The sequence below is a fragment of the Ambystoma mexicanum genome, chromosome 6q, assembly GCF_040938575.1.
Source record: "Ambystoma mexicanum isolate Mex_15411 chromosome 6q, UKY_AmexF1_1, whole genome shotgun sequence".
Taxonomy (NCBI): domain Eukaryota; kingdom Metazoa; phylum Chordata; class Amphibia; order Caudata; family Ambystomatidae; genus Ambystoma; species Ambystoma mexicanum.
The window spans coordinates 1,596,225,889-1,596,802,604 of record NC_090937.1 but is presented as its reverse complement, the minus strand read 5'-3'; the positions used below and the strand labels follow the sequence as shown (position 1 = coordinate 1,596,802,604).

Sequence of the window (576,716 nt, the reverse complement as noted above, 5' to 3'; positions counted from 1 at the left end):
ACTTAGAAAGTGTGCCAAATATCAATTTTGTGGTATACTTGAATCTAGAAAGTGTGCCTAATAGTGTCACCCTACCAAAGTTTGAACTTAGAAAGTATGCCTGATATCATCTCTGTGGTATAGTTGAACTTAGAAAGTGTGGCAAATATCAATTCTGTGATATAGATGAATCTAGCAAGTGTGCCTAATAGCGTCACCCTACCAAAGATTAAACTTAGAAAGTGTGCCTGATATCATTTCTGTGGTATAGTTGAAAGTGTGCCTAATAACGCTACTGTGGTATAGTTGAACTTAGAAAGTGTGCCAAATATCAATTTTGTGGTATACTTGAATCTAGAAAGTGTGCCTAATAGTGTCACCCTACAAAAGTTTAAACTTAGAAAGTGTGCCTGATATCATTTCTGTTGTATAGTTGAAAGTGTGCCTAATAACGCTACTGTGGTATAGTTGAACTTAGAAAGTGTGCCAAATATCAATTTTGTGGTATACTTGAATCTAGAAAGTGTGCCTAATAGTGTCACCCTACCAAAGTTTGAACTTAGAAAGTATGCCTGATATCATCTCTGTGGTATAGTTGAACTTAGAAAGTGTGGCAAATATCAATTCTGTGATATAGATGAATCTAGAAAAGTGTGCCTAATAGCGTCACCCTATCAAAGTTTGAACTTAGAAAGTGTGCCTGATATCATCTCTGTGGTATAGTTGAACTTAGAAAGTGTGGCAAATATCAATTCTGTGATATAGATGAATCTAGCAAGTGTGCCTAATAGCGTCACCCTACCAAAGATTAAACTTAGAAAGTGTGCCTGATATCATTTCTGTGGTATAGTTGAAAGTGTGCCTAATAACGCTACTGTGGTATAGTTGAACTTAGAAAGTGTGCCAAATATCAATATTGTGGTATACTTGAATCTAGAAAGTGTGCCTAATAGTGTCACCCTACCAAAGTTTAAACTTAGAAAGTGTGCCTGATATCATTTCTGTGGTATAGTTGAAAGTGTGCCTAATAACGCTACTGTGGTATAGTTGAACTTAGAAAGTGTGCCAAATATCAATTTTGTGGTATACTTGAATCTAGAAAGTGTGCCTAATAGTGTCACCCTACAAAAGTTTAAACTTAGAAAGTGTGCCTGATATCATCTCTGTGGTATAGTTGAAATGTGCCTAATAACGCCACTGTGGTATAGTTGAACTTAGAAAGTGTGCCAAATATCAATTCTGTGGTATAGTTGAATCTAGCAAGTGTGCCTAATAGCGTCACCCTACCAAAGTTTGAACTTAGAAAGTATACCTGATATCATCTCTGTGCTATAGTTGAACTTAGAAAGTGTGCCAAATATCAATTCTATGGTATAGTTGAATCTAGCAAGTGTGCCTAATAGCGTCACCCTACCAAAGTTTGAACTTAGAAAGTGTGTCTGATATCATCTCTGTGGCATAGTTCAATTTAGAATGTATGCCTGATATCTCTGTGGTATAATTGAACTTAGAAAGTGTGCCAAATATCAATTTTGTGGTATACTTGAATCTAGAAAGTGTGCCTAATAGTGTCACCCTACCAAAGTTTGAACTTAGAAAGTGTGCCTGATATCATCTCTGTGGTATAGTTGAAAGTGTGCCTAATAACGCCACTGTGGTATAGTTGAACTTAGAAAGTGTGCCAAATATCAATTCTGTGGTATAGTTGAATCTAGCAAGTGTGCCTAATAGCGTCACCCTACCAAAGTTTTAACTTTGAAAGTGTTCCTGATATCATCTCTGTGGTATAGTTGAACTTAGAAAGTATGCCTGATATCATCTCTGTGGTATATTTGAACTTAGAAAGTGTGGCAAATATCAATTCTGTGGTATAGATGAATCTAGAAAGTGTGCCTAATAGCGTCACCCTACCAAAGTTTAAACTTAGAAAGTGTGCCTGATATCATTTCTGTGGTATAGTTGAAAGTGTGCCTAATAACGCTACTGTGGTATAGTTGAACTTAGAAAGTGTGCCAAATATCAATTTTGTGGTATACTTGAATCTAGAAAGTGTGCCTAATAGTGTCACCCTACCAAAGTTTGAACTTAGAAAGTATGCCTGATATCATCTCTGTGGTATAGTTGAACTTAGAAAGTGTGGCAAATATCAATTCTGTGATATAGATGAATCTAGCAAGTGTGCCTAATAGCGTCACCCTACCAAAGATTAAACTTAGAAAGTGTGCCTGATATCATTTCTGTGGTATAGTTGAAAGTGTGCCTAATAACGCTACTGTGGTATAGTTGAACTTAGAAAGTGTGCCAAATATCAATTTTGTGGTATACTTGAATCTAGAAAGTGTGCCTAATAGTGTCACCCTACAAAAGTTTAAACTTAGAAAGTGTGCCTGATATCATTTCTGTGGTATAGTTGAAAGTGTGCCTAATAACGCTACTGTGGTATAGTTGAACTTAGAAAGTGTGCCAAATATCAATTGTGTGGTATACTTGAATCTAGAAAATGTGCCTAATAGTGTCACCCTACCAAAGTTTGAACTTAGAAAGTATGCCTGATATCATCTCTGTGGTATAGTTGAACTTAGAAAGTGTGGCAAATATCAATTCTGTGATATAGATGAATCTAGCAAGTGTGCCTAATAGCGTCACCCTACCAAAGATTAAACTTAGAAAGTGTGCCTGATATCATTTCTGTGGTATAGTTGAAAGTGTGCCTAATAACGCTACTGTGGTATAGTTGAACTTAGAAAGTGTGCCAAATATCAATTTTGTGGTATACTTGAATCTAGAAAGTGTGCCTAATAGTGTCACCCTACCAAAGTTTAAACTTAGAAAGTGTGCCTGATATCATTTCTGTGGTATAGTTGAAAGTGTGCCTAATAACGCTACTGTGGTATAGTTGAACTTAGAAAGTGTGCCAAATATCAATTCTGTGGTATAGTTAAATTTAGAAAGTGTGCCTAATAGCATCACCCTACCAAAGTTTGAACTTAGAAAGTGTGCCTGATATCATCTCTGTGGTATAGTTGAATTTAGAAAGTGTGCCTGATATCATCTCTGTGGTATAGTTGAATTTAGAAAGTGTGCCTGATATGATCTTTGTGGAATAGTTGAATTTAGAAAGTGTGCCTAATAGCGCCACTGTGGTATAGTTGAACTTAGAAAGTGTGCCAAATATCAATTCTGTGGTATAGTTAAATTTAGAAAGTGTGCCTAATAACGCCACCCTAGCAAAGTTTGAACTTAGAAAGTGTGCCTGATATCATCTCTGAGGTATAGTTGAATTTAGAAAGTGTGCCTGATATCATCTCTGTGGTATAGTTGCATTTAGAAAGTGTGCCTAATAGCATCACCGTGGTATAGTTGAACTTAGAAAGTGTGACAAATTTCAATTCTGTGGTATAGTTAAATTTAGAAAGTGTTCCTAATAACGTCACCCTACCAAAGATTGAACCTAGAAAGTGTGCCTGATATCATTTCTGTGGTATAGTTGAATTTAGAAAGTGTACCTGATATCATCTCTGTGGTATAGTTGCATTTAGAATGTGTGCCTAATAGCGTCACCCTACCCTAGTTTGAACTTAGAAAGTGTGCCTGGTATCATCTCTGTGGTATAGTTGAATTTAGAAAGTGTGCCTAATAGCGTCACCCTTCCAAAGTTTGAACTTAGAAAGTGTGCCTGATATCATCTCTGTGGTATAGTTGAATTTAGAAAGTGTGCCTGATATCATCTCTGTGGTATAGTTGCATTTGGAAAGTGTGCCTAATAGCGTCACCGTGGTATAGTTGAACTTAGAAAGTGTGACAAATTTCAATTCTGTGGTATAGTTAAATTTAGAAAGTGTTCCTAATAACGTCACCCTACCAAAGATTGAACCTAGAAAGTGTGCCTGATATCATTTCTGTGGTATAGTTGAATTTAGAAAGTGTACCTGATATCATCTCTGTGGTATAGTTGCATTTAGAATGTGTGCCTAATAGCGTCACCCTACCCTAGTTTAAACTTAGAAAGTGTGCCTGGTATCATCTCTGTGGTATAGTTGAATTTAGAAAGTGTGCCTAATAGCGTCACCCTTCCAAAGTTTGAACTTAGAAAGTGTGCCTGATATCATCTCTGTGGTATAGTTGAACTTAGAAAGTGTGCCTGATATTATCTCTATGGTATAGTTGAATTTAGAAAGTGCGCCTAATAGCATCACTGTGGTATAGTAGAACTTAGAAAGTGTGCCAAATATCAATTTTGTGGTTTAGTTAAATTTAGAAAGTGTGCCTAATAGCGTCACCCTACCAAAGTTTGAACTTAGAAAGTGTGCCTGATATCATTTCTGTTGTGTAGTTGAATTTAGAAAGTGTGCCTGATATCTCTTGTGGTATAGTTGAATTTAGAAAGTGTGCCAAATATCAATTCTGTGGTATAGTTAAATTTAGAAAATGTGTCTAATAGCATCACCCTACCCAAGTTTGACCTTAGAAAGTGTGCCTGATATCATCTCTGTGGTATAGTTCAATTTAGAAAGTGTGCCTGATATCATCTATGTGGTATAGTTGGGTATAGTCAAATTTAGAAAGTGTGCCTGATATGATCTTTGTGGAATAGTTGAATTTAGAAAGTGTGCCTAATAGCGTCACTGTGGTATTGTTGAATTTAGAAAGTGTGCCAAATATCAATTCTGTGGTATAGTTAAATTTAGAAAGTGTGCCTAATAACGTCACCCTAGCTAAGTTTGAACTTAGAAAGTGTGCCTGATATCATCTCTGTTGTATAGTTGAATTTAGAAAGTGTGCCTGATATCATCTCTGTGGTATAGTTGCGTTTAGAAAGTGTGCCTAATAGCGTCACTGTGGTATAGTTGAACTTAGAAAGTGTGCCAAATATCAATTCTGTGGCATAGTTAAATTTAAAAAGTGTGCTTAATAACGTCACCCTACCAAAGTTTGAACTTAGAAAGTGTAACTGATATCATCTATGTGGTTTAGTTGAATTTAGAAAGTGTGCCTGATATCATGTCTGTGGTATAGTTGCATTTAGAAAGCGTGCCTAATAGTGTCACTGTGGTATAGTTGAACTTAGAAAGTGTGACAAATTTCAATTCTGTGGTATAGTTAAATTTAGAAAGTGTTCCTAATAAAGTCACCCTACCAACGTTTGAACCTAGAAAGTGTGCCTGATGTCATTTCTGTGGTATAGTTGAATTTAGAAAGTGTACCTGATATCATCTCTGTGGTATAGTTGCATTTAGAAAGTGTGCCTAATAGCGTCAACCTACCAAAGTTTGAAATTAGAAAGTGTGCCTGGTATCATCTCTGTGGTATAGTTGAATTAAGAAAGTGTGCCTAATAGCGTCACCCTTCCAAAGTTTGAACTTAGAAAGTTTGCCTAATACCGTCAATGTGGTGTCGTTGAATTTAGAAAGTGTGCCTAAGAGCGTCACTGTGGTATAGTTGAATTTAGAAAGTTGCCTAATTGCGTCACTGTGGTATAGTTGAATTAGAAAGTGTGTTTAATAGCATCACTGTGGTATATTGAATTTAGAAAGTTGCCTAATAGCGTCACTGTGGTATAGTTGAATTTAGGAAGTGTTCCTAATAGCGTCACTGTGGTATAGTTGAATTTAGAAAGTGTGCCAAATATCAATTCTGTGGTATAGTTAAATTTAGAAAGTGTGCCTAATAACGTCACCCTAGCAAATTTTGAACTTAGAAAGTGTGCCTGATATCATCTCTGTGGTATAGTTGAATTTGGAAAGTGTGCCTGATATCATCTCTGTGGTATAGTTGCATTTAGAAAGTGTGCCTAATAGCGTCACTGTGGCATAGTTGAACTAAGAAAGTGTGCCAAATATCAATTCTGTAGTATACTTGAGTCTAGAGAGTGTGCCTAATAGTGTCACCCTACAAAAGTTTAAACTTAGAAAGTGTGCCTGATATCATCTCTGTGGTATAGTTGAAATGTGCCTAATAACGCCACTGTGGTATAGTTGAACTTAGAAAGTGTGCCAAATATCAATTCTGTGGTATAGTTGAATCTAGCAAGTGTGCCTAATAGCGTCACCCTACCAAAGTTTGAACTTAGAAAGTATGCCTGATATCATCTCTGTGGTATAGTTGAACTTAGAAAGTGTGCCAAATATCTATTCTATGGTATAGTTGAATCTAGCAAGTGTGCCTAATAGCGTCACCCTACCAAAGTTTGAACTTAGAAAGTGTGTCTGATATCATCTCTGTGGCATAGTTCAATTTAGAATGTATGCCTGATATCTCTGTGGTATAATTGAACTTAGAAAGTGTGCCAAATATCAATTTTGTGGTATACTTGAATCTAGAAAGTGTGCCTAATAGTGTCACCCTACCAAAGTTTGAACTTAGAAAGTGTGCCTGATATCATCTCTGTGGTATAGTTGAAAGTGTGCCTAATAACGCCACTGTGGTATAGTTGAACTTAGAAAGTGTGCCAAATATCAATTCTGTGGTATAGTTGAATCTAGCAAGTGTGCCTAATAGCGTCACCCTACCAAAGTTTGAACTTAGAAAGTGTGCCTGATATCATCTCTGTGGTATAGTTGAACTTAGAAAGTGTGCCAAATATCAATTCTGTGGTATAGATGAATCTAGAAAGTGTGCCTAATAGCGTCACCCTACCAAAGTTTAAACTTAGAAAGTGTGCCTGATATCATTTCTGTGGTATAGTTGAAAGTGTGCCTAATAACGCTACTGTGGTATAGTTGAACTTAGAAAGTGTGCCAAATATCAATTTTGTGGTATACTTGAATCTAGAAAGTGTGCCTAATAGTGTCACCCTACCAAAGTTTGAACTTAGAAAGTATGCCTGATATCATCTCTGTGGTATAGTTGAACTTAGAAAGTGTGGCAAATATCAATTCTGTGATATAGATGAATCTAGCAAGTGTGCCTAATAGCGTCACCCTACCAAAGATTAAACTTAGAAAGTGTGCCTGATATCATTTCTGTGGTATAGTTGAAAGTGTGCCTAATAACGCTACTGTGGTATAGTTGAACTTAGAAAGTGTGCCAAATATCAATTTTGTGGTATACTTGAATCTAGAAAGTGTGCCTAATAGTGTCACCCTACAAAAGTTTAAACTTAGAAAGTGTGCCTGATATCATTTCTGTTGTATAGTTGAAAGTGTGCCTAATAACGCTACTGTGGTATAGTTGAACTTAGAAAGTGTGCCAAATATCAATTTTGTGGTATACTTGAATCTAGAAAGTGTGCCTAATAGTGTCACCCTACCAAAGTTTGAACTTAGAAAGTATGCCTGATATCATCTCTGTGGTATAGTTGAACTTAGAAAGTGTGGCAAATATCAATTCTGTGATATAGATGAATCTAGAAAAGTGTGCCTAATAGCGTCACCCTATCAAAGTTTGAACTTAGAAAGTGTGCCTGATATCATCTCTGTGGTATAGTTGAACTTAGAAAGTGTGGCAAATATCAATTCTGTGATATAGATGAATCTAGCAAGTGTGCCTAATAGCGTCACCCTACCAAAGATTAAACTTAGAAAGTGTGCCTGATATCATTTCTGTGGTATAGTTGAAAGTGTGCCTAATAACGCTACTGTGGTATAGTTGAACTTAGAAAGTGTGCCAAATATCAATATTGTGGTATACTTGAATCTAGAAAGTGTGCCTAATAGTGTCACCCTACCAAAGTTTAAACTTAGAAAGTGTGCCTGATATCATTTCTGTGGTATAGTTGAAAGTGTGCCTAATAACGCTACTGTGGTATAGTTGAACTTAGAAAGTGTGCCAAATATCAATTTTGTGGTATACTTGAATCTAGAAAGTGTGCCTAATAGTGTCACCCTACAAAAGTTTAAACTTAGAAAGTGTGCCTGATATCATCTCTGTGGTATAGTTGAAATGTGCCTAATAACGCCACTGTGGTATAGTTGAACTTAGAAAGTGTGCCAAATATCAATTCTGTGGTATAGTTGAATCTAGCAAGTGTGCCTAATAGCGTCACCCTACCAAAGTTTGAACTTAGAAAGTATACCTGATATCATCTCTGTGCTATAGTTGAACTTAGAAAGTGTGCCAAATATCAATTCTATGGTATAGTTGAATCTAGCAAGTGTGCCTAATAGCGTCACCCTACCAAAGTTTGAACTTAGAAAGTGTGTCTGATATCATCTCTGTGGCATAGTTCAATTTAGAATGTATGCCTGATATCTCTGTGGTATAATTGAACTTAGAAAGTGTGCCAAATATCAATTTTGTGGTATACTTGAATCTAGAAAGTGTGCCTAATAGTGTCACCCTACCAAAGTTTGAACTTAGAAAGTGTGCCTGATATCATCTCTGTGGTATAGTTGAAAGTGTGCCTAATAACGCCACTGTGGTATAGTTGAACTTAGAAAGTGTGCCAAATATCAATTCTGTGGTATAGTTGAATCTAGCAAGTGTGCCTAATAGCGTCACCCTACCAAAGTTTGAACTTAGAAAGTGTTCCTGATATCATCTCTGTGGTATAGTTGAACTTAGAAAGTATGCCTGATATCATCTCTGTGGTATATTTGAACTTAGAAAGTGTGGCAAATATCAATTCTGTGGTATAGATGAATCTAGAAAGTGTGCCTAATAGCGTCACCCTACCAAAGTTTAAACTTAGAAAGTGTGCCTGATATCATTTCTGTGGTATAGTTGAAAGTGTGCCTAATAACGCTACTGTGGTATAGTTGAACTTAGAAAGTGTGCCAAATATCAATTTTGTGGTATACTTGAATCTAGAAAGTGTGCCTAATAGTGTCACCCTACCAAAGTTTGAACTTAGAAAGTATGCCTGATATCATCTCTGTGGTATAGTTGAACTTAGAAAGTGTGGCAAATATCAATTCTGTGATATAGATGAATCTAGCAAGTGTGCCTAATAGCGTCACCCTACCAAAGATTAAACTTAGAAAGTGTGCCTGATATCATTTCTGTGGTATAGTTGAAAGTGTGCCTAATAACGCTACTGTGGTATAGTTGAACTTAGAAAGTGTGCCAAATATCAATTTTGTGGTATACTTGAATCTAGAAAGTGTGCCTAATAGTGTCACCCTACAAAAGTTTAAACTTAGAAAGTGTGCCTGATATCATTTCTGTGGTATAGTTGAAAGTGTGCCTAATAACGCTACTGTGGTATAGTTGAACTTAGAAAGTGTGACAAATATCAATTTTGTGGTATACTTGAATCTAGAAAGTGTGCCTAATAGTGTCACCCTACCAAAGTTTGAATTTAGAAAGTATGCCTGATATCATCTCTGTGGTATAGTTGAACTTAGAAAGTGTGGCAAATATCAATTCTGTGATATAGATGAATCTAGAAAAGTGTGCCTAATAGCGTCACCCTATCAAAGTTTGAACTTAGAAAGTATGCCTGATATCATCTCTGTGGTATAGTTGAACTTAGAAAGTGTGGCAAATGTCAATTCTGTGATATAGATGAATCTAGCAAGTGTGCCTAATAGCGTCACCCTACCAAAGATTAAACTTAGAAAGTGTGCCTGATATCATTTCTGTGGTATAGTTGAAAGTGTGCCTAATAACGCTACTGTGGTATAGTTGAACTTAGAAAGTGTGCCAAATATCAATTCTGTGATATAGATGAATCTAGAAAAGTGTGCCTAATAGTGTCACCCTATCAAAGTTTGAACTTAGAAAGTGTGCCTGATATCATGTCTGTGGTATAGTTGAACATAGAAAGTATGCCTCATATCATCTCTGTGGTATAATTGAATTTAGAAATTGTGCCTAATATCAATTTTGTGGTATACTTGAATCTAGAAAGTGTGCCTAATAGTGTCACCCTACGAAGGTTTGAACTTAGAAAGTGTGCCTGATATCATCTCTGTTTTATAGTTCAATTTAGAAAGTGTGCCTGATATCATCTATGTGGTATAGTTGGGTATAGTCAAATTTAGAAAGTGTGCCTGATATGATCTTTGTGGAATAGTTGAATTTAGAAAGTGTGCCTAATAGCGTCACTGTGGTATTGTTGAATTTAGAAAGTGTGCCAAATATCAATTCTGTGGTATAGTTAAATTTAGAAAGTGTGCCTAATAACGCCACCCTAGCTAAGTTTGAACTTAGAAAGTGTGCCTGATATCATCTCTGTTGTATAGTTGAATTTAGAAAGTGTGCCTGATATCATCTCTGTGGTATAGTTGCGTTTAGAAAGTGTGCCTAATAGCGTCACTGTGGTATAGTTGAACTTAGAAAGTGTGCCAAATATCAATTCTGTGGCATAGTTAATTTTTAAAGTGTGCTTAATAACGTCACCCTACCAAAGTTTGAACTTAGAAAGTGTAACTGATATCATCTCTGTGGTTTAGTTGAATTTAGAAAGTGTGCCTGATATCATGTCTGTGGTATAGTTGCATTTAGAAAGCGTGCCTAATAGTGTCACTGTGGTATAGTTGAACTTAGAAAGTGTGACAAATTTCAATTCTGTGGTATAGTTAAATTTAGAAAGTGTTCCTAATAAAGTCACCCTACCAACGTTTGAACCTAGAAAGTGTGCCTGATATCATTTCTGTGGTATAGTTGAATTTAGAAAGTGTACCTGATATCATCTCTGTGGTATAGTTGCATTTAGAAAGTGTGCCTAATAGCGTCAACCTACCAAAGTTTGAAATTAGAAAGTGTGCCTGGTATCATCTCTGTGGTATAGTTGAATTAAGAAGGTGTGCCTAATAGCGTCACCCTTCCAAAGTTTGAACTTAGAAAGTTTGCCTAATACCGTCAATGTGGTGTCGTTGAATTTAGAAAGAGTGCCTAAGCGCGTCACTGTGGTATAGTTGAATTTAGAAAGTTGCCTAATTGCGTCACTGTGGTATAGTTGAATTAGAAAGTGTGTTTAATAGCATCACTGTGGTATATTGAATTTAGAAAGTTGCCTAATAGCGTCACTGTGGTATAGTTGAATTTAGAAAGTGTTCCTAATAGCGTCACTGTGGTATAGTTGAATTTAGAAAGTGTGCCAAATATCAATTCTGTGGTATAGTTAAATTTAGAAAGTGTGCCTAATAACGTCACCCTAGCAAATTTTGAACTTAGAAAGTGTGCCTGATATCATCTCTGTGGTATAGTTGAATTTGGAAAGTGTGCCTGATATCATCTCTGTGGTATAGTTGCATTTAGAAAGTGTGCCTAATAGCGTCTCTGTGGTATAGTTGAACTAAGAAAGTGTGCCAAATATCAATTCTGTAGTATACTTGAGTCTAGAGAGTGTGCCTAATAGTGTCACCCTACAAAAGTTTAAACTTAGAAAGTGTGCCTGATATCATCTCTGTGGTATAGTTGAAATGTGCCTAATAACGCCACTGTGGTATAGTTGAACTTAGAAAGTGTGCCAAATATCAATTCTGTGGTATAGTTGAATCTAGCAAGTGTGCCTAATAGCGTCACCCTACCAAAGTTTGAACTTAGAAAGTATGCCTGATATCATCTCTGTGGTATAGTTGAACTTAGAAAGTGTGCCAAATATCAATTCTATTGTATAGTTGAATCTAGCAAGTGTGCCTAATAGCGTCACCCTACCAAAGTTTGAACTTAGAAAGTGTGTCTGATATCATCTCTGTGGCATAGTTCAATTTAGAATGTATGCCTGATATCTCTGTGGTATAATTGAACTTAGAAAGTGTGCCAAATATCAATTTTGTGGTATACTTGAATCTAGAAAGTGTGCCTAATAGTGTCACCCTACCAAAGTTTGAACTTAGAAAGTGTGCCTGATATCATCTCTGTGGTATAGTTGAAAGTGTGCCTAATAACGCCACTGTGGTATAGTTGAACTTAGAAAGTGTGCCAAATATCAATTCTGTGGTATAGTTGAATCTAGCAAGTGTGCCTAATAGCGTCACCCTACCAAAGTTTGAACTTAGAAAGTGTGCCTGATATCATCTCTGTGGTATAGTTGAACTTAGAAAGTGTGGCAAATATCAATTCTGTGGTATAGATGAATCTAGAAAGTGTGCCTAATAGCGTCACCCTACCAAAGTTTAAACTTAGAAAGTGTGCCTGATATCATTTCTGTGGTATAGTTGAAAGTGTGCCTAATAACGCTACTGTGGTATAGTTGAACTTAGAAAGTGTGCCAAATATCAATTGTGTGGTATACTTGAATCTAGAAAGTGTGCCTAATAGTGTCACCCTACCAACGTTTGAACTTAGAAAGTATGCCTGATATCATCTCTGTGGTATAGTTGAACTTAGAAAGTGTGGCAAATATCAATTCTGTGATATAGATGAATCTAGCAAGTGTGCCTAATAGCGTCACCCTACCAAAGATTAAACTTAGAAAGTGTGCCTGATATCATTTCTGTGGTATAGTTGAAAGTGTGCCTAATAACGCTACTGTGGTATAGTTGAACTTAGAAAGTGTGCCAAATATCAATTTTGTGGTATACTTGAATCTAGAAAGTGTGCCTAATAGTGTCACCCTACCAAAGTTTAAACTTAGAAAGTGTGCCTGATATCATTTCTGTGGTATAGTTGAAAGTGTGCCTAATAACGCTACTGTGGTATAGTTGAACTTAGAAAGTGTGCCAAATATCAATTCTGTGGTATAGTTAAATTTAGAAACTGTGCCTAATAGCATCACCCTACCAAAGTTTGAACTTAGAAAGTGTGCCTGATATCATCTCTGGTATAGTTGAATTTAGAAAGTGTGCCTGATATCATCTCTGTGGTATAGTTGAATTTAGAAAGTGTGCCTGATATGATCTTTGTGGAATAGTTGAATTTAGAAAGTGTGCCTAATAGCGCCACTGTGGTATAGTTGAACTTAGAAAGTGTGCCAAATATCAATTCTGTGGTATAGTTAAATTTAGAAAGTGTGCCTAATAACGCCACCCTAGCAAAGTTTGAACTTAGAAAGTGTGCCTGATATCATCTCTGAGGTATAGTTGAATTTAGAAAGTGTGCCTGATATCATCTCTGTGGTATAGTTGCATTTAGAAAGTGTGCCTAATAGCATCACCGTGGTATAGTTGAACTTAGAAAGTGTGACAAATTTCAATTCTGTGGTATAGTTAAATTTAGAAAGTGTTCCTAATAACGTCACCCTACCAAAGATTGAACCTAGAAAGTGTGCCTGATATCATCACTGTGGTATAGTTGAATTTAGAAAGTGTACCTGATATCATCTCTGTGGTATAGTTGCATTTAGAATGTGTGCCTAATAGCGTCACCCTACCCTAGTTTGAACTTAGAAAGTGTGCCTGGTATCATCTCTGTGGTATAGTTGAATTTAGAAAGTGTGCCTAATAGCGTCACCCTTCCAAAGTTTGAACTTAGAAAGTGTGCCTGATATCATCTCTGTGGTATAGTTGAATTTAGAAAGTGTGCCTGATATCATCTCTGTGGTATAGTTGCATTTGGAAAGTGTGCCTAATAGCGTGACCGTGGTATAGTTGAACTTAGAAAGTGTGACAAATTTCAATTCTGTGGTATAGTTAAATTTAGAAAGTGTTCCTAATAACGTCACCCTACCAAAGATTGAACCTAGAAAGTGTGCCTGATATCATTTCTGTGGTATAGTTGAATTTAGAAAGTGTACCTGATATCATCTCTGTGGTATAGTTGCATTTAGAATGTGTGCCTAATAGCGTCACCCTACCCTAGTTTGAACTTAGAAAGTGTGCCTGGTATCATCTCTGTGGTATAGTTGAATTTAGAAAGTGTGCCTAATAGCGTCACCCTTCCAAAGTTTGAACTTAGAAAGTGTGCCTGATATCATCTCTGTGGTATAGTTGAACTTAGAAAGTGTGCCTGATATTATCTCTATGGTATAGTTGAATTTAGAAAGTGCGCCTAATAGCATCACTGTGGTATAGTAGAACTTAGAAAGTGTGCCAAATATCAATTATGTGGTTTAGTTAAATTTAGAAAGTGTGCCTTATAGCGTCACCCTACCAAAGTTTGAACTTAGAAAGTGTGCCTGATATCATTTCTGTTGTGTAGTTGAATTTAGAAAGTGTGCCTGATATCTCTTGTGGTATAGTTGAACTTAGAAAGTGTGCCAAATATCAATTGTGTGGTATACTTGAATCTAGAAAGTGTGCCTAATAGTGTCACCCTACCAAAGTTTGAACTTAGAAAGTATGCCTGATATCATCTCTGTGGTATAGTTGAACTTAGAAAGTGTGGCAAATATCAATTCTGTGATATAGATGAATCTAGCAAGTGTGCCTAATAGCGTCACCCTACCAAAGATTAAACTTAGAAAGTGTGCCTGATATCATTTCTGTGGTATAGTTGAAAGTGTGCCTAATAACGCTACTGTGGTATAGTTGAACTTAGAAAGTGTGCCAAATATCAATTTTGTGGTATACTTGAATCTAGAAAGTGTGCCTAATAGTGTCACCCTACCAAAGTTTAAACTTAGAAAGTGTGCCTGATATCATTTCTGTGGTATAGTTGAAAGTGTGCCTAATAACGCTACTGTGGTATAGTTGAACTTAGAAAGTGTGCCAAATATCAATTCTGTGGTATAGTTAAATTTAGAAAGTGTGCCTAATAGCATCACCCTACCAAAGTTTGAACTTAGAAAGTGTGCCTGATATCATCTCTGTGGTATAGTTGAATTTAGAAAGTGTGCCTGATATCATCTCTGTGGTATAGTTGAATTTAGAAAGTGTGCCTGATATGATCTTTGTGGAATAGTTGAATTTAGAAAGTGTGCCTAATAGCGCCACTGTGGTATAGTTGAACTTAGAAAGTGTGCCAAATATCAATTCTGTGGTATAGTTAAATTTAGAAAGTGTGCCTAATAACGCCACCCTAGCAAAGTTTGAACTTAGAAAGTGTGCCTGATATCATCTCTGAGGTATAGTTGAATTTAGAAAGTGTGCCTGATATCATCTCTGTGGTATAGTTGCGTTTAGAAAGTGTGCCTAATAGCGTCACTGTGGTATAGTTGAACTTAGAAAGTGTGCCAAATATCAATTCTGTGGTATAGTTAAATTTAGAAAATGTGTCTAATAGCATCACCCTACCCAAGTTTGAACTTAGAAAGTGTGCCTGATATCATCTCTGTGGTATAGTTCAATTTAGAAAGTGTGCCTGATATCATCTATGTGGTATAGTTGGGTATAGTCAAATTTAGAAAGTGTGCCTGATATGATCTTTGTGGAATAGTTGAATTTAGAAAGTGTGCCTAATAGCGTCACTGTGGTATTGTTGAATTTAGAAAGTGTGCCAAATATCAATTCTGTGGTATAGTTAAATTTAGAAAGTGTGCCTAATAACGTCACCCTAGCTAAGTTTGAACTTAGAAAGTGTGCCTGATATCATCTCTGTTGTATAGTTGAATTTAGAAAGTGTGCCTGATATCATCTCTGTGGTATAGTTGCGTTTAGAAAGTGTGCCTAATAGCGTCACTGTGGTATAGTTGAACTTAGAAAGTGTGCCAAATATCAATTCTGTGGCATAGTTAAATTTAAAAAGTGTGCTTAATAACGTCACCCTACCAAAGTTTGAACTTAGAAAGTGTAACTGATATCATCTATGTGGTTTAGTTGAATTTAGAAAGTGTGCCTGATATCATGTCTGTGGTATAGTTGCATTTAGAAAGCGTGCCTAATAGTGTCACTGTGGTATAGTTGAACTTAGAAAGTGTGACAAATTTCAATTCTGTGGTATAGTTAAATTTAGAAAGTGTTCCTAATAAAGTCACCCTACCAACGTTTGAACCTAGAAAGTGTGCCTGATGTCATTTCTGTGGTATAGTTGAATTTAGAAAGTGTACCTGATATCATCTCTGTGGTATAGTTGCATTTAGAAAGTGTGCCTAATAGCGTCAACCTACCAAAGTTTGAAATTAGAAAGTGTGCCTGGTATCATCTCTGTGGTATAGTTGAATTAAGAAAGTGTGCCTAATAGCGTCACCCTTCCAAAGTTTGAACTTAGAAAGTTTGCCTAATACCGTCAATGTGGTGTCGTTGAATTTAGAAAGTGTGCCTAAGAGCGTCACTGTGGTATAGTTGAATTTAGAAAGTTGCCTAATTGCGTCACTGTGGTATAGTTGAATTAGAAAGTGTGTTTAATAGCATCACTGTGGTATATTGAATTTAGAAAGTTGCCTAATAGCGTCACTGTGGTATAGTTGAATTTAGAAAGTGTTCCTAATAGCGTCACTGTGGTATAGTTGAATTTAGAAAGTGTGCCAAATATCAATTCTGTGGTATAGTTAAATTTAGAAAGTGTGCCTAATAACGTCACCCTAGCAAATTTTGAACTTAGAAAGTGTGCCTGATATCATCTCTGTGGTATAGTTGAATTTGGAAAGTGTGCCTGATATCATCTCTGTGGTATAGTTGCATTTAGAAAGTGTGCCTAATAGCGTCACTGTGGCATAGTTGAACTAAGAAAGTGTGCCAAATATCAATTCTGTAGTATACTTGAGTCTAGAGAGTGTGCCTAATAGTGTCACCCTACAAAAGTTTAAACTTAGAAAGTGTGCCTGATATCATCTCTGTGGTATAGTTGAAATGTGCCTAATAACGCCACTGTGGTATAGTTGAACTTAGAAAGTGTGCCAAATATCAATTCTGTGGTATAGTTGAATCTAGCAAGTGTGCCTAATAGCGTCACCCTACCAAAGTTTGAACTTAGAAAGTATGCCTGATATCATCTCTGTGGTATAGTTGAACTTAGAAAGTGTGCCAAATATCTATTCTATGGTATAGTTGAATCTAGCAAGTGTGCCTAATAGCGTCACCCTACCAAAGTTTGAACTTAGAAAGTGTGTCTGATATCATCTCTGTGGCATAGTTCAATTTAGAATGTATGCCTGATATCTCTGTGGTATAATTGAACTTAGAAAGTGTGCCAAATATCAATTTTGTGGTATACTTGAATCTAGAAAGTGTGCCTAATAGTGTCACCCTACCAAAGTTTGAACTTAGAAAGTGTGCCTGATATCATCTCTGTGGTATAGTTGAAAGTGTGCCTAATAACGCCACTGTGGTATAGTTGAACTTAGAAAGTGTGCCAAATATCAATTCTGTGGTATAGTTGAATCTAGCAAGTGTGCCTAATAGCGTCACCCTACCAAAGTTTGAACTTAGAAAGTATGCCTGATATCATCTCTGTGGTATAGTTGAACTTAGAAAGTGTGGCAAATATCAATTCTGTGATATAGATGAATCTAGCAAGTGTGCCTAATAGCGTCACCCTACCAAAGATTAAACTTAGAAAGTGTGCCTGATATCATTTCTGTGGTATAGTTGAAAGTGTGCCTAATAACGCTACTGTGGTATAGTTGAACTTAGAAAGTGTGCCAAATATCAATTCTGTGATATAGATGAATCTAGCAAGTGTGCCTAATAGCGTCACCCTACCAAAGATTAAACTTAGAAAGTGTGCCTGATATCATTTCTGTGGTATAGTTGAAAGTGTGCCTAATAACGCTACTGTGGTATAGTTGAACTTAGAAAGTGTGCCAAATATCAATTTTGTGGTATACTTGAATCTAGAAAGTGTGCCTAATAGTGTCACCCTACAAAAGTTTAAACTTAGAAAGTGTGCCTGATATCATTTCTGTTGTATAGTTGAAAGTGTGCCTAATAACGCTACTGTGGTATAGTTGAACTTAGAAAGTGTGCCAAATATCAATTTTGTGGTATACTTGAATCTAGAAAGTGTGCCTAATAGTGTCACCCTACCAAAGTTTGAACTTAGAAAGTATGCCTGATATCATCTCTGTGGTATAGTTGAACTTAGAAAGTGTGGCAAATATCAATTCTGTGATATAGATGAATCTAGAAAAGTGTGCCTAATAGCGTCACCCTATCAAAGTTTGAACTTAGAAAGTGTGCCTGATATCATCTCTGTGGTATAGTTGAACTTAGAAAGTGTGGCAAATATCAATTCTGTGATATAGATGAATCTAGCAAGTGTGCCTAATAGCGTCACCCTACCAAAGATTAAACTTAGAAAGTGTGCCTGATATCATTTCTGTGGTATAGTTGAAAGTGTGCCTAATAACGCTACTGTGGTATAGTTGAACTTAGAAAGTGTGCCAAATATCAATATTGTGGTATACTTGAATCTAGAAAGTGTGCCTAATAGTGTCACCCTACCAAAGTTTAAACTTAGAAAGTGTGCCTGATATCATTTCTGTGGTATAGTTGAAAGTGTGCCTAATAACGCTACTGTGGTATAGTTGAACTTAGAAAGTGTGCCAAATATCAATTTTGTGGTATACTTGAATCTAGAAAGTGTGCCTAATAGTGTCACCCTACAAAAGTTTAAACTTAGAAAGTGTGCCTGATATCATCTCTGTGGTATAGTTGAAATGTGCCTAATAACGCCACTGTGGTATAGTTGAACTTAGAAAGTGTGCCAAATATCAATTCTGTGGTATAGTTGAATCTAGCAAGTGTGCCTAATAGCGTCACCCTACCAAAGTTTGAACTTAGAAAGTATACCTGATATCATCTCTGTGGTATAGTTGAACTTAGAAAGTGTGCCAAATATCAATTCTATGGTATAGTTGAATCTAGCAAGTGTGCCTAATAGCGTCACCCTACCAAAGTTTGAACTTAGAAAGTGTGTCTGATATCATCTCTGTGGCATAGTTCAATTTAGAATGTATGCCTGATATCTCTGTGGTATAATTGAACTTAGAAAGTGTGCCAAATATCAATTTTGTGGTATACTTGAATCTAGAAAGTGTGCCTAATAGTGTCACCCTACCAAAGTTTGAACTTAGAAAGTGTGCCTGATATCATCTCTGTGGTATAGTTGAAAGTGTGCCTAATAACGCCACTGTGGTATAGTTGAACTTAGAAAGTGTGCCAAATATCAATTCTGTGGTATAGTTGAATCTAGCAAGTGTGCCTAATAGCGTCACCCTACCAAAGTTTGAACTTAGAAAGTGTTCCTGATATCATCTCTGTGGTATAGTTGAACTTAGAAAGTATGCCTGATATCATCTCTGTGGTATATTTGAACTTAGAAAGTGTGGCAAATATCAATTCTGTGGTATAGATGAATCTAGAAAGTGTGCCTAATAGCGTCACCCTACCAAAGTTTAAACTTAGAAAGTGTGCCTGATATCATTTCTGTGGTATAGTTGAAAGTGTGCCTAATAACGCTACTGTGGTATAGTTGAACTTAGAAAGTGTGCCAAATATCAATTTTGTGGTATACTTGAATCTAGAAAGTGTGCCTAATAGTGTCACCCTACCAAAGTTTGAACTTAGAAAGTATGCCTGATATCATCTCTGTGGTATAGTTGAACTTAGAAAGTGTGGCAAATATCAATTCTGTGATATAGATGAATCTAGCAAGTGTGCCTAATAGCGTCACCCTACCAAAGATTAAACTTAGAAAGTGTGCCTGATATCATTTCTGTGGTATAGTTGAAAGTGTGCCTAATAACGCTACTGTGGTATAGTTGAACTTAGAAAGTGTGCCAAATATCAATTTTGTGGTATACTTGAATCTAGAAAGTGTGCCTAATAGTGTCACCCTACAAAAGTTTAAACTTAGAAAGTGTGCCTGATATCATTTCTGTGGTATAGTTGAAAGTGTGCCTAATAACGCTACTGTGGTATAGTTGAACTTAGAAAGTGTGACAAATATCAATTTTGTGGTATACTTGAATCTAGAAAGTGTGCCTAATAGTGTCACCCTACCAAAGTTTGAATTTAGAAAGTATGCCTGATATCATCTCTGTGGTATAGTTGAACTTAGAAAGTGTGGCAAATATCAATTCTGTGATATAGATGAATCTAGAAAAGTGTGCCTAATAGCGTCACCCTATCAAAGTTTGAACTTAGAAAGTATGCCTGATATCATCTCTGTGGTATAGTTGAACTTAGAAAGTGTGGCAAATGTCAATTCTGTGATATAGATGAATCTAGCAAGTGTGCCTAATAGCGTCACCCTACCAAAGATTAAACTTAGAAAGTGTGCCTGATATCATTTCTGTGGTATAGTTGAAAGTGTGCCTAATAACGCTACTGTGGTATAGTTGAACTTAGAAAGTGTGCCAAATATCAATTCTGTGATATAGATGAATCTAGAAAAGTGTGCCTAATAGTGTCACCCTATCAAAGTTTGAACTTAGAAAGTGTGCCTGATATCATGTCTGTGGTATAGTTGAACATAGAAAGTATGCCTCATATCATCTCTGTGGTATAATTGAATTTAGAAATTGTGCCTAATATCAATTTTGTGGTATACTTGAATCTAGAAAGTGTGCCTAATAGTGTCACCCTACGAAGGTTTGAACTTAGAAAGTGTGCCTGATATCATCTCTGTTTTATAGTTCAATTTAGAAAGTGTGCCTGATATCATCTATGTGGTATAGTTGGGTATAGTCAAATTTAGAAAGTGTGCCTGATATGATCTTTGTGGAATAGTTGAATTTAGAAAGTGTGCCTAATAGCGTCACTGTGGTATTGTTGAATTTAGAAAGTGTGCCAAATATCAATTCTGTGGTATAGTTAAATTTAGAAAGTGTGCCTAATAACGCCACCCTAGCTAAGTTTGAACTTAGAAAGTGTGCCTGATATCATCTCTGTTGTATAGTTGAATTTAGAAAGTGTGCCTGATATCATCTCTGTGGTATAGTTGCGTTTAGAAAGTGTGCCTAATAGCGTCACTGTGGTATAGTTGAACTTAGAAAGTGTGCCAAATATCAATTCTGTGGCATAGTTAATTTTTAAAGTGTGCTTAATAACGTCACCCTACCAAAGTTTGAACTTAGAAAGTGTAACTGATATCATCTCTGTGGTTTAGTTGAATTTAGAAAGTGTGCCTGATATCATGTCTGTGGTATAGTTGCATTTAGAAAGCGTGCCTAATAGTGTCACTGTGGTATAGTTGAACTTAGAAAGTGTGACAAATTTCAATTCTGTGGTATAGTTAAATTTAGAAAGTGTTCCTAATAAAGTCACCCTACCAACGTTTGAACCTAGAAAGTGTGCCTGATATCATTTCTGTGGTATAGTTGAATTTAGAAAGTGTACCTGATATCATCTCTGTGGTATAGTTGCATTTAGAAAGTGTGCCTAATAGCGTCAACCTACCAAAGTTTGAAATTAGAAAGTGTGCCTGGTATCATCTCTGTGGTATAGTTGAATTAAGAAGGTGTGCCTAATAGCGTCACCCTTCCAAAGTTTGAACTTAGAAAGTTTGCCTAATACCGTCAATGTGGTGTCGTTGAATTTAGAAAGAGTGCCTAAGCGCGTCACTGTGGTATAGTTGAATTTAGAAAGTTGCCTAATTGCGTCACTGTGGTATAGTTGAATTAGAAAGTGTGTTTAATAGCATCACTGTGGTATATTGAATTTAGAAAGTTGCCTAATAGCGTCACTGTGGTATAGTTGAATTTAGAAAGTGTTCCTAATAGCGTCACTGTGGTATAGTTGAATTTAGAAAGTGTGCCAAATATCAATTCTGTGGTATAGTTAAATTTAGAAAGTGTGCCTAATAACGTCACCCTAGCAAATTTTGAACTTAGAAAGTGTGCCTGATATCATCTCTGTGGTATAGTTGAATTTGGAAAGTGTGCCTGATATCATCTCTGTGGTATAGTTGCATTTAGAAAGTGTGCCTAATAGCGTCTCTGTGGTATAGTTGAACTAAGAAAGTGTGCCAAATATCAATTCTGTAGTATACTTGAGTCTAGAGAGTGTGCCTAATAGTGTCACCCTACAAAAGTTTAAACTTAGAAAGTGTGCCTGATATCATCTCTGTGGTATAGTTGAAATGTGCCTAATAACGCCACTGTGGTATAGTTGAACTTAGAAAGTGTGCCAAATATCAATTCTGTGGTATAGTTGAATCTAGCAAGTGTGCCTAATAGCGTCACCCTACCAAAGTTTGAACTTAGAAAGTATGCCTGATATCATCTCTGTGGTATAGTTGAACTTAGAAAGTGTGCCAAATATCAATTCTATTGTATAGTTGAATCTAGCAAGTGTGCCTAATAGCGTCACCCTACCAAAGTTTGAACTTAGAAAGTGTGTCTGATATCATCTCTGTGGCATAGTTCAATTTAGAATGTATGCCTGATATCTCTGTGGTATAATTGAACTTAGAAAGTGTGCCAAATATCAATTTTGTGGTATACTTGAATCTAGAAAGTGTGCCTAATAGTGTCACCCTACCAAAGTTTGAACTTAGAAAGTGTGCCTGATATCATCTCTGTGGTATAGTTGAAAGTGTGCCTAATAACGCCACTGTGGTATAGTTGAACTTAGAAAGTGTGCCAAATATCAATTCTGTGGTATAGTTGAATCTAGCAAGTGTGCCTAATAGCGTCACCCTACCAAAGTTTGAACTTAGAAAGTGTGCCTGATATCATCTCTGTGGTATAGTTGAACTTAGAAAGTGTGGCAAATATCAATTCTGTGGTATAGATGAATCTAGAAAGTGTGCCTAATAGCGTCACCCTACCAAAGTTTAAACTTAGAAAGTGTGCCTGATATCATTTCTGTGGTATAGTTGAAAGTGTGCCTAATAACGCTACTGTGGTATAGTTGAACTTAGAAAGTGTGCCAAATATCAATTGTGTGGTATACTTGAATCTAGAAAGTGTGCCTAATAGTGTCACCCTACCAACGTTTGAACTTAGAAAGTATGCCTGATATCATCTCTGTGGTATAGTTGAACTTAGAAAGTGTGGCAAATATCAATTCTGTGATATAGATGAATCTAGCAAGTGTGCCTAATAGCGTCACCCTACCAAAGATTAAACTTAGAAAGTGTGCCTGATATCATTTCTGTGGTATAGTTGAAAGTGTGCCTAATAACGCTACTGTGGTATAGTTGAACTTAGAAAGTGTGCCAAATATCAATTTTGTGGTATACTTGAATCTAGAAAGTGTGCCTAATAGTGTCACCCTACCAAAGTTTAAACTTAGAAAGTGTGCCTGATATCATTTCTGTGGTATAGTTGAAAGTGTGCCTAATAACGCTACTGTGGTATAGTTGAACTTAGAAAGTGTGCCAAATATCAATTCTGTGGTATAGTTAAATTTAGAAAGTGTGCCTAATAGCATCACCCTACCAAAGTTTGAACTTAGAAAGTGTGCCTGATATCATCTCTGTGGTATAGTTGAATTTAGAAAGTGTGCCTGATATGATCTTTGTGGAATAGTTGAATTTAGAAAGTGTGCCTAATAGCGCCACTGTGATATAGTTGAACTTAGAAAGTGTGCCAAATATCAATTCTGTGGTATAGTTAAATTTAGAAAGTGTGCCTAATAACGCCACCCTAGCAAAGTTTGAACTTAGAAAGTGTGCCTGATATCATCTCTGAGGTATAGTTGAATTTAGAAAGTGTGCCTGATATCATCTCTGTGGTATAGTTGCATTTAGAAAGTGTGCCTAATAGCATCACCGTGGTATAGTTGAACTTAGAAAGTGTGACAAATTTCAATTCTGTGGTATAGTTAAATTTAGAAAGTGTTCCTAATAACGTCACCCTACCAAAGATTGAACCTAGAAAGTGTGCCTGATATCATTTCTGTGGTATAGTTGAATTTAGAAAGTGTACCTGATATCATCTCTGTGGTATAGTTGCATTTAGAATGTGTGCCTAATAGCGTCACCCTACCCTAGTTTGAACTTAGAAAGTGTGCCTGGTATCATCTCTGTGGTATAGTTGAATTTAGAAAGTGTGCCTAATAGCGTCACCCTTCCAAAGTTTGAACTTAGAAAGTGTGCCTGATATCATCTCTGTGGTATAGTTGAATTTAGAAAGTGTGCCTGATATCATCTCTGTGGTATAGTTGCATTTGGAAAGTGTGCCTAATAGCGTGACCGTGGTATAGTTGAACTTAGAAAGTGTGACAAATTTCAATTCTGTGGTATAGTTAAATTTAGAAAGTGTTCCTAATAACGTCACCCTACCAAAGATTGAACCTAGAAAGTGTGCCTGATATCATTTCTGTGGTATAGTTGAATTTAGAAAGTGTACCTGATATCATCTCTGTGGTATAGTTGCATTTAGAATGTGTGCCTAATAGCGTCACCCTACCCTAGTTTGAACTTAGAAAGTGTGCCTGGTATCATCTCTGTGGTATAGTTGAATTTAGAAAGTGTGCCTAATAGCGTCACCCTTCCAAAGTTTGAACTTAGAAAGTGTGCCTGATATCATCTCTGTGGTATAGATGAACTTAGAAAGTGTGCCTGATATTATCTCTATGGTATAGTTGAATTTAGAAAGTGCGCCTAATAGCATCACTGTGGTATAGTAGAACTTAGAAAGTGTGCCAAATATCAATTATGTGGTTTAGTTAAATTTAGAAAGTGTGCCTAATAGCGTCACCCTACCAAAGTTTGAACTTAGAAAGTGTGCCTGATATCATTTCTGTTGTGTAGTTGAATTTAGAAAGTGTGCCTGATATCTCTTGTGGTATAGTTGAACTTAGAAAGTGTGCCAAATATCAATTGTGTGGTATACTTGAATCTAGAAAGTGTGCCTAATAGTGTCACCCTACCAAAGTTTGAACTTAGAAAGTATGCCTGATATCATCTCTGTGGTATAGTTGAACTTAGAAAGTGTGGCAAATATCAATTCTGTGATATAGATGAATCTAGCAAGTGTGCCTAATAGCGTCACCCTACCAAAGATTAAACTTAGAAAGTGTGCCTGATATCATTTCTGTGGTATAGTTGAAAGTGTGCCTAATAACGCTACTGTGGTATAGTTGAACTTAGAAAGTGTGCCAAATATCAATTTTGTGGTATACTTGAATCTAGAAAGTGTGCCTAATAGTGTCACCCTACCAAAGTTTAAACTTAGAAAGTGTGCCTGATATCATTTCTGTGGTATAGTTGAAAGTGTGCCTAATAACGCTACTGTGGTATAGTTGAACTTAGAAAGTGTGCCAAATATCAATTCTGTGGTATAGTTAAATTTAGAAAGTGTGCCTAATAGCATCACCCTACCAAAGTTTGAACTTAGAAAGTGTGCCTGATATCATCTCTGTGGTATAGTTGAATTTAGAAAGTGTGCCTGATATCATCTCTGTGGTATAGTTGAATTTAGAAAGTGTGCCTGATATGATCTTTGTGGAATAGTTGAATTTAGAAAGTGTGCCTAATAGCGCCACTGTGGTATAGTTGAACTTAGAAAGTGTGCCAAATATCAATTCTGTGGTATAGTTAAATTTAGAAAGTGTGCCTAATAACGCCACCCTAGCAAAGTTTGAACTTAGAAAGTGTGCCTGATATCATCTCTGAGGTATAGTTGAATTTAGAAAGTGTGCCTGATATCATCTCTGTGGTATAGTTGCATTTAGAAAGTGTGCCTAATAGCATCACCGTGGTATAGTTGAACTTAGAAAGTGTGACAAATTTCAATTCTGTGGTATAGTTAAATTTAGAAAGTGTTCCTAATAACGTCACCCTACCAAAGATTGAACCTAGAAAGTGTGCCTGATATCATTTCTGTGGTATAGTTGAATTTAGAAAGTGTACCTGATATCATCTCTGTGGTATAGTTGCATTTAGAATGTGTGCCTAATAGCGTCACCCTACCCTAGTTTGAACTTAGAAAGTGTGCCTGGTATCATCTCTGTGGTATAGTTGAATTTAGAAAGTGTGCCTAATAGCGTCACCCTTCCAAAGTTTGAACTTAGAAAGTGTGCCTGATATCATCTCTGTGGTATAGTTGAATTTAGAAAGTGTGCCTGATATCATCTCTGTGGTATAGTTGCATTTGGAAAGTGTGTCTAATAGCGTCACCGTGGTATAGTTGAACTTAGAAAGTGTGACAAATTTCAATTCTGTGGTATAGTTAAATTTAGAAAGTGTTCCTAATAACGTCACCCTACCAAAGATTGAACCTAGAAAGTGTGCCTGATATCATTTCTGTGGTATAGTTGAATTTAGAAAGTGTACCTGATATCATCTCTGTGGTATAGTTGCATTTAGAATGTGTGCCTAATAGCGTCACCCTACCCTAGTTTGAACTTAGAAAGTGTGCCTGGTATCATCTCTGTGGTATAGTTGAATTTAGAAAGTGTGCCTAATAGCGTCACCCTTCCAAAGTTTGAACTTAGAAAGTGTGCCTGATATCATCTCTGTGGTATAGTTGAACTTAGAAAGTGTGCCTGATATTATCTCTATGGTATAGTTGAATTTAGAAAGTGCGCCTAATAGCATCACTGTGGTATAGTAGAACTTAGAAAGTGTGCCAAATATCAATTATGTGGTTTAGTTAAATTTAGAAAGTGTGCCTAATAGCGTCACCCTACCAAAGTTTGAACTTAGAAAGTGTGCCTGATATCATTTCTGTTGTGTAGTTGAATTTAGAAAGTGTGCCTGATATCATCTCTGTTGTATAGTTGAATTTAGAAAGTGTGCCTGATATCATCTCTGTGGTATAGTTGCGTTTAGAAAGTGTGCCTAATAGCGTCACTGTGGTATAGTTGAACTTAGAAAGTGTGCCAAATATCAATTCTGTGGCATAGTTAATTTTTAAAGTGTGCTTAATAACGTCACCCTACCAAAGTTTGAACTTAGAAAGTGTAACTGATATCATCTCTGTGGTTTAGTTGAATTTAGAAAGTGTGCCTGATATCATGTCTGTGGTATAGTTGCATTTAGAAAGCGTGCCTAATAGTGTCACTGTGGTATAGTTGAACTTAGAAAGTGTGACAAATTTCAATTCTGTGGTATAGTTAAATTTAGAAAGTGTTCCTAATAAAGTCACCCTACCAACGTTTGAACCTAGAAAGTGTGCCTGATATCATTTCTGTGGTATAGTTGAATTTAGAAAGTGTACCTGATATCATCTCTGTGGTATAGTTGCATTTAGAAAGTGTGCCTAATAGCGTCAACCTACCAAAGTTTGAAATTAGAAAGTGTGCCTGGTATCATCTCTGTGGTATAGTTGAATTAAGAAGGTGTGCCTAATAGCGTCACCCTTCCAAAGTTTGAACTTAGAAAGTTTGCCTAATACCGTCAATGTGGTGTCGTTGAATTTAGAAAGAGTGCCTAAGCGCGTCACTGTGGTATAGTTGAATTTAGAAAGTTGCCTAATTGCGTCACTGTGGTATAGTTGAATTAGAAAGTGTGTTTAATAGCATCACTGTGGTATATTGAATTTAGAAAGTTGCCTAATAGCGTCACTGTGGTATAGTTGAATTTAGAAAGTGTTCCTAATAGCGTCACTGTGGTATAGTTGAATTTAGAAAGTGTGCCAAATATCAATTCTGTGGTATAGTTAAATTTAGAAAGTGTGCCTAATAACGTCACCCTAGCAAATTTTGAACTTAGAAAGTGTGCCTGATATCATCTCTGTGGTATAGTTGAATTTGGAAAGTGTGCCTGATATCATCTCTGTGGTATAGTTGCATTTAGAAAGTGTGCCTAATAGCGTCTCTGTGGTATAGTTGAACTAAGAAAGTGTGCCAAATATCAATTCTGTAGTATACTTGAGTCTAGAGAGTGTGCCTAATAGTGTCACCCTACAAAAGTTTAAACTTAGAAAGTGTGCCTGATATCATCTCTGTGGTATAGTTGAAATGTGCCTAATAACGCCACTGTGGTATAGTTGAACTTAGAAAGTGTGCCAAATATCAATTCTGTGGTATAGTTGAATCTAGCAAGTGTGCCTAATAGCGTCACCCTACCAAAGTTTGAACTTAGAAAGTATGCCTGATATCATCTCTGTGGTATAGTTGAACTTAGAAAGTGTGCCAAATATCAATTCTATTGTATAGTTGAATCTAGCAAGTGTGCCTAATAGCGTCACCCTACCAAAGTTTGAACTTAGAAAGTGTGTCTGATATCATCTCTGTGGCATAGTTCAATTTAGAATGTATGCCTGATATCTCTGTGGTATAATTGAACTTAGAAAGTGTGCCAAATATCAATTTTGTGGTATACTTGAATCTAGAAAGTGTGCCTAATAGTGTCACCCTACCAAAGTTTGAACTTAGAAAGTGTGCCTGATATCATCTCTGTGGTATAGTTGAAAGTGTGCCTAATAACGCCACTGTGGTATAGTTGAACTTAGAAAGTGTGCCAAATATCAATTCTGTGGTATAGTTGAATCTAGCAAGTGTGCCTAATAGCGTCACCCTACCAAAGTTTGAACTTAGAAAGTGTGCCTGATATCATCTCTGTGGTATAGTTGAACTTAGAAAGTGTGGCAAATATCAATTCTGTGGTATAGATGAATCTAGAAAGTGTGCCTAATAGCGTCACCCTACCAAAGTTTAAACTTAGAAAGTGTGCCTGATATCATTTCTGTGGTATAGTTGAAAGTGTGCCTAATAACGCTACTGTGGTATAGTTGAACTTAGAAAGTGTGCCAAATATCAATTGTGTGGTATACTTGAATCTAGAAAGTGTGCCTAATAGTGTCACCCTACCAACGTTTGAACTTAGAAAGTATGCCTGATATCATCTCTGTGGTATAGTTGAACTTAGAAAGTGTGGCAAATATCAATTCTGTGATATAGATGAATCTAGCAAGTGTGCCTAATAGCGTCACCCTACCAAAGATTAAACTTAGAAAGTGTGCCTGATATCATTTCTGTGGTATAGTTGAAAGTGTGCCTAATAACGCTACTGTGGTATAGTTGAACTTAGAAAGTGTGCCAAATATCAATTTTGTGGTATACTTGAATCTAGAAAGTGTGCCTAATAGTGTCACCCTACCAAAGTTTAAACTTAGAAAGTGTGCCTGATATCATTTCTGTGGTATAGTTGAAAGTGTGCCTAATAACGCTACTGTGGTATAGTTGAACTTAGAAAGTGTGCCAAATATCAATTCTGTGGTATAGTTAAATTTAGAAAGTGTGCCTAATAGCATCACCCTACCAAAGTTTGAACTTAGAAAGTGTGCCTGATATCATCTCTGGTATAGTTGAATTTAGAAAGTGTGCCTGATATCATCTCTGTGGTATAGTTGAATTTAGAAAGTGTGCCTGATATGATCTTTGTGGAATAGTTGAATTTAGAAAGTGTGCCTAATAGCGCCACTGTGGTATAGTTGAACTTAGAAAGTGTGCCAAATATCAATTCTGTGGTATAGTTAAATTTAGAAAGTGTGCCTAATAACGCCACCCTAGCAAAGTTTGAACTTAGAAAGTGTGCCTGATATCATCTCTGAGGTATAGTTGAATTTAGAAAGTGTGCCTGATATCATCTCTGTGGTATAGTTGCATTTAGAAAGTGTGCCTAATAGCATCACCGTGGTATAGTTGAACTTAGAAAGTGTGACAAATTTCAATTCTGTGGTATAGTTAAATTTAGAAAGTGTTCCTAATAACGTCACCCTACCAAAGATTGAACCTAGAAAGTGTGCCTGATATCATTTCTGTGGTATAGTTGAATTTAGAAAGTGTACCTGATATCATCTCTGTGGTATAGTTGCATTTAGAATGTGTGCCTAATAGCGTCACCCTACCCTAGTTTGAACTTAGAAAGTGTGCCTGGTATCATCTCTGTGGTATAGTTGAATTTAGAAAGTGTGCCTAATAGCGTCACCCTTCCAAAGTTTGAACTTAGAAAGTGTGCCTGATATCATCTCTGTGGTATAGTTGAATTTAGAAAGTGTGCCTGATATCATCTCTGTGGTATAGTTGCATTTGGAAAGTGTGCCTAATAGCGTGACCGTGGTATAGTTGAACTTAGAAAGTGTGACAAATTTCAATTCTGTGGTATAGTTAAATTTAGAAAGTGTTCCTAATAACGTCACCCTACCAAAGATTGAACCTAGAAAGTGTGCCTGATATCATTTCTGTGGTATAGTTGAATTTAGAAAGTGTACCTGATATCATCTCTGTGGTATAGTTGCATTTAGAATGTGTGCCTAATAGCGTCACCCTACCCTAGTTTGAACTTAGAAAGTGTGCCTGGTATCATCTCTGTGGTATAGTTGAATTTAGAAAGTGTGCCTAATAGCGTCACCCTTCCAAAGTTTGAACTTAGAAAGTGTGCCTGATATCATCTCTGTGGTATAGTTGAACTTAGAAAGTGTGCCTGATATTATCTCTATGGTATAGTTGAATTTAGAAAGTGCGCCTAATAGCATCACTGTGGTATAGTAGAACTTAGAAAGTGTGCCAAATATCAATTATGTGGTTTAGTTAAATTTAGAAAGTGTGCCTAATAGCGTCACCCTACCAAAGTTTGAACTTAGAAAGTGTGCCTGATATCATTTCTGTTGTGTAGTTGAATTTAGAAAGTGTGCCTGATATCTCTTGTGGTATAGTTGAACTTAGAAAGTGTGCCAAATATCAATTGTGTGGTATACTTGAATCTAGAAAGTGTGCCTAATAGTGTCACCCTACCAAAGTTTGAACTTAGAAAGTATGCCTGATATCATCTCTGTGGTATAGTTGAACTTAGAAAGTGTGGCAAATATCAATTCTGTGATATAGATGAATCTAGCAAGTGTGCCTAATAGCGTCACCCTACCAAAGATTAAACTTAGAAAGTGTGCCTGATATCATTTCTGTGGTATAGTTGAAAGTGTGCCTAATAACGCTACTGTGGTATAGTTGAACTTAGAAAGTGTGCCAAATATCAATTTTGTGGTATACTTGAATCTAGAAAGTGTGCCTAATAGTGTCACCCTACCAAAGTTTAAACTTAGAAAGTGTGCCTGATATCATTTCTGTGGTATAGTTGAAAGTGTGCCTAATAACGCTACTGTGGTATAGTTGAACTTAGAAAGTGTGCCAAATATCAATTATGTGGTTTAGTTAAATTTAGAAAGTGTGCCTAATAGCGTCACCCTACCAAAGTTTGAACTTAGAAAGTGTGCCTGATATCATTTCTGTTGTGTAGTTGAATTTAGAAAGTGTGCCTGATATCTCTTGTGGTATAGTTGAATTTAGAAAGTGTGCCAAATATCAATTCTGTGGTATAGTTAAATTTAGAAAATGTGTCTAATAGCATCACCCTACCCAAGTTTGAACTTAGAAAGTGTGCCTGATATCATCTCTGTGGTATAGTTCAATTTAGAAAGTGTGCCTGATATCATCTATGTGGTATAGTTGGGTATAGTCAAATTTAGAAAGTGTGCCTGATATGATCTTTGTGGAATAGTTGAATTTAGAAAGTGTGCCTAATAGCGTCACTGTGGTATTGTTGAATTTAGAAAGTGTGCCAAATATCAATTCTGTGGTATAGTTAAATTTAGAAAGTGTGCCTAATAACGTCACCCTAGCTAAGTTTGAACTTAGAAAGTGTGCCTGATATCATCTCTGTTGTATAGTTGAATTTAGAAAGTGGGCCTGATATCATCTCTGTGGTATAGTTGCGTTTAGAAAGTGTGCCTAATAGCGTCACTGTGGTATAGTTGAACTTAGAAAGTGTGCCAAATATCAATTCTGTGGCATAGTTAAATTTAAAAAGTGTGCTTAATAACGTCACCCTACCAAAGTTTGAACTTAGAAAGTGTAACTGATATCATCTATGTGGTTTAGTTGAATTTAGAAAGTGTGCCTGATATCATGTCTGTGGTATAGTTGCATTTAGAAAGCGTGCCTAATAGTGTCACTGTGGTATAGTTGAACTTAGAAAGTGTGACAAATTTCAATTCTGTGGTATAGTTAAATTTAGAAAGTGTTCCTAATAAAGTCACCCTACCAACGTTTGAACCTAGAAAGTGTGCCTGATGTCATTTCTGTGGTATAGTTGAATTTAGAAAGTGTACCTGATATCATCTCTGTGGTATAGTTGCATTTAGAAAGTGTGCCTAATAGCGTCAACCTACCAAAGTTTGAAATTAGAAAGTGTGCCTGGTATCATCTCTGTGGTATAGTTGAATTAAGAAAGTGTGCCTAATAGCGTCACCCTTCCAAAGTTTGAACTTAGAAAGTTTGCCTAATACCGTCAATGTGGTGTCGTTGAATTTAGAAAGTGTGCCTAAGAGCGTCACTGTGGTATAGTTGAATTTAGAAAGTTGCCTAATTGCGTCACTGTGGTATAGTTGAATTAGAAAGTGTGTTTAATAGCATCACTGTGGTATATTGAATTTAGAAAGTTGCCTAATAGCGTCACTGTGGTATAGTTGAATTTAGAAAGTGTTCCTAATAGCGTCACTGTGGTATAGTTGAATTTAGAAAGTGTGCCAAATATCAATTCTGTGTTATAGTTAAATTTAGAAAGTGTGCCTAATAACGTCACCCTAGCAAATTTTGAACTTAGAAAGTGTGCCTGATATCATCTCTGTGGTATAGTTGAATTTGGAAAGTGTGCCTGATATCATCTCTGTGGTATAGTTGCATTTAGAAAGTGTGCCTAATAGCGTCACTGTGGCATAGTTGAACTAAGAAAGTGTGCCAAATATCAATTCTGTAGTATACTTGAGTCTAGAGAGTGTGCCTAATAGTGTCACCCTACAAAAGTTTAAACTTAGAAAGTGTGCCTGATATCATCTCTGTGGTATAGTTGAAATGTACCTAATAACGCCACTGTGGTATAGTTGAACTTAGAAAGTGTGCCAAATATCAATTCTGTGGTATAGTTGAATCTAGCAAGTGTGCCTAATAGCGTCACCCTACCAAAGTTTGAACTTAGAAAGTATGCCTGATATCATCTCTGTGGTATAGTTGAACTTAGAAAGTGTGCCAAATATCTATTCTATGGTATAGTTGAATCTAGCAAGTGTGCCTAATAGCGTCACCCTACCAAAGTTTGAACTTAGAAAGTGTGTCTGATATCATCTCTGTGGCATAGTTCAATTTAGAATGTATGCCTGATATCTCTGTGGTATAATTGAACTTAGAAAGTGTGCCAAATATCAATTTTGTGGTATACTTGAATCTAGAAAGTGTGCCTAATAGTGTCACCCTACCAAAGTTTGAACTTAGAAAGTGTGCCTGATATCATCTCTGTGGTATAGTTGAAAGTGTGCCTAATAACGCCACTGTGGTATAGTTGAACTTAGAAAGTGTGCCAAATATCAATTCTGTGGTATAGTTGAATCTAGCAAGTGTGCCTAATAGCGTCACCCTACCAAAGATTAAACTTAGAAAGTGTGCCTGATATCATTTCTGTGGTATAGTTGAACTTAGAAAGTGTGCCAAATATCAATTCTGTGGTATAGATGAATCTAGCAAGTGTGCCTAATAGCGTCACCCTACCAAAGATTAAACTTAGAAAGTGTGCCTGATATCATTTCTGTGGTATAGTTGAAAGTGTGCCTAATAACGCTACTGTGGTATAGTTGAACTTAGAAAGTGTGCCAAATATCAATTTTGTGGTATACTTGAATCTAGAAAGTGTGCCTAATAGTGTCACCCTACAAAAGTTTAAACTTAGAAAGTGTGCCTGATATCATTTCTGTGGTATAGTTGAAAGTGTGCCTAATAACGCTACTGTGGTATAGTTGAACTTAGAAAGTGTGCCAAATATCAATTTTGTGGTATACTTGAATCTAGAAAGTGTGCCTAATAGTGTCACCCTACCAAAGTTTGAACTTAGAAAGTATGCCTGATATCATCTCTGTGGTATAGTTGAACTTAGAAAGTGTGGCAAATATCAATTCTGTGATATAGATGAATCTAGAAAAGTGTGCCTAATAGCGTCACCCTATCAAAGTTTGAACTTAGAAAGTGTGCCTGATATCATCTCTGTGGTATAGTTGAACTTAGAAAGTGTGGCAAATATCAATTCTGTGATATAGATGAATCTAGCAAGTGTGCCTAATAGCGTCACCCTACCAAAGATTAAACTTAGAAAGTGTGCCTGATATCATTTCTGTGGTATAGTTGAAAGTGTGCCTAATAACGCTACTGTGGTATAGTTGAACTTAGAAAGTGTGCCAAATATCAATATTGTGGTATACTTGAATCTAGAAAGTGTGCCTAATAGTGTCACCCTACCAAAGTTTAAACTTAGAAAGTGTGCCTGATATCATTTCTGTGGTATAGTTGAAAGTGTGCCTAATAACGCTACTGTGGTATAGTTGAACTTAGAAAGTGTGCCAAATATCAATTTTGTGGTATACTTGAATCTAGAAAGTGTGCCTAATAGTGTCACCCTACAAAAGTTTAAACTTAGAAAGTGTGCCTGATATCATCTCTGTGGTATAGTTGAAATGTGCCTAATAACGCCACTGTGGTATAGTTGAACTTAAAAAGTGTGCCAAATATCAATTCTGTGGTATAGTTGAATCTAGCAAGTGTGCCTAATAGCGTCACCCTACCAAAGTTTGAACTTAGAAAGTATGCCTGATATCATCTCTGTGGTATAGTTGAACTTAGAAAGTGTGCCAAATATCTATTCTATGGTATAGTTGAATCTAGCAAGTGTGCCTAATAGCGTCACCCTACCAAAGTTTGAACTTAGAAAGTGTGTCTGATATCATCTCTGTGGCATAGTTCAATTTAGAATGTATGCCTGATATCTCTGTGGTATAATTGAACTTAGAAAGTGTGCCAAATATCAATTTTGTGGTATACTTGAATCTAGAAAGTGTGCCTAATAGTGTCACCCTACCAAAGTTTGAACTTAGAAAGTGTGCCTGATATCATCTCTGTGGTATAGTTGAAAGTGTGCCTAATAACGCCACTGTGGTATAGTTGAACTTAGAAAGTCTGCCAAATATCAATTCTGTGGTATAGTTGAATCTAGCAAGTGTGCCTAATAGCGTCACCCTACCAAAGTTTGAACTTAGAAAGTGTGCCTGATATCATCTCTGTGGTATAGTTGAACTTAGAAAGTGTGCCAAATATCAATTCTGTGGTATAGATGAATCTAGAAAGTGTGCCTAATAGCGTCACCCTACCAAAGTTTAAACTTAGAAAGTGTGCCTGATATCATTTCTGTGGTATAGTTGAAAGTGTGCCTAATAACGCTACTGTGGTATAGTTGAACTTAGAAAGTGTGCCAAATATCAATTTTGTGGTATACTTGAATCTAGAAAGTGTGCCTAATAGTGTCACCCTACCAAAGTTTGAACTTAGAAAGTATGCCTGATATCATCTCTGTGGTATAGTTGAACTTAGAAAGTGTGGCAAATATCAATTCTGTGATATAGATGAATCTAGCAAGTGTGCCTAATAGCGTCACCCTACCAAAGATTAAACTTAGAAAGTGTGCCTGATATCATTTCTGTGGTATAGTTGAAAGTGTGCCTAATAACGCTACTGTGGTATAGTTGAACTTAGAAAGTGTGCCAAATATCAATTTTGTGGTATACTTGAATCTAGAAAGTGTGCCTAATAGTGTCACCCTACAAAAGTTTAAACTTAGAAAGTGTGCCTGATATCATTTCTGTTGTATAGTTGAAAGTGTGCCTAATAACGCTACTGTGGTATAGTTGAACTTAGAAAGTGTGCCAAATATCAATTTTGTGGTATACTTGAATCTAGAAAGTGTGCCTAATAGTGTCACCCTACCAAAGTTTGAACTTAGAAAGTATGCCTGATATCATCTCTGTGGTATAGTTGAACTTAGAAAGTGTGGCAAATATCAATTCTGTGATATAGATGAATCTAGAAAAGTGTGCCTAATAGCGTCACCCTATCAAAGTTTGAACTTAGAAAGTGTGCCTGATATCATCTCTGTGGTATAGTTGAACTTAGAAAGTGTGGCAAATATCAATTCTGTGATATAGATGAATCTAGCAAGTGTGCCTAATAGCGTCACCCTACCAAAGATTAAACTTAGAAAGTGTGCCTGATATCATTTCTGTGGTATAGTTGAAAGTGTGCCTAATAACGCTACTGTGGTATAGTTGAACTTAGAAAGTGTGCCAAATATCAATATTGTGGTATACTTGAATCTAGAAAGTGTGCCTAATTGTGTCACCCTACCAAAGTTTAAACTTAGAAAGTGTGCCTGATATCATTTCTGTGGTATAGTTGAAAGTGTGCCTAATAACGCTACTGTGGTATAGTTGAACTTAGAAAGTGTGCCAAATATCAATTTTGTGGTATACTTGAATCTAGAAAGTGTGCCTAATAGTGTCACCCTACAAAAGTTTAAACTTAGAAAGTGTGCCTGATATCATCTCTGTGGTGTAGTTGAAATGTGCCTAATAACGCCACTGTGGTATAGTTGAACTTAGAAAGTGTGCCAAATATCAATTCTGTGGTATAGTTGAATCTAGCAAGTGTGCCTAATAGCGTCACCCTACCAAAGTTTGAACTTAGAAAGTATACCTGATATCATCTCTGTGGTATAGTTGAACTTAGAAAGTGTGCCAAATATCAATTCTATGGTATAGTTGAATCTAGCAAGTGTGCCTAATAGCGTCACCCTACCAAAGTTTGAACTTAGAAAGTGTGTCTGATATCATCTCTGTGGCATAGTTCAATTTAGAATGTATGCCTGATATCTCTGTGGTATAATTGAACTTAGAAAGTGTGCCAAATATCAATTTTGTGGTATACTTGAATCTAGAAAGTGTGCCTAATAGTGTCACCCTACCAAAGTTTGAACTTAGAAAGTGTGCCTGATATCATCTCTGTGGTATAGTTGAAAGTGTGCCTAATAACGCCACTGTGGTATAGTTGAACTTAGAAAGTCTGCCAAATATCAATTCTGTGGTATAGTTGAATCTAGCAAGTGTGCCTAATAGCGTCACCCTACCAAAGTTTGAACTTAGAAAGTGTGCCTGATATCATCTCTGTGGTATAGTTGAACTTAGAAAGTATGCCTGATATCATCTCTGTGGTATATTTGAACTTAGAAAGTGTGGCAAATATCAATTCTGTGGTATAGATGAATCTAGAAAGTGTGCCTAATAGCGTCACCCTACCAAAGTTTAAACTTAGAAAGTGTGCCTGATATCATTTCTGTGGTATAGTTGAAAGTGTGCCTAATAACGCTACTGTGGTATAGTTGAACTTAGAAAGTGTGCCAAATATCAATTTTGTGGTATACTTGAATCTAGAAAGTGTGCCTAATAGTGTCACCCTACCAAAGTTTGAACTTAGAAAGTATGCCTGATATCATCTCTGTGGTATAGTTGAACTTAGAAAGTGTGGCAAATATCAATTCTGTGATATAGATGAATCTAGCAAGTGTGCCTAATAGCGTCACCCTACCAAAGATTAAACTTAGAAAGTGTGCCTGATATCATTTCTGTGGTATAGTTGAAAGTGTGCCTAATAACGCTACTGTGGTATAGTTGAACTTAGAAAGTGTGCCAAATATCAATTTTGTGGTATACTTGAATCTAGAAAGTGTGCCTAATAGTGTCACCCTACAAAAGTTTAAACTTAGAAAGTGTGCCTGATATCATTTCTGTGGTATAGTTGAAAGTGTGCCTAATAACGCTACTGTGGTATAGTTGAACTTAGAAAGTGTGCCAAATATCAATTTTGTGGTATACTTGAATCTAGAATGTGTGCCTAATAGTGTCACCCTACCAAAGTTTGAATTTAGAAAGTATGCCTGATATCATCTCTGTGGTATAGTTGAACTTAGAAAGTGTGGCAAATATCAATTCTGTGATATAGATGAATCTAGAAAAGTGTGCCTAATAGCGTCACCCTATCAAAGTTTGAACTTAGAAAGTATGCCTGATATCATCTCTGTGGTATAGTTGAACTTAGAAAGTGTGGCAAATGTCAATTCTGTGATATAGATGAATCTAGCAAGTGTGCCTAATAGCGTCACCCTACCAAAGATTAAACTTAGAAAGTGTGCCTGATATCATTTCTGTGGTATAGTTGAAAGTGTGCCTAATAACGCTACTGTGGTATAGTTGAACTTAGAAAGTGTGCCAAATATCAATTCTGTGATATAGATGAATCTAGAAAAGTGTGCCTAATAGTGTCACCCTATCAAAGTTTGAACTTAGAAAGTGTGCCTGATATCATGTCTGTGGTATAGTTGAACATAGAAAGTATGCCTCATATCATCTCTGTGGTATAATTGAATTTAGAAATTGTGCCTAATATCAATTTTGTGGTATACTTGAATCTAGAAAGTGTGCCTAATAGTGTCACCCTACGAAGGTTTGAACTTAGAAAGTGTGCCTGATATCATCTCTGTTTTATAGTTCAATTTAGAAAGTGTGCCTGATATCATCTATGTGGTATAGTTGGGTATAGTCAAATTTAGAAAGTGTGCCTGATATGATCTTTGTGGAATAGTTGAATTTAGAAAGTGTGCCTAATAGCGTCACTGTGGTATTGTTGAATTTAGAAAGTGTGCCAAATATCAATTCTGTGGTATAGTTAAATTTAGAAAGTGTGCCTAATAATGCCACCCTAGCTAAGTTTGAACTTAGAAAGTGTGCCTGATATCATCTCTGTTGTATAGTTGAATTTAGAAAGTGTGCCTGATATCATCTCTGTGGTATAGTTGCGTTTAGAAAGTGTGCCTAATAGCATCACTGTGGTATAGTTGAACTTAGAAAGTGTGCCAAATATCAATTCTGTGGCATAGTTAAATTTAAAAAGTTTGCTTAATAACGTCACCCTACCAAAGTTTGAACTTAGAAAGTGTAACTGATATCATCTCTGTGGTTTAGTTGAATTTAGAAAGTGTGCCTGATATCATGTCTGTGGTATAGTTGCATTTAGAAAGCGTGCCTAATAGTGTCACTGTTGTATAGTTGAACTTAGAAAGTGTGACAAATTTCAATTCTGTGGTATAGTTAAATTTAGAAAGTGTTCCTAATAAAGTCACCCTACCAACGTTTGAACCTAGAAAGTGTGCCTGATATCATTTCTGTGGTATAGTTGAATTTAGAAAGTGTACCTGATATCATCTCTGTGGTATAGTTGCATTTAGAAAGTGTGCCTAATAGCGTCAACCTACCAAAGTTTGAAATTAGAAAGTGTGCCTGGTATCATCTCTGTGGTATAGTTGAATTAAAAAAGTGTGCCTAATAGCGTCACCCTTCCAAAGTTTGAACTTAGAAAGTTTGCCTAATACCGTCAATGTGGTGTCGTTGAATTTAGAAAGTGTGCCTAAGAGCGTCACTGTGGTATAGTTGAATTTAGAAAGTTGCCTAATTGCGTCACTGTGGTATAGTTGAATTAGAAAGTGTGTTTAATAGCATCACTGTGGTATATTGAATTTAGAAAGTTGCCTAATAGCGTCACTGTGGTATAGTTGAATTTAGAAAGTGTTCCGAATAGCGTCACTGTGGTATAGTTGAATTTAGAAAGTGTGCCAAATATCAATTCTGTGGTATAGTTAAATTTAGAAAGTGTGCCTAATAACGTCACCCTAGCAAATTTTGAACTTAGAAAGTGTGCCTGATATCATCTCTGTGGTATAGTTGAATTTGGAAAGTGTGCCTGATATCATCTCTGTGGTATAGTTGCATTTAGAAAGTGTGCCTAATAGCGTCTCTGTGGTATAGTTGAACTAAGAAAGTGTGCCAAATATCAATTCTGTAGTATACTTGAGTCTAGAGAGTGTGCCTAATAGTGTCACCCTACAAAAGTTCAAACTTAGAAAGTGTGCCTGATATCATCTCTGTGGTATAGTTAAAATGTGCCTAATAACGCCACTGTGGTATAGTTGAACTTAGAAAGTGTGCCAAATATCAATTCTGTGGTATAGTTGAATCTAGCAAGTGTGCCTAATAGCGTCACCCTACCAAAGTTTGAACTTAGAAAGTATGCCTGATATCATCTCTGTGGTATAGTTGAACTTAGAAAGTGTGCCAAATATCAATTCTATGGTATAGTTGAATCTAGCAAGTGTGCCTAATAGCGTCACCCTACCAAAGTTTGAACTTAGAAAGTGTGTCTGATATCATCTCTGTGGCATAGTTCAATTTAGAATGTATGCCTGATATCTCTGTGGTATAATTGAACTTAGAAAGTGTGCCAAATATCAATTTTGTGGTATACTTGAATCTAGAAAGTGTGCCTAATAGTGTCACCCTACCAAAGTTTGAACTTAGAAAGTGTGCCTGATATCATCTCTGTTGTATAGTTGAAAGTGTGCCTAATAACGCCACTGTGGTATAGTTGAACTTAGAAAGTGTGCCAAATATCAATTCTGTGGTATAGTTGAATCTAGCAAGTGTGCCTAATAGCGTCACCCTACCAAAGTTTGAACTTAGAAAGTGTGCCTGATATCATCTCTGTGGTATAGTTGAACTTAGAAAGTGTGGCAAATATCAATTCTGTGGTATAGATGAATCTAGAAAGTGTGCCTAATAGCGTCACCCTACCAAAGTTTAAACTTAGAAAGTGTGCCTGATATCATTTCTGTGGTATAGTTGAAAGTGTGCCTAATAACGCTACTGTGGTATAGTTGAACTTAGAACGTGTGCCAAATATCAATTGTGTGGTATACTTGAATCTAGAAAGTGTGCCTAATAGTGTCACCCTACCAAAGTTTGAACTTAGAAAGTATGCCTGATATCATCTCTGTGGTATAGTTGAACTTAGAAAGTGTGGCAAATATCAATTCTGTGATATAGATGAATCTAGCAAGTGTGCCTAATAGCGTCACCCTACCAAAGATTAAACTTAGAAAGTGTGCCTGATATCATTTCTGTGGTATAGTTGAAAGTGTGCCTAATAACGCTACTGTGGTATAGTTGAACTTAGAAAGTGTGCCAAATATCAATTTTGTGGTATACTTGAATCTAGAAAGTGTGCCTAATAGTGTCACCCTACCAAAGTTTAAACTTAGAAAGTGTGCCTGATATCATTTCTGTGGTATAGTTGAAAGTGTGCCTAATAACGCTACTGTGGTATAGTTGAACTTAGAAAGTGTGTCAAATATCAATTTTGTGGTATACTTGAATCTAGAAAGTGTGCCTAATAGTGTCACCCTACCAAAGTTTGAACTTAGAAAGTATGCCTGATATCATCTCTGTGGTATAGTTGAACTTAGAAAGTGTGGCAAATATCAATTCTGTGATATAGATGAATCTAGAAAAGTGTGCCTAATAGCGTCACCCTATCAAAGTTTGAACGTAGAAAGTGTGCCTGATATCATGTCTGTGGTATAGTTGAACATAGAAAGTATGCCTCATATCATCTCTGTGGTATAATTGAATTTAGAAATTGTGCCTAATATCAATTTTGTGGTATACTTGAATCTAGAAAGTGTGCCTAATAGTGTCACCCTACGAAAGTTTGAACTTAGAAACTATGCCTGATATCATCTCTGTGGTATAGTTGAACTTAGAAAGTGTGGTAAATATCAATTATGTGGTATAGATGAATCTAGCAAGTGTGCCTAATAGCGTCTCCCTACCAATGTTTGAACTTAGAAAGTGTGCCTGATATCATCTCTGTGGTATAGATGAACTTAGAAAGTGTGCCTGATATTATCTCTGTGGTATAGTTGAATTTAGAAAGTGCGCCTAATAGCGTCACTGTGGTATAGTAGAACTTAGAAAGTGTGCCAAATATCAATTCTGTGGTATAGTTAAATTTAGAAAGTGTGCCTAATAGCGTCACCCTACCAAAGTTTGAACTTAGAAAGTGTGCCTGATATCATTTCTGTGGTGTAGTTGAATTTAGAAAGTGTGCCTGATATCTCTGTGGTATAGTTGAATTTAGAAAGTGTGCCTAATAGCGTCACTGTGGTATAGTTGAACTTAGAAAGTGTGCCAAATATCAATTCTGTTGTATAGTTAAATTTAGAAAATGTGCCTAATAACGCCACCCTAGCAAAGTTTGAACTTAGAAAGTGTGCCTGATATCATCTCTGTGATATAGTTGAATTTAGAAAGTGTGCCTGATATCATCTCTGTGGTATAGTTGCATTTAGAAAGTGTGCCTAATAGCGTCACCGTGGTATAGTTGAACTTAGAAAGTGTGACAAATTTCAATTCTGTGGTATAGTTAAATTTAGAAAGTGTTCCTAATAACGTCACCCTACCAAAGATTGAACCTAGAAAGTGTGCTGATATCATTTCTGTGGTATAGTTGAATTTAGAAAGTGTACCTGATATCATCTCTGTGGTATAGTTGCATTTAGAATGTGTGCCTAATAGCGTCACCCTACCATAGTTTGAACTTAGAAAGTGTGCCTGGTATCATCTCTGTGGTATAGGTGAATTTAGAAAGTGTGCCTAATAGTGTCATCCTTCCAAAGTTTGAACTTAGAAAGTGTGCCTGATATTATCTCTGTGGAATAGTTGAATTTAGAAAGTGTGCCTGATATGATCTTTGTGGAATAGTTGAATTTAGAAAGTGTGCCTAATAGCGTCACCCTACCAAAGTTAGAAAGTGTGCCTGATATCATCTCTGTGGTATAGTTGAACTTATAAAGTGTGCCTGATATTATCTCTGTGGTATAGTTGAATTTAGAAAGTGTGCCTAATAGCGTCACCGTGGTATAGTAGAACTTAGAAAGTGTGCCAAATATCAATTCTGTGGTATAGTTAAATTTAGAAAGTGTTCCTAATAACGTCACCCTACCAAAGATTGAACCTAGAAAGTGTGCCTGATATCATTTCGGTGGTGTAGGTGAATTTAGAAAGTGTGCCTGATATCTCTGTGGTATAGTTGAACTTAGAAAGTGTGCCAAATATCAATTCTGTGGTATAGTTAAATTTAGAAAGTGTGCCTAATAGCATCACCCTACCAAAGTTTGAACTTAGAAAGTGTGCCTGATATCATCTCTGTGGTATAGTTCAATTTAGAAAGTGTGCCTGATATCATCTCTGTGGTATAGTTCAATTTAGAAAGTGTGCCTAATAACGCCACCCTAGCAAAGTTTGAACTTAGAAAGTGTGCCTGATATCATCTCTGTTGTATAGTTGAATTTAGAAAGTGTGCCTGATATCTCTGTGGTATAGTTGCATTTAGAAAGTGTGCCTATTAGCGTCACCGTGGTATAGTTGAACTTAGAAAGTGTGACAAATTTCAATTCTGTGGTATAGTTAAATTTAGAAAGTGTTCCTAATAACGTCACCCTACCAAAGATTGAACCTAGAAAGTGTGCCTGATATCATTTCTGTGGTATAGTTGAATGTAGAAAGTGTACCTGATATCATCTCTGCGGTATAGTTGCATTTAGAATGTGTGCCTAATAGCGTCACCCTACCCTAGTTTGAACTTAGAAAGTGTGCCTGGTATCATCTCTGTGGTATAGTTGAATTTAGAAAGTGTGCCTAATAGCGTCACCCTTCCAAAGTTTGAACTTAGAAAGTGTGCCTGATATCATCGCTGTGGTATAGTTGAATTTAGAAAGTGTGCCTGATATGATCTTTTTGGAATAGTTGAATTTAGAAAGTGTGCCTAATAGCGTCACTGTGGTATAGTTGAACTTAGAAAGTGTGCCAAATATCAATTCTGTGGTATAGTTAAATTTAGAAAATGTGCCTAATAGCGCCACCCTAGCAAAGTTTGAACTTAGAAAGTGTGCCTGATATCATCTCTGTGGTATAGTTGAATTTAGAAAGTGTGCCTGATATCATGTCTGTGGTATAGTTGCATTTAGAAAGTGTGCCTAATAGCGTCACCGTGGTATAGTTGAACTTAGAAAGTGTGCCAAATATCAATTCTGTGGTATAGTTGAATCTAGCAAGTGTGCCTAATAGCGTCACCCTACCAAAGTTTGAACTTAGAAAGTGTGCCTGATATCATCTCTGTGGTATAGTTGAACTTAGAAAGTATGCCTGATATCATCTCTGTGGTATATTTGAACTTAGAAAGTGTGGCAAATATCAATTCTGTGGTATAGATGAATCTAGAAAGTGTGCCTAATAGCGTCACCCTACCAAAGTTTAAACTTAGAAAGTGTGCCTGATATCATTTCTGTGGTATAGTTGAAAGTGTGCCTAATAACGCTACTGTGGTATAGTTGAACTTAGAAAGTGTGCCAAATATCAATTTTGTGGTATACTTGAATCTAGAAAGTGTGCCTAATAGTGTCACCCTACCAAAGTTTGAACTTAGAAAGTATGCCTGATATCATCTCTGTGGTATAGTTGAACTTAGAAAGTGTGGCAAATATCAATTCTGTGATATAGATGAATCTAGCAAGTGTGCCTAATAGCGTCACCCTACCAAAGATTAAACTTAGAAAGTGTGCCTGATATCATTTCTGTGGTATAGTTGAAAGTGTGCCTAATAACGCTACTGTGGTATAGTTGAACTTAGAAAGTGTGCCAAATATCAATTTTGTGGTATACTTGAATCTAGAAAGTGTGCCTAATAGTGTCACCCTACAAAAGTTTAAACTTAGAAAGTGTGCCTGATATCATTTCTGTGGTATAGTTGAAAGTGTGCCTAATAACGCTACTGTGGTATAGTTGAACTTAGAAAGTGTGCCAAATATCAATTTTGTGGTATACTTGAATCTAGAAAGTGTGCCTAATAGTGTCACCCTACCAAAGTTTGAACTTAGAAAGTATGCCTGATATCATCTCTGTGGTATAGTTGAACTTAGAAAGTGTGGCAAATATCAATTCTGTGATATAGATGAATCTAGAAAAGTGTGCCTAATAGCGTCACCCTATCAAAGTTTGAACTTAGAAAGTGTGCCTGATATCATCTCTGTGGTATAGTTGAACTTAGAAAGTGTGGCAAATATCAATTCTGTGATATAGATGAATCTAGCAAGTGTGCCTAATAGCGTCACCCTACCAAAGATTAAACTTAGAAAGTGTGCCTGATATCATTTCTGTGGTATAGTTGAAAGTGTGCCTAATAACGCTACTGTGGTATAGTTGAACTTAGAAAGTGTGCCAAATATCAATTTTGTGGTATACTTGAATCTAGAAAGTGTGCCTAATAGTGTCACCCTACCAAAGTTTAAACTTAGAAAGTGTGCCTGATATCATTTCTGTGGTATAGTTGAAAGTGTGCCTAATAACGCTACTGTGGTATAGTTGAACTTAGAAAGTGTGCCAAATATCAATTTTGTGGTATACTTGAATCTAGAAAGTGTGCCTAATAGTGTCACCCTACAAAAGTTTAAACTTAGAAAGTGTGCCTGATATCATCTCTGTGGTATAGTTGAAATGTGCCTAATAACGCCACTGTGGTATAGTTGAACTTAGAAAGTGTGCCAAATATCAATTCTGTGGTATAGTTGAATCTAGCAAGTGTGCCTAATAGCGTCACCCTACCAAAGTTTGAACTTAGAAAGTATACCTGATATCATCTCTGTGGTATAGTTGAACTTAGAAAGTGTGCCAAATATCAATTCTATGGTATAGTTGAATCTAGCAAGTGTGCCTAATAGCGTCACCCTACCAAAGTTTGAACTTAGAAAGTGTGTCTGATATCATCTCTGTGGCATAGTTCAATTTAGAATGTATGCCTGATATCTCTGTGGTATAATTGAACTTAGAAAGTGTGCCAAATATCAATTTTGTGGTATACTTGAATCTAGAAAGTGTGCCTAATAGTGTCACCCTACCAAAGTTTGAACTTAGAAAGTGTGCCTGATATCATCTCTGTGGTATAGTTGAAAGTGTGCCTAATAACGCCACTGTGGTATAGTTGAACTTAGAAAGTGTGCCAAATATCAATTCTGTGGTATAGTTGAATCTAGCAAGTGTGCCTAATAGCGTCACCCTACCAAAGTTTGAACTTAGAAAGTGTGCCTGATATCATCTCTGTGGTATAGTTGAACTTAGAAAGTATGCCTGATATCATCTCTGTGGTATATTTGAACTTAGAAAGTGTGGCAAATATCAATTCTGTGGTATAGATGAATCTAGAAAGTGTGCCTAATAGCGTCACCCTACCAAAGTTTAAACTTAGAAAGTGTGCCTGATATCATTTCTGTGGTATAGTTGAAAGTGTGCCTAATAACGCTACTGTGGTATAGTTGAACTTAGAAAGTGTGCCAAATATCAATTTTGTGGTATACTTGAATCTAGAAAGTGTGCCTAATAGTGTCACCCTACCAAAGTTTGAACTTAGAAAGTATGCCTGATATCATCTCTGTGGTATAGTTGAACTTAGAAAGTGTGGCAAATATCAATTCTGTGATATAGATGAATCTAGCAAGTGTGCCTAATAGCGTCACCCTACCAAAGATTAAACTTAGAAAGTGTGCCTGATATCATTTCTGTGGTATAGTTGAAAGTGTGCCTAATAACGCTACTGTGGTATAGTTGAACTTAGAAAGTGTGCCAAATATCAATTTTGTGGTATACTTGAATCTAGAAAGTGTGCCTAATAGTGTCACCCTACAAAAGTTTAAACTTAGAAAGTGTGCCTGATATCATTTCTGTGGCATAGTTAAATTTAAAAAGTGTGCTTAATAACGTCACCCTACCAAAGTTTGAACTTAGAAAGTGTAACTGATATCATCTCTGTGGTTTAGTTGAATTTAGAAAGTGTGCCTGATATCATGTCTGTGGTATAGTTGCATTTAGAAAGCGTGCCTAATAGTGTCACTGTTGTATAGTCGAACTTAGAAAGTGTGCCAAATATCAATTCTGTGGCATAGTTAAATTTAAAAAGTGTGCTTAATAACGTCACCCTACCAAAGTTTGAACTTAGAAAGTGTAACTGATATCATCTCTGTGGTTTAGTTGAATTTAGAAAGTGTGCCTGATATCATGTCTGTGGTATAGTTGCATTTAGAAAGCGTGCCTAATAGTGTCACTGTTGTATAGTTGAACTTAGAAAGTGTGACAAATTTCAATTCTGTGGTATAGTTAAATTTAGAAAGTGTTCCTAATAAAGTCACCCTACCAACGTTTGAACCTAGAAAGTGTGCCTGATATCATTTCTGTGGTATAGTTGAATTTAGAAAGTGTACCTGATATCATCTCTGTGGTATAGTTGCATTTAGAAAGTGTGCCTAATAGCGTCAACCTACCAAAGTTTGAAATTAGAAAGTGTGCCTGGTATCATCTCTGTGGTATAGTTGAATTAAGAAAGTGTGCCTAATAGCGTCACCCTTCCAAAGTTTGAACTTAGAAAGTTTGCCTAATACCGTCAATGTGGTGTCGTTGAATTTAGAAAGTGTGCCTAAGAGCGTCACTGTGGTATAGTTGAATTTAGAAAGTTGCCTAATTGCGTCACTGTGGTATAGTTGAATTAGAAAGTGTGTTTAATAGCATCACTGTGGTATATTGAATTTAGAAAGTTGCCTAATAGCGTCACTGTGGTATAGTTGAATTTAGAAAGTGTTCCTAATAGCGTCACTGTGGTATAGTTGAATTTAGAAAGTGTGCCAAATATCAATTCTGTGGTATAGTTAAATTTAGAAAGTGTGCCTAATAACGTCACCCTAGCAAATTTTGAACTTAGAAAGTGTGCCTGATATCATCTCTGTGGTATAGTTGAATTTGGAAAGTGTGCCTGATATCATCTCTGTGGTATAGTTGCATTTAGAAAGTGTGCCTAATAGCGTCTCTGTGGTATAGTTGAACTAAGAAAGTGTGCCAAATATCAATTCTGTAGTATACTTGAGTCTAGAGAGTGTGCCTAATAGTGTCACCCTACAAAAGTTTGAACTTAGAAAGTGTGTCTGATATCATCTCTGTGGCATAGTTCAATTTAGAATGTATGCCTGATATTTCTGTGGTATAATTGAACTTAGAAAGTGTGCCAAATATCAATTTTGTGGTATACATTAATCTAGAAAGTGTGCCTAATAGTGTCACCCTACCAAAGTTTGAACTTAGAAAGTGTGCCTGATATCATCTCTGTGGTATAGTTGAACTTAGAAAGTGTGGCAAATATCAATTCTGTGGTATAGTTGAATCTAGCAAGTGTGCCTAATAGCGTCACCCTACCAAAGTTTGAACTTAGAAAGTGTGCCTGATACCATCTCTGTGGTATAGTTGAACTTAGAAAGTGTGGCAAATATCAATTCTGTGGTATAGATGAATCTAGAAAGTGTGCCTAATAGCGTCACCCTACCAAAGTTTAAACTTAGAAAGTGTGCCTGATATCATTTCTGTGGTATAGTTGAAAGTGTGCCTAATAACACTACTGTGGTATAGTTGAACTTAGAAAGTGTGCCAAATATCAATTGTGTGGTATACTTGAATCTAGAAAGTGTGCCTAATAGTGTCACCCTACCAAAGTTTGAACTTAGAAAGTATGCCTGATATCATCTCTGTGGTATAGTTGAACTTAGAAAGTGTGGCAAATATCAATTCTGTGATATAGATGAATCTAGCAAGTGTGCCTAATAGCGTCACCCTACCAAAGATTAAACTTAGAAAGTGTGCCTGATATCATTTCTGTGGTATAGTTGAAAGTGTGCCTAATAACGCTACTGTGGTATAGTTGAACTTAGAAAGTGTGCCAAATATCAATTTTGTGGTATACTTGAATCTAGAAAGTGTGCCTAATAGTGTCACCCTACCAAAGTTTAAACTTAGAAAGTGTGCCTGATATCATTTCTGTGGTATAGTTGAAAGTGTGCCTAATAACGCTACTGTGGTATAGTTGAACTTAGAAAGTGTGTCAAATATCAATTTTGTGGTATACTTGAATCTAGAAAGTGTGCCTAATAGTGTCACCCTACCAAAGTTTGAACTTAGAAAGTATGCCTGATATCATCTCTGTGGTATAGTTGAACTTAGAAAGTGTGGCAAATATCAATTCTGTGATATAGATGAATCTAGAAAAGTGTGCCTAATAGCGTCACCCTATCATAGTTTGAACTTAGAAAGTGTGCCTGATATCATGTCTGTGGTATAGTTGAACATATAAAGTATGCCTCATATCATCTCTGTGGTATAATTGAATTTAGAAATTGTGCCTAATATCAATTTTGTCGTATACTTGAATCTAGAAAGTGTGCCTAATAGTGTCACCCTACGAAAGTTTGAACTTAGAAACTATGCCTGATATCATCTCTGTGGTATAGTTGAACTTAGAAAGTGTGGTAAATATCAATTATGTGGTATAGATGAATCTAGCAAGTGTGCCTAATAGCGTCTCCCTACCAATGTTTGAACTTAGAAAGTGTGCCTGATATCATCTCTGTGGTATAGATGAACTTAGAAAGTGTGCCTGATATTATCTCTGTGGTATAGTTGAATTTAGAAAGTGCGCCTAATAGCGTCACTGTGGTATAGTAGAACTTAGAAAGTGTGCCAAATATCAATTCTGTGGTATAGTCAAATTTAGAAAGTGTGCCTAATAGCGTCACCCTACCAAAGTTTGAACTTAGAAAGTGTGCCTGATATCATTTCTGTGGTGTAGTTGAATTTAGAAAGTGTGCCTGATATCTCTGTGGTATAGTTGAATTTAGAAAGTTTGCCTAATAGCGTCACTGTGGTATAGTTGAACTTAGAAAGTGTGCCAAATATCAATTCTGTTGTATAGTTAAATTTAGAAAATGTGCCTAATAACGCCACCCTAGCAAAGTTTGAACTTAGAAAGTGTGCCTGATATCATCTCTGTGATATAGTTGAATTTAGAAAGTGTGCCTGATATCATCTCTGTGGTATAGTTGCATTTAGAAAGTGTGCCTAATAGCGTCACCGTGGTATAGTTGAACTTAGAAAGTGTGACAAATTTCAATTCTGTGGTATAGTTAAATTTAGAAAGTGTTCCTAATAACGTCACCCTACCAAAGATTGAACCTAGAAAGTGTGCCTGATATCATTTCTGTGGTATAGTTGAATTTAGAAAGTGTACCTGATATCATCTCTGTGGTATAGTTGCATTTAGAATGTGTGCCTAATAGCGTCACCCTACCATAGTTTGAACTTAGAAAGTGTGCCTGGTATCATCTCTGTGGTATAGGTGAATTTAGAAAGTGTGCCTAATAGTGTCATCCTTCCAAAGTTTGAACTTAGAAAGTGTGCCTGATATTATCTCTGTGGTATAGTTGAATTTAGAAAGTGTGCCTGATATGATCTTTGTGGAATAGTTGAATTTAGAAAGTGTGCCTAATAGCGTCACCCTACCAAAGTTAGAAAGTGTGCCTGATATCATCTCTGTGGTATAGTTGAACTTATAAAGTGTGCCTGATATTATCTCTGTGGTATAGTTGAATTTAGAAAGTGTGCCTAATAGCGTCACCGTGGTATAGTAGAACTTAGAAAGTGTGCCAAATATCAATTCTGTGGTATAGTTAAATTTAGAAAGTGTGCCTAATAGCGTCACCCTACCAAAGTTTGAACTTAGAAAGTGTGCCTGATATCATTTCTGTGGTGTAGGTGAATTTAGAAAGTGTGCCTGATATCTCTGTGGTATAGTTGAACTTAGAAAGTGTGCCAAATATCAATTCTGTGGTATAGTTAAATTTAGAAAGTGTGCCTAATAGCATCACCCTACCAAAGTTTGAACTTAGAAAGTGTGCCTGATATCATCTCTGTGGTATAGTTCAATTTAGAAAGTGTGCCTGATATCATCTCTGTGGTATAGTTCAATTTAGAAAGTGTGCCTGATATCATCTCTGTGGTATAGTTAAATTTAGAAAGTGTGCCTAATAACGCCACCCTAGCAAAGTTTGAACTTAGAAAGTGTGCCTGATATCATCTCTGTGGTATAGTTGAATTTAGAAAGTGTGCCTGATATCTCTGTGGTATAGTTGCATTTAGAAAGTGTGCCTAATAGCGTCACCGTGGTATAGTTGAACTTAGAAAGTGTGACAAATTTCAATTCTGTGGTATAGTTAAATTTAGAAAGTGTTCCTAATAACGTCACCCTACCAAAGATTGAACCTAGAAAGTGTGCCTGATATCATTTCTGTGGTATAGTTGAATGTAGAAAGTGTACCTGATATCATCTCTGTGGTATAGTTGCATTTAGAATGTGTGCCTAATAGCGTCACCCTACCCTAGTTTGAACTTAGAAAGTGTGCCTGGTATCATCTCTGTGGTATAGTTGAATTTAGAAAGTGTGCCTAATAGCGTCACCCTTCCAAAGTTTGAACTTAGAAAGTGTGCCTGATATCATCGCTGTGGTATAGTTGAATTTAGAAAGTGTGCCTGATATGATCTTTTTGGAATAGTTGAATTTAGAAAGTGTGCCTAATAGCGTCACTGTGGTATAGTTGAACTTAGAAAGTGTGCCAAATATCAATTCTGTGGTATAGTTAAATTTAGAAAATGTGCCTAATAGCGCCACCCTAGCAAAGTTTGAACTTAGAAAGTGTGCCTGATATCATCTCTGTGGTATAGTTGAATTTAGAAAGTGTGCCTGATATCATGTCTGTGGTATAGTTGCATTTAGAAAGTGTGCCTAATAGCGTCACCGTGGTATAGTTGAACTTAGAAAGTGTGACAAATTTCAATTCTGTGGTATAGTTAAATTTAGAAAGTGTTCCTAATAACGTCACCCTACCAAAGATTGAACCTAGACAGTGTGCCTGATATTATTTCTGTGGTATAGTTGAATTTAGAAAGTGTACCTGATATCATCTCTGTGGTATAGTTGCATTTAGAATGTGTGCCTAATAGCATCACCCTACCATAGTTTGAACTTAGAAAGTGTGCCTGGTATCATCTCTGTGGTATAGGTTAATTTAGAAAGTGTGCCTAACAGTGTCATCCTTCCAAAGTTTGAACTTAGAAAGTGTGCCTGATATCATCTCTGTGGTTTAGTTGAACTTAGAAAGTGTGCCTGATATTATCTCTGTGGTATAGTTGAATTTAGAAAGTGTGCCTGATATGATCTTTGTGGAATAGTTGAATTTAGAAAGTGTGCCTAATAGCATTACCCTACCAAAGTTAGAAAGTGTGCCTGATATCATCTCTGTGGTATAGTTGAATTTAGAAAGTGTGCCTGATATCATCTCTGTGGTATAGTTGCATTTAGAAAGTGTGCCTAACAGCGTCACCGTGGTATAGTTGAACTTAGAAAGTGTGACAAATTTCAATTCTGTGGTATAGTTAAATTTAGAAAGTGTTCCTAATAACGTCACCCTACCAAAGATTGAACCTAGAAAGTGTGCCTGATATCATTTCTGTGGTATAGTTGAATTTAGAAAGTGTACCTGATATCATCTCTGTGGTATAGTTGCATTTAGAATGTGTGCCTAATAGCGTCACCCTACCATAGTTTGAACTTAGAAAGTGTGCCTGGTATCATCTCTGTGGTATAGGTTAATTTAGAAAGTGTGCCTAACAGTGTCATCCTTCCAAAGTTTGAACTTAGAAAGTGTGCCTGATATCATCTCTGTGGTTTAGTTGAACTTAGAAAGTGTGCCTGATATTATCTCTGTGGTATAGTTGAATTTAGAAAGTGTGCCTGATATGATCTTTGTGGAATAGTTGAATTTAGAAAGTGTGCCTAATAGCGTCACCCTACCAAAGTTAGAAAGTGTGCCTGATATCATCTCTGTGGTATAGTTGAACTTAGAAAGTGTGCCTGATATTATCTCTGTGGTATAGTTGAATTTAGAAAGTGCGCCTAATAGCGTCACCGTGGTATAGTTTAACTTAGAAAGTGTGCCAAATATCAATTCTGTAGTATAGTTAAATTTAATAAGTGTGCCTAATAGCGTCACCCTACCAAAGTTTGAACTTAGAAAGTGTGCCTGATATCATTTCTGTGGTGTAGTTGAATTTAGAAAGTGTGCCTGATATCTCTGTGGTATAGTTGAACTTAGAAAGTGTGCCAAATATCAATTCTGTGGTATAGTTAAATTTAGAAAGTGTGCCTAATAGCATCACCCTACCAAAGTTTGAACTTAGAAAGTGTGCCTGATATCATCTCTGTGGTATAGTTCAATTTAGAAAGTGTGCCTGATATCATCTCTGTGGTATAGTTGAATTTAGAAAGTGTGCCTGATATGATCTTTGTGGAATAGTTGAATTTAGAAAGTGTGCCTAATAGCGCCACTGTGGTATAGTTGAACTTAGAAAGTGTGCCAAATATCAATTCTGTGGTATAGTTAAATTTAGAAAGTGTGCCTAATAACGCCACCCTAGCAAAGTTTGAACTTAGAAAGTGTGCCTGATATCATCTCTGAGGTATAGTTGAATTTAGAAAGTGTGCCTGATATCATCTCTGTGGTATAGTTGCATTTAGAAAGTGTGCCTAATAGCATCACCGTGGTATAGTTGAACTTAGAAAGTGTGACAAATTTCAATTCTGTGGTATAGTTAAATTTAGAAAGTGTTCCTAATAACGTCACCCTACCAAAGATTGAACCTAGAAAGTGTGCCTGATATCATTTCTGTGGTATAGTTGAATTTAGAAAGTGTACCTGATATCATCTCTGTGGTATAGTTGCATTTAGAATGTGTGCCTAATAGCGTCACCCTACCCTAGTTTGAACTTAGAAAGTGTGCCTGGTATCATCTCTGTGGTATAGTTGAATTTAGAAAGTGTGCCTAATAGCGTCACCCTTCCAAAGTTTGAACTTAGAAAGTGTGCCTGATATCATCTCTGTGGTATAGTTGAATTTAGAAAGTGTGCCTGATATCATCTCTGTGGTATAGTTGCATTTGGAAAGTGTGCCTAATAGCGTCACCGTGGTATAGTTGAACTTAGAAAGTGTGACAAATTTCAATTCTGTGGTATAGTTAAATTTAGAAAGTGTTCCTAATAACGTCACCCTACCAAAGATTGAACCTAGAAAGTGTGCCTGATATCATTTCTGTGGTATAGTTGAATGTAGAAAGTGTACCTGATATCATCTCTGTGGTATAGTTGCATTTAGAATGTGTGCCTAATAGCGTCACCCTACCCTAGTTTGAACTTAGAAAGTGTGCCTGGTATCATCTCTGTGGTATAGTTGAATTTAGAAAGTGTGCCTAATAGCGTCACCCTTCCAAAGTTTGAACTTAGAAAGTGTGCCTGATATCATCGCTGTGGTATAGTTGAATTTAGAAAGTGTGCCTGATATGATCTTTTTGGAATAGTTGAATTTAGAAAGTGTGCCTAATAGCGTCACTGTGGTATAGTTGAACTTAGAAAGTGTGCCAAATATCAATTCTGTGGTATAGTTAAATTTAGAAAATGTGCCTAATAGCGCCACCCTAGCAAAGTTTGAACTTAGAAAGTGTGCCTGATATCATCTCTGTGGTATAGTTGAATTTAGAAAGTGTGCCTGATATCATGTCTGTGGTATAGTTGCATTTACAAAGTGTGCCTAATAGCGTCACCGTGGTATAGTTGAACTTAGAAAGTGTGACAAATTTCAATTCTGTGGTATAGTTAAATTTAGAAAGTGTTCCTAATAACGTCACCCTACCAAAGATTGAACCTAGACAGTGTGCCTGATATTATTTCTGTGGTATAGTTGAATTTAGAAAGTGTACCTGATATCATCTCTGTGGTATAGTTGCATTTAGAATGTGTGCCTAATAGCATCACCCTACCATAGTTTGAACTTAGAAAGTGTGCCTGGTATCATCTCTGTGGTATAGGTTAATTTAGAAAGTGTGCCTAACAGTGTCATCCTTCCAAAGTTTGAACTTAGAAAGTGTGCCTGATATCATCTCTGTGGTTTAGTTGAACTTAGAAAGTGTGCCTGATATTATCTCTGTGGTATAGTTGAATTTAGAAAGTGTGCCTGATATGATCTTTGTGGAATAGTTGAATTTAGAAAGTGTGCCTAATAGCATTACCCTACCAAAGTTAGAAAGTGTGCCTGATATCATCTCTGTGGTATAGTTGAATTTAGAAAGTGTGCCTGATATCATCTCTGTGGTATAGTTGCATTTAGAAAGTGTGCCTAACAGCGTCACCGTGGTATAGTTGAACTTAGAAAGTGTGACAAATTTCAATTCTGTGGTATAGTTAAATTTAGAAAGTGTTCCTAATAACGTCACCCTACCAAAGATTGAACCTAGAAAGTGTGCCTGATATCATTTCTGTGGTATAGTTGAATTTAGAAAGTGTACCTGATATCATCTCTGTGGTATAGTTGCATTTAGAATGTGTGCCTAATAGCGTCACCCTACCATAGTTTGAACTTAGAAAGTGTGCCTGGTATCATCTCTGTGGTATAGGTTAATTTAGAAAGTGTGCCTAACAGTGTCATCCTTCCAAAGTTTGAACTTAGAAAGTGTGCCTGATATCATCTCTGTGGTTTAGTTGAACTTAGAAAGTGTGCCTGATATTATCTCTGTGGTATAGTTGAATTTAGAAAGTGTGCCTGATATGATCTTTGTGGAATAGTTGAATTTAGAAAGTGTGCCTAATAGCGTCACCCTACCAAAGTTAGAAAGTGTGCCTGATATCATCTCTGTGGTATAGTTGAACTTAGAAAGTGTGCCTGATATTATCTCTGTGGTATAGTTGAATTTAGAAAGTGCGCCTAATAGCGTCACCGTGGTATAGTTTAACTTAGAAAGTGTGCCAAATATCAATTCTGTAGTATAGTTAAATTTAATAAGTGTGCCTAATAGCGTCACCCTACCAAAGTTTGAACTTAGAAAGTGTGCCTGATATCATTTCTGTGGTGTAGTTGAATTTAGAAAGTGTGCCTGATATCTCTGTGGTATAGTTGAACTTAGAAAGTGTGCCAAATATCAATTCTGTGGTATAGTTAAATTTAGAAAGTGTGCCTAATAGCATCACCCTACCAAAGTTTGAACTTAGAAAGTGTGCCTGATATCATCTCTGTGGTATAGTTCAATTTAGAAAGTGTGCCTGATATCATCTCTGTGGTATAGTTGAATTTAGAAAGTGTGCCTGATATGATCTTTGTGGAATAGTTGAATTTAGAAAGTGTGCCTAATAGCGCCACTGTGGTATAGTTGAACTTAGAAAGTGTGCCAAATATCAATTCTGTGGTATAGTTAAATTTAGAAAGTGTGCCTAATAACGCCACCCTAGCAAAGTTTGAACTTAGAAAGTGTGCCTGATATCATCTCTGAGGTATAGTTGAATTTAGAAAGTGTGCCTGATATCATCTCTGTGGTATAGTTGCATTTAGAAAGTGTGCCTAATAGCATCACCGTGGTATAGTTGAACTTAGAAAGTGTGACAAATTTCAATTCTGTGGTATAGTTAAATTTAGAAAGTGTTCCTAATAACGTCACCCTACCAAAGATTGAACCTAGAAAGTGTGCCTGATATCATTTCTGTGGTATAGTTGAATTTAGAAAGTGTACCTGATATCATCTCTGTGGTATAGTTGCATTTAGAATGTGTGCCTAATAGCGTCACCCTACCCTAGTTTGAACTTAGAAAGTGTGCCTGGTATCATCTCTGTGGTATAGTTGAATTTAGAAAGTGTGCCTAATAGCGTCACCCTTCCAAAGTTTGAACTTAGAAAGTGTGCCTGATATCATCTCTGTGGTATAGTTGAATTTAGAAAGTGTGCCTGATATCATCTCTGTGGTATAGTTGCATTTGGAAAGTGTGCCTAATAGCGTCACCGTGGTATAGTTGAACTTAGAAAGTGTGACAAATTTCAATTCTGTGGTATAGATAAATTTAGAAAGTGTTCCTAATAACGTCACCCTACCAAAGATTGAACCTAGAAAGTGTGCCTGATATCATTTCTGTGGTATAGTTGAATTTAGAAAGTGTACCTGATATCATCTCTGTGGTATAGTTGCATTTAGAATGTGTGCCTAATAGCGTCACCCTACCCTAGTTTGAACTTAGAAAGTGTGCCTGGTATCATCTCTGTGGTATAGTTGAATTTAGAAAGTGTGCCTAATAGCGTCACCCTTCGAAAGTTTGAACTTAGAAAGTGTGCCTGATATCATCCCTGTTTTATAGTTGAACTTAGAAAGTCTGCCTGATATTATCTCTGTGGTATAGTTGAATTTAGAAAGTGCGCCTACTAGCCTCACTTTGGTATAGTAGAACTTAGAAAGTGTGCCAAATATCAATTCTGTGGTATAGTTAAATTTAGAAAGTGTGCCTGATATCTCTGTGGTATAGTTGAATTTAGAAAGTGTGCCTAATAGCGTCACTGTGGTATAGTTGAACTTAGAAAGTGTGCCAAATATCAATTCTGTGGTATAGTTCAATTTAGAAAGTGTGCCTAATAGCATCACCCTACCAAAGTTTGAACTTAGAAAGAGTGCCTGATATCATATCTGTGGTATAGTTCAATTTAGAAAGTGTGCCTGATATCATCTATGTGGTATAGTTGAATTTAGAAAGTGTGCCTGATATGATCTTTGTGGAATAGTTGAATTTAGAAAGTGTGCCTAATAGCGTCACTGTGGTATAGTTGAACTTACAAAGTGTGCCAAATATCAATTCTGTGGTATAGTTAAATTTAGAAAGTGTGCCTAATAATGCCACCCTAGCAAAGTTTGAACTTAGAAAGTGTGCCTGATATCATCTCTGTTGTATAGTTGAATTTAGAAAGTGTGCCTGATATCATCTCTGTGGTATAGTTGCATTTAGAAAGTGTGCCTAATAGCATCACTGTGGTATAGTTGAAATTAGAAAGTGTGCCAAATATCAATTCTGTGGTATAGTTAAATTTAAAAAGTGTGCTTAATAACGTCACCCTACCAAAGTTTGAACTTAGAAAGTGTGCCTGATTTTATCTCTGTGGTATAGTTGAATTTAGAAAGTGCGCCTAATAGCCTCACTTTGGTATACTAGAACTTAGAAAGTGTGCCAAATATCAATTCTGTGGTATAGTTAAATTTAGAAAGTGTGCCTGATATCTCTGTGGTATAGTTGAATTTAGAAAGTGAGCCTAATAGCGTCACTGTGGTATAGTTGAACTTAGAAAGTGTGCCAAATATCAATTCTGTGGTATAGTTCAATTTAGAAAGTGTGCCTAATAGCATCACCCTACCAAAGTTTGAACTTAGAAAGTGTGCCTGATATCATCTCTGTGGTATAGTTCAATTTAGAAAGTGTGCCTGATATCATCTATGTGGTATAGTTGAATTTAGAAAGTGTGCCTGATATGATCTTTGTGGAATAGTTGAATTTAGAAAGTGTGCCTAATAGCGTCACTGTGGTATAGTTGAACTTACAAAGTGTGCCAAATATCAATTCTGTGGTATAGTTAAATTTAGAAAGTGTGCCTAATAATGCCACCCTAGCAAAGTTTGAACTTAGAAAGTGTGCCTGATATCATCTCTGTTGTATAGTTGAATTTAGAAAGTGTGCCTAATAGCATCACTGTGGTATAGTTGAAATTAGAAAGTGTGCCAAATATCAATTCTGTGGTATAGTTAAATTTAAAAAGTGTGCTTAATAACGTCACCCTACCAAAGTTTGAACTTAGAAAGTGTGCCTGATTTTATCTCTGTGGTATAGTTGAATTTAGAAAGTGCGCCTAATAGCCTCACTTTGGTATAGTAGAACTTAGAAAGTGTGCCAAATATCAATTCTGTGGTATAGTTAAATTTAGAAAGTGTGCCTGATATCTCTGTGGTATAGTTGAATTTAGAAAGTGTGCCTAATAGCGTCACTGTGGTATAGTTGAACTTAGAAAGTGTGCCAAATATCAATTCTGTGGTATAGTTAAATTTAGAAAGTGTGCCTAATAGCATCACCCTACCAAAGTTTGAACTTAGAAAGTGTGCCTGATATCATCTCGGTGGTATAGTTCAATTTAGAAAGTGTGCCTGATATCATCTTTGTGGTATAGTTGAATTTAGAAAGTGTGCCTGATATGATCTTTGTGGAATAGTTGAATTTAGAAAGTGTGCCTAATAGCGTCACTGTGGTATAGTTGAACTTAGAAAGTGTGCCAAATATTAATTCTGTGGTATAGTTAAATTTAAAAAGTGTGCTTAATAACGTCACCCTAGCAAAGTTTGAACTTAGAAAGTGTGCCTGATATCATCTCTGTTGTATAGTTGAATTTAGAAAGTGTGCCTGATATCATCTCTGTGGTATAGTTGCATTTAGAAAGTGTGCCTAATAGCATCACTGTGGTATAGTTGAACTTAGTAAGTGTGCCAAATATCAATTCTGTGGTATAGTTAAATTTAAAAAGTGTGCTTAATAACGTCACCCTACCAAAGTTTGAATTTAGAAAGTGTAACTGATATCATCTCTGTGGTTTAGTTGAATTTAGAAAGTGTGCCTGATATCATGTCTGTGGTATAGTTGCATTTAGAAAGTGTGCCTAATAGCGTCACTGTGGTGTAGTTGAACTTAGAACGTGTGACAATTTTCACTTCTGTGGTATAGTTAAATTTAGAAAGTGTTCCTAATAACGTCACCCTACCAAAGTTTGAACCTAGAAAGTGTGCCTGATATCATTTCTGTGGTATAGTTGAATTTAGAAAGTGTACCTGATATCATCTCTGTGGTCTAGTTGCATTTAGAAAGTGTGCCTAATAGCGTCACCCTACCCAAGTTTGAACTTAGAAAGTGTGCCTGGTATCATCTCTGTGGTATAGTTGAATTTATAAAGTGTGCCTAATAGCGTCACCCTTCCAAAGTTTGAACTTAGAAAGTGTGCCTAATACCGTCAATGTGGTGTCGTTGAATTTAGAAGGTGTGCCTAAGAGAGTCACTGTGGTATAGTTGAATTTAGAAAGTTGCCTAATTGCGTCACTGTGGTATAGTTGAATTAGAAAGTGTGTTTAATAGCATCACTGTGGTATAGTTGAATTCAGAAAGTTTCCTAATAGCGTCACTGTGGTATAGTGAATTTAGAAAGTGTTCCTAATAGCGTCACTGTGGTATAGTTGAATTTAGAAAGTTTGCCAAATATCAATTCTGTGGTATAGTTAAATTTAGAAAGTGTGCCCAATAACGTCACCCTAGCAAAGTTTGAACTTAGAAAGTGTGCCTGATATCTCTGTGGTATAGTTGAATTTAGAAAGTGTGCCTGATATCATCTCTGTGGTATAGTTGCATTTAGAAAGTGTGCCTAATAGCGTCACTGTGGTTTAGTTGAACTTAGAAAGTGTGCCAAATATCAATTCTGTGGTATAGTTAAATTTAAAAAGTGTGCATAATAACGTCACCCTACCAAAGTTTGATCTTAGAAAGTGTAACTGATATCATCTCTGTGGTTTAGTTGAATTTAGAAAGTGTGCCTGATATCATGTCTGTGGTATAGTTGCATTTAGAAAGTGTGCCTAATAGCATCACTGTGGTATAGTTGAACTTAGAAAGTGTGACAAATATCAATTCTGTGGTATAGTTGCATTTAGAAAGTGTGCCTAATAGCGTCACCCTACCCAAGTTTGAACTTAGAAAGTGTGCCTGGTATCATCTCTGTGGTATAGTTGAATTTAGAAAGTGTGCCTAATAGCGTCACCCTTCCAAAGTTTGAACTTAGAAAGTGTGCCTAATACCGTCAATGTGGTGTTGTTGAATTTAGAAAGTGTGCCTAAGAGCGTCACTGTGGTATAGTTGAATTTAGAAAGTTGCCTAATTGCGTCACTGTGGTATAGTTGAATTAGAAAGTGTGTCTAATAGCATCACTGTGGTATAGGTGAATTTAGAAAGTTGCCTAATAGCGTCACTGTGGTATAGTTGAACTTAGAAAGTGTGCCAAATATCAATTCTGTGGTATAGTTAAATTTAAAAAGTGTGCTTAATAACGTCACCCTACCAAAGTTTGAACTTAGAAAGTGTAACTGATATCATCTCTGTGGTTTAGTTGAATTTAGAAAGTGTGCCTGATATCATGTCTGTGGTATAGTTGCATTTAGAAAGTGTGCCTAATAGCGTCACTGTGGTGTAGTTGAACTTAGAAAGTGTGACAAATTTCAATACTGTGGTATAGTTAAATTTAGAAAGTGTTCCTAATAACGTCACCCTACCAAAGTTTGAACCTAGAAAGTGTCCCTGATATCATTTCTGTGGTATAGTTGAATTTAGAAAGTGTACCTGATATCATCTCTGTGGTATAGTTGGATTTAGAAAGTGTGCCTAATAGCGTCACCCTACCCAAGTTTGAACTTAGAAAGTTTGCCTCGTATCATCTCTGTGGTATAGTTGAATTTAGAAAGTCTGCCTAATAGCGTCACCCTTCCAAAGTTTGAACTTAGAAAGTGTGCCTAATACCGTCAATGTGGTGTCATTGAATTTAGAAGGTGTGCCTAAGAGCGTCACTGTGGTATAGTTGAATTTAGAAAGTTGCCTAATTGCGTCACTGTGGTATAGTTGAATTAGAAAGTGTGTTTAATAGCATCACTGTGGTATAGTTGAATTTAGAAAGTTGCCTAATAGCGTCACTGTGGTATAGTTGAATTTAGAAAGTGTTCCTAATAGCGTCACTGTGGTATAGTTGAATTTAGAAAGTGTGCCAAATATCAATTCTGTGGTATAGTTAAATTTAGCAAGTGTGCCTAATAACATCACCCTAGCAAAGTTTGAACTTAGAAAGTGTACCTGATATCATCTCTGTGGTATAGTTGAATTTAGAAAGTGTGCCTGATATCATCTCTGTGGTATAGTTGCATTTAGAAAGTGTGCCTAATAGCGTCACTGTGGTTTAGTTGAACTTAGAAAGTGTGCCAAATATCAATTCTGTGGTATTATTAAATTTAAAAAGTGTGCATAATAACGTCACCCTACCAAAGTTTGAACTCAGAAAGTGTAACTGATATCATCTCTGTGGTTTAGTTGAATTTAGAAAGTGTGCCTGATATCATGTCTGTGGTATAGTTGCATTTAGAAAGTGTGCCTAATAGCATCACTGTGGTATAGTTGAACTTAAAAAATGTGACAAATATCAATTCTGTGGTATAGTTAAATTTAGAAAGTGTGCCTAATAACGTCATCCTACCAAAGTTTGAACCTAGAAAGTGTGCCTGATATCATTTCTGTGGTATAGTTGAATTTAGAAAGTGTACCTGATATCATCTCTGTGGTATAGTTGCATTTAGAAAGTGTGCCTAATAGCGTCACCCTACCCAAGTTTGAACTTAGAAAGTGTGCCTGGTATCATCTCTGTGGTATAGTTGAATTTAGAAAGTGTGCCTAATAGCGTCACCCTTCCAAAGTTTGAACTTAGAAAGTGTGCCTAATACCGTCAATGTGGTGTTGTTGAATTTAGAAAGTGTGCCTAAGAGCGTCACTGTGGTATAGTTAAATTTAGAAAGTTGCCTAATTGCGTCACTGTGGTATAGTTGAATTAGAAAGTGTGTCTAATAGCATCACTGTGGTATAGTTGAATTTAGAAAGTTGCCTAATAGCGTCACTGTGGTATAGTTGAACTTAGAAAGTGTGCCAAATATCAATTCTGTGGTATAGTTAAATTTAGAAAGTGTGCCTAATAGTGTCACCCTACCAAAGTTTGAACTTAGAAAGTTTGCCTTATATCATCTCTGTGGTATAGTTGAACTTAGAAAGTGTACCTGATATCATCTCTGTGGTATAGTTGAATTTAGAAAGTGTGGCAAATATCAATTATGTGGTATAGATGAATCTAGAAAGTGTGCCTAATAGCGTCACCCTACCAATGTTTGAATTTAGAAAGTATGCCTGATATCATCTCAGTGGTATAGTTGTACTTAGAAAGTGTGCCCGATATCATCTCTGTGGTATAGTTGAATTTAGAAAGTGTGCCTAATAGCGTCACTGTGGTATTGTAGAACTTAGAAAGTGTGCCAAATATCAATTCTGTGTTATAGTTAAATTGAAAAAAGTGTGCCTAATAACGTCCCCCTTCCAAAGTTTGAACCTAGAAAGTGTGCCTGATATCATCTCTGTGGTATAGTTGAATTTAGAAAGTGTACCTGATATCATCTCTGTGGTATAGTTGAATGTAGAAAGTGTGCCTAATAGCGTCACCCTACCCAAGTTTGAACTTAGAAAGTGTGCCTGGTATCATCTCTGTGGTATAGTTGAATTTAGAAAGTGTGCCTAATAGCGTTACCCTTCTCAAAGTTTGAACTTTGAAAGTGTGCCTAGTACCGTCAATGTGGTGTCGTTGAATTTAGAAAGTGTGCCTAATTGCGTCACTGTGGTATAGTTGAATTAGAAAATGTGTCTAATAGCGTCACTGTGGTATAGTTGAATTTAGAAAGTTGCCTAATAGCGTCACTGTGGTATAGTTGAATTTAGAAAGTGTGCCTAATAGCATCACTGTGGTATAGTTGAATTTCGAAAGTGTGCCTAATAGCGTCTCTGTGTTAAAGTTGAATTTAGAAGGTATTCCCATCACCACTGAATATGTCTAATAACCTCACTGTGCCAAAGTTTAATCTAGAATTGTCCCTAATACCGTACCTGTGATCTAATTCAATTTAAAGAGTGTACCTAATAGCAATATTGTACCTAATAGTGTAACTGTGGTCCAGCTCATTTAGAGAGTGGGTCCAATGACCCCACTGTGTCAAGGTTTGTATCTAGAAGGTATTCCCAACATCACTGAATGTGTCTAATACCCTCACTGTGCCAAAGTTGAATCTAGAATTGTCCCTAATAGCGTACCTGTGATCTAATTCAATTAAAAGAGTGTACCTAGTAGCGTAACTGTGGTCCAGCTCATTTAGAGAGTGTGCCTAATGATCGCACTGTGTCATGGTTGAATCTAGAAGTGTGTGTAGCTGTGGTCTAGTTCAATTTAGAAAGTGTGCCTAATAACCACATTGTGCCAAAGTTGAATTCAAATTGCTCCTAGCAGCGTAACTGTGGTCAACTATAACACAGTCCACACAACCCACCAAGGTCTGCCGAAAGAGACCCACTCGCACCCGCCCCTCTTCCCTCTCGCCCTACCTCACATCCCCCACCTCCCCTAAACATCCCGCCATCCACCACATCCTCACCCCACTCCATATCCAACCCCAAAGCCAGAAGAACCACCCCATCCCAATCTAGCCCATCCCCCACCTTGCCCCCACCCCATCCCCTATCCAAACACCAAGCCAGAGGAGCCTGATGGCGAGCCAACCATCCTAAGACCCCAGCTCCTCCCATCCCCTCCACCCACCTACCCACTATCATCATACCAGCGGCCCCAACTAACGGCCCACCCAGCCTCCCAACCACACCCATCCCCTCCACACACCTGCCCACTATCATCATACCTGCACATCCGACCCCCACAACTAAAGGCCCGCCCTGACTCCCAAACAAACGCATCCCCGCAACCGCCCTCCTCCCTCTCCCCTTATCAACTCCCACCAACATCCTGCTCCGACCCCACTCTTTCCCCTCCCTAAAAACTGCACGTCTAGCCCTGGCAAGAACAGTAGCCGCATCCCGTTCACCCTCCGACGCCCCTACCCTCTCTCACACACCAAGCGCAATGAAAACCCTGAGGAGAAAACGTACCTGGTCTCCCTAAATCTCTTAGTACTCCTCACTACTCCATTCTCGACCCCTGACCTCATTCTCCCAATCTCGATCACCACCACCCTCCCCCGCCTTACCCTGCCTGAAACCCCCCTCCCTTGAATTCTCCCCAACCACACCAGAAACCCCTAACTCCCTACAGCCCACCTTCAAGTTCCCTGACCCAAACCCAACCAACACCATACACACGTCCAATCCCCCCCCCCTGGACCCACCACCTTGACCGCCCGCCTACTCTTCCCATCAACCACCGTCCACCCCCCCTCTCTCTCCCCAGTTTCCACTCCCTCCCCTCACCATACTCCACCCACCCCCCCTAGCACCCCACCGACTCACTGCACCTCCCCTCCCACCCTCCACCTCTGCAACTCCCACATCATCCTCCAGCACTGAAGTAAGATGCATCCTTTTTAATGCCCGATCTGTAGCAAAAAACAAACACAACATCTTTGACCTCCTCACCTCTGACAAACCAGACCTAGTCTTTATCTCGCCAATGAAGCCTTCCCCCCAAACCAATCGCCTTGAAGACACACTTCTCCGCCTCAATCACCGACAACCAGCCAACCATCCCTTCCTGCGAATCACTTCTCGTAAAACTATCCCTCCCCCTGCCTTCTCCCAAAGCTTCCTCATCATCTACAGACCTCCAGGCTATGGCAGACAATTCTCAAACAACCTCTGTGACTCGATAGCCACCCTCCAATTAAACCATCCCACCCTCACCCTTCTATGAGATTTTAATATCTGGCTTGACATCCCCACCTATGACCCACTTTCTGGTCGGCGGCTTGGACGCGATTAACCTCCATACCCACATAAACGGGCTAACTCACTATAAAGGACACACCCTGGACGCCATCTTCAGCTCCCACAACCAGATACATCTACCCCCCCTCACCCGTATCATCTGGTCCGATCACTTCATTATCTCTTTCACCATTCGCTCACCCACACCCCTCCCCCTACCTGAAACAGAACCCCCAAATCTACGCAAATGCTGGAAGAAACTAAAATCCTTCCCGACCTAGCTGACGCGCTCCTTCAGTCCCCTCTCCCTACCTGCCCACACAATGAACACCTAACCTCTGACGCCTTCGACTCATGGCTCAATACCTCATTAATCCCACTCACCCCACTTGCAAACCATCAGCTCGCTATGGCCCTTTTCCTAGATGATTAACACCAGAACTCAAGACCGCAAACATCTATATAAATCCCTCGAACTCAAATGGCGGAACGACAAAACCCCCCTGAGCAAATCCATCTTGGCCCAGCACCATCGCCACTACAAAGTTGAAATACGGAAAGCAAAAGAAAGCCCATTACAACTCCCGAATCCTGAACTGTGAAAACCCCAGCAAAAAACTCCACAAAATCATCTCCGAATTCACCAAACCATCATGTACCACCACCCAATCGACCCCCTCACAATCACTCTGCGACTCACTCTCTCCACTTCTACACCACTGCTCTCGAAAGAACAAACTCTCTAACCAACAAACTGGCCCTCTTGCACCCACCTTACAATCAACCCACCCTACCTCCCATCCCACGGCCTGCAACCGCTACCCACCCGACCTTCGACTCTTTCACTCCACTATCAACTGACCAATTTCTCAAACTTCTCACCGCCTGCAAACCATCCGCTTCCCCGCTAGACCCCCGCCCAGCCACAACCCTCAAAGAAATATTTGCATCTACCTGCGCAGGAGAACACACAAGAACCATCATAATCGACTCCCTCGCCTCAGGAATATTTCCCCGCGCGTTCAAAACCGCTATGTCTAGCCTCTTCTAAAAAAAGAACTTCCCTCGACCCTCTCAACCCCAAAAACTACCGCCCCATATCAAACACCAGGTTCCTTGCCAAACTCATTGACCCAACCGCCTACTCCCAACTAAATGCCTTTGTCGAAGCCAACAATCTCCGAGATCCCGCTCAATCAGGTTTCATACCCCGACACGGAACCAAAACCACCCTAACCTCAATCTGGGATGACCTTAAAAACACTGCAGACTCTGCGGTATGCGCTGCGATAATCCTTCTTGACCTATCTGCTGCCTTCGACGCAATCAACCACTCAATCCTCCTCGACCGCCTCCACTCCCTAGGAATCTGTGGAAATGCTCTCAAATGGATAGCATCCTTCCTCAACAATAGGAACCAAATGACCCTACTCTCCTCCTTTGCCTCCCCCGTCCGACCAGTCAATACCAGAGTTACACAAGGAGCGTGCCGATCAGCCCTCCTGTTCAGCCTCTATATGTCCACCCTCCCACAAATAATCAGCTCACACAATATCATATGCTACAACTACGCTGACGACACCCAACTAATCCTAAAACTCCTTAATTCAAAACCCAACTGCAAACCCGACCTTGCTGCCTGCCTCCTGGACATTGATCACTGGATGACCACAAACCACCTCCTGTAAAATCCCTCCAAAACTGAAATCATGGTATGTGGCAACAGCAAACTTCTTCCACACCCCCTACCCTGGCCATCTGCCATAGGCAATTCCCCAACAACCTCAACCTCAGTAAAAAACCTTGGAAGCACTCTCGACTCTGACCTAACCCTCTCGCACCAATTCAACAATGTCTCTAAGTCCTGCCACTTCCACCTCAAAATTCTTAGGCGCATTTTTCCATACCTCTCCTTTCCAAACAGACTCTCTGCGGTCTAATCGATTTTAATGTCAAGACTGGACTATGCTAACCCCCTCTACCTTGGAATCCATGTGTACCACATGACTAAACTACAAAGAGCACAAAATGCTGCAGCCAAACTGCTACAAGCACTTGGCCCAAGAGACCACACCTCCCCAGCTCTCAAAACTCTGCACTTGCTTCCGGTTGCACGAAGGGTGACCTTCAAAACCTTATGCATCTCTCACCGAGCTATGCATAATACCAGACCTCAATATCTTCAGGACAAACTAAAACCCTACCATCCACCACACACTCTAAGATCAAGCTCTGCCCGCCTCTTTGTGATACCCAAAACCAACTCAGTCAGATTAGGTGGATCATCATTCACAGCTCTGGCCCCCACTCTGTGGAACTCACTTCCACCCCACATCTGACTCACCGAAGACCTCATGTCCTTCCGCACATTACTGAAAACTTGGCTCTTCCCCTAAATAAATCGACTCTTAATACAAACAGTATAACAGCAACAATAAACAGTAGCCTGTGGTTGCTGTAACAAAACAAAAAAAATAATCATAATAATAATCCAGCATTGAGTCCTGATCGAGAAAATTGAAAACTAAAACTGCAAGTCTTAATTAAAGCGAACAAACGGAATAGAACGAATGAAGTGGATGAAAGGAATGAAGTGGATGAAAGAAATGATGTAGTTGCAGTGGGTGAAACAAATGCAATGGATGAAACGGATGAAAGGATGCAGTGGATAAAACGGATGAAGCGGATGAATCGCATGCAGTAGAGGTAATGATGAAGCGGATAAAAAGGATGAAACGGATAGAACGGATAAAGTGGATGGAATGGATGAAGTGGATGGAACGGATGAAGCGGATGGAACAAATAAAGTGGATGGATCGGATGAAGTGGATGGAACAAATAGTGAAGTGAAGTGGATGGAACAAATAAAGTGGATGGAAGGATGAAGTAGTTGGAGCGAATTAAGTGGTTAGAACGGATGGAGCAGATGAGGTGGATGGAACGGATGAAGTGGATGGAACAAACAAAGTGGATGGAACGAATAAAGTGGATGGAACGGATAAAGTGGATGGGACGGATGAAGTGGACGGGACGGATGAAGTGGATAGACCGGATGAAGTGGATAGATCGGATGAAGTGGATGCATCTCTGGAGAGGATGGAACAGATGGAGTGGATTGATCTGATGGAGTAGATGGAATAGATGAAGTGAATGGAACAGGTAGAGTGTATGGAACAGTTGGAATGGACAGAATAGAAGGAGTGGATGGAACAGAAGATTAGATGGAACAGATAGAATAGATGGAACTGATGGTGTTGTTGAACGAAAGCTGGAATGGATAGAACGGATAGAGCAGATGGGACGAACAGAGCGGATTGGAGTGGATGGAACAGATGGAGTAAATGATGTAGATGGAACAGGTGAAGTGGATAGAACAGATGAGTGGATGTAACGAATAGAGCTGATGGAACAAACAGAGTGGAGGGAACAGATGGAGTAGAGGGAACAGATGGAGTAGAGGGAACAGATGGAGTGGAGGGAGCAGATGGAGTAGATAGAACAGATGGAGTGGATAGAACAGATGGAGTGGATGGAACAGATGGAGTGGAGGGAACGATGGAGTGGAGGGAACGGATGGAGTGGAGGGAATGGATGGAGTGGACGAAGGGGATGGAACAGACGGAGGGGATAGAACGGACGGAGGGGATGGAACAGATGGAGTGGATGGAACGGATGGAATGGATGGAACTGATCAAGTAAAGGGAACTGATAGAGTTAATGGAACAGACAGACTAGTTGGAATGGATGGAGTAGATGGAACGGAAGTAGTAGATGGAACGGATGGAGTGAATGGATCAGATGGAGTAGATGGAACGGTTGAATTAGATGGAACGGATGGAGTGGATGGAACGGATGGAGTGGATGGAATGAATGGAGTGGATGGATCGGATGAAATGCATGGAATGGATTGAGTGCATGGAACGGATGGAGTGGATGGAACGGATGGAATAGATGGAACAAATTGAGTGGATGGAACGGATGGAGGAGTTGATGGAGTTAATGGAACTGATGGAGTGTATGGAACGGATGGAGTGGATGGAATGGATGGAACGGATGGAGTGGATGGAACGGATGGAGTGGAGGGAATGGATGGAGTAGAGGGAACGATGGAGTGGAGGGAACGATGGAGTGGAGGGAATGGTGGGAGTGGAGGGAATGGATGGAGTGGATGGAACAGATGGAGTGGACGGAGGGGATGGAACGGACGGAGAGGATGGAACAGATGGAACGGAGGGAGTGGACGGAACAGATGGAATGGATGGAACTGATCGAGTAAATGGAACTGATGAGTTGATGGAACAGACTGACTAGATGGAACGGATGGAGTAGATGGAACGGATGGAACGGGTGAATTAGATGGAACGGATCGAGTGGATGGAACGGATGAAATGCATGCAATGGATGGAGTGCATGGAACGGATGGAGCACATGGAACGGATGGAGTGCATGGAATGGATGGAACAGATGGAATAGATGGAACGAATGGAGTGGATGGAACGGATGGAGGATTTGATGGAGTGGGTGGAACGGATGGAGTGAATGGAACTGATGTAGTGGATGGAACGGATGGAGTGGATGGAATGGATAGAGTGGATGGAACTGATGGAGTGGATGGAACAGATGGGGTGGATGGAACGAATGGAGTGGATGGACCGAATGAAGTGGATGAATCGGATGAAATGGATGGAACAAAAGAAGTGGATGGAACGGATGAAGTGGATTGAAAGAACAAAGTGGATGGAACGGATGTAGTGTATGGGACGGATGAAGTGGATGGGACGGATGAAGTAGATGGAACGGATGAAGTGGATAGATCAAATGAATTAGATGAATCGCCAGAGCGGCGGTAAAAGATGGAGTGGATCGATCTGATGGAGTAGATGGAATAAATGAAGTGAATGGAACATGTAGAGTGTATGGAACAAATGTAATGGATGGAACAGAAGGAGTGGATGAAACAGAAGCGTAGATGGAACAGATGGAATAGATGGAACTGATGGTTGAATGAAAGCTGGAATGGATAGAACGGATAGAGCAGATGGAACGAACAGAGCGTATTGGAATGGATGGAACCGATGGAGTAGATGAAGTAGATGGAACAGCTGAAGTGGATAGAACAGATGGATCGGATGGAACGAATAGAGCTGATAGAACAAACAGAGTGGAGGGAACAGATGGAGTAGATAGAACAGATGGAGTGGATGGAACAGATGGAGTGGAGGGAACGGATGGAGTGGAGTGAAAGGATGGAGTGGAGGGAACGGATGGAGTGGAGGGAAAGGATGAAGTGGATGGAACGAATGGAGTGGACGGAGGGGATGGAAGGGATGGAGTAGATGGAACGGATGGTGTAAATGGAACAGATGGAGTAGATAGAACTGAGACAGTAGATGGAACGGATAGAGTAGATGGAACGGATGGAATAGATGGAACGGGTGGAATGGATGGAGTGAATGGAACGGATGGAGTGGATGGAACGGATGGAATGCACGGATCGGACAGAACAGATGGAGGGCATAGAACGGAGGGAGTGCATGGAACGGAGGGAGTGCATGGAACTGATGGGTGAGCATAGAACGGATGGAGTGAACGGAACGGATGGAGTGCATGGAACAGACGGAGTGCATGGAACAGACCGAGTGCATGGAACAGATGGAGTGCATGGAACGAATGGAGCGGATGGACTGCATGGAACAGATGGAGTGCATGGAACGGATGGAATAGATGGAATGAATGGAGCGGATGGAGTGGATGGACGGATGGAGTGGATGGAACGGATGGAGTGGATGGAACAGATGGAGTGGACGGAACGAACGGACTGGATGGAACAGGTGGAGTGGACGGAACAAATGGAGTGGCTAGAACGGATGGAGTGGATGGAATGAATGGAGTGGATGGAACGAATGGAGTGTATAGAACGGATGGTGTGGCTAGAACGGATGGTGCAGATGTAACTGATAAAGTGAGTAAAACACATGGAACAGTTTGAACGAATATGAAGGATAGAACGATGGAACACGCTAAACAGATGGGAAGGATGAAATAGATCAACAGATTGGATGGAATAGTTTATGTAGGTGAAGGATCGAATAACGAAATGGAAGGAAAGTCTAGTAAACTAAATGATGAACCAGATGAAATGTATGAACAGACGAAACTGAGTGAATGGACAAAGTGTATAAAACAGATAGAATAGATGGTACAGATGAATGCTCAATCTCAAGCGCCTTACTAAAAGGTGATATAAAACCACCATATCACACTACCACGCTTACTCTCTCCTATACACCACCACTCAATTAGAACACAGGGATACTATGACACATTCTGTATAGCTGTTCTCATACTAACACCCTCCACATACTCCAAATCATCCTAATTAAACACTGATAGCTGAGAACACACCGTTAGCCTAAGGGTCTCCTCAGGCCTAACGCAGCCAGAAACCAGTCTGGATATCAACCCACCAGAATTAACACATATTCCTGACCTCCCAACCACTACACTTTACGCTAAGAAGCAGCTATCATGCAAATGCCACACCAGCTGCACACATATCTAGTGCAATCATGCACCTTATGACTCCCTCTCTCTCTACTGACTTGAACTATGGTTCCAGCGGGCGTTCAACCAACAGCGCCTTGAGATAATACCAATGATACATAAGGTGCTATATAAATGTAAAGTAACATAACATAACATCATAGCCGATGCCTTGTCCAGACGCCCGGATTATGTGTCTGAAGAGACTCCACCGCTGCCCAAGATGTTGCCGGAAAAAGTATTCATAGCCTAAACTGAAACCTTACTGGACCAGATTAAAGCTGCCATTCCCACGTCTACCTTATTGGAAGACTACAATAACTTCAACCGTTGGACCTTGCAGCATCAATACAGATATCTCTTCTAAAACACTGCCCTGATAATCCCCTCACAGGAACTCAGAAACAAGTTGATTCGCCTGTGTCATGACACCTATTTCTCCGGTCATCTGGGTATTAAGGCCACTCTGCAAACCATACGAAGACAGTTTTGGTGGCCAAAAATGCAACAGGACATCTCTGAATATATTCAGGCTTGTGCTATTTGCAATCAGAATAAGTACGAAAACAAGAAGCCTTCTAGTGCCTACGCGTCCCTGGGAGACGATAGCCACCAATTTTATTGTGGAATTGCCTCCTTCAAAAGGGCATACCTGCATCATGGTTACTATCGATACATACTCTCATATGGCTCACTTTACCCCATTACCGAAATTACCATCAGCTAAGGAGATGGCGACCACCTTTATGACTGAGATCTTCAGGTTGCCTTCTAAGATAATCTCCGATGGGAACACAGTACACCTCTCGGTTTTGGACACACCTGTGTCACCTGTTAGGCATAGAAAGAGCACTGTCCTCTGGGTATCATCCCTAGACCAATGGAATCATGGAAAGGGTAAATCAAACTATTCAACAATACTTAGGCTGTTTTTCATTCCAAGTACCGGATGATTGGTCAGTGCTGCTTCCTGTAGCAGAATATGCTTACAACAATTCCAACCATTCTGCGACAAAGATCAGTCCTTTTTTGTGCAACTACGGATTCCATCTATCGGTATTACCCACTTGTCTTCCTCATCCCACTCCTGTTCCTTCACTGGACGCTTGAATAACGGATCTAAGCACCCTACATCAGAATGTCAAGAAACACTTATTGGAAGCCAGGGCTATCGATAAGAGATATGCAGATGCCAGACGTCGACCCGCCCCTGTCTACATCATATGAGATAAGGTCTGGTTATCCTCACGATATCTGCCCAGACATCTCAGACCTAACAAACTGGCACCCCGGTTCTATGGGCCATTTACTGTTACTAAAGTCATAAACCCGGTGGCATTCAGAATTCGTCTACCGAAAACCTGGAACAAGATTCATCTGGTTTTTCATTCCTCCCTTCTAAAACCTTATCACCCTTCTACCAGACAGAATATCTGACCACCACCTGTCCTTGCTGGTGATCAGCTGGAGTATGAGGTTTCCCGGATATGCGATTCCAGATACAGACGGGGGCGTCTACAGTACCTTGTAGAATGGAAAGGCTATCCACCCAGTGAACGGACATGGGAACCAGTATCCAATTTTCATGCGCCCCGTTTGGTTTCTCGATTTCATCGTATACATCCAGGCAAACGCGGGGGAACTGGGCTACGAAGGGGGCATACTGTCATGACATACCGGATTCGCCCTTTCTGGGCTGCATGGACACGCTAAAATTGCTTTGCGGCATCCAGGTTTTCTCCCAACATTGCCGCTGCTGCTGAGATCGACACAGTAGCGGTCTAGTTTCTACAGTTGTAGAATCAGCTGATAAGCGTCACTCTAACGCGAGCCGGCGTGTCTCAACGTTCAGTTGCCTTCAGCCGTTCTCAGCGCTATTCCTTCTTGGTTTTCCCCTTTTTCCCCTTGTACTTGCTTACTTCCTGCTGCCTTTTCCCCGCTCTGTCTGTGTTCCTTACCCCTATCTCGCCTACTCCCTGCTACCTCCTGCCTTGTCTGTGCTTCGTGTCAGAACTGCTTCTGCCACCAACGTCTGTCTGCTTATTACCAAACTGTTTCCCTTCCTGGCTTTCTTCATCCTTCCTGGAACTAAACAAACGGTGCCTACGCTCGGAACCTGCTATCAAGATCAGCGCTTCCAGGGCAGTGGCCCCGGTGGTCGGCAGGGTGGCGTCGGGGGAGACTCACCTATATCTCTTTGAATCCAGAACAACCAGAAAGAAAGAAAAGGGCATCTCTTCCAAAAAGAAGGCATCTAAGGAAAAACAGGTGAGCCCAGAATTTAAGTCTCATATTAATGAAAAGAGATGTCACTGCATAGAGACCCTCTGTAACAGCCCCTCACTGGGCAAAAAAGACGGGTCTGAAGGACTGATATCAGCAAGTTAGCTCAAAGGGGCAAGGTTCCTGCTAAAATGGGAGGGCCAGTTTCATGACCGCTTAGGCCTGTGTGACGATTTGCCCCTTTTTCAAACCAAAATGATTCAACTTCAAAGGCAGTAGTAGCGAAATAGGATTTACAGCAGACTCCCTTTCGAACCTCACCACCAAACACTTAACTGGGAGGCAGGAAGGCAGCATGCACTTGAAATCTGCACCCCTGTAAACCACCTTATCAGAAGTGATGATGATTCAGAGAAAACGGTTCCAAAATACAGACCTCACTCTAGGCACTAGGTTATAAACTGGATTCAGCACCACTGGTCCGCCCTGGACATATCGTTCTGGACATAGTGAACGACTATAAATGGTAAAGCTGGTGCCAAATAACCCCCAAATGGGTAACCCTTATGGCCAAAGCCTGGGTCCTGCCGCCCTTTTTTGGGCCTAGCTACGGATTGAGGAGCTCTCAAAAACCAGTATTCTGGAGTCACAGAAGAAGGGGCAAGTCAATATCCCATAAGATGTACCCAATAAGATGCAACTGTAATCTCCAATACTAGAGCAAAGTTAGCTGCAGAGAAAATGTCTCGCATTTCTCCAGCTTTTACTGATCATTTGTGTCCATACTTGCTTTGACAGTGCACTGCATACTGGAGAACCCCATAGGTGGAGCTGGAACTGCTGGCACCACAAGCTTGGATGAGGAATTGGGCAGAGGGATAGGGGGCATTTAATAAGTAACCCCCCTCTTCATCATGTCCTCCAGTGGCCCATTGATAGCAGAGAGCCGGCGGCAGGAGGCAGGGCAGCAGGGATCTTTTTCCCTGCCTTTTAATTCTCTGACCCGAAGAATTTTGCATGGAATGGTCCTTCCAAACTGCGGGTAACATGCTCGAAGAAGGCACCGGCAAGGCTTTTGGTGCCCCACCACCAATCATCCTGGAGCATGAAGCAGACCTCCGACTGGCTTGGGAACACTTGATCGTTGCATGTCTTTCTTCCAGGACAACTTTTAGACCTTCCTTCAGCATGATAATGGCATCTCTGGCACTTGACTCCTGTCTTGATGCCGACGTTCCTTTTCTTCCAGGATACACTAAGGAAGAGAGATGGTGTCTGATGTTGCTACACCTGCAACAGGGGCGTCTGACACAATATCCTGCCCTGGAGGCAAGGGTCTGCCCTGAGGATCGAGACCTCAGGTGCTCACCTAAAGAGGAGATCTAAAAACACTGAAAAACCTAGCTGCCGGAGATAGGGAAATTGGGTGGAGTGATTGGATGAGGTTCCTCTTATATCATGGTATTTCACCCCATTCTGGCCTGCGGGATAGGAGAAACAGGTGAGACACCATTCCATTTCAGAATATCCCTTTATAATAGTAGAACTAGCTAAACGGGCAAGAAGTATATAGTGCATTGAAAGGAATAAGCAAGAGATATTCCTATATTGTCTCCTGCGAGGATATATTAGGTTATGTGTGGTCTAAGTAGAATGAGCAAGTGTGTTACTTGCTAAAGGGCAGTCTGAACTGCAATATTTAGAATAGCAACAGTAGTCCTGACACCATCAAAAGTATTTTCAACACGCTTTAATGCTCAAATGGGAACCTAAAGGACTTCATTGGCAATGTAATGAAACGCAGCTTCATAGCAAGAGAGCTTGCGTCACAAGCACAGTGAGAAATGTGTTTCTGGGTTAACATGTATTCATGTATTCATTCATAAATGTAACCTTTTATTATAGAAAAGCTGTGAGAAGCTTGATAGCTTGATCATATCATACATATATGCACGCAAACACGCCTACATGTGTAGTTTTGATCAGGCCAGTACATTAACCTATATGTATACATATAATACATAGCTATAATGAAGAGACAGTGAGATCAAATGCACTCCATTTTCTATGGTAGAGGAATAGACAGCATTTCCTTGAAAGCTAAAGGACAAAACACCTTGTGATGTCTGGGTCCTTGAATTAGGGACATTTAGGGCCTGTAGATAAATCAGCAAGAAGCCTTGGAGATAATTCTGCAAAAGCCTGAGGCTTGATAATTCAGCAAGATGCTGAGGGGAGTTACCATCCATATGGTTTACCTACATCCTAAGAGAGGGGTGGGTGGCTTGCTCTGGCTGCATTTGCTGAGATTCTGTCAGGGTATACAGGGGGTATGAGCTCTACGCTACACCTTAAAGACTTCTAAGGGCGTCATCACGAGTTGGGCGGTAGCTATTAAATCCGGCGGTAAGGCTATTACCGCTGCATTTAAGGGTCCGCCCAATCTCGAGTTGGGCGGAAAGTTGGCGCTTTCCTCCCGTTTTTGGCCATTTTCGGCGCTATTACCACCAGCGGTAATTGCGCTGAAAAATCCCTATAGAGTCCTATAAACTCTTACAATTACAGCCTTACCACTACTGATGATCTGGTGCAAATTGCGCTGGACCGAGTAGCAGAATTACCGCCAGGCTACCACCAAGGTCGTGATGATGCCAGTCATATGCAATGGATTATGGCTTGACGGAATAGCAAATCTGTTTTTTGGTCCTTTGAGGCAGCGAATTTGTGCTTAGCATTGAATATAGTCATTTAATGAATGCATATGATTGTTTTATTGTTTGAGTACCTTTACATAATATTGCGCCAGACAAACTCACTTTAATGAATTGGGCGTTGTGATTTTGACTTTAGAAGTTGTCCCTTTTCCTTAATTGAAAGGATAACAGATGGGAAGGACTTTTGTCTTGGAAATGTGGATTAAGCCTCACATTGAGGGCAGTGATTTTGTTTGAAAATATGAATTAAGCCCCACGTTGGAAGTGACTTGTTATTTGCTAAACAGATGTGTTTGAACAATATGTTTAATTAGCTCGAAGTACTGAGGGACACTGAAGTTAAATACAATTTTTATATACAACGGTGGTCGTTTTTGACTTTGAAATATATTGATACAGTGAAAAGCTTATCAACATAACTGTGTGCTACGTTTACCTTTCTTCAAAGGCTTTCTTTTGTGTCTCTCTATGTGGGCATTAGGAAGCAACACTAGAAGTGATGTGGAAAGGTTTCGTAACCTGTGAGTAAACTGTCAGGTTTGGAGGTTGTTAAGTAAATTGCTGTGACAATGAGTTAGGAAGGGAAACAGCCTTCAAGGCCCACGTACTATATATCTAATCATTCTGGCATGGGCAGAATATCGTGCTCTGAATTGGGTGAGGGGAGGTGTCTCTGTGATCAGTCCAGTTGGTGATAGTTGGTGATAGCTTTATCCGTCTCTTTAGAAGAAAGCTAGACTTTTCTGTGAGCCGAGAGAAGGGGGAAGAGTTCTTACTACCCGGGGTTATTGCTCGAAGACATGTGATTGGGGGAGGGGCAGCGTCACCTGAAGACAGCAACACCTGTGTGTTTTGAGAGTACATGCAGCTGGTTTTGTTAGCGTCTCCAATGCAGCGACGCTAACAAAACCAACATTCTTTTTTTATAGAGAAACAGATTTTACGAGATGAAAACTATATCTGCCAATGTGGCTGATTCTGTGATTGGATGAGTGTAAATGTGAAATATACGACATACTGAGTAGATGCTGCCAGAGGGCAGGCTACACCGGCTGCACTGACGCTTAGAAAACAAATATTTCTCCTGATCACACAGTGATGCTTGCATGGCTTCTGCCCTAATTCCAAGAAGAGAGGCTTGTTTATGGCAGAAATGCAGATGATGAGAAATTAAATGAGTACACTTGTAGGAGGTATTTCGAAATGTATCTGTTGAAAGAGAAATGCATATTTTATACCAGCAAACACTGTATCTTTCAAAGATATTCTTAATGTACCTTGAACACATTGCCTCTTTTGCTCACTGCGCTATTTTGTTTTAAAGACTTTGCTTGTGACTAATCCCAACAATTTCCCTACAGTCCTTCGCACTCACCCACCTGCAACGATTCACACTAATTCTCCTCAGCCCACATCAGTATGGCTTTAGTAAGTAGCTCTCTAGGCCAAAATAATATATCTCATGTCCTGAAGTCATATATCCAGAGAAGTGTTATGGAATAGATGTGTTCTTCAGGGGTTAGCAGCTGAACTTGCATGTTGGGGCGACTGCTTGGTGCAGGGTGTTTTATTACCTGCTAACCAGATTGAGAACGAAGATTAGTAAATGAGAGAATATTTAATTTAAACTGAACTCCAAATAGTATGAAGAACTAGCCCCTTTTTACTTTTAAACAAATGCTTATTTTGTTAACAGTAAAGGGGACTGTTGAGCCAAGTTGTATGATTTCAGGGTTGAGCAGCTATACATTTGAGAAAGAAGGTTGTGGTCTTTTACCTCTTGACAAAAGAACTGACGAGGAATCAATGTATCAGGGAATGGCTTCAGAGAGCAGATATTGTATCAAGAACGACTCTTCTCAATCAAAGGAAACAGCCAAAGCGAACTGCGGACATGATTTCATATATCTCTCTTTATAAGTAAACAGACTTTCCTTCACTATGTATTTATTTATTTATTTGTATGTATTTATATTATTTGTTGATAGCACCCAGAACCGGAGGTATCACATCGCTAGTACACATTACAGTTGAGGCAATACAGTCGTGCAGTAGAGACAATCTAGGCAATGCAGTCATGAGATGGTAGGGCAAGCATTAGGCATATTTGTTGACCCACACAGTTTTCTGTTTTTTTCTGAATATGACATATGAGGGCTCTTCTTGGATACATGGCGGCAGGGCGTTCCAGAGACTAGGAGCTATAACAATAAAGCTTGTTCTGCCTGCTCTATTTTTCTGGATAATCTAGGTGTTACCAGAGATAAGATAGTGGAGGAACATAGGCAGCGTGGTTTGGCGCTTTTGTAGATGCGCCATTTAAGGTAGGTGGGTGCAGCGTTGTGGATGCATCGGTGTGTAATTGATAGGATTTTAAACTCAAAACAAGCTTTGATGGGAAGGCAGTGAGCCACGCGCCTTACCTGAGAGATATGGTCAGTGTTTTGGATTTGTTTGAGTTTGAATAGGGTTTTGATCGAGGTTCCAGAGAGGATGGTGTTACAGTAATCCAGTTTACTGCCAACGATAGCCCTGGCTGGAGTGATGCAGTTTTCAGAGGACAGCCATTTTCTGCTGAGGTTGATGAGTTTAGTGGAATAAGCTGCTGATTAAGCAAGGGCCTCAATATGTTTTTGCATGGATAGTTCTGAGTCTAGGTAGACTTCTAGAGTTTTCACATGGCTGGATACAGGGGTGATGTTGCCGTCAATGGAGAAGGAGGCGAAGGCTGTGTCCAGATGTTTGAGCCGATGCATGCAGCCTACGATAAGGAACTCTGTTTTGTCATAATCCATACAGAGATGGTGGTTAGCCATCCAGGCTTGGATGATGCTATGGACCTGATTGATATTAGCAGAGTCTATTCTGTGAGTTTCAGTAGTCCTTGTGTATCATCGGCAAAGTTTGTTTAGGGGATTTCAAGGCTGTTGAGATGATTGAAAGAGGTTTGGTGTGCATATTGTATAGCGTGGGTGACAGACATGAGCCTTGTGGAACTCCATATGAGACTGGGATAGGGTCTGCTGCCTCAGATAAAGCAAATGTCATGCAGGAGTGCTCATTCAGAAAGGAGTTTACCCAGCTAGCATCGTCTTTGGAGAGGTTGGATTTGAAGGTGAGTTGGTGATATTGGATGTCATGGGCAAAAATATCCAATGCTGCAGACAGGTCAACTAAGAGGAGGATGGTGAGTTCTCCTATGTCATGTATGCTGTTGAACTGAATCTTCATGGCAAGGAGGGTGGCCTCAGTACTGTGTCTCAGTCTAAAGCCTCATTGGCGGGAGCCACGAAGATTGTGGGTCTCCAAATGGGTTTGGAGTTGGGTATTGGCAGTGAGATCAAGAATTTTAAGAAGGTATGGTACAGTTGTCATAGGGTGGTAGTTGGTAGGGAGGGTGGGGGTCAACAGATATTTTTTTTAAGTAGGGGTGTGACCCAGGCTTCTTTTATGATTTTAGGGACTGAGCAGGAGGCGAAAGAGGCATTCATGAATTTGGTGATGCTAGGTGCAAGAGGGTCCGTGCACATCTTGATGAGGTGGGAGGGGCATATATCTCCTTTACAGTTACACAGTTTTAGGTGCTGGATGATGGTTAGATGTCTGAAGGAGTGATGGGGCTAAAGTGGAAAGGGGTGTAGTGATCATGGGGTGGTATACTAGGTGGAGGGGAGATCCATTCTGTGCCGAGAGCAAGGATTTCTTTAGGATAGTTTTGTCTCTGAGTTTATGGGTTTTGTCGGCCAGGGCAGATTGGACGAGGGAGCCCCAGGCTTTGTCTTTCAGGAAGTAGGCGATGGGAAATGCTGGGGATTCAGACTCTTTAAAGTTTTTGAAGAGTTCTCTTGTATTGAAACTGGCTTCGCTGATCCGTGTGTTGTAGATGTTGGTTTTGGTGTTGATCATTGCAGCTTTGTAGGTCTTAGGCGTGGTGAGGAACACTTCAAAGGTGTTCCTGGGACCCTTTCTGTCTATGCAGGGTCTTTAGTTCATCTGTAAACCAATTATGGTTGATGGGTTTTTTCTGTAATATGGTTTTGAGAGGTGCCTTGTGGTCAAGCGTGTGCAGGAGTGTGATTATAGGCAGTGTGGATGGTTTCATGGTCATTACTGTCAGGCAATAGTGTGAGGTGGGCGCAGATTGTGTCACAAGTGTCTCCCCTTCTCACCTGTTTTTGTTGTTTGTTTGAGACCTTCTTTGGTGACTTCTTTCGCACGGTCCGGGATTTGTATAAACCCGTGTGCTGGTCTTTGGATTCCAGTGTGAGGATGACAATCCAACTCCAGGATACGTTCAGATGTCCAGGACCGAGACCAGGAAGGTCCGAGCTCGGAGACACGGGACGCCATGACCCAAGCGCGGGCGAAAATCCAGGAAGTTCGAAGGTAAGTTTTGAGGAAAAGAAGGAAGGAAGGGGGAATTCAAGGAACCGGGAAATAGGATTCAGAAGAAAGCTGTTAGGGAGAATTCTCGTTCGATGGCTAATTTCCCTTACCTACAGAGTCCCCCAGCAGCTTTGCTGGATTTGAAGGGTGTGTTTCTTTTTACCTGCTAAGAGGGAGACTCTTTTTCCCACTCTTAGGCATTTTTGCTATGTGTGTTCTAGGCTATTTTTGTGTTTAATGCCTATGGGATCTTTTCTCTCACCCATAGGAACCATCTTTATGCACATGTGTTACACAGCACCCTCAGTGCAGTGACACAGGGGTGTCGTAGCGACCCCCAAACATAGACTCTATACCCTGGGACTGACTACTGTCTCCCAGGACATGTTAAGTCCACATTGACTTTACTAATCAATCTCTATGAACTAAACCAGTACATGCCATCTTAATATGGAAGTACTGGAAGGGGTTAATAGTTTTTCCCCTATGTTCATTTTCGAGAGGGTACCCTAAAGTCCCCTTCTGCAAAGTTTCTGGCTGGTGGCAGTGGTTACTACCGTTAATATTCGACCGCAAATATTTTCCTATGGGATTTTCCCATTGTTCGAGGCTAACACTTTTACTGACAGCCTCTAACATACCGCCGGTTTATTTTATGATTAACTTTACTCCGGTAGGTTTTATTTGCCAGAACTTTGATATAAATTCTTTCTCGTGTCTTACTCTAAACTCCTAACCGGTCAGATAGCACAGCGAGTAGAGCGCTCGCTTTGACATCCGTGCAGAGCCTGCTCATGCAGGTTCGAATCCCGGCAGGGCCAAACTCAGCCTTTCATCCTTCCGAGGTCGATAAATGAGCACCACACACCGTGGGAAATAAGCAGTGCTCAGATACCTGAGGGTTCGTAGTGCTATATAAATAAACAAACAAACAAACCCAGGTCAGGGATCCTTTGTTCGCTCTTTTGGCGGGCGTCTGCCCAGAAGCGCTCCTTTCGGTGCCTCTGAGTCTGGGGTGGGTATGTTGTTTGGGAGGGGGAGTAGAACCCCTGGACAGAGTTGCCACAGCAACTCAGGTCGCACTCTAACCTGATAGGCTGGAGGGTCTCCCGCCAAGAAGACCACTCCACTGTGTGAGTGACAGCTAGGCTGTATGAAGGGGTCTCTTTCTCCATAAAAGCAGGGTCCTGAGGACTGGAAGAGCAAGACGTCGCCACTGGAACTACGGAACCGAAGGGGAGAGAAGCTACAGACATCTTCAGCATCTACACCACCGGTAAAGCCCTGCCGGATCGTCTCACCACTTTTCTTCCACACGACGAGAGGTGATCTTCAGCGAAAGAGCCTCCTTCCGTTGAGCTGGTGGGGTCAACCAGTTCACCTATCGCTTCCTCGGACCTGCCTTGGTCGAATCGACAGTGCCAAGTACTTGGAGACTAGATAGCCAGGCAGCTATCGACCCGGACCGTGATTAAAAGGAGCGTATCTTTTAAACTTCGTTTGGCAGCACCGCCGCTGGTTTCTTCCATGGGTAGTGCAGCGACTCGAACCTTCCTCCACGACGAGGGCCTCTCTTCCTCTGCAGGACCCCTCGACTTGTAAGAACTACTAGGAACAACCGCCACCGCAGGAGCCACTTCTTCACGTTTAATGTACATTGTCCGCCAGGCTGCCCTTTCTCCGTGGTAGCCCTAAAGGTGTTTTAAATTCTTTGACTACTTGTTGGGTTGGCCGCCCTCTCTCTTAACATTGTCTTTCGCCTCGCATCTACCTCTTCAATATTTTTCTACTAAAGACTTGACTGCAGCTACAAGAACATTTTTGCTCCCAAGCTCTTGGTCTTGTACCACTGACTCTGGCTCAGTCCTATTGACTCTGGCTGATTTGTTAGATCTGCTCTCACTAGATTCCTCTTCCTTCCTACTGTTTTAACTTGTGGAGTGCCATTTTGCTCAGTTTTCATTCACTTATCTTTCTGCTAAAGTGTTACTGTGCATTACTGGTTCACAAAACTTCAGGGAAGTGCTGCTAGGGGGTGTCTGAAGATATGTTGGTCTAACTTGTGCTTTCCCTCCCTTTCGTTAAATTACTAGAGTGCCATTTGTAGTTGGTTTTCACTGTGCCGCTTTGCTCAGTTTTCACTCTACCGCAAACTTGTCTACAATTGAATAGGGAGTTGTATTTACTTTTCCTTGAACAAACTTAACTTACTTTATCAACTGTGATCCATGTGTTTGAATTAGATGTGTATAAAATAAATATATATTCTCTTTTTGATACAAACTTTGGTCAGTGTTTCCTTGCTCCATAGTACTGTACTGCCTATTGTGTAAACCCTAAATACTGCTCATCTCCCTCTTGAGATAAGTCTGACTGCTTATCCACAGCTACCAAATAAATCTTTGTTGTACAGACTGATACCAAAGGGGATTTATTGCTCTCACCTGTAGTCCTAATCTGGTGTAGTGCTCCCTAAGGGAACTGCACTGGATTCTGCCTAACAAAAGCCCCGAGCGAACTCCAGCAACACACGTCCAACTACAGCAAGCGGTAGCGCTGAGACGCGCAGAGCCGCAGGGGCATGTCTGTTTAGTAGAGCGTGGAGCGCAAGGACTGGCAAGCAGCGTTCCTTATCAGGTGGCCATGTTGGAAGGATTGCTGCATTCAATCCCCTATGGGTCAGGGACCACGAAGTCCAGAAAGGACGTAGGCGACGGTTCATGACAGATTGAAGGTTTGAGCATCTTCTTAGTGAGTTTGCGAGTGTGTTTTGCAGTATAAGGGGGGAGGGTTGGTGGCTTTGTGAGCTGTAGTAGAATTAGAACATGCTGCCAGAGGGCAGGCTAACCTGACGCTTACAAAACAAATATTTCTGGTTGAAGAGGATCAGGGAGTAGTCTGTCCAAGGTAGGGGGTCAATGGTGGTGACCGTGATGGACATGTTAAGATTCACTATCCAATCGAGTGTCTGGCCTTTAATGCGGGCGTGGGTGGTGATGACTTGTGAGAGATACATCTCTTGAAGTGCGGCACTGAGGGCATTGGCCTTGATATCGGTGTTGTAATTGAAACCTAGATTAAAATCTCTGAGTAGTATGAGTTTGGTATTAGGTTTGATGAGTGGTGTAAGGAAAAGAAGGATGTGACTATCCGGGTAGCAGCGGTTATTGTGCTGGCGTGAGAGTAGTACAAGGTTAACGGTTGTTTGGGGGCATGGCTCGATGTTGGTGATCAGGAGTTCATAGCCTGACAAGGTAGAAAGTGTGGAGGTACTAATGGTAGGGAGGATTTGGATATAATTGCAAATCCTCTGACTGGATTGGCGATTCTGCCTGATCTGACAATGATGTAGCCATTGGGATGGCTAGAGATAATTAGACCTGCTCCATCATGCAGCCAAGTTTTAGTGATGGCGAGAATGTCCAGGTCCTTATCCAGTATAAGGTCATGTATGTCCATGGCAAGGGTGCAGAGGAAGCGCGCATTGATTAGGGCACAAGCAAGGTGGTTTGGTTGCGGGAGGTAGGTGGAGGAGTGGTGGGTGTGGTTTGGTGCACCTGGGTAGGTAGTGTATTCTTAGAAGGGTGTTTCGGTGGTGAGTTGTTCAGGGCTGGTTATTTCTCTAAGTGCCAATACATGGTAGGTGGTTAAGAGTCTGTGGTGCGGGAGCAAAGACGCCATACTTCTAGTAATGCCAATGTAGGTTACTGAGATTGTGGTCTTGTGGGTGGCGTGATGTTGCATGCTAGTGTGCAGGAATTTGGTAGTAGTGGTCAGCTGGGAGGCAGCAGGTTTAACCAACACATCTGTCATTTGTCCACCTGGGAATCCTACAAGGATTTAGTGGTTTAGAGTTCGCCAATGTCACACATTTCCCCTTTTCTTACCTGTTTCCTTTGTTTTGCGGAGTCCTTTGCCGTGGTTTTCTTTCGTGCAGATCGGGTCTTGTATAAGCCCACTCGGCCGCCTTCGGATTCCAGGATTCGTTCAACTTCTTCGTCCGGGATCAATGGAAACTCCAGGAAGCTTGGAGGCAGCACACAGAAGCGGTCTGCGCGGAACGTGGAAGAAACAGGATCAAGAAAAGTAGAAGGTAAGGAGAAGGAGGAAGGTCTGGAAACCAGGAAGCAACACAGTTCAAAGAGAAATAACTACGGAGCACGTCGAGCCACAGCTATCGGTAGCGTTGAGACGCGCGGAACCGCAGGGGAGTGACTAATTTATAGAACATGCTGCATAGGACGTAAAGGTCGAAAGACCGCGTTCCGTGTATACGGCCATGTTGGGTGTACTACAGCGAGTAACCCCCGATATGCCAGGGATTAGGAAGACCAGAAAGGGCGTGATCGACGGATCATGACAGCATGCCCCCTTCTAAAACCCGTTCCACCTGGCTTACCTGGATGTATTCGGTGGAAACTTCTGAGCAATATGGGGGAGATCAAATTTGAGACTGGTTCCCAGGTACGTTCGCTGGGTGGATAGCCTTTCCATTCCACCAGGTATTGAAGTTGGCCTCGTCTATATCAGGAATCACAAATACGAGAAACTTCATATTCCAGTTGGTCATTGACAATCACAGGATTAGGTCTAAGAGTAGTCTGGGTAGTTTGGATGAAAGGCTTCAGCAGGGATTTGTGAAAAACTGGATGTATCCTTTTGCAGGAGTCCGGGAGTTGGAGTCGAAAGGCCACAGATTGAAAAGATTGATGATCTCTTTTATAGAGAAGGGCCCATAATACCCAACTTATTCGGTCTGAGATGACGGGGTAGAAGTTTCGAGGATAGCCATACTTTATCCCCAATAGAGTATGAAGGCCCTGGTTTTCTCCTTGAATCTGCATAGTGTTTGGTTTGGATTTACGCTCTTTCGAGATGTTCCTTGGCTTCTCTCTGAACATTTATGAGTGTTTCAATCCAGGAATCGACAGTAGGAACAGGTGTAGGGTGTGAAAGAACAGAAGGTAAGACCGAAGGGTGAAATCCTTGGCTGCAGAAAAAAGGGCTGGTCTTAACAGCTGAATGGTCCGAATTATTGTAAGCAAATTCGGCCACTGGTATTAAAAGTGACCAATCATCCTGGACTTTGGTAGAGAAGCAACAAAGATATTGTTCAAGGGTTTGATTTACTCGTTCTGTGACACTGTTGGTTTGGGGATGATATCCCGAGGAGAGAGCTCGTTGAATCCCTAGTATCCTGCAGAGATGTTTCCAGAACCGAGAGATACACTGTGATCCTCTGTCCGATATGATCTTGGAAGAAAGTCCATGCAGTCGGAAGATGTGTTCCAGGAAAATACCAGCAAGTTTTGATGAGGATGGCAATTTATACAGAGGAGTAAAGTGAGCCATATGTGTGTATAGATCAATGGTGACCATGATAGTGGTATAACCTCTTCATTGCGGCAATTCCACAATGAAGTCTGTAGCAATGATTTCCCAATGTCTTGTTGGTGGTGTAGGCTGTAACAAGAGACCTGCTGGTTTCTGGTTATCATGTTTGTTCTGATTACAGACGGGACAAGATTGAATATACAGTTGTATGTCGGTCTTCATGTACGTCGGTCTTCATCTTGGGCCACCAAAATTGTCTTTGTATTAGACGGAGGGTGTTGGAAATATCACGATGACTGGAATGAAGAGTATCATGGCAGATATTTATTATCCTTTGTTGTAGTTTAGGTGTAGGAATGACCAGGTTGGTATCTTTGAACAAGTATCCCTCCTTGACTCTCAAGTACCATTGATTCTTTTCTGAAATTCCATTCCAAAGTTCCGAAATCTGAGTTTGCATGCAAATCTCTTCCAGGAGGTTGTTTGCTTGAGTTACGGATATGGTATGAGGAAACATCTTGGGATACGTCCGATCTTCCGGAGGTTCATAGTCTGGACGACGAGAAAGTGCATCAGCTATTACATTTTGGGTTCCAGGGACGTAGTGAATCTGAAACTGATATTGGGCAAAAAAGAAGGCCCATCGAGCTTGACGACTATTCCTACATTCCAGAGCTTGCAACACTTGTAGGTTTCAATGATCCGTGCGGACTTGGACCGAAAATTTGGCTCCTAGAAGTAGATGACACCATTCTGTGAAGGCTTGACGGATGGCTAGCAGTTCCTTTTCTAGAACAGAGTTATGGGTTTCACTAGGAGTTAATGTCCGAGAAAGGTAGGCGATGGGATGTTCCAAGCTATCCTCAAATTGTTGTTTTAGGACGGCTCCAATGGTGTAATTGGAGGCGTCTGTCTCCACTATGAATGGTCGATTAACATCAGGGTGAGCAAGAATGGGAGCTTGTGTAAATTCAGACTTTAACTGTTGGAAGGCTTTCTCTTGGGCCATGGTCCAAAGGAAGGGAACATCTTTTTTCAACAAGGCAATTATTGGTTGGACAATCTCGGAAAAGGAAGGTATGAATTTCTTATAGAAATTAGCCAAGCCCAGGAAGGATTGTATCTGTTTCACTGAGGCGGGGCTAGGCCAGGATAAAATAGCCTTAACCTTGGATTGATCCATACCGATACCATCGGGAGTAAGGACAAACCATAGGTAGTGAACATTAGAAGTATGAAAGATACATTTCTCGGGTTTCACCAGGAGTTTATTTTGGCGTAAGCGTTGTAATACTGCCTTACCATGTTCTTTGTGCTTGAGAGGGTCCTTCAAAAATATTAGAATATAGTCCAGATAGACAATCACAAAAAGGAACAGCATGTCTGAGAACACCCGATCCATGAAACGTTGGAACACCGCTGGGACATTAGCAAGTCCAAAGGGCATGACTAAGTATTCAAAATGCCCAAAGGGTGTTCTAAAGGCTGTTTTCCACTCGTCACCTGCCCTGATACGAATCAAATGATAGGCGCCCCTGAGATCCAGCTTGGTGAACACAAATGCGCCTCTTACTGCCTCCAGGATGCCTGAGATCAAGGGCAACGGATAGCGGTCCTTAAGAGTACATTGATTTAGACCTCGATAATCCAGACACAGTCTGAGATCTTTAGTGTCTTTCTTAGGAACGAAGACCAGGGAGGCCCCTGATGGAGATTTAGATGGTCGTATGGTGCCATTTGCAAGATTTGTATCCAGGTATTCACGAAGGGCTTTCTTTTCAGGTTCTAATAGGATGAACATCCTTCCAAAAGGAATCACTGTGGAAGGTTCCGTTTCAATAGCACAATCTTCAGGTCTGTGGGGAGATAAAGCCTGAACAATGGCAGAGGAGAAAACATCAGAATATTCCTGATAAGTCTCCGGAACCCGGATGATGTTTGAGACTGAGATTGTGTTCTAATTAGTTGTAGGAAGTCCTTCCGATGGTGTAGGAACAAGGTCTGGATGTAAGCAGTGGGCCATACAAAACTCAGAACCCAGGAACAAGGATCCTGCTGGCCAATTGATATAGGGGTTGTGTCTCTGAAGCCAGGGCATTCCCAAAACCATGAGGTAATGGGCTGACCTGATGATGTTAAAATGTATCTTTTCTCGATGTTGGTTTATAGCAAGCTCGATCTCCTTGGTCTGCAGGGTTATAGGACCAGAAGAAAGGGGTCTTCCATCAATTGCTTCTACAGGTTGCATGATAGTCTGGGATTCGTAAGGAATATGGTGTTTTAGGACCCATTCATGATCTATGAATACCCCCATAGCTCCATAATCGACCAGTGCCAGGATGGGGTATATTTCTTTCTTGGATGTTGACAAGAAGGCCTGTAAGATTACCAAGGAATTTTGTGCAGGAGAGTTCAAGGATGGAATAGAGGTGGAGCAGACATCTCTCTCCCGAACCTGCGCTCCGTTTAGGATCGGGAGCTGGCGTTTCCCGAGCGCCGTGGGGGGCAATCGGACATTCTCTTACTAAATGTTTGTCGGATGCACAATACATACATAATCCGGTATGAATCCTTCGCATCCTCTCTTGGGGGGTAATGGGTCCACGGAAGGCCCCTAATTGCATAGATTCAGGCTTGTTGCTTGGAGTAGAAATGCCTTCTGAGCTTGAAGGGGATCCAATGGTGTTTTTCTGGAGTGGTAACTTGGTTTTCTTTTTCTCTGCCTTTCTCTCCTGAATGCGAAAGTCAATCTGTAGAGCGAGATCCATTAGGGCTTGATAGGAACCCGGGCGTGCCACTCTGGCTAGTTTGTCCTTGATCTCTTCGTTTAGCCCTCTTCGAAATAAAGTAATACAAGCTTCAGAGGACCAATCTGCTTCCTTAGCCAGCTGTTTGAAGCATGTGACATACGAGAGCAAATCCTGGGTACCCTTATGGAAGTCGAGCTCTTGCACGTTCCTGGGCACTGTAAACTTGTTCTGGTCGTTCGAACATGGTTTTGAGGGCCTCTATGAAGTCGTCATAGTCATCCAGGAGAGCATCACCAGAGTTTACCAATGGGGTGTCCCAGGTCAAGGCATTCCCGGAAAGATGCGAAATAATAAGCCCTGGGCGTACAAAAATAATAAGGCTTAAATGTAAAGTGGACCAAACAAGAATCTAGGAATCCACAAATGCTCTTTGCTGAACCGTCGTACTTGTCAACGACACCGCCTAGAATTATACTCTCCTTTGTGGCGGAATTATGGGATAACACCAATTGTTTTAACGCAGCGTTTTCCGCCTTTAAGTTTTGCACTTCGGTCCTCAGCTCTTGCATGCCACGCATAAGATCCTGGACGGCCGCTTCCATGTCTGTATCGAGATCGGTCAGGTGGCGTCTCAATCTGTCACAGGTTTCCCCTTTTCTCACCCGTTTCCTTTGTTTTGCGGAGTCCTCTGCCAGGGTTTTCTTTCGTGCAGATCGGGTCTTGTACAAGCACGTTCGGCCATCTTCGGATTCCAGGATTCGTTCAGCTTCTTCGTCCGGGATCAATGGAAACTCCAGGAAGCTTTGAAATGGAGGCAGCACACGGAGGTGGTCTGCGCGGAACGCGGAAGAAATAGGATCAAGGTAAGTAGAAGGTAAGGAGAAGGAGGAAGGTCCGGGAACCAGGAAGCAACACAGTTCAAAGTGAACGAACTACGGAGCATGTCGAGCCACAGCTATCGGTAGCGTTGAGATGCACGGAACCGCCGGGGAGTGGCTAATTTATAGAACGTGCTGCATAGGACGATGTGCTACAGCGAGTAACCCCCGATGTGCCAGGGACCAGGAAGACCAGAAAGGGCGTGATCGATGGATCATGACAGCCTAAGGGTTCACTGCGCAATCCTCTTTGTACTAGCTCAATGGGTTGAAATATGGTATAGGTGGCTCCTCTAGCTTATAGAGGTCCCCATTACTCCCAAAGGTTTGCCCAATTGTTTTTACCATAGACATACTTTTTAGGAATCTATAGACCTATTCCTCATGATTTGGGACAAAATGATGTAGAGTGGTTGTTGCTACACGAAGAAGAAATTGGAGCGTCAAAGACCTTTGTAATGGTCTTTTTGAAGTTTTTAGCTCAGAATTCCTGTTTTAGATATGGTAACAAAATTTACAACATGTATCTGGCATCTCCATGAGGGCTAACATAACACCATCATATGCCAACACCTTCATGTACCCTTTTGAAAAGGATCATGCATTAAATCATCCAATTTGGCACAAATAAATTAGGTGCCGAGGATGGTACATTAATGATGTATTTGGCATGCGGAAAGGTAGTGTGGACAAAATGTAACTGTTCCTAAATTATTTAAATGAGATAGATGAAAGGATACAATGTACATCTGACATAGGCATTAACCAAGTTAACTGTTTAGAGGTCACACTAGAATGAACACCACAAGGTTATCTTTGAGTTATCGGGTACATATAGCCAAGACACTGTAGCCGTGAATACAGTTTTTTCTGCAATCCATTCTTGGACGAGCTCTAACTCCTCAGCCCTTAACAATGAAAATCAGAGCTCCTCACTATTGCATCCAACCCTCAGCTGAAAAAAACGGACTCAATTTTGTTTTATTTATTTTTTTATTTGATTTAATTGTAATATAATTTTTACAAAAGGAGAAAGAAGTAACGGTCAATCCTTAAGGCAGTTAAGTTCCTGTAGATGTCTCATGTCGACCATCACAGGGCCGTTTTATATTCGTGTACCAGGCCAATTTGTTTAAAGAAAAGGGCCACAAGCCATGGCCCATTCACTTTTCTGAACCCCAAACAGGCGATCCCACCATTCACCCTCGTCCACTGTGGTTGAAGTTGCCAGCATGCTTGATAGATGGGTTTCTCTTGCTTCTTTGGTACCTTCACATACCACCAGAAGGTGACGGATAGATTCCAGCTGGTGTGAGATACAGAAATGGCAGCGATCAGTCTTCGAGAGGCCTCTTCTAAACTGTATCTCATTGGTCTTTAACAAGTGTAGTCTGATTCTTAGAAAGGTATGGCACAGGCGTTTATCTGGGAACTTTTTCAGGTATCCTCTGACGTCATTAATTTTTTTAGGGAAGTGAGGAAAGTTCTGCATTAATTTGTGGGACATTACCTTATCTTGTGTATTGATCCAGTCCATTTCGGTTAGTTTTTTCACCACCTTGGTTGGATTTTGTATTAGTATGTCCCTCGTCAGAGCTACATCTTCAAGAACGTTTGTGCAGCCTTCTGCCCACAATGTCAATATTTTGTTTTTTCCACTTGCTAGCTCTTTATTTATGATCTCAAAGACAAGTGCTGTTGGTTCCATTATAACTTTTCTGAAGAGCGTCATGGTGTTCCTCAAGACAGACCCCTTCAAAGACGGTTGACATAATTCTTTCTAATTAGGCAAATTGGGACGGACAGCGGGAGGCATTGGACTTTTTTCCAAAATAGACCCTCGAGTTTGTCCCAGAACTGGTTTGGGATTTGAGACATAGCCTCTGTTCCATACGTTATGCACGGCACAACTTTCGTTTTGAAGAAGGACAAAACTGGGACCATAGAGTATTTCCCATACTTTCGATCGATCATCCTAGCCTGGACTGCCAGAGACCTAGTTTTGGTTAATAAAGCTTCTTGCATTGGAAGTTCTTTACTGCTGTTACTTATCATCATGCCCAAGTATTTGAAGCTCTTGACTACTTCAATTTTTTCGTTCTCCACATTCCATTTCTCTTTTTTGTTTGATCTTGAAGATGTTTCAAATGCCATGATCTTAGTTTTGCTCTTATTTATTTCGAGACCGTTCTCTTTTAGATATTTGAGCAGGCTGCCCAGCTGCCTTTGTAGTCCCACCGCTGTTTGATCTTAGAGGATGATGTCATCAGCGTACAGGAGTCGCTGTGTCTTCTCACCCCCTAGTGACGGGGGGAAGCATCTGGTGCTGATAAACTCCTCTTCCAAATCTGCAGTGTACGCGTTATAAAGAGCCGGGGCTAGCGGGCATCCCTGCTTTACTCCTCGCGCAGTGCAAATGACCTTTGAGAGGGACCCCTCACCATTCAGACGGACTCTCATGGTGGTATCCTTATATAACGCCTTGATTGGGGCCACGATGTTAGTCGGGCATTTTCCACGCTCTAATTTCACCCAGAGTAATTTTCTGTTTACTCGGTCAAATGCCTGCACTAGGTGCACAAACGCCATAAATATGTGTAGAGCTCCTTGTTGTACTTTTGCTTTAAGGGAGCATAGCAGGAGGATGTTTGCAGTTGTACTGATGTTTCGTACAAAGCCCGTTTGGAACCGGTCAATGCAAGTCGATGTCTTTAACCATGTATTGAGACCATCCAAAGCGCATGAGCCAACCCCCTTGCCAATAACGTCCAAGAGCGCAATTGGGCGGTAGTTCCTAGGATCTTCTTTCTCTCCCTTTTTAAAAACAGGGACGACATTTGCAGACTTCCAAGAAGAAGGAACCATGTTGTATAGATTACAATTGTTGAAGATCTGGCCGATAAGGGGGGCCGATAAGGGGGGCCCAGGTGTCCACATTGGTCTTCAGATCGATTTTGGATATACCATTCGGCCCCGGTGCTCTTGAGTTTTTTAGTTTCCTGATTTTCAATTTAATTGACTCTGCATCACAAGGAATTTCCCACGCTCTCACTTGATGTTTAGGACTTTCGGCGGTCTCAATCTCTGGGCTTTTATACAGTGTCTCGAAGAATTCAACCCAGGACTCTTCGTCCACGTAGTTTTGTAGGTTATTCTTGGCATTTGTAGTTACTGAGTTGATTAGTGTCCAAAACTCTTTACTTCTTTTCGTCACGAGAGTTCTTAACATTTTTTCAGCGTCCTGTTGTAGGAGCCTTGCGCGATGTTGTCTCAACCAGCTTTTGTAGTGATTGGACTCAATTTATCATGGGCTGCATGATACCCATCGCCAAACGTGAAGACACTGGGAACTTACTTGGATGCTGAGCTTTCCATTAAATCTCTTGTCTCCCAACTTCGCTTTTATTTTCACTCTGTGACAAAGCTTTTGTATAAAATAAGACCATACCTTTCTATCGCAAACCAATGTTTTCTTGCATCTGCTCTTGTTAATACAAGACTGGATTATTGCAACAGTCGTATGAACCAACCTACACTTTCTTCAGATTGCTCAAAATCGAGCCGTTCGGGCCATCCTTGGCTTATCCATATGTGACCACGTTACATCTTCAAGACGTGCCCTGTATTGGCTCCCAGTGGTGCACAGGATTACTCACAAATTGCTCTCACTGACCTATAAATGTTAGTCAGCCACAGCTCCTTAATATCGTATGAATCGTTTGGTTGCTGCTCAGCCCATGAGAGCCAGTAGTATCTGGGTTCATAGGAGAGGCAGGAAGCACGCTGGAGCCATATGTATATCAAAGGAAGTCTCTTTATTGTTACAGGGTCAGGTTATGAAAGGGAGGTAAGGAGCTAGCATGGAAACATCCTTTCATGTTCTTCTCCCATCCTGTGTGTGTCCCTAACTGCCACTGCTGGAACCTTGAGTCAACCTAAGGTTCCAGCCCAGGTAACATACCATTGCAAGCCCATTACTAAACATCCGCTTCCGTTACCAAGAGACACACCATTACCATCACAGCCAACCACTACCAAACAGGCTTACCATTAAACATATCAACATATCACACCTCTTCATCAAACATATCAAACACCGGCAAAACAAGCTCCCCATCAAACATCATACATATCAAGCATCATCATCAAACAATCAAACATATCAACATATCTCACCATCAAACATATCAAACCTCACCATCCACCTATCCTCACAACAACTGACCTACTAACTGCACCCTCACACTCGCATTACCTCAAGAAAACATATAAAACATAAACATATAAGTAGGAAAACGAAAGTAAAGATACACACAACAAAAAGATCACATGAAACTAAACGACTGCACAGGCACAGTATGTCAAAGAAACACAGCGACAGGAGGTTGATCAGACAACCTGTCCAAGTGAATAGATCACAATACCAGACCAGAGTGGACACTGCTGCCCCCGCTTTGACCAGGGAAGACGTGAAAGACATATTTCACGAGATCAAAGCAATTAAGACAGACATAAAAGCATCAATCTGTGATCTCAAAGGCAGGGTGGACAAATTGGAGGACAAAATGTAGGGAATGGAGAACAACCACTTGCAAATGGAAGTCCTCGACATGAAACATGAAGCGCGTCTAGCAGACCATGAAATGAGGGAAGAAGAAATATTGTTGAAGCTGGACGACTTAGAGAACTTAGAGAGAGACGCAATAACCTACGAATTCTAGGAGTGAATGAACAGAAAGTGGAGTCAGCAATTGACGGAAAGGTACAGGGCCTGATAAACCAATTGTTAACTCTCGAAGGAGGCAAAGAGGTAAAGGGCCCACAGAGATGGAAGCGGAGGGGGTAAGGGCCCGAGGTCCATAGTGGCCTGCTTCCTCAGATACAGGGAGAAGATGGAAGGTCTTGAAAAAGCAAAGCGCCTGGGAACTTCCTTTATGAAGGTGACACGATTAAGGTGTTTCAGGACCTCTCAGCCCTGCCGTTGGCCTCTCGCAGAGACTGCCGTTCACTCACGCAATGGCTCTCCGTCTAGGGCATAAGTTACCAGTGGTCCTTCCTCTTTACCCTAACATTTGAACGCAGAGAAATGGACTACCGAGTAACCAGTGGACAACAGGCTTTACAGGTGCTCCAAGTCATCAAGAGCGAAGAGATGGCTGTGGCGGCACCGTTGGAACACGGCGGAGTCCCAGCTACCTGCAGGCTATAAAGAAGCTGCAAGGTGGCAGAAAATTCAAAAAGTTGAATATCCCCCTCATAAGGAGAGTGGGGATAAGAGATGAAGAACAGGAAACCATGGCTTATCGGACAGGGGGTGACTAAAAGTGCAGAATCCCCAACGGGGGAGGTGAGGTGATAATGGGGTCAACGGAGGAGTTGCGTTTTCCTCCTTAGTGGCACACCTTAGGGTGGGCATCTTGGAAAGCGTAATGTTCATGGAGAGGGAAGTGGGAAAAGAGGGAAGAGTTTGGGGTGGACTTAAGGTACATGGGGATTTACCTGGTCCTCCAAGGTCGGAATGACCCGGTAAGTCCCTATTCCGGGAACACAGAGCCAGAATGAGGTAAGGGGGTAGCCATGGTGGTAATAGCGCCATGGCTACCTCCTACCTTGTAATGAAGCCCAGTGAGTTGAATATATGAGCTTGGATTTTCAGATTCTAAGACCAGTTTTCTTTTTTATTAATGTAAGAAGGCCTGCCATTGGTGGTCCCTTCTTTCCTTTTAATGATGGATTCATTACTATGTCAAAGCCTTCAGCGATTTGTAAGGAGGCTAACCATGTTTCCTGCAAGCATAAGATGTCAAAGCGCTTTAAATTGCACACATGGGTTCTTTATAACACGCTAAATACCCAGAGGTTTCTAAGCGTGGTGGTGGGGGATAGACAGAAGGGGGGTAAGGGTAGGTAGCTGTGGATATTGAAAGTGGGGGTGGGCGGATCGGTCGGTTTAGATAGATCCGGGGTAGGCAGATGCTGTTTGGGGGAGAAAACATGAAGAACAAAGCAGCCTTAGGAGGACTTGTCAAATGAAGCCCAAAATAGCGCAAACAAATCCCAACCGGCACACTTTATTTGGATGGGATGGGTAAGGATAGAGAGAGTGGGATTGTGTGGGTGGAATGGATGGATGTGGGTACAGAGGTAGTCTTGGGCTGCTGTAGAAAGTAGCCCAATATATAGCCCAATTGTGCCCAGGCGGGAATAGCCCCAAATAGCCCAATATCCAATCTTACAAATCACTGTACAGCTGTGAAATGGAAAGTCTGGCACCCGTCTTGATTCTTACAAAGATACTGAGTGGAGCAAGTATAGTAGGGAACTCCTCATTGGGTAGTATGGTAGAGGAGTTTGGAAAAAATGCTGGTAATTTGGCATTTTCATGCCGTGGTATTGCTGGTTGCTGTGCCAACCAGATATTCTCAGTTCAGAACCCCCCTTCCCGCTCTCCGTCCTTTAACAATGGTTTCAGCAATTTTGTGGCATAGGCGCTACAAAAATTCGCCAAAACCAAAAAGAATTTTAGGACTTGAAACATGTTGCACACTTGTGCTGGACATGTGCTTGGACTGGCTATTGCCCATTTTGATCCCACCTTTGACTCATCGCCAGCACCCTTTGGACAAGTATCAGTCACATTCCTTTTGTTTACTACCCTACAAATATGGATAGGCTCACAGGACGTTTGTTTGGACACCAAATTAGTATTTGAGGTATGAAGATAACATCATTAATCTAAAGTGCATTGATGAGTCATTGGGCATGAAGTACAGCATACACCAGAGATCCCTGAATGTTGTGGTACCTCAAAGTTATGATGCCTCCAATATTTTTGGAAAACGCAGCCTCCTTTCGCAGTGCGCACCGACAATTATGAGAGAATAGTTTAATTATTAATTATGTATAATAACCACATTTTAATGAACCTTGGGGGTATAATATCACACTTTTATTGTAAACAGGATCTTGTATTCACATTCCATCAGAGTCCAAAAATGCTGAAGACACAGCCTTATTTTCTGCAGCTTTGCACTGGTGTATCAGTGGAACAAAATCTATATGAATTGGTTCCAATTTTTGCTCATGTGAAAAAAGGGTGCTTGTGCAATTTTCTGAAATAGGACCGAGTCATATTACGTAATCTCTGGCGGTACAAACATCCATGAAAATTGCACTAGACAGATGCCAGGTTCATAGAATACTGCGCACTTCTGCAGATGTGGCTTATGGGCTTATGCTGTTTGTCCAAGTGGAGGAGGTACCCTGCTTTCACAATTCATCCCCACAAATGTGATTGGTCAAGGCATTCTTTTGATGAAAGAGGTTAATACTTAAAACACACTGAGCACCATATTTGTGTCTGCTGCAGAATGTTGTACCATGAACAGCAAATCAACATTTAGGGGATTTTGAAATATGTGTTGCTTTTTTAAAAGGTGTTGTAGGATAAACTGCTTTACACATCTATTCATTTTTATTGGATAATAGTTATACAGAATATTGTGGCTAGACACTGACCAGCAGCACATACTCCTGATAGTTTCTCACTTTTTTGGCCTGGATTACACGCCAATAATCTTCAAAGTATAGTAGAGTATGAATGAGGCCCAGTGAGTTGAATATATGAGCTTGGATTTTCAGATTCTATGACTCGAAGACCAGTTTTCTTTTTTATTAATGTAAGAAGGCCTGCCATTGGTGGTCCCTTCTTTCCTTTTAATGCTCGATTCATTACTATGTCAAAGCCTTCAACGATTGGTAAGGAGGCTAACCATGTTTCCTGCAAGCATAAGATGTCAAAGCGCTTTAAATTGTGCACATGGGTTATTTATAACACGCTTAATACCCATAGGTGGTAGTTTCTCACTTTTTTGGCCTGGATTACACGCCAATAATCTTCAATAGTCCTTTCCTTTAATTTAATATGCACTGCAGCCTTCTTGGCTAGTGGGTCAAAGTACCATCTACTAACCAGTATCATGCCGCTTTATACGCTGTCTGTTTTTGGGTGATTACAACCATGTCAGCCTGGGAGAGTTGAATTTAAATATTATAAGTATGAATCGCAGGACTAAGGATAATGAAGATTACCAGTAAACACTCCACACTTTACCTCTCCATACTTCTTCTGCGTCACAGTACTTACTTGTGAAGTTCACCCAATACAGTGAGCGACCGGAGCGGAAAGACTTTCCAAAAATGTCACTGCCAACCCTGAGAAATGTGTTGTCACTTGATACAGCATAACACATTCTATAAAATCATATACAGAGTCCAAACACCAAAATCTATAGAGGAGAAACCTTGACCCTTGAGGCAATAATGTTTAGTAAATGTAAGAGGATAAACACAGGTCCATTATATTACTTATCTCCTAAATGGGAACACCTTGAGTTTCTGCGGATGAAGCAACCATACCTTGTTTGGACCAATGCTAAGCACATTCTGGTAAAGGATAATGGGAGAAAGAGTAAACCAATGAGATGGTGCCCGTCAACTACCTTTTTAGAGGCACAGTCAAGGCCATCTGTGATAACAAAGTCCACACACAAAATTAGATTTGCTTTAAGATATAGCTTGTACATTATAATGAAGTACAAAACAAGGCCTCATGCAGCCTCATAAGCTAAAAAGAAACTAAGTTTTCAAATCGCTATATTTTAATAAAGTTCTTGAGTGCTGATGATGGTGTAGAGGTATAGTCAGACATCCTCACTCCAAGCTCCGCCCCTATGTTGCCTATGTGTTGGGAACCAGAAATGACGACATGTGCAGTTCCAGGCAGTGTACAAATACCGCAGAGAACCTTCGAGACAAGATATCCATTGAGAAAACCCTACCTAAATGCACAGAGACATAGTATTCTTTTGGAGGAAGTACCAGAAGAAATGTGCATTTGAACAAAGAAAGGAGCCTGATGACGTCACATGACATAGGAGTTGACTTATCTAAAAGCTGGATGGAGAGAAGAAATGTAACCGTATTCTCTAAAGACTTGAAGAACAGATGGTACAGATGAGCAACATTTCGGGTTCGAGATGAAGCTTCTCATGCTATAGAAACGCTGAAGAATATGTAAATCAATTTACACGTTTACAGTTGCTGAAACGCAAGTAGTGAAAAGTATTCATAAGGCTGGCTACGTAGTGAATAAGATTGCGGCAATGCGCCAATGTATATACCTAGGAATGTATATAACCAGGATGGTCCACAACGCATTTTAGCAGGCCCTGAAACTTCATGAACCAGAAAACAACTTTCAAATGAGTGGCGCAGTTGGAAATTACTGAAGGCATGGCAAGTTTCAGAGAAGATGGGGCTGGACCAGAACCAAGTAGATAAGACCACAGTGAAACTGATGCTTGTCAAGTAGGCTGCAACTCATGTGAGAAAGGAACACGCTTCTGTTTGAACCAGCATGAAAAAACACTAAAGGTTTCTACAGTTCATCGTTTAATAGGATTAAATACAGCAAAAGGCTTGAAAAGAGTGGTCTTCAAGTCACATGAGTGAGATCGAAATAGCTGGGTCAGGCTGTGCTGAAACTAAAGGACGGAGTGAAGCTGTACTCCCTTTATTTCCCAGACGAAGTCAACAGTTGCAAGTTCAAAAGCTAATTGTCAGGACAGGCTGAAGGAGTGCTGATAGATAGTGGGTTAATTGGAGGGTAGGCATGATCATGCCGAGCTTCCATGCACCTGGGATGGTAGCCTGCGTGCTGCTAGCGTGTGGAATATTCCAGCCAAACCAATCATTGTAGGCCGTATAATGAAGAGCCCTATAGTTTGAAGAACCAGTCAGTCATGTTGTATTTAGTGACAACAATGATTACCAGTTATTGGGGGTGGGATTTGATGCCCACCTAACTTACGTACCCAATCATAACCAGTGGCTATATAGAACGTATATGTACATGTTCCCTGTGAGCCAACCACAGGTACTCGTAGGTTTTGTAGTTTGCCACGTAGTATGACATTAGCAGTGATACATTTTTGTTATGAAAGAGTTGTTTGATATTAAATGCTCCGAGATCGAGCTGGGCAGCATCGGATGATGCCCGTTGTACTCCTTCTTTTAGATACTTGATATTAAAACAGAAACGGCACTTTGCAAAACTTCCTGAGTCGTTTAAATTATTGATGGTTGGGTAACTTCTGCATCCCTATCCACCTTTGAGTATTACTACCTTGTCTGAAAGGGCTCTTAGGAGTAAGAGTTCAATGGGCCTCTTATAAAATACCTCATTCAGCTACAGCACTTTTACAATCACTGAAAGATGCATGATCTTGCTTCACTGAGCACATGTTCACATGCACATTATCATTGACTAGTACACCTGCCACTTCTCTCTCTATCATTCCATCTCGGTAATACCCTTGAAGGGTTATCTGATGATTTCTAGTCCTAATGCATACCGGTAGCCCCATCCACAAATGCTAATGTCCATGCCTGCACTGATTACAGATGCTAAACCCCAACTCCCAAGGTCAGCAGGGCTTCATAGTGTCAGCAATCACATCCAACAACAGTGATGTTATAGTATGAGGGTTTGCAACATCAGGAAGGGCACCTAATATATATTGCTGTGCTGCCAGTGAGGCGGCCGCCGAGTCTAGTGCGTTACTATAATATGAAAACAGAACTGCTAGTGGAAACCTTTCTTGTTCATGCCAATGCAAAATGAATGTCTGTAATCTAGCAAAACAAAGGCAGGCTTGTTGGAAAATCTTGGGAAGGAAATTAACCTCCCCTCCGCCCCCACTAGGCGCTTTAGAGTGAGGCGAGTCCCATAGATAGAAGTGCGATGTACCAGGTGGGAGAGGGCCGTGCTAAGAAACCCTGCACAAAAACAATATTGCACTAATTGTAGGTGTATAGACTTAGTGTGCACATATAAAGAGACGCCATTTTGTGGTTATGCAAGACACACTCAGTCCTGCATGGCCGCACGGTAAACATAGGCTCTATGGAGAGACCTGAACAGGCACAAGCGCTGATTCTTTTTTGTATTTATTTTATTTATCTAGCGCACCTGGCCCAAAGGCATCTGGGTGCATTTTTTCAAAAGTACATGGTTACAGATGAGCAGTACAGATATTGCCAGGTGGTGAGAGCCACCCTAGCTACATGTGAGATTTACAGGTAAGCCGAAGTGCAGACATAAAGGTAATAGAATCACATACATACATAAAGTACAACCTGGCTATGGATAAGGTTGTGGCAAATACGCAAATAAATAACAATAATTGTACGTATATTGCACAATTTACAGAAGTATTCATACATTATGCACTAGAATTTACAGGATGATATAAGTTATGTGCATGAGGGAGCATGGTCCTGGGCAAAGAGCCATGTTTTTGCCTTACTCTTGAAAGAGTAGTAGGACGGTTCAGCTCTGAGTGAGTTGGGAAGTGTATTCCATAATTTGGGTGCGAGGACTGGGAAGCTAGATCCTCCTGCTTTTTGTCTCTTGAATCTGGCTGTTGACAGTATGTGGGTGTGGCTGATATCTACGGGCAGGATGAGGAGTGGGGAGTGAAGCGGTTGGCTAGATAAGCAGGGGCCATATCGGATTGGCACTTATGGGTGAGTGCCAGTGTTTTAAAGGATATTTTGTGAACATCAGGGAGCCAGTGTAGGCCGCGCCTGGTGTCAGAGATGTGAGATTTCTTGGGAATGTTAAGAGCTGCTCTAATAGCATTGTTCTGCGTTACTTGCAGCTTGTTAATATTTCTTTGGCTAGTCCCAAGTTAGAGGGCATTACAGTAGTCAATCTTAGCCATAACAAGCGTTCTGGCCAAAATGATGCAGTTAGCAGCAGTGAGGAAAGGCCTACATGCAGTGATAAGCTTGCATGTGTAGTCTGAGGCCGAGACCACCACATTGGTTTGTCTTGTGAGGGATAAGGTAGAGTCGAGATAGATAATTAAAGTTTTTGTATCATTAGATACCTTGATAGTATTGCCATCAATGGTAAATGATTTGAAGGCAGGATCTAACTTATTAAGTCTGAGGTGGGAGCCTAATATGAGTAACTTAGTTTTTCGTCGTTTAAGCAAAGCCCATGATACGCCATCCAAGCCTGGATAGCTAGGTAAACATCATTGAGGGCTTTCGAGTCAGTCACATAGTCACCAGTGATAGGGATGAGTATCTGGGTGTCATCAGCATAATTGGTATAGGTGACACCCAGATAGTCAAGAATATCAAAGAGCGGCTTCGGAAAGACATATAGTGTGGGCGAGACATAGGACCCTTGTGTGACCCCACACAAGACTGGAGAGGGTTCGGCAGATGCTGATGGGGAAAAGACCTGCATGGTTCTGTTTGCCAGAAAGAATCTAATCCAAGATGTAGCTTCATCAGAGAAGTGGGCAGCTTTTTTGAGATGGTGACAGAGTATTTGGTGGTTGACCAAATCAAATGCTGCCGATAAGTCTAACAACAGTAGGAGTGGCATCTTACACTTGTTATTTAAGTCTTCAATTTGTGATTTTAAATCAATGAGGGCAGTTTCAGTTCTGTGCCTTGGTCGGAATCCAGACTGTCGGAGGCCAAGGAGTTTGTTATTTTCTAAGTATTCTTGAATTTGTAGATATGCAGCACGGTCTAAGATTTTCAAAAGAAAAGGCACAGTGGTAATAGGTCTGTAGTTGGATGGGTTGCTTGGATCTAAGGTGGTTTTATATATAAGTGGGATGACCCAAGTGTCCTTGAGGTTGTCGGGACAATCCCAGATTTAAAGGAGGCATTAATGAAGGTGGTGATGAAGGGGGCCAGGTCATGGGCAACTTCCTTGATGATGGGGGCGGGGCAGGAGTCGCCTTGGCAATTTGACGGTTTCAGCTTTTTGATAATGTTTTCCACCTCTGCAATAGAACAAGGTGTAAAGTGGAAGGGTTTGATAGGATGTGTCAATGATGGTGTTTTGTTAAGGTGGGGGTTAGGTAGTGAGTCTGAATGGAGACTGCATGTTTTGCCGTTGATTTTATTTTGGATTGTGGATACTTTATCAAAGAGGGCTTTCTGATATAAGTACACCAATTGGTTTCAGTGTTACAGTTGTCAAGAGGGGCAATAGGAGATTCAAGTTCTTTTAGAATCTTGAAAAGTTATTTAGCGTTGGATTCAGCCTGAAGGATGCGCTTGTTATAAGTATCTTTTTTTGCAAGGAGTATTGCTTCTTTATAATTGGCGGAGGCTATGATTAGTGAACTTTTGTTGGAATCCGTAGGGAGACTTTTCCAGTGCGCCTCTGCGTTTCTTTTTGCTTTGCGTAGATCTCTTAAGTGTGGTGTGAACCACAAGTTAAGATGAGCGCGAGGTTTAGGTTTCTGTATTTTAAAAGGGGCTATGATGTTGAGTGGTTCTGGATAGTTTCGTTGTAGGTATCTACTAGTACCGTGGATCTGAGCAGGATGATGATACTTTATTAAGGAGGGGAAGAATGACGGGGAGTAGATTCTTATTTCTGGTACTGATGGATGGGGCAATATTTTGTTTGGGGCTTTGGTGGCAGGATTTAATGGAAAAGGTGATTTTGTGATGATCGGACCACATGCATGTTGTGATAGACACCAAGTTGATGCTGCTGTTCAGATCAGAAAGCCAGTCAAGTGTTCTACCTTTGATATGCGTAGGTCCGTGGATATGATGGGTGAATCCTAGTTTTGTTAGGGTACTATCAAGATCAAGGGTTTTAAGATCATTCGGGTCTTGGAATCCTAAATTAAGATGCCCCAGTAGTATAATTTGGGACTTGGGTTTGGTGTTATCTGCAAGGAGAGATGTGATGTCATCAGTAAAGGTAGTAATGGGTCCTGGTGGTCGATAGATAAGATGAATAGTGGCAGTTTGATTAGGTGATATCAGCAATTTAACTGATAGTAGTTCGGCCGACGGGATCTGCTGATTAGGGATAGGCCTAAATTCTAGCGATCTTTTGAAAATTAAGGCAACACCTCCACCTTTAGATTGGTTGGAGTTCCTGTCGCATCTGATGATGGCATAGTTGTCAGGGATAGCCAAGGACAAGGAGGTGTCAGTTGCAGCGTGTAGCCAAGTTTCCGTGATGGCTAGGAAGTCTAGGCCTTGGGATACAATGGAGTCAGCGATGTCAAGTGCATGAGCTAGGAAGGATCTAGCATTCATGAGGGCTCCTTTGATCAAGATGTCCTTTGTCAAGTTGGGAGTGTCAGGAAGGAGAATAGGCTCCATGGGGTTTATGGGGTTTGGCAGTGTGGTGACAATGGCACAAGGTATTGGCGTGGGGTGGTCCTGAGTCATGTATGGTTTAGCAGTGGTACAGTAGTGTGGATGTTGTTTTTTATGGCAGAATCTAGAACCTAATCTGAAGTTCGTGAGGTGGAGAGGGCATGGTTGATTAGGCATAGGCTTGGTAGCGAAATGTGTCAAACATAAGGTTGGTGAGTTCAGATACGGATTGTGGCAGGGCATGGTACAGGAGGGGACAATGGTGTGTAAGTGCCGAGCGGCAGTGGATGTGGTTAAAGCATAGTGGCTCATGTGGGGAGAGGTTGAATTAAATGTGTGTGAGGGGTTTGCAGCAGAATGCTCTATTTTGGGTGTAAGCAAAGTGTAGCTGTTGAATGCAGGGGGCTTGGAGCTTGTAGTTGTCAAGAATGGTAGTAATGTAATACAGAGTGTCAGGAGGAGCCGGTACATTCTGAGTAATAGTCTACAAGCGCTAGGCTAGGTGGACATAATGTTCAGTAGTATATATAGCACATGGTGGGTGGCAGCAGTTTGGATGTAGTGCCCTATGCTAGTGGAAACAGGTAACATGTATTGCACTAGGGCTGGCGGTGACAGGTAGCAATTGGTGTACCGAAAGTTGGTGGCGGCTGGTGGCACATAATACACAAAGACTAGTGGTTACTAGGCTCATTAAGGCTGGTGGTCACAGGTATTGTCATGATCACTGCTTCCAAGGAGTCAGGACCAGCCCAACGTCCTTGGAAGCAGGCCCCTAACCCTGATCCTAGGCACCAGCCGGTCCCCACAGGGACCTTTTGGACCTTGTCCTGGCGCCGGTGGCACCAGGCTCATCAGAAGCATCGGTCCCGGCACTGGAAGCGCCGGGCTCATCATTGGTGTGAAGGTGCTTGGGTGGACTTACCTGCGGCAGACCATGCTGCTTACTTACCAGACTCTTAGAAGTCCTCGGTGAACTGGGACTACTTTCTTACCTGGGTGGGGCAGCTCCACTCCCTGGATACAGCACTGGAACTCTTCTGGAAGCAGGAACTCTTTTCTTACGTAGGCGGGGCCGTGGAAGGAGACGCCTCATCACTCCTAGGCTATTTAAACCACACCCGATTGATGAAACGTGCTTCGCGTTATTCTGCATCTGCAGCAGACCGCTCACCGAGTCTGTTCCAGCCTTTCTTCTTTGGATCCTGAACCTGCAAGAATTATACTTACCATTCCTGTACCCGATCAACATCAGCACCTGCAAAAGACCAGAAACAACAGGTTAGCAGAACGAACTTTAACAAGCAGTGCTTACTTACCTGATCCATTGGCAGCGCCCGTGTCTCACGCTGCACCTTCGCCGGCAAAGATAAACAGCATTTCCATACTCACTGGCACGCTGTGCATTCCGGCTTCTTCACGCTGCATCTTCACCTGCAAAGATAAACAGCATTATCATACTTACTGGCACGCTGTGCATTCCGGCTTCTTCACGCTGCATCTTCACCTGCAAAGATAAACAGCATTATCATACTTACTGGCACGCTGTGCATTCCGGCTTCTTCACGCTGCATCTTCACCTGCAAAGATAAACAGCATTATTCTACTTACCGGCACGCTGTGCTTTCCGGATTCTTCACGCTGCATCTTCATAGACAACAGTAGTGTTACACTTACCGGCACGCGGCGAATTCCGGATTTCTTCATTTTGCATCGTCGCCTGCAAAGACAAAGAAAGAGACAGTAAGAGCGCTTGCCATACTTACACAATTCCAGGCGCTTCACCGCCACGCATAAAAAGACTATAAAGACTAAAGGTGTCCAGAAACTTACCGGTCGTGCAGACAATGACGGTACCCATCCTCTGAAGTCAAGAGGCCAACGTTTCACCAGTGAAGGAACTGGCAACGGCACCCTGCACTAGACACAGATGGAGAGCCCAGCATTCACCTATCTAAGGTGAGCACATTGACCTGGGAGGGGGGCTCAACAGTCAGGCTGGGAGGAGAGAGAGATAGGGACATTCACAACCCAGACCTTTAACCCCCATATTATTTCACCTGCAGAAACCTCACCCTTCGAGTCCGACACACAGTGTGGAGAGGTTCGACCCCAGAAGCCAACCGAATCCTGCACATCATGTTTCGTGTTACAGACACCTTCCTGCTAAGACCCGCGCCTCCGTGGGAATCAGGTGAGCGTTACAGAACGCGAAGCCCACCACAAAATTCCTACCCAGGCGCAATGGAAACCTCAGATACTGATCAACTAGCCCAGTTGCTTGGGGAATTAAGAGCAGAAGTACATGCAGCTCGCCAGGAAACGAGTTCTCTAAGAAGAGAACTGATAATTTCTAAGGAGCGAACAGAGGACCTTGCTAGGCAGTTGTTACAAACGCAGGCAGGACAGACACCTTTGCCCGTTCCAGGAGGGAGTTATCCTTCTGCATCAGCTTCAAATCCAGTGCAAATCAATCTGCCCGGTAATGTGCCCTTGGCTCCGCCCGAACGCTTTGCTGGTGATCCAAAGAAATTCGCAGTGTTCATCAACCAGTGCCGCCTGCACTTCTTATGTCGACCAGCTGCATTCCCAACAGACCAGGCCAAGGTGGCTTTCGTGCTTTCTTATCTCAGTGGCAGTGCTGCAGATTGGTCGATCCCTTTAGTCACCCAGGATGATCCGGTTTTACACGATTTTCAAGACTTCCACTCCAGCATGGAGAAACTGTTCGCAAGACATGCACAAGGGCAGGCGTTGGACAATGTACTTCTCTCATTACGACAGGGTAACCAAGACCTCTTGACTTATATAGCCTCTTTCAATAGACTCATAGTGGAAACACAATGGCCCGAGGACAAGAGAATAACGCTTTTCTACAGAGGCCTGCGTGGAGAGCTCAAGGATGTGCTAGCGCAAGTTGTGAGTCCTCCACAAGAATGTTCGGACAATATTGACTTAGTTGTCCAACTGGACCATAGACTACAGAACAGGAAGGCAGATCGTTCCAGATTTGATACCCGAGTGTTTTCTAAACCACAGACCTCGAATAAGGGAGCTGACACTGTGGAACCCATGCAAATAGGGGGCATGAGAGGACCTTTAACCCAGAAAGAGCGGGAAAGAAGAAGGCAGCTGCAATTATGCCTCTATTGCGGTAATTCAGGACACTTTCTTCGGGACTGTCCCGTGAAACCAGCTAAGAAGACTGTAGGAGCCGCGGATACCTGTACCACAAATTCTGAGCAGGGAAACGACCTCGCCCGACAAGAGTAGAGGTCCTCTTGCCGAGCGTTAAGATCTGTCCCGTGACCTCGCATTTCGTGATACCCATGGTCCTCATTAGTCCTGAACATCCGAATCGTTTACATGCAATTGAAGCTTACATTGACAGCGGAGCAATCGGTAACTATGTGGACCGTGAAATGGTATCAAGGATGAATCTACCCCTTGACCCTAAAGCAGTAAAAGACGTCATAACTACTGTGGATGGCACGGAAATAGCCTCCGGACCAGTAACGCATGCCACCCAAGAAGTGACGTTGTTGAGTCACAATGGACACCGGGAGAGAATAGTGTTCGATGTAATCAAGGCCCCTCAGTTCCAGATCATTCTGGGAATCCCTTGGTTAGAGAAGCACAATCCTCAGATTGATTGGCGAGCAAAGACGGTTCAGTTTCCAGAGTGTTCTACCACTTGTTATCCTCGACCTGATGTTTCACTAGCGGCGATCTCTTCTGAGGAGATTCTCAAATTACCTCCCGAATACCAGGAGTTCCAAGACGTCTTCCAGAAGGATCAAGCTAACACCCTACCTCCTCATAGGTCTTACGACTGTCAAATAGATCTGATACCTGGAACAACTCCTCCTTGCAGCAGGATCTATGCCCTCACCGAGCCAGAGAACCTTCACCTCAGACAGTACCTGGACCAATACCTAGCTAACGGGTTTATCCGTCCTTCAAAATCTCCAGCTTCATCGGCTTTGTTCTTCGTTCCGAAAAAGGAAGGAGACCTTAGGACTTGCATAGATTACCGCGCCCTGAATCAGATCACTGTTAAAAACAGATACCCGTTACCTTTGATCCCTGAACTCCTGGACCAAGTCAAAGATGCATGTATATACACAAAGCTGGATCTCAGAGGAGCCTACCACTTGGTACGGATCAAAGAGGGCGATGAATGGAAAACGGCCTTCCGCACCAAGTACGGGCTATTCGAATATCAAGTGATGCCCTTTGGACTGTGTAATGCTCCTGCTGCTTTCCAATATTTTATGAACGATGTCCTTAGAGAGCTCATTGACGTGTGTGTAGTTGTCTACATTGACGACATCCTTGTATATTCATCATCTGAAGAAGAACATCAGAGACACGTTAAAAAGGTTCTCGAGAGATTGCGTCAACATAGTCTTTTTGCTAAGCTTGAGAAATGCGTTTTCAACGCAACGGAAGTCGAGTTCCTGGGATTCATATTGTCACCTAACGGAGTCCATATGGATTCAAAGAAAGTTGATGCAATTATCAAGTGGCCATCACCAACCTCTGTAAAAGGAGTTCAAAGCATGTTAGGATTCGCTAACTTTTACCGCAGATTCATTCCTGAATTTTCCCGGATAGTCCAGCCCATCACCGCTCTGTTGAAAAAGAACAAATGTTTTGAGTGGTCTTCTGAAGCGGAACAAGCTTTTCAAGACTTAAAAGCTAGATTCATTTCTGCACCTGTTTTAAAACATCCTCGCCCAGAACTTCCTTACATCATGTAAACGGATGCTTCTAGTCTTGCTATGGGAGCAGTGTTATCACAAAGAGATTCGGTCACAAACCAACTACATCCGGTTGCCTTTTGGTCCCGCAAGTTTTCGCCTCCTGAGATCAACTATTCAATTACAGACAAGGAACTTTTGGCCATCAGATCGGCCTTTAAAGCCTGGCGGCATTATCTTCTTGGAGCCAGACACACAGTCACCGTAATGACTGACCACCGCAATTTACAATATCTAAAGACAGCCAAAGCTCAGTCTTCCAGACAGCTTCGCTGGGCTCTGTTCCTAGCAGAATTTGACTTTATAATTACTTATCGACCAGGTAGTAAGAACGGAAAGGCGGATGCCCTCTCCCGGATGGGAGTAGATGAACATTTGATCAATCCAGATCCAATACCCATAATCCCAGAACAAAGGATTTTGGGTTTGGTCAGCACTCAATCTTTTGAAGACATCAAGACCACGGTGAAATCGCTCCTAACTCCGATCGATTTGCAGGACTGGCAATTAAAGGGAAAAGAATTCTCAGTAGATCAAGACCTACCATATTTCCGAGGACGATTGCACTTGCCCTGTGAGAAACTACAAAAACAAGTAATCTCCGGTTATCATGATTCTCTAATGGAGGGGCACCCTGGCATTACCAAAACCATGGAAAAGATTAAAAGACATTTCTGGTGGCCATCGTGGAAAAGGGATATTAGAGACTTTGTAATCTCCTGCGGTGTGTGTGCCCAGAATAAAAGTCAAAAGCAAAAACCAGCCGGCCTATTACAGCCACTTGACATTCCTCCCTGTCCATGGCATACCCTGTCCATGGATTTTATCACAGACTTACCTCCATGCTTGGGATATACTACCATCTTAGTAGTCGTGGATCTATTCTCGAAAATGGCTCACTTCATACCCTTGAAGGGTCTGCCTTCAGCCTCAGTATTGGCCGGGGAATTCTTGGCAAACATCGTTCGCTTACACGGTTTTCCTTCGGTTTTAGTCTCCGATAGGGGAAGTCAATTCATCTCCCACTTCTGGCGCAGTTGCTGTCGTCTAGCCCAAGTTGATGTAAGACTTTCGACCAGTCACCATCCCCAAACTGACGGACAAACCGAAAGGACAAACCAGACATTAGAACAATATCTACGCTGCATGCTCCAACAAACAGAAAAACCCTGGAAGGACATTCTTTGGATCGCTGAATACGCTTACAACAATTCGACTCATTCTGGAACCGGGAAGACTCCTTTTTTCCTATTATATGGACACCATCCTAGAACCTCCAACCTGGATCCTCCCCAAGAAATTGAAGTACCTGCTGTGCATCACTTGCATTCGGAGATCACCTGTGCCTTTAAGGAAGCCACTGCCCATCTGCAAAGAGCTAAAGCTCAATTCAAAAAGGCAGCCGATCGGCACCGTAAAGAGGCCCCTCACTACGCTGTAGGAGATCAAGTCTGGTTATCCACTAAGCACCTGCCTTTAAAAGGACCCCGCACTTTCATCCCGAGATACCTTGGGCCCTACCTCATATCTGCCATAATTAATCCGGTGGCTGCCAAATTGGAATTACCTACGCATATGAAAATACATCCAGTATTCCATGTCTCCTTATTAAAACCAGTACAACCAGAAACCCGATTGACTGAACTCCCAGAACCCGTTTTGGTAGACAGAAAACTCAAATTCGAAGTGAAGAACATCCTAGACTCCAAAATTTCCAGGTCTAAATTATACTATCTGGTTGATTGGAAAGGATACGGTCCCCAGGAAAGGTCTTGGGAACCCTCAGAACATGTCCACGCACCTCGTCTGGTCAAGAGATTCCATCTGAATCACCCCGACAAGCCAAAGCCCCCGGGAAAGACACACTTAGGAGGGGCCTTGAGGGGGGATACTGTCATGATCACTGCTTCCAAGGAGTAAGGACCAGCCCAACGTCCTTGGAAGCAGGCCCCTAACCCTGATCCTAGGCACCAGCCGGTCCCCACAGGGACCTTTTGGACCTTGTCCTGGCGCCGGTGGCACCAGGCTCATCAGAAGCATCGGTCCCGGCACTGGAAGCGCCGGGCTCATCATTGGTGTGAAGGTGCTTGGGTGGACTTACCTGCGGCAGACCATGCTGCTTACTTACCAGACTCTTAGAAGTCCTCGGTGAACTGGGACTACTTTCTTACCTGGGTGGGGCAGCTCCACTCCCTGGATACAGCACTGGAACTCTTCTGGAAGCAGGAACTCTTATCTTACCTAGGCGGGGTCGTGGAAGGAGCTGCCTCATCACTCCTAGGCTATTTAAACCACACCCGATTGATGAAATGTGCTTCGCGTTATTCTGCATCTGCAGCAGAACGCTCACCGAGTCTGTTCCAGCCTTTCTTCTTTGGATCCTGAACCTGCAAGAATTATACTTACCATTCCTGTACCCGATCAACATCAGCACCTGCAAAAGACCAGAAACAACAGGTTAGCAGAACGAACTTTAACAAGCAGTGCTTACTTACCTGATCCATCGGCAGCGGCCGTGTCTCACGCTGCACCTTCGCCGGCAAAAATAAACAGCATTTCCATACTCATTGGCATGCTGTGCATTCCGGCTTCTTCACGCTGCATCTTCACCTGCAAAGATAAACAGCATTATCATACTTACTGGCACGCTGTGCATTCCGGCTTCTTCACGCTGCATCTTCACCTGCAAAGATAAACAGCATTATCATACTTACTGGCACGCTGTGCATTCTGGCTTCTTCACGCTGCATCTTCACCTGCAAAGATAAACAGCATTATTCTACTTACCGGCATGCTGTGCATTCCGGATTCTTCACGCTGCATCTTCATAGACAACAGCAGTGTTACACTTACCGGCACGCGGCGAATTCCGGATTTCTTCATTCTGCATCGTCGCCTGCAAAGACAAAGAAAGAGACAGTAAGAGCGCTTGCCATACTTACACAATTCCAGGCGCTTCACCGCCATGCATAAAAAGACTATAAAGACTAAAGGTGTCCAGAAACTTACCGGTCGTGCAGACAACGACGGTACCCATCCTCTGAAGTCAAGAGGCCAACGTTTCACCAGTGAAGGAACTGGCAACGGCACCCTGCACTAGACGCAGATGGAGAGCCCAGCATTCACCTATCTAAGGTGAGCACGTTGACCTGGGAGGGGGGCTCAACAGTCAGGCTGGGAGGAGAGAGAGATAGGGACATTCACAACCCAGACCTTTAACCCCCATATTATTTCACCTGCAGAAACCTCACCCTTCGAGTCCGACACACAGTGCGGAGAGGTTCGACCCCAGAAGCCAACCGAATCCTGCACATCACGTTTCGTGTTACAGACACCTTCCTGCCAAGACCCGCGCCTCCGTGGGAATCAGGTGAGCGTTACAGGTATCATGTAATACAGCAGGTCAACAGCAGTAGGTAGCATGTAAAGCACTAGGGCTGGTGGCAACAAGTATCGAGTAGTACATTGAGGTTAGTGGCGGATGGTAACAGATAATGCAATAAGGCTAATTATCACTAGACTCATATAATGCAGCAAAGGTCAATGACAACAGGCAACTGGTAGTACAGTAAGACTAGTGGTCACTAAATTCACTAAGGGTAGTGTTGGTAGGTATCATGTAAAATAACCAGATCAGTGACAACAGGTAGAAAATGTTTGTGCAATGTACGAAACAAACGGTAGGTGAGATTACTATCAGTTTGATATTTGACTTACATAGGGCCGTTTGCTTGGCCGCATGGACAGTGATAGCGGAAGGACTGACAGCGTAGATTGCTGAGTGAGGTGTTAGTACACTCTGTTTTCTCATAGGGGTGCGTACTGCTCACGGTCCTCAGCTCAGGTAGTTTCAAATGTTTAAAACGATTTTGAACCAGATCGGTCTCATTACCGCATGTAAGGTGAGGGATTTGGAAAGATCTGACAAACAGTTTGTGGCAATCAGGGTAGTGGTGTGAAGGCTATGCCCGTCTGCTACGCTACCCGCAGTGGACAGCAGCAGACAGGCCCTTGTAGAGCGCGGTCCTTGAGGAGTGTGACCGGCTTCTGCCTCCGGTCACGGGGAAGGTGGTAAATAAACTTGATGCGCCAAAAAGCTGTTCAGTTACGGGGAAGCGCCAGCTCCCAGTGATGGTCGGCGATCATGGCAGCCATTTTCAAGAGGTCGTCGGGCATCAGGCAATACTGCGTGTAGTAGGAATTCTACACAATAGCAACAGTGTATTCACTGTAATGAAAATGTGGGCATCGGAAGGCAAAGCAATGCTTACTTGTGCAGTATAATGCAGCAGGCAGGGTGATCCTTCATCCGTGCTACTCGGGTGGGTGTTGCTGGAGCAGGACACAGGTCTAGCAGTGGGTAGGGAGGGCTCCTGCCCTTCCTACAGGTCATGAAAGTGAAGGGACAGAAGCAGACATCCCCTTATAGATCGAGGCCCTTGAGGAGTGCGGCCGGCTTCCGCCTCCGGTCAAGGGGAAGGTAGTAAATAAAGTTGATGCGCCAATCAGCTGTTCAGTTACGGGGAATCGCCAGCTCCCAGTGATGGTCGGCGATCATGCGGGCATTCTCAAGAGGTCGTCCGGCATCAAGCAATACTTTGTGTAGTACGAATTCTATACAATAGCAACAGTGTATTCACTGTAATGAAAATGTGGGCATCGGAAGGCAAAGCAATGCTTACTTGTGCAGTCTAATACAGCGGGCAGGGTGATCATTCATCCGTGCCGATCGGGTGGGTGTTGTTGGAGCGGGTCGCAGGTCCAGCAGTTGGTAGGGGGGCTTGTGCCCTTCCTACTGGTCATGAAAGTGAGGGGACAGCAGCAGACAGGCCCGTATAGAGCGCAGCCCTTGAAGAGAGCGGCCGGCTTCCTCCTCCGGTCACGGGGAAAGTAGTAAATAAACTTGATGCGCCAGTCAGCTGGTCAGTTACGGGGAATCGCCAGCTCCCAGTGATGGTCGGCGATCATGGCGCCCATTTTAAAGAGGTCGTCGGGCATCAGGCAATACTGTGTGTAGAACAAATTCTATACAATAGCAACAGTGTATTCACTGTAATGAAAATGTGGGCATCGGAAGGCGAAGCAAGGCTTACTTGTGTAGTCTAATACAGCAGGCAGGGTGATCATTCATCCGTGCTGATCGGGTGGGTGTTGCTGGAGCGGGACGCAGGTCCAGCTGTGGGTAAGGGGGGGCTCCTGCCCTTCCTTCAGGTCATGAAAGTGAGGGGACAGCAGCAGACAGGCCCTTATAGAGCGCAGCCCTTGAGGAGTGCAGCCGGCTTCCACCTCCGGTCACGGGAAAGGTAGTAAATAAACTTGATGCACCAATCAAGTGTTCAGTTACGGGGAAGCGCCAGCTCCCAGTGATGGTCGGCGATCATGGCGGCCATTTTCAAGAGGCGGTCGGGCATCAGGCAATACTGCGTGTAGTACGAATTCTACACAATAGCAACAATGTATTCACTAATGAAAATGTGGGCATCGGAAGGCAAAGCAATGCTTACTTGTGCAGTATAATGCAGCAGGCAGGGTGATCATTCATCTGTGCTGATCAGGTGGGTGTTGCTGGAGCGGGGCGCAGTCCCAGCAGTGGGTAGGGGGGCTCCTGCCCTTCCTACAGGTCATGAAAGTGAGGGGACAGCATCAGACAGGACCTTATAGAGCACAGCCCTTCAGGAGTGCGGCCGGCTTCCACCTCCAGTCACGGGAAAGGTAGTAAATAAACTTGATGCGCCAATCAACTGTTCAGTTACAGGGAAGTGCCAGTTCCCAGTGATAGTCGGCGATCATGGCGGCCATTTTCAAGAGGTGGTCGGGCCTCAGGCAATACTGCGTGTAGTACGAATTCTAAACAATAGCAACAGTGTATTCATTAATGAAAATGTGGGCATTAGAAGGCAAAGCAATGCTTACTTGTGCAGTATAGTGCAGCAGGCAGGGTGATCATTCATCTGTGCTGATCGGGTGAGTGTTGCTGGAGCAGGACGCAGGCCCAGCAGTGGGTAAGGGGGGCTCCTGCCCTTCCTACAGGTCATGAAAGTGAGGGGACAGCAGCAGACAGGCCCTTATAGAGCGCGGCCCTTGAGGAGTGCGGCCAGCTTCCGCCTCCGGTCACGTTGAAGGTAGTAATTAAACTTGAATCGCCAATCAGCTGTTCAGTTACGGGTAAGCGCCAGCTCCCAGTGATGGTCGGTGATCATAGCCGCCATTCTGAAGAGGCCGTCAGGCATCAGGCAAAACTGTGTGTAATACGAATTCTGCACAATAGCAACAGTGTATTCACTGTAATGAAAATGTGGGCATCGGAAGGCGAAGCAATGCTTACTTGTGCAGTATAATGCAGCAGGCAGGGTGATCATTCATCCGCGCTGATCGGGTGGGTGTATCTGGAGCGGGAAACAGGTCCAGCAGTGGGTAGGGGGGGCTCCTGCCCTTCCTACAGGTCATTAAAATATGGTAGAAGGACCTGCGTTGCTAATTCCCACAGATTCCCCTTTGTTCTTTAACTGTTGCAATTACTTGTTATCCTGAAAAGGAATGCACCCTGCAAGGCTCCTCGCTTTGCCCATTCATCACAGCCAAGTCACCAGCAAGCCTCCAACCCCCACCCAGTCCATCATGGGTAATGGTACCCACAATTGACCCAGTCCAAGACCCCTGAAAGCCGCAATAGTAGGTGGCCTCAGACCCCTAACCATAAAACCAGTGGTCATAAAAGATCTGAACGAACAAAACCATTTCATCTTATCCTATAATGACACACTTTGTAGTACGACGCACAAGGAGGAATACATTATGGTCCTAAGTGAAGGTGGAAGCCTTGGGTGCGGAGAGTGTGTTATGAACTGAGCAAAGTATGTGTGGGTCAGCATGATCGTGTTCCGTGTGCCAGTCCCCGAGTTTCCCAGGTGCATGCCATGATGATAGAGTAGCATTATCTTGCAATAGTAATAGCAATTTACAAGGAGCATGACCTTCAGTTCCTGGGCAGATAAGCCCAGCTGACCCCAGATGATGGGTGATGAAGCTGGGATCAATTGCAGCTTGTCCCCCCCTATGAAACAGGCCCATGGATAGGGTTTCACCAACCAGCCACGTGGGTGTCTACTGTAAAGTGATGACGATGTGTTGCCTTGTAAACTTCTGCTTGTACTAATTTTCGGCAGAACGTTCTCGAGCAGCAGAGTTCTTTGCTTGCACCCTTATTTTTGTGTGATTTAACCTTGTTATCCTTGCTAGAAATCTCTCTGCCTTTTTTTCCCTAGCAGGTTTTACGTTTTCTGGCATGAGCATACAGGGTTTTGCTTTCAAAAGCACACATTTAACTGCTTTGAATGTCTGTTCTGCTTCTTTACACCGTGGCAGTGGCTCTGGAGTGTTTATTTATGTTGCAAGGGCTTGTCCAGGGCTGCATATCCTCGTGTCCATTTTGAATAGAAAGCTTTCATGCCAAAAGATGTTTGCATCTGTGTAACACTGGTGGATTGGGAAAACTTTAGTGTTGCTTCGGTGCGGTTGGTGGTTGACAGAGAGTGTCCTAAAACAATGGCTAACTCTAGGTAATTTTCAATTTATGTTTGAATAATTTGTGGCCTTTCTAGGCTAATAAAGTGAATGATTCCCATGTATCTTCGTAAGAGGGTGTAGCTAATAAAAGATCATCCCCATATTGTGCAGCACAGATTTCCTAGGGAATGTTGTGCCATCTAAATTCTTTTTCATCAAATGGGGGAATGATGTGTTTGGATATGACCATTTATGAAGTATTTTCTGTAGGTACTGTAAACTTCTTTATGAAAAGTCATCTGTGCGCACTGGAATGGACAATGGACGAGGACACAGAGCAAACGTCATCTGTGCGCACTGGAATGGACAATGGACGAGGACACAGAGCAGAGGTCTACAACAGTGAAACATGAAGCTGAGTGTGCAATGACTGCTGAGAAAGATTTTAGAATGTCTGAAATAACTCTACAGTGGTCATGCAGAAAGAAATGCATATTCTTACTAGGTTTCTGTTATGTATTAGCTCTGTTGTTTCCAGATCTGTACTGCTAAATCATTCCATAAGCAATATTCTACATGAAGTTCCCAACATTGGATGTGGAACTGTGCAAGTAACATTCTACGTGGTTTTCCTAGCATTGGCTGTGGAACCTCTTATTGTCTCTACGTCTAACCTGAGTCTCTACTGCTGAATTGATGGTGGGAGCTGAAAGGCTGGGGTGTTCTTGGGGCCTTGCTACTCACGCTCTGGACCTTTCATTATAGTTGTGAGAATGATGAGATAGACATGTGGGTTATCCGGGACTTCTCCAGCATTGGATCTTTCATGGATTCACATGCTTAGAATATTCCCCGTCGTCAGGCTGGGAACCCTCGGTATATTTATGAAAACGTTTTCCATTGGAAAAAATTAGACACTTCTGTGTCCTATCTACGTGGTTTTGGCCCGCTTACGCATGACCCAATAGGACGTACGCGGCTCCCTTCAGATTTCAAACGTCTCCAAAGTAGCGGGAGCACCTCGTGTTTTCTACTCTTTATAAGGTTGAATTTTTTTCTTTCTTTCCCAATGTCTGGGAAGGCGGCATGTGCCACGGGCGGACTGAAGAAAGTCTACGAAGGAGATGGGCACATGGATTTAATTGTCTTTACCCACATCATTCTGCAGACAGCTGTGAGATTTGTAAGGGATTCTCACAGAAGACGCTGAGAGACCGTAATAGGCGTCTGGTGACGTGGTTGAATGAAGGGGCCTACCCTTCATCGGAGGTAGGGTCAGCACACAGTCTGGCATCGAGACCTAAATCTCCGGTAGTTCATCGCTGCTCTGCATCTGCAGTGCCTCCGGCGAAGAAGCCACGTTCTACAAAAAAACGCCCCTCTTTGGGAAAACATCCGACGAAAGACTCCTCTTCATCATCAAAACATGGTTATGTGGACCAGGACCGCCAACAAGGAAAATCTTCCTCTTCCTCCTCAGGGGACCATCACAGGTCTTCCTCGAGTAGAAACATAGGTCTAGCTCCAAAAAGGCAGGATCGCCTATGGAGCTTGCATCACAGCTACCACCGTTGTCGACCGGTTTATTACCACCGGCGCAGGCAATACTTGCAGTGGCCTCGTCGACCCCGGCAGTGACAATTGAAGGGGCTGCGAGATTGACATCGTCGACGGTGGATCCTCCAAAGGTTTGCCAACCGTCAGTGTACGATACAGTTTTGCCAGACACCCTATTGCAGCAGGAATCAGCTTTCTCAGTATCGTTGATGGAGGAAGACCGTGAACAAACTGTTTGTCCAACTGATCTTGGCTTGCAAAGTGTTGGCTCCTCGACGGTCACGGGAAAGCAAAGGGACCCCGTTACATCGTCCTTGCTAAATCCTCAGTTGGTGTTATCCTTACATGTGTTGACCACGCTGCAGTCTCTATTGAGCCAATTGGATGCAAGGTTACCCCTCTATAGGTACACCTCCAGAGATACCGGTGATACCTGCCGATGATGAGCCAGGTCCCGCTCCACGGTCAACGTCAAAGACCGGATTGCCGACCTCCCATCCGGTTAGCGAGGAGCCTCCCCGCTCACACCCGGAAGAAGGAGAATTGCAAGATTCAGAGTCAGATCAAGGGCCTAGAGACTCTTTCTCTGACATTTCATCATCCCCTTCGAGAGATCCTACATGGGAATCTGAGGCAGAAGTGGAAGCTCCTAGAAGCCCGGCTCAGCTGTCACCACCAGATGACATCGGCTCCTTTCACGCGATGATGGGGAAAGCCTGTATCGAATTTGGTCTGACCCCAGAGGAAGAAAAGAAGGAATGCTTCTTATTTGACCATATGGGGAAGAGGAGCAACTCGGTCTTCTCCATTCCCATTCTGGACCACGTCTGTCAGGAAGGCTTGCGAACCATGCGCCATCCATTTTCAGAACCTGCAATGAAGGGCAGGTTGGAAAGGAAATCAAAGCCCCGGATTCTACTCCTAAATGTTTGACCCCACAGCCCTCCCTGGAATCGGTAGTGTCGGCAGCGGCTGCCAGAAAAGCCAGATCGCAACATAAGTGTACAAACTTCCGGACAGTGAAGCTAGAAGGCAGGATGCCTTTGGTAAGAAGGTCTTGTCGATGGGAGTGACAACGGTCAAGGCGGCTAACTCGCTGTCTATCATGGCAAGATACGACCGTGAGATGTGGCATCGCTTGGCCCCCATCCTCGAACACCTGCCTGAGGAGCACAGGAAAACAGCCATGTTACTGGTCCGTGAGGGGGAAGAGTCATCAAACCAGTCTATGAACTTTGCTGTGGATTTGGCGGAGTTGGGATTCAAACAAATAAATAACGGAGTGGTATTAAAAAGACAAGCGTGGCTGAAATGTACGAACTTTAGACTGGAGGTCCAATATAAGGTGCTCGATATGCCATGTGAAGGTGAGCAGTTGTTCGGGGAGTGTTAGGCAGAATCCTGTGCAGTTCCCTTCGGGAGCACTGCAAAAAGATTAAGACTACAGGTGTTGGCAGTAAACCCAATTGGTAGCAGTCTGCACCACCCAGAGTTACCTGGTAGCTGTGGCTGAGCAGTCAGACTTCTCTCAAGAAGAGTTAGGCAGTATATAGAGCATACACATTAGGTACCAAAAGAAAGTAGCACAAGCAAACACTGACCAAAGCTTTGGTATAAAAGTATATAATTATTTATTTAAAAACACACTTGTAAAAATACATTGGCACTAATATGTCAAGCAAGTTCAAACACAGTCACTAGAAGTATATAGACCTCCCTAACTAAATTATTCGACAAGTCTAAGTTAAGACACCACTGATTTGTAAAACAGAGGTGAACGCGTTACATTAGATGGCACTCCAATAATTCAGTTAAAAAGGGAGAGAAAAGGCAGAGTTTGGAAATATTACAATACCAACACTTTTAAGAAACCACAGCAAGTCAAGAAATGCAGGGTCTACTGTAGAGCAAAAAGTTCCAAACTCATTCAGGACTAGTGAAGCCGTCCTTAGAGAGAGTTCAAAAACTCAAACAAAAAGCAAATGAGTGGAAGGCTGGCACCAGAGTGTCAGCCAGAAAATACTTGTCACTGCTAGGGGCCATGGCGTCATGTATCCCATTAGTGAACAACTGTCGTCTCTTCATGAGACCAATACAGGAATTTCTGGCAGAATGATGGTCTCAAAGTCGCGGATTGTGGTCCGACAAGTTGAGCATCAGCAGCGTGCGTCTACAAGCGCTTCAGTGGTGGCAGCTCTCAGACAATCTGACGAGAGGGATGCCCCTGCAGTAACCGGGTTTTCGGTTGACGGTGGTAACAGATGCATCTCAGACAGGATGGGGAGCCCATCTGGGATCCCTGCAAGTTCAATGCCAATGGCCCCCAGGAGAGTCAACCCTTCACATCAACGTGCTGGAGTTAAGAGTGGTATGTTGGGCTCTGAAATCATTTTTACCACACATACAGGGATCAGTCATAAGAATATTAACGGACAATACAACAACAATGTTCTACCTCAGGAAGCAAAGGGGCACTCGTTCCAGAACGCTCTCAAGCAAAGCTCAGGAAATATGGCATTGGGCCCTCGAACAGGAAATAAGCAGTGGCTTACCATCTGCCAGGGGTGAACAATGTACAAGCAGACTCTCTCAGCAGAGAGATGAATCAACTACACAAGTGGGAGTTGAACGATCAACAACTGTCGAACATCTTCAAGAAGTGGGGTCATCCTTCTCTGGATCTTTTCGTAACCCGAGAGAACAAGAAGTGCAGACATTACGCGAGCAGATGGCCACAAACCGGCTCACGTATGCGTTCCCTCTGTTTCCACTCATTCGATGGACCCTCCCGTGGGTTCACAAATATCCATGTTGTGTGATTCTAATTGCTCACCTGGCTCCCACAGGGGCGACGATCGGAACTGGATAGCTGCAGTCTCCACCAACGTGACTCGTAATGCAGAGATGACTGACTGGACTGGCCTGCTCAATTTCGTCTGCTGGACCCGTAGGAGGATTCTCCTGAAAGTGGAGAAGGGAATTAACCACCTGTGGATTAAGTGAGCACAACTTCCCCTCTGTTGTCTCACTAACCACCTTTAATATTCCCTTTCACCAGCCTCACCTTATGGTTTTGGAGGAGGAGCTCTCCATCCTGCTTGGAGTGAAGGGGCACGTAGATCACCAGTTACTTAACTGGTCCGAAGGAATTGGGTGAGTTCTAGACGGATATTGACTCCGAGGTAAGTGGCGAGGAGCCATAAATATTAGGTTCTTAAGAGTTCCAAAATGTCTGTTCGAGGGGATTGGGTCCTCCGACGTATTCCATATCTATGACATGTAATCACCACAGCTGTGCTGCTTCGGAAACTTTTCCGGCGTCTGCGTCCTGCGTCGATGACGTCGATGCGCCGACGTCTAGGACCTCCTCCGACGTCCGACGTCATCCGATGTGATAAGTAGGACGCACGACGCCCGTAGCCTCAGTTCCGTTTTTTCCGCGAACGTGTTGCTTCGTGTTTCTCGGTTCTAAGCCTCGACTCTTTGGAGTTCTGTTCTTTCTGGTTCTTCGAACCTGTTCGTTTGTGAATTTCCTTCGGCGATGTCTTCCACTTCGTCTTCAACCCCGCGTCCGGGCTTTAAGAAGTGCGGGGAGTGTGGGTCCAAGATGTCGGTGACTGACTCGCACGACGCCTGCCTCTGGTGCCTCGGGGTGGCCCACGACACGGATGACTGTATCGACTGCCAGTCGCTCACGTCCAAGGCCTTACGCGAGCGTAAGAAGAAATTGTCGGTAGGTCGGGTGTCCAAGCCCCGGAAATCGAAGTCGGCGGGGCTTTCAACGGATGATTCGAGGGGTGACTCTCCGCATCATCGTCGGAAGTCTCGTCGGTCTTCTTCTAGGAGTCGGTCTCGCCACTCCTCAGCCTCTTCGAGGCATTCTCGGAAGCGCCGACACCGGTCGCCTTCCAGGTCCTCTTCAGAGGACTCTGCCTGGCACGTCGGTTACCCCACCAGCCGTGCGACGCCGGAGGAATGGGCTTCCTTCGGGAAGAAGATGTTGGCGATTCTTGAGTCGCAGGGTACTCAACCGTCCGCGCCCCCGAGTGGGGTCGGCCGTGAGAGGTCGAGAGCCACCGCTCGCAAGAGTGGTCGGCACGAGTCACGGGAGAGGTCCCGTTCAGACAAGGAGGCTCGTTCTCGCCGTACCCGTTCCAGGTCCCGGTCCTCGACGCGATCGAGACCGTGTGCACCTGTGATGTCTTCGAGGAAGACATCGACGTCTGAGGCGTCGAGGGCGTCGACAGGCTTTCTCGAGGCTCCGAGGAAGTCGTCGAAGCCGTCGACGATCAGGTCGTCGAGGGACACGCTCGGGGCTCCGGCTTCGAGGGCTGTGTCGACGCCGCCGATACTGGAGGTGCTGCATCTGACGTCGACGCCGATTTCCTCGACGTCGACGCCGATCCTCTCGGCGCCGTTGCCGGTTTTCTCGACGACGGCGCCGATTCGCTCGACGCCTTCGACGCCTTTCGCGTCGGAGGTGCCCCGTGTCTCGGGTGTACCCCCTAGGAAGGCTCTGGCTAAGAGCAGGCACTCTCGGGTGCCTTCTTTTCGCCACCTGGAATATATTTCAGAGGCGGATGAGGATTCTGATGGCCTGGTTCCTCGTCAGGTGCCAGATGACATTGTCTCGGGCCATAGTCAGTTTGACGATTTGAGGCAGTCTCTGCATGATGCCAGTGGACTGGACACCTCTCCGGAGGTGGAATTTTGTAGGCCTGAGCCTGGCTCCCATGCCGATTCCTCGTACCGGCGCCTTATGGCTAGGGTTTCTGAGTATCTGGGATGGTCTGCTCCCCCAGGGGAGTTTGTGCAGGATGACCTGACGGACATCCTGGATGTTGGTCCCCCAACTGACCCGGTACTGCCGTTCCATATGGCTTTACAGAGAAGGGTGGCGGCGGCTTGGACTGCTCCGGAGAGTCTCCCGGCGGTGGGCAAGTCCTTGTCGCGTAAATACCGTCCAGCCAGTAGCGACCCCTGCTACTTGACCAGGCACCCCACTCCGGAAAGTTTGGTGGTGCAGGCGGCCACGGCCCCGGCAAACCAGGCGTCGTACCCTACCATCCCTCCTGATAGGGACGACAAGCGTTTTGATGGCTGGGCGAAGAAAGTGTTTTCTTCTGGTGGCATGGCGCTTCAGGCGGCCAACTCCGTTTGTGCCTTGTCACGTTTCACGCACACTCTGTGGAACTGTGTTGCGTTAGCGGCTGAACATATTCCCGAAGGGGATGAACGGGATGGTTTCCTTGCTATGGTCCAGGATGGTAAGGATGCCATGTGTGAGTCCGTTCAGTCGGGTCTGGACTTGGCTGAATGCGTCAGTAGGTCCATGGCGGCGAGCACCGTGATACGCAGGTTTGCATGGTTGCGGAAGTCGGGGTTTGCTCCTGATGTGCAGTCCTGGCTCCTCAACATGCCCTTTGACGGTGAACACCTTTTTGGCAGCAAGGCTGACGAGAGCCTTGAGAGGTTGCAGACCTCAAAAGCTGCAGCGAAGTCATTGGGCGCTGCAGTTCGCCAACCTCCGCCTTTTCGTCCTAGGGGACAGCAGTGGAGGGGTGGTTCCTTTTCGCTATTACTCGTCCTTCAGTAAAGCGAGAGGGGCTGGCAGTCAAAGAGGCCAGCGCAGGGGTACCAGAGGTGGACGACAGGGTACCCGTGGTGCCAAGGCCGCTCGGGCAGTTGCCTCTTTGCCCTCAGGTAACGCCGCAGCCGCTCCTACTCAGTCATGAGGCCATGTCCCATGGTTCGCCGGTTGGGGGAAGGCTGACGCAGCATCTTGTAGAGTGGCAAGCCATTACTTCAGATGTGTGGGTTCTGGAGATCATAGCCCACGGCTACTGTCTTCCCTTTCGGCACAGGCCTCGCGACAATCCACCGGGGAAGCTCTCTTTGAAGTGTCCGGATCCGCTCCTTGCGCAGGAAATTCAAGCCCTGCTGGAGAAAGGCGCTATAGAACTGGTGCCTGTAGCGGAGAGGAACAAGGGATGGTATTCCCCTTATTTTTTGATTTCCAAGAAAGACGGGGGATTGAGACCCATCATGGACTTGCGCGGTTTGAACAAACTCCTCAGGAAGGACAAGTTCAAGATGGTTACTCTCTCTCAAGTCCTCCAGGCCCTTCAGCTTCAGGACTGGTTGGTGTCACTCGACCTCAAGGATGCTTACTTCCATGTGCCGATCCATCCCAAGCACAAGAAGTACCTGAGGTTCGCGGTTGGCGACTCGCACTTTCAGTTTCGGATCCTGCCGTTCGGATTGACCTCCGCCCCGAGGGTTTTCACCAAGCTCATGGTGGTGGTGGCAGCGCATCTCAGGCAAGGGGGGATTCACGTCTACCCCTACCTGGACGATTGGTTGATCAGGGGGAGCTCTCCCGAGCAAGTCCTGGATCATCTGTCCGTCACCTGCCACTCCCTTCACAGGCTGGGCTTCTCCCTCAATTTAAAGAAGTCCCATTTGACGCCAACGCAGAGGCTCCAGTACATCGGAGCAGTGCTTGACACTTCCCTGGGGCAGTGTTTTCCTCCCCAGGTGAGGGCTCTTCACATTCAGCAGATGGTGCGCAAGTTTCAGCATGCCCAGACGCTCCCAGCGTTCGAGTTCTTGAGGTTGCTCGGCCTCATGGCATCCTGCATTCTTCTGGTGCCAGAGGCTCGCCTGCGAATGAGATCTTTGCAATGGGCACTCAAGATGCAATGGTCACAGTCCTCCGGCAGGATGTCGGACCCGATTCAGGTGCTGCCCTCGGTCGCCCGGGACCTTCTGTGGTGGGCCGTCGAAGGCAACTTGATGAAGGGGGCTCCATTTTGGCTTCCCTGGCCGGAGGTGACGATCGTGACGGATGCATCCCTCACGGGATGGGGAGCTCATGCCAACGGGCTGACAGTCAGCGGTCGTTGGTCTCCGTCGGAGTCCAGACTCCATATCAATCTGTTGGAGCTGAGGGCCGTCAGGCTAGCCCTGAAGGCTTTTCTGCCGACTGTGCGAGGAAAGAATGTCCTGATCCTGACGGACAACACAGTGGCCATGCACTACCTCAACAAAAAGGGGGGGGCAGGGTCACTTCCTCTGTGCAGGGAGGCGATGCAGCTCGAGTTCTGGGCCATCCAGCAGGAAGTTTCGATCTCGGCAGTTCATCTGGCCGGAGTCGAAAACGTGACGGCGGACGCTCTGAGCAGGCAGAGCACGATCTCTCACGAGTGGGAGTTGGCTCAGGAGATTCTCCTGGAGATCTTCGCCCTTTGGGGGACCCCTCAAGTGGATCTCTTCGCCTCCAGTGTCAACCGGAAGTGCGAAAGGTTTTGCTCGCGGGAATTTCCTCCAAAAGGAGCCTTAGGAGACGCGTTCGTGGTGGAGTGGTCGTTCCCGCTGCTGTACGCGTTTCCTCCAGTCCCCGTCATCCCGCAAGTGCTGCGGAGGTTACGGAAGTTCGGTTCCCGGATGATCCTCATTGCTCCGGCGTGGGCTCGGAGGACGTGGTACCCGGACCTTCTCGACTTGTCCATCTGCCCTCCACGTCGTCTTCCCTACCGAGACGATCTGCTCTCACGGGAGGGGGGTCTGGTTCTCCATCCAGAGGTCAGATCCCTCAACCTTCACGCTTGGCTTCTGAAAGGTTGAGGTATAGGGATTGGGACCTCCCTGAAGACGTGTTGGAGGTCTTGCTTTCGGCCCGAAGGCCAGCAACTAAGTCTCTGTACCGTTGCCGTTGGCGTAAGTTCTGCGACTGGTGCAGAGTTCGGAATGTGGATCCTTTTGCATGTGACATCCCCATGGTTCTGTCCTTTTTGCTTTCTTTGGCCCACAGGGGCTTGCAAGTGGGTACCATTAAAGGTTACCTGGCGGCGCTGTCCATCTTTAAGCGCTCGTCTGATGAGTGTTCTTACTTTAAGATCCCTTTAATTTCACAGTTTCTCAAAGGGCTCACTAATGTGTTCCCTCCGTCACCTTTCCTGGTGCCCGGTTGGGATTTAAACCTTGTTCTTAGGTTTCTTGTGGGTGCTCCGTTTGAGCCTTTGGATTCTTGCCCTTTGAGGCTGTTAACTCTGAAAACTGTGTTTTTAGTTGCGGTTACTTCCGCTCGCAGAGTGAGTGAGTTACAGGCAATTTCAGTTAAGCCACTCTTCACTGTTTTCCACAAGGACAGGGTTGTCCTTCGAGTTTGTCCTTCTTTTCTTCTGAAGGTTGTGACGGAATTTCATTTGGCCCAGAAGGTTGTTCTTCCGGCATTCTATCCTCCTCCGCATCCTGGTAAGGAAGAGGAGAGGCTCCATAGGCTTGATCCTAGGAGAGCTTTAAGCTTTTATGTTTCCCGCATGTCCCGGGTCAGAGTGGACGATCAACTCTTTCTTGGTTACGCTGGTAAGCGTTTGGGGCAAGCTGTGACGAAACAGACTTTGTCCCGCTGGATTATTTTGGCCATCTCGGAGTGTTACCGCTTGGCGGGTACGGACCCACCGGCTGGCTTGCGGGCCCATTCTACCAGGGGTGTGGCTGCATCTACTGCGCTGCAGAGGGGTGTTCCTATTCGCAACATCTGTGATGCAGCCACCTGGGCTTCAGTACATACATTTGTACGGCATTATTCCCTCGATTCCATCAGAGGGCAGGATCTGGCCTTTGGCAAGGCGGTCCTTTGCTCTGCTATTTGATTGGCTATTGTAAATTTGTTTCTAAATTCTTTCCCTCCTCCTTGTTTTGGTACTGCTTTGGGAGTCTGTCATAGATATGGAATACGTCGGAGGACCCAATCCCCTCGAAGAACAATTTACTTTCTTACCTGGTAACGTTCTTTCGATGGGATGGTCCGACGACGTATTCCATATCGCTCCCGCCCTGCCTTCCCCGCTGCAGAATTTCTTTTGCGATTGCAGCTTGCGTTCCGCAAGGCTTTGTGTCTGACTGGCAGTTGACTTATGTCACACGTTCTGGGGGAAAAAACTACAACTGAGGCTACGGGCGTCGTGCGTCCTACTTATCACATCGGATGACGTCGGACGTCGGAGGAGGTCCTACACGTCGGCGCATCGACGTCATCGACGCAGGACGCAGACGCCGGAAAAGTTTCCGAAGCAGCACAGCTGTGGTGATTACATGTCATAGATATGGAATACGTCATCGGACCATCCCATCGAAAGAACGTTACCAGGTAAGAAAGTAACTTGTTCTTCTTCACTCTTGCCCAATTCCCTCCTTTGTTTTGCAGCTTGATTTCGAGAGGAGATTGTCCCGTAACAGCTGATTGCCTTTAGGTAAGAGTCTGTGTTATCCAACACTGTCTGGTAAAATGCCACTGCTTAACCTGTTGCTCGCTCTCTCCTTACAGGTGTGGCATAAGAAGATGCGGTGAGTAGAAGAATACTACCTCCGGCGGTAATTCGGTAAGTCTATGGTGATAACAAGAATTGTCTTTTGTTGGTTCTCTCGGCTCACCTTATGTCTTTTTTTCCCCTTAGGTGCCAGGAGTTCGGCGAAGAACGATGGAGCCGCGCCGGCTCCTGGAGATGCTGTGAAGACCGCCAAGTATAGTGCGACCTTGAAGCTGGCGGCGCGCACAAATAAAGTCTTTTTCCTTTTTTCAGATGAGCGCAGGATCCAGGATGGATGAAGAATGAAGATAATGTTTGTGCTCTTGCTCTAACCTTTCCTTCTTATTTCCCTTCTCTTCTAGGAGCTCTGGATTCCATGCAGGCGTGGCAGAAGACTGGATGCTGAACTGACAGACACAGTGAGCATTACGCTGCAGAATGCAGAATAACGCGAAGTGTGTGTTTCTCATCGGGCGTGGTTTAAATAGCCTCCAAAATAGTTCCAGGTAAGAAGTTCCCCAGCACCACACCCAAGTAAAAATATTCCCTGAAACAAAGTAGTTCCTTCCAGGTCTCAAGTTAGCTTGGATCCTTTGCAGCATGGTCTGCATGAGGTAAGTTTATCCATATGAGCCTGGCGCCTAAGGCGCCAGGACTGACCCCACATATGAGCCTGGCGCCTATGGCACCAGGACTGAACCCAGATAGCCCCCAGCTGGGGTTGCCGGGTTTTCAATATGTGTCTGGATGCCTGCTCCCGGGGTTGATGGACTTGGTCTGGATGCCCGGGGGAAGGCATCATGACAACAGCTTGTCTCCTGACTTCTCCGAGTTTGGGGCCCTGAACATTTCTTCAGATTGCCTCTGAATTTTAGAGGCAGCACGAGCTCTGTCCACAAATACTTCATATGCATGTAAGTGGAAAAGATTCTGTGTGTGGTGTAGGGATCAACCGGGGGTGGACTCCCTAAACATTGCGTCAGAGCAAGTTCTTCCATATTTGCTACACTTAGCCAAAAGAGGGCTGTCTTTCTCCTCCATAAAGGTTCATTTGGCAGCCATTTCAAGATTTACTCGTAAAAGACATTCAACTCCGTTGTTCAGCGATCGACTGGTCAAGTATTTCCTGAGAGGGTTATTTCGGACCTTTCCTCCAGCCAAAAAGTTACTTCCTAATTGGAATCTCAATCTGGTGCTGTCAGGACTAATGAAGGCTCCATTTGAGCCTATGTCATCCCTAAAAATGTTGTCGTGGAAAATGGCCTTTTTGGTAGCTATTACTTCAGCAAGAAGACTGTCGGAGCTGCAAGCATTGGTGATTGATCCCGTATACTTGCGTTTTTTTTTAAGGACAAGGTGGTATTGGCAACCAACCCTCATTTTATACCAAAAGTTCCAACTACAATACACAAGCATTCTTCAATTGTGTTGCCAACATTTTTCGCGGCGGCCCTTCTTTCAGGGAAAAAGCTCTCCATGTCAAAAGAGCATTGAAGTTTTATCTCAGTCGTACTCAGGATTTTAGGAATACTAGACAACTGTTTGTGGTTTATGGGCCTTCAGTAAAGGGAAAACCAATCTCCAAACAAGGACTAGCCCGCTGGGAGTCGTCAACTATTGCCTTCTGCCACTCTAAAGCAGGGAAGCCTCTGGAAAGACGTCCAAAGGCTCCCTCAACAAGATCCACCTCGTCATCGGCGGCATTGTGGTCCGTAATCCCGCTGGTGGACATCTCTCAAGCGGCATCCTGGTCGGTGCTGCATACATTTACTCGGCATTATTGCCTAGAGCAACAGCATGCAGCAGATGTGCAGATGGGACGAGCAGTCCTGCGACACCTGTTTCAGTAGGGTAAGCCCCACAGAGGGGTGTATCCTCCTTTCAATGTACCATGATTGGGTTACTGTCAATGTACCATGATTGTTTTTTTTATTGCTAACTGCATGTGTGGTTCTTGTAATATTGGTTTGCATTGCACACCTCCAGATTAGGAGTACTGCTATATAATCTATTCTAAGCATGTGAATCCATGAAAGATCCAATGCTGGAGAAGGGAGTAGTTTCTTACCTGTAACTCCATTTCTCCAGCGTTGGTATCTTTCATGGATTCACATGCGCTCGCCGGCCTCCCCTAAATCCAAACTTGATATGCCCCTACTACTTTGGGGGTTAAAATCTGAAGGGAGACGCGGGGACGGGCCTATTTATACCATACGTCCTATTGGGTAATGCGTAAGCCGCCCGAAACGAGGTAGATAGGACACAGAAGTGTCGAATGTTTTCCAATGGAAAACGTTTTAATAAATATACCGAGGGTTCCCAGCCTGACGACAGGGAATATTCTAAGCATGTGAATCCATGAAAGATACCAACGCTGGAGAAATGGATTTACAGGTAAGAAACTACTCCTTTACACAGTAGAGGAGCAATTGAGCATCAAGGGAGGTAGAGTAGTACCTCCTTTGGGTGTAAGAAAATAAAATACTGCAAGCTGGTCATGAGGGATCATGGTCTGGCATGGATTTGGATGTTGAAAAAATGGTCAATTAATGCTATATGTTGTGTTATGCTGAAATGCTGTGAACCATTAATACCGCTGGAATTTTCCAGCTTACCCTGGGAGTTTTTGGTGTTGGATATAGTAGGTCCTCTTGATGGTGACAGGGGGTGCAAGAAGTACGTTCTTGTTCTAAGGGATCTCTGCTCAACGTGAGTAGCGACCCAGGTGGTGGGAGAGGCTGACTCCAAGGCAGTGCTTGAATTCTTGAATTCTTGGATATGGTTTTCCAGAGAGACAGGTTCCCCAGTAAGTTACTGAAGGAAAATGGTGTTCAAATAACATCAAAGGTTATAGAATGTGTTCTGGTTGGTGTGGAGGTGGCGCACCACAAGACCTCCATATACCATCCAGAAACAAATGGTGCAGTTGAAAGATTGAATCGCTCACTCATGTAGGCAGTGGAGGTGACCAAGAGAGTGGGATAAATTGGGAGACAGCTGTGGAAGGCAGGATATGTGTATACAGATTAGTGCCACATGCGACCGCAGGACTCGTATCCTTAAAGGTGCTGCAGCAGAGGAAGCTGCATAGTGAGATGTGCACCCCAGTGGTTTTTGGGGCAAGGAGCAGGTACGTGAAAAAAGATGGGAGAGTCTGTAAAGTACTTAGTAGGTTTTGGGGCCACAAAAGATACAACTCTATGATGGTGCTGTAGTCATTGATGACAGAGTTATGGAATAAAAGTAAGCTTGCCAAAGTGTGTTAGTGTTAGGGATAAGCGGAAGGAGTTGGTTGCAATCTCATGGTAAACTTTTATTATGTATCAACCTTTCTTTCTGTATTATTTCATGATTGTGAGAAGGGTGGTGTGTAATACATTAGCTCTGTTGTTTCTATATCAGTACTGCTGCATCATTTCATGAGCTACATTCTACATGGAGTTTCCAGCATTGGCTGTGGAAACTCATATTGCTTTTACTTTTAACCTGCGGTTCTACTGGTGAATTGTTGTTGAGAGGCTGAGGTGCTCTTGGGGGCCCTTGCTACCCATTGCTCTTGATGTACAGTAAAGCAAGCAGTTTGATCTAAAGCCAACTCTGCCATCTTACATTATAGTTTCTTCACAGGATAGATAGATGCAATTACCTGGGCTATTCGTTGGAAAAATTATTCCCAGCTGCAGAAGTGCTGGATTAATGGGCCAATCCCTTCTACCGTTTCAGGGCGTGACTGATACTGGACAATTCTTAGCAGTCACATGGAGAGGCCCAATGGTATTCAAATGGGCTCTGCTTGTGAATGTACCTTACTTCTTTGCTTTGTGAGTACCGTACATCAGCACACAGGCCTACCTGAAAGGAATGGTTTCCTGGCTTAATCCAAATTGGCATTTTGGCTCAATGTATCAATCCTGGGATTTCCCCCGTGTTTTGAGCATAGAAATCCCATGACTGCTGTAATCACGTGCAAGTTTCAATTTATGGAATTCCCTGCGAGATCAACATGGCCAGTTCTCTTTTGGAATTTTGAAAGTAATTGAAAGCATTTCCGTTCTGGGGATCATTTTGCCATTTACTGTTTTGGTGCAGGAAAACATTGTGTTCAACAACATCATGATCATTATAGACAGTTGGGCACTTGGGGATAACCTTTCAGTGAGATATGGTTATAATTGATTGCCTTTGGGCTTGGCTAGTAGAAGCGGAACACTTTGCAAAGTTGCTGATACAGTTTCAGTGCTGTTAGGGGCATCCTCTAGGAATACTGTCAGGTTTTCTAGATATAGTACAATAATTATTACAAGTGGCCCCTCCCTAACCAATTAACAGAAGTGGATGGACTCATGCGACCTAGGAGACAAATGCAAATTTAGTAAGAGTGTTTAAAAGGTGAGTTAGAGATACCAAAGGCATTGATAATGGTGTTGGAAAGTAGTAATGTTTGGAAGCTTTCATGCCACATGGCTGACTAACTGACCCAGGTATCTGTGAGGCAGAATTTCTTTTTAAAAACAGTGGAAAATTCAAAAAATGTAATGGAAATGAAAAATGCATTTTTACACTCCACAGCTCACTCGAAATATGCAGGTTACCTTTTTGTATAAAATAACCTGGACATTTTTAAATGCACCAGTTACTTTATACACAAAGGTGTCCTGCATATTTCGGCTGTGTGGTGGTGCAATTTATATGCTAGCCTGAGGCCTTGCAAACATTGTCAGGAGCATGTATGATCCTTCATATGTCCCTCCGTAAATACCTTCCCTCCCGAGCTCTTCGCTCCTCCACTTCTACCTACCTCAGAGTCAGTCGTTTTTCAAAGAAACAAGCTCGGGTAGATCTCTGTCTTTGGCTGGAATCATCTCTGGTTCTGGAAGAACCTTAAGGCCTTCCTCTTTGCTTCTGCTTTCTCTCCTCCTCTCGCCTGTTTATCTATTCTGTCCCGTCATCGTCACCCTCTGACTTTCAGTCCCAGGTACCTTCTCACCCTGCTACCCACTCTCACTGCCTCCGGGCAATCCCTTGCACTAGGGTCTGTATCTGTTACCCTACAGCCCACCCCTTGTTTATCTGCACTTATTAGACACACCTTGTGTCTTCAACATAGCACTTGTCTCTTGCTGGCTGCACTACCACTGTTTGCTGCTTTTGACTAATTATTTATTCATGTTTTTTTTTTGTTATATCCTTTTGTCCAGCACTTTCCAACTTCCATTGCACTTTCCTTCTTTTCAATCTCTAGGGTGGTGTTTATGAGGCAGTGATGAGTGATGGTTAATATTTATAATTTGAGACTTTCTCTGACAGTGAGCCAGTCCGCCTCTCTTCTAGCAGCAGCGATCGGGTCAGGTCTGTTGAGGCCAACGGCGGCTCTGAGGGCAATATTCTTTATAGTTTGCAATTTCACATGTGCCTCCCAGTAAGGCGTTGCAGTAGTCTAACTTAGAGACGACTAGGGAGCGAGCAATGTTGATGCAATTGACAGTGGATAGGAAGGGTCTACTGACATTGATACGTTTTGTGGTGTACGTGGCTGCCAAGGCGATGATGTTGACATGGCATGACATGTTTATGGTGGATTTAAAGTGGATGTTGAGGGTTTTAACGGTTGGAGGGATGTGCATGGTGCGATTGTCAATGGTGAATGCTTGTTAGTCTGGGCTAAGTTTGGAGAGGTGGGAGGGCTTTCCTACGAGAAGGAGTTCTGTTTTCTCGTCATTCAGAAGATGGGTAGCCATCCAGGTTTGAGTAGTTTCGTAGATAGTGGTGACTTTCTGAGAGTCAGTATGGTGGTTGCCGGTGAGAGGGATGAGGATCTGAGTGTCGTTGGCATAATTCATATATTTAAAGTTGAGTGAGTATAGGAGGTCTACAAGAGGCTTGTGTCTGGTGAGAAGGTGGCAAAGGCATTGCCGTAGTGGCATAGGATGGAGTGGTCAACTAGGTCAAAAGTGGCAGCCAGTTCTAAGAACATGCAGAGGAAGAGATTGCCGGAATCTGGTTCTTGGAGGTCAAGTAATGCAGTTTTGGTATCATGTCTGGAGTGTGAGCACCGTTGTCGGGGGCTGATGATGTTGTTTTGTTCAAGGTGTTGCTGGACGTAGGCAGCTCAGTCTATGATTCTCAGCAAGAATGGCACTTTGTGATTGGCCGGTAGTTATTTGGAATCTCAGAGTCCAGTGACGGTTTCTTGTCCACTGATAAGAGGTGTGGGACAGATGTCTCCTTTAGAATGGATGGGCTTAAGGCCTTTGTAGATGTTGGAGGCTTCAGTTCTGGTGACTGAGTGGAAGTGGAAGAGGGGCATAGTTTGGGGGGGAAGTGCTGCTGGTGGTGGTGAGTTTCAGCAGGATCTTGTTCTGTAATAATGTGATTTCTTTCCACAAGGTGTCATTATTAATGACAGTGAGGGTGGAGGGCACTAGTGATTAAAGTTCCCGTAAGGTAAGGAACTGTTCTCAGGTGTTGGACTCAGCATTTGTGACACAGGAATTGTAGGTGGCTGATTTGGCCGACTGGATGTTTTTGTAGATCCTGGAGATGGCTCTTAAGCACAACTTGTTATCTGCTGAGGGGTGTTTGCTCCAGGAGGCTTCAATGGCACTTTTCTCTGCTCTCAAGGTTTGTAGTTACGGGGTGAACCATGGGCTAGAACGTTTGGAGTGTTTGGGTTTGTGTCCTTTGAGCGGAGCAAGCATATTGATAGCCTAGGAGATTGTTGTATTGAGATGTAACTGCGTGGCATTGGGATGGGGAGCGAAAGTAGAGGCTTTAGGCAGTCACTGGTGAGATTACGGGTGCATCTTTAGAGGACATGAGGAGTTTGGTAAAGGTGGGATATGGGTTCTCTTTGGGTAGGAATGATGAAGGAGATTAAGTGGTGATCTGACCATGCATACGGTGTGTTTGCGAGGACTGTGGTGTTACAATATTGGTCCAGTAGCCAGTCCAAAGTGCTCCCCAGAGTGTGTATGGGCCCGAGTATTTTTTGGGAGTAGTCTAGAGTGGGGGTGGTATTGACAAGGGTTGTGATTCCACCGCCTTTTTGATTGATCCTGTCATTTCGTAGAATGGCGTAATTGCGAGGACTGGCAATAGAGAGGGCTGGGTCCGCGGACTTGTGGAGCCAGGTCTCACTGATGGCTAGTATATTGATGTTGTTACAGTGAAAGGGACAAAGATTTCTGTGGTATGGCCAACAAGTGAGCTGGGAATTGATAAGAGCGCAGAGGATGTTAGGTAGGGGTGAGGAGGGAAGAGTGGTCAAGGGGATGTGAGTGGAGCCTGTGGCTGGGGCGCTAGGTGCCATGGTCCAAGAGTGGTGCTGTGGTCCAAAAGCATGTGCGGTGGTTGCGGGTGCGAATGTATGGGGGAGTCGGTGGAGGAGTAAGGCTGGTGTAAGGTGTTTTGCTGCCTAGTGAAAGTCCGCTTTATTGAAAGGAACGTTTACCTTCATTTAGTTTGTTTGCACAACACTGCGAGCTGACGAGAGCTCTTGCTGTGTTGCTCTCACTTCCTGGAGGAGGCGGAGCTCGACCAGGCCACGTGACTGATCACGTGACCCTTTTCGAACATTTTTTGAAGGACCAGCCGCCTGAGCGGCGTGTTTTGCTGTCTAGTAAAAGCCTGCTTTATTGAAAGGAACGTTTACCTTCATTTAGTTTGTTTGCACAGCACTTCGAGCTGACGAGAGCTCTTGCTGTGTTGCCCTCGCTTCCTGGAGGAGCCGGAGCCCGACCAGTGCACGTGACTGATAACGTGACCCTTTTTTCGAACATTTATTGAAGGACCAGCCACCTTGCGGCGTTAAGTCCGCAGCGGGGACAAGGGCGCAGCATTGACAGCACTGTTTGTCTGCTGTTTCGCTCTGGGAGGCGAGACGAGTACCTGTGTGTAATTCTAGTGCAGTGGCAAGATTCCGAATATACTGCAACCTTCCTGCAAGGATTCTGCAATTTCGGTGTATTAGTCTATCAAGTAGGTCACTAGGAGACTGTAGAGGGTACCCTCTATGATCCCAGGTAGTGTCCCTTAACTACTGCCTTTGTTAGGTTCCAACCTTGTATGGCTGTTAATTGGGACCCTTTAAGTGCTTTTACACTCCGAAAGGTGGATCCACTTTTGGGTCATTGCTTTGTTTAGTTGGACATTTGGGAGGAGAGACGGACTAAGGCTGCTTCTCAAGCCATCGGGCGTTCCCAAGGCAGTGCAAACATAATTTTTATATTCTTAAACTTATGCTATATTGAATCTGCTATTTACAGAATGTCGTATATATTTTAATATTCGGACAAGTGTTCTGGGGTGCTGTCCCGCTGCCTAGTATTTTAGCTCAAAGCGAGGCGGTATAGTGGAGATAAGTTTTACCAATTCAAAAAGTGTTTTTGTGTTGTACCTTGGAAAAAATTAATTTACTTACATTTGCTCATTTTCCATTTACTTATTGTATAGTTTGGGCTAACATGCAGTCAAGACTACCCTCCCTGAAAACGGGGATGCCTGTCTCCATTCAACCAGTTCGCCCTAAATTCTATGGCAATTCTGTCATTACTGTCCAAAAGCAATCAGCACTTACTTTGTGTTCCACCCCGGTCTCAAGCCGTTACCGCAATGGCAATAAACTTCCCTTTAAAGGGCTGCCATTGCCCGATATTCGGCAATTCTGCAAAGAAACAGATAAGGTACCTAAGTCCGACATTTTGAGTGTTATTCCTCCCTTGCAACCAGAATGTCTGACTATGGTAGTGCAGCGTAATTATACACCATGTTTTCACCCTAAAGTCAGACCCCTTCCTCCATCCTCGCCTGTGTCGTGTATTTCTCTTTCTGACAGTGTGCTTTTACACAATTTGCCGCCCTCAACCCTTGTTCCTTCAGAGGCTATTCTAGTTGTATGTGTGCCTTCTGATGTTGCGGTAATTAATTTGGACTTGAATGAGTCGGAGTTTTCCCAACAATTACTACCTGGGGGATCTCCCCTGAACTTGTCTCGCTCTCCAGTCATGTTTTCAGAGATTGATCTTAACTGTTCTGCCATTGAATCTTCATACCTTGCTCCCACGCCACGGCGTGGTATAGAGCCAAGGGTGTTGTCTGTTAAGGTAGATGCGGAAGTAGCAACCCAGAATATGATCAACCTTACCTTGTCTGCTATGCATGTGTCACTACAGACATTATCTAAGCTTTTTGACTCTGTAGTTAAAAATATGTGTGATCATTCCCAAAAACTGGACAAAATTCTAGCATGGCAAGAGAATGCTACTAATTCACTTCAAGCAAAAAACACTCCCGTTGTTAGCCCCGATGTACCAAATGATTGCCCTTTGGCCATAACTACCTCGCTGGGTACTCAAACCTCATTTGAGAATCAGGCATCTGCTCGTCCCAAATGCGCCCAATCCCCCATGACTAAGATTCCTTTAACTCTGGCGTTGCCTATTATTGAAGGCATCATATTGAACACCATAGCTCCCGCCATCTCACCTCCGCTAACCTCTTTTGCCTCTCTGCCAAGTGTTGGATCCAGTTTGTCAGGGAGTGTGCCTTATTCAATGTTTACCCCTAAGGCCCTCTCTGACCTCTGAAAACCTCCATCTAAACCCTTGTGTAATAAAAACCAAAAATCAAGCAGCAGCTAAGAGGAACAGCTCGTCTAAAAGGAAGAGTTTTCTTCGTAATATTTATGCTCCTCAAAATAGTGCTCTTATTGCCTCTTCGACGGTATCAATAAAATATCACCAATTGGCCGCAGCACGTCTATCTGCCCCTGTTTCTGTGGCCTCATTTAGTATTCCATCTTATGCACCGCTTGATGCTTTGGTAGAAGCAGCAGTAGCAGTGGATAAACCCTCTACTACTAACCTAGTGCCGGCTAAAGTCACTCCCACAGGCCCCTCCTCCGCAAATGAACGAGCCATTTCCTTGCCCCTGGATTTCCATCGGCAAGAAATTCGCTGTGCGGTTGATACATACATGTCTGGTTTTGCTCTGTCTGCTCAAAACCTGCAATCTTGCACTCATTTATCTCTACCCAATTGTCTACTAAAGCCTGTGGTGTTGTCAACTCCTTCAGTGACATCTGGCACGGGTGGCACCGCCCGATCTTCTGTGCCGCTTGACAAGCCAATGGCAGCCTTGTTATTTCTACCTGTATCTCAGCAGCCTTCTAGTGCTTCCAAACGATCCCCTTTGGCGGAACTTGCCCCTGATGTCGTTGAATTTTTGCAGGTAGCTTTGCAAAAAGAAATAAAATCAATCTCTTCCAATGTCCCCGTACCCCCGGCGATGGGAAAAGGACCCCTGTCCGTTCGTCCTTTACAAAAGCGTCCAGCAAATTTTTCCCTGATCCTACGCTGCAAACCACTCACTCCCATGTCCACAATTTGTTTTAAACCGCAATTCCATCTTGAATATTTTCGCTGATGTACCAGCATTGGAAGACATTAGCTCACATGATCTAACTTTGGTGGATTTTTTTGATAAATGCAATCCGCATGCAGTACGCATTTGGATGCAATCACGAGTAATTCAGAACGCTACATGGTCTGCTAGAAGTCATTTGTGTGAATTGGGCTTTGTTCTCTCCTTGGAACCTAATGACAGTGCTCATTCTCTGAAGCAGCAACAACCTTCCATTACTACGCACTCCTCTAATTATGAAAGTTATTCTCAGGAGCTGAGAGGACCAAGATTCATTTCTGAGACTCATTCTCAGCATTAACTAGGCCAAGTAGTGGAACTAAGTAAATTTTCTGTCATTAGTTGTAATTCTAGGGGTTTTTCAAAGCTTGCGAACAATGATAGTAGCTCTTTGGGCAAATACAAGTTAATACTGCTTCAAGAAACTTGGCTCACCTCTGACCCTATATGAGACGCTCATGATGTACTCACAATTGCGGCTGGCAAAGGTCTATGTGGCAGACCCTTCAGCGGCTTACTTACTGCAATCCAAGCTGACATTAAATTTAGCCCCCTGGGCCTCACCTAACGCTTTTATCCAAATGTCCCGGGTTGAAATTGGTTCAAACATCATATGCCATCATAAATTTTTATTGGAACCCGGCAGGGATCTCAGATGAATGCTTCCTGAAAGCCTTAAATGCTATGTTGAACCTTGTTATTTTGGACGGTTCTGTCCAAAAGCTATTAATTTTAGGCGATTTCAACTTTGATTGACCATAATCAATTGCCTGTTGGCAGTATTACACTGATCCCAATTTGCACAGAGACAAAATTGTCCAAGGTTGGTGTAGTGTTAATAATGCAGGTAACAGACTCTGATGGACGGATAAGGCTTTGGACTCTTTCCATGATTGTTTGTCCGAGAAGATTGTAAGTCTTGAGACAAATTGCTACTCTTCAAACGTTTACTATTCCGATATGATTCAAGCCTTTTGGTCCTCGGTGCCTAGCTCCCTGTCAAGTTCTACCTGTCGTTGCCCTATATTACATGTTTTTTGATAATGAAATCCGATAGCGCAAACGTGTGTTTAGGCTGCAGAAAAGAGAAGCACAAAATCTACCAGTTCACCTCCGCTATAAACATCTCATAAGCCTGAGATAGCAAGAATTGAGTTACAGCTAGGCGTGCCCACTTATATAATAGTGGTAGTCAACAACCTCTGGCTGCAGTACAAAGCAAAAACATCGCAAAAACCTGGGCTTTTCTTAATCAAGCTACGGTTGGTTCTCAACCCATCATGCAAGCCAATGAAGTTTCAGAATCTGCCTGGCTTGCGCATTTCTCTGATCTATATGAAGTTCCTGATGGCGGTATATCCTTAGAGTCCTTATGCACCTCCTCCACCTTTCACTTAAATTTTGATCTTGATGATATTCTTTTTTTCATCAAAAAGGCCAGTCGATCCGGTGCTTGTGGTCCGGATGGTCTCTCTAATAATATGTTAAAAGCCCATCCAGAAATCTGGGGTTGCATCCTGTTTCAAATTTTTAGTCTCATCATCATGACTCAAAAACTTCCACCTACTTGGACACATTCAATAATTGTCCCCATTTTTAAAAAAGTGGACAGGTCCGCCCCCTCCAGTTACAGACCCATAGCGTTACTGGACGCTCCAGGAAAGATTTTCTCTCGTTTAATCATGAGAGAATTACATCAGTGGATTGTGCAGGCCAAGCTCAACGACCCTTTACAGTCAGGTTTTGTGGCTGGTTTAGGCACTATACCCAACATCATTACACTACACATGCTCTTGTCGAACTAGGCTGCCTGTAAACAGACACTGTATCTAGCCTTTGTCGACTTTAAGGTCGCATTCGAGTCTATTGATCGCACCCTTCTCTATCACAGACTAGTCAAATTTAATTGCCCACCTTCCATGCTAGCTTTGATAACACTGCTACATACTAACACTTCTATGCAGGTTAGTTTAGATCTGGCGGGCAACATGACCTTGAAATTTCATACATATAGAGGGTTGAAGCAAGGGTGCATTATGGCTTCATCAATCTTTAATTTGTTCATATATGATCTGGGTATAAACCTTAGTAAAATCTTTGATCGATTCCCCCAGTTTAGGCTCTTACAAGATCCCATACCTTTTTTATGCAGATGATTTAATTCTCATTTCCAAAACCCATTCTGGACTACAGAAACTCTTAGATGCCCTTGAGTCTTATGTAGATTTAAATCATCTAAAGATCAACATCAACCAAACCCTAACAATGGTATGCAAATGGTGCTTGGGTTGCAAAGTTAAACCCTTCAGGTGGAGTTTGCATAAAGTTCCACTTGAACGGGTACCCAGTTATAAATATTTGGGAACGTTATTGGTAGACACTCACTCAAGCGCTGAGGTTGATTTAGAAATTACTGGCAAATTGCGGTCCTTAGTTGCCCAAGCAAAAGTACTCATGGGCAAATTTGGAAAATTCACAATTAAACATGTGTTAACGTTTTACCTCCAGAAGGTTCTTCCAGTCTTAACCTATGGGTCTGAAGCTTTTGTTCCTAAACCCGCAGCATGGTGGGACAAACTGGAATCTTCTTTTTGGAAGCAATTTCTACACCTACCCATGTGTGCGCCTTTACCTATAATCCGTTTTGAATTAGGTTTTTATCAATTTCACCTGGAAATATTGCACTTTCTTTCGAAAATGTAAGCCATCCTTGGAGCGTCTAGACATATTGGGTAAGGTGGCAACACATTTACTTATGCAAAATCAAACATTCTCTTGGAAGTGGTGTGACTTTACCATGAATGCTCTATCTGATGCTTCTGTTGATCTAGATTTGTTATTATCTAATGAAGCCCGAGCAAAACTGAAAATTCACCAACATGACTGGTGTATGACACAAAACCAATGTTTAAAATATAAGGATTTTGATCAAAGCCTATTTGGTCATAAATGCTTTAGAATCATGGCTGATTATTTGGCCAAAGCTCCTTGTTCAAAGCTTCGACAAAAGTTTCTTCGCTTCCGCTTGAACCTCTGGCCAACCCTAGATGTTTTGGCGCATAGGAAGTAAATTCCAAATGCTGAAAATCAATGTTGGTTTTGTAAAAATCCTGACCAAAGGGAAACACTGGAACATTGCTTAATACATTGCCCTCCATTATCTATTATCCGAAAGAAGTGCTTCAAAAATTTCTTTAAGGATCAAAATGTGTATACCCAGAAAAATATGTGGCATTGTATCTTCACAACTACTTCCCTTTCAGTAAAGATAGCCACGGTACAATTTCTGGAGGCAATTTTTCCTGATTCGCAGAAATACTGTACTCTGCCTTCAAATATCATTGTTCGCTATTAACTTGCTTGGCTTTTGGACAAAGTTATTTTTGAAGATAAAATGACGTATTGAATATTTTCATGTTGTTTTTCTCTGCTCTGTTGTGTGGTCATGACATTCATGTAAATATTATGTAAGATGTTTCTATATTTCCTAAATAGACTGTATTGTATTGTATTGTTTTGGACTTGTCGTAACATTTGAAAGGTTGATTTTATCAACCAAACAAATAAATAAAAAATAAAATAAAAAAAGTAAGGCTGCGAGGTGTGAGCAGAGAGCTGAGTGAGCAAATCTAATCCCATGCAGGCCTGCATATGCGCAGTGGGATTCATGATGTGTGAAGTGGTGCTTATCAGTATGGGTGGTGCCACAGTTGAGATGCAGTCCTGGCTGGAGGCACAGAGATTTACTTGGTCAGGGGGGTGGTATGGCTGAAGGGAAGGGATTGGCTAGTCGGGAGGGCTGTGAGAGACGGCACAGATGGATCAGAAGGTAGGAGGGGGTACTAAGAAGGTGGGTGGAGGTAGGGGAATGTGAGAGGCACAGCTGAGCTGGAGAACCCGTTTCAAGCATGGGTGCACACCATTAATCATACGCTCACCTTCACATCTGGAGCTGAGGGTGGTGTGTAGCAACGGCATGTACTTGGGCCCATTGTAGCTGTGGGTCCGAGGTGCAGTGAGGTCATATGGCTGATTAAAGGCCAGGAGCTAGCAGGGATCTGGCTCATGCTGTGTGGCCTCTGAGGTAGTAAGAGACAGTGAACGGATGATTGCAAGTAATTCTGTCCAGGATCTATTCTGCCTGAGATGGGTTTAACAGTGATTCAGCTTTGGGTTGGTGCGATATTATGGGAATATGGCTATACAACATGTTTTGTTGGGCAGACTGTTGAATTTGAGTAATGAAAGGGGGGTGCCTGCTGCCCTGCAGCCTTCCGTGATCTGACAGGCCCGGACAGGCTGGGGTCTTCAGTGTTGGCCTTATGGGACAGCTGAGTCGGGTCGAAGAGTTAAAAAAAAACTGATGAATGAGGGATTCTTCTCGATGTAAACAATCAGAACGGTCTCGATCGAGAAGTCGATCACACATTCTTCGTCGTCTTTTTCAAAGAAGGTCAAGTAAATGTGTCATAGGTTGCCTTCGGCCTCCAGTGAGTCCTCGGCTGAGGTAATCAGGTGTCCAACTATATCAGACTCCCCTGCAAAGTGGCATAGATTTCATGGTGAGATGCTTATAATCTTCGAGGACACCAGAATGCTTACTTTCATGTGTGTATCCATCCCGATCACAGAATGTACCTGATGTTCGCGGTTGGCGGTTCTCATGATCAGTTTTGAGTTCTGCCATTCGAGCTGACCTCCGCCCGAGTATTTTGACCAAGTTGATGGTGGCAGCAAGTCTCAGGAGAGGGGGGATTCACGTCTCCCCCTACCTGAACAATTTGCTGATCAGGGCTCTTTCACAAGAGCAAGCCTGGGAACATCTCAGCCTAACCTGCCACTCGCTCCTCAGACTGGGCTTCTCCCTCATGTACAAGAAGTCCCACATGATACCATCTCAATGACTCCAATTCATAGGAGCAGTCCTGGATACTTCCACTGGGAAAGCCTAGCAACCCGAGGTGAGAGATCAACACATTCTGCAGATGGTTACCAATTTCCAGAGTGCCCAGCATCTTCAGGCATTCAATCTTTTGAGGTTGCTCGGTCTCATGGCATCCTGCATTTTCCCGGTGTCAGAATCTTGCCTGACAATGAATTCCCTCCAATTAGACCATCAGACCAAAATACCCATCAACCTTTTGGAGCTGAGGGCAATCAGACTAGTGCTGTACGGGAAGGAATGTCCCGATAATCACGGACCACACAGTGGCCATGTACTACCTCAACAAGAGAGGAGGTTAAGAGTCACTACCACTGTGCTGAGAGGCAATGTATCTCTGCTTCTGGGCAATTCAAGAAGGAATCTCCCTATCGGCAGTTCACCTAGCTGGAATGGAGAACACATTGGTGGGCGCTCTGAGCAGGTAGAGCACAGTCTCCACGAGTGGGAACTAGCTCAGGACAGGACGTCCTTCAAGAGATCTTCACTCCTTGGTGAACCCCTCAAGTGGATCTGTTCGCGACCAGTGTCAACATGAAGTGTGATCTGTTTTGCTCCATGGAATTTGCTGCAAGAGGAGTTCTAGGGGGTGCGTCCGTGGTAGACTGCGAGTTTCTACTCCTGTACGCGTTTCCACCAGTCGCTGTCATTCCTCATGTGAGCAGGAGTTTGAGAAAGTTCTGGAAATCCATGATTCTAATTGCCCAGTCTTGGGCCAGGAGGATGTGGTACCTGGGCCTACTAGACATTTCCATCTGCCCGCCAATGCATCTTCCACAAAGAGAGGATCTTCAATCCCAAGAGGAAGGCCGGGTTCTCCATCCAGAGGTCAAGACACTCAGCCTTCACACATGGTTTCAGAAAGGGTTAGATACAAGGATTGGGACCTTGCGGATAATGTATTGGAGATTTTGCTTTCAGCCAGACGGCCAGCAACAAAATCTTTGTACCACTGCCGTTGGAACAAGTTCAGCAGCTGGTGCAGGGATAAGACTATGGATCCCTTTCTATGTGACACAACTACAGTGCCTTCCTCTTTGTTACATTTGGCAAATCTGGGGCTCCCGATTGGAACAATTAAAGGTGAACAATTAAAGGTTATCTGGCAGCAATATCTATTTTCAAGCGCTCTTCAGAGGAGGATTAATATTTTAAGATCTCTCTGATTGTTCAATTTCTAAAAGGCCTTACTAATGTATTTCCACCAGTTCCATTCAATTTCCCTGTCGGGATCTCAATGTAGTTTTAATATTTTTAACATGTATTCCTTTTGAGGCTTTAAGCTTATGTCCATTAAGACCTTTGACTTTAAAACCTGTTTTGCTTATTGCAATAACATCAGCCCGCAGGGTAAGCGAGTTGCAGGCCCTTTCCTGTAACCTCCTCATACAGTTTTCCAAAAAGACAAGGTTATGCTCAGGGTGAATCCTTCTTTCTTACCGAAGGTAGTCTCTGACTTTCACTTGTTGCAAAAAAAGAAATTACTTTGCCAACTTTCTATCCAACTCCCCATTGGGAAAAGAAGAGGAAAGATTACATAGACTGGACCCAAAAAGGGCTCTCAGTTTTTACATATCCAGAATGGCTACATTTCACCAAAATGACCAATTATTCATTGGAATATACTGACCGCAAGGGGCATGATGGTGGGTGCCGTCTTGTAGCCAAGCTCAAGCCCCATGATATTGATAGAAGCCTGTAGGCACGGCGTAGACTATGGCTGTGCAGGGAGGTTTCGTGCCTTGCCTCTGAGAGTCTGATTGTGAGGCTGCAGGGATACAGTCTAGAGCAGGCAGGGTGTGGGTCTCATGGCTGGGTCAGCTCCGCCTGCCAGCCCGCTTCTGGTTCCTCCAATGGGTGCCTCCAGGCGAAGCCGCTTCAAGATGGTGGTGGACATCTTGAAGCGGAGCTCACACACTGTGATATTAATGCAGGCCTATGTGGTTTTTCCTTTGTATAGAGGCCATAATATGCTTACTTTAACAATCATTAGAGTCTACATCCTTAATGCTTAACAAGTGACAGACTGTGCCTCAGGTCTATTAGCCTTTCTGTGGTCTTTAACCTGGGTACTCTGTGGTTTCTTCAACATCTTGATTTTTTTGTATTCAGTTTGACTTTTTGTTAATCAGGCCAAATATATGTAGTGTGTGTGTGTTTGTAGGCATGGTTTGGCTATGGGTGGGAGCGGTAGGAAAGGGGACAATGAGAATGTGGAAAGACCCATTAAAAAACATCACACTAACAAAAAGAGTCAAACTAAATCCAAACAAAAAGGCATTGATGAAAGCACATAGAACCGTTAAACTGCAAGCACGGCTTCTCCATTCTTATAAATAAATAACCTCAGTAGTCCTCCTGAAATCAAACTCGGCAGGATGAAACTACATTCACATTTCTTGCATAACACACTCTACCCCTGCCCTATAGGCTTTTCAGAGGTCCTTGTCTGTTATGAATTCCCATACGTCTATAATACATAATGTGTTGACCTGTGAATGATGAAAACCAGGGGTATGCGTGCCTGGCGTGTGGCTGACTCTGCTGGTCATACATACAATCTTAATCCACTGAGATAACATTCACAGATGTACAGGACTCCATTTCCTGTGGTTAGCCCACCTACAAGCCTCACCAGACCCCTCACTTTCTCCTAAAATGTCCCTCCCGTCTGAAACCTTTTAAGTTATTTTGAGTATGTTCTTTCCCTACGAATCAGCCTGAACCTGCTCAAAGTTCTTCCTAACATCACTGAAGATGTGCAATTCATAAAGGAGATCAATGCAGATTCAGGCTGGAAGAAAACCCCTTGATCCTACCCGAATCTTACTAGAAGATGTGCAGTAGCCACCTGATCCTGATTTGACAATGTTCGCCCAGGGTTACTGGTTAGCCACCACACAAGTAAGCACTGGGACAAGTCAGAGGAACATGGAGGTAATGATCTAGCACCTCCATGCTCTGGTGTGTCATCTATCGCTTCAGAGGTTTGTGGAGAAGGACCATCAGTTCTCTTGCTGTGAGTGACTTGGATAGAGTAAGGCACTAATGCCATGCCATATCAGGCACAAAATCACTGAGCAATATAAAGGTTTTGCAGGATCTCCTTTTGATGGGCTGCAGACAGGGACAGATGTAGACTGAGGTGCAATATGTGTGGTCCTTCAACTCTCTAAAGGGCTGATTGCGCATGAAGAGCCCCTATATTCGCCAACAATGAATTTAGGATTGGTCTATTCCAGGCAGTTCCTGCTTCTGAGCCACGGCATGGAGACAGTCCCCTAGAAGGATGAGGTCGGCAAGAGAAAAGATATGTCTTCCAGGTACCTTTCACATCCCTGAGTGCAACATAAGCAAACTGATTAATATACTACAGTCGGCTGGAGTGGCCACTTCAGTTATCCTGATTCCTTGGGTGGACCTATTATCTGAACCCCACCAGGATACACAACACCTTTCACAACATGGCTCTTAATAGGGCAAGCTGCTCGTGCATCCAGTGCACTTTTGGTAACCTGGGCAGATACGGTAAAGCCCCCAAGAGGAAATATGTGACAACACACCTGAATATTAACCTCCTTCACACAAGAACCTTGGTCTGGACAAGAGTGTGATGCAGCATGAGCTTTTATTGCAATTTCTCAAACATCAAGCAACAGTGCAGAGTACACTTTTATTATTTTAATTCAAATACATTGCACAATAATCATTAATCTTTTCCTGTATCATGAGGAGAAAGGGTCTCGTTTGTTTTCTTTGCTTTTTGACTCGGAACAAGCCTGGTCTGGCTTATTTCATCATGAATAGAATCTTCTCTCGTCCCCACTATCCACTTTAGATATCCAATCCGCTTCCAGATGCTGCATCTAGGTCTTTTAAATGCTCCCGCACGTGCTGATTACCCCAGTCAAGAAACACCAGAATTCCCATCTCCAGAGGTCCAGGCCCTGGCTTCGGTCCACTAATAAGAACACCTAAACTTCATTGTCTTTGTCAAACACTACCTCATTAGTAGACCAGACCGAGATTGGCAAAGCCTAGCTATCATTCACAGTCGCTACATCAGTTGGTGTGCTATGAGATTGTAGTGCTTATCACTCTGGGTGATGTCCTCCCAAGTTCACCTCCAGAGGCTCCATGCTCTGAGGGCACCTTCTTTCACCCGGGGGCATGTGATTGGAGCTCCAAAGCCATGCATGGCCTTTGATGATACATGGGTGTGAAGACGGGCTGACTTCTGAGTGCAGACACACAGAGCAAGATTCTGGGCCTTGAAGGCCAACCTCCGGCGCTAGAGTCTGCAGGGCAGACAACTCTAGTCATTCCATAGTTACATTAAGATAATGTGCTCCTGTTTCTTGTCTTTTTATGGTCTGTCCCTATTATGACAAAGCACTCTGCCCTTGCTGCATGCCGGTTGCCATGTCTTTTCTCCTCTATGGATCCAGGAGATGTCAGAATCTCTGAGGCACACAGTCAGGCACTACTTCACACGTCCCCATAACAAACTGCACGTGCCGCAGGGTCACGCTTTTATAGATCGGTATCACGCTAAGTGGCAAAATGGGCCTAGTTTCCAACCATCCCGGAAATCACAACTACCGGCCAAGCTATCTCGCCTGGAGATTACAGTTTGGTCCTTATGTGCACATGTTGTCTGCCCAGTCAAAGTTCGGTCTTTCTCACACTAGGGCGTGTTGGTCACTATATCCCATGAATCCTCAAAGGTCCCATGCTGCTACCCCTAACTATATTCCACAATATCTGTGAATATCCTACACTGAATGAAATTTAAATGGTAGAATTTAAAGGATGTAGAACATAGCAACCTTATGAACCTTGTGTGTCAACTGGTTTGACGTTTACTAAAATAGCTCCTTTGCTGTGCACTGGTTTTGCAAAGACAAAGCCAGCGTTTGAAAAGTCTTAAAGTAAGGTAGTAAGGTTGTATTTTGTAAATCCTATTGCTTATTGCAAGGGAACACATCAATTATTTGTGAACACATGCGGTCTGAAACCATAAGATGGCTACACACTTCGCAGGGCAGGCGCTAAAGTGGACCACTTCCAGGGTGCGTACAGCAATGGGTATATTTGGGGGTGCAGGCAGCAACCACTTGAGACAATCTCCCCTTGAAGTTTCCTTAGCAATTCAGCATATGGCTTTGTTGCAACCACTGTGGATCGAGAAGGTTAATGCATGGGTGAAGCCTGTTGCCGCTTGCCTGCATTCACTGCTGTACTCAGTGGGACCCCTTTGCCTTATGCCTGGTTAGAACATCAGCCACATGAGAGATTTCGGGTGGACACTCAGTGTGGGGTTAACAAAGTGCAGCACTGCCACACTGCCAGCTGAAATTCCAGCCCCCAAAATGAGAAAATAAGACACTTATGATCTAAACGCAATTGCACATTTATTTGAACTGCTTTTACTGCGACAATGTTTGGTGAACGTTGATCTGTAAACGTACAGGAGCTGCATTTGTGGAAAGCCTCATGTGGGACACCCACCATTAGTGTATTCTTTTTGTTTCAGGCTTTGACGGGGATGGAACACAGGCTCCTCCAGCCAAGAAAAGTCGGCCACTTTTGTGAAAGCCATTTGAGGACTTTTTGTGAAATACTGTTTAAATAGAATGTGCGAGTGCTTTATGGGAAAACATTCTCACAAAAGGAGCATTTTAAAGCAGTCTCCCTGGGGATGGCGACTGGGCCTTTCAGTTTTTTCAAATGAAATGGACCCGGAGCTTCAGCAGGCCCCGAGTAGCTGCCCCTATGTCGGCAGTCTGACGATAAGGCAAAACACTTTGCAGCACACATGTTACAGGTCACCTTTGCTGCAGCACTCAGGCCGTCATCTCTCTTAGGCCTCTTGCAGTATCCAGCAGCGTTCTGACCACCCAGTTGCCTTGGCATGCTTTCAACTGTAGCAGCACGTTGCTGACAAATAGCAAATAATAGCTCTTCAGTGTACATTTAGTGATGTTTTCATTATACCTGATATACCAACAGGCGCATCAGACTGTTTTTCCCAACTGTAGGAAAGTGGCTGCCCTTGTCAAAATGACTAGCTATACTAAGCATACTATCTGAACTAGCCTACAAAACTCGGCTCTGGCAGGATATTCAGATCATAATAAAGGCTTGTCCAATCAGCGGGTCTGTATTTCACTAACTGCGTTATCTATCCACCTCTAATGGATGCGCGTTTTCCAACAATAAATGTGAACATCAAACTTGTTTACTTTGGGAATTATACATACCCTTAATTACACTTTTCTGAAATCCCAGCAGGTGAAATCTAAGTTTCGAAACAATGTACAGTGTTCGTGTTGTACTCAGTCCTTAATGGTGGCCGTCTTGAGCATTTCCCACAGGTAGCACTTTAACTAATGAAGTGGAGCAGGTGGGAACATGTATACTATTGGGCAGGTCATGAGCTTGCTGGCAGGCACTGCTCTGAGTTGCCACCTCAGAAGGTGTCTGGCACCATTGTATTCATTGTACTCATGTTCGTATGCACGTGAAATAAGGGGCCAACCTTTAAGGAAACAAAAAAGAAAGACATCAGGCATGAACGGAACGACCAGAAGTGCAGTGGAGGACTTCCAAAGCCTAACAGAAATAAATATTGGAGGATCCATCAGGTAACGTTTTCTAGTAGGGGTGCAAAATGGCAGAGAAGGTCTGGACGGAACAAGAGCCAAGGATACAAAAGTTATTTCAAGTCGATTTAGGGGGCAAAGTGGTTGACTTGAGATATTATTAGTCTTTGGTGAATCAGGGAGCGGTATTAATGCTGGAGACAGCCTGATTCCCGAGCACAGTGAGGTTCACACAGTGACCCAGGCAGACCAATGCCTGGTTGAGGGTCTTTACCTTCTCCGTTTGAAACGTCGGGTGGGGCATGCTTCGGGTAGGATTTGCATGGGATTTTGAGTTTGTACCTTATTACTCGGATACCCCTTCCTGTGCCTCCACATTGATGGGATATCCAGCCCCTGGGCACCGGGCATGAGCAGTGATCAACGTATGCAAGGCAAAACTGAACTCATCCTGCTCCCTCACTAACCCTACAACTTAGCTGGCCAGTCCTTTACTCCCTCAGATTAAAATCACCAGTTATTTTCTAATCAATCAATTGTGCACTATTATTTTTCCATCACCGAAGAGTGCTCAGCCAAATTGGGATATTGGGTTGCTATTTCAAAGTCTCCAGACCCCACCACCCATCTCAGAGCCTATCCTCTCCCCCGGATGCACCGGTAACTCCAGCATCAGGAGTTTCTGAACCATCCCTGGAGCAGGTAGCGTAGAGGAACACTCCATCAAAGGGGGATTCAGGCTTCCTTTTGCCATTTTAGATTGGACCCTTTATAGCCCAGATGCGTTTGGTCTTTTGCCTCATATCGGGACTAGAATCCTTTTCCATAGACAATCTGCCTTCTGGTATAATTTGCAATTGATGGTTGTAGCATTTGGGGCACTTTCTCACCCCAGAATCTAGCACTGCCACGTTATACTGGACGTAGGAACACCTTTTTCCCATTCCTACCCGTCATTGACTGGTTCCTCAACTAACTCCAGATGAGCACCTGCTGGGAAAACACACGTATTCATGACTTTCCTTCCTCATCTTGTCTTACTTCAGGGCCCCTGTCTCCGCTTTTCACCACAGTGCCTTCCATTCACAGCATTTTATTCTTGCTGCTGTTTGGCACTAATGCAACTTGGCATTTCTATAGTGAAATGGCACCTCTGAATCTATGCACCCATTCTTTAATAGGCATCGTTCTATGCTTGGCCAGGAAAGATAACACTCTGGAAAACCTCCACCAGTGGGTTTTTGACTCCCTCTATGCAAGACTGTGCGGCTGGGACTGTGGGGTTCACCTCTAGGATGTGAGAGAAACATTGCAAAGAACAGGTGGATTCCAGAGAGCCAGTCCAATGCTTAAAATGAACCCATACACCTTCTCAATGTGTAACTCTCCAAATGCCAAGAATCAATGATAGGAATTGTATTAGAATGATATACTACAGAAATGAAAAAAGAGATTAGATCATAGCTGATTTTAGCAGCAGTAGTAATATATTTAGCTTTAAAGGTAGGTACAGCGAGTCCCATTCAGTTCTCCTTCTTTCTCATCTCTGTATTCCCAAGAGGGTGGTTCCTAAATGGCGCTCAGTTATGCCTCACCCGGATCCACATAGAGCTCAGCACAATCATGTGTGGCTACTCTACTCTACCAAAGACACATTCCATGAATTAAAATACAGATGCAGTAAAGGGGAATGATAGGAGATTGATAGGAGGCAAAAGCAGGCACATTCATTGTTTTTCACCTATGCTTCAATTATCTATTTAAGCAAATCATTCAGCGCATTCGAATAGTTTTATCTGCTGTTTTCTGTTCAGATTTGAACACAGAAAATCCGAAGGCCTAGGAGAAAACAGTGAATGTGTTACTGTGGATTACAATCCTCTTGTACGACCCGTACGTTATAATAGGAAACCCCTTTCCAAATTCCAGAAATGGTGGTTTGATAGCCAAATACGGTAATGATCTTGGCACAATATGGCACATCCATTAGAGCTTTCTTGACAACACAGCTTCTCATGACACATTTGCCTGGGGGAATCTCGAATTCCTGCGACATCGACACTTTTGTCTGCAAAGAGAAAAAGACTTCAGTTAACTCGAAAGGGAAATCAAAAGTCACGTAAACTGCTTGTTTAAAAATCACATGAGGATACAGAAACAGTATTTCAAATAGTCTATAAGATAGTTAGAAGACATCAGTTTTTATAGCATACATATTATGTCCTCAAACTAAAAGAGATATCCCTGCAAATGAGAAAGGATGAAAATGTAGACGGAACTGATGAAGCTAGTCATTCTCCAGCATGGGGTTTGGCATGGACACACATGCTCATGAATATTCAGGCTGGGAATCTTCAGTAAAAGAAAAAAGGTTTTTCACCTTCACTCTAAAACTGTGTTTCTCCTCTAAACCAATCACTGTCTTCAGGGTCATACGGCCCCATCCAATGATAGTCCTCTTCCTGGACCCCGCCTCTAGCAGTCATCTTCAGATTTTTACTGCACGCTTCAGTGTTGGGAGTCCTCGAGTTGCTCTCCAAGCTATTTGTAGGTTTTTTCCAAGTTCTTTCGCAGAAAGTTTCGATTTTGGTTTCCACCAGAGCTCTTGTGCTCTTTCCTCATCGGCCGGCAACGGGCACCCGTTGTCAGTGAAGTTTTGCACCCCTCAAGGGCAAAGATTCCTCGAAGTTTCTGGAAGGCCTTTTTGGGACTACTTTGCGCCGCCTGACTATGACGGAGGAGAAAAAACGAAGGGAAGGGCCCTCCTCAGGCCCTCCATCAAATGTGGGCTACAGAACGTCTTCATGGAGGGCAAACATCTATAATGTCTTTACTGCCTGCACCTGGACCCAAAGGAATTGGAGTGCAAGATATGCCTGGGCTTCTCGAAGAAGACAACGAAATACAGGCATGGCAGGCTGGAGTCATGGCTCATTTGGAGCAAGGCACCTGCCCCATGCTCTGAGCAGGGTCATGCCCCACCCAGCATCGGCCGGTTCGAAGATCGGTCTCCCTCTGGGAAGAGATCCAAGTCCTTTGATGTCACCCCATCGACAGGGATCCAAGATAAGCCTAAGAACCGCAAGTCCGATTCCACCGGGTTCACTGCAGATGGGGGTCTCCGCTTGGATAGGCCGGGATCGCTATCATCTTCCGCCTCCGTAGCCAGCCTGCCATAAAGCTCCTCCTCAAAGAGAAAGTCATCCACCCCGGCCAAGTTATGCGAGAAATCAGATAAGCCGAGGCCAGAAGAAGAGAAGAAAGCCGTGCAGTCCAAGCAGGATCAACCGGCACAGCCAAAATCCTTGTCGAACACTCCATCGACACCGGCTGTCAGGAGCACAGTGGCGGTAGGTGCTGATCCAATGAGGGTGGCTCTTACAGCCCACAGGGTATCCCTGCCTCCAAGGGACGACACAGCCGCCGAGGCAACAGCAAAGGCTGAAGGCATCCCTGGGGGGGAAAGGCACCGACCCAGGTCATGGGTCAACACCCTGAGGGAGGAAAAAGGGGGGGCGTGGAGGTCCCAAAACAGCCCTCCAAGGTTAGCATTCAACCAATGGACATCTCATCCATGAATGATGACCAAGTGTCTGTCCATACGGTCCACGAGAGCGACGACAGCGGCACATGCCTAGCAATCTATTTTTCCCTTCTCAACCAAGAGACATATCCATGACATCCTGTCGACTCTCCACACCCTGGTGATGGAGATCCAGCAGAGGGTGCCCCCAGCACTGACACCTGTATGCCGCAGGCCTCTGACCAGCCTCCGCGTAAGAAGGGAAAGCATCATCCGACGCATCCACGTCAGCCTCCTCCACCACGTCGAGCCCCGACTCCACCAGCGTGTACAGAGACACACACGGACACTGGTACAGACAAGGCTACGGGAACCGATGAAGATGAGGACTTCGACCCGGTGGACCATGAATTACCGCACCTGGATGCCCCTCATAGAGTCTCTCCACCGGGCGAGGTTTGATCATTCCACTCGATGATCTCCAGGCCCTCCAAGCTGTTCCAGCTGGTGCCTGAGGGGACCACGGAGGAGGGCATCTTGTATCAGTGGCAAGAGTCCAAGAGGAAGACGATCATGGCAGTTCCCTTTCTGGGGGGCATTTGGAAGGAAGGCCCCGCCCTAACAAAGAACCCATGCATGGCTCCAACGAAGCGAGAAAGTTTGGAGAAGAAATATAGGTGCTTGAGGTCACAACCGTCGCCAGACTCGGTAGTGTTGGCTGCGGCAAGTAAATGTTCGGCTAACCCGGCTTCAACATCATAAGTTCCCCATGACAGCGAGGGGAAGAAGATGGACGCCATGGGGGAAATTGTGATTTGCATGGCGGCATTCACAATCAAGTCGGCCAATGCTCTGGCTATCTTGGCCTGATATGACCAGGAGCTTTGGTACAAACTGGGTCCGATCCTGGTGTTCCTCCCCAATGACAAGAAGATGGAAGCTCTCGCCCTCTTTCAGGAAGGAGAGGTGGCGTCGGACCATGCCATTACGGTGGTAGTGGAAATTGCCAACACGGGTTTTCGGGAGATTGGAAACAGAGTCTGCCTTTGTCGGCAGGATTGTTGAAGACCGAAAACTTTCATCAGGACGTTCAGGCGAAGGTGCTGGACATGCCCTTCGACAGAGAAAATCTGTTCAGGAAGGCGGTCAACAAATCCCTTCAGGCCATTAAGACAGATACAGAGATGGCACGTTCCCTTGGCACCCTTCAAGAGCATCGCTCGTCTTCTTTTCTCTCTTCCAAGAGTGAATCGGGCAGATCGCCCAAGGGATTCTGCAGGTCATACAGACAACCTCCCCGATCCGCCACTCAGGAAGCCTACAGAGGTTGTTCCCAGGCCTACGGTTGCGGAGGGCAGCATCGTCATCGCTGCAGGGATGGGCACCAACACCCAAACAAGCCTGAACCGGCCAAGACGTCAGGCCTCTACTCGTGCTCACTGGTGAGAGGCTGGCTGGCGAGGTTCGTCAGCGAGTGGAGGAAGATCACCACCAACAGATGGGTGCTGGACGCTCTCTCCCAGGGACACACCTTGGATTTCAAACATAGGTGCCCACATATTCCACCGGTTTCTCGTCAGGAGCTCTACATCCCTCAGCTCCTGGAAGAAGTGCAAGCCATGTTACGGAAAGGGGCGATAGAGCTCGTTCCCCAATGACTCCGGGGCTCCAGAGTCTATTCCAGATACTTTCTGGTAAGAAAGAAGACAGGGGGTACCTTAAATCCCAAAAATTCAGGATTGTCACATTGCAGCACGTGCTCGGCCAACTGGAGGAAGGGATTTTTTGACATCGTTGGGCCTGGAGGACTCGTATTTCCATGCCCCCATCCGCGGGAAACATCAAAAGTTACTACGGTTCATGGTGCAAGGCCAGCATTACCAATTCCTGGACCTGCCCTTTGGCTTGAAATCGGACCGAAGGATGTTTACAAAATGCCTCGCCCATCTGCATCTGCAGGGCATACACGTATACCCATAACTGGACGATTGGCTGGTGTGCCCGCTCACAAGATCGGGCTCACGAGATCTGGCTGACGAGCACACGAAGGAGACCGTCCGACTTCTGACAGAGCTGGGATTCTCCATAAACTATCCGAAGTCCTACTTGTCGTTATGGCAGAACGCGCTGTTCCCCTGCGCCAGAATCAACACAGTGTCGTCCTAGCAGCCATTCACGAGAAGGTGCAAGGACTGTCATAGCAACGATGGCCACGGAGCGGCCCAGCAAATCATTGCTCGGCATGATACTTTCCTGCATCTACCTCGTCCGTCTATGCAGGTTACGGATGCGAGTTATTGGGTGCACATTGGATACAGGTGTCCAGGAGTTTTGCGGACTAGATCCTTCTGAACCAGGAGTTCCGGCAGGTGTTAAAGCGGTGGAGGGTACGGTCCCACCTTGCCCAGGGGATGAGATTTCAAACCCCGCCATACCAGGAGACTGTCCCCACGGACATCTCGCTGGAAGGTTGGTGGGGCTCACACCGGATGTTTACACGCCAGAGGTATGTGGCATCCAGAGGAGAAGGATCTGCAAATCAACATCCTGGAGATAAGGGCAGTATTCTGGGCCCGCAAGTCTTCCCTACTATCTCTAAAGTGCAAAGTGGTGAGGATCTTTACGGACAACACCACCACCTTGTTCTACATGAGGAAGCAAGGGGACACTCGATCCCCGGTTCTGTCCAAGGAAGCTCAGGACTTGTGGCATTGAGCCATTGGACAGGGGATGTTCCTCTTCCCTCTCCACCTGTCAGGCATTGAGAACACCATTGCAGACTCCATCAGGAGGGTACTGTTCTCCTGCCACGAGTACGAGCTTTGTCAGGTTCAGATGGACCGCCTGTTCGTCAAGTTGGGCAGAGCCCCGATCGATCATTTTGCCATGGCAGCAAACTTCAAATTTGCCAGCAGATTGCACCAACTGAGGAGCTTGGGGGACGCGTTCTCCTTCCCATGGGAAGGTCTTTTTCTGTACGCTTTTCCCCCTGTTTCCTCTCCTGCTACAACTCACTCAGACAGTGTTGATGGAAGATGATACTCATTGCCCTGTTGTTGCAAGGCAGATTTGGTATCCAGACCTACTCAGCGTCGCCTCCATTCAAGTTGCCGACAATTCCAGATCTGCTCACCATAGAGGGTGGTGCAATCCTTCATCAGGACCCAGCATCGCTGAGCCTGCGGGCATGGCTCTGCAGCCTTAGAGTTTGGAGGTTACAAGTTGTTAGTGGACTGCAGGGAAGTCCTCGCCAAAGCCAGGGCATCTTCGACTCTAAAGTGTTACTGCCTAAGTGAAAGCATTTTGCTACATGGGTCACAGAGGATTAGCCCCTGAGGGTCACGGCACCACACATTCTTCCATACTTGCTGTCCTTGGCAAAAGCTGGATTGGCTGACGTATCCATAAAGGTATACCTGCCAACCATCTCACGATATCCCAGATCCCTCGGGAAGATCCTTGCTGTGGTCCCACAGACTCATCTTGGAGTACCTTAAGGGGATTTTTCGATCTTTCCCGCTGGTGAAGGCTCCTGCCCCGGCATTGGAACTCAAACTGGTCCTGATGAGGCTCATGGGGGCACCTTTTGAACCTATGCATCAAGCCCCACTCATGTTTCTCTCATGGAAAACGTCTTTCCTTGTGGTGATCATCTCTGCCAGACGTGTGGGTGAGATCCAGGCTCTATCTTGCAAGCAGCCATATCTGACTTTCCACGAATCAAAGGTGGTACTGCGTACACACCCCTCTTTCATGCCGAGGGTTCCGTCAGAATTCTACCTTAACGAGCCCTTGGTGTTGCCGGTTTTCTTCCGGAAACCTTCGGCGCCGGCAGAGCGGGCCTTGCATTCGCTGGACGTTGCTCGTGCCTTGAAGTTCTACGTAATACGCACAAATATATTTTGGAAGACTTATCAATTGTTTGTGAACGTTGGTCCTGTGAACCATAGGAAGGCCTTGTCCAAGGCTTCCATTTCAAGGTGGCTCTCTGGCTGCATCATGCACTACCGGGCCGTCCGAAAGCCCATTCAACCAGAGTGATCGCTGCGATGACGGCTTTGCTTTCTGGTGTGCCCCTGCTTGACATCTGCTGGGCTGCCACATGGAGGTCCACGCATACCTTCATGAAGTTCTACTACGCTGACAGGAATTCCAGGGAGGAGTCCAGAGTTGGCCAGCCAGTGCTATGCAACCTATTCGCTTGAAGTGAGTCTGTTCCAGGGGTAAGTGTTCATTACTTCTGTTGAGCCTTGCCACCTCCCGTGGTTGTGTAATGTGTACTGCTGTGTATTTGTTATTCATGAGCATTTGAATCCATGCCTGTTCTCCAGCTTGGGTTTGGCATGGATTCACATCCGAACCCTCCCTCGTGCCCCTATGCGGCTGTTGGTCATACTGCCACTTTACGTGCTTACCAAATCTGAAAATGGCTGCAGAGGTGGGCCTTAGGGTGAGGACTATCATTGGATGGGGGCACTATGACCCAGAGGACAGTGATTGGTTTAGAGGAGAAATACAGTTTTAGAGTGAAAGTGAAACTGTTTTTTCTTTTACCAAGGATTCCCAGCCTGACGACGGGGAATATTCATGAGCATGTGAATCCATGCCAGACCTATGCTGGAAAATAATAGTTACAGGTAAGTAACTTAAACATTGCCCCCGTGTAAATAAACATATCAAACCAACCAACACCATGTAAACAACCTGCTAACCTCTTACAAAATACCATTTAGATAATCAGAAAATACCATTTAGATATTTAGAAATGTGATCAATCCCCAAATGCACTTGACTGTTGTACTGCACTCATCAGAAGACTACTGCTGCGTATTGTGATTATATCCCATACATCAGCGACAAAGCTACACTGTATATTTCACAGAGACCCTGCAGGGAACCATCCTTTCTTGAGACCAGCCTGCAATGATGTACAAATAGTTGTCTGCAAGACTCACCATTTTGGGGTTTAATGCTATTATTGTGTTTTACAACCGGGAAGATGTTCTTGCACCGGTACTGTCTAACAACTTAATCTTTGCCTAAAGAGTGCACAACAACTGAATGCAATCCTCCTCATCCTCAATAACACACAAGACACACAAGACACCCACATGCCAGGGCCCTGGGTTTCCACATTGACAGTCACCTCTCCTGGGTGGCTGTCAATGTGGAAACCCAAGATGCAGAAACAGACATTCTCGACCTACGCCCTCAGGCTGTGGAGCCTCATACTCAAACATTGGACTCATGCTCAACCTTGTGCAATTCAAAAAAGAGGAGTGACCTGAATCCGTCCGGATGTCTCTTACTTAAACAACCAGTCTCCATGATCATGCCCTAGACTGAACTGTTCAGGGTGAATCCTGCCCCCATTGCCCACTTCACCTCACAAGAGTAGACATTGAGTTGCTGCTCAAAGTATGCTGGCACTGTGCATGTATGTTGTCAGAAAAAGCAAAAGCACAAATCTCGTAAATTGTCGAGGCATCTGGCTGGTTTAAATTTCCTTAACATTCTTAAGGCTTGAGGACCTGAGGTTCAAGTGAGATCTGCGTCACATCTGCACAAGGTAGACGCCTCAACGTACAGTTCACTCCCAGACAGGTAGTTGGCAGGGAAGCAGATTAATTTAGTTTAGCTTGGATAAGTGTAGGAAAGGGAACATGCTTACAATAGAGGGCAAACAGAATTACAATGGTGCATTACACATTACACAATGTTTTTGTGCACAGTAGAGGACACATTCCACACATTGATGGGTGACCTTTCGGGAGTGCAGGAAAGGAGGCATACATCGTTTTATGCTTGTTTTTGTTTGCAGATCAAAGAAGAAACAATGTTACAGATATTGACATGGTGAGATGGGCACATTTATTTGTGTGCTGGAGAGGAGAAAATAAATCGCACACATATATTTATGGGCGCAGAAGAGGAGAAATTACCACCTTGATGTGCGACTTATTTTTTACGCAGTTGAGGAGAAAGCAAATCACACACTTTGTCAGGTGTTTGTTGTGGGGTGTAGGAGAGGAATGATCATCACACGCAGGAGAGGGGAAACCAAATCACACACAGTGACACTTGATTGTTTCATAGTGTAGAAAAGAACAAATCATCACATTCACAATCATCGATCCATAATTCTCTGGGCGTGCAGAAAAAGAGCAAGCAAATCAAACAAGCTGACGTCTAATTTTCTTGGCGAACGAGAATGTAAACCAATCACACACATAGATGTGTGATTCTTGTGATGTAGGAGAGAAAAAAAAAACACAAAACAAACTTTGACACATACTTTATTTGCACAGAAGAGGAGAAAGCATCACACACATTGGCTCATGATTTGTTTTTCGCTTAGAAAAGGAGAAAGCGCACTCACTGATCCAGGATAGTTTTCTGGTGTAGAAGAGCAGAAATCAACACACGCACTGAAACAATTTATTTTTTGACCAGGAAAGGAGAAGCTCATCACACACATTGGCCCACAATTCCACACATTGAACTTGCATTGTGAGATGTGGCTTGTCATTGGCTAGGAGGTTCAGGGCCCCACGTTATATAGTGCACATCTGGTAGTGGAGGCGATAAGGCGTCAACGTGCTGATGAATTGCACAAACACAGTGTGATGATGCGTCTTAAGAACTTAGTGTATGGGCATTGTTGTTGTGTCATTCTCTCCATGGTATTGGTCTGTGCTTTGGTATCAAGGGTCTACATTTCAAAGTTGTGTGACAGACCCTTATGGGGATAGAATTCTTGTATCAATATGTGTGATTTGGTTTTTGCCCTCCTACTCCCCAAAACAATAATTTCAAATACCAATGTGTGTGATTGTGTTTCTTCTCTTCTTAACCCTAAAGCAATTCCTTCACAAAGGACAAGCAACCGCCAAATATTGCCAACTGCCCTCTTGCACCTATTGAACGTTGGGTGCAGTTTGGACATCTCATCACTGCAAATGGTCAATACGTGTTTGGGGACAAGACCTCTGCCATCAACAGCAGGAGGGGAGCAAGCACTCGTTTCATAGGGGACATTACCACCAGCATCTCATACCATTTACCTGGAACCTCCTATAATGCCAGTGGTGAGTCCCGTCATTACTCCAATATCACATTCCATGGCACAGAAGCTTCACCCTCCCTCTGTATGCGTCACCAGACTATCCCTGCGATAATTGAGTGAGCTTAGCATGACACGGTATGCGCAACAAGGCATGTTTGCGGAATGATCATTTTGCAGCATTGTTAACTGTGGGTTTATTACCAAAATCGTTGTTTTAAATGACATGCTTTTAACAGCTATTTAAACAGGGAATACTTCCTGGGAAATGCCCAGCTCCAAATACTTATCACGAAGGGCTGTACCAGGGATGAACAACCAGTTTCTTATTGCAGCGATGGCACTTGAACAACTACTGCCATGTTTTAGGCTTCGTCTCAAAGGGGTGATACTAATGCAATTTGTTAGGCTTTGCCATAGGGCATGCCTATTCCTGTAATTGTAAGGCTTTGCCACAGATTGTAACTACTCCTGCAATTTGTAAGACCTCCACACAGAGCAGAATTACTGCTTTCATGTTAGCTTCATTAAAGAGGCGAACGTCTCCAGCAATTTGTATGGTTTCATCAAAAACGAATACTTTTACTTTTACAGCAGTCTACACTACTGAGTGCAAGAAGGAACTCAATGTTGGTGGGTTATGCCAGAGCATAATTTAGGGCAGAACATCTCTCGCAGTATTTCAGACTTTGCCATAAAGCAGAATTACAGAAGACACAGCCATTCCTGTAATTGTAATGATTTGCCATAGATTGTAATTACTCCTGCAATTTGTGAAGTTTCCCTATTGGGCTGAACAACTACTTTAATTTTAAAGATTCATTACAGAGAGGGACCCCTCTTGCAATATTTTTCCAAATTCTGGTCCCTATTACAGCTATATTTGATCATCCTTGTCTACATAGTGGAAGAACTACTGCGATTTTCCAAGTTTAGCCAGAAGGAAAAACTTCTCTTGCAATATATCCGCCTTCACCCCAAATTACTGTTGTAACATGGGAGGCCAGTGGGTGAGGGGCACAGGGAGGGTATGAGGAGGATCCATTGGTCATCCATGGTTAGTCCCCATCATATGACATGGGATCCTCACATGCATGTATATATTATATTTATAAATCTCAAACATAGTTGAAAAGTAACAGAGCGCTAACCAAAGGGGTCGCATCCACAGGGTTACAAATATAGTAAGGCGATATTAACCGAGGCAGCGGGTTGACCCTGTTGGTAGCGACCCGCTGCTCAAGTTAAGGGCCTGAGCGAAGCCCGATATGGTTAATATCTCCAATAGCAACCCTGTAGTTCCCTTAAAAAAATGAAACATACCTTTGTTGTGCGGCTGAGCACCGTGCAGTGCTACTGTGAGCGTAGTCCGTCATCAACATGGAAAACAGACTTTTCTGACAGCAGCACTGTGCAGCTCCGAGCCGCGCAACAAAGGTTCTATGAAAAAAATAAAGACACCACTAGCACCCATGTAGGAATCTACACAGGTGCTAAGTGACGAAGGGTGAGCAGGGAAGGGAGAGAAAGGGGGCGCTGACTGCACAGGCTGCTGTTCGGAATGTGGGCTTGTACCATGCAGTACAGCCCGCCTTCTGAGCCTCCTGATTGGACTGTGCCCTCTCTCAGGGTGTTAATGAAGGGTTTAAGACAGCTGGGCTGGCTATGAGGGGCAGCAGAGGGGGAAACTCTAAAAGATGGGGAATAGGGGCAGCGTCTCTTTACAATCTTCGACACTATCCTATTAAGAGAGTCAGAGAATAGTGACTCTCTGTACACCCACAGGGAAAAGGACCAGGGCCTGAACCAGAAGACTTTCTGCCAGGAATCCATCAGTCACATCCCAAAAGCCCTATACTCGTAAAGTTGAGAACAGATACTCACAGAGTGACCACCAGATAGAGGACTGCCCAACAGTAAGCACATTGTCAGCCCCGAGTGCCACATCAAAACTGGAAGCCTAATTCAGGGATGAAGTTCACCAGCCATTTCCTACATCAGCAGCCTGAAGAGATACATCTGAGTTCCATTACCACAGAGCGAGGCGGTGGGGTAGGGACAAATTGTGGCTAGCAGAGAGAGAACCACCCATGGAGAGGGACGAGCCAATCCGAAGTGCCGAATATGGGCTGTAAGCCATCTAAAGAGGCAGAGCCTGACATCCCACTCCAGTTAACACAAGAAGCAGAGGAAGAGACTGGAGCTAAGCCTTATCAAGGGGACTGACGACGGTGAGGCCCAGGAAGGTTGGCAGGCCTGGAACCCCAAAGCTGGGAAAGAGGCCAAGAGATTGATGACACAAGCAGGCCAGATGTTCACCTGAGGCAGCAGAGATCGAGAGTGGTGGCCCAAAGAGGGCGAATATCAGGCGGGGCATGGAGATGATTTTGAGGGACCGCGAGAGAGTAGTATCAGGAATTAAAAGAGGGTGACTATCAGAAGGGAGGACAGAAATGATTTTGAGGGCAAAAGAACATCGGAACAGCAGCAGGAGGGGGCTAAAAGGAGGTTGGGAGAAGTGACTAGCAGGATTTTGAGAGAGGCAAACATTTAGAGGTGGGAGATGTTAATTGTCTGGAATTGGAAGAAAGGGAATGGGAGGAGACTGTGGAAAGAGACTGGAAAGACAGATGTACCCAAAAGTGTGAAAAGGAAGATGCCTAAAGCGATGGAAAATGAGGTTCTCAAAGAATAGAAGAACTGGGTGTAAGAAGATAATATAGCTCAGGAGCTGTGACCACCAGACACCAGGTGGACGTCGAAGGAGTAGGAGATAGAAGATAATTGCACAGGCAACTATAGGCACCAAATTGTTCTAGTTTATTGCTTGGCCTCTCGAAACACGATCTTACTCGCCGACAGGCTGTGCAAAACAATGCGGTATGCATCGTTGATGGTCTTCACAGGAAAGACCATGTCACTGTGGCCAAGAGATATCTACATTACAATAAAACTTGTATCAATTGGAGATTATAAATGAGCAGGTGGCGTGCGGCTTTCCTACAAGAATATTGGCCATATATTCAAATTGTTTACCGTTGCCACTACTTGGTCCTGTCGGTTTACCACAGGATTACAGGTGGCGGTACGGTGGTGAAATTCCCCATTTTTGGAGTAATTTTTTATTGCATGGTAAATCCGCCGATTTTTAGAGGTATAGTGGAGGGTCTACCTCCAGCAACAGGATGGAGGTGAAACTGCCACTTTCCTCTCGAAATCTGTGGAATTACAAGATGGTAATAGCGCCAGTGGTAAATCCGGCAACATTTATAAGTTGGCGGTGCAGGATAAGCAGTGGTAATTCCGTTACCGTAAAATAGTGGTGCTGGATAAGAGAATTACCGCCACATTTTTCCCACACTGTCAAACTTGCATTACGGCCCATTGATTTTAAAATAGGGAGTTAAATAATTATTTTTACAGTTAAACAAGACATTTGGACATTTTAGTGAGCCTTTAGATGGGTTTAAAGTGCGGTGTGACACATATTTGAAGGTATTTGTTTCGGACTAACAACCTCTGCACTCTTTTATAAGAATTTACATATAGGGCCTCATTATAACCTTTGTGGAATGGGTTAACGGGTGCCGCTAATGGTGGCGGACCCATTAAACCCATTCCGCAAGATTACGAGGTTCCCTTGCGGGACCCGTTCTGGACGTCTGGTTTTACCAGATGTCCATAGCGGGTCCTGCGAGGGAACCAGGGAGCTAACAACGGGCCGGTCGCAATCAACCCGTTGTTAGCTCCCGCACCCATTCCCATTGAATGGGAATAGGGAAGGACCGGGCCTGGGTTCCCTGTAGGAGGAATTACCGGGCCCTCCAAACTCGGGATGGCCTGGTAATTCCCCATTCAGGGAACCCGGACCCGGTTTTGGTGGCAGCCATGCCCTTGTTAAGGGCATGGCTACCGCCAAAGTCGTAATGAGGCCCATAGTCTAATCTGTATTAGTTAAAATGCCATTTCACGCACACAGTGGCTTACTGCATGTGCATGCATCACTGCATGTGCATGCACATGCACACAGTGGCTTACTGCATGTGCATGCACACGCACACAGTGGCTCACTGCATGTGCATGCACACGCACACAGTGGCTTACTGCATGTGCATGCACACGCACACAGTGGCTCACTGCATGTGCATGCACACACACACAGTGGCTTCCTGCATGTGCATGCACACGCACACAGTGGCTTACTGCATGTGCATGCACATTCAGCACTTGTCTTCTGTTTAAACTGAGAATTCTGCAGACCGCTGTGTAATTATGCCAAGTCAGAGTAGGCAAGAGCAACACCTGTTTGCATACACCTACAGCTGAATATGAACAGATGTCATATGCACATGTTTGTGGTCATTATTACAATGCAATAAATACTTTTAAACCAGTGTGTCTAAAACGGAAAAGCGACGTGTTATGAAATGCAGTAACGGTGTGATGAGAACCAACCTTAGTCCTATGGATTATCCATGGACTGATAGAAAATAAAAACAGAAACAAAATATATAGCACATATCAAATAAATAAAAGATATTTTGCTTTGTGATATTGAAAATATTGTTGACGCAAATCAGGCTTTGAATCATCTCGATCACCTTGGGAAAAGGCAAATATTTTCATACAGTATTTTGTTCAACCAATCAAGTAACATTTCAAATCATCTCAAAAAGTGTTATTAAACCTCACTTATTGGATTATGGTAGCAAAACGATGTACAGATTTCAAACCTTTAAAGCACATTCAAATTACAAACACAAGTGCACAAGCACATCTCATTACTTGTGCAAAAAAAAAATAGCGCTCCCTATTCTTAAGGGGCATCGGAACATCACAGATGCCAGTTCCCACCCCCTTTGCACACAGAATGGGGGTTTCTGCGCATTTCAGCGTGCATTCCAAATTCACAAATGGGAAGAACTTTGAAATGAGAAGAGATGAGGGACATTTCTCTGCACATGTTCCTAACAAGCAAACACAAAGCGTGGCAGGTTCATTTTTCGACCCTGTCATGCGTTTTTCTTTAAGTGTGAAGAGTAGTGGTTTATACCAAGTTGGTGATGGGATTCTGTCAAATATTAGTATTGGGAACAAGGTGGTTGGTCAGCGCCTCTTTTATGCTTCTGCACTGCGAACAAGAAATGTGCATGTCACTTTTGAGAATAAGGTGACCTACACATTTAGAAAACTAAGACACATGAAAAAAGTGCCTTCTCTGTGATTTTCTCATTTTAATTAGATTTTGAGTATATATATCAAACAGCAGCAAAGTTATGGTGGGTTAAAAAAGGGTTGAACAAAACCCTTGCATCTGAAATGTGAAATAAGAATAAGTCTGTGTGCAGCTTTGAGAACTGTTTATCTATCTGGGTTGATAAAGCTATGTATAGCATAGCACTGCCCTGTAAGACAAACTCAGTTTTTTGGACCAAAAGGCTTGCACTTAAGCTAATTTTATACTCACAATGCCTTGTTCATGTGGTTCTGAACTGGAAGTAAACTTTCAGTTCAGAGCCACAGTTACTGGGTGGTACTGTGGCATGTGTGACTCAAATTACTTATTCATATAATATATATATATATATAGGAGAGGGCAAGGGAGGAAGAAAGCAATTGAGGGATGTGGAGGTCCATGGAAAGAGGAGTAGGGAGGGAAGAGTTTGGGATTTTCAAGCGTTATCAGGGGAATACCGGGGGAATCCCGCGGGCATGGGTAGGTTAGTATATATATATATATATATACATATATATATATATATATATTATAGGTCGTCGACCGCCACCCTATAGTTAAGGTGAGTGACTTGATCTGTAGGAAAATGGAAAATTCTATTGCTAATAACTTCTGACTTGCAGGACTGATTTGGCTTATAATTTAAACAAACAGAGAGTTAGTCACGGGCCCCTTTAGACTGGACATTTCGGGAAAGTTTCGTTAAGAAGTTATTAAAAAAGCAAAAAAAACAATGTTTTCAGCCTACTGTCATTCATTTTCCCATCGAGAAAAAATCCAAATCTTGTCAAGCCAAAGCACAAAAACTCCTGGATGGAATCGGCCAAATGAGAAACAACTTAGGTATGAAGCGTTGACTCGATTTCCAGGACAGGTTTGGGGTAAATCTGTCCTGGAGTTTTAAAAATATTCAACCGGGAAGGGGGCGCCCCCTTCTCCCAAAATAAATTAGCAGTAAAGAGGCTGAGAAGCTTTTCAGAAATGAAAAAGCAGCAATTTTTTCCCAAAATTCTATTGCTGATAACTTTTGACTTGCTGGGTGGATTAGGATGGCATTTTCAAAACAAAACTTTTGTCAAGTGACATACACCACAGTTTTCAAACCATTCGTTTTCCCAAAAAGAAAAAGTGCAGCATTTGGAACAGCCGTAGCGGGGAAACCGCTGGGCAGATTCGGACCAGTTGGGCACAAAATGTTGATGTAATTTCCTTCACTGGTTTGGGGTAAATCCATCCAGTAGTTTTTAAAATATTCAACAGTGAAGGGGGTGCAACCTGCTCCTTAAAACCTTTATATTGGCTTTGGTGCTTTGCAGTAGACAGGCTGAGTGACGCTAGTAACTTTTGACTTGCTGGATAGATTTGGATACAATTTCCCAACCAGGAAGGTCATCAATGGCCCCCCAAGCTCGACATTTTGGGAACAATTAGTTAATAAATGAAAAAGCTTTTAAGAAAACATAAAAACGCAGTTTTTCAGCCTACTCCAATTCATTTTCCGATTGAGAAAAAGTGCTGTTTGTGAACAACCACAGCGTAAAACCCGCTTGGTAGATTTGGACCTAATAAAACCAATTTGAGCACAAAGCAGTGATGTAATTTCCCTAACTGGTTTGGAGTACATCCATCCAGTAGTTTCTGAAATATTCACCAGAGAACGGGGTGCCCACTGCTCCATAAAACCTTTACGTTGGTCTTGGTGCTTTGCAGCAGAGAGGCTGAGAGACTTTTCAGAAATGAAAGATCACCATTTTTATTTTGCTCGATGCCTGTGATTCCCGCTGTATTATCGGGTGAAGCCGCAAATGAAAGAAATCAAAACACTATTTGGAGGAGGAAAAAGGAGGCTATCAAACTTTGGTATGAACACCCCCACGACCTTACAGATTCATGGCTGAAGGCCATGGATACTGGGCCCAAAAGAAAGTTATTGGTACAACATGCACACTGGTCATGGCAGAAGGCCATGGCTTGCGTGCACTGATGAAACTAAGTTATGGTGAAACCCTTGAAATTCAGTGAAAAACGATTTGTTAAGAGAGTGCTAAGGTGATCAGATTTCATGCAGCAAAACCCCTGAAATTCAACACTCGCATTTCAATCAAGTCCACCTCGGAGAAGAAATGCATCACACAAACCAAACAGTGATAAGGGGTAATAGCTAGGAGAGGGCAAGGGAGGAAGAAAGCAATTGAGGTGTGTGGGGTTCCTTGGAAAGAGGAGGAGGGCACTTGGTGAGTGCCAGTTAGGATAGGGAAGAATTTTGGGGTTTCAAACGTTATTGGGGGAATAGCGTGGGAATCCCGTGGGCATGGGTAGGTTAACGCTGCAGTATTTGCAGTCTGTTGCCATTATTGGTGAAATACCCAGGGAATCCCTTGGGAATGGAGAGTGAGTGAAAATAAATAATTTTACACCTGCAGTTATCACATCTAGTAGGCAGGGGGTAGTTGGTCTCTGCCAAAGGTCATAGCTGTTGGGCCCCAAGCAACTTGTACGGTGGCCCTGGCCGGATACCATGTATAGTGGTCCCCAAAGAAACTGTAGCATAACAAAACCCTTGAAATTCAATGGGAAAACTTTAGTTAGAAGAAAGTTAAGGTGACCAGATTTAACGTGAAAAATACATAGCAACAAAACCATTGAAATTCAGTGAAGAAAACCTTGGTTAAAAGAGAGTGAAAGTGATCAGATTTAACACAACAAAACCGCTGAAATTCAGCAATCACTTTTCAATTAAGTCCACCTTAACTATGCACCCCCTGTGGACCACCATGATGACATCACAGATTACTTCACTGATGGCATTACTAATTGCATTATACACGACATCACTCATGGGGTCATTAATTACCTCATGCATGACATCACTGATGTCACTGGTTTGATTCATTACAATTTGAAATTTGACAACTGGTTTTTAACATAACATATACGTATTTATTTATTTATGTATTCGTATTTTTAAAGCGCACATCAGCCCAATGGCATTGTGGCGCTGTTACAGGATATACATTGCTGGTTACAGGGAATACAAGGAATACAAGAGATGCAAGGCTGTTACATGGTTACATGATACAGTTTCTTTACAGAATCAAGTTTTGAGGAAGCATATGTTTAACTTTACAGATTATTTGGGTGACATAGGGCCTGGACTGTGGGAGGTACAGTGCATTATCGGATAGTCCTAGTAAAGGTGTGGTGAGGGTTATATGAAAAGTGTGGTTTTGAGCGATTTGCGGAATGCGAATCGGTAGGGTTGTGCTCTGATTGCATTTGGGAGGGCATTCCAGAGTTTTGGTGCTATGTGAGGGAAGCCTATGCTGCCGGCATTGGCTCTTTTTATGAGTGGCACACAGAGTCGGTTAGCAAGGTGGCTTCTGGTGGGGTGGGCAGAGAAGTTTTTTTATATGGTTTCTGATAGGTAGGATGGGGCGGAGAGGTTGATGCATTTGTGCGTAAGGGTGAGAATTTTGAAGTTGATCCTTTCCTTAATAGGTAGCCAGTGGGCAGTGCGTCTGATCTGGGATATGTGGTCCCTTTTTGGAATGTGTAGGGCTGCGCAAAGTGAGTTGTTTTGTATTATTTGGAGCCTGCTGATGTTTATTTGTCGACGTGCCTGCCAGGAGGGCATTGTAGTAGAGTCTGGCTTCTAGTGTGGCTCTGGCTATGGATAGGCAGTGGTAAGAAAGTTTTTATGGCAGTTATAAGTTTGGTGGTGTGAGCGGAGGCGGAAGAGATGACGCTGACTTGTCATGTCAATGAGAGTGGAGAGTCTAAGTACACACCAAGGGTCTTTACCAATGATGAGACTGTTATGGTAGTATGGTCAATGGTGAATTGAGAGGATTTGGTATTAAGTTTGGAGAGAGTTTCCTTGGAACCAAGGATGATGATCTTGGTTTTATCCCTATTTAAGCAAAGACCGTTGATTGCCATCCAGGTTTTGATAGTAGCATAGATCTTGAGGAGTGCTGCCGCGTCAAGATTGTAATCTCTGGTGAGAGGGAGGAGGACTTGGGTGTTGTCGGCATAGTTCGTGTAAGCTATGCCGAGCGCATCCAACAAGTCAAAGAGCGGTTTGGTGGACAGGTTGTAGAGGGTGGGGGCTGTACAGGAACCTTCGGGAACTCCACAGTTGATGGTTGTGGGCTCGGCGTGGGCCTGATCAGAGTAAACCTTCATGGCCCTTCCTTCAAGGAATGAGGTTATCCAGGAAGATGCTTTGTCGGAGAAGTGGGCTGCGTTGGATAAGTGGGCGGTGAAGATATCGTGGTCTACAAGATCAAACACAGCAGAGAGATTGAGAAGAAGCAGGAGAGCAGGTTTTTCCGTTATCCATTATTTTGGAGATTTGGTTCTTATGGTCTACGAGGGCGTTTTCAATGCCATGGCCTTTGCGGAAGCCTGACTGTCTTTTGCCAAGGATGGCACTGGATTCCAGATATCGTTGGATTTGGTTGTGGGCTGCTTTATCAAGAATTTGGAGAAGGAATGGAACGGTAGTAATGGGGCGGTAGTTGTTTGGGCAGGTGGGGTCTAGGTGGTTTTTTTATGAGAGGGTGTACCCAGGCTTCTTTTAGGCTTTGTGGTACGATGCCACTGGAGAAGGATGAATTGATGAATGCAGTGATGATGGGGGTGAGTGAGTCCGCACATTCTTTGATGATAGTTGGGGGACACATTTTGCTCTTACAGGTGGAGGTTGTGATATTTTTGAGGAGGTCAGTGACTTCCTATTCTGTGACGTCTCTAAAGACAAAGAGCGGTATTTGAGGGAGAGGTTTAGATGGAGAGGGGAGGTGAGGAGTGTCATGGTTGGGAAGGGCTTTGCGCTGGGTTATTATTTTGTTTTCGGAGCATTTTGACTTTGTTGATGAGAGCACCCTGGATGCTGGATCACCAAGTTTTGTCTTTGGTTATTTCGTCTGGGGCAGTGGCAGGGGAGGTGAGATCTTTGAAAATGGTGATTCTGTGGTTGAATGATTCAGATTTGGCTAAGAATATGGCCTTTTTATACGTGGATGAGAATTCTTTGAATTCATTTAGGGTGGACTGGTTGGCTGAGGATTGCCAGTTAGCTAGTGCTCGGCGCTTGTTGGTACATAGAGTCGATAGTTCTTCCGTAAACCAAAAATCAGAGTGCATAGATTTTTTTAAATATATTTCATACTTACACGGTACAATGTATTCTGCCCTTGTATCTTTAAACGTAATGCACGGTATACAATTGTAAGACAATTTTACAAAGAAGAATAGTATGTAAGCATGTATGTACTTTGGAATGTAATCTGTTATATTGGAATACTAATTCATAATTTATTTTCAAAAGAAATGACTACAAATATTAATAATTACATTGCTGTGTCTATAATTAAATATGTACTTTCTAATCTTCATTTATTTTCCATTAAGGTAATTACGTAGCATAATTAAATGTTTTTTTTGCATATTAACCAAACTTCGAATAAGATTATATGTTATCACAATGCACACAGACAAGTACTTTGTATGCAATTATTTTCATTTAGAAAATAATTTGTTCTTGTTATTTTATTACAGTAAGGAGAATTGTAAATATAAATGTGAACATTGACTATTTTCATAAAACTTACTATTAAACATGTTTCCAATTCTATCTATTCTTATTAATGTTTTTACTACTAAATATACTTATTATATTATGTTTGAAAAACTTGAAATAGTTTTACCAAATTTGGGTACTTTCCCAGCAATTAAGTATTGCATTTGTTGACGAATACATGAAATTCAGACCATTTGTATAACATTACAAATTTTTATTTTACATTTAATAAATTGAGAAGTATTACAAATGAATGCTCCACATGTAATCATATCATACTTCTTCATCAGTGTATTGTTCCATGTCATGTTGTTATTATTGTTAAGCATAATAAAATATAATATTTATGAAAAGAGTTAAACAAAATTATTCTAACTTATTTAATCAGTAATGTCATATTTGATGTAATCATTGATCTCTATAAAAAAAGAAGTGTTCTTGGTGGAGTTGATTAATACCTGCTTTGTAAACTGCTGATGAGTAGAATGAATCAAACACATTTATTAGTGCCTAAGTATCCTAGACATGGAATATACTTCTATCATTGCTAGTCAATTTATCATATTACATAAGAGCAAATCACATCATAATACAACATCAATCAATCATGCCTCATACTTTCTGAATTCATTACAACTTTGTTCTCATAAGAACAAAGTATGCCTGACAACATGTATTGGGTCGGGGGAGGAGGGGCACGGGCAAATGGCTGGGCGATGGGCAGGGGAAGCGAGAGCAATGGGGTGAGAGGAGCAACGGGGGGGCGGTAGGGTGAATAGAGAAGGGGAAGCATGGCGGGTAAGGGAGTGGTGGGAGCACGGAAGGAGGACAACAATTCAAATGGGCTACATGTAATATAATGGGCCTTAACTCCCTGCTCAAGAGGAAAAAACTAGAGCAGCCCACTGGGAAACTAGCCCCGAATGTCCTTGTGCTACAGGAGACCCACCTCCTGGGGAAAGATCAGGCAAGACTTAAGCTACAGGGCTACTCTCAGGTGTTTCATGCCTCTGCCCTGAAAAAGAAAGGCGGAATGGCCCTCCCCTTTCTAGATGGGTTAGATCTTAAGATAAAAGACCTCGAGGTAGATAAGGGGAGAGATTTGTGGTAGCAGTGGGGGACTGTATGGTGGACAGCTATACACTGGTGTCAATTTATGCTCCTAACGTAGGGCCGAAGCTTTCCTGGGGGAATTATTGAGCACGTTAGAGGGGTTTGCGAAGAGTCATATAATCTTAATGGGAAATTTTAACTAGGCCTAGTCCCGGGAGTTGGACAGAAGCTCAAGGGACAGTTTTTACTGGGGGCCGGTGTCCTCAGCCTCATTGCGGGAGACGGTTGAAGAAATGGGACTGCTGGAAGTATGGAGAGGGATGAGGAGGACAGGGGGGGGTATACTGTCTTCTTCAGTGTACCTGGAACTCAGTTCTGTATTGAGATTATGTATGTGTTTTGTTAGGCAGAATCATGTGCAGTACCCTTTGGGAACACCACACACAATTAAGACTACAAGTGTAAGTACAAATTCACCTTTGGAACAAGCCTGTACTACACAGTATTTGGTAGCGTGGCAAAGCACTATAAAATAAGGCAGGGAACCCTCTTTTTTTCTAAGGGGGCTTGACTCCAGAGGGTAAGGCAACAATTAGGAAAGTAATCGGAGTCAACAGCTACCCTAGTCATTGACGCTTTCAGTAGGAAAAAGATCACAGTGGGGCTAACTTAGCACATATCAGTTAGCTCATAACATAAACACCAAAAGATCAAGATATCTTTTTCAAACATTGAAGAATGCGATTTATTAGATTTACACAATTAAAAACCTTTACAAGAGTCGAAAGGTAAAGTATTCCATCTTGGCACATGAAAACCAATAAGTTTGTACAAAGTTATGCAGTAATTATACGCATGGGTGGGTTAGTACAACAATGGTGATTATGATTACATATACTGCCAATGTTATGGCAGAATGAAAACTTGTCGACACACACAAAGTTCAGGTGTTTCTGGTACGGTGAGTAGATGGAAAAACCAGCGTAGAAGGTTGTGGAACCTGCTGGTAGTTTCACCGGACTGTCTTCAGGACTGGGGGATTTATTTCAAAAAGAAAACACAAAGTGGTTGGTGAAGTGCCAGGCTCCTGAAATGGGTGAGACAAAGGATGGTGAGGTTACAAACTAGAAAATATGATTAAAAGGGGAGTGTTTTGGAAACACTATGAAAAAAGGACCTACCTAGGGTAGTTGAAGCGTCATGACTAACATGGTGTATTTTGTATAGGGTCACAATCTGGATGAGTCTCAGGCCGGTGGATTTTGTCCAAAATTTGGACAGAAGGTCTCTGAAACAAGTGAAAAGACCAAGTTGTAATTGATAAGATGGGTTTACGATGTCGAAAAAAGGGGTTTAATAATCATTTAATAATCATTTACCTGGTCTGGTTCACAAATGAGTCCCAGGTTGTTAGAGATGAGAGTTGATTTCTATCTAGGATGCTGGGTAACCGCGGTCTGTAATAGACAAGGAGGAAGGTTGTTGTAAACGTTTGTGTAGCATGCATCGAGATATCGTGCTTGAAAACGTACTGACAGTGCCTGGATGGAAATACAGTGATAGTGATAAATTCAGTAGTTGGTGGATAAAGGCGGTCTCTATTTTAGGATAGAGTGACTGTGTGTTTTTGTTTCAGCGTGCCTACTTTGTAAACTATCATTGCACCGTGATCGATTTAAAAAAAATGGCGGAATATAACTCGAGCAAAGGTCAGTGCCGATATAATCTATCTCACATAGTGTTGGCGCAGTGAGCGGAGGCTTAATTCTGGGAGCACCGAAGCTGATCGGTCTAGTAACTAGTAGGAAAAAGTTGGCCGGGAGGGCTTACCTCTGTAGTCGAGCTATGTTTGTGGCTGCCGGGGTAGTTAGTAGCTTGCGCATGCGTATATATGTCAAGCAGTGGTCTAGATGACATGCGTGGGGAGAATAGTGTTCATGATTACTTAGCCAATGTGAGTGTTCATAGACATGCGCACGCGTTTAAAGATAGAATGAACGTGCGTGAAGAGTGAGTAGTGTCTCTGCGTCTGCATGTATTGAGTAGAGAAGGGGACTGAATTTCATGACGTCAATCAACATAGAGAAAATAATATATAATCTATTATCAACTGATTCGCCAAATACAGAAACATAATATTATGACAGGAAAAACAGAAACGTAAAATGCCTACATTTTTGTTGAAAGAAACATTTTTAAACACGAGTGATCAAGATGTATTGTTATAAACATACATTTGTAAGTAATTTTTTGTGGCAGACGGACAACCAGTGGAGTAGTTTCAAGAATATTATCATGCGTGAGGAAATGATAAGCTTAATTTTCAGAGATATGTCATAAAAGGGGTCTTCCATTAATAGAAATGCAGAACTATATGAGATATTACTTGTCTGCTATTCTAGGGTGATGTGGGGCATCCGGAGTCAAGGCAGCGCTCAAGGGAGATTGTTAGAAAAAAGGGGATTGAGTTATTTGTTGAAGAAGAGATTCCACTAGATGGATATATTTAAACCATTTTTGACAGCGTCCACACGATAGATCCATTTTTGCTCAAGTTTTCGGAGCGCTAGGTCACGATCACCTCCACGAAAAGGGTTTTGGACAGTCTGTAAGATGACCCAGAAAATGTCATTATGGCTGTGTTTTTTCTGCTTAAAATGAGCTACAAGTGGTTTGTCTTCGACAAGGTTTTTGACACAGGAGCGATGTTCACAAATTCTCTGTTTAATTTCCCTTTTGCATTTACCGATGTATATCAGGTCGCAAGGACATTTTATGGCATATATTGACCATTTTGTTTTGCAGTTGGTGAAGTTTGGAAAAGTCCATCTAGTTTCTTTTAAGTCGATGTATCTGATGTTTTTTGTTAAACTACACACTGAGCAATTTCCGCATTGAAAATTTCCTTTCACGCTCTGAAGATCCCACAACGTGGTTTGTCTTGTCTTTGCTTTTGTCCTATCTTCATAGGTATGCACTAGGCGATCTTTTAAGTTCTTATTGCGTTTGAACGCAAATCTTGGTTTTTCTGGTTTGAAAACATCTGTGTTCAATATGTCCCAGTTGGTAAGAATGATCTTTTTTATGCGATTGCTGAAAGACGTGAAGGTGGTTACGCATGTCATTCTTGTTGTTTGTATTTGTTTTGCTGTAGGAGTGAGACATTGTTCCCTGTCGGTGTGTTTTGCTCTCCTACGAGCTTGACGAATAACGTGTCCGGGATAGCCTCGTTCTTTAAGACGTGTACTGAGGTCACTGCTCGTGGAGTCATATTCACTAATGGTACTGCAGTTTCTCCGTAGTCTGAGAAATTGACCTAAGGGTAGGTTCAGTTTTAGGCCTTTGGGGTGGAAACTGCTGTAGTCCAAAAGGGTATTTTTGGATGTAGACTTTCTGTATAGGGTCGTGGCTAGGCCATTGTTGTGGTCTTTGTAGATGTAAAGATCTAGGAAGGGTATTTTATTTCGGTTTTGCTCGCAGGTGAATTGGATGCAGGGGTTGCATTTGTTGAGCCAGTCTAGAAAAATTAACAATTGATCCTCTGTATCTTTCCAGATCATGAAAACATCGTCGATGTACCTACACCAGCAGCCGATAGAATTCTTGAAGGGATTGGAGATATGGTAAATGGAGTGTTGTTCAAAAGAATCCATAAAGAGATTCGCCACATCTGGGGCAAAAGTTGCACCCATACTTGTCCCGTGACATTGCTGATAGAAAGTGTCTTCAAAAATGAAATAATTTTCTGTTAGTGCTATCCTTAAGCATTCTAACAGAAAATAAGTGGGTGGGTCTAGGCGTGTTCTTTTATCCAAATAGGAGGCCAAGGCTTCAATGCATTCCATTTGTGGAATGCTGGTGTAGAGTGACTCTACATCAAGTGTCACTAGTAGATCATTGCTTTCTACAGTCAAGGTTCTTAACTTTTTTATCATGGCAGTGGTGTCTTGTATGTAGGATGGCATGCAACTGATGAAAGGTCTTAGAAAATGATCGATGTAAATTGATAGAGGTTCTAATATCGAGCCAATTCCGGCTACTATGGGTCGTCCTGGTGGGTTCTCTGCATTTTTATGTATTTTGGCAAGCAGGTAAAAAGCTGGAATAATAGGATGATGGTTGACCAGGAATGCTTTTTCGTCGTCATCTATCCAACCTTCTTGCCAAGCGTGGCACATTAGGCTTTCGATTTCAGCTAGTAATCGGGTGGTTGGATTTGCTGGAATTTGTCTGTAGAACTTAGTGTTGGACAGTTGTCTAGTCACTTCATTATTGTAGAGGAGGCGACTCCAAAGGACAATTCCTCCCCCTTTATCAGCTGGTTTTATCAGGAAGTTGTGATCACCTTCTAGTGATTTTAAAGCTTCTCGTTGTGATTTAGTGAGGTTGTCCTTATAACGTATGGTATTTGATTTGAACATTTCTCTCATCTCAAGTAGAATGCGGTTTTCAAAACTAAGTATCTCCGGGCATACCATCGATGATAAAGGTGTAAAGGTTGATGGAGGTTTTAGGCCGGTTGTTTCTGGTGGATCTTTTTCAGGGCTATCTCTGAAGAAATATCGAAGGCGGATGGTTCTGAAAAATTTTCTAAGTTCTACTTCTGTGCCGAACTGATCGGGTTTTGTGTTCGGTATAAAACTAAGACCTTTACTGAGGAGATTGATTTCATCTGACGATAGAATGTGTTCACTTAGATTGAAAATAGGAATTACCATGTTTGCGGCGGCGGCACCCATTGTCGGGTTCGCATTTGGTGTGGTCCTTGATATCTTGGCCGTCCGCGTTTGCCTCTCCCTTGAAAAAATTGTTGCTGCTGTGGTTGGTTGGTTCCTTGGTTTGCCTCTGCTTGTCCGCTTGTAGTAGAATCAGAGTCGCTACTATGGGAGCTGTTCGAGAATGTTACAAATTTTTTATTCCTTCTTTGGTATTGTCTTCTGTTTGATGTTCGGTTTTGTTGGTCGTAGAAACCGGGTACTAGATACGGATAGGTTTTTTCTTCTTTATAATTTTTTGTATCGTTTTGTAACTTCCAAAGTTTTTATCAATTGTAAATTTTTTGAATTTTGCAATCTCCTCTTCAATTTTCTCAAGGTGGGTTTTTATTTCTGTAATTACGCAGTCTGTTTTTATTTTTTCCTCAAGGGTTTTCAGTTCTTCTTGTTGGTTCTTACTTTCCTCTTCTGCTGTCTCGATCACTAAAATAATCCAGTCGCGTGAACATTTGTTGCCGACACAGCTAAATTTCTTCATGAATCGAGGGTTGTCCAGGAAAACTCGTGGGATATTCTTAACCTGTAGACCATCAGGTATCACGCCTGCTTTTAGATTCTTCACGCACGTTCATTCTATCTTTAAACGCGTGCGCATGTCTATGAACACTCACATTGGCTAAGTAATCATGAACACTATTCTCCCCACGCATGTCATCTAGACCACTGCTTGACCTATATACGCATGCCCCGGCAGCCACAAACATAGCTCGACTACAGAGGTAAGCCCTCCCGGCCAACTTTTTCCTACTAGTTACTAGACCGATCAGCTTCGGTGCTCCCAGAATTAAGCCTCCGCTCACTGCGCCAACACTATGTGAGATAGATTATATCGGCACTGACCTTTGCTCGAGTTATATTCCGCCATTTTTTTTAAATCGATCACGGTGCAATGATAGTTTACAATGTAGGCACGCTGAAACAAAAACACACAGTCACTCTATCCTAAAATAGAGACCGCCTTTATCCACCACCTACTGAATTTATCACTATCACTGTATTTCCATTCAGGCACTGTCAGTACGTTTTCAAGCACGATATCTCGATGCGTGCTACACAAACGTTTACAACAACCTTCCTCCTTGTCTATTACAGACCGCGGTTACCCAGCATCCTAGATAGAAATCAACTCTCATCTCTAACAACCTGGGACTCATTTGTGAACCAGACCAGGTAACTGATTATTAAATGATTATTAAACCCCTTTTTTCGACATCGTAAACCCATCTTATCAATTACAACTCGGTCTTTTCACTTGTTTCAGAGACCTTCTGTCCAAATTTTGGACAAAATCCACCGGCCTGAGACTCATCCAGATTGTGGCCCTATACAAAATACACCATGTTAGTCATGACGCTTCAACTACCCTAGGTAGGTCCTTTTTTCATAGTGTTTCCAAAACACTCCCCTTTTAATCTTATTTTCTAGTTTGTAACCTCACCATCCTTTGTCTCACCCATTTCAGGAGCCTGGCACTTCACCAACCACTTCGTGTTTTCTTTTTGAAATAAATCCCCCAGTCCTGAAGACAGTCCGGTGAAACTACCAGCAGGTTCCACAACCTTCTCCGCTGGTTTTTCCATCTACTCACCGTACCAGAAACACCTGAACTTTGTGTGTGTCGACAAGTTTTCATACTGCCATAACATTGGCAGTATATGTAATCATAATCACCATTGTTGTACTAACCCACCCATGCGTATAATTACTGCTAACTTTGTACAAACTTATTGGTTTTCTTGTGCCAAGGATGGAATACTTTACCTTTCGACTCTTGTAAAGGTTTTTAATTGTGTAAATCTAATAAATCGCATTCTTCAATGTTTGAAAAAGATAGCTTGATCTTTTGGTGTTTATGTTATGAGCTAACTGATATGTGCTAAGTTAGCCCCACTGTGATCTTTTTCCTACTGAAAGCGTCAATGACTAGGGTAGCTGTTGACTCCGATTACTTTCCTAATTGTTGCCTTACCCTCTGGAGTCAAGCCCCCTTAGAAAAAAAGAGGGTTCCCTGCCTTATTTTATAGACTTTATTGGACAACCCTTTGGTTGTTGGGCTCATTCATTGATAGAATAACACTCAATGGAGAATGTCAATATGGTTAGTTTCTATGACGAACTTTATAAAAAACTATTAGACACTCCATCACTTTTAGGTATTACTAAAACACCGTCAGGACCAGCCAATAATCCTGTCTCAAATGATTTAGATACCCTATTACAAAAAAAGAAAAAAAACTAATCAGGACAGAGTCCCATGGCCAACTGATGCTTGAGTATCTAAAAGCAGGCGGGATATCTGATGGTCTACAGGTTAAGAATATCCCACGAGTTTTCCTGGACAACCCTCGATTCATGAAGAAATTTAGCGGTGTCGGCAACAAATGTTCACGCGACTGGATTATTTTAGTGATCGAGACAGCAGAAGAGGAAAGTAAGAACCAACAAGAAGAACTGAAAACCCTTGAGGAAAAAATAAAAACAGACTGCGTAATTACAGAAATAAAAACCCACCTTGAGAAAATTGAAGAGGAGATTGCAAAATTCAAAAAATTTACAATTGATAAAAAACTTTGGAAGTTACAAAACGATACAAAAAATTATAAAGAAGAAAAAACCTATCCGTATCTAGTACCCGGTTTCTACGACCAACAAAACCGAACATCAAACACTAGACAATACCAAAGAAGGAATAAAAAATTTGTAACATTCTCGAACAGCTTCCATAGTAGCGACTCTGATTCTACTACAAGCGGACAAGCAGAGGCAAATCAAGGAACCAACCAACCACAGCAGCAACAATTTTTTCAAGGGAGAGGCAAACGCGGACGGCCAAGATATCAAGGACCACACCAAATGCGAACCCGACAATGGGTGCCGCCGCCGCAAACATGGTAATTCCTATTTTCAATCTAAGTGAACACATTCTATCGTCAGATGAAATCAATCTCCTCAGTAAAGGTCTTAGTTTTATACCGAACACAAAACCCGATCAGTTCAGCACAGAAGTAGAACTTAGAAAATTTTTCAGAACCATCCGCCTTCGATATTTCTTCAGAGATAGCCCTGAAAAAGATCCACCAGAAACAACCGGCCTAAAACCTCCATCAACCTTTACACCTTTATCATCGATGGTATGCCCGCAGATACTTAGTTTTGAAAACCGCATTCTACTTGAGATGAGAGAAATGTTCAAATCAAATACCATACGTTATAAGTACAACCTCACTAAATCACAACGAGAAGCTTTAAAATCACTAGAAGGTGATCACAACTTCCTGATAAAACCAGCTGATAAAGGGGGAGGAATTGTCCTTTGGAGTCGCCTCCTCTACAATAATGAAGTGACTAGACAACTGTCCAACACTAAGTTCTACAGACAAATTCCAGCAAATCCAACCACCCGATTACTAGCTGAAATAGAAAGCCTAATGTGCCACGCTTGGCAAGAAGGTTGGATAGATGACGACGAAAAAGCATTCCTGGTCAACCATCATCCTATTATTCCAGCTTTTTACCTGCTTCCCAAAATACATAAAAACGCAGAGAACCCACCAGGACGACCCATAGTAGCCGGAATTGGCTCGATATTAGAACCTCTATCGATTTACATCGATCATTTTCTAAGACCTTTCATCAGTTGCATGCCATCCTACATACAAGACACCACTGCCATGATAAAAAAGTTAAGAACCTTGACTGTAGACAGCAATGATCTACTAGTGACACTTGATGTAGAGTCACTCTACACCAGCATTCTACAAATGGAATGCATTGAAGCCTTGGCCTCCTATTTGGATAAAAGAACACGCCTAGACCCACCCACTTCTTTTCTGTTAGAATGCTTAAGGATAGCACTAACAGAAAATTATTTCATTTTTGAAGAAACTTTCTATCAGCAATGTCACGGGACAAGTATGGGTGCAACTTTTGCCCCAGATGTGGCGAATCTCTTTATGGATTCTTTTGAACAACACTCCATTTACCATATCTCCAATCCCTTCAAGAATTCTATCGGCTGCTGGTGTAGGTACATCGACAATGTTTTCATGATCTGGAAAGATACGGAGGATCAATTGTTAATTTTTCTAGACTGGCTCAACAAATGCAACCCCTGCATCCAATTCACCTGCGAGCAAAACCGAAATAAAATACCCTTCCTAGATCTTTACATCTACAAAGTCCACAACAATGGCCTAGCCACGACCCTATACAGAAAGTCTACATCCAAAAATACCCTTTTGGACTACAGCAGTTTCCACCCCAAAGGCCTAAAAATGAACCTACCCTCCGGTCAATTTCTCAGACTACAGAGAAACTGCAGTACCATTAGTGAATATGACTCCACGAGCAGTGACCTCAGTACACGTCTTAAAGAACGAGGCTATCCCGGACACGTTATTCGTCAAGCTCGTAGGAGAGCAAAACACACCGACAGGGAACAATGTCTCACTCCTACAGCAAAACAAATACAAACAACAAGAATGACATGCGTAACCACCTTCACGTCTTTCAGCAATCGCATAAAAAAGATCATTCTTACCAACTGGGACATATTGAACACAGATGTTTTCAAACCAGAAAAACCAAGATTTGCGTTCAAACGCAATAAGAACTTAAAAAATCGCCTAGTGCATACCTATGAAGATAGGACAAAAGCAAAGACAAGACAAACCACGTTGTGGGATCTTCCGAGCGTGAAAGGAAATTTTCAATGCGGAAATTGCTCAGTGTGTAGTTTAACAAAAAACATCAGATACATCGACTTAAAAGAAACTAGATGGACTTTTCCAAACTTCACCAACTGCAAAACAAAATGGTCAATATATGCCATAAAATGTCCTTGCGACCTGATATACATCGGTAAATGCAAAAGGGAAATTAAACAGAGAATTTGTGAACATCGCTCCTGTGTCAAAAACCTCGTCGAAGACAAACCACTTGTAGCTCATTTTAAGCAGAAAAAACACAGCCATAATGACATTTTCTGGGTCATTTTACAGACTGTCCAAAACCCTTTTCGTGGAGGTGATCGTGACCTAGCGCTCCGAAAACTTAAGCAAAAATGGATCTATCGTCTGGACTCTGTCAAAAATGGTTTAAATATATCCATCGAGTGGAATCTCTTCTTCAACAAATAACTCAATCCCTTTTTTTCTAACAATCTCCCTTGAGCGCTGCCTTGACTCCGGATGCCCCACATCACCCTAGAATAGCAGACAAGTAATATCTCATATAGTTCTGCATTTCTATTAATGGAAGACCCCTTTTATGACATATCTCTGAAAATTAAGCTTATCATTTCCTCACGCAGGATAATATTCTTGAAACTACTCCACTGGTTGTCCGTCTGCCACAAAAAATGACTTACAAATGTATGTTTATAACAATACGTCTTGATCACTCGTGTTTAAAAATGTTTCTTTCAACAAAACTGTAGGCATTTTACGTTTCTGTTTTTCCTGTCATAATATTATGTTTCTGTATTTGGCGAATCAGTTGATAATAGATTATATATTATTTTCTCTATGTTGATTGACATCATGAAATTCAGTCCCCTTCTCTACTCAATACATGCAGACGCAGTGACACTACTCACTCTTCACGCACGTTCATTCTATCTTTAAACGCGTGCGCATGTCTATGAACACACACATTGGCTAAGTAATCATGAACACTATTCTCCCCACGCATGTCATCTAGACCACTGCTTGACCTATATACGCATGCGCAAGCTACCAACTACCCCGGCAGCCACAAACATAGCTCGACTACAGAGGTAAGCCCTCCCGGCCAACTTTTTCCTACTAGTTACTAGACCGATCAGCTTCGGTGCTCCCAGAATTAAGCCTCCGCTCACTGCGCCAACACTATGTGAGATAGATTATATCGGCACTGACCTTTGCTCGAGTTATATTCCGCCATTTTTTTTAAATCGATCACGGTGCAATGATAGTTTACAATGTAGGCACGCTGAAACAAAAACACACAGTCACTCTATCCTAAAATAGAGACCGCCTTTATCCACCACCTACTGAATTTATCACTATCACTGTATTTCCATTCAGGCACTGTCAGTACGTTTTCAAGCACGATATCTCGATGCGTGCTACACAAACGTTTACAACAACCTTCCTCCTTGTCTATTACAGACCGCGGTTACCCAGCATCCTAGATAGAAATCAACTCTCATCTCTAACAACCTGGGACTCATTTGTGAACCAGACCAGGTAAATGATTATTAAATGATTATTAAACCCCTTTTTTCGACATCGTAAACCCATCTTATCAATTACAACTCGGTCTTTTCACTTGTTTCAGAGACCTTCTGTCCAAATTTTGGACAAAATCCACCGGCCTGAAACTCATCCAGATTGTGGCCCTATACAAAATACACCATGTTAGTCATGACGCTTCAACTACCCTAGGTAGGTCCTTTTTTCATAGTGTTTCCAAAACACTCCCCTTTTAATCTTATTTTCTAGTTTGTAACCTCACCATCCTTTGTCTCACCCATTTCAGGAGCCTGGCACTTCACCAACCACTTCGTGTTTTCTTTTTGAAATAAATCCCCCAGTCCTGAAGACAGTCCGGTGAAACTACCAGCAGGTTCCACAACCTTCTCCGCTGGTTTTTCCATCTACTCACCGTACCAGAAACACCTGAACTTTGTGTGTGTCGACAAGTTTTCATACTGCCATAACATTGGCAGTATATGTAATCATAATCACCATTGTTGTACTAACCCACCCATGCGTATAAGTACTGCTAACTTTGTACAAACTTATTGGTTTTCTTGTGCCAAGGATGGAATACTTTATCTTTTGACTCTTGTAAAGGTTTTTAATTGTGTAAATCTAATAAATCGCATTCTTCAATGTTTGAAAAAGATAGCTTGATCTTTTGGTGTTTATGTTATGAGCTAACTGATATGTGCTAAGTTAGCCCCACTGTGATCTTTTTCCTACTGAAAGCGTCAATGACTAGGGTAGCTGTTGACTCCGATTACTTTCCTAAGCGTGGCAAAGCAGCCAGACTTAGCTCAAGAGTAAAGTGAGCAGTACAAGAGGTTACACAAAGGACAACAATTACTATGGTTCAAACAAACACTGATTCAAGGTTTCTGAGTAAAAGAATATACACTTATTTACACCATCATTTATAAAACAGTTCACTATTATAAAGCAGGAGAAAAACACAGTCATAATATACTACAATAACACCCAATCAATTCTGGACAAGTTAAACTCAAAATGAAGTGTTAGCAAAATGGCACTCCAGCAATTTAAAAGGGAGAAAAGACAAGGTTATCCAAAGTAAATAGCACCAACAAGTTATAGGCAGGGCAATCTAGAAAAGGCTACTACAACTAGGATTCAAATCAATAGGTCTGGGCCAATGGTAATGGTTCAGAGTCTTTGCAGAGGATCACACAGTTCAAAGTAGTTTGCGGTTAAGTCTTTGCCAAGAGTTCAAAACAAAGTTGGTAGGAGGAAAAGTTACTTAAAGGAGAAGAGAAGGACAAGCCTTCGGAGAGGCAAAAGATTTCCTGCGCTTTCACCGCGGTTGGACGGAAAGAACGACCAAATTTGCACAGTACCTTTAAAGAAGAAGAATGCTGTACTGAGGCAGTTGTTCCTGGCAGTTCCTGCAGGCTCGCGGTTCCTGAAGCTTCAGATATGGTGACAAGAAGGAGGACGGTCCTGCACTGCCCAGGGAAGAAGCCAGAAGCGGAGCAAAACGACAAATAAAAGGTGCGCTCCTTAAAACCCAAACTAGTTCTCTTCCCACCGGTTATCTGATCTACTGCAGCAATGCACAGCAAATTCGACCAGGATGCGTACCGGTGTCTGGCGTTTGGCGAGCTGGTTGGTCCCACGAAGCTCAAGGGAAGAAGATTCCTTGCAGATCTCCTCTGTCGTCAAAGTTTCAGGCGATTCAGACCTTCAGCAGGGCTTCAATGGGTGTCCAGTAGTTGCAGCAGTCATCTTCCTTCAGCTTCTCATTGGTTCTCTCGTTCCAGTGGCGCCTCTGCCTTCCAGTCCCAGAGACTGGCTTTTTATGCACCAGATCCCCCATTCACACAGCCTGGCTGTCAATCACACAGCAGGGTGGCTGTCCTGGCAGGGCAGCCACCTAGCCAATCAAACACCAGTGTGACTTGGGTTTCCAAGGAGACCCTGTGCAGGGAGCCTCAAACCCCTCCCTCACATCCTGTCCACCCAGACACTTTGTGCAGAAGCCGGCCAAAGGACGGCGAACAAAGGAACCAAACCTGGTTTGGCGCGCAGAGTAAAACACTAGAAAGACCTTTACAAAAAGATATGGCAAAAGAACTCGACCGAAACCAACTTAAAATAAAAGTGGATTACCGGGTTTGAGTTTGAGGCTACCACCATAGCCTCTAATGGTACCAAAGGCTATTTTCATAGTCTGCGGTAGAATAAAAATGGTAGATACCACTGCCACCAGCCAAATCTTAGCGAAAGGGGAACATAATAATGTTCCATAAAAATCAGACAAAAGGGGATAACTATTTACCCCCTCAACCCCCAGTACTCTATTGGAAGATAGGGGGTACTGGGTCTCTAAATTTAAAAAGACTAGTAAAGTCAATGGTAACTTCACAGGTTCTGGGAGACAGTATTCAGTCCCAGAAAATGGAGTTTAAAGTGGGAAGTCTGAAAAGACAACCCTGTGTCACTGCCCTAAATGTGCTGGGTGACGCACAGTAAAAAGATGATGCCTATGGGGTGGGTGTGACTCCATAGTCCATGAGCATAAAAATGTACAACTCACAGCAAAACACATGTAAGAGTGGGAAAAAAGGCTCACACTCTTAACAGGTAAAAAAATGAAACCCTAGAAATCCAGCAACACTGCTGAGGGACTCAAAAGGTAAGGGAAATTAGTAATTCTGCAGAATTCTCCCTAACAGGTGTCAGCCACCCTATTGGGGTGGCTGAGGGAATTGAAGTAGGACTACTCGGAATAGCAGACCACGCAATAGTTACAATGGAGCTGCGCCTATCGGGTCATAGGACGGAGCTCTGGGGCTGGAGAGTCCCGGGAGAGCTACTGAGTGGCCCTGTAGTGATGGGGGAATTGGAAGCGAAAATCAAGGCCTTCTTTGAGATTAACAAGACAGAGGATATAGGAGAGAGTATCCGGTTGGGTGCATTTAAAGCGAAAATAAAGGGGGAATTTAAACCTGCAAAGACTCACAGGGAGTGGCAGATGAGGCTGCTCAAGTCCCGGCTAGAGACAGAGATGGAGGAGAGCATGCTGCAAGTAGCTGCAGAGCCCTCGAGGAGGTCAACAATGAAGGATTACCGCCAGTCAGTGGGTCAGTTTAATGTCCTCAGAACTGCGGAAAGGGTGATGCTATTTGTCCGCCAACGGTACTATGCGAAAGCTAACAAAGCAGACTCCCTCTTGGTGCGATTGCAGAGGGGAGCAGCAAGTAATAACAATATCAATGGTATAGTGGATGACCAGGGCACCCGCCATTCCCTCACTGAAGAAATACAAGAATGGTGTTCTACCTACTATGCAGGCCTATACTTGTCCCACGACTCAGCGAGTCAAAGGCAGACAGTCTTCTTGGACAGGATAGACCTGAGGGCAGGGAGTGAAGGTGAAGAAGGAGCTAGGGCAGGAGATAACAGCTGCAGAGGTAAGAAGGGTATTAGCGGCCCTCCCCCCGAATACAGCACCCTGGCCTGATGGCTTTACAGCGGCAATCTACAAGGCGTTCAGAGGGTTTCTGGTCCCATACCTGACCAGCTTATTCAACCATTTCCGAGAAACAGGCAGAAGTTTATCCTCCTCCTTAAGCCCAACAAAGACCACACTAGATGTAGAGCATATAGGCCAATAGCATTGATCAACGTGTACACCAAAAGATATACTCAAATACTTGCCACCAGGGTTGATATATCCAGATCAGGCGGGATTCGTGCAGGGAAGGAAGACGTTTGATAACATCAGTTGCATTACACACCTGATAGAGAATGCACAAAAAAAATGGAAAAGATGGGACGGGGGGGATTTTTTTACGAATGGTGAGGGCTAATTATAGCACAACTGTCCTTGTCAGTCGGTCCATGTCCAGGATAATCTGGCTACAGAGAGGGTCCAAGCAGGGATGCTTCCTGCCCCCCCGCTGTACGCAATATACTTGGAAACATTTCTGCAGTTTATGCGTGACTCTGAAGAGGTATATGGTATTCCATTTGGTGGCATTCAACACAAAATAGCCGCATTTGCGGACTACATGCGCCTCTTGCTTACGAAACCGGGGGAGTTGCTGAGGGCATTCAGGGGAATACTAGCAGATTTTGGGGAAGTCTCAGGTCAAGGGAAGTGAAGTGCCGGAGTTGAAGCATCCTCACCATTTATATGGAGCCCCAAGGGAGTTAAGTATCTGGGAATTTGCCTGACTCCTCTCCTTAACGGCTGGTACAAGGCAAATTATCCACCCATGCTGTTAACTATCAAAGCGGACCTCCAAAAGTGAAGAAATCTTGGGATCTCATGGGTGGGTAGAATGGCAGCGGTAAAAATGGTGATGCCCCAGGCTGCTTTACCTCTTCCAGGCAATCCCATTAGCGGTCCTGAACAGTTTCTTGGGCGAGTTAGGGAAAATCACAGGTGACTTCATATGGAAAGGCAAGAGGCCAAGGATGAGCTGGTCCCTGCTGATGTCCCCAAGGAGGGCGGTAGGAATGGCACTCCTGAATTTTCAACTGTACTACGAAGCGTCACAACTGCGGATTATACAGGAATGGTACACATGATTTACAGGGAAAAAGTGGGTGGCTATGGATCGGGTGGTGGAGAGGCATGATTTAAGAGAGGTTTTATGGCTACCACGCCAACATAGGCCACAACATTTGTACTTGAGTGTCATAACAAGGTTAGTGGTGGATACGTGGGACAGGCTGGGAGGAAATACAGGAGTAAACCTTTCCGTCCCCTTTCACCTCCACTTCTAATAATACAGAATTTTCACCAGGAATGGAACAGGGAGCATTCACACAATGGCAGGGAGGAGGATGTCAGAGGCTAAGGAACATGTTTCAGGGCAAACTATTAGACCGTTTGCAGAGTGTAAGCAATCCTTTGAAGTGGGAGAAGGAAAGGATGCAGTACTTTCAGATACAGCACTGGCTTCAGAACCCTGAGGTTAAGACTGTGGCCACATGTCAACTTAACTCATTTGAAAACTTTCTGACAATGCACAATGTGTCAAAGGGCCTGATATCAAGCATCTACAAAATCCCATAGGCCATACCCCGACCAACCTGGCCCTACATGGTTAGCTGGGAGGGAACAATAGGGACGGCATTGGATAGGGAATAATTGGAAAGGCTGTGGAGGTTGATACCAAGGGTGGCCAAGGCATCCCAAGTGCAGGAATTTTGGTAAAAATTGGTTTGCAAGTGGCACTACAAACTGCTTCGACTTCACAGGATCTACCCAAGGACCTTGCAGGAGTGTTGGAGAGGGTGCGGGGGGAGGGTAGTTGGTCTCCTATCTGGTGGAAGTGTCCGAAAATCAAACCCTTTTGGAGGGAGATACAGGAATCCCAGGCATAGTTCTTGAGGAGGAGGTGAGTGTATCCCCGGCGGAAATACTGTTGGGACCGGGAGGGAGCCCAGGGGACGACAGAAAGCTCAAACAATGATTACGATTGCTGCAATGCTGTTCATCGCGCAGCTATGGAAGGAAGCGTCCATTTCACTGTTCAGGACTGGTTCCGTAAAGTGTGCGACTTTGCGACTCTGGAATGGACCAAATCTGCGGTGAACAACAATCTATCACACTTTGCTAAAGACTGGAGGGAGGTGCTGACTTTCTTAAAGGAGGACTACAGAGTCCAATGGTGCCCCCAAAGATTAAAATTGTTGGCCCTATATTGGTAGGAACGCTATGTGACAAACGCTTCTGAATAGTTGCCTGCTTTTGACCGGGGGAAAAGAGGGGTGGGCAGGGAACTCATGTTCTTTTGGAAGAATTATTCTTTATTTGGGGGGGGGTGTTAGGGTAAGGGGTATTTAATGTTGCAATTTTTTGCATGTTTGAAAATTAATAAAAAGAAATTGACAAAAGTAGGTGGTTTTAGAAATTAAACAGCTGCAATCTTTGTTTTTGCCCGATGCGAGAGATTGCCGCGGCTAGAGGCTAGGTTATCGGAAAATGAAACGCAGAAAAAAAGCCAGGTAAATAAACAAGCAAATGCTATGGGTATAGGTGAAGGGTGGCTTAAGAACACCAAATGAAATTTTTGAGTTGGAGGTGGTCTAGGGACTTAGTTTGCAATACAAAACGTTTCTGTAGCCTCGGCTGTGGAAAGAATAGCTGCGAATAACCGACTCTTGAAAGTAATCTGCATCACGGAAACAGCATGTGTTGTTGGGGGAAAAGGGAGAGGGCTGGGGAGGAGAGTGTAGGCAGCAGTAACAGAGGATGGGGACACTTGGTGAGGGATGTTTTTCCGATACACTCGGATATAGAAAAGAGATGAAAAAGAAAAATAGATATTTTTCAATCTACAGTGATGTTGGGATTGAAAAATCACTTGCAATGGCCAATGACCTGATAGGTATCTAGGTCTCCCATCCATAAAATAGCCGGGACCAGGCCTCCAGATAAGGTGCGTACTAGGCGTTTTTACGCATGAAAATCTTGTAAATACGACAGCTTTATTATTTTCGTGTGTACATTTACACACAAGTTGAGATTAGAAGGCAGTGCAAAGGTCAGGTTATTTGACAGAAGCCAGAACGCTTTCAACATTTAAATATATACAGGAGAGATCAAATGGCCAAACATTAGAGAAATAAGGAAAGGTGTATTCTGTCACAATGCAGAAGGCTGCCACATTGCAATGATTTCCTAACGTCGGTTGGATGTCACATACATTTTACTCTCTTGCAAAGGAGAAAAGTAATTTTTACTCTCTTGAAATCACATTTACGCTCAAAGTTTAAAAATCGGGAGTAAAATACTCCCACCTCAAAATCTTATCTGGAGCACTGGCGGGGACTGATCCTGCTCAGCTTCAAAGAGAGAAAGGGGCCAGCCCCCTCAGGCCATACTGCCTTATAAACGGTATCCAGGCATTGTTTCGAAAACATAGATGAATGCCAGAGTTTCGGGAAAAAATGCATCAATTGTAGGGAACGTTTTTTTTTGTTGACTAGAATGGGTGTTAAGGGTTAAAAAATGGGGTTGGGGAGAACCCTCATTACATTTTTTTGTTAAAAATCATTTTTTCAATGCATTTTCTTTCGAAACCTTGCCATTGGAAACTTTTCCATTCGAAACAATCACTAGGAACCTAATAAACAAGCCCCAATTACAAGTCCTCTTAGAAAAACATGGCCTGAAGGGGAACGTCCCAAGTTACAAAACCACTTAGAACAACATGGCCTGAGGCGTATGGCCCTTTCCTCGCTTTGAAGCTAAATAGGGTTGGTCCCGGTTACTGCATGGATTGGAGACAGTCCCGGATGTCACATGTTTTCTTTGTTTTAAATAATACTCTAAGAAAACACATGGCATCTGCATTTTTTATTTTATCAGTCTTTGAAAGTATTGCACTAAGAGACCATTTTACGCATTGTGCTGAATTGCTATCAGGTATTTGTAGTCTCCCAGTCAAGCTGGGGGGAATAATGTCACAATTGTACACTTTTTACCTAATATAGTTCTATAAGGATTCATAAATTTGAGTGGCACTACGGTATGTGTACTTTTCAAATTATCTTTATAAAGCAGAGTATCATTGAAAGCCAGGCATGGGGGCGAGAAGGGGAAATGATGAAAGGGCAAGTAGGTCATGAGTATTTGCCCATGATGTGGCAAGAGAGTTTGCAATCCTGGACACTGGTGCAGTTTTCAGGGCAAAAGTAAAGGACACGTGTGGGTGGACAGCATACATTTATTTCAGTTCGCGGATGCAACCCCGTCTTTTTGTGGTTGGCAAGCTTGCTCAACTATTTGGCTATCAGAATTTAGCACAGGTTGTCAGCTTCCCAGTGCAGGCGCTTACACAGAAGATTACAAGCACGTATTGTGATTTTGTTTTCCAGGGAATATTTCACCACAGATTGCTGGGTTCAAAAGGTGAGCCCCTATTATACTTTGCCAGCATATTTATTGGAACATTTCCTCTCTCAGGTGATTTTTCTGGTGTTCATTACTTTTTTAAAGAGACCAATGCTATTTTGTCTTGCACACTTTCTTCTAAGGGAAGGTCAATTGAACTACATTTGTATATTTCACTTTAAGATATATGTTCACTTACTGTGCATATATGCATGGGTTTCAGTTTTTGTTTTCACTATGGGGAAAAAGTACCTGGGCATATGTTATTCTTACAGCCGGTCATTTGTTTACCTTTTCCGTGCTGCTTAAATGCAGTTAGTTGGGGTCATGCAATGTATCACAAGAGTCACCAAGAGCACGTCCATAAAACAAGGCGCTTGTAGCATGCTGCCTAACCAAAGCGTCTGATCCTTGGCAAATAATTTAATCTCACTGCGCATTGCCTAAAAACATTCTGAGTTCTCAAAGCCTGACATCTTTTATACCTAACAATTCCACTGTTAAAACAGGTCAAAATCAGTTTGTGATTGTTGAATGTCTTTAAGCGATGGGTTGCAAGTGTTTTAAAATATAGAGTGACTGTGCCCACCTGCTATGGTTAGGGGTCTCGGAAGTGTTCTAAAATGGACAGAGGGCATGGCCAAAGGCTAGTGGTCTGGTAGTGTTTTAAAATGGACATGGGCATGACCAAAGGTCATGGCTAGTGGTCTGGTAGTGTTTTAAAATCAACAGTGAGCACAGCCGGAGGGCATTGCTAGTGGTCCGGTAGTGTTCTAAAAAATACAGTGGGCCCAGCCGTAGGTCGTGGCCACTGGTCATGTGCAGAAAAAATCTATGGAATAACAAAACTGAATTCAAGGACAAGACTTTACTTGCAGGAACGTTAAGGTGGTAACTTAACGCAACAAAACCCCCGTAATTCAGCAAAAACACTGTAACCTCGCACCCCCTGTTGCTCAGCCTATGACCACTACAATGACATCACAGATGGCATCACTAATGACATCACTAATGACACCATCTATGACATCACAGATGGCATTACTGATGGCATCACTGCTGGCATCACTGGTGACATCGATAATAACCTCATATATGACATCAACGTTTATTTAACTAACTGCATCAGACATAAGATCACTCTAGGTATTTGCCCATATTTAGACCACCCTTACCTTTCTACATATGTGATATTAGCATTTTAGAATAGTTCACAACAATGAGTATATTGGTTAAAACAGTAAACAGCTACACATGCATCATATCACTACTTGTGAAGCTTTCATTTGTAATACTTTGGTAAAAGATGATATCTGAATTATAAATAATACACTGCTTAGAATGTTTCTGTTTGTGCCAAATATATCTAAGATAGGTGCACTATAATATAACCTATATATATATTAACAAAAAAAATGTGTAGATATGAATAGAAAGAGACACGTGTTGAACCCTAATTATTGACTGCGTTTTAAAATAAACATATGTAAATATTCAGTTGTTTTATTGTAAGAAAAATGTCTACACATATTGTTTTCTAAATGACATGAGAAGTGCTTTAAAACAAGGAACAACTATGTATTAGGATATATTTTAAGATTTCCATACCCGGGTAATGAATAACAAGTGATTATAATTCTAAATATATATATATATATATATATATATATATATATATATATATATATATATATATATATATATATAAAAGAAATTAAGTTTTAAAATTAAAACCGCCTACTGCCCAGTATGGTTTTCTAGATAGCCCACTCTAATACAACTATGTATCAGCCAGCTATTTACACAGTCCTACTGAGGACTATCCTACACTTGCTCATCATGCTAGACATTAACCTACCTCACACTCTGTCTCCCTTGATGTCGCCTACACGCCTGAACTGCAATACCCTTGGCCTATATTTACATCCCAGTTACGGATCCCCCAAGACAATCTCCTTGGCATCACTACCATGTGCTACACTCAGCAGAAACCTCAGACTTTGTGCCAGACTAACTAAACTGCACGAACCTCTCCGTAGGTCTCTCCCCCCTACCAATATCAAAACTAACTATCAGCAGACTAGCAAACCGAGCCATACTAGGATACCTTTGCAACCTCCCACACCTAATTCCAAGGCCTGCCCAATTCATAATAACAAACCCAAGCCATCCAACACATCTACCACTCAATCTAGCCAAGCTACAGACATCACTAAGACCCCTCCCATCGCAGGAGCACTCCTTAATGTGAGATCACTCGTCGCCCATGCCCTTGACATAGCCCACCTAATCACTGAAGGTAGTCTTGATTTTCTCGCGATTACTGAGAACTGGCTACATAATGCCGCAGGACCCTCGCTTATGTTAGCCATCCCTGATGGTTACACGATAGTCAGACAAGACCGAGAAGGTGCAAGAGGTGGTGGTATCGCCATAATCGCTAAAACGAGCCTCGCCCTCAGAGTAGTCCCCACCCAATCGCTTCAATCTTGTGAAACCTTATCTGCCAAATTCCAGATAAATAATAATCAATCACTCACTATTCACCTACTATACAGACCTCCGGGCCCATTAGGCACATTTGAAGAGGATCTCCATAACCTACTTACCAACAATCTCAAACCTTGCTCTCAACTAATCCTTCTTGGGGACTTTAACTTAGGTCTCCATGACAGCACGGATACCAATGCCTTAGTGACAGCCAACATGATTCACGCACTAGGCCCACCTCAAAAAGTTGACAAGCCCACACACCTGAAGGGGAGAACGTTAGATTGGATAGCAAACGGCAACTGCTCAGTCACTATTTCTTCCATAATGCCCTTACCCTGGACCCTACCCACTCATTGGTGTCCTTTAACTTAGCCACCGCCAGACCCAACACCATGGCCCCTCTACTAGCGCCTCCTTGCTTAACCAGAAATAAAAAATGCATTACTGCAGAGAAAGTCATCCCAGCTATATTACCCACCCTCAACGTACTATCAGAAAATCTAGATCCTAGAACCTTAGTGCAAGAATTCAATAATATTATGCTCTCTACTCTAGATAAACTGGCACCTCTTAAACTTAGATCAAGCAAACCCAAAGCTCATCTAAACAAATGGTTTACACCACAGCTAAGAGACCTACGTATCCTGAAAAGAAAAAGCGAAACCACTTGGAGGCCCTGCCCTTCAGTTGACAACAAAGCCAAATTAATCTCTCTCTCCTCGTTATACAAAAAAGAAGTTTGCCAGGCAAAACGGAACTCGTATGACGATCGTATAGCCAAATCTAATTCTAGCATGAGAGAGCTCTTTTCCATCGTAAAGGAACTCGAGTCCCCTATCGCCACACAGGATACCTGCACCAAGGATAAATCCTGGTGCACAGGTATCCAACTAGCCCTAGCAAATAAAATTATCACACTCCAAAATAAAATTCAGCAAAAAAAAGAAACGCTTAAAATTCATGACTCGCCTAAAATGCCTCACACCAATAATTTATTGGTGGCTGGCAATTCCTTCCACTTCTCCAAAATGACTACCTTGGAAGTAGAAAAAATTATCCTTTCACTTAAACCTTCCAATTGTAAAGGTGACATCTGCCCAGCGCAACTAATAAAGGACGCTGCCAGAGAACTATCTCCCTTTATCACCAAATTGATTAACTCCTCCTTTGCCTCAGGCACCATCCCGGCCAACCTTAAACAGTCCTGGGTGCTCCCCCTCCTTAAAAAGCAGAACTTAGACCCCCTCATACCTACTAATTACCGCCCCATCTATCTGTGGAAACACTCTCGTGCCTGTGACCCGTGCAGCAGCAGCCTTTCAGCCCTCATTTCTACTCGTTCCTGCGTGGGACGCGAGCCGCCTGGGGCTCTTTCACCCACGGACTCCCTGCACGCTTCCTGGAGGAGGCGTGTCCTACATCACGTGACTTGGTGCAACTTGAAAGGCCGGAGGCTGCCGCCCGCCCAGTGTGAGAGTCTATCTGTGGAAACACTCTCGTGCCTGTGACCCGTGCAGCAGCAGCCTTTCAGCCCTCATTTCTACTCGTTCCTACGTGAAACACGAGCCGCTTGAGGCTCTTTCACCCACGGACTCCCTACACGCTTCCTGGAGGAGGCGTGTCCTACATCACGTGACTTGGTGCAACTTGAAAGGCCGGAGGCTACCACCCTTGTGGCTGTAAGCCCGGTGGAAATAAGCCCACTGGCTGTTATACGGCTGTTGTACGCTGGTGGCGTGTAAGTGGGCGGGAGACTGCGGAGGCGTTGCCTCTTTGATCCCAGCCCGCGGCGAGTCCTACTTGCACCGGGACCCGCTCTGACGCTCCAGCGCCTCAAAGGACCAATTTTAGTTCGGACACCATCTACCACCAAATGACGCTAACAGCAGAAGGACCCCAGACGAGAAAGAAAACTCTCCAACATCGTTGCATGCTCAATCCATGGTCAGGGATGAAATCAACAGCCAGCACAAAGGTAAGCAAAACTGCTGGCCGAGTCTTGCTCGCATCTCTTACTCTACCAGCTGCGCTATCCGAGGCCCATTCCGAACAGCCCTCTGTCTGTCAACTACCTAACACATGTCACAAAGCTCTGAGACACGAATGCACAATTGAAGATCGACCTCCCAGGCGCTCCTGTCCCAAAGACCACATCTTAAATACCAATTTAGCCACTACTTGTGAAGCAAATTCATCAGGAAGGGCACGGGCAACTAGTCCACTCACTGAGTCAAGATTCTCTTAACGCCACTAGTAACGATGCTCTAGAAGTTCCCGTGCCAGCTACCTCTCCTTCCGTCCCTGTTGTCACTTTGCTGCCTTCTCAACCAATCAACAACAGGGGCGAAGATACGGTAGCTCAGCCTGACAGCGCTCCTCTTGTCGTGACAACACACTCTACGCTGAGCTTAGCTTCGGCCACAGCACTCTCAATCTCGGACACGATTTGTGACCCCTCGAATCATCTAGCTCCAACAGCACCTGACGCACCAGCTTCCCAACTCCGGCAGCACTTCATAGTGAGCGACGACGAACTTCTAAATCTGCTAAATGATGAGGCAGCGCCACGCTCTTCATCTTGCACACACGCTATGAATCCAACAGCTCTATCTACACAGGAGAAATTTTCAACAATGGTCTCAACAAAAAACCCCCCTCAAACTCTACACCCCTCAAGACCTGCATCTAGCCTTTTAATCTCTTTGCCCTCACCCAATTTGGCAGCGATGTCTGCTAAACACTCATTAGAGCACCCAGGTCAAGGAAACTGTAGTAGCTATGCATGCCAAGCCCCTGAAGATCAAGAAACGCTGAGACCTCCGAACGGACTTCACTCAACCTCGCCTTTACCAGTAACAACACACAAGCCATCCAGCTTGGAGTGTAGCACGCTTGCCAGAGCAAGACGCCTACAACGAATTGCAGAATTAAAGTCAAACTTTCAACAACTGGTACCATTACAAGATCAACAAACTGCCCAAGCAAGCACTCCATCTGCCACGAACAAGTCTTCCCATGGCGAAACTTTACAGTCTACTTTACCTCGAACCCTGTCACCCATTAATTCGAAGTTTCATCTGGATTGTTCCACTTCATCTTCAAACGAACAAGACGCCTCCTTAGCAAACACCTTGCAAGCAAGCACCCTATCTGAAGTCATCATGCAAATCCATAACAACGTCCTTGCAGCTTCTGCTGTTGCTTTGGCGCCCTTTACCAAACTATATGAAACTCTACAAGGCCAAATATCTGACCAAGGTGCTATGCTTCAGACTCTGGTCAAACAATTAGACAAATTCGATCGCTTTACAGGCTTTCTCCAAACGCAAATGGAAAAAAATGCTGACCAGACAACAAGATGGCAAGAGCGACTTGGTGACCTGGCTGCCAGACACCACTGCCAAAACGACACACTCACAGAAGGCCTGCTAGATGCAGTGAAATGGATGAGGAAAAACGTCAACTCGAACTCCACTTTGCATGCAACACCATTGTGTTCAAAATGTTCCCCATCGGTCTTAAAGGATACCGGACACCAGCCCGACGTGTTAATCCTTGAGACAACTAACGCAAACGCCCTTTCAAAACCTGACATCTCTGATGTTGCTCCAACCCAATTGGCGCAACCTGCTCATGAGCAACAGAGCGATCAACCAAGACTCACTTGTCATACAAACCCTCTAGGAAAAAATGTCTCTCCCCAGACGAATCTTGTAGCAAACTCTGAGGATTCACTTGCTTCAGTGAGCTTCCGACCCTCCTCATTTAACATTTTTAGTGCTCCTGCTAAAACAATTGCCATAGCGAATCTAACTAAGAAAGGCTCATCTACAGACAAACAGAAACGTTCTGAAGGTGGTCAAAAGGAATCCCAACAAAAAAAAAATACACGTCATACTGTAAAAAAATTTATAAGAACTCTGACCACTCCAAAAAAAACTGGTTTGTTTGAACGTAAAAATGTTCATCAACAACCGAACTCTTCACAAACCCAAGTACCTGCCTGGCCAAAAGATCAGAACAAAGCCATGCCTAAACAAACAGCAAAACGCTGACGCATAGACTCGATTATTGAGAGCCCGGTCCGCTCGGCAAATGAATCTTCCGTAGACCTATGCGATCTCTCTACATATTTAACTGGAAGTGAAATAAACAACTTCTCCTCTTACGAAGCCTCGCCAGCAAATGTTGCTAACAACCGGGCATCAAAACAAACTTCAGTGAATGAAAAACCGCACAATCGACGCCCTTGCGACACTCCAAAAAAGGATTTTTCAAATGCTGAAAAGACCTTGCCTCTTCCTGGCAGCTCAAGATTAAATCCAAAGCTAACAATAAACCAGAGAAAAATCGATTCACACTTTCGTTCCAGAGCACATGGCGACATGTCAAAACTTGCAGCAACCTCATGGAAACTCCGACTTCAAAACATCTTATCTGACGAACACGAATTAAACTTAAATAGAACTAACGTTCTAAAACTGTTTACCTGTGTTCCTCAACTTCGGTCCATAAAGACAGACGACATCAAAATTGTTGAATATGCAACTGAAAAATCCACCGATCAAGTGCTACTACATTTAACCTCTTGTACTGCAAAAAACATCTTACTGCAAGCTGCTGACGAGTTACTAGTGTTTGGGTTCGACATTTCCTTGGAACCAGATCTGACAAATCAAAACCGAAACCCGACCAGGAAGCACAACGCAAATAAACCTGAAAGAAACATCAGTCGAACGTCCTTACGGAAATCATTATCACTTCCATCTAGTTCTCGACAAGAGCTGGTTCTAAAAACAAGAATCGATGGGAGCAGACAAGAAGTCAGCAGAAGAGACGACCAAAACCACTGAAAATGAGCAACACAGACACAGCTCTGTCTGATCTCCTGGAATACCCGTGGCTTTACGAACCTGTTCAATGATTTTGTAGAACCTTCAGACGAGGTCTTCATGATCTGCCTCCAAGAAACATGGCTTCGCGAAGCACCATCTAAAGACGGATTCAGTGTTTTTTTGAACCCCGCGAAAAAAAACTCCAAAGGCCGCCCTTTCTCAGGCCTACTAACTCTGGTTAAAATCTATAACTGGATGACCCCAATTGTTACAATAAATCCGAATCCTTTTGTGCAAGGAACGATTATCCGATGTGACACGAAAATCCCAAAGACCCACAGTCATTTACTTGTAATCAACAGTTATTGGAACCCAGCAAAGATCTCCACCACAAACTTTATCGTTTCAGTCACAACTCTAATTGACGATGCCTTTCTGAATTTTACTGACCTATCGGTAATTATATGCGGTGACTTGAACTGCAGCTGGTTTCAATTCAATCCTCACAACATGGAGAACAACCCCATACCTGAAGCCGAAGTCTCTGAGCGAGGCAAATTGTGGTCTCGAGCACTTGCCTCACGAAACTGTCAGATGGTCAACGGAAACACAAAGGGCGACCAACCCTGCAACACAACCTGGAAGCGACTCCAATGCAGGAAAACCCTGGATTATATTTGGGCCTCTCGAAACATATTCGAAAGGGTGGATTCACTCGAGGTAATCCCGAAGTCCGCCAGTGACCACGACATGCTATGTTTATTATCAAAACCGAAACCCAACCATCACGAGACCCCCTTTTTGTCTGAGATTTATGAAATACCTCTGTCGATAAACGCTGCTGGAAACCGGCTTAAAACCAACGGCCCGAAAATCATGAAACTAGTCTCCGACCTTGATGAGTCTAATGACGTTGAATATGTTCCCCTGCTGGCCGCATTCCTGCCAAAACACTCAAATTTAAGATTCTATGGCAACACCACAAAACACCTCTACAGCAATAAAATAGTTGCAGCAAAAAAATCATTAAGAAAAGACATACGGCTGATAAGAAAGTCCAAACACGATCAAAACGACATACAAAAGGAGATAAAAACGCGCCGCCAAGCCTACAGAAACTGGCTTAAATCTCACTCTGCGATCATCGAACAAGACAGAGCTGAAATTATGTTAAAATTAATAATCACCAAAAATTCTCGTGACATATGGGCCATACTAAATAAAGGAATAACAAAAACCAACCCAAATATGTCAAATGAAATTCCTAGCGCGAAGTGGGTCGACTATTTCACAAAAGCATATGAACAGCCGCTCCAAGACACCCAAGAATTCTTCTTTGCCTCCTCCAAAGCCTGGGAAATAACACCCTCACAGGAAGACCTGGCAATAGCAATTGGAAACCTAAAGAACTCAAGTGCAACCGGACCTGATCACATCTCCAACATTACACTAAAAAAACATAAACATCATTGGGCCAAATTTATGGAAACTCTATTCCGACAAATCTCAAAGTCTAGAAAAACGCCTGCATCTTGGGCCAAGGCCATAGTGGTACCAATCTATAAGAAAGGAAGTCGTGACGAACCTTCGAATTACCGGCCTATTGCCCTGCTGGACACGATGGGGAAAATATTCGGATCGTTCCTCCGCTTGAAACTGACGGCTTGGGCTGCCAAAGAAAAACAAACAGACTGTCGACAAACAGGTTTCGTCGAACAAGTCGGTGTTGATGTAAATCTCACCCGGTTATCCATCTTAAAACTAGAAGCCCTAAAAGCGAAAAAAAAAATCTTTTTTGCATTTGTCGACCTCAGACAAGCGTTTGACGCAATAAACCGCGGGAAACTTTGGTCTAAATTACGAGGGTGGAACTGCCCAGCACAACTTCTTGACCCCCTTATAGCGTTGCACACTAATACAACAATACAAGTGAAGGTGAACTCTCAAGGTACACTCACAGAGCCGATCCCCACGCATAAAGGGGTCAAGCAAGGTTGTCCCCTTGCTGCTGAATTATTCAAACTTTTCATCTCTGATTTACCGCACTGGCTTGAAACTGTCCACTGTTTCTCTCCAAAAATAAACGGAAACTCCATTAAATGCCTCGTATATGCCGACGACATCGTGTTGATCGACCTAACTCAGATTGGCCTACAACATCTACTACTTAGTTTGAACAAGTACTTAGAGGCCAACGACCTGCAACTAAATACAGACAAAACTAAGATCATGTGTATTGGAAAAAATGTATCGAGAAAAGATAACAACTTTAAATGGGTAATTGAAAAAGCAGAATTAAACATTGTATCATCTATCAGATACCTGGGCATCCTGGTTAACAATTCCATCTGTGAATCTGCATGGACAAGCGATCTTCTAGAAAGAGCAGATAAACTAGGTCGCCAAGGAGCCAAAATCAACAAAGACTTTGGAAAATTTTCAATAGCCCCACTACTAACATTCTACCTGCAGAAATTTATTCCAACTATAACTTTTGGCGGGGCGACAGGCTGGAACATTGAGCATTCCCTGTGGCAACAGCTCGAAGGGAAGTTTTGGAGACGAGCTTTGAGTCTTCCAAAATATATTTCAACTATAGCTCTGAGACACGAATTGACGCAAAACTCTCTCTACATGACAATACTATGGCAATCCCTATCATTTATGAGGAAAACACTACTTGGTTCACAAATTCCAGCATATAGAATTTTTGCAAAGGAGTCAGAATATTCACAATCAAACATACTTCAAACATGGAAACGTAAAATAAAAACCATCATGGAAGCCGTTAACATCTCTATAGATGAGCTGATCAACCGACCTCAGCACGCGAAAAAAAAACTCGAAATCTGGGACTGGATATCAACTCACGAGCTTCGTGTAACTCAGAAAGCCACTCTCCCAGACTCGACGAGTATGCTGAAACTACACTCCCCCCCGAAGTATCTTACAACGTGTACATCTCTTTACCACAGGAATCAATTCCTGAAATTCAGACTAAATGTTCTGAACAACAGAGAATCATTATATCAACGTCGATCTAAAGTCACTCCCTCAGATAAATGCAGGTTTTGTAACTCTGGAGAAGTGGAATCACTAAAACATCTAATAACATCCTGTACAGAGCTTACCACTACCCGAGAACTACACCTGCACTCTTACAAACCCATTTTATACGACGCAGATGAGTGGTGGGAAACAGTTGCGGCCGGGCAAAATATCAAACTCACATGCAGTATAATAAACTTCCTAGACGCAATTCTGACCACAGATCAAACCTGAGGACACGAGACAAGACCTCATCATGCGTGAGGAAAAAGGATAAAGAAATAACAGAAGTGGAAACGATAATGTCAACCTAGCTTTACTTGGTGTATAACAGCCAAAGTGGGAAACTCTTGTAACAAAAGTTTGATACATGTATTAAACTGTAGTTTTACAATAAAATAAATAAAAAAAAAAAAAAATTACCGCCCCATCACTACAGTACCGTTTCTTCTCAAATTCAAAAACATCTTGAACTACATAACCTTTTAGGAGTGAGACAATCGGGCTTGCGTCTGTTAAAGGGAACAGAAACTGCCTTAATTGATTTGAAATCCCAAATCGATGAGCTGAGGGACAAAGGTAGGACAGCACTCCTGCTACTCCTGGACCTCTCAGCCGCCTTCGATTTAGTGGATCATAAAGTCCTTTGTAGTCATCTGGATTCTGCCACCCACTTTTCCCCGGAAGCCATTAAATGGATTGAGTCATTCTTGAGTGAAAGAACCATGAGAGTCTTCTCTCCCTCAGCAGCGGCAGATCCCACCCCCATCTCATGTGGTGTCCCCCAGGGCTCTTGTGTCTCCCCAACTCTATACAACATCTTCACCAAGCCCCTGTTTGATGATCTGGACCATCTCGGTATCACCCACACTAACTATGCAGATGATACACAGATCCTCCTCCCGCTTTCTGGGGATCATGAAAAGGACACGGAATTGGTGAACAAAGTATATCTTATCATCCAGGCATGGATGGGTACTAATGGCCTCTGTCTGAAGGATGATAAGACTGAGTTGATAATCCTGGGCTCCCAAGCCAATATCAAAAAACTATGCCAGGAATTCTCCTCCTTCAATATAGACGGGAATATCATCCAAGTGTCCAAGGATGTAAAAACCCTTGGATTCTATCTTGATTCCACCTTATCACTTGATAAAGAGGTAAAATCCTTGGCCTCCTCCACGGCTTACACCTGCAAATTGATAAGAGCTGGTATACCATTCCTTTCCAATAATAGCTGCTTAATCTTGACCAGAGCCTTAATACTCTCCAGAATTGATTACTGCAATGCACTTTATTCAGGGGCTAATAAAACAATAATTCAAAGACTACAAACATTACAAAATAATGCCCTGAGAGCAGCACTAGGTATAAATAAAAGAACCCATATCTCCTCCGCTAGATGCCATCACAAATGGCTGATCACTGATAATAAAATACAACTCAAGATGCTATCTCTGACCCACAAAGCCCTTAACAACTCCGCCCCTAGATACTTGATTGACAAATTCCATAGGCGAACATCTATCAGACCGACCAGAGCTGTCAACGCCAAATGCTTAACAATACCTAACTTCAGACTCACCACGATTGGAGGAAATAGCTTCCCTGTAAAGGCTGAAAAAACCTGGAATTCACTGCCACAAGACTTAAGAGTGGATTTGCCCTTCCTTTGTTTCAGAAAAAATGTTATTAATCTCCTAACCTCTACTGACCTCAGCTGAACTGTCATCTACATCCCACTGTAATCATTTGCATCTATCTCCACTGTATATTTTATGCAATTCCAATTTGACCATTCCTTGTACATTGTATATTATGTAATTATTTGTGATTTCAGGCCATTATTGTAACCATGTAAGCTTCGCATATTCTTATCGCTTCGCCCTGCTACCCCAGGGTCTGGTGTGCATAAAAAGTGAATAAAACAAACAAACAAAATTTAACATTTGCTTGAAACCAGGTGGATACATGCATTATTCTTTTTGTGTTTCTTTTGTAAGTGATGAACATGTTAAAATTAAAATAAAACGCATACTGTACAAAGTAAAAGTCATCTTTAGTATCCAACATGGGTTGTGAAGTTAAGGTGGCTCTAACTGAATTTCAGGGGTTGCATTGTGTTAAGTTTTCACCTTAACCTCCCTGCAACTAAAGTGTTTTCCTTGAATAAATAAATATATATTATATATATATATATATATATATATATATATATATATATATTTTTTTATATATATATATATATATATACACACACACACACACACACACACACCCACACATATATGAAAACATCTATTTTTTCAATGTAAATATTTCGTCCTAACTCTCCTCTTGAGGGCTCATCCTGAAACATAACATTACATAACAGATACATTTGTAGAGCGCACACTCACCCCCAGAGGGGCATCATGGCACTATTGTTAGATAACAGATGTTTCTTGTTGCCCAACTTAATGGTACTCATTTTATCGACCTTGGAAGGATGTAGGACTGAGCATACCTGCCAGGATTCAAACCTGACCATGAGGTTAAACACAGACCCCTGTAGTGGATGCATTAGTCACTGAGCCGCAGACCCGGAAACTGCTCAACCATAGCTTCCACTACGGAGGCCAAGGAAGCTAGCCAAGTACCTGATTTCTAGTTCTGGGAAGGTAGTGGTGCAGGTCCGGACCCTAAACCTAGGGGATTCCACTCAACACCTACGCACACACATCACGCCAGGGCCTATGTGTCATCATGATGTCAGGTTTCCCAATGATCCAGATGAATTCAATTACTTGAGATTATTTTTAGAGTTTGCAGACTAAGGCTAACATGGCAAAATATAAATTTGTATAAAATTGCAGAAAACTGGATCGCATGATTACAGCAACGCAATATTCCTTACCTCAATTCTATTAGTTTCAGTGAAATTCCAGTCGTGGCGGGTGGTTGCACTGACGGTCACTTTGATTGAACCTTTCGAAATGAATGGGACACCAGATTCAACAGTAAGTTCAGATCCGACGACTACTTCAAATCCATGCTGGTGTGAAAACGAGCTCTCAGCGACCAATGTTTTTTCAACCCTAGAGTGAGCAGAGGTAGAGCTTGTAGTTACAATGTGCTTGAATGTTATCGTGAAAAACCTAGGTAGTACCAAGCGGTAGCAATATTCACCTAAATCAGGGGTCTGCAACTATTGGCTCTCGAGATGATTTGGACTAGAATACCCATCACCCGTAGCCAGCATATCCAATGGTGAAAGATCATGGGAATTGTAGTCGACAGCATCTGGAGAGCCACAGTTGCAGATGCCTGATAAATGATATTCTAGTCAGGCTTCAGCTCTGCTCTTATTGTATTAGTACTTCAGTGAGCAGGACCTACCACTTAAATAAGGTCTGGCTCAAAATCCTGGTCACAGTAAATGTATTTTCTTCATTTTGAATCATATTTGCTTTCATTGGTATGTTAAATTTTGGCCAAGTTTAACTCCCCAAAAATAATGTGTCCACTCTATTTTGTAAACACTGTATTGTGAATATTGAAATGATGAGCTGGAATACAAGTTGGTTGTTGTTGATATGGTGTGAATAACCGCAAGTAAATCTTTGATGGTTGCTGGGTTGTACATTTTTGCACATTTATGAGGCATTCCCAGAGCGACAGGAATGAGCTTCAGTGCAACTTGATAGAAACAAAGAGAAAGGTGCATTGCTGGGTTAATGCTGAGTAAAAATAGCTTAGTGTTTTAGTGATTTTAGTGCTTTATATTCCCAGGTGCAATGGTCTGTCCAATCCATTTTAAAAGTGTTTGCTACCACGATCCAAGCCTTATATGAGCGGTTGTGATTACTTGTTATCTGCAAAGGCTGAACCATGAATAAAAGAATGACTTAATTAGCCAGATTAGAATACTTGTGTGTTGGAGCTATACTGAGCTAGAAGTATACTGCAGGAGAGTAATCCTACCAACCAAGTGTATCAGGGACCCCAAAGGGAGGGAGAGTTTCTGGAGAGGGATGAGGCCGTCCTCAAGATGAGGGGCCTCCGTGCAGATCCGTGCATGGTTCCTGGAAGGTTAGGATATTGATTTGTCATGTTTATATGCACTGTTTAATGCACACAGTTAATTTCATGGTTGTATGTTTCTTGTGTGGGTGTATGTGCGTGCAGCGTGTGACCATGTGCCTGGTGTCCATACGTGTGATATGTATGTGCCCATTTTGTGGTTCTATATGATCATGTATGTGCAGTGGGCATGTGTTTGTGCAGCGTGTGGATGCATGGACAGGGCGCTTTAGGGCGCATTAGCAACCTGAGCATGTCTGGGTCGTGCTGGTGTACTTGCAGTGAGTGGGTTTATGTGAAGCATTAAGTTACATCTTGTGACAAGGTGCCCTGCTTGGCAGTGTGGGTGCTAAGGAGGCCGTGGACCTCCCACAGGTCAGGCTTAGAGCCTTTGCTCTTATGCGTTTGGCAGCGCGCTGCAGTCCAGCAGCTTAGAAGTCTATCACATGACACAAACTGCGTATGGCAAAATGCCTCTGGCCCACCCTCATTATAAATTCGCATGACCTGACAATGTTCAGTGTGTGAATGCAAGTGTGTGAGTATGTGCACAGTAACAATGCCTTCATATGCCTTATTCAGATCTTGAATGTGGGTTGTCTCATCACAAAATAACAATCGTAGCACCACAGACATCTTCTGCAACTAAAACCGACTATATTTAATGGAGAACTGCATTTGTCCCCCAAATAGTTCCTCAACACAATGATTAAAAAAAGCATCCTTTTGTGTACTACATATCAAAACATGTTGACCATAACATGCAGCATTTTTCAGCTGTATCCTCAGAATCATGCATATTTGATTTGACATATGTGTTATTAAGATAAATATATTTTTGTGCCCTTTTCTCGAGTCCTGAATTACACCTAGAAGTAGGGAAATTCAAGAAACTGGAAACTAATGAAAATCGTTGCTCATGTAATGAGCAGTCGATTGGGAGACTACAACACTTTTATAGTAAACAAAGGGCCAAAAATCCCTAAAGTTTGTTTTGAGGGTAGTTAGCTTAAGTTTATTTAGGAGACACCAGCCAGATAAACAGCATGTCCCACGGTAATCCTATATTTTCTTACCATGGAAGAAAAGTTGCCGTTGGGCAAAATAATGTTTTATTCTTGACAAGAATTATTGACAAGAAATCATGTGTACTGTACTGTTAATTTCTCTTTTAGAGACTGTTAATTGTTACTGTACAGTTTTCAGCAGGTTGGTGTTAAAATCTGAGTGACCATTGCATTCAGATCAAAGCTGCTTCACTCCATTTATTTATTTATTTATTTAGTAATTACATTTGTAGAGCACACACACACCCGTGGGCATCAGGGCGCTTTTACCAGTTGCATGGGCCCAAGTTGGACAAAGGCATAGGTGCAGACGAGAACTTTATTGGCATTACAGTCCTGGTGAACAGCTATGAAGCTGTTTTGCTGTATTAATGCATAGGCATAACTACAGAAGATGCAGTTGCACGCATGGTAACACTGTTGCAGATTGCTGGGCAAATTCATATATTAAACCAGGGCCATATATATATATATACATTATAAAATGATGCCGGCGGGCTGCAATAGAGGACTGTGGGGTGGATATATGTGAATAGCCAAGTTTTGAGGTTTTTGCGGAAGATCCAGTCTGATTCTTCCACTCTGAGGGCAGGTGGAAGTGAGTTCCAGTGTTTGGCAGCCAAAACTGGAAAGCTGGACCATGAGCATTGTAGCTGCATCCGTCTCATAACTTTTAAATCAATTTGTTAGTAGTTCACTTGTTTGGGACGTTATGCTCACACAGGTGAAGATTAGCTTTTGTAAATTAGTGAGTGCTGTGTGTATGTTTTCACCAATCCAACTGCGGTGACAGGAAGGGTGACTTTGTTAAGTGGATCCTTGAAATTGAAATAACCCATCTCTACCATATTAAATGTTGGTTAGAGATGTTGAGTCAAATAGTTTAATATAGCTTTAGCTACCGGTTTCGGCGAGGCTCGAGGGACACAACACTGCCAGCACTGGGGTAAATGACATATTGCACCCCATGTCTCCTTCCAGGGTGCCTGTCTTGCTTTAGCATTTTTTTTTTAACGGAAATGGGTTTTGTGTGTATTGCATTTGCCGAATTTCCCTTAACAAGACTATCAACAAAGATGGCCACCATTGAAAAAAGTGGCTCCTGCACAAAACGAACAGGAGGCAAAGAGTTCTCCATGGTTACTGCACATGGGAAGCAGCTGGAGCGTTAACATTCCCCTCTCACCCCGACTATCTTAATGAGAGGGGAGACATGGGAGTGTCCCCACGCACACATTCAGAGGTGCAATTCCCCGGCCTACACAAAACAGGGAAAGCAAAATGTCCTGGGCCTTGCAAGGTCTATTGGACATGTGCGCAGGGGAACAGAAACGCTCGAAGGCAAACCAACTTTCCCTTTGACAGTTTAAAGCAGTCCAGGAGTCATCCCTCAGCTGCAGAACGCATCTGCAGGACCGCTCATTGTTGACAATGGGCTGGCTCAGCACCTTTACAAATGGACGAGAGCCCATTATAGACGAGACCCACTGGATCACAGAAATCGATTGCTCTTAAGCTTACCTTTGAGGAAAGCAAACTGTTTTGGGATACCTTGAAAACAAAGTACACAAGCGGCCTCAATATAAGTTTGCCGGTCCAGCAACAACAGTGCCGTGCACCGTTGTTTCCGGAACGGCAAACTACAAATCTGCCTGCCAGAGTCGCTGTGCCCGATAGGTCTGACCCTGCTGGGCGCAGCCACCACGGTAGGCACACTTGTCACGGAAGCACCAGCACTGTTGTTAACGGTTCCGGTGCTCCCGTGTCCCCATTCCCATAGAGTCCAATAGGACTCTATGGGAATGGGGATTTTAAAAAATTGCTGGCGCCTGAGTTGCCGGCCGGCGGGGTTGAAAGCCCCCGGTGTTAGCGGAAAAAGTCAGGTGCCGGTAATTCATTCCGAGTCTGGCGGCAACCCACCAGACTAGGAATGAGGCCCAAGGTATCAAAAGTGTACACGCATGTGGGTGTGCTCAAGAAAAAGGACAACGCACCTTTTAGGTGGACATCTGCAGTCTGCCATAGAAAGCTTAACACTCATAACCTGGCCAGAAAAACATGTAACCAGACAGTTAGTGACAGAGCCTGGTTAAACATAGTGATGTGGAAATCTGGTCAGGTGGGCTACAAGATAAAGTTTACAAGAGATCCAAGATGAGAGCCATGCAGCTGGGAATCCAACATTTTGTGGATAAGGAGGAAGTGAGTTCAATGCTTCTGGCAGAGATGGGTCAGAGCTGTTACTCAATCATCTTCAATAAACAAAATCAGATTATATGTGAATCTGAGGGGTCTAAACCAGTTCATTATCAAGACCCTCTTCAAGATGGAGACAAGGCAGAAGATTCTGCCTTTGAGGATCAGCAGGGATTGGCTGGAGACCATAGAGCGACAGGAGGCTTGTTTCCATGTTTAAATCAGGGGCTCTCACCAGAAATTCCTCAGATTTTCTGTAGGGCAGGGCTGTTTTTAAGTTAAAGGTTCTTCCTTTTGGCCTGTGAACAGCGCCAACGATCTTTACCAAGCTCTTGGCCCTGCTGGTAGCTCTGCGTCATCTTGAGAGCATCACACTATTACCATACTTAAACGACTGGTTAAAACGTTCGGCATCCAGGGACCTTCTGCAGGCTCAGGGGCAGAGGACATGCCAGACCCTCATTAGATGGGTATTCTCGATAAACTGGGGGAAGCCCCATATGGGACCCGTGTAAACTATGACTTTTATAGGGGATCAATTCTCCACGAGAATGGGGAAGGTGCTCCCCCCATGGATAAGGGTTCTTGATGGCAGTGCTCAAGAGATCCTCAGTTAGAACAATGCTGTAGGATGAGTGGTTCTGTTCCCCTGGAAGATTCTACATCCTCTGGTGTCTCACATTCACAAGCCCTGGATGCTGACCTCTCAGGCCTTCCAGGCTCAGATCCCTGTCTTGGTTTTTCTGACACAAAAGCTTCAGTGCTGGCTTCAGAACTCCAATCTCCTGAAAGGAGTGGACCTGCGTCCTCAAACCAGAATCGCAATTATTACTGACACAAGAAGCATACGGTGGAGGGCCACCATACAGCAGCAAATACTGAAGGAGAGGCCGGCTAAAAAATAGACCACTCCCCAACTGGAGGCGGCAACAGACAGGTCTCTAGGCGCATTCTCATTACTTTCCACCAACGAGTTGTACAAGGTTTCCACTTGCTACTTTACATAGGGCCTCATTACGACCCTGGCGGTAAGGGGTTAGCGCCATCGTTAGCTGCGCCGACCCCTTACCGCCAATCACGAGTTCCCTTTCCGCCATGGCGGATTTTACACCTGCTTCTAGCGGGTGTAAAAAACCATGGCGGTAAGGGAACTTGGTGTTAATTACGCCACCGTAATTTACGGTGGCGTAATTAACGCCTTCCCCACTCCCATTATGCCCTATGGGGCAAAAATGGGAATGGGGAAGGGTAAATGGGGATTGGGGACTTACCGCCCCGCCGACCTCGGAATGGGGCGGTAAGTCCGCCAACCACCATGGCGTAAACGTAGTTTACGCCATGGTGGTAAAGTCACGGCCCAGGCGGTAACTTACCGCCTGGGTCGTAATGAGGCCCATAGTCTACAAGTACTTCGGTGGTAAGATATTTCAGCTTGTTTTATTTTGCCTGAACAATAAAAATAACGAATGTATATTTCCGATGGGCCAGTGAAATGGTTGCTGTCCTACCTCATTAGGAGGCAGGGAGTTAAGGAGGCGAGTCTAGAATACGGGGTGAGCACACGGTGGAAGGAGGGGGGAAGGTGACAGTTTTGCATATTGGTGATAAACTACCAGCAGTGATCTGACCGAGGAAGGCAGAGAAATGACGTTGACTAAATGCAAGAGAGGCTCGAAAAAAATCTCAGGAGAGGAATAATAGAGAGGATGAGAGAAAAACATGTAGGAGCGGCATTGCACGTGATTGAAAAAGTGTTTTATATTTTGAGAAAAATTGCAGTTAAAAAAAAGTCTGAACGTCGAACATACATTTCTATGGAAGGCGCTGCCTTCTTAAAGGAACACTAGAAAGAAGAGAAACGTGTTGCAAATATAGAGAATACTTTAAAAAGAGGTGAAAGTGATGAGCGACTGAGGTGGAGGGATTGATAGTAAAAATCAACAGAGCACAACCATGCACCATACGTTGGGAGAATTGCAATACAATGGAAAGTCAGAGAAGAGGCAATAAGGAGTTGTGACAGTAGAAGTGGGAGTTTAAGTGAATGGTTGTCTAACGTGCCTAGTCTCTTGTCAGGAACAATGAAAGGAATTCGATAGCTTCAGAGACAAATATTGACAAAGGCATCATATAGGTCCACTGCTAACTCAGAAAATAATAAGCTAACGACATTCCCATGTGTATCACGCCTGGGCTCATATCAGTAATGCGTGAGGCCGTTCTCAAGTTATTTTGGGTCAAGTGCAACTATTGCCTGGTTGGCCTCACTAGTGAGGTACACACATGATCTTCATAATAATATCAGGCTTATAGCGTGTCCATTTAAAAACAGAAAAGTGGTAACACTAATTCAAGTTTGTTGTCCAGTGTTTTAAGGAATGTATATTTGTTGTCATGTTGTCCACAATATATGCCAGAAAACTGCTCCCACTAAACATACCTCCGACTCCAGGGATCTTGGCTGGCACCTACAGGGGAGCCTTCAATTCCAGTGGATAGGGTCCTTATTCCAGAGCATTCAGCAGAAACGCCTTGGCCCAACAACTGTTCACCCTCAGTGCTCCCTTGGAGTGATTAGGGAAGAGAGCTCACCTGTGCCGTGGATGCCTCCGTCTTCACTTCTATGGCAGAGTAGTTTGCAGCAGGCTATATTCCCAACAGATGCCTAGTTAATCCTTATTGCCCATGTAAGAGTCCAGAGGCGAATCAAGGAAAAAGGGGCTCCCCCTTCCTTATAAAGGCAAAATATCTCAGGGGAATGGTATGAAAATAGGCCTGCTGTAAAGCCGGAGTTCAGTCAAGGTGATTGTAACAAGTGCCCTTTGCTTTTTGACATAACATTAAAAATGCCTTACCTGCAAGAAACGGGTGAACAGGAAGTGATAGAGAGCCCTAACAGAAGCCAAGATGGTGGAACGCCTCTCTAATCCCAACACTGCCTTCTGGCTGGTCTAACTCCACCCTCTTTACATCCCTACTGACTTCAAATGGACTTCTGTCATCAGCAGCCTGGTGTGAGCATAGCGTTGTTAGCTCAGTGGTGAATATGAACTATCAATTCTCAGGAGGTCTCCTGGAGCATGTCCCTGTGCCCTGTGAATAAGGTTTCCCTTTGTGGAGGAGAATAAAAAGGCAGCATCCTACTAGTGCTACATCGCAGCCTTGGAGACACTCAGACCACACACTAACACACAGAATTCTTGTCATCACTAATGTGATATCGAATTGCTGTGGCTTTATAATTGTGTGATCCAAGCGGCCACAATGCCATCAAGGCATGGCTTATTTATTTTTATTTTTTTTAAATATGTTTATTTTTGAACAAGGCAGGAAACAAATACAGTTGTACATTACTGTGACCTTTCTGACTCCTTTATTCACATTATGAACACACCACCTCCCCTCCGCCTCCCCATCACGCATGTCCATCCTAGTCACGAACCCGGGCGTCAGCACCTCCCATGTCTCGCACCCGCTCTCGGAGGTGTCTCCGCTATCCAGATGTTAGGCAGAAACCTGTGCAGTTCCCTCTGGGACCACTGCAAAAGATTGAGGACTACAGGTGTTTGGCAGTAAACCCACTTGGTAGCAGTCTGTACCACACAGATTCACTTGGTAGCTGTGGCTGAGCAGTCAGACTTCCCTCAAGAAGAGTTAGGCAGTATACAGAGTATTCACAATAGGTCAAAAGAACATAGTAGAACAAGTAAACACTGACCAGGGCTTGGTGTAAAAGAGATATAATTATTTATTTAAAACCACATCTAGAAAAACACACTGGCACTAATAGTAAGCAATCCAAAAACACGGTCACTAAAAGATATACACTCCCTTCAAAGAATATTAGACAAGTGTTAAGTAAAGCCCCACTTATTTTCAGACAGCGGTGAGCGCTTAACGTAGATGGCACTCTAATAATTTGTTTAAAAAAGGGGAGAGAAAAGCAGAGAATAAATTGGAACAGATCCCAACACTTTTTCATGAACACAACAAGAGAGGAAGGCAAGTAACACTGTGAGTTTAGAGTCAGTATGCCGGATCCATCTTAAGAGGATCAAACGTATTGTGTCAAAGGTCACACAGTTGCAGGGCACAAGACTCTTATAAAGTTCAAAAAGGAGTTGGACCAAAGAAAGGGACCAGTTAGAAGGTCAAGGCAGCCAGCCCAGTCCAGAAGGTTAAGGGGTTATTATTATCTTTTAGCAATCTTTAGAAAGGGAGGTCTGGCGGACACGGTACCTTAAAGTGGTGAGCATACTCCAGCGGGGCAGTTGTTCCTGGCAGCGGATGCAAGTCGGTGCTTCGTCCGGGGGAAGAGAGGATCTCGTCGAGGAGGAAGACAGGAGTCCATTGCACTGTCAGGGAAGAAACCAGCCGCAGAGTTTCTCAGGTGAAAGGAGCGGTCCTTTAGTTCGCGGTCCAGTGGTAAGTGGCTATCCGGTTCCCGGGGTGCTTGGCACAGGCAATTCGACCACTTAGCCGGTCGGGGGTGCGAAGAGAAGAAGGTAAACTGGTTGTGCCCACCAGTCAGGGGAAGAAGCCTCTCCAGCCCGGAGATCTTCTCTGTCGTCGGGAAGTGGTGAGTCGGTTCCGCAGGGCTCCACCAGTGGTGTCGTCATGGTAGGTCAGCTCAGCTTCTCCCTCGTTGGATTCTGAGGTCCTGTGGCGACTTCTGAAGTTCCATTCCCCAAAGCCCTGCTTTTATGCAGCACACCCCCATTCACTCAGCCTAGCTGTCAATCAAACATGCTAAGTGGTGAGCCTGCCGGCTCACCACTTGGGCCAATCACACAAGAGTGCGACTTGAGTTACCAAGGTAACTCAGTCCAGGGTGCTAAATCCCCACCCACACCCCATGTGGTACCCAGACAGAGTCGCACCACTTTTGAAGGCTTCTGTGGAGAAGCCCGCCAAAAAGTGGAACAAAGGGCTTGACTTGGGTTGGAGTCACAGAAGAGAGCACGAACGCCATTTTAGAATCGAGTCCTGGCAAAAATACCAACCGGCGAATTAATATTAATTAAATAACCCGGCGGTATGTTCGAGGCTATGAGAATTAAATAATTAAAATTGGTAGCCTCGAACAATGGGAAAATCCCATAGGAATATATTTGCGGTCGAATATAAAAAGTAGTATCCACTGCCACCAGCCAAAACTCGAGCAGGGGGAAGGAGACGTGCCCCCTCGACTAACAGACCCCAGGGCAATCGAATAGCCCCGACCAGTACATCCACAATATGATGGTTTGTACTGGTTTCTGTTAATAATTTGGGACTACTAAAGCCAATGGTGACTTTACATGCCCTGGGAGACAGTAGTCAGTCAAGGGGTATGGAGTCTATGGTGGGGTGTCATTATGACACCCCTGTGTCACTGCACGGAGGGTGCGGTGTAACACACACAGTAAAAACACATGAGACCCTATGGAGTAAAGGACCCCATAGCCCATAAAACACATTAACAGTCAAAGAAACACCATAAATCATGTCCAAGAGTGGGAGAAAAAGAGTCTCACTCTTGGCAGGAGAAAAAAACAAACTCCAGAAATCCAGCAAAGCTGCTGGGGGCCTCACTAGGTTAGGGAATTCAGCCTAAAGAGAGAATTCTCCCTAACACTCGCCCCCACCCCGAGACTAAGGGACAGGAGGATTTAATCCACTCCTGGATGAATCTCATACCTCTAGTCGATGACATACATCCTAGAGAGACCATCAGCATTTTGGTGGTGACACCTTGACCTATGTCCTATGGTCAAATCAAAGGTTTTCCTTTGTAAGCTATATGACCTACAAACCCTTTGAGGAACATCAGTCTTTTTAAAGTTATAGGGGATCTGGTTGACCAGTCCCTCAGAAGTTGGTACAACTTCTGAACCTGTGTTAGGCTTTTTTAAGGGGTCCTTATAAAGGATGCCCTTAGATCTAGAGGGACCTCCAGAGGTTCTCACCACCTCTCTGTTGGGAGAAGGTTGGGTTTTAGGCCTCTTGGTTGGAGGGGATAGAGATAAGCAAGGTACATGCTGCTCCTTCCTCTTAGATCTACCTTTACCTACTTTAGGAGTTTCCCCCTTAAGACTAGGAATTGGGTTGGAGTCTTCTGTGGAAGGTCCAACAGTCTGAAGGTTTTTGGCCTTAGACTTTTCTTTTCTGGTTTTCCACCAGCACTGAGAATTACCAGTTCTCTTAGGCCTAGTTAGGGTTCCAGTAGGTCTATCCACCTCTTCCTCAGAAGCAGGTGGAGTCACAGACTCTATAATGGGGGAACAATGATGGAGCTTGGTTGGGGCTCCCATTTCCCTAACATGTTAGCCTGAAATTTGCCTGGGTCAGAGGTCAATTTACCAACACCAGTGCTTGTAGTGGTGTTCTCAGTAGAGGTTTCCACAGGCTTAGAGTGGCTCCTTAAGGTGGCCTCTCTAGCCAATTTGGTTTGGTTCTGGGTCTCTATACTGGGAGGACAGGGGGTACTGGATACTACTCCTAGAGTTCTTAGATCATTCCCCAACAGGACTCTCCCAGGCACCTCAGTCTGAACACTGACAGGAATCAACACTGTCATGTCATTACACTGAATGAGGGCTGGTAGAACTGGAACCATTTGGACAGGGCCTCCAGACATCTTAGTGGGACCTTTGGGTTCCTTAGAAACATCCTCAGGCCTGAAAAAGCTTTCATCCACTACTGTTCTGCTGGCCACAGAGTTTCGCCTGGCAGGAGTATCCTGGCCATTGACAAGAACACTGTCCATATGATAAACTTTAGAGTTTTCTGGTATGGAGTTGTACACACTCCTATTCTGATCACTAACCAGACCCATGGACTCTACTGTTACACTTGTTTGAAGACACAAAAGTTCTTCAGCAAAGACTTCAAAATTAGCACAAGCCATTTGGACTTCCTCCTCAGGGGTGAAGGCTAAGGAGACTGTGCTGATCCCTGTAGGTTTACCCTTACATCAGGGATCTCCTTCTCCTTTGATGTGGTCAGTTGCCCCACAGAGATAGCATGTTCCAAATGCTCTCTGGAAGCGTGGCTCGGCCTGACCTCCTTCTGGTTTGTGACCAGAAGGTACACTAGCCTGTTGTGGTTTACCCTGGGGCTTACCCTGGTTATTTTGTTATTTGGGGCCCTCTTTGGGTTGGAAGGTATTAGAAATCTCTTGGTTCCCTTTTGGTGGCTTCTTTCCCTCATCCTTTTTCTGAATGACCCTTGAATCCTTGTGAGTGGCCCTGTTGGCAACCCACAAGTCAGCAGCCTTAGCTAGCTTCCTGGAATCTAATTACTTTGAATCAGGCAAGTGCTGTCGGAGCTCAGGAGAGCAGGCATCATAAATTGACTCCAACATCACAAGATTTCTCATTCCCTCATAAGTGTTCACCTTGTAACCCTTAATCCATCCATCTAAGTTTTTCAAACACTCACTCACCCAGGTAGCCCAAGGGGTACCATCATGCTTTTTGAGGGTCCTAAACCTCTTAAGGTACTGGGAAGGGGTCTTCCCAAATCTAGCTATCAAAGCTAGTTTTACACATTCATAATCCTTCTTATCCACTTCCCCCAACTCCATTACCACATCAGTTGCAACAGGTGGAAGCCTAGAGAACTCCCAGGGAAGTAACTCATTCCCTGTTATGTCCTGGAGCCCATGATTATACTCAAACATTTTTAACCAATCCAACACATCCAACTTAGGTTCATACATACCCACTAATTCCTTAGGCATCCGGGGTCTTTTGGGACTGGAACTCCTAGACGAACCAGAGGAGAGAGAAGCATTTTCTACAGACAACTTTTTCATTTCTAGTTCATGATTAAGCTCTATTTCTCTGAGTCTTAACTCAGCTTGCTTCTGCTCAGCCTGGGCCTTCATTCTTCTGAACTCTCGCTCTTGGTTTCTTTCAGATTGAGCAATAAAACGTTTGTACTCTAATTCGAGCTTCATTTTTTCAAGTTCAAAATAAGCAGGGTTACATGTAGGACCTGGTATAGGCCCAGTAGGTACAGTAGGTAAGGCAGACAGAGGCTCAGCGTGGCTAAATTCATTAGGTTCACTTTCCTCTTCTGACTCATTATCAAGACTTTGATTCAGATCAATATCATCACTGTTTTCTACATTTGCTGGGGGGGTAGATTCCTCTGTACCACCCAGGCTTTGGTTTTCTAACAATATTTCTATAAGTTCCATTTTCTTGCCCTTCTCAGAAAGATTCTTATGTCTACACAATACTTTTAAGCAATCAGCAGTTTTGGCAGACAATGATTCTAGGGTATAACTCTCCATAGCAGACATAGTTAGAAAATTAGCTTTTTAGTGCTAAGCTCTGTGGTTAGTTGTCCTAAAGTGTTCAAAAAGCACTCTAAAGTGTATACTCAATACAAATCCCACTGCTGTACACCAGTGTTAGGCAGAAACCTGTGCAGTTCCCTCTGGGACCACTGCAAAAGATTTAGGACTACAGGTGTTTGGAAGTAAACCCACTTGGTAGCAGTCTGTACCACACAGATTCACTTGGTAGCTGTGGCTGAGCAGTCAGACTTTCCTCAAGAAGAGTTAGGCAGTATACAGAGTATTCACAATAGGTCAAAAGAACATAGTAGAACAAGTAAACACTGACCAGGGCTTGGTGTAAAAGAGATATAATCATTTATTTAAAACCAAATCTAGAAAAACACACAGGCACTAATAGTAAGCAATCCAAAAACATGGTCACTAAAAGATATACACTCCCTTCAAAGAATATTAGACAAGTCTTAAGTAAAGCCCCACTTATTTTCAGACACCGTGAGCGCTTAAGGTAGATGGCACTCTAATAATTTGTTTAAAAAAAGGGAGAGAAAAGCAGAGAATAAATTGGAACAGATCCCAACACTTTTTCATGAACACAACAAGAGAGGAAGGCAAGTAACACTGTGAGTTTAGAGTCAGTAGGCCGGATCCACTTTAAGAGGATCAAACGAATTATGTCCAAGGTCACACAGTTACAGTGCACAAGAGTCTTGTAAAGGTTCAAAAAGGAGTTGGACCAAAGAAAGGGACCAGTTAGAAGGTCAAGGCAGCCAGCCCAGTCCAGAGGTTAATGGGTTATTATTACCTTGTAGCAATCTTTAGAAAGGGAGGCCTGGCGGACAAGGTACCTTAAAGTGGTGAGAATACTCCAGCGGGGGCAGTTGTTCCTGGTAGCGGATGCAAGTCGGTGCTTCGTCCGGGGGAAGAGAGGATCTCATTGAGGAGGAAGACAGGAGTCCGTTGCTCTGCCAGGGAAGAAACCAGCCACAGAGTTTCTCAGGTGAAAGGAGCGGTCCTTTAGTTCGCGGTCCAGTGGTAAGTGGCTATCCGGTTGCCGGGGTGCTTGGCACGGGCAATTCGACCACTTAGCCGGTTGGGGGTGCGAAGAGAAGAAGGTAAACTGGTTGTGCCCACCAGTCAGGGGAAGAAGCCTCTCCAGCCGGGAGATCTTCTCTGTCATCGGGAAGTGGTGAGTAGGTTCCGCAGGGCTCCACCGGTGGTGTCGTCGTGGTAGGTCGGCTCAGCTTCTCCCTCGTCAGATTCTCAGGTCCTGTGGCGACTTCTGAAGTTCCAGTCCCCAAAGCCCTGCTTTTTTGCAGCACACCTCCATTCACTCAGCCTAGCTGTCAATCAAACCTGCTAAGTGGTGAGCTGGCCGTCTCACCACTTGGGCCAATCACACAAGAGTGCGACTTGAGTTACCAAGGTAACTCAGTCCAGGGTGCCTAAACCCCCTCCCACACCCCCTGTGGTACCCAGACAGAGTGGCACCACTTTTGGAGGCTTCTGTGGAGAAGCCCACCAAAACGTGGAACAAAGGGCTCAACTTGGGTTGGAGTCACAGAAGAGAACACAAACGCCATTTTCAAATCGAGTCCTGGCAAAAATACCAACCGGAGAATTAATATTAATTAAATAACCCGGCTGTGTGTTCGAGGCTATGAGAATTAAATAATTAAAGTTGGTAGCCTTGAACAATGGGAAAATCCCATAGGAATATATTCGAGGTCGAATATAAAAAGTAGTATCCACTGCCACCAGCCAAAACTCGAGCAGGGGGAAGGAGACGTGCCCCCTCGACTAACAGACCCCAGGGCAATCGAATTGCCCCGACCAGTACGTCCACAATATGATGGTTTATACTGGTTTCTGTTAATAATTTGGGACTAGTAAAGCCAATGGTGACTTTACATGCCCTGGGAGACAGTAGTCAGTCCCAGGGTATGGAGTCTATGGTGGGGTGTCACTATGACACCCCTGCATCACTGCACGGAGGGTGCTGTGTAACACACACAGTGAAAACACATGAGACCCCAAGGAGTAAAGGACCTCATAGTCCATAAAACACATTAACAGTCAAAGAAACACCATAAATCATGTCCAAGAGTGGGAGAAAAAGAGTCTCACTCTTGGCAGGAGAAAAAAACAAACTCCAGAAATCCAGGAAAGCTGCTGGGGGACTCACTAGGTTAGAAAGTTCAGCCTAAATAGAGAATTCTCCCTAACACCAGAAACCGCTTAGCTTGTTGAGGCTTAAATGTGAGAGCCGGGAATTTTTGATCATAGTCAAGAAATGGGCCCCACACATTCTGAAAACGATGGAGAGTCCCTGCCTTCGCCGCTGTCACCTTTTCTGCGAAAAGGATATCCCACATTTTGATCCACTATAGGGACAAGATGGGTCCCTCTCTGGTTTTCCAAGAGCGGGAAATTGTTATTCTTCCTGCTAGAAGGCATTGGGACAGGAGCTTGGCTTTGAGCCCTGACCTTGGATATATTCCTGGGTTTGGGGTGCCCAGCAAAATGGGTTCAGGCTCTAGGGGAGCACCGTTTGGGTAATGTCCTCAATAGTGTCCAAGCATTGTCCCCAAAATTGTTGGGCTTGCGGGCATGTCCACCACATATAAAGAAAAGACCCTGAGTGTCCACATTGTCTCCAGCACGCTGGATCCAGGGAGCTGTTTATGTGGTGGAGTCTCAGGGGGGAGTAATACCAGCGCAATAATATTTTGTACGCACACTCTCTGTTGGTGATGCAGGCTGAGGAAGAGTGTGCCCGGGACCAAATATCTGTCCAGGCCTGGTCCTCTATAGGATGACCTAGGTAAACCTCCCACTGTACCATGGCGCGGATTTAGAGATGAGGAAGTCCCCTTGGAAGCAGAAAGCAATCTCCTAGTAAATTTAATATTGTCTTTCATTCAATTTCAGAACCCATGTTTTGTCTCAGATGTGGGTAAACCTGGTTCTAAACATTGTCTACTTTCCTTGATTACATACAATGATAATAATTTTTTCTTCTGTATATATGATGTTTATTTGATTTTACAATGACAATGATTTTTTCCTGTGTAGATATGATGTTTATTTGATTTTCATTGATGATACATGTAAATAAACACATGTCCCCTCCATTAAGGGGTTTATAACAGTTGTTATGATTGATTCTAATATCTTCTGTTGTTTTCTTAAAATGTGAGTATAATTTCAAATACTTGCATGTTGGGAATAGGGTGATTATTTTCAACACCATTACAGTTCCCTGTATACAACATAACATTCTACAATTTGAGAATGGTTTGAATTTTTCGGCGGTTACCACCCCCCCAGTTATACACACTTATGGCATTTGTAATGACTTAGACAATGAAATGGCACAATATATAGTTCAAGGAACCATCTTAATTTACTTGTCTATGCTATCATCATGAGTTCCACTCAAGTAAAATATTTGAGTTATTTATCGTGTGATAATTTCTGTATGTTTAACTATTTAGGTTATTTGCTGTAAATCTGCATAGCATTTTAGCTTTCAATGCTGTCCCCGGTAACGGTTGATGTAACGCTTCGAAACTTTCTGTGAGTGAATTGTTTAGTTAGTCCCCGTCATTGCACCAATGGCGGTAGTCTTGATTGGTCACGTTTTGTGATTGAGAGTTCTAATTGTTTGATGTTTTATTGCTCATATAACGTTATTGTAAAACACTGCTCAATGTTTGCCACAAGCTGAAAGTATGACTGTTTGCGAGGGAATGGGACCCTTTTTGGTAAACCACCTTAAGTTAGTCCATATTTAGATTCAATTTTAGATAAAACAGTGAGCTGAAAATAATTTGGATTTATCATTTTTTGGATTCTAAGCTTCCTATCCAGTGACAATACAATGTTTATCAATTATAATTCATGCTAAACAATTCAGTGTCACTATAATGAGCAAAATTATTTACGTCAAAAATTTGGTAAAACGTAATATTTTTAATATTATGCTAATTTTAGTGAGTTAAATCACTTTTATTATGAATTTATAAAAGTATTGTTTGTTCATTTTGAAGAATGACCATATTATATTGTCATGGCCACTAGCCCAGTATCACAAGAGTGGTACCATCAAGTGGAGGGAGCAGGGGGCATCATGGTTCATGCACGTCCCTTTGGGACATTTATACATGGGGGGCCTGGTTGGACACAGTCCTGGCGGCCCTGGCAACAGGCTCATGGAAGGATTTAAACAGGACATTTCCATTATGGGCAGAAGTGCTTAGAATAAACAGGAACTCTTTTATTATGAGCAAGAATACTCTCAAGAACTCTCATTTGCGTAACTAGTCCGGGTGTGGTCTCCCTCTTCATCTGCATCTTCACGTGCATCTACTAACTTCTAGGAGTGGCAGGGTGTGGCATGCAGAACTTTGCTAAGGGGGCGTGGCCTTAAGAGCTCAGCTATAAAAGCCAGCCCAACCCCAAGGCACACGCTTCACGTTATTCTGCACCTTCGTGCAGCGTAACACTCACAGTCTCACCTGGAATTATCCTGCCATCTGCATCTGTGCTTGTCACTGGAGAATCCTGTTCTTATCTGAATGCTTCCTCCTGGCACCGCAGCTCACCTGCAATCATCTCAGAGCGCGGACATCATCCGCCTGGTACCGCGGCTCACCTGCAAACATCTCAGAGCGCAGACATCTTCCTCCTGGCACCGCGGCTGACCTCCAAACATCTTGGAGCGCAGACATCTTCTTCCTGACAACGCGACTCACAGGCAAAAACCCTGGAACGTTGACAGTATCATCCCGGCACCGTGGCACGACGCTCTCCATCCGAACTCGCAGCACCTGAAAAGAAAAGGCAAAAGACAAGGCTAGACACTTAACAGACATTACGTTAAGGGCTCGCTGCCATTAAAACCTCACGCCTGCCCTAAGGCCATCTCTCACCTGCTGCTGAACACTGCGGTCGCATCCATCTTCCGCTCAGCCGCGTTCCGCGCCTCCACAACCGTTGTTAGGCCACATTTCCACCTATTTGGGAGACAACAGAGAGACACGTTATTCACGTGCAAAACAACCACATTGAGAGCAATAACATCAAGACATTGGCCCTAATTAGGACCCTCGCTTTAAGGGGTTACAACGCTGTAAAACCTTTAACCCCTTAACGCCTTACTATGAGGACCCTTTGCGGCTCCCGACCTGAATGGCTGGTCTGGACCAGCCGTTAAAGTAGGGACCCGCAAAGGGACCTTGATGGCAATTACGGTACCGCCTTCCCCATTCCATTGAGCCCTATGGGGCAAAAATGGGAATGGGGAAGGGCCATGGAGAAAGGGGGAATTACCGCCCCGCCAACCTTGGAATGGGGTGGTAATTCCCCCTTTCTCCATGGCGGACTCCATGGGATAGCGCCGGAGTCCTAATGAGGGCCATTGAGACGGAAAAGAAAGAAAGCTGAAAGAGGGGAAAGACAAAAGACATTGGGGGTCATTACGACCCGGGCACAAAGGGATATCGGGCACCGGTAATGACATTGGTGCCGGTAATCACTTTGCGCCCTATTCCGAGGTCCCTTTGCGGGTCCTTCCCTTAACACCTGCTTTTAGCAGGCGTTGAGGACTAGACCCGCAAAGGAATACCAGGGTCGATAACGGAACCAGAATTTGCGGTACCGTTATTGCTGCCTTCCCCCTTCCCATTGAGCCCTATGGGGGCTCAAATGGGAATGGGGAATGGCTTTTAAAATGGGGTCTTACCGGTCCCGCAAAGCTCGGAATGGACCGGTAAATCCCCATACCGCCACGTCGGTGGCGGTACCGGTATTGGTGCTAGTCATGGCGCTTATAGCGCCATGACTAGCACCATCCTTGGAATGAGGGCCATGAGAGAAAGCAGAAAGAGGAACTTAGTCGCAGCTGGACTGGACTAGTACTCAGTAATCAGTGAAGGAACTAGATTCCACCAACAAGCGCCCCTGCCAGAAGTAGCAGGACGGAGAGCTCATCATTCACATTAATCAGGAGCAGTGCCACCAATTGTCGCGTCCATAGCTGATCCTCAGGGGACGAAACCAGAAGGGGGAGATCTAACACCAGGGAGGGCTGCAATCGTGCCCCAACGCCTCCGCAGAGACCAGGTGAGAGTAACAGAACCCAAAGCCTCAACAAATCTCTGCCTGGGTGTTATGGAAACTTCTGAGGCAGATCTGTTGGCCCAACTACTAGGGGAATTACGGGCTGAAGTACATGCCTCATGACAAGAGACCAGTGCATTAAGGTGGGATCTTATGGTAACTCGGGAGAGGACTGGTGCAAGTCAGGTGCTGCAGGCACATGCAGGACAGGTTCCCTTGCCTTGGGATAAGCCACGCTGCTCCACCGTTTTTTTTTTGACCCCCCGAGACCCACACCAAAACACATGAACACTCAGAACCAATGCAAATCGGTGGGTTACAGAGTCTGCTAACCAAGGCAGAAAGAGAAAAAAGAAGACAACAACAACTTTGTCTATATTGTGGGAAAGCAGGCCATTTCCTCCGAAACTGCCCAGTGAAACCTCCCAAGAAAATGGTTGGGGCATCCGATAAAAACAATGATGAAGAAGAAGAAACACTGGACTCGGGAAACTCCAATGCCCGACAAACGTAGGGGTCCACTTGTCAAGCGAGAAAAAGGAATGCACACAGACTGTCATGACCCTTACCTCAAGCCCCAACTGGAAAGTCAACCTGCCAGGTAAGGTCAGCGTTTGGGGTTCCATTAGGGCCTCAGAGGCCTTACATCCTCTTCCAAGACTCTCTTGGAGTCAGTCCTGGCGCCTCTGGCGTCAGGCTCATATCCAGTATGAAGAACATCTTTGAATGGGGACTACTTTTCCTTGGGCCTGCAGTCAACATGGAAGCACTTACATAGCCTAGTTCCCAAGAACTAAGCTATGCGGTATAGTGTTTGGGTGTGGTGCCTGGGACCACTTTACCTGGACTACTTTGCTGGGAGGCTATTTAAACCACACCCAAGCAACAGAACACGCTTTGCGTATTTTGCAGCCTGCAGCGTAACGCTCACCGTGTCCAGTGTCCTTGATCTAGAAATCCTTGGGGAAATGAGCCTGCAGAGGAGAAAAGAAACATCATTAACAGAATCTTACCTGCAAACTCCATCCTCTCATCTGTCCAACATCCGTTCCTGATTCTGCTTACTTGAGGGCCGTCTATCCTGTGAACTGCATCTTCTGGGCACTGCATACTTACCGGAACGAAGCGACCTGAAAAGGAGAGGGTGAAAGACAACATTAGAAAAGGTATAGTCATGGCTTGACATAAGCCACGAACATCACGAGAACCTCACCTGGCTAGTCACCTCTTGGACCGGCATCGTCTGGAACACCACGCCCACCTGGAAAGAACATTGCGACCTGTAAAGAAAAAGGAAACACAGGTTAGCAAACACAAGACTAAGCAGCACCGCGCACAGCGCATTACTTACCGGATTGCAGCGTGCATCTCGCGCCATCCATTACCGGCAGGTGCTCGATCCAACCAGCACGACGCACCGAACCTCCTGCACACCTAGGGAGAAAGAAAAGACATTAACCACAAAAAGAAAGGAAGGCAAGAACAGTATTATACAAAGGCCCTCAAACACCGGCGGTAACCAATGGCGCTATTAGCACCATTGTTGCTGCCGGTATTGTAACGAGTCCGCCAATGGTAAATGGGGAAATAGCGCCCCATTCCAAGGTTGGCAGGGCGGTAATTCCCCATTTACCATTGGCCCTTCCCCATTCCCATTTTTGCCCTATAGGGCACAATGGGACTGGGGAAGGTGGTAATTACGGTACCGCAAATTGCGGTACCGTAATTACCTCAAAAGTCCCTTTGCGGGTCCCTACTTTAACGGCTGGTCCAAACCAGCCGTGATGGTCGGGAGCCGCAAAGGGACCTCGTAATCAGGCATTAAGGGTCTAACGGCGACGACACCTTTTACGGCGCCGTTAACCCCTTAACGCCAGGGTCCTAATGAGGGCCAAAGACTGCTGCAGTAAGACCTACCTTAAAGACACTTGAATGGGCTCGCACCAGTGAAGTAACTCAGTTGCCCACGCCCACTGGAGACTACGCACCCCTCCTAAGAAGGCAGGACGGAGAGCACGCCTAATACTTCAACAAGGCTCGACTTCCATCGAAGACACCACCCGGGATCGGGGAAAGGGTTCCAGGTGCATATCAACCAACCAGAGCTGAGTGGCGTCCCCGTGAATACCAGGTCAGCGTAACACAGACCTCACATCTAGTCCTTCGGGTAATTTTGTTAAATCACAAACAGCCATCAAAAATACATGCCTTGGGGGCATACATTGACAGTGGGGCAGTAGGAAACTACATTGACCAAGATCTGACAACACAGATAGGCCTTATGCTTCAACAAAAGCAGAAATCGGAAAACGTCACGTCAGTGGATGGATCTCCGTTATCATCTGGTCCGATGACATAATGCACCGAGAAAGTCAAGCTTCTGTTGCCGGATGGACACCAAGAATACATCATCTTTGATCACATCGGTGCTCCACAGTTCCAGATGATATTGGGGATGCCGTGGCTAGAAACCCATAATCCTAAAATCAACTGGCGAAAACGAGTTCTGACCTTTCCTCAAAACTGTTCTGACACCTGTTACACCAAAGACGTCATCAACCAAAGACCCAGGAAGAGTATCGTGCTGGGCCTTACTGGCACCTTACCACCTGAATATCACTGTTCCCAGGATATCTTTTAAAAAGAACAAGCTAACATCTTGCCCCCGCACAGATCCTATGGTTGCCAAATAGACCTTATACCCGGACACCAAATTCCCTGCTGCCGGATTTACGCCTTAACAGAGCAAGAAAACCAACACCTTAAAACTTACCTGGATCAGTATCTGGCAAATGGTTTTATCCGCCAATCTAAGTCTCCTGCCTCCTCGCCCCTCTTCTTTGTGCCTAAGAAGGAGGGGGACTTGAGGACCTGTATTGACTACAGAGCGATCAACCAGATTACCGTAAAAAACAGCTATCCCTTGCCACTTATACCCGAGCTCCTGGATCAAGTGAAACATGCTCAGATTTACACCAAGTTGGATTTGCGAGGGGCTACCACCTTGTAAGAGTAAAGAAAGAAGATGAATGTAAGGCGGCCTTTCACACAAAGTATGGCTTCTTCGAATACCAAGTCATGCCTTTTGGGTTATGCAACTCCCCTGCAGTGTTTCAATTATTTATGAATGATGTACTCCGTGAGTTATCAGACATTTGCGTGCTAGTCTACATAGATGATATTCTCATCTATTCCAATTCCAAGGAAGAACATGTCGGTAATGTCTGAGCAGTTTTGGAAAAGCTTTGACAACACCAATTATATGCTAAGCTGGAAAAATGTTTCTTCCATGTGACCGAAGGCGAATTTCTTGGTTTCATGCTCACACCGCAGGGAGTGCATATGGACACACAGAAAGTTGAAGCAATCCTACAGTGGCTCTCACCAACTTCCACGAAAGGAGTACAAAGTGTGCTCTGCGTCGCTACTTTCTACTGTTGAATCATTCCTGGGCTCTGACAAATTGTTCATCCGATCACTTCATTGCTGAAGAAGAACAAGAAATTCCATTGGTCCACCACAGCACCGGTTGTTCGACACCCCCGTCCAGACCTACCATACATATTAGAAACCGACACTTCAAACATAGCCATGGGAGTGGTGTTATCCCAAAGGGACCTGGAAACTGGACAGTTACATCCCGTCGCATTCTGGTCCCGCCAATTCTCGGCTCCCGAAATGAACTGCGCAATCACGGATAAGGAACTACTGGCAATCAAAGCTGCATTTAAGGCATGGAGACATTGGGCCTCATTACACGGTAGGCGGTATCCATGGCGCTATTAGTGCCATGGCTACCCCCTTACCGCATTCCGGGTCCGTGTTCCCGGAATAGGGACTTACCGGGTCATTCCGACCCTGGTGGACCCGGTAAGTCCCCATTCCGGGAACCATTCCCTATTCCCATTTGAGCCCAATAGGGCTCAATGGGAATGGGGAAGGAGCTAATAACGGTACCGCAATGTGCGGTACTGTTATTATCTCTGAAGTCCCTTAGCGGGTCCCTCCCCTAATGCCTTGTAAAACCAGGCGTTAGGGGAGGGACCCGCTAAGGGACCTCGTAGTAGGACGGTAAGGGATTACAGGCACTGGTGCCCTTACCGTGTAAAGAGGCCCATTATCTCCTTGGGGGACGACATAAGGTGACATTCATCAGGGATCACCGTAAATGAAAATATTTAAAGACTGCCAAAACGCAATCCTCACGCCAACTTCGTTGGGCGCTCTTTTTCGCAGACTACGACTTTATCATTACCTGTAGACATAGAGTGCGGAATGGAAAAGCAGACGCATTATCACAGATGAGTGAGGAAAAAGAGGCCTTTACAGCATCCGATCCAATGGCCATCATACCTGAAGAACAAATTCAAACCACGATCACAGTTACCACATGTGTAGATGACTTAAAAACCAGTTTACAGTCACAGGTGACTCAGGTAAAACCACAGGAATGGCTTTTAAAGGGAGACCGGTACACCATCGAGAACAATTTACCATATATCCAAGGACGGTTATATATCCAGGACAAGAAACTGCAAACTCAAATCATTGCAAACTACCATGATTCCTTAGTGGAAGGACACCCTGGAATATCCAAGACACAGGCTAAGGTAAAGCAAAACTATTGGTGGCCTACTTGGAGGAAAGACCTTGCCCGATTTGTTACAACCTGTGGTGTCTGTACAAAGCACAAATCTCAGAAGCAAAACCCTGCTAGGTTACTACTTCCGTTAATGATTCCACCAGCACCTTGGCATACACTATCAATGCACTTTATCACAGATCTTCCTCCGTGCAGTGGTTACAACACCATCTTAGTCATCATAGATTTAGTCTCGAAGATGGCCCATTTCATCCCTCTGAAAGGACTTCCAACTGCATTCACTCTCGCCACTGTGTTCTTGGAACAAATTGTCCGGTTACATGTATTTCCATCAATCTTGATATCGGATCGTGGGACACAATTTGTTTCTGCCTTTTGGAGAAGGTGTTGTGCGATTGCCAAATTCGACCTCCGGTTGTCCACTAGCCACCACCATCAAACCGATGGACAAACCAAGCGCACCAACCAGACGGTAGAACAATATTTAAGATGTATGCTCCAGCACTCCGAAAACTCCTGGAAAGACATCCTTTGGATAGCTGAGTATGCCTACAACAATTCAGTTCATACAAGCACTGGACAAACCCCATTCTATACTCTACATGGGAGACACCCACGGACATCAGTGTTTGATCCACCCTTACATGTTGGAAGTGCCAGCAATAAAAACCTTACACAAATCCATCATTCAAATTATTAAAGAAGCATCAGAACAATTGAACAAGGCCAAAGAAAGACAACAACTGTTTGCTGACCGGCACCGAAAAGAAGCTCCCAATTACCAGATTGGAGATAAAGTCTGGTTAGCATCCAGAAACATACCTTTGAAAGGACCACGGGCCTTCTGCCACAGATATCTGGGCCCCTATGCAAGGCGATAATGAACCCTGCCGCCATGAAATTGGAGTTACCCTCGCACATGAAAATCCACCCGGATTTTCCACATTTCACTCCTTAAACCCATGAAACCAAATACAGATTGATTCTCTGCAAAAACCTGAATTACTAAATGGGGAACCCGAATACCAAATTAAGTCTATCTTGGATTCCAAGGTGGTTTGATGAAAACTGTATTACCTAATAGACTGGAAATGATACGGACCTCAGGACCGAACCTGGGAACCCAGCGAATATGTTCATGCCCCTCGATTGGTCAGGCAATTCCATCATAATAACCCCACCAAACCAGGGCCGAGAGGAGGATCACCCTTGAGAGGGGCCTTGAGGGGTAGTGCTGTCGTGGCCACTCACCCAGGATCACAAGAGTGGTACCATCAAGAGGAGGGAGCAGGGGCATCATGGGTCACGCACGTCCCTTTGGGACATTTATATATGGGGGGCTCGGTTGGATACAGTCGTGGTGCCTCTGGCACCAGGCTCATGGAAGAATTTAAACAGGACATTTCCATTATGGGCAGAAGTGCTTAGAATAAACAGGAACTCTTATTATGAGCAAGAATACTCTCAAGAACTCTCATTTGGGTAACTAGTCCGGGTGTGGTCTCCCTCTTCATCTGCATCTGCACGTGCATCTTCTAACTTCTAGGAGTGGCAGGGTGTGGCATGCAGAACTTTGCTAAGGGGGCATGACCTTAAGAGCACAGCTATAAAAGCCAGCCCAACCCCAAGGCACATGATTCGTGTTATTCTGCAACTCCATGCAGCGTAACGCTCACTGTCACCTGGGATCCATCTTACTTGGAGTTGTACTGCCATCTGCATCCGTGCTTGTCACTGGAGAATCCTGCTCTTACCTGAACGCTCCCTCCTGGCACTGCGGCTCACCTGCAAACATCTCAGAGCGCAGACATCTTCCTCCTTGTACCGCGGCTCACCTGCAAACATCTCGGAGCGCAGACATCTTCTTCCTGAAAACGCGGCTCACCGGCAAACACCCCGGAACACAGAATGCATCATCCAGGCACAGCGGCATGACGCACTCAATCCGAACTCGCAGCATCTGCAAAGGAAAGGCAATTGACGAGGTTAGACACTTAACAGACATTACGTTAAGGGCTCGCTGCCATTAAAACCTCGCGCCTTCCTTGAAGCCCTCTCTCACCTGCTGCTGAACATTGCGATCGCATCCATCTTCCGCTCAGCTGCGTTCTGCGCCTCCACAGGCGTTGTTAGGTCGCATTTCCACCTATTTGGGAGAAAACAGAGAGAAAAGTTATTCAGTGCAAAACAACCACATTGAGAGCAATAACATCTAGATATTGAGAGGGAAAAGACAAAGACATTGAAAGAAAGCAGAAAGAGGAACTTAGTCGCAGCCGGACTGGACTAGTTCTCAGGAATCAGTGAAGGAACTAAATTCCACCAACAAGCGCCCCTGCCAGAAGTAGCAGGACGGAGAGCTCATCATTCACATTAATCAGGAGCATTGCCACCAATTGTTGCCACCCATAGCTGATCCGCAGGGGACGATCTAACACCAGGAAGGGCTGCAATCATACCCCAACGCCTCTGCAGAGACCAGGTGAGCGAAGCATATATGTAAACTTGGAAGCATAAGATATCTACTTTATCAATGCAGGTATGTAGATGTTGCAAATTATTTGTAAGGTGTTTTGATATGGTTGAGTCCAATAGCATTTCAATTGTATCTCTCCCTTTCGTGTATGAACTAAAACCACCCTGGAATCTATTTGCAATACAGACACAGACCTTAAATTGTAGCATTTTTTTGGTGGGTTGTGCATATTCTTGATTCATTTGTAGAATACATTATCATCCTGAGGAAAATTAGGCCTTTTAAATATTAAAATCTTCGTTGTAAGTTGTTGACCTGTTTTAATTTCAAAAACACAACATATACTGCATGTGTGTCCAAAGACACATTATTTGTGTTATTATCATGAAATAAGAGCTTTTTAAATGTTGTGTAATGTTGTCACACATATAGGTGATGTGTCTACTGTGTTAATTATTTGTTTACTGTTATTGTAATTTCTGCAATTCTATGTTTGAATAAAAGCAATTTTATACATGCTAAAATGTGATTAAATAATATTATGTCATGTAAGGAACATGTTTTAATGCCTCAAGATATTCGTTAATATACATTGTTTGACTAAAATGATTGATTCTGATATTTATGAAGGTTGTAAATATATCAATTGCATTCATCCCGATCCAGAAAAATGTGGATAAGGCCATATTGTTACCTTTTCTGCGATGAGTCACTGGGAATTTCTATGTTAACTTTTGTATCATCCAGATGGCGCCTAACTCAAGATTGACTTAAATGATACTTGAATCAGCAAGAGCCACGTTAAGTGGCTCTGTCCATGCCCTGGCATATTAACGCACTCGGCAAGTACTATAAGTACTGTTTGCTGTGCCGACCTTCTGCGCATTTCAGGACGTGGACCCGGAGCGTTTTCTCTCTCTTTCCTGGATCGTTTGTTGGAGAATTGCAGTGCAACAGCCTCACACTTTCAACAGGAGGACGTCCTTAGCCGTAGCACTCGATCTGCCTGGACTAAAAGAAATAGACATGGTGACTGTATTGAGCGCACGTTGTGCACTTGTAGTTAGGAAACACGCTGTGCACGCTGTGTGTGTGGGTTATCACCTGCTATCATTGTTAAACACTTACCTAGCTGTATTTGTTTATATCTCCTTAAAGGGCTTCTACATACCTTAGCCACAGCTCAGTCTCAGGTATCAGTTACCTTTTATTACAACCTTTACTCCCTTGTATTTAGTTTACCTTTCCATTTCGTGTTTTGTATTTAGTGTACGATTCCTTACACCTTGACCACCAGCATGCCGCCCATCCTAGAGATTCAAACGAAATTAGTGGAGGCTGGGCACGAAAACGCTATGAAAAAACTTTCATGCCAACCCCCACTTACAAGTCTATTCCCATGTGTAGGGCGAACTACAACTCAGCACTCGCAAGCAGTTTCTGATGGTATACAATTGTACCCAACTGGAGGGACAAGGTCGGAGGATAAGAGTTAATCTGACCATCCACTCTTAGCAACACAAACAGGGCCCATGCGGGTCGATGGTGTAGACCAGCCATCTGATCCTCTAATTCTTGGTTTCACGCCTGCAACAATTACTGATATGTCAACTCGAGAAACCAACTCGTATGGTGCCCCCACCGACAATACGCTAATAGCAGCTTGCGCTATAGATGACTTACGACCTGTCACAGCCCGTCTCCTGGGAGACAATATGCCATAACATGTTCAGTGTTCAGTTCTGGCCCAACATAAACTGAGACAGGCTTATACTCATTTAACTATGATTGGAGAAATAGAGGAGGAGGCTCTAGAATTTATGACCCTCTCAAATCGAACTGAGGAGCGTTCAGAAGAAGTTCTATATGTATGTTCAAACACCGGTGATTTAATTCAGTCAGAGCAAGGTCTCAGTAGCCACTTTGGGCCAACTGATGGAATTCTATCACCTGTGATGCATTATGACAACACAGTCCCACCAAAATCAATGGTTTTCACTATAACAGACCCGGCCCCCCTCCCTGAATTAACTGAAGAAGTAGATTCTTTCATAGCCCCCACCCCGAGACCACCACGTTTTGACCAAGGCACGAGAGTATCCGATTTCTTTCTTAACCCCAATCACAGAGAGAGATACTCATTTCCAGAAGCCCCTGCTTTGAACAATACATTAGCAGCAATGAACACAGCCTTGTTAGCTGTGGCAAAACTATACGAAGGGCTAGATGCAAAAGTCTCAAAACAGACTATTTGTCTGGAGCATCTACAGTCTATATATTCAAAAATCATAACACGACCCAAATCGTCTGAGCTGGTCCAAGAACCAACGAGATCAAAAATCATGCAAGCGGCTTGTACACAAACAATAGATAGTAACTTCCTTTCACATATAGGAACAGAATCAATTCAACCCAACCTGCCTATGGCACCGGTGGCAGACCAACCTATCATTACAATTCGAGATACTAGCCTCCTTGATAGTACTACCAAGACATCTGAAGGCTCTATCATAGTCTCATCAACTAGCCCTAAAGAGGCCCCTACATCCAAATTGGTCGGCGTAACAATGTCAAACGGTCATACAGCTGTTCTAGTACCTGCTGTTAGCCTCAAAACAAGCCAATCTTCTTGTACCTTAACGTCAAAAAAAATGTAGTTGAGGTCTTTAACACGGCAACTGCCAAATCTACCACACTACGGCCCACTAAAAGAAGGAAAGTCCATGCCATCAAACCGAAAACTCCTGCAACAAAATCAATGGTGGGGAAAAAACAGAAAAATTCTGGGGACGCATTAATCGATCAGATGAATACATCCATGTCTGATCCTGACATCCAGAATCCTGAGGTGACTCCAATGATTCTACCGGTGGTCATGCACAAACCATTGGATGATTTAGTGCAGATGGTTAAAAGCAATAACGCACAACGAGATCCCGAGTTAAAAAGCTTCGAAGCAATTTCCCCGGTCTCCTCAATTGCTGCTGCACTAGCTTTAGCGGAGTCTCTCAATTCCCCAGCTGGAGGCCAGAACGCCCCCATATTGATGGCGATTCAGACGCAGGTACAGAAATCTATTGAATCATATCTGAAGTGTTTGCCAACCAAATCACCTCAGAGAGCAAGGCAAGAACACTCCGATACCATGCATCCAATAATCATAGGTGATCAGGTTAAGGCTTATTTAGCACAACCTGACAATAGACAAGTTTCGCAGCCTGATGGCCAGTCAATACAGAGCTCAGTGGCACAGTTAGCTCTGCCAAAAGATGAATGTTATGCGAAAAATGTGGAGGAACAGATTAGAACCTTAGTGGAGGCATATTTGAAATACCAGTTCTAATCTGCAATTAAAATCTTTACATCTGCCCCAGAGTTTTGTTCTCCCTCCTGCCCCTGTCCCTAATCAGACCGCACTTTCCCGACAGGAGCTACGCGAGGAGATTAAGGCTTCTATTGAAGCCTTTATCAGACAGGCAAATGAGACTAATTCATCTAAACTGACAGAAGAAGGGTTTCCCGTGTTCAAGCCCCTAATACAAGGGCCCCAGGCAATTATTCCCAGTCACCAAGACGGAAGAGCCCGTTCCCCAGGAAGGCTACCAATGTTGTCGAGAGATCATCTAGCAAAAACTAAAGCTAAACAAGACTCATCTCACCATCGCTTTGTAATTAAATGTCGAGAAGCACCATTCAAGTCTTATGATATGAATCGCTCTAGCATTCTTAACATCTGTGCAGAAATCCCTGCTCTGTTAGCCATCTCATCAGTGGATATTGAGCAGATTGAATTCACAAACCATACTGACCTGTCGGTTGTCCGCTTATATATCCGGTCCTCATTGGCAGCTGAGACCCTGTGGCAGTCTAGAATGGCACTTTTTGACCTAGGCTTCATCCTATTACAAGAAACAATACCTGGTCCCTCAACATTACAGGGTCATATGTCACGCATATTCACATCAGCCTCTAATAGTTCCTCTCATCAAGATTTAATGGGTCAGACCAGACATACATAACTATGCCATGATACTAAGGTTTTGACTTTGATTTCTTGGAATACACGGGCTCACAGCCATCTTAATGCTGTAAGGAATAAGGATCTAATTGACAGTGATATTGTGGCCCTCCAAGAAACGTGGCTTGTCTTACCACCGGTTTGGGACTCACATACCATACTTTTTACCCCTGCAAAAAAAGGTGTTCAGGGCAGACCCAAAGGAGGACTTATAGTAGCAGTAAAAAAACCTGTGGTCTAGAAGCACCAAATGCAAGGTTCCCTCTGAATCATTTCTGGTGGTAAAGCTATCCAGTACTCATCAAAGAATAGCCATTATCAACATCTACTGGTGTAGTAACACACTAGCCTCAGAAGAGTTCTTTAAACAACTGGTGGAAATATTAGATGCACTGGCCGCTGACTCCACCTTGACATACGTTCTGATATTGGGTGACTTAAATCTACATCTAATTCGAGAGGGAGCTGTTCCATTACCAGAAGATGAAATAAAGTGGTGCTCAATTATGACCGAGCGCAATTTCGTGATGGTAAATGGCAATGTGAGGGGGGATTGCCCTGCCCAGCCCACCTGGCAGAGAGGCGTACAGCATGCTATAATTGATTACATTTACATTAATGTCAGAATGTTTAACTTAATACAAAAGTTTCAAGTGATCAATACTGATCTAAGTGATCATCACAAACTCAAATTGTCATTGCAGATTAATGGTATTCAAACGATGCATTGGTCTAATAGGAATGTAACAGGTGCTGTTTTAAACAACGGGAGAAACAGATTGTCCTGGAACAAAGAGAAATTGAGAACTCTAGATCATAATCTAGAGACCATATATCAAAGTAATCAGATGGTTAAAGATTATACAACTGCCATAAAGATGTTCACTCGAGTTACCACTAGCGATGGGCTGATTAAACAGCGGCATACTCATACCTATGATGTCGAAATAAAACATCGAAAATCTGAGCTGAGACAAGAAATTCGATATATACGGACATCGCAGAGTGTTGATATAGCTAAAAAAATCAGAACAGCTAAGCGAAATTACAAGAAATGGCTCAGAATAAGAAGAGCCAAGTTGTATGAGGTAAAGGGAATAACTATGCTAAAACAACTAGTTTCAAAATCCACGGCTGGCATCTGGGCCCTGCTTAACCGTACAGCCGACATCCCTCAACATGTAGCACAAATCAACTCGATCTCATCTGAGACATGGCAGTTGTGTTTTCAAAAACTATATTGCTCTCCCTTCCCTGACATGTAATTAGATCTCAATCTGCCAACAGCTCCAAAGGTATTCATGTTTGATATTGATGATCTTAAACAGTGCATATTGAAATTGAGCTTGTCCCGGGCGGTAGGCCGGATGGGCTGCATAATGCTATGTTAAAAATGCATATTGAAGAATGGGCAGGTATTCTCAACCGTATTTTCAATCACGTACAGATATCTGGTGTTATTCCGGAAACCTGGAAAAAATCTATTATTCTCCCAATTTTTAAAAAAGGCAATCATGAGAATCCCAGATCATATAGGCCTATAGCATTACTGGACTGTCCTGGCAAATTATTTGACAGACTTCTCCTGAAAGAATTTAACGCATGGCTACAGAGTAGTATTTTGCGAGATCCATATGAAACGGGCTTCTTACGAGGGACAGGCACTGGTATAAATATCATCACCCTATCAAGCCTTATACAGCGAGCATATCAAAGGAAACAGCCCCTATATCTCGCCTTCATCGATTTTCAGATGGCGTTTGATGCGGTACCTAGAGAACTCTTGTACAAAAAACTGGTTGATGCTGATTGTCCGTGGCACATCTTAAAATGGATAATCCAACTATACACTAACACCACCATCCAAGTACGACTCACTAACGGGGGCTTATTAACCCCTCCTATTCCAACAGCTAGAGGCCTGAAGCAAGGCTGTTTACTAGCGTCAGCCCTGTTCAGTTTCTTTGTCTCCGACATCCAGCATAATTTCAGCAAACTAATATCTGACTCTCCAAGGTTAATGGGAGTTCAGATTCAATGGCTATTATATGCCGATGACATGGTCTTGATGTCGCACACTCCTAAAGGCTTACGCCAATTATTGGGTGCCCTCGATGTCTACACAAAAGCAAATGGTATAACAATCAACATTGCCAAGACAAATGTCATCCAATTTGGCACTAAGAAACAAAGTCTAGCTCAGTATCATTGGCCTCTTCAAAATAGTAAGATTATGGTTACTAATGTCTATATATATCTAGGCATCATCATCTCTAACTTATGTGCCTTTGACCAGTATAACAAACAAGGCTCCATAAACTCCAAATGTGCATCTCACAAGCTAAGATCATTAAGGCGAGATATTGTACATTTTCTCTCCTACCGGTTCTTACATATTACAAGCAAATATTGGTACCTGTCATCTTATACGGTGCTGAGACTCGAAACATTATATCATATACATATTGGGCTAACAGGAAAGGTCGATTTTGGAGGCAAATCTTACAGCTACCAACCTCACCGCCCTTACCACCTGTAAGACATGAGTTGGGGTTAATCTCCTTATACGCAATCTATAAATGGAACCTATGTGCCTTATACCGTAAATGCCTCCTAAATCGAGCCACAACAGGAATCTGCCAAATCATATCCACATACATACTAAACTCTATGGATACCTTCCCGGAAGCATGGCGACAAAAAATCCAGTCAATTCTAGCAAAAGCTCAAATAGATCTAACTTTATTAGTAGAACTCCCAGATAAAGGAAAATCAAAAATCTGGCAAGCTGACTGGATTCATACACGCCTTGCCTCTGTAAACTATAAAAATTTTGAAGCATTTCCCTTCAAACTTAAATGCTATAATTCTGTGGCTGATTACATGGTGAGATCTCCCAACTCAAGCCACCGGAATGGATTTATGAGATTTAGGCTAAACCTGTGGTCGACCAATGATGTGATCAATCGACGTGTTAATGTTGATAGCCAATTACCCTGTCGATTCTGTAAGCAACATCCAGAGACTCTCTACCATCTATGCACAGAATGTGATAAACTATCGGCAATACGCTATGCTCACTTCAAACCCTTATTCATGTTCCAAGAGATTCTAACCCCGGAAAGCCTATGGGTTTTATTGTTTCATACTAATAGAAAAGCTGTAAGGTATGCTATGGTTAATTATTTACATTATCTCAAAATACCGATGTATGCACTATCAAAATGTCGATTTTGTTTTTTACATGTAAAGATCTAATTGCCTTTTATTGTATTGACATGGTTGTATGTATTTTAAAATGTGTAAATTGTGTAAATCTATGTAAATGAATTTTAATTTTTATAAAAGTTGAAAGGTCTTGACTTTGGTCAAGACCGAACCAACTAAATAATAAAAAAAATAAAAAATAACTCACTTCACACACCAGTAAAACCGTATAGAGCGGATTTTAGAACCTATATAACAAATGCATGACACTTGAAAAGTACATGATTGTGCCACTTTAGTTAGATGCTGGAGCCCTCTCCCAACCAGGAGCCCTCATCATGCTGGATTCGGATGACCCGACTCTTCACACCAGATACCACGGGAATACTTCCACGTGCCTATCTATTTTGAAAGGTAGGCACCAAAGCCAACGCTTGCTACTTTTATGCTCTAGCAAGAAGAATTTCTACACACGGCAGAAGAGATCTGTGTATTGAAGTATATAATTGAATTATCTGCGCATTCCAAAATGGCCACGCCATCACGCGCACCATCTTAGTTGTATTTTTACTTTCCACCACGGCCCCTGATTCGGCCATACAAACTGCCAAATATCATTGGACGAGCCAGTAGGCGGAAGCCGGTCTCGTCCACAGCCGAAGGGCCGCAGCAAAAGGGCATGTCTGTGCCAACTGGCGCACTCTCAGCCTCACTTCTGCTGCCTCGCGAGAGGGCTGGAGCACTCTCCCACCCAGGAGCCCTCATCGTGCCGGATTCGGATGACCCGACTCTTCACACCAGATACCACGGGAACACTTCCAAGTGCATATCTATTTTGAAAGGTAGGCATCGAAGCCAACACTTGCTTCTTTTATGCTCTAGCAGCAAGCATTTCTACACAGGGCCAGAAGAGATCCGTGTATTGAACTATATCATTTAATTAGCGGCACATTTCAAAATGGCCACGCCATCACACGCACCATCTTAGGTGTATCTTTACTTTCTACCGCGGCCCATGATTGGGCCATACAAGCTGCCAAATATCATTGGACGAGTCAGCCATCGCCCGGACCCGCTGGCCGCTAACCCTCTTGCCACTACAGTGAGTACTCTTGCTCCCCGGAACCCTGCTCGCGCTACCCACCCGCACCCTGATTGGGAGCATAGCATTCCTATGAGAACAACATTCTTTGCCCACGCGCCTACTCCCTCGCCATACACGCTACACGTACTTTGTCTACTCTCAGCAGTGCAGTCCAACTTACTGCAAACTCTGAGTCAGCCTACTCTACATCGACTCAGTCCATGTGATGGGCCTGGCTTTCCAAGTAAACTCTGATGCATATAGGCTGCAAGTTACAATGATACTGTTATGTTTACGTTGTATTCTAGTACTGTATTGATGATCATCCCACTGTGCAGCCCACTGTATTGTTGTACACCAGCCTATGTCTATGCCTGACTAGCCTACATTCTTGATTTGCACTAGCCTATCTTGCTGATTTGCACTAGCCTATGCCTATGCCTGATTAAGCTACTCTGCTGATTTAAACTAGCCTATGCCTGCCTATGCCTGACTAGCCTACCTCTTCGATTTCCACTAGCCTATGCCAACGCTTGTCTAGCCTACCTTGCTGATTTGTACTAGCCCACACCTACGCCTGAGTAGCCTATCTTTTTGATTTGCACTAGCCTACGCCTATGCCTGACTAGCCTACCTTTTTGATTTGCACTAACATATGCCTATGCCTGACTAGCCTACTCTGCTGATTTACACTAGCGTATGCCTACGCTTGTCTAGCCTACCTTGCTGATTTGCACTAGCCTATGCCTATGCCTGACTAGCCTACCTTTTTGATTTGCACTAGCCTATGCCTGACTAGCCTACCTTTTTGAATTGCACTAGTCTGTGCCTGACTAGCCTACCTTTTTGATTTGCACTAGCCTATGCCTGACTAGCCTACTCTGCTGATTTGCACTAGCATATGCCTGACTAGCCTACCCTGCTGATTTGCACTAGCCTATGCCTATGCCTGTCTAGCCTACCCTGACGATTTGCACCAGCGTATGCCTATGCCCACCCTGTCTAGCCAATGGAGTGGAATTATATACAGCTCAGAATTATGTTCCCTAGAAATACCCAGATGACCCTTTTACTGTTTATTCTACCATTAATCTACGAGCAGATTACAGTTGCAACAATGCCCCATGCCAGGCACTCACCTTTTCCTCTACCCGACAGAAACAACAGATTCCGAGCCAGACTACCTTGTCTCTACGAGCCTAGGATTAGTATTAATATGAATCCACGCCTTAGTTACAATAAAAATGCCCCGTGCCGCGAATCAGCTCCTAGACCAGACCATGAGGCCTTGTCCAGAACCTTGAGCCCTGCCTCCCATCCTCCCGTTAAACCCAAAGCCACAACTCAACGACGCAAACCTGCTCCCACCAGAATCCAGGAGCCTAAAATCATGACTACTATCTCCGGAGCATGCATTTATGCGAGATAGCTAGTGGCACATGCCACTGAAATAGCAGATCTGTTATCCACAGATGATCTTGACATTCTAGCTGTCACTGAATCGTGGATGCATAACGCAGCAGGCCCATCCCTTACGCTAGCAATACTCAACAATTACCATATACTCAAGAGTGGTTAGATCTAATGCTAGCCATTATAGCGAGGACTAACCTCGCTATAAGACTGCTGACTCCACCTCCACTCAAATCTTGCGAAATGCTTATTGCCAAACTGCCTATCTCCAATTGCCGCACCTTAACCATCTACCTGCTACACAAACTAACGGGGCCCATCGGTACCTTTGAGGAGGACATATCCAGCCTTCTTGCCAACAACACAAAAGACTCCTCGCAAATATTAATACTGGGTGATTTTAACCTTGGATTTAATGATTCAGAGAACAAACATGCCCAGGCACTAGCTACTATCCTCTCCGAACATGGACTGACCCAAAAAGTCTTTTCACCGACCCACGTCAAAGGAAGGACCTTAGACTGGGTGGCAGATCTGAACTGCGAAATGTCTATTGCTAAAGTAACACTGCAATTGTGGACCAACCACCACCTGATTGATTTCTCTCTAGCAATAAACAAACAAACAGCCAAAGACAAAGAAATGGCACCACCCCTTCCAACTAGGAGCAAAAGAAAATCACGCCAGACAAGCTACTACCACACATAAGCATACACCAACATGTGTTTACACACTCTGTCCCCACAGGCCATCACCACCCTCTCTGGTCCCCCCGTGTTGTTGCCTTGTGCACCCCCCCATCCTGCACACAGGAGTCTGTCCTGATACATTCTGGTTTCACCATCACGTCTTGTGGCCAATGCTGGATTTTACTTTTATGGACTTCATTGATTCACAGTGCGTCACCCTTTCTCAACTCTCATGCTGGACTTCCTTTGCATCTTGTACTCATGGTGGCCCTGAAAAATGCTGTTCCCATCTTGATCTTGTATCCAGACTTGCAACATTATGTGTTACTACTGACTTCTGCAATTGTATTCACTCTCCCCTCTTGCTTCTCCACTCTTTTTGACTGCTTACTCTCTGTTCTCTCCTCCCCTCCCCTCTCCCTTTTCCTTTCTCCACCCCTCATCCCCTTACTTTCTTCTATGTACTTACTCTATCAGAATTGTCCCTGGACCTAGTCTGATAGCAACCTTGTCTGTTTCTACCCCATCCCCTTACTGTTCCCCTCTCCCTTCTCCAGCACTATCTGAAATGTTGTCAGGCCTAGTATATTAGTCGCTTGTTTTGGTCCTCCCTTTCTGCACCCCTCTCCCTCACCTTTTATTTCCCTCCGGCTCTACCAGAAATGCCGTCAGGCCTAGTACGATAGTCGCCTGTCTGTTTCCATTTCCTTCCCACTCTCCCCCTCCCTTCCTTATCTATGTTTTAGCACTTGCACTATCTGAAATGCCTTCAGGCCGAGTATGACAGTTAAATTCACATCATTACTGTTCATGGCCTGTAAGAATGTCGTTGTATTTTCCCTTGTTCCCTCCCTTGCCTTGAAGCGCTTTGAAATACATTCAGGGTAATTCATAGAATTTCGCAGAAAAGTGTCGCAAGCGGCTGGCGCAGAGTGTCCGCGTGCGATTGTCTGCGCCAGGCACGTGCGCTAAAACCGATTTCCGCGCACAGCGTATTCATGGATTTTAGGCTCCCAAACCAGCCGTGGCGCAGAGTATCGCAGCGACCCAGCAGCAGCGCCAGTAACGCCCCCAAGAACGCCCTCGCGCAAGGAAAAGCCATCAAAATCGCTAAATCATCGCAAAGGGCTGCGCTAACCCTGGACCAGTTTACAGGGCTGCCAAACAAGGAACGCAAAGCGGGTAACGTGCATATCAGGGGTACGCGTGAAGTTATACACGCGATTAGCCAGGGTACGTGTATTACAGGGGTACGCGGGAAGTTTAACACGCGATTGGCCAGGGTACGTGTATTACAGGGGTATGCGGGAAGTTTAACATGCGATTAGCCAGGGTACGTGTATTACAGGGGTACGCGGGAAGTTTAACACGCGATTAGCCAGGGTACGTGTATTACAGGGGTACGCGGGAAGTTTAACACGCGATTGGCCAGGGTACGTGTATTACAGGGGTACGCGGGAAGTTTAACACGCGATTGGCCAGGGTACGTGTATTACAGGGGTATGCGGGAAGTCTTACATGCGATTAGCCAGGGTACGTGTATTACAGGGGTACGCGGGAAGTTTAACACGAGATTGCCCAGGGTACGTGTATTACAGGGGTAGGCGGGAAGTTTCACACGCGATTAGCCAGGGTACGTGTATTACAGGGGTACGCGGGAAGTTTAACACGCGATTAGCCAGGGTACGTGTATTACAGGGGTACGCGGGAAGTTTAACATGCGATTGGCCAGGGTACGTGTATTACAGGGGTACGCGGGAAGTTTAACACGCGATTGGCCAGGGTACGTGTATTACAGGGGTATGCGGGAAGTTTTACATGCGATTAGCCAGGGTACGTGTATTACAGGGGTACGCGGGAAGTTCAACACAAGATTGCCCAGGGTACGTGTATTACAGGGGTAGGCGGGAAGTTTCACACGCGATTAGCCAGGGCACGTGTATCACAGGGGTACGCGGGAATTATCACATGCGATTTGGCTGTGTACGTGTATTACAGGGGTACACGGGAAGTTTTACACGCGATTCGGCTGGGTACGTGTATTACAGGGATGCGATTTGGCCAGGTACGTGTATTACAGGGGTGCGCAGGAATTATCACACGCGATTTGGCTGGGTACGTGTATTACAGGGGTGCGTGGGAATCATCACACGCGATTTGGCTGGGTACGTGTATTACAGGGGTGCGTGGGAAGTCACACGCGATTAGGCTGGGTGGGTCCTCACAGGTGTTCCCTGTACACCCTCCACGGCCCCTGCAGGCAGCCTACAAAACAGGGGACTACCCTGCACACCTGCTCATGTCCCCCTGCACCCCCACCCCCCAGCAGTGCAGGGGCAGCCTCCACCAGGCCCCCACCCATGTCTCCCACCACCCCCACCCCCCCGCCACCAGGGGCAGCCTCCACCAGGCCCCCACCCATGCCTCCCACCACCCCCACCCTCCCGCCACCAGGGGCAGCCTCCACCAGGCCCCCACCCATGCCTCTCACCACCCCCAACCCCCAGCAGTGCAGGGGCAGCCTCCACCAGGCCCCCACCCATGTCTCCCACCACCCCCACCCCCCCGCCACCAGGGGCAGCCTCCACCAGGCCCCCACCCATGTCTCCCACCACCCCCACCCTCCCGCCACCAGGGGCAGCCTCCACCAGGCCCCCACCCATGCCTCCCACCACCCCCAACCCCCAGCAGTGCAGGGGCAGCCTCCACCAGGCCCCCACCCATGTCTCCCACCACCCCCACCCCACCCCGCCACCAGGGGCAGCCTCCACCAGGCCCCCACCCATGCCTCCCACCACCCCCAACCCCCAGCAGTGCAGGGGCAGCCTCCACCATGCCCCACCCATGCCTCCCAACACCCCCACCCACCAGCACTGTGGGGCACGTGGCCAGCAGGCAGTCAGGCAGCAGCAGATGGCAGGTGGGAGCGTGCTCAGGGCTCTGGGGGGCAGTAATTTGGCCTCCTGGCCAGGAGCGTGGTCTCTCGTGTGTGAACGCGTGGACAGCCTGATAGGGAGTGAAATCCCACACGTCAGCAAAGGCCCTTAGCGCGTAAACCCGTCAACAGCATATGCGCGCCTATAGTCACCTGCACGTGCAGGAAATTGTTGCGTGACACGTCCCAGTGTCAAAGCGTGTGATTGGTGAAAATGGATCTACACGCAGAAGTGACAAAGCGTGTGATTGGTGAAAATGGATCTACACGCAGAAGTGACAAAGCGTGTGATTGGTGAAAATGGATCTACACGCAGAAGTGACAAAGCGTGTGATTGGTGAAAATGGATCTACACGCAGGAGTGACAAAGCGTGTGATTGGTGAACATACACGCCGCGTAAGTGACGCTGTACGTGTGGGCCAGTATATAAGGTACATGTAGAACACCATTTCCTTGTACGTGCTTTTCGTGGAGAGCGAGTGGGTGAATTCTGTACTTCTTGTCGTTTCACACGCGATTTACTTCACGGCGTTTCCAGTTCGTATTCCCTGTTACCTCTGACAGCTTTTTCTCTTTTTTCTCTTTTACTGGTTTACCTGGGCCTGTTCCCTCAAACAGTGTCCCCTTCTACTGTTGTCCTGTCTTCTCAGACAGCGTACACATCTTCTTTTGGCGGGGGTTTAGCCAGCCAAACGCGCTCATTTTTCACGCTCTTTTACCTGGCAGACGGTGAGTCACGCACGTATCCAACTTCTGTGCTTGCCCCGTGTGTAGCCTACCCCTTCAGAGGTCATTCTAGGCTGCGTGTGACACGCATACGTTCATTCTTGTGTTACTGGGTGCCACAGCGTAGTGCAGGTTTTTCTTTCTGCACACGTGGTCTAGGAGGGGTTGCGTGCACGTCATCTCCCTTTTTTGGGCCTCCTGTGCGTTGCGTGACCCGTCATCTTTCCCCAGGGGTTACAATCAGCCGTGCTAGAGCACTAGGGTACAATTACCATCTGGTACCCAACCCCTTTGACCCCCAATTGCCCAGGACAATTGTCTACAGCCACTCCCATACGCACATTAATATCAGTGCCATGGCTGGGAGGCGAGGATTCCGTAAGGGTGGCAAAGGTGGAAGAGCCACAAGTGGTGGCCGTGGTGGATCCGGTAGGGGACGTGGTCGTAACTTGCAGGGTGAGCCTGTCCCCCCATGTGTGGAGGACCAGTCAAGGGCACCCATCATCCCCCCCCTCCCCCCCTCCCGTTGAGGCTGAAGTGGCTGACACCATCCATGCTCAGCCCTTGTTGGACCAGCCCATTGTGGCACCAGACCTGGCTGACTCCATGGCTGACTTCCAGGTCAGCAGGGCTACGACACGTGCGCTGGTGCACGTTGATGCCATCATGGCACGTGGATCTGGGGCAGCAAGGTCATCTGCTGCACCAAGGAGGCAGGGCGGAGAGGCTGCAGGGGCAGCTGCGGCTCCATCCACCCCAGCCCTCACACACCCAGCCAGGACAGTGTCGGTCCTAGTCCATGCTGCTGACATTCCCCCTGACACCATCACACTAGAGCCAATGCCTGCACCAACTCCCATGCTGAATGTGCAATCCCACACTCCTGATACAGAGTCCACCAGGGCTCCTGCCCCTAGTGTCCAGAGCGGCGCAGGACACTCAGGATCACCACCACCTTCCAAGCGGAAGAGGAAGAGTGCTCGTCCGGCACAGGCTGATGCCCCAGACACGGCTACACAGTCCGGCCCGTCCAGGAAGCCCAGCTTCACGGATGACGAACTGAATGCACTTGTCGAGTATGTGTCCGGACATGACAACGAGATGGTCATTGTTGCAGGATCCAAGACCACACCTGCACAACGCCAGGCACACTGGCAGACCGTTGCGGACATCGTAAGTGCCCTTGGAATCGTGAGGCGCACAGCCAATGATTGCTATAAGCGCTGGAATGACCTAAAGCGCAGGGCAAAGAGTAAGCTGGCCTCAAGTCATGCCGCAACTCTAGTGACTGGAGGTGGGTCTCCAGTAGTAGACATGGAACTCACTCCACATGAGTCAGTCGCTGGGACCTACGTCACGGAGGAACAGATCCAAGGCATGGGAGATCTGGCTGATTACGAGGCATTGTCCGGTGAGTGCACATGCATGTGTGTGTCATCCATGTGCATGGTGTGTGTGTGAGGGCTTCTGTTCGGGTGCCAGGTGAGAGTGTGTGCGCCTGAGTCGTATGGGTCAGCCATGTGCTTCATGCAATCCTTCCTGCGCAGCTGCATTTGGCCATAGCAGTATCCCTTCTGCCAACAGTAGACATCTAGCACAACTGCACGCCAGTTGCCCTTGAAGTGTCACCTTGACACAACATATTTGCTTCTTTTTCACTGTTCATTCAGTCGGTTTGTTTGCATTCCACCACTTTCACTAGGCATGTCGCTGTCCACTAGTCATATGTCTGACATGGCTATGGTAAAGTGGAGTGACTTTGTTACCTGGATATCATTTGTACACACATGTCCCTGTGCAATTGGACCATTTCAGACTGGCAGCTCCAGGTGAAAAATCTGACCTGTTAGAATTAGAAAAGCGATTACATGCGGGAACTGGACTGAATGAATAGGTGCTGCCCTCCTCTCCATCTTCACTCAATAGCAATGGTACATGCCATCTGTGTGATGGCATGTGTGTTTCACCTGCCAATCACAGGCCAATGTGTGATGCCACTGCCAGGCAGCATGCAGAAAATGTGTTCATCTTCCATCTTGGTGTCATCAGTGTGTGCCATTTGCCTGCACTTCATACGCAGTGAGGGTGCATGCATGGGAGGGTTTTAGTCATGTGGGACATGTGTCAATCAAGTACTGGTTCTCTTGCTTCTCAGCCCTCAATGTGTGCCATGGTGCTAATGCCTGTTTCCATTTCTTTGTTTTCATGTCTTTGCAGGGGAAGACGCACCTGATACTGCTGGGGTTGTGGAGATGGTGCAGACCCAGGAGGTGTCCCAGGGCCGACCAACCACCAGTGAGGGACGTGGTGTGGTGGTGGGGGAGAACCCACAAGTGCTGCAGGTCGTGCTCTCAAGGGGTGTCTCTGCTGCACCTCCCCCGAGCTGTACTCAGGTGTTGATTCGGATGAGACCTACGTGCCGTCGCAGGTGAGTGTTCCAGGGAGGGATTCTGTTCTGTCTCACCCACCTGCACCGGGGTCAGTACCCTCCATGGGGATGTCAGTGTTGGCAGCTACGCCTTCGGTGGTTACGGATGCAGGGTCACACTCCGCGACATCTGATCCTGTTCCTGGGCCAGCAGATCAGAGGGGGAATGCAGTCCTGCAGCCTCAGGCAGTGCCGGCACAGCAAGGCGCAGTTCGCCTTGCCCCAGACAGGTGTGGTGCCCGCCGACGTGGTGGCCGTACGCCACCCGGCAATACCGCATGGTAGCAATCCATTTACGGTATGGCTACCCAACAGGCTGCATCATCCGAGATGATGGCTCAGGCCATGGATAGGGTGGCCACTTCCATTGTCCCCCCAGAAAGGCTGATGGAGCGACTAGAGCAGGCAACCGACTCCATCTGCCAGTCACACAGGGAGGACATGTTGGGGTCCAACAGGGACAGGCGGGCGGCACTGGCGACTCTGCAGGAGGCCATCTCCATTGAGTCCCAGGGCCACAGGGAAGCCCTGAGGCAGGAGCTCCTACACCTCAGGACGACTCTTGTTGAGCTTGAGGCTTCAACACACCAAAGGACAGAACAGCAGCTGGAGCGTCTCACCCGTACGCTCTCAGCTGAGATGCAGGCAACGAGGGCGGAGGTCCGGGCATCCCGTGAGTTGTTGCATGGGGACCTCCGCACACTCATCCTCCAGAACCAGACCTACCACACCCGCATGCTTGCAGCCATGGAGGAGCAGACTAGGGCCTTGCGTGGGCTGCCTCCCATAGTGCAACCACCTCCGGATGCAGCTGCACAGGGTGATAATAGCGACAGCAGTGATACTCCCACAATAGGGTAGCCGTGTGGGCCATGAGCCCATGGAGGTGTTTTATCTTCCCAGGATCCACGTAGGTGGGTTCTGGTGTGCATCCTGTCCTCGGACCTCCTGGGTGGCCTCCCCAACCCCCCCGGGCCCATCAATGGCCATTTTTGATTGTTTCTTATTTTTATTTTTATTTTGATTTCTTTTATTCCCAATTTTTTTGGGACGATCTGTTGGCTTCGATCTGTTGGCTTCGATCTGTTGGCTTCGATCTGTTGGCTTCCGTGGTTCCTGTGGGCATACGCTGCATTGTGGCTGGGCACATGCAGGCTTGTAATGTATTTGGTTCAGATGCTTGGGTTTGAGTCACACACACCCCTCCTGCTTCCCGTTTCCATGGGCTTGCAAAGGGTGTGCCCAAGTGACAGTGAATTACACAGTGACGTTGGACTCCCATGAGCTGTGTGGCCAGTCTGTAGTCAATACTGTGTATACATTCATAGTGCATATTGCTGTTGTGTTGTACACTGCATGTTGCATTGATGTGTAACTCTTCTTCTGTGTCTACCTCCCAATTTGCAGGTCCCTTCCTCATGTCCACACAAGGACCTCTAGTCTGGAGATGGGGACCATGTTGGCAGCAGTGCACCTACAACTCTACATGGCGACAACACTGCACAGTTGGTAGTGGTGGGAGTGGAGGCATTTCCAGGTGGTGAGACTACTAATATGTAACATTTGTGATGTAATGTTAATGGTACTACGTGCTCAAGTATGTTGTTGGTCCGGCATTGCTGTGAGCATTTCAGGTGTTGCAGGTTTCTAATAGTGCCACTGTACATAGTGAGACTGATGTCATGTTGTGGGGATTACTTTGTTTACCTGCAATTAGCATGACATGGCACGGTGTGTCGTGTGGCGGTGCTGGGGATGGGTTGGCTGACATGGCACTGTCCTCTTGTTGCATTTTGCAAGTGGGTATTCATTTTAGCTGCTTCAATGTGTAACTTCACAAAACTGCATTGGTGGTGTCTGTGTGGGTAGGGATGCACACATTGTGACACTTCCAGGTGAACAATCTCAGGCTGACATTGTATTCCTGGTTCATTCTCCAGACATTCAGGATCAGTGTCAGGTTGAGTCATCATTGATTGTCAGATGGAATGTGCCAGGGCAGTGTGCACTCCACAGGGGTGTGATTTCTATGTGAAGTAATTAGCCACTAGCTGTGTACGGGCTGCCTCCCCCCGTGCCCTTTCCCCTCCCAAGTGCAGCGGCTGTGCATGTGGTTGGGGATGTGGGGCCACCACCATGTCCACGGCCAGGCCCCGGCGTGTTGCAACGTTGTGCAGGACACATGCTGCCACTATGATCCTGCACACTACTGGGGGAGCGTATAACAGCTGCCCGCCAGAACGGTCAAGGGAGCGAAAGCGTGACTTTAGCACTCCGAATGTGCGCTCCACTATGCCCCTGGTTGTAATGTGGGCTGTGTTATATCTTACCTGGGGTGGCGTGGTGGGGTTCCGAATTGGCGTCATCATGTGGGGGGTGAGAGGGTAGGCACTGTCCCCTGTGGAGGTGGTGATTGGTATCATTGGTGGGGTTATGACCTTGCTCAGTATCCAACATGCATGCATGTGCAGTGGCATACATACTCACCAAGCAGCCATGTATCGCCATGCTGCCCAGCATCTATGTCCCGGCATAGGGTGGACATTCGGTAAATGAAGCTGTCGTGGGTGGACCCGGGATAGTTGGCATATACTGAGGTGATGATTCCCTTGGCATTACATACTACCTGCACGTTGATGGAATGCCAGTGCTTGCGGTTCCTATAGATGTGCTCTGATGCCCTGGGGGGACGTAGAGCCACATGGGTGCAGTCGATGGCACCTAGCACTTTGGGGAATCGTGCCACTCCGTAAAAATCCAGGGCGGCAGCATGCCTTTCTGCAGGTGTTCTGGGCAGGTATATGTGCCTGCGGACTGATGGGCGTGCAGTCATGATGTTCAAGACCTGGTGTAGGCAGCGTGACTGGGTGGCCTGTGACACCCCACCCACTATGGCACTTGTCCGCTGAAATGATCCAGTGGCTAAGAAGTGCAGTACATTGAGGACCTTCTCCAGGGGGCTGAGTGCTTGGGAGCACAGGGTGGGTGATGTGAGGTCATCCTCCCACTCACTCACCAGGTCCAGTATGATGTGTGGTGGAAACCTGTACCTCCCATACACCTGGTCATCAGGCATCCCGAAAAGGCTGGTTCTGGGTGTGAATATTCTGGCCCTGACTATCCTCCTCCTCCTCCTTTGGTAGCCCACTGCCACTGCTGCTAGGAACGGTATGTTCATCCTGGCGTCTGAGCTTGTTATTGTTAAAGTCCGCAATTTTATGCTTTGCGCGTGTTCTAGGCGAGCGTGTGACCCGCGCACCCCTGGAATCCGGTTCCCAGTCCAATAGCGTTTGGAAATTCACACGCACCACGGGATACAGCGTGTGACCCGCGCACCCCTGGAATCCAGTTCCCAGTCCAATAGCGTGTGGAAATTCACACGCACCACGGGATACAGGTTCGCTGACGTACTTGCGTGTGTAAGTGGCCGCGCACCCATTAAATACACGTACATAGGCCAATCGCGCGATGACACTCTGACGTGCAGTATTTCCACGTGTGTTCCGTCATCACGTGCTGAGTGGGGAACGCCCGTGCGGGTCACGTCAGACGCGCTTACGCGCTGAGGGACTCTGGTCCAATAGAATCGCGTATGCGTGCTGACACGCTTACGCGCTAAGGGCCTATCCTCGGATTTCACGCTGACGTGCAGGATTTTCACTTGCCAAATCACTCCGTATCAATCTGGCCACCCGAAAACACACGGAACACCACGCTCCTGCCCAGAAGGCCGAGTTACTGCCCCCCCAGTGCCCACGTGCTATCTGCTGCTGCCTGCCTGCCTGCCTGCCTGCTGCCACCGTGCCCTGCCATTTGGTGCCTGCACATCAGCCATCTGCAGGGGTCCAGTTGCTGTGTCCACCCCTGCTGGAACTGAAGACTCCCAACTGGGATTACATTGCTCCACAGCCCAGCCCCAGGACCCAGTTGCCCACCCACACCTGCCTCTGGGGTTGCCATGTCGGGCACTTCCACATCTGGCACCAGTGGCAACCCCAGGCCAGAGGGGCAGAGGGGCACCAGCTTCACTGCCACCGAAGTTTGTGTCCTGGTGGAGCATGTCCTGGGGCAGTATGAGGCCCTCTTTGGATCGTCCCGCGCCAGCAAGGAAGGACGGGAGAGGATCTGGGCCGACTGTGTGGTTGCCATCAATGCGGAGGGTGTGGCAACCCGCAACGTCCAGAAGATCAAGAAGCGCTGGGAGGACTTGAGGTCCAGGACCCTTGTGAAGGCCCGGTGCCTCGTGGAGGGGGGCCGGGGCCGCATGAGTTCCATCCAGAAGAGGGTCCTGGAACGCGTACGCCCAGCGCTCCACGCCCAGGTCCTTGAGAGGGAGGCCCGTCTGGAGTTGAGCGGTATGTGTCCAAGCATTACTGTGTGAGACAGGGCATGTTGCGGTGTGCTGGTTCTATGATCCTTGCCTGTATGTGTGCCATGGGCCATGTATGCATGTATGTGTGCAGGGACATCATGGTAATGCATGTGCGACCAGTGATGTGTGACCCACATGGTTGTTGCATGTGTTGAAATGCGGCATGGGGAGCCCTATGCAGATTTTGGACATGAGAGCATGCCAGTCTCTGTACCTGGACATGGATGGGGGTGAAGGATGGGTGCTGATGCCAGGTACATATATGGTAGCCATGTCTGTGTGCCTGACCTGCGTGTCTGTGACTTGTGCATGCCATGGATGCATGACACATGTGTGTGACAATGCACAGATTCAGTGACGCACCCAACTTACCCTTGTTTCGCCTGTGTTCGGTGTGTTTGGGGCCAGATGGATGTGACTGAGGTGAAGTGTGTGCATGTGATATGCATGAGCCATGATGCATGTGAGTTACATATCATTGAATGTTTCTAGAGTCCATTGGACATGCATGGAAATGTCCATGGCATGCACCGTGCCTGTTACTGTGTGTGTTTTGCCTGGACTGACCCATGTGTTGTGGAGGGACATGATGGAAGTGTACTTTGACAGTGGTGCTCATCTGCTATTGCTTCCTGTCTAGGGGACCATTGTACAGTAGCCTGATGCTTGTGTCCTTTGTCTCCCTCTACGCAGCGGCTAGTGAAGAAGAGGGCGGAGACGGCGCTGTGGAGCAAGGCGGCGGGGATGCCCCCACGGCTGCAGCGGAAGGGGTGGGTGAGCCCCCACAGGGGCCTGCTACGGCGGGAGACGGTGAGGAGCCATCCAGGTTGGTGGTTTGCACAGAGGAGGAGGAGGCCGACACTGGTGCACACATGGGGCCTGGTGGGAGCATCCCTGCTGGTGCAAGTGGTGCAGTCCAGGGCCAGGGGCAGGAGGCAGCACAGGTCACCGTGGAGGGGCCTGTGCATGTCACTGTCCCTGACCCTGTGAGTGCACCACCATGCACCAGCAGGGATGCCCCGTCCCAGGCCCGTCCGCAGGTAGAGGGGATGTCCATGTCACCTGACTCCCCTCCACCTGCGGACGTGGTAAGCCCTGGCCGCGTGGAGAAGGTCCTGATTGGGGTCGCGATGCGCACGGCTGTGATTCGTGATGACGTGCGTGCTTCCCGGGAGGAGCACGCACGTCATCACGAAGTGCACCGTGCCGACGTGGCCCAATTGGGATCGGCCATGTTCGGGGGTTTCCTGCATGTGTTGGCCAATCTGACGGCCCTCTCCTCCTCTGTGCAGGCTATCCACCGGTCGTTCTCCTTGCCGTCTTCCGGCCCAGATGCCACCAGGGCCCCCTGTGGACCTGCCCCGACCAATGCAGCCAGCTCGGTGGGGATCCCATCCCTGCCACAGTTGGGAGTCGGAGGTCCAGCAGGGGTGGACAACACAGCAAGTGGACCCCAGCAGATGGAAGATGTGACGGCATCATCGGGCAGGGCACGTGCACGACGGCGTCGGTGGTTTCCATCAGCCTGGATGCCGTCGTGCTGGCAGAGGCAGTGGCGTCGGAGGCAGCAGCGGGCTCGACGTGGGAGGCATCATGGCTCGGGGCCATCAAGATCAGTGGGGCAGGCATCGGCCGGAGGGCAGGGCAACCCTGGGATGGTGGTGTGTTCCGTGTGGGAGGAGTTTGGCCAGCGGATAGGTGCGGGGCGGCAGCGGGCGGAAGAGGAGCGGCTCGCCATGGTCAGGGCGGAGTTCTCCATGCGTCGGGCATTGAGGCGGGCTGAGTGCCTCCAGGAAGCTCGCAGGGAGTTTGAGGTGGACATGGGGTTGTCCCTGCGAGACCTCGGGGCCAGGACAGAGTCCCGCCTCCAGGACATCGACATGGAGTTCGATGATGCCCTGGCCAGCAACATCACCAAGTGAGCCGCAGGACTTGCCCGCTGCCTTTGTATATAGTTATTTAGTTAGTTAGTGCTAGGTTTCCTTTATTTATTTTTATTATTTTGGACCGCTCGGACAATGGCCACTTTTTTGTACATATATTTTTCATTAGTTAGTGGTAGGTTTCATTTTTGGTGTTGGGCTCATGGACCCTGGAACATTCCTGTATATAGTTTGTTTTTTTGGGAGATACATTTTTTTAATTTCTTATTGTTTTCACCATGACGTAATGGTTTTTCATTAATTTCCTATGACATGATATTGCTTTGGACAAGTTCTTTTTAATGTTTTATTCCTTTGTTTTTTTGTTTATCACTTTTGTTCTCGGACATGGACCATTTATTTACTTAGCCACATCGTTGTATGTTTGAAAAGTTCACTTATTTTTGGTATTTAATACATTTTTTATATTTTCTTACACTTGTGTTATTTTCTCATTGGTTTGTTACATGTCATGATATGGGTTTTGACATTCACTTGCACCCATTGTGTATTTGTGTGTGACGGACATGTGTTCTTTTGCATACTTGGCATTGGGGTTGTGTCATGTGATTGCATTCACTATGTGGGTGGATGCAATCCTTGCCTGGGTGTTTGTGCTGGGTATGCTGGCCATTACTGCCATGATTGTGTATCGTCAGGACCTGGGGCCAGGGGGACATGTGTGGGGGCCTGCTGGCAGGTTCACCACAGTGCTGGGGGGTGGGGGTGGTGGGAGACATGAGTGGGGGCATGGTGGAGGCTGCCCCTGGATGGTGGGGGCTGGGGGTGGTGGGAGACATGAGTGGGGGCCTGGTGGATGGTGCCCCTGGATGGTGGGGGCTGGGGGTGGTGGGAGACATGAGTGGGGGCCTGGTGGAGGCTGCCCCTGCACTGCTGGGGGGTGGGGGTGGTGGGAGACATGGGTGGGGGCCTGGTGGAGGCTGCCCCTGCACTGCTGGGGGGTGGGGGTGGTGGGAGACATGAGTGGGGGCCTGGTGGAGGGTGCCCCTGGATGGTGGGGGCTGGGGGTGGTGGGAGACATGAGTGGGGGCCTGGTGGAGGCTGCCCCTGGATGGTGGGGGCTGGGGGTGGTGGGAGACATGAGTGGGGGCCTGGTGGAGGGTGCCCCTGGATGGTGGGGGCTGGGGGTGGTGGGAGACATGAGTGGGGGCCTGGTGGAGGCTGCCCCTGCACTGCTGGGGGGTGGGGGTGGTGGGAGACATGAGTGGGGGCCTGGTGGAGGGTGCCCCTGGATGGTGGGGGCTGGGGGTGGTGGGAGACATGAGTGGGGGCCTGGTGGAGGCTGCCCCTGCACTGCTGGGGGGTTGGGGTGGTGGGAGACATGAGTGGGGGCCTGGTGGAGGGTGCCCCTGGATGGTGGGGGCTGGGGGTGGTGGGAGACATGAGTGGGGGCCTGGTGGAGGCTGCCCCTGGATGGTGGGGGCTGGGGGTGGTGGGAGACATGAGTGGGGGCCTGGTGGAGGGTGCCCCTGGATGGTGGGGGCTGGGGGTGGTGGGAGACATGAGTGGGGGCCTGGTGGAGGCTGCCCCTGCACTGCTGGGGGGTGGGGGTGGTGGGAGACATGAGTGGGGGCCTGGTGGAGGCTGCCCCTGCACTGCTGGGGGTTGGGGGTGGTGGGAGACATGGGTGGGGGCCTGGTGGAGGGTGCCTCTGGTGACTGGGGGGGTGGGGGTGGTGGGTGACATGAGTGGGGGCCTGGTGGAGGGTGCCCCTGGTGGCGGGGGGGTGGGGGTGATAGGGGACATGAGTGGGGGCCTGGTGGAGGCTGCCCCTGCACTGCTGGGGGGTGGGGGTGGTGGGAGACATGAGTGGGGGCCTGGTGGAGGCTGCCCCTGCACTGCTGGGGGGTGGGGGTGGTGGGAGACATGAGTGGGGGCCTGGTGGAGGCTGCCCCTGCACTGCTGGGGGGTGGGGGTGGTGGGAGACATGGGTGGGGGCCTGGTGGAGGCTGCCCCTGCACTGCTGGGGGGTGGGGGTGGTGGGAGACATGAGTGGGGGCCTGGTGGAGGGTGTCCCTGGATGGTGGGGGCTGGGGGTGGTGGGAGACATGAGTGGGGGCCTGGTGGAGGCTGCCCCTGGATGGTGGGGGCTGGGGGTGGTGGGAGACATGAGTGGGGGCCTGGTGGAGGGTGCCCCTGGATGGTGGGGGCTGGGGGTGGTGGGAGACATGAGTGGGGGCCTGGTGGAGGCTGCCCCTGCACTGCTGGGGGCTGGGGGTGGTGGGAGACATGAGTGGGGGCCTGGTGGAGGGTGTCCCTGGTGGCAGGGGGGTGGGGGTGATAGAGGACATGAGTGGGGGCCTGGTGGAGGCTGCCCCTGCACTGCTGGGGGGTGGGGGTGGTGGGAGACATGGGTGGGGGCCTGGTGGAGGCTGCCCCTGGATGGTGGGGGCTGGGGGTGGTGGGAGACATGAGTGGGGGCCTGGTGGAGGCTGCCCCTGCACTGCTGGGGGGTGGGGTGGTGGGAGACATGGGTGGGGGCCTGGTGGAGGGTGCCCCTGGTGACTGGGGGGGTGGGGGTGGTGGGTGACATGAGTGGGGGCCTGGTGGAGGGTGCCCCTGGTGACTGGGGGGGTGGGGGTGGTGGGTGACATGAGTGGGGGCCTGGTGGAGGGTGCCCCTGATGGCAGGGGGGTGGGGGTGGTTGGTGACATGAGTGGGGGCCTGGTGGAGGCTTCCCCTGGTGACTGGGGGGGTGGTGGGTGACATGAGTGGGGGCCTGGTGGAGGGTGCCCCTGGTGGCGGGGGGGTGGGGGTGGTGGGAGGCATGAGTGGGGGCCTGGTGGAGGCTGCCCCTGCACTGCTGGGGGGTGGGGGTGGTGGGTGACATGAGTGGGGGCCTGGTGGAGGGTGCCCCTGATGGCGGGGGGGTGGGGGTGATGGGTGACATGAGTGGGGGCCTGGTGGAGGGTGCCCCTGGATGGTGGGGAGTGGGGGTGGTGGGAGACATGGTTGGGGGCCTGGTGGAGGGTGCCCCTGGTGACTGGGGGGGGTGGGGGTGGTGGGTGACATGAGTGGGGGCCTGGTGGAGGGTGCCCCTGATGGCGGGGGGGTGGGGGTGGTGGGTGACATGAGTGGGGGCCTGGTGGAGGGTGCCCCTGGATGGTGGGGGGTGGGGGTGGTGGGAGACATGGTTGGGGGCCTGGTGGAGGGTGCCCCTGGATGGTGGGGGGTGGGGGTGGTGGGAGACATGGTTGGGGGCCTGGTGGAGGGTGCCCCTGGTGACTGGGGGGGTGGGGGTGGTGGGAGGCATGGGTGGGGGCCTGGTGGAGGGTGCCCCTGGTGACTGGGGGGGTGGGGGTGGTGGGTGACATGAGTGGGGGCCTGGTGGAGGGTGCCCCTGGTGACTGGGGGGGTGGGGGTGGTGGGTGACATGAGTGGGGGCCTGGTGGAGGGTGCCCCTGATGGCGGGGGTGGGGGTGGTGGGTGACATGAGTGGGGGCCTGGTGGAGGGTGCCCCTGGTGGCGGGGGGGTGGGGGTGATAGGGGACATGAGTGGGGGCCTGGTGGAGGCTGCCCCTGGTGACTGGGGGGGTGGGGGTGGTGGGTGACATGAGTGGGGGCCTGGTGGAGGGTGCCCCTGGTGGCGGGGGGGTGGGGGTGGTGGGTGACATGAGTGGGGGCCTGGTGGAGGGTGCCCCTGGTGACTGGGGGGGTGGGGGTGGTGGGAGACATGAGTGGGGGCCTGGTGGAGGGTACCCCTGGTGACTGGGGGGGTGGGGGTGGTGGGAGACATGAGCAGGTGTGCAGGGTAGTCCCCTGTTTTGTGGGCTGCCTGCAGGGGCCGTCGAGGGTGACAGGACCCAACCAGCCTAATCGCGTGTGTAACTTCGCACGCACCCCTGTAATACACGTACCAAGCCAAATCGTGTGTGATAATTCCCGCGCACCCCTGAAATACACGCGCACAGGCTATTCGCGTGTGGAAATTCCCGCGCACCCCTGAAATACACATACCCTGCTGTAATCGCATGTGGGACTTCCCGCGCACCCCTGTAATACACGCGCCCAGCCTATTCGCGTGTGGAAATTCCCGCGCACCCCTGAAATACACGCGCCCAGGCTATTCGCGTGTGGAACTTCCCGCGCACCCCTGAAATACACGCGCCCAGCCTATTCGCGTGTGGAACTTCCCGCGCACCCCTGAAATACACGCGGCCAGGCTATTCGCGTGTGGAACTTCCCGCGCACACCTGAAATACATGTACCCTGCTGTAATCGCGTGTGGGACTTCCCGCGCACCCCTGAAATACACGCGGCCAGGCTATTCGCGTGTGGAACTTCGCGCGCACCCCTGTAATACACGTACCAAGCCAAATCGCGTGTGATAATTCCCGTGCACCCCTGAAATACACGCGCCCAGGCTATTCGCGTGTGGAAATTCCCACGCACCCCTGAAATACACGTACCCTGCTGTAATCGCGTGTGGGACTTCCCGTGCACCCCTGTAATACACGCGCCCAGCCTATTCGCGTGTGGAAATTCCCGTGCACCCCTGAAATACACGCGTCCAGGCTATTCGCGTGTGGAACTTCCCGCGCACCCCTGAAATACACGTACCCTGCTGTAATCGCGTGTGGGACTTCCCGCGCACCCCTGAAATACACGCGGCCAGCCTATTCGCGTGTGGAAATTCCCGTGCACCCCTGAAATACATGCGGCCAGGCTATTCGCGTGTGGAACTTCCCGCGCACCCCTGAAATACACGTACCATGCTGTAATCGCGTTTGGGACTTCCCGCGCACCCCTGAAATACACGCGGCCAGGCTATTCGCGTGTGGAAATTCCTGCGCACCCCTGAAATGCACGTACCCTGCTGTAATCGCGTGTGGACCTTCCCGCGCACCCCTGAAATCCACGTACACGGCCAAATCGCGTGTGAGACTTCCCGCGCACACGTATTTTTTTCAGCGTGTCCGTGTTTGTGGGTACCCCTTTGCACGTCATTTGTCCTGGAGGGCCACAGTATAGGACATTCATCATGGCAGTATATGGGTGCTATTTGTTGGCGCACCTTTTGGCGCACATTTCTTACAGCCGCTGAGACGCTACCGCCTGCTTTCTTGTGGCGGTCGTGTTTGTGCCTGTGCGCTGGTTTGAGCGTGCGCTTTTTTGACCTATTCTATTCCATGAATACGTGTTGTAGGTGAGCGTGTGGGCGTTCTGCGCACTTTTACCCTGTGCTTCCCCCGTGACGCCCACATTTTGGCAAGTTGTTCCCCATTCCGAGTGTTACGCCCCGTGTTCCGCCTACTTTTGTTGCGTGCGCCGCGCTATGTGCGATTTTCGCTGTGGACTGTGCGATTTTCGCTGTGACCTGGCGCATGCCGTTAGATGGCCTGTGCGCCAACGTGCGCCGCGCACTTTCTTATCGCACGTCCGATGGTTTTCTCGCGCACGGCCTTCCATGAATCGATGTGCGCTGCTTTTCGTGCGATTTTCGCTATTCCACTGCGATTTTCGCTATTCCACTGCGAATCGCACGTTTTTGGCCACTTGCGCCGCGCTAATTATTCCATGAATCGGCCTCATTATGTATAGGCGCTATATAAATAAACTATCATATCATATCATCCCTCAACTCTCTCCCAAGTGACTACGAACCCAACCTCCTTTTTGAGGTATTCAATAATGCCATGTATAAGGCTTTAGACATTATTGCACCGGTCAAACTGCGTAAAAGTAAACAGCGTGCACACCTCAATGCCTGGTTTACACCCTACCTCAAAGACCTCAGACTACAAAAAAGAAAACTAGAATCCCTATGGCGCCACATCCCTTTCTGATGAAAGCAAGTTGTAACTGACTCAATTTGCAAATAACTACAAAAAGGAAATAATTCACACAAAAAAGACCTCTATAATGAAAGAATATCCAATGCCAGATCCAGCACTAAGGAACTTTTCTTGATCCTCTGGGAACTGAAATACCCAATTCCTCCCCTGGACAATGGACCTAAGGACAGACTATGGTGCACTAGCAATCAGAATGCCTTAACCAACAAAATAACCTCACTCCAAAATAAGATTGCCAATAAAAAAGCCTCCTTGCTTCCCACCGAGCCGCAGTCCACCAACCCCATTGAAACCTCTAGCCCTTTAGAACCATTCAGTTTCACCAAAGAATGTATCCAGGAAATTGAAAAAAATTATTCTGTCCCTGAAACCATCCAACTGATAGGGTGACAACTGTCCCGCCCGAGTAATCGAAGATGCAGCGAGAGACCTAGCGCCATTCATCTCGAAACTAATCAATGCCTCATTCACGAATAACACTGTCCCAAGCAACCTAAAAGAGTCCTGGGTTTTACCTTTGCTAGAAAAACAGACTTTGGACCCCTCCATCCCAACAAATTACAGGCCCATTACCACAGTGCCTTTTCTCCTTAAAATAATCGACAGAGTAGCACACTTGCAAATACAGAACTACCTTGAAGTCACCCACCTCCTAGGTTCCCATCAGTCCGGCTTCAGGCCACAAAACGGCACAGAAACGGCATTAATCGACTTAAAAACACAAATTGATGAGCTCAAGGACAAAGGGAAAGCTGCCATGCTGCTCTACCTTGGCTTGTCGGCAGCCTTCGACCTGGTGGACCACGAAGTTCTGTGCAAACACCTAGCCTCGTCGGCCCACTTCTCGAAGGATGCAATAGCATGGGTCCAGTCCTTCTTAGACAACAGAACAATGAGAGTTTTCTCCACTTCGGCATCGGCCGATCCTATCCAGACTACATGTGGCGTTCCACAAAGTTCTTTTTTATCGCCAACCATGTACAATATAGTTACCAAGCCTCTATTCGACAAATTGGACAGACTGGGTGTCACCTACACAAATTACGCAGATGACGCCCAGATCCTCATGCCCCTTTCAGGCAATTCCGATAAGGATATGGCCTTGGTAAATAAAATATAGCTCCTCATTCAGGCATGGATGGCATCCCATGGCCTCTGCCTGAATGACGACAAAACAGAGATCCTGATTCTTGGATCTGCTGCCAACCTAGTAAAACTGAATTCAAACTATTCCACCTTTAATAGAAGGGAAAAACAATCAAGGTAGTTAAAGAAGTAAAAACCCTTGGTTTTTACCTCGATTCCACCCTAACACTGACGTAACAGGTAAACTCCATGGCGTTGTCTACTGCCTACACCTGCAAGCTCATCAAGGCCTGCAGACCATTCTTATCCAAAGTGAGCTTCATTATCCTTGTCAACGCCTTGATACTGTCAAAATGTGATTACTGTAACACCCTATACCTAGGGGCAAACAAATATATCCTAGACAAAATCCACATTTTACAGAACAACGCCCTCAGAACGGCCCTGAATATACCAAACAGAGAACATGTCTCAAAAATTAGAAGAGAACGCCACTCGCTAAAGATAAATGATATGATCCTACTCAAAACAGTCTCACTGACATTCAAATGCCTTAACAATGCAGCACCCCCATACCTAACAGAAAGAATGGTTAGGAGAACATCTACCCACCCTTCCAGAGTGGCTAACTCCTTTTGCTTGGAGATACCCAGATACAAGCTAAAGAAATCTGGAGGAAATAGCTTCGCTGTGAAAGCTGCCCAGTCTTGGAACACATTACCTCCAGCTCCCAGAGCCGACCAATCCTACCTCAGCTTTAGGCATAATACCCTGTTCTGGCTGTGCTCCAATGACACATGATCTCTACTGGACCTAAATCCGATGTATATACCTTTGTATTTGTTTTATGTAACCCACTGCACCATTTTGATGTATTTCTTTTGTTTATTTCCTGACGCCTTACTGTATCTATTTCATTGTGTAACTAAGCTGTAAGTATTCTTGTACCTCGTTGTGCCTAGTTACTTACCGGTTGGTGCGCCCTACAAATCAACAAACAAACAAACAAACTTGATAAAGGGTTGTCAACATTTACAGAGAATGCTTTTTCTATATTGACATTACAGGGGATATGGGCACCATCAATCAAGTTGCGTACATGCCAACATTAGCCGTTCCAAAGAGAGTAGTCCAGTCCTGGTATTAAATTTGCATTCTGGGACTTGTACTCCTGAATTTCTACTGGCGAAATCCAGAACTAGAAGTCCCAGAAAACAAAGTTAAGACCAGGACTGAACAATTGTCTCTCGAATAGAATGGATAATGTCGCCATTTATGAAGTTGGTTGCACGTAATTACTATATTCCCATCCATCTACTTTATAGCGTGCTTGTTCCCCTATGTATTATTGATAATGACCTGTTTAAAGCAGACAACTGCTCCTACTATTTTATGTTTTAATTTCCTTTTGAAATGTTGAATTTTCCTTTTTTGTAGGGAAAAGAGGGTTACACAGAGAACGAAAGACAAAAGAAAAGTGAGCAGCAACGCACAGGAGTGTTCTGATTCTTGAGACTACCAATAACCATTTTCCATGAAAATTGTGATTAAGTAGGTAGGATCTGAATTTGTCTGCTAGAGAATGGAGTCTGATTGGATCTACAAATTTGGCACACAATAAACCAGTATCCCTTACTTATGTCCAATCAGCACCCATCTGTGAAGTATCAACCAAAGAGGTTTCTTAGATTGGTGGCTCTATCTGGCAGAATGAGCCCACATTCTGAGCATTCTATTGACTGTGCCCACTCTGTACATTCCCAGATTCTTGGACTGGGGTGTTAAAGGTGATTACATCATCATTATATATTGGTGGCTTTCAAGTCTTCAAGGTTCCTGCCAGAAAAGGACCAAAGGGACGGACATACGGAGGATTAATAATTGGTGTCAAGAGTAGTTTAAAATCCATGTAAATTAGCCCTCTAGATAGAGCAGAAAATGTATTGGCTGTGAAAATCAAGATTATTGATAAGTCAATTCAAGTTGGATTAATCATCAATGTGTATGACCCTCTGGGTGCAATGCATACTGACTATATTTTTGAGCACATTACTACGATATTGACAACCTGGTGCAGTGGACATAAAGATGATATGATTTTGCTGGGTGGGCATCTAAATGCACGCTGTAAGGATAACAATGCCTTTGTGCCATGTGATAATGTACCTAGTACGGACATGTTCACCCATTAAGTTTCAAACACCCAAAGGTAAATATTGGTACATATTGGTTAGAATATCTAACTGATTGGGAGTTAATTATGCTAAACGGGCAGACCTCAGGCAACATTACTGCTGTTCATACATGGTCTAATGGTAAGGCTAAGGATACGTTGGATTACTTTTTTGGAAGTAATAAACTGATTCATATGTTAAAAGCCTAGAAATGTGAATTAATGAATGCATTGGTCATGCTATATTGTCTCTTAGCCTGAAATATGCATAATATGAACCAACTGACATTAAAATAGGAGAAGTGAATAATGCAGGGAATCACATAAATTGGACAGGGCAGAACTTTAGCACGATCACTGCATTTGTTTCCCATGCTAAATATATTCACTTAGATGCATTGCGTGAGCTGACGGTAAATGAAATTGAAAACTGGGTTAATGGTTTGACTGCTAAAATGGTCAAAAGCACCGGTCATTATTTTGTTACAAATTCTAAAGAAAAGGGCAAAGTGTTTGTCAGGGATGGTAAAAAAGACACCAGAAAATATAACCACCATGATGGAGAGAATTAGGAAAATCAAAAATAAATACCATAATTGGGTTAAATCATGCAAAAATTCCCAATTGCAGCACATGATCTCAGTCCTAAAATGCAGTAATGTATAGTCGATGTGGCAAATGCTGGGAGCAGCTAAGGGGCAGAAAGATAAACTAGTCAACAATCCCTTCGGTGAACAATGTTGGAAGAATTTAATTCTTAAGAACATGAATATAATAGATGAGCAGCATTCCATTGATAACATAGATTCTGCCCCCTGGGCAGTAGAGATTGATCAAGAAAGTATCCTAGAAGCCATTAGAAAACTTAATAGATCCTGGGCACCTGACCCTAATGGTTTGGCCAAGTTTGTGCTAAGAAATGATCCTGTTGTGTAGTTTGAGATGTTAGAAATTATGTTTCATAAAGTTTGTCACTATAGAACCATCTCTTATTCTTGGCGACAAGCACTACTTATCTCTATTTATAAGAAAGGCCTCTGTACCTTGCCAACTAACTGCAGGTTACTGTCGATGCTAGATGTAACTGGGAAGATATTCTCATCTTTTGTATTACATCGGTTACAGCATTGAGTCGAGACAAATCAATTACTTGATCTCTTCCAAACAGGTTTTTGACCTGGTTCGGCTACAACTCACAATTTAAGATTGATCAATAGATTAACCAATAAAGCTAGATCTAAAGGAAGTTCTGTTTAGTAAGCTATATTTATAGATTGTCAAGCAACCTTTGAGAGGGTCAATCACAGCATTGTCTAGACCAAGTTAGCAAACAATGGGCTGTCCTTCTGATTTATTGACAATAATTGAATTGTTGCACACCAATACCAAGGTTCAGGTAAGGCTGAGCAGCAAGGGTCATTTTACAGAATTAGTGCCAACCAATAGGGGAGTCAGTAAGGTTGTGTGCTGGCTCCCTATTATTTAATGTATATTTGGCAGATCGTCCGACTAGGTTGTCTGCCGTGGCCAACTGTCCCCCTAAAATTGGCAATGAACATAGATTGAGTCTGTTGTATGTAGATTATTTGGTGGTTTTTGACCATACACACAATGGGAGTGACTAGAACTATTACTGAGCTATGTCTCTATGTGACTGAAAGAGATCTAGAAATTAAGCTTGAGAAAACCATGGCTATGAAGTTTACTAAAAAGCCAAGTAGGAAACCTATTCTAATAATTATGTGGATAATGATTCTTATTTGGGTATTAAGATTGGCAGCAGTATTGGCTACAACAAAATGATTACTGCTAAAAATGGGCCAATCGCGTGTGAAACTTCCCGTGAACCCCAGTAATACACGTACCCCACTCTCACAGGCCCTTTTGCGTGTGAAATTTCCCGCGAAACCCACTAATACACGTACCCCACTCAGTATATACATGCTTTTTATTTGTGCACACTTTTGTAATGCGCAGGGACGGTACCGCCTGCCTTCGTGTGGCGGACGTGTTTAGGGCCCTTTCGCGTGTTAAACTTCCTGCGAACCCCAGTAATGCACGTACCCCACTCGCACAGGGCCCTTTCGCATGTAAAACTTCCCGCGAACCCCAGTAATACACGTATCCCACTCAGTATATACTTGCTTTTTATTTGTGCACACTTTTGTAATGCGCAGGGACGCTATTGCCTGCATACGTGTGGCGGACGTGTTTAGGCCTGTGCGTGTCTTTGCCCGTGTGCAGCGTACGTGTGGGCGTTCCGTGTACTTCCCAGCAGTACTTCCCCAGTTACGCCTTCTTTTTCACGCGTTATTCCCTATTCCGCGTGTTACGCCCCCTATTCCGCCTTGTTGTGTGCGCTGCGCTGGAGACGTGTGCGCTTTCGCTGTGTGCTTAGCGCACGCTGTTTGGAGACGTGTGTACCAGCGTGTGCCATGCACGGATTTGGCGCTCAACCAGTGGGAAAGTAGCGCAGCGCCTTCCTTGAATCCAACGCGTGCGCGTGCGCTTGCTTTCTCAAGCTTGCGCCTCCTTGCGCCTGCTTGCGCTGGGATTTTCGGCACACGTTTGTTCCATGAATCGGCCCCTAAATGATTTGAAGTAGCTAAAAATCTTAGAAGGCACATTTTGGAGGAGCATTTTTTTGAATTTATTTCAAGCAGTCTCCATGGAATTTCTTAGCCTTAACTGGGATTGATATCCCTTTGTGCAATGGCCTTGAAAAGAAGGGGGGAACTACATATCAGGTGAAAATTGTGACTCAGAGGTAATTAACAATTCAAATAACCTGAATAAAAAGCTGTTTGAACATATTAATTGCAATCCTGTGGCCAATAATGGCGAAGACTACTATCAGTTTAAACACATTTTAAATAAGAATATAGATATTTGGGATTGGAATTTGAACTACTCCCATATAGTGAAGCTGAAAAGCTATCAGAGTGTATCACAGGTGATTCGTAAAAAGGCTGCGGCGCCGTTCAACCCGTTCCGCCACATTACGAGTTCCCCTCGCGGGACACGTTAAGCACGCCTGGGAAAACCAGGCGTGCATACCGGGTCCCGCAAAGGGAAGAGGGAGCAAACAACGGGCCATCTCGTAATGGTCCGTTGTTTACTCCCTCTCCCATTCCCCTTCAGCCCTATGGGGGCTGAAATGGGAATGGGGATGAACCGTGTCTGTGTCCTCGAGTGAGGAATTACCGGGCCATCCAAACTCGGAATGGTCCGGTAAGTCCTCATTCCGAGGACACGGACAGGGATGCGGTTTTGCCGGCAGCCATGCCGCCAATAGCGGCATGGCTACCGGCATACCTCGTAATGAGGCCCATTGTCATATTTGCATTTTGAATCAGCTCCTCGAAACAACCAACCATGTGATGACCAAATGTAGGCTAGTGGGCAGTCTATATATGAACAATTTAGGCTTTTATGTCAGAGATTATGATATGATAAAGACCCACGAAATGTGGATGGGATGTATTGCCTGAACTGTGGTCTTTCATCTCTGCACATTGCACTTTATCGAATTGGGCTTGAAGTATCTAAATTATTAAATTGTTAAATATGATGTAAATAATCAGATGATTGCATGACATTTCAGAATAAATTATATTAAAAAAGCCTTATTTTTTTTATAAACAGTATTATGCATGTTTACATTTTAGATCATTTGAAGATGTGCTTCATTGTATAATTGTTTGAAATGTTGTTTGATTGGAAGTTGTGAAAAGTTCTAGTGCACTAGACACATATATAATAAAATAAAATAAAAGTGAAGAGCACAAGGTGTTTGGACTACACTGGCTCATAGCAGCCGGGGATGGGGGGTGCAAAACACCATGTTGCTCAAAATGCAGGCTGAATCCTATGGAAAAGGACTGCATTCTGAGCAAGCTGTTGGGTAATCTGTCACACTATCCCTACTCCCTAGTCCCGAGCAATCTCCCCCACCTTAATAGTAAGGATAAAACCACATTTGACTTAGCTGCTGAATTTACCTTCATCCCTGCAACTGCTGGTCTCCATGGGAACATGGCGTGTCTATTCCAAGAGCAGGCTTTCTTATTATCACATCTGCCTTCTTGATTGTTGTTTTGTTGAAAAAGCACCCCTCCCCTTTCCTCAATACTAATTTCCATTATCACCCCCGGTCAATTCCTGGTGCTAATGACAAAACTAGATTCAGTGGCATAGAATAGAAAGGACCTTCCAATGCCACCCTGAGTGGTTTCTTCCCACAAGTGAAGGCATTATTGACTAAGAAATTGCATGGCGGCCCTCGGTAAAGGCCCTCCCTCCGCTCTGGCATTTCCCTTGGGATGGTTACCAGCAGGCAGAACCTATCAACCTGACGCACATAGACAAAAAAGAATATATGCAAAAGAGCTGCATCACTTTAACAAGCGAGGAGATTCCGTGTTGAGCGGACATGCTACACCCCTAGCCTCCAATATTTAACCAAAGACCCACTGCGAAGCGGCCGCAAAGTGGCTGGCAAAGTGGGAGCAGTTACAGCAGGAGAATGCTTTTCTTCCATTCTCAGTGAAACTGTCATTGTTTATTTTTGTATCTTTGACATCTGCGGCTAGGTCCAGCAAAAGAGCTGTATCGCTTTAACAAGCAAGGGGACGCCGTGGTGAGCAGACGTGCTCCACCCCCCACCTCCCATACTAAACCACAGACACACCGCGCATCGGATGCAAAGTGGCTGGCAAAGTGGGAGCAGTTACAGCAGGAGAATGCTTTTCTTCCATTCTCAATGAAACTGACATTGTTTTTTTGTGTATCTTTGACATCTGCGGCGAGGACCAGCAAAAGAGCTGTATCGCTTTAACAAGCGAGGGGACGCTGTGTCGAGCGGACGTGTTCCACTCCCCACCTCCCATACTTAACCACAGACGTACCACGAAGCGGCCGCAAAGTGGCTGGCAAAGTGGGAGCAGTTAATATTAACATCACCATCAAGTTCTAGCCATTTACTCTGAGTGAACACGACGGGAGAAGCCCCACTGAAGGTAGCCTCCCCATGCAAGGAACACTCTGGTGGGCGTGGCCTAGAGCTTACCAACAGGGGTACGCGTCGGTTGCAGGAGACCGCAAGTGCATTGCATCGCACCAAGTTTGGGGAATACCAGAGTGTTTTTGACCTCTACACACAGTACGTGTTATATGTATTCTATACCCCTGGGCAGAAGGAATGCTGCTGGAAGACTGCGGGAGGCACCTCCTTTAGTTCCAGTGGCGGTGCGAGGCTTCGCCCCTGTCCCAGCCGAGGGAAACAGTTATAGAACATTTCAAATTCCAAACCAGACCGCAATGTAGGTACGGTCAATAAGGTCCGTGGATACTGCCCTCTTGACCGCAATATTAGTCTGTGCCTTCCGTTTCGCTTACGTGATTTAACGGCCCAGATAAGACTTGGCCTTGACGCATGCCGGAAAGTGACTCGAGTCTGGGGGTGTGGTATTCTTCCACGTGGACCGCCTCACGCTAGGTCATCGATCACTCATCCATTCACACAATGATGAGGCCGACACAGAGCTGGGGTGCAACACGTCTTTACTGCATCACAGCCAGACTCAAACTGCCCTTGGGTGGTAAACCCCGCCCCTTAACGCACGTGGGTCGCAGCCCACAAATAACAGACACAGACAGAGGACTCATCCTCTAATAACAGACAAGAGTGGCAACACCACACCCTCCCATCACTAAACTTTAAGTCCTGCCCTCAGTTCACTTCTTCAATGAGGCGATGGGGTTTCTTTCTCGTTCTCGTTGGTCGACAATCTGCTCTGACCGACGGGTCTGTCCAGGTCTTGTGTGCCATGTCTCCTTCAGAGTCTTCTCTGTCTCCTTCATAAGGATTATCCCATTGAGTGAAATCGTCACTCTGGTTTGTGTCGCCCACGACTGGGGCTCTCGGCATCCGTCTGAAGTGAGATGAGTTTCTCGTTATGGACCTACGGTCTCCCTCCGCAGTGATGAGTGATCCCTTCTTTTTGACGATGATGAGTGGTTCCTCGCTGAACGGGGCTATGTTTTTCTGATGCTGAGGTTGCCGGACCACTACCAGGTCTCCTGGTGCTAAGTCGTACGCTTTGGCTCATCGGGTGGTATCCGCGGTCCTTTTCATGTTCTCCTTCATGTGTTTGTCTTTCTTTCTCATTTCTGTGTCCTTTTCATATTTATCTTCATCAGCTGCCACATGTGGTATTCATGTTCTAATCATTCGCCCAAACATCACTTCCGATGGTGTTTTCCCAGTGGTGCTGTGTGGCGTGTTTCTGTAGTCTCGCATGAGTTGGTATAGCAACTTCTCAACTGGCTCTCCAGTGATGCGTGCAATTTGTGTGGTGTGCTTAATGTTACTCATAAACCTTTCTACTGTACCATTCGCTTGTGGCCATAAAGGTGTCACTCTTCTGTGCCGAAAACCCATGTATTCTGCAAATCTTTGGAAGTCTTGCCCCGTGAACGGAGGTCCATTGTCGGACTTTACTACCTTGGGTACTCCGTAGGTAGCGAACATCCGATCTAGGGCGGGCATGGTATGATGTGATGATGTGGACGGGACTGTAGATCGGGGTATCTTGAGTATTCATCCACTACTACCAGAATGTATTCTCCCCCTTCTGTGATCGACATCTATTTCCTCCCATGTTCCTTCAGGCAGTGAGGTCATGTTCAGGGGTTCAGGTGATGTGTGTGGCTTTACAAGTGCACAGGTAGGGCAGTCTTGCAGTAGTTCTTCCACTAAGGTGTCCAGTTGCGGAAACCATAATTTCTGTCTTAGCATCCTCTTGGTAGATACGATCCCTCGGTGTCCTTCATGGGCGAGTTCTAGTACTTTCTGCCGCAGGCTGCGTGGAATTACGAGCTTGGTGCCCTTTAACAGCAACCCTTCGTCTGATTTTGCGAGTTCCTCTTTCACGACTAGAAAGCATGTGACGTCCTGTTTTATGTCTTCATTTATTGTCTCTCGAATCTGTTTGGCATGTTTCCATCGCCCTGTTTCTAGGCATCGTAGAATGATTTGTATCCCTTGATCAGAGTTCGACTCATGATTTATGTGATCCTTGTGGCGTGTTGCTGTGGATGACATATCTTATGTACTGATCGGCTATGGAGGGTTCTGGTCCGCATGTGTCCTTTGGATGTCTTGAGAGAAAATCTGCAGGGTTCTGATCTTTTCCTGGCCTGTGTGTGATGGTAAATTGATAGTCTTGTAGTCGAAGTGCCCATTGAGCTATCCTGGGCGGCATTTTTGCCTGAGGGTTGCCATATATGAAGATGAGGGCCTGATGGTCCGTTACAACTACAAAAGGCTTTCCATACAGGAACAAGTGAAAATGTTTGCAGGCCCAGACCATGGCCAAACCTTCCTTCTCTGCCTGAGAGTAGGCTTGCTCGGTTTTAGAGAGGCTTCGACTGGCATAGGATATTATGTGCTTTCCGCTTTCCTCTCTGTCGTCCAGTTGTGTTAGAATGGCTCCTAGGCCAACTGGACAGGCGTCAACGATGAGTTCTGTGGTCTTCTTGGGGTCAAAGTATGCCATGTTTCGGGCGTCGGAGATGCAGTCCTTGATGATTTGAAACGCCTCTTGGCATTGAGGTGACCAGACGAAATCTGTGTTGAGCTTGGTGAGTGCTCGGAGGGGTTCGCTGATGGAGGCCAAATCTCTTATGCATCTGGTGCAGTAACTTGCAAGTCCCAAGAATGGCCTGAGGTCCGAGGTGGTGGTGGGCGGCTTGGCTTCTCGGAGCGCACTGACTTTCTCTGGGTCTGGTGTTATGCCCTTCTCTGAAAATATGTGTCCAAAGAAACAGAGTGTTTTCTTGCGAAAATCACATTTCTCCTTGTTTAGTGTGAGCCGTGCGTCTTCTAAAGCCATGCACACTCTCATTAGCGTGTCATTGTGTTATTCTTGGTTTTGGCCGAAGACCAGGATGTCGTCACTATAGTTCAAACAGTTTGCCACGTGTTTGATGACATTGGGCCTCATTACGACCCTGGCGGTAAGGGGTTAGCGCCAGCGTTAGCTGCGCCGACCCCTTACCGCCAATTACGAGGTCCCTTAGCGCCATGGCGCTTTTAACACCTGCTTTTAGCAGGTGTTAAAATCCATGGCGCTAAGGGACCATGGAGTTAATTACGCCACCGTAATTTACGGTGGCGTAATTAACGCCTTCCCCACTCCCATTATGCCCTATGGGGCAAAAATGGGAATGGGGAAGGGTAAATGGGGATTGGGGACTTACCGCCCCGCCGACCTCGGAATGGGGCGGTATGTCCGCCAACCACCATGGCGTAAACGTAGTTTACGCCATGGTGGTAAAGTCACGGCCCAGGCGGTAACTTACCGCCTGGGTCGTAATGAGGCCCATTGTGAATTTCTGCCGCGGATGACACCCCAAAGCTTAGTCGCTTGTAACGGAAAAGTCCCAGGTGGGTAGCGAACGTTGTTATGTAGCGAGAGCTCTTGCAGAGTTCCAGCTGGTGATACCCTTTGTTTAGGTCCAGTTTTGAGAACACGGTCACCCCATTAGAGAGATGCACCATGTCGGTTATTCGATGGGCTTACTGGCGTTCCCTTAGAATGGCCTCATTTCGTCTCCTCATATCTACACATATTCGGATGTCTTGGGAGTCTCTTTTTAGCACAGGTACGATGGGAGAGACTCATGGGGTGGGGCCTTCTGCTGGCTCAATGATGTCTGCCTCCAGCAGTTTGGTCAGTTCGTTTTCAACTTGTTTTTGAATGTTAATGGGGATTCCCTGGTAGTGTTGGGCTACGGGTGGGACACTGGTGTCAATGTGGAGTTCGATCTGTTTGTCCTTTAATTTGCCAAGGCCTTTGAATGGTGATGGAAAGACTTGGTCTATGCTTGCTGTGGGGTCTAGATATTTGTGTACCATGAGGCGATACAATATGTGGATGAGTCCCATCTCTATGGCAGCTTGATAGCTCAGTATGCATCTGCTCTCAGTGGCCGCTTCCAGCACGTGCATGGGGATATTTTTTTCATGCTCTTTAAATCAACACGATGCCATGAAGAATCCTTTGCATGCCATGGGGGTCTTTGAGCCGTAGGGATAGATAAGTGTTCGAGCTGGTTGTAGGTGAGGGGCGTTTGGTATGCTTTCATAGACTTTCTCACTGATTACCGCCCCTGTGTCTATTAGAAACTCAGCCGCCATCTGGTTCACTTGTATTCTGAGTATCGGGCTATGTTCTTTTGCTGTACTATTTCCTAGTGCGTATAGATATCCCTTTTTCTGCTGCGTTTCCGGTTGTCTTTCTGGTCGATGGGCCCTCTCATCTGCGCTTGACATACTGTCAGACTGTGACTGCTCAATGAGGCACCGTACATACCTTTGGGGTCTTCTCCTTGTTTTGGGGTTTAGGGTCTTGCTCTCCCTCCAGTCTCTTCTGTCTTGCCTTCTTTCCGGTTGTTCGTCATGGTGTTTGTGGCGCCCTTGTTCATGGGGCTGGTATGCTCCCCGGTGGTGGTGGGGTGTCAGTTGGTTTTGTTCCGGTTCTATTAAGGGTTTGTTGCTTCTTCCCGCCCCTCTCATTTTGATGCAGAAGATTAAACATACGGCCTTGTAATGGTGTTCCCCGCCGCATGCAGAGCAGTACTGACCCATTGCAGGGCATGTTCCTTCGTGGGGGTATTCATGTCCACACCGGTAACAGAAAGGGTCACTGTTTCTTACCGTCCCTTCTAGCTTGTTGAGACTCTCGTGTTTTCCGTGGGTGATCTTTATGTCGTCCAGACCTTCGACTTGTGCGGCGAGAGCAGCATCAGATTGCGCCAGGCGTAGGATTTCTTCTAGGTTGAGCGGATGTTGCAGCAGTCGTTTGCGGAAGTCAGCGCTTTCGCACCCCACTATTATTTGTGACCTGAGGGCCTCCTCGTTGGAGTAGTTGTTGAAATCACAGTGTTTCGTTTTTGCTCGAAGTCTCATGACGAATGCATCTATGGTTTCGCCTTTGTTCTGTTTGGTAGTGTGGAATATGTGTCGTTCGTAGTCCACGTTTGTGTGGGGTGTGAAGTATTCCGTGAGCGTTGTCTTCAGCTTAGCGTATGTATCTATGTTGCCTTCCGGTATTTCTTCTAGAATGTCTTGCACGTTCGGTCCCACGGCATGGTTTAACAGGTTGAGCTTCTGTTCATCCTCTAATGTACCTGTCGCTTTTAAACATACTTCAAAGTCTCTCAGCCACCTCTTCCACCTTGATCCAAGGGTGCCGGTGTCAGTGAGGTCGAAATTTGCTGGAAGCTGTGCTAGTGGGCTGTCTGTCATTTTCCAGTGTCCTGTTCTGGCTGGAGTCACAGGAACTGTTAGTGATTCTCCTTCTGAGCTGCTCATGAAATGACGTTGCACTTGCGTTTTCCTATGGATGTACAGGATGGAAGTTTCTCTGGTCTAGTGCGGTGGGGCCTTGGCGCCAGCCGATGGCGCTGCTCTAGTATGTAGGCAGCTTGCAGGCGCTTTCCCGCCTTGTATGTTGCAATTTTGCGTGCCAACTGGGGGGGGCGCTGTGCCGCGTGTTGGCGGGCCTGTGAGGCCTAGTGCGCGTTGGGCCTTGTGGAGGGGAAAAAGGGGAGCGCCTGTGCTTACCCCTTGATGCGTTCTCGTTGGAGCGGGAGGTTCGTGCCTCCACCACTCGTCTTTTGCTCGCTGCGGTCAGCGGGAGGCCAGTGCTCCTTTACCGCCCGGAATGCGTGAGCAGGGAGTCACTGCTCTACCTGGCGGTGTTTTAGCGTGCGCAGGATGGGCCTCGCTGTCGTTGCCGTTGGCGGGAGAAAATCCGTTCTCCACCGCCCGGATGATCCGCCATGCGGGGAGCCGTCGCGGCCGCTCCACCCGCGGGAAGTGTGGGCGCCAGAGCTCGGGAGATGCTCGCGCAGGGGGGCTTGTCCCAACGGTGGGGAGCCTTCGAACTCCAACCCACAGTATCGGACTTCCCCGACACCACTGGAGGCGCAGTATGGGTCCTGCGCCTCCAGTGGTGTCAGGCAGTACACTACGAGCACGGTGGACCTGATGATGGCAGGCACGGTGGGACCTCGTGACCGCCTCGTCGCCAATGTGGTATTCTTCCACGTGGACCGCCTCACGCTAGGTCATCGATCACTCATCCATTCACACAATGATGAGGCCGACACAGAGCTGGGGTGCAACACGTCTTTACTGCATCACAGCCAGACTCGAACTGCCCTTGGGTGGTAAACCCCGCCCCTTAACGCACGTGGGTCGCAGCCCACAAATAACAGACACAGACAGAGGACTCATCCTCTAATAACAGACAAGAGTGGCGACACCACAGGGGGAAAGGACGGGCTCCCGCGCCCTACAAAGGAGGGCCCCTCGGCAGGGGCCACCCTTAGTGGCGACTCCCTCATGAGGCACGGCGGAAGTGGAGTCGGTACGTGGAGCTTAGCAGTTCCCCACCCAGAAGGGGGATGAGGGGGCAGGGGGATGACGCAATCCCACAGCGACGCTGGCCAGCGTGCCCCAGCCAGAGACGCTACAAACAGCCCGGGAAAATGCAAGTGGGGCCTCTTCCTTGCCGACTCCCGGCCAAAGTTGCTGCTGTGGATGAAGTCAGAAGGAGTTTCCAGCATTCGTGAGGCCGGTGATTCCTTGTTCCAGAAGGAGGATCGTGCAAGCGGGTGGAGGAAAGACGTGGGCGTGCAGTGGTATTGCAAATTCAGGTACTGAGTTAATTTGAGAAGCAAAAGTGGGGCAGGGTTCGAAGGCATGCTAGGTTAGAATGCGGGCGGCCAAGGCATGAAGAGGAGAGGAGAGAGTATGCTGCTTCGGAGCGAAGCAAGTTTAAGGGGCGGCTGCAATGCGCAGTGAAACAGTTAGGGAAGGGGGCCACGATGCGGTTTGCAACGTGCCTCTCTTAGAATTTCACGAGCATAATTGCGGGGCATAGACAGTTCCGGCGGTAATATGAACCAGGCCCCATGAACAGGATTTAACCGAGGGGATGCCAAATCGGTGTAGGGCGAGGGGGGCTCAAGGAGGAGACGGGCTTGTCAACAAAATTGAAGGGGACTCCGGAGGGGGGCCGAGGAGCGTTGGGTTTTGAGGCGGGAGTGAACGCAGTACCCATTACTCCACTCACGGAGGAATGCGGCTCGGCAAAATCACAGCAAACAGGCCGCGGGGGGCATAAGGGGAGCCGTGGTGCGCAGGAATCCCGTGGGTGCAACAGACCACATGTAAGTAGCGGCGTGGTCGAAAGGGGTACAGCACGGTGGTCGGTCCCACAAGACCAGGCGCTAGTGTTGGGCACCCCCTAGGACAAAGTAACGTTTGGCACGAAAGCACGCGCAGCGTGGTCCTGGTGGAGCAAATGGTTTGCCACGGGAGCGGCTTCACCCAGTCAACCTTAAGGAGACTGCTGTAGTGGCTGCATATAGCATTCAAGGGGCGTGCAGGGGAATGAGGGGCACAGTTTGGGAACGGGGCGGGGAGGCCTTGCAAGGAATGGGCAGGGGCCGGGATCGGGTTGTCCAAAATTGTCTCTAGAGCAGGGGCATGGGAGTTCAGTTGGAGCACGGGAGTGAGCATGTTGGCCCGCACTCACGAGGGGAAAGGCTAATCGTTGCCTAGGAGTGTAATTCAAGCTGGGGGGCATTGGATGCGGGATGGTGGCAGCCCTCAGCACTCAGGATTAACTGGGAAAGGGGTGGGCGATGGAGCAGCAATTCAAGGATCGGCAGGCTGGTGGCGCTCTTGAATGATTGGGGCATGCAGCAGCAGGTAAGAGGCGGCAATGCTAATGGAAGGATATTACGGGCGTCGGGTTCCGTTGTTTATCTTTGCATGTTAAGTGCTACGTATGGAGGGAAACGGCACTTCGGGACGACGGATAGGAATACTCCTGTCATCACGGGGTCTTGCTGCTTCTTTCACCGCTATGCCGACCGGTAATGTTTTACATGTTTGATTGCCAAGGGGGGGGGGTGGGTGGTGGTTTGAACAGTTTGGATCGCGCTGGATTAAAAGGGGTTGCAATGCAAGGATTATAAAACATTTGTAGGTTTAGTGTTTACAGGGAGGTAATTGCGTTACTGCTTCGTGCGCTGGGAGGGCGCGGTTAATTTTATTTCTGTCTTTAAGCACCAAATGTTGGTAATGTAGTTCATAATGCGGGTTGGTCAGTGGTTTGGGCTTTGGGACGTTGGGACCACCCTGGGGCAGGGCGGTTGCACGACGGAATGTTGCAGGGATAGTGGTCAGAATGAGTTAATTGCGAAAGCTGTGTGGGCATCGCTTTGTGAGGTAAAGTTATGTGTTTACCAGGCATGGCCTACCTGGTTCGTAACATAGGTGGCTACGGGGCGTGCTGTGCATTGGTCGCCTCAGGTTGAAACTTGGCTGACGATGTTTTCTTTGTTGGAAGGTGGGCCAGAGTTAGGATATTGCGCCTGGGCACACGGTTAAAACTGGTGATGGGCTGTGCTAAACAGTAGTTAGCCACGTGGCAAGGCAGAGATTTGGAGCATTGTGACACAAGTTTTTGAATTCATGTCTAATGGGGTCACTCAGGGTTGGTGTACCAGGCACTGTATGGCGGGGTTACGTTTAAAGGCATGATTACGAGGGTGGGGGGCCCTGGATGCTTAATGTTAAACCCAGCGGAAGGGCCTAAGAAAGAAGGGGGATCGGTTGACAATCGTTGGCATGCAGACGTTGTTTCAGGGGGGTAATGTGGCCATGGGGGGTGGATCTAAGCGGTTGCCACGGTGCGGGATAAGGGCTGTGCCTTGTCCCTTGCTTCAGGGATCCTTAATGGGCTGAGGGATCGTTTTTATTGCGGGCGGGAACAGGGGCTGACTCACTCAGGCGAATGTCGTGGGGTCGGCTGCCAAGGCACCAGCGCTCGGGGGCCAAACCTAGGTGCGTTTGGTGTAAGCAGAGGGTTGGGCAAGGTTCGGACACAGGGGGGCGGGAAGGGCATTGCTGGGATGGGGGCTGGTATATGGAGCGGGGGAAGGAGAGTCTTGTTTATCACTGCGTGTTGGTTAATTGCCCTATGCCTGTGTGTGTCGGACATCGTCTTTGGGGCAACCACGGTAATGCGACCACCCTTTTAGCCAGCTGGTCACAGCGCGGCCCTCGGGCGCGGAAGCACAACGGAGGGCGCGCACACTTGTTGTGGTGCAGCGGTTTAGGGCGCATTGTTTTTAGTGATGTGGTACAATTTGTCTTTGCGCGTGGCAACGTGGCAGGGTGGGGGGGATTCTTGCTTGGATCGCTGCAAGCTCACAACGGGTGGGGGAGGGGGTCAGAATTTTGCGTATATTCCGCCCTGCGAGGGGGGAGCAAAAGACACAAAAGTTGCTTCAAGAGGAAGGCGGCGACATGCGGCAGGGACCGCTGAGGAAAGTTAGCTTGACACCGCCTTAAAGGACCACAAGTCAGCATTGTAGAACTGAAGCCATTACAAATACTGAAGATGCACAGTTGCGATGATAGCGAACGAAGTCAGCAAGGGGGGGTGGGATGAAGGATTGCGATTAGGAGGAACAGATGCACAGGGCTCGTAATGTTTACCAGGGATGGGTTTGGTTTAACCATGCTCTGGCGCCGCATGCCCAAGTGCAATGAAAAGTTTGGGATTTATATAGTGCCGTGAACCCCCTAGCCTTCGTGAGAGCTGGTGGGCGGTTATTGCAAACGTATGGGCACCGGGAATTCCTAATGGGGATTGATGTTAGACATGGAGGGCGGCGATTTTAGAGTGCTAATTTGAGAATGCCACTAACACAGTATAGAATACAGGCCGAGCTTGGGGTTTTGAATGGGGCAGCACACCTGGTAAGCGCGGGTTTGGAAGTGCCATGGGTTGGGGCCTTTGGGGGTTGGGTCCACGCAGGGGCGAGGCGGTTGAAGGGTGGTAAGTACGGGAGGCTGCATTTACAGTGGTCAACATGAGTTAAATGCGGAAGGTTTGGCACGTTGTTGGAACAAGGATGAAGGTTTGGGGGATAGTTCTTTATTCACCAGGAATGGCCTACTTTGTTCGAACACATTAGGTTGCCATGCGTGGGTCGCAGCATGTCGGATTTGGTAAACAGGGCCTTCTTTGTGGGGGGCCCAGTTAGATTTATTAGGCCATGTATGCCATGTTTTTTCTCCACAGGGGCCGAGGTGTGTGTACAGACTCGCAAAGTGTTCAGACTTGTTCAGAGGAGGGGGCACCATGCTGCATGTCGTGGTGTACAGTGCGAATGTACACTACTTTATTGGTCCCAATTTCGGCACAATGGGAAATGAGGGGGCAGTGTGCAAAGGTTTACACGAAAAGTCACAATCAATTAGTTGGCCATATCAGGTTGTTTGGAAAGGAGATAGTGGGCAATTGTGAGTTGCAACAGCAGGCGATGGTTGGGTAGGACACAAACCAAAGAGATGTGATGGTTGGGGCGGTTAAGGTTACATTGGGGGTGAATTGGGAATCAGGAGCAAGCATGGGGTGTAAGTGACTGAAGCCACGGCGAAGGGAATTTGTGGCAAGATCACGATCTTCGGCACTATGTGCAGCCTGGGACGACGGGAAGGGGGGCACCTGCGAGAAAGGACCAGGGGTGGGGTTGTCTGGCATGGCTAATGGGGAACAAGGTCGATGGGGGATAAGGTTAACGGGAACAGACGAGCAAGCTGACCGTCAGATGTGCTATCCATGGGGGTGGGGGAGCAGACAAGCCCTGTATTCAGCAGGGGCTATGCTCATTGGGGATTAGGGGGAATGGAGTGCCCCAGGGGTACAGGACAGGCCGCTACGTAAAGGAGAGGGGGCCGTTAGGGGTTTGTGCTGGCATAACGCAGTGTTCGCCATAGCCATAACAGTAGCCCAGGTAAACGCATTCAAGGTCTCGGCAGCAGGGGCAATTATAGCAGGCAAGTTGGCCTGCTGCTAGGTTTGGAATTGGAATGGTCATTTATATAGCGGCCAGACACTGTGTTGCATAGCTCAGCTGGGCAGGGAGGGAACATGATATGATAGTTTACATAGCGCACATACACAAGGTGTTTGCAAGTGCTTAGAACATGAGAAAATTAGTGTCAGTTTTAGGCTCTGCATTAAGGGGCGGTTGGAAGCAGACAGTGGGAACTTTAATGGTGGTACTGCTAATAATCGACATGTCTGGCCAAAGGACCAATTCTAGGATGAGGGCTAGCATGGAAGGATCACAGGAGGTGCGAACCAGTAGCACAGGGACGCTCGTCACAAATCTCAGTATAAATCAACGGGACAATATACATTGGCATTAGTGGAACACTTATCCCATGTACCCAGCCTAAGGGGGGAAGAGAAGGGGGGAAGGGAATCAAGGCTACTGGGGTAGGAAGCGAAGTTCTTCGACTGCTCTTGAAATACTGACTATCAATGTGGGCTGTAAATTGGTCAATGTAGAAACCACCACCTGGAAATGGCAATGTGCATGAACTGAGTATTCCCTGCTCAACTTCTAGGGGCACCCACCCTTTCTTTCCCTCACTGCTACATGATGGCACAATAATAGACCAACCATATAAATTATTTTCGGTTGAAGTTATCATTCCAAGATGGACACTCTGGTATGCTCCCATGCTACTCTTTCAAAATGCCTATAGGATAGTTGGGAATGGTGTCCAAGGGCACCAGCGAGGTTTCTTGTATTCTTAGCATCCAATCACAGAGCATTTCAGGATTACGAGTCCAGGGGCAACATGCCCGCCTTGGGAGCAAAACGACACGGAGCAACACAGGCGCAATCAGTGTGCCGACCATAGAAACTCTGGGGTTCTAACACGACGTTAGCTCTCCAAACAGATAGGGCAGCAAGCAGGTTTGACACATTAGGCAACGTTCAAACCAAATTGGGCTGGGCAAGCTATGGTTAAGGTAGGGTGCGCAGGCTGGATCCCCCTCTCCCTCTTGCAGGGGAGGGGTGCTCGGGCTCGTGTAACAAGGTGGGGCAAAGGGGGGTTTCAGGGAAGGGGCTGGAAACCGCAGATTGGCAGTGGGCTGGAAAGGACAGTGGTTGAGGGTTAGAGCGAACACATGGGGGAGGAATATAGAAAGAAGCGTTGGCTTCCCATGCAAGATTATAAAAAAGGTGAAGAATTTTTAAAAATTGTAAGCAGTCGGTAGAATGGTGAGCTAAGTAACAGGGATTAAATGGATGGAAAACAAAGTTTACTTTGGTTAGGAATTACACCCGGATGATGGGGGCGGGGGATTTAGGGCTCAAGGGGAGGAGTAGCGCAAAAAAAAAAAAAAACGTATGTAATAATGGATAATAAAAGTTAAGGAATAAATAAATAAATGAAGAAAAAAAATAAAATATATATTATATATATAAATGAAACAAATAAATAATAAATAAATAAACTAAGGGAGTTACACCATTGCTTACAAGCGAGGCCCCTCCTGGAAGGAAGGGATCATGATGGCCGGGCAAGGCCCAACACGCCCCCCCTGTCGGAAGGGGGCCTCCTAAAAAGGAACGACACGTTCAAGGGAAGACCTTTTTCCGACACGGTCAAGGGAAGACCTTTTTCCGACACGCCGCTGTAGGAACAGTTGGCCCTCCTGCAAGGGAGTACGAACCAGTGGAGCAGCAACCTGCAAGGAACGCCGTCACGCACGGGTGACGGTCGGGGACCGCGATCCCCATCGAATCATCACGCCACCGGTGTAGTCCAGAGGGCCAGCGTGTCTGTTGCGAATGGAATGAATGAGGGTAGAGTAACCGGGTGTGGAGTATAGCAGGGTGTCCACACAGCACTAGGCGACCAGGTGCATGAGGGGGAACTCACTGCGGCCGGTGACCCGCTGTGAGTCATGCCTGAGACACCGGTCACAGCGACAGGTCTCTTGCGGAAAAGCCCAGCGGATGTTACATGGTGTTCCCGTTAGAAAGCACTGGCGGATACCACAACGGGAACTACACAGCCATCAGTTTAGTATGAACAGCGCCCAGGAGTATTAGACTCAGGGGAGGGCCACGTTAATGGGGAGGGTTAGGGGGCTTGGAAGACCTTCCAACTCCAAAGGTGGGTGGGGGAAATGGGAAGTGCATCGTTGGAAACAAAAATGGAGAGCAACAATGAAGTCTGCAAGGGGGGGTGAATTGAAAGATTGTACAGTAAACGGGACTCCGGCAAGGAGGTTGGAAACTGAGGGGAAGGGGGCCCATGGGAGATTAGGGGTTGTTGAGGGGGGGTTCAAGAGAAGTGGGGCATTCGATATTGGCAGCTCCAGCAGATCCAAAGAAACACTTGGGAAGTGGGGGCCTTGGAATGCAGGGGTAGGGGCCAGGTCGAGCAGGGGGGATAGTTGAGCAGGACCCCTCTTTAGCGAAAGGCAGGGGAAGACGATGGGGAAAAGAAGGCGGCTGGGCCCTGGGGTGTAGGTAGCGCTGGATGGATGGGGCTCTCGAGAACAGGAGGGTGCTATGGGGAAGAGGGGCCGGAGGGGATGGGACACCTAAGGCGGGGAGAGCTAGGGCAGCCCAGGGTCTTGGCGGAAGGGGTTGGGGGGGCTCCCTGGTAGGACGGGGAAAGGGAAGACCTTTTGGGGGTGAGAATATTAATAAAGATTAACAAGCCAACCAGGGGAAAGGGGAAGATGGAATCCGGGGGAAAGGGAAGCAAAAAGGGGGAATAAGGAGACCTGAACGCATCCTTGAAAAAGGAGCCGAAGCGGAAATGGAGAATGAAAAGAAATTAATACATGGAATGAAAATTGCACTTAAATAGAGATGGGAAAGAAAATGAAAAGAAAAATTGCAAAATAAAGAAATGGCCAAAGGGTAGAGAGGGACTGTGGAGGAAGGGACTGGGTGCCTGCGTCGGGTCTTCCAAAGACCCGAAGGGGCAGTGGGGTGGAAAGTTGCATTGCTCTCAGCGCAGAATCCTCAGTATAAAACGGAACACCTGTAAGCTAACTCCTGACTTCATGAATGTAATAAAGTTTGCTGTGTCAATTTTTCTCCCACTCATCCAACTGGTCATGCCTCTCATTTTAGGTTGGAAGGGTGTTGGGCTCCGTGGGAGGAGGATAGCCGGGAAGGAGTGAGAGTCTGAATGATTGCCTGGGGGTTTGGGGGAGGGGTTGGCATTGGGAGCAACGAGGGCCATTGACGTGCCCCCCACTGAGGGTGTCGGCGCTACGATATTTGTGGATATCGCGGCTGTTGCTTTCGGTGCTGATGATGGGACCAGGTTGGACTTTATATCTCATGAAGCACCGGAGCGGGACTCAAACAATCAGTACAAAAGCTTGGGCTCTAATCAACCAGGAGGTGCACTTACAGCGGAGCGGTGTATAGATTCAGTAGTGTCTGTGATACCTCCAATTGACATAAGGGTTGAAATAGGTTACACGACGACCTCCTCAGACAATACACTACAAATGGATATGGCTGTTAATCCCTCCTACAACACTATTCCATTAAAAGATTTAAGTGGAGCTGAAAGCACCAAGAGGGTGACGGCACAGGAGCTGCCCAATTCTATAGTTATAGGAAGCCCTGGGTATGGTATGCAGAAAGTTGCAGAGGGCAGGGGCAATGCAGGGGAAAAGCTATCAACCCCCAGGGAGACTGATGTACCTAACCCCACCAAACCTTCACACACGATACATAGATTTGGCAAACCTCTCCAGGACCCTATGTCAATGTCTACAGTAGGGGTCCCCGGTTCTTGATCACTCCACTCCCCTTCCTGCTCACCTAAAGTCTCGGAGTCCACCTGGCGCACACATTTCTTCTTCCACAGAGCCTTTTTTTTGGTTAGCAGGTAAGGTCTGCCCCGGAAGGAAGCCACCCTGACCTTAAGGCAGAGAGGTCTGGGGGGGGCCCTCTTCCGGAACAAACAATTAGGAGAAAAAGCCTGACGGCACAAAAAAAACCCTAACTGGGCTATGGTTGAAAAGGTTTCCAGCGGCTGTTGCTTTCGGTGCTGATGATGGGACCAGGTATCCAAAGGCTGAATAATCCTGTGAAGGTGGTGAAGGCAAGTTAGGTAGCGGTCCCAGGTAAGTCAAACTGAGGTTCAAAGGGGGGACAGCTATCAATCTAGAAGGTACCAAGATAGCAGATAAATGCAGAGGAAGCCCCAAAATGCACGAACAAATGGAAGTAAAGCAAAGCAGGAGAGGATGGGGAAATTAATGCCAAAAAGGTAAAAAATCGCCTGACGAGGGAAAAAAAAGAAAGAAAGACAGAAAGGTAGAAGGGGAGGACAGAAAGAAGGGGCACTGAGAAGTCCTCTGGAAGGAAAGCAAAAGGAGCAGCGAAGTACAAAACGGAGCAGGGAAAAAACTGTAGCAGAGTTACTCGCAAAGTCTGACGCGAATGGGTTGCAACGCGTAGGCTTCTGGGTTCGGCGGACGGAAAAGGCTTCCTGCAGCCGTACGGCTGCAGAAAGCTAGACCGTCACGCAGACAACGTGAAGAACATGTTGGGGTGTTCAATGGCCGCCCAAGCGCCCATTGCTCCACACATACCAGCTCCTTCGGCGTGTGACAATATTCCCCATTCTACTACCTACTCCCCCTGGTTTACCCAGGTGGGCACTATGGAACCTGTGGGTTAAGAGAGGAGCGTGGACGTATGACTCCGGTTCCCAGAAATCCTCCGAACGGGATAACCCTTCCAAGCCACTAGGTATTCCAGAGGACCTCGTCTAAAACTGGAATCCCGAATTTTGGAAACTTCATATTCTACTGGGACGGAAGCGGGACAAGTAGGTAGACTGTGTCTCTTGTTTATCAGTGTGTCTGGGTCTACAGAACAGAGGAGGGAAGTATGAAAAACAGGGTGTATACGACTCAAATTCTTAGGGAGTTTAAGTCTAAAAGCCACTGAGTTGATCTTTTGCGTGATTTTAAAGGGCCCAAGATAACGAGTAGATAGGTTAGTAGTGTGCAGCCAGCGAGGTAAATATTTGGTGGATAGCCAATCTCGGTCGCCCTCTTTCCACCGGGGGCAGGACAGACGATGGTGATCAGCCTGAACCTTATACCTCTATTTGACTGCAGACAAACTGAGCGGGGCCGTCTTATGGGCAGTGGCTATCTCTGTCAAAGTAGACTCCATGGTAGGTAAATTGGAGGGGGAATGGAACACCGGAAGAATACCCCGAGGATGTAAACCATAAGTACAAAAAAAGGAGCTGAGACTCGTGGCAGAATGCACTGTTTTGTTATAGGCGAATTCTGCGGTGGCCAAGAAGGCTACCCAGTTGTCTTGATGACAATTGATGTAACATCTAAGGTATTGCTCAAGAGTAGCATTGAGCCGCTCCGTCTGGCCGTTGGTCTGGGGATGGAATCCAGATGACAAAGCCCTCTCTATCCCCAATCGCTGACACAAGGCCGACCAAAACCGGGATGTGTAATGGCTCCTTCTGTCAGAAATAATCATGTTAGGAAGGCCCTTTAGTCGAAAAATGTCTTTGAGAAAGACATCGGCCATCTTGGAAGCTGAAGGGCCACCCGGCAGCGGGGAAAAATGAGCTCATTTGGAAAATTAATCTACCGTAACCATAAGGCAAGTAAAACCTTGGGACAAGGACATATCAACAATGAAATCCGTCGAGATCCGGGACCAAGGCCGGGTGGGTATTTCTGGTTGTTCCAGTAGGCCTAAGGGCTTGCTAGTGGGAGTCTTGTTCTTGGCACATACCAGGCAGGATTTACAATACTTCTTCACAACTTCCATTAGGGTAGGCCAGAAGAAAGAACGAGAGACCAGCTACAAGGTACCCCTTTCTCCCCTTGTGGCCGGCTGTAGCGTGGTCATGACACCACCCTAAAATCTTCAACTGTAGGGCACGAGTGGGAACAAACAGCCTCTGGTTAACCAGCAACAAGCCACCTGACCATTGGAGATGACAGTATTTGTTCCGAGGTACCTCCAATTCAAGTTCAGGAGTCGTAGCAATCCTAACTTCCTGTAGGAAAGTAGAGACGGTTCCCATAATTCTGTTGCGCAGAAAGAGGTATTCCGTGAGGGGACTAGAACGCACTTCAGGGGTGTCTCGTCGAGATAAACACATTTGCTAGGCCATTTTGAGTGCCCGGAATGTACGTGATGGTGAAATCGTACTGGCTGAAAAAGTGAGCCCATCGTGCCTGTCTGGAATTCACACATTCCATACCCCGGGGGATCTTCAGGTTCTTGTGATCAGTGCGCAGAATGAATGGATGAGCACTACCTTGTAATAAGTGTCTCCATTCTTCGCAGGCGGATTTTAGAGCAAGCAACTCCTTCTCTATCACGGGGTAGTTCTTTTGACTCACAGACAGTCTTTGAGAGGTAAGCTACAGGGTGTTCTTTACCTTCTCTTTCCTGGAGTAGAACTGCCCCAGTGCTCCGGCAGAGGCGTCAGCTTTGAGCACGAATGGTTTGGTTTGGTCTGGTTAACACAATATAGGAACAGAACAGAACAGGCAAACAAAAGCATGGTTGGCTTGGTCAGTCCATTGAAAGGGTTTGGCTTCCTTCTTGAGCAGAGCAGTGATGGGCAACACTATCTGAGAAAAGTGATTGACAAACTTCCAATAGAGGTTTGCCAAACATAAGAATCTTAGAAATTCTTTCAGTGAGGTGGGAGCGGGCCATTCTAAGACGGCAGACACCTTCCTAGGTTCCATGGTTATTCCTTCCTTTGAAAGAATGAACTCCAGGTATGGAACTGAAGTGGTCTTGAAGATGTACTTCTCAGGTTTAACTAAGGGATAGTCTGTAGTCGATGTAGGACCGTCCTGAGATGCTGGGTGTGTTCTTGTTGGGTATGAGAAAATATCAAGATGTCATCTAAATAAACGATGGTATTTAGGAACAGGACATCCGAGAACAAACGGTCCATGAAGTGTTGAAATATCGCTGGGGCGTTGACGAAGCCAAAAGGCATAACCTTGTATTCATACAAACCAAAGGGAGTCCGGAATGCGGTCTTCCACTCATCCCCTTCGCGTATACGAAGGAGATGGTAAGCACTCTGCCGGTCCAATTTAGAAAAAAAGGTAGCACCCTGGACCGCCTCAAGGATGTCTGTGATCAGGGGCATCGGGTATCAGTCTATTATGGGGACCTTATTAAGACCGCTATAATCGATACATGGCCTTAATTCTGAGGAGTCGCGTTTTGGGTATGAAAAACAACAAAGCCCCTGCGGGAGATCTTGATGGTTGTATAAGTCCATTCACCAAATGAGAGTCCAGATAAATCCGTAGAGCCTTCTATTCCGTGAGGGACAAGGGAAACATGCGCCCAAAAGGAACTAAAGCATCCTGTGTCAGATCAACTGCGCAATCCTCTGGGCGGTGCGGATGCAGGTCCAGGATAGTCTTGTTTCTGAAAACCTCTTGGAACTCAGAGAGTTCTGATGGGATACAACAGACATCACAAGTATTTGATTGTTCCGGCAAGAGGATTCTTACCATTTCCTGAAGTTGGTGGGGCAGACAATGCTTCTTGCAATATACAGAATCAGAGGCCATGGTGTTTCTATCCCAGTCAATTACTGGGTTGTGCTTCCTCAACCAGGGAATAACTAATATCACCGGAAAGTGGGCTGCTCGAATGAGATCAAACTTCAACAGCTCCGAGTGTTGCAGAACCATCACGGTCAATTGTTCTGTGGTATGGGTGATGGGTCCGGAGGACAGGGGGAGCCATCAACACCCTCCACCTTTTGGGCATCTTCGTGCTACACAAGGGTGAGTCCTTGTTTGCCTGCCCATATGGTCTCCATGAAGACCTCTGCAGCTCTGTAGTCGATGAGGGCCAGAGTAGTAAGCTGTTTTAGCTGTGTCTCCAACTGAATCGACCAACTGTCTGGTAGGTTGGAATAGCAACTGGTTCAACCAATGTCTCTACAGAATTGTTGTGTGTCTGATAGGTTAGAATAACAACTAATTCCACCAATGTCTTTTGACAATGTCTTTTGGCATTGGTGGAATTAGTTGTTATTCTAACCTATCAGACACACAACAACTCTGTAGAGACATTGGTTGAAATGTCTTTTGACATTGGTGGAATTAGTTGTTATTCTAACCTATCAGACACACAACAACTCTGTAGAGACATTGGTTGAACCAGTTGCTATTCCAACCTACCAGACATACAATAACTCTGTAGAGGTCTGCTATATAGGACATAGAGATATTTTTAGCAATTACAGTGGAATTAGTCCACGAGATGGAGGCGGCTCCATCGTATTTTATGGTAAGACACACGAAAGGTCAGCAACACTATTAAAATAAATGGTTGACTGACCACAGTGTGCAGCCTTTTAGCATAGGAAAGTAGTGAGCCAGGCTAGGGAGAGCACTAACCATTCTCCCCTTTTTCCCTTCTTCCCCGGTTAGTCGATACACCAGCGTCCAACTAGGGTTATTACATCAGAAGGGACAGTTCGTCTTCTGGATAGGGACATCTAGCCAGCAATAAGGACTTAAGTGTCAGGTTTAATAACTTTTTAACAAGTAACATAATTGGTTCCAAAAGGGATCAATACAAGGGAGTGGGGAGCTAAGGATGGGGGAGGGGAGGATAGCCACAAGCAGATCAAAAGGGATCAATACAAGTGAGTGTGGAGCTAAGGATGGGGGGGGTCCAGCAACAAGCAGATCAAAAGGGATCAATACAAGGGAGTGTGGAGCTAAGGACGGGGGAGGGGCGGTCAGTCGATTTGTTAGCAAGGGAGCTACAAGCAACCATAGGGTAGAAACTGGTTTCAGTGGGGGATAACTGTATAATTTAAAGAAAACATGTGCTTGTCCATGCAAATTTAAACAATTACTTTTATGCTTTTAAGAGACATTGGGAATGTGTTCTAAAATATTTGTTTTGCAGAGCAAATCCCACCAATTCTATTTTGCTGGTATATCCAACGCGAGCTTCAGTTGGATTAGAAACATTTTATTTTTGACTATAGATCATAGTGCAGACATTTTGAAAGCAAATGTTGAAGTGCTGCCGGGGGCGGAGGCATTCGCTGTATCTTTACATTAACACATTTCCCAGTGTGGCTAAAAAAAAGATCCACAGGCCAATGGATTAAAATTGGAGAAATTGCAGAAATATGAAATCCCACAAGATGGGTAAGGTACTTACTTGAAGGTGGCCTTTAATACACTTGTGCTTTTGCTGTTATCATAAACCTGCTCCTGCACCATCTCTGTCTCCTTAGAGAGGATCTTGCCTATGTCAGGCAAGAATTCAAGGTTCACGATAGTCTTGATAGTCTTGTCCAGTGTGAATCCCATTGTCTTGAAAATTCTGTAGTCCGCGCCCATGTTGGTTGCATTAGTGACCCAAGGAACATCCTTGTGTGTGGGTGGTGGTGCTGAGTACAGTGTCCCAGTATCTCTCGAGACACACCACAGGTTGCCGTCAAAGCTGAAACCCATAAAATAGGAATAATTATCCCATAAAGCTTTTCCAACGTTTGTGGCGTTTTCAATCCATCTGCCACCTGGAACTTCTGGAGGACCTTTCAGGAGTTTGTCCTCAGTCACACCATACAGTATGCCATCATTGTCGAAACACAGAGCACTAAATAGCTCCCATCCAGATCCACCTATTACTGTGGCCTGTCTATGGAGCCAGGGCACATGCTCATTGTCCGGTTCAGGGCCTTTGTAGAATTTGCCCGACTTGGTCACAGCATATAATTTGCCACTTGGGTTGAAGAACAGGAACTTGAACGTGTCCCAGTCACCCCTCCCAACACATTTGGCATTGTCAAACCAATTCTCTATGTGACGCGAGGGCGTTGGGCCGCAGTATAGCTCTGATCCACGCACCACAAACAGCTTACCGTCTGGGTTGAAGAAACACATGCTGGCGTTCTGCAGTGTACCTATGTTTATGGCTCGCTTGAAGTAGTTGTCTGCTGCAGAAACTGGAGGGAGACCTAGTTTACATACACCATCTTTTCCCAGGGCGAATAGGATAGTATCTGAAATACAAGCGAGAGAGAAACATCAATGTTATTTTTGGATTCTTCAAAATGTTATTGCACATCCGCTTTGTAGCAAATGTATTCTTTGAAATAACTTAATATTACATTGTAAGGGCAGAGCATGAACTTGTATTAACCCTGTTAAGTTAGAAACAACTATTCTCAATGCACTGGGAGAACCAACAGGCGATCCCCTTTTGACAGTATATTAGAGAGAGATAATGCCACAAAATGAGCGATTCCAAATATCCGCACTGGAGGATACCGTGGGTCTGAATGTTTGGCACCCCTTGACCATCACACCTGGACTGTCCCAATGGGAACCAGATGAGAGATTTAAGGACTGTTTTTTCCCCACTGTGATAATACCTCTTTACCTCCAGTAGGGCATTGACCCAGACTTTCGATGACCCCCACCGATGCAGCTTTTCATCAGGTCCCTTAGATTGGATGCTTAAGTATTTGCATACATTGTGCAATTGTTTATTTATAAAAGCTGTTTGAATGTGATACCTGTTTACAAATGTGCTGTGTCAAAATGTTGTTGGCTAGGACATAGGCGATGGCCTGCTACTGTCATCTAGACATCTTCTGGCAGAAGGTAACCACCTCTAGGCTTCCTGGTGTGCATGCGGTGGGTAGCAGTTGCCAGTTTTGACATGCATTTTACCAGCACAAAGCTATGCTATGTAAATAACAAAAAAGTAAAAATATGCAAGGATAACATTACTGTGAACCCAGTATACTTTTTACAAATGGATCTCCATGGCCACCAAGACAATGGAGACTTGAGGAATACTGCTACTTATATTTTTGAAAAACAAACCACTGAATGTGGTATTTGCTAGGCAAAGTATCGCTCATATTCTTGCATCTTGAGTGAACCCATCAGGCTTTGCCCCTTACACCTTCTCTCAATAACATATGCAGGATCTTGTAGGAATTATGTGAGCAGTGACTCCATTAAATGCTTTGGATTTTTTAAACTGGATCATTAAAGCTAACACTGTGTATCAATAATTGACTTATCAGTTACATTCTAAATTGAGGTTTGATTAATTAGTAATATTTATTTTGAAAAACATACTGAATTTGTACAGTTCTGAGTGTCATTTGTTTAGCTCTTCAGATGAGGACCTGTGTCCCACTAAATAGTGGAGTGATCAAGATGCCCTCCCGGTAATACCCAAATTTACCTTTTGCACAATTGACCTAATTATCGTGGTCCTAATTGACCTTCTGCACAATTGACCTTTATATTATTTTAGTTATTTTATGTATGTATTGGTTTGGTTTAGGATTTTAAATAATATAATGGGATTGGGTGGTGGGTTGCAGGGGGTTTCCCCCCGCATATATGTCCTAATTGACCTTCTAAATTAGGTCAATTCTCCTGAGGTCAGTTCTCCCCAGGTCAATTGTGAAAAGGTCAATTAGTATACAACCACCGACCCTGCACAGCCAGCTCTGCAAAGAGTTCTGACTCACTCAAGATGTTCCTATGACTCTCACACAGCGAGCCAGCACAGATATCGGAGGCACACCAGTTCCACATATGGCGCACTCAGAGTGATTCCACATAATAATGTAACCCCCACTTTTTTTTCTTCGTGCAAAGTCAAATCCTGTAAGGGAGGAAATGGCACCAAACACAAAAACACTTTTATTTTGTTCACCTTCTGGTAACACACCTGCAGAGTATGGGTACATGTTTCCTACTATTTATGCACCAAACAAATGAAGAGCTGGGGGCTGCACAGAGGACGAAAGTGGAATCCAAGATAGTTGACCAAACTTTTAAAGGTTTGGTCATACCCCAAAAACCTGAATCAAAATCAGGTAAACAATTAAAAGGTGCCAATCACACCCTCTCCCCCCATTCATTCATATCTAGAGGTGCAGATCTTGTAGGAATCTCAACCCTATGGAATGTGGTTCTCAGGGTATATAAGTACAGAGTTCCAGTCGGGCAGTATGAATGTTTGGGGTAGGAGGTGGCAGAAAGAGTGTGGAGCAAATCGAAAAGTGAGGAATGAGTTTATAGTAATAGTGGGAGGAGAAAGAAGTTGGAGACATGAGGGGTGATAAGTCAGGTGGAGGTTGGTTAAACACCTCAGCAAGAGGGTGGTTTGAGGCATCAGGAAAAGGTTTCATGGAGACATTAGAAGAAGTTTGGACGGAGAGACCAGGAGAAGAGTGGTTGCAAACATCAGGGGGAGGTTGGTTGGAGAGACCAAAAGGAGTTGAATGGAAACGTCAGGATGATGTGAGCTTTAGAGACCATGAAGGGATGATTTGAGAGGTCCCAAAGAGGTTAGAGAAAAACATCCAAAGGAAGTACAGAAACTAGCAAGAGCAGGATATATGAGAGGGGAACTTGACCCAAGGCATTGGGTAGGGTTGAGACCCTGATATGGAGAGTTCAAGCCCAAGGTGGGAGAGGAGGAGCATGACTAGAGCAGTAGCAAAACTATGGGTGACTGGGAGTTCAAGACCCTAAGAAAGGGAGGTGGTTGAGCCCTCCTAAACACCCCTGTTGAACCTGAGGAAGGCAAACCAGTTGGCTCTGTCTTACAGTTGAACACACATTCTAGTACTATTTTCAGCTAATGGTGGAGACGCAACAACGTTTGCAAGGACTACAAAGCAGACCAGAGATGACCTTTTCACGCCATCAACCAGCAACACTTGAAAAAGAAGCCCCGATGAAGGACCACAGAGGCTTTTGTGTGACAGGGAAGTACCCCAAACCTTGGAAACTTTACAAGGGATATGTTACACTATTGGAACACTTGAGAAGACCCTATATTCTATCTATTTTAAAGCAAGAATTGTATTAGACCTCTTTGTGAACCCCACTCAGCTATATGATAGGTTTTGTCAGAAGTGGCATCCAGAAATGCTAATCCAGAAGCGCAGACAAGACCTCCAGTCCCCATAGTTCAGGTTGACTGAACCACTAGAATATCCCAGGTCAGAACAAAGGCCAACCCATCTAAGCAGTGATGGATTTGTATAGTGTGGGCCATTTAGATATACCTCTACAGGGCAGCTTTCTTTTTTGCACATGGCTTAGAGGTGAGCTACCTGAGAGATACAGAAATGGTTTGCCTCCCAGTCTGCGCCACCATGGTCTTTTAGTTCCAGCCTCCATGAGATACACCCCTTTAGATTGGGATCTTTCCTGTAACCCAGGGCCACTATTCCCAGACAGAACTTTCTCTCATTTGCTTCCACCAACCCACTTCTCTCTCTGATGCCCCCCTACTCCTCCCTTTTGATATCGCACAACCTCCTCCAACAATCCTTATCCCCTCCTTCACTTTTCTTCTTCTGATGTCTCAAAATGGCTTCTAGTAGTTTTTCTACCTCCTCCTTCTCTCCTTTAAACTCCTCCAATTACTCTCTTTTCACCTCCTCCAACCTCCTATCACCTTTCTCCTTCTGATGTTGCACAGATTCCTCCAGCACAGTATACCTCATCTCCCAATTCTCCATTCAGCGCCGTGATTTCAGACTAGAATATGCTCATAGCCTCTATACGTGTGTATACCATATTTTGTTGGTTACTCGTGCTGTCTCTGTGAAGTACATGTTTTACTCCATTCATGTCTGCATCAACACTGCGCTTATCTCTCCTTACCTTGGCAGCATTGTCTTCGCTTCCCTCTGACACAGTAGGCTTTCCTGATTGCATTGGGGAAATGTTAGTAGAGGGTACCGCGGTAATGCTCACCATTACAAATAATTGCCACAGGACCACCCCCATCATTCCACTGAGGATTAAAAATTCCACCATGATGATAAGTCTTTATTAACCCACCCATAACCACTTACGCTGCTAGAGCCTTGCAGCTGATGAGATGATAAAGTTGCTTGCCTGAAAATCACAAGAAAAGCGTTATTGTTTTAGTATTTGTAAGTACCCTCTGGCTCCATGAACTGAATAATCACTAAGGGCAAAAATAAAAACCTTCTCCCAGACCTTTCTTGCTGAGGGGTCTCTCAGCAGGGGTAGGATGGTGAAAACACTGTATTAAAGTTGGGGAAAAGTTTGGGCTAGTTATTCAATGAAAGCAAGGAAATTTACTTCAGGGGATTGTGCTCTTAACGTCTGTGTCTTCTGATATAGTAGACAACTGGTTGAAAAACACTTTGGGGGATTAATAGGAAGTAACATCACAGAAATTCCCTACACAATTCTAACAACATACGCAACAACTTGCATGTGTGAGGTAAAGAGAGAGAGAAAACAAAACAGTGTTACAGCTGTCGGGTGCACAACATCCAGGTAGTACTTTGACAGTTGGGAAGAGTACGAGGGGTAGGGAGATGTACAGACTCTGGAGGGGCAAAGTTTCCTTCAGCGACCAATTTGCACCAGTGTTGCTACTTGTGCTTCAGCAGTTTTTGGAGTCTCTGACCATAGGGTGGCCAGTAGTCTCTAGTTCATGGGCATTTGTACTGTCTTGTAGATTGTAGGTGGTCGCAGCGTTGGCAATATTGATCACTGCTCCCTCGTTGCCATGGAGGCCACTGCTTTGTAGGGCTTGCCGCTCTACGCACCAAACAAGAGTTTATTTAGGAGGACCGCTTCTCCCATTTGCACTAAATTTGTTGCAGTCTCTAGTTCTTAGTCATTCTAAAGTACTAGTCCGTTGTCTTCAGCTTGCCCTGGGTCCTTTGAGGATGGCGAGAGATGAAAATAAGCGCCTGAGACCTGAGAAATGACATATTCTTCCATTTCTTGACCTAACATTTCTGTGCTACTCTCGTAACTTTCAGTGCCCTAGTGGGAGGAGCCAGCGGTAAATGCATGTTCCGTCCTGTCGCTAGCTTCTGGGGCGTTAAATGGTGGTCGGACCCTGGCTTATCGCGCAATTAAAAATCCACCTGGAAAATGGGCAGACAACCACTACGCTGTAGCTGTATCCTGTAGCTGTATCCTTGACACTCTTGGATCATATGCACTTACTTTAAGTGAAGATGTAGAAATGGGAATTCGGGTCTTTGTATGGCTCCTCTCACAGCTCTCAGGGTGTACCCAGCAGTGAAATGCTGGCACGTTAAACAGGTACTAATGAAATTTGCTACATTTCCATTGAAATTGTGGACAGAACCATTATTCTCCAATTTGTGCAGCAATTACCTCTTTCCCTGTGTGTTGCGTAATGCATTGGTGCCAGTGCTGTGTTCAAAAGAGCTAGTGGCACGACTACTTTCCCTGTGTTATTCTGTCGCCACAAGGCGTCTGCTGGTGACATGGAACATCCTCTCTTTACTCAGAGTTCTCTCCTCTTGCGGTGCAGCTCCCTCGAGTTCCATTATTTGTTTTTCTAGCAGATGGTTGTACCCTTCCCACATCACCATGTTCCTCACTCTTCCGGGGGTGTTGTGTCTCTCTACACTGTGTTCTAGTGCCAGTATGAGAGCCACTTGTTCTGCTGCTTGTGCTGAATAATGAGATGGCAATCGTGCACCCACACCCACCTCACTTGTCCTGTATTCCCTAAGTCGCACTACAGCAGTTCCTGTCTTCCTCCCCCCATCATTCTGATCAATGGTTGGTGACCCATCAATGTGGAGAACGCCCCCCGCCCCCAAGTGCATCTTCCTCCATCTTGCGTGTCTCACTGAGTTGCTCTATGTTCTTTGCACACTCTTGAGCCCAGTCTCCTTGCTGAAAGACGTCTGTCAAGAATATAGCTGAGTTTACTGTTTTGCAATGCACTATCGCTGGGCACCTGACCTCTGTACTGTGCTCCCACAATATGCCTGAACAATCTGTCTTACATTCGACATAGGTATGTCTGGTGTTGAGCAAATTATGCCTTTGTCTGTGAATGAAATGGTCATGTTTAGTCTGCTCATGATGTCACAAATGTCCCTTCCCGGATGTATGACCTAGTCTCCCCAGTGTCAACAAGAAAGGAAAAGGTTTTGTCACCTGTCGCAGTATTGCGTGGTACTGACAGGATGGGACATATCAAGTTCGTCTGTGAGCTGTCCTATTAAGGGTATAATGACAATACATTCCTGTGAAAGGGTTGTTCCCCACCATGGTAACCCCTGCCAGTCATTTCACTGGTACCATTGCTATGGTGCCCATGGGCTCTGTTGTGTCAGTGTTCTATATTTGTGCCTACTGCTGTGCAGTCCCCCTGGGTTGTGATGCTTGTTGGTGTTGTGGTAAGGGTGCTGTCATTTGCGGTGTCTGTGTTTGTGGTGGTGTTGGTGCCTGTGTCTGTGCTTGCAGAGTTTGTTGGTATGAGCCCTGTATCTGCCCTTGCTGCTGCTGGCCTTGGGCATAATAATCTCCCAGTGCCCCTGCATCCGTTTGTTGTCCCTGATCCCCCCAATTTTGCTGTGCTCCCCTAAAAGGACAGGTTCTTGAAACATGCCCTAACTGCCTGCAGGTCCAGCACTGTGGTGGCTCCCTCCACTGTCCTTAAAAACCCCCTGGAAAGGGTCCTGCATTCTGTCCCTGCTGTCCATATCCCGAAATCCTCCCTGATTGTGATGCATCTGTGGTACAAAGCCATACTCCCTTTGCAACCCTCCCCTTCCTCTAAACCCCTGCTGGAACCCGCCCTGCCCCATGTATCCTCCCCCCATGGGTGGTGCGTATTGTTGTGGTTGCTGATACTTCTGTTGTGGTGCTGGTGCTTGTGAGATGGGTCTGATTATCACTGCCCCTTCCATTGCATACTTCAATAATTGCTTTTGCACTAGTTTGGCCTCATCTGCCTTTCTTTCCTCTTCCTTTGTTTAAGTTTCTCCTGCCACAATCTGCAGTACACTAAGGTCAATGTCTACCAGGCTATGCTTGCTGTCTCCCTTCCATAACCCCAGACATGCTGCACCACTCCCTACTGATCATCTTTCATGTCTGTCTGTGCTGTCTGGTAATGTTCTTCTCTCCTCCTCCCTTCTCCTCCTTTCCCATTCCAGTGAAACCCACTTTTATGGCCCACTCGTCCTCCTCCCTTTGTGCCTGTTCCCTTGCCAGTCTATTTAATTGCAACCTTCTTTGTTCCCTTTCTGCTAACTTTCATTTCTATTGCTATGCTGTCTCTCTGCCTCCTCTGGTTCACTTTCCCTTTTCTATCCTTTCTTCGCGCTCCTTCTCCATCAGTTGCCTCTATTCCTTCCTCCTCTGTTCCCTGTCCTTACGTTCCAGTTCATCCGCTCTCCTCTTGTCCCTCTCCTCATTCTGCAATTTCATTTCCTGGTCCTTCTCCCTCCTTTCTTCATCCCCCATCTGCTCTGCTCAGTCAAGCTTTCCTCTCTCCCCTTTCAAACTGGTGATCACCTCAGTCGCTCCCTCTGCCTCCTTTGTGGTCTTCCCTTCCCTTTAAGTTTTAAGAGTATCTGTGCCATTCCTCTGTACCTATGCTTTCAAATTCTGCTTTTGCACGCTGCAGCCCCTCACTCGCTCCCATGCTGCTAGAAGGCTGTTCTGCACCCTTCTGTTTGTCCTCTTTAGTGTATGGTGGGGGCTTGTATGTGTGGGAATACTCTTCTGCTGCCCTCAGTTCTCTTATGGGGTACATTCCCTGCTTATCATCTGTGTCATCAGATATAACGCTGCGGGGTGGAGGGGGGGTAGTGGGAGGTGTGGAAGGGTAAGACCCCTCTTCCCTTACCTCGTGCTGGTTCAGCATCCACTGACGTGTCGCCACTTCCCCTTCCCCCTCTTGGAACATGCACCACAGCTCAAATATAGCCAGGGGCTTGTTCAGCTTCTTTCCCTTGTAAGTGCTCTGTATGTATGTCAGTAGGGATTGCTGGACGTCTCTGGCGAATATGGTGTAGGGCGGCCATGGACTTATTAATTTGCTTTCAGTGCTCCTGATTCATTCTACACTGTGTTTAACTAACTTATCTTTGTATGGAGGTAGCGCTTTACATAATAGTTGAAGTGGAGTCATTACCCTGATATTCCTAAATGCATTATGTACCACTTTTACTTGACCTGAAGTTGAGAATTTCGATAATCCGCTGTACAGGGAATAAAAGTTAGAAGGTAATTTAACACCTTTCAATTTCTATGAGCCTACTTTGCTCTGCACCTTAGCCAGAGTACTCTGCTTACAGCCCCTCTTCACCAGATCACTGCCTTCTCTGGCACACCTCCTCAATCCTGCACATGCGCCTTTCGCGCAGCACCACTGGTTCATCTCTTCTGCCTCTCCCAAGTCCACAACACTAGCTCCTCACCATCAAAACTCTCCGTCCTATGCACCAACCTATAGGTTTAAAAAAAAAACATGCTCCTCCGAGTGTTCCTCTAAAGGAGTCAGAGAAAGTGGCCACCCCTCGGCATCTAATGAGACCGGTAGGGAGTCCCATGTGTCCCCAAAAAGAGAAGTTCCTCGACATAACTCAAAGGAAGCTTCCTCGACGCACAAGAAAAAGCTGGTGTCTGTTACCTCAAAACATTCACTAACAGCATTGAAGCCTTCTTCAAAGGAACCAAAATGTTTATGTTTGTCACCTGAACCTTCGAGGCATATAATACATACTGAGCCTTTGAAGCAACATAAGGTGTTCACGCATTTGTCGACAGTTTCAAATAAGCCATCGAAGCCTTCGACGATTTCGACTCCATCGGAACATTCTTTGCTCACGAAGGTTGTAAAGTCTATTCCTGAGCCTAAATTGTTCCAGCCCATTCAAAGACCTGATTTCATTAGGCAGATGGGTTCTATCTTTGAAGATGATGAGGAGGAAGAGGATGAGCCCCCTTTTGGGTATGAATATGGAACTCCAAATGTTCCAGAATAATTAATTTCTGATGAGTCCAAGTTGCAGGATCTTGTGTAAACATTAAAGGAAACCAGTAGCTGGGAAACCTCACCAGAAACAGAATTTGTAAATGCTGAAATATCTGGTTATACTGCTCCTTCTTACAGGATGGTTATTTGTAAAGTAGCTGAATATCTGAGATGGTCCAGACCTGCAGCCACTGTGGAAACTGATGACCTCACTGACCTCTTATACAGTGGGCCAATTCGAGAAGCTGTATTGGCATTCCATGCAGCCCTGCGAGTAAGGGTAATGGAAAACTGGTTGAAACCAGATTCTATTCCATCTTGTTAGAACTGATATAATACTGTTTCGTCCTCATTATATATGTTGGCAATTTGCGAGGAAATCCGTATTGCAAGGTCATGACCTTAAAGTGATTCAAGTCTCCAATTTAGGTTAAAGCTGCCATTTTAGTTTATTGTACAAAGTCACCCTGTGGCCTAAAATGGCTGTCTAGTGTTCTCTTGTTCTTGCTTTAATCTCTGCAACCTCTGTAGGAGAGTTAATGTCCAACCTGCCTTTAGGCTACATGTTAGGGTCATTTAGACCTTGTCCTTTGTTGACCTCGGGATCAGGGGATTACTTGAATCGGCGATGTTAACCTACAAGTATACAAGAACAATAATGCTATCTAAACATGATATGTGAAACATCTGTATGATCTGTATTAAAGCAATGTGTAAAGATTGTAAAGTTAAACCTAGAGAATAATAGTGTTTGTTAGTAGATGTATTAAAAAGTAAACCGCATGCACGAGATATGTAAATTAGGAACGAACCTGGCGTGACCCTAGCCCAGTACATGATTAACTTGAAAGAGGCTGGACATCGTTATAACAAAAATGTATAAATACGCCGATGTTCAGCTAGCAAATCCTGCTCACTGCTCACATTGAACCCTGCTGGTGGTCTAAGTGATGTATTGATGTCCAAATAGCTATTTGCGTACTTTGTTTTGTAAGTGTTCAGTTTTGTAATAAAGATTCTGGGAATCTTTACAAGCCTGTGTCGGTGTATTTTCCTTTTGCATGGTGTAAAAGCCTTAATATTGTATTTTCTGATTCCAGAGATGGCGCCCGAATAGGGACCCTCAAGATCGACTTCGTCTCGTTGAAGGTTGGCTCGGCTATCGGACCGGGTTCGGACGGTGTCAACAGAAACGGTCACGCTGGACGAGAAGTGAATTCCTCGACAAAACTGCACAATCCGATCCCTGAACAGTGAGCTGTAGCCCGAGACAACATCTTGACGAGGGTCCATATATCGAGGTGGGTAAATTTGCCGAAAATCACCAGACACGTGGGTCCTTAGCATTGTCCTTAGTAACCGATCGGGCCTCCCAGTCCTTTGGTCAGGTGAATCGTGACCCGATTCTTAATTTAACCCTGACAATTTGAATGTGGCGCATTGTACTCGCGAGCACAATTACTTGACCAGATAACACCAGAACTTTGATATGCCTGCTTTAGGGCATTATTCGGCAGTGACAGACAATCTTTGAAAGATAGCCGTCTCGCACCACAGGAGGGGTCGCTGGCATGTACTATGTACTGTAAGAAAGGCTTTGGTAGTATAGCATTTAATGACATTTGGCACAGGCAGACCAGACATAATTCTAATCTTCGGTGGCCAACCAATGGTAGTTTTGAAATCCCTCGTATAGAATATCTAGAGTCTGTATTAGTAAAGAAAAAGGCTAGACCTGCAGCATTGGACGCATTGCATAGTTTGCATTGCAAACCAATCAAGTGGCACAGCGAGTAGAGCGCTCGCTTTGACATCTGTGCAGAGCCTGCTAACGCAGGTTCGAATCCCAGAGGAGCCAAACTCAGCCTTTCATCCTCCCGAGGTCGATAAATGAGCACCACACACCGTGGATAATAATAAGCAGCGCTCAGATACCTGAGGGTTTGTAGTGCCATATAAATGCCAAATTATTATTATAGTTGGAAAACAGAAGCTTTGCAGCAACAAAAGAGTAGAGAGAAACATATGCGTAGACATATGACAAGTGTCGAAAAATCACGGTTATGTGATCAAAATAAACAATTGGAGTCTGTTAGAAACACGGACAGGGCGTTTCAATTAGGCATTCAGAAAATGTACCCTTCAAAAGATTTTCATACGTCAGATGAATTGATTAATAAACTTCTGCATGAACGAAGGCCCGGTGCCTCCGCGCCACCTCCGTACGTCCCTCCTCCTGGTGCTTTGCCCCTTCCCGTTGTTACTCCCCCTCCTATAGTTCCTCCGGTCCTCGCTGCTGTTCTTCCTGTTCTTCCAGCCGTCGCTCCTTTGCCTGCCCCCTAGCCTCCACCTGTTGATATTCAGAATGTGCCTACTCTTCCTCTTTCAAGTGATTCTGTATCGCTTGTAGTAGACCAGGGAGCGAGACCAAGGGTTGTGAATCGTAATACTGTGTCCCCAGAAAAAAAGAATGAATTGATCGCTTGGGCTAAACATTGCATGAAGAAGGGTGAACAAGCTGATGTTTTTTCCACACTCGAAAATTTAAAAGGTATTCCTGAGAAAAATGTTTTTATTGAAGGATTAGGAACTCATTTGAGTATAATGTGGAACAGATTAAACAATGTAGATTTCTCACAAGGTTTACGGGATTTGAACGCCTTAGCGCTGTCCAGAGATACTGCGGAGAAAGTATATGAGCATGTCGAGAAGATTTTTGAGTATAGGAAGGAGTTGGAAGGGTTACAGAATGAGGAAGCAGATGGTGGTAGTTTAGGTATTATGTACTTACAGAAACGGTTTTCTCCTCGCCGTGAATTAAAAGGTGAGGAAGCACGAATTTGTACAAAGGATGCGATAAGATGGATTTCGGATATGTCGATAACTCCAGATGACGTATATGACACATATAGTCAGTATACGTTAGAAATGCAAAAGAAAGTGATACAGGTTATGGTAGAATACCTGCAGAATGAGTGTGTAAAAAGAAAGATTTGTTGTCCCTCAGAATTGTTGAGTGTTTATAAGAGAGCCTTTTCGGTTGATACTTCTTCGACTGCCTTAGCGCTTGATTTGGCTCTGTTGCTTAGTAAGCCTTCGGAGCTGCCTACTTCTCAGTTGCCTATGAGAGAGGCCCCTCCGACATTTGTCCCAAACGTTGAGATTGCGGCCCATGCCGCACGAGGTATACTAGCTGGGGAAATTCCTGCACATTACGTATCACAGTTTGTTCACGTCCTGTTTTCAAAACAGGAAGTTAACACCATAAAGCAATCTATTCCCGATGTAAGAAAGAATCCGACCGGGTTCTATAAAGAAATAGAGTTGGTCTTACAGTCGTCGGTATTCACCTTAAGTGATATTGATTTATTATTTCCCGTACTCCTGCCAGTTGATTTATTGGAACAGATTAGGACTGTAGATGATGTACCTGGGTTAGGAGATACATGGGATAACATAGTTAGGCTAGATGGAGAAAGACCAGCTGGCGAGCGACCACATCAAGTGATATTAACCTTGCCTGATAGGATTATTGTAAAATTGAAAACTATAGTTCCTGAAAAAAGAATCATTTGGGACAAGCTTACGGCCTGTGTCCAAGGAAAGTCTGAGGGTGCTACCGATTTCTTCAATCGGTTCGAGCAGGTATTTTCAGATTTCAGTGGACAAGACTTAGGCACAGAGTCAGGGAAAAGGCTGTTTGTCGACAAATTTGTACGTGGATTGTTGCCCGACATCCAGTTACAGATTATGTCTTCCGAAAGCGCTTGGCAGGCGAAGTCTCAATCATAAGTACTACACATGGCTCAGTACTATGAAAATCGTGTGAATAATGAAAAGGAAAAACTTGAGAAAAAAAAGGGTGACCTGAAAACAAAAGTCCTATTACAACAGATTGTTAGAAACCCTAGAGGGGGTAATCAATTTAGAGGTCAGTACTTTCCACAGGGAAGTACGACTCTGGCTCCGGTAACCATTAACCAGTGTGCCTATTGTCGACAGGAAGGCCACTGGCGCGCACAATGTCTGACCTTGCAGCAAAGGTCATTTGGGAACATGGGTAGACTATCCAGAGGTCGCCCAGGTGCAGGGGGCCCTGGCAGAGGTCAGTTTGCACCAGAATCACAGCAACCTCCTTCAAAAGATAAGCAAGTTTCGAATGTGGATAATAGAAACATTTTTGATCACCCTTCTGCCGCGTACTTCTCTGAGGAGCTTCCTTTTGATAATATTCTGTTTCGCTAGGATTGCCCGAAGCAGGATTTGGAACCGACGCATATTCCCGTTCATCAGAAAGGCCCCTACGTTGAGATGGTGGTGGGAAATAGGAAGCATCTATTTTTAGTAGATACGGGAGCACAGAAATGTTCCATCGACCTTTCACAGGTTCCAAATATTCCCCTGTCAGGGCAGTCCAACGTTTCCGTAGGGTTTTCAGGCAGACCTGTAGTTTGTCCGGTCTCTTTGCCAGTACCGATAACACTGGGTCCCTTCACGGAGCAGTGTCCATTTCTACTTACCACAAACTGTGGGGAGAACTTGCTGGGGTTACATTTGTTGAAGGAATTGCATGCAGTAATATATTGTTCTCCGGATGGAGTTCGGTTAACAATTTCACCTCAGCAATCACTCGCCTCTCAGTTTTTGACTCAACCTTTACCGCCAGAATTCAGTAATGTTCCGGAATGCTTATGGGCAATTGATGTTAATGATGTGGGCATTCTTCAAATTGAACCTGTTAAAATTATTCTGAAACATGGAGTAAAATTGCCTCGCATCCCGCAATATAAGATTTCAGTTGAAGGCGAGCAGGCTTTGAAATGTATAGTTTCTGATTTTGTACATTGTGGAGTAATTGAGGAAATTATGGGTAGCCTATGTAACAGCCCCATTTTGCCAGTATACAAAAAAGGTTACAATGCGATTCCCTTTCGGTTTATAATTGATTTACGTGCTGTTAACAAAATTGTGGCTCCTCAATTTCCTATTGTACCTGATGTTACAACGATACTAACCATGATTCCGGCTACTGCCACTCATTTTAGCATTGTTGACCTTAAAAACGCGTTATTCAGTATTCCCATATTCAAAGATAGTAGGTATTTGTTCGCGTTTACCCAAGGTGGACGCTCCTTCACATTCACTCGTGCACCACAAGGGTACACTGAGAGTCCAAGTATTTATAGTAGGGCATTAAAAGAGCAGCTCGATACTCTCGAGTTGCCTACTACTTGCACGTTACTACAGTATGTAGATGATCTCCTCTTGGCTGCTGATTCTGAGAATGCCTGTAAAGAAGGCACTGTCGTGTTGCTTTGTCATCTAGCGAAACATGGCCACAAAGCTTCACTCAAAAAATTCCAATATTGTTGTCAGGAGGTCGCCTATTTAGGCTATCTCCTGTCAAAGGAGGGGAGACGGTTGACACCTGAACGAATAAATACTATTTCTGGCATGTCTGTCCCAAATACGCAGAAGGAAGTTAGAGCCCTGATAGGTATGGCTTCTTACTGTAGATTGTGGATCCCTAACTTTTCGTTAACAATTAAACCAATGCTGGCTTTGACAAAGAAGGGCATTTCTTTGCCATTGCCATGGACTTTGGAACACCAGACAGCATTTGATTTGCTCAAATCTGCGCTGTGTTCAGCGCTGGTTTTAGGAACTCCGAATTATGACAAGGCCTTTGTATTGTATGTGCATGAACGTGATGGATGTGCTTTGGCTGTGTTAACGCAGGAACATGGAGGGAAGAATAAGCCGTGCGGCTGTTGCTCATCCGTCCTTGATCCTGTTGCATGTGCTTTGCCGAGATGTTTGAGAGCTGTTGCTGCTGCTGCTGCGTCTGTAAAACAGAGTGAGGGAATGGTCCTGGGTCATGCGTTAACCCTAATGGTACCTCACTCTGTAGATATTTTATTGAATAGAACTCAAACGCAACACCTCACTTCCGCACGATTGACAAGATATGAACTGGTCTTGATTGCCCCCCACATTCAAATTCAGAGGTGTTGTGTATTAAATCCTGCTGAATCACCTGTCCCGCAAGATACTGTTGATGGTGACGAAATGTAACACGATTGCCTTTATGCGACAGAACAAGAGACTAAAGTTAGAATCGATCTGAAAGACACGCCTTTGAATAGCCCACAAGGAGAGCTATTTTGTGATCGCTCTTGTTTTAAACTTCCAAATGGTACATCCACGGCTGCTTATGCCGTTACTACTTTAAGCACGATTGTGGAAACCAAAAGAATTATGCATAATTCCGCGCAGGCCGCAGAAATTATAACGTTAACTCGAGCTTGTGAACTTTCTGAAGGGCTTACAGTAAATATATATACCGATAGTCAGTATGCTTTTGGGGTGGTTCACAACTTCGGTAGACTTTGGAAAGAACGAGGTTTCTTGACCTCGCATGGCACGAAAAATTCAGCATGGCACTTTCATAGTACGATTACTTTCAGCACTCGCACTCCCTGTTCAGTTAGCTATTGTAAAATGTGCAGCACATCAAAAGGTTACAGATTATGTAGGAAAAGGGAATGCTTTCGCTGATAAGATAGCTAAACAAACTGCCACTGATTTTAGTTCAGAAATGTATGCTGTAAGAGAAACTGTAAATATATGCACTTTGGGTGAAAGTATCGATTCTGTAAAAGACATTCAAGCAGATGCTACTATAGAGGAAACTAAGAGATGGGTCGAGGGTGCAGGAAGGTTGGATGATGATGGGTGTTGGGTGGACAATGTTGAAGGAAAATGGTTACTCCCTGACGCCTACATTACAATGATGGTTATTATGGCTCATGGTCTGACACATGTCTGCGCGCGTAAAGTGACTAAAATGCTACACACTGTATGGGCCAATGATAAGATTTTCATAATTGCGGAGCGCTTTGTTCAAGGGTGCATGGTCTGCTTGCAGCACAATGTAGGAAAAGGTACCTCGACTCCTAGAGGAAGTTTCGCTCCACCTTCTGTTCCGTTTGAGGTTATTCACTTTGATTTTATTGAAATGGAACGTTGCAACAATCTTAAATATGTGTTGGTTGTCATTTGTGCCTTTAGTAAGTGGGTTGAGGCCTTCCCGGTTAGAGATGCAACGGCCATAACCACGGCAAAAACTCTGTTGAAAGAGTTTTTTCCTAGGTTCGGGCTGCCGAGAGTAATCTGGTCGGATAATGGGCCACACTTTATCGCTGCTGTAATCCTACAAATATGTAAAGGATTACAGATTGATAAACGGTTCCATTCGGCCAGACATGCCCAAAGTGCCGGATTAGTGGAAAGGCATAACGACATTATAAAGAACAAGCTCGCTAAGACGTGTGCTGGCACCAAGTTAAAATGGCCGGACGCCTTACCGATCGTGTTGCTCTCGATGAGAACAACCCCTCAAACTAAGATTGGGCTCTCTCCCTTTGAGGTAGTAATGGGGAGACCTGCTAATATTTGGGGTTTGCCAAAAAGTAGTTCGGTGCGGGATATAGAGATTGTGCTTCTTTCAGATTACTGTAACCAGTTGACTAAAAATCTGTTTTATAATTTATCACCAGGTGCGAGAGGCATTACCTGTATGATACAAGGGTCCTAGTCACAGTCTACGACCGGGGGACTGGATCCTCACAAAAGTTTTTGAGAGGTCCTCTTGACTTGCACCTCGGTGGAGGGGTTCCTACCAAGTCCTGCTAGTCACCCAGACTGCTGTGCAGGTAGCGGGTCGTAAGAACTGGTTCCATGTGACGCACACCAAACGGATCCCGGAAGAAGACACAGAATCCCTTCCTCCCACTGCTGTAACTAGCGTGCCTGAAACAGCAACAACCGACAAGAGAGTATCGGAGACCGTTCCAAAATTCGCAAGGCCAGACAAAACGGCCATCTTGTCTCTGCACTCTCCAACAATGGAACAACCGGATCAATCCTTTTCTGGTCCCATTACCGTTCAGTTGCCACCTCAAGTAGGACGTGACGACACTTTGATTTTTGATCCTTCAGCACAGGAAATTGTGAAATATAATTTACATCCAAGGAAATAGACGTACAGCACGGTCTGACTGTGCGATTGAGGAAATCATTTGAGGGCTTGCCTTTTGGCCCGACCGTATGGGAGGATTCTGTTGGCTAAGGGTTGTGGGAAAGACATTAAGAAGACGCACGACTGGAGTCGCCAGCAAATAAACAATTGGTGTTTTTTCGATTGAAGACTACAATGCCTGCACCCGCTGCCGTTCGTACCAAACTTTTAGATAAATATGTGACTAGCAGAGACAATGATCAAGCATGCAATGGGACCCCCAAAGTGTATTGTTGCCTTTTTGTAATAATAACTGGATTTTTAGTAACTGTTGGTTTTGGGTTATGGTATCTGGAGGAAGCATATCTGCTAGAGGACTTTTTACCTATTGAAAATGTATCTGTTATCCCCACTCCTTCCGTACAATTGCATACCTTATCGCCTAGAGATTCTTCACATAGACGGAACTATCAGAATAATACCCTTTTGTTAATTATGAATGCCACTCATGCAATTTTAAATAGGACCAATTGCTGGATCTGCTCACATCTACCGCAACATGAGGATAAGGGGCTAGGTTGGTATATTCATCCCTTACCTTTGACAACTGCTTGTTATGCTTCTCTTAGAGCACTATTCTTTGGCCGATGGAATGACAGCATCTCAGGGAACTTTGATGGTACAAATTTGAATAGTTTTGAAAAGCATGTTTTGATGCCGCTGGGATGCTCACTTTTTGCAAATAGGAGTAAGCCAAACGTTGCTTCTATTAGGCCCTCTGATAGATTGTCTCGTCCTTTTCAGTCTTTGATCTCTTTCAAAATGGCTCCTATAGGCAATAAGGATCCCACGCCTCCATCTTATTCTGTTAACCATAGCCCCGATTCAGTATCCTTCTACATACAGAGGAATGGAACACGGTCAATGGGTAATTTTAGGAAATGCGCCAACGTTGCAAATTTGACTAGTGAGAACAGACCTAGTACGTAGGTGAACCTGTCTATTTTGTTTGCGGTAATGTGGCATTTCCATGGCTGCCCAGGGATTGGCAAGGAACCTGTTATTTAGGGATTCTCTATTACCTGGGGTATTTATTGCCAGTACTGCAGAAATTTCAAAGACTCGTCCAACACGAGGTGTGAAAGGGGATACTCCAGTGCAAACTCTAGGAGACATCATGAAATCCTTTGTGCCATTTTTTGGGCAAATTATGAATTCAGAAGATATCAGGGGACTAGCGAGAGTATTGGAGAGAACCATCAGCCGGACCACTAACATACTGTATAATATGACGTTAGAACAGAAAGCAATAAGATTAGTGGCTCTTCAGAACCCGATGGCATTAGATGCCATTCTGGCTGAGCGTGGAGGAGTATGTAAATTGGTGGGGTCCGCCTGCTGCGTTTACCTACCTCTCCAACGATCTTTACGGCTATCCAAAATCTACATGTTCTTAGTTCAGAAGTACATGTTCCTGAGGGAAACTGGGAACTTAGTGCATGGTTTTGGGACCTCCTACGGTCATGGGGATGGAAGTTGTTTTCGGCCCTATTGATTATCTTGGGAGGTTTTCTGTTCCTTTGTTGTTGTATACAGTGTCTCCCTGGTATATGCTCAGTATTAGTGGGGTGTTGCACGCAAGCAACATGTGTATTAGGGCATAAAATATACACCCCAGATGAGGTTTCCAAGGAGTATGTATTGAAAGAAACTAGTGTCTGATCTAATGGCAATAGATATGTCTGACAATGATTTGGGGTGTATAGATATTGAAATGTGGAGTTAGTCGCAAAGTGATTGAAGGTAGTTTAGCGCTTGGCATAGGCCAAGGGGAGGGTTTGTTAGAAGTGATATAATATTGTTTCATCCATATTATATATGTTGGCCTATGCCCAGTCACTTTTCGAGGAAATCCGTATTGCAAGGTCATGACCTTAAAGTGAATCAAGTCTCTATTTTAGGTTAAAGCCGCCATTTTAGTTTATTGTACAAAGTCACCCTGTGGCCTAAAATGGCTGTCTAGTGGTCTCTTGTTCTTGCTTTAACCTCTGCAACCTCTGTAGGAGAGTTAATGTCCAACCTGCCTTTAGGTTACATGTTAGGGTCATGTAGACCTTGTCCTTTGTTGACCTCGGGATCAGGGGATTACTTGAATCGCCGATGTTAACCTACAAGTATACAAGAACAATAATGCTATGTAAACATGATATGTGGAACATCTGTATGATCTGTATTAAAGCAATGTGTAAAGAGTGTAAAGTTAAACCTAGAGAATAATAGTGTTTGTTAGATGTATTAAAAAGTAAACCACATGCACGAAATATGTAAATTAGGAACGAACCTGGCGTGACCCTAGCCCAGTACATGATTAACATGAAAGAGGTTGGACATTGTTATAACAAAAATGTATAAATACGCCGATGTTCAGCTAGCAAATCCTGCTCACTGCTCACATTGAACCCTGCTGGTGGTCTCTGTGATGTATTGACGGCCAAATAGCTATTTGTGTACTTTGTTTTGTAACTGTTCAGTTTTGTAATAAAGATTCTGGGAATCTTTACAAGCCTGTGTCGGTGTATTTTCCTTTTGCATGGTGTAAAAGCCTTAATATTGGATTTTCTGATTCCACAATCTGTTAATGAGTTATTAACAAAGAAATACAAGACTGCTTCCGTCGATCCTCTGTTTCTGAACAGGCACCCAACGCCTGAAAGCTTAGTGGATCAAGCAGCATCGTTCTGCTCCATCAGATACAGCAGATAGGAGGATTGACGCTTTAGGTAAAAGAGTATTTATTGCATGAAGTATGGCATTAAAATCTGTGAATGCTACCAGTGCATTAGTGAAATACACACATATGCTTTGAGGTGTAGCTGCCTTAGCAGCAGAGCACATACCAGAGGGAGAAGCAGGAGAAGGATTTTTAAGCCTGATACAAGATTATATGATATGGCATTTGTAACGCCCCTATACACAAGTGTTTCACAGAAGCCATGAGGCAATCCCTTCAATCTAGTTAGATACAGTGGACTCGCCCAGTAGAGCCATGGCTGCCAGCACAGTATTTAGACATATGTCTTGGTTAAGGAAATCCAATGCTAGACACGTTTGACGGTACTTCTCTTTTTGAAGAGAAGGCTGATAGCAGTCTAGAAAAACTGCAAGCTTCTAGAGCTGCAGCAACATCTTTAGGGGTGGCAATAAGACAACCTCAATCTACAGGTCAAGTATGGAGAAGTTGTGCTTTTCGTTTCTATTCCTCCATATCTAGAGGAAGAGGTCAGTTCTCACAAAGAGGTCAAAGAAGACCCTATCGTGGAAAAGGTAGAGAAGGACGCCCTGCTCAGCACCTGCAGAGTTAATCTCAGCTACACGTGGAACAGCCAAATGACTCCTTCAACCACAAAATTGTGGTAGGGGGCAAACTGTCTTACCATGCCCAGAGTTGGCAAAGAATAGCTTCGGATGCATAGGTCCTACAGACATTAGCAGATGGATACAGCCTACCATTCCTGAAAAGACCTCCAGAGTGCCCCCCCAAGAACAAAATCAACCTTGGTTCCAGATCCACTCCTCCAACAGTCGATTTTCACCCTTTTGGAGAAAGGTGCAATATAATTGGTATCTGTAGCAGAGAGGAACCAAGGCTGGTACTCTCCTTACTTTCTAATCCTGAAGAAGGACAGAGGAGTGCGACCCATCTTGGACTTGAGATGCTTGAACAAGTTCCTCAGGAAGGACAAGTTCAGGATGGTAACTCTTTCACAGATACTTTAGACCATTCAACTCTATGGTGTCATTGGATCTCCAGGATGCTTACTTTCATGTGCCAATAAATCAGAAGCACAGAAAGTACCGGAGGTTCGTGGTTGAAAGTTCTCATTATCAATTTTGAGTTTTGCCATTCGGACTCATCTCCGCCCGAGGGTTTTCCCCAAGCTTATGGCAGTGGTGGCAGCAGGTCTAAGGAGGGGGGATGAAGCGGGGGATACACATCTACCCCTACCTGGACGACTGGCTGATCAGAGCTTTTTCTCCACAACAGTGTCTGGATCATCTCAGTCCGACCTGCCGCCGCCTCCTCCACAAGCTGGGTTTCTACCTGAACTTCAAGAAGTCCCATTTCACACCCTCTCAGAAGCTTCAATTTATTGGAGCAGTCCTGGATTCAGCATCGGGAAAAGCTTTGCCACCCGAGTTAAGGGCTCATCACCTTTTTCAGATGGTCCAAATATTTCAGAGTGCCCAACGTCTTCTGGCCTTTGACTTTCTAAGGTTGCTCGGCCTCATGCCATCCTGCATTTTTCTGGTGCCAGAAGCCCGTCTGAGAATGAGATCCTTTCAGTGGGATCTCAGATCCCAGTGGTCTCAATTCTCCGGCAGAATGACGGACCTTCTTCAAGTCATGACAAATGTCGCCCAGGATCTCCTGTGGAGGGCCAGCCGAGAGAATATGATAAGAGGAGAACATTTTTGGCAACCATGGCCAGAGATGACAGTTGTGACGGAGGCCTCCCTCTCAGGATAGGCAGCGCACATGAGAGAGTTTTCAATAAGCGGACCCTGGTCTCAGTTGCAGTCCAGACTCCATATCAACCTTTTGAAGCTATGGGCAATCAGACTAGCGCTGATGGCCTTCCTGCCTTCGATACAGGGGAACAGTGTCCTGATAATGACGGACATGCATTACCTCAACAAGAGAGGGGGCGTAGGGTCACTGCCACTGTGCAGAGAGGCAATGCAGCTCTAGTTCTGGGCACTAAGAGAAGGAATAACTCTTCTGGCAGGTCTTCTAGCTGGAGAAAAGAACACAGCAGCGGACGCTCTAAGCAGGCAGAGCACAATCTCCCATGAGTGGGAATTAGCTCAAGAAGTCCTTCAAGAGATGTTTGCCCTTTGGGGAACCCCTCAAGTGGATCTGTTCGCAAGCAGTCTCAACCGAAAGTGTGTTCTGTTCTGCTCCAGGGAATTTCCTCTCTAGGGCACGCGTTCATAGTGGACTGTGAATTTCCACTCCTGTATGCATTTCCGCTAGTACCCGTCATTACTCACATAATAATGAGGTTGAGGAAGTTCGGAAAAACCATGATCCTCATTGCCTTGTATTGGGCCAGGAGAATGTGGTACCTGGGCCTTCTGGAAATGCCCATCTGTCCTCCAATTCGTCTTCCCCAAAGAGCAGATGTACTCTCGTAAGAGGGAGGTCACATTCTTCACCCAGAGATCAGGACTCTCCATCTTCACTCCTGGTATCTGAAAGGGTGAGATATAAGGATTGGGACCGTCCGGAAGACGTAATGGAAGTGTTGCTTTTGGCGAGAAGACCAGCAACTAAATCCCGGTACCGATGCAGTTGGAATAGATTTCGCAGCTAATGCAGGGAAAAGAAATTAGATACTTTCTCATGTAAACTTCCCCAGGTTTTGTCTTTCCTACTTCACTTGACCCATTCTGGGTTGCAAGTAGCCACAGTGAGGGTTATTTAGCGGCCCTTTCAATTTTCAAAAGTTCTCCGGATGAGGGATCATATTTCAAAGTACTGATTGTGTCACAATTTCTGAAAGGCTTAACAAATGTATTCCCGCCTACTCTCTTCATTGTGCCATCATAGGATCTAAACCGTGTACTAAGAGGTCTTATGGTAGCTCCCTTTGAGCCCTTACATTTGTGCCCTTTAAGGATGTGCACCATAAAAACTGCCTTTTTAGTGGCTATCACATCTGCTTGTCGGGTAGGACAGGCTCTATCTTCCAAACAATGTTTTCACGCCCTTCTCCAAGGATAAGGTCGTTTTAAGGGTTAAGTCATCTTTCTTGCCTAAGGTTGTGTCAGAGTTTCATTTGGCACAACGTATTGCACCACCATCTTTTTATGCTCCTCCTCATCCATCTAAGGAGGAAGAGAGACTTCATCGTTCAGACCCAAAGAGGGTTCTAAGTTTCTACATCACAAGGACTGCAAATATTCACCAAGATGATCATCTTTTTATTGGTTATGCTGGTCATAGACTAAGATTAGCTGTCACAAAACAAACCATCTCTAGATGGATTGTTATGTGCATAACTGAGTTTTACTCAATGGCTGGCAAGGATTCACCTGAAGGTCTAAGAGTGCATTCTACTAGAGGAGTGGCTGCTTCATCGGCTCTTGAAAGAGGTGTACCAGTGAGGGACATTTGCAGAGCGGCAACATGGAAGTCCTTGCATACATTTAGGGGGTAATTCATAGAATTCAGCGCACAAGTGGCGCACGCGGCTGGCGCACAGTGTGCGCGTGCGGCAGTCTGCGCCAGCCGTGTGCGCCAAAATCCATTTCCGCGCAGAGCTCATTCATGGATTTAAACATCCATAACCAGCGGTGGTGCACAGTGGCGCAGCGACCCTGCAGCAGCGCCAGTTACGCCCCCAACCCCTCCCTGTACGCCATGAACACCACACAAATCCCGTACATGGCGCCCAGGCCAGTGGACCAGCATACAGCCCCCAACCATGAATACGCCTCTAAAACTCCTTGCGCACCCCCCTGAATACACGTACCAATCGCGATTGGCCCTGTGCGAGCGGGATACGTGTATTACGGGGTGCGCAGGGAGAATCACACGCGATAGGCCCAGTGCGAGCGGGGTACGTGTATTTCAGGGGTGCGCGGGAAGTTTTACATGCGATTGCCCCTGTGCGAGTGGGGTACGTGTATTTTGCGGGTGCGCAGGAAGTTTTACATGCGATTGGCCCTGTGCGAGCAGGGTACGTGTATTTCGGGGGTGCACAGGAAGAATAACACGCGATTGGCCCTGTGCGAGCGGGGTACGTGTATTTCGGGGATGCGAAGGAAGTTTTACCGGCGATTGGCCTTGTGCGAGTGGGGTACGTGTATTACAGGGGTGCACGTGGAGAATCACACGCGATAGGCCCTGTGCGAGCGGGGTACGTATATTTCGGGGGTACGCGGGAAGTTTTACACATGATTGGACCTGTGCGAGCGGGGTACGTGTATTTCGGGGGTGCGCAGGAAGTTTTACACGCGATTGGCCATGTGCGAGCGGGTTACGTTTATTTCAGGGGTCTGGAACAGCCAAATGACTCCTTCAACCACAAAATTGTGGTAGGGGGCAAACTGTCTTACCATGCCCAGAGTTGGCAAAGAATAGCTTCGGATGCATAGGTCCTACAAACATTAGCAGATGGATACAGCCTACCATTCCTGAAAAGACCTCCCGATTTCCCCCCCAAGAACAAAATCAAACTTGGTTCCAGATCCACTCCTCTAACAGGCGATTTTCACCCTTTTGGAAAAAGGTACAATATAATTGGTATCTGTAGCAGGGAGGAACCAAGGCTGGTACTCTCATTACTTTCTAATCCTGAAGAAGGACAGAGGAGTGCGACCCATCTTGGACTTGAGATGCTTGAACAAGTTCCTCAGGAAGGACAAGTTCAGGATGGTAACGCTTTCGCAGATACTTTAGACCATTCGACTCTATGGTGTCATTGGATCTCCAGGATGCTTACTTTCATGTGCCAATAAATCAGAAGCACAGAAAGTACCGGAGGTTCGCGGTTGAAAGTTCTCATTATCAATTTTGAGTTCGGCCATTCGGACTCATCTCTGCCCGAGGGTTTTCCCCAAGCTTATGGCAGTGGTGGCAGCAGGTCTAAGGAGGGGGGATGAAGCGGGGGATACACATCTACCCCTACCTGGACGACTGGCTGATCAGAGCTTTTTCTCCAGAACAGTGTCTGGATCATCTCAGTCCGACCTGCCGCCTCCTCCACAAGCTGGGTTTCTACCTGAACTTCAAGAAGCCCCATTTCACACCCTCTCAGAAGCTTCAATTTATTGGAGCAGTCCTGGATTCAGCATCGGGAAAAGCTTTGCCACCCGAGTTAAGGGCTTAACACCTTTTGCAGATGGTCCAAATATTTCAGAGTGCCCAACGTCTTCTGGCTTTTGACTTTCTAAGGTTGCTCGGCCTCATGCCATCCTGCATTTTTCTGGTGCCAGAAGCCCGTCTGAGAATGAGATCCTTTCAGTGGGATCTCAGATCCCAGTGGTCTCAATTCTCCGGCAGAATGACGGACCTTCTTCAAGTCATGACAAATGTCGCCCAGGATCTCCTGTGGAGGGCCAGCCGAGAGAATATGATAAGAGGAGAACATTTTTGGCAACCATGGCCAGAGATGACAGTTGTGACGGAGGCCTCCCTCTCAGGATAGGCAGCGCACATGAGAGAGTTTTCAATAAGCGGACCCTGGTCTCAGTTGCAGTCCAGACTCCATATCAACCTTTTGAAGCTATGGGCAATCAGACTAGCGCTGATGGCCTTCCTGCCTTCGATACAGGGGAACAGTGTCCTGATAATGACGGACATGCATTACCTCAACAAGAGAGGGGGCGTAGGGTCACTGCCACTGTGCAGAGAGGCAATGCAGCTCTAGTTCTGGGCACTAAGAGAAGGAATAACTCTTCTGGCAGGTCTTCTAGCTGGAGAAAAGAACACAGCAGCGGACGCTCTAAGCAGGCAGAGCACAATCTCCCATGAGTGGGAATTAGCTCAAGAAGTCCTTCAAGAGATGTTTGCCTTTTGGGGAACCCCTCAAGTGGATCTGTTCGCAAGCAGTCTCAACCGAAAGTGTGTTCTGTTCTGCTCCAGGGAATTTCCTCTCTAGGGCACGCGTTCATAGTGGACTGTGAATTTCCACTCCTGTATGCATTTCCGCTAGTACCCGTCATTACTCACATAATAATGAGGTTGAGGAAGTTCGGAAAAACCATGATCCTCATTGCCTTGTATTGGGCCAGGAGAATGTGGTACCTGGGCCTTCTGGAAATGCCCATCTGTCCTCCAATTCGTCTTCCCCAAAGAGCAGATGTACTCTCGTAAGAGGGAGGTCACATTCTTCACCCAGAGATCAGGACTCTCCATCTTCACTCCTGGTATCTGAAAGGGTGAGATATAAGGATTGGGACCGTCCGGAAGACGTAATGGAAGTGTTGCTTTTGGCGAGAAGACCAGCAACTAAATCCCTGTACCGATGCAGTTGGAATAGATTTCGCAGCTAATGCAGGGAAAAGAAATTAGATACTTTCTCATGTAAACTTCCCCAGGTTTTGTCTTTCCTTCTTCACTTGACCCATTCTGGGTTGCAAGTAGCCACAGTGAAGGGTTATTTAGCGGCCCTTTCAATTTTCAAAAGTTCTCCGGATGAGGGATCATATTTCAAAGTACCGATTGTGTCACAATTTCTGAAAGGCTTAACAAATGTATTCCCGCCTACTCTCTTCATTGCGCCATCATAGGATCTAAACCGTGTACTAAGAGGTCTTATGGTTGCTCCCTTTGAGCCCTTACATTTGTGCCCTTTAAGGATGTGCACCATAAAAACTGCCTTTTTAGTGGCTATCACATCTGCTTGTCGGGTAGGACAGGCTCTATCTTCCAAACAATGTTTTCACGCCCTTCTCCAAGGATAAGGTCGTTTTAAGGGTTAAGTCATCTTTCTTGCCTAAGGTTGTGTCTAGAGTTTCATTTGGCACAACGTATTGCACCACCATCTTTTTATGCTCCTCCTCATCCATCTAAGGAGGAAGAGAGTCTTCATCGTTCAGACCCAAAGAGGGTTCTAAGTTTCTACATCACAAGGACTGCAAATATTCACCAAGATGATCATCTTTTTATTGGTTATGCTGGTCATAGATTAAGATTAGCTGTCACAAAACAAACCATCTCTAGATGGATTGTTATGTGCATAACTGAGTTTTACTCAATGGGTGGCAAGGATTCACCTGAAGGTCTAAGAGTGCATTCTACTAGAGGAGTGGCTGCTTCATCGGCTCTTGAAAGAGGTGTACCAGTGAGGAACATTTGCAGAGCGGCAACATGGAAGTCCCTGCATACATTTAGGGGGTAATTCATAGAATTATAGTTGGAGATAAGGGGTAGAGATAAGTCAGGTGGAGGTTGGAGGGAGAATTCAGAAAGAGGGTGTTGGGACACATCAGGAAGTGGTTAAATGGAGGCATCAGGAAGAGGTTGGCTAAAGGGAGCAAGTTGAGGATGCATTAGAACATCAGGAGAAAGTGCAAGAGGTCCAGCTATGCTATAGCTTGCAAGATCAGGAAGTCGTGAAAACACACACTTGGCCCAAGGCAGGAGGAAGGGACAAGACCCTGATCTGAAGGCGTCAAGCCCACAGTGGTAGAAGGAACACGCATCTGGCATGAAATCAATGATGAACAGGACCAGAACAGGAATAGAGTGATGATGAAGAGGGTGGTCAGAATCACAGATAATAAAGGAAGGTGACGGCAGCCCTCGTGAATTCAGGTTGATGGAACCTGGGAAGGCATACCTAGTTTTCTGGTTCCATGTGTTAATATCGCCTCAAAAATATCACAATATTTTGCGGCGATGTTAAGGCATGGAACATGCAGGGGACAACTCTAAAACCCAATATTGTTTTTAAAGGAGCGAGGGACAACCCCGCAACCCCCGCTCCCAAAAACAACCAACATGATCTCCACTAAAAATATCGCCTATGGCCGTTCCTGACGACCATATATACAGAGATATTTTTGGGGGGGATAATATTACCTGATACCTGTTTTGTTTGCCTTAAAGTTTAAGAGAGGTCGTACTGCTATCTATCTTCCCTTTCTGATAGACACACAACAATAACCAATGTCTACAAGAACTACAAAGCTAACTAGAGGTGATTGAAATCTGCCAAAAACCAGAGACAAGCAAAACGAAGACTACCTTGAGACTGTGAGTGACATCGGAAGTACCCTAAGCTTTGAGACATATATAAGGAAACTGTCACAATGTTAGAACCATTGAGAAGAGAATATCCTGACATTTTGGGCCCGATTCATGGATACCAGCGCAGAATTGTCGCAATCATTGCACGCCGCGAAGGAGCATGTGCCAGCCGTGGCGCAAAGAAACAATTGCACGGCACGCGTGTTCATGGACTTCCCGAGGTAACATCAGCCGTGGCATAAGGAACATGAATCTGCGCCAGTAACGCCTCCAACACGCCCCCACTGTTAGGCAGAATTATATGCAGTATCCTTTGGTAACGCCACACACAATTAAGACTACACATGACAGTACAAATTCACCTTTGGTACAAGCCTGTACTACACAGTTAAAGTGGTAGCAGTGGCTGTGCAACCAGACTTATCTTAAGAGTAAGTGAGCAGTATCAAATAGTTACACAAAGGAAGGCAATTACTAGGATTCAGGCAAACACTGACTCAAGGTTTTCAAGTAAAAGAATATACATTTATTTCACTCTTCAGTTGTATAACATTTCACTATTCTAAGCAGTTTAAAAATCACACTCTTAATACACCACACAACTCCCAATAAGTTCCAGACAAGTTAAGCTCACAAAATGAAGTGGAGCAAAATGGCTCTCCAGCAATTTAAAAGGGAGGGAAAGACAAAGTTAATAGAAATTGAACCACACCAACAGGTAAGTACTCAGGGCAGTTGAGCAAGAGGAACTATGTTAAGATGTGGGTGAAGGCGTTAAAATGATAGTCCAAGTTAGGTTAAGAGACTTTAGTCGGTCAAGTGGCACAGCGGGTAGAGTGCTTGCTTTGACATCTGTGCAGATCCTGCCGATGCAGGTTCAAATCCCAGCAGGGCCAAACTCAACCTTTCATCCTAAATGCTAAATTTAGTGGGTTCGAAGTAAAGGTTAAAGGCAATAAGGTTACAGGTAGGACAAGTACATAAGGGAGGGAAGCATCCACCGGTCCCCCTCTTCCCAGATCATTTTCCAACTGGCAGAGGGAGAACCTTGGCACTCATACCATCACACTCTAAGTGGAATACACCACACTAAACATTCCAGACTCAGCCTCAGACATACATAGGGATTGGCCTCAGACTCAGGATACTTTAGAACATAACACATAACACATCTCCCCCTTTCATAAAAACTCAATAAAAGAGAAGAGCAGGGGAAGAAGTAAATGAACACATACATTTCAAAAAACTATTCTTCCAAAACCCATCCTGCGAACCACAGAAAGCAAAATGCTATTCCCTACCAATACCATACATTTAGCTAAGAATGGCTAATACACTACCTAAAACACACAGCAGAACCATAACAAGGGACCATCCCACAATCATATGAACAATCCTGACCACCTGCATCACTTCATTAACCCTGTATTAACCTCCACCATCATCAAAGTTTCTAGAAGAAACCACAGGGTTAAACCTGCTATCTGCCTAAAGAAACACCTATTGAGACCCAAAGAGCCTCAACATAACATATACTGATGGGCACCAAAAAAATTGATTCCCAACCAAAAGGTCAAAATTTACTTGCCAATAAATTGACACAAACAATATGCCAACACAATACCAGGTCCGTGACCTGGCATAAACCTACATTTAATTGACTGACATTTCCTTTGGTTGCATAAATTCCATAATATTACCTAAAAACTTGCCATAAACCATTGCCATAAACCATTGGTCCATACCATTACCAATTGGTGCCATAACCATAGGTCCATACCATTACCAATTAAAACTTGCCACCAACAACATTGGCACCATAACTTAACATTGCTTTCATTGGCTCGTTGTCACATGTGGCTCCAAAAAAAAAAAAAAAACTATTGCCCACCCTTGGGCAACACTAATGCCTACACTTTTGGCACACACCAATAACTACTTTGGCACCAATCATGAAACACCAAATGCATGACCGCTATAGAGCAACACACGTGCCAACACTTTGGCACAAACGGCAGGAAACTCCTTTCCCAAAAGCATGTACATTGATTGCCATATAAGAAGCCATCAAAACTACAACAAAATGCCTGCACATTAGTGGCCTGTTTTCTTACATCACATTACCAAAATGGTGCAGTGTCTTCATTTTCCAAATACTTCGCATCACTTTCAATATAAATACTTTGCAATTTTTTTTAAACAACATTGCAGTAAGTGATGGCCTTTGCTTTTCCAATATTAAAAGACGTTACATGAATTCATTACATGTTGCTCTCAACTACTTAATATATCCGATTAAGCAGAATGACGATGTCACTCAAAAAAAAATATTGTCAGGCACATAAGGCAAAACATTTTGAGTTTGCAGGTCAATTACATTTTCTATTGTGCGATAGCAGAAACACTTCCCTGAAAGTCCGATTGGACAAAATTGTAGCTGCTAATGGAAAGAAAACACCTGCGACCTTCATGTTAAAAGCCTTGAAATCCCTCATGACACGCAAATGTGTGTTTCCGACCATTCTTTTAGATGCCTGGTACACGCTGAATTACGTCGACAGGTTCTTTACCATAGACTGCTTCCTCCAGTACTTGCAGTACATGTAACACTCCAGTAATACTGAACGCTAGCAGTAACATTCCATTCGGATCGGGTTCATCGCCCCCAGCAGAAGAGTGATGTCATCAGTCATATGGGCAGCAGGACCACGGAGCATCTCTCTAGACCAGTGGTCTTCAAACTTTTTTGGCCAGGGCCCCCCTGAGCAAAATTTGGGCAGGTCGGGACCCCCCAGAAATGCCAAATGGACAGTATATATTGCGCGCCGTCACCTGCTCCCATCAAAGTCGCTCGGCTCCCTCATCCCACTCCTACCCAGTCGCTGGTCTCTCCCCACCCCATCACACACCCAGGGCTCTCCCCACTCTGCTCCCATCACTATCCCATGGTTCCCGCCCATTGTGCTCCCACCATAGTCCCTCGGGTCCCCCATCCCGTTCCCAACACAGTCTGAGGGCCAGTGGCGGCTGGTGAATCTTTTTTAAGTGGAGGGGCATTAAGGGGAGGTTCGGGGGGGTTTCCCCCTGTGAATTTTCTTTTTAAATAATAGGTTAAAATGTTGCATTGTAGAGCATACTTTTAACAAAAAATGGGTAAATAGCCAAACAGTTTGCAATTGTTGCTGGGAGTCCAGGGGGCAGGCATTGATATTTTATTTCTATCGCGCTCGTACACAAGTGTTTCAGAGCGTGACAAGGCAAGGGAGGGGAACAGAGGAGAATAAAACAGCGATCTTACTAGGCCCAGTGACATTGAGAACGCGCAAGTGTGAGGGGAAAAGTGCATGGAAGGGGGGAGAAGTGGAAAGTGCGAAGCAGAGGAGAAACAGATAAATAACAATAAATAAATAATAAAGGCAGCAAACAGTGGTAGTGCAGCCAGCAATTTGCAAGTGCTACGTTTAAGGCAGCAGACAGGGTAGGTCTGATAAGTGCAGGAAGAAAGATGGTTCTCCTCAAGTTTTAGAGTGGCAGGGCGCTGTTCCAGAGGGAGGCCCCAGCCGAAGACGGAGATCTACCCCCAGCTCGTTTCTTTGATAAACGACTGACCCTGAGGGAGTTGGAGGTAGAGGAGTGAAGAGCTCGAGAGGGGAGGTATTTGCGGAGGAATAGCTGAAGGTATTTTGGACCCAGGCCCCAGGAAGCCTTGTGGACAAGGCAGAGGGTTTTGAATGATAGATGTCCGGTAAAAAGATACCATCCCTGTCCCCTGGGCCCCACTGGTCCTAACACAATGAACATGATTATGTGTATATGCAAGGCGCTGCACATTCATACAGCAATCACTCTATCATTCACATGAGCATCCATCACCATACACTCACTCATAACGCATCCATACACATGTTTAAATAAAAACAATGAACATAAACGTACCTTCTGCATTGGCCTGTGTGTGGGTGCTGAAACGGCCTGCTCCAGCTGCTCTGTCCGTATGTGCGAGGAGGCGCAGGAGCTCCCCCTCGGACATACAGACATGCAGTGCCCCAGCCAGCATTTCCAATGAGCTATGCAATGCTGGCGAAGCAAAACGCCCCAGCACTTGCATGGCTAGGTGAGCATGTGTGGCTGGGGAACTAAACTGAACTGTCAAAGGGAAACAGTGTTTCCCTTTGACAGTTCAGCCAGCCCAGGAGCACTCCATTAGCTGGATAAAGCAGCTGAGGGAGTGCTCACTGTTTCACTGGGCTGGCTCCTTAGCTCCTCCATAATGGGTGAGGGGCCACTGGGTGGGCGCCTCTTGCCATTATGGATGAGCCGCCAGGCTCGGACAGGCCTATAGGGCAATGCCTGTACCAAAAATGTAAAATGCTAGTTTGGGCCAATCAAAATGGGCCACCATTTTGGCCAATGTGGACCATTTTGATGAGTTACTTAACTATGCAGTTAGTAATGTTGACCATTGTTGCTGAATATATCACAATTTACTTACATTTTAACACAAAGCACCCCGGTGGGTACTATTGAAACAGTGGGCTTCATAACTACTCTGGCGGTAGCTGTGCCGGTAAAACCGGCACGGCTGCCACTGGAGTTGCATCCGGGTCTGGCACCCGCGAATGGGCAATTACTAGGTCATGCCGAGTTAGGCGGACATGATAATTGCCCTTTCGAAGGTGCCGGTAGATCCCCATTCCCATTTGAGCCCCATATGGCTCAAATGGGAATGGGGAGCTCGGATGCACCGGCACCGTTAATAACGGTGCCGGTGCATCCGACGAGCTGAGGTTAGACCTGGCGGGGGCTGTCAAGCACCCACGAGCACAACTCTTACTATGGCGGAACGGTAGCAACGGTGCCGGTAGCTTACCAGCACCGTTGTTACTGGTCCGCCATAGTAGTAATGAGGCCCAGTCTGTGACTAAAGGAATGAATATCCATTTACACTTTTTCATTGTTGCCTGAGACAGTTTCATGCTTCAGCCCGCCCATGTGGGCCACCCCTGCCCATTTCTTCCAATCTAAAAAAAAAAAAAATCTTTTTTCATGCTGAGCTCTCAGGGCCCCCCTGGGATGCACCCGCGGACCCCTAGGGGGTCGCGACCCACAGTTTGAATACCACTGCTCTAGACCAACCGTGACCTATGCCACGGACGGAGCTCTCTAGACCAACCTTCACCTGTGCCACAGCTGGGACTTCTGCCCGACATGACAGACGACTCTCTCGCATCCCCAAAGTGGCACACAACGAAATAGCGCAGCCCTGATTGTAATAAATGGTTATCTCCAGCTGCACAGCGTGTGCCTTTCACTTCTGGTTAGTATCAATTGTAATTAGCAGCCCCTTCTAGTCACAGCATTTTCCAAACGCTGCTGTGACAGTCTTTTGGACTTCCACTACTGACAATCAAAGTCACTCTTTTGTTCCCCGACCCCTTGCTCTGCTAACAACACGCCACTGACACCTTATGAAGGGCCAAAATAAAAGTGCACCTGTGCCTTATTATTTTCAAAAGCGCTGATGTGGCAAATGGCAGAACAAATGAAGGTGAACAGCTCTTGGTGGGGGGGGCGGGCGGTGGTGGGCGGTGGATGCTTCAAAGTCCCTGCTTCTTCCTGGTGACAACTCAATGCCACTACTGTTGTCCTTGATGTCCTGCGTTTTCCTTCTTTTCTTTCCTTCCTTGCTCCTTGGTAAAGAGAATAATCCTCGTTGCCAGTGTTAAGATGTGGGTGAACATAACACACTAGAATGTTAGAATCAGGTCAAAAAGGCTTAGGGCCAAAGTCACTAGAACAAAAGTATTTTGCTCAAGATTACACAGTTCAGGGTAGTTTGCGGTAAAGTTCTCGCCATGGATTCCGAACGTAGTTGGTTGGCAGAAAAGTCAGTTCAAAGAGTAGAGAAAGTCAAGCCCTAGGATTGGAGAAAGATTTCAAACACTTTCACCGCGGTTGAATGCAACAAACAACCGGATTTGCACAGTACCTTAAAACGGAGAAGAAGCTGTAGCTGAGGCGGACGTTCCTGGTAGTTCCTGCAGTCTCACGGTTCCTGAAGCGACTGTCGGACTGACAAGAAGTAGGAAGACTGGAGGGTCCTGCACTACCCAGGGAAGAAACCAGCAGCAGAGCGAAACAACAAATAAAAGTTGAGATCCTTAAAACAAAAGCAGGGTTCGACCTTTCTGGCTATCCGGCCCACTGTAGCTCTGTACAGCGAATTCGACCAGAGGAGGGGTCCTGGCTTGAAGTTTGGGTGAACTGGTTGGTCCCACCAGCTCAAGGGAAGAAGCTTCCTGGAGGATCTTCTCTGTCATCGGATTCTGAAGATTTGCCCGCGAAAAGACGGCGGACAAAGGGACCAAACCTGGTTTGGCGCACAGAGTAAAACATAAGAAAGATTTTTACAAAAAGAAATGGCGAATAAACCCAGCCAGAACCGTAATAGAATATATATGGTCAAGCGGGTTTATGTTTGAGGCTAATATTATAGCCTAAAACAATATCATGTTTATTTAAGATAACCACGGTACAAAAAATAGGGTAGTTATCACTGCCACCAGCCAAGTCTTGATGTAAAAGGAGCGAAACAATGCTCCAAGAGACATAGACAAAAAGGGATAATAATTAACCCTTTCCAATACTCCATGTAAAATGGGGTGAACTGGGTCTGTGGTTTAAAGTAACTATTATAAAGTTAATGGCAACTTTATCTTTTCTGGGGGACAGTAGTCAGCCCCAGAAAATGGAGTCAGAGGGAAGTCTCAAAGACAACCCTGTGTCACTGCACTGAAAGTTCTGTGTAATACACATGAAACAATGAGGCTATGGAGTAGGTGAGGCTCCATTGCCCAAGATCACACAAAACGTAGAACCACACACAGTCAAACACATGTAAGAGTGGGAAGAAAGGCTCACACTCTTACCAGGTGAAAAAAATAAACCCTATAAATCCAGCAAAGCTCCTGAGGGACTCATTAGGGAAGGTAAATCAGCCATTTATGAGAATTCTCCCTATCACCCACGCGCAGCAAAAAGCAAGTAAAGGGAGCCACCAGGGGGCGCAGAGATGAACTAACGCATCTCCGTCGGTCTCCGCTTTGGGATCTGAGCCCTCCCCAGCCCTGTAGTGAGGAGAAGCGGACCCCCCCAGGTGATGTCCCTTTGTCTGCTGATCCGTTTGGGACATTTCCAACGCTGCTGTGCAGACAGACACCAGAGATCTAGTGACAAGCTCCCGTGTTAAGCCCTGGGGACACCTTGCCCCCCCAGCCACCCGCTCTGAAGGGCAGAAGCGGCGGGGGCGTCGACGGATCGGGGGCCACGAATCGGGGCTCCGGAGAATCGGTGAGCCTGTGTGGACTGAGCCCCTCTGCGGGCCTTCATTGGCAGAGAGAGAAGGATGGGTGCCTTCGGCACAGGGATTGGGGGTGATCGTCCCCTGGTGCCCCTCTCGCTGTCGTCCATGGAGGTGGCTCTGAGTGCCTAGTGACACGAGGTGGGCACCAACAATTGCAGAATGGAGGTCTCTGTTGAGAGCCTGGTGTGCAGAGATCCTCTGCCCCTGCTCAAGTGCATGGCGGCCGCTGGTTCCTTCTAATTCAGCAAGAAGCAGCCATTGTAGTACGTGGTGTGGGGGATTTTCAGTGCCGGATATAATCTCTCTCCCTGATCTGTGTAAGCGGGCGGCGGCATTCCCCACCAAAGTTAGTGCCAACAGTGCGGGGGGCACGTGGGGTGCTCAAGAGGACAGCGGGAGGCCCGGGTTCGAGCCCTTCTCCTAAACAAACTACCCATGGAAGGATTTACGTTATCCCTGGTGCCCCCGCGCCCCGCCTGGGAGGACTTTGGTTTGGAGCGGGTGTCACCCGGCAGCCCTGTGTGCCCCCTACTTGCGGTATTCGCCTGAGATGCGGGGTCTCCCTGCACGCCTGCCCTGGGGGGGGCTCAACCTCACCTTTTGTCCATTGGAGCCCTGTGTTAGTGATCCCTGGCCGCCAGCTTGCTCCGACTTGTTTTTATGCAGGCCCACGTTTTCCAAGGATCACGCTCCTGCATGTGCAGCTCGCTTTCCAGGGCTGAATCTCAACCTCTGGTGATCTTGGTACCTCTCCCCTGTGGTTTTGGTCCTTCTGACGCCCCAGCTGCCTTGGACAACTCGACTCACCCGCGTCAGATTGAGGAGGCCCTGCGGCGATGTGTGCCATGCTGCCCTTTAGGTCCTGGATAAAGTCTGTTTGCTGCACCTGGGGTTGCTCCCCGCCACTGCCTGTATGCTCTCCAATCTTGTGGTTGGGTAGCCCTGGGGGTCTCCTTCCCCTGGAGGTGCCAGGAGTGCATTTCTCGATCCCTTAAGCAGTCCCTCTTCAAGTACTGGATCAGCGGATTGGTCAACCCATCTGGAAATAGAGATACGACCAGCCTCCTTTCCCCTGGATGACTTAGAGAATAGGCAACTTGAGGTTTATGGGAGTCCCAGACAGGGACGGTGAAACCCCAGGAGACATCCTAAGAACTGTCAATGGGGTGGTCAGCAAGCTGTTCGACGGAACCAGCACTAACGAACCCACCATTGACAGGGCCCACAGAGCGGCAGCGCCCAATAGAGGTCCGCGCTCTATCCGTGTGAGGTTCCACTACTTTTCGGAAAAGATCTAAATCTTGGAGTTGGCACAGAAGAAGGGCCCGATAGACCGAGAAGGTGCACAAGTCACGATTTATCAAGATATCTCAGCTTTTACCTTGGCTCGGCGTCGACTATGTGTTCCCCTAACGAAATGGCTCCTGTCTAAGGGTGTCAGATACAGACAATCCTTTTTCGCTTTCTTTTGAGCATGATGGTTACAAATACTCTTTGGTTACCGAAGATGACATCCGCAGGGTGTCCTCGGAGCTGATGAGGCACCTGATGAGGTGATGCATCGGGGGCCTGCAAACCCTCTGGCTTCTTGGAAAGGCACCTGGTCCGTGGCAACAGGAAATTCAGGAGGGTGGCCCCGGCCTCCCCCAATCCTTCAGCTGACTGATTTCTTCCTTACGGCACTTTGAAGCACTTGTCGTGGCGGCTCCTCACAGTTGCTGAGTGGTGCTGGATGTTCTCGTTGCCTTGGCCGGGTCTCTGTACCATTGGGGCCCCGGTGCGGGGGTTTGCCTGGCTGCCTTGGTGCTGGGTTGGGGGGAGGCAGCGGGCGGGTTGATCAGTTCTGGTATTCACTATGCTGCGGGGGCTCAGAGTTGTGGTGTTTATCTGATTCTCTATACCGATGGAGGGAGGCACTGGTGGCCTGGTTAGACAGCGTCTACAATGTCGCATGCTACCCAGATGCTCGGGAGGGATGGGGTGGGGAGGCGAGGGGATGGTTTTGGGTGGGGTTCTGGGTCTGGTTTAGGTGTTTTGGGGGGTTGCTGTTGCGCGTTTAGGTCACTACCAAGTGGGGACTCAGTCCCGTTGAGGGTTGGCCTTACAGAAGGGACTCTTACTAGAATGCTTTTCCAGGGGGACGAGGATAACGTGTGCGCCCCGGAGGGGAACGGGAGAGATTTTGGTCCCTCAGATGGCTGATTCACTTCATGCTCTGATGCTTGGTTCTTTGAATACTCGTGGGTTAAATTCCCCCCATAAGAGGTCTCTAGTGGTTAAGGAGTTCACCCGGTTGAAGCTTCACTTCTTATTTCTCCAAGAAACGAACTGGGCTAGGAGTAGGGAAATGTCCCTTAGGTCCAAGGCTGTACAAGAGGTGTTCCACGCGTCGTGTCAGGTCAAGAAGAAGGGTGTAGCGTTGGTAGTGTCTCCCAAAGCTCACTTCGTAGCTCGTGCCCAACGGAAGGACCCAGAGGGCCATTTTATTATGGTCAAGGGGGAGATTATGGGCTTCATAATTACCTTGGTGTCGGTTTACTGCCCAATGAAGCGCTGGACCTTTTCTGGGAGGCGATCAAAACAAAAATCATTGCTTTCATGGAGGGGGTCCTTATAGTCGGCGGGGATTTTAATATGGTTCTCTTTGCCGATCAGGATAGGAAATCGGACCGTTGTACCAACTGGCGTGCCCAGAAGAAGATGGCTGCCTCTTTTCTTAGCACTAACGAAGCCCTGGGCCTGTTTGACTCTCACTCTACACGGCAGGGATGCAATCCCTTATTCACCTTTTACTCTAGCCCGCACTCCTCGTTTTCCAGGATCGATTATGTCATAGTCGATGGTTCACTTTGTGAGAGTATTTCTGACTTTGGGATAGAAGTGATGCCGTGGTCGGACCATGACCTTGTGAGAGTCCAAATAGGGCTCCCTTCGGCCTCGTTGGGGGGTTCGGGTTGGACGTGCAATGATCTCATTTTGCGCGACAAGGAGCTATCCCAAAGCTTTTTGGCAACCATAAAAGAGTATTTTGAAATCAACAATAATGGAGAAGTGGGGGTGGCCAGTGTATGGGAGGCTTTTAAAGCCACAATTAGAGGTGTTCTTATTGAAATGGGGGCAAGAAGGATGCGTGAGAGGGATAAGGAGGAGAAGTCCCTTAGGAGTAAGATAGAGGCCCTCCAGTTGGGGGTAAATTGAGGTCCCAGATGCTCCCAGGTAAATGGGCAGAACTCCAGCAGCTCAAGGTGAAACTGCCTGCGCTAGTGGTGGGTTAAACTGAGAGGAAACTAGCTTTCCTAAAGCAAAAGTGTATGGAGAAGGTGGAAAAGGCGGACAAGATTCTTGTGTGGAAACTACGGGAACTTAAAAACAGTAGGAGAGTTCTTTCTCTCCTCGATCACGGGGATGCCAAATGTCTAGATGACAAGGGGATAGCCGATCTGTTCCGTCAGTATTACGAAAGGCTCTATGCTTCGGATTACTTAGGGGATGGCTCGGACGCTGATGCGTTCTTGGAGTCGCTCCCAATTCCCTGTCTCCCCCCGGAGGTTTCGAGCACCCTGGATAACCCCATAACGTCCCAGGAGGTTGTCGATACGATAAGCTCCATGAAAAGTGGTACTACCCCGGGAGATGATGGCTTCACAGTCACTTTCTATAAGTCCTTCCACTCCACGCTTGCTCCTTTTTTGGCTAAATTGTTTAATGTGACCCTCGATTCGGGAGCTCTTCCCCAGTCCATGCTTTCCGCCCGGATAGTCGTGATTCCTAAAGAGGGGAAGACCCAACCCAATGCTCGTCCTACCGTCCCATTTCTTTACTTAATGCCGATGTTAAGATCTTGGCGAAACTCCTCGCCAACAGGATGGCTAATCATATTTCGTCACTGGTTCATGGGGACCAAGTTGGTTTTATTCCGGGTAGGCAGGGTTTGGACAAGATTAGAAAGACGCTGGACCTTATTCACGAAACCTCGAGTAACAATGTCGAGGCGTACCTTTTGTTAGTCGATTCGGAAAAGGCCTTTGGTCAGGTCGAATGGCCATACATGGGCAAGGTCTTGGAAAAAATGGGTCTGGGCGTAAAATACTGTGGGTGGGTGGCTTCCTTGTATAATGGCCCAATGGCGAGGGTAGCAGTGAATGGTGCAGTTTGCGCACCGTTCCACCTCTACAGGGGAACTCGTCAGGGGTGCCCGATCTCTCCCCTCATTTATGCTTTAGCAATGGAACCCCTCACAATAGCCATTCGACAACATAAGGGGCTTATGGGGGTAAGGGTCGGTGAATTAGATTGTAGAAGAGGTCCATTGTCCTAAACGTATAACAGACCAAATTCCTGAAAAACGAATACCAAATAACTATATACAAAAAATGGAAAATAGTCCAAGAACTCCCAAAAAAGGAAAAAACAAATGAAGCTTACACCTAAACAACTATATACAATGGCAGCGGGCTTATCCTTCGACTCATCATGTCCCTCAAAGTCTCGGCCAGGGCATTATCGAACACTGCGTCTACTTTGCTCTCCCCTCGAGGGCTTGCAGGGACTCCAACATGTTCCCCCCAAACTCCCTGCAAGTCTCCTCAAGGACCTTGGCCCATCTCTCTGCCCAACGCAGTGTATTCTCTGCCCTGGCCATGGTGAGTCTTGCCTCTCATGCTCGTTGCCGCTCTGCCCTGATCTGCTGGCCCAAAAGCTCCAACACAGAAGACATCCCCAGATAGGTCCACGTTTGCATCCTTCCTGATGGCTGATACCTGCCTCCTTGCGATGGTACGTCCCGAGCATGCTCCTGCCAAATAGCCCTGTACCTGCGCCTCAAGGGCAGCCTACAGGATGATGACAACACCCGGGGCCGTTGTGCACATGCCCTGCTCCTTAGTGCCTGCTCTCCCTCCATTGCCAGCCTCCTGTCGCCGCCTGGATCTGTGTGGTGACCACCACGGCTGATCCAACTTCGACTCCCAACTCTGGTTGGGATGTACTCTCCACCAGACTGGCCGCCGGGGTTGGGACAGGTCCACAGGGGGCCATGAAGGTATCTTGGCCGAAAGACAGCAGGGAGGACGGCTGGCGCACAGAGGAGGAAGACGAGGAGGGGATCACAGCAGTGGCCAGCACACGTATCCAATTTGTGACCAGGAACTGAGCTAGCCAGTTAATGAGGTGACAGACCTCATTGTGATGATGTGCAAGCCCCCCATTGGAAGCCTGCACATCATCACAAATGTTGCCTGTATGCCTCATGAGACTGGCTAGCAACGGTTCCACCCTGTCACAAATTGCTTCATCTGCAGGTATTGGTGTTTCCGTTTACGTGGAAACATCTGCCACCTGCGGAGGCAGCCCGCAGTAGACTGTCTGAACTGCTGATGCAATAATTGACTCATACCATCTCAGAGGAACTCTGTGCATCCCGTGAGGTGTTGCATGGGGACCTCCGAACCATCATGTTGCAGATGTACTGATCTCAGTCCTGCATGGCCAGGGCTATGCGTGGTGAACATCCCTCACCACTGCCACCTTCTAATACTACACCAGAGGGTGGTGACAGCAGCGGCAGCTCTCCGAATCCGTGATAGCCATGCAGCCCATTAACCCATGGGGGCTTTTTTTTTCTTGTCAACAACAACACATGTGGGTGTTGATATGCACCTCTGTCCTCCTGGGTGGGCCAACTCCCTCCCCCGGTCCAACATGGGCATTTTTCTTGTTACCTTGTTTTTTGTCTATAGTAAATTATATGACAGTGTGTTGCTTTTTGTGACATTCAGCGGCATCCACTGTACGTTCCAGCTGGACCCATAGAGGCTTGTCTCATGTTGTTGTTTGTGCCTTGGGTCCAAACACATATGCCACTCATGGTTCCCCTTTCCATGAGCTTGCAAGGAGGGCAGCGTGTGACAGTAACTTTCACAGACGCATTGGGCTTCCATTGCATCTGTGGGCAGTCTCAGGTCCACCCTGTGTATACACCCATAGTGGAATTCATGATTGGCGTCCCTTTTTGTTTCTACGTTGAGATCCATCCTTTGTTCATGTTCCATCTTCATGTTTTGGCTTGACTATCTCAATTATTGTTAGCCTTCCGACTGTATGTGCTGCTGAGCCCTCTTTATTTTTCTGAGGCAACTAAAAATACAATGGTGCCATGTGCAAGTTCTGACACATTGATGCACGTGTGCTATTGTGATTGGTCACTGTCAGACAGATTCACTCTTGGGGCCTGTGTTAGTGGTATGTTTTACTGGTCAATTGATGTTCCTGTGTACATTGTTGGTGTGAGTTATTTGTGGACTTTTTTTCCTTGATCATTGAGCACTTTGTGACAGTATTGTTGGGCATTTATTTTTCTGTTTTGATCTTACCTGCCATGGCATGGTGTGGCAACCAGGTGACATGGAGTGTGGGAGGGTTTAGGTGAAATACCGGCATTCGGATGTGTACTTTGCCATGCTGTTTGTGGCATACTCCATCTTCCATGTGTTTCTTTTGTGCACAGCAGATTGAGTTAGTTTAAGTTCTAAGGTATGCCCACAATGCAGCACTTCCAAGGACACATTCTCAGGGTGGTAAGGTTGAGACAGATGATTGTCCCTTTGTCATCATCGATTGCGACCTGGAATGTGCCAGGGATGTGTGGACTCCGCAGGGGTTGGATTTTAGGTGAAAAATTGTGCCACAAGCTGTGTACGGGCAGCTTCGCCACGTGCCCTTCCCCCTCCCATGCGCAGCCGCTGTGCATGTGGTTGGGGATGTGGGGGCACCACCATGTCCACCGGTAAGGGGTGACATTCTGAATATAAAACTGTCATGGATGGACCCTGGATAGTAAGCATATACAGAGGTAATGATTCCCTTGGCATCACATACAACTTGCACGTTGATGGAATGCCAGTGCTTGCGATTGCGATAGATGTGCTCAGTGGAACTAGGTGGATGTAGGGCCACATGTGTGCAATCGATGACACCAAGCACTTTCGGAAAGTGCGCCACACCGTAAAAGTCCTGGTCCGCAGCCTGCCTTTCTGCGGGTGTTCTGGGCATGTATATGTGCCTGCGGACTGAGGGGCATGCAGTCATGATTGCCAACACCTGGTGTGGGCAGCGTGACTGCGTGGCCTGTGAAATGCCCCCAACAATGGCAGTTGTCCGCTGAAATGACCCAGTGGGCAAAAAATGCAGTACATTGAGCACCTTTTCCAAGGGGCTCAGTGCTTGGGAGCACAGGGTGGGTGATGTGAAGTCATCTGCCCACTCCTGACCAGGTCTAGGATGATATGAGGTGGAAACTTATACCTGCCATAGACCTGGTCATCAGGCATCCCAAAAAGGCTGGTCCTGGCTAAAGAAATGCGTGCCCTGGCTATCCTCCTCCTCCCGCGGGTGTCCTACGATCACTGCTTTGAAAAATGGTAGCTGTATACGCTCGTTGGGTTTTCGCATGACCTTTTTATGCATTGTTTTAAGTGTGCGGTGATGCTTACGCCAGATTCCGCGTGGTGGACGTGTTTCAGGATTTGCGCGTCTTTTTACTTGTGCCGGTGAGCCCTGTTCGATTCCCTGAATACGTGTTGTTAACGCGCATGTGGGCATTGCAAGTATTTTACTGTGCTACTTCCCACATAATGTCTATTATAATGCTTGTTGTTCCCCATTCCATGTGTTCCCTCCACTTTTTGAGTGACTGCACAAGACGGTGCGCCTCTTCACTGGGAGTCGAGTGCAGGGTGTTCGTACTGTCGCAGTGACATGTTCGACCCGCGCGTATTCCACTCAAGTCTCTGGTAATCCCGCTCATTGTGTTCCATGAATTGACTAACGGGCGCTTACGTGCAATTTCGCGCACAAGCGCCCAATTTTCTGCGCTAATAATGATATGAATATGAATCGGGCCCAATATGTTTCATCCTATGATTGCATTTGGCCCCTTTGCAAGCCCGCCTCAGTTCTAACACTATGTAAACCTGCTTATTAATCTATGTTTAATGATATTGTTGGTAAAATATAATGCACCAAAACATGAAATTCAAAGATTACTGGGCGCAAATAGAGGTGTTGGGGAGCCACATAAATCCCAAGGTGCACAAGCATGCTGTAGAGATAAGTGGTTGTAGAGAGGCCGCTGGGAATGAATAGTTTGTTCGGCAGCAAACCATTGTTTATTCCAGATGCACATTTAACAGGTCTGTCACTAAATCCCAAAATATTACCAGATTTATATAAGGGATTTAATGAATATGCTGCTTGGGTATACTGCATGGAAACGGCAAAAAGATTCCTTATCCGATGACATTTACCTTTGGAAATGCACAACATCAAATATAAATGCAGACTTAACTCTAAAAACGCACAAACAAATGTCATTTTTAAGGCCAGTCATGGATGCATGTATACCCACCTAAATTATTGATTGAACGTATGACATTGGTGAATTTTAACAAGGTACAATAGCCGAACTCTGTTTCATATGGAAATTGTCATGCTTTCTTTGAGAAATGTACTGTGTCCCTTAGCTTTTATTGATTTATTTATTTGGAAGGCGTTGAAAGCCTGTGGGCATCTTGGTGCCCATAACACTCCCACGGCATCAAGGAACAGGACAAAAATGGAGCGTACAATCAGGGGGGGGAATCACTTGAAAAGATACCTTGTCAAACCTGTTCTGAAAGTTCCCAGTGCCTCTTCCAACCTCAAGGTAACGGGGAGAGCGTTCCAAAAGATTGCTGCCTTAACTAGAAAAGATCTGCTAAGTCCATTAGTATTTCTATGACCAGGGCAGGTCATCTGCTTCTTTCCACTAGAGCGCAGATTTCTTGGCAGACAATACTGTGGAATGGATGATTTTACATAAGCATGGGCTTGTCCAGAGATACATTTGAAAACCATAGTTCCTGTCTTAAACAGGATTCATTCCTTGACAGGAAGCCAGTGAAGGATATGTCATTGATTTGAGATGTTAGCACGCCTTGCAACCTATCTGACGATACATACAGCATCGTTTTGTAGAACCTGACATTTGTTTAAGCATGAGTTTGATGCTCCAATCAATAGGGAGTTACAATAATCTAACCTTGAGTTGAGTTGAGTTGTATGTGGCATCCGGTGGCGTCCGCCCTTGACGGAGGCCCTCGAGGGACGGCATGTCGGCGTCGTCGATGCAGGTTGCCTTCGCCAAGGGGGTTTCCGAGGCAGCGCAGCTGTGGTCGTTGCCTGTCGGGGAGGTGGAATACGTCGGAGGAACATCCCATCGAAAGAATGTTACCCGATAGGGTAACTTGTTCTTCTTTAATCTAGCATGCGCCACATCTAGATGGAATTGTGAATGCTAGCATGTGCACACATAGAGGGAATTCTTTAGCCTTGCATGCGCCACATCTAGATGGAATTGTGAATGTTAGCATGTGCACACATGGAGGGAATTCTTTAGCCTAACATGCACCACATCTAGATGAAATTGTGAAAGTAAGCATGTGCCTCACTTAGGGGGTAATTCATAGAATTCATCGCACAAGTGGCGCACGCGGCTGGCGCACAGTGTGGGCGTGCGAATCCCTGCACCAGCCGCGTGCGCTAAAATCCATTTCCGCGCAGAGCGTATTCATGGATTCCAGCCACCAAAACCAGCCGTGGCGCACAGTGGCGCAGCGACCCTGCAGCAGCGCCAGTTACGCCCCCAAGAACGCCTCTCGCGCAGGGAAAAGCCATCAATATACCCAATCCAGCGCAAAGGGCTGCGCTAACCCTGTACCAGCACAGCAAGCGGGCTACGTGTATCACTGGGGTGCGTGGGAATTTCCACACGCGATTGGGCCCGTGCGAGCAGGATACGCGTATCTCAGGGGTGCGCGGGAAGTTCCACACGCGATTCCATCAGGGTACGTGTATTTTGGGGTGCACGTGAAGTTCCACACGCGATATCAGCAGGGTACGTGTATTTCAGGGTGCAGGGGAAGTTACACACGTGATTTCCGCAGGGTACGTGTATTTCAGGGATGCGCGTGAAGTTCCACACGCGATATCAGCAGGGTACGTGTATTTCAGGGCGCAGGGGAAGTTACACACGCGATTCCAGCAGGGTACGTGTATTTCAGGGGTGCGCGGGAATTTCCACACGCGATTGGGCCAGTGCGAGCAGGGTACGCGTATCTCAGGGGTGCGCGGGAAGTTCCACACGCGATATCAGCAGGGTACGTATATTTCAGGGTGCCGGGGAAGTTACACACGCGATTCCAGCAGGGTACGTGTATTTCGGGGTGCGGGGGAAGTTTCACATGCGAAATCAGCAGGGTACGTGTATTCCAGGGGTGCGCGGGAAGTTCCGATTCCATCAGGGTACGTGTATTTCAGGGTGCAGGGGAAGTTACACACGCGAAATCAGCAGGGTACGTGTATTCCAGGGGTGCGCGTGAAGTTCCACACGCGATTCCATCAGGGTACGTGTATTTCAGGGTGCAGGGGAAGTTACACACGCGATTTCAGCAGGGTACGTGTATTTCAGGGGTGCACGGGAAGTCACACACGCGATCTCATCAGGGTACATGTATTTCGGGGTGCGCGTGAAGTTCCACACGTGATATCAGCAGGGTACTTGTATTTCAGGGTGCAGGGGAAGTTACACACGTGACTTCCGCAGGGTACCATTTTTTCAGTGGTGCTCGTGAAGTTCCACACGCGATATCAGCAGGGTACGTGTATTTCAGGGTGCAGGGGAAGTTACACACGCGAAATCAGCAGGGTACATGTATTCCAGGGGTGCGCGGGAAGTTCCACACGCGATTCCATCAGGGTACGTGTATTTCGGGGTGCGGGGGAAGTTCGACACGTGATTCCATCAGGGTACGTTTATTACAGGGGTGCGCGGGGAGCACCACACGTGAATTGCACGTGTGGGCCCTCCCAGGTGTTCCCTCTACACCCTCCATGGCCCCTGCAGATGGCTCACACCACAGGGGCCTACCCTGCACATGTCCTGCAGGCACCCCATCCACCATGGCCATGCCCCCCAGCCAACCCACATGTCAACTTGCACTACTGCCCACCAACGCATGTCCCCCTGCACCCCCAGGGGCAGCCTCCACGGGCCCCCACCCATGTCTCCCACCACCCCCCAGCAGTGCAGGGGCACCCTCCACCAGGCCCCCACCCATGTCTCCCACCACCCCCAACCCCCAGCCACCAGGGGCAGCCTCCACCAGGCCCCGGCCCCTGACTCCCACCACCCCCAGCCACCAGGGGCAGCCTCCACCAGGCCCCCACCCATGTCTCCCACCTCCCCCACCCCCCAGCAGTGCAGGGGCACCCACCACCAGGTCCCCACCCATGTCTCCCACCACCCCCCAGCCACCAGGGGGGGCAGCCTCCACCAGGCCCCTACCCATGTCTCCCACCACCCTCACCCCCCAGCAGTGCAGGGGCACCCACCACCAGGCCCCCACCCATGTCTCCCACCACCCCCACTCCCCAGCCACCAGGGGCAGCCTCCACCAGGCCCCCACCCATGTCTCCCACCACCCCCACCCCCCAGCAGTGCAGGGGCACCCACCACCAGGCCCCCACCCGTGTCTCCCACCACCTCCACCCCCAGCAGTGCAGGGGCACCCACCACCAGGCCCCCACCCATGTCTCCCACCACCCCCACCCCCCAGCAGTGCAGGGGCAGGCTCCACCAGGCCCCCACCCATGTCTCCCACCACCCCCACCCCCAAGCAGTGCAGGGGCACCCACCACCAGGCCCCCACCCATGTCTCCCACCACCCCCACCCCCCCAGCAGTGCAGGGGCAGCCTCCACCAGTCCCCCACCCATGTCTCCCACCACCCCCACCCCCCAGCAGTGCAGGGGCACCCACCACCAGGCCCCCACCCATGTCTCCCACCACCCCCCAGCCACCAGGGGCAGCCTCCACCAGGCCCCCACTCATGTCTCCCACCACCCCCCAGACACCAGGGGCAGGCTCCACCAGGCCCCCACCCATGTCTCCCACCACCCCCACCCCCCAGCACTGTGGGGCACCTGCCAGCAGGCCCCCACCCATGTCCAACTCATGTTCCCCACCACCCCCACCCCCCAGCACTGTGGGGCACCTGCCAGCAGGCCCCCACTCATGTCCAACTCATGTACCCCTGCACCCCCACCCCCCAGCACTGTGGGGCACCTGCCAGCATGCCCCCACCCATGTCCAACTCATGTTCCCCACCACCCCCGCCCCCCAGCACTGTGGGGCACCTGCCAGCAGGCCCCCACCCATGTCCAACTCATGTTCCCCACCACCCCCACCCCCCAGCACTGTGGGGCACCTGCCAGCAGGCCCCCACCCATGTCCAACTCATGTTCCCCACCACCCCCATCCCCCAGCCACCAGGGGCAGCCTCCACCAGGCCCCCACCCATGTCTCCCACCACCCCCACCCCCCAGCAGTGCACGGGCACCCTCCACCAGGCCCTCGCCCATGTCCCATCCATGCCCCCCTGCACCTGGGTCCCACCAATCCCCAATCATGTCCGTAATGGCCATCCTCCCCTGCCAAAAGGCCCAACCAACTATCACATCCACCCACATATCAAAGGCAATTACATGTTACACACTCAATGTAAATAATGCAAATGAACACATGTCTGTCACACACAATGGCTGCAAGTGAATGTTAAAACACCCAACATGACATGCATGAAAGCAATGCGATGATACGACACATTGAAGGATGAAAATATAAATGTATTTAAAATGAACTTGAATGGAAATGAAATGCGAAAAACCACAAAGCAAAACAACCAAAAGAAGATGAATGTCCATGAAAAAAATCAAAATCAAAAACACACAGCACAATCAAAATAAATGGTGTCCAAAGTCACAGTCAGAAAAGAAATCCAAGGGTAAATGATAAACAAAAACCATTGCTCCATGGCGAAGAAAAAAATCCATAAAAAAGAAAAATCCATTGAAGAACTATTTACAAGATAATCCCGGGTCCATGAGCCCAACCAAATGAAACCTAACTATGACAACTAACTAAAAACTGAACTACATACAAAAACGTGGCGCATTGTCCAATAGCAACCAAATAAAAAAAAAAAATAAAGGAAACCCAACACTAACTATATAACTATATACAAAGGCGGCGGGCAAGTCCAGCGGCTCACTCCGTGGTGTTCTGGGCCAGGGCATCATCGAACTCCTATTCTATGTCCCAGAGGCGGTCCTGTTCCATGGCCCCGAGGGTCCGCAGGGACGACGCTGTCTCCTCCTCCAACCCCCTGCGGATTGCCTCGAGGCACTCGGCCCGCCTCAGGGCCCTCCGCATGGAGTTCTCCGCCCTGACCATTGTGAGCCGCGCCTCTTCCGCCCGCCGCCGCTCCGCACCTATCTGCTGGCCCAACCGCTGCCACACAGAAGACACACCCCGTCCTGGGTCCACCTGCCCTCCGGCCGATGCCTGCCCCTCCGATGTCGAAGGCCCCGAGCCTTCATGGCTCCCACCACGTTGCTGCTGCTGCTGTGCCTCTGCCCGTGCACTGCCTCCTGCTGCCTGCACATCCTCCGCCGGCTGGGGTGCAGTTGTTGATGTGGCCACCCCTGCTGGACGTCCGACTCCCGACTGTGGCAGGGATACCTCCTCCAGCCGCCTGGCCACACCGTCAGAGGCAGCTCCACAGGGCGCCCAGGTGACTGATGGGTGGGAAGATGGCACAGAGGACGACTGGCGCGTAGGGGGTCCAGTTGAGGAGGGGGTCGGAGCAAGCCCCACCAGACAGAGGAATCCAGCAGGCTGACGTGGTCAACGAGCCATTCGAGATGACTCGCAGTCTCTTCATGAAAAGACTGCAGGTCACCTCGCATGGCCCGTTGACGCAACGCCACACCAGCCAGGACAGGCTCAACCCGGACCTGGATAGCCACGTCCGCAGGCAGAGGAAGGCCAGTTGAAGTGAGCTCATCCCCTGCCTTAAAAATTGGGTCTGGACGTAGGCATCCCTGCTGGTGCAAGATGATGCACGGACAGGATCGGGGACAGGATTGCACACAGGCACCTCCGCGGCGGCCTGTGCTGCCTCCTGTCCCTGGTCCTGCACTGCACCACTAGCACCAGTGGGATCCCCACCTCCAGACGCAGTCTCTGGTGCTTGCACGGCCTCCTCCTCCACCAAACCCCCCACCAACCTGGATGACTCTGTGCCATCTTCCCCTGTTGGGCCCTGTGGGGTCCCAGCTGCCCCTTCTGCTGCCGAGGAGTCCAACTCCAACCTCCGCCTCTTGGACCTCCCCCCGGCAGATGCGGCCTGGGACGCGGCACCGGACTCCTCACTCCCCGACGAGATCACAACCTGGGAGGGGAGCCGGGCCTTGCGTCTCCGGCTGGCGATCGGATCCCCGCCGCTGTGCTCCACAGCACCTTCTCCGCCCTCTTCATCAGTTGACGCTGCAGACAGGGAGAAACAAAACACAGGCATCAGGGCACTGTACAATGGACACATACACACATGACAGTTGTACATGAGTGGCATTGGCAAACCTCAGACATGTCATCACAATCCCCAACACACATGTCATTACAACTCGCACACATGAGCCATACCACAGCCATATCGCAACTGCCCCCACCATCCATACACATACAACAGCATGAGCAGCCAAAGGTGAGCCAGACATCACATGCAACACAGGAAGTGCACCACACATGTACACACACCACCACACTTGCATGCATGTGTACACCTCTGCCAAGTGTAGCACTGTTCAGACGGGCATCCATGTCACATCTGCTAATCAGGCTTCCACATACCGCTGTCACATGCATCCATGTTGCATCACTGTTGCACCCTTGTCAAATACACACACATGCACATGTACACAGTGCTGATACATGCAGCCGAAAACAACATACATGCGTGACATCACGGACATGTCTACTTACATACACATTCATCCAAACATGTGTGCCCACACAACTGCATTTGGCATGCAAGCCTACACACACAAGCACCATCCATGTCTCACACATTACAGCCCTCGCATGTGTCAGCCCCACGGCCCTGTACACCCCCACCCATACTCGACCCCATACAAACAGATGTGCAACCTGCACACTACTGAATAATCACCACACGCACTGCTCACAATCAGGATGCATGTACACTCACCCCTCGACTCCAGACGGGTTTGCTTCTCAAGGACCTGGACGTGGAGCGCTGGGGATATACGTTCCAGGACCCTCATCTGTTCTTCCGACAAGTGGCCCCAGCGCCCCTTGGCATCCGCTGCCTTCAAGAGGCGCCAGGCCTTGTTCAGGGTCCTGGACCTGAAGTCCTCCCAGCGCTTCCTGACATGTTGTAAGTCGCGGACTGCCACCCCCTCCGCGTTGATGGCAGTCACAATGTCAGTCCAGATCCGAGTCCGTCCTTCCTTGTCGGCGCGGGAACTTCCGAAGAGGGCATCATACTGCCCCAGGACTTGCTCCACCAGGACACCAACTTCGGTGGCACTGAAGCTGGTGCCCCTCTGCCTCTCTGGCCGGGGGTTGTCAGTGGACACAGATGGTGTTTGCCCCGACATGACAACCCCAGAGGCAGGAGTGGGTGGGCAACTGGGTCCTGGGGCTGGGCTGTGGAGCGATGGAATCCCAGTCGGGAGTCTTCGGTTCCAGCAGGGGTGGTCACAGCAACAGCACCCCTGGCTGATGTGCAGGCAGCAAATGGCAGTGCACGTGGGCAGCAGGCAGTCAGGCAGCAGCAGATGGCAGGTGGGAGCGTGCTCGGGGCTCTGGGGGGCAGTAGTTCGGCCTTCTGGGCAGGAGCGTGGTCTTCCGTGTGCTTACGCGTGGCCAGCTTGATACGGAGTGATTTGGCACGTGAAAAATCTGCATGTCAGCGTGTAATTCGAGGAAAGGAGGCCCCTCAAGCGCAAGCGCCCCTGTGACGTGACGCGTACAGACGTGCCTGGGTATTTCAGCGCGCGTGAAAAACTGCACGTCCACGTGTAATACGAGGAAAGGGCCATGCGCGTAAGCGCGGGTGGAAAGTGCACGTCCGCGTGTAATACGAGGAAAGGGCCATGCGCGTAAGCGCGCGTGGAAACTGCACGTCCGCGTGTAATACGAGGAAAGGGCCCATGCGCGTAAGTGACGTGACGCGCGCCTGCGTTTCCCTCAGCACGGGTTAAAGGTGAGCGGGCCCAGCAGTTCGCTGTACGTGCCTTTCGTGGAGACCGACGTGTGTTGCTGCTTCCTGTTGTTTCGTGCCATCACAACTTCACAGCTATCAAGGACGTATCTCTTCTTTTGGCGGGGGTATTGGCTACGCGTGTTTTTCTGCATCACGCTAGTCAGACGATGAGTCGCACACGCTCTTTTTCCCACTGCGGGTGCCCCTGTGTATCGCACCCATTTTCGATGTCATAGTAGCCTGCGTGTCCCACGCGTACGCGTTATTCGTGTTACTGGGTGCCACCGCGTACTGCGGGAGGTTGAATCCACGCACGTAGGCTGCAGGGTTGCGTGCACGGTTTTACTGCAGTTTTGGGGTGCCTGAGCGTTGCGTGACCCGTCACCACATCACCGGGGTCACATACAGCCTTGCAGGTGCAGGGGGGCTGTTAACATCTTGCTTCCCACCCCAATTGCCCAGGTCAATTGTGGTGTACACCTCCCATTGGCACCACTCCATCTGTGCCAGCACTACTACATCTGTGCCATGGTTGGGAGGCCACCAAAGGTGAGGGGCGCCTCAGCTGGGCGTACTCCTCGTGGCGGGCGTGGTCGGGGACGTGGCCATGGTGACCAGGGAGTAGGGGGACTCCAGGGTGTCCAGGGCAGCCACCGAGGGGGAAGAGGCAGGGGTGCGCCACTTGAGCACAATGTTGTGCCATGTGTCGGTGCAGCCATGCCACCACCCCCTGTGGTTCCGGGGGATGCAGCTCCTGCATCTGGCACTGGCACCCATATGACCCGGCAGTCCATTCCATCGACTGCCACGGGCCCAAGGGTAGTGGAAGCTGCAGGTGCAGCTGTGGACACCGCCACCCAGGCTCAGGGTCTTCCAGCGCAGGCTGCGTTAGCACTTGAAGAGCCCTTGGTAGATCTCCAACAGGCCAGAGGGGAAACCATAGGGGCAGGCCGGGCTGCTCAGACCAAGACACGTGTCCCTGGGGCAGTCATGTCATCTGCTGCCCCGAACAGCCGGGTGTTGGCAAGTGCAGCGGCAGATGCACCCAACAGCACCCCGGTTGTGAGTCTGCCAACCAGGACCGTTGCGGCCAATGACCCTGCCACAGCTGATGTTGCTGCGCAGGGTCCATTAGTGGGCACCCAGCTGCCACTGACACAAGTCAGGCCTTTGGTCATCCCTCCACCTGCCACTCCCTTGGCTCAATCCACCAAACCCACTGGCCATACTGGTCAGGGCGGCATTAGCCAGCCAGGGTCTGCGCCACAGTCCAAGAGGAGGAAGGTTGCACCTGCAGCACAGGCTGGGACCCCACACACAGCCACGACCTCCTGCACATCGAGGAAGAAGCCTTTCTGTAAGCAGGAACTGGACTTCCTCGTGGACTACGTGCGGGGCCACAGCCGTGACATGCTAGTGGGTGCCAATAGTCAGACCACAGCTGCCCAACGTGACACCCACTGGAAGCATGTTGCGGAACATGTCAGTTCATTCGGCCATGAGGTGCGCACGGCGCAGGAGTGCAAAAAGCGTTGGAATGACATCAAGCGCAGCACTAAGGCCAAGCGTGCCTCAAATTACAACTTGACTCTGGTGACCGGCGGTGGGCCTGCACCAGAGGAGGAAGAACTCACTCCGCATGAGGCTCTCGTTGCGGAGTTCATACCACCTGAATTGGTCGAAGGAGTGGGAGAGAAGCTGGACTTTGATGCCCAGTCCAGTGAGTGTTGATGCGTGTTTGTTGAGGACGTGTGTGTTTCACTTGTGGGATGTGTTGTGCATGATTGCTGCTACATGTGACGTGTACATGGTTCTGATGTGTAAGTAATGCAATGCTACTGTCATGCATGTCTCCTCTGCCTGCATGCGGGACTCCATGTAGGCATGCTCCCTTGCCCCTCCTCCGCCACTCTGCACCCCAGTTCCACCTTTGCACTGGTCTGCTTCAATCTTGCCAATGTGTACTTTCTTGTTCATGTGTCCTGTGTAGATGCTAACTTCCAGCGTAGAATCTGCCAGACATATGCCGTGTGGTACAGCCTTAGTACTCGATGCAGGGTCTCTCACTTGTACTGTCCATGGGTCAGATGTCCCGCAGGGACATGAGTGCCCATTCATGCTCCATGTGCATTGCACGCATGCCCCTATGTGTCCTTGACTGGATGATCACTGTAATATTAGTCCTTGGTTACATACATTGCCTGCCATCTCATCAGCCTTCCCTTGTCAACTGTGGCTCAGTCCTGCGTTGCACACATGTTTAGGCTCTGACAATCTGTGTGGCTCACAGGCCTCAGCCTGTTCAATGGCCACTGACTCTCTCCAACTCTTGTTGTGTCTTCTTCACACGTGGGCGGCCTCTGGAGTTTCCATCATGTGTCCTGCCCACTGTCCCAGCATCATTTGCAGTGTTGTAATTTGAATCACATTAAGCTGTTGATGCCAGTCAACACTGCCTGTCAATACACAGGTGTATGGTCAGCCTTTTGATACCATGCTAGGCATCCCTGCTTTGGTGCTGGGGTGGAGGGGTGCTTGGCTTCTAGACATGGTACACATTGAATGAACAATGCATGTGATGTCTGAATTTGACATTGCACTGCCTTCACATTTCCTGTCACACACCATGTAGTGCTTGTACATGTAGGTAGTGAGTGGCGTACACACTGCATAGACCCACTTCCATGGAAACTGCCACCTTTCAACTGGTCTGATCACAGAAGCTATTCAAAGTATACCCAGCATGCATGCCAGGTCATATGTTGTGTGTCACATGTCTGCCGGATGCCTTTGCTGTCGGTGTGTGTGTGTGTCGTGTGCTTCTGACATGTGTATTGACATTTTTCTCTCTATTTTTCAGGTGATGACGCAATGGAGGCAGAGGATGGTGTTGTCATGCCAGACACAGTATTGGTAACGCCACATCAACCCGGCACTAGTGGGGGTCCTGGGGTGGTAGGCCACGAAAACCCCCAAGTGCTGCAGTCCATCTTGTCTCTGGCTGCCTATGAGTCCAGCTTTGATGACGACTCTGACGTCCATGTTGAGTTGGATGAGCATCAAGTCCATGTGTCAGGGGTGAGTGATTCTGATGTGGACACTCCTCTGTCTACGACACCTGCACTGAGGGATCAGACAGTCTTGGTTCCTCCGCCCGTGGTGGATCGGGACGCAGGGTCACCCTCCACACCAGTCACTGATGTGCCTGGGACATCACGTCGACGGGGACATGTAGTCGTGCAGCCGCAGGCGGTGCCAACACAGCGAGGACCCCCGGTCCTTGGGTCCCGCAGGGGTCAAGCCCGGCAACGCGGTCGCCGCGCGCAACCGCTGTATACTGAGTGGGAGCAAGACATGACTGCCAATTCTGAACGGCAGGGGGCTGCAATGGAGAACATCGCTGAGAGCATGGAGCGTGTGGCCCGATCTGTGCTCCCCACTGCTAGGCAGGTGCTTCTCCAGCAGCAGGCGGCACGGTCCACGGCCCGCTCGCTCAGGCTGGGCATGGCGGCCTCAGACAGGGCACGCCAGGCTGAAATGTCGTCTCTGCGTCAAGCAATTGCTGCTCACGCAGAGGCGCACATGGATGCCCTGAGGGAGGAATATGCTTCCCTCAAATCCACTCTGGGTGTCCTTATGATGTCCCAGAGGCAGCAGGCAGAGGAGAGGTTTGCACAGCTTGAGCGTACCATCTCGGCTGAGCTACAGGCTTGCCGGGAGGTGCAGCGGTTGTCCAGCCAGGCCTTGCAGGAGGAACTCTGTGTTACACGTGCTACCTTGCAAGAGGAAGCACGTGTATCACGTGAGGTTCTGCATGCAGACCTACGTCACATCGCCACACAGAACCAGGCTCACCCGTCCGGCAGACTTGCTGCCCACGAGGGGCAAGCTGCGGCTAGGCGTGGCCAGGCTACTGTGCCACGTCCTCCTTTCCAGGATGAGCCAGACTCGGACGACCATCTATCTCCCACATAGGTCGTACTGTGCAGGCGTTGAGCCCATGGAGGATTTTTTTTTGGCTCAGCATCATCGCATGTGGATGTTGAGCAGCACCCTGTACCTCCCCCCTCCTGGGTGCCTCCCCGGGTCGTATGTGGCCATTTTTGATTTTTCTTTTAGTGTAGTTAGTTAAGTTTCTGTTTGATAGTTAGTTTAAATAGGTAATGTAGGTTTTCCATAGTTAGTGTAATTAGTTAATAGTTGATTTAGTTTAAAATTGCTAGTCTATTGTGCTTTCATGTGACGGTGCGGTGCTTTGTGGCTTTTGAAGGCATCCACTGTCTGTTCCAGCTGGGCCCTTCATGGTTGTCTTGTGTATGTGTTTGCTGCTTGGGTTCCTTGACTCACATATGCCACTCCTGCCTCCCTTATCCATGGGCTCGCAAGGATGGTTCGGTGTTACAGCATTTTACACAAGGGCTTTGGACTGTCATATCTGTGGCATGTCTGGTGCTGTGTGACTTGTGTTGACACCCCTAGTGGGGATGATTTAGGTGTCATTGTCCACTGTTCAGCTTTTGCAAGATGGGGTTTGTCATGATTAATGTGGACATTGATTGCTATGCATTGTGTAGTATGTTTCATATCTTTCCTGTACATGTGCTTGTTGCAATTCATGCTGTAGATAGTGTTCCACACTTTGGAGGTGAAAGACGGACTGATGGTGTGATTTGTGATGTGACTCTCTGACATGGTCAAGTAATGAGATGCCTGATGAGACACACACAGATGACTTTGAAGCATTAATCATGTGTTTCATGCCCTTTCTGCAGGGGGATGAGCCTCCAGAGCACCTTTGCTAGCAGACATGGCCCATTGGACGACGGAATTCTGGACCCGTTTGTTAGTGCCCACATGCACATGTGTGCAGAAGCAGAGGCACAGTGATTGCAGACCCACATCCTAGAACTGCTGACATGTTCCAAGGAACTCCAGGCAAGGTGAGCATCACAGGGGGGCCAGACACAGCAAAGCCTGCACCAGGCGAGTTGCACATGCAGGCTTAGTCACAGCACTGAGGGTGAGCTTAGACGAATATTGGTGTTGAAGCACACAATGCAGCTCAGATGTGTTTGTGGACTGATGGCTGCTGATAGTAGGGTTGTCTGGGACACATGCAGGGGCAGTGGCACATACCCTCCGGTACACCAAGGTCCATTGAGCCACTTGTATCAACCATGTAGCCTTCCGAGACATGGAAAGGGGCAGCTCACAGGGACATACTGCAAGGGACATACTCGGGTGCAGTACATGTCTTTTCCACGTACTTCATGATAAATGCACTGCCAACTTTGTTCCGGTCATGGTGGTACGCAATTTGCTCTGTAGTCATGGCTTGCTATATGGGTCTGTCTGCTTACCCAGGGAACATTGCATGTTGTGTGAATTGTGACACATTGGTGTTCCATTTGCCACGCACCCAGCAGCGGCTGCCTTGCTGCATTGACTGTGTATGACCCGTCACAGGGGTGATGTTATATATAGGTACGAAGCATCAACCACAGATTGTCTGTTTGTAGAGTAGTCTGTTGCTATGGGGCATGTTTGGTGTTGTGTTTCTGTGCATTTGGCACGTACAGGTTGTTCACTGTGTCTCTCTTTGCAGCATTGCAGTGCTCCTATAACCGGACCTGAGAGTGCGCAGGCAGGAGGCCAGAGCTAAGTGTCTTGTTGTTTTTCTTACGAACTGCTCTGCATAGGCTTGCTGGGGAGTGTACTGATGCATGGATGTATGTGTGGTTCAATTTGGTATGTTTTTTTCTCCCTAATCCCCCGTGATCCTATGCAATTTTGAAACCTGTACCCTCTACCCGGTGTTCCTGCTTCCCGTGCCTATCCAAGCAACGTACCCTGACCCTCTTTCCCCACTGGGGTTGCGGATGCCTGTGTAAGCCCCGAACTTGCAGGCACCAAAACCCTAGAGGGGGTGGTTGGTTCGTACCACTCCTGAGCCTGGACTACAGAAGGCCATGACAATGATGTCCAAGTTTGTTTGGATTGTGTATGTGTTCATGCAGGTTGTACATTTTCGTGCATTCCCTAGTTTCATGTGTCATTCCTCCTCCCCTCTCCTGCCGCTCATTCCAGTCATCCAGTGTGTCAACACCTGTCCCGACTGCATATCCCTGAACCTCATTCCCCACCAGGGTCTCAGGGGCCTGTGTGAGTTTGACCTTGCAGGCACCCGGGACATGGTGGGGGTGGTTGTTTCGTGACACTCCCGCGCCTGTACAGGGGACCTGTGACAGTACACATCCATTCATGGTGCATCATCCTATGTCATGTACCACACATGTCTCACATCCTGTCGTGACATTGTTTTGCTGTGCTACCTTGGTTGTTGCATCATTGTGGTAGTACCTGGCCTTTGTGAGGTACTGCTACGTCAAGTCATCTACTGGAGGGTGTTCGGGTTCGTTTCTATGCCTTGGATTTTGTGATTTTGGAAATGAGTGTGGATTCTGAGGGTTCAGGCATCTTTTTACACACAAGGTGGGAGATGGTGACGAAGGGTAAAGGTGATCCTGTGGCCAGGTGGAATTGAGGTTTGGAGGCTCCATGACCCAGGTGCAGTTGTTCAGTGGGTCATGGTCATTTGTGAGGGAGGGGGGGGGGTTGTTGTTGATAGTTGCCTTGCCCTGCAGTGTGATGGGAACTCTGACATAGTAATGGTGGTATCCTATGTACATGTTGTGTTCTGCTGATCAATGCCTGTTCATGTGTTGTGTTTTCCTTTCAGGTGCGAGGGGATAGTTGTGGTTTGACATGCTGGGGTGTACACATGGAGGATGTTCACATGTGATGTGTAGGGAACACTGATGGTCACTTGAGTGCACATGCATATGTGGAGTGCATGTCCTTGCAGAACCACACACTTGCACTCTGATGCACTACATGTACTCCCACCCTTGCATATCCACGTGTACACTGTTTGTCTTCTGGTGCCCACTGTGTCCCGGCAGCACATGTTCTGTGACCGATCATGGATCCAGTACAGGCCTAATTTGATGTTTGACGTGGTCTGTCACTTAGATGTGATGCTCAGGGTGTGCATCACACACAATGGCTGTTCACTGTGCTGTGCGCTGAGCAGTGTGATGCAGGAGTAGGACACTGCACACATGAGCTGCAGTGTTGATTTTGCAATGCATAATGTGCATGTAGACAGGCATTCATTGTGATGTTACGTCTACGACTGTTGTAATGCATTTGGAAATGACTTATTTTGGGTGGGAGGTTGTTGGTCTGTCATTTCATCTGATTCCGGGTCAGGCAGCAGTGTCCGATGCCACTGTGCATTTAGGACATGGCAATGTGTACCTCATCGTTACTGCGTTGGTGTATGGGTATTGCGTGCCATGTCATGCTGATGTTTGGGAGGGTTTGAGTGACATGACAGTGATGGCCATGGCCTGGTTTGCAGGTGTGTGTGATGCACACCTTGCATGTCCGGGTCATCCGCTTCTTAGAACAACTAGCTGGGGGTAGATTTCTCTCCGCAGAAAGGGCCCTCCCCCTGGAACAGACTTCCGGCCTGACTTGAACTTGAGGGGAATCATCTCCAGTTCTGGAAGCACCTCAAGACCTTCCTCTTTGCTTCTGCTTACTGTCTGCCTCTCCCTTGCAGAATTCTCCACTGGAACTGCACAGGAGCTGCAACTGGGCCACTCTCACCGACCTCGGTCCCTGGCCCAGTCACTCTCCACTTGCACTGCCTCCCTGGCAACCCCTGCACTGCAGTACTGTCTCTCTATCCCTACAGCCCTCCCTTCCCAGCACTTGTCTGCACTTACCTTTGTAGTTGCCACCAGGCGACCTATGTATTGTTTTTTTGGGCTACTTCCCCTGTACTGGACTCCCCCCCACCCTTCCCCTTGCACTTTTCCCATTCCCCCTACCCCTGCACTTGCACGATCCCAATGACACCTGGCCTAGTAGTACCGTTCTCTGTGTTCCCTTGTTCCCCCCTCCCTGCCTCATTGCGCCTTGGAATACTTGTGTATGGCCCATATCATGTCATATGTCATATGTGTGCCTTTTGGTCACACAGGATAGCTTGTGTTTAAGTAGCTAGGGATGCAGACGATGTGGCACTTCCATGGCAACTTTCTCAGGGTGGTAGGGTTGTGACAGTTAACTGTCTCTTTGTCATCATCGATTGTCACCTGGTATGTGCCAGGCCTGTGTGCACTCCTCAGGGGTGGGAGTTTAGGTGAAAAATGTGGCCACAAGCTGGGTTCGGGCTTCCTCGCCACGTGCCCTGTCCCCTCCCATGGGCAGCGCCTGTGCCTGTGGTTGGGGATGTGGGGGCACCACCATGTCCACCGGGACGCCCTGCCGTGTTGCAACATTGTGCAGGACACATGCTGCCACAATGATCCTGCACACTACTGGTGGTGCATAGAGTAGTTGCCCATCAGAGCGGTCAAGGGAGCGGAAACGTGACTTTAGCACTCCGAATGTGCGCTCCACTATGCCCCTGGTTGCAATATGGGCGGCGTTGTATCTTACCTGGGGTGGTGTGGTGGGGTTCCGGATTGGCGTCATCATGTGGTTGCTCAGAGGGTAGGCACTGTCCCCTGGGGAGGTGATAATAGTTGAGATTATTAGGGTTTGGATATTTGTCTGTGTGTGACTTGCATGCATGTGCAAGGGCATTTGTACTGACCTAGGAGCCATGTGTCGCCATGCTGCCCAGCTTCCAGGGCCCGGCTCAGGGCGGACATTCTGTATATGAAACTGTCATGGGTGGAGCCAGGGTAGTTTGCATAGACAGAGGTGATGATTCCCTTTGCATCACATACCACCTGTACATTGATGGAATGCCAGTGCTTGCGGTTTCGGTAGATGTGCTCAATGGCCCTAGGTGGACGTAGGGCAACATGGGTGCAATCTATGGCACCGAGCACTTTGGGGAAGTGTGCCACCCTGAAAAAATCCAGGACAACGGCCTGCCTTTCTGCGGGTGATCTGGGCATGTATATGTGCCTGCGGACTGAGGGGCGCGCTGTCATGATTGCCAGTACCTGGTGTAGGCAGCGTGACTGCGTGGCCTGTGAGACCCCCCCTACTATGGCAGTGGTCCGCTGAAATAAACCAGTGGCCAAAAAATGCTGGACATTGAGCAGCTTCTCCAAGGGGCTCAATGCTTGGGAGCAAAGGGTGGGGGATGTGAGGTCATCTTCCCACTCCCTGACCAGGTCTAGGATGATATGGGGTGGAAACCTATACCTGCCATAGACCTGGTCGTCAGGCATCCCAAAAAGGCTTGTCTGTGGTGCGAAAATGCCTGCCCTGGTGTCCCACGATCAGTGCAGCGACAAATGGGGCATTCATCGTAGCTGTATATACGCGTTTGTTGTTTGCGCGCACTTTTATGCTGTGCGTGGGGACGCTTCCGCCTGCCTTCGTGTGGCAGACGCGTTGACGCCTGTGCACGTCTTTTGCCGTGCGCGGGTTTCCCGTATTCGGATACGGTCCGAGTGTCATCGCGTGTAATCGGAGGGGAGTGAGCGTACACGCAACTGGCCTGGGTACGTGTGTTTCGGGGTGCGCGGGAAGTTCCACACGCGATTAGCCTGGGTACGTGTGTTCAGGGGTGCCGGAAACTTTCACACGCGATTGGTGGAAATCCACGTGTGTTCTGTCATCACGTGCAATGAGGGAAACACCTGCGCGCGTCACGTCACAGACGCGCTCACGCGCTAAGGGCCTTTGGTCCAATGAAATCGCATATGCGTGCTGCCGTGCATACGCGCTAAGGGCCTTTCCTCGTATTACACGCGGACGTGCAGTTTGCCACGCGCGCTGAAATGCCCAGGCACGTCTGTACGCGTCATGTCACAGGGGTGCTTGCGCTTGAGGGGCCTTCTGTCCAATGAAAATGCGTATGCGTGCAAACGAGCTTACGCGCTAAGGGCCTTTCCTCGAATTACACGCTGACGTGCAGATTTTTCACGTGCCAAATCACTCCGTATCAAGCTGGCCACGCGTAAGCACACGGAAGACCACGCTCCTGCCCAGAAGGCCGAACTACTGCCCCCCAGAGCCCCAAGCACGCTCCCACCTGCCATCTGCTGCTGCCTGACTGCCTGCTGCCCACGAGCACTGCCATTTGCTGCCTGCACATCAGCCAGGGGTGCTGTTGCTGTGACCACCCCTGCTGGAACCGAAGACTCCCGACTGGGATTCCATTGCTCCACAGCCCAGCCCCAAGACCCAGTTGCCCACCCACTCCTGCCTCTGGGGTTGTCATGTCGGGGCAAACACCATCTGTGTCCACTGACAACCCCCGGCCAGAGAGGCAGAGGGGCACCAGCTTCAGTGCCACCGAAGTTGGTGTCCTGGTGGAGCAAGTCCTGGGGCAGTATGATGCCCTCTTCGGAAGTTCCCGCGCCGACAAGGAAGGACGGACTCGGATCTGGACTGACATCGTGACTGGCATCAACGCGGAGGGGGTGGCAGTCCGCGACTTACAACATGTCAGGAAGCGCTGGGAGGACTTCAGGTCCAGGACCCTGAACAAGGCCAGGCGCCTCTTGAAGGCAGCGGATGCCAAGGGGCGCCGGGGCCACTTGTGGGAAGAACAGATGAGGGTCCTGGAACGCATATCCCCAGTGCTCCACGTCCAGGTCCTTGAGAAGCATACCCGTCTGGAGTCGAGCGGTGAGTGTACATGCATCCTGATTGTGAGCAGTGCGTGTGGTGATTATTCAGTAGTGTGCAGGTTGCACATCTGTTTGTATGGGGTCGAGTATGGGTGGGGGTGTACAGGGCCGTGGGGCTGACACATGCGAGGGCTGTAATATGTGAGACATGGATGGTGCTTGTGTGTGTAGGTTTGCATGCCAAATGCAGTTGTGTGGGCACACATGTTTGGATGAATGTGTATGTAAGTAGACATGTCCGTGATGTCACGCATGTATGTTGTTTTCGGCTGCATGTATCAGCACTGTGTACATGTGCACGTGTGTGTATTTGACAAGGGTGCAACAGTGATGCAACATGGATGCATGTGACAGCGGTATGTGGAAGCCTGATTGGCAGATGTGACCTGGATGCCCGTCTGAACAGTGCGACACTTGGCAGAGGTGTACACATGCATGCAAGTGTGGTGGTGTGTGCACTTCCTGTGTTGCATGTGATGTCTGGCTCACCTTTGGCTGCTCATGCTGTTGTATGTGTATGGATGGTGGTGGCAGTTGCGATATGGCTGTGGTATGGCTCATGTGTGCGAGTTGTAATGACGTGTGTTGGGGATTGTGATGACATGTCTGAGGTTTGCCAATGCCACTCATGTACAACTGTCATGTGTGTATGTGTCCATTGTACAGTGCCCTGATGCCTGTGTCTTGTTTCTCCCTATCTGCAGCGTCAACTGATGAAGAGGGCGGAGAAGGTGCTGTGGAGCACAGCGGCGGGGATCCGACCGCCAGCCGGAGACGCAAGGCCCGGCTCCCCTCCCAGGTTGTGATCTCGTCGGGGAGTGAGGAGTCCGGTGCCGCTTCCCAGGCCGCAGCTGCCGGGGGGAGGTCCAAGAGGCGGAGGTTGGAGTTGGACTCCTTGGCAGCAGAAGGGGCAGCTGGGACCCCACAGGGCCCAACAGGGGAAGATGGCACGGAGTCATCCAGGTTGGTGGTGGGTTTGGTGGAGGAGGAGGCCGTGCAAGCACCAGAAACGGGGTCTGGAGGTGGGGATCCCACTGGTGCTAGTGGTGCAGTGCAGGACCAGGGACAGGAGGCAGCACAGGCCGCCGCGGAGGTGCCTGTGTGCAATCCTGTCCCCGATCCTGTCCCTGCATCATCTTGCACCAGCAGGGATGCCTACGTCCAGACCCGTTTTCAGGCAGGGGATGAGCTCACGTCAACTGGCCTTCCTCTGCCTGCGGACGTGGCTATCCAGGTCTGGGTTGAGCCTGTCCTGGCTGGTGTGGCGTTGAGTCAACGGGCCATGCGAGGTGACCTGCAGTCTTTTCATGAAGAGACTGCAAGTCATCTCGAATGGCTCGTTGACCACGTCAGCCTGCTGGGACAGGTCACCCAGGCCGGATTCCTCCGTCTGATGGGGCTTGCTCCGACCCCCTCCTCAACTGGACCCCCTACGCGCCAGTCGTCCTCTGTGCCATCTTCCCACCCATCAGTCACCTGGGTGCCCTGTGGAGCTGCCTCTGACGGTGCGGCCAGGCTGGTGGAGGAGGCATCCCTGCCACAGTCGGGAGTCGGACGTCCAGCAGGGGTGGCCACATCAACAACTGCACCCCAGCCGGCGGAGGATGTGCAGGAGGCAGTGCACGGGCAGAGGCACAGCAGCAGCAGCAACGTGGTGGGAGCCATGAAGGCTCGGGGCCTTCGACATCGGAGGGGCGGGCATCGGCCGGAGGGCAGGAGGACCCAGGACAGAGAGTGTCTTCCGTGTGGCAGCGGTTGGGCCACGCCATAGATGCGGAGCGGTAGCGGGCGGAAGAGGCACGGCTCACAATGGTCAGGGCGGAGAACTCCATGCGGAGGGCCCTGAGGCGGGCCGAGTGCCTCGAGGCAATCTGCAGGGGTTTGGAGGTGGAGACGTCCGCGGCCCTGCGGACCCTCGGGGCCATGGAGGAGGACCGCCTCCGGGACATTGAGGAGGAGTTCGATGATGCCCTGGCCCGGAACATCCACAAGTGAGCCGTGAAACTAGCCCGCTGCCCTTGTACATAGTTTCTAGGTAGTGTTAGGTTTCATTTTTGTTTTTATTTTATTTGGACCTTTCGGACATTGGCCACATTTTTGTATATAGTTTATTTTATTAGTTAGTGTAGTTAGATAGGTTTCCTTTATTTTGTTGGGATAATGGACCCTGGATTGTTCCCATGTACATAGTTGACAGTTGGATTGTATTTTTCTTTCTATTATTGACCATGGAGCAATGGCTTTCTTTTTTATTTCCCATTGGATTTTGTTTTGTGGACATTGACTTTGGACATTACTTTGGATTTTTATTTTTGGTTTTGCTTTTTTTGACGGACATGCTTCTTTCATTTTTGTACATTCACGTTTCTGTTTCTTCATTTTTTATTCTATTGATGTTTCCTTTAATACATATTATTTTTGGTGAACTTCAATGTGTGGTATCTCATTGGTTTCATGCATTTCATGATATGTGTTTTGAGATTCACTGACACCCATTGGGTGTATGTGAGGGAAATGTGTTTGTTTCGGAACTTGCAATTGGTGTTCTGTGATGTAATTGCAAATTATGAGTGGGTGGATGCAATACTCGGGTGGGTGTTTTGCATTTGGAGGCTGACCATAGGGACCAGGGATCTAGATTGTGATGACATGTTGGCTGGGGAACATGAGTTGCACATGGGTGGGGGCCTGCTGGCAGGTGCCCCACAGTGCTGGGGGGTGGGGGTGGTGGGGAACATGGTTGGACATGGGTGGGGGCCTGCTGGCAGGTGCCCCACAGTGCTAGGGGGTGGGGGTGGTGTGAGACATGGGTGGGGACCTGGTGGAGGCTGCCCCTGGTGACCGGGGGGTGGGGGTGGTGGGAGACATGGGTGGGGCCTGGTGGAGGCTGCCCCTGCACTGCTGGGGGGTGGGGGTGGTGGGAGACATGGGTGGGGGCCTGGTGGAGGCTGCCCCTGCACTGCTGGGGGTGGGGGTGATGGGAGACATGAGTTGGACATGAGTGGGGGCCTGGTGGAGGCTGCCCCTGCACTGCTGGGGGGTGGGGGTGGTGGGAGACATGAGTGGGGACCTGGTGGAGGCTGCCCCTGGTGACTGGGGGGGTGGGGGTGGTGGGAGACATGGGTGGGGGCCTGGTGGAGGCTGCCCCTGCACTGCTGGGGGGTGGGGGTGGTGGGAGACATGGGTGGGGGCCTGGTGGAGGCTGCCCCTGCACTGCTGGGGGTGGGGGTGATGGGAGACATGAGTTGGACATGAGTGGGGGCTTGGTGGAGGCTGCCCCTGCACTGCTGGGGGGTGGGGGTGGTGGGAGACATGAGTGGGGACCTGGTGGAGGCTGCCCCTGGTGACAGGGGGGGTTGGGGTGGTGGGAGACATGGGTGGGGGCCTGGTGGAGGCTCCCCCTGGTGGCTGGGGGTGGGGGTGGTGGGAGACATGGGTGGGGCCTGCTGGCAGGTGCCCCACAGTGCTGGGGGGTGGGGTGATGGGAGACATGAGTGGGGGCCTGGTGGAGGCTGCCCCTGGTGGCTGGGGGGTGGGGGTGGTGGGAGACATGGGTGGGGCCTGCTGGCAGGTGCCCCACAGTGCTGGGGGGTGGGGGTGATGGGAGACATGAGTGGGGGCCTGGTGGAGGCTGCCCCTGGTGGCTGGGGGGTGGGGGTGGTGGGAGACATGGGTGGGGGCCTGGTGGAGGCTGCCCCTGCACTGCTGGGGGGTGGGGGTGGTGGGAGACATGGGTGGGTGCCTGGTGGTGGGTGCCCCTGCACTGCTGGGGGGTGGGGGTGGTGGGAGACATGGGTGGGGACCTGGTGGAGGCTGCCCCTGGTGGCTGGGGGTGGGGGTGGTGGGAGACATGGGAGGGGCCTGCTGGCAGGTGCCCCACAGTGCTGGGGGGTGGGGGTGATGGGAGACATGGGTGGGGGCCTGGTGGAGGCTGCCCCTGCACTGCTGGGGGGTGGGGGTGTGGTGGGAGACATGGGTGGGTGCCTGGTGGTGGGTGCCCCTGCACTGCTGGGGGGTGGGGGTGGTGGGAGACATGGGTGGGGACCTGGTGGAGGCTGCCCCTGGTGGCTGGGGGGTGGGGGTGGTGGGAGACATGGGTGGGTGCCTGGTGGTGGGTGCCCCTGCACTGCTGGGGGGTGGGGGTGGTGGGAGACATGGGTGGGGACCTGGTGGAGGCTGCCCCTGGTGGCTGGGGGTGGGGGTGGTGGGAGACATGGGAGGGGCCTGCTGGCAGGTGCCCCACAGTGCTGGGGGGTGGGGGTGATGGGAGACATGGGTGGGGGCCTGGTGGAGGCTGCCCCTGCACTGCTGGGGGGTGGGGGTGTGGTGGGAGACATGGGTGGGTGCCTGGTGGTGGGTGCCCCTGCACTGCTGGGGGGTGGGGGTGGTGGGAGACATGGGTGGGGACCTGGTGGAGGCTGCCCCTGGTGGCTGGGGGGTGGGGGTGGTGGGAGACATGGGTGGGGCCTGCTGGCAGGTGCCCCACAGTGCTGGGGGGTGGGGCTGATGGGAGACATGGGTGGGGGCCTGGTGGAGGGTGCCCCTGCACTGCTGGGGGGTGGTGGGAGACATGGGTGGGGGCCTGGTGGAGGGTGCCCCTGGTGGCTGGGGGTGCAGGGGGACATGCGTTGGTGGGCAGTAGTGCAAGTTGACATGTGGGTTGGCTGGTGGGCATGGCCATGGTGGATGGGGTGCCTGCATGACATGTGCTGGGTAGGCCCCTGTGGTGTGAGCCACCTGCAGGGGCCGTGGAGGGTGTAGAGGGAACACCTGGGAGGACCCACACGTGCAATTCACGTGTGCTGCTCCCCGCGCACCCTTGTAATACACGTACCCTGATGGAATTGCGTGTGGAACTTCCCGCGCACCCCTGGAATACACGTACCCTGCTGATGTTGCGTGGGATACTTCCCCCGCACCCAGAAATACACGTACCCTGATGATATCGCGTGTGGAACTTCCCGCGCACCCCTGTAATACACGTACCCTGATGGAATTGCGTGTGGAACTTCCCGCGCACCCCTGGAATACACGTACCCTGCTGATGTTGCGTGGGATACTTCCCCCGCACCCAGAAATACACGTACCCTGATGATATCGCGTGTGGAACTTCCCGCGCACCCCTGTAATACACGTACCCTGATGGAATTGCGTGTGGAACTTCCCGCGCACCCCTGGAATACACGTACCCTGCTGATGTTGCGTGGGATACTTCCCCCGCACCCTTAAATACACGTACCCTGATGATATCGCCTGTGGAACTTCCCGCGCACCCCTGTAATACACGTACCCTGATGGAATTGCGTGTGGAACTTCCCGCGCACCCCTGGAATACACGTACCCTGCTGATGTTGCGTGGGATACTTCCCCCGCACCCTGAAATACACGTACCCTGATGAGATCGCGTGTGTGACTTCCCGCGCACCCCTGAAATACACGTACCCCGCTCAATCGCGTGTGTAACTTCCCGCGCACCCCCGAAATACACGTACCCCGCTCAATCGCGTGTGTAACTACCCGCGCACCCCCGATATACACGTTTCCTGCTCAATCGCGTGTGTAACTTCCCGCCCACCCCCGAAATACACGTACCCCGCTCAATCGCGTGTGTCACTTCCCGCGCACCCCCGAAATACACGTACCCCGCTCAATCGCGTGTGTAACTACCCGCGCACCCCCGATATGCACGTACCCCGCTCAATCATGTGTGTAACTTCCCGCGCACCCCTGAAATACACGTACCCCGCTCAATCGCGTGTGTCACTTCCCGCGCACCCCCGAAAAACACGTACCCCGCTCGATCGCGTGTGTTGCTTCCCGCGCACCCCCGCAGTACACATGCCCCGCTCGCACAGTCCCGATCGCGTGAGAAACTTCACGCGAACCCCTGAAATACACGTAGCCCGCACCCCCAGGCCCGATCGCGCGAGAAACTTCACGCGAACCCCTGAAATACACGTAACCCGCTCCCCCAGGCCCGATCGCGTGAAAAACTTCACGCGAACCCCTGATATACACGTAGCCCGCTCCCCCAGGCCCGATCACGTGAGAAACTTCACGCGAACCCCTGAAATACACGTAACCCGCTCCCCCAGGCCCGATCGCGTGAAAAACTTCACGCGAACCCCTGATATACACGTAGCCCGCTCCCCCAGGCCCGATCGCGTGAGGAACTTCACGTGAACCCCTGAAATACACGTAGCCCGCTCCCCCAGGCCCAATTGCTGTATGTTGACACTTTTGTAATGCGCAGGGACGCTACCGCCTGCCTTCGTGTGGCGGACGTGTTTCGGCTTGTGCGTGTCTTTGGCTGTGCGTGGCTTTGCCCTATTTGATTCCATGAATACGTGTGGTTCGAGTGCATGTGGGCGTTCCGTCTGTTTCCCTGCAGTACATCCCCAGTTACGCCCTTATTTTTGCGCATTGTTCCCCATTCCGCGCGTTACGCCCCGTGTCCCGCCCACTTTCTGGTGTATGCGCCGAGGTTGTGCGCTTTCACTGTGCGCGTCGCGCACGCCTTTCGGGATGTTGCAGTGACTTGTGCGCCATGCACGGGTTTGGCGCACATCCCGGGGTGTACACGCGCAGGGACTTCCATGAATCGCCTGTTTTTTTCCGCTTGCGCCTGCTTGCGCGAAGATTTTCGGCGCACGTTTGTTCCATGAATCGGCCCTTGGAATCCTCAACCTAGCCTGCTTCGCATCTGGATAGAAATGTAAATGTTAGCAGGTGCACACATAGAAGAAATTCTTTAACCTAGCATGCGCCACATCTAGATGGAATTGTGAATGTTAGCATGTGCACACACAGAGGGAATTCTTTAACCTAGCATGCACCACATCTAGATGGAATTGTGAATGTTAGCATGTGCACACAGAGGCTATTCTTTAGCCGAGCATGCGCCACATCTAGATGGAACTGTGAGTGTTAGCATGTGCACACAGAGGGAATTCTTTAGCCTGACATGCGCCATATCTAGATGGAATTGTGAATGTTAGCATGTGCCTCACTTAGTTGGAATCCTCAACCTAGCCTGCGTCACATCTGCATAGAATTGTAAATGTTAGCATGTGCACACATAGAGGAAACTCTTTAGCCTAGCATGCGCCACATCTAGATGGAATTGTGAATGTTAGTATGTGCACACATAGAGGGAATTCAATGACTGATATATTACTCTCCTGCCTAGCCTGGACCTAGCATGCAATCATGAATCAATAACAAACCCATTAACAACTCTACTCCTCTGCATACACCTCTCAAACTCAAACCAAGCACAACCACAAGCCTTAACGCAGCAAACCGCACAAACTTCACTACACTGCAACAACAAAACAAACCGCACATAGACTTGCACAACAGCACACAACGGCTACCGACCGTAAAACACCCGAAGCCCAGTCAACAGACCCACCGGGCTGAGGCTGCCAACAGCACATCACTGCTATCTTGCACTTCTCCAGCTCATTCCAACTAACTTACCCCCCTTCTCTCTTTTTCAGAGCCGCCAGAGCGCCAGGGGACCACTCCGGTGGTGATAGTGCGCAGTACAAATATCCTTTAACATTAACATACATCTCCCAATTGACCAGAGACCACCTTGATACTCCGATCACATTAGATGAAATAGTCAGGGGCATAACTGATTTGCCGAAGGGCAAGGCTCCCGGGCCGGACGGTCTTACTTCAGAATTCTATCAGGAATATATAGTGCTGCTCGCACTGAAACTGTTGAAGTTTGGTCCGAATCCTTGGGAATCTACTCTCCCTCCCTCTATACAGGAAGCACTTCTAACTGTCCTTCTTAAATCCGGTAAGCCTAGCGATGAATGTGGATCCTATAGGCCCCTGTTCCTAATAAATATGGACACAAAGATATTTGCCTAGACTATAGCAAATAGATTTCTGCCGATCATGTCACACCGGGTACATGAGGACCAGGCGGTTTCCTCCCTGGCCGATCGACTGCACTCAACATCAGACAGCTCTTTAACGTAATGTCCAGAATTGACCAAAATGCAGAGGCGGTTGCTGTCACACTAGATGCCCAAAAGGCTTTTGACATGGTCTCATGGCAGTACATGTGGGAAGTCCGGGGAAAATGGGAGTGGGCCCGAACATGATTAAGTACATCAAACTGTTATACACATGCCCCACGGCTAGGGTTCTGGTGAATTATATGTCCTCGACACCTTTTGCACTCCTTGAGAGGGCTGCCTGTTCTCTCCCATTCTTTTTGCGTTGGTTATTGAGCAGATTATATATGAGCCTGTCATGCCCGTAATGGAGTACGCCCAATAGAGACCCCTGAGATAATTTTGTTATATGCAGACGGTGTACTACTATACGTTAGGGACCCATCCATGAACCTGGACCCCATCTTACATGATGTAATGGGAATAGGCAACTTCTCTGGCTTTACGATTAACTACTCTAAATCTGAGATATTTCCGCTTACTAGTGCAACTGAACAGCCCGATTGTGAGTATCCTCTCCGCTGGGCACCGGGGGGAATCAGGTACCTGGGAGTCGAGGTGCCATTATCTAAACATTCCTTGATAACCGAAAATTATACGGCTGCAGCACTATTTGCTGAATCCAAAATAACGAGATGGCGCTCCCTCCTGCTCTCACTAGCCAGGAAACTTTCACTGGTAAAAATGATCCTTGTTCCTAAACTCCTTTACATTTTTGCAAATGTGCCAGTATGGCCGGGGAAACAATATTTTGATAAATTACAGAGCATGTGCACAATTCCTGTGGCATGCTGGCGCGGTCAGCAAAAAGTGGATGCACATGGCACTGCCATATGATAGAGGGGGCTTTACCGCCCCTAACTTGATATCATATTGGATTGCAGCACAGGCCCAATATGCCACATACTGCTACACACAGCCAACTGCCCCTCCTCACGTCAAATTAGAAAGACTTGCAGCCGCAGAAGTAAACATGATGTTGCTAATTCTCCATCGCGCATATGAGGGCGATTCTCCATTTGACCACGCTGCAACCACATTGGTTGCATTATTTGCATGGGAGCACCTTCTGAACCCGGTGTCAGAACCACACACCTACTATAAATGGCTCCCCATTTGGGGATTGCCTGGGCTTGTACCTACACACAACAGACTTTCTCCCGGTGTTGGTAGGCACTGGGATACCAGGCACTGACCAAACTATTTCCCGAAGGGAAGTTCATTACCCCACAAACATGGCGTTCAGGACATTCTGGATCGGCATTGGAGATCCTGCAATATTAAAGACTCTGTGCTTCGGTGCATGCTATGTGGTCGTCTTTCCCGGACGAACCCCCTGAAACATCTGAAATATGCTACATAGCCAACTCCAGCCAGGCCTGTGTGGTGGTATCCTCCTTATGTAAAATAATACTAGCAAAATCCCCTAACCTGCCCCCTAGAGCATGCAATGAATGGGCTGATGAGCTTAACCTTGAGATCTCAGATGAAGTGTGGAAGAAACTATGCTCACACACGAGCATGGTCTCCCTCAATTTTAGGTTCCGCTGCATGTAATACAAACTACTGAATAGATTGTACTACACCCCGCACAGACTTACCAAGTTCTCCCGGAACCAAACGCATGCCTGTCCAAGATGTCGAATGGAGGGAGCTGATGACTTGCATATGTTCTGGTCATGTAATGGTCGGTACAGGTTTTGGGATGAGGTCCTTAGGGCCCTTTCTGAGATTGTGGGTGTTACAATTGGTCTTGACTCTGCAAGTGTGCTGTTTGGAGTTTGAAGAGATGGTAGTGCCAAGAAAATGTCTAAGTTTCTGAATGTGAGCTGCATGGTGGCCAATAAATGTATCCTCCAATGCTGGAAATCGCCCGCCCCCACTACTTTTAAGATGTGGCTGAACGCACTGATTTGGACTCAGACATGTGAAGAAGAATATATCAACCTCCTACCGACGCAAACTTGCCCTAAAAATGTGTGGACTGCATTTTGTAGCTACCTCAGTAGGCAAACCGACAGACGGTCAGTATCGCCCATCCCCACGGCCTCCGCTAGTGCAACCAAATACTTGTGATGTTGTGATAACTCTGTCTTTCGGACAAACAAGCCATTGTGTTGCTGATACTGCTAAATGTAAATGGTGTTAATTTAACTTATCAGTGATGCTTCACTGTGTGTGTACGCTGTTTGCTTCCGCTAATAAACAAAAGTAAAAAAAGTTTTTAAAAAGTCTCTGTTTTCCAAGCTCAGCTTAGGCGGGAGGATGTTTCCAGAGCACGAGGTGGGAAGCATAGTGGATAAAAGATTCTGCATCTCCAGTACAGACATAGTCGAGAAGGTGAAAATATCAATAGTTTTGCTTCTAGGAGCATGACCCTGAATCTTAGTCAAGAATGCGACATTAGGCAGTGCTACACTGATTTTCTCACTGGTCTTCATTATTTTGGCTCCAAATACTGTTTGTACATCTATGGAGTCCTGCTTGGAGGGAACAAATGGAGTAAGAAGGGACTTTAGTTTTTTAAGAAGTCTAAGAATTTCTAAATGTTTTTTGGGGGAGTTGGAGGCCTGGTTCAATTCAAGATTATAATACTCCTTCTTAGTTTCGATGATTTTATTTTTATAGGTTTTATCTAGTTATTTCCATATTGATTTGTTTTCATCAGTTTGATCTTTTAACCAGCGTAGTTCTAGTTTATGTTTTTCCTTCTTTATTGCTGTGAGTTCAGGAGTGAACCATTTTTTTGATTGGTGTTATCCCTCACAATTTTAGATCGAAGAGGAGCTTTTTGCATCAAGCAGTTTAGAAAAGGTGCTTGAGAATGAGGAGGAAAAGTGCTCAGCTGAATCCTCACTAGGGCTGTAACGGTATAATGGTATACCGTTATAGATACCGTGAACAGCTTAATTGAACTATAATAACCGTTATGTTGTTTATACCGGTATACCGTTTTAGGGCCTGCAGTTATTAAGTGAGCTTTTCAATCTGATTTGGAAAGGCTGCAGTAAGCAAGTACTGCACAGTCTGGATCTTGCACTGTGGGATGTGGCATCTGCCAACGGGGCCTTGTTTGGCAGACAAGAGCATAGGGAAAGTGAGGCCACATTAGTAAATGCAGCTTTGATGCTGTGACCGCTCTTTCTCTGTGATCAGTAGAGTCGGGTTAAAGATCAGCCGATTTGTAGTTTTAGCACCAATTTGAAAGATGGGGAACTACACAACCCACAATTCAAAGTGGGGCATGAACTGGATGCCCTTCTGATGCATGTCCACAAAAAACGTTTTCTCTGTAGACTGTAAGAACACTGGGCCTATCAATTCTTTGTGCTAGTATGTAAACTGCACCCCCCCCCCACTGTGCTCCCTGTAGATTTGCACATTGGCACTAGAGTTGTTGCTTCGCTTGATCCTTCACCTGCCTTCTGCATATGGCACTGGACTCAAGCAGGCAGAACAGATTCTTCATTCAATTTGAAGTATCCAGAGCAATGGGGGTGAGATATTTCTCAGGTCTATCCTCGATTTGGGACACCATCTATGAAAGCATTCCTCTTTCTCAACTCATATGACAAGGGTTCTAATGCGCTCAGACCTGGGGAAAATGGTAATGATGGGGCTGTGGTGAGGTGGTAGTCTAGGCCAGTCTATGCAACCGTTCGGTGAGTGTGTTGGCTATGACATTTTGACATAAGAAGCACAATGACATGGGCTTTCAGACCTCACGCGAGTGACTTTTGTCCCTTTAAAGGGATAAAGCGTTATCAAAACAAATTTTTATGACTGATCGCAGTGAGGGGTCAGTGAGGTGCTATGTGGTTCCAAAATAATGCAGTTTGAGGCCGATTTTCAAAGTGATGACCTGTGACTGAGCAGCAAGCTCATTGCTCAAAATGTGCATTTTAACACTTCCACTAGTCACTCTTTCATTCAAGGTGATCAACGAGTGAGTGTCATGAAATACCAATCTGCAGCCGCCTTAGATACCTGGAGGATCAGCTAAAAATGTACAGAGACAAGATTCAAAATGTAGACAATTTATGACCTTTAAGAAAACATTTGTTAAGATTAGTTAACTCCACCAACTATACCACGATAATCATGATATACCGTCATTTGGCAAGAAGGTTATCATACCAACCTAAAACCAATACCGTGACACCCCTAATCCTCACTCTCAGTCATGAGAGTTGATAAACAAAAGGACAGGTCCTGCACCTGAATCCTGTTGAATTATGATTGATAATGGTCTTGGAGGGGTTCTGAGGTTTAACTACCGCCTCTGATAATTGGAAGTGGAATTCCACAATGTAATGATCCGACTAAATACAGGGATACGTTCGATCAATAGTGGTTAAAACATTTCTAGAGACCACCCATTCCAACATGTGGTTCTTATCAGTGGTGGGGGGTCTTTGTTTACCACTTGGAAGTTCAGATTATTTAAGGTTTGTTCAAGTTCAATAGCCCCCTTATCTGTTTTATCTCCCCTCCAGTAAGTCAAATCACCTAAGAGAAGAGAGCTCAGTTTCTACCCTCATGGGAGCTTAGGGTCTGAGAAATGTCCTCTAGGAAGTCGGGCATAGCTGATGGAGAGCGATAAATAAGAATACAATTCACACGTGTATTCGGGTTGGGAGTCAGTTGAACTAGTAAGACTTTGCAACTATGTCAGGAGATGGGAGAAGCGAAGACAACCAAATCAGATTTTGCTATGATTGCCACTCCACCTCCGAGACCTCTTCTCTGTTTTTTGCAGAAGGTGGAATACCCTGAGGCGACTGTGAGATTAATGCATGGTCCACTGGTGTCTCTGATCCAGGTCTCAGAGAGAAACACATTTTTAAGTTGACTGTCCCGGATCAGATCATGGATGTCTTGAGCATGACTAATCCGTGATCTGGTGTTCAAAAGGGCAGCTATAAGACTGCACCCACTTGTTCCTGCGTTAGATAGAAATCGGTCAAGTGGGGTCACAAGTGACGTCCTTGGAGAGGGTGTTAGTGTGAGTATACTTAGGTGCCGCATGCCTATCGCTTGTCAACACATACATTCTAGTAGGCTCAACAGCAGGAACTGCTAGCTGATAACTGCTAGCTGCTTGTCAATCTCATTGGCAATAATGTTCAGATAAGGTGGGGGAACGCTCATTTGGTCCTCCAACCTAAAATGCATCTCACTGAGGTTATGGAAATTATTAGCGTTTGGTGGACGCAGATCTATATCGTCTAATTTAGAGTGTTTTAATTTGTTTATCAGCGCAATCTCTTTTTGAAAGTCACTTAGTATTTCATTCAGATCATCATCATTTTTAATGGTACTTTCTACAAAGACTAGTTCTTCAATTTGTTTTTCAAATCTTTAAATTTAATTTTCACTTTTCGTATGCCTTTCCTTTATATCTACTATTTTGTTTTTGGTTATTTTCCCATTTATTTGCATACTCGTAATCTTTGTCTTCCTAATTGTTTTGGAAGTTGGCGATTTTTCTAGCATCCTGAAAATGTTATTATATTTTTGAAAGGTATCCAAGTTTAGTGGATTTATCAAAAGCATTTCAGTTCACTGCCCATAGAAAGTTTACAATTCATCACCTATTAACAGCTGCACACAAAAGCAATCTAATTAATGATTTGTATTGTTACAGTAATTTTCGTCTTCTGTACAATGACAGTGTAAAGCTAAATAATCAAGTGTCAGTACACATCAGGACCAACAAAAATTCAGAACCATGTCACCAGTGATAACTTATTGAAAGTGCAGACACTAAAGATGTGATAATGTAATACATTTGAATGGAATAGACTTTATTAGTAAACATCTAATGGTGATGAATTAAACAAAACAAGAAAGAATACTTTAATCCGAATTCAGTGCGCAACAACGATTGGCCTAACAAAGACACAGCAATATTTGCCTCTAAAAATGCCACTTTCACACTAGCGCCTGAAATGCACTTGCACATTTCAACAGTGGCATGCCAGTCTTTCCCTGGCTTAACACGTTGTCATAAATGTGCCTACATGAAGGTTAATTTTATATCGCCCCCAGGAAACTACAATATTAGTTTAATTGTGTCAAGCTGGCATTCCTCTAGGTAACCCCTTTATGATGCTATTCCCATAGTTGCCCCATATAATCTGCTATGCACGTTCTAATAGCAGCTGTACTATAAAATGTTTCCAGATCTCAGATGACATGTTTCCATTTCACACCCCCTACAAAGTGACCCGTTTCGCCTTAACATTGCTCCCAGAAAATCACCCTACGAATCTTATCACATTGCTCAAGAAGACATTGCTGGCAAAATGTTATCCGATGCCACTCCACACTGCCTTATACCCATATCAAATTACCACATGCAATTTTCACATTGCCAACAGAAGATCTTCCATGCCTCGTTCATAATGCTGCCCAGAAAATGTGCCTTTTACATTGCCTCCACTGGAACATCGTACCATTCCACTATAACATTGCAACCTAGGTTGAGATGTCCCATGTTACCTTCACGTTTCCTCCAGAAAGTTGCCATAAAAGTATACCACATTGCTTCCAGAAGATGGCTTATGTTCTCTTTACAATGCTGCACATTACTGTCCCATTCCACTTGCTATTACTCCAAAAAGCTTGCCTCATACTCTCATCACATTGTAGGCAAAGACAATTCCCTTTTTACACTTACCCCAAAGTGATTCCATTACCACTTTACATTGTTCTCAAACAATTTCCATACCTCTATCACATTTCTCTCAGTTTATGCCTCATGTCCTATTCTATGTCAAGAGCGGAGCCTCCCATTATGCTTCTCTTTCTTTTATTTAATTATTTAAAGAAAGCTCAGCAGCAAAAATATTTTCTTTAGTGCATAGAAAATATGTAACCATAAACACAAACAGGAAACATTATCAAATGTCCTTAAAAGTCCTGAAAACACATAAAACTTCGTTTCCCAGGAGGCCTGTGCAAAAGTTCATCGTGATGTCACCAACATGTGACTTGAATCCTCCAATGAGTGAGTATATCCCTCCATAAACAGTCCAGAATATGATGACACTTCCTCTTTCTTTGCTGATCACAGCAAGAGATAAGTGCATCATATTCTAGATCTGTTTTCTACTATATTTTATCATGGTTTAATATGATATATTTTATATTTATGCTTGTATTTGCGCAGCATTCGCCGCGCGTTAGTTAAAGGGTTAATTTCCCTTTGTTTTCTTATCTGACGCACTACGTCCGGCGAGCGTGACTAGATTTCTCTCCGACGCCAGCTGCTTCCTGCTGGCGTCGGAGAGTACTGCTGGAGTCTTTTCTCTTCGTTTGGCTTTTACAAGCCGTGTTTTTGAGATTTACGAGGGCCCACCTTCACGGACCTTCGCGGGGGCCTTCCACTTCGCTTTCATGAGGCGGCGTGCATTGCCCGGCCTCGGGAAGCAACAGCTGTAGGCCTGTGTGACCGCGGTCCCACCCACGGCCACCAGAGGGAGCGCCTGCAGTAGCAGGTCCCCTTTTCAGCTTTCCGGCGCTCGCGAGCGATTTCCGTTGTAATTCACAACTGATTTTGCGATCGAGGGCGCCAGAAGCTCATTCTGACATATTTTCCATATATCAACAGAAACCGTAAATGGATGGATATTTAACATTTGCCATACCAGCGAAACAGGGCCCAAAGGGTCGTCCCACAGCCGGTTTACTTACAGCAATAAGAGCAGGTAGTGGTTTGGAGGTGACGGAACAAAGGGACTCTCTCGACCAATTTCAAGTCCTAATAATATCCTGGAAATATATAGACAGTAGAAGTATAGAAAAGGAAGAACGCATATTACTAATTAACACTTACTGGAACCCAGACACAAGTGGGGACGAGTTATATCTGGAAAACCTCTTAACCATTCTAGATGAAGATGCCGAAAACCAAGCTTGCAACCATACAATAATCACAGGGCATTTCAATGCTATATGCAAGAATATTGGAAACCAACGACCACATTTACCAAAATCCGCGCCAATCCTGAAAAGAGGTGAACCTCAAAAAAATCTTGGGATCAAGAGACCTGCACAACCTGCATTGGTTACGATCAGATAAAAATCTGGAGATCCCTTCCTGGCAAAGATTGGAACAATCAGGGACATAAAACCATACATTTGTGTCGAAGGAACTATTGGGAATGACGGTCAGTTTTGCGATGGTAAGGACTCTAAATAGTGACCATAATTTACAGCATACAAGATGGGCGAACCTACAGAAATCCCAACAGTTTCTTAACCATGTTCCAGATGTGAACACCAAGGGATCCAGGTTGAAACTGACGGAGAATGCAATTAAGCAAATTTCTGAAAAGTATTCCATCATAATGGATGGGGAAGCCAATATAAAAAAAAAGTCAGAGAAGATGGTGGACTATACACTGTTGTTAAAAAAATATATAAAGACGGCAAATAAAATCAAAGAGACCCCAAAGAACTATCTCCATGCCTATAACCAGGAAATAGTTCTCTCCTTGCCTGGTTGACCTCAGAGCAAGTAAAAGGCAGGCTGAACATATCTGGCGTAAAGATGGTTCTATGGCCAACTTGTCGGACTGGAAGCTAAAAGAGAAGCAGTACAAATTAGCAATTCTCGAGGCCAAGAAAACTTATTATAATGATCAAATCAATTCTGCAGGGAATCAGACCAAATAACTTTTTCGCCTTTTTAGATCTTGGGAAAAACCCACCGCTTGTGGTTCCACTATTAAACCCACATTGAGGACTGCAATCGTGTGCAGAAAGCTTTTGCGGATAAACTACGCAAAGCCCAAGATAAAATTAAGCAGGAAACTCTGACTCTCCCATCGCCCACAGCTAAGACTATACTGCTGCCCAGTCAGGTATCACAGCCTGATGCTAAACCAACGGATACTGAACAAAATTCTATGCCCAATACTGTCACCAAAACTGAACCTGCAGTTTGTTTCACCTTTAAGGAAACCACTGTAGTAGAAATGATCAATATTATGAAATCTATGCGGCCTACCAACTGCTCAGGTGAACTTCTCCCATCCAAAATCATCTTGGAGCACAAAGAACAAGTCGCACCTTTCCTATGTAGATTCACAAATGCCTCTTTTTGGTCAGGCAAAATCCCTCAGCCACTGAAAAAGTTGCAGTTTCACCACTACTAAAAAAAGCTGGACTGGATCCCTCTGATGCTGCCAATTTAAGGCCAATTACGAATACCCTGTTTCTACTCAAACTTATAGACAAGGTTACAACCATCCAATTGCAGGATTATGTATTAATGGCTGACATACTTCATACTAAACAGTCAGGTTTTAGAAGCCATCATGGCACTGAGACCGCCTTCCTGGACCTGCAGACTCATATGCTTTCTAAGCTAGAAGAAAGCAGGTTGGGCCTGCTGATGCTGTTGGACCTATCGGCAGCTTTCGACCTGCTTGATCATAACATACTTCTTGGAGAATGCAATCAGTCGGGGGCCTCTCTGTAAATGCCATAGAATGGCTAAGATCATTTCTAGAGGGTCGTCGATCGCAGGTATACTGGGGGGACTGTGCCTCGGAACCACAACTGTTGACCTGTGGAGTTCCACAGGGGGCCTGTCTCTCCCCTTTATTATTTAATATTTACATCCTCCCCCTTTGCAATGAATTGGAATTCTTTCAGATCTTCTTTTGCAATTATGCAGATGACTTCCAATTGGTCCTTGACATCACGGGTAATCATGACACAGACCAAAATTTGGTAGATATGGTATATCAACTGATAAAAAAGTGGATGTCTACAAACAGGCTCTTCCTTAATGCCTTAAAGACTGGGCTCATGCTATTCGGACCCCGTCAGGTACTAGCTATACTGGACCAGGTGTACTCAGGTTTCAGGATTGATGGTAGTGATATAAAAGTTGTACAGAAAGTTAAAACGTTAAGCACCTTCATGGAGAGTAGCTTAGACTGTGAAGCTCACGTCGCTGCCATATCAAAGAGCACTAACTACCATCTTAAAGTGCTCAGACAGGTTGCCTCACTTGTTTCCATTGAAAACTGTACTAAACTGGTGAGAGCTGTTATTCTAACACGCGTGGATTATTGTAATGCTCTCCTATGTGGGGCAAGTAAAGCCAACATCCTTGAACTCCAAAAGGTATAAAATAAAGCTATTCGCATCATCTACCAAATGAAATATTCAGAACCAATTACTGCTGCTAGGGAAAAGCTACATTGGCTTCCTATTGAGGCCCAAATTCAGTTTAAACTACTCACCATCTGTCATAAATGCGTCTTTGGGACTGTACCAATTTATTTGAAGGATGTTATAAGTGTTTACCAACCCTCAAGAAGGCTCAGATCAGCGGAAGATCTCTTACTAGTCCAACATCGTGTGAAACGATCCCGTGGGCTAGGCAGAGCGTTTCATATCTAAGGCGCTAAGGCCTGGAATGCGTTACCAGCTACATTGCGTAAGACCGAGGATTTACTCTCCTTCAGGAAATAATTGAAGACCTATCTCTTCCATTAGTGACCCCTCTCCTCATAGGTAGCCTGCATGTTTCTGTCTCTCGGCGCCTGGATGCCTACGGGCTTTGGCGCGGTATAAGATAAAAAACATAACATAACATAGTAACAAGAAGAAGAACCCTTTGAAAATTAAAACGGATAGCAAACAGATCCGGTACACAACTGGCGCATGAAAGTTGGACGAACGCCAGTAGGAACTATAAATCCTGGATAATACAAAAAAGGCATTCCCTATACCAGGCAGACTCGGAACTAATGTTAAAAACATTATGTGGGGAAAAATCAAGAGACTGTTAGACCCTAATAAAGGGCACTATATTGTCCTGTACCATCGCATTACAAAATAGCATCGGAGTAACAAGGTGGATCTCCCATTTTTCCAACCTATATGCACCACTGCCCGTCATGGAGAGTCCCTGCTTGCGAAAAAAGAAAAAGGGGACTGAGTCTCCATGGGAGATCACAACAAAGGAAGAAGATATCCTAGCAGAAATCAAAAAACTTAACAACTCAAGGGCCCCTGGGCCTGATGGGATCACAAACAGTGACCTAAAACAACATCAAGAGATATGGGCCCCCTTGATTAGCAACATCTTTAAAACTTGCAACCAGAAGCAAAACATACCAGCTTCATGGAAAAAAGCTATAGTAGTCCCAATCTTTAAACGCGGAAATCGAGAAGATCCATGCCACTATCGCCCAATATCCTTACTGGATGTTATTAGGAAAATATGCGGTGGGCTCGCCTTGGAAGCATTTCAAGCCTGGCTCAAAGCGGAAAACGGCGGCTATCCATTCCAGACAGGATTTGTAAAAAACGCAGGAACATCGACTAATATATTGATGCTGACAACAATCAAAGCCAAGGCCACACAGACAGGTCAACCCGTATACATGGCATTTGTTGTCCTGGTACAGGCGTTTGACCAGGTCAACAGGGACATATTATGGGAAAAGCTGGAAGCTAGGAAGTGCCCTGCGGCTATTATGGGCCCGATTCAAACATTGTACCAGGATACATCTATTAAAGTAAGGCTCGGGCAAGATGGACTACTGTCGAGGGAAATTCCAACCTTCAGAGGGGTGAAGCAAGGTTGCCCCCTGCCCCCTGCATTATATAACGCGTATATCGCTGACTATGCGGAGTATGAGAATGAAATAAGATGCTTCCCTCCAACTATTGGTGGCGAAAAAATATCGCGCCTGTTATATGCAGACGATATCATCCTGTTGGATAACACGCCAATAGGTCTGCAAAGACAGTTGACGAACTTGATCATATATCTGAAGCAAAACAATCTAAAGCTGAATCCAGAAAAAAACAAAATAATGGCCTGGGAAGGCAAGAAAAAGAAGAAACAAAGCAAGCAGAACTGGTTCGCCGAGGGGCTTAAATTGGAAAAAGTAAAAGACTTCAAATATCTGTGAGTCATGATGTCAATCAGTGAGTACGAAACAACAATGCAAAACCTGCTATGGACAAAGATAAAAAACTTTAACAATACAAGCACGGATGATCGACAAAAAATACGGGAAATTTTCACTACTGGCAGTAATCAATTTTTATAAAGCAAAGTTGGTCCCTTCAATCGTTTACGGAGCAGATGCAATGTTCTAATACCTGAAGCACTGTGGATTAAACTAGAGAGCTATTTCTGGAAGAAAGTGCTCAATCTGGCACAATTAACACCGATGCCATTATTAAGGAGAGAACTATGTCTCGTGTCACTAAAAGCGATCCAGGAGAGAAACATGCTAATGTTATACCGAAAACTCCAATTGGAGAATAAACCAAAACCATTGGAGCTGGTGAAGAACGAGATGACAACGGACAAGATCCATGCACTAAAAGACTGGAAGTTGAGAAATATGAAGTTATTGAGAGATCTAGATGTCTCGGAAGAGACACTTGAAATAAACCCAGTCAAAATATCAAAAAAACTCTTTGAAGCAGACTGGATCAGGACAGAGGACATAGCGCGAGCATATAAGTTGATGAAAGACTTCCCAACAGTCCCGAAAAAACTATACGACACAAGAAGTTACTTGAAATAGTTCCCAGATAAAAAGTTGGCCAGAACATATCTGAAATTTCGGTTAAACCAACTACAAACTAACGAAATTCAATACATAAGGAAATTGTCATCACATAACAAATGTAGATATTGCAAATCAGACGAGACAGTAGAAACTAGCCAACATCTTTTACTCGAATGTGAAGGTATCAGTACATCGAGATCAGTCTATCTAGGGAAAATAATGCAATCGTTTACCACACTGACGGAGAATAATTGGTGGCAGGCCTTTAACGAAGGAGAAAATACTAAAAATGTGATTGCGGTGGCATCCTTTTTCGAAAATATTAAGCTGACAACGAAGTAAAGGGAACAGGAGGAACTTCGTTGTGGTCTAATGTGTGAAAAAACCTCATCGAAAGAGAAGACTTCATATGTGAAAATGTCTGAGCACGTCTTATAAAAACCGGAATCAAAACAAAAACGTATACATTGTGAAAAGGGACTAAATGATTAAATAAATAAAGGAAAGAAGTGTGACAACACAACCTTGTTAAAGATTTTCAGTACAACTAGGTTTACGTAAGGAACTCAATAGGTCAGGCTGCAATAACATTGGAAATGGTCAAACTGGAGGAACTGGAAGGGACTTTCCTTTTGCTTTTTAGGAATACTTAATGTTGAAGGGGATCTTAATGGAACTTTACGGATGCATTGGACCTCTTTCTTATTTTACCTTTGAAAAAATTGTTTATACATTTGAATCAAATAATAAAAAAAAAAGCTTTTAAAAAAAAAAAAAAGGAGAAAAGCTGTAAGCTGATTTGCCCTATTGGACCAGGGCTCTACAGACTCCCCATTACAATACTGTGGGCTTGAGAGAAGGCGGTCTATATATATGTATTTGAATAATTATAATTGAATCTAAAGAAAAAAAAAGAGACAGGGAGAATAGAAAGGTGCAGATTCAACATGGCAGCCCAGTACTTCCCATGAGGGCCAAGATTGGTCAGAATATGAGGAAGATACTTTTGATATAGACAAAGTGGCAATGGCTAACAGCCTTGAAAAGGTGCTGGGTTGCACAGTGGAGACCAGCATCAAGAAAGCTGTGACAGAAATGCTCCTGCCTCTCCAGCAGCGTCTGGACAATATAGAGGAGCACCTACAAGAGAACACCCTGCCAAGAAAAAAGACTCAAAAGAGAAAGCACCTTTCAGATGGGGAATGTATACCGGCTCGCTAGAGTAAATACTCTACAACCCCCCCGACCCAGCCAGAACCAGCCACTGCTGCCCTTTCAGACGCTTTCTCCAGGCTGAAAAAGGCCTTTTTGAATAGGAAGGAACCCTCTTCCGCAGATGAACCCTCTTACCCCGAGGAAGAAAACAGGGGTACCAGATCCTCAAGCCCGGGAGGGATATCGACAGGGCTTTGATCAAGAAGAATATGACTTTAACAGTCAATGGGCCTCATTACGACCCTGGCGGTAATCCGCCGTCATTACCGCCATGGCGTAATGAACGTTAACGCCGTGGGACGATGGCGTAAAGTGCGCCATATTAGGACCCATCGCGCACGAGCATTACGCCATGGCGGTAATGTAAACAGCGCCATGGCGGTAATGCCCCCAAAACGGCACCTACCGGCATCGTATGCGGCGCAAGGTGCACCACCGCCACCGCCGTACATAGCGGTGACCGTAGTTAGCGGTCACCGCAATTAGCGGTGACCGTAGATAAGCGGAACCGGAAGTAGCGTCACCGCGGCGGAACGGGAAAGAGCACGGCGGCCATCTTTAAAAACACAATCCATTGCCATCCTCCGAAACCACTGGACATCCGAGCCTGAGACCCCGCCAATACCGGCTTCAACCTTCTACCTGCAGGAAGATGCCTAAAGTTTTGAAAAAAGCCTGTGACCGCCAGCGGCAAGACCGCTTCTCCAGAGAGGAGCTTACCATTCTAGCGGAGACCCTCCAGGAGAACGCTGCAGTGGTATTCTCCAACCAACTGACAAGACCGGCCATATCCAAGAAGAAGGCCATATGGGCACTGGTAGCTCAGCGGGTCAGTGCCGTGGGAACAACACCCCGCAATGTCAAACAGTGCCGCAAGCGGTGGGACGATCTCCGGCTCAGAGTCAGGAGCATACTATCAGCCAACATGAACCTGGCAATGGCAACTGGGGGAGGATCGGAGTCCCCTATAAAATTGCAGCCATGGGAGGAAATCTGTGCCTCCACAATCGGAATGCAGAGCATTGAAGGAGTAGGAGGAATGGAGAGAGGAGCCCCGACATCGGGCGATGCAGGTAGGTGGCTCAAATCAAGGCATGCAAATCTCACCTAAGTCCATTCATGTGAAGTACAATGTTGGCCCATAGTGTGAATGCAACACATCAGCAGGAGACTGCCCACAGATACATCCGATCTGCACCCTGTACACATGCAGCACGCACACCCTAACTGCAGGCACCCACATACCTCCATGCTACTTCCACACAAAAGGGAGACAACTTTTTTCCCCTGCATGAAATGTGCCACATGTACTAACTGATGAGATGCCAGTCGCCACAATGCCCGGCCAATGTCCGCAGACCCATCAATAACACTCTCCCTCCTCTGTCCCACCACAGGCTCAAATTCCGACCTTGAGGAAGAGGACACCACAGCCTCCACACCCACCAAGAGGGCCAGGCCAACTGTGCCAACGCCACAACCCTCCACCTCTGTCGTCCCGAGGAAAACACCACAGCAGGCAAAATCCATGCAAGGGAAACAGGACAGGGCACAGACAGCCACCCCAGCAGGCAGTACAGCAGCAGCAGCAGCAGCAGACATCACACCAATCATGCCCACAGAAGCCACAGCCTCTGCTGCAAGCAGCACAATTGGGGAGACTGCTGCCATTGCTGCCTCCTCCGATAGCGAAGCAGGGATCTTTGAGGAGAGTGATGTCAGAAGCCCCACAGGCCACCCTCATTCCCCCTACCTGTCCCTAAGCAGCCCGCATGCGGATGCCACACAGGGTCAGCCAGAGGATGACGATTGGCCAGCCACTCCATCCCCGCTGCAGGGGCAGATCAGCCCAATGGGAATACCACTGCCATTAGCCATGGGCCAGAATTCCAACCATTCTCTGGAGGCGATTGCCACCCGGCAGCAGCAACTTTCCTCGCTGCTCGAAGAACATGTTGCTGAATGTGGGGGGTCAAGTGCAGCAATGGAGAAATGTGCTGAGACTGTGAAGGCAGCTATAGAGTCGTCCACAAAGGACATCTGCGCGGAACTAGCTGCTGTGCGGCACGCCATCACTGACCTTGTGCAGACAATACGGGCCATGCGTCCAAATGAGCAGGCAGGATCCTCCTCGGTTGCCAGCTCGACACCGAGCAGCCCCATCCGCCGATCGGGGAGGAACCTCCGCAGCACAGGCAGGGGTGCCCCGGGGGCCAGTGGAGGGGGCTGCCAATAGTGGCCGGACAGTGTAGGAATCCTACTACTGACACTGCTGCACAGACCAACTCACACCTTTGTTGGGATTCCAGGGGGGGGGGGAGGGTGGAGGGGGGAGTGGGTGTGTTGGGGTGTGCAGGGGGGTGGCGGGGTGGTGTGTTGGGGAGTTAAGGGGGGAGTTTGGGGGGGTGTGTGTGCAGGGGGGAGGTGGGAGGTGGGAGGGGGTGTGTTGGGGTGTGCAGGGGGGAGGTGGGAGGGGGTGTGACACGACAGTTCATAGTTCAAATACACTTTTTTCGTTTCAAAAAAGGAAATGTGTGGACATTTTCATTGCGTATGTGTGCTTTATTGGTGTCCAGTCCTCAGTGTGCATGCCCCAGAGTCACACAGTGCCCCAAGTGCAGTCTCCATGCGATGAACACCAGCCGTGTGTGCTAGAAGCAGTGGTTGATGATACTTTGGCGCATGGCACGCCCCTCCTGTGCATCGCCTCCTCCATGTGGTGGCGCCCCTTCTGCACCCTCCTCATCCTCATCCTCATCGTCAGGTGGTTGCAGTTCTGCGTCAGGGGGCAGGGGCACATTCCGTCTGACGCACATATTGTGCAGCATGACACATGCCATGACGATCTTTGCCACCTTCTCATGGCCATACAGGAGTGCCCCACCAGACCTGCTGAGGCTTCGGAACCGTGCCTTCAGGAGGCCGAATGTCTGCTCTATGACCACACGAGTACGTGTATGTGCACGGTTGTAGTCCTCCTCGTGCTGGTTCTGCGGGTTCCGGACTGGCGTGAGGAGCCACCTCTTCAGGGGGTAGGCTGCATCACCTGTATGTAGGCGAGAATGTATGTGTCAGTCATGTTGTCTGATCAGGAACATGATGTCCCACCATGGCTGGCATGGAACTGTTACCTTGGCTCACTTCTACATGCACTAATTGATTCACACTATGCAACCAGTATATGCTCATTGCTGCCATGGCCTGTTTTGCATGCCATCACCCTATGTATGCAGAGGGGTTTTGTGCATTGTGAGTGGCCTTCCTCTGTATCCGTTCTCTGTGTTACTCACAGCCAGGTGGAGTATGCATCATCCCCCCCCCCCTTTCAGCCAGGTGGAGTATGCATCATCCCCCCCCCCCTTTCAGCCAGGTGGAGTATGCACTGGTACGTCATTCCCATGCCCACTTCCATGACATCGCACTCACCGAGTAGCCAGGATCTTGGGCCTGCATGTCGCTCCATGTAGCGTGGTATTGTGGAGTTCCTCAGGACCATGGAATCATGGGTTGATCCGGGGAATCGGGCACAACAATGTGTGATGATCTTGTTGGAGTCACAGACCATTTGCACGTTGACAGAGTGGAACTGTTTCCGGTTGCGGTACGGTACCTCCATGGCACGTGGAACCACCAATTCCACATGGGTGCAGTCGATGGCACCAATGCAACCGGGTATGCTGGCTAGTGCATGGAAACCCACTTTGGTGTTTGCAATCTCCTGGGCAGTCCGTGGTAATGAGATGTGGTCGTCTGTGTGCTTGAGGAGGGCATCGAGCACTTGGATGAGTGTTCGTGAGAATAATGGTTGTGAAATGCCATGCAGGTGCCCCACTGTGTGCTGGTAGGTGCCTGTGGCCAGGAAGTGGAGTACAGCCACTACCTTCAGTAGGGGGGGGATGGCGGTTGGACTTTCTATCATGCTGACGATGTCGTTGTGTGTCATGTCTACGATGGCGGTGATGGTGTCCCTGTCCAAACGGTACAGGGTGTGGATCTGCTCAGCAGTGAGGTTGTTTGGATTGGCTCTGATGCGTGGGATTGGGGGCTGCCTGCGTGGTGGCACTGGCTGTGCTGGTGGGGCTTGCTGGGCCTGCCTTGCCCTCCTTCTCCTCCTGCGTCTCCTCTGTGCTGCCTGTTGTTGTTGTTGTTGCTGTTGCTGTTGTAGTAGCACATGCATTGCTATCAGGTCCTCCAGCCCCAACATTGCTAGTCGTATTGGCATCATTGTGGAGTGTGACTGGGTGTGGGTAGGGGTGGGGTGTGCTCTTTTTATACTCCCCTGAGTCTGTATTGCCTTCACCTGTGCTGTTTCTGTGCACCTGTGGCAGCTGCATTCACTTGAATTGGCCCTTTACGGTTGGTTCGCGATGGCGTTATTTGCACCATGGCGGTAAGGTACTTAGTGGCCTCATTGATGGCGTTAGGTGCATGTCCGCTTGGGTCGGCATTTGCGTGCCTTTCCGCCATGGCGCTAAGTACGGTGTGGGCGGTCGCGTGCGCGCACCCTTAGCGCAGTTTGCGGCAGCGTTAACTACGATGCCGCTATTGGCATCGTAGTTAACGGTCACGGGTCATGATCGGACCTGGCGGAAAACGATGGCGGTAAGCATTTACCGCCATCGTTTTTCGCTTAGCGCCAGGGTCGTAATGAGGCCCAATCTCCCATCTCCTCAGACGAAGACACACACACAGTTGGGTCACGACCCTCAACCTCAGGGATTGCAGCAGCCCCCATCCCTAAGAAGTCAGTCAAGGAACCCCCCCCTCTAAGGGGATGTTTACGCTAGAAGACTTGGTGCATCCCAGATCTACAGACTGGGAACCATCTTCAAGGACAACAGAGTACATTAAGGACAGGCTATACAAGCCGTTAGATAAAGAGGTCCGAGCAAGACTCAAAGCAGAATGCCCACACCCGGGGATCCCAGATAAAGTAGCCCTGACACCGGAGCTGGACTCCAAAATGATTACTTTCTTGGGAAAGAATGTCAAAGATCCACAAAAAGGTATAGATCGTGCCTGGAGGGCATGCCAAGACAGAGTACTAGACATCACGGGTCCACTGGCTAAGATGATGGACTTGGCTGAAGCAGCCCTAGACACAGGTGAACCCATCGACCCAGTAATACTTTCGGGCTGGGCTCAAAGAGCCATTTGTTTGCTGGGAAACGTCTGCTGTGCCATTTCTGCTGAGCGCCGCAAAGGTATACTTTACAAAATCGACACCAAGCTCACTGAGTTAGCAGATACTGAATCCGGGGCTGCTGCCCAAGGTCTGCTCTTCGGCGACTCCTTCATGAAGGAAATTTTCAAATTTGTTGGCACCTTCACTGCACTAGACAAAGCGCAAGCATCCATCAGAAGAGTTTTTTCTTCATAAATTTTCACCAGGGCCGGATGTCACGCCGCCCGTCCTGAGGTCCCCTTACCCGCTACGGCGCTCCCTGTCCTGGAGGCTGTATCCTCGTTTTCGGCTTCGGGGTCCGGGGGTGTCCTGGGTCCCAGGCGCTTCCGGGTCTCCTACGCGCACTGCTTCGCGCATGCGCGGGCGCCCGCTCTCCGCGCTCCGCGCATGCGCAGTGCGCAGGATGCTCGGTTCGGGAGGGCGTGCGGCTCAAGCCTCGTTGTGGGGTGTCCGTTGCCGGGGAGACGGCACGGCTTGCGTTACAGGCCTCCCAGGTGCTGGCGGGCCTATTTAAGGAGCCCTGATCCTTTTCCAAACCGCGTCTCAACGCGGTTTGTTCGGATCGTGTCTTTGCTGCCTTGCGTTATTTCCCTTGTTCTGCCTGGGGGACCTCTGCCCTCCACCTTCCCTTGCTCTGCCTGGGGGACTCCTGCCCTCCACCTTCCCTTGTTCTGCCTGGGGAACCCCTGCCCTCCACTTCCCTTGTTCTGCCTGGGGAACCCCTGCCTTTCGCCTTGTCCTTCCTCCTTCCTTCTTCCCCTTCCTTCAGCTCCAGAAGTCCCGCTCGCCCTCCTTGGTTCTAGTCTCTGCCCAGTCCTTCCAGTTCCTATCCGCTCTGAGCTTTCCCCTCTTGTTCCGTACTTCCTCCTGACCGGCCTGCTCTTCTTGCTTCCTTGTCTTCGTCCCTGGAGGGACCGTTCAGCTTCCAGTCCCCGGACCTGCCTACCATCGGAATCCCACCAAGGACCCCGGACCATCAACTCAGAGGCTCCCCCTGCCAGTGCTTGCACTGTCCTGACGCCACTCAATCAGGGGTGAGCCAACCGGTGGCGTTGGGAGCCGGTTCACCTCCAATCCGGTTCCATTCGGGCTGGTGTTGGGCTGGTTCCCCGCGCCATCCGTCACATCTCTCCGGGTCATCCGACAGCCTGGCCTCATCACCAAGGAATCCAACCGGACGAACAGGTACGCAGCGTTCTCGTGACGCTATTTACAACACCGGACGAGGCAGAGGTCGCTCCTCTTTTGACAGAAGACCTCAACAATCCAGGGTTCAACACACCTGGCAAGACCGCACAGATATCTTCTTCCCTACGAGAGGACGAGGAAGAGGTTGTGGTTGGAGGAGAGCCGTCCGATACCCAGCACAGCAACAAACCATAGGTCAGTCTACCTATCGCAGCGCCAGCATCGCAAACGCCTATAGGAGGGATGCTAGCTCCTTTTGCGCATGCTTGGGATTCCTTATCATGGGATGCATGGGTCAGAGACACAGTTTGCGGCATGCGTCTAGAGTTCTTCGCACAGCCCTTTCAAATAAGTCGTCCCATTCCCATTGCAATGTCCAAAGAGGACGAGCTAGCACTGGACAAGGAAATTTGCAATTTAGTGATGAAACAAGCAATCCGCCCCTGCACAGGCCAAGGCGGTTTCTTCAGCCCAATTTTTCTGGTGCGCAGGAAGCAAAAAGTGCATCCAGTGATAAACCTAAAGGCCCTCAACGATTTCATTGTCTACCGTCATTTCAAAATGGAGGGTATTTACATGCTCAGAGACCTCCTGAGACCCAACGACTGGTTTATGCATTTGGATCTGAAAGATGCGTACCTTGCGGTGCCCATACATCAGGACCACGCAAGCTATCTGAGATTCTCCTGGAATCTGCAGGACTGGGAATTCACAAGTCTTCCATTCAGTCTTTCTTCAGCTCTTTGGGCTTTCTCCAAGGTCCTAAAACCGGTAGTAGCACATTTAAGAGTAGAAGGTGTTCAGCTGATAATATATTAGGACGATATTATCTTCATGGCACAGTCTGAAGGCGCTGGTACAACAACAGACCAGGCGGGCCATAGACCTACTACACAGTCTCGGATTTCTCATAAATTGGGAAAAATCAATCCTTCACCCATCCAGAAACCTAGAGTTTCTAGGGTTTGTAGTAGACACCGAATTGTCTGAACTCTGTCTCCCGACAGCCAAAATTCATTCCACCTAGCGGGAGATCCGCAGACTCCTGCTGAGGGACGAGATCTCTCTTCGAGACCTAGCGAGGGTAATAGGACTTCTCTCCTCCTCTATCCAAGCTATTTTTCCTGGACCTCTACACTACCGAGAGTTACAGAGGCTGAAGGGACAGCACTTGAGACGCAGTCTTTCTTACCGCAGCAACTGACTCTATCACCAGAAGCAAGAACGGAACTCAACTGGTGGCTTACCCACATGGAGGCCTGGAACGGCCAAGCAATCTTCGGATCTGCCCCAGACATAGTGATAGAGTCAGACGCCAGCCGTTCCGGCTGGGGAGCGAGATGCGGTCCAATAGCCACAGGAGGAACATGGTCACCTTAGGAACACGAGATGCATATCAACTGCCTGGAGCTCCAAGCGGGTTCCTTCGCAGTATGCTCCTTCGCCAAAGACAGAGTGAGCTGTTGTATTTTACTGAAAATGGACAATGTCTCTGCAGTAAGATACATCAATCATCTGAGTGGCACCAAATCTCGACCTCTAGCGGAACTAGCCAAAGATTTCTGGCATTTCTGTCTAGAACACCGGATTTCGGTTACGGCAGAGTATCTACCAGGCCTTACGAATGTAGTGGCAGACTGGTACTCCCGGAACACAACCGATTACAGCGACTGGAGGCTCGACAGAGAAGTCTTTCTCCTGATCCAGCAAGTTTGGGGTCCCATGTCCAAAGACCTGTTTGCCTCACGCCTGAACACTCAGCTACCAGTGTTCTTCAGCTGGAATCCAGATCCAGCAGCGACAGCGACGGATGCTTCCCTCCAACATTGGATCGAAGGGGTGCTCTATGCTTTCCCCCCTTCAACATGATCGCGAGGACCCTAGCGAAGGCCCGTCAGGAGCGAACAGAATTGGTTCTTATAGCCCCGGTCTGGACCTCTCAGACCTGGTATCCACTTCTTTGGGAACTTTCTTCGGATTTTCCAATCCTTCTACCCCGATTTCCAGATCTTCTGTTAGATCCAGCGGGCCAACGTCACCCACTACTCCTCCACGGATCTCTGATACTAGCGGCCTGGAGGATTTCAGGTCAAGGTGGAGAGTTCCAGGCATGTCCCACATGGCAGTCAGCCTCATTGAAGAGAGTTGGGCCCCAGCCACTCTCTAAAGATACTCTAACTCATGGAATGCCTGGAGAAACTGGTGTCTTACATCCAGTTTCGGCACCTATAGAAGAAATTCTGAACTTCCTAGCATCCTTAGTGGAAAGAAGTCTAGCCTACAGGACTGTTAACGCATACCGCTCTGCTATTTCAGCAGGCTATGACCCTATAGAAGGGGGCCCAGCAGGAGAACACCACCTAGTTTGCAGACTCCTCAAGGGCATCAGACTTACAGTCCCGCCTCCGTCCCGTTACAATAAGCTATGGGACGTTAACAAAGTACTGAACCTTTTTCTATCCTGGCCAGATAACCAGGAACTATCCCGCACTGCCTTATGCGGCAAACTCACTACACTGCTCTGCCTCGTCTCCTGCAGGAGAGTTTCTGATGTCAGAGCCCTAGACCTTGCAGGCAGAACCTTCTCCCCCGATGGCATAGTATTCCACATACATAGGAGAACAAAGTGCAACTCGAGTGATTTCTTATCCTGCTTTCAGTGACCAGCCCAAGCTCTGCTTAGTCAGATGCTTGAAGGCTTACAAAGAGGTTACGGCGCCGCTCAGAACCTTGCCTGATGGACAACTTTTGATAGCCTTACTCAAGCCCATAAAGCAGTTTTCAGCTCCAGCACTAGCTCGCTGGGTGCGGTGGACCTTAACTCAAGCAGGAATAGGTACCTTGCACTTCGGAGCCCACTCCATGAGAGGAGCTATGGCTTCCAAGGCTTTCCAAGTCGGGATCCGACTGGATGACATCATGAAAATGGCAGACTGGGCAAGTGAATCCGTGTTTAAGCAATTCTACCTGAAACCGGTAGAACAGCTGGCATCCATTGTGGTAATTAAGCTTTGAACGTGCATAATGGGAGCCTCCGGTCTTGACATTAAATAAAGATTTTCCATAATGGCTTTCTAGAAAGTCTTAATTCTATTAAAGACACGGAGGCGAGCATTATCCCACCCGGCGAGAAATTTAAGTATATCACTTTGATGCTTATACATACATTGCAAACTGGTTACATGATTCTGAATGCAGTATTGTTCCTTAAAATAACAATGTATTTCTCTCCCGCCCCTCTAAGGGAAATAGGGTTGTAATATACATGAGCTAACTGCGATTTTCTTCTCTCTCTCGACAGCGTCAACAGACAAGTCCGCCTAATACACGGCACATTTTCGCTCCTATGAGATGGCTTCAGTTCCATATTTTCTACTGGACAAGTTTACAGCTTCGAAAGAGGAAGTGTCATCATATTCTGGACTGTTTATGGACGGATATACTCCCTCATTGGAGGATTCAAGTCACATGTTGGTGACATCACGTTGAACTTTTCCATAGGCCTCCTGGGAAACAAAGTTTTATGTGTTTTCAGGACATTTAAGGACATTTGATAATGTTTTCTGCTTGTGTTTACGGTTACATATTTTCTATGCACTAAAGAAAATATTTTTGCTGCTGCGCTTTCTTTAAATAATTAAATAAAAGAAAGAGAAGCATAATGCTTGCCTCCGTGTCTTTAATAGAATTAAGACTTTCTAGTAAGCCATTATGGAAAATCTTTATTCACAATGCTTCCAGGATGCTGCCCAATGTTACTGTATATTTGCCCCGTGAAAATTCCCCAGGAGCAAAGCACATTGTTGACAGAAGACGCCACTTTCAAAGAATTGCCTCTGCACCCTTTAAATTGCCCTAGAACTATGAAGCAATATGCCCCCTTTATATTTTCCCCATGTAACTCTACATTGTTACGAAACAATGAATGCATACATCTACCATGTTTCCCAAAAGACAGCATGTCCCCTGACATGTTCAATTTGCACTAGACGATGGGCCCATCCAACTTCCCATTGCTTGTAGAAAATTGCCCTGTGCTGCTATAAATAATGTTACCCGTTTCACACCCATTGCCCCTGAATATTGCTCATAGAAAAACACCCTATGAATTGCTCAAGAAGATGGCTTATGACCCTACGACATTGTCGCCAAAATATTATCCGATGTCACGCCACACTGCCTTAGACCCTTATCAAATTGCCCCGGAACATGCCCCAGTGTGCAAAGAAAATGGTCCCATTTAATTTTCACATTGCCAACAGAAGATCTTCCATGCCTCGTTTATATCGCGTCCCGAAAAGTGCCCTGCGCAAATCCCTAGGTCTGACACATACCACCACCCCATACACACAAACCATTTTCAGTTACATACTGTTACTGCTCTCACAAAAAGTGTTGTAGCAGGAGATGAAAGGAGCACAAAGCAAATGAAAGTGTCAATCACTCCTCACCTTGGAGTCTGCACAGGTAAAAGTCTGGGATTAGCGAAGGTCCTGGGGCCACATTCCGAGTGTGGCGGTCCGGAAACAAGGGTGCCGGTAAGCTCACTGGCACCCTTGTTTCTGGACCGGCACACTACGAGTCTGCCTGCATGGGCCATTGCACCCGGCAGGGTCAGACCTACTGGCACATCGGCCCAGTAGGCAGAGTTGTCACAGAAACAGCAGCGCCGTTAGAAACGGTGCTGGTGCTTCTGTCTCCCCACTCCCATGGAGTGCTATGGGATTTCACAGGAATGGGGAGTTACCGAATCTGCTGCCTGACTTCCCGCTGCTCTGGGACTTGTAATGTCCCAGTGACACCGGGAAGTACCGCCGACCTCGTAATGAGGCTTTACTAGCATTGCATGTTCAGGGTATGATCACATGTTCAGGCTTGTTCTTCTCATGGACCCAATGACATCTGAAGGCATGGACGAAAGAGGCACATGCCCTGCGATATTAGGATCTTCCAGTTTGCCAAATTGTTCTATCGGCTGTCTGACCTAAGTGCTCCTTGCTGCTAGCAGCAAAACATGTTCCTACTTTTTGTGGGATTCGACTATCATTCTGTGGCAAGTGCTTCTCTAGCGTTGATTACATCCGAGCGATGCATTAGGCAATTACATTTTTGCTGCTTCAATCCTTTAAGCTATATGGAATATGGTCATGATAAGCACCCATGTAGACCTCGTGCAGTGTGGCTTTTCATGAAATAAGAGATTACAGCTAACTAGTACTGTGGAACTATTGTTCAGTTTAAGCAAGATTACACCCCAGGGTTTTGCAACCTGTGACTCTACCGGTGATTTGGACCATGACTCTCGTGATTTCTCACCATTGACTATGCTGGTTAGGGATTATGGGAGGTGTAGTCCAAAACATCTGGAGACCTAAAGGTGTCACACAGCATTAATTTATGTGAACATATAATTGAGCACTCAAATACTTGTCTTTTTAGCATCCAGTGTTCATAATGTGCCCAATTGGTGCACGTCTTTTACATAATGGGGCAGCGATTGCTTGAGAACCTTTGAAAACTGCTACTCGTGAGCTATGCGAGCAAGCTATGCCGAGGAACCATTGCCATGCCTCTCCTGTGTAGGTACATTTTACATGTTTTTGCTTGTGTCATCATTCCTTCCTATATTTCTTTTCCTCTTTTTTTCCTTAACTGGATTGGGGTAAATGACTATTGTGACAACATGTATGCTTCTGTTCCTGAGTTCTTCTGAAATTCCTGTGGGCTAGGTCTTCACTTCATCCTTATTTGAGCTCCCTTTCGCTGCCGCAAGTGCACTGGGGAAGGGAGAGTTTTATAACAGGTACAGCCTTTTAATGATCTCTGGGTTGCCTTTTAATCATCTCTGGGCTCCCTTAACCCTGCATAGTCTATTGGAGGCATGTTGACACCTTTTTGGGGGTCGGTGGCTGATCTATTTTGTGTTGCTCCCCCACCACAGCTCTCCTTTCTTGTTTTCTTGTTTTCTCTGTTGCCTGTAGTCTCATGGGTTCTTTTTCACTTGTCATCAAAATATGTTGTAACCTGTAGGGGTATTAATGGTAGTCCAGACATAAACCCGATGTGAGCCTCCTGGACTAGAAAGTCCAGGTAATCTTTATTGTACATATATACATCAGTTCATGGGTTCCAGTTACTAGGTTATATACATAGAGACCACCACCGGCCATCCTCATGCACTCCAGCTCAGGCCCCCAACTGACACTTTCAGAACATTCACACTCAAAGTCCTCAAAATTGCACTGAGCTGTCAATCACACACTGCACCAACATTCCATCAGCATTCACAGATGGCCGGCACTTTCCCGTTCAAATATACCCATAATTCCTATGACTTCTTAGGCAATTTCTTACAAAATGTGTGCTGTATAATGCACCATTTCAACATTTTTTGAAACGCTCTTGTGCAGAGGACATACTAAAAGCCATGGTTGGGCCTTGCTCAAATGCTTTGCTTCCCATGATAAAGCCATAGTTCCACATGGTCAGGCGTGGCTGGAGAAGGCTTGCTTGAGAGTCTTCTTTTTGTGGGCTAGTTTTAAATCCAACCTGTTCATAGTTTTGCTACGTGGCATGTGGAGTTTAGCCGCCAAAGCCCAAGCCACCATCACTGTCTTGTGGCCAAAGCTCGATTTGACTTTTATGGACTTCATTGATTCACAGTGCGTCACCCTTTCTCAAATCTCATGCTGGGCTTCCTTTGCATCTTGGTGGCCCTGAATCATGCTGTTCCCATCTTCATCTTGTTTCCTGGCTTCAACATTATGGCCTCATCACGAGTTGGTGGGTAGCCCCGGCGCTATTACCGCCGAGGCTATTAGCGCTACCGCCATACCCATAATCTGGCAGACCCTTAAATGCAGCGGTAATAGCGCTACTGCCGCATTTAAGGGTTACCACCAGACTTGTGATGAGGCCCTATGTGTTACTACTGACTTCTGCAATTGTATTTGCTCTCCTCTCTTACTTCTCCATTCTTTTTGACTGCTTACTCTCTGTTCTGTCCACATCTCCCTTTCTACCTTTTCCTATCTCCTTCCCGTACTTTCTTCTATGCGCTTACTTATCAGAATTGTCCCTGGACCTAGTATGATAGCAACCTCATCTGTCTACTCCCCCTCCCCTTAGTGCCCATCACCCCCCCCAACACTATCTGAAATGTCTCAGGCCTAGTACGATAGTCATTGTTTTGTTCCTCCCCTCCCTTTCTGCACCCCTCCCCCTACCTTTTGTTTTTCTCCGACTCTGCCAGAAATGTCGTCAGGCCTAGAACAGTAGTCGCCTGTCTGTTTCCATTTCCTTCCCACTCTCCCCCTCCCTTCCTTATCTATGTCACTTAGCACTTGCACTATCTGAAATGTCGTCAGGCCGAGTACAATAGTTAATTTCACATCCTTACTGTTCATGGCCTGTAAGAATGTCATTGTATTTTCCCTTGGTCCCTCCCTTGCCTTGAAGTGCTTTGAAGCACATTGTGTATAGCGCTATATAAATAAACTATCATATCATATCAAGTATGTTTCTGTTCCGTTTGAGACAGCTTTGTAGGTGATACATGCTGTTTTGAATATACTCTTGGTGGGGAGGCAGCACCAGTCAAGCATGCGTAGTGTTGGAGCGATACGGTCGAATTTGTCAGCACATTTAGTGAGGCGGACTACAGCGCAGCTCTTTTGAGGTGTGCCAGGTTTACAGGTGTAAGCCCAATAAGGAGGCCCTTTCCCCCCATCGATGTGTGAGATCACGAAAGGCTTGGGCAAATGTGCAGAATGCATTCTGGGGAATGAAGGGTTTTATTTTGCCGAGTGTGTGCATCTGTAGCCATGCGATTTGTACTTTTTGGCAATGTGCGTTTGGAAGGAAAAGCTACTGTCAATAATGAATCCATGGGAGTTTGACAGCCGAGGGTAAATCCTTCCAGGCACATGTCTCCCAGTTATTGTTGCACAAGTTGTTGTTTGGTGGGTGACTGATTAGGACAAATTGGTTCTTGGGTTAAGTTTGAAGTAATTGTTTGACATCCATGTTTGGATAGTAACAAGGCATTTGAGGAGATGAGCAGCGCCATGAGTGCCACTTAACTTAATGTGCAGATGAGTGTCATCAGCATACTGATGGATAGCTATGTTGGGGTCATTTCTGAGAGTTCACAGGGCTTCCATGTATAGTATGAAGATGATTGGGGAGAGAATGAAATCTTGGGGGACCCTACACCTGACTGGGTGTCAATTGAATAAAAAGGAGCCCGTCTCAGTCAGCCCCTGATGTCTACCAGATAAGTAGCATGCAATTCATTTTAGGTCATTTCCAGGGAAGGCTATCCTGTCAGTGAGGAGGGGGAGTAGTATTTGGTGATCAACTATGTCGAAGACAGCGGAAAGGCCTAAGAGGACTAGGAGACACAAGTCCTCAGTGTCAGTGATTCTGAGCGCATCGTCCACTACTTGGATGTTTGCTTTCTCAGTGATGCATTTGGGGCGGAAACAAGACTGGTAATTGCAGAGGAGATCAAGCTGGTCAGTTTTGGCAATCAGTTGGGTTGCAACTACTTTCTGAATAAGCTTCCTGATGAACGGGATGCTCGTGATAGGTCTGTAGTTGCAAATGTAATCTCTTCGTATGAGACCGGCCTTTCACATTTCTGGGAATGCACCTTTACTGAGGGTGGTGTTCACAATACCGATCAGTGCTTTGGGTGCTTGGCCAGTGAGTTGTTTAATAATGGAGGCCGAGAAGTAGTCATCAGTGTAAGGTTTGATTGAAGTGAGTGTATCCGAGAGATCCTCAGGAGAGAGGAGGTGAAGTCGTCCAGGGAGGCAGTGCCCAGGGGGATGGATAGCAGGGATCTGTCTGAGTTTGAGGCATCAATGTGACCTTTGATTTTGTCAATTTTGTTAATGAAGTTGTTTTTTTCTGTCGCATTTCTTCTGACAGTGCACACTTGATCTCCACAACTCCTGTTCATCTGCAGTGGGCTGCAGTTCGCCCACAGATTTCTCGTGAGGACCCCAATGCACATAGCAAGACAGGTTATGGGGGGTGTCCGTCTCATAGTTTACGGCCAAGGCGTGGAAACCCACAAACTGTGGGACGGACACCTCTCTGAATCTGGCTTGCTATGTGCAGCAGTGTCCTTATGCGAATTATGTGGGAAAACTGAAGCCCACGGCAGATGGTTGATGTCAATGCTATTGACATATGTCAGATGGGTAGTGGTGACAATTGACTATATTCTGGTTTGACAGTGTGGTCATCTGTACTAATTCACTTACCGCTGGAAATCCAAAGCTGCTCTTTGGCTAGCACGGAGGATCAGTGGTTTTCTAGCGCTAGTGGGACTATTGTCTAAGACCAGAGGAGACCCCTCAATGACACACGTGCAAGAGAGCTTACATTTGTAAAAATGAACAAAAGACTATGATGGGAAAAAACACCAGCCCCATTACTTGGTAGACCAATCAACATATTCCTCAGATGATACAAATGTGTGTGTGAGCCAGCTACATTCACGTGGATGAAGCAGCAGGAGGAAATATTGTGGGAATTTAGACTTTGATAGTAGTAATTAAGGGAATTACAAAAGTAAATATTTCGTTTGCACATCATCCTATATTTATTTGGCTCAGCCAACTACCAACCATCATAGTCACTAATGTTTTTTTTCGGCGCTTTTCCAGAGCGCCATGTTCTCCCTTTTAGTACCCTCTTGCAGAGTCACCTTGAAGAGTGCAGGATGTTCCAGAAGCATATGATTCGCACTACCTTGTAATCCAGTTTACATTGACTGTCGGAGTTCATGTCATTTCAGGAATATTTATATTATTGGCAACAATGTATTATGTGCCTTCATTCCTTGTCACTGTATCTCACCAAATTGCTCCACAACCTCAACTCTAACCTCTACCATCATAAACGGGATGCTGCACTGCTTGAGGTGGTACATTCCGATGATTGGACGACCCAGAGTCAGGGGGAAAAGGGGGGCTTGTTAGAGCCTGGCCTGGGAGGGGTTGGGGTGGAGTGCCATATTTCTCTCCCTTGAGGCCACCTTCAACTATGTTGGAGGGGTCATGACACTCCAGCTCTCCAATGGCAACACTCTAGCAAGCGACCCCTTTTCCCCCTGACTTTGGGCCATTTCAATGGTCTTACTGTCCACCCACGTTTGACCCAGGGCAGTCTGACCCATTGACATTACCGACGAGCAACACCCCTTTACCACAGCTAGCAGTACAGTATCCTGTTGATAGTGGTAGAATTCGGGGTACTGTATGTGATGTGTGCTTCTTGAGCACATCATTGGATCACATCTTACAATGCCGGTGCATTGACGAGGTGCCAAACGACCTCTCAACTGGGTAACCCTGATGAAATGATTTCTGGCAATGGTGGGATATTGCACTGCCTGCCTCCCAACTTAGTCACACCCTCCGGCAAGCCGAAGTAGCCCAGATGGGCAGTGATGTAATGGATCGGGACATCTAACCTGTCTTCACCTTCTTTAGGAATGTCTGAGCGTGCCTTCACCCATGGGCAGGCAGTGCTGCAATGGTTCCAGTCTTCTCCTCCTGAGACATCTACTGGTGGGCCTTTTCTGGCTCCTCCTTCTAGTGATCTTTAGACTCCTTCACCACCACTATCTTCTCCTGGAGTACCTCTCCCCCACCACCAAAGGAAAGTTCAATGTGTTGGCCAACCTCCTGCTTGCACTTGCTGAGGGACTCTGCTTGTACCACAACCCCCTCCTTCTCACGCTCCATCTTCCCTCATTATGATTCATCTCTTCATGCTCTGAAGGAGCTAAAAAAAACACACTCAGACAAAAGATGATGAAGTAGGAATCAAGAGACACCAAACACCGCACATTTCTTGAAATCATTCCAAATCCACTCATTTGTGAGACTGTCCCATCTACTCCTAATTCAACAGCCAAATAAAACCCACAAAGAAGCAGAAAGCTAGCTGGGAATTTTAAAGACCCTCAGTGCTTTTTGGAATGTCCCAGAGCCCCTGATTAATTTCTGGAACTCCTCTCTTGAGTCCCGGCTTTGTAATTGGAGGGCGGTACTTGACTCCCACCATGAGACTTGCAGTTGGATTAGACCCCGAGGAAATGCTGCAAAAATGTCACTGAGTCGTTCAGCCATGGCCAGAAAAGCTCAACCTATCCGAGGGGCACATTTGGGAACTTTCGAGCACCCTGTAAAGGTGGTTTTACCTCTGCATTCACTTGATCTTCAGGAAGTTTTATACTGGTGGAGGGGCGTGCAGTCTAGGTCTAGGGCATTGAAAGCCAGCAAGCCATATGACAAGGCCACCAGTAGATTGGAAATCTGACAGTTCCTTACAACCTAAACGTGTGTAAAAAAGGCTGCACTCGCCCAATGAATACATTCCATAACATTTCAAAAGTTATACATTCCTTGATGTATTTACATATAATAATGTTCAACTCAATTTCATTATTTTGAATGAACTCTTTTCTTACTATTATTTATTATCAATATATTCAACCACTCAAATTAAAAAAATAATCGCAATTAAAGAGGAATAACATTCCTATAGATCAACACTATCTGCCTATGTATGGAATAAACAAAATGTATAGCTTCGAGTTCAACTGTTCGGGTTTACCTTGTTAGTCTCACTCTGAATTCCAATCCAAACCGACTACAAAGTTACTAAACCATACTCCTTTCAGGTTTCCATTAGCCCCCACTAAACGAGAATTCTACTTCTTCTTACATGTTTATTCCTCCCGTAAGTTCGTGCCAGCAGTGCCTTCTTGGCCCGATGCATGATCCCTCAGAAGAACTGTGGCTACCAGGTGGGGGTACCTGGTAGCAGCCTGCTAGCAGCACCCAAGAGGGACCACCCCAAAGCACTATCAAGTTGAGCTGCAACAGCCAAGCAGGACCCAATGAAAGCGGTGCTGGATACTGTAAGTCTCACAAAATGAGTGATTGTTTTTATGCCAATAAGGCAGGTCTGAACTGGTGAGTGGTGAGGACTGAGGACCACAATCCTAAAGAAAGCCTGACTGCAAACTCCTAGATCTCATCTCACCCATGGGCTCATTCAAAATGTAATCCCTGTTTTTTCCAAATAAAGGTAAACATGAATATACATATAGCTATGGGTTGAAAAAAATAGCACCTGGCTTTGGTCCTATCCTATATGCAGCCATTAATAAGCCCCATTATTAATAAACTACACATTTGGCAAGGTGGGCTACAACAAAAAAGATCAGGGATTTTCACATTTCAAGCCCCACATTTTCGAGAGAATCACATTGAAGTTGAATCAAAGCTTTTGTTCCATCTGCGAACATATCAGACAGATGCTGAGAATGATAGAATTAGATCCTCAGATCCCGAGTATAAGGTAACTCGTTCCTCCAGGGAATGTATTCTGATACTGATGAGAGCTCAGAGGCTGCTGGGGTTTGTACTGTGGGCCAATTTTGTTTGGGGTGTTGGAGGGATGGCTCACATTATTCCTTATCAAGAGGTTTGTGAAGAAGCTGGTTAAAGGTAGCCAATATGTGTATGTATGTGTTTGTCATTGCTGTGTAGCTTCCTATTAGTAAACAAGGTCAACATTGGCAAGCAAAGGGTATTAATTAGATTTTTAGATATGGCACGGGTAAAAAGAGATACACTTGTGCAAGCAGATGTTTGGATGTTGACCAATACTCAACAAAAATAAGAATAAGAGGGAGCGCTGTATGTAACATGGGAATTATGATGCTACAAGAGACACAGGGGGTCATTACAAGTTTGGTGGTATCCCGCCGGTATAGCTGGCGTAATACCACCAAACGGACTTTCCATTACCGGCACTCGGTCAGCTGGAATTCCAAGTGCCAGTAAAGTAAGTAATTCCCCATTCCGTGGAGTCCCATAGGAACCCATGGAGGGGATTGTCAGAATTACTGGCACCGGAATTAGCCGTGCAATACCACCAAACAGACTTACCGTTAATGGCACCTGGTCACCTGGAATGACCGGCAGATTCTGAGTGCCAGCAAGGTAAGTCATTCCCCATTCCATGGAGTCCGATAGGACTCCATGGAGGGGATTGCTGGAATTACTTGCACTGGATTTACTGGTGAGGTAATTCTGGCATTTATTTGCCGGTTGTGGCAAAATTGACTTCCTGCTATAGGCTGGTGGTAAATCAATGCCATCACCAGGAAACTTGTGTTTTGCTGGTGCAGTAAAAGTGCTGGTGGTGGTGTTAGCACCCTTTTTACCAGCACTATTACTGCACCCATAGAATTGTAATGAGGCTCACAGAATCGAATTGGTGCTAACTCGATGAGGATCCAGTATCACTATGTGCACGATCTTTACACTGCAAAGAATGACAAAAAGGTATCCTGGAAAGAGTTGCCCCCAAGCCCGTTTGAAATGTGTAATATTATGAGATTGAAGGGAGCATAGCATTGTATGCAGGCTGACCTTGCCACAAAGATACTGGTGCGATGGGCCATCGGCAGCTTTATGGGTCTGTGTGAATGCCTTGAACCTCACCCTGGCACCAACACAGAGACAATGACTGCTAGCATGGACCCTTTAAAATGCTGACACAACATCCTGCTGCTCTACACCATGCAAGCCCCACTCTTGCATCGTACCCCTCCTTGCCCCACACCACTGGACCTCCTCCTCCCCTCCACATGTAAACATCTCCTCGAAACTCAGCTCTTGTAAATCTGTACTAAAGATCTACCTCCTCAATGTATACGTAGCACCCTATACTTACCCTCGCATTACTCTCCCTCCCTGCCTCCCTGTATAGATCGCTCTGTAAATACACAGCCCACTGTTGTCTAGCGTGTGCCTTTGCCCGGTCTCATTTTCTGTACCATCTATTCAAAACCATCTACTGCCCCTTTGCTTACTACCTGTGCCTCGTATGAGTGCAACTTATTCAGAACTGTCACACTATTTAGCTTTTTGCTTTTTCGCGTGTTTCGGGGTCAAACCTCTTGTTCCCTCAATAAATAAATGGCGTGTAATTGTATAACTGCTTAGTTCTGTAAATACTTACCTGCAACACGGACATTAAATTTATTCAAAGTAATAACGTGTTATGCTGTTTTCATTGACCACTTTTAATCGCCTAACAGCGGTTCATTGGGTGGGTGCTCAGAGCAGCCCACCGGGGAGCAGCCCACCGGGGAGCAGATCACGCTGCAGGGAGATCCAAGTCTGCGGAGTGTAGGGAGGGACAACTCTGACCACTAAATGCTGTCTCCGTAAGATTCCCTCCAACTGCGAGTTTATCCATTGAAACCATAGCCAAAGTGCCAGCATATACCTGGCACGAGTCCATAACAGCAGGAGCTGCTTTCTTTTATGCATTTAGCTGACAGAAGCTAAAGACCTACGGCTGCATGAGATGCTTTTAAGTTTGAAATGAACCACGCTACCCACAGTGCCAGCACTTTCTTGCATTGTGGGTGAGCCCTCCTCTACCCCTGTGCCCCCACCAGACGTCTCCAATGTACCCCACTTCAGCAGGTCTTCTCTACGCCCTGCAGCTGCTCCCATGCATGGAAACACCACCACCAATGCTGCAGGGGTCCTGGGACAAAGCAATCCTGCAGCCACAGCCCCAAACCACAGCCCTGGCGAGGCTATTAGTTACCCTGACCCGACAGCCAACCTTTACCCTAAATAAGATAAAGAGTGCTTTCCCCCTTAGTCTTGGGGCTTATTGCTAAGAATGCCACCCCTTACTTTACGGTACAGAAATACAGATACAATATGTGTGGACATTCCTTTATTCCTGAGCTCTGTCCCTCGCTGCTCAGACACTGCTCCCAATGTGTGAGCCAAGGAAGCTGTGAAGACCTCCCAGCCTCCATCAATAGTGCTTGCACCTGACACGTGGGCTCATAGGAAATGACCACTTTTAGGATCATTTGCTGCGGTGCACGTATAAAGTACACCTGCCTGTCATCTAAAAGAAAACAGGGGGGGATAGACAAGATCAGAAATCCGATCTCTCATGACTTCACCCCAATGCCGTGTACTCAATGCTGCTATTTACAGAGCTAAGCCTCAGCCCCTTAGTGGCCGACAAAGATTTCAAAGTAACCATTTTTGTAAAGGTCCTAATCTAAACGCACACAAATTATTTTCAACAATTATGTCTTCATCTAATTCCATCATCAACCTGGTGTTCACTCCTTCAGCAATGAAAGACTGTAAAGAATTTTGTAAAATGTTCATCACACTTCATAGCTCCTATATGGCTTTGTTTGGCCAATGCAACTAGCTTTATTCATGTGTTCTCTTCACAACGGTCCAGTTATTTTAATACAGTGTGCACAGCATATTTGTGTGTTCACTAGGACTGAGATCACTAGGACTGTGATCTGATGGCTTTTAACTGAGTCTGTATTGTAGGTGATTGCCTTCAGTTGTTTTGTAGCTATCACCACCACGTAGGATTTGTGGGAGGGGGGGGGGGTTACATGGATGGCAATGGCTTGCCAGCCCGAGCCTAGGCAGAGCCGATCACAGCAAAGTCCATTACTGGTCATGTACACCCCTCCCCCCCACACAAAAAGGGGTGATTGCTATTCACACTCTGGGGCTCTGTCTTGGATGCAAATCACTTTTTTTGTTTTCTAGGGAGCACCAGGCTCTGCGCATATTGCAAGAGACCAATCTTCCATGAACAAAAAAAACCAAGAATGTCCCCACCATCGTCGCCATAGTAAATAGAACCACTGTGCCACTCTACCTTACCTTACCTTTCCATAACGTTTGCCATAAACTTACACCATGCATACTTGGAGAGATTTGTGACCACTAACTTAAATCTATTCATGGCTGGACTGTAAATGTTGTATTGCATTACACACTAACTTACTTGTCAATGTTAGCTAGTGCCACACCTAGAGAGAACTGTGAAGATTGGCCTGTGTCACATCTAGATAGAAATGTGAATGTTAGGATGCGCCACACTTAAATGAAACTGTGAATGTTACCAAGTGCCACTCTTAGATGGATCCGTGATCATTAGCCTTCCTCACTTCTAGATAGGATACTGAAGATTAGCAAGTGCAACACTCAAATGGAACAGTGAATGATAGCAAGCATCACACCTAAACATAATTGCAAGGACAGCAATGCCAATTTACCGATCCACTAACAATTTCACCCCTCTGCATACACCTCTCAAACGCTAACTAAAGACAACCACAAGCCTGAAACACAACAATCTGCACAAACTTCACTACACTGCAACAACAAAACAAACCACACATAGACTTGCACAACAGCACATGACGACTACCGACCGTAAAACACCCCAAACATCCAGTCAATGGACCCTTCGGACTGAGGCTGCCAATGGCACATCACTGCTCTCTTGCACTTTCCAGCTTAATCCCACTGCCTCACTCCCCCTTCCCTTTTTCAGAGCCGTCAGGGGACCACTCCGGTGGTGATAGTGCACGGTACAAATATCCTTTAACATTACCATAGAATGGAATTGTCAGCATGCCCCACACTTAGACGGAATTGTGAATGTTAGCATGTGCCACACTTAGATGGAGTTGAGAATGGTTGCATGTGCCTCTCTTAAAAGGAATTGTGAATGGTGGCAAGTTCCACACTTGGACAGAATTAGGAATGGTAGCATGTCCCACACTTAGTTGGAATCGTGACCATTAGCCTATGCCGCATCTTAATAGAATTGTGCTTCTTAGCATGTGCCACACTCAGACAAAACATGAGCATTATCCTGAGTCGCATGTGCATAGAAATGTGACGGTTAGCATGTCCCAGCGTGTCCCACACTTAGACAGAAAAGATATTGTACACTGGAGAGCCATAGTCATGGTTTTCCCCCGTCTCCCTGCTAAGGGTATGATTTGTGTGTTGGAGGGGAGTCTGTCACTGGTCACCTGAATTGTTTAAATGGGTTCACTACATTGGTCATAATTCCGAGAGACTGCAACTGAATTTATATTGCTTTCACCTGAGTTGAATGGCAACTCAGCCTCCCTGATGAGTATTGCAGATACGGAAGCGCCTGAAGGAGTACAACAGTGCAAGAAGGGAATCAACCCTGTGATTGATTTTGGAAACTTGTTCAGGTAATATATTGGCCAGGAATTGGAGTGCGCGCCTCGCCCCTTCTTTTTTGAATATTTAAATGTTAGCATGCCCCACTCGGGATCTATGTGATCACTGCGCCGCCCATAACTATGACGGCTGGAAATGCCGACGCCTGTTACGGTGCAGCGCAGTGATCATTTAGATCACTGTGCCCGCTTCCCTGGCATGCTTTTCCCTTAACACCCCCAATTTACCTTACGTGTGTGCCGCCTGGCCTGCTAACCCTGTGTGTAGACAGTACCCAGTGTGTTCTCGTCCACATTTCCAGCCACCGATTGGCTGAGCGCCCTTTCCATGGGTGCAATGTGCAATCACTTGCAGACCTTGTGCTGTGCTGTCAATGGAATCTGTAGTGTAGGTGTTCCTATGCAGCAGTTTCATAGCATGAGAATTCATTGGATTTTCAATCTGAGGGTGGCTGCTGGATAGAGGTGTGTTTCGGACCCAGGCTACATCTGAGACGGAGCACGGAAAACTATTTAAACCACCCAGGAATCAGTGCACTTGTAAAGAGGGGTGGGGGGGCACTGTTCTTTCAGTGGTTTCTTTAACTAGTTCCTCCCTGCAAAGTTCATTCTCTTTCACCACATGCCTCTATCATACACTCCATAGTGTTGGACTACCTCTGTAAATACCCAAACATTTCCTATAGTACTCATAATGGAAGTGTTAATGCAGAGAGGGCAGGGCAGAGAGCTCGAGTCAATACTAGGCTCTTTCCACGCCCCTTGTTTCTCCCACCACTGGCTGCCCACCATAGAGAAAAGGCAATGTTCTCATGTGTGCGATAAATCTCTCCGTTACAGGCTTTCCCATGTTTTGCTCCTATTTCTTACTGAATCGTAGGTGATCCGGCTCAAATCCCAGTAATGAGTGGGGGAATTTCAGCAGGAATGTCTTGATGGTGTGGATGTCTACCCTCATATTTTATGTATGAGGTTCGTTGTTGGGTGGTCAGTGTTAGAAAGTTAACCTTAACTGATCTGCAGTCATTCGGATAGGTATGTCCTTTTTCTTTTTTTTTTTTTTTATTTGTTTCTGGTTCAATTACAAAATGCAGAACCTTTACAAAAAAAGTATAAAACCTTAAAGAACAATTAAACATATTTACATTTACATTTGCATTCATATTACAGTTAAAAAGAAAAATGAATGATCACAACTCGCCATAGGTTCATCTACTTAATAAAGCTATGGGCCTCATTCCGAGTATGGCGGTAAGGGATAGCGGCGACCAGTAACGAGACCGGTGGCGGTATTCCCTTACCGCCATACTCAGAGTTCCCTCTGCGCCCTCGCCTTTAACGCCTGCTTTGAGCAGGTGTTAAAGTCGATGGCGCAAAGGGGCCTCCAAGCCAATAACGGTGACCGTAATGAACGGTCACCGTTATTGGCATCTTCCCCATTCCCATTGAGCCCTATGGGGGCTCATTTGGGAATGGGGAAGAGCCTTGGTGAATGAGGAATTACCGCCCCGCCAACCTTGGAATGGGGCGGTGATTCCGCCATCCACCAAGGCGCTGCCGTTCCGGGTACGGCGTCAACCAAGGCGTTAATAGCGCCATTGGTTAGCGCCGTACTCGGAATGAGGCCCTATGTCCTTTTACATAGGCCCCGCTCATGCAATTCTTCTGCACGTGTGTAGTGTTCATCTTTTTCAGGAGTAAGTGCTACGCGTATTGTAGAATCGTTTAAGGTCTTAATAGAAATGAGGCAATAACTAAGAGAACCATTGCCCAGATAGGACGAGGCAGAGCACGTGTTGTCTGAAACAAAAAGCCTACTTGTTTAGTGTAGTTTCCTGGTCACATGCACATCAGACATTTAAATGGACTCACAGCCGCTGCTCAATGACCGATAAAGGGAGAGGAGGAAGGGGCAGAGATCTGCCTGCTTCTGGTACTGTACCTGGTCTAGCCATGGCGTCCAGTCACTCTTCTAGTCTCTTCACTGTAGGAAGTACAGGCAGGAGGAAGCAGCTGGTGTCTGTGAGGGATGAGCGTGGGAGGCACTGTATTTATCCTGTGTGCAGGAGGTAGAGGTGGACCCTGTATTCAGGCCCTCAGAACCACGCCTTCTTTAGCCCAGAGCAAATTGGTAGTGGACCACTCCTGATCAGACATGTGGCAGTCACCTGGGGACTCTGGCTGTATTCCCAGATGCAAACACACCAGCTTCTGTTAACGACCTAATTAATCAAGAATTCAAAACTTTAATTACACATAAGCCCAGGGCCAGTCCTATGCCTAAACAATACAAGGCACAGGGCAACAATACCCCCAGCAAGAGATTTCCTGGGAGAGCTAGACTGGCCACCCTTGCAGCACATATGGCTCACTCCTTACACAGCCCTGGAAAAGTCTGGCATGGCAGGTGACCTCTGCATGCCACTGTAGTAATTAAAGGGGTCTTCCAGAGAAAAGAATACCATCCACTTCTCTTTCCCCAGTGCTGGATCTCAGGGAAATCACCAGCAATGAACGGAAGGGGAGGCTCGCCCATTGTCTGATGTCAGGTTATTTGCTCAAGTCCTTTTGAATGTCAACACATTGCGAGTTGGTTTCCTGACAAGTTTTTTCACAGAAATCAAAAATAGTTATTTTTAAGAAAATATATATATTTTTTCTCCAGAAGTCTTTCTGCATCCATAAACACAGGTGTAATATTGCATCGTTGAAATCCTGAATTCACATGTGGGAATAAACCGGTAATGGAAATAGCGAGAGAGGGCAGGGTCTGAGCGTTAAAGCACAATTGTAGAATTGTATTGTGTTGTTTATTTATATAGTGCCTATACACAGGCAAGTGTTTCAAAGTGCTCAAGGAGGGTGGGAACATGGGGAAAAAAACAGTCGCTCAGAGCCCTTGAATTTCTGAGACGATAATAGTCTGCACAAGCAGAGTAAGTGTGTAAAAAGAAAATACATTTAAACAGGTTGGGAGACAGAAAATAGGCCTGGCAGCGATTCTGCCGTTTTAACAATGCAATTAAGATATGAAGACAAGGGAGAACAGACGGACACTGTTCAGGCCCAGTGCGTAAGGATCGAGCAAGTGCACAGAGAGTCACGGGGGTGGGGGATCAAGTGCGCCTGGTGGGTTGAGACTGTTGTAAATGCAGAGAGAGCCACTCTCGGGGGTTGATTTCTCAAGGGCCTTGAGTGTTGATGAATGTAGGGCTCTAGGGCAAGTGCAAAAGAGGACTGGAAGGGGTGCCGGGGACCAGTTAGACTCTGAGCTGTAGGGAAAAGGAGGAAGAGAGGGAAAAAACAGAGATCTGGGTTAGCTGGGTTGAGGGAGAGAGAAGGAAGAGGAGAAGAGGAAAGTCTTGAGAAGTTTCCAGAATTTAGGGAGATCAGGCTCAAAACAGAGAGCGGAAGGGAGGCTATTCCAGAGGGAAGCACCTGTTGAAAATAAGGATCTCCCTCCAAATCTCTGTTTGAAGAACCGGATTGCTTGCAGAAGGTTGGAGGTAGATGAGCGGAAGGCTTGTGAGGGACAGTACTTAGGTAGGCAGCGTTGCAGGTAGGTAGGTCCCATACCCCAAAAAGCCTTGTGAACAATGCAAAGGGTCTTGAACTTGATCCTTGCAGCCATGGGGAGCCAGTGAAGGGATTTCAGCACCAGAGAGATGTGGTCCTTGTGCCTGGGGCCAAGAATAAGTCTCGCAGTTCTGTTCTGGATGAGTTGCAGAGGGCGCAGGGCAGAAGAAGGGAGGTTGAGGAAGAGGCTGTTGCAATAGTCCAGCCTGGAGAGAACCAGGGCTCTGGAGACAGCGAGCCTCTGGGGGAACGTGAGAAAGGGTAGAGTACCTCTCAGGAGGTGAAGCTGATAGATTTTTTAGAGATGTCTTAAATGTGAGAGGCGAAGGAAAGAATGCAGTCAAAGATGACCCCCAGGTTTCTTGCTTTGCAGGTGAGTGCATGTGCAGGGCCAAGGGAGGCCGTCCAGAGCAAGAGTGGGAAAGCTAGAGCAGGGGTCCCAATACAAACAATCTCAGTCTTAGTGGCGTTGAGGCAGAGGTCGTTTGCAGCACACCCCGACTGAATAGCGGACAGTCAGGTATGAGCGAAGAGAAGGAGGCAGCAGAGATAGCCTGAAAGATAGTTGTGTGTGATCCGCGTAGCACTGTAAGTAAGAGGTAAAAGTGGCAATCACCCGTGCCAGGGCAGCCATATTAATGTTGAAGAACCAGGAGAATAGGTTAGATCGCTGGGGAACGCCACAGGTTGAGAGAGTGATAGTTGAGTGAAAAGCTCTTAGTTCCACCTGGGATGGGCGGTCGGAGAGGAAAGAGGTTAACCACGCCAGACCCTGACCTGTGATTCCCAGGGTGTCACGGAGACGTGTGATCAGGATGTCGTGGTTAACAGTGTCGAAAGCAGAGGAGAGGGCAAGGAGAATGAGGGCAGAGGGGTGTTAGTGTCAAGATTTGAGAGCAGGTCTTCACGGTTTTTCAGAAGCGCAGTTTCCGTGCCTCAGTATGCTCTAAAGCCAGATTGATGGTCGTGGAAGCAACCAATAGATTCAGTGTGGAGGGTCAGCTGAGAGATAGCCAGTTTCTCCAGGAGTTTGCACAAGAAAGGAGTGATGTACAATACATACTTTTTTAATACTTGCAAAGGATACATTTTGTTTATAATACAATACATTAAGCAAGGGATTCTATTATAAAATAATTTGTTCTAGCTTCTGCTAAGAAACAGCGATGGTACACGGCAACAGATGGATCAGTAGTAAAAACAAACTTAGTGGCTATTATTAACCCCAAGGGAGCAATTTGGGCTCAAGTTTTCTGTACAGGAAATTATACATATCTCTAAGATTTTATTAAACTCACTTCTCCCCTCTCTCGCCATTGGGATTATTGGAGTTCGTACCATGAAGAAACTTGGGACAGTATTTCTACTGCTGCTAAATTTGAAAGAAGTGGTGAGAGGGGACTTCTCAGCTGAGTGACCTCTCTAATGTCAAAAGTGCCTAAGATTTTCTTATTGACATATTTTATGGCAATTGCATTTTGATGTGGAGCCCTGATTCTTTGTATTGTATGACTCTCATTTGCAGTCGTGTATTGAATGTGGTGGCCCAGAGATAGTTCCATGTCACGCGTTTCTGTTATCTTCCATCATGCATTCTAATGACAGATAGCCACCCCGGTTGCGCCATATCAATGAAGTCCTTTAATGAGTCTCTTACAGGTAGAGAGGCAATGCAAAGTGGCTTTTTAATGGTCCGCCTGTGCATTTGCATTTATGGGACAGTAATAGTGTGAATCCCTGCTCTTTCATATGCATTTCCTTCCTCCAAACAAGGGTGAAAGGCATATTATTAAAAATATTACAGGTACATGGCATGCCTTATTTAAGAACTGTTAGCACTACTCACGATCCCACCAGATTTCTTCATGTGGTCACATTAAATAATGCATGTATACATCTACTGCAGAAGGCATCAAACTTCTCACTAAGGTCCATGTATTTATTTGGTCTCAAACCATTGAAAAGCCTTCCATGCCACTCAAAGTCTAAGGGTATCTTAAAGTGCCCCATCACAATGTGTTACTTGGACGCAGCCAGGATATTGGCTGTCCTCTGCAGGATGCATAGGAGGGTGAGGCACTTCTACCAATATAAGGCCGCTCAGCTATTCCTCTTTTGCCGTAGTGGTTTCTTGTAACTCTTACCACAGTTTTTGCCCCCTTTTGCAAGCAGTCTTCTTTGGTAGGATTTCCAGCCTGGGTTGTATTCAGACTGCAGCAATTATAACCACCCATCCAAGGGAATGCAACCTGGTTGTGAGCGTGCTATAGGCTCTTCCAGGCTTCCCAAGGTTAAAGCTTACTCTCAGCTATGATGGCTTAGTCGCTGCCTCCAGATCTGCACTAGAACTCCCATGATGCAACTCTATTTCTCCTTCTAACCAGTATCCTCTGATTCCCGCAAATTCTGAGTCAAGGCCCCCAGCAGGCTTGTTGTTACTCTATTATCTCCTGCAAGTTTATATTCTCTCAAGGTGTGTCTTATTTGGCTTAGCCATCTACTGTTTCTCAACTCTCTCACAGTGTTAGGTAACTATTTGGTTTGGCCAACCTCTGATCTCTCCCTCTGATTCTCGCACTCCTGTCACTGCTACTACACCAAATCTCTGGAAGGCCGTCCTAATTCCTTCAGTATATGGGCCTCTTTTTATATAGGGACATTAGCACCAATTGTTCCATTAAGAGTTCCACCACCTCCTCATATGCGCACCTTTACTCCACTTGTAATCAGGCACTGTACCTCTCTCAGTGAACCCGTTTTTCTCATGTTCCTGTTACCACCGTAAGAGGGCTCAAAAAGGGTGTCCCCTTTGTTGCGGTCTGGAACAGGTTTCATGGCTGCAGAGCGATCCCATGTTCTGGCGTCAGGAATAGTGTTTGCGGTCTGAAACCACATTTTTAAAGTTAAGTGGGCGGACATCTCCTCTTCCCTCCTGGTCTCAACCACTCAACTCAATTCTTGGAGTCTTTAACATCCACCTGGATGCTTCCTGTCCTTCCTCTGGACTCTTTCGTGACCTCTGTGACTGTCTCTCACTCTTTATCCTCCCCTCTGGCCTGACTCACTCTGCAGGGCACACTCTTGACGTTCTGATCTCTACAGACCTTCCCCTCTCTACTCCTCTCACCACTCCTCTCTCCGACCCATGAAGTGTGCATCAGTGGAGGCTTTCGCCGCCACTTTCTCACCCCATCTCACCCCCTGATCCCCTTTGGCTGACTCACACCCTGACACAGCCCTCTCCATGCTCCAAGCTGCTATATCTGATACTCTCGATGTTCTTGCCCCTGTCATGAGGATCCGCTTGAAGCCCAAAGCCAAGTGCAACTCCTAGTACGACTCAGACCTCGCCACCCTGAAACGCAAGTGCAGGGTGGCTGAGAGGAAATGGCGTACTTCCGGTACATCCTCTGACAAACTGGCCTTCCCCCAATACCGGCTCTCTGTCCGCACCATGAAGAGAACCCACATCCAAGTCTGTGTCTCTGCGGTATCTAAAAACTCGTCCAAACTCTTTAAAATCTACAACAAGCTGGCCAATCCTGCTGCAGTTTCTACCTCTCCTATCCCCTACCAGGCCCTCTGCACGGCCTTGGCTTCTCATTTCATCTCTAAAACTCAGGACATCCTGTCCTCTCTCTCTTCCTCTCCCACTGCCCCCTCTACTGCCTGCTCTTCCTCTGGCCCTTCTTCGGCCACCTCTCATCCCTCCTTCTCTGCCTTTCCCCTGTTCTCCCCAGACAAGGAGTCTGATCTATGAAAGTCTCGTCAAAACAGGTTCACTTCTGTTCCTGCAAAACCATCAAGGACCACATTGACACCCTGGTTCCTGCTCTGGCCGACTTCTGCAACCACTCCCTCGCCACTTGAGTCTTCCCTTTCCCCCTGAAGCACATCCTTGTGCACCCTCTTCTTAAGAAACCCTCGTCTGACCCATCCTGCCCGGCTAACTATCACCCTATCTCCATCACTCCTTTCCTGGGCAAACTCCTGGAAAAGCTGGCCATCTCCCAGCTTAATATTCACACTGAATCTGTTGGTATTCTGCATGACCATCAGTCTGGCTTCAGAGCTGCTCTCCTGAACATCCGTGAAGACCTGCTTTCCAACCTCGATTCCAAAATCCCCTATGTCCTCATCTTACTTGATCTCTCTTCTGCCTTTGACACGGTCAAACATGCCATCCTGCTCAACCGTCTCCGTGATAACCTGGGTATCACTGATCAGGTCCTGTCTTGGCTGACCTCTTTCCTCTCTGAATAGACCCTCGCAGGTCCAACTTGGGTCCTTCCTCTCCTCTATCTCTACCTGTGGTGTTCTCCAGGGGTCTAACCTCTCCCCCTGGCTGTTCAACTGGCACTTCTTGCCCACCTCATTGCCGCTCTCTGCTCCAACTTTCAGTGCTATGCGGATAACACTGAACTTATTTTCAGGCTCCCTTCTGCCACTTCTCCTTCTCTCATCTCTGACTGTCTGTCTGCTCTCCAGGAGTGGTGTGCCACCAATGATCTCTGCCTTAATGCCAGTAAGACCGAGATGCTCCTCATCGGCACACCCGCTCCCTCCTTTCCTGACACTCTCTGGCCGGTCTCTCTTGGCCCTCTTCCTGCTCCCACCTGTGAGGCTAAAAACCTTGGGGTCATCTTTGACTCTACACTCTCCTTCTCTCCACACATCTCTGACGTCTCTAAGAAGTCACACTACCAGCTGCACCTCCTCCGAGGTATTCTTCCTTTCCTTCCCCCAGAAGCTCACTGTCTCCAGAGCTCTGGTTCTCTGTAGGCTGGACCTCTTTCTAAATCTGCCTGTTTCTACTCTCCGCCCTCTGCAACTCATCCAGAACAGGACTGCGAGACTAGTCCTTGGTCTCAAGCCCACGGATTGTATCTCTCCAGGATTGAAATATCTGCAATGGCTCCCAGTGGCTGCGCACATTAATGCCTGATGCCTGCGGGGTTTAGGCGCGCTACAAGCATATACAGAAATAAATAAATAACCCTCTGCCTTGTCCACAAGGTCTTCTGAGGGCTGCAGCCTCAATATCTTCAACTCTCTCTTCCTAAATGTCTTCCTTATCGTGCTCTTCGCTCATCGCCTCCAACTCCCTCAGGGTCAGTCGCTTCTCCAAGCAATGAGTTGGTGGTAGATCTCTTTCTTCGGCTGGGGCCTCCCTCTGAAACAGCCTGCCTCCCTGAAAGTTGAGGAGAACCATCTCCAGTTCCGTAAGCACCTCAAAACCTTCCTCTTTGCTTCGGCTTTCTCTCCTCCTCTCCCCTGCTGAACTCCTGGCTGAAACTGAAACTGCACTTGTCACCTGGCTTCTCTCTGACCTTGGGCCCAGGTCCCCTCCCCAGCCAGATGCACACATGCACCGCCTCCTTGGCAACCCCTGTGCTTGAGGACTGTTTTCTTTATCCCTACAGTCTCCTACCAGCAATTGACACCTGATGTTTGCACTTGCAATTGCCACCAGCTGGCTGCAGCCTTTACTTTTTACTTTTATTTATTCTATTTATTTTTACGGTTGATCCCATATACTACACTGCCCACACCCCCCTTCCCACATTTCCCCTTCCCCCTTCCTCTGCACTTGCGTGATCTCAATGTTCACCTGGCCTAGTAAGATTGTTGTCTGTCTTCCCTATGTTCCCCCTCCCTTGCCTCGTCGCGCCTTGAAACACTTGTGTATAGGTGCAATATAAATGCCATATCATATCAATACTCATCCCGCCTATCCTATTTGTTTCTCATCTTTCCAGGTGTTCACTTTGCATCAGGCTCCCACTACGTCAGTTGTTATGGTGTGTACTCGAGGAGGAATCCCGCACAGTGAGCAGACTTGCAGTTTGAGCCCAGAGTGAGCAGTAAAAATCTGAACTTTTACTGTAAACGTTATTCTAGGCAAACTATTCCTGTGACTAATCATCTAAGGGTTTCTTCCCTCTTGAAATTCTCTCTCCCCTGAAGATGGCACTAAAGGCAATTTGTTCCTTCTCTCATGCAGTGTTTTTCCTGGTAGGCTATACTGGGGACGTTTCCTCCAATAGGGTGACTTTTGGACCCTTAGCAAGACTGGGAGAGCTCTGAGGGATTCACAAATCCCATGGTGTCCCATCAAATACATAGTTGTTTCCCCTGACCCCCAGTGTTCATTAGTTCCCCTTAGTGTTTAGTTTTGGCTGTTACGTGGTGGTTCAGCATCACCTACAATCTGAGACCTTTTTATTGGAGTACAGCGAGGAGGGACATGGCATTTGTGGAGGGACACAAGCTGGATACACGTCCAGCTGTCAACAAGAAACTTACCAAAAAATACAATCCTTCAAGTAGTGATCCTGAGTACTTATCGAAACCAGACACCCGACACTGGAAAGCTTGGTAGTCCAGGCAGCAACCTCCACGTCCAAACAAGCGGCATACTATAGCACACCGCCATATAGGCACAATAAGCTTTTTGATGCAGTCGCGAAAAAGGTAAAAAATGGCGCTAAAATCAGCCAGTGTCCCTTGCGTATTTGCAAAGTTCTCATTCATCTTGTGAGACTGTATATCCATGGCGGCTGAACACATTACCGAGGGCGAAGAGAGAGAGACGACTTCCTGAACATTGTGTGAGACGGAAAAGAAGCGATGTGTGAATCTCTAGAGTCAGGTTTGGACTCTGTAGACAGCATCAGCAGGGCCATGGCGGCGAGCACAGTGATAGGCAGGTTTGCGTGTTTGTGGAAGTCCGGATTTACACCGGACGTTCAGTCCAGACTGTTCAACATGCCATTTGACGGCATTCATCTGTTTGGCAGCAAGGCTGATGAGAGCCTGGAGAGACTGCAGACCTCAAAGGTGGCAGACAAATCACTTGGCGGTGCCAACAGACAGCCAAAACCGTCACACCCCAGTGGACGAGCTTGAAGGGGTAGGTCCTTTCGTTATTACTCCTCTTTTGGTAGAGCGAGAGGACTTGCTGGTCAAATTGGCCAAAGAAAATTCCAACAAAACCCCAGTAGGAGGCAGACTCTCTCAGCACTGCAAGAAAGCAGGGTATTACTTCAGATGCATGGGCATTGGAAATAGTAGCCCATGGTTACTGTCTCCCCTTTTTAAGAAGGCCTCGGGATCATCACTGGAGAGCCACTTGTTCAAAGTTTCGGATATGTTCCTTTTGCAGGAAATTTCGAGCCTGCTAGAGAAAGATACTATAGAACCAGTACCTGTGACGGAGAGGAACAAAGGATGGTACTCTCCCTATTTCCTAATCTCCAAGAAGGACAGAGTATTGGGACCCATCTTGGACTTGCGATGCGTGAACAAGTTCCTCAGAAAGGACAAATTCAAGATGGCCACCCTTTATCAGATCCTTCAGGCCCTCAAGCTTCATTATTGGATGGTGTCATTGGACCTTCAGGATGCTCGATTTTATGTCCCTATCCATCACAAGCACAGAAAGTACCCGAGTTTCAGTGTTGGCGGTTCCCATGATCAGTTTAGAGTTCTGCCATTCTGGCTGACCTCCGCCTGAGGGTTTTCACCAAGTTGATGGCAGTGGTGGCATGACATCTACCCCTACCTGGACGATTGTCTTATCAGTGCCCAGTCTCCGAAACAGATCCTGGATCACGTCAGCATAACCTACCACTCTCTCCACAGACTGGGCTTCTCCCTCAATTTCAAGAAGTCCCACATGATACCATCTCAAAGGCTCCAGTTCAACAGAGTGGTCCTGTATGCATCCTTGGGAAAAGCCTTGCCACCCGAGGTGAGGCCTCAACACATTCTGCAGATGGTCCTGCCAGTGGGCTCTCAGAACCCAGTGGTTTCAGTTCCCAGGCAAGATGTCAGATCTGCTTCAGGTTTGGAGCAGGGTCGCAGAGGAACTCCTGTGGTTGGCCTGCGAGGACAGCATTCTGAGGGGAGAACCTGTTTGGCAGCCCTGGCCGGATATAACAGTAGTTACGGATTCCTCACACACGGGGTGGGCAGCACACACCAATGATCTGACAGTCATTGGTCGTTGATCTCGATCGCAGTCCAAGCTACACATCAACCTTTTAGAGTTGACGGAGATCAGACTAGTGCTGAAGGCATTTCTTCCCTCTGTACGGGGAAAGAATGTCCTGATAATGACGGACAACACAGTGGCCATGTACTATCTCAACAAGAGAGGAAGTGCAGGGTCACAACCACTGTGTAGAGAGGCAATACAGCTCTGGTTACTTTACTTTACTTTATTAATTTGTATTGCACATCACTGACACAGAGGCTTATGGGTGCCAACATAAAACAAGGCAAGACAATACATATAGACGAGACAATAAACAGCAGGGCACAAAAGTCCGCTATCACCAGGGGAGCATATACAGGTTAAAAGTGGGCGACCTAACTAAACAGGTATGTCTTTAGTTTCTTCCTGAAGCAGATGTTGAGGTTTCCTCTCTTAGGTTCACATGAATTGTGTTCCAAACACAAGGGGTTACAGCGAAAAAAGCTACTTTTTTTTTACTTGTGACAGTCTACAGGATGGAATTTTTATTGGATATTGTTATTTCATCTTAGATTGTGTGAGTTAGATTTTACTTCCAGCACTGCTGTACTTTTGAGACATTTATGGGTAATTAGAAGGAGTCGAAACGCAATTATGGCTTTCATAGGGAGCCAATGTAGACTCCTCCTGGCCTCAGAAATATGCTCTTTCCTGTTAAGATCCATTATAATTCTAACAGCGTTATTCTGCACAACATGAAGCCGATTACCCTCGGTTGCAGGCAAACCAACAGGCTACTACAGTAGTCGAGTCTGGAACCCATCAGAGTCCTAGCAAGTATCTCTCGGTTTTCTCTGGAGCGAAATGGTGCATGTGTTATTAAGATTATGGTCAAAGTAAACCCCAAGGGCCTTTACTTTATTTTTTGTTTTAATGTCACAGCCATCAATTTGAAACTGCACGTATTCTGTCTCCATCTTACGAGTTTTTGCTTCTGTGGCCACCGGCACCAGCTCAGTTTTGCTAGTGTTCAGTGCAAGCTCCCTTACTGCACATCCAACTTTGGATCAGACCATATATCCTATTAATCATAATCTCGTCCTCAACAAAATTGCCAAAGAGGGGGACAACACATTTTGTGTCGTCGGCATAGTTTGTGAACTCAATTTTGTTTTTTTCCATAAAGTCAAAGAAAGGGATGGTAAAAATATTATAAAGTATTGAGGAGACACAGGCCCCTTGTGGTACTTCTTGCAAGAGCTCAATCGGTTTTTGCATCTGCCACTGCGCTGATTACCCGGCACTGACGCTTGCTAAGCAATGATTCAGCCAAGCAGGCTGCTGACCTTGAGAACCCTGGAACCTCCTCTAACCTGGAGACCAGCAATGTGTGGTCCACCAGGTCGAAGGTGGCAGAGAGGTCAAGTAGCATAAGCATAGCTGTCTGTCCATTATCTATATATTGCAGCAGCCTAGACATAAGGTCCAGCAAAGCTGTCTCGGTTCTGGGCAATTCAAGAATGAATCTCCCTAGTGGCAGTTCACCTGGCCGGAGAGGAGCACACACCGGCAGACACTCTAAGCAGGCAGAGCACAGTCTCCCACTAGCTCATGAAGTCCTTCAAGAGATCTTTGCCCTTTGGAGAACCCCTCAAGTGGATCTGTTCACAACCAGTGTCGACAGGAAGTGCAAGCTGTTCTGCTCTAGGGAATTTCCCTCATGAGGAACTCTAGGGAGCACCTTCATAGTAGACTGGGACTTTCCACTCCTGAATGCATTTCCTCCAGCCCCGTCATTCGTGAAGTAATCTGGAGGTTGAGAAAATTCAGCAAATCCATGATCCTAATTGCTCCAGATTGGGACAGGAGGATATGGTACTCGGACCTTCTGGACATGCACTTCTGACCTCCAATGCGTCTTCCACAAAGAGAGGTCCTTCTCCCGTGAGAGGATGTTTGGGTTCTCTATCCAGAGGTCAATACACTCAACCTTCATGGTTTTGAAGAGTTTGAGATATAAGGATTGGGACCTCCCGGATGACATATCGAAGATCTTGCTTTCGGCCAAAAGGCCAGCAGTGAAATCCTTGTACCACAGCTGTTGGAACAAATTCTGCAGCTGGTGCAGGGAAAAGAATGTGGACCTTTTTCAGGGTGCTATGTCTTGTCTATCTTATTACATCTGGCAAATCTGGGGAACCATTTCGATCTTTAAGTGCACATCGGAGGAAACCTCATATTTCAAGATGCCACTGATTATCCAATTTCTTAAGGGGCTCACAAATGTGTTCCCTCCTACACCCTTTCTGGTCCCAGTTTGGGATTTGAATCTTGTGCTAAAACGTCTTATGTGCGCTCCATTTGAGCTGCTTCAATCATGTCCATTGAGACTTTAACTGCCAGGCTTTTATGCAAGTCCATGCAAAAAGGAGGAGCATACTCGTCCTTGACACTTAAGGGGTTCAAACCTTCTTATTAGTCGTTTTTACATCAGCCCGCAGGGTGAGCGAGTTACAGGCCTTATCCAGTAAACCACTGTTTACAACTTTTTATAAGGACAAAGTTGTTCTAATGGTTAAGCCTACATTTCTTCCGAAGATTGCATCAGATTTTCTCATCTCTCAAAAGATGGTTTTTGCCAGCATTCTGTCCACCTCCACATCCTAGCAACGAGGAGGAAAGGCTACACAGGCTTGATCCAAGAAGGGCACTTTGTTTTTACATATCACAGATGGTTAAAATAAGACAAGATCACCAACGCTTTGTGGGGTACACTGACTGGACACAAATTGTGTCTGGCGGTCACAAAGCAAACATTATCCAGATGGATAATCCTTGGCATTACAGAATGCTACAGGCTTGCAGGAAAGGATCCCCCAGCTGGCGTGAGGGCTCACCCCACAAGGGACATGGCTCCGTAGTCTGCCTTGTAAGGAGACGTGCCGATAAATTACATTTGTGCGACAGCCACCTGGTCTACTATTTATACCTTCACAAAACACTACTGCCTGGATGTGTCTTCAGGCCAGCAAGGAGGATTTGCAAAGGCAGTTTTGCATTCTGTCCATGACAAAACTTGAGAATGAAATTCATGATTTGAATATTTTTACTCCAGCCTCCGAACCTTACACAGCTTTTCGGAGTCTATCTAAAGATGAGGAATAGCTGGGAAGACACAATCCATTCGAGGAACAAGTTACTTACCCCTAGTAATGCTCTTTCAACTGGATGTTCCTCCCAGGTATGCCTCATTGCCCCTCCCAGCCTACCCGTCAGTAGAATATCCGTGCATTACACCTTACCAGTGCCTTAAGTGGCACTACAAATCGAGCCGGGGCCCATCGAGGGGGCGTGACCTCAGAACGGCGTCTTGATGGGCCGTTAGGCCACGCCCCCTTGACGAGCCCCGGCTCAATGGGCTACTGGCACCCCTGCCAGGCAGCCTTTTGTAGAGATTAGCACCCTCTCCCCTATGGGAGAGAGGGTACTGATCTCTGCATTTATTTTGTATAGGCTTGCCTGGCAGGGGACAGCGCCTGGCCTATTCAGCCTTAATGGTGGTGCTGCCCCTCGACAGCTGGGGAGGGGCAGCGTCACCATTAAGGCTGAAAGGGTGAGGCCACTGGAAGCAGAGGCCTTTTTCCTAAAGACTGAAACTCCCGCGAATCCGCGGGAGCTTCAGTATTTAGAAAGCAAGGCCTCTGCTTCCAGCGGCCTCACGTTTCTCCATAATGGTGGTGCCGGCCCACGTGCATCCCTTGATTAAAGGGATGCCTCGCAGGTGCGGCACCACCATTATAGCTGAAAGGCATTTTTTTCTGAAGCCTGAAGCTCTCGCACACGAGCGAGAGCTTCAGGCTGTAGAAAAAAATGCCTTTTCGTGTAGTGGCCGGGGCTGTTCGGGCAGATTAGTGGGCCCCGGCAGGGCCCCGCCTCAAAACGAAATTTCGGAGCATGCCGGGGCCCAGTCCCGGCAGGCCCCGGCCCACTTAAAGCCCTGCACCTTACACTCCTTCATTGTCTGATACTGTATTGGACATGCTTATGCTGGTAATCCTGTGGGAAGAAGGCAAAAAAACAGAACTGAAGCTAACGTGCCTTGTGTGTGTTATATATAACTGTGGTGACCTCGAGACGGAGGCTCTCGAAGGACATCAAGTCGACTGCATCAACGCACAATGCCCTCTGCCGGACAAAATAATTCTGAAGTGGCTGATGTTGGAAGGAAGATATCTAAACATGAGGAATACCCATTCGAAAGAACGTTACCAGACATAAGTAACTTGTCATATCTTTGCATTTCCCATAACCTTAAATATTTACAGCAACTCCTTTTAACTTCAGTTTGCTCTCTTTTTAAGTCTGGGGCGGAGGGCTGGGGGGTAGAGCGGCTATGGTATAATCACAATATACCACCGTAGACATTGGTTTACAAACGTATGCAAATCAAAATACTTTCTTGAATTAGGTTTGAGCTCACTAATAACATTACAGTCTGAGTTCAAATGTTTGGCATTGACATGGCAGTGAGGCAGTAACCACAATGTTCTCAAGTTTACTGTGGCCATGCGTGATAAGGCTATGCAATCCTGTATTTGTTTGGAATTCTGGGATTTACAGTTTTCATAAATTTCAAATGGTACACGTCCCTGTATCAAAATGGGGGAAAAAAGGACTCGGTGGCCTTCTCGAGCATGGCCACTTGATATAGAAAAGCTCTGGAATCACATGTTTGAAAAGTAGCACAATAATTAGAAAAAGGACTTACCTTTTGATTCTCCAAATATTTCCACGTTTTAGCAACTAGTTTGAACTTTAAGGGCTGCCTCTATGGTGAAATAATTGCCATTGGAAGTGAGGCTAGTAGAGAGATTGTATATGAGATGAGACATACATGCTGTGGGTTTTGGTTAGGGATTTCTATCTATCCACCCATGGCCATGCTAGCCACTATGACCATTTTCACCCACTACCTGCCACTCCCCACCCAAAGCACCCTCCTCTCAGGATCTTTTTTGAGTTAGCTATGTGCTTTTAAGGGGAAGCATATGTTATTTGTATGCAGTTTTCTGTACGGTAATGTCATATGCAACTATAAACCAGGTCCTGGTGTAATACATGTCTCAGCCAGGTGTGCCGTCAAGCACTTGATTGATTGTAAATATGTGTTTTCTTGCATCTGTTCATTGTACTGTAATAACGAGCATTGTCAAAGGAAATAGTTGTAGCTGTTGCACTGAGGTTCTAACAGCTGTTGCCATTGTATGGCCAATAAGTGCCATTATGGCAGTGCTTGAAAAAATGCCTTGCCTCTGCCTTCATAAAAGCCAAAACTGTTGGCGTTGCCAATGCTTATTTTAAATCTGTTATTCATAACATGTGATACTGTATCTTTTTACCCTGAACTTTATTATTCTTATTTTTGTTTTACTTGAAAAACTTTTCATTGTTTATTTAACTCAGTTTCCTCCATCAAAGTTTGCTGAATTAATACACATTATTATGACGATAGTAACTGATTGTTTCAGTTGATTTAGAGACGTACTCAGTACTCTTTACTTATTCTCATACGGCTCTTTCTTCTCAGTTGAGTATTCTATTAATAACTCTAATAATTTGGCACAAGGGTCTGACAATTCACAGTCTAATTGTCTTCAAAATACTCAGTTCTAATGGCTAGTAATTTCTGGATGTACTTTTTTTTTATTACATGTTTTCCTCTGCCACCAAGTTTCATTCACCTGCTTCATTGCCAGTGAATGTTTACCCATTCTGGCTTTTAGTCATGTAATTCCTGGGCCAAGTTTGCTGTATTTCTAGTGCTATTTAACACTAAGGGCCTCATTACGAATCAGGCGTTAAGGGGTTAACGGTGCCGTAAACGGCGCCGACCCTTAACGCCTGATTCCGAGGTGCCTTTGGGCCATGGTGAGTTTAACGCCTGCTTTTTGCAGGCGTTAAAATCCATGGTGCTAAGGGACCATGGTGCTAATTACGCCACCGTAATTTACGGTGGCGTAATTAGCGCCTTCCCCACTCCCATTATGCCCTATGGGGCAAAAAGGGAATGGGGAAGGGTAAAATGGGAAATGGGGATTTACCGCCCCACTCACCTTGGAATGGGGCAGTAAATCCGCCATCCACCATGGTGTAAACGTAGTTGCGCCTGCATGGTGGTAAGGGTACGACCCAGGCGGTAACTTACCGCCTGGGTCGTAATGAGGCCCTAAAAGTTGTTTTGCTAGTGAACTGATAAATAAGTGTAGTCAAAAAAAGACCTGAACTATCCATCAACTACCTTATTTCTGATCTTGCGCTTGCCATCCTCAAAGAAATGCCACATTGCTGCGGTGTTGTGTGACGTAGGTGAGCAGGAGATGCTGCTCGTCGATACATAATACATTGCACCTATGTCCACACATCCAGACCTTTTAGGAACCGTGCATCAGACTCTCTGTGGCACTTTCCTTACAGGACAAGGCCGCAGTATTGTGCGACGCAGGTGCACAGGAGGCACGCCCCATCGATACGTAATACGTTGCGCCTACATCCACGCATCAAAACCTTTAAGAACTGAGGATAGTACCTTCTGCGACAAAGCCCTCGCAGGACAAGGCCGCAGTGTTTTACAATGCAGGTGCGCAGGAGACACTGCCCGTCGATATGTAATACGTTGCGCCTGCATCCAAACCTTGAAGAACTGAGGATAGTACCTTCTACGTCAAAGCCCTCGCAGGACTAGCCTGCGGTGTTGTGCGACAGAGGTGTTTGACGACGAAGGGGTAACAGTGCAGGGTATGAGCGTGCAGCGCAGCCATCGACCATCAGCGACCAAAAGGTAAGAAAGGTGCGGGAAGGGGGTGCAGCCACTACTGCTCTCTATTAAACTTCCTGGCCTTGCACACACTTCCACCTAACCGTCTAATATAACGTACTTGTCTCTGCGCAACCCTAGGCTCTCCCCTCCAGCAGTTAGTCGTACTTTATTGTCCCTTCTATAGGTCCTGTCATTTGCGGTTACTAATGTACTGTGATCTGTGTCACTTAGGCTCTTTCCCCCCTCAACTGTGGTTACTGTTGTACGGTGTTCTATGTCCCACCAGTTCCCTCCTTCTCTCTAGGTCCTCCATCTTCGTAACTGTGTCTCATTAGTCTATATCACACTCCCTAGGGTCTCACCCACTGTGGTTAATGTTGTACTGTGAACTGTCCTCATTAGGCTCCCTCAACCTCTCTAGGACCCCCACCCCCGCTGTCTGCCACTTCTGCGTGTTCCCTACTGTGTGACTCCCCTCCTGTGTGCATCCTGCGTTGCACAGCGCTGGGCTGTGCATCACTCCTCCTCTTTTGCCCCCTCCTACTCCTACTTCCTCCTCGCTCCCTCCATGGTGATTTCCGTCTCTCCTATCTTCTCTAACTGCTACTATTCCTCTCACTAAGTCGGGAAGGAAGAAGTTCAAGAGGGAGATCCTAGTCTCCAACCCAGGCCTCCCTATCGCTGATACATACATCAGTGCGTCCTCCAGAAATCCCCTTTGTCATTCCCTCTCCAGACCTATGAACCCCTCATATGGTCTCTGTTCTCTCTCTCCTTTTTCCTCCTCTCCCATTAATGGTGGCACTCGGGGCGTCTTATCAACTTCCCTCCTTTTCCTGCTACTCCTGGCAGCACCTCTCTGTCTCCTTCGTCAACTCCTTCTTCAGCTGCCTCTCTGGCACCCTCCTCCTCCTCTCTCGCTACCTTGCCATCTCCTTCTGCTGAAAGGGGCCCCTAGGGGTCCCTCGCGTTATGGAAACAAGGCAAGTCACCACACACGATAGATACGCCAGACACAAGGTTGTATTCACAAAGCTAGGGTTTATTGCAAAGCAAATAGTCTCAGTTGGCCAACTCGGTCTCACGCCCCGCAACGTGTATCTCTAGACCTCGAGGGACGCAAGAGAGCAAATTACGTACATCAATTACATATATACAAAATGCATATCATACAGTCAGCTGTGACATGTTTAACACCCCCCTTTATTGGGTTTCTTTGAACTCGGTTTGATGATGTACACTTCCGACGAATATGACACCTTCAAATATCTATTCTAGTAACAATATGCAACCTTGCAAGTGCAGAGACGTCTTTTCTTTGTTGAACAGAACACAGTGCTTCTGTTCTTGTAAGCGAGATACATACGGGGGAAGAGTCACATTCCAGACCTTGCTATCTATGAGGTGCTATTCGTGTCCTGGGAGCCGACACGCTCTACAGGGCTCGGAAAAAAGGGGGCCGTAAGAAGAGCATAATTCAAGCCTTCAGCTGCTTTATTCTAACATATTCTACCGTATAAGGAGACTGGCTGGCAGCTGTGAAATGATTAAATGCCCTGCGGCTCTGCTTCAAGGCTACGTTCGGGAGGGAGCCGGGCATTCCTCTCCGGATCTGCCTACGTTGTGTTTCAACAAACTCTTATTGGCCTCGCGGCCTTGCCGCCTTGTCCTTTCACGTTCAGACAACAATGTTTAACAGTGGAGCAGTGTAAGCAGAAATATGCTGCGAAGCAATTTGAACAGAAAGCAATGAGCAATCGTTAGAAAACAAAATGGCAATCCTTGTTACATCAAAATGGCCGTTCATTGGTCAAACTCGGAAACCTGTATTTCTATCGTTTCGTACATGAGACGGTTGGCCTTCGGCCACCAAAATGCGTTTGCCGTCCATTGTGAGAGGTGTCCATTTTTCCTAGACCGACACTGCAACCTTTGCCCACTCACTGGCCCCTCTACCTCCTCCGCAGGGTTTACCTCAAACCTGTACCCCTCCACGGAAGTCTTTTAAATGTTACAACCTGCTCCACGTCGCTACTCTTAAATCTCACTCTCCAGTCAAACACTCCTCTGACATCTGCTATCTCCTCGAAGAACTCGACCTGCATGTCCTCGCTCTCACCGAGACATGGTTCACAGACAGCTCTGTCACGAGTTTTGACACTCTACTCTCTGATGGCTACACAATCCTCTCCAAACCCACAACCAGCCGTCCCGGAGGCAGAGTAGCTCTGATGTTTCTGCTCTGATCTTTCCGGAGTGGGCTCCTGCTTCTGTCATTCCTGCGCAGGCCTACTCTTCCTTTGAATGCCTGGTCTGCAGGCTCTCCATCTCTCCTGGCCTCTCTCTTACTGTGGCCATCATCTACATGCAGTACAGCGTTGAATCATCGAAAGGTGGGGGTGGGAAAGGGGAGATAAAGGTTTGGGGGGGAACAGTAAAAGATGTGTGGGGGGTGAGCGCTTCGGCAAAATGTTTTCGTCAAAACACTTGTCGAAAAAAAACCGACTGCCGTTAATTTGTCATAGAATCGTACAGGCCACCTGGCTGGGTTGCCCTCTTCCTCTGTTATGTTATAGATATTTAGTAGAGCGCACGTACACCCGAGGGCATCTTGGCGCTGTCAGTTGGGGAAGAACAATAAACAAAACTGAGACGGAGAAAAACAAACTACAAGAGGGTGGTTTTCAATAGGTACGGAAAGTGAGATGATCTGCAGTAGCATGAAGAGCAAGAGGGAGATCATTCCAGAATCTAGCAGCCACCACAAAAAAAGCTTGCCCTCTCTTACGCAGATTCAGATCTCAACAGCCGGGTCGGGGCATAGGACACAAATTTGGCCCAGAGATACTCAGCTTCCATGCCATAAAAGGCATGATGCGCCAGACACATTGGGCCTCATTCCGAGGTTGGCGGTAAGTATTGGTTTTTACCGGCATGGCGGAAAGACCAAGTCCGATCTGGTACCACGCCGCTATTAACATGCTATTCCGACTTCGCGGGCACAAGCTTTCCGCCATGCCGGTAAATCCCCTAGCAGCATACCGCTAAAGGGCCCGTTAAACCCCTTAGCGGCATGAAGCCAGACGTTCTTAACAACACCGCCATCGAAGCTTCGCCGTCCGTAATTAGCGGTGACCGTAATTTACGGTATCCGTAAATTACGGTCACCGCTAATTAACGGATACGGAAATTACGTCATCGCACAGGAAAGGGAAGGAGCGCGGTGGCCATCTTTAAAAACACAATCCATTGCCATCCTCTTCATACAGGACCCGGAGGTATATTTGGACCAGGAAAATAGCCATTAGAGACCAGCATCATGCCGAAAGCACTGAAAAAAGGTGCCGCCCGCATAAGGAAGGAGCGCTTTACGCAGGACGAGCTCCAGGTCCTGGTGGACACTCTGCACGAACATGCTGAGATAGTATTCAGCAGTGACATGCGTAGGCCCACCGTTGTCAGGAAGAAGGAGATCTGGGACTTGGTTGCACAGAGGGTGAGCGCCGTAGGAAACACCCCCCGCACCACGAAGGACTGCAGGAAACGGTGGGATGACCTCCGTCTCAGGCTGCGGGCCATCCTATCGGCCAACCGAACCCAGGCCCTGGAGACAGGAGGAGGCCCAGCTTCTCCCATCAAGATGATGCCCTGGGAGCAAACGTGTGCGGACATGATGGGCACAGAAGCCATAGAAGGGGTTGGCGAAATGGAGTGCGGTGCTCCGTCATCTGCTGATGGAGGTGAGTGTCATGAGTCAAGACAGTAAATGCATTCCCAATGTAAGGCACTGCCAAGGGCTGGGCAAGCTGTCACATCACGTATGGGAAACCCCCCCCAATGAAATCATGCCGTAACAAGTGGGACCCAGGCTGATGTCAGGTGCAAGGCTCCAACCCATATTGGCCATAGCACACAAGGAGGCAGTCAATGTGAGTCAGCACAGTACTCCGCCAACATGAGTGACCCAGACATCTGCATGCATTTTCCATCCAAGCCCAGATCACTGTCCCACTCACCACCCAAATGTCAACAAAATGTTGCAATCCCATTGTTATACCATAGGCTTGAATAAATGCTGACCCCCAAATCATTGCTCATGCCATCTCTCTCTTCCCCCCCACAGGCAGCGGGCATGAAAGTGAGGACCAGGAAGCCACCCAGCCCTGTACCTCCAGGGGCACAGCCAGGGGAGACCGTATACCTGCAGGAAGGAAGAAAACACAGGCAACACCACCTGCTCCAGCAACCCCCATGGAGGGTGCACAACCCCCACCCGCACCCCTACCCATGCCTGCAGTGCCGCCGGAGACATGCCCCACGGTGCACTCTGAGGAGTCCAGTGTGACAAGGGAGAATGCTGCCATGTGCCTACTCGATGTGCAAGATAGCCCCACATCAATTTCCGTTTCCAACGTGGAGTACCCCAATGTCATTGTACATAGCCCAGACACCCCATCCTACAGCCAGGTGGCACACAGCGACACCGGGGAGAGTGACACCCCAGGGCTCACAGGCCAAGGAGTACCACCTGCCTGTCCTGGATCCACCTCCCCTGCAGAAAGTCCCAAAAAGGCTGCAGGCTCTACACCAAGCCTGCCAAGCACATCGGCCACACTGCCCATGGATGCAGTGCGCTCCCAGCACCTCACGGGCCTGATTGAGGACTTTATCCGGGACATCCGCGAATCTAGGTCGGAGTGGCACAATGACCTTCAGGCTATGGGTGAGGTGATCACTGCCAGCACAAACCGACTCTGTGAGGTGCTGGCCTGGATCGCAGATGCCCTGGAGGCAGCACCCCCCAGACCACAGCCCCGGTGGGAGTACCCACCCTCCCAAAGCTCCTCCACGCAGACCAGCCCTGTCCGTCGGTCACTGCGTACATTGCGCCGCCACAACATGGATCCCCCTGGCTCTGGAAGTACACAATGACCATGCTGCCACACACATGTGGCCTATGTTGCGCTGATGGGACTATTGTGGGGTTGTTGTTGGGGGAGGTGAAGGGGGGTGAGGGTGTGTGTGGGAGTTGGGGGGAGGGGGGTGAGGGTGTGTGTGGGAGTTGGGGGGGAGGGGGGCGAGGGTGTGTGTGGGAGTTGGGGGGAGGGGGGTGAGGGTGTGTGTGGGAGTTGGGGGAGGGGGAGGGGGGTGAGGGTGGAGTTTTTGTCGTACACGTTTCTACATTATTGTTAAATACACTGGTTGATTATCCCTAAAAAACAGAGTGGACATTGATCATTGTGCATGTGTCTTTTAATGTCGCACAGTGCATGGTGTACATGTATCCCCACACCCAGTGCCCAATGTCCTGTCATCCTCACACCCCCAGCTGACTTGTGAGTCAGAAATATTGTCCAATCAATGCCTGCCGCACGGCACGTCCCTCCTGTGCATCGGCACCGTGATGCTGTCCTGCCATTCCTTCCTCCTCCCCCTCATCATCATCTGGTGGTAGCAGTTCCACGTCAGGGGGCAGTGGCACGTTCCGACGGATGCACATGTTGTGCAGCATTACACATGCCATGGTGATCTTGGACACCTTCTCGTGGCTGTAGATGAGTGCCCCACCCGACCGGCTGAGGCAACGAAATCGTGCCTTCAACAAGCCGAAGGTCTGCTCTATCACCACCCGTGTACGGGTATGGGATCTATTGTAGTCCTCCTCGTGCCTGTTCTGTGGGTTGCGGACCGGGGTCATGAGCCACGGCTTCAAAGGGTAGCCAGCATCACCTGCATGAGAGTGGAATGAAGGTAAGTGTTTGTGCATTCATGGTGGAGAATTGTACTAGTCTTAGATGGCCGCAGGTTATTACTGGTCATACACACATGTCCCAGGATACAGTCACCCCTTTACTGGACCGGTTATGTGTCATGTGCAATGGAATGATGGATGGGGTACCTTCTCACTGATGGTTCATGGTGTGCACTCACGTCGTGTTGCATGTGCATCATATGCATGCAGCAGTGTTGGACTGCATTCATTGATGTCTTGCGCAAGACTTGGTGAAAGGGGGTGTTGGCTGTATTTGGTAGCATACTTGTCACTCTGCACGGATCCCTACCATGGTGACTTGCAGCAATCCTATGGGGGTGAAGGAGCAGTGACACGATGTAGGATCCCTGTTAGACTCACTTCTATGCACTACCAGGGATGACTGTCCTGTGTGTTGAGATGCAGGAGTCAGTGACATTGTACTGCATGGTGCAGAATGCCACTACGGTGTGTAAGATCCGCCGATGAGTGGTGCATGTGTTGTGGTATCTGGCCAGGTTTCCTGTTACTCATGTAGTGTTAGGTGTCGGCTCAAATTCATCACTGGGTGGTTATGTGGTCATGTGCCGTGTCACTTGCCTTGGGGCACAGTGTGCTGTGAGGTGAACATTGTGCACTGGCGTGGACATTTCCACCCAGGTGGAGTATGCATCCCCCCCTTTCCCACCCAGGTGGAGTATGCATCCCCCCCTTTCCCACCCAGGTGGAGTATGCATCCCCCCCCTTTCCCACCCAGGTGGAGTATGCAGGCAACCTACTCACAGCCCCAATGCACTGCCATGGCCCATTCAGGTTACTCACCAAGCAGCCAGGCACGTCGTCCAGCATGTCTCTCCATGTAGCGTGGTAGTGTTGAGTTCCGCAGGACCAAGGAGTCATGAGTTGATCCGTGGTATCGGGCATTGCAATGTGTGATGGCTTTACTGGCATTACACACCATCTGGACGTTGATGGAGTGGTATTGCTTGCGGTTGCGATACGGCACCTTCATGGCATGCGGGACCAACAATTCAACGTGGGTGCAGTCGAGGGCACCTATGCAATTTGGCATGCCTGCCAGTGCATGGAAGGCAATTTTGGTGTCATATATCTCCTGGGGAGTCTGGGGTAGGGATATGTAGTCCCTTGTGTGGGTGAGGAGGGCATCCAGCACTTGGTTGAGTATCCGGGAAAATATAGGCTGTGAAATGCCATGCATGTGCCCCACTGTATGCTGGTAGGTGCCTGTGGCAAGGAAGTGGTGCACAGACACTACCTTCAGTAGAGCGGGGATGGCAGTGCTGATTTCTATGCGGCTCACTATATCGTCATGTATCAGGTCCACTATGGTGGTAATGGTGTCCCACTGAAGCCGGTACAGGGTGTGGATCTGCTCTGGTGTGAGGCTGAAGGGGGTGGCTCTGATGCAGGGGATTGGGGGCTGCCGGCGTGGTAATGGTGGCTGCACCGGTAGGGCATGCTGGGCCTGTCTCACCCTCCTTCTCCTCCTGTGTATCCTCTGTGGTGGGGGCTGTGGTTGTTGTTGTTGCTGTTGTTGTAGTTGCTGCCTTGCAAGCAGGGCCTCCAGCTACAGGAATGCTGCTACAATTGGTATCATCTTGGTGTGGGAGGGGGTGTGGTGTGTGGGTGTGCTCCTTTTGTGCTGCGCCAGACTCCATTGACTCCACCTGTGCTGATTGAGTGCACCTGTTCCTCTTGGAAACACTGCTCTGGGTTCTTTATACCTTCTCGGCGATGCTGGTATTTACTCCATGGCGGTAAGGTACTTTGCGGACTTGTGGAGACCGTTTTTTCCATGTCCGCTTTACTTGGGATCAGCTCTGGTTTAGGCCATGCCGCTAATTCCGGCATGGCGTGTAGGGCGCGCGCCACTAAACCGCTATTTACGGCGTCGTAAAGTACGACGCCGTAAATAACGGTCTGGTGGGTCAGAATGGGCCGGAACGGGAAACGATGCTGGTAGTCCTTTACCGGCATCGTTTTTCCCTTACCACCCAACTCTATGGGGGAATGACCCCCATAGATTTAAAGAGAATGCGACTAGCAACGGGAAGCCAGTGAAGTTTCTTCAGCAGGGGGGACATATGGGATCCAAAAGGGGGGCGAAATATGGATTGAGCGGCCACATTCTGTACTAGTTGAAGCCTGGTAATCAATTAACGTGGTTGTGCCAAGTAGAGGTAGTTTCAATAGTCGAGGGATCTTAAGACCAAAGCTGCCATCATAGGAGCCTGACATTCGGCAGGGATGTAGGGAAGGACATTGCACAAGATGCAGAGTTTAAAGTGCCCGGCCCTGTATACACTGGCCACCTGATCATCAAGGGCAAGGGAAGCAGAGATTTTTACACCAAGATTCCGGACTGATTGAACTGGTAAAAGGAGGGGGCCCAAGCTCGTCTGAGAGAATGCAGATGTCCAGAATAGTTGAGGAGATGTAGTGCCTACAACCAGGACCACGTTCTTATTGCTGTTGAGCTTCAGCTGGTTTCTCATCATCCATCTCCCCAGATCTTCAAGGCAGTTCCTCAACCGAGCCGAAGTGTCAGCTTGTGTGAGATCGAGACAGACAAGAATCTGTGTGTCATCCGCGTAGGAGTAGTAGCGAAACCCATGCACCAGGATGACAAACAAAAGAGGTCTGATATAGACATTGAACAGAATAAGGGAGAGTGCAGAACCCTGAGGAACATGTGTGGGAGGAGAGGGTCTTGGAACCCCCCCCCCACTCCATTCTTACACTTCCTGGGTAGGCCCAGTTGCGGCTGCTTTGGGTTAAGGGCCCCAGCCCCGGAGTACTCATGTGGGAATACCCCTAGGAACTGTGACCCCTCTTAAGACAGCATAAGACCAGAGTTGAACGAGACTCCATTTTGTGGGCTACAGACTCCATTTTGTAATGGCAGAACAGTTGTGAAATTAGAACGCAGGCCTGCAGCTCTCCCAGCCAGGCGCACACAGCGAGCAAGATACTTCCCCCACCTCCTCCCCCGTGCCGTCTCTGCAGTTGTCTGGTTCTCATGAGAGACTAGCCGCGAGAATGAAACAAACTTTACACTGTATCTTCTGTCTTCCGTCTTACTTCATTGGCCCTGGCACGACCCAGCACAGGGGCCAGCACACAAGTCATTCATCTCTATAAACCTGCCCCACACCCAGCAGACCCTGGCCATAAAGAATCCCATCCCTCATATTCCTCAAAACAGGGTCAAACAGCTAGAAGCGACCCTCGAGTATGTTTGATTGTTCATGTCTCAATAGAATAAAACCAAAGTGTCTTGCTGCATGCGATCTCAGTAAGCTGCTCATTTCATGCGGAATAATGTAAGGATTGTAGTAGAATAATACGCATATTAGCGCACTGTATAATATCTGTTTGATCAAAAGTCCTAACGTTAGAATTTAGTTATAAAAGTGTGATGTGTATTAACGTATAGTATGACTTTGTTTAATAGAAATGGATTGCAACAACAAAATGCATAACAGAATATAACACTGTACATACCAGCACAGAGCTACCTTGTTTTTAAGTTCAATGTAAATACATGCATGATATTGTGTAAAACTAATAGAGCAGCTAATCGTCCTGACCAGTATGTTCGTATTATGACAATGGGCCTCATTACGACCCAGGCGGTAAGGGGTTTACGGCAGCGTAAACAGCGCCGACCCTTACCGCCTGATTCCGAGCTCCCTTAGCGCCATGGCGGATTTAACACCTGCTTTTAACAGGTGTTAAAATCCATGGCGCTAAGGGACCATGTTGTTAATTACGCCACCGTAATTTACGGTGGCGTAATTAACGCCTTCCCCACTCCCATTATGCCCTATGGGGCAAAAATGGGAATGGGGAAGGGTAAATGGGGATTGGGGACTTACCGCCCCGCCGACCTCGGAATGGGGCGGTAAGTCCGCCAACCACCATGGCGTAAACATAGTTTACGCCATGGTGGTAAAGGTACGACCCAGGCGGTAATTTACCGCCTGGGTCGTAATGAGGCCCAATATGTGTTAAGGTCGCATGTGCAGAACCTGAATCATGAACTGTTTTATTGATATTAATCTAAGTATGTGCATATTTTCATTATAAGTCATATAGCAATGAGAATACTCAGTCTGGTAGGAAAGATAACATACTTTACAAGAATATAACCAGAGTATAATGTAATAGGCCACATGTAAAAAGCCTATATGCAAAATCTGTTTCTGTAAGGCCCTGTCTCTTCGTGCAATGCAGAACTACACCACAAAGGTGTTTCGATTCTCCTCCACCCTTCATAGTGTCAAAGCAGATCAGTAGAGATTTAATGATGTTTAAACAACCAGTCCTTAACCCCCACAATAAGACTTATGACCATAGTGATATGGGCCTCTTTGTAACCTAGCCTTTAATGTGTAATTCAGGCCTTAGATTTAGAGTCCTGTTTGTTGTTTATCAGATGAACATTCACCACACAGTGACCTCCAAAGTGTCACCTCTTTAGCCAATATATCTTGTATTGTATCAAAACACAGTTGAGTCTGCCTATCAATGGATAAAAACACTGCAATTAATAGCTGTGCCTTAACTTAAGCCCAATGATAAATCAATTTGTATTTGAGAAATGTCTCTCCTTAAGTGTCTAAGCTTACAGGCCTCGGGGCACGCTGAACAAAGCAGAAGAGTATGGTGTTGGATGAATGGGAATGTGTGGCCACAAGGGCAAATGTCAAATGGTTATTTAAAAAGAAACATCATGACAGTTGCCGATATTGCATACCAATTCGATGAGCCTAGCTGACCGATTGACCCAAGAAGCGTCATCACAAAACCATGTTCTCCTGAGCCAACCGCAGCCCCACAACCCCTAGTGACCTGTCCCAACTGTTCATGTGCTCTTTAGGCCTTCCCTCTGTTCGATAACGATAAAGCTGTATAAAAGTAATTTGTAACATGTTTTCTGCAGAGCGCTCTCGACGTGAGCAGAGTAGATTCTACTTGCCCTATTTTAGATACAGCCTTTTGATATAACCAGCACTTGGTCTTGGTCTCATTCCCTCCAGGGAAGTGTCCTGATTGATTTTATTGGGAGAATTAATCGCATTTTTGGGGACTTCTCACTTTCAAACACCACAAATGAGTGAGACCAAAGCCAGACGAAAGGGAGGAAGAGAGATATACTGGGACCGGTCGGACAAGAAAGCAGTGAACCAGTCGAGAACCCGCTCTGAGAGGCCACACTCTGAGAGACGGGAGATCAAGATGGAGTGATCAACCGTGTCAGCCGAAAGATCTAAAAGAAGGACTGCTCCGACAACACCCTTGTCAACCAGACGCAGCAAATCATCCAATACTGAGTTAAGGACAGATTCAGTACCGCTGCCCGGCCTAAACCCAGACTGAAATGGGTCAAAGCAGTGAGATGACTCAAGAAAACTAGGCAGTACAGGGGACACAAGTGCTTCCATCAACTTCATCAGGAAAGGAAGGAGTGAGATAGGACGATATTTGGACAGGACATCAGGGTCAAGGGAGGGCTTCTTAAGAAGAGGAACTACCAGAGCATGCTTGAGGGGAGCAGGTATGACTCCAGTAGAAAACGAGATATTGATGGCGGTGGTAATATGCTCAATAAACTCTTCAGATACTTCATTCAACAGAGCGAGAGGTATAGCGTCAGCGGGGAGGCAGACTTCATTTTAGAGATAGCCTGCAATACATCAGAATGAGAAAACAAAGGAAAGGAGGACCAGAATGCAGTAGTGGGGTGGCAGTCAATTCCAGCTGTATCAGTAGTCAGTAGAGGCAGGCCGTCCTTTATGTGATCACGGATAAGCGAGATTTTTTCCAGAAAGAAAGCTGAGAGAGAGTCACAGAGACCCTGCGACGAAGGGACCGAGGCCCTACTATTCTCAGATGAAGAAAGTGACTGCACAAGCTCAAAGAGAGCTTTAGGTTTATTTAAGACAAAAAATCTGGACTCACCAAAGTAACTAAGATATGGTTGAAAGATACTACTGATTTCTGGGTCTCCACTCCCCTTGATTCGGGCTCTATTGTCCTGGAATCTAGGAGGAGGTGTCAGAAGCTCCCTTCTTTCTGACCTTTTTATCCTTGTTGGCGTTCTTCAGGGGCGTGGTTTCTTTCTTTTTCACCGACCGTGACTTGTATAAGCTGGAACGAGAGTCCTCGGGTTCCAGCGTGGAAGCCGGCTGCCAAGCCGGTAGCGTTCGAATATCCAGGAACAATGGCGATTAATCCAGGAAGGAGGATAACGAAAGGTAAGGTATAGAAGGGGGGTTCCATGAGTGAAGGAAGATAGAATGCATGATACACAGGGAGTGAACTCGAACACGTCTAGTAAACTCGTAGGGGTAGAGTTGAGACGCGCTGAGCCGCGGGGGCGTGCTGATTTTCTAGGATGTTGGCGAGTGCACACAAAGGCTAGACCGCCGCAGTTCTGTGTCGGCGGCCATTTTGGATGGGTTGCAGAGTTAGTGCATCAAGGACCATGAAGTCCAGAAGGGTCGAACCCGGCCATTCATGACAGGAGGAGGAACATTATTTTGAGCATTTTGATTTGAGGGGGTGTTGGATTCCTTTCCCACAAGAAATTCTTATTAGGATTTTCCAGGGGCAACTGTTCCTTGATTTTGAATCCCCCCTGTTGTGGGGAAGTGTATTTGTAGCTCATGATGGGCTAGGACCCATGTACCATGGACCTAATATGTACGAGTGTCAGAAGGGATGGTATTTTGGAACACTGGTTGAGTGTCGCTCAATTGGGACTGGGTAGAGGCCCTCCTCTGTTGGTCATTTTGTTTGGTGGTAGGAGGAGCATTCTTCGAATCCCCAGACCCCTGATCCAAAGGATGGGCACTCTTTGCCTCAGCCACTTTCATAGTGATATGTGCTGAGGATGATTTTGGAGTTTTGGGATTGTTTTTGTTTCCTACAGGCTTTTGGACTTCACAGTAGCTTGTGAAATCACCTATTCAAGACTTTGCGACTCTTCAATGTCCCTTACTAATTGGGAGACCATGCGTTTTGGGTGTGCATGGAAAAATGTTATAATAAACTCCCTGCTGATGGTATTTACCTACCGGGAAGTCGGTGCTTCAACTCTTGGGCAAATTCTCTTGTAGATTGGTCCTCACCACACACCATATTGTATGCAGTTTTATGTGCCTGCTTTGGTTTTCGATGCGTAGTAAAATGTTTTAAAATGTCTGCCTTATAAGCAGACCATTTACGGTGGTTTTGATACTACAGCCCTGCAACGAAGCTGGAAAACTCTGGGGCAGATATATTTGGGAAAAGACATATGTGGAAGGGAATTGTGACGAATCTAGCCTACTTGTCACTACTTCTCCGAGGGAAATCCCCCCTCATGTGTCCAGGAAAAGGTAGATGCTACCTGACTCTGACCCTGGGGGTGGCTATCTGTGGGAGGACCACATGGGGGAGGACAACCTACATGGAAGCAAAGTGATACCATGGGGTCAGAACAAATCTTTACCTATAATCCTTGGTAACACCTACTTATATTTTCCCCATTCTTGTATGGCCTATTGTAATTTGGATAAAGAACCTCCACTAGTTACTGAACACCAACCTTAAGTCTGTTCTCCTTCCTTTAATAGTACTGAGACACACATAAACCCCCCCTTTTTTCCACTGATATGAGGGAGAGGGATGGAGTGATGAAGATCGGCAAGCGCGGCAAGCCAATACCGCGGGACATTAAAAAAATTGAGCGCCTTAATAGAACGAGAGATTTGAGCCTCCGAACGCTGCTTGGGACACGGGAGGAACGAAAGCTGCAGACCGGCGCAAGGAGATGGGCTAAGGGTGGCATCCAGAGAGGTTGGGCCAAAGAGCGTTTGCTGCGATTCCAACAGGAGCAGGAGGAACCGCTGAGCGAAGTATATGACAAAGCGGAAACCGAGAGGCCATAAGATGCGCTCCCAGTCAGCAGACAGACCGCAGAGGAAACAAAGACACACAACGAACTCCGAAGCTGCCAAAGACAACTGGCTAGCCCAGAGAGGGAGAATTGAGGAATCGGGGTGCATCAGGCTGAATACCACGTACCGTTGTCAATAAGCAGAAGCCCACACAATGGATTTGGGACATTAAGCATGACTGGTGAAGGATCGGTGGCCCGAAATATAAGAAATATAATTACCTGAATACCCAAGCAAGCAAATGCAAATGAAGAGAACAAACCTGGCATTTGCACTCATATATTGAAAGGACTTAAATAGCCCTGGCAGTAAACCAGGCATTCCGTGAGTCTGGGACTCAGCTCTGTCAGGAGAGTAAAACAGGCGCACAGCGAGTCTGAGACCCACACCCAAGTAGCAAAGTAAAACCCCTAGCAGGAGAGTAAACCAGGGATTGGAGAACCAGTGTAGAGACCCCACAGGAATTGTGGAAAGCTGAGAAAACGGGGGAAGCAGTTCGGCCATTTTGTATTGTGGATCAAAAGGGAAGACCCATACCCCTTTTCTGTAAAACCAGAGAAAGAACTGTAAAGTATTGGTGTAAACGGAGAAAACCCAAGGGAAGAACATCCTCCCTGGGGATTGTGAATAACCAGAAAGACTCTAAAGGCAGCAAAGGACTCTTCTCTGGTGGAACCTTGTTTATTTTTTCATCACTTTCAAGACTATGGGCTCATTACGAGTATGGCGGTGCAGGAAAAAAGTGGCAATAGAATTACTGCCACTTTTCTGCACTACCATGCTACAAGTTTGGCCCTGGACTTGGTGATTTACCCCCTGCATGATGCTGGAGGTAAATCCTCCCACTTGCTGCTGAAAAATAGGCAAAATAGGTGGAATTACCGCAGCAGTAATTCTGCCAGCAGTAATTTCCCCGAAATTCCTTATGGGCTCCAAATTAATGAGTACAAACACTGCCACTACCACTTGTAATCTGGAAGTAAATTTGCTGGACCAAGTAGTGGTATCGGTAATTCAGTTGGGCGGTATTCTGGCATATTTATCACCGGAATACTGCTTAGCTTGTTTATTTTAGTATTTAGTATTTATTTATTTATATTGCGCACCTAACCCAGAGGTAGGTTTATGTTTGGAACTTTGGACGGAAGCTGTTGGTGTTCAGCTCAAATACATTCCCATTTCACATTGTATTGAGTTTAGTGCGCAAGGGTCAGTCTAGGATTTTTGGATGCAGGAAAAAGAACTCTTTTGATTTAGACATCCTGACACAGACGTTCCTCAGTTTTGTTGAGGCAGGGAATCCCCTCATATAGTTAGGGATAGGTAGGATATCCTCAAAGTCTTTGATAATCTGTGAAAATGCCACTTGGCCCCAGCCTTACTCGTAATACCTCATAGGATGTTACACAACTTTCAACCTGCCTATAGGACCTTCTAGCTGGGTAAAATGTTGCCTTTGCCAAAAGAGAATGATCCCCCCATCCAAAGTCTTGCATCTGGTGGTTGTCTCCAGGGTAATTGTATTTCCTTATGAGACTGCCGTATCAATACTATATCATTCAATGCAACACAAAGCTTTCACACACATTCGTGGGTTCTGCACCATTTAAATAAAAAAGATCTATGTTGCAATGACACTAGGTATACCAGAAATCATATCTCAGTGGGACTTCCAGTTTTGTAGGATGTTTTAATTGGGTGACATCTCATTCAAGGGAACTTTCCACCCTCCCAAACAAGGCATGCACAATGTTCCTTTATTTTATTTTTATGAATCTAGGACCCACAATTTAACAGTATTGGTTCCTTACAGCCTCCCTCCTCTTTTGGGACAAGACACACACACAGGGTTGCACAGAAGGTCTATTTATTTACCAAGTAGAAATAATTGAATCTATTTAAAGATAAACAAGTTATGCATCCAGGACATTGCAATGCCAATGATGAAAAATAATCAACACTCTATTCACATCAGATTTCAATGGTACAGTTATTGAAATAGAGACTTTTGTAACACACACATTACTATAGGTATTTTTGCATTGAAATCACCCAGAGCACACATGTACCATGGATTGAAAAAGCATGAGAGTCCAGGATGGATCTTACATTTTTTGAAAAGCAAATTAGTTCCTAGCATCCCAGGCTAGCCAATTCTCTCTACTTCAACTTTATTCAAAACTAGCTGGGGTACCCGGCGTTGCCCGTGCCCTGATTGAGTGGTGTCTCATGTGCCCTGGAGGATGTTGCTCTTGTCCTCTAGTCGGCACATCTTGCTTCAGGTTTATCTGGTGTCTCATGTGCCCTGGAGGATGTTGCTCTTGTCCTCATGTCAGCAAGTCTTGCTTCAGTTTGCTCTGGCATCTCATTTGCCCTGGAGAAAGTTGCTCTTGTCCTCTGATCGGCAATTTGTGCTGCTGTTTGTTGTGTTTCAGAAGCTCTTGATATTGATTTTCACTTTGCATCAGATGGAGCTTTTCCAAGTGATGTTCGTTTTTTGTGCTGCATGTTTTAGTCACTCAATAGATTCAGCACATTTGAGAAGATTTCCAAGAAAGATTGATTGATTGATTGATTGATTGATTGATTGATTGTGCTCTCTTCTCGTGAATGAACTTAAGTAATGTAACCTTGCCATTTCCCATATTTGGAGTGGCATGATAAAAAAGCTTTTTTTGTATTCCCTTAAAATGCTTTAATAAACACTTTCAAACTGTATACAGTAGTAATACATTTCAAAGGAATAACCAACACATCGAACATTTTTCTTCACTCTTTTCCATTTTTGCCTCCTCTAGTACCTGCTGTAGTGAATCAGGGTGTCTACGGAGTGAATCTTTTGCATCCAAACATAGATTACAATCTTGCCCCAGACAAATGAGGAATCCATGCAAAATTTGGTAGACGTGGGCACAATGGTTTGGATTTGTATAGCAGGACAAACATACGCACATACATACATTCCGCTTTATATATAAAGATAGATACCACCCCCTTTACTCAAGAGACATGTCAGAATTTCAGCAGCATTCAATAAAACTTAATTGCAACAAACTACTGGACCTTCCTGTATGTAAATGGTATGTAGAAAGGAACATGTATGTTCAACATGTATGTAGACTAGATTCCCTTCATTTGAGTCCCGATAATTCTTCCGCTCTAGATGTCTTTGCACAGATAAGGAGTTAAGGGATCACGATGAATACTCACAATCGGACCTAGTCTATTAAATATATATTTCTCCAGAAGCACATACCCTTCTGAAATCTTCCCTAACTTCTCGAGATGCACAATCAAGTTATATATTCCCACCCCTCAGTACTGACAACTCACAGAGGCCATGGTTTAATATAATTCCCTTTATGGTGCCATCCCCTCAGGATACATTTCCCTTTAGATCATACTCATATACAGGTGAGCACTCTCTAAGGGACTGGTTCAATACTCTCCCTCTAGGAACAGGTGGGCATCAGTCAGCAAGATGGGATCAGCTTTCCTCTACAACCTGTCTGCTGTCTCTTTCACTGAATAAAGCTTTGGACTTTAACTCCTAGTAGGCCACTCCTCCAGTGCTCTGGTAACAATCTGTAATGCATACAACAGAAGTGCAATCTATTGCTTCTCCTTCCTGTTGTTATCAATTCTCCTTTCTCTCCTTCTTCCCATGCATCGGTCAGTGTGTGAGTGAGTCCCCCTGTCAGTGTATGTTTGAACTTTTATAGAACAGAAACCACTTTCTTTTGAGGTGTGTATATTTATTCCTTTCCAATGGGTCAAGGTACGTGATTGGACAGTGTTACAAAAGTGATATCACATTAGATCTACCCCTTTATACTAGCGGGAATATTAATGAATAGGGCAGTCTGATTGGAGTAACTTCTAATCCCCCTAGTCTCGGGAGGATAGCTCAGCGGCAACATGCTCGCCTTGGAAGCAAGACGGCACAGAGCAACACAGGTTTGATCCCCAGGTCCATGCTTAGAAACCTCTGGCTATTAAGTGTGTTATAAATAACCTATCATATCATATCACATTCCTTCAAATTTGTAGTGATGTCCTCTTAGAGATTTCTTACATTAAACAATGTAACATTCTAAAATTCCACATATGTACTCATATTACTAATAGATTCACCAGTTCTAACCATAAGCTCAAATTAAATGATGAAATTTCTATCTTGGTAGGACAATTGTTTAATGATTTACACATTTTGGCTTATAAATTACTGATACTTTCTGTACACATTTTTCTATTTTCTTCCTATGACATTTCGATTGGAAAATATCACCAGAAATATGAATCCACTGCTTACCTAATGCATTTGTTTTTCTTTATATACAATATTGCATGGCATCTGCAGTTGGGTCTGCCAATAGGAGCATCTGGTGTTTTTACTGTTAGTTCAGAGCTGAAGGTATTTATGATGTTAGAGGCCTAAAAGTCATAAGACTTTTGTTGTTTGAAGTTCTGGGGGTTTATGACTTCAGTCATGCCCACCCCTGGAGTTGTTTCCAGGGCCTGGCAGAACTCAGATGAAACATTCTGTTTTCCCCAGATGATAGTTCCTTCATTCAGGACAGCTCTGGGAGATTGAAATATCAGATTGGATAAGACCGAACCACTGAATTTCTTAATTTTTAAAGATTTTAAGTGCAAGGCCATAGACAGATGAGCGGTGCAAACACTTAGGGCCTCATTACACGGAAGGCGGAGGACCAAGGTGCTATTAGCACCTTGGTCCATGCCGGTAAAATACCGGCACCGCCTTGGTGGAAAGGGGAATTACCGCCCCATTACAAGGTTGGCGGGGCGGTAATTCCCTCTTCCACCACTGCCCTTCCCCATTCCCATTTTTGCCCCATAGGGCATAATGGGAATGGGGAACGTGCTAATTACGGCACCGCAATTTTGCGGTGCTGTAATTAGCACCAAGATCCCTTAGCGGGTTGGTTTTTAACGCCTGCAAAAAGCAGGCGTTAAAGCACCAACCCGCTAAGGGACCTCGTAGTAAGGCCGTAATGGTTAACAGTCACCGTTACCATTAACGGTGACCGTTAACCATTACCGGCTTCCGTGTAATGAGGCCCTTAGACTTCATTGGTGGGTCTGACTTCCAAGGACCTAGATCCAGAGAAAGTCATTGGCCCTCATTACGACCCAGGCGGTAAGTTACCGCCTGGGTCGTACCCTTACCACCATGGTGTAAACTACGTTTACACCATGGTGGATGGCGGATTTACCGCCCCATTCCAAGGTGAGTGGGGCGGTAAATCCCCATTTCCCATTTTACCCTTCCCCATTCCCATTTTTGCCCCATAGGGCATAATGGGAATGGGGAAAGGCACTAATTACGCCACCGTAAATTACGGTGGCGTAATTAGCACCAAGGTCCCTTTGCGGCATGGGTTTTAACGCCTGCAAAAAGTAGGCGTTAAAATCACCATCCCGCAAAGGGACCTTGGAATCAGGCGTTAAGGGTCGGCGCCGTTTACGGCGCCGTAAACCCCTTAACGCCTTGGTCCTAATGAGGGCCATTATCTTTATTGCTCTGCTTCACAGGGGTTTCATTTCCTTGAAAAAGGCAAGGCATCTCAGTTCCCATATTACTTTTGGGGGTTGTGAGTTGAACAGAATATCATATGTCCAGTCAGTCCTAGTTTCATTCAAGTTGGTCTCATTCACAATTACAGCTTTCAAAATTATATTTTCTCTACCCCTTGATTTTTGTATTATATTGTTTAAAGCTCTGTCCTAGCTCGAGAGCAGAGGAGCGCTGTACAGAATATGGATAGCCAGAATTTGGACTGGCTCTTTTAACAGTAGCACAGTATTGTGAGGTCTGTACGTCGGTATGTGCATCCATTGGAATTAGTCCTTTGTCAGGCGTTGTTGAAAAAGCCATGTTTTGAGAAATTTGTGAAATTGGGGAATTGTGGGGGCATACCAAACCGACACCGGGATCGAATTCCAAAGGGTGGGTGCATGACAAGAGGAATGTTCGTGGGTCCTCTCTTTGCGGACGAGTTGTGATTCAAGTCGGTTGGTCCATTTGCTGTGCGAGGAGCAAATCCCACCAGATATGTGGAGCTTAGCTGTCAGGTACGTTGATGTGCTACTCATGACTGCTTTGTAAATGATACATGCAGTCTTGAACAGTAGAAGCCAGTGTAGTTTGCGTAGGATGGGGTGAATTGGTCAAATTTCTGTGCTCCTTTAAAAGGACGTGCTGCAGCGTGGTGGAATGCTTTTATGGGAGCCAAGTGAACAGCTTGGAGCTCTGTCAGAAGAGCATTTCCCTCATCGATGTGCGAGATCACTAGGACCGGCACTATCAATGGTTTCATTTTCCAAAGGGTAGAGGTTCTGAGCCAGGCTATGTGGGCCTTCTTGGCTATGTTTTTCTGAAAGGACAGGCTGCTGTCAATGGTGAGGCCTAAGGATTTTGCTGAGTCTGAGAATTGTGGATCAAATTCTTTGAGGCGCACTTATTGAGCCATTGTTGGACACGCTGTTTTTTTAGCAGGCGGACCGATGAGGATGAATTCAGTCTTAGATGGGTTTATTTTTAGATAGGCAGTCGACATCCAGCTCAGGATGATGGCTATGTAATCGCAGAGACAAATTATGTTCTGCACGCTATTCACTCTCATGTACAACTGAGTATTGTCCACGTATTGGTGGATGGCTATATTGGGATCTTTGAAGAGAGTGCCCAGAGTCTCTATTTAAAAGTTAAAAAGGATTGCTGAGAGGACGGAGCCTCGGGGAACTCTGCAGAAGACCTGGTTTAGTTTAGAACGCAACAAGTTCATCTGAACAGCCTGATGTCTGCCTGAGATTTAGGAGGTGAACCAATTGAGCACAGTGCCAGAGAATCCCATACTGTCAGCAAGGTGGGTGAGAAGAATGCAGTGGTCAACAGTGTCAAATGCAGGTGAGAAGACAAGGGGGGGGCGAGGAGGCATGAGTCGCCCTTATACACGATTTGGAGGGTGTCATCCACCACCTAGATGGTGGCTGTCTCAGTGCTACTCTTGGGGCAGAACCCTGACTCATAATCATTTAGGTGGTGGAGCTGATCAATTCCGGCGAGTAGTTGTGAAGTAACTACTGTTTCCAAGATTTTGCCAATAAACGTGAGGTTTGTAATGGGCAAGTAGTTAGCCAGGTCATCTGGATCTAGGTTTGTTTTTTCAAAAGAGATTGTATACTGAGACCAGTTGAGCACCGGGCCATCAATTGTTTTAATGTTTCATAGAAGCCGGGGTTATATTGTCAGAGTAAGAAGTAGGTTTGAGGTAGGCAATCATTTTAGGAGATCCTGAGGAGGGAATTTGGTCTAAAGGGGCAGTGTGCATGCCGGGGTGCAGGGGATGCAAATGCTGTGAGCGATTGATTCGATGGTCTCTTGGATATTGTCTAATTTTCCAATAAAAAATGTATTGATTACGTTGCATTTTCCTGATTTGCTGGAGTCGGGTGAGGGTTTGGTACAATGTTTTACTACTTTAAAGAGGGCTTTGCTCCTGCTGAAGGCTGCTGCAATGCTGCTGTAATACTAAGCAGTAGTAAGCACCTTTGGCCTTGATAATCAGATTCCTACGGTTTACTTGTTCACATAACACAGCTGTTTATCCATTGTATGGCTTATCAAACTCCTATCAAAGGTCCACATTTTCAACATCTGTAGTTCACATAACCATAACCCTTGATTTCTGTAAAGGAAAATAAACACAAACTCCAGCATACATTAGTTTTTCTTTGTTTCTTTTCCTGTCACTTTAAAATGATGTGCTTTTCCCCTCAGTTTTAATAAGAGTTGCAGGGTACCTTCTGGTACTTCAAAATATTTATCTCTGGCCGTGTCTATTAATGTTTTATTTTAGAGGAGTTGAAACATTACACCTTTGTCTTGCATGTGTTTTTTAGATGCTGTGCGCAGGCCGCCCCTGGTCACGTCACACCATCTGACATGGCTAAAAGACTCGGTGATCACTCCTGATTCCCTGGGCATGTCAGTCAGGTTGAGTAGACCTCTTCTCATAGTGTCTGATGGACCTATGCAAGTGTGGTCGACTTCCCATCTTTGGCCCTGATGCCATAGTGGGAGCTACCTTAAAAATTAAGTCTGCTTCCCCCCTTGACCCTATACACCTGGCAATTATGAAGAACATCATTCCTCAGATCACCCCATGGGTTGTGCAAGCGGCTAACCACTCTTGCACTTATGGCATCATCCCCGCTCACTTAAAGCACGCTTTGGTGAATCCTCTTTTAAAAAAGCCTTCACTTGACTCTGCTGTTCTTTCTAATTTTCACCCTATCTCTTTGCTCCTTTTTTCCTTGAAATTGCTTGAGTCACTGCGTTCACGTTTACTCTGCTCTTTTCTTGAAAATGTGGGTTGTTTGATCCTTTCCAGTCTGGTTTTTGCCCTGGCTGAGGTACGGAGAGTGCTTTAGTCTCTGTGGTAGATAAACCCGCCCGGCTCTCCGATCAAGGTGGGGTGGGTGCACTGATACTTTTAGATCAGTCAGTTGCATTTGACAACATAGACCACTTAATTCTGGTTAAATGGTTGAGGGGAGCAGGGCTGTCCGGCAAGGTACTGACCTAGTTTGAATCTTTCTTAGCTGGGCGTACTCAATCTCTCTCTCTGTCCTCTTTTCGTTTTTTTCTCATTATGTCTCTCTTGTGGGGTTCTCCAGGGCTTTGCACTGTCCCTTACACTGTTTAATGTGTATATTCAGCCATTGGTCAAACTGATTCACTCCCACGGCCTGCAGTGCTACTCATATGCTGATGATACACAGATAATTGTTTGTATTGATCTCCATCAACAGAAGGCTGCGTCTCACCTGCGGGGGTTGCCTGGAGGCAGTGGGTGAGTGGATGGGTGATCATTGTCTTTGGCTGAATGGGGACAAGGCAGAGGTCTTGGTGCGGGTCCCCCTTCTGCGGTTTTGCTCTAGACTCCTTATTTTTGGCCTGCCTCTCTTGGCACACTTCCACTCCCTGTTCTAGTGGTGAGGTATCTTGGTGTTTGTTTGTTTTAATATTTATAATGCGCGCCAGACCCGAGGGTATCGGTGCGCAAAAGCATGGCGAGGGATGTTCAACTTCGGTTATATTGCTGTAAAATATCATACATTATATACATATTGTTGTAAAATATCATACATAGTAAACACAGTATGGCAAGAGACATCGCGAAACAGTTATATAAAATATATACACGCAGAGCAGGTGATGTAATCAGAGTATAGTAGAGTGTCAGATGTCATGTTTCTTGATCCAATGGATGAAGTTAGATCTATAGCGTAGATAGGGTAGGTCTTCCCTTAAGGTAGGTGGGAGCGAGTTCCAGTATTGGGCAGCTTTGACCGGTTAGTTGCTTCCACCAGTCTTCATACGTTTAAACCCGGGCACTAGTAGGAGGTTGGCGTTAGCTGTTCTCCCGGGCCGGTTGGAAGATTGTCTCGAGAATCTGTCAGTGAGGTATTGTGGGGCGGCATGGTGTAGGCATTTATGTGTCAGGGAAGCTGTTTTGAGGAGAATTTTGCCTTTTGTGGAGAGCCAGTTATTGGATCTTCTGAGGTCAGATATATGGGCTTTCTTGGGAATATTAAGGGCTGCTCTCAGGGCATTGTTTTGTAGAATCTGGATCTTATTGGTAATGTATTTGTTACTCCATACATATAAGGCATTACAGTAATCCAGTTTGGATAAGACAAGGGCTCTTGCTAGGGTGATGCAGTTATTAGATGAAAGGAAGGGCTTGGCTGCTTTGATTAGCTTGCAGGTATAGGCAGTAGCTGAGGCCATAGAGGTAACTTGTTTTTTGAAGGTTAAGGTAGAGTCTAGATAGGATCCAAGCGTTTTGATGTCCTTGGCTACTGTGATATTATTGTTGTCTATTGTGAAATTCGAATAGAGATGGCCTACTTTGTTGAGGATAGCAGGGGTGCCGTGAATGAGGAGTTCTGTTTTGTCATCATTCAGGCATAGTCCATGAGATGCCATCCATGCCTGGATGATGAGGTACACTCTGTTCACAAAGGTCAAATCCTTGTTGTAATCTCCCGTCAATGGGATGAGGATCTGTGTATCATCCGCATAGTTAGTGTAGATAATGCCCATGCCATCTAGATCATCGAAAAGGGGCTTTGTAAAGATGTTGTACAGAGTAGGTGAGACGCAGGAGCCCTGGGGCATACCGCAGGTGATAGGTATGGGGTCAGCGGCTACATGCATTATTCTATTGTCAAGGAAGGATTGAATCCAGCCTATGGCTTCTTGTGAGAAGTGAACGGCAGAGTCCAAGTGGTTACAAAGAATCTTATGGTCAACGTGGTCGAACGCTGCTGAGAGATCAAGTAGCAGTAATAGTGCTGTTTTACCATTGTCTCTGAGGGTGTCTATTTGTGCTTTAAGGTCGATAAGCGTAGTTTCCGTTCCGTGTTGTGGTCTGAAACCTGACTGACGTTCTCCTAGGAGGTGGTTGCATTCCAGATATTGTTGGATTTGGAGATATGCCATCTTATCTTTTAGGATTTTAAGCAGGAAGAGAACTGTGGTGATGGGGCGATAATTAGTGGGTATGGATGGGTCAAGTGTTTGTTTTTTAAGAAGTGGGAGGACCCACAACTGTTTCAGGTTGTTGGGAATGATGCCGGTGGAGAAGGAGGCATTTATGAGCTTGGCAATGAAAGGGGAGAGGTCACGTGCAGCATCTTGCTGGGCAGGGGTCGCCGTGGCAGTTGGACGGTTTGAGGGTTAGGATGACTTTTTCAACTTCTAGGATGGATACTTTCTTGAAGTTGAAGAGGGGCGTGGGTGGAGTGGGGGGAGTAGGAGGCAGGGGGTTCAGGGGCAAGGGTGCCGAACCTTTGTTAGGAGTAGGGGCAAGGAGGAAAGTTTCTTTTTTATTGTTAATATTAGTCTGGAGATTTGTTATCTTGTTAGATAGGGCACTCTGAATACTGGTGCACCAGTTTTTGTCCTTGAGGCAAGTGTTGGGGGCTTGGATGGGCGTTTCTATCTCTTTGAGGATAGTGAACAATTCTTTGGTATTAGAGTTGGCTTGGGTAATACGCAGGTTATATGACTTGTTTGGCAAGGATGATTTCTTTTTTGTAGAGGGAGACTAGTTTGCTGAGATTGTTTTTATTAGTGTCAGATGGCTCTAGTCTCCAAATTTGTTCGCTTTTATGTTTCTCTAGTCTGATTTCTTTCAGGTGAGGAGAGAACCATGTATTTACATGTTTGTTCGGTTTGGTCTTTCTGATTTTCAGTGGTGCTATGGCGTCTAAAGCAGATACCATTACTTTGTTGTATTCTTCAATCAGGATAAATGGGTCTGTGTGAGCAGGTAGAGAGTTCAAAGTGGGAAGAATCAGAGGAGTGAGTTTATCAGCTGTAATGTTTTTTTTTAATTTCTAGTGAGAATGGCAGGAGCTATGCTATCAGCGAGTATGGGAGCTGCAACCTCTAGGGAGAAGGAGACCAAGTGGTGGTCGGTCCAGGGCAGCAGTGTTATGGAGGTGATGGATGTCTGGCAATTGTGTTCTGCTATCCAGTCGAGGGTCCTACCTTTGGTATAGGTCGCACCTGTTACCTTTTGGGTGAACCCTAATTCTTCAAGGGAATCGTTAATCTGTGTAGCATTAGGATCTGAAGGGTCTTTGAATCCAAGGTTCAGGTCTCCTAAGAGAAGGCATAGTGAGGAGTTTTTAAGGTTATCAGAAAGGATATTAGTCAAATCCTCTTCAAAGGAGTCTAGTGGGCAAGGGGGTCTGTAAATCAGGTGAATGGATAAGGTCTGGGTGTATGAAATGGTCAACTTGGCAGTAAGGGATTCGCATGAGTCTACACTTAGTGGGGAGGTGAGTCTCAGTGCCAGGCTAATTTTTGCAATTATGGCAAGGCCTCCGCCTCGGGAGGTGGTGCGATCTATTCTTAGAAGGGTGTAGTCCTCGGGGATGGCTAACATGATCGCTGGGCCAGCTTCTGAGTGAAGCCAGGATTCAGTGATAGCAAGGAAGTCCATTTTTTCTGTTAAGAGTAGATCGGCTATATCTCCGCCACCGCCGAGCTGTAATCGTCTCGACATTGAATTTGTAGCAGTTCCTGATTTGCCCGTGAATCTGCATTCTGACAGACTGACAGGCAGACACCCTCCCTTACCCAATCGTGGGGCACCGGCAGGCGTTAGCCGGCCCCAACGAAGGCATACAAGAAAGGCTCCTGACTTGAGCCTGAGCCCCTCAGTGCATCACCTACAGCTGGTGCAGGAGCTCCCCACATCCGCAGGCTGCAGGAGCAGCTCTGTCATCCACCTATTGTCTGGAACCTTAGCGAGGTAAGCCATCTGGCTGAATCTACACCCCACACTTCCTTTCTGACCCATGCGACGCTGACCGCCGCAATTACACTCATAATTGCAACTACCGATAAATCTGAAGCTGCATCCTGTGCCCAAGCAGCTGTGCCTCTATTGATGTGATTATTACAATCTGAGGCATTGAAAACCGCATGGTTTCACACTTCTAAGATGGCCACCACCGCCGAGCTGTAATTGTCTCGACATTGAATTTGTAGCAGTTCCTGATTTGCCTGTGAATCTGCCTTCTGATTGGGCAGACACCCTCCCTTAGCCTATCGTGGGGCACTGGCAGGCGTTAGCCGGCCCCAACGAAGGCGTCCAAGAAAGGCTCCTGACTTGAGCCTGATTGTAGCTGGATGTGCGCCATGCGCCAGGGACCCTACATGTTCAATCTGTAGCTGAACGTGCGCCATGCGCCAGGGACTGTTACGCTCACCTGGTATCCACAGGGACGCCACCCAGCTGGGTTACTCGCTGGTATGCTTCTCAGTTTTGCCAAGATGTGGTCTGCGGGGAAGGTTCTGCCTGAAAATACAGGAGGACTGTGTTCAAGACTGGTCAATCGGGGTAAGGATCCTCCTTCCACCCCCGTATGATTTCATCCCCTCAGGGGCCCTCTCCTCACCTTGTGGTAGAGTTAGGCGTGCTCTCCGTCCTGCCTTCTTTGCAGGGGCGCGTTGTCTTTCGTGGGCTTGTGCGGTCCAGTTACTTCACTGACGCCGGCCCGTTTGATAACGTTCAGGTAGGTCTTATTGCTGTTCTTTAGTATTGTTGCTATCCTGCATGCCTCTCTTGTTTAATAATGTCTCTTTTTCTCCCTTAGGTATACGGAGCTTCAGCACGGCGAACTGGCTTGGTTGAGCCCCACTGGTAAATGATGGCGCTTTAAGAGCGCTATGATGCGGTAAGTAAGCGCTATGGGCAGCGCTGCGATGGCTTGCCTTTGCTAACCTGTTTTGTCTTCTTTCCCTGCAGGTCGCGGTGTACTTCAGCGCGTGTGGAATTTTCCAGAGTGGTGCCAGCCGAGAGGCAACCAGCCAGGTAAGCCTTTTGAGCAGTTTGTAATTTGCAATGTCTCTTCTGCTTTCTTAATGTTGCCTCTATCTTCCTCTTTCAGGTCGTGCAGTCCGGGAGGCGTGCAGATCCAAGGAAACCTGTTCTCAGGAGCTGCGAGTAACTAAAGATGAAGACTGCAGGTAAGATGCTGCTGCTAATGATGTTCCTTTTGTCTCCATGCAGGTTCTGCTTCTCCGGGGTTCAGAAGTATAGCTGGACACGGCGAGCGTCACGTTGCAAGCTGCAAAGTAACGCAAAGTGTGTTGTCTTGCTCGGGTGTGGTTTAAATAGCCCCAACAAAATAGTCCAGGTAAAGTAGTCCCTAGGCTACCACACCCAAAACACTAGACCGCATAGCTTGGTTCCGAGGAACCAAGCTATGTGGATGCCTCCATGTTGGCTGACAACACAATAAAGTAGTTCCCAAACACATTGTTTTTCATGATGTATGAGCCTGGCGCCATAGGCGCCAGGACTGGCCCCAAGAGGGTTTTGGAAGAGGATGCCAGGCTCTAGAGGCCCGAGTCCTGACTCCACCTGGCCAATGGGTTTGCCAGAGGGGGTTTTGGGAGAGGGTCGTGACAGCGACCCTACATGTTCAATCTCCCAGCTAAGTACCAGCTATATGTTATATTTTGCCTCCCTATGCTCACCCGGTAAACGCTGGCTCCTCATTCAAAACGTGCATCATCGGTATCAGAGACTATATCATCGATACGCCACCGACTGGCCCCCCCCAATGTAAACACCTCGCGAATATCTGATCCATTGCACAATCGCATCAAACTTCCTGCACTCTGACCATTACGATTTGTTTCCGTCTACATAATGTGTAGTTCCTGCCTCTCAGGATCATAACCCCATTATTTTATCCTTGTGCCTTATGCCGTATGACTGCTGATACTCTCACCTGTAACTCTATTGTATTCCACTCTGGGTGTTAGCCACCAACCAGCACATACAGCCCATAGTAGCCAGCCAGTAGCCAGCCTTTATCGTCCTAACTATTGGCTCCGCTACCTGTTCTATCATGTATTAACTGTATTGCCTTGCTTTACGCCAGTCTATACTTCACATTAACGCTATCTAACGTTTCCACTCCATTATGCATGCGTCTAGCTTGTCTATCAGGGAGCTATGTATTAGCCTTCTTTGAACTCGCTCACCTACTCACAGTACTATTAAGGGTTTAACTGCTAAGCACAGTCTCACATCAATCATTACAAATAGAGGCACTAGTAATGCTGCTGTGTCCCTAACTTGCAATTCATGTATAACGAATTATTACTAGAATCCGGTATAGGATACTAGACAAATGCCAGGAAACTGTATGCTGTGCTTTGATTCATAACAGCTCTGTCTGCTCATAGCTCAACCACTACTATTCCCTACATATCGACATTAGCGACCACCCTTGGGCATCGCTTAAACCTGCAACTACCCAGCAACTGAGTCGCTCTTAACTATGTTAGTTTGGTTTGCTATCGCTATGTGAATGTGAATTTTTGTGATATTCATGAAATTCAAATCTAGGTGCGCACACAGTCCAAGACTAGATTGCGGCATTTACCGGTACCCATCCTTGGAGCACCCACAACCAGACTAGGGGCCTCATTACACGGATGGCGGTGGACCAAGGTGCTATTAGCACCTTGGTCCATGCCGGTAAAATACCGGGACCGCCTTGGTGGAAAGGGGAATTACCGCCCTATTCCAAGGTTGGCGGGGCGGTAATTCCCTTTTCCCCCATTGCCCTTCCCCATTCCCATTTTTGCCCCATAGGGCTCTATGGGAATGGGGAAGGCGCTAATTACGGTGCCGCAAATTGCGGTAACGTAATTAGCACCCTGGTCCCTTTGCGGGTTGGTTTTTAACGCCTGCAAAAAGCAGCCGTTAAATTCTCCAACCCGGAAAGGGGCCTCATAGTAAGGCGGTAAGGGTTTATCGGTACCGGTAAAATACTGGTACCGGTAAACCCTTACCACCTACTGTGTAGTAAGGCCCTAGGATACGGTCTAGAGCTTGCCCTTCTGGGATTGTTATACACACACCACTGTGAATTTTGCTCTAATTAGGAAGACTTACTTAGTATCTCAGCTAAACCATCTTACATACACTGCTAAAGCAGACTTGACACTCCTAACCTTATATACACACCACTATGCTGGTCCAGAGTTCTTCCTCTAACTATATTTACCTTGCATTATGTCTCACCCTTAAACTGTCAGCACTACTGGGACCACTACCACACTGTTATAACACCCCTACTGCAACTCCACCACAGACCTGCCTACACGTCCACCTTTTCCACTCCGGTGGATTACAACATATACCTAACATGCTCCCTACCTCACACGAACTATGCCTCTATGGCACCTCGAGCGGCACACAGCAGCAACACCATACTTCGATGACTATGGTCGACCCTCCTGCTAACCCTTACCTCAACTCACCGTCCCTCTGGCTTGAACACTTTGCCATGAAGCCCACTCCCAACCAACCTTGCTCTGTGTCCGCCAGAAATCTTAGATTAGGAGCTAGACTCCCCCATTCCTCCTACCATCCCACTAATGCTAACTTGCCAACCAAACCCTCTTGCATCGTGCCCCCAGCCTCTGCCCACCCCCATGCACCCCCACCCATACTGGACATTACGCCTGAGGCGAGTACCTTACCGCACAGCCCCACAATTGGTTTTAAGGCTACTCTGATCGACACTAGGTCACTCACGGCTCATGCGGTAGACATGACTGACCTCAACTACTCATGACCTGGTCTTTATAGCCATGACTGAAACCTGGCTCCATGCTGCCTCAGGACCTCTGCTATCCCTAGCAATCCCTGAAGGCTACACGATCATTAGATGTGACCGTAACACAGACCAAACTAAAGGAGGCAGTGTCACCATTATCCACAAAACCTCAATTAACCTCCGCATCACCACTCCATGCCAAATTACCTCAGCAGAACTACTCACAGCTAAGCTAGCCATCAACCCCAACCGGACCATCATACTCCATATCATATAGAGACCTCCTGGCCCACTATCCTCGTTTGCTGAGGACCTCTCCCACATCCTCGCTGACAATACTAAAACTAAGTCTCAAATCATTGTATTAGGTGATTTCAACCTAGGCTATCTAGACCCCAATGACGCCTCCGCCCAGGATGTCAACAACCTGCTACTTAACCTAGGTTTCACACAACAGGTCACCTTGCCAACTCATTCCAAGGGCAGGACTCTCGACTGGATAGCTGACCTAAACTGTGACACTAATGTCGACTCCATTCAACCATGCGCATGGTCTGATCACCACATTATCACCTTCAGCATCCCCACAAAAATCATCCATCCCCCGCCTAATATAGCGCCCGCCACCGCCACTAGAAATAAGCGTAATATAACTTGCGCCAAACTACTCCCACCTATCCTCCCCACTCTCAGTGATATCTCATCCTCCTGCTCTGACCCTACTGTCTTGGTAGACACGTACAATCAGACAATGCTCAAAGCGCTTGATCTCATCGCGCCCTCCAAACTAAGAAAACCCAAACCTCGGGCCCACCTCAGCTCCTGGTTCATGCCACAGCTGAGAACCTTACGCAAGGAAAAAAGGACCCCTGAAGCAGGATGGAAAAGCAATCCAATGGAAGCCAACAAAGCTAGTGTCGCCTTAGCTACACTAAATTACAAAGAAGCCATATTCACGGCAAAAAAAGAGACGTACAATAAACACATTGAACTTGCCCAATCTAACACCAAGGAGCTAATTAGAATCTTAAAGGAGCTGGAATTCCTTGTCACTCCCCCCGATACCCGCTCCAAAGACAGCAACTGGTGTGCTAACATTCAAAAAGCACTCCTTGGAAAAATCGTTACCCTCCAAACCAAAATCAATGATAAAAAAATTAGTTTGCAGCCCAGCCTGCAACACAAACTCCACCAGGTTAATTTCAACCCCAACACTGAATCCTTGAAACCCTTCAGCTTCTCACCTCTCTCCATCATTGAAGTTGAACACATTATCAATAACCTTAAACCTTCCAATTGTCAGGGTGACACTTGCCCTGCTGCCATCATTAAGGAAGCCGCTTATAACTTAGCGCCCTTCATCACCACACTCCTAAACTCCTCCTTTAGCACTGGGGTTGTCCCAAACAACCTCAAGTATGCCTGGGTTATTCCTCTCCCGAAAAAACCTACCTTGGACGCCAACATTCCCACTAACTACCGACCGTTCACTACAGTCCCTTTCCTCTTATAAATTCTGCATACCTGCAGATCGAAGATTATCTAGAAACCAATAATCTTTTGGGTCTGAGGCAATCTGGCTTCCGCCCGCGATACAGCACTGAATCTGCTCTCCTTGACCTTAAAACCCAGATTGAAGACCTCAAAGATAAGGGCAAACTGGCCCTCCTACTCTTCTTAGATCTCTCAGCGGCCATCGATTTAGTAAATCACCAAATCCTATGCCGTCACCTTAAAACTGCCACCCACTTCTCGGACAAAATGACAGCCTGGATCACCTCCTTCCTGGATAACAGATCAATGAGAGTTTTCTCCCCCACCGCCACCGCAGAACCTTCCCCAGTCACTTGTGGAGTCCCTCAAGGATCATGTGTATCCCCGACACTCTATAATGTGTTTACAACACCCCTATTTGACATTTTGGATCCTCTGGGTGTTACGTATACCAACTACGCCGATGACACCCAGATACTTATCCCTATCACAGGTGACCACAAAACTGACTCACTTGCCATCAACGCCGTTTATCAAGTTATCCAGGCCTGGATGGCTCAGCATGAACTGTGCTTAAATGATGACAAGACGGAGCTCATCATCCTTGGCTCCCACCAAAGACTTAGCAAACTTGACTCCTCGTTTAAATCCTTTACCATTGATGGCAACACCATCAAAGTGGCTAAGGATACAAAAACGCTTGGTATCTACATCGACTCCACGCTCTCCCTATCCAGACAAACCAACGCAGTATCATCGTCGGCTTCATACACTTGCAAGCTCATCACAGCTTGCCGCCCTTTCCTCTCACCAGCCAATTGTACCACACTAGCCAGGACCTTGGTCCTACCCAAAATTGATTATTGCAATGCCCTCTATCTGGGTACCAACCAAGGCAATATGAATAAACTTCAAATCATCCAAAATAACACCATCTGAGCGGTGCTCAATATTCCTAGGAACATCCACATTTCCGACTGCAGACGTAGTCTTCGCTGGCTCTCAGTCTCCCAAAAAGTCTCCCTCAAGCACTCGCGCTCACACACAAAAGCCTTGCCAATCAAGCCCCTAGCTACCTAGCCAGTAGATGTGCTCCACACACCACTGGTAGACCACTCAGAAGTGCCCAAACTAACTGCCTCTCTGTCCCGCGCTTCAACTTGCAAAGATCTGGTGGACGCAGCTTCCCAGTCATAGCAGCTAAGCTTTGGAATTCGCTACCCAATCCACTTAGAGCTGAAACCTTCTTCCCGGCCTTCAAGCGCAAAGCGTCAGCCTGGCTGTCTGCCCAAGACTTGCTATGACTCCTATCTCATGGCGCTCAGGGTCACAACAACAGCGTCACTGACTCACTGCTATCACCTGCACTTGCACATTGTATATTTCCTGTATAATTTGCACATTATGAATACTCTATTCAAATGCTTTATTTTACCATGCCTGTAACTAAATGATGCGCCCGGTTACCCTTGGGCATGGTGCACTATATAAATAAAATAAATACAAATACAAATCCGTAGCATGGGCCACCATAGAACGGGCATTTATCAGAGCTCCTTTTATGGCGGTCTGAGTGGACGCTATGGGTAGTGACCGAGTGTTGTGGTGGTGTCTTGGGTGGGTATGACGGTCTTGGGTGAGTCGGCTATTGAGCTGGAGTTGATGCTGAATGTTAGTGGCTTTGTGAGAGGGGGGTTTAGTGATAGGCTAAGGTCCTCTTAGGTATCTGGTGTTATAGTTAGAAGGAGGATATAAGGTTTGGGCTAGGGGTTCATAGATTTTAGGAAGTCTAGCGCGAATTTTAAGGTTTCTTTGGAGGAGACTGCAGGGTTTTGTGGTGGGGTCATTTTGACTGAGGGGTTTGTTGGGGAGAGTCGCGTACACTGATAAAGGCAGAGTGAGTGGCATGGTAGGGTCTAATGTATTAAATAGGTATAGAATAGTCCTCAGTAGGACAGTGTAGATTGCAGGCATAAACATGGTTTGTGCGTGGAGTGGCTAGCTAATGGTTGAAGTGGCATTAACGTTGGTTGAGGGGTATCCAAGCGCAGGCTTAGGTAGCTAGGTAGGCTAGTATTACGGAAACTATAGCAGGTATGTGAGTGGATAGAGCGGACTGTCTAGGGTAGGGTGATGGCAATGAATCAATAAATGCCAATAAAAGTGTCTAGATGCAATACTTTCACAGTGGTCACAAGGCTAAGAGCAGTGTAGGCATAGGGCTAGGACTAAAATGTGAACAAGTATCTAGATTCAAAAATAAGCATAGATGATACTTTCATAGGGGTCGCACGGCTAGGAACAGGTGTGTACAAGGCTAAGTTCAAAGTGTGCACAGGTAACTAGATTCAAAAGTAAGCACAGATGATACTTTCATAGGGGTCACAAGGCTAGGAACAGAGTGTGCGCACGGCTGCTGATGGTGAATTAGACAGCGGAGTAGGTGCAGACTGTTAGCTGCAGTCTGGGGGGTAGAGGGGCTAACCTCAGGGTACAGGCAAAATATGGAAGGCGCCCGTAGAATATGGGCTAATTTTGCTGGCGTCTAGCCATATGCTAATGTGATAAAGGAGATTCAGCTTAGCTGAAATGCATACTATAATGAGGTAACAGTGTACTAAGCACACTATGATTAGGCGCAGTGGGCTACAACAGGGCAGCATTGGCTAGTTCAGAAATGCGCTTAAAAATGCGTTAAACTATGTGCTACACTTTCTCTCGATGCAAAGGGGTCTGCTGTTTGCCAATCTGGGCATTTTAATCTTTGATACTGCGGAAAGTTTCCCTTCTCATCTTCATGCTCCTGTGGGTGCCTCTCTTGTACCTCTCTGTACTTGGCACAGCCAAAGTGTTTGTTGCAGTGACTCCAGGTTCTACAAAACTCGGTGGCGTGAGTGGTATCCGGCTCCCCGTTTCTCTCTCATATTTCACCTGTTCTTCGCCAGCTTCACTGGCTTCCTATTGAGAAACATGTCCAGTTCAAGTATTTGTGAATAGTACACAAGGAATTATATAGCCTGGAGGCGGAGTATTTGCAACAGAAAATCCAGACATATGTTCCCAGCCGTGTGCTCCGCTCACATAATAATGCTGTTATCGCCGTTCCCAGGGTTAAGCTTTCCTGTGTTGGCGGCCGCGCCTTTTCAGTAGCGGCTGCCAAGCTCTGGAACTCACTGCCATGTCGATCTGTAAAAACTCTGCTCTTTTAGGTAAGGATGGTGGATGGCCTGTGTTCTGCTGTTTTTGCTATAGCGCCACGGTGCCTATGGGATAGGTGCCTAGGGGTATATGTGCGCTTAATACATATAATAATAATAATACAATGCTTAGGTGTTTGCCCTATCCATGCTTGCCTAGCCTGAGTGCTTTAGAAAAGACCATCCTCTGGAATTTAGAAGCCAATAAATACATTTATTAAGTAGAGAAGCCATACATTCATTAGCATTAGACTCATTAAGAAGGGGTACATGTATTTAATATAACCATGTACAGCATACACGCTGTTGACAATTTGAAACCCAGCCACTATCTCTCAGAAGACGAATATGCTTTTACTGTAATATTAGTTTGGCCAAAGCATAAATTGGGATTGCTGTGAGGCACATTCCTGTGGTAATGCCCTGCCCCACCTTAGATTACACCTAAACATCATCCCATCAATCTCATTTGCCAGGTAACTGTATTAATTGGCACCATTTCAGCTAAGGACATGATGGTTATCATCAAAGACTCCAGGTAGATTCTGTGCATGATCGCATTCAAAACCAGTCTGTGAACATAGAAGCCTATCATATGACCTGACTCTGTCAGGGGGAATGGGAACCTCTCTCAACCTGGGACAGGAGGCCCACCAGGGTGTTTGCCAAAGCCAGTTCTTCACTGGCTGCAGGGTGAGGGAGTTTGAAGTGCCCAAGTCTCTATCCCCACTACATGTGCTCAGCTACATTATGGAAGTACAACTTTTATCATTTCATGCCTGCCATGCCCGTTTCTGGCCTATGTTCTTTCTTCTCTTCTTAGACTATTGTGAAGGATCAGAAATGTGAGGCGGACACCTTTGTGGAGGTTTTTTAAAGGATGCCGTTTTTTATTAACTCAAAAGTTTGGATAAACACCTCACTATCCCTACCCTGATGAGGATTTCCCTCCCGAAAATAAACTAAAGGAAAACACTCTAACAAAAAGGTTTCTGTCTCTCACACTTATATACACAACACGTCAAGAAGGAAATATATGGCAGTTTAACAACAACAAATAACTGTGTACGTCACAACACATAGCTGCTTCTTCTGATAACCTAGGAGAATTCCCCATGCCCAGATTCAAGCAGGCTTTTCTTTGATGTTCAAAATGGAAAAGGAAAACCTGTATCATAACAAAAAGCCTCAGCGAATGACAAGGTTTCTTCGGTCAGCCGGTGATACGCAGCACTCCGTGTGGCTGTGATGTCCGGCTGTACCAATTTTTGAAGGTCTCCAGCGTCTGTCTGGGAAGAAAAAAAAAAGGCTCAGCTTCAGTTCTCTTTCTAATCCAACTTGACAACACCAAAGGTTCCAACTTGGATTCCAAGGGAGGGTTCACAGCTGTTAACAAAGCTTTCCTCTTTCTACTTGTAGTTAAGGTGTTGAGACAGATTTTAGTCATCAACAATGAGTATTTCAGAACTTCATTAACTTCAAAACAAATGTCTTTGTCAGGATATTTTGGCACCACTTCATCATAAGCTTTACCCCACCACAGTACTTTATAAGTTTCCACCTGGTTTACTTTAATGCCAGTTTTACCACTTCTACAACACTATGCTCAGTTCTATTCTTGGCAGAACAGAACCCCAGGTTACACATGCTCTTGGTCCTGTATATTCCCCTGCCAGCTAAGATAAACTACTGCAGTTCTCTGTGTGGGTATACTCTCCTGCCCAAACAGAACCAATTGGCACAACATTCTAGGACCTAGTATAACCCCTTGCCAGTCCCAGCAACTACATCATAGTACTTCTAAGGTTTTAATAATGTCTTCCTGCTTCACACAATCAGGTTTAGGACTTTCTTCAAGTGATACAAGAATCAGAATGGTGCTATTTATTACACCTGAGTGTTTGTCACACGTAAGACATGCAATGTTTCCTTCCTCCTGAGCCTCTTTTATCAGAAGGGTAGCCCTCCTGCCAATCTTGTTCCACCTTTGTATTATTAACCAGATGCTGATACTAACTCTTTCTCTTCTTCAGACTTCTTTGGCTTTGGCAATGTGGGTTTTAGACATTTTTTACACCTGGGCAATATTCTGCACACAAAATTTTATACTCATTTATCTTCGTTTTTCTTAGGCAACCCTGGTCGTTCATCAATTGTCTTAATGTGTCCCCCTTTTGGCTTTGGCAATAGTGGTTTGTGTTCCCTTCTCGAGATATTGCCCATTCGTCCGGTTGGCTGTCATTATTATCCACTATATCACAATCACCTCCTTCAGGTGGGATCTTTATAGACTCTTTATGCCATCTGCCTTGTTTTATATCAGGTATGTGTCATAATAAGCCATTTATTTAGCATCAGTCGGTATTCAAAAGGGAGTCTAAATTCAAGCAACAGGTAATTACGGAGGGCTCTGGGGTCACAAAATAATAGTGAATTCACCGGGTTTATCGTGCACGTCCGTGTACTTAGCTGCTCCTAGCTTGTCTATCTCAGCTCTCCTGCACGACTTCCTATGTCTCGCGTCTGATACTTCCAGAGCCCTCGCGGTTCTCCTAGTGATGCAGCGCTAGCCTGCCACCTCTGAATGCTTCACAATGGGGGAAAGTCATAAAAGGTGCATTTTCCACTGCGTCACCTATGCAGCTGAAATCTCGAGCCCATACAACCCTCTCAGGACAGGCAGCAATTTCTCTTGCCCCTCTGGTCCTTGCGGTTCCAAGATTTCTTCCTCAGCTGCTTCGTAGAGACTCCAAGACTTCTAGATGTACCACTTTTACTACTGCTCTTCTGCTGCTGCTGCTTCTGCTTCGGCTGCCTCTCCTTCTTCCACCTTGGTTTCATAGCCTGCACCTGGGAGGGCTTTTTATGCCTCTCAGCCATCCTCAGGTGTGGGTCCTTAACCTTAACCGGTTGCACTCTGAAACCTTGTGCCTCTGTAGCCCTCTTCTTTGTCCCAGTACTCTGGGAATTCTCTGACTCGAAGTCCCTAACACTAAAGTCACTCCTGTTAGGAGATTGAGGTCTTGAGGAATGTTACCAAAGGGATTCTCCCATTCCTCTTGACCTTTTTTCCCTCCCATGTGATCGTCCCCGCTAACGCCGCCACCAGGGTCAGGATCAGAAAGAGTCTGTCTTTCCCTGGCCACATGAGAGGGGCTCCAGACCAGATTTCCTGGGCGAATAACTTCTGATTCATCACACTACAGAGAATACAGGTTGTTGTGGTGGAGGATGGAAAGAGCAACCCACCAGCGAGAGAGCTTGTGATGAACGGCAGCAGAATTGTATATGCTTCATACCGGCAAACAGGATCTTCAAGACCACAATAAGAAGCACTTTGACATTGACAATTTTGGTCGCGGACTGCCATTCCAAAACTCTGGCAAACCCACGTTTGTGAAGAGGCTCCTTAAAGCCTTACACCTATGGGAAACGGCCCCAGAGAAAAAACAAGGTAATGATTTGCTTGGGGATCTAGGTGGGCACCATGACCAATGGGACGTGGAGGAAGAGTATAAAGGGGGGAACAGGGCCACTGGGGTGTTTAGGTGAGGTCAAGAGAGTAGAAGGCGGACTGAGAGGCTAGGCTGGGTAAGGACAGTGCAGGGGAGCATGGAGGAGAATTACATAGAGCATATGTAGGGTAATTTATTGGTTGGTGAAAGAAGGTGGTACCTGGGTGTGTGGGGGAGTATATAGTGAGTACAGAGAGCGACTGAGGATACATGTAATAGAAGGGGGAATAAGTGGAGCAAATGATTAAGGTAAATAAGAGATTGAAAGGAGGGTGACTGAGAGAAGTAGGTCTGTAGGGTGGGAGTGGAGAATAGTGGAGAGGGAAGTGGAAGGTAGTGTAGTGGGGACTAGAGAGTGATCAAAGTGGGAGTGGGAGTGGCGAGTAGTAGAGAGCAAAGGAGAGTAGTAGTAGTTATAGGAATATCGAGAGGGACAGAGAGAGGAAATGAGAGGTAGAGAATGAAGAGAGTAGGAGGAGGAGAAGGAAGTGAAAGAAAGGGAAAAACATCAGGGCAAGGAACAAGTGAGCATGCATGAACTGAATGAGACTTAGGTGATTGGAAGTCACCGACAAAGGCCGAGTGAGACCCGGGTAATTGCAAGGTACCACTTCCTGATGATGTGCTTTTGGATGCACTCGTTAGGATATACTGAGATTGACCTCATAGAGAGTGAGAGAGATACAGCAGTTGCCTTTAGGGGCTCTTAAACCAAAAAATAGGAGGATTCCCCATGACCTGAGATATATTTGACAAGAGACTACATTGATGGATACCTAAACGCGATGTCCATAATAGGTTTCAAAGGACTAATGATCAGCCGGAAGAGAACCCAGGGAAGATCCCAGTCTGGGTTGGGAGGATTAAAGGGGGATGGACCTGGGAGAACGTCCCCAGTAGACAAGCAAAGCCTACTGTCTCCCCAGCCTGTCCTCAAGGATCTTTCAAAGGCTGTGAACTGGGCACACATGGGATGAAAACTACCTGACCCAAACTCCCTAAGGAACTCGAGTAGCAGAGAGGAGAACAGAGCTGCACGAAGAGAAGAAAAGAAGACTTGCCAAACATTCTTGTAAGATTATAAAGCTGGCAGGAACGCAACCATCCTGGTCATGATTTGATTTGATTTGAGGTATTTGTAACGCGCTCGAAACAGAATAAACCATATAATGGCGCAGATTACTTTTACTAAAATATTGTAACAGTATGACATTCCATCCATAGGTGTAGGATAATTATATCCATAGGACACAATCATATTAAGAGGCTGGCTAGACTTATTTAAATAAATAGGTTTTCAAAGCTTTATGAAAGAGAGATAGGGAATCCATAGTTCTAAGTTCCCTCGGTTGGCTGTTCCAAAGTCTAGGGCCAAAGACCGCAAATCTTCTATCCCCTCTTGAAACAAATATAGATGAGGGGATGACTAGGAGAGCCTGACCCTAGAACGTAGGCATCTAGACGGTTGGTACCTTTCAAGTTTGTCTTTCAAATAGTCTGGTGCTAGATCATTCAAACATTTGAATACCAAACAGGCTGTTTTGAACTTGATGCAGTTATTAACCGATAGCCTGTGAAGTGAACGGTGTGATGATGATGCATGGGAGGTTTTACTCAACCCACAAACCAACCTGACTGCTGCATTTTGCGCCCTTTGCAGTCTGCTAAGCTGTTTTTTTGGGATGCCCACCAATTGGCTGTTCCTATAGTCTAGGTGGGTTTTTCTAAGGGCTCCCACCACCATAGCATGATCGCCTTCTGGAAAATATGATAGAAATTGTCAGAGGAGTCTCAAGGAATAAAAGATAGCTTTCACCTTGGATCCCACCTGGCTCTCACTGCCAAGATTTTCCTGCCAAATGCAACCTAGATTCTTAACTTTGTTTGAGATGTTAAGTTCAACTCCCAGTAGCTCGGGAAGTAGCTGATTTTTTAATAATAATTGAGCGAGGCTCAGGACCAAACAGAATTAACTCTGTCTTGGCTGCATTCAGTTGCAATTGATTGGAGACCATCCATTCACTAATCTCCTGGAGGCAATCACCAATTTTTGTATGAGATTCCTCAACCTTATCAACTGTGATAAAAATGTGAGTGTCATCAGCATATGATTGGAAATGTATTCTGTGACGTCTCAAATTTCAATAACCAGACGAAGATATAGGTTGAAGAGAAGTGGCGATAATGATGAGCCCTGTGGAACACCACAATCCACAATACATAGGTCCGACATAAAGGCTCCTAATCTAATACATTGTTGGCGATGTTGAAGAAAGGATCTGAACCATCGAATGGCATGCTCAGAGACCCTCACAACTGTCCTCAACCTCTCTCAGAGGATTGTATTGTTGACTGTATCAAAGACGGCTGACAGGTCAAGCATTACCAAAAGTGGAAGCTTTCCCTGATCAGCCACCTTCAAAAGTTCATCATATACTGCCAACAAAGCCGTTTCTGTGCCGAACTTTGGACGAAACCCTGACTGCAAGGGGTCTAGAAGAAGGTCCTCTTCAACAAATGCTTGCAGTTGTTGAGTCACTTCTTTCTCCAATATCTTCCCCGGCCATGTAATACCGTCAATCGGGCGATCATTTTGGAGAACCAGTGGATTCAAGTTTGTTTTTTTAAGAGAGGGGTCAGTGTAGTATACTTTAATATATCTGGCACTGATCTTGATCTAATGATTTATTTACAAAAGTGCTGACAAAAGGGGCAATTCCCTCAGCCATACGCTTTGCCGCAACTGGTGGTAGGGGAATAGGCAGTCATTAGTGGGTTTCAACTTTTTCAATATTACATGTATATAGTCTACTGTCACGTGGTGAAAATTGAATTGTTTTGCAGGATGAACCACCTGTTCATGATCTTCCATATTTAAATTTGTGCTCGAATGCACTGGGACGAAAGGAGTAGGGTTCAAGGCTGCAATATTGCTCTTGATTGTAGCGATTTTATCTACCAAGAAGCTATTAAAGGCATTGGCCTGGGTCAATGATGAATTGATGGACAGATTATTACTAGTCGGGTGATGGAAATTGGAAATAATTGTGAAAAGTTCTCTCGAATGATTCCCAGCTTCACAGATCTCTTTATGGAGGTAATTTAGTTTTGCCTCAAACATAGCCTTTTTATAATTCATCAGAGATATTTTGGCTTTAACACTATTTTCTTCCGTTCGTTGTCTTTGCCAGTTAAGTCCTGTCCGACGGACTTGTTTGCGTAATGGCAACAAGTCTGGTGTACCAGGGCTTTGAATTCCTTTTTTGTGTAGCTTTTTCTGGTGCTGCCCTAAAACATATATCATCGATATCCATAACAAGAGCCTTGCATCTGTTTAAGAGCCTCTCCAGGACGACTACCAGGCCGTTAAGTGGAGGCAGAGGACAAGAGGCAAATTCCAATGGGGCTCTCTGATTATATCAGCTGCAACAGCGGGAGCTCTTCATCATGGGCCTCCAGAGGCCACCAGAATGACTGATGCCTTGTCCCTGCTGAACCTGATCAGATATGGGACAAAGAACAAGGGAAGAAAAATCTAAATGGCATCCCAGAGGCCATAGAGTTGAGAGAAGAACCACACCCACTTGAGCCCATAAGCTATAGTATGGAGATGGAGAAAATGGTAGAAAGTAAACAAGTCCAAGATGGGATGTCCCATCTCCCTGCACAATGACCTGAAGGAAATCCTAGTCAGGGCCAGCCCCATAGCAGATGTAAAGAAATTGCTGAGAGCGTTGGTAATTCCAAAGCCCATTCATTTGATATAACATCTTCCCTGAGTGAAGATGCTACTCTGCCCAGGACATGATCCTGAAGGCTACGCAGACTAGAGAAACACCTACAACCCCTGATGAGAGTATTAGCACTTAGACCCCACGTATTCTGTCTTGACCAGTACTGTCTGAGTGCTAGGGATAACCAAAGTGGAGCATGGTCCGGTGTATTGCCGATAACCCTACACTTTGCTGGTTACTCAGGGCATCAATTCCAGATTATCCATACTGGCATCAGCATCATGAGATGGGGTTAATCAGCAGACCACCACTAAGGTGGATGAAGGAGAACAGCAAATATTGCACACCATCTCTGAAGAGAAATTGACTGGGAATTGTTCCGGGAGGCTCGAAACCTGGCCCCAAGCATGTGTGCCTAAGGGCCACAAGGACTGTGCATTCCTCCTCATCTGGCTCCATGGGCCAGAGCTGAGGACCTCAACTGGAGCTGTAAATAGACTTTCCAGAGAAGGGGCAGAGATCCTCGATCCAGTGGCTTGAAGATTGGCCCTATAAATACCAAGCGAGAACTTGGGACCAGATGACTCCCCTGGAGGACTAGATTGTATCCGGCCCTTAGTGGGATCTAGTAGACAGTATACATGTACAGTGAAGTGCTCTTACCGGAGAATGCAAGAAGCAGTTGTCCAGTCAAGGGCTGCCACAGTCGAACAGCAATGACTGGGAAATTAGAACCTCCATCTCTGGTGCGCTTGAGTCTTGTGGGGCGAGACAAGCTTGTCTTAGAAGTTCTCTGCGATAGGGTGGGTGGTGCCGACTTGGAGAGAAAACGATGAGTAATGCAGAGTACTCTCTCTGAAAGGGAGCCAGTAAGATGCTTTTCTGTGGGTAGCCACATGGACACCTCTGGATTATTCTGTATGGTCTGTAGCTTGGTACGGTTGCGTTCTGAAGTGCCTGCAAGGAAGGTGTTTCAATAGTCGAGGCGTGAGCCTACTACTGCTCTGGGAATGTTTTAGCGGTCTTGTGAGGAGTGGAGATGTTTAGTTGCATTCAAGAGTTTTATGGTGTTAGGCAGCTGAGGAGGCAATTTCATTGACCTTTTAAGTGTTTGGTATGGTTGCCAGTCGGCAGGACTAAGGAGCAGAGGTGACATGACATTAAATAAAAAAAACATACTGGATTTTCCCCTTCTGGACTGCATGGACACGCAGAAATCTCCTTGTGGCATCCATATTTTCTCCCAACATGGCCTTCGCTGCTGTGATCGACACTGCAGCGGTCTAGTTTCTACAGTTGCAGAATCAGCTTCCAAAAAGAATGCATCTAAGGAAAAACAGGTGAATCTAAGTCTCATATTCATGACAGTTTGATACGCCAACGGATCGCAGCCAATATGGATCCTTCTGTGCAAGATCTCCTCAGTGGCATGCAGGAGCTATCCACAGAAGTGCAAAACCTAAATGCAGAAAACGCAGCCTTGAGGCAGTTGGTCATGTCCAGGGATTCAGTCGTCCAGAAAAGTACTGCCGTAGGCGGCATCGTGGAAAAATATGATGGGGGACCTAAAACACTGCGTGCCTTTTTGGATTCTTGCATGGTCCACTTCACCTTCAAGCCTTACTATTTTGCCACTCCACGGGTTAAGGTGGGGTTCATTATTTCTCATCTTGTTGGAAAGGCTCTGTCCTGGGCTACCCCTCTGGTATCCGCCAGTGACCCCCTCCTGGTTAACTATGAAGAATTCCTTGCAGCCTTTAAGACAATGTTTGACCGTCCTGATCTTGTCTTTTCTGCTCAGGAGAGACTGTTGGAATTCCATCAGGGAAGCCAGGATATGTTGACATATGTGACAAGATTCAAAAAGCTGGCAAAGGAGGCTGACTGGTCCCCGGAAGCTTGTTTTACCCTGTTCCGAATAGGATTGAATGAAGAAATCAAGGATGCACTGGCTAGGTTAGCCCGCCCTGGCTCTTTCCAGGCTCTTCTGGCCCTATCATTGCAAATTGATTTCCGCCTTCAGGAGAGGAAGGCTGAGAAAAGGAGAATCAGAAGACCTCAACCGAAACCTACACCAGTATACCCATGCTCAAGGGAACCACCTCAGTTTTTTGCTTCGGATACAGAACCCATGCAAATCGGAAATTTGCGAGGACCCCTTACACCTCAAGAAAGGACATGCGCATAGATAGCGGGTTGTACATGTATTGTGCTTCAGACAAACATTTAGTCCGAAACTGTCCTATCGCTCCACCCCGGCGTACGGAAAAAGCCAGCTCCCGATCCTGAATGGAGCCCAGTTTTGGGAGTTTGGTACATGCTCCACATTGTGGCCTCTTAGGGACCTGCTCAAAGGTCGTTTTTGGTCATTCTCCACGTCACCTTGACCTCCAACACTGGAGAGTCCCATCCTATCCTGGCTTTAGTGGACTGTGCTGCCATGGTACATCTTTCTTGATGACGACTGGGCTCAGCAGCATCAAATACCCAGGGAACTAAAGCAGATGGTTCAAGCAGTAGAAGGCATTGATGGACAACCATTTTCATCTGGACCCATAACCCAACAAACAAAGGAAGTCAGGTTGACAATAAACAATCACCAGGAATTGCTGCATTTTGACATAATAAAGGCGGACCATTTTCCGGTGGTATTGGGTATGCCCTGGTTACAACGACACAATTGTTACATTAACTGGGCAGCTGGATCATTGTTCTTAGGCTCAGAATACTGTCTATCACATTGCCTCTCCAGGAATACTCCAGTTGTGAAGGTTACCAATACGGAACATGAGGAACCCAACCAAGTGAACATTGCAAATATCCACCAGGTACCTGAAGTGTATAACCAGTTCTCTGACGTGTTCTCCATGGCTATAGTCCAATCTTTACCCTGGCACAGACCCGAGGACTGTGCCATTGATACTGATAAAGACACAGTTATACCCTTTGGTCGAATGTTTATCCCATCGGAACCAGAAAAGAAGGCCATCTGCGAATACCTGGACACAATCCTAGCCAATGGTACCATCCGACCTTCCAAGTCGCCAGTGGGGGTCTCCTTGTTTTTTGTACCCAAGAAAGACACCCAATGACTTCGCCCATGTTTGGAATACAGAGGTCTAAATCAGTGCACCCAGAAGGATTGTTACCCTTTCCCCCTCATTTGCAACATCCTTGAAGCACATGCGGGGAGCATTTGTTTTCACCAAACTTGATTTAAGAGGAGCATACCTTTTAATTCGCATAAAGGAAGGTGATGAATGGAAAACCGCATTCCGGACACCCTTTGGTCACTTCGAATATTTGGTTTTGCCATTTGGGCTCTCAAATGCACCTGCTGTTTTCCAGCGCTTCATGGACAGAGTATTCTCCAACATGCTTTCCTTGTTTGTGATAGTCTAGTTGGATGACATTCTGATCTTCTCGAAAGATTTAGCTTCACATAAGGAACATGTCACACAGGTCTTGAATCGTCTCCGAGAACACCATCTATTCGCTAAACAAGAGATATGTATCTTCCCTGTATCTTCGGTGCCCTATCTGGGGTTTAATATAAGCTCCTATGGTATTGCTATGGATCCTTTCAAAATCAAGGCCATTACTTCCTGGCCAACTCCCACCACTGTTAAGCAGATACAATCCTTCCTGGGACTGGTTAACCTTTATCGCAAATTTATATCTGCCTTCTCTTCGGTGGTGCGGCCCATCATCTCTCTTCTAAAGAAGGATGTTCCGTTCAAGTGGGAAGAGGCTCAAGAGGTCGCCTTTCAGATACTAAAGAGACAATTCACACAAGAACCCATTCTATGCCAACCTGATGTTACCAAACCCTTCCTGGTGGAGACTGATGCCTCTGAATATGCCATTGGAGCCGTCTTGAAGAAGGAGCAAGAAGATCATTACGAACACCCAATTGCATATCTCTCTCGAACACCGAATACCACTGAAGTTCACTATTCAGTTCTTGAAAAGGAGCTTTTGGCCATCCGACAAGCCTTCACGGAATGACGTCATCTCCTCCTAGGGGCCAGGGGTCCAGTACAAGTCCGGACTGATCATAGAAATCTACAAGTACTCCACACCATGGAAAATAGGAACAGTCGTCAGGCACGGTGGGCTTATTTCTTCGCCCAGTTCCAGTTTCAAATCTGTCATATTCCTGGTCCATGCCACCTTGTAAATTTTAAAGTAAATTTCGGGCCCCCAGCCCTGTTGTGCACCCATTCCTCCCGATCCCTCTTCCTGGTCGCCTTGCCCGTTCCCGCCTCCCGACCCGCCAACTTTGCCCTGATTGGTGATTTCTCGGTGTGTTTCAAGGCCTACTGGCCTGCACTGCCTCTGCTTCTCCACCTTTGGAACTGCTGCCCAGGTGAGTGCATCGATCATCAGACCCTTGTGGGTCTTGCCACAGTGTACATTTTAAAGTAAATTTCGGGCCCCCAGCCCTGTTGTGCACCCATTCCTCTCGATCCCTCTTCCTGGTCACCTTGTCCGTTCCCGCCTCCTGACCCGCCCACCGTGCCCTGATTGGTCCTCTGGCCTATTACATTACCCAGGCCATTATTGCCTTTCCCAGGGCAGCCCTCTGTCCGTGCAGCCCCTGCGGCTAAAGACCTGAGGCAAAGGACAGTTTCAACGAGACGACTCCAGATAGTATCTGCAGGTATCCACAGGAGAAGCATGAAGCCAGTAGCCTGCCATCAACCAGCACCAACCAAAAAGTAAGTGTGGCAAGGGTGGGGACTGAAGCAATCATTTCACGCCAGAAAGCCCTACCACCCTCACCTAAAATTCCCTAAAAGTATTACATTGTACAGCCACACATTAAGGACACATGTAGACTGTGCTCCCAACATCAGTGACTGTGCCTAATAACGTCACTGTGCTATAATTGAACTTAGAAAGTGTGCCAAATATCAATTCTGTGGTATAGTTGAATCTAGAAAGTGTGCCTGATAGCGTCACCCTACCAAAGTTTGAACTTAGAAAGTGTGCCTGATATCATCTCTGTGGTATAGTTGAACTTAGAAAGTGTGCCAAATATCAATTCTGTGTTATAGTTAAATATAGAAAGTGTGCCTAATAGCATCACTGTGGTATAGTTGAACTTAGAAAGTGTGCCAAATATCAATTCTGTGGTATAGTTAAATTTAGAAAGTGTGCCTAATATCATCTCTGTGGTATAGTTGAATTTAGAAAGTGTGCCTGATATCATTTCTGTGCTATAGTTGAATTTAGAATTGTGCCTAATATCGTCATTGTGGTATAGTTGAACTTAGAAAGTGTGCCAAATATCAATTCTGTGGTATAGTTAAATTTAGAAAGTGTGCCTAATAGCGTCACCCTAACAAAGTTCGAACTTAGAAAGTGTGCCTGATATCTCTGTGGTATAGTTGAATTTAGAAAGTGTGCCTAATAGCATCATCCTAGCCAAAGTTTGAACTTAGAAAGTGAGCCTAATACCGTCAATGTGGTATAGTTGAATTAGGAAAGCGTGCCTAATAGCGTCACTGTGGTATAGTTGAATTTAGAAAGTTGCCTAATAGCGTCACTGTGGTATAGTTGAATTTAGAAAGTGCGCCTAATAGCGTCACTGTGATATAGTTGAATTTTGAAAGTGTGCCTAATAGCGTCTCTGTGTTAAAGTTGAATTTAGAAGGTATTCCCAAAATCACTGAATGTGTCTAATAAACTCACTGTGCCAAAGTTGAATCTAAAATTGTCCCCAATAGCGTACCTGTCATCTAATTCAATTTAAAGAGTGTACCTAATAGCGTAACTGTGGTCCAGCTCATTTAGAGTGTGTTTCTAATGACCGCACTGTGTCAAGGTTTGAATCTAGAAGGTATTCCCAACATCACTGAATGTGTCTAATAAACTCACTGTGCCAAAGTTGGATCTAAAATTGTCCCTAATAGCGTACCTGTGATCTAATTCAATTTAAAGAGTGTACCTAATAGCATAACTGTGGTCCAGCTCATTTAGAGAGTGTGTCTAATGACTGCACTGTGTCAAGGTTTGAATCTAGAAGTGTGAGTAGCTGTGATCTAGTTCAATTTAGAAAGTGTGCCTAATAAGCATGTTGTGCCAAAGTTAAATTGAAATTGCGCCTAGCAGCGTAACTGTGGTCTACTTCAACCTAGAGAGTGTGCCTAGTAGCGTAACTGTGGTCTAGTTCAACTGGGAGAGTGTGCCTAGTGGCGTAACTGTGGTCTAGTTCAACTTGGAGAGTGTGCCTAGTGGCGCAACTGTGGATTAATTCAATTTAGAAAGTGTATCTGGTAGCCACATTGTGCCAAAGTTGAATTTGGAATTGTCCCTAGCAGCGTAACTGTGGTCTATCTCAATTCGGAGAATGTAGCTAACTGCGTAACTGTGACCTAGTTCAATTTAGAGAGTCTACCTAGAAACCACACTGTGCCATAGTTGAATTTAGAAAGTGTGCCAATGGCGTAGCTGCGGTCTAGTTCAATTTAGAAAGAGTACCTAATAACGTAACTCCGGTCTAGTTCAATTTAGAAAGTGTGCTCAAGAACGAAATTATAGTCCAATTCATTTTAGAATGTATGAATATTCCCACCCTATGGCATAGTCAAACTTAGAAAGTGGGATTAATATCATCCTGTGGTATAGTTAACCTTTAAAGTGTGAATAATATCTTCCTGTGGTGCAACTGAATTTAAAAACCGTCCCTAACTGTGGTACAGTTAAACTCAGAAATTGTGAATAATATCCTCCTATGATTCACCTGAATTTAAAAACCGTCCCTAACTGTGGTTAAGATAATCTTAGAGAGTGTCGATAATATCTTCTGGTTGCTCAGTTTGAACTTAGAAAGAGCAAATAATATCTTGCTGTGGTTGATGGTCAACCTATACACTATTCTGTACAAGTAACAGCACAGTCTTAGGCTGATTCTGGCGCTGCTACTGTTCATTTGGTATGGAGGTAGAAGCAACAGGATAAGAAAAGAATATAGTCCCCTCAGACTGTAGAGGACAATAAAAATTGCAGAAAAAAGAGAAAACGTAGACCTTAATGTTGTCCGCGCCTGAAACAACAGTTTGTTCAAAGTAAAAGACAGTTTTGGATACTGGTGTGTTTCAAAATAATACACACTTCCACATTTTTGTACTTTCTTAGCCTTGATTTATTCTTGAGTGGTTTTTACATGCTGTTTTCCATTGAATTTCAAATTCATTCAATTTCCAGCAATTTCAATACATTAAATTCAATTAATATTCCAATATATCATTCATTCAATTCCCAGTAGTTTTAACAAATTAAATTCATTTGTATTTCTTTAAGCCACAAAAAGAAAGCATCATTGTGCCCAGCCTGGTCCCGACATGTGTTTCTCTGCCCACACTGTGGTGGTTCCTCAGGGGTTTGAAGGCTATTCGGCTTCAAATATATAACAACAAAATCTCACAGAAAACACTCCTCAACTGTGTTGGGAATTAGATATTCATTTCATATGCAGATATTCATTTCCTGATAAAGAAAACGGAAAAGGATATATTTTACCGTCATGCCGCCGGATGAACTTCAGAACAGATTATCTCAAATGAAATTAATTTCGAGTGAATTGTGTCCTCCAACGTATTCCTCATCTTAGAAGTATTCCATCCAGCTTTGCTGCTCTTCGGAAATTTTTCCGGCAGAGGGCGCCGTGCGTCGATGTCGTCGAGTCGATGGTCCCTCGAAGGTGCGCCTCGAGTTCTGTCAGGAAATATAATATTACGAGAAGTAATTATGTGCTCATTATCGATGCCGACCACGACCCCGAGATCGGGTTTTAAGAAATGCAAGTCGTGCGGCTCAAAAATGTCGATCACGGACCCACACCGCGAGTGTTTGTGGTGTCTCGGGGAAGGCCACGACATGGAGGACTGTTCAAAGTGTCAGGCGATGACGGGAAAGGCCTTGCGAGAAAGGAGAGGAAAGCTACCGGTAGGTCGGAAGGATCGGAAAGCCTCTAGCGTCGAGTCGAGACCCCATGGGGAAAAATCTCCTCGACGCGAAAGGCATAGATCCAGATCTTGAAGCGATTCTCATCTCTCGTCGTCTTTGTCGAAAAAGTCGAAGAAACGACGCCATAGATCTCCCTCCACCTCATCGACAGACGAGTCTCCGAAAATGAAATGCCCCACAAAACATTCGTCTTCCGAAGAATGGGAAGCATTTAGGGTCAAAATGATGGAGGTGTTTGAGAAAGCGAAGCCTCGGTCCGCGCCTTCTTCCGAAGCCGGCCGGGAGCGTCATCGCTCTAACACTCGTGCGCCCTCGAGCCTGGGTGATCGTAAAAGGAAGGATAGGGAATCTTCCAGGACGCCGAGCGAAAAACGCTCGAGTCGAGTCGACCTCTCGAGGTCACGCGTCCGAGACCTTTCACACCTCGAAGGAGAAACTGTCGAAGGCCGCCTCGATGCCCTCGAAGCAGACCCTGTCGACGACCACAATGTCATTGATGCCGTCGATGCCTTTATCGATGTCGACGCCGAAACCCTCGGCGCCAAAGGCTCCAACCAAGCCAGGGCAGCCAGAAATAGAGAAGGAAAAAATTAAAAAACATGTAATTCCTTCAGAGCCTGGTACTACATCTCTTCCTCCTCCTCTCCCAGAGAAGGTTTTCAAGCCTCTCCCTAGAAAGGAGTTTTTCAAATCCTTGACCTCAATTTTTGAGGAACAGGAGAGATCCGAGGAGCAAAATGTACCTTTTGGATTGGAGTAGGGCACCCCAAATGTCCCAGAATGCTTGATCTCAGAGCAAAGCAGAATGAGGGATTTGGTGGAGTCTTTGCACAATGCAAGTGGCATTGATACCTCTCCTGAGAATGATTTTGATAGACCAGATCCAGGAGAGCATGCCAGTCCATCTTATCGTCAATTAATGACCAAGGTGGTAGACTACTTGGGATGGGCTAAACCAACAGCCCAATTCGTCCAGGAGATTTGACAGACATATTGGATCATGGTCCCACTGAAGACCCAGTTTTACCTTTTCAAGTAGCCTTACAAAACAAGGTGGCTAAGAATTGGGAAACTCTGGATTCTATTCCTCCGGTGAATAAATCCCTAACATCAAAATACCGCCCAGCCAGTAGCGACCCCGGCTATCTGTCAAAACATCCACCTCCCGAGAGTTTGGTCATACAGGCAGCCACAGCTTCCAACAAACTTGCGTACCCGTCTATCCCTCCAGACAGGGACGATAAGCGTGTGGATGGTTGGGCACAGAAGGTATTTTCAGCCAGGAGCATGGCATTAAAATCTGCCAACTCCACATGTGCCTTGGCAAAATGTTCGTACACTCTGTGGGAGTGCATCGCAATGGCAGCGGAGCACATACCAGAAGGGGAAGAAAGCATAGGTTTCCTAGCCATTGTAGAGATGGAAAGGAGGCCATGCAGGAATCCCTTCAATCTGGATTGGACACTGCGGATAGTGTAAGCAGGTCCATGGGCACTAGCACGGTAATGCGCAGGTTTGCGTGGTTACGGAAGTCGGGTTTTGCACCGGACGTACAGAACCGTCCCCTGAACATGCCTTTTGACGGGTCTCACCTTTTTGGCAACAAGGCTGACATGAGCCTTGAGAGGTTGCAGACCTCAAAAGCAGCGGCCAAATCTTTAGGAGCTGCTATTAGGCAACCTCAGCCTTTTCGTGCGCAAGGGCAATCATGGAGGGGACGATCCTATCGTTATTACACCTCATACGGGAAGACGAGAGGAATTGCCAGTCAAAGGGGCCAAAGAAAGGCCCCTCGTGTTGGATGAGAAAAATGTGCTAAGCCAGCTCCAGCTGCAGCCTCTTTGCCATCAGAAGCTGCAACATCCGCCACAAAACCACTTTGAGGACTTGCACCACAAAACACCTGTGGGAGGCAGGCTGTCGCAGCATCTGCAAGAATGGCGAGCCATTACTTCAGATGTTTGGTCTCTAGAAATAATAGCCCAAGGCTATTGCCTTCCTTTTCTAAAGCAACCTCAAAGCAATCCACCAGGGAGACACCCGTTGAAACTTTCAAACCCGCTCCTACAGCAGGAAGTTCTAACCCTGCTGGAGAAAGGTGCTATAGAACCAGTACCTGCAGCGGAGAGGAACAGGGGTTGGTACTCCCCGTATTTTTTGATCCCCAAAAAGGACGTAGGACTGAGACCCATCTTGGATTTAAGAAACTTGAACAAGTTCCTCAGGAAGGACAAGTTCAAGATGGTTACTCTTTCTCAGATCCTTTAGGCCCTTCAACTCCAGGACTGGTTGGTGTCAATGGACCTCCAGGATGCTTATTGTCATGTGCCGATTCATCTCAAGCACAGAAAATACCTGAGGTTCGTTTTTGGCGACTCACACTATCAGTTTCGAGTCCTGCCATTCGGGTTGACCTCCGCCCCGAGGTTCTTCACCAAGTTAATGGTAGTGGTGGCAGCGCACCTCAGGAGAGGGGGGATTCATGTCTACCCCTACCTGGACGACTGGCTGATCAGAGCGCGTTCTGCCGAGCAAGCTTTGGATCATCTGAAAGTCACCTGCCACTTCCTCCACAAACTGGGCTTCTCCCTTAACTTAAAGAAGTCTCAAATGACACCTTCCCAACAGCTTCAATACATAGGAGCTGTATTAGAGAATCCTTGGGAAAGAGCTCGCCTCCCAAGACGAGGGCTCAAGACATTCTTTAGATGGTTTCAAAATTCCAAAATACCCAAAATCTCCAGGCTTACAACTTTCTACGGTTGCTCGGCCTCATGGCATCCTGCATTTTTCTGGTGCCAGAGGCACGCTTGAGGATGAGATCCCTTCAATGGGCCCTAAAGACTCAGTGGTCCCAGTTCTCGGGTCAAATGAAGGATCTTCTTCAGATTCCGAACAAGGTCAGACAAGACCTTCTATGGTGGACCTGTGCAGAGAACATCTTAAAGGGAGAACCCTTTTTGCAACCATGGCCAGAGATCACAGTAGTGACGGACGCCTCACTCCTGGGGTGGGGAGCACATGCCAACGATGTGACAAAAAACGGTCGCTGGTCTCCATCGGAGTCCAAACTACATATCAACCTTTTGGAGCTGAGGGCAATCAGACTAGCGCTGAAGGCCTTCTTGCCATCTGTCAGGGGAAAGAATGTTCTGATAATGACGGACAACACTGTGGCCATGCACTACCTAAACAAAAGAGGAGGTGTGGGATTACTACCCCTGTGCAGAGAGGCAACGCAGCTCTGGTATTGGGCGATTCAGGAGGTTATCTCTTTAACGGCAATTCATCTAGCCGGGGAAGAGAATATGACGGCAGATGCTCTGAGCAGGCAGAGCACGGTGTCCCACGAATGGGAACTGGCTCAGGAAGTCATTCAAGAGATCTTCGCCCTTTGGGGAACCCCTCAAGTAGACCTGTTTGCAACCGGAATCAACCGAAAATGCAAAAGGTATTGCTCAAGTGAATTTCCCCAGAGAGGAGCCCTGGGGGACGCGTTCGTGGTGGAGTGGAATTTCCCACTATTGTACGCATTCCCTCCGATTCCCGTCATTCCTCAAGTCATCAGGAGGCTTCGGGAACCGCATGATCCTAATTGCCCCGGATTGGGCCAGGAGAACGTGGTATCCGGACCTTTTAGGCATGTCCATCTGTCCTCCAGTACGTCTTCCTCAGAGAGAGAACCTTCTCTCTCAAATGGAAGGTCAGGTTCTCCACCCAGAGGTCAGAACACTCAACCTTCATGCTTGGTATCTGAAAGGCTGAGATACAGGGATTGGAACTTTCCAGAGGATGTTATGGAGGTGTTGCTTTCGGCAAGAAGGCCAGCAACAAAGTCTCTGTACTGTTGCCGTTGGAAAAAGTTTTGCAGCTGGTGCAGGGAAAAGAATGTCGATCCTTTTCTATGTTCTATTCCGGAAGTACTATCTTTCCTTCTGACCCTAGCACATAGAGGTCTGAATACTGGAACAATAAAAGGTTACCTTGCGTCGCTTTCCATCTTCAAGCGCTCATCGGAAAAATGCTCATACTTCAAAATTCCTTTGATAACACAATTCATAAAAGGTCTCACTAATGTGTTTCCTCCTCACCCATTTCAAGTACCGATTTGGGATCTAAATTTGGTATTAAAATTCTTATTGTGTGCCCCTTTTGAGCCTATGCAAACGTGTCCATTAAGATTATTAACATGGAAAACACCATTTTCAGTTGCTCTAACATCAGCAAGAAGAGTGAGCGAATTGCAGGCACTATCTTCTGGGCCACCCTATACTGTGTTCCATAAGGACAGGGTTGTGTTGAGGGTTAAACCATCATTTTTACCGAAGGTAATACCTGGTTTTCATTTAAATTAGAACATTGTTTTACCCTCATTCTATCCTCCACCTCATCCTTCTAAGAAGGAAGAAAGACTACACAGACTGGACCCAAAAAGAGCTTTAAGCTTTTACATCTCTAGGCTTTCTAGACTTAGAGTGGACAACCAGTTGTTTATAGGCTACACTGGAAGAAAGCTGGGTCAATCAGTAACAAAACAAACAATTTTGCGCTGGATCGTGCTTTGCATTTCAGAATGCTACAGACTAGCACAAAAAGACCCACCTGAAGGTTTAAGAGCTCATTCCACCAGAGGCATCGCCTCTTCCACAGCCCTTCAAAGAGGTGTCCCTATAAGGTCCATTTGGTCTTCGCTTCACATCTTCTCAAAATTCTATAACCTGGATGCTTCCCAGTCTAGGGACTAACTTTTGGAAAAGCAGTGCTTTACTCTGCCATCTAAGGACAGTTTAAAAAAAAAAAAGAAATATGACCCTTCTCCAGAGGAACTATGCAAAATACTGCTTTGGGAGCCTATCTAAGATGAGGAATACGTTGGAGGACACAATCCATTCGAAGAACAAGTTACTTCTTACCTGATAACATTCTTTTGATTGGATGTTCCTCCAACGTATTCCTCATCGCCCTCCCAACCTACCCCTTTGTAGATTTTTTCTGGGTTATTGCCATCTCAAATCTCGCAAGGCTGATACCTGTCTGCCGGCACAATCTACAAAAACAGTACAAGATCACAGGTAAAAAAGAGGGGAAAAACAGAACTGAGGCCAACGGGCGCCATGCATGCTACTTATACACCCGATGACGTCACCCTCGATGGAGGCCTTCGAGGGACCATTGACTCGACGACATCGACGCACGGCTCCCTCTGCCGAAAAGATTTCCGAAGAGCAGCAAAGCTGGATGGAATACATCTAAGATGAGGTATACGTTGGAGGAACATCCAATCGAAAGAACGTTACCAGGTAAGAAGTAACTTGTTCTTCTCAGTTTCATGTAATTTAACAACTTACATATGCAGCATGTTCCAAGTGTCTCTATGGTCGGTATGCGTTTGACCTGTTTGTATGTCGACAATGGTGTGTAGTGACCCTGGATCGGGAAACAGATAAAGACGGTTATTGGTTTCCCAAAATTTGTTATTGTGAGCTCCTAACACCCGACTAGTGTGCGGTGAGCAATTCCGTACTTGAAAAATGAAGATTCCCCATTCCATCAGGCTTACTGTCCAATTTAGCCAGTGTACTCATATCTACATTGTATTCTATCCTATTCCAGTTCGTTCATGTGGTGCGATTGCCAGATCCAAAATGTTCCGTGCTAGTGTGTCTCGAAATGCGCTACTGGACGCTTAGTTTCCTTCTGCGTGTGTCACGTGTCAAGTATACGTATCACGTGATTGCGGCCCAATAGGCAGAGCGCCATATTGGATAGGGAATGCGATTTCTCAATGTATTAGGGATTATGTATGTACATTATTCGAAATTTTTTGCACAAAATTCCCAAATTACTGTGCATGTGTACTGTGCAAAAAAATGTTAATGACGATTTGTTTGAAGCATAAATAAAAATATAAAATTCTCTATTGTGGTCCAAAAAACGGCATACGGACCCTTGTATAAGTTGGTCTAGTGGTGTCGGCTAAGATAGTATGCTTATTGCGTCACAAATGGAGGCAGTTATGTATATATTTAACAGAGATTCTAAATGTCTTCTTGCTCATGTCTTTGATACTTAAATTTTGGCAATTCATAGAAAAATGGAACTTGTGGTTCTATAATCCTAAATGTGCACTGCGTGCTTAGTGTGTTGCCCGCATCTGTGTTTTTGCATAATTACTTGGTTGCAAATAGGGATTAAACATAATATGATTAAGATAAATGTACAGTTTAGCGATTCCAACTTACTTCTATAGAGAAATGTAAAGAGAAATGTAAAGCATATGGACTACAAAACAAATTATTACAGGAAATGGTGTAATTCATGGTCCACATTTAAACCCATATATATAGTGTCCATAGACCAAATCCAAAAAGCTTCTCTTTTACGAAGTAGTTTTTCCAGATGGCCTCCTCTTTTCAATGGTGAGAGTTTCTCTATCCCATAACATTTAATTTATAGAATTCAGCGCAAAAGTTGCGCACGCGGCTGGCACACAGTGTGCGCGTGCGACAGTCTGCGACAAGCGCACTGCGTTTTCATGGATTCTAACATCCATTACCAGCCGTGGCGCAGAGTGGCACAGCGACCCTGCAGCAGCGCCAGTTACACCCCAACCCCTCCCCGTGCGCCATGTAAAGCGCACAAATTCCATACATGGCGCACAGGCCCCCAACCATGGAAACGCCTGTAAAACTCCCCGCGCACCCCTTCGAATACACGTACCCCGCGGCGTGGGGAGTTTCACACGCGATTGGCCCAGTGCGAGCGGGGTACGTGTATTACTGGGGTGTGCGGGAAGTTTCACATGCAATTGGGCCTATGCGAGCAGGGTCCGTGTATTTCAGGGGTGCGCGGGAAGTTTCACACGCGATTGGCCCTGTGCGAGCAGGGTACGTGTATTTCGGGGGTGCGCCGGAAGTTTCACAAGCGATTGGGCCTGTGCGAGCAGGGTACGTGTATTTCCGGGGTACGTGGGAAGTCCACACGTGATTGGCCCTGTGCGAGCACCGTATGTGTATTTCGGGAGTGCGCGTGAAGTTTCACACATGATTGGCCCTGTGCGAGCGGGGTACGTGTAGTACTGGGGTGCGCTGGAAGTTTCACACGCGATTTGCCCTGTGCGAGCGGGGTATGTTTATTTCGGGGGTGCGCGGGAAGTTTCACACGCGATTGGCCCTGTGCGAGCAGGGTACGTGTATTTCCGGGGTACGTGGGAAGTTTCACACGCGATTGGCCCTGGGCGAGCAGGGTACATGTATTATGGGGGTGCGTGGGAAGTTTGACACGCAATTGGCCCCAACCACACCAGAAATCCCTAACCCCCTACACCCCACCTTCAAGTTCCCCGATCCAAACCCAACCAACACCACACACCCATCCAACCTCCCCCCCGGACCCATGACCTCGACCGCCCACCTACTCTTCCCATCGACCACCATCCACCCCCCTCTCTCTCCCAGTTACCACTCCCTGCGCTCACCAGCCTCCACCCACCCCCCCACCAACCCTCCGACTCACTGACCCCCCACCACCCTCCACCTCTGCAACTCCCACATCATCCTCCAGCACCGAAGTAAGATGCATCCTTTTTAATGCCCGATCTGTAGCAAAAACCGCCACAGCAGCCCTCATTCCGAGGTTGATGCAAAGGAAAAAACAATGCCGGTAAAGGCATACCGGCATCGAATACCGCTACGGCATATTCCAACCAACCAGACCGCTATTAACAGCATTGTAAAGTACGATGTGGTTAATAGCGGACTGGTTGCGCGCACGTGACCCACCATGCCGACATTAGCGGCATGCCGTAAACCGGAGTAGATCACAAGTGAGGCAGACATGCAAATAACGGCCTCATGAAACCGAAAAAAAGTGCCTACCGGCACAGCGTAAATACTGGCATTGCTGACATGCCGTAAAAAGCCCTAAGCAGTGTCCCAAACTGCCACAGGTGCACACAATCAGCAGAGGTGAGGCAATGGAGTCAGGCCCAGTACAAAAGGAGCACACCCACACACCACACTCCCTCCCACACCAAGATGATTCCAATAGTAGTAGCATTACTGGAGCATTTGCTTGCATTGCCACAACATCAACAACAACAACAACAGCCGCCACCACAGAGGAGACGCAGGAGGAGAAGGAGGGTGAGACAGGCCCAGCATGCCCCACCAGTGCAGCCACCATTACCACACCGGCAGCCCCCAGTCCCTTGCATCAGAGCTAGTCCATTCAATCTAACCCCTGAGCAGATCCACACCCTGTACCGGCTTGACCGGGACACCATCACCACCATAGTGGACCTGATACACGACATAGTAAGCCTCATAGAAATACGCACCGCCATCCCCCTCTATTAAAGGTAGTGTCTGTGCTCCACTTCCTTGCCACAGGCACCTACCAGCACACAGTGGGGCACATACATGGCATATCACAACCCTTATTTTCCCGGATTCTGAACCAAGTGCTGAATGCCCGCCTCAAGCACACAAGGAACTACATATCCCTACCACGGACTCCCCAGGAGATATTCGATACAAAAGTTGCCTTTCAATGCACTGGCAGGCATGTCAAATTGTGTAGGTGCCCTCGACTGCACCCACATGGAGTTGGTGGTCCCGCATGCCATGGAGGTGGTAACCGCAAGCAATACCACACCATCAATGTGCAGATGATATGCGAGTCCAGCAAGATCATCACACATTGCTGTGCCCGATATCCCGGATCAACTCATGTCTCTATGGTCTTGCTGAACTCCACGCTACCATGCTTCATGGAGCGCCATGCTGGATGACGTGCCTGGCTGCTTGGTGAGTTGCCTGACTGGGCCATGGCAGTGCATCGGTGTTGTGAGGTGGGTGGATGCATACTCCACCTGGGTGGGAATGGGGGGGGTGCATACTGCACCTGGGTGGGAATGTTGATGTGACTGGACGATGTGCACATCATGAACACTGTGCCCCAAAGCATCAGAAACGGTACATGACACCCAATTCCCATAGTGATGAAGTAAGGTCGACACCTATCACTACATGACTAACAGGTAACCAGCCCACATCCCACAACACATGCACTTCACATCAGCAGCCCTCACCCACCGTAAGGCCATCCTGCACCATGCAGTGCATATGCACTATGTTGCTGTCTCCAGCATATCACCACCCAGGATAATCATCCCTGGGAGTGCATTGAACTGAACCAACTAGGGATTCCACAGTGTGTCACTGGGTCGGAACATCCATAGGAGTGCTGCATGTCACCATGGGAATGATAAGCGCAGAATGCCCAATATTGTACAGACTACTGCCAACGCTCCCTACTAGTAAATCTCACAGGACACAACACATCACTAATTTGACTCCAACACTGCTGTATGCATATACGATGCACGTGCAACAAGATGTCAGTTCACACCATGTATCATCTTGAAGATGCAACCCACATCATTAGTCCATGGCACAGGACACATAGAGGGACCTGAAATGGGGTCAGAGCATCCAGGGACATGTGCATGTGGGCACCGATTACCTGCAGTATCTGAGACTAGTACAGTTGTCCAATATGAATTTGCGAACATTTACCTTCATTCCCCTCTCACGCAGGTGATGGTGGCTATCCCTTGAAGCAGTGGCTCCTGACCCCCGTCCGAAACCCACAGAACAGGCACGAGGAGGACTACAATCGTTCCCATACCCGTACACGTGTGGCCATCAAGCAGACCTTTAGCCTGTTGAAGGCACGATTTTGCTAACTCAGCCGGTCGGGTGGTGCACTCCTCTACAGACATGAGAAGGTGGCCAAGATCACCATGGCATGTGTAATGCTGCACAACATGTGCATCCACCAGAATGTGCCCCTGCACCCTGACATGGAACTGCTCATCCGCAGATCATCCCACTGTTTGCGGCAATCCTTCACCGTGCAGGGTGTGTTGCCCACTGCACTGACCTTCTGGCCAAGTAGTGCCCAAATCTCCTTTTTGTGCAACACTGACTGCCTCCCTCCTCAGGTTGCTGCTGAACATTGTCCCTGCATGCTCATGCAAGGTGTCGACGAGCATCTGCAGTTCACCCTGGCTGAATCTCTCCTTTCGAAGGCGGGCAGATCCCTTCTTGAGTGCTTTAGGCATTCTTGGGTGGTAGGATGTGCTTTTCGGTCAATCCCAGGGTTCCTGTGTGCTGAAGATGGCAATGAATTGTGTTTTTAAAGATGGCCGCCGTGCTCCTTCCCGTTCCTGTGCAATGAGGCTATTTCCGGTTCCGCTATTTAATGGTGACCGTAAATAGCAGTGTTCGCTAATTACGGTCACCGCTATTTACGGTCACCGCTAATGTCACATTGGACTATGTCGGAGGTGTAATCTGCTCCTAGCTTCATGTCGGTAAGGGCTTTTTGGGGGCATGGTGCTATGTCCCTTAACGGAATGGCACAAAGCTCGTGCCTGCAAAGTCGTAATTTTCCTTTATTAGTGAGCTGGTGCCAGCACGGACAAGCTATTTGCGCCGTGCGGGTAAGGGACGGTACTTACCTCAAAACTCTGAATGAGGGCCGCATCTTTGACCTCCTCATCTCTGAAAAACCAGACCTAGTCTTTATCACGGAAGCTTGGTTCTCTGACGACTTTGCCCCTATCGCCAATGAAGCCTTCTCCCCAAAATACACCCTAATCCCACTAAACAAACCCTCTAGAGCAGGAGGACTAGCAATCACCTTCAAGACACACTTCTCCGCCTCAGTCATCGGCAACCAGCCAACCATCCCTTCCTGCGAATCACTTCTCGTAAAACTATCCCTCCCTGCTTCCTTCTCCCACAGCTTCCTAATCATCTACAGACCTCCAGGCTACGACAGACAATTCTCAAACAACCTCTGCGACTTGATAGCCACCCTCCCATTAAACCATCCCACCCTCACCCTTCTAGGAGATTTCAATATCTGGCTTGACATCCCCACCAACCCTATGACCCACTCTCTGGTCAGCGGCTTGGACGTGATTAACCTCCATACCCACATAAATGGGTCAACTCACTATAAAGGACACACCCTAGACGCCATCTTCAGCTCCCACGACCAGATACACCTAAACCCCCCCAACCCCTATCATCTGGTCCGATCACTTCATTATCTCTTTCACCATTCGCTCACCCACACCCCTCCCCCTACCTGAACCAGAACCCCCAAATCTACGCAAATGCTGGAAGAAACTAAAAATCCTTCCCTTCCTAGCTGACGTGCTCCTTCAGTCTCCTCTCCCTACCTGCCCACCCAATGAACACCTAACCTCCGACACCTTTGACCTATGGCTCAATACCTCATTAATCCCGCTCACCCCCACTTGCAAACCATCATCTCGCCATGGCCCTTTTCCTAGATGGTTCACACCAGAACTCAAGACCGCCAAACATCTATATATATCCCTCGAACGCAAATGGCGGAAAGACAAAACCCCCCTGAGCAAATCCATCTTGGCCCGTACCATCGCCACTACAATGCTGAAATCCAGAAAGCAAAAAAAGCCCATTACAACTCTTGAATCCTGAACTGTGAAAACCCCAGCAAAGAACTCCACAAAATCATCTCCGAATTCCCCAAACCATCATGTACCACCACCCAATCGACCCCCTAACAATCACTCTGCGACTCACTCTCTCTCCACTTCTACACCACTGCTCTCGAAAGAACATACTCTCTAACCAACAAACTGGCCCTCTTGCACCCACCTCACAATCAACACACCCTAGCTCCCATCCTACCGCCTGCAACCGCTACCCACCCGACCTTCGACTCTTTCACTCCGCTATCAACTGACCAATTTCTCAAACTACTCTCCGCCTGCAAAACATCCGGCTCCCCACTAGACCCCTGCCCAGCCACAACCCTCAAAGAAATATTTGCATCTACCTGTGCAGGAGAACACGCAAGAACCATCATAAACGACTCCCTCTCCCCGTGATTTTTTTCCGACGCGTTCCAAACCGCTCATGTCAAGCCTCTTCTAAAAAAAACTTCCTTCGACCCTCTGAAGCCCAAAAACTACCGCCCCATCTCGAACACCAGGTTCCTTGCCAAAGTCATTGACCGAACCGCCTACTCCCAACTAAATTCCTTTGTCGAAACCAACAATCCCCTCGACCCCCCTCAATCAGGTTTCAGGCCCCGACATGGAACCGAAACCACCCTAACCTCAATCTGGGATGACCTTAAAAACACTCTAGACTCTGCGGGATGCGCTGCGCTAATCCTTCTTGACCTATCCGACACCTTCAACACAATCAACCACTCAATCCTCAACATCCTTCCTCAACAATAGAACCTAATAACCCTACTTTCCTCCTTTGCCTCTCCCGCCCGACCAGTCAATACCGGAGTTCCACAAGGAGCGTGCCTATCAGCCCTCCTGTTCAACCTCTGTATGTCCACCTTCCCTAGAATAATCCGCTCGCACAATATCCTATGCTACAACCACACTGACGACACCCAACTAATCCTTACACTCCTTAATTCAAAATCCAACTCCAATCCCGACCTCGCTGCCCGCCTCTTGTACATTGATCACTGGATGACCACACACCACCTCCTGTTAAATCCCTCCAAAACTGAAATCATGGTAATGTGGCAACACCAAACTTCTTCCACCCCCCTACCCTGGACATCTGCCATGGGCAATTCCCCGACAACCTCAACCTCAGTTAAAAACCTTGAATGCACTCTCGACGCTGACCTAACCCTCTTGCACCAAGTCAACAACGTCTCCAAGTCCTGCCACTAACACCTCAAAATTCTTAGGTGCATTTTTCCATACCTCTCCTTTCCAAACAGACTCTCCCCGGTTCAATCAATTGTAATGTCAAGACTGGATTATGCTAACCCCCTCTACCTCAGAATCCATGCGTACCACATGACTAAACTAAAAAGAGCACAAAATGCTGTAGCCAAACTGCTACTAGCACTTGGAGACCAAACCTCCCCAGCTCTCAAAACTCTGCACTGGCTTTAGGTTGTACGAAGGGTGACCTTCAAAACATTATGTATCTCTCACCGAGCTATGCATAATACCGGACCTCAATATATTCAGGACAAACTAAAACCCTACCATCCACCACGCACTCTAAGATCAAGCTCTGCCTGCCGCCTTGTGATACCAAAAACCAACTCAGTCAGATTAGGTGGATCATCATTTTCAGCCATGGCCCCCACTCTGTGGAACTCACTTCTACCCCACCACCGACTCACCAAAGACCTCATGTCCTTCCGCAAATTACTGAAAAGTAGATCGTATAACACAACAGTATAACAGCAACAATAAACAGTAGCCCGTGGTTGCTGTAACAAAATAAATAAATAAATAATCCAGCCTCGCGTCCTGATCGAGAAAATGCAAAACTAAAACTGCTAGCCTAAATTAAAACGAATGAAGTGGATGAAAGGAATGAAATGGATGAAAGAAATAATGTAGTTGCAGTGGGTGAAACGAATGCAATGGATGAAACGGATGAAAGGATGCAGTGGATAAAACGGATGAAGCGGATGAATCACATGCAGTAGAGGTAACAGATGAAGCGGATAAAAAGGATGAAACGGATGGAACGGATAAAGTGGATGGAACGGATGAAGCGGATGGAACGGATGAAGCGGATGGAACAGATATAGTGGATGGATCAGATGAAGTGGATGGAAGGATGAAGTAGTTGGAACGAATGAAGTGGTTAGAACGGATGGAGCAGATGAGGTGGATGGAGCGAACGAAGTGGATGGAACGAACAAAGTGGATGTAACGGATCAAGTGGATGCAACGGATGAAGTGGATGGGACAGATGAAGTGAACGGGACGGATGAAGTGGACGGGAAACATGAAGTGGATGGAACGGATGAAGTAGATGGAACGGATGAAGTGAATGGAACAGGTAGAGTGTATGGAACAAATGGAATGGACAGAACAGAAGGAGTGGATGGAACAGATGGAATAGATGGAACTGATGGTTGAACAAAAGCTGGAATGGATAAAACGGATAGAGCAGATGGAACGAATAGAGCGGATTGGAGTAGATGGAGCAGATATAGTAGATGAAACAGGTGAAGTGGATAGAACAGATGGAGTTGATGGAACGGATTGACGAATAGAGCTGATAGAGCAAACAAAATGGAGGGAACAGATGGAGTGGAGGGAACAGATGGAGTAGATAGAACAGATGGAGTGGATAAAACAGATGGAGTGGATGGAATGGATGGATCGCATGGAGTGGATGGATCGGATGGAGTAGATGGATCAGATGGAGAGAATGGATCGAATGCAGTGGACGGAACAAATTGAGTCGATGGAACGGATGGGGTGGATGGGACGAATGGAGTGGATGGAATGAATGGAGTGGATGGACCGAATGAAGTGGATGGATCGGATGAAGTGGATGGAACAGATGAAATGGATGGAACGGATGAAGTGGATGGTACACATGAAGTGTATGAAACAAATGATGTGGATGGAAGGATGAAGTAGTTGGAGCAAATGAAGTGGTTAGAACGGATGGAGCAAATGAGGTGGATGGAACGAATGAAGTAGATGAACGAACAAAGTGGATGGAACGAATGAAGTGGGACGGATGAAGTGGACAGGACGGATGAAGTAGATGGAACGGATGAAGTGGATGCATCGCCGGAGCGAAGGGAACAGATGGAGTGGATCGATCTGATGGAGTAGATGTAATAGATGAAGTGAATGGAACAGGTAGAGTGTATGGAACAAATGGAATAGACAGAACAGAAGGAGTGGATGGAACAGAAAAGTAGATGGAACAGATGGAATAGATGGAACTGATGGTTGAACGAAAGCTGGAATGGATAGAACGGATAGAGCAGATGGAACAAACAGAGCGGATTGGAGTGGATGGAACAGATGGAGTAGATGAAGTAGATGGAATAGGTGAAGTGGATAGAACAGATGGAGTGGATGGAACGGATAGACCAGATGGAACGAAGAGAGCTAATGGAACAAACAGAGTGGAGGGAAAAGATGGAGTAGAGAGAACTGATGGAGTGGAGGGAACAGATGGAGTAGATAGAACAGATGGAGTGGATGGAACAGATGGAGTGGAGGGAACAGATGGAGTGGAGGGAAAGGATGGAGTGGAGGGAACAGATGGAGTGGAGGGAACTAACGGAGTGGAGGGAACAAATGGAGTGGATGGAACGAATGGAGTGGATTCACCGGTTGAAGTGGATGGACCGGATGAATCGGATAAAATGGATGGAACGGATGAAGTGGATGGAACGGATGAAGTGGATGGAACGAACAAAGTGGATGGAACGAACAAAGTGGATGGAACGGATGAAGTGGATGGGACGGATGAAGTGGATGGGACGGATGAAGTGGACAGGACGGATGAAGTGGACAGGATGGATGAAGTAGATGGAACGGATGAAGTGGATAGATCGGATGAAGTGGATGCATCGCCGGAGCGGAGGGACCAGATGGAGTGGATCGATCTGATGGAGTAGATGGAATAGATGAAGTGAATGGAACAGGAAGAGTGTATGGAACAAATGGAATGGACATAACAGAAGGAGTGGATGGAACAGAAGAGTAGATGGAACAGATGGAATAGATGGAACTGATGGTTGAACGAAAGCTGGAATGGATAAAACGGATAGAGCAGATGGAACGAACAGAGCGGATTGGAGTGGATGGAGCAGATATAGTAGATGAAGTAGATGAAACAGGTGAAGTGGATAGAACAGATGGAGTTGATGGAACGGGTAGACCAGATGGAACGAATAGAGCTGATAGAACAAAGTGGAGGGAATAGATGGAGTGGAGGGACCAGATGGAGTGGAGGGAACAGATGGGATAGAACAGATGGAGTGGATAAAACAGTTGGAGTGGATGGAACGGATGGATCGCATGGAGTGGATGGATCGGATGGAGCGGATGGATCAGATGGAGAGAATGGATCGAATGCAGTGGACGGAACAAATGGAGTGGTTGGAACGGATGGGGTGAATGGGACGAATGGAGTGGATGGAATGAATGGAATGGATGGACCGAATGAAGTGGATGGATCGGATGAAGTGGATGGAACAGATGAAATGGATGGAACGGATGAAGTGGATGGTACACATGAAGTGTATGAAACAAATGATGTGGATGGAAGGATGAAGTAGTTGGAGCAAATGAAGTGGTTAGAACGGATGGAGCAAATGAGGTGGATGGAACGAACAAAGTAGATGAACGAACAAAGTGGATGGAACGAATTAAGTGGGACCGACGAAGTGGACAGGACGGATGAAGTAGATGGAACGGATGAAGTGGATGCATCGCCGGAGCAGAGGGAACAGATGGAGTGGATCGATCTGATGGAGTAGATGGAATAGATGAAGTGAATGGGAACAGGTAGAGTGTATGGAACAAATGGAATAGACAGAACAGAAGGAGTGGATGGAACAGAAGAGTAGATGGAACAGATGGAATAGATGGAACTGATGGTTGAATGAAAGCTGGAATTGATAGAACGGATAGAGCAGATGGAACAAACAGAGCGGATTGGAGTGGATGGAACAAATGGAGTAGATGAAGTAGATGGAACAGGTGAAGTGGATAGAACAGATGGAGTGGATGGAACAAATAGAGCTGATAGAACAAACAGAGTGGAGGGAACAGATGGAGTGGAGGGAACAGATGGAGTAGATAGAACAGATGGAGTGTATGGAACAGATGGAGGGGAGGGAACAGATGGAGGGGAGGGAACATATGAAGTGGATGGAACGAATGGAGTGAACGGAGGGGATGGAAGGGATAGAGTAGATGGAACGGATGGAGTAGATGGAACGGATGGCGTGAATGAAACAGATGGAGTAGATCGTACGGATAGAGTAGATGGAACGGATAGAGTAGATGGAATGGATGGAATGGATGGAACGTGTGGAGTAGATGGAATGGGTGGAATGGATGGAGTGGATGGAACGGATGGAACAGATAGAATGCACAGAATGGACAGAACAGATGGAGGGCATAGAACGAAGGGAGTGCATGGAACGGTGGGAGTGCATGGAACAGAGGGAGTGCATGAAACGGATTGGTGTGCATGGAACGGACGGAGTGCATGGAACGGACGGAGTGCATGGAACGGATTGAATAGATGGAACGAATGGAGCGGATGGAGTGCATGGAACGGATGGAATAGATGGAACGAATGGAGCGGATGGAGTGCATGGAACGGATGGAGTGCATGGAACGGATGGACTGAATGGAACAGATGGAATAGATGGAACAAATGGAGCGGATGGAGTAAATGGAACAGATAGAGTGGATGGAACAGATGGAGTGGATGAACGAATGGAATAGATGGAACAGATGGAGTGGATCGAACGGATGGAACAAATGGAGTGGATGGAACGGATGGAGTGGACGGAACAAATGGAGTGGATAGAACGGATGAAGTGGATGGAATGAATGGAGTGGATGAGACGAATGGAGTGGATGGAACGGATGGAGTGGATAGAACGGATGGAGTGCATAGACTGGATGGAGGGCATATAATGAAGGGAGTGCATGGAACGGAGTAAGTGCTTGGAACGGAGGGAGTGCATGGAACAGATGGGCATGCATGGAACGGACGAAGTGCATGGAATGGACAGAGTGCATGGAACGGACGGAGTGCATGGAATGGATGGAGTGCATAGAACGGATGGAATAGATGGAACAAATGGAGCGGATGGAGTGCATAGAATGGATGGAGTGCATGGAATGGATGGAATAGATGGAACGAATGGAGCAGATGGAGTGCATGGAATGGATGGAGTGCCTGGAATGGATGGAGTGCATGGAACAGATGGGCGTGCATGGAACGGAGGGAGTGCATGGAACGGATTGGTGTGCATGGAACGGACGGAGTGCATGGAACGGACGGAGTGCATGGAACGGATTGAATAGATGGAACGAATGGAGCGGATGGAGTGCATGGAACGGATGGAATAGATGGAACGAATGGAGCGGATGGAGTGCATGGAACGGATGGAGTGCATGGAACGGATGGACTGAATGGAACAGATGGAATAGATGGAACGAATGGAGCGGATGGAGTGAATGGAACAGATGGAGTGGATGGAACAGATGGAGTGGATGAACGAATGGAATAGATGGAACGGATGGAGTGGATCGAACGGATGGAACAAATGGAGTGGATGGAACGGATGGAGTGGACAGAACAAATGGAGTGGATAGAACGGATGGAGTGGATGGAATGAATGGAGTGGATGAGACGAATGGAGTGGATGGAACGGATGGAGTGGATAGAACGGATGGAGGGCACAGAACGAAGGGAGTGCATCGAACGGAGGGAGTGCATGGAACGGAGGGAGTGCACGGAACGTATGGGCATGCATGGAACGGACAAAGTGCATGGAACAGACGGATTGCATGGAACGGATGGAGTGCATGGAACGAATGGAATAGATGGAACGCATGGAGCGGATGGAGTGCATGGAACGGATGGAGTGAATGGAACGGATGGGATGGAGAGGATGGAACGAATGGAGTGGATGGAACAGGTGGAGTGGATGGAACAGATGGAGTGGACGGAACAAATGGAATAGATGGAACGGATGGTGTGGATGGAATGGATGGAACGAACAGAGTGGATGAAACGGATGGAGTGGACAGAACAAATTGAGTGGATCGATCGAATGGAGTGGATGGAATGGATGGAGTGGATAGAACGGATGGAGCAGGTGTAACTGATGAAGTGAGTAAAACACATGGAAAAGTTCGAACGAATATGAAGGATAGAACAGATGGAACACACTAAACAGATGGAAGGATGAAATGGATCGACAGATTGGATGGAATAGTTTATGTAGATGAAGGATCGAATGACGGAATGGAAGGAAAGACTAGTAAACTAAATGATGAACCAGATGAAATGTATAAACAGACGAAACTGAGTGAACGGACAGAGTGAATAAAACGGGTAGAATAGATGGTACAGATGAGCGCTCGATCTCAAGCGCCTTACTGAAAACCACCATATCACACTACCACGCTTACTGTCTCCTATACACCACCACTTAATTAGAACACAGTGATACTATGACACATTCGGTTTAGCTGTTCTCATACTAACACCCTCCACATACTCCACATCATCCTAATTAAACACAGTTAGCTGAGCATACACCGCAAGCTTAAGCATCTCCGCAGGCCTAACACAGCCTGAAACCAGTCTGGATATCAACCCACCAGAATGAACACATATTCCTGACCTCCCAACCACCACACCTACCACTAAGAACCAGCTATCATGCAAATGACACACCAACTGCACACATATTCGGTACACCCATGCACCTTAGGACTCCCCCTCTCTCTCTCTCTCTACTGACTTGAACTACGGTTCCCGAGGGCGTTCAACCTACAAGTGCCTTGAGATCATACCAATGATACATAAGGCGCTATATAAATGCAAAGTAACATAACATAACATCATAGCCGATGCCTTGTCCAGACGCCCGGATTATGTGTCTGAAGAGACTCCACTGCTGCTCAAGATGTTCCCAGAAAAAGTATTCATAGCCCAAGCTGAAACCTTACTGGACGAGATTAAAGCTGCCACTCCCACGTCCACCTTATTAGAAGATATCAAGACTGGCGCTATGGGCTACGGGATCAGCTAGAAGGTCAGCAATGTCTTCGTCTTCACTAGAATTACCACATTTCCCGATCACCTCCTCCTCACCTGAATAGTCCAGTTTCTTTCTGCGGTTAAGTCCAATGTATGGTTTCTTCTTTTTTTGAAGATAGGGTCTACCTCGGAAAGAAGCCACCGGGACTCTAAGACAGAGAAAACCTCAGTGACTCCCCTCCGCGACAGCCAGAGGGGAAAAAGCCGCTGGATGGCAAAAAACCCCTGAATCCGGAGTGGACGTAAGGGCAATGGAAGTCGCCGGATCCGTAGCAAGTAGATTGGTCCTCCGCCGAATACCCAGGGACCGTGAGGTCAGCGTGTCAGTGCTGACCGACCGTAGAAGGTAGCTGGATTCTAGTGAGCACCCCACAACGTGGAGGACAAGCGAAAATGGTTGAAAACAGAGATGTCCGAGGGCACCACAGAGAGCGAGAAGGAGCAGCGAGGGGCAGCAGCACGGGAAGCAAAGGGAGAAAGGAAGCGGAACAAGGAGAGAGAGAGCAAACGGGAACGGGAGGAGAAGGAAACAAACAGGCGCCAAAATGGCGCTATAGAAGGACACACTGTCACAGGGAACTAGCGCAAGCAATGGGGGCGAGAAATGAACTCAGTTGCAACGCGCAGAGCCACCGGCAGCCGAGTGAGATATACAAACGGCGGTGGCCATCTTGGAAACAACTAGACCGTGGGTAGTAGACGGAGAGAACACGTAACGGAACACTTTAATGGCGTCCCTGTTTCCACCTTCGCCACAAACGCCAGTCGCCGGCGGCAGTGACAGAAGACTACAATAACTCCAACTGTTGGACCTTTGTAGCATCAAGACTGATATCTCTGTTACGCTCACCTGGTATCCACGGGGACGCCCTTATGCCCTGGTTGCCGGATTCACCCTGGGCCATCCCGATTCTGGACGATGCCTTCTATGGCGGTCGGGCCTGAAAACACAGGAGGACTGGATTTAGGAACAGATTTCGTTTTCTCCCACCAGCCCCCTGGACTTAACCTGATCGCACACTCCTCACCTTGTTATGATGTCTGTCGTGATCTCCGTCCTGCCTTCTGTGCAGGGGCGCATAGTTTTCTGCGGGTTGAAGCGACAGAGTTAACTTCACTGGTGCTAACCCATTCAAGTGTTTTTAAGGAGGTAAGTCTGGTTATAGCAGTCTTGAAATGTCCTTGCTTTCCTTTCTTGCTATTAATGTCTTTTCTTTGTTTGTTTTCCCTTAGGTGCACAGAGGTTCGGTGGGTGTGCTAATTGGATCAGGCTCCTGCCAGGATGATGGATGCAGGAGTGTATGATGGAGGGTAGGTTAAGCGCGAAGTGCGGCGCAGTAATGTCTTTTCTTGCTAACCTGTATTCTTTATTCCTTTTCAGATCGCAATGGTCTTTCTGGTCGTGTGAAGATTTCCGGAGCGGAACGGGTCAAGAAATGCCCAGCCAGGTGAGGATTTTTGATTACTGCTGTGAATGCCGTGAGTAACCTGCTTTAACGTTGTCCTTCTTTCTCACTCCCTCCAGGTGCTTTGTTCCGGTGCGTGCGTGGTGTCCTGATGATGCTGCCGACTGGATGGAAAACAGCGAGCAGCAGGAATCGACGGATGGAAAGTTGCAGGTAAGCAGAGACTGCTAATGATGTTCTTTTGCCTCCTCTGCATGTCCGCTATTCAAGGGTCGCCAGGTGTTGGTCTCTGAACACGATGAGCGTCACGCTGCTGGCTGCAGAATAACAGGAAGCACGTTCTGTAGCTTGGGTGTGGTTTATATAGCCCTCTGTAAAGTAGTCCAGGTAAAGTAGTCCGGGCTACCACACCTTAAAACACTGCACCGCACAGTCTATTTCTTAGGCACTAGACTGTGTGGGTGCCTCCATGTTGGCTGCAGGCCTTCGCAGAAAAAGTAGTCCCTTCAAGACAATGTCCTAATATGAACATGAGCCTGGCGCCAAGGCACCAGGACTGACTCCAGGAGAGTCTATGATGAAATGCAAGGCCCTAGGGACCCCAAGTGAACCCTGAGTCCTAACCCTACCTGGCATGTGACCATGCCAGTGGGGTTTTGGGTCACGGGTCGTGACAATCTCTTCAAAGACCCTGTCCTGGCAATCCCCTCACATGAACTCAGAAACAAGGTGATTTGCCTGTGTCATGACACCTATTTCTCTGGTCATCTGGGTATTAAGGCCGCTATGCAAACCATACGAAGACAGTTTTGGTGGCCAAAAATGCAACAGGGCATCTCTGAATATATTCAGGCTTGTGCTATTTGCAATCAGAATAAGTACGATAACAAGAAGCCTGCTGGCCTTCTAGTGCAGCCAGAATTGTCTACGCGTCCCTGGGAGACGATAGCCACCAATTTTATTGTGGAATAGCCTCCTTCAAAAGGGCATACCTGCATCATGGTTACTATCAATACATACTCTCATATGGCTCACTTTAACCCATTACCAAAATTACCATCAGCTAAGGAGTTGGCGACCACCTTTATGACAGAGATCTTCAGGCTATACGGTTTGCCTTCTAAGATAATCTCTGACATGGGAACACAGTACTCCTCTCGGTTTTGGACACATCTGTGTCGCCTTTTAGGCATAGAAAGAGCACTGTCCTCTGGGTATCATCCCCAGACCAATGGAATCACGGAAAGGGTAAATCAAACTACTGAACACTACTTACGCTGCTTTTCATCCCAAGTACAGAATGATTGGTCAGTGCTGCTTCCTGTAGCAGAATATGCTTACAACTATTCCGACCATTCTGTGACAAAGATCAGTCATTTTTTGTGCAACTACGGATTCCATCCATCGGTATTACCCACTTGACTTCCTCATCCCACTCCTGTTCCTTCAGTGGACGCTTGGAAAACAGATATAAGCACCGTACATCAGAATGTCAAGAAACACTTATGGGAAGCCAGGGCTATCGATAAGCGATATGCAGATGCCAGACGTCGACCCGCCCCTGTTTACATCATAGGAGATAAGGTCTGGTTATCCTCACGATATCTGCCCAGACATCTCAGACCTAACAAACTGGCTGTTATGCTCACCTAGACCCCACAGGGGTGTCGATCGGACCCGGACAGCTGCGGTCCCCGTCAACGTGATGCATAGTGCAGAGATGACTGTCTGGACTGGCCACCTATTCTTGTCTTTTGGACCCGAAGAAGTATTTTCCTGCAAGTGGAGACAGGGATTAGCCACCTGTGGGTTTTAGGGATGGCCTCCCAACTGTTCTCGCTCTCCCCCACTAATCACCTCCGATATCCCCTTAGTAACCTCACCTTATGTTTGTAAAAGATGAGCTCTCCATCATGCGTGTCTTGCAGGGGCGCGTAGATACCAGTTACTTCACTGGTTTGAAGGCGTTGGGAGAGTTCCGGTAAGCATTGACTCTGAAGTCCCAGGCGGGATTGGTAAGTATCAAGTTCAAAGAGTTCAATGTGCCTGATGTTCACTCTTGTCCCCTTCCTTCCTTAAGTTGCAACTGAGTTTGTGAGAAGAATGTCTCGTAGCTGCTGCTGGCATTCAGGTAAGAGTCTGTTACCCAACGCTGTCCGGTAACTATTGCATGCGTTAACGTGTTGTTTTTCTCCCTCTTTACAGATGCGGCATATGAAGATATGGAGAATAATACCGCCAGTGGTAAATCAGGTAAGTCTATGGTGGTAAGAGGTATTTGTTGATTCCCTTGGCTCACCTTGTTATTCTTGTTCCCCTAGGTGCCGGAGTATGGCGAAGAAATGATGGAAACAGTGCCGGATCGAAAGATGCTGTGAGAACTGGTGAGTATGGCGCCGTGCTGAAGCTGGCGAAGCGACGCATGCAGGACTGATGTACTTTCCAGGTCGGGAGATGAAATGGATCCGGAATCAGGTGAGGAATTTGAAATAAGTTAGTTTTCTAACCTTGTCCTTTTCTTCCTCTTTATTCTAGGAGCTCCAGATTCGAGGCGGGCGTGGCAGAAGACTGGATGCTGGCTGCAGGCACGCGGGTGTGACAGAAGACTGGATGCAGGCTGCAGGCACGGTGAGAGTCACGCTGCTGGATGCAGAATAACACGAAGCTTGTGCTGCTGTTCCGGCGTGGTTTAAATAGCCTCCAAAGTAGTCCCAGGAAAGAAGTTCCCCAGGACCACACCTGAGTAAAAAATAGTCCCTGTAGTAAAATAGTCCCATCCAGGCCTCACGTTGGCTTGGATTTATTTGCAGCATGGTCTGCATGAGGTAAGTAATGTCTATGAGCCTGGTGCCTATGGCGCCAGGACCGATTTATATTATGAGCCTGGTGCCTACGGCAGCAGGACTGTACCCAGACTGCCCCTAGCTGGGGCTGCTGGGGTTTTTGTAAATGTCTGGATGCCTGCTCCCGGGGCTGATGGGCTTGATCCGGATGCCCGGGGGTAGGCATCATGACAGCACTCCCCCCCCAAGGCCCGTCCTAAAGTTGTTCTTACCCTTGGCCCTGGTGTGTCTGGGAAGTTCCGATGGAATTTCTTCACCAACCGAGGTGCATGAACGTGGTCACTAGGCTTCCATGACCTTTCCTGTGGTCCGTAACCTTTCCAGTCGATTAAATAAAAAAGTCTTGATTTAACCAACTTAGAGACCAGGATATTCTTTACCTCAAATTCAGGTTCTCCATCTATTAGGATGGGGTCAGGTGGTTTGGCAAGTCTTGTCCCGGGTTGAACTGGTTTCAGAAGTGAAACATGAAAGACAGGATGGATCCGCATATTAGAGGGTAATTCCAACTTGACGGCCACCGGGTTGATAATGGCCTTAATAGTGTAAGGTCCCAAATACCTAGGATTAAAAGTCTGAGTTCCTTTTAGAGGTATGTGTTTTGTAGCCAGCCAAACTTGATCCCCAATCTGATATCGTGGAGCATCGCTTCTATGTTGATCAGCATTTTTCTTATATTTCTCTTTCGCTTGTTTCAAATGTTCTGTTGCCTCCTTAAAGGCTTGTGTAATAGTAGAGTGTAAATGACTAACTGCAGGCATTTCTAAGTGCTGAGGCGAATCGAGTTCTGAGGTTCGAGGGTGATGTCTGTATATGGTATAGAAGGGGCTTTGTCCGGTTCCAGAATGTACTGAGTTATTGTATGCATATTCGGAAATCCATAAAATATCCTTCCAATTGCTTTCGGTCTGGTGCAGCATGCAACGTAGGTACTGATCAAGGGTCTGGTTTGTCCTCTCCGTCTGACCATAGGTCTGGAGATGGTGACTGGTTGATAACCTCACATCGATTTGCGCCAATTGACAACATTTATTCCAAAATTGTGAAATGAATTGACTGCCTCGGTCAGAGGCCAATACGGAAGGAAATCCGTGTATTCGAACAATTTTTTCGAGGTACTCCTTGGCCAAAATTGAAGCGGAAGGTAATCCTTTTAAAGGAATAAAGTGTGCCATCTTGGAAAAAAGATCCCCAATAACTAGGATGGTGTTAAATCCATTACATGGAGGTAGATCTGTAATAAATTCTAAAGACAAGGTGTGCCATGGTGTAGGTCGAATACCCAAAGGTTGTAAAAGGCCAGCGGGTTTTTTCTTCTGGCTTTTGTTTTCGGCGCAAATGCCACAAGACATTACAAATGACTTTACGTCCTTTCGCCAAGTGGGCCAACAGAACTGTCTCTTAATTCAGTTTTTGCGCTACCTGGGTGCCCTTCCATCAGGGTGTCATGGTAATTGGAGATGACCGGTTCTTGTATTTCCTTGTGTGGTAGAAATAGTCGTCCTTGATAGTAAGGTAGGTCATTGACGACTGAGTAGTCCAGGCCTTTCTTTACCCAGTCCTGCATGGTTGCTGGATCGAAGAGTTGTTGGATTTTTGAATGAATATCTTCTAGTGTCTGTTGAGTAGTTATGCCAAGAATTCTTTGCTCAGGAATTATTGGCACCAGTTCCGGGTTTGCATATGCTTCTCCCATCCCTATTCGGGATAAGGCATCTGCTTTGCCATTTTTGCGGCCTGGTCGATAAGTGATCACGAAATCGAATTCGGCAAAGAACAATGCCCATCGAAGTTGTCGCAATGATTGGGCTTTGGCTGTTTTTAAATACTGCAGGTTCTGGTGATCAGTGATTACGGTAATGGTATGCCTGGCACCAAGAAGGTAGTGCCGCCAAGCCTTAAAGGCGGATTTGATAGCTAATAGCTCTTATTGGTAATCAAATAGTTTAACACAGGTGCTAAGAACTTTCTGGACCAAAACGCTACTGGGTGAAGTTGACCAGTTTCAGGATCCTTCTGGGACAGGACAGCTCCCATGGCTAAACTGGATGCATCAGTTTCTACTATGTATGGAAGCTCAGGGCGTGGATGCTTTAAGACAGGTGCTGATATGAATTTCGCTTTCAGCTCTTGGAAGGCCTTTTTAGCCTCTTCGGTCCACAAGAAGCGTTTGTTTTTTCGCAAAAGTGCTGTTATGGGGTGTACAACATGGAAGAAGTCCGGAATGAATCTGCGGTAGAAATTAGCAAATCCGAGCATGCTTTGTACCCCTTTGACTGAACTGGGTGATGGCCACTTGAGAATTGCGTCCACCTTTCGAGACCCCATTCGGACTCCCTTTGGAGTCAGGATAAATCCAAGAAATTCAACTTTCGTAGCATGAAAAACACATTTTTCCAATTTTGCATATAACTTGTGCTGGCGTAGTTTCTCAAGGACTGCACGCACGTGCTTAACATGGTCTGATTCTGAGGACGAGTACACTAGAATATCATCTATGTATACGACGACACAGACGTCAATGAGTTCACGAAGGACATTGTTCATAAAATACTGGAAGGCTGCTGGTGCATTGCACAACCCGAAGGGCATCACCTGATATTCAAATAATCTGTACTTGGTGCGAAAGGCAGTCTTCCATTCGTCGCCTTTCTTGACACGTACCAGATGATATGCCCCTCGGAGATCTAACTTAGTGTAGATACAAGCATCCTTTACTTGGTCTAGTAATTCGGGGATCAGAGACAATGGATATCGTTTTTTTACCGTAATCTGATTTAATGCGCGGTAATCTATGCACGTTCTAAGGTCACCTTCCTTTTTTGGCACGAAGAATAAAGTTGAGGATGCAGGAGACTTGGAAGGACGAATAAAGCCATTAGCAAGGTATTGGTCCAAGTATTTCCGTAGGTGAAGATTTTCAGGTTCCGTGAGGGCGTAGATTCTACTGCATGGGGCTTGTGCACCTGGTAGGAGGTCGATTTGACAATCATATTATCTGTGAGGAGGTAATGTATTGGCCTGTTCTTTTTGAAAAACATCCTGAAATTCTTGGTATTCCTAAGGTAACTGCACGATTGGGTTAACGACTGTAGCCAGGCCTTTGTTCAAAGTTTTCTCCAGGTAACAGGTGTGTGCACAATCCGGGAAGGTTATTCTCTTCTCTCGCCATTCTATACAAGGATTATGTGTTTCCAACCATGGCATCCCCAGTATTATCTGGAACTGTGGGGCTTTGATTAGATCAAACACAATAGTCTCTCGATGCCCATCTTGACTCAACAGTGTCATCTCTGTAGTGGAATGAGTTACAGGCCCCGAGGCAATCTGAGTTCCATCAACTGTGGTGATGACATCCGAAGTGGTCTTTTTGCAAAGAGGTAGATTCATCCTTGACACCAATTCGTGGTCCATATAGTTTCCTACAGCCCCGTTATCTATGTATGCCCTTACTGCGTGCATACGTGATGGCTGCCTGGGATCAAGTAGGACCATTGGGATGATCAGATGCGAGGTCTGAGTGTCCTTCTTTAAGCTCGGCAAGCAGACCTCTACGCTTGTCGGGCATGGTCGTTTCCCGAATCGGCTCTATGTGGCTTTTATCAGCAACTCCTACCACCTTCTTGGGTGGTTTTGTAGGGCAATCCCATAGAAAATGTCCTGAGGTTCCACAGTACAGACACAACTGCATCTGTCGTCTTCTTTCTCTTTCCTTTTGAGCTAAGGGTCCTTTAACCCCCCGATCTGCATAGGTTCAGATGCATCTGTTCCTTTGGGGGCAACGTTGGGTTTAACCAATACCTGATTCTCGAACTTAGCTCGATCAGTCTTTCGGTTCTGAAGTCGGTGGTCTAGCTGGAGCACTAAATCTATAAATTCTGTGCAATCCTGAGGTGGGTTCACAACTTGAGCCAAGACGTCTTTGAGTTCTCCCCGAAGTCCACGATGAAACAATGTAAGTTGTTTTTCCTCCGGCCACCCGGTTTCCACCACCAACATATTGAAGGATGCAATATAGGTTAGCAGATCTAGGTTACCCTGTCGTAAGGATAAAAGTTTGTTGTCCAGGGCTTGACCCTGTGAGTGTCTGGCGAATAGTTTTTCCATGCTCCTTTGAAAACCCTGAAAATCCCGGAGAAGAGGATCATCCTGGTTGACTAACGGAATGGACCAATCCACTGCGCTGCCACTAAGATATGACAATACAAAGGCTACTTTGGCCGGTCTGCATAAAAAGTGCAAGCGGCATTGGTTCATAAACACGGCGAACCTTTTGGGGTCCCCAGCAAAGCGTTTGGGTGGAGCTAACGGAATATTTCCTGGTAAAACCACTTGCACAGGATTGCTTGATGAAACGGGGGTTGGTTTTCCCCCATATCCAGGTAGGGGCGTTTGCCCAGCTTGGTTTTGCAGTAGTTGCCTAGCCAGATCATCAGTGCGCTACTTTGAGATCATCAGTTCTCTCCTGAGGGCATTAGTCTCTTGGTGAGCGGCATGTACTTCCGCCCTAAGTTCCCCCAATAATTGGGCCAGTTGGTCGGTTTCCGAGGTTTCCATAACACCCGGGTGGGTATTTTTAGAAAGGCTCCGTGTTCTGTTACGCTCACCTGGGGTGTCGATCGGACCCGGACAGCTGCGGTCTCCGTCAACGTGATGCGTAGTGCAGAGATGACTGTCTGGACTGGCCCGCCTATTCTTGTCTGTTGGACCCGAAGAAGTATTTTCCTGCAAGTGTAGACAGGGATTAGCCACCTATGGGTTTTAGGGATGGCCTCCCAACTGTTCTCGCTCCCCCACTAATCACCTCCGATATCCCCTTAGTAACCTCACCTTATGTTTGTAAAAGATGAGCTCTGCATCCTGCATGTCTTGCAGGGGCGCGTAGATACCAGTTACTTCACTGGTTTGAAGGCGTTGGGAGAGTTCTGGTAAGCATTGACTCTGAAGTCCCAGGCGGGATTGGTAAGTATCAAGTTCAAAGAGTTTAATGTGCCCGATGTTCACTCTTGTCCCCTTCCTTCCTTAAGTTGCAACTGAGTTCGTGAGAAGAAGGTCTCGTAGCTGCTGCTGGCGTTCAGGTAAGAGTCTGTTACCCAATGCTGTCCGGTAACTATTGCATGCGTTAACGTGTTGTTTTTCTCCCTCTTTACAGATGCGGCATATGAAGATATGGAGAATAATACCGCCGGTGGTAAATCAGGTAAGTCTATGGTGGTAAGAGGTATTTGTTGATTCCCTTGGCTCACCTTGTTATTGTTGTGCCCCTATGTGCCGGAGTACGGCAAAGAAATGATGGAGACAGTGCCGGATCGAACGATGCTATGAGAACTGGTGAGTATGGTGCCGTGCTGGAGCTGGCAAAGCGACGCGTGCAAGACTGATGTACTTTCCAGGTCGGGAGATGAAATGGATCCGGAATCAGGTGAGGAATTTGAAATAAGTTTGTTTTCTAACCTTGTCCTTTTCTTCCTCTTTATTCTAGGAGCTCCGGATTCGAGGTGGGCGTGGCAGAAGACTGGATGCTGGCTGCAGGCACGCGGGCGTGGCAGAAGACTGGATGCTGGCTGCAGGCACGGTGAGAGTCACGCTGCTGGATGCAGAATAACACGAAGCATGTGCTGCTGTTCGGGCGTGGTTTAAACAGCCTTCAAAGTAGTCCCAGGAAAGAAGTTCCCCAGGACCACACCCGAGTAAAAAATAGTCCCTGTAGTAAAATAGTCCCATCCAGGCCTCATGTTGGCTTGGATTTATTTGCAGCATGGTCTGCATGAGGTAAGTAATGTCTATGAGCCTGACTGATTTGTATTATGAGCCTGGTGCCTACGGCGCCAGGACTGAACCCAGACAGCCCCTAGATGGGGCTGCTGGGGTTTTTGTAAATGTCTGGATGCCTGCTCCCGGGGGTGATGGGCGTGATCGGGATGCCCGGGGGTAGGCATCATGACACTGGCACCCCGGTTCTATGGGCCATTTACTGTTACTAAAGTCATCAACCCGGTGGCATTCAGAATTCGTCTACCGAAAATTTGGAACAAGATTTATCCGGTTTTTCATTCCTCCCTTCTAAAAAGCTATCACCATTCTACCAGACAGAAGATCTGACCACCACCTGTCCTTGCTGATGATCAGCTGGAGTATGAGGTCGCCAGGATATATGGTTCCAGATACAGATGGGGGCGTCTACAGTACCTTGTAGAATGGAAAGGATATCCACCCAGTGAACAGACATGGGAACCAGTATCCAATATTCATGCACCCCGTTTGGATTCTCGCTTTCATCGTATACATCCAGGCAAACCCGGGGGAACTGGGCTTCGAAGGGGGCATACTGTCATGACATACAGGATTCGCCCCTTCTGGACTGCATGGACACGCAGAAATCGCCTTGCGGCATCCATGTTTTCTCCCAACATGGCCGTTGCTGCTGAGATCGACACTGTAGCGTTCTAGTTTCTACAGTTGCAGAATCAGCTGATAAGTGCCACTCTAATGTGAGCTGCCGCGTCTCAACGTTCTGTTGCCTTCAGCCGTTCTCAGCGCTATTCCTTCTTGGTTTTCCCCTTGTACTTGCTTACTCCCTGCTGCCTTTTTCCTGCTCTGCCTGTGCTCCATGCCCCTACCTCGCCTACTCCCTGCTGCCTCCTGCCTTGTCTGTACTTCGTGTCAGAACTGCTTCTGCCACCAACCTCTGTCTGCGGATTACCGGACTGTTTCCCTTCCTGGAAGTCTTCGTCATTCCTGGAACTAAACGAACGCTGCTTACGCTCAGAACCTGCTATCAAGATCAGCGCTTCCAGGGCAGTGGCCCCGGAGGTCAGCCTGCTCGGCAAACAAGGCCGGCAGGGTGGCGTCGGGGGAGTCTCGTCCATATCTCTTCGAATCCAGAACCACCAGAAAGACTGAAAAGGGCACCTCTTCCAAAAAGAAGGCAATTAAGGAAAAACAGGTGAGCCCACAATCTAAGTCTCATATTCATGACAAGAGATGTCACTGCATAGAGCCCCTACATAAAAGACCCTCACTTGGCAAAAAAAGACGGGTCTGAAGGACTGATATCGGCAAGTTAGCTCAAAGGGGCAAGGTTCCTGCTAAAATGGGAGGGCCAGTTTCATGACCTCTTAGGCCTGTGTGACGATTTGCCCCTTTTTCAAACCAAAATGATTCAGCTCCAAAGACAGTAGCAGCGAAATAGGATTTACAGCGGACTCCCTTTTCCAGCCTCACCACCAAACACTCAACTGTGAAGAAGACTGAACCCTCCTCCATAGATGAAAGAAGGGCATGACACATTCAGGACGAACAGAGGCAGGAAGGCAGCATGCACTTGAAATCTGCTCCCCTGGAAACCCCCTTATCGGTAGTGAGGATGATTCAGAGACAAATACAGACCTCACTCTAAGCACTAGGTTATAAACTGGATCCAGGACCGGTCCACCCTGGGCATATCGTTCTGGACATAGTGAACTACTATAAATGCTAAAGCTGGTGCCAAATAACCCCCAAATGGGTAACCCTTATGGCCAAAGCCTGGGCCTAGCCACGGATTAAGGAGCTCTCAAAAAACAGTGTTCAGAGCAAGTCAATATCCCATAGGATGCACCCAAAACGTCCTGCAGTGCAAAGTTAGCTGCAGAGAAAAAGTCTCACATTTCCCCAGCTTTTACAGATCATTTGTGTTGATACTTGTTCCCTACTGGAGAACCCCATAGGTGGAGCTGGAACTACTGGCACCACAAGCTTGGATGAGGAAATGGGCAGAGGAATGGGAGGCATCTAATAATTAACTCCCCTCTTGATCATGTCCTCCAGTGGCCCACTGATAGCAGAGAGCCGGCGGCAGGAGGCAGGGCAGCATGAGAGGTACAGTGAACATCGCAGCATAGATCTTTCTCCCTGCCTTTTCATTCTCTGACCTGGAGCATTTTGCATGGAATGGTCCTTCCAAACTGCGGGTAACATGCTCGAAGAAGGCACTGGCAAGGCTTTTGGAGCCCCACCACCAAACATCCTGGGGCATGAAGCAGACCTCACACTGCCTTGGTAAAACTTGATTGCTGCATGCACCACTAACCTGAAGGAAGTCTTTCTTCCAGGAGAACTCTTAAATCTTCCTTCAGCATGCCAATGGTATCTCTAGCACTTCTGTCTTGATGCCGACGTTCCTTTTCTTTCAGGATACACTAAGGAAGAGAGATGGTGTCTGATGTTGCTACACCTGCAACAGGGGCGTCTGACACAATATCCTGCCCTGGAGGCAAGGGTCTGCCCTGAGGATCGAGACCTCAGGTGCTCACCTAAAGAGGAGATCTAAAAACACTGAAAAACCTAGCTGCCGGAGATAGGGAAATTGGGTGGAGTGATTGGATGAGGTTCCTCTTATATCATGGTATTTCACCCCATTCTGGCCTGCGGGATAGGAGAAACAGGTGAGACACCATTCCATTTCAGAATATCCCTTTATAATAGTAGAACTAGCTAAACGGGCAAGAAGTATATAGTGCATTGAAAGGAATAAGCAAGAGATATTCCTATATTGTCTCCTGCGAGGATATATTAGGTTATGTGTGGTCTAAGTAGAATGAGCAAGTGTGTTACTTGCTAAAGGGCAGTCTGAACTGCAATATTTAGAATAGCAACAGTAGTCCTGACACCATCAAAAGTATTTTCAACACGCTTTAATGCTCAAATGGGAACCTAAAGGACTTCATTGGCAATGTAATGAAACGCAGCTTCATAGCAAGAGAGCTTGCGTCACAAGCACAGTGAGAAATGTGTTTCTGGGTTAACATGTATTCATGTATTCATTCATAAATGTAACCTTTTATTATAGAAAAGCTGTGAGAAGCTTGATAGCTTGATCATATCATACATATATGCACGCAAACACGCCTACATGTGTAGTTTTGATCAGGCCAGTACATTAACCTATATGTATACATATAATACATAGCTATAATGAAGAGACAGTGAGATCAAATGCACTCCATTTTCTATGGTAGAGGAATAGACAGCATTTCCTTGAAAGCTAAAGGACAAAACACCTTGTGATGTCTGGGTCCTTGAATTAGGGACATTTAGGGCCTGTAGATAAATCAGCAAGAAGCCTTGGAGATAATTCTGCAAAAGCCTGAGGCTTGATAATTCAGCAAGATGCTGAGGGGAGTTACCATCCATATGGTTTACCTACATCCTAAGAGAGGGGTGGGTGGCTTGCTCTGGCTGCATTTGCTGAGATTCTGTCAGGGTATACAGGGGGTATGAGCTCTACGCTACACCTTAAAGACTTCTAAGGGCGTCATCACGAGTTGGGCGGTAGCTATTAAATCCGGCCATAAGGCTATTACTGTTGCATTTGAAGGTCCGCCCAATCTCGAGTTGGGTGGAAAGCTGGAGCTTTCTGTCCGTTTTTTTCCATTTTCAGCACTATTACCACCAGCTGTAATTGCCCTGAAAGATCCCCATAGAGTTCTTTAAACTGTTAAAAATGATAGCCTTACCACTACTGATGATCTGGTGCAAATTGCGCCAGACCGAGTAGCGGAATTACCGCCAGGATGCCACCAAGGTCGTGATGATGCCAGTCATATGCAATGGGTTATGGCTTGACTGAATAGCAAATCTGTTTTTTGGTCCTTTGAGGCAGCGAATTTGTGCTTAGCATTGAATATAGTCATTTAATGAATGCATATGATTGTTTTATTGATTTAAGGGTTATATGTGATCTTACCAACCACAATTACAGAGTGGTCAATTTCATGGCAGAAGAAAATCAATTATTATAATATTTTTTATTCGTGGGGTCCACCCCAAGTACCTCTTTTTCCACCCTTTCAAAGCCACCTCAACCCCATCCTGACCCATTTTAACCACTTACACACTACCCTTTACATATTTATTTAATCTTATCTGTGTTTTTCAGTGTTTTTGTTTGCTCTTTTATGTGTATCACTCTGTTTTGTTTGCAATAAAATGACTGGATACTGATTTAAGCTGTTGGTTTAGTTTGGAAATAGTAGAATTAGGTTTGAGTACCTTTACATAATATTGCACCAGACAAACTCACTTTAATGAATTGGGCGTTGTGATTTTGACTTTAGAAGTTGTCCCTTTTCCTTAATTGAAAGGATAACGGATGGGAAGGACTTTTGTCTTTGAAATGTGGATTAAGCCTCACATTGAGGGCAGTGATTTTGTTTGAAAATATGAATTAAGCCCCACGTTGGAGTGACTTGTTATTTGCTAAACAGATGTGTTTGAACAATATGTTTAATTAGCTCGAAGTACTGAGGGATTCTGAAGTTAAATACAATTTTTATATACAACGGTGGTCGTTTTTGACTTTGAAATATATTGGTACAGTGAAAAGCTTATCAACATAACTGTGTGCTACATTTTGCCTTTCTTCAAAGGCTTTCTTTTATGTCTCTCTATGTGGGCATTAGGAAGCAACACTAGAAGTGATGTGGAAAGGTCTCATAACCTGTGAGTAAACTGTCAGGTTTGAAGGTTGTTAAGTAAATTGCTGTGACAATGAGTTAGGAAGGGAAACAGCCTTCAAGGCCCACGTACTATATATCTAATCATTCTGGCATGGGCAGAATATCGTGCTCTGAATTGGGTGAGGGGAGGTGTCTCTGTGATCAGTCCAGTTGGTGATAGTTGGTGATAGCTTTATCCGTCTCTTTAGAAGAAAGCTAGACTTTTCTGTGAGCCGAGAGAAGGGGGAAGAGTTCTTACTACCCGGGGTTATTGCTCGAAGACATGTGATTGGGGGAGGGGCAGCGTCACCTGAAGACAGCAACACCTGTGTGTTTTGAGAGTACATGCAGCTGGTTTTGTTAGCGTCTCCAATGCAGCGACGCTAACAAAACCAACATTCTTTTTTATAGAGAAACAGATTTTACGAGATGAAAACTATATCTGCCAATGTGGCTGATTCTGTGATTGGATGAGTGTAAATGTGAAATATACGACATACTGAGTAGATGCTGCCAGAGGGCAGGCTACACCGGCTGCACTGACGCTTAGAAAACAAATATTTCTCCTGATCACACAGTGATGCTGGCATGGCTTCTGCCCTAATTCCAAGAAGAGAGGCTTGTTTATGGCAGAAATGCAGATGATGAGAAATTAAATGAGTACACTTGTAGGAGGTATTTCGAAATGTATCTGTTGAAAGAGAAATGCATATTTTATACCAGCAAACACTGTATCTTTCAAAGATATTCATAATGTACCTTGAACACATTGCCTCTTTTGCTCACTGCGCTATTTTGTTTTAAACACTTTGCTTGTGACTAATCCCAACAATTTCCCTACAGTCCTTCGCACTCACCCACCTACAACCATTCACATGAATTCTCCTCATGCCATGTCCTTTGACTACCTCACCTTTCAATATTCTCCCCTATGGTCACTTCTTAGTCATTGGACACATCCACTGTAACCATGTTCTTCTATACACCTCATTATGGCTTTAGTAAGTAGCTCTCTAGGCCAAAATAATATATCTCATGTCCTGAAGTCATATATCCAGAAAAGTGTTATGGAATAGATGTGTTCTTCAGGGGTTAGCAGCTGAACTTGCATGTTGGGGCGACTGCTTGGTGCAGGATGTATTATTATCTGCTAACCAGACTGAGAATGAAGATTAGTAAATGAGAGAATATTTAATTTAAACTGAGCTCCAAATAGTATGAAGAACTAGCCCCTTTTTACTTTTAAACAAATGCTTATTTTGTTAACAGTAAAGGGGACTGTTGAGCCAAGTTGTATGATTTCAGGGTTGAGCAGCTATACATTTGAGAAAGAAGGTTGTGGTCTTTTACCTCTTGACAAAAGAACTGACGAGGAATCAATGCATCAGGGAATGGCTTCAGAGAGCAGATATTGTATCAAGGACGACTCTTCTCAATCAAAGGAAACAGCCAAAGCGAACTGCGGACATGATTTCATAGATTTATAAGTAAACAGACTTTCCTTCACTATGTATGTATTTATTTATTTATTTGTATGTATTTATATCATTTGTTGATATAAAAAACGCATTGTCCAAAAAAAAGCATTATCCAAAAAGGTTGATCTCTGGGATTGGCTTGAAAATTACGCGCACCTTGAGAAACTCCCCAAAAACCAATTAATTCATCACATGCTTTATTCTTTTAAACAAATGCACACCTATCTAAATCTCTGCCCCTCAACTAGACTTAGGCGATTTGTACTTTTGCTGAGGATGGATAATCTGCCGCTAGTGACTAACAGAAGTGTACATACCTGTTTATCTCCCACAGAAAGATATTGTCGCCTATGCAAGGACAGAGGATGCAAAGAAACTGCAAATCATTTATTAACTAATTGTGCAAATATGGCTGATATTTACTCAGTATGTTATAGCAAACTTGTGCATGACATTGCATTTATACGGGAATCTGCATTTTGGCAACGCCTTATGAATACTCAAAGTCTGCAGATGCAAATTGCTACCTTTAATGTATGGCTGGAAATAGAAAGATTTTTGAATATTTTTATTTGAATTCATTTGATATTATGATATTGACTTTTGAGGAGGACACTGTTTTCTGTGTTATATCAATTTTATCAATTTGTTAGGAATATTAAGTCTAAGTTTAAGTTTAAGTTTAAGTGTAAATCAAATTTTAATTAGGTAGATAAGTAGAAATATGAGATTTAATTTTTTGTTGTTGCTTTATTTATGTATATTGTATTTTCTAAGCAGTATTGTTCTATTTTGTAACTTATCAATATGTGTAACGTTTAAATATAAACTATAACACATTATTAATAAATAAATAATTAGTTGATACCACCCAGAACCGGAGGTATCACATCGCTAGTACACATTACAGTTGAGGCAATACAGTCGTGCAGTACAGACAATCTAGGCAATGCAGTCATGAGATGGTAGGGCAAGCATTAGGCATATTTGTTGAACCACACAGTTTTCTGTTTTTTTCTGAATATGACATATGAGGGCTCTTCTTGGATACATGGCAGCAGGGCGTTCCAGAGACTAGGAGCTATAACAATAAAGCTTGTTCTGCCTGCTCTTTTTTCTGGATAATCTAGGTGTTACCAGAGATAAGATAGTGGAGGAACATAGGCAGCGTGGTTTGGCGCTTTTGTAGATGCGCCATTTAAGGTAGGTGGGTGCAGCGTTGTGGATGCATCGGTGTGTAATTGATAGGATTTTAAACTCAAAACAAGCTTTGATGGGAAGGCAGTGAGCCGCGCGCCTTACCTGAGAGATATGGTCAGTGTTTTGGATTTGTTTGAGTTTGAATAGGGTTTTGATCGAGGTTCCAGAGAGGATGGCGTTACAGTAATCCAGTTTACTGCCAACGATTGCCCAGGCTGGAGTGATGCAGTTTTCAGAGGACAGCCATTTTCTGCTGAGGTTGATGAGCTTAGTGGAATAAGCTGCTGATTAAGCAAGGGCCTCAATATGTTTTTGCATGGATAGTTCTGAGTCTAGGTAGACTTCTAGAGTTTTCACATGGCTGGATACAGGGGTGATGTTGCCGTCAATGGAGAAGGAGGCGAAGGCTGTGTCCAGATGTTTGAGCCGATGCTTGGAGCCTACGATAAGGAACTCTGTTTTGTCATAATCCATACAGAGATGGTGGTTAGCCATCCAGGCTTGGATGATGCTATGGACCTGATTGATATTAGCAGAGTCTATTCTGTGAGTTTCAGTAGTCCTTGTGTATCATCGGCAAAGTTTCTTTAAGGGATTTCAAGACTGTTGAGATGATTGAAAGGGGTTTGGCGTGCATATTGTATAGCATGGGTGACAGACATGAGCCTTGTGGAACTCCATATGAGACTGTGATAGGGTTTGCTTCCTCAGATAAAGCAAATGTCATGCAGAAGTGCTCATTCAGAAAGGAGTTTACCCAGCTAGCAGCATCTTTGGAGAGGTTGGATTTGAAGGTGAGTTGGTGATATTGGATGTCATGGGCAAAAATATCCAATGCTGCAGACAGGTCAACTAAGAGGAGGATTGTGAGTTCTACTATGTCATGTATGCTGTTGAACTGAATCTTCATGGCAAGGAGAGTGGCCTCAGTACTGTGTCTCAGTCTAAAGCCTCATTGGCGGGAGCCAAGAAGATTGTGGGTCTCCAAATGGGTTTGGAGTTGGGTTTTGGCAGTGAGATCAAGAATTTTAAGAAGGTATGGTACAGTTGTCATAGGGTGGTAGTTGGTAGGGAGGGTGGGGTCAACAGATATTTTTTTTAAGTAGGGGTGTGACCCAGGCTTCTTTTATGATTTTAGGGACTGAGCAGGAGGCGAAAGAGGCATTCATGAATTTGGTGATGATAGGTGCAAGAGGGTCCGTGCACATCTTGATGAGGTGGGAGGGGCATATATCTCCTTTACAGTTACACAGCTTTAGGCGCTGGATGATGGTTAGGATGTCTGAAGGAGTGATGGGGCTAAAGTGGGAAGGGGTGTAGTGATGGGGTGGTATACTAGGTGGAGGGGAGATGCATTCTGTGCCGAGAGCAAGGATTCTTTTAGGATAGTTTTGTCCCTGAGTTTATGGGTTTTGTCGGCCAGGGCAGATTGTAACGAGAGAGCCCCAGGCTTTGTCTTTCAGGAAGTAGGCGATGGGAAATGCTGGGGATTCAGACTCTTTAAAGTTTTTGAAGAGTTCTCTAGTATTGAAACTGGCTTCGCTGATCCGTGTGTTGTAGATGTTGGTTTTGGTGTTGATCATTGCAGCTTTGAAGGTCTTAGCCGTGGTGAGGAACGCTTGGGAGGGTTTTTTTCTTCAAAGGTGTTCCTGGGACCCTTTCTGTCTATGGAGGGTCTATAGTTCATCTGTAAACCAATTATGGTTGATGGGTTTTTTCTGTAATATGGTTTTGAGAGGTGCCTGGTGGTCAAGCGTAGGCAGCAGTGTGATTATAGGCAGTGTGGATGGTTTCATGGTCATTACTGTCAGGCAATAGTGTGAGGTGGGCGCGGATTGTGTCACAAGTGTCTCCCCTTCTCACCTGTTTTTGTTGTTTGTTTGAGACCTTCTTTGGTGACTTCTTTCGCACGGTCCGGGATTTGTATAAACCCGTATGCTGGTCTTTGGTTCCAGTGTGAGGATGACAATCCAACTCCAGGATACGTTCAGATGTCCAGGATGGAGACCAGGAAGGAACAATGTCCGAGCTCGGAGACACGGAACGCCATGACCCGAGCGTGGGCGAAAATCCAGGAAGTTCGAAGGTAAGTTTTGAGGAAAAGAAGGAAGGAAGGGGGAATTCAAGGAACTGGGAAACAGGATTCAGAAGAAAGCTGTTAGGGAGAATTCTCATTCAATGGCTAATTTCCCTTACCTATAGAGTCCCCCAGCAGCTTTGCTGGATTTGAAGGGTTTGTTTCTTTTTACCTGCTAAGAGGGAGACTCTTTTTCCCACTCTTAGGCATTTTTGCTATGTGTGTTCTAGGCTATTTTGTGTTTAATGCCTATGGGATCTTTTCTCTCACCCATAGGAACCATCTTTATGCACATGTGTTACACAGCACCCTCAGTGCAGTGACACAGGGGTGTCGTAGCGACCCCCAAACATAGACTCCATACCCTGGGACTGACTACTATCTCCCAGGACATGTAAAGTCCCCATTGACTTTACTAGTCAATCTCTATGAACTAAACCAGTACACGCCATCTTAATATGGAAGTACTCGAAGGGGTTAATAGTTTTTCCCCTATGTTCATTTTCGAGAGGGTACCCTAAAGTCCCCTTCTGCAAAGTTTGTGGCTCGTGGCAGTGGTTACTACCTTTAATATTCGACCACAAATATTTTCCTATGGGTTGTTCCTATTGTTCAAGGCTAACACTTTTACTGACAGCCTCTAACATACCGCCGGTTTATTTTATGATTAACTTTACTCCGGTAGGTTTTATTTGCCAGAACTTTGATATAAATTCTTTCTCGTGTCTTACTCTAAACTCCTAACCCAGGTCAGGGATCCTTTGTTCGCTCTTTTGGTGGGCGTCTGCCCAGAAGCGCTCCTTTCAGTGCCTCTGAGTCTGGGGTGGGTATGTTGTTTGGGAGAGGGAGTAGAACCCCTGGACAGAGTTGCCATAGCAACTCAGGTCGCACTCTAACCTGATAGGCTGGAGGGTCTCCCGCCAAGAAGACCACCCCACTGTGTAAGTGACAGCTAGGCTGTATGAATGGGTCTCTTTCTCCATAAAAGCGGGGTCCTGAGGACTGGAAGAGCAAGACGTCGCCACTGGAACTACGGAACCGAAGGGGAGAGAAGCTACAGACATCTTCAGCATCTACACCACCGGTGAAGCCCTGCCGGATCGTCTCACCACTTTTCTTCCACACGACGAGAGGAGATCTTCAGTGAAAGAGCCTCCTTCCCTTGAGCTGGTGGGGTCAACCAGTTCACCTATCGCTTCCTCGGACCTGCCTTGGTCGAATTGACAGTGCCAAGCACTTGGAGACTAGATAGCCAGGCAGCTATCGACCCGGACCGTGATTAAAAGGAGCGTATCTTTTAAACTTCGTTTGGCAGCACCGCGGCTGGTTTCTTCCATGGGTAGTGCAGCGACACGAACCTTCCTCCACGACGAGGGCCTCTCTTCCTCTGCAGGACCCCTCGACCTGTAAGAACTACCAGGAACAACCGCCACCGCAGGAGCCACTTCTTCACGTTTAATGTACATTGTCCGCCAGGCCGCCCTTTCTCTGTGGTAGCCCTAAAGGTGTTTTAAATCCTTTGACTACTTGTTGGGTTGGCCGCCCTCTCTCTTAACATTGTCCTTCGCCTCGCATCTACCTCTTCAATATTTTTTTACTAAAGACTTGACTGCAGCTACAAGAACATTTTTGCTCCCAAGCTCTTGGTCTTGTACCAGTGACTCTGGCTCAGGCCTATTGACTCTGGCTGATTTGTTAGATCTGCTCTCACTAGATTGGTTTTCAATGAGAAATGTGTTGATGCACCTAAATCTCCTGAACCCCTCTTCCTTCCTACTGTTTTAACTTGTGGGGTGCCATTTTGCTCAGTTTTCATTCACTTATCTTTCTGCTAAAGTGTTACTGTGCATTACTGGTTCACAAAACTACAGGGAAGTGTTGCTAGGGGGTGTCTGAAGATTTTCGGTCTAACTTGTGCTTTCCCTCCCTTTCGTTAAATTACTAGAGTGCTATCTGTAGTTGGTTTTCACTGTGCCGTTTTGCTCAGTTTTCACTCTACCGCAAACTTGTCTACAATTGAATAGGGAGTTGTATTTACTTTTCCTTGAACAAACTTAACTTACTTTATCAACTGTGATCCATGTGTTTGAATTAGATGTGTATAAAATAAATATATATTCTCTTTTTGATACAAACTTTGGTCAGTGTTTCCTTGCTCCATATTACTGTACTGCCTATTGTGTAAACCCTGAATACTGCTCATCTCCCTCTTGAGATAAGTCTGACTGCTTATCCACAGCTACCAAATAAATCTGTGATGTACAGACTGATACCAAAGGGGATTTATTGCTCTCACCTGTAGTCCTAATCTGGTGTAGTGCTCCCTAAGGGAACTGCACTGGATTCTGCCTAACAAAAGCCTCGAGCGAACTCCGGCAACACACGTCCAACTACAGCAAGCGGTAGCGTTGAAACGCGCAGAGCCGCAGGGGCATGTCTGTTTAGCAGACCGTAGAGCGTGGAGCGCAAGGACTGGCAAGCAGCATTCCTTATCAGGCGGCCATGTTGGAAGGATTGCTGCATTCAATCCCCTATGGGTCAGGGACCACGAAGTCCAGAAAGGACGTAGGCGACGGTTCATGACAGATTGAAGGTTTGAGCATCTTCTTAGTGAGTTTGCGAGTGTGTTTTACAGTAGTACGGGGGCGGTTTGTGGCTTTGTGAGCTGTAGTAGAATTAGAACATGCTGCCAGAGGGCAGGCTAACCTGACGCTTAGAAAACAAATATTTCTGGTTGAAGAGGATCAGTGAGTAGTCTGTCCAAGATAGGGGGTCAATGGTGGTGACCGTGATGGACATGTTAAGATTCACAATCCAATCGAGTGTCTGGCCTTTAATGCGGGCTTGGGTGGTGATGACTTGTGTGAGATTCATCTCTTGAAGTGTGGCACTGAGAACATTGGCCTTGAAATCGGTGTTGTAATTGAAACCTAGATTAAAATCTCTGAGTAGTATGAGTTTGGTATTAGGTTTGATGAGTGGTGTAAGGAGAAGAAGGATGTGACTATGCGGGGAGCAGTGGGTATTGTGCTGGCGTGAGAGTAGTACAAGGTTATCGGTTGTTTGGGGGCATGACTCGATGTTGGTGATCAGGAGTTCATAGCCTGACAAGGTAGAAAGGGGAGAGGTACTAATGGTAGGGAGGATTTGGATATAATTGCAACTCCTCTGACTGGATTGGCGATTCTGCCTGATCTGACAATGATATAGCCATTGGGATGGCTAGAGATAATTAGACCTGCTCCATCATGCAGCCAAGTTTTAGTGATGGCGAGAATGTCCAGGTCCTTATCTAGTATAAGGTCATGTATGTCCATGGCAAGGGTGCAGAGGAAGCGCGCATTGATTAGGGCACAAGCAAGGTGGTTGGGTTGCGGGAGGTAGGTGGAGGAGTGGTGGGTGTGGTTTGGTGCACCTGGGTAGGTAGTGTATTCTTAGAAGGGTGTTTCGGTGGTGAGGTGTTCAGGGCTGGTTATTTCTCTAAGTGCCAATACATGGTAGGTGGTTAAGAGTCTGTGGTGCGGGAGCAAAGACGCCGTACTCTAGTAATGCCAATGCAGGCTACTGAGATTGTGGTCTTGTAGGTGGCGTGATGTTGCATGCTAGTGTGCAGGAGTTTGGTAGTAGTGGTCAGCTGGGTGGCAGCAGGTTTAACCAACACATCTGTCATTTGTCCACCTGGGAATCCTACAAGGATTTAGTGGTTTAGAGTTCGCCAATGTCACACATTTCCCCTTTTCTTACCTGTTTCCTTTGTTTTGTGGAGTCCTTTGCCGGGGTTTTCTTTCGTGCAGATCGGGTCTTGTTCAAGCCCGCTCGGCCGTCTTTGGATTGCAGGATTCGTTCAGCTTCTTCGTCCGGGATCAATGGAAACTCCAGGAAGCTTGGAGGCAGCACACAGAGGCGGTCTGCGCGGAACGTGGAAGAAACAGGATCAAGAAAAGTAGAAGGTAAGGAGAAGGAGGAAGGTCTGGAAACCAGGAAGCAACACAGTTCAAAGAGAAATAACTACGGAGCACGTCGAGCCACAGCTATCGGTAGCGTTGAGATGCGCGGAACCGCAGGGGAGTGACTAATTTATAGAACGTGCTACATAGGACGTAAAGGTCGATAGACCGCGTTCTGTGTATACGGCCATATTGGGTATACTACAGCGAGTAACCCCCGATATTCCAGGGATCAGGAAGACCAGAAAGGGCGTGATCGACGGATCATGACAGCATGCCCCCTTCTAAAACCCATTCCACCGGGCTTACCTGGATGTATTCGGTGGAACCTTCTGAGCAATATGGGGGAGTTCAAATTTGAGACTAGTTCCCAGGTACGTTCGCTGGATGGATAGCCTTTCCATTCCACCAGGTATTGAAGTTGGCCTCGCCTATATCGAGAATCACAAATACGAGAAACTTCATATTCCAGTTGGTCATTGACAATCACAGGATTAGGTCTAAGAGTAGTCTGGGTAGTTTGGATGAAAGGCTTCAACAGGGATTTGTGAAAAACTGGATGTATCCTCTTCCAGGAGTCCGGGAGTTGGAGTCGAAAGGATTGATGATCTCTTTTATAGAGAAGGGCCCATAATACCCAACTTATTCGGTCTGAGATGACGGGGTAGAAGTTCGAGGATAGCCATACTTTATCCCCAATAGAGTATGAAGGCCCTGGTTTTCTCCTTGAATCTGCATAGTGTTTGGATTTACGCTCTTTCGAGATGTTCCTTGGCTTCTCTCTGAACATTTATGAGTGTTTCAATCCAGGAATCGACAGTAGGAACAGGTGTAGGGTGTGGAAGAACAGAAGGTAAAACAGAAGGGTGAAATCCTTGGCTGCAGAAAAAAGGGCTGGTCTTAACAGCTGAATGGTCTGAATTATTGTAAGCAAATTCGGCCACTGGTATTAAAAGTGACCAATCATCCTGGACTTTGGTAGAGAAGCAACAAAGATATTGTTCAAGGGTTTGATTTACTCGTTCTGTGACACTGTTGGTTTGGGGATGATATTCCGAGTAGAGAGCTTGTTGAATCCCTAGTATCCTGCAGAGATGTTTCCAGAACTGAGAGATATACTGTGGTCCTCTGTCCGATATGATCTTGGAAGAAAGTCCATGCAGTCGGAAGATGTGTTCCAGGAAAATACCAGCAAGTCCTGATGAGGATGGCAATTTATACAGAGGAGTAAAGTGAGCCATATGTGTGTATAGATCAATGGTGACCATGATAGTGGTATAACCTCCAGAAGGCGGCAATTCCACAATGAAGTCTGTAGCAATGATTTCCCAATGTCTTGTTGGTGGTGTAGGCTGTAACAAGAGACCTGCTGGTTTCTGGTTATCATGTTTGTTCTGATTACAGACGGGACAAGATTGAATATACAGTTGTACGTCGGTCTTCATGTACGTCGGTCTTCATCTTGGGCCACCAAAATTGTCTTTGTATTAGACGGAGGGTGTTGGAAATACCACGATGACCGGAATGAAGAGTATCATGGCAGAGATTTATTATCCTTTGTTGTAGTTTTTGTGTAGGAATGACCAGGTTGGTATCTTTGAACAAGTATCCCTCCTTGACTCAAGTCCCATTGATTCTTTTCTGAAATTCCTTTCCAAAGTTCGAAGTCTGAGTTTGCATGCAAATCTCTTCCAGGAGGTTGTTTGCTTGAGCTACGAATATGGTATGAGGAAACATCTTGCGATACGTCCGATCTTCCGGAGGTTCATAGTCTGGACGACGAGAAAGTGCATCAGCTATTACATTTTGGGTTCCAGGGACGTGGTGAATGTGAAACTGATATTGGGCAAAAAAGAAGGCCCATCGAGCTTGACGACTATTCCTACATTCCAGAGCTTGCAACACTTGTAGGTTTCAATGATCCGTGCGGACTTGGACCGGAAATGTGGCTCCTAGAAGTAGATGACACCATTCTGTGAAGGCTTGACGGATGGCTAGCAGTTCCTTTTCTAGAACGGAGCTATGGGTTTCACTAGGAGTTAATGTCCGAGAAAGGTAGGCGATGGGATGTTCCAAGCTATCCTCAAATTGTTGTTTTAGGACGGCTCCAATGGCGTAATTGGAGGCGTCTGTCTCCACTACGAATGGTCGATTAACATCAGGGTGAGCAAGAATGGGAGCTTGTGTAAATTCAGACTTTAACTGTTGGAAGGCTTTCTCTTGGGCCATGGTCCAAAGGAAGGGAACATCTTTTTTCAACAAGGCAATTATTGGTTGGACAATCTCGGAAAAGGAAGGTATGAATTTCTTATAGAAATTAGCCAAGCCCAGGAAGGATTGTATCTGTTTCACTGAGGCGGGGCTAGGCCAGGATAAAATAGCCTTAACCTTGGATTGATCCATACCGATACCATCGGGAGTAAGGACAAACCCTAGGTAGTGAACAGTAGAAGCATGAAAGATACATTTCTCGGGTTTCACCAGGAGTTTATTTTCGCGTAAGCATTGTAATACTGCCTTACCATGTTCTTCGTGCTTGAGAGGGTCCTTCAAAAATATTAGAATATCGTCCAGATAGACAATCACAAAAAGGAACAGCATGTCTGAGAACACCCGATCCATGAAACATTGGAACACCGCTGGGGCATTAGCAAGTCCAAAGGGCATGACTAAGTATTCAAAATGCCCAAAGGGTGTTCTAAAGGCTGTTTTTCACTCGTCACCTGCCCTGATACGAATCAAATGATAGGCGCCCCTGAGATCCACTTGGTGAACACAACTGTGCCTCTTACTGCCTCCAGGATGTCTGAGATCAAGGGCAACGGATAGCGGTCCTTAAGAGTACATTGATTTAGACCTCGATAATCCAGACACGGTCTCCAGGTATTCACGAAGGGCTTTCTTTTCAGGTTCTAATAGGATGAACATCCTTCCAAAAGGAATCACCGCGGAAGGTTTCGTTTCAATAGCACAATCTTCAGGTCTGTGGGGAGGTAAAGCCTGAACAATGGCAGAGGAGAAAACATCAGAATATTCCTGGTAAGTCTCCGGAACCCGGATGATGTTTGAGACTGAGATTGTGTTCTAATGAGTTGTAGGAAGTCCTTCCGATGGTGTAGGAACAAGGTCTGGATATAAGCAGTGGGCCATACAAAACTCAGAACCCAGGAACAAGGATCCCGCTGGCCAATTGATATAGGGGTTGTGTCTCTGAAGCCAGGGCATTCCCAAAACCATGAGGTAATGGGCTGACCTGATGATGTCAAAATGTATCTTTTCTCGATGTTGGTTTATAGCAAGCTCGATCTCCTTGGTCTGCAGGGTTATAGGTCCAGAAGAAAGGGGTCTTCCATCAATTGCTTCTACAGGTTACATGATAGTCCGGGATTCGTAAGGAATATGGTGTTTTAGGACCCATTCATGATCTATGAATACCCCCATAGCTCCACAATCGACCAGTGCCAGGATGGGGTATATTTCTTTCTTGGATGTTGACAAGAAGGCCTGTAAGATTACCAAGGAATTTTGTCCAGGAGAGTTCAAGGATGGAATAGAGGTGGAGCAGACATCTCTCTCCCGAACCTGCGCTCCGTTTAGGATCGGGAGCTGGCGTTTCCCGAGCGCCGTGGTGGGGCAATCGGACATTCTCTTACTAAATGTTTGTCGGATGCACAATACATACATAATCCGGTATGAATCCTTTGCATCCTCTCTTGGGGGGTAATGGGTCCATGTAAGGCCCCTAATTGCATAGATTCAGGCTTGTTGCTTGGAGTAGAAATGCCTTGTGAGCTCGAAGAGAATGGTGTTTTTCTGGAGTGGTAACTTGGTTTTCTTTTTCTCTGCCTTTCTCTCCTGAATGCGAAAGTCAATCTGTAGAGCGAGATCCATTAGGGCTTGATAGGAACCCGGGAGTGCCACTCTGGCTAGTTTGTCCTTGATCTCTTCGTTTAGCCCTCTTCGAAATAAAGTAATACAGGCTTCAGAGGACCAATCTGCTTCCTTAGCCAGCTGTTTGAAGCATGTGACATACGAGAGCAAATCCTGGGAACCCTTATGGAATTCGAGCTCTTGCACGTTCCTGGGCACTGTAAACTTGTTCTGGGCGTTCGAACATGGTTTTGAGAGCCTCTATGAAGCCGTCATAGTCATCCAGGAGAGCATCACCAGAGTTTACCAATGAGGGGGGCCCAGGTCAAGGCATTCCCGGAAAGATGCAAAATAATAAAGCCCACTTTAGCCCTGGGCGTAGAAAAATAATAAGGCTTAAATGTAAAGTGGACCAAACAAGAATCTAGGAATCCACAAAGGCTCTTTGCTGAACCGTTGTACTTGTCAACGACACCGCCTAGAATTACACTCTCCTTGGTGGCGGAATCACGGAATAACACCAATTGTTTTAACGCAGCGTTTTCCGCCTTTAAGTTTTGCACTTCGGTCGTCAGCTCTTGCATGCCACGCATAAGATCCTGGACGGCCGCTTCCATGTCTGTATCGAGATCGGTCAGGTGGCGTCTCAATCTGTCACAGGTTTCCCCTTTTCTCACCTGTTTCCTTTGTTTTGCGGAGTCCTCTGCCAGGGTTTTCTTTCGTGCAGATCGGGTCTTGTACAAGCACGTTCGGCCGTCTTCGGATTCCAGGATTCGTTCAGCTTCTTCGTCCGGGATCAATGGAAACTCCAGGAAGCTTTGAAATGGAGGCAGCACACAGAGGTGGTCTGCGCGGAACGTAGAAGAAATAGGATCAAGGAAAGTAGAAGGTAAGGAGAAGGAGGAAGGTCCGGGAACCAGGAAGCAACACAGTTCAAAGAGAACGAACTATGGAGCACGTCGAGCCACAGCTATCAGTAGCGTTTAGACGTGCAGAACCACAGGGGAGTGGCTAATTTATAGAACGTGCTCCATAGGATGGTGTGCTACAGCGAGTAACCCCCGATGTGCCAGGGACCAGGAAGACCAGAAAGGGCGTGATCGATGGATCATGACAGCCTAAGGGTTCACTGGGCATCCTCTTTGTACTAGCTCAATGGGTTGAAATATGGTATAGGTGGCTCCTCTAGCTTATAGAGGTCCCCATTACTCCCCAAGGTTTGCCCAATTGTTTTTACCATAGACATACTTTTTAGGAATCTATAGACCTATTCCTCATGATTTGGGACAAAATGATGTAGAGTGGTTGTTGCTACATGAAGAAGAAATTGGAGCGTCAAAGACCTTTATGATGGTCTTTTTGAAGTTTTTAGCTCAGAATTCCTGTTTTAGATATGGGAACTAAATTTACAACAGGTATCTGGCATCTCCATGGGGGCTAACATAACACCATCATATGCCAACACCTTCATGTAACCTTTTGAAAAGGATCATGCATGAAATCATCCAATTTGGCACAAATAAATTAGGTGCTGAGGATGGTACATTGATGATGTATTTGGCATGCGGAAAGGTAGTGTGGACAAAATGTAACTGTTCCTAAATTATTTAAATGAGATAGATGAAAGGATGCAATGTACATCTGACATAGGCATTAACCAAGTTAACTCTTTAGAGGTCACAGTAGAATGAACACCACAAGGTTCTCTTTGAGTTATCGGGTACATATAGCCAAGACACTGTAGCCGTGAATACAGTCTTTGCTGCAATCCATTCTTGGACGAGCACTAACTCCTCAGCCCTTAACAATTAAAATCAGAGCTCCTCACTATTGCATCCAACCCTCAGCTGAAAAAAATGGACTCAATTTTTTTTTATTTTTTTTATTTGATTTAATTGTAATATAATTTTTTCAAAAGGAGAAAGAAGTAACGGTCAATCCTTAAGGCAGTTACTCTTTCAGTTAGTCCTCAAGTCTTAAGAAAAGAAAAGAAAAGTTTAGCATTCCGCTGCGCAGTTAAGTTCCTGTAGATGTCTCATGTCGACCATCACAGGGCCGTTTTACATTCGTGTACCAGGCCAATTTGTTTAAAGAAAAGGGCCACAAGCCATGGCCCATTCACTTTTCTCACCCCAAACAGGCGATCCCACCATTCACCCTCGTCCACTGTGGTTGAAGTTGCCAGTATGCTTGATAAATGGGTTTCTCTTGCTTCTTTGGTACCTTCACATACCAACAGAAGGTGACAGATAAATTCCAGCTGGTGTGAGATACAGAAACGGCAGCGATCAGTCTCCGAGAGGCCTCTTCTAAACTGTATCTCATTGGTCTTTAACAAGTGTAGTCTGATTCTTAGAAAGGTATGGCACAGGCGTTTATCTGGGAACTTTTTCAGGTATCCTCTGACGTCATTCATTTTTTTAGGGAAGTGAGGAAAGTTCTGCGTTAATTTGTGGGACATTACCTTATCTTGTGTATTGATCCAGTCCATTTCAATTAGTTTTTTCACCACTTTGGTTGGATTTTGTATTAGTATGTCCCTTGTCAGAGCTACATCTTCAAGAACGTTTGTGCAGCCTTCTGCACACAATGTCAATATTTTGTTTTTTCCACTTGCTCTTTATTTATGATCTCAAAAACAAGTGCTGTTGGTTCCATTATAACTTTTCTGAAGAGCGTCATGGTGTTCCTCAAGACAGACCCCTTCAAAGACGGTTGACATAATTCTTTCTAATTAGGCAAATTGGGACGGACAGCGGGAGGCCCAGGACTTTTTTCCAAAATAGACCCTCGAGTTTGTCCCAGAACTGGTTTGGGATATGAGACATAGCCTCTGTTCCATATGTTATGCACGGCACAACTTTCGCCTTGAAGAATGACAAAACTGGGATCATAGAGTATTTCCCATACTTTCGATCGATCATCCTAGCCTGGACTGCCAGAGACCTAGTTTTGGTTAATAAAGCTTCTTGCATTGGAAGTTCTTTACTGCTGTTACTTATCATCACGCCCAAGTATTTGAAGCTCTTGACTACTTCAATTTTTTCGTTCTCCACATTCCATTTCTCTTTTTTGTTTGATCTTGAAGATGTTTCAAATGCCATGATCTTAGTTTTGCTTTTATTTAATTTCGAGACCGTTCTCTTTTAGATATTTGAGCAGGCTGCCCAGCTGCCATTGTAGTCCCACCGCTGTTTGATCTAAGAGGATGATATCATCTGCGTACAGGAGTGGCTGTATCTTCTCACCCCCTAGTGACGGGGGGAAGCATCTGGTGCTGATAAACTCCTCTTCCAAATCTGCAGTGTACGCGTTATAAAGAGCTGGGGCTAGCGGGCATCCCTGCTTTACTCCTCGCGCAGTGCAAATGACCTTTGAGAGGGACCCCTCACCATTCAGACGGACTCTCATGGTGGTATCCTTATATAACGCCTTGATTGGGGCCACGATGTTAGTCGGCATTTTCCACGCTCTAATTTCACCCAGAGTCATTTTCTGTTTACTCGGTCAAATGCCTGCACTAGGTGCACAAACGCCATAAATATGTGTGGAGCTCCTTGTTGTACTTTTGCTTTAAGGGAGCATAGCAGGAGGATGTTTGCAGTTGTACCGATGTTTCGTACAAAGCCCGTTTGGAACCGGTCAATGCAAGTCGATGTCTTTATCCATGTATTGAGACCATCCAAAGCGCATGAGCCAACCACCTTGCCAATAACGTCCAAGAGCGCAATTGGGCGGTAGTTCCTATGATCTTCTTTGTCTCCCTTTTTAAAAACAGGGACGACATTTGCGGACTTCCAAGAAGAAGGAACCATGTTGTATAGATTACAATTGTTGAAGATCTGGCCGATAAGGGGGCCCAGGTGTCCACATTGGTCTTCAGATCGATTTTGGATATACCATTCGGCCCCGGTGCTCTCGAGTTTTTTAGTTTCCTGATTTTCAATTTAATTGACTCTGCGTCACAAGGAATTTCCCACGCTCTCACTTGATGTTTAGGACTTTCAGCGGTCTCAATCTCTGGGCTTTTATACAGTGTCTCGAAGAATTCAACCCAGGACTCTTCGTCCACGTAGTTTTGTAGGTTATTCTTGGTATTTGTAGTTACTGAGTTGATTAGTGTCCAAATCTCTTTACTTCTTTTCGTCACAAGAGTTCTTAACATTTTTTCAGCGTCCTGTTGTAGGAGCCTTGCGCGATGTTGTCTCAACCAGCTTTTGTAGTGATTGGACTCAATTTATCATGGGCTGCATGATACCCATCGCCAAACGTGAAGACACTGGGAACCTACTTGGATGCTGAGCTTTCCATTAAATCTCTTGTCTCCCAACTTCGCTTTTATTTTCACTCTGTGACAAAGCTTTTGTATAAAATAAGACCATACCTTTCTATCGCAAACCAATCTTTTCTTGCATCTGCTCTTGTTAATGCAAGTCTGGATTATTGCAACAGTCGTATGGACCAACCTACACTCTCTTCAGATTGCTCAAAATTGAGCCATTCGGGCCATCCTTGGCTTATCCATATGTGACCATGTTACATCTTCAAGACGTGCCCTACATTGGCTCCCAGTGGTGCACAGGATTACTCACAAATTGCTCTCACTGACCTATAAATGTCAGTCAGCCACAGCTCCTTAATATCGTATGAATCGTTTGGTAGCTGCTCAGCCCATGAGAGCCAGTAGTATCTGGGTTCATGGGTGAGGCAGGAAGCACGCTGGAGACATATGTATATCAAAGGAAGTCTCTTTATTGTTACAGGGTCAGGTTATGAAAGGGAGGTAAGGAGCTAGCATGGAAACATCCTTTCATGTTTTTATCCCATCCTGTGTGTGTCCCTAACTGCCACTGCTGGAACCTTGAGTCAACCTAAGGTTCCAGCCCAAGTAACATACCATTGCAAGCCCATTACTACACATCCGCTTCCGTTACCAAGAGACACACCATTTCCATGACACAGCCAACCACTACCAAACAGGCTTACCATTAAACATATGAACCTTACACACCTCTCCATCAAACATATCAAACACCGGCAAAACAAGCTCCCCATCAAACATCATACATATCAAGCATCACCATCAAACAATCAAAAATATCCACATATCTCACCATCAAACATATCAAACCTCACCATCCACCTATCCTCATAACAACTGACCTACCACCTGCACCCTCACACTCCCATTACCTCAAGAAAACATATAAAACATAAACATATAAAAGTAGGAAAACGAAAGTAAAGATACACACAACAAAAAGATCACATGAAACTAAACGACTGCACAGGCACAGTATGTCAAAGAAACACAGCGACAGGAGGTTGATCAGACAACCTGCCCAAGTGAATAGATCACAATACCAGACCAGAGTGGACACTGCTGCCCCACCTTTGACCAGGGAAGACGTGAAAGACATATTTCACGAGATCAAAGCAATTAAGACAGACATAAAAGCATCAATCTGTGATCTCAAAGGCAGGGTGGACAAATTGGAGGACAAAATGGAGGGAATGGAGAACAACCACTTGCAAATGGAAGTCCTCGACATGAAACATGAAGCGCGTCTAGCAGACCTTGAAATGAGGGAAGAAGAAATATTGTTGAAGCTGGACGACTTAGAGAACTTAGAGAGAGACGCAATAACCTACGAATTCTAGGAGTGAATGAACAGAAAGTGGAGTCAGCAATTGACGGAAAGGTACAGGGCCTGATAAACCAATTGTTAACTCTCGAAGGAGGCAAAGAGGTAAAGGGCACACAGAGATGGAAGCGGAGGGGGTAAGGGCCCGAGGTCCATAGTGGCCTGCTTCCTCAGATACAGGGAGACGATGGAAGTTCTTGAAAAAGCAAAGCGCCTGGGAACTTCCTTTATGAAGGTGATACCTTCATGAGGGTGATTAAGGTGTTTCAGGACCTCTCAGCCCTGCCGTTGGCCTGTCGCAGAGACTGCCGTTCACTCACGCAATGGCTCTCCGTCAAGGGCATAAGTTACCAGTGGTCCTTCCTCTTTGCCCTAACATTTGAACGCAGAGAAATGGACTACCGAGTAACCAGTGGACAACAGGCTCTACAGGTGCTCCAAGTCATCAAGAGCGAAGAGGTGACAGGAGATCAGAAGGGGGCTGTGGCGGCACCGTTGGAACACGGCGGAGTCCCAGCTACCTGCAGGCTATAAAGAAGATGCAAGGTGGCAGAAAATTCAAAAAGTTGAATATCCCCCTCATAAGGAGAGTGGGGATAAGAGATGAAGAACAGGAAACCATGGCTTATCGGACAGGGGGTGACTAAAAGTGCAGAACCCCCAATGGGGGAGGTGAGGTGATAATGGGGTCAACGGAGGAGTTGCGTTTTCCTCCTTAGTGGCACACCTTAGGGTGGGCATCTTGGAAAGCATAATGTTCATGGAGAGGGAAGGGGGGGAAAGAGGGAAGAGTTTGGGATGGACTTGAAGATCTACACATGAATAGGAAGATCTAAGGTATATAGGGGCGACACTGTACTCCTTAGCACCTTGTGGTCAGGAGGGGAACTCGTGGCTCTTGATGGCACCCCCTGAGAGTGAAGGCCGGGTGGAGGCCCTCAAGATAGGTGCTCTGAATGTGATGGGCCGTACTGCCTCCACAAAACGATTCTTAAAATTCAAACTTGCACAAGAAGCCCAAATGGTACATGGGGAAGAAAAGAGCATCCCGGGAGCACATTTTGGGCAAGTATTCTTGGTCTCTGGTTCCCTTAAAAAGGGAGGAGTAGGGATTAAACTGAATCAAAGGCTCAGACTCACAGAACCGGAGTCGAACGGATGGAAGGGTACTGGTGGTTTCAGGGACCATAGAAAATACCAGGGTAACCATAGTATCTGTTTACTGCCCAAATGTTGGCCAAATGCAGTTCTTCAGAGAGGCCATGGGAGAGGTCCTGGACAGAACGGAGGGCCTCCTCATTATAGGGGGAGACTTTAACATATGGGCAGACAGGGACATGGATCATAGTGGTGGGCAGATCCCCTCAGGGAGCAGGGGGGATCTGCAAATAGAGGATTTGTGGACTACATGTGGGACCGCGGTTAATCGATGTGTAGAGGGTCCCCTCCTCATCAGTCCACGGTTCCAGAACAAGAATAGATTACCTGTTCATGGAGCAACAACATATTAATAGGGTGGGTACCTGCAAGCATTTCCCAATCAGTTGGTCGGACCACAACTTGGTAGTGATGGAGGTAGTCCTGTCAAGTTTGAAATCCAGGGAATCTCTCTGGCGATTTAATGACCTCCTCCTCGGGGACACTGTTTTTGGGGAAGAAATGAGAGCGGCTTTTGAGGAATTTCTCCGACTCAATGACACGGGAGAAGTTGAAAGGGGCATGGTATGGGAAGCTGAAAAGGCAACATGGAGAGGCCTTCTCAGTAGGGAGGGTGCTGCCAAGAAAAGAATCAGGACCCTATTATCCCGAAACCTCTGAGGAGAGATTCGCCTCTTAGAGAGGGTCGAGAGTAAGGAGGCAGGGGAGAGGGAAGATGAACTTAAGGTGGCAAAAGGTAAACCTCAGGAACTGAGAGACCTAGAGATGGGGCAGGTATTGTCCAGCCTGCAATGTTTGAAACAGAGATACTATGAGAAGGGGGACAAGGCAGACGCACTACTGGCGGCCAAACTCTGAGGCCAGACAGATGGGTAACCAGGATCTGGGGAGAAGGGGGTCAGAGGTGCTCAGGTGCAGGGGCAGTGGCAGGGGAATTTGCTGCATTCTACGGAAACCTATATGGGAAAGAAGGGGTCTCTGACGATGATACACTGGGGACATACCTTGCAGGAGTGCCACTCCCAATTCTTCGTACTGGGGCGTGTCTTGTACTAGACAATCTAATCTCCTCCCTTATCTTCTCTCGCCTCTTCTACTGCTCCTCCTTACTCTTTGGACTACCTAATTCCCTTCTCGCCCCCCTCAAATCTGTCTACCATTCTGCAGTCCATACCCTCTGTCTACTCTCCTCCCGTGACTCCATCTCTGCTTCCCTTTCCTCCCTTGGCTGGCTCCCCTTTCATTCCCAACTCAAATTTCATTTCCTCTGCCTAGTCTTTAAATCTCTCCATATCTCTCCCCCTTATCTCTCCGCCTTCCTCTCTTTTTACTCTCCCTCTCTTTGTTCTGCAGACCACTTCCTTCTCACCTTTCCTCCATCCCCTTGTGCCCCCTCCCTCTTCCATTCCTTCCAGCTCCTTGCCCCCCTGCACTGGAACTCCTTACCTCTCTCTATCCGCTCTATTCTTTCCTTCTCCTCATTCCACACATCCCTTAAATCTCTCCTTCTTCATTCACTGCCATGAAACCCCTTCGCCCTCCTTGCTCCCCCTCCTTCCTTCCTCTTTCCCCTTGATCATCTCCTTCCTCTCTCCCTCCTCCCCACTCTCACCCTTTTCCCCTTCCCTTCCCTCCTCCTTCTCCTCCTCATCCCTCCCTCTCTGTCTCTGTTCTACTACACAGCTCTCCCTCTTCCTTCCAGTTTAATTGCTATTCTTACTGTTTTGTTGGACTGATTCATTATTGTAAATTGCTTCTACTGTTATTATTTTATGTATCATGTTGTTATGATGTTCAGCGCTTTGGTGTAAGGCGCTACATAAACAAATAAATACAAATACAATCCCATTACACAGGAGGAAGTGTTGAAAGCAATAGCGTGACTGAAGCTGGGGAAAGCACCGGGGGAGGACGGCTCTACGGTGGGATTTTATAAGACCTTTACAGGACCTTTGGCACAGCATTTAGCTGGTTTATTTTCTAACATCATGGCCACAGGGATGGACCCTCGTTCTTTGGGAAGGCACTGATTACAGCCATGCCAAAGGCAGACAAAGACCCCAAGGACTGCAGATCCTATCGACCCATCTCCCTACTCAACGTGGATGCAAATATTTTCACTAGAGTACTGGCCACGAGAATGGAATGTCTTATGCCGAGACTTATCCACTCAGGCCAAGTGGGTTTCATCCAAGGCAGACAGGGGCAGACACCCTGCGTAAGACACTACACCTCATGGAAGCAGCCACGGGTGAGGAGGGGAACCTGGTACTGGTGGCCATAGATGCAGCCTTCGACCGGGTGGACGGGGGCTTTCTTAACGGGGTACTCCGGAAATTTGGCTTCGGCAAGGGGATCCAACTGGGCATGCAGGCTTTATATGAAAGTCCGTCAGCCAGGGTTACAGTCAATGGGCAATTGTCCTGGACTTTCATGCTGCAACGGGGGACGAAGCAGGGTTGTCCATTGTCACCCCTGCTGTTCGCCCTAATGATGGAAATATTGGCAGAGTATCTGAGAAGATCCCCACAGGCAGAGGACATTGGGGTTGGTGATTAAGAGTTTAAACTCTAGCTGTACACAGACAACGTCATGCTGCACCTGAAGCATCCCGCCAAGTCCATCCCCGCGGCCATGAAGGTAATCAGAAAGTTTGGGAGATTCTCAGTGTTCAAGGTGAATATTGGAAAATCGGTAGTCTACCCTTTTGCTCTTGATTCTGCCAGAAGTATGGAAGAATTGGAACCCTTGGGGTTGCAGAAACAGTTGGAGGGGGTAAAGTACCTCAGGATCACTATTGTTCGGCCTGGCCAGGACCTGGGCCAGGCCAATTACCCTCACCTGTTTGATAGGTTATTTTCCGAAATGGAGACATGCGGAAAGGGGCAGTTGTCGTGAATGGGGAGGCTCAATGCAATAAAAATCAATCTCCTCCCGAGAGTACAATATTATTTCTAAATGCTTCCGATCCGGGCACCGGATGAGCACCTGAAAGACGGTAAGTGACGTATCACAAGGTTTCTATGGCAGCAAATGTGTAGGCGTGCTTTCAAGACCTCCATTTCATGCCAGTACAAGTTGCATGCAATAAAACTGCTTCACTGATGGCAATACGACTTTTTCTAGAATGTTCCCAACAGTGGACCCCCACTGCTGGCATGGGTGCGGAGCCAGAGTCGATTACTGGCACATGTAGTGGGATTGCCCCAGGGTGCAGGTGTTTTGGGCTGAGGTTGGGGGGTGGATCAGGGACGCAGGGGGGAGCACACAGTTTGGACCCTTTGTACTGTTCGGGTTAGAGAGGTGTGATGATAAGTGGGGCGCACTATCACCCCTGGTGCATTTTCTTTTATTGGTGGCCCCACAGTGCAGAAGTGGTCTAGCTCAGCCAAAGACATATATCTCATGGAAAACTACTCTGCAGCAATCCACGCAGGTAGCTCCTCGTTGGAGACTGAATGGTTAAAGTTTCACAATATGTTTCGGTGAAGGGAAAGGGAGCACATGGTTCGATAGGAGGAACTGACATGGCCCGACAACATTAAAAACAGGAGAGGGGCGCCACAAACCCCACGGGGGATAAGAAAATCTTGCTACCGCCCGGTCATGAACTTACGCATGAGAATACGGTTCAATCCATGGACTGCCTAAAAAGAGAGCTCACTCGCAAAATGGAGGGAGGGGGAAAATAAGGGTGTAACATGACATGTTGTCTATCGTACTGTGAGATTGGAACACTTTGCATGGTTTAATTAATGTATGACCTTGTTAAAAGATAATAAATAGAAATGTATACACAAAATAAATAAAGGTTTCTGTTAAACCATAAATAAATAAATAATAAAATAAATGGTATGGGACCAATTGTTTGCACATGAACTTCCTGAACCAGGTACAAGGAACCAATGGATCTGATATGTTGTTTGAAAGAGACTTTTTTGCCATCCTTAAGAAACTATTGTGTGAAAGAGACACTTTTGCCATGTTAACTAAATAATCCAGGGGAATGGAACCACCCTCTGGATCCAAGGATTTCCTCTTGGAAATTACTATTTCTTTGTTGGATTCACCTACTTGCTTTAATAGGGAACACTTTTTGCAAACCTACGTCAGAGACATTTCCTTTCACCCTTAGTTTAGTGTGAGGGTCAGAATTGTATGTTTTGGACACAAGGACAGTTTGTATGTTTTGACTGCGATGCACAGACTGTTCTTTAGTTTTATTTTCCTAGCGAGGGAAACTCTCTTTAGGATAGGGACAGAAAGGCCTTTATCCAACCCATTTTATTTTAATAGATGTCTGTTAATGAAAATGTTACAACTTTGTGTCCGCCTCTCATTTCTGACCTATCACGGGGTAAAGATAGAAGGAGTAGGGTTAAGTAGAGAGACACAGAGTAGTGTTGGTGGGTCTAGAGAGGGATGAGGTAGAGCAAGTGGATATGGGAAGACAGAGGGGTGTAGGGCTGGTCGGTGGTGCTGGATAGTGTGGTAGTAGGGCATGTGGGTGGGGTAGAGAGAGTGGTGTTAGGATGGGTTGGTGGCAGTAGAGTGGTGTGGGTGGGGGTAAGAGAGTGGGAGTAGTTTGGGTGGACAATGTTTGGAGGGATTTAGGGTAGGGTGTGTTTGGTTGAGGATAAGGAGGGTGGGTTGCCATAGAGAGAGTAGGCGTAGTATGTGTTGGTGGGGGTAGAGAGAGTGGGGGTAGGGTCGTAGAGTGGTAGTAGGTTAGGGTGGGGGTGGAGAGATTTTGGTGGGGTAGATAGTGGGGTGGGAGGGCATAGAGAGCATTTTGGTGGTCTGGGTGGATGGGGTAGGATAGAGCGGTGGTGGGATGCTTGTTTGAGGATAGAGATAGTGGCGGTGGGATAGGGGGGAATAGAAAGAGTGGGGTGGGTGGGGCTAGAGAGAGTGGGAGGTGGGGTGGGGGTAGAGAGAGAGGGGGTGGGCTGGGTGGCAATTGGCAGAGAGATTGGGTGTAGTTTGGTGTAGAGAGATTGGGGAAAAGGGTCAGTGGCATGTAATAGAACAAGTTTGGGTAGGTGGCTGGTGATATGGAGAGTGTGGGTAAGGTGGTTGGGAATGTGTAGAGGGAGTGTGGGTAAGGTGGGTAATTTTAATTTTAATGGGTTATTTATTTATATTTTTTGTTTTTGTTAGTTTGTTAAAAACTTTCAAAAAAGAAAGAAAGAAAGAATCAGACTAGGTAAAATCAAACTTTCTCAGAATTATGATGATATATTTATCACGCCAAATTAAATTTGTATTTGTATTTATTGTTTTATATAGCGCCTTAGACCAAGGCGCTTTAAAATGAACAACAGAATATACATTAAACAATGAACAATAGAAGCAATAACAATAAACATGCGTCAAACCAGAAAATCAGCATGTAGAACAATTTACATTTGAGAAAGCAGAGGAGAGGAGTGGGGTGGGGAAAGAAAAAGGGAAGAGAGGGTAGTGAGTGAAATGAGTAGTAGGAAGAAGGCAGCTTTAGAAGAGAAGGGGAAAGATAAAGAACATGGAGAAGGGTAGAAAAAAGAGGGAAAGAAGGGTAAGAGGGGAAAGGGGATCAGGGAGGGGAATGAAAAAGAAGAGATTTCAGTGACGAGCGGAAGGAAGAATAGAAAGGGGAGGAACGGATGGAGAAAGTTAGGGAGTTCCAGTGTAAGGGGGCAAGGAGCTGAAAGGAATGGAAATGAGAGGAGGCACAGCGAGGAGGGGGAACTGAAAGTAGGAAGAGATCGGCAGAACTAAGGGAGCGAGAGGGTGTGTAAAATGAGAGAAGAGAGGAGATTACTCTTGAAATGAGTTACTCTTGTTTTTGTGCATGTTTCTCGCATTTGGATGCAGTCCGTGGTTGGTGATAGTAGTTTGGATATGTGGTCTAAATAGGTTGTTAAAGCATAGATTAATTTTATATTCTGTCCTTTACAGAATATTTGCTACCATTCTGCTCCACTTGGCAGTGGTCTTTCTGTGCTAAAGGCTCAGAGATGTCTCGTTTTCAGTGTTCTCATTGCGGGACAAAACAAGGTTAGATGTTTTAGTGTTTCCACTGAGCCTTGGCAGAGCCTACACTTGTTGTTCGTAAGTAGATAGATTTTTCAGCTTTCGTGTGAAATAGGGTATGCGGACATCTCATGAACAGGTTGCGATTATATTGGTCCCGAAATATTTCTAGAAATTTAGGCAGTTTGTTCATGGATTTTGTTTCATTGCCTACATTTTGGAATAATTTATGTTTGTACCTTTGGTCGACAGTGTCATACCAATCTCGGATTATATTGCAAAGTCATAGAAGTGTTAACGTCCGCTAGTATTTTTGCACATCGATCAGTCTTTGAGAGTCGGTTTGTTCATGTAATTACATTGTGAATGTAAGATGTGAAACTGTGAGGGAGTATCATCCATCATGATTTTTCTGTAGAGTGAAAGCACACTCCAGGTCACTCTGGCGTTTATTGAGATCAGGCCCAGTTCATACATCATGATGGCTGTGGGCTCGCTTTTTGGAAGGTGGAGTAATGTTCGCCAGAATTTGTTCTCCAGAGATGCCCACAGATTCCAAGGGTAGCCTAGGGCACAGTGTGCTCAGTGGAGTAATGCAGGGTCAGCTTTCTGTCTATAAAAAGATGTTGCCAGTAGTATCGAGAATTTGCAGAATTTCTTGTAGAGGGTTGTTCCTTGCGCTATTAATTGCTTGTTTTTTTGCCTCAGTGATGCTCACCCACAGGGAATCCTTGATGCTTGAATTGATCCACATCCCCAGGTATCTTGTGGAGTCTGCTTGCTTCAGTATTTCTTTCTCAAGCCACCAATGGAACGGCAGAGGCCGGGTTGATATTGGCTCTTTGTTTGATAGCTTCAATTTGTAACAAGTCTATCAAGAGTCAGTTGAGTCTGCGTCCCACTCCCTGGTACAAATCCTGTTTGTCTGCAGTCTTAGTGATGTGAAGACTTAATCCAGGTCATCATTTTTGTTTGTAGCAGGGAGACAAAGATTTTGCCTAATACGTTGAGAAGCGCAATTGGCCAATATTTTTTCGGGTCCTTTCTTAATCCCTTCTTGAATATCGGTACCACAATTGCACTTCTCCAGGATGTTGGACTCTCCCCATCTTCTGCTATTCGTGAGAATAGGGACATGCAAAAGTTCAGACCATTTTTCAGGTGATTTTTTTAACATCTGGCTTGTAATGTCATCTGGGCCTGGTGCTCTGGATGTGCTGGCATGTTTAATTTTTGCTAAGATGTCCTCTTTGTCAAAGTCAATTTCGCACTTGTCCGCATTGGGCAGAACAGGATTTTGAGACGTCCATTTCTTTTTGTATAGCTCATCGTAATGTTTGATCCAGGCATCTTCTGATACCATATTGCTTTGAATCGCTTGCTGTGGATCATTTATGTTGTTTATGAGCCGCCAGAAGTCTCTTCTGTTTCTGTTTGAAAGGGCTTGCATCATGCACTCTGCATCTCATTGATCAGTTATGTATTTGTCGTAAATTATCCAATTTTTATATTTTTTTGTATTTTTATATTTTTTTATATTTTTGTCTCAATTTCTTCTTCTTAACGGCTTTTTCTGCATTCTGCAAACGTGCAATTGACCTGATCACCTTGTATAATTCACTTTTTCTTACTAATATTTCATGGTCAAATGCATGTTTTCTCTTGAAGCCACATCTTCCAGGTCCCTGCTGGATTTCTACGTATTGGTCCAACAGCTAAAGGTAGTCAACTTTGATTTTTCCACCGCTGGGTGTTTTTTTATATTCTTTATTGATGTTGCTCACCTTTGCAGCGTTTAGTCATAGTCTGTTTCTACCAGACTCTACCGTCACTGTTGTTTTCGAAGAATTTAGCTTCAGGGGAATCTGAAGGTGGCACATTAGTTCCAGCAAGTTGTGGTTGCTGCATTTTGTTGGTGTTACTTGCAGTGAGGCTACTCTCTGAGTTTCTCTTTCTGAAACAAAGAAGTAATCCAGCATGGATTCCTGAGTTCCTCTTTTCCACGAGGCCCGCAGGGGTATATCAGCCTGTGTGTTGTGACCATTCAGGATGGAAATGTTTCTTGCTTCCAGTTCTTCCACCCAGTTGTTGGCCATCGTTGTTCTGGTGACTTTGTTTTTTCATCTCTGTGTGTGTTAAATAAACAATTGAGGTTCAGATCACTGCACAACAGTATAATTTTATTCAAGGCTGAAGATTTGAGCTGCTCAATCAAGGTGGATATTTTCTCGATGAAATTGGTAGTGCCTGTTGCCTTATGTTGCCAGTAGAGATTCATGATCCCAATGCTGTTTTGAGTTTTTGAGCTGGTTTCAACACATTGGGCCTCATTACGAGGTGGGCGGTAAGGGATTACCGGCACCGGTAAGGGAACCAGTGCCGGTAATCCCTTACCACCCTATTTCGAGGTCCCTTAGCGGGTCCCTTCCATAACGCCTGGTTTTACCAGACATTATGGAAGGGACCCGTTGAGGGACTTCAGAGCTAATAACGGGTCCGCTAATAGCGGACCAGTTATTAACTCCATCCCCATTCCCATTGAGCCCTATGGGGGATCGAATGGGAATGGGGAATGATTCCCGGAATGGGGATTTACCGGGTCCTCCAAGGTCGGAATGACCCGGTAAGTCCCTATTCCGGGAACACGGACCCAGAATGCGGTAAGGGGGTAGCCATGGTGGTAATAGCGCCAAGGCTCCCACCTACCTTGTAATGAGGCCCAGTGAGTTGAATATATGAGCTTGGATTTTCAGATTCTAAGACCAGTTTTCTTTTTTTATTAATGTAAGAAGGCCTGCCATTGGTGGTCCCTTCTTTCCTTTTAATGCTGGATTCATTACTATGTCAAAGCCTTCAGCGATTGGTAAGGAAGCTAACCATGTTTCCTGCAAGCATAAGATGTCAAAGTGCTTTAAATTGCACACATGGGTTATTTATAACACGCTAAATACCCAGAGGTTTCTAAGCGTGGTGGCGGGGGATAGACAGAAGGGGGGTAAGGGTAGGTAGCTGTGGATATTGAAAGTGGGGGTGGGCGGATCGGTGGGTTTAGATAGATCCGGGGTAGGCAGATGTTGTTTGGGGGAGAAAACATGAAGAACAAAGCAGCCTTAGGAGGACTTGTCAAATGAAGCCAAAATAGCGCAAACAAATCCCAACCAGCACACGTTATTTGGATGGGATGGGTAAGGATAGAGAGTGTGGGATTGTGTGGGTGGAATGGGTGGATGTGGGTACAGAGGTAGTCTTGGGCTGCTGTAGAAAGTAGCCCAATATGTAGCCCAATTGTGCCCAGGCGGGAATAGCCCCAAATAGCCCAATATCCAATCTTACAAATCACTGTGCAGCTGTGAAATGGAAAGTCTGGCACCCGTCTTGATTCTTACAAAGATACTGAGTGGAGCAAGTATAGTAGGGAACTCCTCATTGGGTAGTATGGTAGAGGAGTTTGGAAAAAATGCTGGTAATTTGGCATTTTCATGCCGTGGCATTGCTGGTTGCTGTGCCTACCAGATATTCTCAGTTCAGAACCCCCCTTCCCGCTCTCAGTTCTTTAACAATGGTTTCAGCAATTTTGTGGCATAGGCGATACAAAAATTCGCCAAAACCAAAAAGAATTTTAGGACTTGAAACATGTTGCACACTTGTGCTGGACATGTGCTTGGACTGGCTATTGCCAATTTTGATCCCACCATTGACTCATCGCCAGCACCCTTTGGACCAGTATCAGTCACATTCCTTTTGTTTGCTACCCTACAAATATGGATAGGCTCACAGGACGTTTGTTTGGACACCAAATTAGTATTTGAGTTATGAAGATAACATCATTAATCTAAAGTGCATTGATGAGTCATTGGGTATGAAGTACAGCATACATCAGAGATCCCTGAATGTTGTGGAACCTCAAAGTTATGATGCCTCCAATATTTTTGGAAAACGCAGCCTCCTTTCGCAGTGCGCACCGACAATTATGAGAGAATAGTTTAATTATTAATTATGTATAATAACCACATTTTAATGAACCTTGGGGGTATAAACTCACACTTTTATTGTAAACAGGAGCTTGTATTCACATTCCATCAGAGTCCAAAAATGCTGAAGACACAGCCTTATTTTCTGCAGCTTTGCCCTGGTGCATCAGTGGAACAAAATCTATATATGAATTGGTTGCAATTCTTGCTCATGTGAAAAAGGGTGCTTGCACAATTTTCTGAAATAGGACCGGGCCATATTACGTAATCTCTGGCGGTACAAACATCCATGAAAATTGCACTAGACAGATGCCAGGTTCATAGAAGACTGCGCACATCTGAAGATGTCCAAGTGGAGGAGGTACCCTGTTTTCACAATTCATCCCCACAAATGTGATTGGGCAAGGCATTCTTTTGATGAAAGAGGTTAATACTTAAAACACACCGAGCACCATATTTGTGTCTGCTGCAGAATGTTGTACCATGAACAGCAAATCAACATTTAGGGGATTTTGAAATATGTGTTGCTTTTTATAGAGGTGGTGTGGGATAAACTGCTTTACACATCTATTCATTTTTATTGGATAATAGTTATACAAAATAATGTGGCTAGACACTGACCAGCAGCACATACTCCTGGTAGTTTCTCACTTTTTTGGCCTAGATTACACGCCAATAATCTTCAAAGTATAGTAGAGTATGAATGAGGCCCAGTGAGTTGAATATATCAGCTTGGATTTTCAGATTCTATGACTCGAAGACCAGTTTTCTTTTTATTAATGTAAGAAGGCCTGCCATTGGTGGTCCCTTCTTTCCTTTTAATGCTCGATTCATTACTATGTCAAAGCCTTCAACGATTGGTAAGGAGGCTTGTAAGAGGATTCAATTCAACACTACAGCTAAGTCAATGCCTAGTCTGGGATACTGAATGGAAACCCTTATTGATATATCTTTATGTCCAGTTCATGCGTTCTGGATGACTACCCCTATATAACACCCCTCTCTTTGAATCCCCCTGACCCCACTGAGCCAAGAAGTAGTTCTGTTTTGCAAGTTAAAAGGTTTATTTGATAATTTAAACAATAGATATATATATCACACTTTATAATAATTTAATAATTGAATATCACACTGAATCTGAGCAGTAATCAATAATGGATAGTCTGGCACTAGCACACTTCTTTATAATCAATGATGAGTGGTTATAGGATGGATAAGATAGCAACAATACTTTATGGTTTCAAATGGATGCAAGGTGGAATGAAAATGCAGTACAGAAAATACTCAATATTCGTTCAACAAAACAATGTAATCACTTTTCTCTGGCAATCCCCTCCCCCCTTTATGCAATGCAAGGAAATGGAAGGAAAGCACACAGTTCTCAGAAATGCAATCAACTGTAATTCAGTTCACCCCAGCAGCTTAGACTACAGAAGTTTACAACACAGGCCCAAAATGCTTTTATATGTGCTGGCAATGAAGTGAAAAATATGCTAAAATGCTTTTAATTCCCTCTAGAGGTTCAGGGTGAGTGAAATATACTTGGGATGAGTTCAGGCTCACTTTAGCAAGGATCTAGGAGTAACTAGCAGGTTAAACGAATTTTTGGCAAATGAAAGCAAGAAAACTGCTGTTTTCACACGTGGAGAAATTTGCAAATCGCGGCAAATTCGCGAGTGCGTTTTTCGCGATTGCGGCAAAGGTGTATGGAATAGGAATGCGGTTCTATGTTCGTTGAAAGGCCACGATTCTAAGCTTTCAGAGGAAAGTTACTGCAAGTCTCTAAGACAAACGGTCACGGGGATATGAGCGATATGGTAAAGGTCGTTTTTCAGATTTGAAATTTTAAAGTTCAAAGTGGCAAGTGACAGCTAGCAACTAGGAATGACAGGTGACAGCTTTACTCCAGTTAAAATAGCTTGCAATAGATTATTTTAACTAAGAGATTGGGTTCTGCACAGTTTTGCTAGGTACTCACAATATATTTTTGAAATAGAATGGGCCTCGCCACGGATCTGCTCAGGTTTTCTTCACTCGCCACGGACGGTTTCTGCGCACAGCGTCTGAGTCAGCTCTACTCTGCTGGTCTGATCTGGGTCTCTGGTTCTGATCAGGTCTGTGGGTCCGGATACAGCGGTCTCCGGTTCAGCTGGTCTCTCTCTGGATACAACACTGCTCTCTGGCAAATGGCAAGGGTTCTTGCAAAGAATTCAAACAGCTCGCCTGGCTGTGATAGTGGCAATGATTTTAGGCCTGCTAAGGAGGGATTTAGCTTGTAGTTGACCTCTCTGCTACAAATTCTGAAGTAAAGTCTTGGTCTCTGAAGGTGGATAGATTGAAGTCTCTATGTTGGCTCTCTGAAGGTTGATGGAGGTAAAGTATGGATTTTCCCGGCAGAGCGTCCCGCAGCAAATGGATTTGTATGTCCCTATCTGTCCTGACTGTCTGCTTTTATGTGTTTTGAAAATGGGTTTGTGTGCAGCATCACTAGGCTCTACCCCTCTCCACTTGTCATTGGCCACTTCATCCTCTTCCCCTTCATTGGGGGAATGAAATGAAGTGTCATCATGATGAGGTCTGTTTATGGTGCAGAGAACCCACCCCTGTCAAATTACACACAATCTATATTTTGACCCAAAAGACATATTTGCACAGGTACACATTTGTTTAAAATTACATGCACCCATCACATATCACAGGAGGTATACCCTGTCCAAATCTGCTCTTCCTGGGAGCTTGCATTCAGAAATGGCAACATATTTCACTTTTTGGTCAGGTTACCAATATCAGATTCTTACTCAAATGTATACACATGTGCGCAAGGAGTATGGACATTAAGTGATGAAGTGTCAGATTTTTAACATGCATACATTTTAAGTAATACCCTCTTAACTGCTAGCTTGCCCCCAGATCATGCCACCGGTTCTAAAAACCTCTTAAAACGTGGGCAGAAAAATCACAAAAATTATGGTATCATTTAAATAATTATGACAAGTCCGCACTATGAATTATTCATCTTTTCCTGAGACCATATTCTGGCTACAGGAGTGTGTCTTTTCAGGTCACATGGTACAGAAACCAGTCTTTCCACTTTCTTCAAGCTCAGCCTCTGTCTCCAGTTTCTCCCCCTCCCAGTTTCTGCCAAGAGGAAGCCATTTTTATTACCCCTGCAATAAACCATCTGCCTGGGCCCTGGAAGGCCCATTGTTCAAGAGGAAGCCATTTATGGCCCCCATAATAAAACATTTGCCTGAGTCAGGACAGGGCTTTGTTCAATTTCCTGCAGAGCCCAGGTAATTCAATCAGAGAAGTGTCATATCCCTTTTGGTGGGAGCAGCAAAATGCAGGTCGGCCTGGGAACACAGCTGCTGTGCAAGTCTCAACTCCTGTCGGGGGTAGCTGGTAGGCAGAATTCAGTTCCTTAAGCCAGGCCCCAGCTAATGTCACTTTTAGTTAGCCAGTTTCCTGCATTCAAATAAAACTAACCATTTTACATATGCAGCTAGAATGCTGATTCTAAGTTTAACTATGACATTTAAACAATTGCAACCTATGTGACACTCAAAAGTAGGTCACTCATTTCTTTTAAACATTTAGATTTTTAGTGTCTTTCAGTCCAAATTTACTTAAACTGCTGAAATCCACAGCTCAGTCAGTCTTGTTATAAACCTTCAAGTCACTTCAGAATATACTTTACATTGGATCCACCTCTCAGTAAGTCTTTCTTTGGCATGCTTTGGGTTCATCTATTCAGTTTTACACATATAAAAAAAAATCTGGTGCTGTTTTAAAACGCCGGCTTTCTGATAGTGGTGAGTACTGGTACTGCACCCATTTTTGGGATTTAAGAAAATGAGTTCCCCACAATTCTAGGTTGCTTTTGGCAATCAGCATTGCCATTCCCAATGGTTTCAGGCTACTGTGTGGGTAGTCCAATGGTGGTTTTAGGCAGTGCCCTTCTGTGCCCATAACATCGGCAAAAATGAGTGGCAGCCTATTCTTCATGCATTTCCCTGTGCATTTTCTGGGAAGCTCTGGCCATCATGATGTTTTCCATGTCAGTACTGCACAGTTTTGAGGTAGGGCTTGGATGCGTGGATAAAAACATCCCACAAGCCCCCCTCTTGCGATGGCCATTCTGTTTCACTGATGGGACTCGCAAGACCTGGGATGTTTCCTCATCTTCTTCCAATAGATGGCACAGTTCAGTATCTTTTCCTCCATCCGGTACTGATCGATCGGTTCTCCTTGCCGGTTCTGATGGGAATATTGGGCGGTACCCTGGGCCCTCTTGCGTCTCTGCTCCCGGTCTCCGGATCGTCCTCCTTGGCCCGTCTCCCGGTTTTCTTTCTCCTAGGACGACAAAGGAAGAGCGGCAATACCTATTCATGGACATTTCTCCCCCACCATTGATACAGTGGGGTGGCATATAAATTTATAGTCAAAACATATGAACATGCACATTTCTTTTTCCCTTCAACAACAAAAACACCCACATTGAGAAACTCAGAATTTGATAGGCGATATGTAGGATATTTTAAGTTAGAACTGAATTAATCTGAGACAGTACCCTCTAGGATTCCAGAGGATTCCTCCAGTTGTTGCAGAGTGTGCCTGGGATGGCAACACTTCAACTGGTTAATGTGCACCCACTTGTCTTCCCCCTCTGCCAAACCGCCTTTGGGGATGCGGATCTTGTAGGCCACAGGGGAGATTTTGTCTATAATCTCAAAGGGTCCCTTCCATGTAGGCAAAAATTTTCGCTGTTTGGCCTGGTTCCTTTGGAAATTGTATAGATAGACCCGGTCCCCCACCTGATATTCCTTCCTGGAACTTTTCAGGTCATAGTGGGTCTTCATACTATCAGCTGATCTTTCTAGATTCCGCTGAGCATAAGCAAAAGCATGTTGAAGGTGTTTCCTTAAATTCTCCACATACTCGTGAGTTGTGGAGGCATTTATCAGTGTCTGCTCTTGGGTCCTGTAGAGCAAATGCTGAGGAAGCACCATCTTGCGTCCAGTCATCAACTCAAATGGTGACATTTTGGTTGCAGATGAAGGGGTAGATCTGATGGCCATTAGGACCAGAGGTAATCGGATATCCCAACTTGGCCCAGAATCTGCCACAAACTTCTTTAATATGCTCACAATGGTTCGGTTATATCTCTCTACTGCCCCAGAAGAAGCTGGCCTGTAAGCAATATGTAACTTCCTTTTGACCCCCAGTATCTCCCATATCTTTGTCATTACTTCACTGGTGAAGTGGCTACCCCTGTCTGACTCAATCCTTTGAGGTAGACCGAAACGGGAAAAGATGTGGTTAATCATCAAGGCAGCTGCCGTTTCTGCCTTGCAGTTTGGGGCTGGGAGACATTCCACCCTCTTGGTAAACAAGCATGTCACAGTCAACATGTACTTATTCCCCCTAGCAGAGCGAATCACGGGGCCTACAAAGTCAATTTGTAAATCTGACCATGGCAGTGTCATCCCCCTCTTTTGGAGCGGCGCACGGTGTGTGAGGGATGATGGCTGAAATTGTGCACACACAAGACACCCCTTCAAGTATTGGTCGAGGTCCTGCCCCATGTGTGGCCAGTATGCAACCTCTCTTAAGATTTCCAATGTTGTGTGAAGCCCCCTATGACCGGCGGTGGCCGCATCATGGGCGTGACTTAACATCAGGCTTCGGAATGAGGTAGGAACCACCCACTGATCGTGGCCAGCTTTGGATTTCCTTACCAGCAAACCGTCTTGGATCCGGAACATTTTTGGACATTTCATCAACACCCTTAGGTACTCTTTCCCAATGTAATCGGTATCCGTCAGGGGAAAGTTCTCAGGGTCCTCAAGGTGCTGGTAAAATTTACCAATTATTGGATCCCCCTTCTAAGCGGTAATCAAATCAGCATCAGGGGTCTCCTTGCTCCATTGTGCAATTGAAAGGTCATTGTGAGCATTTGTCTGGGACCTAGTGATAGCAGTGACCTGGATTTCCTCCAACAGGGACTCAATCTCAATTAGATCCCCTTGGATGGCCCCGGTTTTGGCCAGCTGATCAGCTAAGTCATTTCCAGTTTTGTCTGGTCCCTCTAATTTGGAATGACCCTTGATCTTTTTCCAATAGATGGTCATCTCATTCGAGGTGACCAGATCATCAATGTTTTGGATCAACTTCCCATGTTTCAAGGGCTTGTTGTTAGCACATAACATGCCTCTGGTTTTCCAATTAACCAGGTGTTCCACGAACCCGTTCCGTACATAATCCGAATCTGTGATTATGACCAGTTCGTGGAGTTGATGCTGGACAGCAGTGAGGATGGCCTGATGCACAGACATCAATTCTGCCACCTGACTACTTCGGGGACCAATTTTGTATCCAGCGGAGGGTTCTGGGGACTCATTCACCCATGCATTCCCTACGCCGGCCACCAGTTCTTTCTCCCCGTCGTTGTCAACATGGTAAGAGCATCCATCCACATAGACAGTGGGCATTCCCTCACACTTGTCCTCTTCAAAGACTTTGTGGGGGGAACTAAGGTATGCCTCCATGTTGTCCTTTGTTTTTAGACTTTCGTCCTCGAGACAGTTTTCTCTGGCACAATCATGCAAGTCAGCCAGACCTTGCGCAAGGGGACTCTTCTTGTTTTGGCCATATCGGACCTCCACAGGAAAGCCTTGCATTGACAGAATCCAGGAAGTAATTCGGGAATTACTCACATTTCCGGCCCGGATTCTGTCACTTTGGAGATATTGCAGAGGCTGGTGTGGAGTCTCCACTATGATGTGTTCCCCATGGATAAACGGGCGGTAATTCTTCAATGCCCACACCGTTGCCAGGAGTGCCTTCTCACAATCGTTGAATTTTTCCTCCACAGAGGATAAAGTTTTGCTCGCATAGGAGATTACTTTATTGACCTTGTCATGCTTTTGGTATAATACCGCCGTCAAGCACGTATTAGAGAACCCCGTCTCCAGGAAGAACTCCTTGTTTCTGACAGGGTAAGCTAGGCAAGGCGCTTGTGAGACGCTTCTTTTGAGTTGTCTTACTGCCTCGGATTGTTCTGGACCCCATTCCCACTTGACCCCCCCCTTCAGGAGATGAATCAGGGGTCTGGTGATCTCTGCGTAGCCCTCAATGAACTTTCTGCTGTAATTAGTCAGTCCAAGGAGGCTCCTTAGTTCCCGCAGAGTTGTGGGGTCTTTCAGTTTCTGAAGTGCTTCCACTTTCTTTTCCTGGGGACAGAGACCCTGAGGAGTAATCTCATGCCCCAAGAAATTAACACGGGTTCTACACCACTGTGCTTTCTGAAAGGAAAGTTTTGCTCCGGCGGCCCTCAACTGCATCAGAACATAACGGATCTCCGCTATGTGTTCCTCCACAGATGAACTTTTGATGAGGACATCATCTACATAAGCCAGGTTACCCCTCGCACCCAGGTCGGGCATGGCCTTATGTAGGAAAATGTTGAATTAATTGCCGGAGTTGAGGTATCCGAAGGGAGTCCGGGTCCATGTGTATTGCTGGCCCCCAAAGGTAAAAGCCAGCTTGTATTGGTCCTCCCTACTGACAGGCACAGTCCAGTATCCATTGGTCAGGTCTATTGCAGTGAATACCTGTGACCCCTGGATCTGGGCCAGCCCTTGGTCAATGTAGGGCAGAGGCCATCGGGAAGTATGGACCCGTTCGTTGAGCTCCCTGAGGTCGGCGCAGAGTCTCCACTGGCCGTTTGGCTTCAATATTCCCAGCACCGGATTATTGAAGGTGCTGTGAACTGGACGGATTATTCCCCGGGACTCAAGGTTCTTAATTATTTCAGTAAGGGACTCCATTGATGCAAGAGGCAAGCGATATTGCTTCACAAGCACAGGAGTCATGCCAGGGTCCGTGGGGATTGTTGTTGTGTGGATGTTGGTGCGGCCACAGTCATATGAGTCTACTGCAAAGAGATCTTGGAAGTCCAAGAAAACTTGTTTCAACTTTTGCTTTTGTTCCAGAGTCACACAGGCATCAGCTAGGTTGACTCTCTCTTCCACCATCTGCCTGAAGCCTGGAAAGACTTCTGGTTTGGCTATTTCAGCGGCCTCCTCCAGCTGGGTGGAGAAGTCCCTGGTCAGAGTGCTGATTTGGACCGGAGGTTTCAGGTGGGAAAGGCAGCCCTCATGGACCTGGAAAATCACCTCATCCCTCCTGAAGTCACAAGTCACATCTTCCTTACCATAAGGGCAAGAAGTGTACACCAGGAAGTTCCCCCCATGCCGGGTAAAAATCCTGTCTGGTGTTGTATTGTCATCACTGTCACTGTCAAAGCAGTCCTTGGGGATTGGCCCTAACAGTTCATTACCTAAATCTATGGAAAAATGTCGGTCATCAACCGCCATTCCAATAATGGTGCCTGCGGCTAGAGTAATACTCTTTAAGTCGCTGTTATCCACCTCTATTGGAATGGTGTCATGTTCTATGTTGACTAATGGTGTTGGGTTTAACCCCAACCCTTGCTGTTCGAGAGAAGCGTTTAGATGTATGTAAGCATCAGGGTTTTGCAGATATTGTCCTCTTTTAACTTTCACTTCCAGGGAGAATTGTCGGGTCCTTTCTGGGATGGTGACTTCCTCTTTGATCTGAATTTCAACTGCATAAGGTAGCAATTGAGCTGACCTAAATGCTTTTTCTGGATCATCAAAGCCCATGGGATTATCCGCTAATCGGGACCAAGCTTTGAAGTTTATTAGGTCCAAACTAATGGCAAAGCGATTGAGAATGTCACTGCCGAAGTAAAAAGCGGCAGTGACGTCTCGCACGACCCAACAATTGTGGACTATGCTCTTGTTGCCAATGGAGATTTTGAGCATACACCTGCTTGGCAGGAGATGTTTGGAATTAGGCGCTTCCAGGTCCATTTCCCATTTGTCTATCAGTTTGAATGTGGGATTGGCTGGATCTTTTGGAAGTTGGCGAAACATGGCTTCGCTGATGAAGCTCTTACCATTGTTCACGCACACTCGAGCGAGAACAGAGTCCTTCCCATCATTTAACTGAACAGGGATGAACAACTGCTCTCCAATTTGCTGAATATCAGCCAGGCTCTGAGCTGATTTCACATCTTTCTGGACTATAGCAGTGGGAGTTTCTGATTGTGGATTAGTATAGAATCTCAGAGTGTTTCCTTCCAGCGTGGAGTACCACTTTAGACTGGAAGGAAGGTTGATTTTCAGAAATAGAGAGGACTCTCCATCACCAGTCTGTTGTCCTACTGCTATTACTGTCACGTCTGGAATTTGGCTATTCTGGAAGTGAAATTCTACTTGGTCAGATTTTTGTTCAACCATGTGGCAGGTGCCGTTTAAACTAACATGGTTGACACTCTGTTTTAATTTTATTGGTCGGCTAGTCTGGGTCCAGAGGACCTTGTTTACGCAATCTATTAAGGGTGACAACCTCCTCAGGAGGTCATTCCCTAGTAAACAAGGGGTGCCCTCTGGAGTCACAACTATGACCGGGTGTTTCAACTTGTGTCGCCCGATCTTAATGTCCAAATCTGCCGTCCCCTCGACTGGAATTTCCTTCCCGTCAAAGTTCTGGAGTTGTCCAGGAAGTGAGGTGAGAGGAATTTGGTAATTCCCTCCCCTTCCTGCATTCAGTTCATCAAAGGCCCTTCTGGACAGAAGGGTAGCTTGAGATCCTGTGTCCACCAGTGCCAAAATTGTACCCTGCCCCTGTACTTGTACCGGGGCATAGTATCTTCCCTCCTTCTCCTCAAGGGGGCACAGATAATGCACATTTTTGGACAACTGGTGGGCTAACTTTCTGGTTTTGGACATCGCTAGCGAAGAGATTTGGGCAGAATTCTGTGGAGAGCCTTGGGAATCTGAAAGAAAAAGTTGGCAACTGGAGATCAGAGCCATTGTGGGTTCCCCTGGCTCCGGTTCTGGGCCGCCTCCCTTTGTGGAGGCAGTCATCAGGATGAGTTTGAACCAGGGGATTTTGGTATTGTTGGTTCTGGGATGAGATGGTGGGCGGCGGTAGCTCAGTCTCCACATCTCCCCAGTCTGGATTTGCATCCCTAGGGACCCAATTTTCTTTGGGAGGAGTTCCCCCCTCTGTGAAGGAGAAGATCCTTTTCCCAGGATCCTCTGAGGATCCCTCTCCCTCAAATTGGAAGATCTGTACCTCCTCCTCAAACTGAGTCTGTTTGGGTCTTTTGTTTCTCCTACCCCCCCTCTGCTCCTTAGGAGGCAGACTTTCAGGGGCAAGAGATTTTGTTTCCGGTTCCTGGGTTTCCAGGGGCTGTTTACAAGTGAGGAAGGAAGCTTCCTCTAAGGCTTTACACCCCCCTTCCCTTTGTGCCTCCTCCCTGGGAACCGGTGAGTTATCGGGGTGCTGCCCCCGTCATTGTTCTGGGGCACCAGGTCCAGAGTTGGGTGCATGCTGCGCCGGCATGCCGATCTGAGGGTTCTGCTGAGCCCTCAGTATGTGACCCAGATCCCGCGCCATGTTTTGAACCTGGCGCTCTAACTGGGAAACCCGCTCAGGCTGATACGGGGCCCTGTTTTCTCCCCTGGGCTGATCCCGGGAAGGGTAGCTATCCCTTCTTTGGTAGTACCCCTGGTTGGGAAGATTTGGATACCCCTCCACCCTTGGCCTCCCCTCTCCCGGATTCGGTTGTCTGGGCTCAGGGAATTGGGGAAAGAAGGGTGGAGGATTTTGGGGCTGGAAGTTGGGTGGATGCCTGGGGAAGAAGTTCTGCCCAGGGTTTGGAGAATTTCTGCCCTCCAATGGGAAGTTAGGAGGGAAGTTCCCTGGGTTAGGTGCTTGGCTGGATCCCCCCCCTTGGGCTGGAGGAGTCCACACATAACCCAGGATGGGTCTGTTTCCCTTGTAACGGGGGCTTACATAATCAGGAGAGCGAGGGACCCCATTTGTGGGGCTGCCTCCCTGGCTCCCTGTCTGTGACTGGCCCGAGGACCTTCTGGGCCTAGCATTATTAGGTGCAGGTAGGTTTTTAGGCCCCCCCATCTCCAACTCTAAAATGGGGGTGACCTTTACCTCTGCCACCTTGGCAGCAGCAGGGGTGTTGTTGGCTTTGGGGTTTTTGGGCGCATTATTTTTATTTTCTATTGGCTTCTGCACCTCATAGATCCGGGTCGCCTGTTCAATGACCCAGTCTAAAGATCTTTTCTCGTGAAAATCCCTCACGAGCTGGGTCATTATGTATTTGGGTAAGGCATGGAAAAACGTATTAATAAATTCTCTGCTATCCGTGCGCACCCTTCTGGTGGTCTGCGCAAAGGCACGTTTCAGTTCGTGCACAAACTCTTGTGGGGCCTGATCCTCCCCACACTGCAAATTGTAGGCTGCCTTGCGAGCCTCTTGGGGATTTCTGTGAACAGAAAAATGTTTTAATATGGCCGCCCTATAGGTGGACCACCTGGAATGATTTTGGTCCTCCAGCCCTGCAAAGAAACTGGAGTACTCTGGGGAGAATGTCCACTTTACATATTGGATACAGCTTTGGCTGTCCTTCAAATGAAAAGTCTCCATCATTTGCTCATAGAGCTCCAAGTGTTCCCAAACAGAGTACTTGGCGTTCTTATGATAAGGCGTGATGACGCTCCTGATTGCCTTAATCTGCTTTAAGGGGTCCTTAAGCAAGGCCCTTTTTGTCTTATTGGCCCTTTTGGTCCGGGTAACCCTGGTCCATTCTTCTTCTGACTCAGAGGCACTGCTCCCAGAGGTTCCCGTCTGTTCTTCCAGGTTTTCCCGGATTCTGCGAGCCTGGGAATGGCTGGCAGAATGTGGGGACCTGGTCTCCTGTGTCCTGTACCGCTCAGAGGAGTCTCCAGATCCCTCCTTGCTGCCAGGATTTGATGGGTACCCCCCCCCCACTGACCTAACTGGGCAGAGGATTTCAGGATGCCCTTAATGGGCCTACTCTCCTGGGGTTCCCCATCAAATTGCACTGTGCTTGGGTGCCCATACCCGGATGCCCGCCCCTCCATTCCTGGGTGGTACTGGCCTATGAGCCCCATGCTTCTGGCTGGATAGTAATCTGCCATCCCTGTGGCCCTGTGCTCATGTGCGCCAGGGGACATGAGGGTGGCAGAGTCCAGGGACTGAGAGAAATAAAGGCCTCTGGTACTAGGGCTCCTGGGGTTATGCTCAGGAGTTTCTCTTTCCCAGCGAACCTCATCTCTATCCGCCCCTGCTCCCTGTTGCAATGCAAGAGCCTGCGCCTTCAGTTCCTCAGTTAAAGCCTTACTAGACTCTATCAGTCTCTCCTGCATCGCTACCTGTTGTTGGAGTCTATCATTGTGCTGGCAGAGAGCCTCATTCTCTCTCTGCGTTTCCTGATTGGTCCTGGAGCACTGGGCCAGTCTTTGCTGCAGGAGGGTTACCTCCTGAGCTGTGTCCCTATTGGCCTGCTCCTATCTTGCCAGAGCCTCCTCCACCCTCCTGGTGTGCTCTAGCAAGTCCTGGTGTTCTTTTTGGAGGTCACCCAGTCCCTGGTGGGCCAGGTGATTTTCTTCCATTTTTCTCCTTAAGTGGCAGACTTCCTGGCCTAAGGTGTCCCTTTCCTGACCAAGAGCTTGAATTTGTGACGCCAGATCATCCCTTTGCCTTTGGAAGGCACCAGCTTTCTGGCGCTCCTGATCAAACTCTGCCTGGGTATCCAGGTCTTTCAGGATCAGTTTATTGCTCTCCTCTTTCTCTCTGTCTAGTTGGATTTGCAGGGTGGCTACCTGCTCTGTGCATGCCCTGTTGAAATTGATCTGTTGCTCCAGCTTTTTCTGGCTCTGCAGTAGGGAGTCCAAACTGTCTTGGCGTTCCTTCTGCAAAGCCAGAAATCTGGTATCCTGGTCTGTGTTTTCCTGTTGCAGTATATCCATGTCCTCTTTTATTTTAATGATATACTGCCTACTATCATTTTCTGACTCCTGGCTCCCCTGCAGCCTCTGCTCAGAAGAGACCAGGTCAGATTGGACCTTCTCTAACGCCATCTGTCGCTTATTCGCCAGATCTTGGCTTTCAGTACATTTATCCTGCATGTCTCCCATATATAGGTACAGGTATGCCGCTATCCTAACCATCTTGTCTTGTTCATCCTTAGCTTTAGGAGCCATGTATAGTTCACTCAGGGCCACATGTAAGGGACCCTGATCTCTCCATATATCTGACCCTGTTTCCGTGATCTGGGGTGCGATTGCTTGCAACCAGACCGTCTGGTCCACTCACCTCTCACAAATAACTTATGTAAGAAGTGCTCTCTGGCTATTTTCATGTCTACTAAGGTCGTCATTCTAGAGATTGGTCTCTGTCCTGACTTACAGAAGTTTGTATTTTATTTTTGCAAAACAGACCTTTTCCTTAGAGCGTTCCTTTGAGGAGTGCTTTACAGCGTAACACAGCGTGTGATCCGACCGGATATGTGTATCTGGTCAGCTGGCACGCTGTATTAATCTGCACAAGTGATAGATCTAATCCAAACGTCCCGCTCGAGCCCCCAATTTGTAAGAGGATTCAATTCAACACTACAGTTAAGTCAATGCCTAGTCTGGGATACTGAATGGAAACCCTTATTGATATATCTTTATGTCCAGTTCATGCGTTCTGGATGACTACCCCTATATAACACCCCTCTCTTTGAATCCTCCTGACCCCACTGAGCCAAGAAGTAGTTCTGTTTTGCAAGTTAAAAGGTTTATTTGATAATTTAAACAAAAGATATATATATATCACACTTTATAATAATTTAATAATTGAATATTACACTGAATCTGAGCAGTAATCAATAATGGATAGTCTGGCACTAGCACACTTCTTTATAATCAATGATGAGTGGTTATAGGATGGATAAGATAGCAACAATACTTTATGGTTTCAAATGGATGCAAGGTGGAATGAAAATGCAGTACAGAAAATACTCTATGCGTTCAACAAAACAATGTAATCACTTTTCTCTGGCAATCCCCTCCCCCCTTTATGCAATGCAAGGAAATGGAAGGAAAGCACACAGTTCTCAGAAATGCAATCAAATGTAATTCAGTTCACCCCAGCAGCTTATGCTACAGAAGTTTACAACACAGGCCCAAAATGCTTTTATATGTGCTGGCAATGAAGTGAAAAATACGCTAAAATATTTTTAATTCCCTCTAGAGGTTCAGGGTGAGTGAAATATACTTGGGATGAGTTCAGGCTCACTTTAGCAAGGATCTAGGAGTAACTAGCAGGTTAAACGAATTTTTGGCAAATGAAAGCAAGAAAACTGCTGTTTTCACACGTGGAGAAATTTGCAAATCGCAGCAAATTCGCGAGTGTGTTTTTCGCGATTGGTTCGTTGAAAAGCCACGATTCTAAGCTTTCAGAGGAAAGTTACTGCAAGTCTCTAAGACAAACGGTCACGGAGATATGAGCGATATGGTAAAGGTAGTTTTTCAGATTTGAAATTTTAAAGTTCAAAGTGACAAGTGACAGCTAGCAACTAGGAATGACAGGTGACAGCTTTACTCCAGTTAAAATAGCTTGCATTAGATTATTTTAACTAAGAGATTGGGTTCTGCACAGTTTTTCTAGGTACTCACAATATATTTTTGAAATAGAATGGGCCTCGACACGGATCTGGTCAGGTTTTCTTCACTCGCCACGGACGGTTTCTGCGCACAGCGTCTGAGTCAGCTCTACTCTGGTGGTCTGGTCTGGGTCTCTGGTTCTGATCAGGTCTGTGGGTCCGGATACAGCGGTCTCCGGTTCAGCTGGTCTCTCTCTGGATACAACACTGCTCTCTGGCAAATGGCAAGGGTTCTTGCAAAGAATTCAAACAGCTCGCCTGGCTGTGATAGTGGCAATGATTTTAGGCCTGCTAAGGAGGGATTTAGCTTGTAGTTGACCTCTCTGCTACAAATTCTGAAGTAAAGTCTTGGTCTCTGAAGGTGGATAGATTGAAGTCTCTATGTTGGCTCTCTGAAGGTTGATGGAGGTAAAGTATGGATTTTCCCGGCAGAGCGTCCCGCAGCAAATGGATTTAAAGGTCCCTATCTGTCCTGACTGTCTGCTTTTATGTGTTTTGAAAATGGGTGTGTGTGCAGCATCACTAGGCTCTACCCCTCTCCACTTGTCATTGGCCACTTCATCCTCTTCCCCTTGTTTGTGGGAATGAAATGAAGTGTCATCATGATGAGGTCTGTTTATGGTACAGAGAACCCACCCCTGTCAAATTACACACAATCTATATTTTGACCCAAAAGACATATTTGCACAGGTACACATTTGTTTAAAATTACATGCACCCATCACATATCACAGGAGGTATACCCTGTCCAAATCTGCTCTACCTGGGAGCTTGCATTCAGAAATGGCAACATATTTCATTTTTTGGTCAGGTTACCAATATCAGATTCTTACTCAAATTTATACACATGTGCGCAAGGAGTATGGACATTAAGTGATGAAGTGTCAGATTTTTAACATGCATACATTTTAAGTAATACCCTCTTAACTGCTAGCTTGCCCCCAGATCATGCCACCGGTTCTAAAAACCTCTTAAAATGTGGGCAGAAAAATCACAAGAATTATGGTATCATTTAAATAATTATGACAAGTCCGCACTATGAGTTATTCATCTTTTCCTAAGACCATATTCTGGCTACAGGGGTGTGTATTTTCAGGTCACATGGTACAGAAACCAGTCTTTCCACTTTCTTCAAGCTCAGCCTCTGTCTCCAGTTTCTCCCCCTCCCAGTTTCTGCCAAGAGGAAGCCATTTTTATTACCCCTGCAATAAACCATCTGCCTGGGCCCTGGAAGGCCCATTGTTCAAGAGGAAGCCATTTATGGCCCCCATAATAAAACATTTGCCTGAGTCAGGACAGGGCTTTGTTCAATTTCCTGCAGAGCCCAGGTAATTCAATCAGAGAAGTGTCATATCCCTTTTGGTGGGAGCAGCAAAATGCAAGTCGGCCTGGGAACACAGCTGTTGTGCAAGTCTCAACTCCTGTCAGGGGTAGCTGGTAGGCAGAATTCAGTTCCTTAAGCCAGGCCCCAGCTAATTTCACTTTTAGTTACCCAGTTTCCTGCATTCAAATAAAACTAACCATTTTACATATGCAGCTAGAATGCTGATTCTAAGTTTAACTATGACATTTAAACAATTGCAACCTATGTGACACTCAAAAGTAGGTCACTCATTTCTTTTAAACATTTAGATTTTTAGTGTCTTTCAGTCCAAATTTACTTAAACTGCTGAAATCCACAGCTCAGTCAGTCTTGTTATAAACCTTCAAGTCACTTCAGAATATAACTTTACATTGGATCCACCTCTCAGTAAGTCTTTCTTTGGCATGCTTTGGGTTCATCTATTCAGTTTTACACATATAAAAAAAATCTGGTGCTGTTTTAAAATGCCGGCTTTCTGATAGTGGTGAGTACTGGTACTGCACCCATTTTTGGGATTTAAGAAAATGCGTTCCCCACAATTCTAGGTTGCTTTTGGCAATCAGCATTGCCATTCCCAATGGTTTCAGGCTACTGTGTGGGTAGTCCAATGGTGGTTTTAGGCAGTGCCCTTCTGTGCCCATAACATCGGCAAAAATGAGTGGCAGCCTATTCTTCATGCATTTCCCTGTGCATTTTCTGGGAAGCTCTGGCCATCATGATGTTTTCCATGTCAGTACTGCACATTTTTGAGGTAGGGCTTGGATGCGTGGATAAAAACATCCCACAGGCTAACCATGTTTCCTGCAAGCATAAGATGTCAAAGCGCTTTAAATTGCACATATGGGTTATTTATAACACGCTTAATACCCAGAGGTGGTAGTTTCTCACTTTTTTGGCCTGGATTACACGCCAATAATCTTCAATAGTCCTTTCCTTTAATTTAATATGCACTGCAGCCTTCTTGGCTGGTGGGTCAAAGTACCATCTACTAACCAGTATCCTGCCGCTTTATACGCTGTCTGTTTTTGGGTGATTACAACCATGTCAGCCTGGGAGAGTTGAATTTAAATATGAATCGCAGGACTAAGGATAATGAGATTACCAGTAAACACTCCACACTTTACCTCTCCATACTTCTTCTGCGTCACAGTACTTACTTGTGAAGTTCACCCAATACAGTGAGCGACCAGAGCTGAAAGACTTTCAAAAAATGTCACTGCCAACCCTGAGAAATGTGTTGTCGCTTGATACAGTATAACACATTCTATGAAATCATATACAGAGTCCAAACACCAAAATCCATAGAGGAGAAACCTTGACCCTTGAGGCAATGATGTTTAGTAAATGTAAGAGGATAAACACAGGTCCATTGTATTACTTATCTCCTAAATGTGAACACCTTGAGTTTCTGCGGATGAAGCAACCATACCTTGTTTGGACCAATGCTAAGCACATTCTGGTAAAGGATAATGGGAGAAAGAGTAAACCAATGAGATGGTGCTCGTCAACCACCTTTTTAGAGGCACAGTCAAGGCCATCTGTGATAACAAAGTCCACACACAAAATTAGATTTGCTTTAATATATAGCTTGTACATTATAATGAAGTACAAAACAAGGCCTCACGCAGCCTCATAAACTAAAAAAAAACAAACTAAGTTTTCAAATCGCTATATTTTAATAAAGTTCTTGAGTGCTGATGATGGTGTAGAGGTATAGTCAGACATCCTCACTCCAAGCTCCGCCCCTATGTTGCCTATGTGTTGGGAACCAGAAATGACGACATATGCAGTTCCAGGCAGCGTACAAATACCGTAGAGAACCTTCGAGACAAGATATCCATTGAGAAAACCCTACCTAAATGCACAGAGACATAGTATTCTTTTGGATGAAGTACCAGAAGAAATGTGCATTTGAACAAAGAAAGGAGCCTGATGACGCCACATGACATAGGAGTTGATTTATCTAAAAGCTGGATGGAGAGAAGAAATGTAACCGTATTCTCTAAAGACTTGAAGAACAGATGGTACAGATGAGCAACATTTCGGGTTCGAGATGAAGCTGCTCATGCTATAGAAACGCTGAAAAATATGTAAATCAATTTACACGTTTACAGTTGCTGAAACACAAGTAGTGAAAAGTATTCATAAGGCTGGCTACGTAGTGAATAAGATTGCGGCAATGCGCCAATGTATATACCTAGGAATGTATATAACCAGGATGGTCCACAACGCATTTTAGCAGGCCCTGAAACTTCATGAACAAGAAAACAACTTTCAAATGAGTGGCGCAGTTGGAAATTACTGAAGGCATGGCAAGTTTCAGAGAAGATGGGGCTGGACCAGAACCAAGTAGATAAGACCACAGTGAAACTGATGCTTGTCAAGTAGGCTGCAACTCATGTGAGAAAGGAACACGCTTCTGTTTGAACCAGCATGAAAAAACACTAAAGGTTTCTACAGTTCATCATTTAATAGGATTAAATACAGCAAAAGGCTTGAAAAGAGTGGTCTTCAAGTCACATGAGTGAGATTGAAATAGCTGGGTCAGGCTGTGCTGAAACTAAAGGACGGAGTGAAGCTGTACTCCCTTTATTTCCCAGACGAAGTCAACAGTTACAAGTTCAAAAGCCAATTGTCAGGACAGGCTGAAGGAGTGCTGATAGATAGTGGGTTAATTGGAGAGTAGGCATGATCATGCCGAGCTTCCATGCACCTGGGATGGTAGCCTGCGTGCTGCTAGCGTGTGGAATATTCCAGCCAAACCAATCATTGTAGGCCGTATAATGAAGAGCCCTATAGTTTGAAGAACCAGTCAGTCATGTTGTATTTAGTTACAACAATGATGACCAGTTATTGGGGGTGGGATTTGATGCCCACCTAACTTACGTACCCAATCATAACCAGTGGCTATATAGAACGTATATGTACATGTTCCCTGTGAGCCAACCACAGGTACTCGTAGGTTTTGTAGTTTGCCACGTAGTATGACGTCAGCAGTGATACATTTTTGTTATGAAAGAGTTGTTTGATATTAAATGCTCCGAGATCGAGCTGGGCAGCATCGGATGATGCCCGTTGTACTCCTTCTTTTAGATAATTGATATTAAAACAGACGCGGCACTTTGCAAAACTTCCTGAGTCGTTTAAATTATTGATGGTTGAGCAACTTCTGCATCCCTATCCACCTTTGAGTATTACTACCTTGTCTGAAAGGGCTCTTAGGAGTAAGAGTTCAATGGGCCTCTTACAAAATACCTCATTCAGCTACAGCACTTTTACAATCACTGAAAGATGCTTGATCTTGCTTCACTGAGCACATATTCACATGCACATTATCATTGACTAGTACACCTGCCCCTTCTCTCTCTATCATTCCATCTCGGTAATACCCTTGAATGGTTATCTGATGATTTCTAGTCCTAATGCATACCGGTAGCCCCATCCACAAATGCTAATGTCCATGCCTGCACTGATTACAGATGCTAAACCCCAGCTCCCAAGGTCAGCAGGGCTTCATAGTGTCAGCAGTCACATCCAACAACAGTGATGTTATAGTATGAGGGTTTGCACCATCAGGAAGAGCACCTAATAGATATTGATGTGCTGCCAGTGAGGCGGATGCCGAGTCTAGTGTGTTACTATAATATGAAAACAGAACTGCTAGTGGAAACCTTTCTTGTTTATGCCAATGCAAAATGAATGTCTGTAATCTAGCAAAACAAAGGCAGGCTTGTTGGAAAATGTTGGGAAGGAAATTAATCTCCCTCCTTGCCCCCACTAGGCACTTTAGAGTGAGGCGAGTCCCATAGATAGACGTGCGATGTACCAGGTGGCAGAGGGGTGTGCTAAGAAACCCTGCACAAAAACAATATTGCACGAATTGTAGATGTATAGACTTAGTGTGCGCATATAAAGAGACGCCATTTTGTGGTTAGGCCAGACACACTCAGTCCGGCATGGCTGCACGGTAAACATAGGCTCGATGGAGAAACTTGAACAGGCACAAGCGCTGATGGTAGAAGGACCTGCATTGCTAATTCCCACAGGTTCAACTTTGTTCCTTAACTGTTGCAATTACTTGTTATCCCGAAAAGGAATGCACCCTGCAAGGCCATGAGACAACACAAGGCTCCTCGCTTTGCCAATCATCACAGCCAAGTCACCAGCAGCCCTCCAACGACCACAGTGGGTAATGCTACCCAAAATTGACCCAGCCCAAGACCCCTGAATGCTGCAATAGTAGGTGGCCTCAGACCACAAACCATAAAACCAGTGGTCATAAAAGATCTGAACGAACACAACCATTTCATCTTATCCTATAATGCCACACTTTGTAGTATGACACACAAGGAGGAATACATTATAGTCCTAAGTGAAGGTGGAAGCCTTGGGTGCGGAGAGTGCGTTATGAACTGAGCAAAGAATGTGTGGGTCAGCATGATCGTGTTCCTCCCCCTGTGCCAGTCACTGAGTTTCCCAGGTGCATGCCATGATGATAGAGTAGCATTATGTTGCAATAGTAACTCTGTAATAGCAACTTACAGGGAGCATGACCTTCAGTTCCTGGAGAGATGAGCCCAGCTGACCCCACATGATGGAAGACGGATGGATGAAGCTGGGAGCAATTGCAGCTGGGCACCCCCTATGGAACAGCCCCACTTATAGGGTTTCACCAACCAGCCACGCAGTGTCTACTGTAAAATGATGACGATGTGTTGCCTTGTAAGCTTCTGCTTGTATTAATTTTCAGCAGAACGTTCTCGAGCAGCAGAGTTCTTTGCTTGCACCCTTATTTTTGTGTGATTTAACCTTGTTATACTTGCAAGAAATCTCTCTGCATTTTTTCCCTAGCAGGTTTAACTTTTTCTGGCGTGAGCGTACAGGGTTGTGCTTTCAAAAGCACACATTTAACTGCTGTGAATGTTTGTTCTGCTTCTTTATACCGTGGCAGTGGCTCTGGAGTGTTTATTTATGTTGCAAGGGCTTGTCCAGGGCTGCATATCCTCGTGTCCATTGTCAATAGAAACCTATCATGCCAAAAGGTTTTTGCAACTGTGTAACACTGGTGGATTGGGAAACCTTTAGTATTGCTTCGGTGCAGTTGGTGGTTGACAGAGAGTGTCCTAAAACAATGGCTAACTCTGACGATTTCTAGTCCTAATGCATACTGGTAGCCTCATCCACAAATGCTAATGTCCATGCCTGCACTGATTACAGATGCCACACCCAACTCCCAAGGTCAGCAGGGCTTCATAGTGTCAGCAATCACATCCAACAACAGTGATGTTAGAGTATGAGGGTTTGCAACCTCATGAGGGGCACCTAATATGAGGCATACATATTGCTGTGATGCCAGTGAGGTGGCTGCCGAGTCTAGTGCGTTACTATAATATGAAAACAGAACTGCTAGTGGAAACCTTTCTTGTTCATGCCAATGCAAAATGAATGTCTGTAATCTAGCAAAACAAAGGCAGGCTTGTTGGAAAATCTTGGGAATGAAATTAACCTCCCCTCCGCCCCCACTAGGCGTTTTAGAGTGAGGCGAGTCCCATAGATAGAAGTGCGATGTACCAGGTGGGAGAGGGCCGTGCTAAGAAACCCTGCACAAACACAATATTGCACGAATTGTAGATGTATAGACTTAGTGTGCACATATAAAGAGACGCCATTTTGTGGTTATACTAGACACACTCAGTCCTGCATGGCTGCACGGTAAACATAGGCTCTGTGGAGAGACCTGAACAGGCACAAGCGCTAATTCTTTTTTGTATTTATTTTATTTATCTAGTGCACCTGGCCCAAAGGCATCTGGGCGCATTTTTTCAAAAGTACATGGTTACAGATGAGCAGTACAGATATTGCCAGGTGGTGAGAGCCGCACTACCTACATGTGAGATGTACAGGTAAACCGAAGTGCAGACATAAAGGTAATAGAATTACATGCATACATAAAGTACAACCTGGCTATGGATAAGGTTGTGGCAAATATGCAAATAAATAACAATAGTTGTACGTATATTGCAAAATTTACAGAAGTATTCATACGTTATGCACTAGAATTTACAGGATGATATAAGTTATGTGCATGAGGGAGCATGGTCCTGGGCAAAGGGCCAAGTTTTTGCTTTACTCTTGAAAGAGTAGTAGGAGGGTTTAGCTCTGAGTGAGTTGGGAAGTGTATTCCATAATTTGGGAGCGAGGACTGGGAAGCTAGATCCTCCGGCTTTTTGTCTCTTGAATCTGGCCGTTGACAGTATGTGGGCGTGGCTGATATCTACGGGCAGGATGAGGAGTGGGGAGTGAAGCGGTTGGCTAGATAAGCAGGGGCCATATCGGACTGGCACTTATGGGTGAGTGCCAGTGTTTTGAAGGATATTTTGTGAACATCAGGGAGCCAGTGTAGGCCGCGCCTGGTGTCAGAGATGTGAGATTTCTTGGGAATGTTAAGAGCTGCTCTAATAGCATTGTTCTGCGTTACTTGCAGCTTGTTAATATTTCTCTGGTTAGTCCCAAGTTAGAGGGCATTACAGTAGTCAATTTTAGCCATAACAAGAGTTCTGGCCAAAATGATGCAGTTAGCAGCAGTGAGGAAAGGCCTGCATGCAGTGATAAGCTTGCATGTGTAGTCTGAGGCCGAGACCACCGCCTTAGTTTGTCTTGTGAGGGATAAGGTAGAGTGGCGATAGATACCTAAAGTTTTTGTATCATTAGATACCTTGATAGTATTGCCATCAATGGTAAATGATTTGAAGGCAGGATCTAACTTATTAAGTCTGAGGTGGGAGCCTAATATGAGTAACTTAGTTTTTCGTCGTTTAAGCAAAGCCCATGATACGCCATCCAAGCCTGGATAGCTAGGTAAACATCATTGAGGGCTTTCAAGTCAGTCACATAGTCACCAGTGATAGGGATGAGTATCTGCGTGTCATCAGCATAATTGGTATAGGTGACACCCAGATAGTCAAGAATATCAAAGAGCGGATTCGTGAAGACATTATATAGTGTGGGCGAGACACAGGACCCTTGTGTGACCCCACACAAGACTGGAGAGGGTTCGGCAGATGCTGATGGGGAAAAGACCTGCATGGTTCTGTTTGCCAGAAAGGATCTAATCCAAGATGTAGCTTCATCAGAGAAGTGGGCAGCTTTTTTGAGATGGTGACAGAGTATTTGGTGGTTGACCAAATCAAATGCTGCCGATAAGTCTAACAACAGTAGGAGTGCCATCTTACACTTGTTATTTAAGTCTTCAATTTGTGATTTTAAATCAATGAGGGCAGTTTCAGTTCCGTGCCTTGGTCGGAATCCAGATTGTCAGAGGCCATGGAGTTTGTTATTTTCTAAGTATTCTTGAATTTGTAGATATGCAGCACGGTCTAAGATTTTCAAAAGAAAAGGCACAGTGGTAATAGGTCTGTAGTTGGATGGGTTGCTTGGATCTAAGGTGGTTTTATATATAAGTGGGATGACCCAAGCGTCCTTGAGGTTGTCAGGGACAATCCCAGATTTAAAGGAGGCATTAATGAAGGTGGTGATGAAGGGGGCCAGGTCATGGGCAACTTCCTTGATGATGGGGGCGGGGCAGAAGTCGCCTTGGCAATTTGACGGTTTCAGCTTTTTGATAATGTTTCCCACCTCTGCAATAGAACAAGGTGTAAAGTGGAAGGGTTTGATAGGATGTGTCAATGATGGTGTTTTGTTAAGGTGGGGGTTAGGTAGTGAGTCTGAATGGAGACTGCATGTTTTGCCGTAGATTTTATTTTGGACTGTGGATACTTTATCAAGGAGGGCTTTTTGGATATAAGTACACCAATTGGTGTCAGTGTTACAGTTGTCAAGAGGGGCAATAGGAGATTAAAGTTCTTTTAGAATCTTGAAAAGTTATTTAGTGTTGGATTCAGCCTGAAGGATGCGCTTGTTATAAGTATCTTTTTTGCAAGGAGTATTGCTTCTTTATAATTGGCGGAGGCTATGATTAGTGAACTTTTGTTGGAATACGTAGGGAGACTTTTCCAGCGCACCTCTGCGTTTCTTTTGCTTTGCGTAGATCTCTTAAGTGTGGTGTGAACCATGAGTTAAGATGAGCGCGAGGTTTAGGTTTCTGTATTTTAAAAGGGGCTATGATGTTGAGTGCTTTCTGGATAGTTTGGTTGTAGGTATCTACTAGTACCGTGGATCTGAGCAGGATGATGATACTTTATTAAGGAGGGGAAGGATGACGGGAGGTAGATTCTTATTTCTGGTACTGATGGATGGGGCAATATTTTGTTTGGGGCTTTGGTGGCAGGATTTAATGTAAAAGGTGATTTTGTGATGATCGGACCACATGCATGTTGTGATAGACACCGAGTTGATGCTGCTGTTCAGATCAGAAAGTCAGTCAATGTCATGATGCCCGCTCCCGGAGAGCCGGTTCAAGCCCTGCGTCCCCGAAAGCGGACATCCAGTCCCCAAGGAAGGACCCAGCAACCCCATTTAGGGGCCCTTTGGACAGTGTCCTGGCGCCTATGGCGCCAGGCTCATAAAGGACATCAGTCTTGGCGCCATAGGCGCCAGGCTCATTATGGGAGTGCTTGGGTGCACTTACCTGATGCAGACCATGCTGCAGGATCCCGGCCTCCTTGAGGCCTGAAAGGAACTACTTTACCTGAGGGACTAATTCACCATCCGGGCGTGGTCGGGGAAGGATACATACCTGATTGGAGGAAGGATACATACCTGGAACTTCTTCCAAGGCTATTTAAACCCCACCAGAACAGCCACACGTGCTTCGCGTTGTTCTGCATCTAGCAGCTGGACGCTCACCGTGTCTGCTCCTGCATCCTGACTTCTGCCACGCCTGCCAGCATCCTGGATCACCTGCAAAGGAAGAGAAGAAGAGAACAGAAGAAGGAAAAGTCCTTACCTGCTAAATCCGCATCCCGGAGACATCTCGCCGACAATCCTGAAAAGGAAGACGTTTATTTAAAAGCTCATCGCGTCGATCGCTGCAGCGCCGCATTCCACTCACCTTTACAGGGCGCCTCCATGTTCAGCAGAGATCATCCGGATTCGCAGTCACGCCCCAGTGCCTAAGGAGAAAAAGACCAGAACAAAAGGTGAGAGAGAGAAGGGAATAAGGAAAGCTAAATCTCCATGTTAAGACTTACCTGTTGATTCATTCCCTCTTCATTTCGGGTCCGCGTCGCATCCTGGCATTTCCGGACCCCGGCCCCTAAGGGGAAAAAGAGACATCAGCGTTAATGAGCGAATGAAAAGACATTACCAAAAAACGCTCATTAAAGACTTACCTGATTTCTACAAGGATTTCACCTCTCATCTCGGGTCGGTGCCTGTTCCCCGGCATTCCATACCCCGGCCCCTATGAGGAAAAAGACACTAGCATTAGTACATTAATGCATGGACACAAGGGGAACCTCTTATCAAAAAACTTACCTGGAAGCCAAGCAAGTTTGGTTCTCACCAATCCGAAAATCCAGCGAAGTAACTGGATACCAACGCGCCCCTGCATCAGAAGCAGGATGGAGAGCTCGTCCTTCCAGACCCTAAGGTGAGACGCTACGAGAAATCACAGAAGGGTTTCGAGGAGGGTGAGAGGGGAAAGTGGGAGGCCGTTTGCATTACCCCGCAGACAGTTAATCCCCTATTTTTACTTCTGCGAGCCAGATTTGGGGGGCCCGGTCCAGTCTGTCTTCCGAACCCTGCACATCACCTTAGAAGAGGTCACAGCAGCGTGAACCAGGCCAGCGCCTCTGTGGGAGTCAGGTGAGCGTAACAGTCAAGTGTTCTACCTTTGATATGCGTAGGTCCGTGGATATGATGGGTGAATCCTAAGTTTGTTAGGGTACTATCAAGATCAAGGGCTTAAGATCATTCGGGTCTTGGAATCCCAAATTAAGATGCCCCAGTAGTATAATTTGGGACTTGGGTTTGGTGTTATCTGCAAGGAGAGATGTGATGTCATCAGTAAAGGTAGTAATGGGTCCTGGTGGTCGATAGATAAGATGAATAGTGTCAGTTTGATTAGGTGATATCAGCAATTTAACCGATAGTAGTTCGGCCGATGGGATCTGCTGATTAGGGATAGGCCTAAATTCTAGCGATCTTTTGAAAATTAAGCCAACACACCCACCTTTAGATTGGTTGGAGTTCCTATCGCATCTGATGATGGCATAGTTGTCAGGGATAGGCAAGGACAAGGAGGTGCCAGTTGCAGCGTGTCGCCAAGTTTCCGTAATGGCTAGGAAGTCTAGGCCTTGGGATACAATGGAGTCAGCGATGTCAAGTGCATGAGCTAGGAAGGATCTAGCATTCACGAGGGCTCCTTTGATCAAGATGTCCTTTGTCAAGTAGGGAGTGTCATGAAGGAGAATAGGCTCCATGGGGTTTATGGGGTTTGGCAGTGTAGACAATGGCGTCAGGTATTGGTGTGGGGTGGTCCTGAGTTATGTATGGTTTAGCAGTGGTAGAGTAGTGTGGATGTTGTTTTTTATGGCAGAATCTAGAACCTAATCTGAAGTTCGTGAGGTGGAGAGGGCATGGTTGATTAGGCATAGGCTTGGTAGCGAAATGTGTCAAACATAAGGTTGGTGAGTTCAGATACGGATTGTGGCAGGGCATGGTACAGGAGGGGACAACGGTGTGTAAGTGCCGAGCGGCAGTGGATGTGGTTAAAGCATAGTGGCTCATGTGGGGAGAGGTTGAATTAAATGTGTGTGAAGGGTTTGCAGCAGAATGCTCTATTTTGGGTGTAAGCGAAGTGTAGCTGTTGAAAGCAGGGGGCTTGCAGCTTGTTGTTGTCAAGAATAGTAGTAATGGAATACAGAGTGTCAGGAGGAGCCGGTACATTCTGAGTAATAGTCTAGAAGCACTAGGTTAGGTGGACGTAATGTTCAGTAGTATATATATAGCACAGGGTGGGTGGCAGCAGTTTGGATGTAGTGCCCTATGCTAGTGGAAACAGGTAACATGTATTGCACTACGGCTTGCGGTGACAGGTAGCAATTGGTGTACCGAAAGTTGTTGGCGGCTGGTGGCACATAATACACAAAGACTAGTGGTTATTAGGCTCATTAAGGCTGGTGGTCACAGGTATCATATAATACAGCAGTTCAACAGCAGCAGGTAGCATGTAAAGCACTAGGGCTGGTGGCAACAAGTATCGAGTAGTGCATTGAGGTTAGTGGCGGATGGTAACAGATAATGCAATAAGGCTAATTGTCACTAGACTCATATAATGCAACAAAGGTCAATGGTAACAGGCAACTGGTAGTACAGTAAGGCTAGTGGTCACTAAACTCACTAAGGGTAGTGTTGGTAGGTATCATGTAAAATAACCAGATTAGTGACAACAGGTAGAAAATGTTTGCGCAATGTACGAAACAAATGGTAGGTGAGATTACGGTCAGTCTGATATTTGACTTACATAGGGCCGTTAGCTTGGCCGCATGGACAGTGATAGCAGAAGGACTGACAGCGTAGAATGCTGGGTGAGGTGTTAGTACACTTGGTTTTCTCATAGGGGTGCGTACTGCTCACGGTCCTCAGCTCGGGTAGTTTCAAATGTTTAATGGTGTAAAACCGTTTTGAACCAGATCGATTACCGCATGTAAGGTGAGGGATTTGGAAAGATCTGACGAGCAATTTGTGCCAATCAGGGTAGTGGTGCGAAGACTATGCCCGTCTGCTACGCTACCCACAGTGGACAGCAGAGACAGGCCCAAGTAGAGCGCGGTCCTTGAGGAGTGCGACCGGCTTCCGCCTCCGGTCACGGGGAAGGTGGTAAATAAACTTGATGCGCCAATCAGCTGTTCAGTTACGGGGAAGCGCCAGCTCCCAGTGATGGTCGGCGATCATGGCAGCCATTTTCAAGAGGTCGTCGGGCATCAGGCAATACTGCGTGTAGTAGGAATTCTACACAATAGCAACAGTGTATTCACTGTAATGAAAATGTGGGCATCGGAAGGCAAAGCAATGCTTACTTGTGCAGTATAATGCAGCAGGCAGGGTGATGCTTCATCCGTGCTGATCGGGTTGGTGTTGCTGGAGCAGGACACAGGTCTAGCAGTGGGTAGGGAGGGCTCCTGCCCTTCCTACAGGTCATGAAAGTGAAGGGACAGCAGCAGACAGACCCTTATAGAGCGAGGCCCTTGTGGAGTGCGGCCGGCTTCCGCCTCCGGTCACGGGGAAGGTAGTAAATAAACTTGATGCGCCAATAAACTGTTCAGTTACGGGAAATCGCCAGCTCCCAGTGATGTTCGGCGATCATGCAGGCATTCTCAAGAGGTGGTCGGGCATCAAGCAATATTTCGTGTAGTACGAATTCTATACAATGGCAACAATGTATTCACTGTAATGAAAATGTGGGCATCGGAAGGCAAAGCAATGCTTACTTGTGCAGTCTAATACAGCAGGCATGGTGATTATTCATCCGTGCCAATCGGGTGGGTGTTGTTGGAGCGGGTCACAGGTCCAGTAGTTGGTAGGGGGGCTCCTGCCCTTCCTACTGGTCATGAAAGTGAGGGGACAGCAGCAGCCCTTGAAGAGTGCGGCCGGCTTCCTCCTCCGGTCACGGGGAAATAGTAAATAAACTTGATGCGCCAATCAGCTGGTCAGTTACGGGGAAGCGCCAGCTCCCAGTGATGGTCGGCGATCATGGCGCCCATTTTCAAGAGGTCGTCGGGCATCAGGCAATACTGCGTGTAGAACAAATTCTATACAATAGCAACAGTGTATTCACTGTAATGAAAATGTTGGCATCGGAAGGCAAAGCAAGGCTTACTTGTGCAGTATAATGCAGCAGGCAGGGTGATCATTCATCTGTGCTGATCGGGTGGGTGTTGCTGGAGCGGGACACAGGCCCAGCAGTGGGTAGGGGGGCTCCTGCCCTTCCTACAGGTCATGAAAGTGAGGGGACAGCAGCAGACAGGCCCTTATAGAGCGCTGTCCTTGAGGAGTGCGGCCGGCTTCCACCTCCGGTCATGGGAGAGGTAGTAAATAGATTTGATGCACCAATCAACTGTTCAGTTACAGGGAAGCGCCAGTTTCCAGTGATGGTCGGCGATCATGGCGGCCATTTTCAAGAGGTGGTCGGGCATCAGGCAATACTGCGTGTAGTACGAATTCTAAACAATAGCAACAGTGTATTCACTGTAATGAAAATGTGGGCATCAAAAGGCGAAGCAATGCTTACTTGTGCAGTATAATGCAGCAGGCAGGGTGATCATTCATCCGCGCTGATCGGGTGGATGTTGCTGGAGCGGGACACAGGTCCAGCAGTGGGTATGGGGGGCTCCTGCCTTTCCTACAGGTCATTAAAATATGGTAGAAGGATGTGCGTTGCTAATTCCCACAGATTCCCCTTTGTTCTTTAACTGTTGCAATTACTTGTTATCCCGATAAAGGAATGCACCCTGCAAGGCTCCTCGCTTTGCCCATTCATCACAGCCAAGTCACCAGCAAGCCTCCAACCCCCACCCAGCCCACCATGGGTAATGGTACCCACAATTGACCCAGTCCAAGACCCCTGAAGGCCGCAATAGTAGGTGGCCTCAGACCACTAACCATAAAACCAGTGGTCATAAAAGATCTGAACGAACAAAACCATTTAATCTTATCCTATAATGACACACTTTGTAGTACGACGCACAAGGAGGAATACATTATGGTCCTAAGTGAAGGTGGAAGCCTTGGGTGCGGAGAGTGCGTTATGAACTGAGCAAAGTATGTGTGGGTCAGCATGATCGTGTTCCGTGTGCCAGTCCCCGAGTTTCCCAGGTGCATGCCATGATGATGGAGTAGCATTATCTTGCAATAGTAATAGCAACTTACAAGGAGCATGATCTTCAGTTCCTGGAGAGATCAGCACAGCTGACCCCACATGATGGAAGACGGATGGATGAATCTGGGACCAATTGCAGCTTGTCCCTCCCTATGGAACAGGCCCATGTATAGGGTGTCACCAACCAGCCACCTGGGTGTCTACTGTAAAGTGATGACGATGCGTTGCCTTATAAACTTCTGCTTGTACCAATTTTCGGCAGAACGTTCTCGAGCAGCAGAGTTCTTTGCTTGCAACCTTATTTTTGTGTGATTTAACCTTGTTATCCTTGTTAGAAATCTCTCTGCCTTTTTTTCCCTAGCAGGTTTTACTTTTTCTGGCATGAGCGTACAGGGTTTTGCTTTCAGAAGCACACATTTAACTGCTGTGAATGTCTGTTCTGCTTCTTTACACCGTGGCAGTCACTCTGGAGTGTTTATTTATGTTGCAAGGGCTTGTCCAGGGCTGCATATCCTCGTGTCCATTGTCAATAGAAACCTATCATGCCAAAAGGTTTTTGCATCTGTGTAACACTGGTGGATTGGGAATCCTTTAGTATTGCTTGGGTGCAGTTGGTGGTTGACAGAGTGTCCTAAAACAATGGCTAACTCTGACGATTTCTAGTCCTAATGCATACTGGTAGCCTCATCCACAAATGCTAATGTCCATGCCTGCACTGATTACAGATGCCACACCCCAACTCCCAAGGTCAGCAGGGCTTCATAGTGTCAGCAATCACATCCAACAACAGTGATGTTATAGTATGAGGGTTTGCAACCTCATGAGAGGCACCTAATATGAGGCATACATATTGCTGTGATGCCAGTGAGGTGGCTGCCGAGTCTAGTGCGTTACTATAATATGAAAACAGAACTGCTAGTGGAAACCTTTCTTGTTCATGCCAATGCAAAATGAATGTCTGTAATCTAGCAAAACAAAGGCAGGCTTGTTGGAAAATCTTGGGAAGGAAATTATCCTCCCCTCCGCCCCCACTAGGCGCTTTAGAGTGAGGCGAGTCCCATAGATAGAAGTGCGATGTACCAGGTGGGAGAGGGCCGTGCTAAGAAACCCTGCACAAAAACAATATTGCACGAATTGTAGGTCTATAGACTTAGTGTGCACATATAAAGAGACGCCATTTTGTGGTTATACTAGACACACTCAGTCCTGCATGGCCGCACGGTAAACATAGGCTCTATGGAGAGACCTGAACAGGCACACGCGCCGATTCTTTTTTGTATTTATTTTATTTATCTAGCGCACCTGGCCCAAAGGCACCTGCGTGCATCTTTTCAAAAGTACATGGTTACAGATGAGCAGTAAAGATATTGCCAGGTGGTGAGAGCCGTCCTAGCTACATGTGAGATTTACAGGTAAGCCAAAGTGCAGACATAAAGGTAATAGAATTACATACATACATAAAGTACAACCTGGCTATGGATTAGGTTGTAGCAAATACATAAATAAATAACAATAGTTGTACGTATATTGCACAATTTACAGAAGTATTCATACGTTATGAACTAGAATTTACAGGATGATATAAGTTATGTGCATGAGGGAGCATGGTCCTGGGCAAAGAGCCAAGTTTTTGCCTTACTCTTGAAAGAGTAGTAGGACAGTTCAGCTCTGAGTGAGCTGGGAAGTGTATTCCATAATTTGGGAGCTAGGACTGGGAAGCTAGATCCTCCTGCTTTTTGTCTCTTGAATCTGGTAGTTGACAGTATGTGGGCGTGGCCGATAACTACGCGCAGGATCAGGAGTGCGGAGTGAAGCGGTTGACTAGATAAGCAGGGGCCATATCGGACTGGCACTTATGGGTGAGTGCCAGTGTTTTGAAGGATATTTTGTGAACAACAGGGAGCCAGTGTAGCCCGCGTCTGGCATCAGATATGTGGGATTTCTTGGGAATGTTAAGAGCTGCTCTAATAGCATTGTTCTGCGTTACTTGCAGCTTGTTAATATTTCTTTGGCTAGTCCCAAGTTAGAGGGCATTACAGTAGTCAATTTTAGCCATGACAAGAGTTCTGGCCAAAATGATGCAGTTAGCAGCAGTGAGGAAAGGCCTACATGCAGTGATAAGCTTGCATGTGTAGTCTGAGGCCGAGACCACCGCATTGGTTTGTCTTGTGAGGGATAAGGTAGATTCGAGATAGATAATTAAAGTTTTTGTATCATTAGATACCTTGATAGTATTGCCATCAATGGTAAATGATTTGAAGGCAGGATCTAACTTATTAAGTCTGAGGTGGGAGCCTAATATGAGTAACTTAGTCTTTCATCGTTTAAACAAAGCCCATGATACGCCATCCAAGCCTGGATAGCTAGGTAAACATCATTGAGGGCTTTCGAGTCAGTCACATAGTCACCAGTGATAGGGATGAGTATCTGCGTGTCATCAGCATAATTGGTATAGGTGACACCCAGATAGTCAAGAATATCAAAGAGCGGATTCGTGAAGACATTATATAGTGTGGGCGAGACACAGGACCCTTGTGTGACCCCACACAAGACTGGAGAGGGTTCGGCAGATGCTGATGGGGAAAAGACCTGCATGGTTCTGTTTGCCAGAAAGGATCTAATCCAAGATGTAGCTTCATCAGAGAAGTGGGCAGCTTTTTTGAGATGGTGACAGAGTATTTGGTGGTTGACCAAATCAAATGCTGCCGATAAGTCTAACAACAGTAGGAGTGCCATCTTACACTTGTTATTTAAGTCTTCAATTTGTGATTTTAAATCAATGAGGGCAGTTTCAGTTCCGTGCCTTGGTCGGAATCCAGATTGTCGGAGGCCAAGGAGTTTGTTATTTTCTAAGTATTCTTGAATTTGTAGATATGCAGCATGGTCTAAGATTTTCAAAAGAAAAGGCACAGTGGTAATAGGTCTGTAGTTGGATGGGTTGCTTGGATCTAAGGTGGTTTTATATATAAGTGGGATGACCCAAGCGTCCTTGAGGTTGTCAGGGACAATCCCAGATTTAAAGGAGGCATTAATGAAGGTGGTGATGAAGGGGGCCAGGTCATGGGCAACTTCCTTGATGATGGGGGCAGGGCAGGAGTCGCCTTGGCAATTTGACGGTTTCAGCTTTTTGATAATGTTTCCCACCTCTGCAATAGAACAAGGTGTAAAGTGGAAGGGTTTGATAGGATGTGTCAATGATGGTGTTTTGTTAAGGTGGGGGTTAGGTAGTGAGTCTGAATGGAGACTGCATGTTTTGCCGTAGATTTTATTTTGGACTGTGGATACTTTATCAAGGAGGGCTTTTTGGATATAAGTACACCAATTGGTGTCAGTGTTACAGTTGTCAAGAGGGGCAATAGGAGATTCAAGTTCTTTTAGAATCTTGAAAAGTTATTTAGTTTTGGATTCAGCCTGAAGGATGCGCTTGTTATAAGTATCTTTTTTTGCAAGGAGTATTGCTTCTTTATAATTGGCGGAGGCTATGATTAGTGAACTTTTGTTGGAATCCGTAGGGAGACTTTTCCAGCGCACCTCTGCGTTTCTTTTGCTTTGCGTAGATCTCTTAAGTGTGGTGTGAACCACAAGTTAAGATGAGCGCGAGGTTTAGGTTTCTGTATTTTAAAAGGGGCTATGATGTTGAGTTCTTTCTGGATAGTTTGGTTGTAGGTATCTACTAGTACCGTGGATCTGAGCAGGATGATGATACTTTATTAAGGAGGGGAAGGATGACGGGAGGTAGATTCTTATTTCTGGTACTGATGGATGGGGCAATATTTTGTTTGGGGCTTTGGTGGCAGGATTTAATGGAAAAGGTGATTTTGTGATGATCGGACCACATGCATGTTGTGATAGACACCGAGTTGATGCTGCTGTTCAGATCAGAAAGTCAGTCAAGTCTTCTACCTTGATATGCGTAGGTCCGTGGATATGATGGGTGAATCCTACGTTTGTTAGGGTACTATCAAGATCAAGGGTTTTAAGATCATTCGGGTCTTGGAATCCTAAATTAAGATGCCCCAGTAGTATAATTTGGGACTTAGGTTTGGTGTTATCTGTAAGGAGAGATGTGATGTCATCAGTAAAGGTAGTAATGGGTCCTGGTGGTCGATAGATAAAATGAATAGTGGCAGTTTGATTAGGTGATATCAGCAATTTAACTGATAGTAGTTCGGCCGATGGGATCTGCTGATTAGGGATAAGCCTAAATTCTAGCGATCTTTTGAAAATTAAGGCAACACCCCCACCTTTAGATTGGTTGGAGTTCCTGTCGCATCTGATGATGGTATAGTTGTCAGGGATAGCCAAGGACAAGGAGGTGTCAGTTGCAGCGTGTAGCCAAGTTTCCGTAATGGCTAGGAAGTCTAGGCCTTGGGATACAATGGAGTCAGCGATGTCAAGTGCATGAGCTAGGAAGGATCTAGCATTCACGAGGGCTCCTTTGATCAAGATGTCCTTTGTCAAGTTGGGAGTGTCATGAAGGAGAATAGTCTCCATGGGGTTTATGGGGTTTGGCAGTGTGGTGACAATAGCGTCAGGTATTGGCGTGGGGTGGTCCTGAGTTATGTATGGTTTAGCAGTGGTACAGTAGTGTGGATGTTGTTTTTTATGGCAGAATGTAGAACCTAATATGAAGTTCGTGAGGTGGAGAGCGCGTGCTTGATTAGGCATAGGCTTGGTAGCGAAATGTGTCAAACATAATGTTGGTGAGTTCAGATACGGATTGTGGCAGGGCATGGTACAGGAGGGGACAATGGTGTGTAAGTACCGAGCGGCAGTGGATGTGGTTAAAGCATAGTGGCTCATGTGGGGAGAGGTTGAATTAAATGTGTGTGAAGGGTTTGCAGCAGAATGCTCTATTTTGGGTGTAAGCGAAGTGTAGCTGTTGAAAGCAGGGGGCTTGGATCTTGTAGTTGTCAAGAATGATAGTAATGGAATACAGAGTATCAGGAGGAACCGGTACATTCTGAGTAATAGTCTAGAAGCACTAGGCTAGGTGGACGTAATGTTCAGTAGTATATATATAGCACAGGGTGGGTGGCAGCAGTTTGGATGTAGTGCCCTGTGCTAGTGGAAACAGGTAACATGTATTGCACTTGGGCTGGCGGTGACAGGTAGCAATTGGTGTACCGAAAGTTGGTGGCGGCTGGTGGCACATAAGACTAGTGGTTATTAGGCTCATTAAGGCTGGTGGTCACAGGTATCATATAATACAGCAGTTCAACAGCAGTAGGTAGCATATAAAGCACTAGGGCTGGTGGCAACAAGTATCGAGTAGTGCATTGAGGTTAGTGGCGGATGGTAACAGATAATGCAATAAGGCTAATTGTCACTAGACTCATATAATGCAACAAAGGTCAATGGCAACAGGCAACTGGTAGTACAGCAAGGCTAGTGGTCACTAAACTCACTAAGGGTAGTGTTGGTAGGTATCATGTAAAATAACCAGATCAGTGACAACAGGTAGAAAATGTTTGCGCAATGTACAAAACAAACGGTAGGTGAGATTACGGTCAGTCTGATATTTGACTTACATAGGGCCATTAGCTTGGCCGCATGGACAGTGATAGCGGAAGTACTGACAGCGTAGATTGCTGAGTGAGGTGTTAGTACACTTGGTTTTCTCAGAGGGGTGCGTACTGCTCACGGTCCTCAGCTCAGGTAGTTTCAAATGTTTAATGGTGTAAAACCGTTTTGAACCAGATCGGTCTCATTACCGCATGTAAGGTGAGGGATTTGGAAAGATCTGACGAGCAGTTTGTGCCAATCAGGGTAGTGGTGCGACGGCTATGCCCGTCTGCTACGATACCCACAGTGGACAGCAGCAGACAGCTCCCAGTGATGGTCAGCGATCATGGCAGCCATTTTCAAGAGGTCGTCGGGCATCAGGCAATACTGCGTGTAGTAGGAATTCTACACAATAGCAACAGTGTATTCACTGTAATGAAAATGTGGGCATCGGAAGGCAAAGCAATGCTTTCTTGTGCAGTATAATGCAGCAGGCAGGGTGATCCTTCATCCGTGCTGATCGGGTGGGTGTTGCTGGAGCAGGACACAGGTCTAGCAGTGGGTAGGGAGGGCTCCTGCCCTTCCTACAGGTCATGAAAGTGAAGGGACAGCAGCAGACAAGCCCTTATAGAGCGAGGCCCTTGTGGAGTGCGGCCGGCTTCCGCCTCCGGTCACGGGGAAGGTAGTAAATAAACTTGATGCGCCAATCAGCTGTTCAGTTTCGGGAAATCGCCAGCTCCCAGTGATGGTCGGCGATCATGGCGCCCATCATGCGGGCATTCTCAAGAGGTCGTCGGGCATCAAGCAATACTGCGTGTAGTACGAATTCTATACAATAGCAACAGTGTATTCACTGTAATGAAAATGTGGGCATCGGAAGGCAAAGCAATGCTTACTTGTGCAGTCTAATACAGCAGGCAGGGTGATCATTCATCCGTGCCGAACGGGTGGATGTCGTTGGAGCGGGTCGCAGGTCCAGCAGTTGGTAGGGTGGCTCCTGCCCTTCCTACTGGTCATGACAGTGAGGGGACAGCAGCAGCCCTTGAAGAGTGCGGCCGGCTTCCTCCTCCGGTCACGGGGAAAGTAGTAAATAAACTTGATGCGCCAATCAGCTGGTCAGTTACGGGGAAGCGCCCGCTCCCAGTGATGGTCGGCGATCATGGCGCCCATTTTCAAGAGGTCGTCGGCATCAGGCAATACTGCGTGTAGAACAAATTCTATACAATAGCAACAGTGTATTCACTATAATGAAAATGTGGGTATCGGAAGGCAAAGCAAGGCTTACTTGTGCAGTATAATGCAGCAGGCAGGGTGATCATTCATCTGTGCTGATCGGGTGGGTGTTGCTGGAGCAGGACGCAGGCTCAGCAGTGGGTAGGGGGGCTCCTGCCCTTCCTACAGGTCATGAAAGTGAGGGGACAGCAGCAGACAGGCCCTTATAGAGCGCAGCCCTTGAGGAGTGCGGCCGGCTTCCACCTCCGGTCATGTGAGAGGTAGTAAATAGATTTGATGCACCAATCAACTGTTCAGTTACAGGGAAGCGCCAGTTTCCAGTGATGGTCGGCGATCATGGCGGCCATTTTTAAGAGGTGGTCGGGCATCAGGTAATACTGCGTGTAGTACGAATTCTAAACAATAGCAACAGTGTATTCACCAATGAAAATGTGGGCATCAGAAGGCAAAGCAATGCTTACTTGTGCAGTGTCATGCAGCAGGCAGGGTGATCATTCATCTGTGCTGATCGGGTGGGTGTTGCTGGAGCGGGACACAGGCCCAGCAGTGGGTAAGGGGGGCTCCTGACCTTCCTACAGGTCATGAAAGTGAGGGGACAGCAGCAGACAGGCCCTTGTAGAGCGTGGTCCTTGAGGAGTGCGACCGGCTTCCGCCTCTGGTCACGGGGAAGGTAGTAATGAAACTTGATGCGCCAATCAGCTGTTCAGTTACGGGTAAGCGCTAGCTCCCAGTGATGGTCGGTGATCATAGCCGCCATTCTAAAGAGGCCGTTAGGCATCAGGCAAAACTGCGTGTAGTACAAATTCTACACAATAGCAACAGTGTATTCACTGTAATGAAAATGTGGGCATCAAAAGGCGAAGCAATGCTTACTTGTGCAGTATAATGCAGCAGGCAGGGTGATCATTCATCGCGCTGATCGGGTGGATGTTGCTGGAGCGGGACACAGGTCCAGCAGTGGGTAGGGGGGGCTTCTGCCGTTCCTACAGGTCATTAAAATATGGTAGAAGGATCTGCGTTGCTAATTCCCACAGATTCCCCTTTGTTCTTTAACTGTTGCAATTACTTGTTATCCCGAAAAGGAATGCACCCTGCAAGGCTCCTCGCTTTGCCCATTCATCACAGCCAAGTCAACAGCAAGCCTCCAACCCCCACCCAGCCCACCATGGGTAATGGTACCCACAATTGACCCAGTCCAAGACCCCTGAAGGCCGCAATAGTAGGTGGCCTCAGACCACTAACCATAAAACCAGTGCTCATAAAAGATCTGAACGAACAAAACCATTTAATCTTATCCTATAATGACACACTTTGTAGTACGACGCACAAGGAGGAATACATTATGGTCCTAAGTGAAGGTGGAAGCCTTGGGTGCGGAGAGTGCGTTATGAACTGAGCAAAGTATGTGTGGGTCAGCATGATCGTGTTCCGTGTGCCAGTCCCCGAGTTTCCCAGGTGCATGCCATGATGATAGAGTAGCATTATCTTGCAATAGTAATAGCAACTTAGAAGGAGCATGATCTTCAGTTCCTGGATAGATGAGCCCAGCTGACCCCACATGATGGAAGACGGATGGATGAAGCTGGGACCAATTGCAGTTTGGCTGATTTGGCCGACTGGATGTTTTTTTAGATCCTGGAGATGGCTCTTAAGCACAACTTGTTATCTGCTCAGGGGTGTTTGCTCCAGGAGGCTTCAATGGCACTTTTCTCTGCTCTCAAGGTTTGTAGTTACGGGGTGAACCATGGGCTAGAACGTTTGGAGTGTTTGGGTTTGTGTCCTTTGAGCGGAACAAGCATATTGATAGCCTAGGAGATTGTTGTATTGAGATGTAACTGCGTGGCATTGGGATGGGGAGCGAAAGTAGAGGCTTTAGGCAGTCACTGGTGAGATTACAGGTGCATCTTTAGAGGACATGAGGAGTTTGGTAAGGGTGGGATATGCGTTCTCTTTGGGTAGGAATGATGAAGGAGATTAAGTGGTGATCTGACCATGCATATGGTGTGTTTGCGAGGACTCTGGTGTTACAGTATTGGTCCAGTAGCCAGTCCAAAGTGCTCCCCAGAGTGTGTATGGGCCCGAGTATTTTTTGGGAGTAGTCTAGAGTGGGAGTGGTATTGACAAGGGATGTGGCCTCCTTGTCATTAGGGCCTGTGAAGCCGAGATTGAAATCTACCCTGGAGCTGATTTTGGAGAAGGTTTCAAGTTGCACAGAGTGGTTTGGGGAAGTCATTCGCAAATGTGTTGTTTAGTCTGGGTGGCCTGTAGATGATATGTATTTATTTATTGGGTATATGTAGCATTAGTTTGAGGGATTGTTTCTGTATGAGGGACTGCCAATTAGAGAGTGATGTAGGGTGCAAATGGTGAGTGTATCTTTGTAGATAATAGTGATTCCACCGCCTTTTTGATTGATCCTGTCATTTCGTAGAATGGCGTAATTGCGAGGACTGGCAATAGAGAGTGCTGGGTCCGCGGACTTGTGGAGCCAGGTCTCAGTGATGGCTAGTATATTGATGTTGTTACAGTGAAAGGGACAAAGATTTCTGTGGTCTGGCCAACAAATGAGCTGGGAATTGATAAGAACGCAGAGGATGTTAGGTAGGGGTGAGGAGGGAAGAGTGGTTAAGGGGATGTGAGTGGAGCCTGTGGCTGGGGCGCTAGGTGCCATGGTCCAAGAGTGGTGCTGTGGTCCAAAAGCATGTGCGGTGGTTGCGGGTGCGAATGTATGGGGGAGTCGGTGGAGGAGTAAGGCTGGTGTAAGGTGTTTTGCTGCCTAGTGAAGGTCCGCTTTATTGAAAGGAACGTTTACCTTCATTTAGTTTGTTTGCACAGCACTGCGAGCTGACGAGAGCTCTTGCTGTGTTGCTCTCACTTCCTGGAGGAGGCGGAGGTCGACCAGGCCACGTGACTGATCACGTGACCCTTTTCGTACATTTATTGAAGGACCAGCGGCCTGAGCGGCGTGTTTTGCTGTCTAGTAAAAGTCTGCTTTATTGAAAGGAACGTTTACCTTCATTTAGTTTGTTTGCACAGCACTTCGAGCTGACGAGAGCTCTTGCTGTGTTGCCCTCACTTCCTGGTGGAGGCGGAGCCCGACCAGGCCACGTGACTGATCACGTGACCCTTTTCGAACATTTATTGAAGGACCAGCCACCTTGCGGCGTTAAACCCGCAGCGGGGTCAAGGGCGCAGCATTGACAGCACTGTTTGTCTGCTGTTTCACTCTGGGAAGCGAGACGACTACCCGTGTGTAATTCTAGTGCAGTGGCAAGATTCCGAATATACTGCAACCTTCCTGCAAGGATTCTGCAATTTCGGTGTATTAGTCTATCAAGTAGGTCACTGGGAGACTGTAGAGGGTACCCTCTTTGATCCCAGGTACTGTCCCTTAACTACTGCCTTTGTTAGGTTCCAACCTTGTATGGCTGTTAATTGGGACCCTTTAAGTGCTTTTACACTCCGAAAGGTGGATCCACTTTTGGGTCATTGCTTTGTTTAGTTGGACATTGGGGAGGAGAGACGGAATAAGGTTGCTTCTCAAGCCATCGGGCGTTCCCAAGGCAGTGCAAACATAATTTTTATATTCTTAAACTTATGCTATATTGAATCTGCTATTTACAGAATGTCGTATATATTTTAATATTCGGACAAGTGCTTAGGTAAAGTGTTCTGGGGTGCTGTCCCGCTGCCTAGTATTTTAGCTCACAGCGAGGCGGTATAGTGGAGATATGTTTTACCAATTCAAAAAGTGTTTTTGTGTTGTACCTTGGAAAAAATTAATTTACTTACATTTGATCATTATCCATTTACTTGTTGTATAGTTTGGGCTAACATGCAGTCAAGACTACCCTCCCTGCAAACGGGGATGCCTGTCTCCATTTAACCAGTTTGCCTTAAATTCTATGGCAATTCTGTCATTACTGTCCAAAAGCAATCAGCACTTACTTTGTGTTCTACCCCGGTCTCAAGCCGTTCCCGCAATGGCAATAACCTTCCCTTTAAAGGGCCGCCATTGCCCGATATTTGGCAATTCTGCAAAGAAACACATAAGGTACCTAAGTCCGACATTTTGAGTGTTATTCCTCCCTTGCAACTAGAATGTCTGACTAAGGTAGTGCAGCGTAATTATACGCCATGTTTTCACCCTAAAGTCAGACCTCCTCCCCCATCCTCGCCTGTGTCGTGTATTTCTCTTTCTGACAGTGTGCTTTTACACAATTTGCCGCACTCAGCCCTTGTTCCTTCAGAGGCTATTCTAGTTGTATGTGTGCCTTCTGATGTTGCGGTAATTAATTTGGACTTGAATGAGTCAGAGTTTTCCCAACAATTACTACCTGGGGGATCTCCCCTGAACTTGTCTCGATCTCCAGTCATGTTTTCAGAGATTGATCTTAACTGTTCTGCCATTGAAGCTTCATACCTTGCTCCCACGCCACGGCGTGGTATAGAGCCAAGGGTGTTGTCTGTTAAGGTAGATGTGGAAGTAGCAACCCAGAATATGATCAACCTTACCTTGTCTGCTGTGCATGTGTCACTACATACATTATCTAAGCTTTTTGACTCTGTAGTTAAAAATATGTGTGATCATTCCGAAAAACTGGACAAAATTCTAGCATGGCAAGAGAATGCTACTAATTCACTTCAAGCAAAAAACACTCCCGTTGTTAGCCCTGATGTACCAAATGATTGCCCTTTGGCCATAACTGCCTCGCTGGGTACTCAAACCTCATTTGAGAATCAGGCATCTGCTCGTCCTAAATGCGCCCAATCCCCCATGGCTAAGATTCCTTTAACTCTGGCGTTGCCTATTATTGAAGGCATCATATTGAACACCATGGCTCCCCCACCTCACCTCCGGTAACCTATGTTGCCTCTCTGCCAAGTGTTGGATCCAGTTCGTCAGGGAGTGTGCCTTATTCAATATTTACCCCTAAGGCCCTCTCTGACCTCTCAAAAACTCCATCTAAACCCTTGCGTAATAAAAACCAAAAATCAAGCAGCAGCTAAGAGGAACAGCTCGTCTAAAACAAAGCGTTTTCTTCGTAATATTTATGCTCCTCAAAAAAGTGCTCTTATTGCCTCCTCGACGGTATCAATAAAATATCACCAATTGGCCGCAGCACGTCTATCTGCCCCTGTTTCTGTGGCCTCATTTAGTATTCCATCTTATGCACCGCTTGATTCTTTGGTAGAAGCAGCAGTAGCAGTGGATAAACCCTCTACTACTAACCTAGTGCCGGCACAGGCCCCTCCTCCGCAAATGAACGAGGCATTTCCTTGCCCCTGGATTTCCATCGGCAAGATATTTACTTTGCGGTTGATACATACATGTCTGGTTTTGCTCTGTCTGCTCAAAACCTGCAATCTTGCACTCATTTATCTCTACCCAATTGTCTACTAAAGCCTGTGGTGTTGTCAACTCCTTCAGTGACTTCTGGCACAGATGGCACCGCCCGATCTTCTGTGCCGCTTGACAAGCCAATGGCAGCCTCGTTATTTCTGCCTGTATCTCAGTAGCCTTCTAGTGCTTCAAAACGATCCCCTTTGGCGGAACTTGCCCCTGATGTCGTTGAATTTTTGCAGGTAGCTTTGCAAAAAGAAATAAAATTAATCTCTTCCAATGTCCCTGTACCCCCGCAGATGGGAAAAGGACCCCCGTCCATTTGTCCTTTACAAAAGCGTCCAGCAAATTTTTCCCTGTTCCTAAACTGCAAACCACTCCCATGTCCACAATCCGTTTTAAACCGCAATTCCAGCTTGAATATTTTCGCTGATGTACCAGCATTGGAAGACATTAGCTCACATGATCTAACTTTGGTGGATTTTTTTGATAAATGCAATCCGCATGCAGTACGCATTTGGATGCAATCACAAGTAATTCAGAACGCTATATGGTCTGCTAGAAGTCATTTGTGTGAATTGGGCTTTGTTCTCTCCCTGGAACCTAATGACAGTGCTCATTCTCTTAAGCAGCAACAACCTTCCATTACTACGCACGCCTCTAATTATGGAAGTTATTCTCAGGAGCTGAGAGGACCAAGATTCATTTCTGAGACTCATTCTCAGCATTAACTAGGCCAAGTAGTGGAACTAAGTAAATTTTCTGTCATTAGCTGGAATTCTAGGGGTTTTTCAAAGCTTGCGAACAATGATAGTAGCTCTTTGGGCAAATACAAGTTAATACTGCTTCAAGAAACTTGGCTCACCTCTGACCCTATATGGGACGCTCATGATGTACTCACAATTGCGGCTGGCAAAGGTCTATGTGGCAGACCCTTCAGCGGCTTACTTACTGCAATCCAAGCTGACATTAACTTTAGCATTACCCCCTGGGCCTCACCTAACGCTTTTATCCAAATGTCCCGGGTTGAAATTGGTTCAAACATCATATGCCATCATAAATTTATATTGGAACCCGGCAGGGATCTCAGATGAATGCTTCCTGAAAGCCTTAAATGCTATGTTGAACCGTGTTATTTTGGACGGTTCTGGCCACAAGCTATTAATTTCAGGCGATTTCAACTTTGATTGACCATAATCAATTGCCTATTGGCAGTATTACACTGATCCCAATTTGCACAGAGACAAAATTGTCCAAGGTTGGTGTAGTGTTAATAATGCAGGTAACAGACTCTGATGGACGGATAAGGCTTTGGACTCTTTCGATGATTGTTTGTCCGAGAAGATTGTAAGTCTTCAGACAAACTGCTACTCTTCAAACGTTTACTATTCCGATATGATTCAAGCCTTTTGGTCCTTGGTGCCTAGCTCCCTGTCAAGTTCTACCTGTCGTTGCCCTATATTATATGTTTTTGATAATGAAATCCGAGAGCGCAAACGTGTGTTTAGGCTGCAGAAAAGAGAAGCACAAAATCTACCAGTTCACCTCCGCTATAAACATCTCATAAGCCTGAGATAGCAAGAATTGAGTTACAGCTAGGCGTGCCCACTTATATAATAGTGGTAGTCAACAACTTCTGGCTGCAGTACAAAGCAAAAACATCGCAAAAACCTGGGCTTTTCTTAATCAAGCTACGGTTGGTTCTCAACCCATCATGCAAGCCAATGAAGTTTCAGAATCTGCCTTGCTTGTGCATTTCTCTGATCTATATGAAGTTCCTGATGGTGGTATATCCTTAGAGTCCTTATGCTCCCCCTCCACCTTTCACTTAAATTTTGATCTTGATGATATTCTTATTTTCATCAAAAAGGCCAGTCCGTCTGGTGCTTGTGGTCCGGATAGTCTCTCTAATAATATGTTAAAAGCCCATCCAGAAATCTGGGGTTGCATCCTGTTTCAAATTTTTAGTCTCATCATCATGACTCAAAAACTTCCACCTACTTGGACACATTCAATAATTGTCCCCATTTCTAAAAAAGTGGACATGTCCGCCCCCTCCAGTTACAGACCCATAGTGTTACTGGACGTTCCAGGAAAGATTTTCTCTCGTTTAATCATGAGAGAATTACATCAGTGTATTGCGCAGGCCAAGCTCAACGACCCTTTCCAGTCAGGTTTTGTGGCTGGTTTAGGCACTATACCCAACATCATTACACTACACATGCTCTTGTCGAACCATGATGCCTGTAAACAGACACTGTATCTAGCCTTTGTCGACTTTAAGGTCGCATTCGACTCTATTGATCGCACCCTTCTCTATCACAAACTAGTCAAATTTAATTGCCCACCTTCCCTGCTAGCTTTGATAACACTGCTACATGCTAACACTTCTATGCAGGTTAGTTTAGATCTGGCGGGCAACATGACCTCGAAATTTCATACATATAGAGGGTTGAAGCAAGGGTGCATTATGGCTTCATCAATCTTTAATTTGTTCATATATGATCTGGGTATAAACCTTCGTAAAATCTTGAGCTATTCCCCCAGCTTAGGCTCTTACAAGATCCCATACCTTTTTTATGCAGATGATTTAATTCTCATTTCCAAAACCCATTCTGGACTACAGAAACTCTTAGATGCCCATGAGTCTTATTTAGATTTAAATCATCTAAATATCAACATCAACAAAACCCAAACAATGGTATGCAAATGGTGCTTGGGTTGCAAAGTTAAACCCTTCAGGTGGAGTTTGCATAAAGTTCCACTTGAACAGGGATCCAGTTATAAATATTTGGGAACGTTATTGGTAGACACTCACTCAAGCGCTGAGGTTGATTTAGAAATTACTGGCAAATTGCGGTCCTTAGTTGCCCAAGCAAGAGTACTCGTGGGCAAATTTGGAAAATTCACAATTAAACATGTGTTAACGTTTTACCTCCAGAAGGTTCTTCCAGTCTTAACCTATGGGTCTGAAGCTTTTGATCCTAAACCCGCAGCATGGTGGGACAAACTGGAATCTTTTTTTTGGAAGCAATTTCTACACCTACCCATGTGTACGCCTTTACCTATAATCCGTTTTGAATTAGGTTTTTTTTCAATGGTTTCCTATGTCACCTGGAAATATTGCGCTTTCTTTCGAAAATGTTTGCCATCCTTGGAGCGTCTAGACATATTGGGTAAGGTAGCAACACATTTACTTATGCAAAATCAAACATTCTCTTGGAAGTGGTGTGACTTTACCATGAATGCTCTATCTGATGCTTCTGTTGATCTAGATTTGTTATTATCTAATGAAGCCCGAGCAAAACTGAAAATTCACCAACATGACTGGTGTATGACACAAAACCAATGTTTAAAATATAAGGATTTTGATCGAAGCCTATTTGGTCATAAATGCTTTAGAATCATGGCTGATTATTTGGCCAAAGCTCCTTGTTCAAAGCTTCGACAAAAGATTCTTTGCTTCCGCTTGAACCTCTGGCCAACCCTAGATGTTTTGGCGCATAGGAAGCAAATTCCAAATGCTGAAAATCAATGTTGGTTTTGTAAAAATCCTGACCAAAGGGAAACACTGGAATATTGCTTAATACATTGTCCTCCATTATCTATTATCCGAAAGAAGTGCTTCAAAAATGTCTTTAAGAATCAAAATGTGTATACCCAGAAAAATATGTGGTATTGTATCTTCACAACTACTTCCCTTTCAGTAAAGATAACCACGGTACAATTTCTGGAGGCAATTTTTCCTGATTCGCAGAAATACTGTACTCTGCCTTCAAATATCATTGTTCGCTATTAACTTGCTTAGCTTTTGGACGAAGTTATTTTTGAAGATAAAATGACGTATTTAATTTTCATGTTGTTATTCTCTGCTCTGTTGTGTGGTCATGACATTCAAGTAAATATTATGTAAGATGTTTCTATATTTTCTAAATAGACTGTATTGTATTGTATTGTTTTGGACTTGTCGTAAAATTTGAAAGGTTGATTTTATCAACCAAACAAATAAATAAAAAATAAAATAAAAAAAGTAAGGCTGCGAGGTATGAGCAGAGAGCTGGGTGAGCAAATCTAATCCCATGCAGGCCTGCATATGAGCAGTGGGATTCATGATGTGTGAAGGGGTGCTTATCAGTATGGGTGATGCCACAGTTGAGATGCAGTCCTGGCTGGAGGCACAGAGATTTACTTGGTCAGGGGGGTGGTATGGCTGAAGGGAAGGGATTGGCTAGTCGGGAGGGCTGTGAGAGACGGCACAGATGGATCAGAAGGTAGGAGGGGGTACTAAGAAGGTGGGTGGATGTAGGGGAATGTGAGAGGCGCAGCTGAGCTGGAGAACCCGTTTCAAGCATGGGTGCACACCATTAATCATACGCTTACCTTCACATCTGGAGCTAAGGGTGGTGTGTAGCAACGGCATGTACTTGGGGCCATTGTAGCTGTGGGTCCGAGGTGCAGTGAGGTCATATGGGCTTGCTTTCCTGGCTGATTAAAGGCCAGGAGCTAGCAGGGATCTGGCTCATGCTGTGTGGCTTCTGAGGTAGTAAGAGACAGTGAGCGGATGATTGCAAGCAATTCTGTCCATGATCTATTCTGCCTGAGGTGGGTTAAACAGCGATTCAGCTTTGGGTTGGTGCGATATTATGGGAATATGGCTATACAACATGTTTTGTTGGGCAGACTGTTGAATTTGAGTAATGAAAGGGGGGTGCCTGGTGCCCTGCACCCTTCCGTGATCTGACAGGCCCGGACAGGCTGGGGTCTTCAGTGTTGGCCTTATGGGACAGCTGAGTCAGGTCGAAGAGTTAAAAAAAGACTGATGAAGTGAGGGATTCTTCTCGATGTAAACAATCAGAATGGTCTCGATCGAGAAGTCGATCACACATTCTTCGTCGTCTTTTTCAAAGAAGGTCAAGTAAATGTGTCATAGGTCGCCTTCGGCCTCCAGTGAGTCCTCGGCTGAGGTAACCAGGTGTCCAACTATATCGGACTCCCCTGCAAAGTGGCATGCATTTCATGGTGAGATGCTTATAATCTTCGAGGACACCAGAATGCTTACTTTCATGTGTGTATCCATCCCGATCACAGAATGTACCTGATGTTCGCGGTTGGCAGTTCTCATGATCAGTTTTGAGTTCTGCCATTCGAGCTGACCTCCGCCCGAGTATTTTGACCAAGTTGATGGTGGCAGCAAGTCTCAGGAGAGGGGGGATTCACGTTTCCCCCTACCTGAATGATTTGCTGATCAGGGCTCTTTCACAAGAGCATGCCTGGGAACATCTCAGCCTAACCTGCCACTTGCTCCACAGACTGGGCTTCTCCCTCATTTACAAGAAGTCCCACATGATACCATCTCAAAGACTCCAATTCATAGGAGCAGTCCTAGATACTTCCACTGGGAAAGCCTAGCAACCCGAGGTGAGAGATCAACACATTCTGCAGATGGTTACCAATTTCCAGAGTGCCCAGCATCTTCAGGCAGTCAATCTTCTGAGGTTTCTCTGTGTCATGGCATCCTGCATTTTCCTGGTGTCAGAATCTTGCCTGACAATGAATTCCCTCCAATTAGACCATCAGACCAAAATACCCATCAACCTTTTGGAGCTGAGGGCAATCAGACTAGTGCTGTACGGGGAAGAAATGTCCCGATAATCACGGACCACACAGTGGCCATGTACTACCTCAACAAGAGAGGAGGTTAAGAGTCACTACCACTGTGCTGAGAGGCAATGTAGCTCTGCTTCTGGGCAATACAAGAAGGAATCTCCCTATCGGCAGTTCACCTAGCTGGAAAGGAGAACACATTGGTGGGCGCTCTGAGCAGAGTGGGAACTAGCTCAGGACAGGACGTCCTTCAAGAGATCTTCTCTCCTTGGTGAACCCCTCAAGTGGATCTGTTTGCGACCAGTGTCAACATGAAGTGTGATCTGTTTTGCTCCATGGAATTTGCTGCAAGAGGAGCTCTAGGGGGTGCGTCCGTGGTAGACTGCGAGTTTCTACTCCTGTACGCGTTTCCACCAGTCCCTGTCATTCCTCATGTGAGCAGGAGGTTGAGAAAGTTCTGGAAATCCATGATTCTAATTGTCCAGTCTTGGGCCAGGAGGATGTGGTACCTGGGCCTACTAGACATTTCCATCTGCCCGCCAATGCATCTTCCACAAAGAGAGGATCTTCAATCCCAAGAGGAAGGCCGAGTTCTCTATCCAGAGGGCAAGACACTCAGCCTTCACACATGGTTTCAGAAAGGGTTAGATACAAGGATTGGGACCTTGCGGATGATGTAATGGAGATTTTGCTTTCAGCCAGAAGGCCAGCAACAAAATCTTTGCACCACTGCCGTTGGAACAAATTCAGCAGCTGGTGCAGGGATAAGACTATGGATCCCTTTCTATGTGACACAACTACAGTGCTTTCCTCTTTGTTACATTTGGCAAATCTGGGGCTCCCGATTGGAACAATTAAAGGTGAACAATTAAAGGTTATCTGGCAGCAATATCTATTTTCAAGCGCTCTTCAGAGGAGGATTAATATTTTAAGATCTCTCTGATTGTTCAATTTCTAAAAGGTCTTACTAATGTATTTCCACCAGTTCCATTCAATTTCCCTGTCGGGATCTCAATGTAGTTTTAATATTTTTAACATGTATTCCTTTTGAGGCTTTACGCTTATGTCCATTAAGACCTTTGACTTTAAAACCTGTTTTGCTTATTGCAATAACATCAGCCCGCAGGGTAAGCGAGTTGCAGGCCCTTTCCTGTAACCTCCTCATACAGTTTTCCAAAAAGACAAGGTTATGCTCAGGGTGAATCCTTCTTTCTTACCGAAGGTAGTCTCTGACTTTCACTTGTTGCAAAAAAAGAAATTACTTTGCCAACTTTCTATCCAACTCCCCATTGGGAAAAGAAGAGGAAAGATTACATAGACTGGACCCAAAAAGGGCTCTCAGTTTTTACATATCCAGAATGGCTACATTTCACCAAAGTGACCAATTATTCATTGGAATATACTGACCGCAAGGGGCAGGATGGTGGGTGCCGTCTTGGAGCCAAGCTCAAGCTCCATGATATTGATAGAAGCCTGTAGGCACGGCGTAGACTATGGCTGTGCAGGGAGGTTTCGTGCCTTGCCTCTGAGAGTCTGATTGTGAGGCTGCAGGGATACAGGTTAGAGCAGGCAGGGTGTGGGTCTCATGGCTGGGTCAGCTCCGCCTGCCAGCCCCCTTCTGGTTCCTCCAATGGGTGCCTCCAGGCGAAGCCGCTTCAAGATGGTGGTGGACATCTTGAAGCGGAGCTCACACACTGTGATATTAATGTAGGCCTATGTGGTTTTTCCTTTGTATAGAGGCCATAATATGCTTACTTTAACAATCATTAGAGTCTACATCCTTAATGCTTAACAAGTGACAGACTGTGCCTCAGGTCTACTAGCCTTTCTGTGGTCTTTAACCTGGGTACTCTGTGGTTTCTTCAACATCTTGATTTTTTTGTATTCAGTTTGACTTTTTGTTAATCAGGCCACATATATTTAGTGTGTGTGTGTTTGTAGGCATGGTTTGGCTATGGGTGGGAGCGGTAGGAAAGGGGACAATGAGAATGTGGAAAGACCCACTAAAAAAACATCACACTAACAAAAAGAGTCAAACTAAATCCAAACAAAAAGGCATTGATGAAAGCACATAGAACCGTTAAACTGCAAGCACGGCTTCTCAATTCTTATGAATAAATAACCTCAGTAGTCCTCCTGAAATCAAACTCGGCAGGATGAAACTACATTCACATTTCTTGCATAACACACTCTACCCCTGCCCTATAGGCTTTTCAGAGGTCCTTGTCTGTTATGAATTCCCATACGTCTATAATACATAATGTGTTGACCTGTGAATGATGAAAACCAGGGGTATGCGTGCCTGGCGTGTGGCTGACTCTGCTGGTCATACATGCAATCTTAATCTACTGAGATAACATTCACAGATGTACAGGACTCCATTTCCTGTGGTTAGCCCACCTACAAGCCTCACCAGACCCCTCACTTTCTCCTAAAATGTCCCTCCCGTCTGAAACTTTTTAAGTTGTTTTGAGTATGTTTTTTCCCTACGAATCAGCCTGAACCTGCTCAAAGTTCTTCCTAACATCACTGAAGATGTGCAATTCATAAAGGAGATCAATGCAGATTCAGGCTGGAAGAAAACCCCTTGATCCTACCCGAATCTTGCTAGAAGATGTGCAGTAGCCACCTGATCCTGATTTGACAATGTTCGCCCAGGGTTACTGGTTAGCCACCACACAAGTAAGCACTGGGACAAGTCAGAGGAACATGGAGGTAATGATCTAGCACCTCCATGCTCTGGTGTGTCATCTATCGCTTCAGAGGTTTGTGGAGAAGGACCATCAGTTCTCTTGCTGTGAGTGACTTGGATAGAGTAAGGCACTAATGCCATGCCATATCAGGCACAAAATCACTGAGCAATATAAAGGTTTTGCAGGATCTCCTTTTGATGGGCTGCAGACAGGGACAGATGTAGACTGAGGTGCAATATGTGTGGTCCTTCAACTCTCTAAAGGGCTGATTGCGCATGAAGAGCCCCTATATTCGGCAACAATGAATTTAGGATTGGTCTATTCCAGGCAGTTCCTGCTTCTGAGCCACGGCATGGAGACAGTCCCCTAGAAGGATGAGGTCGGCAAGAGAAAAGACCCGTCTTCCAGGTACCTTTCACATCCCTGAGTGCAACATAAGCAAACTGATTAATATACTACAGTCGGCTGGAGTGGCCACTTCAGCTATCCTGATTCCTTGGGTGGACCTATTATCTGAACCC

At 45.9% G+C, this 576,716-nt stretch overlaps 2 protein-coding genes across 2 annotated transcripts; one reads left to right on the top strand and one right to left on the bottom strand.

Moving 5' to 3' along the window:
- Positions 1-150,247: 150,247 nt before the first annotated feature.
- On the bottom strand, positions 150,248-396,184 carry LOC138516878 (uncharacterized). Its single transcript, XM_069632327.1, has 4 exons — positions 396,103-396,184; positions 286,335-287,181; positions 203,401-203,581; positions 150,248-150,850 (listed from the first exon to the last, which is right to left on the bottom strand). The coding sequence occupies exons 1-4, from the start codon at positions 396,113-396,115 to the stop codon at positions 150,644-150,646; spliced, it is 1,248 nt and encodes a 415-aa protein (XP_069488428.1). The 5' UTR covers positions 396,116-396,184; the 3' UTR covers positions 150,248-150,643.
- On the top strand, positions 371,448-376,060 carry LOC138515700 (prophage side tail fiber protein homolog StfR-like). Its single transcript, XM_069630357.1, has 3 exons — positions 371,448-371,753; positions 372,078-372,869; positions 375,495-376,060. The coding sequence occupies exons 1-3, from the start codon at positions 371,606-371,608 to the stop codon at positions 376,058-376,060; spliced, it is 1,506 nt and encodes a 501-aa protein (XP_069486458.1). The 5' UTR covers positions 371,448-371,605.
- Positions 396,185-576,716: the final 180,532 nt, after the last annotated feature.

Bases quoted from the DNA above. Each gene is read 5' to 3' on its own strand.
- LOC138516878 (XM_069632327.1), bottom strand. The intron at 203,582-286,334 runs GTAAGTACCTTA...TGCTCACTCTAG, and splicing joins GTATTAAAGGCCACCTTCAA to GGTTGAAAAAACATTGGTCG. The intron at 150,851-203,400 runs GTAAGGAATATT...TTCTCTTTGCAG, and splicing joins CTGAAACTAATAGAATTGAG to ACAAAAGTGTCGATGTCGCA.
- LOC138515700 (XM_069630357.1), top strand. From the start codon at position 371,606: ATGAACCTGGCAATGGCAACTGGGGGAGGATCGGAGTCCCCTATAAAA. The intron at 371,754-372,077 runs GTAGGTGGCTCA...GTCCCACCACAG, and splicing joins CCCGACATCGGGCGATGCAG to GCTCAAATTCCGACCTTGAG. The intron at 372,870-375,494 runs GCACAGGCAGGG...CCAGATCTACAG, and splicing joins ATCGGGGAGGAACCTCCGCA to ACTGGGAACCATCTTCAAGG.